Source organism: Amyelois transitella, chromosome 10 (assembly GCF_032362555.1).
Source record: "Amyelois transitella isolate CPQ chromosome 10, ilAmyTran1.1, whole genome shotgun sequence".
Classification (NCBI taxonomy): Eukaryota; Metazoa; Arthropoda; class Insecta; order Lepidoptera; family Pyralidae; genus Amyelois; species Amyelois transitella.
The window spans coordinates 1,176,909-1,753,624 of record NC_083513.1 but is presented as its reverse complement, the minus strand read 5'-3'; the positions used below and the strand labels follow the sequence as shown (position 1 = coordinate 1,753,624).

At 36.9% G+C, this 576,716-nt stretch overlaps 43 protein-coding genes, 2 long non-coding RNA genes and 1 pseudogene across 62 annotated transcripts in view; 27 read left to right on the top strand and 19 right to left on the bottom strand.

Annotated features, from left to right (window-relative positions):
• The first annotated feature begins 3,570 nt into the window (after positions 1 to 3,570).
• On the top strand, positions 3,571 to 15,028 carry LOC106136804 (xylulose kinase). The gene is made up of 11 exons (XM_013337455.2): positions 3,571 to 3,838; positions 4,223 to 4,305; positions 4,553 to 4,703; positions 5,547 to 5,723; positions 6,411 to 6,644; positions 6,916 to 7,072; positions 8,584 to 8,844; positions 9,996 to 10,169; positions 12,557 to 12,654; positions 13,169 to 13,253; positions 14,007 to 15,028. Exons 1-11 carry the CDS (start codon positions 3,782 to 3,784, stop codon positions 14,120 to 14,122), a joined length of 1,593 nt encoding a protein of 530 aa, XP_013192909.1. The 5' UTR covers positions 3,571 to 3,781; the 3' UTR covers positions 14,123 to 15,028.
• Positions 15,029 to 15,238: 210 nt separating this feature from the next.
• Positions 15,239 to 23,765, bottom strand: LOC106136803 (splicing factor 3A subunit 1). Its single transcript, XM_013337452.2, has 9 exons — positions 23,470 to 23,765; positions 21,305 to 21,469; positions 19,693 to 20,499; positions 19,045 to 19,349; positions 18,580 to 18,771; positions 18,057 to 18,261; positions 16,935 to 17,059; positions 16,234 to 16,389; positions 15,239 to 15,481 (listed from the first exon to the last, which is right to left on the bottom strand). Exons 1-9 carry the CDS (start codon positions 23,585 to 23,587, stop codon positions 15,380 to 15,382), a joined length of 2,175 nt encoding a protein of 724 aa, XP_013192906.1. The 5' UTR covers positions 23,588 to 23,765; the 3' UTR covers positions 15,239 to 15,379.
• Positions 23,766 to 25,827: 2,062 nt separating this feature from the next.
• LOC106136813 (lipid storage droplets surface-binding protein 1) lies at positions 25,828 to 46,256 on the bottom strand. Of its 5 annotated transcripts, XM_060946292.1 has the most exons (10): positions 45,959 to 46,256; positions 42,351 to 42,487; positions 36,987 to 37,096; positions 35,845 to 36,030; positions 34,476 to 34,656; positions 31,881 to 32,068; positions 30,752 to 30,933; positions 29,462 to 29,528; positions 27,420 to 27,518; positions 25,830 to 26,682 (listed from the first exon to the last, which is right to left on the bottom strand). In XM_060946292.1, coding segments are annotated over exons 2-10 (1,122 nt in total). In that variant the 5' UTR covers positions 42,352 to 42,487; positions 45,959 to 46,256; the 3' UTR covers positions 25,830 to 26,574. The 5 variants fall into 5 exon arrangements, with proteins under 5 accessions (XP_060802274.1, XP_060802275.1, XP_060802272.1 ...); XM_060946291.1 differs by lacking the exons at positions 42,351 to 42,487; positions 45,959 to 46,256 and adding an exon at positions 38,056 to 38,346 and having other exon boundaries at positions 25,828 to 26,682; positions 34,476 to 34,635; XM_060946289.1 differs by lacking the exons at positions 42,351 to 42,487; positions 45,959 to 46,256 and adding an exon at positions 38,056 to 38,346 and having other exon boundaries at positions 25,830 to 26,679.
• Positions 46,257 to 47,106: 850 nt separating this feature from the next.
• LOC106136783 (cadherin-23) lies at positions 47,107 to 87,858 on the top strand. Its single transcript, XM_013337428.2, has 34 exons — positions 47,107 to 47,374; positions 48,913 to 48,978; positions 49,298 to 49,456; positions 50,495 to 50,600; positions 51,110 to 51,257; positions 51,598 to 51,837; positions 53,154 to 53,352; positions 54,053 to 54,342; positions 54,716 to 54,889; positions 56,132 to 56,325; positions 57,241 to 57,358; positions 58,454 to 58,555; positions 60,023 to 60,192; positions 61,030 to 61,208; positions 65,032 to 65,206; positions 65,782 to 66,004; positions 66,936 to 67,077; positions 67,788 to 67,979; positions 68,553 to 68,674; positions 69,181 to 69,417; positions 70,568 to 70,693; positions 71,768 to 71,888; positions 74,278 to 74,384; positions 74,893 to 75,025; positions 75,629 to 75,733; positions 76,169 to 76,338; positions 77,393 to 77,491; positions 78,038 to 78,230; positions 79,700 to 79,809; positions 81,163 to 81,320; positions 82,533 to 82,736; positions 86,203 to 86,364; positions 86,977 to 87,082; positions 87,500 to 87,858. The coding sequence occupies exons 1-34, from the start codon at positions 47,296 to 47,298 to the stop codon at positions 87,590 to 87,592; spliced, it is 5,202 nt and encodes a 1,733-aa protein (XP_013192882.1). The 5' UTR covers positions 47,107 to 47,295; the 3' UTR covers positions 87,593 to 87,858.
• LOC132902152 (piggyBac transposable element-derived protein 4-like) lies at positions 83,079 to 85,458 on the top strand. Its single transcript, XM_060946178.1, has 2 exons — positions 83,079 to 83,368; positions 83,476 to 85,458. The coding sequence occupies exon 2, from the start codon at positions 83,477 to 83,479 to the stop codon at positions 85,277 to 85,279; it is 1,803 nt and encodes a 600-aa protein (XP_060802161.1). The 5' UTR covers positions 83,079 to 83,368; position 83,476; the 3' UTR covers positions 85,280 to 85,458.
• Positions 87,859 to 89,349: 1,491 nt separating the features above from the next.
• On the top strand, positions 89,350 to 98,917 carry LOC106136754 (potassium/sodium hyperpolarization-activated cyclic nucleotide-gated channel 3). Its single transcript, XM_013337396.2, has 12 exons — positions 89,350 to 89,645; positions 90,490 to 90,720; positions 91,074 to 91,257; positions 91,544 to 91,658; positions 92,004 to 92,129; positions 93,559 to 93,660; positions 95,671 to 95,744; positions 95,837 to 95,954; positions 96,442 to 96,560; positions 96,906 to 97,010; positions 97,522 to 97,649; positions 98,017 to 98,917. The coding sequence occupies exons 1-12, from the start codon at positions 89,356 to 89,358 to the stop codon at positions 98,210 to 98,212; spliced, it is 1,788 nt and encodes a 595-aa protein (XP_013192850.2). The 5' UTR covers positions 89,350 to 89,355; the 3' UTR covers positions 98,213 to 98,917.
• A 490-nt stretch (positions 98,918 to 99,407) lies between these two features.
• Positions 99,408 to 99,983, bottom strand: LOC106136815 (transmembrane protein 258). Its single transcript, XM_013337470.2, has 2 exons — positions 99,835 to 99,983; positions 99,408 to 99,753 (listed from the first exon to the last, which is right to left on the bottom strand). Exons 1-2 carry the CDS (start codon positions 99,838 to 99,840, stop codon positions 99,514 to 99,516), a joined length of 246 nt encoding a protein of 81 aa, XP_013192924.1. The 5' UTR covers positions 99,841 to 99,983; the 3' UTR covers positions 99,408 to 99,513.
• A 642-nt stretch (positions 99,984 to 100,625) lies between these two features.
• LOC106136814 (zinc finger protein 236) lies at positions 100,626 to 105,044 on the top strand. Its single transcript, XM_013337469.2, has 3 exons — positions 100,626 to 101,847; positions 102,477 to 102,716; positions 102,923 to 105,044. Exons 1-3 carry the CDS (start codon positions 100,764 to 100,766, stop codon positions 104,929 to 104,931), a joined length of 3,333 nt encoding a protein of 1,110 aa, XP_013192923.1. The 5' UTR covers positions 100,626 to 100,763; the 3' UTR covers positions 104,932 to 105,044.
• On the bottom strand, positions 105,013 to 106,194 carry LOC106136753 (uncharacterized). Its single transcript, XM_013337395.2, has 2 exons — positions 105,957 to 106,194; positions 105,013 to 105,402 (listed from the first exon to the last, which is right to left on the bottom strand). The coding sequence occupies exons 1-2, from the start codon at positions 106,192 to 106,194 to the stop codon at positions 105,038 to 105,040; spliced, it is 603 nt and encodes a 200-aa protein (XP_013192849.1). The 3' UTR covers positions 105,013 to 105,037.
• A 1,205-nt stretch (positions 106,195 to 107,399) lies between these two features.
• LOC106136769 (zinc finger and SCAN domain-containing protein 21) lies at positions 107,400 to 117,863 on the bottom strand. Its single transcript, XM_013337411.2, has 7 exons — positions 117,317 to 117,863; positions 116,196 to 116,323; positions 115,476 to 115,608; positions 114,241 to 114,408; positions 113,483 to 113,605; positions 111,924 to 112,590; positions 107,400 to 111,118 (listed from the first exon to the last, which is right to left on the bottom strand). Coding segments are annotated over exons 1-7 (1,533 nt in total). The 5' UTR covers positions 117,630 to 117,863; the 3' UTR covers positions 107,400 to 111,117.
• Positions 117,864 to 118,902: 1,039 nt separating this feature from the next.
• LOC106136809 (elongin-B) lies at positions 118,903 to 127,813 on the top strand. 2 transcript variants are annotated; one of them, XM_013337460.2, is made up of 5 exons: positions 118,903 to 119,026; positions 119,147 to 119,240; positions 121,807 to 121,951; positions 122,684 to 122,786; positions 123,180 to 127,813. In XM_013337460.2, exons 1-5 carry the CDS (start codon positions 119,024 to 119,026, stop codon positions 123,192 to 123,194), a joined length of 360 nt encoding a protein of 119 aa, XP_013192914.1. In that variant the 5' UTR covers positions 118,903 to 119,023; the 3' UTR covers positions 123,195 to 127,813. The 2 variants fall into 2 exon arrangements, with proteins under 2 accessions (XP_013192914.1, XP_013192915.1); XM_013337461.2 differs by lacking the exon at positions 123,180 to 127,813 and having other exon boundaries at positions 122,684 to 122,792.
• Positions 127,814 to 128,502: 689 nt separating this feature from the next.
• LOC106136818 (putative nuclease HARBI1) lies at positions 128,503 to 131,320 on the top strand. Of its 5 annotated transcripts, none has more exons than XM_013337476.2 (7): positions 128,505 to 128,678; positions 128,841 to 128,949; positions 129,053 to 129,149; positions 129,242 to 129,432; positions 129,520 to 129,652; positions 130,076 to 130,211; positions 130,452 to 131,320. In XM_013337476.2, exons 3-7 carry the CDS (start codon positions 129,102 to 129,104, stop codon positions 130,865 to 130,867), a joined length of 924 nt encoding a protein of 307 aa, XP_013192930.1. In that variant the 5' UTR covers positions 128,505 to 128,678; positions 128,841 to 128,949; positions 129,053 to 129,101; the 3' UTR covers positions 130,868 to 131,320. The 5 variants fall into 5 exon arrangements, with proteins under 5 accessions (XP_013192926.1, XP_013192930.1, XP_013192929.1 ...); XM_013337475.2 differs by having other exon boundaries at positions 128,834 to 128,949; XM_060946190.1 differs by having other exon boundaries at positions 128,505 to 128,761.
• LOC106136819 (uncharacterized) lies at positions 130,512 to 131,872 on the bottom strand. Its single transcript, XR_001228665.2, has 3 exons — positions 131,759 to 131,872; positions 131,597 to 131,674; positions 130,512 to 130,871 (listed from the first exon to the last, which is right to left on the bottom strand). It is a non-coding gene; the product is annotated as an uncharacterized LOC106136819 (long non-coding RNA).
• Positions 131,873 to 131,881: 9 nt separating this feature from the next.
• LOC106136752 (protein Peter pan) lies at positions 131,882 to 139,655 on the top strand. Its single transcript, XM_060946189.1, has 10 exons — positions 131,882 to 132,221; positions 133,040 to 133,192; positions 133,947 to 134,117; positions 134,707 to 134,829; positions 135,180 to 135,241; positions 136,096 to 136,249; positions 136,978 to 137,078; positions 137,663 to 137,791; positions 138,201 to 138,298; positions 139,350 to 139,655. The coding sequence occupies exons 1-10, from the start codon at positions 132,036 to 132,038 to the stop codon at positions 139,652 to 139,654; spliced, it is 1,482 nt and encodes a 493-aa protein (XP_060802172.1). The 5' UTR covers positions 131,882 to 132,035; the 3' UTR covers position 139,655.
• Positions 139,656 to 140,235: 580 nt separating this feature from the next.
• On the bottom strand, positions 140,236 to 155,034 carry LOC106136801 (DNA replication licensing factor Mcm3). Its single transcript, XM_060946035.1, has 15 exons — positions 154,744 to 155,034; positions 154,382 to 154,659; positions 154,134 to 154,308; positions 153,548 to 153,786; positions 152,983 to 153,222; positions 152,288 to 152,452; positions 151,579 to 151,777; positions 150,671 to 150,819; positions 149,921 to 150,011; positions 149,419 to 149,634; positions 148,809 to 148,949; positions 147,147 to 147,257; positions 144,304 to 144,443; positions 142,752 to 142,917; positions 140,236 to 140,392 (listed from the first exon to the last, which is right to left on the bottom strand). The coding sequence occupies exons 1-15, from the start codon at positions 154,813 to 154,815 to the stop codon at positions 140,357 to 140,359; spliced, it is 2,418 nt and encodes an 805-aa protein (XP_060802018.1). The 5' UTR covers positions 154,816 to 155,034; the 3' UTR covers positions 140,236 to 140,356.
• A 98-nt stretch (positions 155,035 to 155,132) lies between these two features.
• On the top strand, positions 155,133 to 157,597 carry LOC106136800 (esterase AGAP003155). The gene is made up of 4 exons (XM_013337447.2): positions 155,133 to 155,544; positions 155,742 to 155,939; positions 156,421 to 156,561; positions 157,210 to 157,597. The coding sequence occupies exons 1-4, from the start codon at positions 155,310 to 155,312 to the stop codon at positions 157,389 to 157,391; spliced, it is 756 nt and encodes a 251-aa protein (XP_013192901.1). The 5' UTR covers positions 155,133 to 155,309; the 3' UTR covers positions 157,392 to 157,597.
• A 287-nt stretch (positions 157,598 to 157,884) lies between these two features.
• LOC106136799 (tRNA (guanine(10)-N2)-methyltransferase homolog) lies at positions 157,885 to 169,669 on the top strand. Its single transcript, XM_013337444.2, has 9 exons — positions 157,885 to 158,066; positions 158,152 to 158,526; positions 158,822 to 158,956; positions 159,169 to 159,358; positions 160,112 to 160,185; positions 160,851 to 160,989; positions 163,835 to 164,033; positions 164,833 to 164,997; positions 169,537 to 169,669. The coding sequence occupies exons 1-9, from the start codon at positions 158,010 to 158,012 to the stop codon at positions 169,661 to 169,663; spliced, it is 1,461 nt and encodes a 486-aa protein (XP_013192898.1). The 5' UTR covers positions 157,885 to 158,009; the 3' UTR covers positions 169,664 to 169,669.
• Positions 169,670 to 170,517: 848 nt separating this feature from the next.
• On the bottom strand, positions 170,518 to 176,387 carry LOC106136798 (ER membrane protein complex subunit 2). Its single transcript, XM_013337443.1, has 7 exons — positions 176,214 to 176,387; positions 175,676 to 175,792; positions 175,151 to 175,304; positions 173,765 to 173,908; positions 172,513 to 172,669; positions 171,811 to 171,906; positions 170,518 to 171,276 (listed from the first exon to the last, which is right to left on the bottom strand). Exons 1-7 carry the CDS (start codon positions 176,245 to 176,247, stop codon positions 171,115 to 171,117), a joined length of 864 nt encoding a protein of 287 aa, XP_013192897.1. The 5' UTR covers positions 176,248 to 176,387; the 3' UTR covers positions 170,518 to 171,114.
• Positions 176,388 to 176,950: 563 nt separating this feature from the next.
• LOC106136812 (uncharacterized) lies at positions 176,951 to 193,813 on the top strand. The gene is made up of 9 exons (XM_013337465.2): positions 176,951 to 177,102; positions 177,308 to 180,336; positions 180,526 to 180,629; positions 180,940 to 181,145; positions 181,543 to 181,694; positions 182,226 to 182,365; positions 183,468 to 183,605; positions 184,119 to 184,374; positions 186,723 to 193,813. Exons 2-9 carry the CDS (start codon positions 177,502 to 177,504, stop codon positions 187,227 to 187,229), a joined length of 4,338 nt encoding a protein of 1,445 aa, XP_013192919.1. The 5' UTR covers positions 176,951 to 177,102; positions 177,308 to 177,501; the 3' UTR covers positions 187,230 to 193,813.
• Positions 193,814 to 224,310: 30,497 nt separating this feature from the next.
• LOC106136751 (uncharacterized) lies at positions 224,311 to 232,814 on the bottom strand. The gene is made up of 9 exons (XM_060946217.1): positions 232,803 to 232,814; positions 231,215 to 232,505; positions 230,903 to 231,107; positions 230,396 to 230,518; positions 229,833 to 229,929; positions 229,227 to 229,325; positions 227,907 to 228,055; positions 226,866 to 227,039; positions 224,311 to 225,866 (listed from the first exon to the last, which is right to left on the bottom strand). The coding sequence occupies exons 1-9, from the start codon at positions 232,812 to 232,814 to the stop codon at positions 225,725 to 225,727; spliced, it is 2,292 nt and encodes a 763-aa protein (XP_060802200.1). The 3' UTR covers positions 224,311 to 225,724.
• Positions 232,815 to 235,663: 2,849 nt separating this feature from the next.
• On the bottom strand, positions 235,664 to 255,347 carry LOC106136772 (phosphopantothenate--cysteine ligase). Of its 2 annotated transcripts, none has more exons than XM_060946392.1 (7): positions 255,105 to 255,347; positions 252,777 to 252,926; positions 251,129 to 251,357; positions 250,449 to 250,663; positions 249,113 to 249,298; positions 247,943 to 248,045; positions 235,664 to 246,687 (listed from the first exon to the last, which is right to left on the bottom strand). In XM_060946392.1, exons 2-7 carry the CDS (start codon positions 252,906 to 252,908, stop codon positions 246,584 to 246,586), a joined length of 969 nt encoding a protein of 322 aa, XP_060802375.1. In that variant the 5' UTR covers positions 252,909 to 252,926; positions 255,105 to 255,347; the 3' UTR covers positions 235,664 to 246,583. The 2 variants fall into 2 exon arrangements, with proteins under 2 accessions (XP_060802375.1, XP_013192871.1); XM_013337417.2 differs by having other exon boundaries at positions 255,200 to 255,347.
• On the top strand, positions 240,472 to 243,840 carry LOC132902214 (uncharacterized). The gene is made up of 3 exons (XM_060946393.1): positions 240,472 to 240,600; positions 240,710 to 240,787; positions 243,249 to 243,840. Exons 1-3 carry the CDS (start codon positions 240,516 to 240,518, stop codon positions 243,641 to 243,643), a joined length of 558 nt encoding a protein of 185 aa, XP_060802376.1. The 5' UTR covers positions 240,472 to 240,515; the 3' UTR covers positions 243,644 to 243,840.
• An 806-nt stretch (positions 255,348 to 256,153) lies between the features above and the next one.
• Positions 256,154 to 264,497, top strand: LOC106136794 (putative transporter svop-1; annotated as a pseudogene).
• A 395-nt stretch (positions 264,498 to 264,892) lies between these two features.
• Positions 264,893 to 272,794, top strand: LOC106136750 (uncharacterized). The gene is made up of 11 exons (XM_013337392.1): positions 264,893 to 264,953; positions 265,438 to 265,599; positions 266,457 to 266,619; positions 266,900 to 267,021; positions 267,627 to 267,871; positions 268,153 to 268,292; positions 269,324 to 269,450; positions 270,067 to 270,153; positions 271,097 to 271,287; positions 272,090 to 272,217; positions 272,691 to 272,794. The coding sequence occupies exons 1-11, from the start codon at positions 264,893 to 264,895 to the stop codon at positions 272,792 to 272,794; spliced, it is 1,530 nt and encodes a 509-aa protein (XP_013192846.1).
• Positions 272,795 to 275,277: 2,483 nt separating this feature from the next.
• LOC106136792 (arabinose-proton symporter) lies at positions 275,278 to 288,085 on the top strand. Its single transcript, XM_013337439.2, has 12 exons — positions 275,278 to 275,500; positions 278,403 to 278,564; positions 280,114 to 280,276; positions 281,506 to 281,627; positions 282,575 to 282,714; positions 283,104 to 283,208; positions 283,838 to 283,962; positions 284,470 to 284,596; positions 285,202 to 285,297; positions 285,969 to 286,159; positions 286,691 to 286,818; positions 287,945 to 288,085. Exons 1-12 carry the CDS (start codon positions 275,437 to 275,439, stop codon positions 288,046 to 288,048), a joined length of 1,527 nt encoding a protein of 508 aa, XP_013192893.1. The 5' UTR covers positions 275,278 to 275,436; the 3' UTR covers positions 288,049 to 288,085.
• Positions 287,141 to 297,771, bottom strand: LOC106136793 (solute carrier family 22 member 6). The gene is made up of 11 exons (XM_013337440.2): positions 297,596 to 297,771; positions 296,869 to 297,030; positions 296,296 to 296,458; positions 293,578 to 293,699; positions 292,956 to 293,194; positions 292,509 to 292,636; positions 291,747 to 291,873; positions 291,198 to 291,293; positions 289,946 to 290,136; positions 289,217 to 289,344; positions 287,141 to 288,475 (listed from the first exon to the last, which is right to left on the bottom strand). Exons 1-11 carry the CDS (start codon positions 297,654 to 297,656, stop codon positions 288,381 to 288,383), a joined length of 1,512 nt encoding a protein of 503 aa, XP_013192894.1. The 5' UTR covers positions 297,657 to 297,771; the 3' UTR covers positions 287,141 to 288,380.
• Positions 297,772 to 298,970: 1,199 nt separating this feature from the next.
• Positions 298,971 to 312,835, bottom strand: LOC106136791 (synaptic vesicle glycoprotein 2C). Its single transcript, XM_013337438.2, has 11 exons — positions 312,745 to 312,835; positions 312,201 to 312,287; positions 311,235 to 311,396; positions 310,464 to 310,626; positions 309,113 to 309,234; positions 308,609 to 308,853; positions 308,043 to 308,197; positions 301,360 to 301,501; positions 300,762 to 301,048; positions 300,297 to 300,424; positions 298,971 to 300,065 (listed from the first exon to the last, which is right to left on the bottom strand). Exons 2-11 carry the CDS (start codon positions 312,283 to 312,285, stop codon positions 300,013 to 300,015), a joined length of 1,542 nt encoding a protein of 513 aa, XP_013192892.1. The 5' UTR covers positions 312,286 to 312,287; positions 312,745 to 312,835; the 3' UTR covers positions 298,971 to 300,012.
• Positions 303,547 to 307,920, top strand: LOC132902130 (uncharacterized). Its single transcript, XM_060946079.1, has one exon. The coding sequence runs from the start codon at positions 303,871 to 303,873 to the stop codon at positions 307,513 to 307,515; it is 3,645 nt and encodes a 1,214-aa protein (XP_060802062.1). The 5' UTR covers positions 303,547 to 303,870; the 3' UTR covers positions 307,516 to 307,920.
• Positions 312,836 to 317,795: 4,960 nt separating the features above from the next.
• LOC106136749 (synaptic vesicle 2-related protein) lies at positions 317,796 to 331,942 on the top strand. Its single transcript, XM_013337390.2, has 11 exons — positions 317,796 to 317,916; positions 320,069 to 320,230; positions 321,122 to 321,284; positions 321,653 to 321,774; positions 322,123 to 322,361; positions 322,919 to 323,076; positions 323,688 to 323,793; positions 324,377 to 324,558; positions 325,768 to 325,866; positions 326,597 to 326,724; positions 331,799 to 331,942. Exons 1-11 carry the CDS (start codon positions 317,859 to 317,861, stop codon positions 331,879 to 331,881), a joined length of 1,500 nt encoding a protein of 499 aa, XP_013192844.2. The 5' UTR covers positions 317,796 to 317,858; the 3' UTR covers positions 331,882 to 331,942.
• Positions 323,221 to 334,887, bottom strand: LOC132902131 (uncharacterized). 2 transcript variants are annotated; one of them, XR_009657024.1, is made up of 6 exons: positions 334,562 to 334,761; positions 334,041 to 334,114; positions 332,361 to 333,533; positions 327,222 to 331,886; positions 324,585 to 326,794; positions 323,221 to 323,782 (listed from the first exon to the last, which is right to left on the bottom strand). It is a non-coding gene; the product is annotated as an uncharacterized LOC132902131 (long non-coding RNA). The 2 variants fall into 2 exon arrangements; XR_009657023.1 differs by lacking the exons at positions 332,361 to 333,533; positions 334,562 to 334,761 and adding an exon at positions 334,785 to 334,887 and having other exon boundaries at positions 323,462 to 323,782.
• Positions 334,888 to 336,120: 1,233 nt separating this feature from the next.
• Positions 336,121 to 353,771, top strand: LOC106136790 (synaptic vesicle glycoprotein 2C). The gene is made up of 11 exons (XM_013337437.2): positions 336,121 to 336,275; positions 342,575 to 342,668; positions 346,529 to 346,690; positions 347,455 to 347,617; positions 348,094 to 348,215; positions 348,505 to 348,749; positions 349,172 to 349,335; positions 349,759 to 349,876; positions 350,661 to 350,944; positions 352,334 to 352,461; positions 353,378 to 353,771. The coding sequence occupies exons 2-11, from the start codon at positions 342,584 to 342,586 to the stop codon at positions 353,482 to 353,484; spliced, it is 1,578 nt and encodes a 525-aa protein (XP_013192891.1). The 5' UTR covers positions 336,121 to 336,275; positions 342,575 to 342,583; the 3' UTR covers positions 353,485 to 353,771.
• Positions 353,772 to 356,949: 3,178 nt separating this feature from the next.
• On the top strand, positions 356,950 to 363,631 carry LOC106136780 (synaptic vesicle glycoprotein 2B). Its single transcript, XM_013337425.2, has 10 exons — positions 356,950 to 357,343; positions 357,779 to 357,940; positions 358,859 to 359,021; positions 359,793 to 359,914; positions 360,262 to 360,506; positions 360,946 to 361,100; positions 361,967 to 362,084; positions 362,551 to 362,840; positions 363,223 to 363,350; positions 363,491 to 363,631. The coding sequence occupies exons 1-10, from the start codon at positions 357,268 to 357,270 to the stop codon at positions 363,541 to 363,543; spliced, it is 1,512 nt and encodes a 503-aa protein (XP_013192879.1). The 5' UTR covers positions 356,950 to 357,267; the 3' UTR covers positions 363,544 to 363,631.
• Positions 363,632 to 364,256: 625 nt separating this feature from the next.
• LOC106136810 (uncharacterized) lies at positions 364,257 to 374,935 on the top strand. The gene is made up of 8 exons (XM_060946117.1): positions 364,257 to 364,386; positions 364,563 to 364,736; positions 367,435 to 367,643; positions 368,852 to 369,005; positions 370,316 to 370,503; positions 371,648 to 371,728; positions 372,052 to 372,264; positions 372,730 to 374,935. The coding sequence occupies exons 1-8, from the start codon at positions 364,335 to 364,337 to the stop codon at positions 372,781 to 372,783; spliced, it is 1,125 nt and encodes a 374-aa protein (XP_060802100.1). The 5' UTR covers positions 364,257 to 364,334; the 3' UTR covers positions 372,784 to 374,935.
• Positions 374,936 to 375,372: 437 nt separating this feature from the next.
• On the top strand, positions 375,373 to 378,011 carry LOC106136771 (zinc finger protein 892). Of its 2 annotated transcripts, none has more exons than XM_013337416.2 (6): positions 375,373 to 375,588; positions 375,722 to 375,856; positions 376,143 to 376,365; positions 376,617 to 376,760; positions 376,855 to 376,956; positions 377,293 to 378,011. In XM_013337416.2, the coding sequence occupies exons 1-6, from the start codon at positions 375,478 to 375,480 to the stop codon at positions 377,814 to 377,816; spliced, it is 1,239 nt and encodes a 412-aa protein (XP_013192870.1). In that variant the 5' UTR covers positions 375,373 to 375,477; the 3' UTR covers positions 377,817 to 378,011. The 2 variants fall into 2 exon arrangements, with proteins under 2 accessions (XP_013192870.1, XP_013192869.1); XM_013337415.2 differs by having other exon boundaries at positions 375,373 to 375,597.
• Positions 378,012 to 378,111: 100 nt separating this feature from the next.
• On the bottom strand, positions 378,112 to 394,529 carry LOC106136789 (BTB/POZ domain-containing protein 17). Its single transcript, XM_060946093.1, has 14 exons — positions 394,260 to 394,529; positions 391,873 to 392,013; positions 391,426 to 391,523; positions 390,199 to 390,280; positions 389,471 to 389,590; positions 387,996 to 388,132; positions 387,124 to 387,240; positions 386,390 to 386,502; positions 385,412 to 385,686; positions 384,544 to 384,654; positions 381,926 to 382,014; positions 381,156 to 381,263; positions 380,459 to 380,537; positions 378,112 to 380,019 (listed from the first exon to the last, which is right to left on the bottom strand). The coding sequence occupies exons 1-14, from the start codon at positions 394,341 to 394,343 to the stop codon at positions 379,951 to 379,953; spliced, it is 1,623 nt and encodes a 540-aa protein (XP_060802076.1). The 5' UTR covers positions 394,344 to 394,529; the 3' UTR covers positions 378,112 to 379,950.
• Positions 394,530 to 394,849: 320 nt separating this feature from the next.
• Positions 394,850 to 396,317, top strand: LOC132902134 (uncharacterized). Its single transcript, XM_060946094.1, has one exon. The coding sequence runs from the start codon at positions 394,985 to 394,987 to the stop codon at positions 395,564 to 395,566; it is 582 nt and encodes a 193-aa protein (XP_060802077.1). The 5' UTR covers positions 394,850 to 394,984; the 3' UTR covers positions 395,567 to 396,317.
• Positions 396,318 to 398,744: 2,427 nt separating this feature from the next.
• LOC106136748 (FK506-binding protein 59) lies at positions 398,745 to 410,065 on the top strand. Of its 2 annotated transcripts, none has more exons than XM_060946167.1 (9): positions 398,745 to 399,086; positions 399,621 to 399,763; positions 401,298 to 401,421; positions 402,538 to 402,720; positions 403,242 to 403,454; positions 406,090 to 406,187; positions 406,915 to 407,088; positions 408,218 to 408,328; positions 408,973 to 410,065. In XM_060946167.1, the coding sequence occupies exons 1-9, from the start codon at positions 398,885 to 398,887 to the stop codon at positions 409,147 to 409,149; spliced, it is 1,425 nt and encodes a 474-aa protein (XP_060802150.1). In that variant the 5' UTR covers positions 398,745 to 398,884; the 3' UTR covers positions 409,150 to 410,065. The 2 variants fall into 2 exon arrangements, with proteins under 2 accessions (XP_060802150.1, XP_060802151.1); XM_060946168.1 differs by having other exon boundaries at positions 408,218 to 408,335; positions 408,973 to 409,131.
• Positions 410,066 to 410,461: 396 nt separating this feature from the next.
• Positions 410,462 to 425,991, bottom strand: LOC106136747 (mitochondrial protein C2orf69 homolog). The gene is made up of 10 exons (XM_060946307.1): positions 425,788 to 425,991; positions 423,125 to 423,282; positions 422,429 to 422,556; positions 420,211 to 420,315; positions 419,022 to 419,130; positions 418,128 to 418,219; positions 416,121 to 416,276; positions 414,195 to 414,301; positions 413,414 to 413,526; positions 410,462 to 412,633 (listed from the first exon to the last, which is right to left on the bottom strand). The coding sequence occupies exons 2-10, from the start codon at positions 423,257 to 423,259 to the stop codon at positions 412,502 to 412,504; spliced, it is 1,077 nt and encodes a 358-aa protein (XP_060802290.1). The 5' UTR covers positions 423,260 to 423,282; positions 425,788 to 425,991; the 3' UTR covers positions 410,462 to 412,501.
• On the bottom strand, positions 424,074 to 425,473 carry LOC106136788 (TWiK family of potassium channels protein 7). Its single transcript, XM_013337434.2, has one exon. The coding sequence runs from the start codon at positions 425,415 to 425,417 to the stop codon at positions 424,347 to 424,349; it is 1,071 nt and encodes a 356-aa protein (XP_013192888.1). The 5' UTR covers positions 425,418 to 425,473; the 3' UTR covers positions 424,074 to 424,346.
• A 630-nt stretch (positions 425,992 to 426,621) lies between the features above and the next one.
• Positions 426,622 to 439,442, top strand: LOC106136786 (zinc finger protein 555). The gene is made up of 7 exons (XM_013337432.2): positions 426,622 to 426,762; positions 426,997 to 427,392; positions 427,972 to 428,067; positions 428,389 to 428,850; positions 429,715 to 429,786; positions 430,389 to 431,203; positions 431,750 to 439,442. Exons 2-7 carry the CDS (start codon positions 427,118 to 427,120, stop codon positions 432,061 to 432,063), a joined length of 2,034 nt encoding a protein of 677 aa, XP_013192886.2. The 5' UTR covers positions 426,622 to 426,762; positions 426,997 to 427,117; the 3' UTR covers positions 432,064 to 439,442.
• A 1,032-nt stretch (positions 439,443 to 440,474) lies between these two features.
• LOC106136763 (FAST kinase domain-containing protein 4) lies at positions 440,475 to 451,299 on the bottom strand. Of its 2 annotated transcripts, none has more exons than XM_060946193.1 (11): positions 451,206 to 451,299; positions 450,794 to 450,971; positions 450,154 to 450,341; positions 449,333 to 449,560; positions 448,302 to 448,474; positions 447,533 to 447,749; positions 446,485 to 446,635; positions 445,009 to 445,239; positions 443,449 to 443,515; positions 442,648 to 442,753; positions 440,475 to 441,536 (listed from the first exon to the last, which is right to left on the bottom strand). In XM_060946193.1, the coding sequence occupies exons 2-11, from the start codon at positions 450,969 to 450,971 to the stop codon at positions 441,429 to 441,431; spliced, it is 1,647 nt and encodes a 548-aa protein (XP_060802176.1). In that variant the 5' UTR covers positions 451,206 to 451,299; the 3' UTR covers positions 440,475 to 441,428. The 2 variants fall into 2 exon arrangements, with proteins under 2 accessions (XP_060802176.1, XP_060802175.1); XM_060946192.1 differs by having other exon boundaries at positions 451,160 to 451,297.
• Positions 451,300 to 451,934: 635 nt separating this feature from the next.
• On the top strand, positions 451,935 to 506,516 carry LOC106136785 (adenomatous polyposis coli protein). 4 transcript variants are annotated; one of them, XM_060946153.1, is made up of 16 exons: positions 451,935 to 452,043; positions 454,214 to 454,281; positions 454,643 to 454,713; positions 485,198 to 486,348; positions 486,733 to 486,973; positions 488,629 to 490,585; positions 490,895 to 491,081; positions 492,130 to 492,203; positions 494,974 to 495,095; positions 495,699 to 495,790; positions 496,274 to 496,326; positions 496,960 to 497,189; positions 499,545 to 499,619; positions 499,927 to 500,006; positions 500,287 to 500,360; positions 500,985 to 506,516. In XM_060946153.1, the coding sequence occupies exons 4-16, from the start codon at positions 485,213 to 485,215 to the stop codon at positions 505,196 to 505,198; spliced, it is 8,535 nt and encodes a 2,844-aa protein (XP_060802136.1). In that variant the 5' UTR covers positions 451,935 to 452,043; positions 454,214 to 454,281; positions 454,643 to 454,713; positions 485,198 to 485,212; the 3' UTR covers positions 505,199 to 506,516. The 4 variants fall into 4 exon arrangements, with proteins under 4 accessions (XP_060802136.1, XP_060802137.1, XP_060802135.1 ...); XM_060946154.1 differs by having other exon boundaries at positions 451,960 to 452,032; XM_060946152.1 differs by lacking the exons at positions 451,935 to 452,043; positions 454,214 to 454,281; positions 454,643 to 454,713 and adding exons at positions 467,509 to 467,697; positions 483,393 to 483,724.
• Positions 506,517 to 506,547: 31 nt separating this feature from the next.
• LOC106136745 (carbonic anhydrase 2) lies at positions 506,548 to 519,250 on the bottom strand. Its single transcript, XM_060946150.1, has 9 exons — positions 519,109 to 519,250; positions 518,461 to 518,691; positions 516,964 to 517,143; positions 514,698 to 514,824; positions 511,992 to 512,094; positions 511,034 to 511,146; positions 509,529 to 509,652; positions 508,656 to 508,834; positions 506,548 to 507,577 (listed from the first exon to the last, which is right to left on the bottom strand). The coding sequence occupies exons 1-9, from the start codon at positions 519,143 to 519,145 to the stop codon at positions 507,523 to 507,525; spliced, it is 1,149 nt and encodes a 382-aa protein (XP_060802133.1). The 5' UTR covers positions 519,146 to 519,250; the 3' UTR covers positions 506,548 to 507,522.
• A 1,472-nt stretch (positions 519,251 to 520,722) lies between these two features.
• Positions 520,723 to 526,164, top strand: LOC132902161 (uncharacterized). Its single transcript, XM_060946216.1, has one exon. It carries the CDS (start codon positions 520,723 to 520,725, stop codon positions 526,162 to 526,164), a length of 5,442 nt encoding a protein of 1,813 aa, XP_060802199.1.
• Positions 526,165 to 532,313: 6,149 nt separating this feature from the next.
• Positions 532,314 to 558,127, bottom strand: LOC106136817 (carbonic anhydrase 2). The gene is made up of 8 exons (XM_013337471.2): positions 557,830 to 558,127; positions 546,127 to 546,159; positions 541,465 to 541,632; positions 539,939 to 540,062; positions 538,531 to 538,633; positions 537,731 to 537,837; positions 536,237 to 536,360; positions 532,314 to 535,091 (listed from the first exon to the last, which is right to left on the bottom strand). The coding sequence occupies exons 1-8, from the start codon at positions 557,867 to 557,869 to the stop codon at positions 534,828 to 534,830; spliced, it is 963 nt and encodes a 320-aa protein (XP_013192925.1). The 5' UTR covers positions 557,870 to 558,127; the 3' UTR covers positions 532,314 to 534,827.
• A 12,967-nt stretch (positions 558,128 to 571,094) lies between these two features.
• LOC106136744 (synaptic vesicle glycoprotein 2C) overlaps positions 571,095 to 576,716 on the top strand; it is a 10,986-nt gene continuing 5,364 nt past the window's right edge. The window contains exons 1-5 of the mRNA XM_060946165.1: positions 571,095 to 571,221; positions 572,499 to 572,660; positions 573,574 to 573,733; positions 574,982 to 575,103; positions 576,251 to 576,492. Of these exons, the coding sequence (XP_060802148.1) occupies positions 571,122 to 571,221; positions 572,499 to 572,660; positions 573,574 to 573,733; positions 574,982 to 575,103; positions 576,251 to 576,492 (786 nt within the window). The 5' untranslated portion in view covers positions 571,095 to 571,121. The remainder of the gene's footprint in view (positions 571,222 to 572,498; positions 572,661 to 573,573; positions 573,734 to 574,981; positions 575,104 to 576,250; positions 576,493 to 576,716) is intronic.

The window sequence follows — 576,716 nt, the reverse complement described above, 5'->3', positions numbered from 1 at the left end:
AATCTTACGTGCGAGAGTCCGACTCGCGCTAGTTTCTTAAGTGAAGCAATTGCAAGGTAAATTGATCTTGCGCACTTTTGTGTTGAATCCAACCATCATTTTTGGCAACTAAGGCTACAGGAACTAAGGATAGGCAGGCAGTCGTTAAAACGTACACACATACATATAATCACGTATGTCTACCCCGCAAGAGATATCCTTAAAAAGACTGATAGGCCACGTTCAGCTATTTTGCTTTAAGATAGAATTGAGATTCAAATAGTGACAGGTTGTTAGCCCATCGCCTAAAAGAAGACTCCCAAGTATATAAGCCTACCCCTTAATCGCCTTTTACGACTTCCATGGGAGAGAGATGGAGTGGTCCTATTCTTTTTTCTATTAGTGCCGGGAACCACACGGCACATCATCGTTAAAACGTGCCTTCCCGAAAAAGCGTGATTCATTATCACTCTTATTTTTAGGGGTAGGCAGCTGTAATTTGTAATAAACTTGCTATGATATTTTATGACATTGTGCTATTTGATAAACTACCTACACGGTACATTTCAAATAAAATTAAAATAAGATGCTGTATAGTGTACAGCACAACTAAGACGAGTCTAATTAGGTATATTATTGAAATATGGTAGACTAAGGGCTTTTTCTAACAGTCAAACGATTTTTATGTGTAATGGGAATATAAAAGTCCCCCACATACCTTTTCGCAATTACTGGACGGACTTACTCTCTACATACATAAATACATACATACATACATATGGTCACGTCTATATCCCTTGTGACTGATAGGCCACGCTCAGCTGTTTGGCTTAATGATAGAATTGAAATTCAAATAGTGACCTAAGTAAGCCTATCTCGTGGTCGCCTTTTACGACATCCGTGGGTAAGTGTTGGGGTGGACCTATTCATATTCTATCCATGGGAAAGAGGAGTAAATTTTTATTTAGGTAAATATGTAAAATATATATATATATTTCAACCGAATCTTGTCCAATACATACACAGCGGAGATTTCATAACCCCAGGGTTGGTGAAAGTTCAGTGACAGCTGCCAAAAAGGGCGACACAGTACCTACATAGTTAGCTGGTTATACCGCTTCCTAGCACGAGGGTGGATGGGGCTAATCGCATGGAAAACGCGGCCGGGTGACTCCCCCGCTTCGAAGTTTATATTTATACCACCTAATTGAAAATAATAAAAGAAGAGAATTCGAACTGTATGAGAATAAGCACCATGCGTCTAGAGCAAGATACCTACACAAAATTATCACAAAATATATTTATCTTAAGCTTATGTTAAGGTAGGTAATGTATAAATGGTGGCCTTATCGCATTATGCAATTTGTTCCTACCAACCATAAGAACATTTCGTGTGAGAGAATTTGCTGCAAGCACATAGTGATATTGAAAGGAGAGTGAACGAGGGGAACATGGTGAATGGAGCCTTGCATGCCTTTATGAGCAGTCAGAAACTATCCAAAAAGGCTCGACTGGCTGTGCATAAGGGCGTGTTGGTCCCGGCAAAAGAAGCAAGAAAGCAGAATAAATGCAGTGGTAGTGAGAGCGTTAAGGAGTATGATCGGTGTGAAATTGAGTGACCGGATAAGGAACAGCGTGATAAGGGAAGGTTGTGATGTGAAAGAAGATGTAGTTACAGGAATAGAAAAGGGTATGTTAAGATGGTTTGGTCATGTGGAGAGGACGAATTAAAGCAGGTTGACTAAGCAGATATACAAGGAGAGTGTGGAGGGAAAGGTCGGAGTGGGTGGGGCTGGGAACGTTTCTTGATCATATTAAGTACCCGAAACCGCCGAGCTTGCAAGAAGAGTTATGAATGTGGATGAAGCGAAGGAAATATGCTGTTTGGCTAGATAGAATTGAGATTCAAGTAGTGACACGTTGCTAAAAGAAGAATCCCATGTTTATAAGCCCTTCCCTTAGTCACCTTTTACGACAACCATTAGATATAGATGGAGTGGGCCTATTCTTTTTTCTTTTGGTGCCGGCACGCGGCACCTAACCTATTTTATGTTCTCTCACTACCATATTTATCAACGAATGCCTCTTCTGTACTCTCGATTAACCATCTCCAGTGCTGCCGCGTGCAATGATACGGCAATTTACGCCTGTGGACTTCAAATAGGTTTTTTTAAGTTCGGCTAAGCGGTCACTTGACCAAGAGGTGTACGACGGATACGCTCGCCTACGCTGGGGCGGTCTACTTACAATGCCCCTACAATAAAAATATGGAAAGGTTTTCGTGTCTGAATGCTCTAATCCCTGGAACGACCGGTGTAATTGATTATTTTGGCTGTTTGCAAATTGTTTCGCGTCATTTTCGAGGAAAATAGGCCGATTGAGAGATACAAAGCTAGGTACGGGATGCTTCGTGTAGGTATAAACTTAAATAACCTAGGTGGTCAAACTAAGTATGTAAATAAATAAATATATACGGGACAGATTACACAGATTGAGTTAGCCTCAAAGTAAGTTTTAGACCTGTGTTACGAGATACTAACTCAATGATACTATGTTTTATAATAAATATCTACTTTTATAGATAAACATCCAAGATCCAGGCCAATCAGAGAAAGTTCGTTTCTCATAATGCCCTGGTCGGGATTCAAACCCAAGACCGAATCCAATACCACAAGTAGTATATAGATACTTAATAGGTGCTCGTAATTGCAATGTTTTAATTAAGCTGTTGCTAGTATAATATACGCAGGAGTTTCTGAACATAGTTTTTTCATGGTGACACCGATGACTCAGACACACTTGTGATCCATTTGAGAAGTGGTGATGACGCATACCTATGTAGGTTTCGATGAACTCAGTTACTTACAAAATATTCTTTTTTTAAAATGGAGATTCAGATTGGTGACTGATTGCTAGCAGCACATCGCTTAGAAGAAGAGTTCAAAGTTTCTCTTTCATTATAAAGCCATCTAACTGAATGGGGCCAATAATGTTTTTGAGATTGTTGTCTCTCTCAGTAGACAGAGACAACAATCTCAAAAACATCATTCATTTTCTTTATTAAATAGGTAATTAATAGGTAGGTAATAAATAATAAAGAAAATGAATGACAATATCTTAGAATGTAAAGCACCTGCCAATATCTTAGAATCTAAATATCGCGCTTAACTTGCATTTCACTATTTGGATTAACTCCGTTAGTGGTAAAGACAAATTATGTGTGAATTTACTTCTATTTCGTCAATATGTCTAGGGTACCACGCTGAAAAGTAGAGAAGAAAATAATTAAAGGGGATAAACAGAAACTACAGATCCGTACATATCCATACCTACATTCTATCTAGATAGAATAAGTGTTTTGATAATAAGTTTTCTGCTCTAAGTCCTACCTACTTTAGGTACCTACCTAAGTTGATTTATTTCCTACTTGGTTTTTTCTATGATGTTAGTTAGACCGTGTACAACATATTAATCTTCTTTTGTATGTAAATAGTTTTCTCTCACAGTATTCGCGTTACGCAAACGTTACTCTACGTAAAATTCACCTATCGTGAATAAAACGAGTCAGATAAACGTGACCTTGATGCGGCTTCTGTATCACATAGCGCCAAACTGTTAGTGTGACGATTAAGATTCTGTTAATTGGGAGTAATAAAGTAAAAATAATGATATCGTGAAATCGCGCTCATATTTTGTTCCACACGGCATTCAGTCACGAACGTGCCTTCGCGATTCGGGAACGCATCGCGACCGTGTCATTGCCCTTGCCTTGCCCGGCTGGAGCTGTCAAAAAAATTAAAACATGACCGAAGAGGAAAAGAAAAAAACTTTTTTAGGATTTGATTTTAGCACTCAAAGGGTATGAAAATTTTATTCAATTAAATTAAATGCCACTTAATTTTGTAATCAATTATTTGGTGTGTGGCTTTCGTTCGTACATTAAAATATTATTAATATTAAAATCTAAATCTTTTAACTCTCTGCTACAAATTATGTATTTTTAATTGAATTGAATGATTATAAGTACATCAACCTAATGAGCTCTTAACCGAGGCCTTTGAAAATTCATAATTTAATTCTGTGTACAAGTTTGAGTTGACAACAAATAAACAATTTGTCATTGAACATAACAATACTTTTAGACCAACAGGAGGCACTTTTTGTTAGAACCTTTTTGTGTGCCAAACTGCAATATATTTTTATTTTAATTTAATATGTTTACATATTCTAATGTTTATTTTAGCTCAAAGCATTGGTTATTGGTGAAGATTATGGAGTTTTACATGAGGCTGATGTGGAGTTTGATGTGGATCTCCCAGAATTCAGGTTCGTTGACATTAGTTGGTACTACTGTTGCACTAGGCACTTATTATGTTCAATAGTTTCATAATTAAAAATTAAGCTATGTACACATTTTGTTTTAACCTTAGACTTCTATCTAGACTCACAATTTACACTTGAATTGAGTCCGACACAAATTTCGCCCTTCCTTAATTATAAAATTATTATAATTCAAATAAAGTGTTTTTTTTTTTATAAGATTGAAATTTTAACACTTCAAATATGATTCCAGAACTTCAGGAGGAGTTCAGCGAGGCCAGCAACGGGGGGAGGTGACAGCACCCCCTCTGCTGTGGGTGAAAGCTCTGGACATGGTGATGGACCGCCTTGTGGTTGCCGGAGTAGACTTCTCCACTATTGAAGCTTTATCAGGAGCTGCTCAAGTAAGTTTGGAGAGAGTTAAAGTATTTATTCAATTAACACCATCCAAAAATATGAAACAGTAATATAAAACAGGCTTAAATTGGGATTCTTCTTTAAGACGATAGGCTGGCAACCTGTCACTATTTGAACCTTAATTTTATCATTGAGCCAAACAGCTGAACATGGCTTATCAGTATTTTCAAGACTTTTGGCTCTGTCTACCCCGCAAGGGATATAGACATTACTATGTGTATTATGGTCATGAGATGGCAGAAATCACAAAATTTTGTCACTAGGGCAATGGTAGATCTCCTGATCTATGTAATGTGCTTCTTTCTCTTTAAAATAAATTCTAATTCTGTATCGCTTATCTCAATTTGTTATGATGTCTGTTCTTATCTGGTTTTTATGACCCAACATACAATAATTTGATAAATGCGTTTATCATTTATTATTAATTGTAGTTCCTACACACAAATATCACGTTTGTAACCCTTTAGGAGTGAACAGAGCCAATTATGTTGAATAGACCTTAAAATCCGATCTAAATGATATTATATTCAGATAGTGACAGGTTGCTCGTAGTTCCCCTAGTGTCCAGTATAATTTTTTTTATTACCGCCTCTAAATTATTAATATTACCACCTCTAAACCTACTCTTCACATGGTGTCGGGAACAGCAAAACATACGCAATTTTGCTTAAATGTTGGTTTGATATTAAAAGGAAATTAAATAAAAGGTACTTACTGTTTATTTCAATACACACAATAAAATATATGTACATAAAATCACGTCTGTATCTCAAAGAGGTAGACAGTTTATTAAGATTGTATATAAATGTATTATTAATGTTATTTTCTAGCAACATGGCTCAGTGTGGTGGTCAAAAGACGCTGAAGCGAAGCTGGGAAGTCTATCCCCAGAAGACTTCCTCCACACTCAGCTAGCCACGGCGTTCGTGACGGAATCTCCTGTGTGGATGGACTCCAGCACTAGTGCTGACTGCAGAGCCCTGGAGGAAGCCGTTGGAGGGCCGGAGGTGGGTTGGATTTCTACATACATACATACATACAGTCACGTCTATATCCCTTGCGGGGTAGACAGAGCCAACAGTCTTGAAAAGACTGAAGAAGGCCACGTTCAGCTATTTGGCTTAACGATAGAATTGAAATCCAACTAATGACAGGTTGCTAGCCCATCGCCTAAAAAAGAATCCCAAGTTTGTAAGCCTATCCCTTAGTCGCTTTTTACGACATTCATGGGAAAGAGATGGAGTGGTCCTATTCTTTTTTGCATTGGTGCTGGGAGCCACACGGCACCAATACAAAAAAGATTTGGATTTCTGTCTTCATAGATAACATAGGATCAATAGATAAGTGTGAATTCCGAATCCCAAGTCAGGAAACCCGATGTGTAGAGCATATGTAGGCAGACTAAATTGCAAGGAATCTCCCAAAAAAGGCAGAAGCGTTGAATCTATAAGGCAGAAGTTCCTAAAGAAGAAAATCTTGGAAGAAGCCATAGGGGGGCCGGAGTTGGGTTGGGTTGGGTTGTATCTACATATATATTTTAGTTTAGGATTTCATCTACATAAGCCAGATGGCTTCATAAACTAATGTGGTCACAGCATTTCAACTATCGTATGAAGTCTGGAGGCTAATAAAATGCAAAAGCGCCAATGGTTTCCATTTTTAAAAATTTTGAAAAGATATTTTTTTATTTACAGGAGCTAGCAAAGATCACAGGGTCGACCGCTTACGAGCGTTTCACGGGCCCTCAGATCCGAAAGATGTTCCGTTCGAAGCCGCGCGCCTACCACGCGGCCGCGAGAATTTCCCTCGTGTCGTCGTTCGCGTGCTCCCTATTTTTAGGGAAAATCGCGCCAATTGACCTCTCTGATGGGTCAGGGATGAATCTCTTGGATATTCGGGAAATGAAGTGGCATGAAAAGGCTATGAGGGTGAGTAACTGTTATTTTTTGTTGTGGGAATTCCCCTCGTGTAGTCTCTAATTGTGGGAAAGATCGCGCTAATCGACCGTTTTGATGGGTTTGGAAAAGTATTGTGTTAAGGCGATGAAGATGTTACGTACACCTCGGAAAAATTATAATTTCGAAAGTTTTATGAAATATTAGTACAAATTTTTATATCTAGCCGTTACGGAAATTAACGAAACTTTTCGCGCTGGCATAATCTTAGTATCACACAAAATGTTTTTTCTCTTTATCTCAGGCATGTGGCGACGAAACTCTAGAAGACAAGTTGGGTGCTCCGGTGCCCACGGCGACGGTGTTGGGCGACGTCTCCCCGTACTACGTGGGCCGGTACGGGTTCAAACCCGACTGCAAAGTTATTGCTTTCACAGGGGATAACTGTTCCGCGCTCGCTGGTATGTATTTTAATAAAGTTTTATTGAATTGCTTAACATAGTAATGGATACGAATATACGTTAATCAAATCAGGGGAGTCCTGGCCAAAGGTCAGGTCTATTGTCAATATAAAACGACCTGTTTTAGAAGATGTAAGGTAATAAAATGAGCCATGAACAAGACTGACTACTTAATAGCGTTCGGTTATTTTTTTAAATAATTATTGTCAACTCAATTTTCAAAATCATAATTTAAATTCACTTTTTATGTACTACAAGTAAAAAAAAAGACCACTCCGTCTCGTTCCCATGAATGTAGTTAAAGGCCACTAAGGGATAGGCTTATAAACTTAGGTTTCTTCTTGGCGATGGGCTAGCGACCTGTCACTATTTGAATCTCAATTCTATCATAAAGCCAAACAGCTGAACGTGGCCTATCAGTCTTTTCAAGACTGTTAGCCCCCAAGGGTTATAGACGTGATTATATATATGTAAATATGTTTGTTTTATGTATCAATATGGCAGAAATGAGAGGAAGTGAGAGAGAAAATCTAAAAACATACTATGGACGAAGCGTCATGTTATGTGGGAATTCTACTCAGAACAGAATTATCTCTGAGCAAACAATCTTGAGTGGCCACCGCATATTAAAAAACGGTTTCAGATAACGATATCAGTTTCCTTTTCTACTATCTACGATAACAATCTATCTACACATATAATGAAATAGTAACTGTCTGAAGTCTGTACTTGTAATATATTTTAAAAAATCTATAAAGTGTGTCTATTTAAAACGATTTCACACTCATTCTTATACTCATTCACATATTTTAATGTAGTCAATGTGCATTCGATTCGTCCACGATTTAGATTTAAGAGATCTGTATTTGTAAATTGACGTCCGACGAATATGGTGCAGTGTAGTTTGTTCCGCCGCTTCTGCTACACATGCGCTTTGGAAGCGGTAATAGATATAATTAGATTTAAGTGATGTGACGACAATAAGTGATTCTTGTATCCAATTTCGAAAATAAATCTATTCCATTCAACAGAAGCAAAAAATGTGATATTTAGTATTTCTGTGTCTGTATGTTTGTTCTCCCATCACGCGAAAACTATTGCTCCGATTGAATGCGGTATTCTCAGATGTGTTAGGCTTGGTCCAAGTTAAAAATTGGTAGATACACAAAAAAATTCCTCTGTAAAACATAAAATGATAAAAATTTGTGTACCTAATATAATGTTATCATTAACATACAGACAAAGATATTAAGATAAAGTTTATCTATCTATCATTGGTAGACATATACACATATACTTTTAATTTTTTTCTCACTATTAGAATGCCTTTGCCTTGACAAAAAACGGAACTTTAGGAACGGAAGTTTAGGCAATCCATTGTCAACATTCCTGAATTGAGGGTAAGATAAAGGTTTAATAATGAAAGCAAGAAAGAAAGAAAAGTCTCTATTTGGCGCGAAAGGTGACATTGTTGAAAATAATAAAAATAAAAAATCAATGATAAAACGCAGGTCTTCGCCTGCGATCGGGCTGGGTGGGCCTGAGTCTCGGCACCAGCGACACGTTACTGCTGGGGCTCTCGGCCCCCGCCGCGCCCCTCGCCGGCCACGTGTTGGTGGGCCCCACACCCGCCGCCAAATACATGGCCTTATTGTGCTTCTCTAACGGGTCATTGACCAGGCAGAACCATAGAGACAGGCTGGCGGAGAAGAGTTGGGACGCCTTCAATGATCTGCTGAGAGCGACCGTCAGGGGCAACATGGGGTATATGGGTAAGTTTGTTCTAATACATGGCCTTATTGTGCTTCTCTAACGGGTCATTGACCAGGCAGAACCATAGAGACAGGCTGGCCGAGAGGAGTTGGGAGGCCTTCAATGATCTGCTGAGAGCGACCGTCAGGGGCAACATGGGGTATATGGGTAAGTTTGTTCTAATACATGGCCTTATTGTGCTTCTCTAACGGGTCATTGACCAGGCAGAACTATAGAGACAGGCTGGCGGAGAGGAGTTGGACCCCTTCAATGATGTACTAAGAGCTAATGGTCAGTAAATATAGGATATATTTTTCTACGACTCGAACGTCAAAGAATAATTGTATAGAATATAAAAAAAAATGTATGCTGTGTTCTCTTGCTGGTAGCCCAGCGTCAGTGGTGAACTACGGCCACGATCAAGATCGGGAAAGTCTGTTGTGAACCTCCGTTACTTTATAATTATGCTTACATCCGTAAGAAAGTGATGGAGTTGTCCAATTTTTTTTTTCTATTAATGCTGTTGACCACACGGCAATCCAAATGTTGTTAAATTTCAAAGACTAGACATGTCTAGAAAAAAGAATAGGACTACCTCCATCTCTTTCCCATGGATGTCGTAAAAGGCGACTAAGAGATTTGCTTATATGGGCTAGCACAATTTGAATCTCAATTCAAGAGCCAAACAGCTGAATTGGCCTATCAGTATTTTCAAGACAGTTGTCTCTGTCCACTGTCTGTGTAGACGTGACGATATGTATGTATGTATGTATGCACTAGTAGACGTGACGATATGTATATATGTATGTATGCACTAGTAGACGTGACGATATGTATGTATGCATGTATGCACTAGTAGACGTGACGATATGTATGTATGTATGTATGCACTAGTAGACGTGACGATATGTATGTATGTATGTATGCACTAGTAGACGTGACGATATGTATGTATGTATGTATGCACTAGTAGACGTGATGATATGTATGTATGTATGTATGCACTAGTAGACGTGACGATATGTATGTATGTATGTATGCACTAGTAGACGTGATGATATGTATGTATGTATGTATGCACTAGTAGACGTGACGATATGTATGTATGTATGTATGCACTAGTAGACGTGATGATATGTATGTATGTATGCACCAGACATGTTCTTGCCAGGTATCTACTACGACACAGACGAGATAGTGCCGCGCGCGGCGGCGGGCCGCTGGCTGCGGGACGGCGGCGGGCGCGCGCTGCGCTCGCTGGGCGCGCCGTTCGAGGCGCGCGCGCTGCTCGAGGGGCAGGCGCTGGCCAGGCGGGTGCACGCCGAGGAGATGGGCTTCCGGCTGGGTAACTCGAGTGGAACTTGAAATGTTATGTTTAAGGGACGATGTATACGGATCGAGCTGATGTGTGATGTAATCTGTAAATAAAGTGTGTAAATAAATTTTGACGGCCTCTGTGGTTCAGCGGTAGTACGCTTGTCTGTGACACCGGAGGTCCCGGGTTCGAATCCCGGTCAAGGCATGATGAGAAAAGAACTTTTTCTGATTGTCCTGGGTCTTGGATGTTTATCTATATAAGTATTTATTATAAAATATAGTATCGTTGAGTTGGTATCTCGTAACACAAGTTTCGAACTTACTTCGAGGCTAACTCAATCAGTGTAATTTGTCCCTGTCCCGTATATATATTTATATTTAATCTCCGCTATCACTATCACTACATAGTATAAAACAAAGTCGCTATTTTAGTCTGTTTGTCTGTATGCTTAAATCTTTAAATTACGCAACGGATTTTGATGCGGTGTTTTGTAAGAGGTAGAGTGAGAGAGGAAGGTTTTTATGTATAATAACATTTATAATTTTGCACCCGTGCGAAGCCGGGGCGGGTCGCTAGTCTATCTATATAGCGAAGATTATATGATAATAATGGCCTCTGTGACGCAGCGGTAGTGCGCTTGTCTGTGACACCGGAGGTCCCGGATTCGAATCCCGGTCAAGGCATGATGAGAAAAGAACTTTTTCTGATTGGCCTGGGTCTTGGATGTTTGTCTATATAAGTATTTATTATAAAATATATAATATCTTTGAGTTAATATCTCGTAACACAAGTCTCGAACTTACTTCGAGGCTAACTCAATCTGTGTCATTTGTCCCGTATATATTTATATATTAAAAAAACACTATCTATCTATACAAAAACATGAATGATTCATTGACATTATTGCGAAGCCCAAACCACTGGCTCAAGAGATCTTCCTTATCAAATCAATTTTTTTTTTTCATTCTATTAACACATTCACTGCCACCACGATTTTCTTGAAGTTCATCGAGATGCCGCCTTATAAAACTGCGGACACGCTTGGCGTGATCACGGCATTGCACTTCAAAAAAAAGTGAACACGCCGCGAGTGTCCATGGCACTGACTGAAGAGAAATTCTTTATACGGCTATTTTTCGGGTTTTGCAATGTTTTCCGATTAGTATTTCTTGTTCTGAGCGAGAGTAAAGGTGTTTACAATAGTTTGGTGAGTTTAAATACTTGGAATTATGGCAAAAAATAGATTATATGGTGAGTAATTGCATTATTAAGTAATACTGGGTTCTCAAACTTGTTTCACTAAAATCCCCACGCATAAATGAATTAAATTTGCGGTTATTGTTAACTCTAACATTAGAATTGTTACTTGTATTTGTTTTACTATTATATTGAGTGTCCTTTCTAAACGTATTTTCAATATTTTAATTCAATATAAGCTAATTCATTCAAATTATTAAACTTTTAAAAAGTTTGTTTACGTTATTTATATACAGTCACGTATTATCGTAATGTTGGTTGGTTGGCCAAGTCTACTTGACTATTTACAACCTTTAATTTGCTACTGGATAGATTTGTGCTACTTAAGTACTTAACTCATGTCTTTTTTCTATGTACAAATAGCTTACAACACAAGAAACGACCGATAATCAAACTAACCAATGGACCTCATTAACAAACACCTTTTTATTTAATTATAAGAATCATTTGCCGTATGGAAAAAATAAATCTGCTATTTATACCATATGTGCAAAAATAATCATGGCGAGCGCCATCTATTGACTTAGGTAAAATAATTACATAAAGTTTGAGAACCTACAGGTAGCTTCAGTAAGTAAACACGCCTAGCGTGGTCTCGGCACTACAAAGAAACCTTTTTTTGTCGCATATAATTTTAATAGTTGTTAAGGTGGCCGCTTCTATATGTCATAGCTCATCCCTTAAAAATGATGCACTATTAATTTAGACAGAATATATGGCCTAGGTTGAGAAATATTACCGAAACATTCAAAACACGCCTGGCGTGTTCTTGGCGTATAAACATAGATTAGCTCGAACACGCGAGGCGTGTCAGTGGCAGTGAATGTGTTAATTTTATAATTCCAATAAAGTCTAAGCGTAAGAGAGAATTTCCACAAATTTTCAAATAAATTTAAAAAGTTTCGTTTTACGTTAAAATGATATAGCTGCACCTTAAATCACTTAATGTTGCGAATCTTAGCTGGGTCGCCACGTAAAAGCATAGTGAGTAAAATGGTCTTCCAACGTGTTATACCTAACGATATCCCAGGCTGATTCCGCAGAGATCATGTTGGCTAGACCCTTCCTACTCACGGAGAAGTCATAAAATTCCAAGCCCCATATGTACTTAGTGATTTTATTAGCATAAAAACGTATCTTTATTATATTAATCTCAGATTCATCGTCCCGCGTGATAGCGACGGGCGGCGCGTCCGTCAATAAAGAGTTGCTGCAAATATTCGCTGACGTTTTCAATACGCCGGTATTTGTGCAGGTGAGCATGTCGACAATTATATAATTATAGTCACGTTTATATCCCCTGCGGGGTAGACAGAGCCAAGAGGCTGAAGACTGATGGGCCACGTTCAGATTTTTGGCTTGATGATAAAATTGAGATTCAAATAGTGATAGGTTGCTAGACCATTGCTTAAAAGAAGAATCCCAAGTTTATAAGTCTATCCCTTAGTCGCCTTTTACGACATCCCTGAGAAAGAGAGATCCTATTCTTTTTAGAAAAAGATAATAAGAAGATAATCTTTCTAAAAAAGATATTAATAATACATTGAAATATATCCATATAATTACGTCCTTTTCCATCACAACTGTGAGACCACTAACAGATCACTGCGGAATTGAGATTCCAATTGTGATGTTAGCCCATCGCCTAAAAGAAGAATCCCAAGTTTATTCTTGTCGCTTTAAGGTCTCTTGACCCTCATCTTTCGCCAGCAGGTCCCAGTGTAAGTAACTAGTCTTAAAGCAATTTTAATATATATTTTTGATAACAGAATGAACACGGCAACGCAGCGTTGTTGGGCGCCGCTATACGGGCCGCCGACGTGTGGAGCGCTTATTTGGGAATTACTTTACCGGGTAAGTTATATTTGTTTGCTTGTTAACTCTTTATTGCACATAAAAATAAATATAACAAAAATAAAACAGTCATTGGATATAGAAGAATATGTACAATGGCGGTCTTATCCCAATCGGGATGTTATGGTAATTTTAAAGGTTTAAATTGCAAATTTATAAAGTTGGATTTTAATTTAGGTGATGATTGACGAATGAGAAGTGAACTGGTGATTTTAAAAGTAATGAAGACAGAAGACGCTGTAATTAGGATAATGTGAAAAAAAAAATCGAAAAGCGATCTCTATACTTGACGGCCTCCGTGGCGCAGCGGTAGTACGCTTGTCTGTGACACCGGAGGTCCCGGGTTCGAATCCCGGCCAGGGCATGATGAGAAACGAACTTTTTCTGATTGACCTGTGTCTTGGATGTTTATCTATATAAGTATTTATTATAAAATATAGTATCGTTGAGTTAGTATCTCGTAACACAAGTCTCGAACTTACTTCGAGGCTAACTCAATCTGTGTAATTTGTCCCGTATATATGTATATGTATGTATATGTATATGTATACTTTGAAGCATATACCACTGGACCGATTTTAATGAAAGTTATGTGTGAGTTACTCAATTTTTTTCCTGGAAATTTCCACGGAAGCACAACCACAACCTAGTAGAAAAAAAATTGTTTTTCAGGAGCGGATCAGATATACTGATTTTTTTTATTCAGGAAATTTCCACGGAAAAAATCTAGTAAAAAATGTTTTATTTTTTCAGGAGCGGAACCTACAGTATCTCCTGTGGCCACGCCGTATCCCGACCACGACACGATCTACACGCCAATGATGGCCCGCTATCGGGAGATCATACAAACTTTACCCAAACTTGTGTGAGGGTATATACATATATCATACAAACTATTAAAATTTGTATGACAGATCTTATATACTGTACTCAAAATTGTATGATAGTTCACACATACATGAAGATCATACAACTAAATTGTATGGCAGTTCATACACACTCTCCCAAAACTTGTATGACAAACACTATTAAACTATGCTGAAGAAATTATATGCAAATGCTTTTATCACGCTTGGATTTAAACTGGATGTATTGACATTTAAAAAAAAGTACTAATTGAGAACGCATTTATAAAATCCAATCTAGATAGTCTTTCTAAAACGATTTAACACTTTATTGTTGTAACAGAATTACGATAGATACCTTGACTTCCTATATTCTTATTTACATGTATAGAGAGCACCTTTATTTCTTGCGAAAAGAAAGGGACTATTTAATACAACTATTATTACCTCATAATAGTTTTCTGTTAAGTAATGGGTAAACTTAACTAGTCTGCGTTATAATAATTTATTATATATAATAGACATCACTAAGAGATTAATTGTGTGATAATGAAAAGCAACATTCCATTTTAAGTAAAGAACTACTACTATTTATTTCGTTTGTACCGTTTTTTTTTTTTGATGTTAGCTGTTTTTTTTTCTGGGTGACAATATGAAAATTAATCTTATAATCAGTGAAATAAGGTTGATATTTTTTTTGATTAATATTGAGATTTTTTCTATCTAAGTATAAGGATAAAATAATAATTAGAAATGGTTTATTTTTTATTTATTAATTTTAATCTCAATCTCATTGTCAACAATGGTGCTTGCGCGTGCAATATATTTACATTCCGAAAGGTGGCCTTGTATTTAGAAGAGGGTAATCCGCTAATTAGTGCTTTGTTATTTTTTACATTTTACACGATTTTTATTAAATGTTTACTAAAATTTGTGTCTTATTTTTTTCATATTTCTCCTACCTTTATTCACAAATAAATATATTATTTGTCTTATCCTATATTAGTGGACCTATTTTGATGATATTTCTAACGGAGACAGACAAAAAATCTTTAGAAGTAACATGACTTGTAACTTTTCTGGAAAATCCCACGTGCGTGAAGCCACACATAAAAACTAGTAAATAATAAAACAACAACATCATATCGTTAATTATATTGAATAGCACTTCTAATTCTTGACAAGAAACCAACATTGGTAGGTACATACGACATAAAGGTTAGTGTATACTGTTGGCTTAAAATATATACTGTAAAACGCGCGACCTGTTTGTTTGTCTGTCTACTTCTTGCGACCACCTCTCTCCTTAACTTGCAGCTGTATGACGGCGCCAGGCGGCACATTGTAGTACGCCAAGCTGTTGGTGTCTTTGAAGAAGAGACCCTGGAATCACAAAATTGTAATAACTGATTATTTTCGCGTTTCATTATAGTATAAAATTTATAAATTATATATGTATTAAACGCGCGCGTAACGAATCTTTATATTATATAAAGGTACGTTAGGTGCGCGTTTAATACCTATATTTATAAATAGCACAAGATACAAGAATTTTATCTTCTCTGCGACATTATGTTAGTACAATCAGATAATCACAGTTAAATAGCTAATAGTATTTTCGTCGTAATCACGTCTATTCTTACGGGGTAGTCAGAGCCAACCGCCAAGACTGAAATGGCACGTTCATAGAATTGAAAATACGTCATATACCAATGACGTGATATGTACATTTGTTTCACTGCTAACCGTTGCTCTAACGATAAGGCAAAGGTCAAGGTCAGGTCTAAGGTTCGGCAAGGTGCTCAAAAAGGTCATTCTGAGCTAAATGGAAAACGTTAAACATAGTGCCGTGTGGTTCCCGGAACCAATACAAAAAAGAATAGGACCACTCCATCTCTTTCCTATGGATGTCGTAAAAGCCGACTAAGGGGTAGGCTTATAAACTTGGGATTCTTCTTTTAGGCGATGGGCTAGCAACCTGTCACTATTTGAATCTCAATCCCATCTTAAAGCCAAATAGCTGAACGTGGCCTAACAGTCTTTACAAGACTGTAGGCTCTGTCTACCCCGCAAGGGATATAGACGTGATTATATGTGTATGTATGTATGTTAAACATAATCTATATGTTACATACCTCGTACTGCAGCTTCTGCTTGGCAGTGGGCATGTTGGTAGCCCTCTGCAGCATGTTCTTCAGCTCCCCCACGGAGGTGTTCAGCGGGACGCTGAAGGCCAGCGCCCGGCCGTCCAGCCGCCACTCGGAGCGCTCCGGTTGAGCGGGCAACACCACCTGGAAAGGTGATAATTAAATATTAAAAAAAAAAAAAATACGTTGTCGCATTGAGAACCTCCTATTTTAAAGTGTGTTAAAATGGAATAGATTAAAAATACAAAAAAAGAATAGGACCACTCCATCTCTTTGCCGTGGATGTCGTAAAAGGCGAGTAAGGGATAGGCTTACAAAATTGGAATTCATTTTTTTAGGCGATGGGCGATGCTTATCAAATTGTTTAATTACATTTATGTAGAACGTTACGGCAGTGGCAGCTGTCAAAAAAGAAAATAAACGGACGGACAATGTTAAAATGCGTGATGCGCAGAAAGGTATAGGTTTGAATGTCACCTTGGCCATGTACCAATGACTATTTCAGATGTTTTGTACATTAGTTTGAATACTAACCGATGCTCTTACGGTGACAGAAAACATTGTAAGGAAACCTGCACATTCAGGCAACTCAATGTGTAACCAAGGTTGTAGAGGTCAGACGGGAGTCGCTTCCTATAAAAACCTGACTCATCCAATCCAGGATCCATGGACAAGCAGACGAAGCCCACCTGCAGATGCACGGCGCCGGCGTGGCGCGCCAGCCAGGCGGGCTCGGGCTCCAGCGCGTCCTCGCTGCGCACGCGCTTGGCGGGCGGCGCCTCCTCCTCCTCCGCGGGCGGCAGCGGGGGCGCCGCTGTGGGATCGAAACATATGTTTTCACATATATCAAAACTCAATACTCACTCATCACAATATATAGAAAACTACAAGGCTACTAATAGTACTAAAATTTGTCAAGAAGGTAGATTGTAGTTAGAAAATGTCCGTTTAGAAAAGACTTTTAGAAATTCCTGCAAGTACGGACGATAACAGGATTTTTGGTTTAATGCGGGCGCTCTCTACTAAAGAAACACGCCAAATTTCAAGTCTCTTAATAGGTTTAACCTAACGTTTACCCCGCTTATAAGTCACACCGACAATATTCGACGATATCATTATGACCAGAGTAGTTTTAAGGGCATAGCGCCTACCGCCGAATCAAACCGAAAGTTAACTTAAAACGAAATAATATAACAAATTAACTACAAGTGCATTAAACTTAATATGATATATAAACATGTCTCCTGCAGTTTCGCTCAGAATAGTACAATAGCGGACAGTTGACGTGCTCTATGCTCAACTGGTCAAATATTATCGCGCCCCATACAAAAACTAGACTTCTGCGGTGTAACTTATGAAAGTGACAACACTCTAACACTGTAATTGTATTTGTTATTTAAATAAAAAGTGACTAAATATTAATATTGAAAGATGTAACATTTTATATAATCTTCATCAAGCTTATCTGTTCTTTCCCATTCACACTTACATACATACATATAGTCACGTCTTTATTCCTCGCGGCGTAGACAGAGCCGATAATTTTAAAAAGACTGATAAGCCACGTTCGGCTGTTTGGCTAATATAATGATAGAATTAAGATTCAAATAGTGACAGACTAAGAGGAATCCCAAATTTAATAGTCTATCCCTTAGTCGCCTTTTACGACATCCATGGGAAAGAGATGGAGTGGTCATATTATTATTATTTTTCTATTTGTGCCGGGAACCACACGGCTTTCACACTATCCTCGTATATATGCTTAGTAAATACATATTACCATAGAGTAAATAAACCCTTAACAAACATACCAGGGAATCCGAACGCGGGCGTGGGTATGAGCGGCGGGCGCGGCGCGAGCGGCGGCAGCACCATGAGCGGCGGCAGCGGCGGCAGCAGCACCGGCGGCAGCGGGCGCGGCGCGGCGCCCCGCGGCGGCGGCGGAGCCCGGGCGGCGCCCGGCACCGGCTTGGGGCCGATCTTCTCCTTCTCCTCGTCGGGGAGAAGGCCTTTCACCTGGGGGGAAGAAATGAGTTATCATTATGGTAAATAAGCTAATATTAAAAACATTAATGAGTATAAAACTTTTAAAATTTCCTTCGTTTTCATTGGCAAATGTAGATAGAGAAGAACTTTGAAATGTATTTTCTGAAGCAAATAAAAAAAGCAAAATTGTGTGGTAATAAAATTACCCGTATTTTTCAAAACGTAACCTCTAACCATCACCTTGTACATTTGCAATTTTTAGGTAAAACAATTTATTACCATTCATTCTCAACCCTTACTTAGCACATTACTCCCCAAGTTTCACCTTCAAACTCCCATAGCCCTCACCTTGTGTATCTGCTGTATCTGATCCTCGAGCGTGATGTGCGCACGCGCAGCCCTAGTGGCGGCCTCCACGCTGGAGGTGTGCCCGTCCCACGTGACGCGGTCGTCGCGCCGCTTCTCCTCCTCGCCGATCTTCTTACCGATCGCCGTCTCCTCGTCGCCCACGCCGAAGATGTCCGTACGGCGCTCAGCGAGCTGTGTACATAATTATTGTATTAAAACACTGAGGTATGCGGAAATTGTACATAAAATGAGTTAAAAAAAGTTATTCTACAGCTTCTAAGTAATTGGTATCGGGTACTAGGACTTCGTCGAGAAACAGTAGGTACTACATATAATACAAATAATCACGACCTTCCCCTTTACAAGGTAGACATAGCCAACAGTCTAGAAAAGACTGTAAAAAGCCATATAGCTGTATAGCTTAACGATGGAATATTTAAAACGCATAATAAAGCAAAACCTCACCTGTTTAAGAGAAGCCTCAATGGCCGCTCCCGGGGCCAGCGCCTCGTCCCGGTCCGTCCTCTCGGCGGCCGCGCGGTCCCTCTGCTCCAGCCAGCGCGGGTCCAGCAGGCCAATGCGGACGTGGTCCGCCACTTTGTTGGCGGGGATCTTCTCCCCGGTGATGGGCGACACCAGCCACTCCTCGCTGGCCGGCGTGGGCTGCGGCCGGTCCCGTTTGGGGTCGTACTTCTTGACGACGACCCGGTCTGGGCGGGGCGGGAGCGGGGCTTCTTCACCGGCCGGACGCGGCGGCGGCTCCGGTGGACCTGTGGAAATAGACATGTAGTTGGATGTTGCAGAGTAGTTTTATGAAGGCTAAAGCGAACGTTTGGTTAGATATAAACGTGTTTGTGATTGTTTGCGTGTTGCGTGTGTTCTCAATCCATTGTTAATCTGACATAATGATGAGTGAATGAAAGACTTAAATATGATTATTTGGGAAAACGCTCTGGAATCCACTTGAGTGACCAAAATTTGGCGAATATTTTAAAACCCTGTATATAACATAAAGCACCAACATTCACATTTTAATGTTAATGTTAGTGCTCTTTGTATAATGTGTATAACATATACAAAAAAAAATAAGGGTAAGCCAACAGTATAAGTTACCTTCATCTTCAGAAGACGAGCTCTCTTCTTCCATGTCCTGCACGCGATTGTCATCCGGCCGCTGTTGCTGCTGTGTCCGGTCCTCCATTTCATCCAAATCATCGTCCGATTCTGACTCAGTCTCCGACTCAATCTGCATCTCAGTGTCATCATCATCTTGACCCTGACCTCCATCGTCCCCACGTTCCTGTGCCAACACACGAGCCCCAACTTCTAACGGAGTTGTTGGTGGTGGGAAATCACCCAGTTCACCAGCTGGATAATCAACAGTTTCAACAACAACAAAGTCGTGCCAGTCGATGGAGGCGTACGCCAGCCGCTCCTTCTCAATCCTGGCCTCATCGGCTACTTTACGACGCGCCTGATACGAATGCCAGGCGGCGCGACTGCGAGCCTGATCCAAAACACCATTCCTCACTTCAGATGACAGTTTCGCAACCAACTCTTTTGGAGGCAAAAGCACTTTAGTGTACTGTTCCAGAAGGCGCGTGAAGTACTGAAACAGCGAATGCTGGGGGCGAAGGAAGTCGAACTGATGATTGCGTTCCTCCTTCTTCATCAAATCTGTGAGGAACTGACGTCCGTTCCTTGCTACGAACTGCGCTGTGAGTTTGACTATGTCGAGTTCTAATGCGGAGATGGATGGGGGGTCTGCGATGAACTCGAAATCTGGTGGCGGGTCGCGGGGTGGCGGGGGCTCGGCGGGGACGGCGGCTTTGAGCAGCTCCTGCTGCCGCGCGGCGGTGGCGGGCGCTAGACCTGGACGCTGCACTGCGGGGGCTGCTGGGGCGGGGGTCGGCTCTGTACCTAAATAAGAAGTTTTGTGTCTTGCTTACAGTAAACTTATTAGTTCTATCAAATAAGAGAAGTTTTGCAAATGTAATATATACCTATGTGTAGTTCTTTTTTTTAACATGTAGAAAAATATCACATAAATCAGCACTGCCATTTCATTTTTCAATATGAACATCTAAAGGCTATAATGTGAGAAATACATACATGAATCATGCCTCTTTTCCGGAGGGGTAGGCAGAGACCACATCTTTCCACTTGCCACAATCCCTTCATACTACTTTCGCTTCATCCACATTCATAACTCTGTTCATGCCAGCTCATCAGTTTCGGGTACACTTGACCTGACCTTTTGCTAGAACTTTCTAGCCTCCGATTTGATCAAGGTACATTCGTCTCGGCCTTCCGACTCCAACAGTTCCATTCACACTTTTTAAATGTGAGAAATATTTTGAGGTAATAGTTTATTCTTCTTCTAATATTTATGAGCTAGCTCTTATTGGTAAAGTTAATTTGAGCGTCTTATAGGAGATATGAAAATCTTACAAACATAGCTATAATCCCTTGTGGGGCAGACAGAGCCAACAGTCTTGAAAAGACTGTTAAGTTTAAGGTTGTTAGCCCATAGGCTACAAGAAGCCCAAGTCGTAAAAACGTTGAAAAGGCGACTAAGGGAAAGGCTAAGAAAGCTCTTCCCTTAGTCGCCTTTTACGACAATCATGGGGAATATATGGAGTGGTCCATGTGATGTGTGAACCACATGGCAATGCAAACATTTATTAAAACTAAATAAATCATTTGTTTTTCATATGACACTTACCTTTTCCTTCCCTGATTTCTTTGACCTTATGCTGGTAGTAGGCATGATAGGGATCTCCGGAGTTCAAGAAGTTGAACTTTGGGTTTCCGAGTTCATTCTGACGGATACGAGCTTCGAATTCAGGGCCGTTGCGGGCTACGAAGCTGGCAGTTTTGTCGACAATGTCTATGAATGCGAGTTAAAGAAATGGCAGATCACATTGTCTGGGAATAAATTTGATTTTAAAACCATTTAAAATAATGATAGTAATATTATACAAATTATATAAACCTGCTGGAAGAAATTTCTGTGGGCCTGCTGGTAGGTAGGTAGTGCCCCTGAAATTCTCTTTATTTTAAGTTTTATTCTTATTTTGCTTGATGTACATAAGTAATTCACTCCTATATATTGGAAGGGTAGGCAGAGAAAACATCTTTTCACTTGACACTATCCCTGCATACTTTATATGTATATACTTTTGCTTCATACATACACATATGGTCACGTCTATATCCCTTGCGGGGTAGACAGAGGCAACAGACTTGAAAAGACTGTATGCCCACGTTCAGCTATTTGGCTTAACGATAGAATTGAAATTCAACTAGTGACAGGTTGCTAGCCCATCGCCTAAAAAGAATCCCAAGTTTGTAAGCCTATCCCTTAGTGGCCTTTTACGACATCCATGGGAAAGATATGGAGTTTCCTTTGCTTCATTCACATTGATAACTATTTCCATACAAGCTTGTTGGTTTTGGGGGCTCAACTCTTAAAACGGGCCACCGCCAGAGAGGTTGGGGAGGGGGTGGGGAGGGTGGGGGAGGGTTTGTATGACCCCCCCCAAGTATTTTTTTTTGCCGGAAGCCCCCCCTTTTTTTTATACGAATTTTTGAAAATCTTAAAAATTGCACTAAACAACGCAATATTTTCGGTTTGTCATTGTAAACTGTGTTAATTTAGTATTAAATAATTAGTTTGTCCATTAAACATGTACAACACATTAATTAATATATTTTAGCACTAAAAATATAGTCTAAAACTTTGCTTAAAAGTAAAAACAAAAAAGACACTAACTATGAACAGAACGCAATCCGCCGTTTTGGTTATGTGCTACTGTCATCTTATCTACTGACTTCGAAAGTAGCTGTCGGTAAACGGACAGCAGGGGGTGCAGGGGGGCGCAGCCCCCCCGCACGGGGGGGTCGGGGGGCGGTAGCCCCCCGCAATGAAAAGAAACAAATTAGTCACAAATCAAACTCGGTTTTTTTTTTTTTTTTTTTTAGGAAATAATAATACTACGGCGCGTGTACTATTTTACATGCCTTTATTTATGAGCGGAACCTCAGAATGTGGCAGACCAGGACCCCCTGACAGCACCGGACCCCCTGACATCAAACTCGGTTTGGTTAGGTTAGGTTAGGTTGGTGTAAACCACCAAAGCGGAGCGAGCGAAGCGAGCGGAGCGTTCAAACTGAGTAAAAAAGTATAATAGACAGTACGTATAGGTTAGGTTAGGTTTAACTCACCTTCACCCCTTTCATCCCTTCTGACTTTCCCCCCCCTTGCCCATCTGGCGGTTAATGACCTTTAGCACACTTTTTATATGAAAACTTTAAAAATTCGTAAAAAAAAAACTATAGGCTTCCGGCAAGGGGGGGTCACGGGAGGGGGGGTGTTAACCCCTCCCCCATCCCCCTGCCCCCTCCCCACCCCTCTCCGGCGGTGGCCCGTTTCAAGAGTTTAACCGTTTTGGGTACACATGACCTGAACTTTTTCCAGAACTTCTAAAATTTGATCAAGTTATGTTCATCTAGGTGTTCCCTCTTCTACAGTCTTATTTAAATTCCATTTCTATATGATGTATACAAACATATATTGACAGATATTCCCTTCTCTAATTTTTGAGATAACAATCTCATCTAAAGTATAGCCTAGAAGTATACTAATTGGTAAATAGTTGATATAGAATAAACAACATAAAACCAATTTTAAGTTTTATTCTCAATACATAAAAGCCCATGCTTGCAAGGCCTAAGTGAAAACATAGTTGTACACGATCTCAACCAATATATTTCAAACATAAAAAATGAGACATACCATAGGCTTCAATGTAGATGTACAGAAGTAGAGGTTTGAGGTTATATCAATTTGTACTGATAAAAACAGTTGTTATCATTGGAAAAGGATACTCCTTACTTCTGGCGGAGGATAAATAATTCCTATAACTGGTGGAGGCGGCGGCGGAGGTTCTTCTGGCGCGGGTTCCGGCCCTTGCCCCGGAGGGGCCATTACGTCTATTGACGGCATTGATTGCCGCACAGACTGCTTTTCGCAGTCTATACAGTTCAGCTAAATCACGATTTCAAAAGTTAATGTAAGTAAATCGGGAATGTTGTAATAACCGGACTGGTATAATAATAAACCATATAAATAATAACACCCAACAATAACAAGCCACGCACAGTAGTAGTGGTTTGTCTTTGTGATTGTGACAGTTTGTTGTAGAGACGCGACAGATGAATTGACATTGACAATACATATACCAAAACTGACATTGGCAGCTAGTTTTTTTTATTTTATTTTTTCATGGAAACAGTCGCTCTTTCAGGCATTTTGTATCACAATAACCACCAATTTTAACTCATAGATATAGAATGTGATACGTATAATTTCATATGTACTGTGGGAAAAGGCTCGAGTTACCAGTGTTTTTACCTGCTTATTATAAACCCTACACACCATAATAATAATTGTATATAAAGTCCTTACGCTGTATAAGTATCGACCAATTATATTTACCTACAAAGAAATTGATAAAGTGAAATGAAGTCAAAAGACCATTTATATTTACAAAACCACATAGGTAGATTTACCAAGTCAAATAAACATATTTCGTGCTATCCATATCAGCAGCTAAGGGGGTGTTGTTATTGTACAAATAAAACAAGGTTCTAAAGTTGGTTCCGTAGCGCAGGCCGTAGTTAAAGTACATCGATGCGATGACAGTGAGCAGGTAGGTTATGACCCATAGCAGCAACGCAATGAGCAGCATCCATATGGTTGTCTTCATACGCCATTCGTCGGTCACGTTGCCACTGAGACCCATTTCTTCGCAGTTCGTATTCTGTTGGCATGTATAGATTTAACATAAGTATTTTTAAATTACGTACAGTCTATGTATTAAATAGACTTAGAAATCGGAATAATATAGAAATTACTATAAAATAAATAAATAAATACATAGGTATACTTATGGTACATAGGTATTTATTTATTTATTTTATAGTATTAGATACGGGATTCCCGTATATAGATACGGGATAGATTACACAGACGGAGTTAGCCACGAAGTAAGTTCAAGACTTATGTTATGAGATACTAACCCAACAACACTATATTTTATAATAAATATCTATTAAAATAGATAAACATCCCAAACCCGGGGCCAATCAGAGAACTCTTTCACGAAAAAAACTTCTGAACCGATTACGATGAAATTAGGTATGTAGGTAGCTGAAGACCCAGAATAACATATAGGCTACTTTTTATCACGGAGTTCCCGCGGGATTGATAGGGTTTCCATGCGGACGAAGTCGCGGGCGGCCTCTAATTAAACATAATAAACTCTCTAAGCCCTTGCTACGAGTACTTTGCTTACTAAGTATTTCTACAGAGCAGTTTAAGTGAATTTAAGCTACCAAATTATTCTCGTAAAAATTATAAATAATTGTTTTACATGCTCGTAACCTCTCATATTTGTGTGTTTTGGTTCAACCTCCACTGTTATGTTTTAGAGCCCAGAGTCCTTCTCCTTACCTCTTCTTTCGCCTAATAATAGATAAGTAGCTAGCTGTACCTAGTATTAGGCGAAAAGAGTATTAGGTATTTAATAGTTTTATCAATACTCACACAGTGGACCTTACTTTGAGGGTTAGACATGGTCTATTCCCACGGGAATTTGGAATAAATCTAGCAAGGTATCTAAGGTAATCCAAACCTCAATGTTTTCTTCTTTATGACCATCAAGATAATTTTGTTATATTATTGTAAAATATTTTTGATTAATGATGAGATCATGAGAAAATTCTTATGGACATCAGATTTTTTTTTAAATTATTTTACGTCAATTATTGAAATAAGTCACTTCACTTTTCTTTTGCAGAATAGAGGTGAAAGGTGTGAGAATTATTTTAATAATTTTTGATATTTTTTTGTAGAAAAGAGTTTGAGTTGGTACTCTTTCACACTTCCAAAATTCAAATGTCACACAATATTCATTCGTTTTAAAAACCTGAATTGTCAAGGCAAGAATTACTTACCTTCATAGGTAGGTAGGTACCTTCCAATTAATCATCCTAATAACATAGGTAAGTAACGACAGTATTAAATACTATGCTTTCCTTCACGGATTCATCAAATTCTATAGTTTCTTTTCACTACGCGAAAAATAAAATACCATTGGTTACAAATTTTCCAAGCTGTAGCGATATGAAAACACCAAGAAATAATAAAAATAGTTTATTTAAACAGGCATATAATAAACATTTAACATTATAATTAATCGATTACGTTACGTCTTTTATTTATTTTATATAATAAGAAAATAATAAAAAACAAAATAACAATCATCAAAAATACACAATTGAACTGTAAATTATTAGCTCGCTATAAAATTTTTAATATTTTAAAGCTAAATTATTCTCTAATTTAAAGCTAAATTAGTAAATTCTATGCGTTATAAGTATATTTTACGATTAATTATTAATGATTAGGTTTTAATTAACAGTCGAAATTAAAATTAAAGAAGGTTATAAGAATTACATAAGTAGGCACTTAGTAAAAGTAATACGTATAATAGGGTTTGAAATTGAACATAAATTTAACATGTTAATTAACGATCATTGCTTATATTTAGATAAATTAAATCAGATCACGTAATAAAACGAACGAAGAATTTCCCTCCAAAAGTTTTCCCTTCTAGTCACGTTTGACCATTCAGCGCATTTTTTTTTTTGGTAAATTGATAGGCATATAACAACCACCAATTCTAAGATGCCAAAATTTTAATCAATAAATAAAAACATAAATCATTTTAACGACAATAATTACTTCTGATTAAATAAAGTACAATATTTCAACGTAGGTAGAAAATCAATTACTTATTTGAATTTTGTGTTTTTTTTACATTTCATTTATTTTTATTGGCAAAGACAACTGGCTATGGCAAAAATTGTAATTTATTTAATCAGATCAAGCAGCTTCTCCATAAAGCTATATCTCCTAGAGGGGCTGATTCAATTGACTCCGTTGATGGACGCGAGGTCGTCTCTGTGCTCGTACGCAGATCGCGGGGTAATTTTTTCTCTCTCCTCGTTTCCCGCCAAAAAGATAGCAAGGTGCTCCTGGGGGAGGGGGAACTTATGAAACCTTCACAGTGAGACAATAAGAAAGATAATACAAATATAAACGGCAACAAACGTTTGCCTTGACAAAACCTGAAATAATAATAATAAGTATTTTTGGACTCTGAAATTGATATCAACTAGGTATTGTTGTAAGACAGAGCAAATCAAATTAAAAATTGCTTAAAATAGAAACAAAGTTCAGGTTTTATAATAATTCAGTATAAGGTAAGCGTGCAACCTTTGATTTAAGTACGCATATTAAATCTTTATCATAGTTACATAATATGCTTTAACAGACATTTGTCATGCTAACCTTGTGTCGCCCGCCGTACGTACTACGGTGCCAATAATATAGCATAACAACTGCATAGCTGGTCTTGCCACTAACATTTCACCAAAAATCTGGAACTATAGCTACCGTCCCTACAACACCAGCCGCCCACTGACACACTCACCAGGTAGGTCTTGGAGGTGGCCTGCAGCTGCTGCAACAGCGCTCGCAGCTTACCGCGCCACTCCCTCACCTCGTGTGGTAACTATAGCTACCGCGGCTCTGCCGGTCCCTACAACACCAGCCGCCCACTGACACACTCACCAGGTAGGTCTTGGAGGTGGCCTGCAGCTGCTGCAACAGCGCTCGCAGCTTACCGCGCACTCCCTCACCTCGTGTGGTAACTATAGCTACCGCAGCTCTGCCGGTCCCTACAGGACCAGCCGCCCACTGACACACTCACCAGGTAGGTCTTGGAGGTGGCCTGCAGCTGCTGCAGCAGAGCTCGCAGCTTACCGCGCCACTCCCTCACCTCCGTCATAGCTGTCTCCACTGGCATCGTCTGCATACGGAAATTATTTGTTGATTATCTGACTCTAAGCAGATATACAAGGAGAGTGTGGAGGGAAAGGTCGGAGTGGGAAGACCTAGACGAACGTATCTTGATCAAATTAAGGACGTCCTGGTAAAGGGTCAGGTCAAAAGTACCCGAAACCGCCGAGCTTGCATGAAAAAAAAAAGTTATGAATGTGGATGAAGCGAAGGAAGTATGCAGAGATCTTGGCAAGTGGAAAGAAGTAGTCTCTGCCTACCCCTCCGGGAAAGAGGCGTGATTTTATGTATGTATATCTGACTCTAGCTGTACCCGCGATTTCGTCCGCGTGGAATAGTTATTTTGGGCATCATTGAAGCCTTCAAGGAGGAATAATTTTCCCCGTTTTTTTCATTATTTCTTCGCACCGTATAGATACAGCGTGATGATAAATAGCCTAAAAAGCCTTCCTCGATAAATGGTCTACTAAACACAAATATAATTTTTCAATTCAAACCAGTAGTTCCTGAGATTAGCGCGTTCAGACAAACTCTTCAGCTTTATAATATATTTGTATAGATTTACATGTGAAAGAACCACTGCAATGAGAATTACACCATCTTGTGGGGACTGTGACTTTATGAATATTTGAGGCCGTGGATTGAGTAAGTCAGGTCTCGTCTGAACTTCACAACCTTTGCAGAGGAACACAACCTATACTCGATTATGGTTAGTTATTAGTACATATGATCACGTCCACATCCCTTGCGGGGTAGACAAAGCCGACAGTCTTGAAAAGACTGATCAGCCACGTTCAGCTTTTATCTCAACTATATATGCCGTGTGGTTTTCGGCATATGTAGTTGTGATAAAAGCCGATACAAAAAAGAATAGGACCACGCCATCTCTTTCCCATGGACGTCTCTAGGCGATGGGCTGGCAACCTGTCACTATTTGAATCACAATTCTATGACCAAGCCAAACAGCTGTACGTGGCCTTTCAGTCTTTTGATGGCTGTTGGCTCTGTCAACCCCGCAAGGGTATATACCAGCATAGACGTGATTACATGAGAAGATAAATACATAGCACGCTACGAAAATGCTGGATCCAAAGGTCGGAGTGTGATGTTCCAGCAATGACCCACTACACTCATAACTGATAGGTTTGACTTATCGTATGATCGTTGTTTTTATAATTATTATTATAATTACAAGCCGATTATGAAACTAGTAACTTTCCCATGTAAGAGACGCAATGAAATAGCTGAAAGGTCAGTTAGAAAATAAACATTATGATAAAATTAATCGTTATTTACTATTATATTAACACACGATACTCACGTGCCAGATTCTTGGTTAAGCAGGATGTTAGTAATCTGTGTATTTTATAAACATACTTTTTCAATACCATCTACATTTTTAAGAGAAATAAAAGGTTATTATAGATATTTATAGGTAGTTGTTAATAAAAACCTTGAATTTACTCTACAATGCGCATTGGCATCAGCTATTGTTAAATTTTTATAGTTGAGCTTTTTTTTTTGGAACTCGATTTTGAGTTCTTAAAAAAAAATTTATTAATTTTCTCAAAAAAATTGTATGGGGTTTAAAATAAACACCCTGTATATAAAACAGACATGATAATACATGAGTCCGTGTATAATAAAATGGAGAAAATTATAATTTATAAGAATTAGTTATTTATTCTACTTTCAGAGAGATTTTACTAAATAAATCTGACAATAAAAGTCCGTAAAACTGCTTCTAAGGCTCTTTATCCCACGAAATAAATAAAACAGCTAACATACAAAGACTTAAAATATAAGACTAGCTAATTGAATGCCCAGTGTGAATGTGAAAATTCAATGAGTTAACATCGGGAACTGACTATCAAAAGGTATGGTGATGACATTGACATGAACGTGCAAGGATTTCCTCGAGTTGAAATCCGCGGGCCGCCGTGACAACACTACCTTCAGCAGGGCGTCGGCGGCCGAAGACAGGTGACTGCTCACCACTGACAGGCCTTGACGCACATTCCTGTTGGAGGAAACTTTTATTATTGTACCTTCTATATAAACATACATACATATAATCACGCCTATATCCCTTACGATGTAGATCGAGCCAACAGTCTTAAAAAGTCTGATAGGCCACGTTCAGCTGTTTGGCTTAATGATAGAATTGAGATACAAATAGTGGCAGGTTGCTAGCCTGTCGCCTAATAGAAGAATAACAAGTTTATAAGCCTATCCCTAAGTCGCCTTTTTCGACATCCATGAGAGAGAGATGGAGTGGTCGTATTCTTTTTCTAAAAAAAGCCGGAAACCACACTGCGCTATATAAACATACATACATACATATGATCACGTCTATATCCCTTGCGGGGTAGACAGAGCCAACAGTCCTGAAAAGACTGAATGGCCACGTTCAGCTATTTGGCTTAATGATAGAACCGAGATTCAAATCCGCTATATAAACATTACGAAAATTGAGATTTTGTGGCCATTCAGTATTTTCGAGACTGTTGGCTCTGTCTACTCAGCAAAGGATATAGACTTTTTTAATTACCCCGTATACTTTATTTGCTTGTCTCTTCATATCTACAAAGTCATCGGTTTAGGGTACTTTTGGCGTGCCCTTTTGACAAACTCTTGATTTGACCATGGAACGTTTGGCACAATCTCTCTAACCTTGGCGTGCTCCCAGTAGCACCCTCCGCCATTAAGCTTCGGGGCTGTGGGTCCTCCCTTTCACACTCTATACATATATATATATAAATTATAAATATAAATATATATATATTTGCTTAGAGTTTTGTTGCTGCTTTCATTCATCCTCCAAATGAACTAAGCGCTCCGTATTCTATTACTATCATTAAGTATCTACTTTTTTTTTTATTGGACAAATTACACTGATTGAGTTAGTCTCGAAGTAAGTTCTTTGAGACTTGTGTTACGAGATACTAACTCAACGATACTGTATTTTATAATAAATACTTATATAGATAAACATCCAAGACCCAGGTTAATCAGAAAAAGTTCTTTTCTCATCATGCCCTGGCCGGGATTCGAACCCGGGACCTCCGATGTCACAGACAAGCATATTACCGCTGCGCCACAGAGGCTGTCAGCTGTGACTTTCAATCAGTGACTTTCATTACAGCATTCATTCTTTATCCAGTCAAAATGCTGGTCAATTGCCCGGTTATTTTTAAGTTTTGATATTCATACATCATAGGTATCTTTAGTTTTTGTTCTCACCTGGGCAAATCCGTGTGCGTATAGTTGACGAGGTGGACAACCTTGCGAGCCGTCTCCCTGGCCAACAAAACTGTCAACTCTTCCAGTGTCGCCGGCCTAGCCTGGTTCTCAGGCTCTGGGCGACTAAGGGATGCGTACAACTCCTTAGCTTTCTTCCAGGCGAGTGCGGGGTCGGTCGCCACCTGGGACAGTTAATAAACTTTTACGTTAGCATAATCAACATCTGAAAGCGATCATTCATATGTTGACATTATTGTACGAAATTGAAAGGTGTTAAAGGAATATTGTATTTTTTTTTAAGTAAGTCTTAAAAGGAATTTAATTATGACACGATTAATCACGATGTAAGTAATTGACACATACTTACATCAGTTTTTGAAAGAAAATATGGTTTAGGTGAGGGAAAGTATGGGCCGTAAAACACATTTTTTTTTCAGAATATTGTAACTTTGAATAGACAGATCGATATGGCGTAAAATTCTGATCTGTTTCAGCCAAAAGCGGTGATTACGCCTTTTCTACACTGAAGTATCGATATATAAGGTCTTGCCGTTCCATTCTCACGGACCAAGATGACAATCTATTTTTTTCTCGTTGACGAGGCATGTGTTTTGCCTAACCCATCTCAATTTTTTTTGTTTAACCGTAATATTATAAGAGAGGGTAGCTATAGTCTATCAAAGTTCCACCCTGAGCAGGTTTTAGGCAACCTTTTTAAGTATAATCGTTTTCTAGGACTCCTGAATTTTAGGAATCCAGAGCCGAGTCTTGTCGGAACTTGATTGTGTTTTATCACGTTGTTATCACAAAACTAATTAGTCCAGCAAGTTTATTTTAAATAAATCTCTCATTATCATGTTGTTGCATATCAAAAAGTAATCCGAGGCCACGAATATATATAAAGGCTCTCGTGTCTGATAAATTTTGGTAATCAACAAATATTTATGCATATTTTTAACTCTCTACGCAGAAATTACCTACATATGTGCCCAAGTTCCCAAACAAATAACAAACTTTCAAGAGATAGGTGATTCGATAAAATTTCGCCAAAACAGTAAAATCGTACATCCAAAAAACTTATAAATGTAAAAATTATAAGCTTTTAAATTCATAACCTAAAAATACTCACCAGCTCAGCAACGTAGACCAACACGTGGATCTGCTCCTTAATAGCCTTGGCCTCGGCGAGGGCCTGCCTCGTGAGCCGCCGCTGCAGCTTGCGCCGGAGCCGCGCGCCGTGCTGCACGGCCTGCGCCGCGCGCGCCCGCCCCGACCCCCCCTCCACGTCCGCCTCGGGCCCCGTCACTATTATCACCACTATTTAATTATTTATTGATAGCTGAGATTAAATTTGGGCATCGGTGGTCGAAAGGTGATAACTGACTTTAATAAGTCTTAGTTTCGAAACCCATTAGGTACGACCATGAATATTTTCTATGGGTTAGTTTCATTGTTAACCGATGCTCTTATGGTAAAGACAACGACGTGTGAATCTGCTCTTTGATAGCCTTGGCCTCAGCGAGGGCCTGCCTCGTGTGCCGCACGCCCTTTGCAGACAGTCGCTGATAATATACACATGCATAGAATCACGCCTTTATCTCTTAGAGAGTAGACAGAGCCAACAGTCTCGCAAAGACTGAAGTATTTTTTTTTCCAAATAAAGGGAGCTTATTTAGCAGTATAGCACTAAAATCTAACATTGTATAGGGCAGTACCTCTTACATTATGTAAGTACCTACTACCTATTATGCCAGGTTCATACAGTTATCAGAATTTTGATATGGAGGCCGTCTAAGTGTCACTTAATTAAGGCCAGGAAAACATCGTCTACCCGATTTCTAGATATACTATTAGTCATTTTAACGGCACAATAACTTAAATTGTGCAGGATATAGATACCAGTTAATTAACTATTTAGAAGGCGATATCTTAGGCCAGAGTCCATCGGTGGGCGGCGCTGATAAGGAGTAAATTTGTCACCAGAGAATGATAAGGGATGCTGCATCTGCCTATAGGAGTGATGTCATCGAAAGTTCCGGCATTCTATTTATAAGTTCATGATAGTAGGAATGATCCGAAGGAATTAATCAGTTATTAAAGAGAATAAATGAGAGGCATATAAGTTTTTAACTCATAGGTAAAGCTCTTTGATAGGAAGGCTACAGGATTCTGCAAATATATTGATATTCATCGAACTTGAGAGAAGAAAGAAGACAGAGGGAAAGAATAAACCTCCAAACTCGACATTTTAAACCATTTGGTAATTGGTTACTACACCGAGGTAAGATGTAACCTGCTACCGTGGGTCTCTTCTGCTTTTTCTGTTCAGTTCTTGGTACAAAATTAGAGTAGTCTTGAAACTTAGTAAGTAGTTCAACACAGTGACCGATGGTGGGAAAAGATACTATCATCGAAAAACTTTATTTCCCTTCCTGAATTTAAAAAATACTTTTTATTTCACAGATAAAAAGCTTGAGGTTTCAAATTTACCTACAGCAATGAAGCGCATAAGCCGTACCTTACATTATCTGTTATTGGCAGAGGTACATTGATGTAATAACAGTGTCAAAATGTTAATTGTATTCCTGATAATAATAATTGGACGACCTAGAGGCTAGAGGCAAGAAGATAAACCTAGGAATAGTCTGTTTGATACGGGGCTTGGCGCTTTGATGGCCGGATACCTACTTGTGTGTATTAAATCATATTCCCGATTGACTAATTTATTTGTTTGTCCACAACAAATTATGTTTGTAATATTCCATGACTTGGCATTTATAACATAGTGATTACTATATAGACGTGATTATATGTATGATTACTCTCATTTTTATATCTCTATTAAGTAGATATTTGCATAGTTTTGTCTGCAAGATTATTTGAGAAATGTAATGAATAATTTTATTCATAATATGGGGACAATTTGTACCTATGTAGTATAAATATACTACAGGATAATACATATAATACACAATGTACCCTTCTACAACGAAATATAAAGAATGTTCTTTTTTTAACAAAAGACCAAAATAAAAAAAAATATAATCTTATCGATTCGGAAATGTTTGTAGTGATAATTTTGATTTGCGATAAAGATTTACTTACTTAAAATTTTATTGATGGAAACTATGATAATAATCACATTAAAAATAATTTTATTGTATTTGAAATAAGTACACCAATAAACATTTAAATGCTTTTGAAACAAATTTTGATGTTAGGTTTTCCAGGCATGCCTTAAGCCCATATTCTAAAATACCTCCCACTTATAGCCATAAATTACAGTAGATGAAGATTTTCAATTTTTTTTTTCTTTTACCTGTAATTATAAGGTTGTCGGAAATTGCTTGATAGCGGTAGTAAGCTTTGTATCATTGACATAACGGTTTCAATTTGTTGTTCAAAATAACAAGCAACATGGTAACTACACAAGCAACTACTGTGCCGTGTGGCTCCCGGCACCAATACGAAAAAGAATAGGACCACTCCATCTCTTTCCCATGGATGTCGTAAAAGGCGACTAAGGGATAGGCTTACAAACTCGGGATTCTTTTTTAGGCGATGGGCTAGCAACCTGTCACTAGTTGAATCTCTTCTATCGTTAAGCCAAATAGCTGAACGTGGCCATTCAGTCTTTTCAACACTGTTGGCTCTGTCTACCCCGCAAGGGATATAGACGTGACCATATGTATGTATGTAAACTAGATTAATAGTCTGCGCTCACCATCATTGGCGTCCTGGTGGTCAGGCGGCAGGTACTTGTCGACGTACTTGTCCGCGGTGGTGAGCGCCCTGTCCAGCGCTGTGGCGGTCACGGCGGTCACGCGCGAGTCCAGCACGGCCGTGCCCAGCTGCTTGACGGAGTCCGCGCGACGGAGCACATACTGCCGGGTTTCCGAGTACATCTGTTTTGTGTGAATGTTAAAAAGACTCTTTGTTAAGTCTATGAAGGTAGTTTTGTAGCTAGAAATGAGGCAGAGTTAAGAGAATTTATTCTGTACCTAGTGTATCAAAAAATACCAAGGCTGCTTGTCGGAGTCCGCGCGACGGAGTACATACTGCCGGGTTTCCGAGTACATCTGTTTTGTTTGAATGTTAAAAAGACTCCTTGTTAAGTCTATGAAGGTAGTTTTGTGGCAAGGAAAGAGGCAGAGTTAAGAGAATTTATTCTGTACCTAGTGTATCAAAAAATACCAAGACTGCTTGACGGAGTCCGCGCGACGGAGGACATACTGCCGGGTTTCCGAGTACATCTGTTTTGTTTGAATGGTAAAAAGACTTGTGACACTAATGAAAATATCTTCATGATCTTTGTTAAGTGTATGAAGGTAGTTTTGTGGCTAGAAAAGAGGCACAGTAAAGAGGAATCTCTGCATGTATCATAATTTATTCTGTACCTAGTGCATCAAAAAATACCAAGACTGCTTGACGGAGTACCTACATACTGCCGGGTTTCCGAGTACATCTGTTTTGTTTGAATGTTAAAAAGACTCTTTGTTAAGTCTATGAAGGTAGTTTTGTAGCTAGAAAAGAGGCAGAGTTAAGAGGAATATGTTCTTGTACCATAATTTATTGTGTACCTAGAGTATTTAAAAAAATACCAAGACTGCTTGACGGAGTCCGCGCGACGGAGGACATACTGCCGGGTTTCCGAGTACATCTGTTTTGTGTGAATGTTAAAAAGACTTGTGACACTAATGAAAATATCTTCATGAACTTTGTTAAGTCTATGAAAGTAGTTTTGTGGCTAGAAAAGAGGCACAGTAAAGACGAATCTCTGCCTGTACCATTATTTATTCTGTACCTAGTGCATCAAAAAATACCAAGGCTAAGTCATATCAGGCAACCGTTTCGCAACAAGGGAAAAGTTTTTTTTTATGATTTTATAAATTGTGATGGGTCATCAAAAAAGAAAAACTTATTTCCCAAGTTGTGAAGTCAACAATCAAGTGGTGACTAGGACGAAAATAATTAAGTTTAAAACAGCAGTCTGAATATTTTTATAAGCGTTTTGGAGGTTCTTTAATACACATAGGAGATTAAACAGATATTGAAAAAATAAATTGGTAACCTTTTAAATATGTTCATCTTACCGTCTGAGGAGGCAAATATATAGACGGGACGGTCTTTTCCACGATGTCCAGGGATTTGCAGAGGAACCTGTCCAGCTGGTGGATGGGACTCTCCAGCAGCATCACCGCTGGAAGGGCCAGCTGGGCCCCGGTCGCCAGGGACCTCTCGCCCAGGGAGAGATACCAGCGGAACAGGGGGTTCGATTGCTGGGTAAAAATATTATTTCTCAATAATATAATCACGACTATATCTCTTGCGGGGTAAACAGATATTGAAAATACTGTAAGACCTCGTTCAGATGTGTGGATTAATAATGGATATGAGATTCAAATAGCGACAGGTTGCTAGCCCGTGGCCCCACATGAAGAATCTCAAATTAATATCCTTTTCCTTAGTCACCTTATACGACATCAATGAAAAGCATATGGATTGGTCCAGTCAAAGTTTTAATATTTCCTGATTTTTATTGCACATAAAAAAAGGAGACATGTTTGATCTTGGTTGAAATTTTCTACGTTCTCCTTATGTCACACCTGGTAAAATCCTCACTTCTCTGGAGTAAAGCCCGGGATGCGTTTGAGCATGATCCTAGATTGGGTCAGTCAGGTTTACAGGAAGCGACTCCCGTCTGTCCGCAACCATTGCAGGAGACTTGTTACCCATTATGGATCATAATAATAAAAGCTGAATGCGACTTTTCCCTATAAAACGTTGCTTTGTATGGGTGCTTCTAAAACGCTTAAAAAATAACAGAAAATTTGTAATAGAACTTATATTATTTCTAATAGAACGTGAAGAAATTAAACTTATGCAGAGTTTGTGTGATTTTTTTTAATTTAGTATACATTTTATCTACCACCTATGATATAATAGCAAAGAATACGAGTATGTTGTAGTAGATCATGGACGTAGAAAAAAAGGCAGACGTAGTGTGCCTTGAAAAAAGTGAAGCATCGTAATGGTGACATTGTACGTACATATGTGTGAATGAGATAATCTATCACGCATCTTTGTCTTAAGGGCGGCCGACTCTAACAGTATTGGTGAGAGGGTGCGTGAGGCATGTATATATATATATAGTGGGCATACTATTGGTGCTTCATTTTGACGTGTAGCAATACTCCGTCCGCCTTTTTTCTACATCCATGTTGTAAATATGTACCTTGATCCTGTGATAGATCTTCTCAGTGACATCGATCCCCGACTCGACGATGGGTATAGCGGCGACTCGCGACACCGCCTCCAACTTTAACGTGGGTTTTTGTTCAGGCACTAAACAGACAAAAATATATTGTTAAGAAGGTATGGGAAGTAAAGAGGCGTGCTGAGAATGTCCTTTTATTTTAAAAACAGAATAGATATTCCAATTTGAACCTTCTTCAAAGAAAGCTGAGGTTCGTATTTAAGCATACAAATCACATGTTCATTTTTGTTACGCTTTTAATTTGCCATAATGAATCGGTTTAATTTTATAATTTATAACTATGTTGATGTACAAAGATTTAAATGACTTTTAACCTACTGACATTTGACAATGCGCATTTTAATTATAATGCAAACTTAAAAAAACAGGGGAATCCCTCCTTATTAATAGTCGTATCGTAATAATTTTAATAAAAATAACTATTTCTTAGATCAATATTTTTCAGAAATTTAATTCGAAAATGAACATTTGAGACGTATTTTTTTTTAATTAAAAAAATATAATGTAGTTTGAAGTAGGTATTAAAAATTTTTTGAGAAAATTTTTCAGAATTATGTAAGCATCAACATATATTTTTCATGTTGCCTATAATTACGTCAGAATACTATATAAAACTAAGCTTAACTTATGCTTAGGTTCCCAAGTTTTAGACACTTGCTATATAAATCGGACTATAAATAGACGCTTATATCATTTTGCTTATCACCATGCGCCTGCGCCGCCCGCCTCGAAGCCCGGCGCATCCACCAAATAATCTCTTTTATTGCTCTTTTATCGCATCAACTTTCGTAAATAATATCTTCCAGAATATTGTAGACACAAATAGTTCGTAAGTACCTAAATAAATTATAAATAAGTTCTAATATAAAAAACTTAAAAGCTTTTAAAAAATAAATAATTGAGTGTTGAACGAAGTAGCTACCTTCTATATTAAACCATGGAGAAAGTAAGTACGTAATAACGAACATTATAACGATATTATTCACATGTGTTAAATTATTATTTTTAAATTATGAATGACACGTACTCTTTGTAGGGCTCCCTTGACTCTGGTTAACCGCTTGTAAGTATGCCTCAGCTTTCTTAGCAATGGACCCCTTGACCTTTTTATTGACACCAAAAGCACAAGACCCGTTAAAGGATTTTTTATAAACATCACCATTTCCCGCCATTTTAGTCGTCACTGTTATTTTCGCGCGATATTCAAACGTCATTCGATTTATTTCTTTTAATTTTAATTTCAATTTTTGTTATTTTTTAATTCAGCAACACGATCGATGTGGCCAGTGCACAGATTACATAAAACTAGTGAATTCTCACGGCGCCAAATGATCAAGTACTTAATGTGATGTGATCAGGGGTTATCTCTGGTTTTAAAACATCGACATATCTTTAATGAGATACTCAAGTACTTACATACAAATTGAGAATTAGGTCATCAATTTAATTGGCGATGACATATGTCCGGATAAATGCCTATTTTATAGTGTATTTGGACTGACACACTGGTCTAAATCAACGTGATGAAGGTTAATCGAGATTGTGAAGATATGTATGCAATTCAAATTGAAAAATATGTATCTTTATATAAATAAAACCAGTGTATATCAAAATGTACTCGCAATCATATTATATATATGTAGCTGTGTAAATTTCTACACAATAATTACAAACACATTACAAACAAACATAGGTTCTGCATTTCTAAAAAAATCAGAATAACCAGAAATCAAATTATTAGATAGAAGTATTTTTGCCCGTTTACCCCGGCACCTATAAAATTGATACAATCATATCAAAAACATCGTAATTCAACATATTAAAAAAAACGTAGACGTGTCTACGAGGTTCTACGAACAACTACGAGTTTGCTACGAAGTTTCTATGAAAAATGGTAGACAAGTCTTCGTAGACAATGTATTATTTAAAAAAAACATATTTCGCTCTGCAATTTGACATAACATCAATGGTGGTAAGTATTAAGCAATTTATAAAATCCGCCTTCACCACCGTGCTAACTTAAATCTGATTGTTCTAATTATATGTAGGTAGGTACATTATTTATTTCTTAGTATAAAAGCTGTAGTTTACGTTACTTCTGGCAATTTATCTAAAATCTCCAGAAGTAACGTAACGTTACTTCAATATTTGATTCCAAAGAATCAAATTTTAAATTTATTCTTTGGAAACAAAAATGTATGTAAAGAGTATGGGTTTAAGATAAACTTAGCGGTTGTACAATGATAAAACATGTCAGTCACCTTTACCTTTTGTAAATACAGATACAAAATAATTCAAAAACAACATAATTATCGTGGAACCCGGATGTTATCGACGACTACATGTTGTCCATTATCGGAAACCGTTTTAACATGATCCGGGAAGAAACTAAGTAGGTTAGACAGACAAACATACAAATAAGAGGCCAAAGGTAACTAATAATTAAGGTCACTACACTACACAACAAAAAAACAATTGTTTATTTCTGATTAGTTTTTAGGGTTCCGTACCTATAAGGTATTAACGGGACTCTATTACTGTCTCTCTGTCCGTCCGTGCATCTGTCTGTCACGAGGCCGTATCTCATAAAACGTGACAGCTAGAAAGTTGAATTTTTCACAAATTATGCATTTCCGTGGCCGCTATAACAACAATTACTAAAATAAATTAAAATTTTATACAACTGTAATTCAACTGATGCACTTTATGATATGCAATAAAGATTTTGAATTGAATTGAATAAAATTCAATTCAATTTTCCCTTAAACCTTTCTGTCCTACCAGTAGAAATTAACAGAGAATAAATAATTTATATTAAAAACATACTACATTCCTGCTCAACCATTCAAAAATAATGTAGTACTTGAGTCTAATGAAGTTTTGAATGAATGCCTATTGTGTTATTCTATTATTATACTTTAGTTCTAAATTAAGACACATTCACAAACTATTACAACAGAAAAATAAGACATATAGTGCCGCTAAACGTTTTTGGTAATCGGCTAAAAGAATACTTAACGGAATTTGATATTTGGTACATAAACATAACCAGACTAGGTAAGTCTCGACTAAAAAGCACACTTCTTTTTTCTGCAAAATTCTCACAGGAGCAAATCCGGCGCACAAGTGAACGTAAGTTAAAATGCTGCAGCGTAGTTTGTTCCGCCGCTTCCCCTTCACCTACGCTTTGAAAGCGGTAGCAAGTATAAGTTAGTAGTTAAGTTGTATTGACGTCAATAAACGATACCTTGTATCCTATTTTGTAAATAAATCTTTTTCTATTCTACCAATTTGAATATTAATTTACAACTGAATATATAAAGGATCTTTATGTTCCACTTAGTGAATCATGGCAATAACTCAAGTACTTGAATAATAAAAAAACAATTGAAAACGGTTAATTCTTATTATATTTATTTATTGAAGTAGGTACTTTAGTTGTTTTATTAAAGCGCGGTATCTCCGCACGTTATCACGCGCAACCCTTGAACTTCCATTCATTGCAATCAAAGTCACTAAAGTTAGTTGGATGGAGTTACAAAAGGAATATTTTCAAACTGAAGCACGTCCACAAGGGATATAGACGTGACTATATGTATGAACGTATGTAGTGTGTCAACAATTTTTTTTTTAAATTTATTACTAAACATATAAACGACGGAGTTTATATCCTAATTTATTTAACGAATGAGAGATGTCCAAAGTCTAAGGTTTCGTCCGAGCACTTTGTCTTATACACATGTTTGTTTTTTTTGTTTATGTTATTAGTCACGTCTATATCCCGTACGGATTAGACAGAGCCAACAGTTTTGTAAAGACCAAAGTGCACGTTCATCTGGGTATGTCTTCATTATGTAATTGACATTCAAATATTGACAAGTTGCTAGCCCGTCTCGTACAAGAGTAGTAATCCCAAGTTTATAAGCTTAGGATTATAAGGGATAGCCCTTAGTCGCCTTTAACGACATCCATGGGAAAGATTAGTGCCGGAAACCATATAGTACCGTTATTTTTTTTAAACAGAAAACGGACCATTTTATTTTTTTGTTAATTTATATCATACACGTGGAAATCTCGAGTTCAAAGGTTTAAGATACTATTTTTACTGCAAATAAAAGAGACTCCGAATCCATTGTAATAATTATTGTGAAGTTCATTTGTTTGTCCTCCACTCACGTAAAGATATTTTTTTTTTTAAATCGAAGAAAATGATACTCGTTAACGTCGGTAATTCATTATTCAACGTTTATAATTATGTACCTAACTACACACTTTAAACTTCACAAAAAAAATAAGTTTTAAAAACAAAAAATAAATTATAAGACAGTTTATTTACTACCGACCAATGTCTACCTACAAATGACGATAAAATATTCAAATTATATTATAAACTTTTTTTGGTTCCAAATAACTATTTCTGATAAGTTTTTGTACACATACACAGACATGTTATCTACCTATAAGTATGTACATGTAGAAAGGTCACTCACACTAAACGAATTACGAAATCTTGAAACCCACATGACCTGTGGTGCTAAAAAATGTCTATATTGTAGGTACCCACACGAGGCATAGATAAAAAGCGTCAGCAAATAAAAGAACTAATCTTCTCGACATAAACTTATAGACAATTATATTATAAGTCAGTTTGTCTGTCTATCTGTGACAATTTCACGGTTAAACCGCTTTAGCGATTCTGATGACATTTTAATTAATATGACTTATTACCCGAGCTTAAAGAGACGTGTTTTTTTCTGTATTTCTTTAAGATGAATATCACATTCATTTATAGATAAGAATATGGTAAAGGGCAACTAAGGGAACAAGCATCCCTAGTGCAGCAACTACATTCCCAATGGGGATAAAAGTCTAAAAGAGAAACAATGTAAAAAAATAGTTGTGAGAAACATGTTTAGCAACAAAAAAAAAACATACACAGAATGATTAGTCTAAATTTCTAAGTATGCCTTAATTTAAACTCTTTGATTTTGTCACATACATTTCGAGTACCGACTACCTTAAATATAAGTAGTATTATTTTATTTGAAGGTACTTTCAAGGTGGCCTGTTTCATGTTTAATTTAGTGTCTTAGTTTATTACAAACAAATATTTAACATTTTTTTGTTTAAAGTTCTATAAAAAATCTCACTATAAAAACACTTCATTACGAAATCATGTACCTAAGTAATTGTACTCTTAATCTGATTGCGGACTGTATGTAACATCTATCAACCGCCAATCAAGCTTAAATATTTTGGAAAAATCCGTCAAAATAACCCTTAATAATAAGTAAATTAAATAGAAAATAATAAAACACTCACTGATTGCTTGTTTCGATGTTTCTCCGTGATAATGTACGTACTCTGCAAGTCACTGATGTGGAAAGACGAGACCAATTGTGTTGTGACGTTGATGTGACACCAGATGACGCCTCGCGCGGCCTAAACGGGGATGGGTGCTGAGGAGCGAAGCGGACATTTATAAATTGGGAAGGTGGGTTAAAATTTAAGGTTAGAATTAATTTAGGTGGTTTTTACTGAATTTTTATTTTTATTTTTCCTTTAATAATGTTCTCTTAGTAAAAAAAACCGTAATAGAATAGAATAGATTTATTTTCAAAATTGGATACAAGGTATCACTTTTTGACGTCACATCTTCTTCTTCTTCTTCTTAGCCTTCTTCTATCAGCATTCTGATGTAGGCCTCCTTCATCTCCTTCCATTCTTCTCTATTTTGGGCAGTAAGAGTCCAATTGCTGCCCGCCACCTGCTTGATGTCGTCTTTCCATCTCATTTGTGGCCTTCCCCTGGGTCGCTTTTGGTCCCAAGGTCTCCAATCTAGCAATCTTTTGCACCAAGATTCAGACTTCCTGGCAATATGACCAGCCCATTCCCACTTGAGCTTCGCAACTCTTCTGCCGACATCCGTGACTTTGCTGCGCCGTCTTAGGTCCTTATTGGTCACACGGTCTTTCAGACAGACGCCTACAATTTTCCGCTCCATATGCCTTTGTGCCACCCCAAGCTTGTGTATCACTTCTTGGGTAGTCACCCAGGTTTCGGCGCCATATGTCAGGACGGGTAGTATGCACTGGTCGAAAATTTGGGCTTTTTGTCGTGACGTCAGGTTCATGTTAAAAACATATTCAAGCTTGGAGTAGGCTGCCCACCCCAGTCTTATTCGTCTGTCGATTTCGGTACACTGGTTCTCTTTGCCTATTTTAATTTCTTGACCCAAGTACACATACTTTTGGACTTGCTCAATTTCTGTCCCTCCTACTTCAATCCTGATGTTGTTTTGTTGTTCGGATGTCATAACTTTGGTCTTATCGAGGTTCATCTCCAGTCCTACTCGTAATGATGTGTTGTGTAGGTCCTCGATCATCTCTTGTAGTTCAGTAGGGTTGTCAGCAAATAAGACTATGTCGTCCGCGAATCGAAGGTTGGTTAAACGTGCACCTGATATGGAAATACCTCGTTTTTGCCAATTCAGTTTTTTAAATACGTCCTCGACAACCAGCGTAAACAATTTAGGCGATAGGTTATCTCCCTGTCTTACTCCCCTTTTGATGTTAATAGGGTTTGTCATCTGCGGTATTGACACTTTCATTTTAGCGTTTTGGTAAACTCTGGCGATCAGCTGGTTGTATCTATGATCAACTCTTGCGTTCCTTAGCGAGTTATGTACGGCCCAAGTTTCCACGCTGTCGAACGCCTTTTTATAGTCAATGAATGCCAACCACAGTGGCATTTGATACTCGGTAGTTTTCTCGATGAGGACTCTCATTGCCAGAATGTGCTCTATTGTGCTGTATCCCGCTCTAAAGCCTGCTTGCTCGATTGGTTGGTAGAAGTCCAGTTTAGGTGTTATCCTGGTGGTGATAATCTTGGAGAAGAGCTTGTAGGTTTGTGATAGCAGACTTATGGGTCTATAATTATTTAAGTCCGTCTTGCATCCTTTCTTGTACAATATAATTACCACAGCGCTATTCCAACCTTCCGGTAGATCTCCTGAATGTAGGCATCTGTTGAAGAGAACTATTAGGGCATCCAAGAGTTTTTCTCCGCCTTCCTTGAGCATTTCGGGCAGTATCCCGTCTTCGCCACTCGCTTTTCCATTTTTAAGTTTGGAAAGAGCAAACATTACTTCCTCTTTCGTTATTTCAGGAATATCTTCTGATCCTACATTTCTAATAGTTAAGCGGTTGGTGTGGTCTGGTTCGTTAGTTTTTTGAGCGTAGAGGTTGGAGTAATAGTGTTCTATCACCTTAAGCACTTGCAATCTGTCCACAATCAAGTTCCCATCTTTGTTTTTTAGTTTGGCGATAACTTGGCAGCCGGGCTCGAGTTGCTTCCTAAACACTTTTGGTCCCCTGTGTCGTTCTATTATGGCCCTTACTTTCCTTTCCTTCGACGTCACATCACTTAAATCTAATTATAACTACTACCGCTTCCAAAGCGCATGTGTAGAAAAAGCGGCGGAACAAACTACACTGCAGCATTTTCATCGGACGTCAATGTACAAATATAGATCTCTTAAATCTAAATCATGGACGAATGCACATTGTCTACATTAAAAAACATGAATGAATGTAGAACTAGTAAGTTGTCGAAATGCCGAAAGTAAAAGTAAAAATAAAATGCGTGATGCGCGTGGAGGCACAGGTTTAAATCCTATATCAGCCATCTACTAATGACTTAATTTTTTCAGAGTTATTGAATTTTAAAGGGGAAAAATCCGTAGGAAGTCAGATTTGAGTCCTGACTTTCCCTAATCTAGAATTGAGTTTTACGCTTTAGTTTAACATGGGTTTAGATAACTTAAGAGTAATTATATCTGATTTTATTTAATAATAAAGAGAAGCTATCCTAAATAAGTGAAAAACTAATATATTATTAAATTTTTGATCCCAAGAAAGGGTTCATGCATCTATGGTGTAGGTACCCTAGACTTCTCTCTATAGAGGTGTAGATGTAACTTTGATTAACGCCCAGAATAAAATATAATAACATAACTAAAATATAATAACTAACTATTAAATTAAATATATAGAATGTTTAATTTAATGTCCTAATTGCTCCGCTGTTAACTACTCCTTAGATCGTTAGCTTGGACCATTTAAATAAAGATACGGCTAACTAGCAATAAATCTAAATGCAGGTTAAGACATATCTATGTTTACTGTTTACCCCTATTTATTAATTAATTTAATTAATTACGTGTTCCTAACCTACGCTAAGTTTACCTTTTCAATTTTATTTATTTCGAAAGAATTAATAGCATTTGTAAACAAAGTAACATTATAATAAATTGCCAAATGAAGACACTCAAATGTAGTGGATATGAGTTGTGTATTATTTGGTCCACGAGGTTAAGGTGGAAGGTGGTCGAGGTGGAATATTTTAATTAATTATTTACTTATTTTAATTACTTATTTGATTGATTGAAAGAAATAATAATATATTTCAGTTCAAGGCTGATTCGCTGTCATAGGTGTAGGGTATAGGGCCTTCTAGTGGTTACACCTTCACCTCTCTAGAGAGAAGCCCGGGTGCGTCTTTGGACAATGACCCTGGATTAAGTGAGATCATAATATGCATTAATTACTCCTAGCTCTAAAAGTAACATACAGCAAATTTAAAGTCAAAATTACACAATTCTGGTTTTTGTTCCTGGCATATGTACGTGCGTTACCGCGCTACCGGCGCCGGCGCACACTCCTGATTCCATGACGAGATTATAACGATAACAATTCTCAAAGATGGAAAGTCAATAAAAGAGGCCAGGAACGCTAGAGTGACCACTTATCCTCTATAGGGACACCCCTGTACCACCCACGGGGAATAATAAATTAATAAATATTGCTGTAGCCTCGAAGTAAGTTCGACACTCGTGTAATGATATACTATATTTTATAATAAATACTTACATAGATAAACATCCAAGGCACAGGCCAATCAAGAAAAGTTCGTTTCTTATCATGCCCTGGCCGAGATTCGAACCCAGGACCTACTGCGTCACAGACAATCGTACTACCCCTGCGCCACAGAAGGCGCGTCAAATTTAGACAGACGTTGGAAACCAAAGTCAACAGTGGTAATTGATAGTTTAGCTGAATGACATATCAAATCTTTAAATCTTTTCAAGACTGTTGGCACTGTCTTCCCTGGAAGGGATTAAGACGTGACTGTATTATGTATATATGTATATACACATCAAAAGGCAAAGGCCACGTTTAGCTAGTTAAAGACCTATGCTTAAGTACTCAAAAATAAAAAGGTTTTATCACGGTACAAATAAATTCTTATTAAATGATGATCAATATCTTACAAATATGTAAATGCGTTTATCGTGTCTTATCGCCATGCGCAATTAATAGCCTTATCAACGTTATCGCAGATTGATTGGCGTCGATAAACAAATGTTAAAGTGTTCTCATGACGTTTTTCGCTCTGCACAGTTGTTGGACGAAATAAAAATATAACTATATTTATATTTAAACATACTTTTTTTTTAAATTTATTTAGGAACTTACATATAACCTAATATATAAATACAAAAGAAATTTTTGTACAAAGGCTATTATTAGCGTTTTAGTCTGTTGTTCTATCTGCTACTCTTTGCTACTGTAAGAATTCTCACCCCTTTTTAGTATCCGCCTATTTTTAAGGGTCCATAATGAGTCCCATAAGCTTTTACGGACAACATCATCGTTTCGCATATTTTTTAATAATGTTAATGTTAAAACCTCCTTATTTTAAGTCGGTTTAAACGGTTATGCGAAATGATTATTTCCTTCCTTAGTTGCCTTCATCATCTTGACGTTAGTCCCGGTGGTATCATTTCCTCTGGAGAGGATCTCGGGATCTGCCCATAACCACGATAAGAAATACTACCAGGTGACAATAGAAGTGATTTTATTGGGTTCTGCTTTAAAGTACCTACTTATTATAAGAAATTTGCAAATTAATCGTAGCTTAATCTATTTACTCGTGCTATCTTAGCGGGAATAGAATAATAACATTTATATATGTATGAATGTGAATAATCATTAATAGGTATCTTATCTAAATCGATGTGACAAAATTCGTAATGATTCAGTTTTCAATAATAGCGTTTATGTTAAGGAGTTCCTCATTAAAGTTGTTTAATTTCAGTCAAAATACGATTTGCCAATAAATGTGAACAAGTGCTTGTGTAGTTTTTTATTGTGAATTTAGTTATTAATGACACTAAAAATCATTTTTATTTTCATAAGTATGCAAAATGGAGATTAATGGCCGTCAGGCAGCTTTTGTGTTGCTTCTGTTGGCAACACTCACAAATTATGCGCAAGCGCAGTCCTGTAAGTTTGTTATTCATTATATGTAATCATCCTATTGAGGTTTGTCCCGGTTGCGCCCTTCCAAAAGTTTATGTACGTTCAATTATTAATTGAGACTTATTTTTCTTGGAGTCATTCCTAATTACATCGTTACCTCCCTTGAATTGTGTACGCCAGATTTTTTACACGGAACCATTGAACTTGACCCTTATTTGATTATGGCTGCACATTTATTTGCTTGACGTGACGTTTTCCTTCCCGTATTTTTTTTTTATTGTGACAGCATATCTTCTCCCATTATAAAAATGAACAAATTAACTTAAAAATTTGAAGTTGTAATTGCAACATACCAAAATCGGAAGATGCATTTAAAGATTGTATTTTGTTATGTTATTTGAATCTGTAACCTTTGTATTTAACTTTTGCATAGCAAGTGACAAAGGTAACATTATGAAATATAAAAAGACATGTATGGATAACTTTTGTAAAAAGAGAACAACCTCCAATCGATATACTCTTTTTTTTCGGTTAAATTTCTAAAACTTTGTCCTAAGTGTAACAAACACTTTCTTGCATGAAGCTGCATTAAAATCGGTTCAACGAAACGCGAGATATAATCGCTGATAAACATACAAACATACAGGTCAAACTGAGAACAACCTTTTTTGAAGGCGTTTAAAAAAAGGAAACAGCTAATGCAAACATGACAAAACAATTATACCAGGGTAAGGTTCTCGGAGCACAAAAATGAGACGGGAGACGTTTCGTATAATTAACTGATATAACACCTAGATAGGTTCTATATACTGTCTATCTGATAGTTGGTGAAGCAAAACACTATTCTTTAAACGTTAATAACGTTCTAATCTAATGCGCAAAAGCATGCTTACATCAATCACGTCTCTATCCCATGCGTAGTTTGACACAGCTTACAGTCTTGAAAAGAACGTAAGGCCACGTTGAGCTTAATGATGGAAATGAAATACAAATAGTGACTAGCCCATCGAACCCTACAAGAAGAATCCGAAGTTTATTAGCCTTTCCCTTAGTATCCTTTTACGAAATCCATGAGAAAGATATGGAGTAGTCCTATTTTAAAGAGGATAGCAACAAAAGCAGTCGTCGATAAGGCAATAATTATTTCTTTGTTTCCACTATTTTTCTACCTCTTGGGTTGAACTGAAAGTGAAATTGTACATATCAAATCAAATATATTTATTGTGCAACACAGGTTAAAGACTGTAACATATTTGTGATCATCGCTGTAAGCTGCCCATCGTATGACTTATATGCCTTGTCAATGTTCGTAAAATTATCACTAAGGATTTGTACGTACTTCTACCATATTCTAGTAATTCTCCTCTCAATTATTCAAAGGTTGCCTGGAAGAGATCCCTAAATGGGACAAAACCGCGTTTATATTTATTGTCTTATTAATTAATTAACTGTATCTTTGTGTGCTTTTATATGTACAAGCAAAATATTACAAACAAAATAAGCCCTTCGACTCCGCACACCAAACTCCACTAACTAAACCATTTTCCTATAACTTTTAACAGCGCGATGCTCTTGGATGACAGAGATACCCAGACCCGACCGGCCTGAACTGACGATTCCCGATGCAGGTCAGTTAACTCATACATTCATACATAAAGTCACGTCTTCATCCCTTGCGGGGTAGACAGAGCAAACAATCTGGAAAAGACTAAAAGGCCACGTTCAGCCGTATAACTTTATGATGGAATTGAGATTCAAATAGTGACAGTTTGCTAGTCCATCGCCGACAAGAGGATTTCCAAATACCTGAAACCATACGGCACCAATCGACAGTTAACTCATAAACATATAATAAATAAAGTAGATAAAATTGAAAATCTGTGAGGCGACGTGCAGCAGTTTAAAAAAAAATTATACATACCTACATTTTAAATCTCATCATTCCAGGAGTGCCATGGAGCCAGCGTCCGCTCTTCCCGGTGAACCCGGAGCGGGAGGAAGTGTGCGTGGATAACTATCCCATGGAGGACGGCACCCCGTCTCAGGTTATATACATGGACGAGGAAATCGAGGGCGACGTGTATATAGCTCGGCTGAACTATGAAGGTAACGAAGTTCATACTTCCTTACGTATATACAGGGTGACATTTGAAACAACTGCATCCTTTTAAACATAGACTATACCCATGCTTCTGAGCCGTTTGAGCCTATTTTTATTTGAATTAAACGTCATCATTTTCACATTTAAAAAACCCTCAAAAACTACGTCACACGCTTTATTAAAGACCAATACTACCAAAAGAAATTAAAACTAAACATGTAAATAAATGTCTGAAAAATAAATTATTTTTCTAGTATCAAGATCAAGTAAAGTACAGAGTTGTCGAGATCGCTCAGCTGAATGAATTGTGTCGTTGACCTCTGAATCTTACGCGTCGCTTTTCCGCCGGCCGGGGTGATATTACGTATTAAGGATCGTGGGTTTTAATACTTTTATTTTTTTTCGTACTTTCTGAAATATGAACTGATATTTTTCTATTAACGTTTTTAAATATCCTTTAGATGAGTACACTTAACAGTTAAATTTATGCAGTTGAATTAAAAGTCACCCTGTATGTATAATCGTCTTTATACTTTGCAGTGTACACATAGTCAACAATCTCGAACAGACTGAAATGCCCCGTACAGCCGTATGGCTTAATGATAGAATTGAGATTCGAATAGGGACGGATTGTAAGCTCATCGATTTACTCAAAGGAAAATTCCAAGTTCATGAGTCTTAACCTTGATTGACTTTTACGATTTGCACAGGAAGAGAAGCAAATGAAGCTGCTATACCCTATGTTTTTTCTTGGCTACCAGACCAGCATGGAGCTTGCACTAGACTAATGTGCACCTACACCCATAGTCGCCTTTTACGACATCCATGGGAAAGAGCAGGAGTGGTCCTATTCTGAAGTGCCGGGAACTACAAGAATAGAATAGATTTATTTTCAAAAGCGTATACAAGGTATCACTAATTGACGTCACATCACTTAAATCTAATTATAACTACTACCGCTTCCAAAGCGCATGTGTAGAAGAAGCCGCGGAACAAACTACACTGCAGCATACAATAACAAATGTAAAATTTTGCGTCCACAGGAACTGCTGTGCCTGAGATCTCATTCCTCTCCGGTTCGTACGTGCTGCTCGGCCCCGTCATCAGGAGAGGTGATGATGGCCACTGGTATCTCGTCATAACAGAAAGGTAACTTGGCAATTAGATTACCATAGTCAAGTTCCAAGCTCGAGAATCGTGGAAGACATTTTACATCACTAGCGTACATTAGCATGAATTATGAATGAAACATACTCGAAACCGACGAGCTTGCATGAAGAGAGTTATGAATGTGGATGACTCGAAAGAAGCATGCAAGTGGAAACAGAAGTCCCCGTTCAGAAAAGAGGCGTTATTTATATACATACATATAATCACGTCTATATCCCTTGCGGGGTAGACAGAGCCAACAGTCTTGTAAAGACTAATAGGCCACGTTCAGCTGTTTGGCTTTAAGATGGAATTGAGATTCAAATAGTGACAGGTTGCTAGCCCATCGCCTAAAAGAAGAATCCCAAGTTTATAAGCCTACCCCTTAGTCGCCTTTTACGACATCTATGGGAAAGAGATGGAGTGGTCCTATTCTTTTTTCTATTCGTGCCGGGAACCACACGGACAACTATCTGTTATTTATATACCTATGAATATGATGTTTCCAGACAAGACTACGAGACTCCCGGCATGCAGCTGTACATGTTCATCATCAGAGCCGCCGGAGAGACCCTGGCCGCAGACGTCACTCTTGTCATCGTCAATATTGATGACAATGACCCCATCATTCACGTGTTTCAGTCCTGCGAGCTCGAAGTAAGTGACGAAATTTCTTCTTCCTCCTGGCGTGAATCTTGGTTGACCATTACTTATTCTTGATTAGGTAAGTGACGCTTTTACACGAACCTCTTCCTGTCTGACCTCCGTTACATCCTCACACCTCTGGAAAGAACCTTTTAGCCTTGAGCTTAGTATCATGGTCAAACGGGCAAGACAGATTTTTACACGAAGCTACTTCTTCATCCTACTAGATATGGTTAAAGTTGCACTAGATAAATATGCCTATTTTCTTAGGTGCCTAAGTCCTTTTCCAAAGTGCCAGGACTGGAAGGTCGTCCTCATCACCCATTATTTAAAAATCCCTTTCCATTTCCAGGAGCTTGGTGAGCCTCGCCTCACAGACTGCGTTTACGAAGTGACCGACGCCGACGGTGCCATCAGCACACGCTTCATGACCTTCAGGATAGACAGCAACCGACCAGCAGACGAGTCCATCTTCTACATCCAGGGCGAAACCATCCCTACTGATGTCTACCGCATGACCATGACGATCGGAATCAATACTACCCTCAACTTTGAAACCACTGCGCTTCATGTCTTCAATGTTACGGCTCTGGTAAGAGTTTCGACACGCATACCTTCGACTGTATCCTCTAGGGGTAGACAGAATTGTCATGAGGCTCTGCACCGGGAGTGATAATTCTGGCTCGACCGCCACCAAAAGGAAGATCTTCCGCCAGGCCAGGTGTTGTGCCTGGGGAACCGCGGCTCCGACGATGTTGAGTCGGAGGTTGTATTTATGATCCAATCCGTGAAATATTTCGGATTTAGACAATTGAAATAATATTACGCTATGATTGACAGATGCGTGTGACGTAAGTGATGCCGCCACAGCTTGAAAAATAGAATAGAATATCTTTTTTGCTTTTGATAAGAGTTTACGAAAACCTTTAATATCGATGTTATATTCAAATTCAAAGTCAAAACTTTAATTAATTATTATGGGACATTTCAACATCGATAATTTAATTGTCATATATGCAGAAGAAGCGGTAACAAACTGTACTGCAGCATGAAAATATGATTCACAGAACAATAAGAGTTTTCTTTAAAAGCTGTAAAGGAAATCATCGTGAACTATTTAGTTCTTCAAGATCGACAGCAACACTTCATTTTGTCAATATTAGCTATGGTTTTACTATCCTCAGTGAGTCTATGTTTGACCTCTTTTCTTAACCAAGAAAGTAGCTAGTAGTCAGGTTTAACTTGAAACGAATCACGTCTAAATCAATATATCTGTTTAAAATGAAAGTCAGCCCTGACTTACATTCTACCATGTGGGTCGGCCTATGTGCCTGTAGAAAGTTCCTACAGACACAAAGAGGTTCACTTCGTAGGTCGGCCTATTTGCCTGTAGGAAGTTCCTACTGGGAACACCAATATGACAAACCGCGCCATTAAATTTTCGAATACAACTTTAAGATTTTATATGGAATATTATCAAAGAACGAAACTTATTACGATAAGAATGTAATTGGATTATTTCGATGATTGATAAGACTACATTTTGGTAAGTTTTGATTGATAAAAATACCTACACTTTAATAAAGTATGGCTTTAAAAAATAATCGAAGGCATATAATTACCTACCATAATAAATTCGGCATATTTATACTAATGAATCGTGTGAATAAAGCCATGAAGCTGCGCGTAGCCGTTCAGTCTTTTCAAGACTGTTGGCTCTGTCTACCCCGCAAGGGATATTTTGAATGTATGTTACTATTTGAATGAATGTATATAAATTTAAAAAAAGGAAAATAAAATAATAGTGGATATAAGTATTATTATATCACAGTACTTTTAGTAGATATAAGTTTTATTATATCACAGTACCAAATATATTATTAATGAACTAAAATAAAAATATTACAGGATTCTTTGCCCAACACCCACACGGTAAATCTGCTGGTGCAAGTCATCAACGTGGAGCACCGACCTCCTCGGTGGATGGAGATCTTCGCGGTCCAGCAGTTCGACGAGAAGACCAACCAGACCTTCTCCGTCAGGGCCATTGACGGCGACACCGGCATCGACAAACCCATCAACTATTCGCTGAGAACAGATCCTGAGGGTAATCTGGTTTTTATAATTGTATGTGTAATTTATAATTCATATTTGAAAAGATAATTTTTTTTTAGTTTGTAACAAATTATTCAAACTACTGGGACCATTTTACTGATATTTAGAACGAGACGGACATTCAATGCAGTGCAAAATTATCGATGGGGATCAGATTTAAAAAAAAAATATCCAAAATATACACACATTTAGAAAGGAAGTTCGTTTAAAAATGTATTGTGCAAATTACTGGCCACTTAAAAAAAAATATTTTAACCGTGTAAAAATCTCTATCGTGACTTTTTGGCGGGAACCCAAACGTCATGTTGTTTTGTTTGTGTTATAATATTTTTTCCAAAATATGCTTGTGTTTGATGGTCCATTAATGACATATAAGTGTGGATTATTGATTATTAAGTTTTCGTAGACAAGCATGATGTTACAATGTCAGATTTAATGATTTATGATAGTGTTGTCCCAAAAAGTCCCGAGATAGGGAAGTAAAGCACCTACTTACATTAATACTTGACCAATACAAAGTTAATTATATGATTTCTACTCTCTAAATTATCAAAAATTGTTTAAGAAGCAAATCTATTTAGAACATTTGGAAAGAATACACGAATATATAAAGAGTTATAAAGTGCTTTTTTATAAAATAAAATCATAATTTTTGTGGAATTAACCATATATATTTGATACGCTCATTTCAGATAATTTCTTCAGCATTGAGACAATAGAAGGAGGTCGGGACGGCGCCCTCTTCCACGTGTACGAGATCGACCGAGACACGCTTGAAAGGGAGGTGTTCCAAGTCACCATCATAGCTTACAAATACGACAACGTGTCCTTCTCCACGGAGTCCAATGTAGTGATAATAGTCAATGACGTCAATGACCAGAGACCAGAGCCGCTGAAAAATGAATATCATATCGCTATCATGGAAGAAACGGCGCAGACCCTCGTGTTTGATGAAGAAATTGGGTTCCATGATAGAGATTTGGTTTGTAAACTGTTATTAAGTAATGATTTATTATGCCAAGACTAAAATTTCATGTGGTAACATTATTATAATATAGGACATTCCACACACATTTATATCATGTTAAACCCATCGATGTAGGAATTATAACTATATAGTGTTGAATCACATTTTCTGTGTGGTGTTTCTTAGACGAATCAAACCGAATTTCCATTTACAAAACATATAAGATAACCTTAATGAAAATACCCTTATGTATGTAATTATCTACCTATTCCAAAACATCTCTGATGAAAACATGCTTTTATTTAAAATCTTTGCTTAATTCTTAAAAAAAGAAAAGTAGGCGGACATGCCACTTTATCACCTTTCATTTTACTTTAAATTTGTTTAGGGGGAAAACGCACAATACAGGGTTTACCTAGAAGACGTGGAACCTCCTGGGGCGGCGTCAGCGTTCTACATCGCGCCCGAGGTGGGCTACCAGCGGCAGACCTTCATCATGGGCACCCTAAACCACAGCATGCTGGATTACGAGGTGGAAGAGTTCCAGCAGATCATCATTAGAGTAATTATGTTTTCCATCTTTTGGTATTTTTGTTTTTGGGAGCTATAAACATAAGTGTTCTACATTGCACCCTTGGTGGGCTACCAGCGGCAGACCTTCATCATGGGCACCCTCAACCACAGCATGCTGGATTACGAGGTGAAAGAGTTCCAGCAGATCATCATAAGAGTAATTATATTTTCAATCTTTTGGTATTTTTGCAGTTGGGAGCTATAAACATCAACGTTCTACATCGCGTTCTACAGTGCCGTGTGGTTGCCGGCAGCAACACAAAAAAGAATAGGACCACCATTCATCGCTTTCCCATGGATGTCGTAAAAGGGGACTAAGGGATAGGCTTACAAACTAAGGATTCTTTTCTAGGCGATTGATTAGCAACCTGTCACTATTTGAATCTCAATTCTATCATTAAGCCAAAAAGCTGAACGTGGCCATTCAGTGTTTTCAAGACTGTTGGCTCTGTCTACCCCGCAAGGGATATAGACGTGACCATATGTATGTATGTTCTACATCGCGCCCTTGGCCCTACCAGCGGCAGACCTTCATCATGGGTACCCTTAACAGCATGCTGTATTTCGAGGTCCAATAGTTTCAGCAGATCATCCTTAAAGTAACTATGTTTTCCATCTTTAGTCATTCGCCAATAACACATCATCGTTGTTTTCACTAGCAGAATCTTCCGGTAAAGAGGAGTGATCTCCTCTTTACCGGAAGATACATCTTTCACTTTACCGCGATCCCTAATTACTTCTTTCCCTTCATCCACATAATGCAAGCTCGTCGGTTTAGGGTACTCTTGACCTGACCTGTCGACAGGAAGTACCTGATTAGATCTAGAACGTTCGTGTCTAGACATTCGCTCTCCAACATTCCCAAACTCCTTATAAATATGCTTAATCAACCTGCTTCCATTCACCCCTTTCCACATGAATCATATCATAGGTACATCAAGTAACTGTGCCCGCGACTGCGTCCGCGTGAAATAGTTATTTTGGACATCATTGAAGCCGTCAAGGATTAATAATTTACCCCGTTTCTTCACATTCTCCATTATTTCTTCGCTCCTAATAGTTGCAGCATGATGTTATATAGCCTTAAGCCTTTCTCGATAAATGGTCTATTTAACACAAAAATATTTTTTCAATTCGAACCAGTTCCTGAGATTGTTCAAACAAACTCTTCAGCTTTATAATATCAGTATAAATTAACGATAACAATACAAAATCTGATGAAACATTTTAGGTGAAAGCAGTAGACATGAATCGCACAGACTTGACAGGCAACTTCACGGTTCACATCGACCTCATCAACTGGAATGATGAGGAGCCGATATTCGGGGAGGCCACGCAGACGGTCGTGTTCGACGAGACCGAGGGAGAAGGCTTCTACGTCGGCACCGTGGTCGCCCACGATAGAGACATCGACGACAGAGTTGAGTTAGTAAATGTATTTGTTTTTATCTTTCTTCTGTTTATTCCGTTCGAATTTGTTGATTTCGTAAAAGGCAACTAAGGGCACATTAATCAAGTGCAAGATTCCATCTGAACCGTAAAAGGCAACTAAGGGAATAGGCACATTTGTCTTTTGCAAGATTCCATCTGAACCCCAATTCCATCATTAAGCTATCTCGCTGTAGGTGGCCTTACAGTCTTTGAGAGTGTTGACTCTGCTCAGTCAAAGGATATGGACGTGATTATATGTATGTATGTTTGTTCTCCTTATATCTCCATTCCTAATCTGCCACGCAAATAACGCTTACCATCATGACCGTTCTTTTTTTTGATAGATTGTAGACTTGGCTTTATTGCATCTGAGTCAGGCGTCTACAACGTAACCTATCTATTTCACGAAATTTTTGGTTTTGACCCAAAGCCACTGTGGCGACATCTCTGCGTCACAACAGCCAATCACGCGATGCTATCAGCCAATAACAGCGGATGCTATCAGCCAATAACAGCAAACAGTCTAAATCGCGTAAGCAAATATTTCACGGATTGGAAGCATATATACAACCTCCGACACAACATCGTCTGTCGCGCGGTTCCCCAGGCGTCACACCTATCCTGGCGGCAGATCTTCCCTTTGTAGCAATCGAATAATCACTCTCGATACAGCGGCTATCGTTAGTGCCTTAAACCTCAATACCAGTAACATCCTCACAACTCAAACAAACAAGCATACAAACAAACAATCAACAAGCAGACAAGCAAACAAGCAAAAAAGCAAACAAGCAGACAAGCAAACAGGCAAACAGGCGAACAAACATACAATAATAATAAATAAACACAACATTTTGAACATAAGTACATTCCAAATCAAAATTAAGTCAATTTAATTAATTTATTCCACAGACATGCATTGCTGGGTAATGCCGGCAGTTTCTTGACCATAGAAGAGGACACCGGCAGAATCTACGTAGCCGCTAACGACTCCTTCGACTACCACCGGCAGAGCGAATTGTTTGTTCAAGTAACGTTTAAATCCTACAATTTTACTAATTCATATTTATTTATTATCGATTTGTATATTATCCAAAGATCGGTTTGAACCTAAATCAAAATTCAGTACACAATCCATAAAAAAAAATTAAAATATTTCTTTTGTCTATTTATTGTTTTTTTTTTTTTTTTTTTTTTTCATTTATTTTGGCACAAACAGTCATAAGTACAAAATAAAATATCTTATAGAACAGTATACAGTATTATAGACCAAACAGTGCCGATTAAGTAAATATTATATGAATTATAATAACTTAAAACTACGCGTGTTAACGAACTTTGTGTTATTTAAATTAAAAGTATGTAACGGGATGCATGCATACAATTAGCATTACACAAAAATCGTAAAGAGTATAAAAATAAAAAATAAAACCGAAAACAATATTAAGAAATCTGTTTCAAGATAAATTTTGTACACACTTTGTTTTTAGTGGACAACAGAGAACAGAGAACAGGAAAATATATTGTCTATTTATTATTGAAATATCATATAAATAATTAATCTGAACATTGTTTTCTCTCGTCCACATTCTATTCTAAGATTGGATATTTGTGAAGTTGACGTTGTTGAAGAAAATGCTGCAGTGCAGTTTGTTACCGCTTCTTCTGCACTGACGCCGTGGAAGCGGCAGTAAACTTAGGCTTCTTCTTTTAGGCGACGGGCTTGCAAGCTGTCATTTTATATGAATCTCAATTCTGTCAGTGAGCCAAACAACTGACCGTGGCCTATAAGTATTTTCTAGACTCTGCCAACCCCGCAAGGGATATAGACGTGATTATTTATACCTATGAAAATAATGCTTGAAATATTTTCTCCCTTATATCTCGATTACAATTTCCATGACAGTTTTCTTTTTTTACTACGCTTTTATTAGCTTGGGTTGTATGTATGTATGTATGTATGTATCTATGTATGTAACGGAATCTTTGAGCTTAATTTTCACTGATTTCTAAACGTCTGATCAACTTGGAACTTTGCACACGTATCAAGGACCGATGACAATGCAATATTTTGATAAGAAATTCTCATTATCCTTATTAATTGACAATCCTGGTCTATCACCAGATTCGAGCTACCGACACTCTGGGCGAACCGTACCACACTGCAACCTCCCAGTTGGTGATACAGTTAAACGACATCAACAACACGCCACCGACACTGCGATTGGTAATAATAATAATAACAAATTTTCTATTTTAAACTAGTTGTGCCCGCGACATCTTCCGCGTGGTATAGTTATTCCATCATGGCATCGTTGAAGTTCTGAAGAGTGAATAATTTTCCCCGTTTTTTTTCACATTTTCTATTATTTCTTCGCTCCTAATAGTTGAAGCGTGGTGTTATATAATCTAAAGCCTTCCTCGATAAATGGTCTATTCAACACAAAAAGAATTTTTCAGTTCGAACCAGTAGTTCCTGAGATTAGCGCGTTCAAACAAACAAACTCTTCAGCTTTATAATATTAGTATAGATTAAGGACGACCTGGTTAAGGGTCAGGTCAAAAGTACCCGAAACCGTCGAGCTTCCATGAAGAGTTATGAATGTGGATGAAGCGAAGGAAGTATGCAGAGATCGTGGCAAGTGGAAAGAGGTGGTCTCTGCCTACCCCTCCGGGAAAAAGGCGTGATTTTATGTATGTATGTTTCTATTTACACTAGCTGTCCCGGCAAACATTGTTTTGCCATATAAATAGATAACTTTTAAGTAATTTCTAGTTTAAAAAAATGTTAAGGGGGCGGACAACTAAGGGGGGCTTATCACTAAGTGGTATGAAAAATAAATGTTGGCCGATTCTCAGACCTACTCAATATGTTCACAAAATTGCATGAGAATCGGTCAAGCCGTTTCGGAGGAGTACGGGAACGAACATTGTGACACGAGAATTTTATATATAACGTTGTACCTGATACCATCGACCCTTCTTGTTAATAAATTTAAGAGTTCCCTTAATTCTCAATCTTCATGACCAAGGTATCTAAGTACCAATCTAGTTTGTCGGCAAACATATATCAGGTGCCGTATGCCTGGTGGTTCCCGGCGACAATAGAAAAAAAAAAATGGGACCACTCCATCTTCTTCCTATGAATGTCGTAAAAGGCGACTAAGGGATAGGCTAATATACTTGGGATTATTTTTGTAGGCGATGGGCTAACACTAATTATCACCTGTCACATTATTTGAATCTTAATTTAGCCAAACAACTGAATGTGGTCTTTCAGTATTTGGAAGACTCTACCCCGCAAGGGATATAGACGTAATTATATGTTATGTTATATAGTAGGTAAATGACATACATACATATATACATATGATCACGTCTATATCCCTTGCGGGATAGACAGAGCCAACAGTCTTGAAAAGACTGAATGTCCACGTTCAGCTATTTGGCTTAATGATAGAATTGAGATAACAAATAGTAACAGGTTGCTAGCCAATCGCCTAAAAAAGAATCCCAAGTTTGTTAGCCTATCCCTTTGTCGCCTTTTACGACATCCATGGGAAAGAGATGGCGTGGTCCTATTCTTTTTTTTGTATCGGTGCCGGGAAACCACACGGCACAGCAAGCGATATAAACGAGATTATATGTTATGTTATATACGAGTAGTAGGCAAATGACCTTCGCTTCAATTTAGGCGAGAGGAAGTCCCAACGTCGAGGAGAACGTTCCCGAAGGCTACGAGATCCTGTGGGATATCTTCGCCACGGATCCGGACACCACCGCCGAGTTGCGGTTCGAAATCGACTGGGACACCTCGTACGCTACCAAGCAAGGCAGAGAAACACCCTCGATTGAGTTTCATGGGTATGTTTGAAAAATTCCTTGTCGTTTTGTTGTCTTTTATTTTAAGTACCGCTTTAAGCGCCCCGTTTGGTTCCCGGCACTAATAAAAAAAAAGAATAGGACCACTCTTTCTCTTTCCCATGGATGAAGAAGAAGAAGACGACTAAGAAATAGGCTTATAAACTAGCCCATCGCCTAAAAGCAGAAGTTTTTAGGTGATGGGTTAGCAACCTGTCACTGTTTGAATCTCAATTCTATCATCAAGCCCAAAAGCTGAACGTGGCCTATCAGTCTTGAAAAGACTATTGGCTCTGTCTACCCCGCAAAGGATATAGACGTAACTATATGTATGTGTGTACGAACTTTTTAAATGACTCAAATTGGGCTTCTTCAGAAATGGCACATAGTTGGATAATGTTGGAAGAAGACATCGAACAACTGAGTTAAGCTCATTTCCTGCATTTTTCCTTACCTTCGGATTTGAGTTTCAAAAGGTTAAATATATTTACACACTGCTGCTGCCTAGAATCACCTGCCACTGTCTTGGCCCCTTTGTTACTACATACGTACATATGGTCACGACTTTATCCCTTGTGGGGTAGACAGAGCCAACAGTCTTGAAAAGATTGAATGGCCACGCTCAGCTATTTGGCTTAACGATAGAATTGAGATTCAAATAGTGACAGGTTGCTAGCCCATCGCCTAAAAAGAATCTCAAGTTGGAACTAAGGGATAGGCCCTTATTTACTTAATGTCTTAAAATGTCTTATTAAATAATACTCCTTACTATGTCTTAATCGAAGGTCTTAGCTACCTCTTCATTATGTCAAATATTCGAGTTCATCTTTCAAATTTTAGATGTCTCGACATTGAAACTTACTACCCCGATGTGAACCACACGGGATCAGCGGCCGGTCGCCTCATTGTGAAGGAGATCAGACACAACGTGACCATAGACTTCGAGGAGTTTGAGGTGCTGTACCTCACCGTCAGGGTCACGGACCTGAAGACTGCCCTGGGGGAACCTAGCGACGAATGTAAGATTTCTGCTATTATTTTTACATGGGACTTATAGAGTAAGATCCCAGAGCCGTAAGACACAACTTATTTTCTAAAGAATGGATCTTTCGATTCTCAGTAGTCTTTCATGTACTTTTAATACCTGCATGTTTGTGAGACTTGCCCGGTGACACCTGCGCAGGTACCAGGCGAGAAAGGTAACTAAAAATCACAGTTACTTAACTTAAATTTTTATGACTGATTTTTATATATATTTTATAGAATATTACTCTGAAGTCATATCAGAGAAGTCAGACGCTTTCCATGCGCCAGAACTTTTGTCAGACGCTTTAAAGCTCTATCAAAAAAAAAATTACTTAATTTATTTTTAAATGTCTGACTTTTATATATGTTATTCAGATAACTATTACAAAGTTGTATTAAATCAGTCAGACAGTTTGTAATGACCAAACACCCCTTAAACACAAGAATTACTCAGCCTCGAGTATGAGCGCGATAGCACAATGCGCATGCGCGTCAGAGTAAAATATCTAATATTTGAAAAGTACTTACTGTTTTCAATTTCATATTTTTGCATATCTATTCAAATACGATGAAATTTATAATTAAAATAATAATTAATCATTTTTAAAATAAAATAATATATTGCATATAAATAGGGGAAAATGATTTTTTTTTGTAGCAATAGCCTTTCATAAAGAATGATTTTTATTTTATTAAAAAAAATATATCTATTATAATAATTTCAATAAAAAAATAACTAATTATGATTAATCAATTGAATAATTATTTTATTGTCTCTTTATCATCTTCATCATCAAAATAATCATTTGAATTTTCATCATTTATTAAATCTCTATACTGTCCACTCAAGTCATCGTCCTCATCATCAGTTAGATTGTCGTTGCTGGCAGAATTTTCCGTAAAAATAAAATCATAAACAATTAAAAAATAGTATAGTAATAGTAAACCTATAACATATAAATATAAGTGAAAGGCGACTAAGGGATAGGCTTACAAACTTGGGATTCTTTTTTAGGCGATGGGCGAGCAACCTATCACTATTTGAATCTCAATTCTATCATTAAGCCAAATAGCTGAACGTGGCCATTTAGTCTTTTCAAGACTGTTGGCTCTGTCTACCCCGCAAGGGATATAGACGTGACCATATGTATGTAGTCTACTTTCATTTCGACACCACCGCAACGGCTTCGATGGTCCAATGGTTAGCGCGTGAGACTGTGAAGTTGGCGGTCCGAGTTCGAGTCCCAACAATAACAAGATATACATTCAGTCAGAAAAGTATCGGGAATGGATTATTTATTTATGGTTCCAAATTCAAATTTTTGTTTTTTTTTGTTGTTGTTAGATTGGCACAACTGTTTTCCATTTTGGCGCGGAGTTTGAGTTGCATCTGTTGTTTACATTAAATACAGTGCTATTTTTAGTTATATCATATCTAGTGTGTATTGCTAATTTCATAATGGATAAAAACATCGAACAAAGAGTTTGTCTTAAATTTTGCATTGCCAATGGAATATTGTGTTCGGAGTCACTGAAAATGTTACAGAAGGCTTACGGTGAATCGACTTTATCAAAAACTCGTGCTTATGAGTGGTACAAAGCGTTCAAAAGCGGTCGAGATGTGATGGAAGATTTGCCTCGCTCTGGTAGGCCATCAACGTCTGCAACTGAAGTTAACATCGCAAAAGTGAAGGAAATAGTGACTGAAAATCCTCATTCAACTTTGAGAGAGATAGCCACCGAACTTTCTGTATCTCACGAGTCGATCCGTACCATTTTAACTAATAATTTGGGTATGAAACATGTTGCCGCTCGGCTAGTCCCAAAAGACCTGAATTTTTTTCAAAAACTCAATCGCATGAGAGTCGCTGAGGACATGCTAGAACGAGTCAATTCCGACCCAACATTCATGAAACGCATTGTTACTGGTGACGAGACGTGGGTTTACGAGTTTGACATGCAAACTAGTCAACAAGCTTCGGAGGGGCGCCTTCCAAAGTTCCAACTGAACCGAAACCGAAAAAACCACGCCAAAGTCGTTCAAAAGTCAAAGTCATGTTGACTGTTTTCTTTGACTATCGCGGTGTTGTGCACTCGGAATTCTTGCCGGAAGGTCAAACGGTAAATAAGGAATATTATTTGAGTGTTATGCGGTGTTTAAGAGAGCAAATCCGACGAAAAAGGCCAGATTTGTGGAAAGAAAATTCTTGGATTTTGCACCATGATAATGCACCTTCGCACAAGGCCATCATTGTGAACGAATTTTAACCAAACACTCAACAAATACCATCGAGCAACCACCATATTCACCAAATATGGCTCCAGCCGACTTTTTTCTTTTTCCTAAACTCAAATTACCTTCGTGGCACCCGTTTTCAATCGGTAGAAGACATAAAAGAGAATTCGCGGCGAGAACTGACCTCAATTCCGGAAACAGCGTTTAAAAAATGTTTTGATGATTGGATTATTCGTTGGCGTAAGTGTATCGTTTCTAAAGGAGCATATTTTGAAGGTGATAAAATAAATTTGGATGAATAACAAACAGTTTGTGTATTATTGATCTTTTCCTGCTACTTTCTTGACAGAGTAGTACATATATTAATTTTTATTAAAAATATTTTTTTGTGTTGTTTGAGTATTTATTAAAAAAAACTGAAAATCAAAATACTACATATAATCATACGGTAAAAATATTTTGTCTGTACATTTAATATTTTGACTGAAACAAATATAGAATTTTTTTTTTCATTTTTTGTCTGTCTATCTGTATCAGACTGTATGATTAAGATTCAACTCGAACTTTACTAGGACGACGTCGCGGGCAACAGCTAGTATGTAATATATTATATTATTTTAAAAATGATTTATTATTATTTTAATTATAAATTTCATCGTATTTGAATAGATATGCAAAAATATGAAATTGAAAACAGTAAGTACTTTTCAAATATTAGATATTTTACTCTGACGCGCATGCGCATTGTGCTATCGCGCTCATACTCGAGGCTGAGTAATTCTTGTGTTTAAGGGGTGTTTGGTCATTACAAACTGTCTGACTGATTTAATACAACTTTGTAATAGTTATCTGAATAACATATATAAAAGTCAGACATTTAAAAATAAATTAAGTAATTTTTTTTTTGATAGAGCTTTAAAGCGTCTGACAAAAGTTCTGGCGCATGGAAAGCGTCTGACTTCTCTGATATGACTTCAGAGTAATATTCTATAAAATATATATAAAAATCAGTCATAAAAATTTAAGTTAAGTAACTGTGATTTTTAGTTACCTTTCTCGCCTGGTACCTGCGCAGGTGTCACCGGGCAAGTCTCACAAACATGCAGGTATTAAAAGTACATGAAAGACTACTGAGAATCGAAAGATCCATTCTTTAGAAAATAAGTTGTGTCTTACGGCTCTGGGATCTTGGACTATTACATTTAACGGCCTCTGTGGCGCAGCGGTAGTACGCTTGTCTGTGTCACCGGAGGTCCCGGGTTCGAATCCCGGCCAGGACATGATGAGAAAAGAACTTTTTCCGATTGGCCTGGGTCTTGGATGTTTATCTATATAAGTATTTATTATGAAATATAGTATCGTTGAGTTAGTATCTCGTAACACAAGTCTCAAACTTACTTCGAGGCTAACTCAATCTGTGTTATTTGTCCCGTATACCTATATTTATTTATAATGTGCAGGTTTCCTTGCGATATTTTACCTCACTATAAGAGAACTTAGTACAGAGTCATTGGTACACGGTTAAAACATTTGAATCGAATCATTAATGTTAACTTTATAAATGTAATTATCTTTTCCAGCTACTCTCACAATAACAATAATCGATATGAACGACAACTGGCCGATTTGGGTGGAAGGCACGCTGGCCCAAGAGTTCAGGGTGACGGAAATGGCAGCGGCCGGCACGGTCATAGGTTCAGTGCTGGCTACGGACATCGACGGCCCGCTGTACAACCAAGTGCGTTATACTATACGGTAAGTACATAAAACTCACATGTGTTTTGCTCTCTTAAAATTAAAGGAGAGAAACACATATTTATCACGTCTTTATCTATTTCGGCGAAGACAAAGCCAACAATCTCGAAACGACTAAAAGAGCAGCAGGATGAATTTTGATGATGAAATTAATATTGCGATAGTAAGAGGTTGCAAGATGCACTGTAAAAATAGAAAACGGTTAAATAAACTAAATTTGAGCGTTGGGTATAAAGAACTAAAACACCAAGTTTCATTGGGAATTTGGGATTAAAATGTAGCGGTAGCGATGATTCGGGCTCGACAGACAAAGGAACGATCTACCAGGCTAGGTGTCATGCCTGGGGAACCGCACGACAGACGATGTTGAGTAGGATGTTGTATATATGCTCAAAACCGTGAAAACTTTGCTTGCGAGAGTTAGACTCGCCGCTGTTATTGGCTGATAGCCTCGCGTGATTGACTGTTGTGACTAGTAGCGTAGACATGTCGCCACAAAATGTCCTATATTCAGATAGGTAGCAATAAAACGGTACTCTTCATCTCTGTTCTCCTGACGTTCTTCCTTCCACCAGTCCTACGCCAACGACCGACGAAGACCAAGTGGCGACTCCCGATGGTCTACTCCAGATAGACTTCTACACGGGTCAGATCACGGTCGCGCGAGGGGCGGCCGTTGACGCTGATGTTCCTCCGCGTCACTTCCTCAACTACACAGTGGTAGCCAGCGATTGTTGCTATGCAGCAAACGAGACGGAATGCCCAGATGATCCTACCTGCTGGAACCCAGAGGGAGAGGTAAGTTGACATTTTAAGGACGTCTTCTCAAAGGTTGGCTCGAACACGTATTTTTAAGAACACCTTATCGACATAACATTATCATGACATCGGGATAGGCTTATAAACGTTTAGGCGATGAGCTAGCAACCTGTCACTGTTTGAATCTCAATTCTATCACCAAGCCCAAAAGCAGAACGTGGCATGCAAGAGCGCAATGATATTTGGACCATCATTTTTCTATTGGGGTCAATATTACAAAAATTCTCTCACTAACAAATCCTACATCTATGGTCAGGCTAAAATGGGCCACGTCAATGGCATCTGAGAATGTGGTTCTAAAGAATATATTACTTCCATTTCGATTCTTACAGTCCACGGAAGATAGCCGATGAGATGAATGGCATTCGATGGAAAATGGATAAATCAAAGAGATATTATGATAAGGAAGTATGGATGGTATAAGAAGAAGCAATTTTCCTCTGAACAGTAGAACGAGTACTAGATTGATAACTTACCTACATACATCATAATCATGTCCCCGTTCCGAAGAGCAATTTATTTTTCTACTGACCACAATCCCTAGGTAGGATTCACTCGCCGTATTTAAAAAAAAACTTGCCAAACATATAACCACAAATGTCCCTATTAAAGTGTAAAACTGGTTTGGGTGTGCGAGCTGTTGTGCTTGGTAACTTAGTGGTGGGTTTGTAGTTGTGGTTTGTTGTTGTTTTATTTAATTATTTTTTTTTTTGATCTAACTTTTAAATATGTATGCTTTTGTTTTATTATGTGGCCTTTCAGGGCAGCGAACGAGCATCTGTAATGTTATTGTAAATAGTAATTTGGGTTCTCATGTAAGTGACAACTTGTCTTAATGAGAATAAATGTCTTTAAACCTTAGGTACTGTTTGAAAGCCATAAAGACGTGTTATATGTTCATATGCCACAGATATCGATCAGGATCATCGATACCAACAATAAGATACCTGCCGCGGAGACGGAACACTTCGACGAGGTGGTGTACATTTACGAGAACGCGACGACCGGCGACCCAGTCGTGCAACTTGTGTCCAGCGATTTGGACAGAGACGGTGAGACTGGTCATCAGCGTTACATATAAATAAATAAATATATACGGGACAAATTACACTGATTGAGTTAGCCCCGAAGTAAGTTCGAGACTTGTGTTACGAGATACTAACTCAACGATACTATGTTTTATAATAAATACTTATATAGATTAACATCCAAGACCCAGGCCAATTAGAAAAAGTTCTTATCTAATTATGCCCTGGCCAGTATTCGAACCCGGGACCTCCGGTGTCACAGACAAGCGTACTACCGCTGCGCCACAGAGGCCACAGGGCGTTGATCAGTCTAATGCAGAGTATTGTAGATGTAGATTCGAAAATCTGTATAAAACTGTAGTCTTTTTTTTTTATAAAACTACTCACCAAAGTTTTCGGGATATTGGTGTCCATTTTTGTGACATCCTTTTCGGAATGAGGCTTTTATTCTGGCTATCTTTATTTCGATTATAAGTTTATGTATTAGAAGTTCTAATTAGCATTGCTTCTTAAATCTAGTAGACTAGCCTATTTACTTATTTTGACTATTCTACATCATTTCAAGATTTTGATACATCCCAAATTTTTGAATGCCTCAAATAGTTTTTTCTTAATTTTTGAAACAGATTTTCATTCCATTTAATATGTCACGTTCAAAAATAGCGATAAAGATAATTAAACACCTCTAGGACAGACGCCAATCGTAATAATCGATATCGTTCCTGCATTTCTAGATATATACCACACGGTGAGCTACCAAATCAACTACGGCGTGGCGCCTCGTCTCCGGGACTTCTTCGATGTAGATCTGGATACAGGACTTGTATACGTGCATTACACCACCAATGATGTCCTGGACAGGGACGGAACAGAACCACAGCACGAGATCTTCTTGACCATGACCGACAACTTCTTGACGGATGGAGGTATTGGCTCCAGAATCAATGTTCAAATCCCGGTTCAAGACTCACAGTTTACTTCAATACTTATTGCATCTCTGTTAAAGCTAAACTACATTCATGAAGATCTGGTATACATATACATTTAAGACCTTGTTGTACTCATATTATGCAAATAAAATATTTGAAATTGAATTACTTACATACATTAAACACACGCACGATACATGGCAGTAACGTTACACGAGCGAACGACAACACAAACTTGATCTCATCTCCTCGCACTTAAACGAATAGGCACGTGTACACACTGGTAACGTTTCATTTTTTTATTTATTTTTGTGTCCCTATGATACATTCAGGATCACTTGCTGAAACGCTGGTTGGACTTGCAGGTTTGCAAAATAAAAAATTATATATATATGTGTGTGTTTATATACAATATTGTATATATATATATTTATATATATACTCATATATTATATACTCATATAATATTTGTTTTTAAAATACAGGCCCTAGCCTCCTGGTCTATTTTGTATCCAATTGCAAAACAACCAGGCTAGAGAAAATTCACAAACTTTACATTTTAATTCCTAGATGGCAGACGGAACCGGGTAGAATTATCGGTACTAGTAGTGCTGCTGGATGTGAACGACAACGCCCCGGAAATGCCTGATCCTAGTGAACTATCCTGGGATATGTCTGAGAATCTTCAGCAGGTAATGTTGTCTTGGAAATCCATACTCTTGTCACGATCCTAGCATACTTATTTAGCTTTGACATTCATCAATCTTTTCAATTTTGTCGATTTAGGATACTCTTGACTTGACCTTTCGCCAGCATTTCCCGATTTGATCAAGCAGGGGCACATTTTTTTTAGAATCTATGAAATTAACTGAAGGCGGTATCTGTACAACTACGAGTAGAGTATGTCCGCGGTCCGGCGTATAAAAAAATCCCGTGGAAATTTCGAGAAATCCTTAAAAATTTCACATTTCCTCGGGAAAATTGCACATACTAAATTTAAGATCTTTGACTTAGGCATTTGGGCTGTACATTGATTGATATGTCCGTCAATCAGTCATCATCCTCCTTTATATATCTAGTAAGAAATTCATAGGAATATAATAAAACAAATATATTCTATAACTATAAATTTCGATCAATCAGGACAAAATCGGAACTGTTTTCCGAAAACATTACAAAGTGGTCACATTTTTTTCAGGGTGTTCCTCTAAACGAGTGGATATACGCCCACGACCGCGACGAACCCTGCACAGACAACTCCCGCGTGGGCTACTCCATCATCAGCCTCGCGGTCACCAACCGGGAGCTGGACGTGCCTCAGGACATGTTCTACATGGAGACGGCGTGTGACGAGATCACCTGCGAGTGTCGGGGCAGACTGTGGACTGACATGGCTTTGAGAGGATTTTGGGGAACGTACGATATACTTATCTTGGTGAGTCACCAACTCCCGCGTGGGCTACTCCATCATCAGCCTCGCGGTCACCAACCGGGAGCTGGACGTGCCTCAGGACATGTTCTACATGGAGACGGCGTGTGACGAGATCACCTGCGAGTGTCGGGGCAGACTGTGGACTGACATGGCTTTGAGAGGATTTTGGGGAACGTACGATATACTTATCTTGGTGAGTCACCAACTCCCGCGTGGGCTACTCCATCATCAGCCTCGCGGTCACCAACCGGGAGCTGGACGTGCCTCAGGACATGTTCTACATGGAGACGGCGTGTGACGAGATCACCTGCGAGTGTCGGGGCAGACTGTGGACTGACATGGCTTTGAGAGGATTTTGGGGAACGTACGATATACTTATCTTGGTGAGTCACCAACTCCCGCGTGGGCTACTCCATCATCAGCCTCGCGGTCACCAACCGGGAGCTGGACGTTCCTCATGACATGTTCTTTATGGAGACGGCGAGATCAAATTTCAAACTTTATATTGATTTCGTCGTTAATATTCAGCACAAATATTTTGCAGGAAGGTCCAAAAAACATTGTGGATTTGCATAAAGTAAGTATTTTTCCTCGTTATGCGTCAGAGATCTCTATTCGACACTCCTCCAATATTTATTAAACTAATATAATGAAGGGGTTGTCTCCAAAAAAGTGGTAAAGCTCACACAAATAATTATATCACGACTTTATCCTTTATAGGAAACAGACCCAAAAATCAAGGCTGAGGCCACACTACTGTGCTCCAGTCTTGATTTTTGGGTCTATCAATGTCCATAAACTTGACCTGGGTCGGTTCACTGACGTTGACAAGACAATCTTACCAGCTTTAGAACCTCTTCAGCAAACATACCACCCGCATCAGACACATGACTATGGAGAGATATTATTTATTTATTTATTTATTTATTGACAATAACCAACCCTATCATTACAGTGTTACCCAATGCGATAGAGTAGCTAATTAAATTACAATTATATTAAACAAAATATTTGTGTACTTATGAGGATAATACATATAACATAGCTTTTCATTTCATGTGACTATTATGTGCCAATTCCACCTCTTCCTCTAATTATGATTTGAAACCTTGAATTATGATGCCCTACTTAGAAATGACCATGTTCCCCACAGGCCTTCGACCACGGTAGCCCACCACTGAGCTCCAACGAGACGTACGCTCTGACAGTACGCCCGTACAACTTCCACGCACCAGTGTTCGTGTTCCCTGAGGAAGGCAGCGTCATAAGGCTGGCTAGGGTGAGGAGATTACACCTTTTCATACGTACATATAGTCACGTCAATGTCCCTTGCGGGGTAGACAGAGCAAACAGTCTTGAAAGGACTGACAGGCCACGTTCAGCTGTTTGGCTTGAGTTGTGACCTTTTCGTATTGCTGCAACTCACACCCTTATTAATTTGTACTTATTTCATATGAAATTGGAAATTGTGTGTAGCAAATAAAATAAATGAATTATCTATCTATTTAGTATTTGCGTGGAAGGTTAACCAACTCCACACATCCGCACAAACTTGCACATTTAAAATATTAATAGGAAATAGTAGGAAATAGGAATTCCAAGTGTAGTGTTGTTCCCGTCACCAATAGAAAAAAGAATAGGTCCACTCCATCACTCTCCCATGGATGTCGTAAAAGGCGACTAAGGGGTAGGCTTATAAACTTGGGATTCTTTTTTAGGCGATAGGCTAGCAACCTGTCACTGTCTCAATTCTATCGTTAAGCCAAATAGCTGAACGTAGCCATTCAGTCTTTTCAAGACTGGTGGCTCTGTCTACCCCGCAAGGGATATAGACGTGACCATATGTATGTATGTATGTAGCCATTCAGACTTGTAAAGACTGATAGGCCACGTTATTTGTCTTTAAGATAGAATTGAGATTTAACTAGTGACAGGTTGCTAGCCCATCGCCTAAAAGAAGAATCCCAAGTTTATAAGCCTATTCCTTAGTCATCTTTTACGAAATCCATGGGAAAGAGATGGAGTGATCCTATTCTTTTTTGTATTGGTGCCGGGAACCACACGGCACCAATACAAAAGGATTATTTGTATACATACATACATAAAATCACGCCTCTTTCCCGGAGGGGTAGGCAGAGACTACCTCTTTCCACTTGCCACGATCTCTGCATACTTCCTTCGCTTCATCCACATTCAAAACTCTCTTCATACAAGCTCGGCGGTTTCGGGTACTTTTGACCTGACCCTTTACCAGGACGTCCTTAATTATATGTATGCATGTAGGAATTCCAATTAGTTCAGTCAGTCACTGGCCAAGTTGTCGTGAGCTTACCTTTTTTATTGTACTGACAAGGAGCGAGCCGTCGTGTACGGCGTGCTGGCGACCGTGTCGGGTGACTTCCTGGACCGGGTGACGGCCACCGACGAAGACGGCCTCCATGCTGGAGTTGTCACCTTCGCTGTTACCGGAAACTGTGAGTGCATACTTACTTCTCTATAATATAAAAATGAATCGCTTAATGTGTTGGTAAGCGCATAACTCAAGAACGCCTGGACCAATTTGGCCAATTCTTTTTTTTAAATATTCGTCGAAGCTCAAGGATGGTTTTTACGGCGAAAAAATACCAAATAATTGCCTGAAAAACCTTAACAGTCCGTTTCTTTATCACATACAAACGTTTTCTACTTCTTTCAATTTGAGCTTTATTGCTAACTAGCTTTTCGCCCGCGGCTTCGCCCACGTGTAATTCGGTTATATATAGCGTTTTTTAATGATCTCGACAGTACAGACAGTTGAAGTATAGTAGTTAGGAGTTGAAAGAAAATTCTTACGAAGTAATACGTACATGTGAGGCTATTAGGTTGACCTGATAATAAAAAGTAAATCTCATTAACGTTAAGAATTTAGGTGAAAATGGATGCGGACAAATTTCGTAGCTGTTTGTATGGGTAGTGTTAACACAAAATAGGGATTTAAAGGCGTGATGTTATTAATGTTATGCATGTATGTACATAATTATGTATGTTATTATGTATGTTAAAGAGACGACTGAAAGTTGTCATACAAAGTCTTTTTTTTTAAGGATGGGAAATCATCAAATGACCTCTCCTGCTCTGGGTGGAACGGAAGGGAGTGTCAGACTTTTACTGACTAAAACCCACCTCGTTCCTTCAGTTGCCCTTTGCGTTCCGGGGCCACGGTATCTCGTTAGAACTTTCCCGCAGCCCCAGCTCAGTTTATCCCGTTTCCCCCCCTTGGGGGTTGACATTTCAAAAATCCCTTCTTAGTGCTCACTTATGTTACTAAAGGAACCTCTGTTCAAAACCTCAGACTCCTATACCTAGCGGTTTCGGCTGTGCGTTAATAAATCAGTCACCCAATCGCACCCCCTAAATCACAATTGGAGGGTAGTTTGAAAAAACTTATAATGTCAAACATATTTACTTGCCTATGTACGTGTTCATGCCAAGTTTCAAGTTTATAAACCCAAGGAATAAGATTTTTCATAGAAACGTTTTTACCCCTTTTCCCCCCCTTGGGGGTTGAATTTCCAAAAATCCTTTCTTAGTGCTCCCCTACATATCCCAAGGAACCTACATTCCAAATTTCAGCTGTCTACGACCAGTAGTTTCGACTGTGCGTTGTCTGTCAGTCAGTCACTCAGTAACGGAAGAGTTTTATATATATAGATATATAAAGTTCGCTGTTGTCTAAGCAATGAAGGTCTAATAGGAACAAAAAACTGTCATATTACAAATCTTTTTGACAGAACGAAGTCTGTCGGGTCCGCTAGTTTATAATAAAAACTGGCTAGAATATAACTAGCTGCGCCTGCGACTTCGTCCGCGTGGACTAGTTATTTTGGGCATCATTGAACCCCTTAATGATGAATAATTTTCCCCGTTTTTTTTTCACATCTATTGTAATATTATAAAGCTGAAGAGTATGTTTGTTTGTTTGTTTGTTTGAACGCGCTAATCTCAGGAACAAATGGATCGAATTAAAAAAAACTTTTTGCGTTGAATAGACCATTTATCGAGGAAGGCTTTAGGCAGAAAAAAAAGAAATCATGGAGAATGTGAAGAAAAACGGGGAAAATTATTCATTGTTGAGGGCTTCAATGATGCCCATAACTATTCCACGCGGACGAAGTCGCGGGCACAGCTAGTTTTCCATTATTTCTTCGCTCCTAATAGTTGCAGTGTGATGTTATATAGCCTAAAGCCTTTCTCTATAAATAGTCTATTCAACAGAAAAAAATTTTTTCAATTAGAACCCTACTGGTTCCTGAGATTAGCGCGTCCAAACAAACAAACTTTTCAGTTTTATAATATAAGTATAGATAATAATAAAACCTTTATTCGCTGACTTTGTTCATCATAGGTTAATTACACAAAATAAGCTGATTTGAAGTGAAATGTATGTTCTTTATTCATGCATCAGCAACCAGTTGTTGGTCAAGGTGTCCATTGACATAGGCCTTCCTGCCTAGGCCTTCCCCACTTACTTATTTTACACACATATATAAAGGTATATCACGTATGTATCCATTACGAGGTTGTTAGAGCCAACAGTCTTAAATAAACTGAAAGACACGTTCAGCTTCTAATTATGCCATTTGATACAATGCCTTCTCTTGTATCTTAATAAACCTCAATTATGTCATTAAGCCAAACGGCTGAACGTTGCCTATCAGCCTTAGATTGTTGGCTCTGTCTACCCCGCAAGGGATATAGACGTGATTATATGTATTAAGGATACAGAGCAATAAAATTTAAGGTAGCAAGCAAGATAATGTGTTGTGATTTTAGTTCTGCCAAACTTAAACTTAAGTAAGACTCGACAAAATTGTATTCCAACAGCGGAGGCGACTCAATACTTCGACGTATTGAATGAAGGCGACAATGCCGGAACTCTACGACTGATCCAAGCGTTGGACGATGATGTTCAAACGCCGCGCGAATTCCAGGTATGCTCCAAATGATTAAATCATCTCACTACTAAGGTGCAATGACTTGAAGATCCCAGCCTCCGTAACTAACTAGCTACCGTCATTTCTTGTGACCTTGATGATGATTTATTGTCAAAATATACGGCCTAGCACCCAGTGTGGTTCCAGGCGCCAAAAGAAAAAAGAATAGGACCACATTCTCTCTCATGTCGTAAAAGGCGACTAAGGGATAGGCTTGTAAACTTGAGATCCTTATTTTAGGCGTTGGGCTAGCAATGTGTCACTATTTGGATCTCAACTTCATCATTAAGCCAAACAGCTGAGCGTGGCCTATCAGTCTTTTCAAGACTGGTGGCTCCGTCTACCCCGCTAGGGATATAGACGTGATCATATGTATGTCTGTAATCATATTAGTTCTTAATCAGTATCTTAATTGTAACTTAGAATACACAAAGCAAGAGAAAAGCGTCATTTGAAAGGCAAGTAATATTAATTCGTCGTTAATTTCGAAAATTGTATCTATTAGGTGACGATAACGGCCACAGATGGCGGCACTGAACCTGGACCTTTGAGCACACCCACCTCCGCGCGTCTGGTCTTCGTCCCGACACAGGGCAGTCCCATCTTCAGTGCTGACAGCGCGACTGTCGCATTTATGGGTAAGCGCTTCAGGACTTTCATATACTCGTACCATGACAATGACTGAATAGTGCCGTGTGGTTTCCGGCACCTTGAAATAGGACAACTCCATTTCTTTCCTATGCATTCATGAAAAGCGATTAAGGGATATTTACATACATAAAATCACGCCTCTTTCCCGGAGGGGTAGGCAGAGACTACCTCTTTCCACTTGCCACGATCTCTGCATACTTCCTTCGCTTCATCCACATTAATTCATTCAAGCTCGGCGGTTTCGGGTACTTTTGACCTGACATTTTGCCAGGACGATTAAGGGATATGCGAATAAATTTTAGATTCTTCTTTTAGGCGATGGACTAGCAACCTGTCACAATTTGAATCTCAATTCCATCAGTAAGCAATACAGCTGAACGTGGCCTTTCAGTCTTTGCGGGACTGTTGGCTCTGTCTATCCCGCAAGGGATATAGACGGATTACATGTATGTATGTTTGTATCGTTTGCGCCAAAACCATAACGGGTCAAAGACAACGCGAGCAATCTTTTGTACCGTTATCTATTGGAAAATCCTATGTGTACTCAGACATTAATGAAAAGTACTATTTTCAATATGTTTTGCATCCAGAGGGCGAACATGGACTCACGGAGCGGTTCGCGCTGCCCCGAGCTGAAGACCCGAAGAATTACTTATGTGATGGCGATTGTCATGACATTTACTACAGGATTGTTGGTGAGTTTCAGCTAAATTCTATCTCTCTCTCTCTCACATCTTTGCATGTTCCTAGTAGCAGCCTTCTAGCCTTCGGAGCCCGGAGTCCGCTTTCCAACAGTTTATTTCATTATTATCTAAAATCTTTCAATTCTTATTTAAAAATTGCGTGGTAACTTTCAAAACATGACGGGCTCTGCAAAAACAAGATATCGCTAAAAGTACCTGAAGAGATAAGCTTTAAACTTGGTACTTAAACTGTGATAACTTGAAATTGGTAATTTCAAGAAGACTTTTAGGAGCCTAACTTGATACCTAAACTCTCTGTGATGACTTCAAACTGGGAATTTCAAGAAGCCTTTCAGAAGCCCAAATTGATGCGTAAACTCTCTGTGATGACTTCAAACTGAGAATTTCAAGAAGAAATTAAAGAGTCTCAATCAAAATTACTTACAGAGGGTAACGACGACGCCTTCTTCGGAGTAGACCAGCATCGGAACGAGCTGTTCTTACTCAGGGAGTTGGATCACAACGCCAGTTCCAGCCACGAGCTGGTGGTGGCCGCCAGCAACTCGCCGCTCCCGACTCCGGTGCTCGCCGGCAGCACTGTCACTGTCAATGTCATTGTAAGTTTGTTTTTTTTTTTTGATCACCCGAGGCTAACAATTTCGTAGAAACAACTAACGAGAATAATCCTAGTGTTCATTCCTGATTTGACGGCCTCTGTGGCGCAGCGGTAATACGCTTGACTGTGTCACCGGAGGTCCCGGGTTCGAATCCCGGCCAGGGCATGATGCAACTTTTTCTGATTGTCCTGGGTCACAAGTGTTCATTCATGCGTTCATATGACCTTTGCAGGATATAAAGAGCTTCAGCAGCAGAGCAGTCTTGAAAGACTGACAGGGCACGTTCAGCTGTTAAGCTTAATGATAGAATTGAGATTCAAATATTGGTTGCTAGCCCATCGCCTAAAAAAAGAATTGCAAGTTTCTAAGCCCATTCCTTAGTCGCCTTTTAAGACATCCATGGAAAAGAGACGGAGTTGCCCTTTTATTTTTCCATTGGTGCCGGTACCACAAAACAAAAGCCTTCTATGGTTTTACAACTAAGTATGAAAGGGACATTATTTCTGCATTTCATTAACTAACTATGGTTTTTAAGACGAGTGAGGTTACCAACTGGTCAACAACTTTAACAACGTCTGATCACCTTAATCTATGGGAAACGATTATAAACTATCATTATTTGAATTTCAATTCCGTAAGCCATACAGCCGAACTTCAGTCTTTTCGCGACTTGTAGGTCTGCTTATTCCGGGAGGGATGAAGACGTTATCATATATATGAATTACATATAATTACGTTTATATCCCTTGCGGAGTAGACAGAGCCAACAGTCCTGAAAAGACTGATAGACCACGTTCAGCTGTTTGGCTTTATGATGGAATTGAGATTCAAATAGTGACAGGTTGCTAGCCCATCGCCTAAAAGATGAATCCCAAGTTTATAAGCCTATTCCTTAGTCGCCTTTTACGACATCCATGGGAACGAGATGGAGTGGTCCTATTCTTTTTTTTTATTGGTGCCGGGAACCACACTACTCAACATATGTATGTAGTACTTAAATTTATTTTACGGAAGTCCAGTGTTTCGTGTTTACTATTTCATATCCATCTTTCAGGTACGAGAAGCCGACCCTCGGCCTTTCTTCCTCAGGAGCCTGTACACAGCCGGCATATCCTCCTCTGATAATATCAACAAGGAGGTTCTTCGGGTGGAGGTAAGGAGTTTTGCTCTCATCTTTCTTGAAGGTTGCACCATGAGCCAAACTTGGTAAAGTTATCTTTGTAGATATTATAGCGGGCGAGCTTTGTATTTCTTTTTATAAGTTACCGAAGTAAAGTTGTTATCCCGTAGTTGGCTTTTACTTCTCAATCTCGCCCCGCTATATTGGCGCCCAACGTGGGGCGAAATAAAAAGAAATAACAAATCTCGCCCGCTATAATATTACCGTTTCGTATAATTACCTGAGAAACTAACTCCTGGATTGTGGACATGTTGACATGGTCCCAATTATAAGAGTGGCTTCGTGTAAATTACCTGATTTACCTTCAACTATATTTTTAAATTGGCATTCGATGAAAATGCTGCAGTGTAGTTTGTTCCGTCGCTTCTTCTACACATGCGCTTTGCAAGCGGAACTAGATATAATTAGATTTATATGTATAGTAAATACTATAATTAGAAATGATGTGTCGTCAATAAGTGATACCTTGTATCCAATTTTGAAAATAAAACAATTGTATTCTATTGTAATTATTCCCAGGCGGGACATTCGGAAGGTGACGCGATAGTGTACTCCATAGACCGCTCGTCCATGATGGTGGACCCTTCATTGGAAGCCGTTCGGGACTCCGCCTTCATCCTGCACCCCGCCACAGGAGTGCTGACCCTCAACATTCAGCCCAGCAACTCCATGCACGGCATGTTCGAGTTTGACGTCATCGCCAATGATACAGGTGAGGATTTATTTTGGGTACAGAGATTGCCTTTACCGAGCGGGATGGCGACGCACTGTGGATGCCCTCTGCCCCAGCTAGGGGACATAGGACCTTAAGTCAAGTAAGTCACAGAGATTACCTTTGGGTTAGGTTCCCCTGCAAAGGTAGCTAAGGTCAGACGGAAGTCGCTTCACTGCATAGTATAAAACAAAGTCGCTATTTTAGTCTGTTTGTCTGTATGCTTAAATCTTTAAAATTACGCAACGGTTTTTTGTAACAGGTAGAGTGATTCAAGAGGAAGGTTTTTATGTATAACTAGAGGCCGCCCGCGACTTCGTCCGCATGGAAACCCTATCAATCCCGCGGGAACTCTGGGATAAAAAGTACCTATGTGTTATTCTGGGTCTTCAGCTACCTACATACCAAATTTCATGGTAATCGGTTCAGTAGTTTTTGCGTGAAAGAGTAACAAACATCCATACAAACTTTCGCCTTTATAATAGTAGTAGGATATGTATAATAACATTTATAATTTTGCACCCGTGCGAAGCCGGGGCGGGTCGCTAGTCGTGTATAAACTGATGTAAATGTATAAACCTGGCTTACCTAATAGAGGAATGTGCAACCCGGTCTTCTCTCCAGAGCGGTGAGGATTATAACGAGGTTACAGCTAAAAGGAAGAAGGAGTCAGTGTTGAGGTTCTCTTTTTCTGTTTCTATGCTGTTATACATACATACTTACATAAAATCACGCCTCTTTCCCGGAGGGGTAGGCAGAGACTACCTCTTTCCACGATCTCTGCACACTTCCTTCGCTTCATCCACATTCATGCTGTTATAAATGCATTAAAATTTGCCCCAGGATCTGTATAAAATATAACAGGCATGGAGATAAATGTAAGTCATTGATTGAAGTGTTGGACATTTGAGTAAATCTCGCGCATAGGTGAAAAGCGACACAACAATGCATCCGCTTCACTCTGCAAGGACATTTAGGATTTCCTATTTATTCTATTCATTTAGGATTTCTTATTTATCTTAATGTTACTTACTGCACAATTATTGAAAGTCCAATAGTTATGAAGCATATCACAGTGTGTTCAGAATGTTTGTAAAATTTAATACAAAACCTCCTTACATGTCACTGGCCAGTTAGAGAAATTAAATATGTTTTGTTTCATAATGGAACCTAATGAAAATAATTCAAAATTGTATTACGACGCAATAGTTCACGAGTGCATGTTTATACCTATTTAATATAATAAATAAGTACAAATATTGTTAAATCCAGTGCAATAATACAGATTTCTTAGTTTCAAGTACCAAAAGTTTATTTATTCCGACTTATTTCCCTTTTTTTTCAAGTGACAAACTTATTTATTAGTTCATCAATAAACACAGTGATAGACAGTAAACCTACATGAGAAATCATGGCATTGGTAACGACACACAATGAAAGACATACGTAAATTGAAAACTTCTTCGCAGCTGGTGCAACCGCCTCGGCCGAGGTGAAGGTGTACCTCATTTCTTCACTCAATCGGGTCTTCTTCACCTTCGAGAACACGTTACAGGAGGTGGAGACCCATAGAGACTTTGTGAGTATAGCTATTTATAGGTATATACTTCTTTAGATTAGTTAAGAAACTTAGATTTATTTACGGGTGCCGTGTGGTTCCCGGCACAATACAAAAAATAATAAGACCACTCCATCTCTTTCCCATGGATGTCGTAAAAAGCGACTAAGGGATAGGCTTACAAACTTGGGATTCTTTTTTAGGCGATAGGCTAGCAACCTGTCACTATTTCAATCTCAATTATATCATTAAGCCAAATAGCTGAACGTGGCCATTCAGTCTTTACAAGACTGTTGGCTCTGTCTACCCCGCAAGGGATATAGATGTGACCATATGTATGTATGTACCTAGGTACTTAGATTTAGTTAGACTGTTGGCTCTGTCTACCCCGCAAGGGACATAGACGTGACCATATGTATGCATGTATGTACTTATGTATTAGTTAAGGAAAGGGGTTAAGTCTCTGCTTAGTTAACCCCTCCATATAACAGAGGTCTGAGTACAGTACAAATGAGGTAAAGGTTATTCTATATTATTTTCAACTCGAAAATCGAAACAGCATGTAAGTGAATAACATAATGTGTCAACAAATTCTGATACCCTGATCTTCGATTTCCGAACCAAAAGGCGAGAAACGCAAAGAGGAATTGACATATTAAAATATAAATATATACGGGACAAATTACACCGATTGAGTCAGCCTCGAAGTAAGTTCGAGACTTGTGTTACGAGATGCTAACTCAACGGTACTGTATTTTATAATAACTACTTATATAGATAAACATCCAAGACACAGGCCAATCAGAAAAAGTTCGTTTCTCATCACACCCTGGCCGGGATTCGAACCCGGGACCTCCGGTGTCACAGACAAGCGCACTACCGCTGTGCCACAGAGGCCGTCAAATATTTCACTTTCACAAACAGAGATTTCTAATTCCGTTGTATTGTGTTTTCTTAATATTCCAGGGCCGGGATTCGAACCCGGGACATCCGATGTCACAGACAAGCGCACCACCGCTGTGCCACAGAGGCCGTCAAATATTTCACTTTCACAAACAGAGATTTCTAATTCCGTTGTATTGTGTTTTCTTAATGTTCCAGGGCCGGGATTCGAACCCGGGACCTCCGGTGTCACAGACAAGCGCACTACCGCTCTACCACAGAGGCCGTCAAATATTTCACTTTCACAAACAGAGATTTCTAATTCCGTTGTATTGTGTTTTCTTAATATTCCAGGGCCGGGATTCGAACCCGGGACCTCCGGTGTCACAGACAAGCGCACTACCGCTCTACCACAGAGGCCGTCAAATATTTCACTTTCACAAACAGAGATTTCTAATTCCGTTGTATTGTTTTTTTTTTTTTATATTCCAGATAGCAGAAACCTTCACCGTCGGTTTCCAGATGACGTGCAACATCGATCAGATCGTGCCAGCCAGCGACAACAACGGCATCGCCCTCGACGACCTCACCTTAGTCCACGCCCACTTCATCAGAGATGACGTGCCGGTGTCCACTGAGGAAATTGAACTGTAAGACCGTTCTTCAAGTCTTTCCACGTTGAATAGGACCACTCCGTCTCTTGCCCATGGATGCCGTAAAAAGCGACTGATAGGCTTACAAACTTGGGATGTTTCTTTTAGGCGATGGGCTAGCAAGCTGTCACTATTTGTAATCTCAATTCTATCATTAAGCCAGATAGCTGAACGTGGCCATTCAGTCTTTTCAAGACTGTTGGCTCTGAACTTTTTCTGATTGGCCTAGGTCTTGGATGTTAAGTATACAGGGTGACTTTTAATTGAACTGCATAAATTTAACTGTTAAGTGTACTCATCTAAAGGATATTTGAAAACTTTAAAAGAAAAATATCGGTTCATATTTCAGAAAGTACGAAAAAAAATAAAAGTATCAAAATCCACGATCCTAAATACGTCATATCACCGGCCGGCGGAAAAGCGACGCGTATGATTCAGAGGTCAACGACACAATTCATTCAGCTGAGCGATCTCGACAACTCTGTACTTTACTTGATCTTGATACTAGAAAAATAATTTATGGTTCAGACATTTATTTACATGTTTAGTTTTAATTTCTTTTTGTAGTATTGGTCTTTAATAAAGCGTGTGACGTAGTTTTTAAGGGTTTTTTAAATGTGAAAATGATGACGTTTAATTTAAATAAAAATAGGCTCAAACAGCTCAGAAGCATGGGTATAGTCTATGTTTAAAAGGATGCAATTGTTTTAAATGTCACCCTGTATAAGTAGTTATTATAAAATACAGTACCGTTGAGTTAGTATCTCGTAACACAAGTCTCGAACTTACATCGAGGCTAACTCAATCTGTGTAATTTGTCCCGTATACATTTATATTTATTTATTTATATGTATTAACAAATGATTAATAACGAATAATAATTATATGTAGTAACAAAATTAAATTAATAAAATATAGGTTCTTTTTTTAAATTATATTTTTAAAACACAAGTCCACATTCTTTTTTTTATATAGGTAGGTACCTAATCTCTAATGTTTAGTGTGTTTTTGTGTAACTTAAATTGGGGCGGAGACCTGGTGGCCTGAAACACAGGCTTTTAGCCCAGCTTAGGCACCAGTCTCCCGATATGTATATGTGAATATCTTATATGTGAAACTTTTTTTTTTATATGGGAGAAAATAAAGATTATTTATTTAAAATTATTTTATTATGTATGTTAATTTAATATCTAATGTAAACCCTTCCAGCCTCCGCAGCGACACGTTACTCCTCCGAGCGATCCGCACCGCGCTGCTGCGGGAGGAGCTGCACCTGCAGGACCTGGTGACGGAGATCAGCCCCGAGCCCGCGGCCGCCGACCGCACCATAGTTTACGTGCTAGCCGCGCTCTCCGCTCTACTCGCGTTCATGTGTCTGGTGCTGATGCTGACGTTCATTATAAGGACTAAGGCGTGAGTTTTTACATGACATACATACATATGGTCACATCTATATCCCTTGCGGGGTAGACAGGGTCAACACTCTTGAAAAGACTGAATGGCCACGTTCAGCTATTTGGCTTTAAGATAGAATTGAGATTCAAATAGTGACAGGTTGCTAGCCCATCGCCTTAAAAGAAGAATCCCAAGTTTGTAAGCCTACCCCTTAGTCGCCTTTTACGACATCTATAAGAGAGAGATGGAGTGGTCCTATTCTTTTTTCTGTTGTTGCCGGGAACCACACGGCGCATTAAAATTAAACAAAAATGATTCTGCTTTTAGGCGATGAGCTAACAACCATAATGTGGAATTCGTTGGCATTAACCCTAGATTCATAACTATTCGTCCAACAGACCGCGCGAAACGTGAATTCGTTTCTAGTGTTTCGAGTGAAAGAGATAGAAAGCTGACCTCTCAAGTACCTTCCTAGGTCGCTTGACCATTAGTAACGCGAGTGCCGTTGTCTCGCATAGACGTTTTGTTTAAAAGTTATAAACCTATGAACGTCTGAGAGACGAATGCTTATGAATACTGCTACTTTTGACGGGACTGCAAATTATTTTTGTAAAATTGTTTTTGATGAGTTTCGGCTATATAGAGTAAATGTAAGTATATGATATTTTTATATACCTATGAGTTATTAGTTATAGGTACATTTTATGTGATTATTCAAAGTAGTTGTAGTGTATTTTACATAAAATCTTTTTTTTAGAATGGAAGATCGGCAAATTGAGGAGTATTTGAATCGTTTATCTGATTCAGATGATGATTTTACTAGTCAGCAAACGGATGCGGATTTGAGCGAGGTCGAGGATCACGTGGAATTAGATGAAATGGTTCCTACAGATTCCGACAGTGATTACGACGTCCAACCAATACGGCAACAGCAACGCCGAAATGGCGTCATTTTTTCTTCTGATTCTGAAACTGAAGAAACTCCAGGTACTTCTAGTAATTCTACACATTCACGACGTATAATTATTCCATCAGCTCGTAATCTTAGAGGTAAAAATGGTCATAAATGGTCTTCAATGCCTTTTGAATCTATAAATACAAGAACCCCAGCTAGAAATATCGTGCATGTAATTCAGGGATCAGCTAATAACGCTAAGGATATTACGGAACCAGTTGATTGCTTTACTAATTTTATAACTGTTGATATGATTCGTAAAATACTAACACATACAAATAAAGAAATTGAGTTGAGGAGTTTAAAATATAAAGAGAAAACTGCAACTATTTCTTCTACATGTGAAGATGAATTAACTGCCTTGCTTGGATTGCTTTTGTTATCAGCTGCAAAAAAAGACAATCATCTCACGAGCTTAGAACTTTTTAACCCTACTTTTAGTGGAACTCGTTACATATCAGTGATGTCGCGTGAAAGATTTGACTTTTTATTGAACTGCTTGAGATTTGATGATAAAGCTACTAGAAATGAACGCAAAGCTCAAGATAGTTTCGCGCCTATCAGAGAATGGTGGGAAGCGTTCATTCAGATATGCAGGGATAGTTACAAAGCTGGAAGTTATCTCACCATAGATGAGCAACTGTTGGGGTTCAGAGGTCGTTCTCCATTTAGAATGTATATTCCATCAAAACCGAACAAGTATGGTCTAAAAATATTGATGCTATGTGATTCCAAAACAAATTATATGCTAAACGCTATGCCATATGTTGGAAAAACTGAAACAAATGGTGATTCACTCGGATCTTACTATGTCAAGACTTTGACTGAAAAATTATGGGGTAGCAACCGCAATGTCACCATGGATAACTGGTTTACTTCAGTCCCTTTGGCCCAACAGTTACTACAGGCACCATATAAACTAACAATAGTAGGAACACTTCGAGCGAATAAACGCGAAATACCGCCTGAGTTAGTTCAGATCAAAGAAAGGCCTATAGGTTCATCTGTATTTTGTTATGATCGGCAGTGTACGCTAGTATCATACAAGCCTAAAAATAACAAGAACGTTTTCTTGCTTTCTACCATTCACGGGAATGGTACTCTTGCAGCTTCTGGGAAACCGGAAATGATTGAGTTCTACAATTCGACGAAAGGTGCTGTGGATACGTTCGACCAAATGTGTGGAAGTATGTCTTGTAGTAGAAAAACCCAAAGATGGCCCTTATGCTACTTCTATGGTATACTAAATATGGCAATTATAAACTCATACGTTATATACGTACATAATAATGTAAAACTAGGGCGAAAACCTACAAGCAGACGATGTTTCGTGAAGGATGTTTCGGAGAAGTTGACCGAACCGTGGTTACGTAAAAGACGCGAAATGCCAACTTTGAAGAGATGCCTAAAAAGGAAAATCGCTGAAATTTTGGGTGAAACGCCTTCCATTGATACAGCTGGTCCTAGTGGTACCCAAAAAAAGGTTTGCGGTTATTGTGATTATAAAAAACGACGTATGACAAGGTTCCAATGCAAGCAATGCAAAAAATATATGTGTATGGACCATCGCGGCCTCATGTGTGTGGAATGTGCGGATGAAATTTAATTTTAATTAAGTCATTTATATTTATGTTAGGTAATTAAACATATTAAACAGTGCCATACTTGATTAATTTGTTTTATTCACAAGTACCTCTAAACCCATCATTTGAATATAGTCGTCTGTGAGATGAATGTTTATGAATAATGTTCCTCTTAGATAAGGTTATGAATCTAGGGTTAAGACGTGCCTGTGTTTATGAAAAAAATAAATGAATGTTTATTCAGAAGGATTTCGCTAGTTACCAAACAAAAACTTAAAACATAACGATATCCTTGCAGACAGTTAACCATTTATACATTCACAGCTTTGCCCAAGAACTTTAAGACACGTATTACTAGTTCTTCAATCTTACAGTGCTACACGTTGCGCTCTGTAATTCATTTATTTTGTATTAGCTGTGCCCGCGACTTCGTCCGCGTGGAATAGTTATTGTGGGCATCATTGAAGCCCTCAAGGATGAATAATTTTCCCCGTTTTTTTTTTTCACATTTTCCATTAATTCTTCGCTCCTAAAAGTTGCAGCGTGATTTTGTATAGCCTAAAGCCTTTCTCGATAAAGGGTTTATTCAAAACAAAAATTTTTCAATTCGAACCAGTAGTTCCTGAGATTAGTGCAAAAAAACAAACAAATTCTTCAGCTTTACAATATTAAGTATAGTTTACCATTCTGAATCCTTTTCTGAATCCGAATCTTTTTGACTATGAAGCCTCTTTATACGTCTTTCTACCTTTCAATTTCAACGTCATTGGAAGTGTAGGTCCGTTTTGGCGCGAAAATTCAAACTTAGAACTTAGAACGAAATTAGATTGTTTTAATTTTTTAAATATGTTAAGACCTATTTCACATTGGAATTCTTTGAAATGAAATCAAAACTCAAATTATTGCATGTTCCCCCCCCTATTTAACCAATAATTGTCTCTGGAAGGCTCAACCGTCGTCTGCAAGCGTTGTCTATGACGAAGTACGGGTCCGTGGACTCGGGATTGAACCGGGCCGGACTCGCGCCGGGGACCAACAAGCACGCGGTCGAAGGCTCCAACCCTATCTGGAACGAGGCCATCAGGGCGCCAGACTTCGACGCTATAAGGTAAGTTATTAATAGATACATACATATGGTCATGTCTATACCCCTCGCGGGGTAGACAGAGCCAACGGTCTTGAAAATACTGAATGGCCACGTTCAGCTATTTGGCTTAATGATAGAATTGAGATTCAAATAGTGACAGGTTGCTAGCCCATCGCCTAAAAAAGAATCCCAAGTTTGTAAGCCTATCCCTTAGTCGCCTTTTACGACATCCATGGGAAAGAGATGGAGTGGTCCTATTCTTTTTTCTATTGGTGCCGGGAACCACATGGCAAATGAACGAGTTAGGATTTAGGTAAGTAATCCGATTCATCGATCTTTTTAAATGGTGGCGGGTTTTTATGTTTTGGAGCTTAAATGGTTTAAGCATTCGTAAAATAGCGGAGTGAAATTGAGAGTGGCCAAAGAAGGTTCCTCCCTACAGTAAGAATATCGCTACCGATTGTTTGAGGTTATTGGAAATTGAGCGAATAACGATTGTAGGCATCGTGCTACAAAATCGTTGTAAAGATATGATTAACACCCAAAACAGCCCGAGTGCCCGAATAACTAAAAAATAAAAATAACAAGAATTGTTAGATGCGAAGAGTGATTTAATTTAATTTATTGTAACAGTGACACATCCGGGGACTCCGACCTGATCGGAGTGGAAGACCTGGAGCAGTTCAGCCAGGAGTTCTCTCCGCCGGGACCCAGCCGCACGGACGAAGGCATCGTACCGGTAAATACGATCATTTTCAGAATTCCATTTAGAATTATTTACAATTAGAATGTGATTCTAAATCCCTTCAATATCATAATCATACTTTATTTCGAGACATTGTTCCCGAGAAATTTCAGAGATTCTGTAACAAAAAAAAAATGGTTTTTGAGAGGAGATTGTTCGGTTGTTTGTTTGTAATATCTTTATTGCATAAAAATTTACACAGTAACAAGAAAATAGTAAGTACCTACATAGTTATAAAAGAAACAAATCACTTGCAATGGCGGACTTATCCCATGAAGGGATCTCTTCTCTCAGTTAACCGGCAAACAATAAAGGAAATAGATAATTCAGTAAAAAGCGGCAAGTCACAGTTGTTAGCAACAATAAATTAATTATCAATTATCATCAACAATTGTCATGTTTTTGTTTCAGTCAAATGCGAGTGTTGCCACCCACAGTAATCAGTTCGGCTTTAACACGAGCCCCTTCAGTCCAGAGTTCTCACAAAGCAACTTCAGGAGGTGATCCAGATGATATCCCTCTATAAATGACAATAACACGAGTCGATAAAAAAATATTTTGTAAGTACGTACTTGAGCTAAGTATAAATATTTGTAAAAATTGTACATTACGTGGTCGATATTAATCTGAAATTATTATTTAAAAAAAAAGGAAAAATATAGCATTTTGTGAACAAACTATCCAAGACTCGTTTTAACTGAAGTTTTAAAGATATGTAAGTATTAAGTATATATGTAAATATTGTTAAATAAATCTAATTTAAGAAATCAGTGTCCAGTGTTTTCTTTCCTTACCTCCCGTATTTCACTCTCTCTCACACACACACCGTTGCCGTGTGTCCGGCACTTTACAATAGGTGATTAAGGGATAGGCTTATAAACTTGGGATTGCTTTTTTAGACGATGAACTAGAAACGTGTCACTATTTGAATCTCAATTCTATCATTAAGCCGAACAGCTGAACTTGGCCTATTACTCTTTTCGAGACTGTAGGCTTTGTCTATCCCGCGAGGAATGTTGGCGTGACTAATGTATATTTTCTTCCCTCACCTTTCGCCTCTCTCTTTCACCTCTGCATGTTCCCGGTTGCACCCTCTACAGCAGTGTTTCGGAGCCCGGGATAATCCTGTGTGAATTGCAAACTACTCAAATGAAAACTTACCCGTTTTTTCATAAAATTTCTACAAATTAGCAAAAGAAAATTGAAGATGGCAAAAAAAAGAAGGATGATATGAAATGACACCTACGGGATTATTAATCAATTTCCTCGACAAAATATATGTGACGCGGCTCCGGCGATGTTGTGTCGGAGGTTATACGAGTATAGATGATTCAATCCGTGAAATCTTAGCTTGCGCGATTTAGACACTTCGCTTGGATTGGATGATAGCATCGCGTGATTGGATGTTGTGACTTCCGGCATATAGAAGTCGCTAATAATTGTAAATGTGCCGTATGGTTACCGGCACCAATAGAAAATATAATAGGACCACTCCATCTCTTTCCCATGGATGTCGTAAAAGGCGACTGAGGGGTAGGCTTATACACTTGGAATTCTTCTTTTAGGCGACAGGCTAGCACTATTTGAATCTCAATTCTATCATTAAACGAAAAAGCTGAATGTGGCCTATGAGTTTTTTAAGACTGTTGGCTCCGTGTACCCCGCAAGGGATATAGACGTGAGTATATGTGGTAAAATGGTAAATAAACTCCTGAAAGCTTGAATACACAAAACTCCTTCTAGCAAAGTCGGTTCAAAAACCAAAGAGGATTTTCTGAAAAGTTTCTTGGCTTTTGCAATATCGATTGCCAACATCTTTCTGTTTTGTCAGAATAATTTGCTGACAATCAGAAACCTATCGTCTCGAAAGAATATTAAGATAAGTAATTATTGAACTACACACCTGTAGGTAATTAAAATGCTGCGTAAGAAACACAAATGTACTTTAGATATAGGTAAGATGTAACTTACAAAATTTATTTATTTTAACAGTGAAATAATTTTCACAATCAGCTCGATATTTTCAAAGATTATCCCTTACAACATACATACATATGGTCACGTCTATATCCATTGCAGGGTAGACAGAGTCAATAGTCTTGAAAAGACTGAATGGCCACGTTCAGCTATTTGGCTTAATGATAGAATTGAGATTCAAATAGTGACAGGTAACCCATCGCCTAAAAAAATTCTAAGTTTGTAAGCCTTATCCTTTATTCGCCTTTTACGACATCCATGGGAAAGAGATGGAGTGGTCCTATTATTTTATGTATTGGTGCCATGAACCACACGGCATATCCCTTACATTACAAACTAACAAATATAGCTACAAACTTGGTATACAGTGCGAATTCCTGTTACTACCATTAGGTTCTGACAGCATGATACCCAAGACGTATTCAAAGCCTGTCCGTTTCCTACTGAAGTCCTTCGAAGCCTCGCCGTCGCACCCGCAGATTTACGACCACTTCCGCAGCTACCCCGCCGTGGTCGCTGAGAGACAAAGGCAGCAGTACGAGAAATACACCTTCGTTATACATCCACTCAGCTGGTTCAGGTCTGTTCTTATTTACATACATACATACATAACTCTCTTCATGCAAGCTCGGCGGTTTCGGGTATTTTTGACCTGACCCTTATTTATTTTTAGGTAATTGTAAGTATATCATCTTCTGCATTTTCCTTCTAACTTATAGTCCCGGTTGCATACTCACCACTCTGGAGATGAGCCCGGGGTATCCATGATTAAGAGATCTATATTTGTATATTGACGTTCGATGAAAATGCTGCAGTGTAGTTTGTTCCGCCGCTTCTTCTACACGTGCTTTGGAAGCGGTAGTAGTTATAATTAGATTTAAGTGATTTGACGTCAATAAGTGATACCTTGTATCCAATTTTGATAATAAATCTATTCTATTCTTTTCTATTCTATTCTATGCCCCTGACAATGGATCCTGGATTGGGTGAGTCAGGTTTTTACACGCAACTCCCATCTGATCACCGCAACCTTTTCAGGTAAACCTAACCCGTATTGGATCGATCATGGTAACACATCCAGTTGCCTGAATGTATCTACAGGTTTACTCACGATGTTTTCCCTTACCGTAAGAGCAGCGATAAGTCACTTAACCACAGAGAAGACTATTATAATTAGAACACACAACTAAATCTCTTAAAAGATTGTCGAATCACTCAAAGAATCATGCCAAAAAACTTCCACATATTTACTGCAGTTTAATATAAAGACTATCTAAGCTAGTTCTAGTTATTGGAAAAGACCAATCATAATGATTAAGACTGAACTATTTATATCCTCATAAAATATGTGCTAACTACTCAAACTCATTTGGACGGGGCTGATATAAATGTGACCAGATTCCTAATTTATCTTCTTCCTGCAGTTTCACTTGGAACAGTTTTATGATTTTGATCAACTTGTCTCACATCTTCGCGTCACATTTCCGCCTGGCCATCAACGTTCCCCCGGTGCCAGTGAAGTTCGAAGTCGTCGTCACTGACTACATCATCTTGGCACTTGACGTGTTCTGTTTGATAAGCGTCATGATAAAGTTCAACACTGGCTACGTGGGGTACGAGAGAAGCATCATTCTGAACAGAAGACGCATTATAAGGTTAGTCTACTATTGTAGGTAATGTTCAAATAGATAATGATGCACATTTACATTGAAAATTAAGAAATGGATATGTAAAAATAGATTCAATTATAACTTAAAAGCTACCAGAATATGATTGAGTTAGGTACACAAGGAAGTCTAAACATCTTTTGTACAACGGGACTCGAAAAGTTTGACATGCTTCCGATCGCTATGAAGCTGGACTCCCATTATGGTTAAGGAATTTTAAACAGTTAAATTTTCTTTAGGTACTGAAATAATGTTTACAAATACAAAATTCTATCATAGACGACTTCTTAAATCATCAGTCATCATACGTAACGTCTTAAAAGTGTAACGTTTATTTCCAGGCATTACCTCCGCAGCTGGTTCATTTTGGACTTATTGTCGAGTCTGCCCATAGCCTTCTGCCTGCTCAAGTTCTTGCCTACGGAGTACCATGATCGCCACTTTATGCTGGCAGCTCACATCTTCGCTATGTTAAAGCTTGCTCGAATATGCACTATCTTGCGTGATTTGAAGAGGTTCACAAAGGTGTTTTTTTACTAGTTACCAAAACATGCCAGTGCACACAACTAAGTGTTTTACAAAACACTTAGTTAATACCTAGGCCTTCTAGTCCCTTTGTCTCTCATTTAGGTGAGAGACAAAGGAACTAATTAATGTTCAATCAATTTAATCTGACTAGGCAATGTTAAATCATGCCGCTTTCTAGGTGGTGACAAATTAAGCACATGTTACGATCCACTTGTTACGATCCCCGCATATTTGTTTTGCTTTGTCCAATTTGAAAACTGTGTAAAGTCACAACAATTTCCAGCTTTTCGTCAGCTCGTACATCTGGCAGGGCGTGGTCCGGCAGGCGGCCATGTTTATGGTGATCACGCACGTGTGCTGCTGCTACCTCTACGTCTGTCCCGTTCTCCACCTTTACCGTAAGTTCTTATTTCTAATAGAATGTCACCGCTTGTTCGTTTTCTACAGACTTTATTTAGATAGGTAGGTACATTCTTAATATAAGCTTCAAAATTTTTAAAGCTCCAACACCTAATGACAGCTTGTTATGATTAACTAATAGACCGTGCAATGTTGGCTGAAAGTTTCAAAGCTTCAATATGTAGAACTTCTAATAGTAGCTTCTTCTTAGTACGAGTAACATTTTAAACTTTTCCTTCCTTTAAGACGTCTTTATACTTTCTCCGATATATCGAATTCTATAAATGTTTCTGTTACTGTCTGTTTATTTATTTATTTATTTATTCTCCTTAATTAACTTTTAGGAAACGGCTACCCAGAGAGAGGATACACGCATTTTCTGAACATATCCGACGGGAGAAATCTGACTTTAGTGCCGATAATAAAGCGCTACAGAGCTGGCATTTATGTATGTCTCTCCTCATTTTTTGGTAAGTGTTAATTATTATGGTAAGTAATAAAAGTCTTATTTTTATAAAAGATACATTTAGTTATTTTAATGCTCTATTACTGTAAAGTTTGTTTAAAGACATTGCGAGAAAAAGTCCACCTAAACATACCTACATGTCTACATATAGTATATAGAAATTAACTTTCTCATGTACCTACAATATTAAGGGTATCATTTAAGCTATCACCAATTTAATTAGTTTTGTGTTTCTTAAATAATAGGGTTTGTCCTCAACATAGTAGATCTGTCACCAAAATGTAGTCACCAAACAATGCAAAATCAGTTCCACAATAAATCACCTAAAATCCTGAGATATAAGGTCTAGTACCAAATAAATGTTTTTGTATGTATTATAATAGGTGTGTCCTAATAAGTATTTAAGCAAACTAATTTAAAGAGATCACCAATAAATCATATTATGTTACTAGAAAATTGCATTAAGTTCAAATAAAAAATTAGGGTTGTCATCATCGTTTCAACCAAAAGATTCTGCTACTTAACTAGACTCCCAAGGTTCTAAATTTCCACTGGTAGTATAAATTATATTTAAATAAAATTTTTAGCAGAGTAGTAAATAAAACAATTAAAGTTAAAATAATCAATATTTATTGTTGAAAATAATTACCACTGAACAATCAGCGCTGGTTTAAAATAGCTGGCTTATGGCTAGCAGAATAGTAGATAAAACACTTAATTAAAGTTAAAATAATCAATATTTATTCTTAAAAATAATAACCACAGAACAATCAGCGCTGGTTTAAAATAGCTGGCTTATGGCTAGCAGAATAGTAGATAAAACACTTATAATTAAAGTTAAAATAATCAATAGTTAACTACTACCCATCGTTGATGCCGGATTGGTCAATTTTTAAAGCGCGCCAATTTGTCTCCGCCCCTTTGATCATTTTTTCATTAAAATTATAAATTGATGTATTAAATTGGTAACGAATACTATTAATTTAATATCTGAATGAAATAAAATGTTACTACTGTATTGGTGACAAAATATCAAATAAAAAGGAGTCGCAGTCAGGGATCGATAATCGATTTATTTGGTGACAGATCTACCATTCTGAGCACAGAGCTATTATTTAAGTAACAAAACTATTATTATAAGAACGAAGTTTATATTCATGTAATTCAATATAATTTTATTGGTTGTCGATCTCTTATTTTACACATATATTAACATTAATTTGATAATTCATACCTGGGAACAATTTTTGTTTATCTGAGAACGAAAATATTTCGTGGCGATAGATCTATTTATTAGGTGATACAACTTGATGACAAATATAAATTTTGGTGATAGAAAATATAGTTCCCCAATATTAAGTAGGTAGTATACTTAGTACTTATAAATGTTAGAATGGAATTTGATCAATTTACAAATTTGATTCTTTTATGAGGTGCAAGCTACCACACCATGTTCCCCCTGGAGTGGCCGGATGAAATCGCTGTGGTATCCAGCATCATTGTCTTCACTACACTCTTCATGATATACAACTTAGGTATTTTTATTTACAATTTCTCCGATAAGAAGGTAGTACTTAATAATCTTATATGTAAAATTCTCGTATCACATTGTTCGTTCCCGTACTCCTCCGAAATGGCTTGACGGATTCTCATGAAATTTTGTGAGCATATTGAGTAGGTGTGAGATATCGGCCGAAATCAATTTTTATACCCACAAATGCAAAACAACGTTTGCCGGGACAGCTAGTAATAGTATAGAAAAGTTAATTCTTAGATGACTTGGTCATGTCGAGAGGATTAATGAAAGCAAGTTGACAAAGCAAATATACAGGGAGTGTGAATGGGACTGTTGAAATGGGAAGGCCTAGGCGAAGGTACCTTGATCAAATCGAAGACGTTCTACCAAAAGGCTAGGTCAGTAGTACCCGAAACCGCCGAGCTTGCATGAAGAGAGTTATAATTGTGGATGAAGCGAAAGAAGTAGATATGCAGGGATCTTGGCAAGTGGAAAGATGAGGTCTCTGCCTACCCCTCTGGAAAAGAGGCGTGATTAATGAATGTGTATGTACTACCTCCTTTTACCTAGCCTACCTGACTGGAATCAGTTTTATTTGGAAGGACAGAAAAAGAGCCTGTGACAACTACATTTGGATACTTTCCGAGAAGATTTCTAAAATAGATTGATATCAGACAGGCAACTTTAAAGATTAAAGAGATGTGAAGTGAAGTGAAGTGTGAGTGTCAAGCGAATAAGAAACTAACATACTGAGCCGACCCCTCAAAAAAACGTGTGAATAGGTAGCGAGGAAGAAGGTGCAATTGGTCTTATTCTCTCTCAAAACTGTTCTTATACGCCAATCTCCTGTTTGGTTTCCTTCCACCCAAAGGTTGACTGGAAGGCGATTATCACACGGCACCGCGCACCGCCGCGGAGGGCGGTGGCGGTAACGCGGATTTCGCAGCGGTGCACCGCGCGGTAAGGCGGTTTACGCGCCTGTACGCGCGGATGGATTTAACGCGGTTTTGACCAGTTTGATTGCAGACGCTGGCAAGAATGGACGCTGAAGTGGTGGCAGCAATCTGGCTTTTATGGCGCAGAAAGAAAAAAATAAGAAGATACTGGGTTCATCCATTTTTACGAAGCAGAACTCTAAATGGGTCATTCATGTTATTCTATAAAAGTTTGAGAAAATACGAAGATAAATTTTTTAATTATACGCGAATGTCCACTTCTTCATTTGATTATTTGTTAGCAAAAATAAGGAAAGCAATTTCTGGAGTAAATACAAACATGCGTCCTTGTATTTCGCCGGAAGAAAAGCTTCTTGTTCAGTTTTAGGAGTCTATCACTATATTGTGTGCTTTTCATGTCCCAGATAGCAGAGCGACTTTGAATCTCTGAAATAAACTTTTCGACATCGAAATCCATTTTTAAATTGCGACACGTCTTGCTTCAACGATGTTCCGCGCGGTTATGCGGTGCCACGTGTGTGAGGTGCCGCCCCTCCGCGCTGCCGTCCGCGCGGAGAGGCGGTGGCGGCGAGAGCACCGCTCGACCGCGCGGTCGGGCGGTGAACATGTGTTTAGTATCAACGGATTTAGTAGAGGCTTATGCGACATGAGATCCGCTTCACCGCCTGCCGCGGCGGTGCGCGGTGCCGTGTGATAATCGCCGAAGAGATTGCATTAGTGTTAAGTCCGCCTTTGTGCCATCTCTATCTGTTTGGTGCTGTTTTGTATGTTTTAGGTACTCGTACCTATGGTGCAATAAAAAGCCTCATCTATCTATTTTATTGGCGTACTGGATGGCACCGATTGTTAAAACCATGTCAAACCTATGGGTTCTATAGTGTCTTACCCTACGCATTATTCCTCTGGGCAAGTTCTCTAAATTGCATAATTAGATGCTGATGCAAAGTGCCCGTAATTCTCAACCTCGTGATATCACGAACGGAATCGCTTACCAGCCTTTGAATTAGAACTTAACATTTGCTTTCAAAGAAATTTCAAGTCAGTATAAACAGCATGAAATAATATGATTCCAGTTTTCCTGATGAAGGTATATTTCACGTATTTCGACTCGACCATGCGATACTACGAGCTCATGAACGAAGTTGAGGTGCGTATTGTTACATATTACTTACGCGTAGAAAAAGAATCAGACTTTACCAATAATATGAAAAACTCAATCATGAAATATTTGAATTTAAGGCGTACATGCGACAAAAACAGTTTCCCAGCCCGTTGAAGAAGCGCGTAATCGACTTCTACAACTATACGTTCCACGAGGTGTACTTTCGAGAGGACAACGCCCTTCACTACTTATCTGGTATATTATTCATTTTTAATAAAGCTCTTTTCTTTTCGACTGCTCTCTTTATTATAAAGTAGGTTTAAATAAATTTTATCGTAGGTATTCTATTTGGAATGCTATAACCGAAAAGTTAAAATTGCCTAAAAGACTTTTAAGTCTCCGCGGCCCTTTTCTTCATAGCTATTCGTAATTCGTATTGGGCGATAATTACACTTATTTGCAATAGCACTTCCAAAATCACAATTAACGGTCCTTTGAGTCTATTGGCTATGTCAACTTAACGTAATAAATGCATTTAATCTATTGGAAGTGTTCTTTGAGTTCTAATTTCACTCTCATGCATGCATGACCTGACATTGTGGTCTGTATTGCCGAAAAAAGAAGTACCTATGCAGGAATCGTGGATAGTAGATGTAGTCTCTGCCTTATCCTCTGGGAAAGCGGCGTGATTTTATATATGTATGTATGTTAAAATCGCACAAATTATCTTACACATTTTCAGAACAACTCCGCAACGAGATTACCCTTCAAACTTGTCACAAATTGGTAAATAAGGTGTCCCTCTTCAACGGGCTACCTGCCGCTGTGGTAGGGGAAATCCTGGGCCGTCTGCATCCAGAGGTTTGAGCTATCATTAAATTCTTAGCAAACGTTATCATGAAAGGGACGAACAGGGAGGACTTTCGAAGGCTGTTAGAAACTTAAAAACTACGTAGTTTGATTGGTATCACCCCACAAACATTAAAACATGACTTTATTATTTAATAGCTGTGCCCGCGACTTCGTCCGCGTGGAATAATTATTTTAAGCATCATTGAAGGTGGAGGAAGGGTGAATAATTTTCCCCGTTTTTTTCACATATTCCATTATTTCTTTGCTAGTAGTTGCAGCGAGGTGTTATAGACTTAAAACCAAAGTCGAACCAATACTGTCTACACAAAATCTGCACTTATTGTTCTCTTTTAGGTATACCTGCCCAATGATCTAGTGGTACGTGCCCCGGACGTCGGCAGCTGTATGTACTTCATAGCAAACGGTTGTGTCGCTGTATACTCGTTGAAAGGCGTTGAGGTATGTTTATTTTCAGGTCATCTTCATAATTATCAGCCGTAGGACATCCACTGCTGAAATAGGCCTCCCCCAATGATTTCTACCTCGCTTTCATCACTACATCGAATACGTTATGTACCAGCGGTGAGGTCGTCACATCCCGACGCCAGTCACTTCCCGACGATATTATTTATTCGTTGTACTTTTGGTAAGACGAACGTAACATGATCAACGTGCTGGCGAAAGGACATATCAAGATCACACGATGAGAGTTATGAATGTGGATGAAGCGAAAGAAGTATGCAGGGATGGCAGCAAGTGAAAAGATGTAGTTAGTCTCAGTTTTCGCCTCCGGCTTTCGGACTTCGAAATCAGATATTTGAGTATATTTGAAGGATAATATAAAAATTCAACCAAATAACAATAGTGTCTAAAAGCACGGCTTCCTATGATATTGGGTGTTTGTTTGTTCAGTTTACTTTTTTAATCATGGAGTAAATTACGAGACTCCAATATTACTTTGCCTACCCAGGTATGCCACCTGGAAGACGGCGCTCACTTCGGCGAGGTGGCTCTGATCATGAAAGACCGGAAACGAGTAGCCTCCGTGGTCGCAGTAGAGATTACACAGGTGTATCGCCTCGACGAAGCTGATTTCCGGTTAGTCTCTCTCTTTTCACAAACGCAAAAAGAGACTTGGAGGTGTCATATGAGCGAACATTTTTATTGTGAAGTTTACTTAAAATATGTCCGCAGTCTGCGCTGATGTCATCGTTATCGATAATGGAGCGCTCTTTGCCTTCCCTACTTGATATTCGCGTCTTAAATAACACTGTGCTGAAGGCTGCCTCCGTTGCACGGAACGACGAGCGAGGAAATAAATATTAATAGGATTGCATAAAGTCTTTTGTCCTTTATCTTTTTGCAATCCAATTGGTCAATATTTCCTCCCTTCTCCGCTCCGCCCTCATGGACAACCAGCCTAAGTCAACTTTATGCCGTGTACGTAACCTTGCCTATTTTCCAGGCATTTCGTGATGTCCTCCCCAGTTCTCTACGAGCGTGTGGAGTCCCTCGCCTCGAAGCGGATGCACGAGACAGTCCTGCTGGATGAGCAGTACCGGGAGAAGGAAAAGAGGAAACAAAGCACGGAGAGCCAGGAGGGCATGGAGGTCCGAGTAGCAAGACCTAGTGATGGGGACAAAACTGGACCATTCAATTAAATAGGTACCTACCTACTTCATCATCATGTGAATTGCTTGGCACCCTGGATTCACTACTTAACCTTAATTATTTAAATCTGTTTATTTTTAAAATTTTGAATGAATGTTTTTAATTTGAATTGAATGAAATAGTACCTATGTTCCAAAATTAATCAATTCGTGAAGAGTTTAGTTACATATTATAGCTTTCTAGATTCACTGTTTTATTTGAGGATCGCCTAATAAGTTTTCTGTTACTGTTTATTTTTCTGCTTCCTTATTTAGAGGTTACTCATATTATTTGTAGACTATTACAATTCATGCATGACATATCAAAATGAAAGTTTAGTTAATATCTATAACTGATATCATTAGGTATAAAATGTTTATGTTAAACTTGTTATTGTACTGACATTTTGTTTACTCTTGATTAACAACTCAAGCCAGGTAGTAGCACACATTTCATGTTCTAATAAATAAAAACTTTTTTTACATAAAATAATTAAGTTAATAAAGTATCTATTAGCCTATAGAAAAATATATGATTTTAAACTTAGGTGTTGCATTATAGATACTACCTATTTATAATTTTAATTAAACGCGCACGTAACGCACCTGAAAACTGCGTGCGTTACTTTACTTTGCGTTCAATACCTGTTTTTTTTAAATAGTATACAAAAATATTTCCTAAGTATAAACTCTAGTTATAATAAATAAAACCAAAAATTCTTGTTTCATTTCTATACCTGAGTGACTGAGCTATGCTCGGTCCTTACAAACCCCTTTCTTTTGCTTGGGGAATCTTAAGTTATCATCCCTACCTTTTGCCCGCATCTGCATCCGCGTGAATATTAACCTTATGACATTTCTATACTCTCCACACTGTTAGGCTGTGAAGAGGTAAACTTACTTCACTGAAAAGGTACTATGTAAGATATTTAATTATTTAATAATAACATATAGGTAATAGGTATTTTAATGATCATATAATAACTAAGGATTCAATTTTACATGTTTGAAATTGATTATAAGTATAGGTATATTACCTAAATCTATAATCAACAGTAAAATACTACATTGACCAACCCAAATCCCATTCTCTTCAGTTTTACCTCTATAACCGTGCCAGAGTTTCATGCAGGGTAGCTTGTTACACAATTGCCTGTATCTAGTAGGTTTTAAAAATCTTTTGTATAGGAAAATTAAATGAAATAGGTTATTTTGTAATAAAACTTTATTTCTTAAATATAAACACTCATTCATACAAAATCTTCCCAAGGAATGCTCGCCGTTGATAACTAACTTAAAAATTAATTTGTTTATCAAACATATATGCCTACCCAAAGCAGAAGAAACAGGATACCAAATCCAGAAAACAATGCAGCGACCAGCGATAAGAGCAGTTCTTTGAACAGATCTCTAGACATTTTGGTACTAGTGACTTCATAAACGAAAAACCAGGCCGTGAAGAAGATGCCGCTTCCGAGTAGGAGTAGAGTTAGGTGTGGAAATATCGCCGGGTTGATGGGCGAAGCATAACGGACCATGGATTCTATTTCCAGCTGAAATAAACAAATACTATAAGTACTACGTCCTAGAACAAAATTCTACTTTCGTGAAAAAGTTATAGTTAACAATCTTACACTCATTTTTATATATTTTATCCAAATTCAACAAAATACTGCACCAGCAAAACACCGACTCAATTTGACATTGACAGCGTAGGGAGACGTGTGGAAATGAGAAAAATCGACCAATAGCGTTGCGACAGCCAATCCCAATGATTTGTTCCTTTTGGTGCCTTCTCTTCGCAACTTCTCTTGCATTTATAGTACCTCGTCAGCGTTAAAAAAACATTAATATATCACTGTCAAGCATGACTGTGGTGACAGTTGACAACGACTGGTGTTCTAGCGGGTGTCCAGCTACATAATTTTTGCCTGAAATGTGACAGAATTATGTTTGTTTGGTGTTTTTTCTGAGACAATACTTTATTTAACTTATAAACAATAAATTACAAATTAAAAAAATATTGATTGCTTTACTGTGAAGTATGACTTATGAGACATAAATAATTAACTTGAGAATAATACTAAACTAAATTATAAACTAAAAAATATGTTTTATTATTGTACTGACCCAAGACTTTTCTGTAGTTGAATTAGTAAACTTTAGTTAATTAACAAATGCAAAGTCTAAAGCTTAGTTACAACCAAAACGCAATATGAAACAAAATACACAGTAAAAAGGTGATAAACTTAAATTAATATTTTCTTAGTAAGTTCAGAAAATATCGTATCAATTTATTTATTTCAAAAAGTCAACGATTTATAAATAAGTTTGCATCATACTTTATTTAATTGCTAGGTAATCTAATTGTTACGGTATATATTTTTAAGGAGTTGGTAATATTACTGTCACTTCACTAGCTATAAATAAAGGGTTGTGTGTTTACAGCTGATTTTTATAAATTGAAATAGACTCTTATTCAAATTTTCATCATAAAATGAAATAAACTAGTGAATAATATTATCTCTTTAAGCTTTCACATTACCGGACTTCATCAACCAAGATGAATAAAATCAACAATGAGGCAAAACCACTGGTGCCCAATGAGAAGGTCATGTCTTACGAGGAGAAGTCCGTGGGCTCCACGGCTTTCTTCCAGTGCGAGGCTTGTCCATACATGGCGCTGGCTGAGGACGACATAAAGTTCCACTTGTTCACTGAACACCCAGACTTGGCTAAAAGTAATGGTCTAGCGGACAACATTCAAATTCCTTGTCCAGGTTGCACCAGTGTATTTGAAGCTGAAGAAACTCTGAGAACGCATCTGAGGAGCCACCACAAAATGGGTGTAAAAGATGTGAAGAAAATGGTCAAGAGTTTAGTCCAAATAGCTTTGAAAAATGCTAAACTAAAAAAGAAGGAAACTAAAACTGAATCTCCACCTAAAGCCCCATTAAAATCAGACATGTCGGATGTTAAAATGCCTCAAGTTATCGAAATTATTCCAGACATTGTGAATGCTAATAGTGATCTACCTAAAGGTGTGGCTTTTATATCAGTTGATGAACTCAACAAGATGAGTACCCCTAACTTTGAGAAGGTAGATCCTAAGGAAATTATTCAGGAGGCAAGCATCAACATTGTCTATACCAACGAAGTTTCCACTCAGTATGTTAAGTTAACAGATAGTTCAAGTACTCAGTGTAATGTGATACAAGTATCCAATGTCACTCCAGACTTGATATCATCCATTCAACCTCATGTCACATCAGATAGCGGTAAACTTGTTGCTCCTTCTAAAGACAGCTTGGAAGCAACTCAACCAACTGAAAATAAAGATACATCTGAGAAAGTTGATAGTTTAAAAGATAAGGGGACTTTGTGCTCAGTGGCTGGATGCCACATTCGTTTAAAAACTGATGCAAAACTCGCATATCACAGAAAATGTCACCAAAATGGAAAATTGGTGTGTCCAGAGTGTGGCAAAGTCTTACTGGCTGCGGAGGCTTTGCACACCCATCTGTGGAAGGTGCATGAAGTGGACATGGAACTACCCACTTGTGAGATCTGTGGCTACAAGACATACAAAAAATATAGGCTTCTCAACATCCACATGAAATCTCACAAGAATGTTCATGCTCATATCTGTAAGTTTACAACTTTTTTAAAGTATCAAATCACTCTTCTTCCTCCTGGCTTTAGTCCTGACCATGAATCCTAGATTGGGTGAGTCAGTTTTTACATGAAGTAACTACCATCTAACAGCAGATAAAACTAACCCATATTTGATTGATCATGGTTACACATCCAGTTGGCTGAATGTGCAGGTTTCCTCACAATGTTTTCCCTCACCTTAAAAGAGCATTGGTTAGTATTCAAACTAATGTACATAACTTCGAAAATAGTCATTAGTACATGACGTTGGTGAGACTTGAACATGTGCCACCCTACCAATTTGACCACAGATGCTCTTTAGAGTTTCAAATCACTACTCAGTGTTATGATTATCCTGTTTTTACTTTAAAGTAACAATATCTTTTTCTTTTGTATATCAAGTTCATCACTATCACTTTACTACATATTTTCTTTCTGTATGTTATGTATGCGCTTATCTCGGATAGTTCTGGACAGATTTTGATCCCGTTCGTATGTTTGAAAGAAAAGAAAGTTTATATTTATAAATTCTACTTTTGCGCAAGCAGTCTCTAGTATTTAATATTTATTGCATTATTTACTAAAAGCATTTACTTAGACTCACTTTACTCATCAATTTCAGGTCCCATATGTTCAAAGGCATTTAAGAATATGAACCAACTATCTAAACACAAGTTGTATCACAAGAAGGAAACAAATCCGGTCCACTGTCCCATTTGCCAGCTGGCTTTCAACAGCGAGAAGAGGGTGCAGGCCCACGTAGCCACGGTACACGAGAAAGTGAAGCCGTTCAAATGCCCGGAATGTAACTATGCCACAGCTAGAAATCATGAATTAATACGCCATTCGCGACTACATACAGGTTATCTATTTTTTATAAAAACATTTTATTGTTTAATACTTTTTTTAGCCTTTGTTAGACTAAACCTAACCAAAGACTAGTGTATGTGCAAAATTTAATCAAAATACTGTGCCCTATTGTAGCTATAAGTAGGTTTCAATAAATAAGATCCATAATTCCACACTATACAAACTGATTTGATGACATACTACATCTAAAACTTTCAGGTGACAAACCATATTTATGCGATCAATGCCCTTACAAGTCAGCTGATCACAACGCGCTGCGGCGCCACAAAAAGATGCACACAAACGAAGGCATGTACCAATGCAAGTTCTGCCCGTACTCGTGCATACAGTCCACCGTCTTCACGTCCCACATGATCTCCAAACATCCCAACATATCCGGGGATATTCACCGCTGTCCGTACTGCCAGTTCAAAAGCGTCAACAAAGATAAGTATGTCCTACACTTAACTACACACACAGATAAAGAAGGTATACAACTGTTAATAGAAATGACTCGCAAAGCTAACAAGCCTAGCTGGAACATCCCAAGTGAAACAGTAGAGAAATCAGCAAACGAAAGTGATTCTCAAGATAAAAACAAAGGGGACAGCCCCAAAACCGTAAACACAATACCTATAGAAGTCTACGACTGTGATAGTCTCTCTGAAAGTATGCCACAAGATTACTCGAAAAGCTATTGTGCTCCTTCAACAAGTGGTAGTGAAACAGCTAATTATAATACTCAAGCAATGGTTACAGATTTAAGCAAAGATGAGAATAATTCTGACTGTGGTATATCTGAAACTTCAGATAACACAATTATGAATAGGCATCAGTTTTCACAGATTCCATTGTCTATGAGCTTTGAACCAAATTTGCATGAGTATTTAAGTACGACTGTGGCAGAGCAAACATTATTACAGAACAGTAGTGTGAATTCTATACCAAATAGTGAGTCTTCCATAGCAAGCAGTATAAATAATAGCATAATGAGCAATTTCCCAATAAGGTTACCTCATGTACCACAAATATCTGTGTGCAACAGTAGCACCATGCTCACATCAGTTGATAAAATATCACTTCCCATGATCAAAGTTACCGGTCCGATCATAAAACCAACTCAAATACTGCCGGTACCATCGTCAAGCAACTCGCCAGTCAATATATCTAACGAACAAGATGGTGTACCAAGAAAAAAGCCCAAAATATCAGTAAAAAGCAATCTTATATTAAAAGGGCCTGACGAAGAAAACATGTTTCATTCACAACAGAAAATGGCTTTCAAAAGATTGGAGGATAACGAGAGATTCGGACTCGGTAACCCTGTGACTTTTAACAATCTGATTGCGACACAGTTCATGCAGTTACAACCAGAACCGGAACTAAGCGAGTCTCCTAGTAATATCATGACATACCCTCAAGAAACCATGATGAGTGACACTGCCCCTACGGAAGAAGCAAACGGCATGAATAATGAATCCCAAATGTTCACTTTTAATCAACAGAGAAATGTCAATTCAATAACGTTACTTCCGCCGCCACAAAAAATTCAGAACAACGATCCGAGTTACATAAAACTTGAAACTACTATAAAGCAGAATACGCAGTCGCCTAGCCTAGAAAGAATGTGCAACGCAAACATACAAGCTATGAGCAGAGAATACAAAGCTTCACCACCCTTAGAAGATATACATAAAAACATTAAAAACGAGGTTAAATCCGACTCGTTTTATAACTTAGCAATGAACAACAATGCGGCAAACACACCTATTTTAGACCAGTATTTAATAGATAATATTATCGGGGAACAATACTCAGGACATTTAGACCTCTCTGCGGTAGGTTTACCTGAAGTCTCAGTAGACGACCAACAAAATGATGTCATCGAAATAGACGATAATTCTGACGACAACAAACTACTGCCTCGATTTGACATGAATCTTCTCCCTCTAGAATCATTATATCTTATGCACAATGATTTTCATTTCTTAGAAAATGATATTCCATCGAATAATATACAAGATGTACCAGTTAATGAAATGAATAGAATTGTGACTGAAGTTCCTATTGTGAATCAAAAAGAAAACATAGAATCTGGCTCTCATGATAATAGCAGTAATGATTTCCCGAATTTCATTCAAGGAAAGAAAGATCCTATGATGAATACATCTGTACGAGTGCGTACTAATAAGATTAATGTAAAAAATATAGAATTAATGAAGAATTAATTTATGTTTATTATAAAGGATAAGAAAAAGACTGTTAATTATCAATTAAATTTATTGTTCATACACTTTAGCCTTGTTTTTCTAATGGAATGATTACAATTTCAAATCAATTTTTAGAGATCTTTTGATAAAAAACAATAAAATCTTGGCTATTTCGCACTTCTTGCCATTTGTATAGCTGCCAGTCATTGCTTACGTCTCCAAAAGGCTTCGGATCTGTATGAACGCCTTTCCCATATCCAGGACCAATAATAATCATCACATTTCCAGAGTAATGCTTAATATACTCTTCAAATGCAGGTCTGTTGTTAAAATAGCAAAATAATAGTGCCGTCTCTATCCCACTTTGCAGTAAATTGATGACGTCCTCATTTATTTCTTCAGGAGTGAGCAGGAGGGGTATAAATGTGGGCGGGGCGTATTTACAGTGCCACCAGGCGCTGTCTACTTCTACTCCTGTTACTGGCAGTCCTAGAAAATTAAAATATATTTCAATCATACAATTTTTTTAAATTTGACTGCGAACGTGTACACTCAGGGAAGCCGAAATTTATACCTACGTAAATTAAGAGTTACTAGGTTAAAGCCTTGAAGAAAGTGGGCACATAAATGATACATATCAAATGATATTTTGAGTAGACGACATAAAAAAGTACTTTTTTGTTAATAATCCGGCGCATAAATTAAATCTTTCTGTAGATTATGTAGGTGGCAATCAAATGTCAGAAGTGTTACCAACTCGTAAAATTTAAAATTTCCTAAAGCTTCCATCACGCAAAAAAGATAAGTTGTTCATATCAGTTGGTCCACAAGGTAAACGTGATAAAAATTGTAAAATCTTTTCCCAACACCTTAGTAAGCGGTCAAGCGGGCATTGAAACCAACACAAATGGCCAGAGGGACTATTCAAAAACAAGGATCATCTTATTAATATCTCTCTCAGTTCACCGATAAGATAGAAGATACACCAATCAAATTTCGTGAATAGCCAGAATACAGGAATGGCCTATGAAAAGTTTGTTTACCTGTAAACTTATTGATGATCCACTCCAACAGTCCACAACCGCATCCGATACTCAGAATCTGACTACAGTGTAACTCCAACAAACACTGGTTAATAAACTTCAGGTTTTCTTCAGTGGGAAACACCCATAACACCTTGTTCCTATCCGGATGGTCATGGTAGCTGTCAACGATCTCTTTCCAATTACCATCTTTGTATAAATCCACTATGCTGTTCACTAAATTGTCTTGTACATCCATTTTTTTTTATTTGAAATGCATAGTTTCGAATTTGTTTTTTAAATTAGAACACCGGCTAAAAATTTATTCTTTATTTAACAAAAAAAAAACTTAATATTTTGAAATAAGTTAATTCAAAAGTTATTTGCGACTCTTTTCGTTACCTTTGTACGTCGCGCTATCAACTGTAATAAGTACTAAATATATTTCAGTCGCAAGTAATCTAGAAAAAATCCGGATGGACGTATTGGCCAACATTGACAGTGAACAGTTCCCGAGATTTGATCTTCAACGATTTATCTGTTGTACAGGGCCGCATTGAGAATTATTTATTTTGCGTAGATTTTTTTTGGCCTGTTACCAAGAGCAGGTAAGGTATGAATTATGCCAAAGTTCGGCACCGAACCCACATTTTAATTGTTTTTGGTTTGAACCCACGGTTTAATCAAGTACGTTCAAATCATCTGACTAAGAAACATAAAAAGCTTGCAAAAATCTAAGATCTAAAAAACATTATTGCTTTCATAAATCAACATTTTTAACCAATACTTAGTACCTACTCCACTCATCCAGTCATACCTACTCCACTTATCCAGTCAAAATTTATTTAAAAATTCAATATTTTATAAAATACTTTGAACTGAATCCGGCCCAAATTTTGATAAATCATTGGCAAATTCCCAAGAATATGGTAGAAGCACCATTAATATAGAATGAAATATTATATAACAGTGAAGACCTTTTTATACCTTCCGGTTCTATAATTAAAATTATTCTGGTAATGTAGTATGAAATTCAAAATGATAAAAGCTAATGGCGTTATTTTTCTTAATTAATTTCTAGTCCATTGAAGATAAAAATATAAACACAAATAATGTTTATTGAATTTATTTGTATAAAATCGAATACATTTTAAAAACAATAATTAGGTACATAAAATATTAGTAAAATACACAAATCCATAACAAAATAATGTAAACTATTATTTGTAATGCCGATTACACATTTTGAGCGTTATACATCGTGTAATAGACGAAAGAAAAAGATATAAGACCAACTCAAAAAGAGAAGTAAATATACAACGTAAATGTAAGGTCAACGTTGTGAAACAAAGTGTTCAAAATAGCCCACAAAATTTAAAAAAAAATTGATTTATAAAAACGGCCATGTATGATAATGATATCACATACAACCATCATGCAATCCAAACCATAAATTTACAGGTCAACTATTAAATTTGTGAAAGCTATTTAAGACAATATTATATTTCAATGAATTCTTGTTTGGCAGAACATCACATAAAGTAAAATGGAAACATTGTTTGAGTGGTAAGATTAACTTAGTGACGTCATCCAAAATACAAAATGGCTGAGTAGTTATTTTAAAACTAAAACAATGTCCGGCTGTCGCAAAATTTTGTGTATAGATTCCAAGGAATTAATTAAAATAAAAAGTCGTCAGTAACAAACTCGCTAAGTTAAATATGTAGTACTTAAGGCGCCCGACAATTTACAGGCATTTATAATAAAGAGATCGTCACTTAGGTTCAAAAACAAAAAGATTGTAGCGCATTTGTCACAGGAATTTTTCAGACTGGAAAATAATCGATTGCACATAATTTTCAAGTTTAAGTCACCGTAAGATTTGCAAAAGGGAATTCATCTATTGATCTTCACATAAACTTGAATAAGGAATAGGTTATGTTGTTTTTTATGAGAACAGAGAGAACCGTCTTATAAAGGTTAGCACAGTGAACCACTGTGCGTTGCTGTGGATGGTAATTTTGTCTCTTAAAATTTGTTTTTAATAAAATAAATATTGGGGCTTTTGTACCGACCATCATCTGAAATCCCACTTACACTTAAAGCTGGTCATAATCTGAACTTATACAGTAGTAGTCACTTCCTTTCCTCTATTCCCTCCCTTAAATATATAGTACCTGGGTGACCGAGCTATGCTCGGTGGACATCAGAAAAAACATGAGTAAATAATAAATGTTACGGGACAAATTACACAAATTAAGTAACCTCGAAGTAAGTTCGAGGCTTGTGTAACGAAATACTTACTAACTCAGCAATGTGATTGGTCGAACATGAACGGTACACAGATCCGTTAATGTGGGAATAAAGCCCAAGATTATTCAGTTCCAAATCTCTGTTCTCATATACTCCGGACCATCAGTGTGCTGCGTACGCGCACATATAGTAGTAAGTGGCGACTTATATTATTATAGCGAAAATGCGTACGACCGAATTTGGTACCTCACTCAAAACAATTTATTAACTTAAAATTTTTGAACTATTTGACAACTTATGTCGAATATACATCACTAGCCCATTTTGGTGAGTCACCAATTCACAATATGACCTCCAAATTACAACTTAAATTACGTGAGATCAACGTGCAGTAGAGATCAGGATGTTCAGTCGTTACACAATACGTATACTTAATATAAAATACTTCAATACATCATATATCAAGCCATAAGCTCCATATCACACAACTTTTTGGCCAAGGTCAAGGTCAAACCATTTGGAGGCCAAACTTACTTAAAATAAACATCAAATATGATTATGTATCAATTTCATCACAATAGTGGCTTCAATAGACAAAATAAACTATTTTCACTAAAACACGAATAAGATTCAGAAACATCATTATGTCGATTTTTTACAATAAAAGCTCTTTGATTTTTCCATATAATTAATTGATAATTACATATTTTCATAGACATTAATTCATTTAAAAAAACACGATGCTTTAAGCGTAAAAACGAGATCAAACATTCTGAATAAAATTAATCCGAATTTGGTCCTTCGAGCCGGACAACCGTATTTTGGATACGATAAAGCATAACAAGGTTTCTAAATCTCTCAAAGAATGTATTAATAAATCGATTAACATAGGATTATCTACACTTAGGTTACAGTTATTCGTCTTGGACGTACTTACGACTAAGATAGAACACTAGATACCGACAAGAATACCCCACCACCCCGACGCTAATCTGTTAGAGACCCCACACCAGCATCTTAGTATTTAAACCTTTTTTAAGATAGTAGATGCCGTGTGGTTTTCGGCACTTGACAATGTAACCATTTTATATATATCCTTTTGGATATCGTATAAGGCGACTAAGAGCGCTTATAAACTTGGAATTCCTCTTGTAGGCGCTAGGCTAGCAACCTGCTACTATTTCAATCTCAATTCCATCATACATAAGCTGAACGTGGCCTTTCAGTCGTTTGAAGACTGTCGGCTCTGTCTACCCCGTAAGGGATATAGACGTGACTATATGTATGTATTAAGGTAGTAAAATAATTTGATAGTTTCGTTTGCAAACTAAGCGGTGTTTCTTTACAGAATTGGGTCCATTACCTTAAAATATTTTAGATTCTTGATAAGGACAGAAATAAAAATATCATCTTTTCAACCTTAAGTTTTAACAACAAGCATTTCTTCAGTGACTTTGACACTGTACACATGATATACAAAAACGCCCAGTATCTCTTACAAGACGATATTAACAAGGCAAGCTACAACGCAATTGCCGTTTTTTTTTTTTTCATTTTGAACAAAACTTATTTGATGAAAGAATTGGCCATTACGAAAACGCCTCTCAACATGCCTTGTATACGTTCATGCTAATGTGAGATCTCTGTGTCATCTTTAGGAAACATTTTATAATAAATCTTTGTTCTCGACTAAGGATCTTGAAAAGCTTGACTACACGAATAAAGATTGTAGATAAAAGAAATTTTTCTTCATTTCTCATTCAGCCGTGAAAGATTTACGACTAAAAGAGGTCATATTTCTTGATCGACCTTATTATTATTAATCGTGAAAAACATTATAATATTTCTTCACACAGGAAACAGGTCAATCTTAAAAGGACAGATGCATACAATGATAAAGATTGATACTTAAGTACCTACATATTATAAGTATATTGCTGTCAATCGTAATTAGACGCGAATTTTAAAAATCAGTCCTTTTTACCGAACGTACAGACATGACATGACACGTTCGAATCATAAAGAATGTTGTCTCTTTCTAGTTTAACCAGACAGAAAGGGACAGCCATAGACGTAGAAAAATAGGCAGACGGAGTTTTACTATATGGCAAAATGAAGCACCAATAGTAAATGTCCTACTAATATTATTAATGCGAAAGTTTGTGAGTATGTCAGTATGGATGTTTGTTAATCTTTCACGCAAAAACTACTGAATCGATTACGATGAAATGTGGTATGTAATGTAGGTAGCTGAAGACCCAGAATAACATATAGGCAACTTTTTATCCCGGAGTTCACGCGAGATTGATTCCACGCGGACGAAGTCGCTGGAGGCCTCTAGTGTGTATATATACAAGTAACGCCTCACGCACACACTCACCAATAGTGTGACAGTCAGCCGCCAGTACGTCATAGATTATCTAATTCACTCACTCACACATACATACAATGCCGCCATTACGATGCTTCAGTTTTTTTAAAGCCACACTACGTCTGCTTTTTTTTTCTACTTTTATGGGGACAGCATGAAAATGGGTCGTATTCTGTGGTCGGCCTGTATCAATCAAAGCAAAACCACAATATAAAAATATATATACATATATAATAAAAATGTTTTATTTAATACACTCAATCCATTAAATCCCCTCTTTTCTCCTATTAAAAACATGATATTTAAAGAAGTTCACTCATTAATACCGAGTGAACAAAATGTGACATCTCTGTGCCAATAGTTATCGAATTTAATACAACCGACCGAATTTGGCAACAAAAAATAGAAATGTATGTATGTCTGTACGTAACAGTAATAAAATCACATCTCTCCAAAAGTCCAGTATCAAAGAGTATATATATAAAATATAGTTCAATACGATACAAATACCTCACACAACTACATAGCCACCGTGCTCAGCCTTCAGTTCTGTGAATATCTGAAACAAAATTGACAAATTATAATATATGTATACGCTATGTTTGTTATTGTTAATATTTGTTATGACATTATTTATTTTTGACAATATAACTATGACCGTATTGGTCATTTTTTATTATTTTTTTTGGTAGGTTTGGTATTAGTATTATGTCTACGAATCAAATTTCGACACAATGTATATTATTTTTGTAATAAATGAATAATATGAATCTTCATATATATACAAAAATTCACGTATTTTTTCCAAGGGGTAGACTCATACATACTTCTTTCGCTTCATTCACATTCATCATTCTCTACGTGCAAATCTTGGTAATTCAAGGAACACTCTAAAAATATATTCTTAATTTACAAAATTTGTCAAACAAAAATAAATAATGTCAAAATAACATATAAGTCAAAAAGTCCGCCCTGAATCATACCTGATGGGAAGGTGCCCATCACACTGGCAGCATTTCGCCGCTGTATCGGCGTTGCATCAAGTACGATGTTTTGGATTTGCTTATGAGGTCAATATCAAAAGTAACAGCTTTTTAAACCTACATCATAATATGTAGATAAGTTATTGAAAATTGCTGGAAAATTATCCTGATTTTAATTAAATAAACAAACACCGTGTTACTAATATACACACCATTATTTTAAGTATTCTATAAAAAAAATGATAATTAACGCGTCATGCATCCAAACCATATCACAAACCCTGGTGGTAAAGCATGGTTTTCTCCCTCTTCTCATGAGAGTTGGGAGTACATGGATAATATACACAGAACTACTATAAAATAATTTAAAACCAATCTTACCAGTTGATATTAAGCTTCATTTTCCTCCTCCAGTGCATCTCCGGACTCGAGCTCCTCACCTTCTCCTCCTCATTGCTCCCACCCACGTCGATCTCCGGCTTCTCATACAAAATCTTCTTATACAACTCCATATTTTTCGGCGGTGCGCCAACATCCAAACTGTTCAGGCGATGCAACTGTTTTATTTTCTCCTCATCTATTGGCGGCAAAGTTACATTTTTCTGGCTGACCATAGAGTTCGCTTTCCGAATCTTATGTATATACTCGTCGCTGTTTATGGTCACTTTCCGTTCCAAATTCGGAACTTTTTCGACTATGACGCTTTGGCGCGCGTTGTTCGCTTCTAGAATGTACGATTTGTCTATGGCCGTCTCTTTGCTTTCCTGGTTGTTTTGGCTGACGTTCTCGTTGACTTCCATTATGTGTTTTTGGATGACCTCCTGCGGTAGCGGGGGGAGGGGATTGAGGATCTCCAGCATGGTTTTCTCCCTCTTCTCATCAGAGTTGGGAGTTCCATTGGCGCTGGTGATTTCGTTGAGTGCGCTCACGTCGCACTCCACGGCGCTGGCCGGTACGAAGTCGGGATGCGTGTTGCGAATGTGCCTCTCGAGGTTGTCTTTCCTCCGGAAACGCCGGTTGCACACCTTGCAGCGGAACGGTTTCGAATCTGTTGGAAAATAATATAGTTTAGAAGATATAATATGGTGCCGTGTGCCTCCCGGCACCATTTTGAAAAAAAAAGAATAGGACCATTCCTTCTCTTTCGTATGGATGTCGTAAAAGGCGACTAAGGGATAGGCTTATAAACTTGGGATTCTTCTTTTAGGCGACGGGCTAGCCACCTGTCACTATTTGAATCTCAATTCTTTCATCAAGTCAAAAAGCTGAATGTGGGCCTATCAGTCTTTTGAAGACTGATAGGCTCTGTCTACCCCACAAGGGATAAAGACGTGACTATATGTATGTATTTAGAATATACTCAATAAATAACATTCTTGTGTACATAATAATTAACATTCAGTGGAAATCCATAGTCTCTGCCTACCCCAATGGGAAACAGGCGTGATGGTATGTATGTAAATAACATTCTCAGGTACTCTCAAATAATTATAGGTTTTATTCAACCAATCATGGAAATTTCTTATCCACACATACTCAATAAAAAAAAATACTAAAAAGGTTTACTAAGCTCATTGTCCTGCAACATACTCTAAAATCAAATGAAAAATTCTTGGAAAATCATCTCGAAAAAAGCTATTTCAACCGTAGAATATGTGTAATAAAACGCGCAACGAGACTGCGAAAATCATCTCTAAAAAAGCTCGTCAAAACGCGCAACGAGACTACGAAAATCATCTCTAAAAAAGCTCGTCATAACGCGCAACGAGACTGCGAAAATCATCTCTAAAAAAGCTCGTCATAACGCGCAACGAGACTACGAAAATCATCTCTAAAAAAGCTCGTCATAACGCGCAACGAGACTACGAAAATCATCTCTAAAAAAGCTCGTCATAACGCGCAACTAGTCCATGTTTTTAAAGCACAACTAGTCCACATACCGGTATGTACCGCGGCGTGCCTCTTCATGTCCTTGCTAGAGTGGAACGCCTGCGGGCAGCGCGGGCACTGGTGCGCGCGCCGCCCGCCGGGGGAGCGGCAGCGGCCGCTGGAAGGGGGGGAACCTGGCGGGGACACATTTAACATAATTCTTTTTTTTTAATTTTTATACTGGACAAATTACACAGATTGAGTTAGCCTCGAAGAAGTTCGAAACTTGTGTAACGAGATACTAACTCAACGATACTATATTTTTATAATGAATACTTATATATAGATAAACATCCAAGACCCAGGCCAATCAGAGAAAGTTCGTTTCTCATCATGCCCTGGCCGGGATTCGAACCCGGGACCTCCGGTGACACAGACAAGCGCACTACCGCTGCGCCACAGAGGCCGTCAATTACATACATACATACATATGGTCAGTCAGTAAGGCCCAACAGTCTTGAAAAGACTGAATGGCCACGTTTAGCTATTTGGCTTAATGATAGAATTGAGATTCAAATAGTGACAGGTTGCTAGCCCATCGCCTAAAAAGAGAATCCCAAGTATATAAGCCTATCCCTTAGTCGCCTTTTACGACATCCATTTAAAAGGGAAGGAGTGGTGGAAATTTGGTATGTAGGTACCTGAAGACCCAGAATAACATATAGGCTACATTTTTATCCCGTAGTTCCTGCGGCATTGATTCCACGCGTACGTAGTCGCGGGCGGCCTCTCAGTAAAGTATTAATAAATAAATAAATTATAGAGTTACCATCATGCTTGGCCAGATGTTTCCTATAGTTTGAGCCGTCTCTGAACCGCCTCCCGCACGCCGCGCATGCGAACGGCCTCTCTTCGGTGTGGGTGAGGCCGTGTTTGCGGAGTGACGTCACGTTGTTGAACGCCTTGTTGCACTGACCGCAAACGTATTTCTTCTCTTCTGTCACATAAGTAAACGTATCTTGATCAAATTAAGGACGACCTGGTAAAGGGTCAGGTCAAAAGTACCCGAAACCGCCGAGATTGCATGAATAGAGTTATGAATGTGGATGAAGCGAAGGAAGTATGCAGTGACCGTGGCAAGTGGAAAGAGGTAGTCTCTGCCTACCCCTCCGGGAAAGAGGCGTGATTTTATGTAAGTATGTATGTTACATAAGAATTTTCTATATATTCAAAACTTGAAAATTAAAAAACTAAGAGTTATTCAAAACTTGTAAATGAAAATACAAAAAAAAAGTTAAATATTATAAATGTGAAAGTAACTCTGTCTGTCTGTTACTCTTCCACGCCTAAACTACTGAACCGATTTTGACCCTGAGGACTCCCTCAGAATCTATGTTATAAACGAGGAATTATTGAGCTGTAGCTTCTGACATAGCCATGAAAATCGCTATGTTCTGGGCTAAATATAGAGGGTGTCTGGTAAATCGAGTTTCATGTTTCAAGGATATATAGTAAATCATGAACATGCTTAACTTTATAAATTTAAATACCAATAAAATGCTCACTAATTTAAAAAAATCTAATTCGAATTCAAAACTTTTTTCATTACTATGGGACACTTCATATCACTTAATAATAATCGTCATATCTTTTGGTTTCACAACATTTGGATGACATTAAATAAATAACTTAAGACTAAGTTTACAGCCGCTTCCAAAGTGTCAGTGTAAAAGAAGCGGTAACAATCTGCACTGCAGCATTTTCTTAAAAAGAAAAATATATACATAATCAAATAAAGCACAAAATCTCAGAATGTTTGGACACCGTGGTCTCGCTCCATGCATTCTGCGAGACAGCTGTGACACGCCGCGTTATCGACTCACCATTTAAATTTTCACTGTCCGCATTTATTCTCACACTTCCTATTTTTGTTGGATAACTAGATAAATATTTTACCCCAAATTTTTTAGGACATCAGATGATCAGATGATGATGATAAATCAAAGATTCAGCCGACACCCCGTATAATTTGAAGCCATGTGACACAATAGAAATTATACTTACTTGTATGCTTCAGTTTGTGCCTCTGCAGCTTAGACATCTGGAAGAAGCTGTCACCGCACACGTCGCACGAGTACGTGCGCTCGTTGCGGTGCACGCGCATGTGGTACTTGAAGTGGGAGTGAGTGGCGAAACTCTGCAATCGAAATAAACAGCATTACACCATTCATTCACCTTATGCCACCACTTTGGAGAGGAGGCTCAGAGGGGTTAGTGTGATGTTTACTCAATCAAACGTGTCGAGCAAGTAAACGCGAATTTGTATGTGATTTGATCAGCGCCTCCTAGTGGTAACGCGATGGCACTAATGCAGTTCCATAAAAATTTGTGATTACTTGCTCGATCGAGTAAAACTCGCTCTAACCCCTCAGGTCTGCCTTTGACTATACTAAATCTAATGTTAATTAAAGATTAATGTTTATACAAAAAATGGGATCATTGTCTTTTACAATTCTGCCGTCCTCAAGAGGAGACAGTTCAGGTAAAAGGTCAGGTTAAGAATACCCAAAACAAAGAGAGTTATGATTGTGGATGAAGTGAAAGAAGTATGCAGTGATCATGAACAGTTAAAAGATGTAGTTCCTGCCTATCCCTCCAGGAAAAACGCATGATTTATATTGTTTGTGTAATGAATGATAGAATCTTAAAGGAAGGTTTTTGTTTGAGAACAACATAAATGGGGGAAAACTTAATTAACCAAAAATCAGGGGAAATCAGGCCTACCTTATTACATTCAGGGCACTGGTATGGTTTTGACTGGCCGTTACAATAAGCATGATATGCTACCTGGCTCCTCGCATGGAACCGTTTCTTACATACGGTGCACATGTAGCATCTACCACCTCCAGGCACTGTGAAAAGAAAATTGGTAATTATCAATATTATTTAAATCCTTATATTTATTTGATTTAAAGCAACTAAAACATTCCATTTTGAGCAGAGTTTGTGTCATATTGTTTTTTTTTTACTCGTAAAATTGCAATGGCATAATTTAAGCTGCACATCAACAACCATAGAAGTAAGACAACGGACCCCAGACCCTTTGGCAGAGGATGAGAGAGAAATAAACATACATACATACATACATAAAATCACGCCTCTTTCCCGGAGGGGTAGGCAGAGACTACCTCTTTCCACTTGCCACGATCTCTGCATACTTCTTTCGCTTCGTCCACATTCATAACTCTCTTCATACAAGCTCGGCGGTTTCGGGTACTTTTGACCTGACCCTTAGAGAGAAATAAAACCTGCACAATTTGCCATAATCATTATTTAACATGATATATTAGATAAGATGGCAAGTGGAAAGATGTAGTCTCTGCCTACCCCTCTGGAAAAATGGTGTGACTTTATGTGTGTATGTATTAGATAAGAAGAATTATATGAAATAATGTTAAGATAGATGATGTAGTCTTAAAATTATGCCATTGAAATTTATGAATATAATAATCTCTTTTTTTCAGAATACAAAAAAAACACTATAAACATTAAATATTTTATAATCAAGTACCTATCGCTTTTACACTATAAACATTATGCAACAGTGCTATTTTATGACAATATGTCTGTATATGTGGCGTCATCACTAAGGTCCCAATTCATCTGTCCATGTGATATGTTCAGCCAATAGCAGCAAAGAGTCTAAATCGCGTAAGCAAAGATATCAGGGATTTGTGTATAAATACAATGTCCAACTCAACATCACCAAAGTTGAGGTTTCCCAAGTATAAACTACTAGCCTAAGATCCTCCCTTTGCTGCAGTCGACCCCGAATCATCGCCCCAGCTAAATATACTTCTAAGATTTAGCTATAACGCACAAAGGGGTCGACATTGGGTACTTACCTGTTTCAATAGTAATATGTGATGTTTCAGGTTTTTTTTTCTTACTGCAATCATCTAGGCGTATTTCAACAGTGCTCCCATCGTCTGTGTGGTGTACTTCAGGTGATAAGTTGCTGTCATCCTGCTTAGAATCCAGCTCATCCCCGTTTTCTTGCAAGCCATTTGGACTGCCGCGGCAAGCTTGACAACCCGACTTTTCCCGTAGAAGACAGTCCATACACTTGACATGGCCACAGCTTTCTGTAACTAGCCTGTTGTTTGTCTGATTGATAGGTTTCTTATTCAAACAATTCACACAAACCTGGGTATTCATAATGGCATAACAATAAGGTTTGGAGGTTACAAAGATTTTTTAACTTATGTCACAAATGATCGAACAAGTTTTTTTCTTGAATTGTTTTAAATGCATGTTTTATTTAAAAAATTTACACATCCAATACACATCGGACACTATCGTATTTTTACGACGCCTTTCGTATTTTATTTTTATTTTACAAGATCGTCAAAATAAATGTCAAAAACATTTACTGACACGACTTTGAAATGTTTTGACATTGATTAGACTGACACTTTATTTCATTTCGTTTCATTCTTTGTTTATTATCGTTGTGCGGCTTTATCAGTGGGCTTTAAATTAAGCTCCCTTTAGCCCTTAAAGTACAAGTCACATTTAAAAAATATTGTAGCCAAGAAAGTTCTTGGTTGAGGAACTATAATATCATATCTCTTGACTTATTTTTTTTTCTCTGTTTAACACGTCGGCTTTCTGCAAAGTGAGAAATAGAGGAAAGATTAATGTATTAGCTCATGATTAAATCTCTGCTCCAACTACGCAACAAAAAGATAGAAATTTTTTTTTTTTTTTTTTTTTTTTTTTTTTTTTTTTTTTTTTTTTTTTATTATAGCCTCGAAGTAAGTTCGAGACTTGTGTTACGAGATACTAACTCAACGATACTATATTTTGTAATAGTTAAATACTTAGATAAACATCCAAGACCCAAACCAATCAGAGAAAGTTCGTTTCTCATCATGCCCTGACCGGGATTCGAACCCGGGACCTCCGGTGTCACAGACAAGCGTACTACCGCTGCGCCACAGAGGCCGTCAAAATAGAGAACAAAATATGCTTTATCACTCATAAAGCCTAGTGACCGCTAGTCGCTTGTCGTCGGTCGGTGGAACGCTACACTCCGCTCTTAATTACACACGTTCAATCAGCGAGCCCTTGTTCACGACACGAACAAATATCGTCGGCGTCCCGTATCATCTCACTATAGAGTGAAAATGATAGTCAAAATGATAGCATTTTGAATAAAATCTAAAGAGCGAAAATAGATATAGGACATGCCTTGTAATACATACCTATGTAAAAACTAAATATCTCCTTAGTCTAAGTTCCAGTTGTATTTTTTCCCTTTATTTCAAATTATAATTGTAAAATCACATTTTATACACAACTATTATTATTATTAACTTATCGAACATGATTATTTAAATATCATTTTATATTATCTGAATCTTTGTTCTGAATGAAAAGCATAATTTTTGCTCTGTGGTATGCTTTATCGGAAAATCTGAATAGAAACACTTTTTACTCTGTGATATGCTGTCAAGCTGTCATTCAATATTTAATTTCGTTTCGTACGCCTTGGAAGCGCTTTTTTACGTAAAATACATAGTAAAATAGAATTTAATTTTAAATCCAATATGGTAAGTCAACGAATTTAATTAAATCATGATAGCCACTATGAAATGTTCAAGAATAGCTTTATTTTGGTGCAGTATGACTTTCAAGTTATATGTAACCTCAAAAACGGAATTTGTTTTCAGGATGTCTTTCTTATGATAAGGCGAAAAAAATTGACCATCTTCACAGATGCAAAGGACACAACGACTGTGTTAGAACTGAAGAAAATGGTTGAAGGTAAGTCTTTGGTGCCTGATTCATAATAAGTCTATTTTTAGTCTAGATACATTGTCGAGATGTTAACGTAGGTTTTGTTGTCAAGCGTGGTGTTTTCTCAATGTTTTTCTTTCTTTTTTAGCTATACCTATGTTAATTCTATAAATTACTTCTTGTTCAATGATCACAAATGCATATTACCCTTTAATTGTATGTGTATTATCACTAGTGATTAGGAATTTGATTCATTTACTACCATTCTTTATTTGTCCTTATCTGGATAATTTGCTCTTTAGATTAGTTACTTGCATATTAACGGACACGACTTTTGTACTCTTATCACTGGAAGGATATTGATAATGCATTAACTACATCCTGATTCACTTTGAAACAAAATAAAAATGTATAAAAGTAAATCATCATCCATCCCAGCCCAGGCCATCATTTAAACATGGGCACCCAAGGTTACTGCAATTATGTCAAAGCTTAGGGTTTCTAAAACTTTGAACACACATTTTCAGTCAGTTTATTACTTATTTTTTTTCTTAGAAAGGTTTTTATCTTATGTTATTATAAATCAAGGAATATGATAGATATAAATTTATGGCCCTTATTCATCTCATTACTAGCTCAATCAGCCATATGTTTCTTTGTCTCAGATATTACAATAGATATAAAAAAATTAAGTGAGTAAACTATCCTGTCTTTTTAGTTACACCCTCTGGTGTAACTAAAAAGACAAGTATCTCTATACTTGGATTAAAATTGATTGAGAAGTTTTGTAGTTTATTGTTGACATACATTTGTGAAATATGACTTTATATTGAAATTCAATGCTACCTCTCTATTAAATAATTTGTAAACAGACATAACTACAGCAATTATTTTAACATTTTATCACAAAAATACTTGTCATGTCTTTACCACTTACTGAATAGAGCCAATTGTAACAATATTTAAAGATCATTGTGCCGATCTTCTGTGGACTTTATTTATTTTGTGGGGTCGCTGTTTCCTGGCTGGACGAATAAAAATGTGTGGCCTTCCAAATATAAATGCATTCATTCTGAAACCCTCAAAAGCAAGAGGGAGAAAAGTACAATTTTGCCATTGTACAAAAATATTCTAATAAATAACTATCTGTGCCAGCGACTTCGTCTGCGTGGAATAGTTATTTTGGGCATCATTGAAGGCCTCAATTGTGAATAATTTTCCCTGTTTTTTTTTTCACGTTTTCCATTATTTCTTCGCTCCTAAAAGTTGCAGTGTGACTTTATATAGTCTAAAGCCTTCCTCAATAAATGGTCTGTTCATCACAAAAAGAATTTTTCAATACGAACCAGTAGTTCCTGAGATTAGCACATTCAAACGAACAAACTCTTCAGTTTTATAATATAAGTATAGATTTGGTGTTGCTTGTTGCAACAATCATGTTCTGCTGGATAGCAAAATGTATGTAAAAAATAGGCCTCTTTTTCTATGGATGTTGTTAAAGGCGAATTAGGAAAGAAGAGCACATTCATCAAGTGCTTCTAAGCTGGTCTGTTAGCAAAGAAATATCATATTTTATGCCGGCTGTTTCTATGAAAAATGAAAATTAAAAATATTTTATTTGGAAACAAAAACAAGTACAATTTAAGTAACATAGGATAACGATGACATCTGTAGAAGTTATGAAACTGTGTCGCAGATCTCAACGCCTCCCACCTCCAGAAAACATTTATATAATGTGTTTCCTTAATCTTAGCACCTAATCCATTTATGACAACAAAAGAGAAAGAAAAAAAAAAGATTTGATATTTAATATATGTATTAAGTGCAAATGTGTTTTGTTAGTGTGTTGTGTGGAAAACGTGTTTGTGTTGGTGTAGGTATAGAGAGGAAGTATGTAAGGCTGTATTGTGATTTGAAACGTCTAGAGGATATTTAATCATGGAAATATTTAACGTAAAAGAAATTATTGTTATTCGCCGAGTTTTTTAAGACTTTCCGTATCATCGTAAGATAGTTGCATGAGCCATTCAGTGCATGTAACCCTGCATTTGTAAGATGTAAGCGGATATATATTAAGTTGTTTATTTATTCTATTATACAAAGTAGAGCTAATGTAGTAAAAATGTTGAGCAGCTAAGGTAGTACGTCGTATTTCGATTCGGCAGATTTTGTCTGATCTACGCTAATTATTACAGATTGTGGGGTCATAGGCTAGTTGTGAATGTTTATATAGAACAGTCTGAAGAACGTAAAGCTGTCGAACTGAAAGTACTCTGCATAATGAATACAATTCATTTGTAGGGAAGCAACTGGATTATTCGTAATTACTTTAAGAAGATCTATCGTGCGCAGATCGTAAAAATTAATGAAACAAAAGACTAATTTTAATAAATAAAATGGGGTACTTATTTTAAAGGGTGGACTACCTATCACCCTTTAAATATCAAATCTATCATTAAGCAATACAGCTCAATGTGGCCATTCAGTCTTTTTCAGATTGATGGTCCCTGTAAGTGACGAAGACGTAATTATATGTATGTATTTAGATTTTTGTTGATGATGTAAGTGTATTATATATTTTATCATGTTGCAGGCATTCTGAAGGTGCCCCCACCAAGTCAAATGCTGTTCAACAAGGACAGCCAGCTGATGGAAGACGAGAAGACCCTCGCCGAGTACGGTCTCACATCTGCCACGGCTAAGGCACAGTGTCCGGCTCCCATTGGCCTCGCTTTGAGGTAACTTGGATGTGTTTTGTTGATAAATCTAAATAAATAAATTTTTATTTAATAATCAAAATAAAATATTATATATAAAAAGACCTTAGCCCAATATAAAATTATTGTGGCATATTGTTTATAATTTAAATTATATTAAATTTTATGTGCCGTGTGGTACATTAAAGTGCCGTGTGGTTCCCGGCACCAACACAAAAAAGAAAAGGACCACTCCATCTCTTTCCCATGGATGTCATAAAAGGCGACTAAGGGATAGGCTTACAAACTTGGGATTCTTTTTTAGGCGTTGGGTTAGCAACCTGTCACTATTTGAATCTCAATTCTATCATTAAGCCAAATAGCTGAACGTGGCCATTCAGTCTCTTCAAGACTGTTGGCTCTGTCTACCCCGCAAGGGATATAGACGTGGCCATATGTATGTATAAATTTAATATAATTTAAATTTTAAAATGCTTGATTATTTTTTTAGGTATTTCTTAAAAGCTTATTATATATACTAGCTGCTGTGCGCGACTTCGTCCGCGTAAATTTCGAGTTGAATCTTGATCATACAGTCAGATACAGATTAAAAATGTAAAAAAAAAATTCTATATCCATTTTCAGTCAAAGTATTAAATGTACAGACAAAATATTTTTACCATTTTATTATATGTATTTTTTTTATTTTCAGTTTTTTTTATTTTTGTGATTTCACACAGCTATGTTTTAATCAAATCTTATATTTATTAATAGGAAAGAGAATGGTGAATTTGAAGCTCTTGATCTGACTCCGTACTCCTCGCCACCCGACCTGCCAGACGTGATGAAATCCCAGGAGACCAATGGACAGGAACAGGTATGATTTATATTCATAACCACCAATTTTCGTTGCGGTCTGGGTCTCTGCTTCCTTGGGAATTTTGATATCAGAAGCACTGTAAATGTTAATAAAGGTTGTATTCTACCTTTCCGTGTTCAAAATTTCATGCAAATCTGTCCAGCAGATTTTGCGTGTAATTGTAACAAACACACGCACATCTATACATCCTTAAAAATATTTTTAGGATATTTAGTAATCGGATACTTAGTTTGAATGAATTTATCATAAATGCTACCGATCCGAAGCGGGTCCAAAATTAAAACCTTGACAAGGATTGAATTTTTTTTATTGATATATTAGTGATGACTGCATTGATAGAATTAGTAAACGGCAGGTCTGTAAACGTCTCAAATATAAATTCTCTTTCAGATGGATCAACACTAAACGAATTGGCAGCAAGCAATAACTCGGCACCGCGCAACACTACCGCGCGGCGCCTGTAAAACAAAGTCACCAATCTGCTCTCAGCAGACACCGTGTCCGCGGATGCGTCAATAAAACTATATTATTTTTTGCATATGAACATATTTTGTTAATAATTTATCATCGATTTGTGTATATTTTAACTTCCATGGCCTTTATTGTGCAGTTAAAAACTAACCTTAATTCGTAACCCGTAAAGCTTAAATTGCTGTGGAAAGCAAACTAATGCGAAGCTAGGTGCAGTTGAAACTTCAGAGTAAAGGACATGTTGTGTCTACACATTTCTTTGTAGTATTTTTGTGACGCTTTGTATGAAGACTGTAGGGCTTTTTGTATTTTATTGCACTGTAAGAAATCGAACCGCTTCAACGTTTTTTTTTAATTTGTATAGACAACAGCATATGAAAACATTATGTAGGTGGCTAATCTTAAAAATCTAATTTTTCATCTTGATCTGACCAGGATATACTCTTGGCATGTCAGCATCAAATATATGACCTACCCGAGCCTAATATAATTTTAACATAATAAGCCACAAAAGGAAATATCATTTAGTTTTTATACGCTGTTGTTTATAAAAAAAAAATAACTGCTTGAAAATGTAACAATAGCCATCTTTATCACATGTCATGTATCCTTGTTGAACCTTGTTATCTTACACATTTTAATACTGAAAAACATTAATATTTGCGAAAGAAAGAGATAGACAATAATGTTGTTATAGTTACATTCTCTGGCAGTAACAGTAAGCGGAAAGTTGTTCATTATATTACGAAAGCGCTCTCTTAATTTGTACAGAGGACGCCGGATATAAATGTTGGTCCTTTCGCTTAGATTTCGTGGCATACTTACGAATTTCTTGATAGGTTTTCCGTTCTCAACGGACTGACGGGTGTTAAGAACAGGTTTCCGCGGGCGGTAAATAGATGGAGCCACGTAGGTACAAAAAAGTGCGGCATATTGCCGCCAGAGTGCGTTATTTGAAGTACCGTCAACTACATAAAGCGCTACATGATTCAAGGCGCTCGTCTTCCGATTGTCATAGGTAATTACAGAAGACAATATATAGATATTCGACACCAGGCTGTCGTTTGAACGTCAAAATGTGCCAGTTATCTGAGCGAAAGGACTGACGCCTCTTTTTATATTAAACAAAATAAAATACGAACGTGATCGCTTATCGATCATTTTTGGCGCCAAAATTTCCACACGCACTTAAAAACAAGATTATAACGTATTACCAAAGCGGCTTGGACACGCCTGGCGCGTTTATTTACACATACAAACATCTTAAAAGGGCCGTGTTTGTGAGGTTTTTATTCAGTCGCAATAAGCGTGTGAAAGAAATGGACACTAGCGTCACATTTATATATTCATAAACTTTTCAAAATTAAGAAATTCGATTATGCGTTTTTTCCAAATATATTTTTTTTTGTATTCTAAAAACGAAACAACGTGAAAAAGTGTTTTTAAAATAAAACTTTTTACTAAATGGCGCTAGTGGGTTGGATTCTTGTTCGAAGGACCTAAGCTACTTATTTCGTGGTCACGACATTTAGACCAAACATGAAAATTGCCACATTTATAAAATAAATACTTAAAGTCTTACTTCACATGTCAAGCGCGACTTTTGACATTTTTTACACATCTAAATAATATTATATCTGCGGAAAGGATAATTTCGTGTTTGGTCCGACATTAAATTTAGACAATTAACGCATAATTTCATCTCATTGTTAGATAAGGGATCGTTTGCACTAAAAAAATCGTCAGTGTTACTAACATTGATAGCTTTTGCTTAACTTATCTCAAAGGAGTTACCTCACGCCGTCATGCATCTACTTTAGAACGATTTTTTACTATGGTCACACCAAGAATTTTGGCGATATATTTGGGCCTTAGCGCTGACTGACTGACATGTAAGAAAAAATAATAAAAATAACAATTGAACTATCATTTTTTATTTTATTTTACATTTAAATGACGATCGTTCATCCGGTCGCTGTCGTTTGATGCGCTTGGTGTGGACCTAGCAATATTATTTTAACGTCACCATTATAATAATGTGTGGCCTCATTTATTTGTTAACGTCCTGACGAAATTTACGACATGTATTTTTATCAGGCAGGGTGTAAGAAACGATGGGCGAATTTTTAAATTTAGAACGCTGGCTGGTAACATAACCTACATACGGAATTCCGTTTCGACGATCACAGAACCTTTAATCGTAGACACCACAGATTTATGTCAATTTATTTCTTTTAATTAACCGTGCGTATGTTACCGGCCTTGTATTAAGCCACATGTAAATATAATAAATACAAGCAATTCACGCACACAATGTGCTTATAAGGAAATTGATGTCTACAGTGTTATATTGCTTGCCAATTTTGTATGCCCGAGAATCGTTCTAAGGTTAATATAACATAATAATAGATCATCTCAAAACGCTATTTAGTCTGTTAACTGTCATTTTCATATAAAAGTAGCAAATATTCAAGTGACAGGTTCATACTTCAGTAGATTTCTATCATTATATTTTTTTTTATATGTATTCAGTGTATGTATTGGTTGTGTAAAATTTATGTATATCATTCAATTATTGTATTAGATTTCATCATTTATTTGATAACATGAGGGCATCATGTAAACAATAAACAAAGATTTTATACAGAGTGTAACAAAAAGGCTTTACACTAAAGAAAGTCGGAATATTTGTCAATACAAAGATCTTTTCCATATGGACACTGGCTGTAATAGAAATATTAAAAAGAAAAATTTTCAACTTCTATACAAATTGTAACCATCAGCTGTATGAGAGGATAACATTAAAAAAATATTTCGAGCCGCGTCCCGGTAAAGTATTTTGTACTGATGAGTTTACTCAATGTATTATGTAAGCCATTTTTATACACATATATATGTCGACATTCAAAACTGAATTTCTTTGTATGTAAACTGATCTCCAATAATAATGCCCCCGGCAATGAATGTAAGTATTCAGTTTTTAACATAAAGATCTCCGAAGCAATATGATTTAGTAAACAGACTATCTAGAATCTTCATGTAATACAAAATAAATACAATACAGTGTGTAAAATATAGCTTGATCTCTGTAACAGATGACTAATGCATACTTTTTATGCTCTATCTTTTTCACATCTACGTCATAGTCATCTTTCCATCCTGCTGTCACAGGTAAAACTATATGTTATGGACTGTAATGCGTTACTTTGATCATTACATCGTGTGAATGTACACAGTATAAAAATACGATTTATTTAAATTAATGATACGGTATTTTACTGATAGAATAGAATGGATTATACATAGGTAGTAGCTAATTTAATAGGGGTAATTAGGGGCTTTTTATATTCGTAAAATATGGACTACGTTTCCTACATTCTCATTGTGATTAGATCTTCGTATGAAATCGAATGTTGCGTAGTTCTTGAACGAAGGTTGCTAATTTGTTTTCTCTTTTTTATTTTTATGTAAAGTTTTCTATTGCACCTTTTTAAATTAAAATATTGTGTATATTTTGGTTGGAAATTCGATTTCTCATCGATTTATCCTATACCTATATACGGTTACGATGCGTTGGTGTGATTGGAGTCTCGTAAGCTCTACTATGGTGTCATTACGACAGAGAAACGAAAGAATACTACGAACGACTGAAGGCGCAGGAACGCCAATTAAAAAAGTATTGTGACACTAGATGATTGAATGAATCTGCGATTTCTTTAATAATAACTGATCCTAAAATAAAAGAAAAATTTAAAAAAATACCTTGAATATTATGTATTCGATTGTAACAAATAATATACGTGTTAAGGCCAATAAATAATTTCCAATCTTTGACTAAACCATTATGATTACCCAATTCAACTTAGACTCATGTGTGAATACTCCATTATATCTCACGACCTCCACTCACACCAGTCGCGGTGCAACAACTAGTTAATACGATTCATAGTCACCAGATAAAGAAATGCTACCAAATACATTTTCATTTTGAAATTTAATCCAAAAATACTAGAATAGTTGGGTATTAAATGGTATTGCACTTTAATGCACTATAAATAGGTTAGATAATAGATAAGCCGTACGATTAACGATTACCACTACCATTGGTTTGATAGATAATCAAAAAAATCATCCGAAAATATTTTTCTGAACATGTCCGAGACATCGATACCCTTTCCTGTGCATGTTTTTATATACCATTCTCTTTTTCATTATTAAAAGCAAAAATAACCATGGTAGTGGCTCGACGTGAAACTAACTAGTCGATATCGTAAAGAAAGTTCGTATCGTTGGACCTTATCTCGTTATACTCAAATTATAAACTGGTACAATTATTATGTGATTGTCCATTAATTACTTCATTCAATGTATTTATTGGTTGGTAAATGTTGAACGATATTATCAGTCTCCGAAAGGTTTTGTAACATTTTTTAGAACAATTCGAACAAAACCGTTGGTTAAACAGAGACGAGAATACTTAATTTTAGTATTTCATGTGCAAATATGGAAATCTACAATGAACCAGCAGGAAATAAAGCTGTTTTGATTTGTTTTGTGGCGTTTGTTATTTTATGTACCTTTATTTTTAAATACTAAACTTTGTGATGATACTGAAGATCGAACGTAAAAAAAATATTTAAAAAAATATATTGTCACATCCTCAAACCACATTTAGGATAAGTAAACTACTTCATTTATTCACCTGGCGATGGCAAACTGGGTATCCTTTTGACCAAAATTAAAAAATTAGACGAGGTCAGGTAATATAACAAAGGGCGTCTTCCAACTCTCGACTCAATTTTACGGGGTTGTCTTGGTTTCAGCTTGATCAAATTAAGTTTCTATGAGTGTAGGGCAAAACCCAGACCAGATTTTTATTTTACTAACAGCATAGTCTGAGAGATTACCTACCCCAGAACGCGTTTATTAAGATTACCGAAAAAAGTATGACATTTAGCATTCAGGGGGCATTGATGAAGATACTCTGGAATACTACCCCTTCACCAATGAGCTTCGCCGTGGGTAGAACAGGGCCAGGCTTATTACAGTACCTGCTGACTTACTTTTAATACCAGGCCCTTTCTGAAAATCTGTAGATATGCCAATCAGGAGTTACAAGAGGCTTACCACAACGTCTTATAGGACCTTTATTGAACTGCACTTCTTTTTTGTACCATGACATCAATAATAAACCGTTCACCATTTTTTTTGTAACTATAGAGTTTTCGTACCACAATGGCCACTTTTGACATTTTTTCTGTTTGTTTCTTGCTCGTCGCAAATGTCAAAAAGTTACTTTTGAGAAGCTTTTATGGACTTTTTGGCGTTGTTTGTAAGATATTCACCAAATGTTCCGTGTTTGTTTCCTACGAATTTGTAGGATAAAGGGCATTTAAATACAAGCAAAGCTGTTGTTTAGTAAGAATTGTTTTTTTATACCTGATCGAAGTAAGAATTTGATTAAATTTTTGTAAACCTAAAAAAGTTAAATCTACAAAGGAGTAAGTTGTGTAAACATCAATAAGACACCTAACATAATTTCAAAGATGTGTGACGAGTATGAAATTTTTGAGTTTTTAGAAAGTGATTTCAACGAATCCAGAAGGGCAAATAAAAAGAAACGTTTAAGGAACAGAGAAAATAATGATCCTTTTGACTTAGATGAAAATGCTTTCATTAAGGAGTATAGGTATGTAAATGTTAACAAATAAACCGCCTTATGCTCTTTTATATAGAGAGATCTATCTCTCTCTTCTCAACAACATGATAACATAATTATCTTACTTGTCTAGGTTAACCGCAGACTTGGTGCACAAACTTTGTGAAGAGCTGGAGCCAGTAATGGCAAAACGCTCTAAAAGAGCATCTGATTTAACCATAGAAGCAAAGGTCAATCAAGTTCCATAAATAGTACCTACATATTTTAATAGTAATGCTTTATTAAAAATTGGTTCCTAATTAGTTATATTTTTTAATTACAGGTGTTAACGGCATTGTATTTCTATGGGCATGGAGACTATCAAAAACCTGTTGGTCGGTCACATTTTGTAGCTCAGCAGACAGTTTCTTCTGTACTTGCAGAAGTTACAACAGCCCTTAATCACATCAGTTTCAGGAATAAATATATAAAATTCCCACAGAATTATGAAGATCGTCATTTAAAAAGATTAAGGCACACTTATATTTATTTAGCTTATTTTATTATTTATATTATATGAATAATTAAGTTTAATAACAGTACGTTTTCATTTGCCTGCAGATTTTTCAACAAATTTGGTATCCCTGATGTGCTTGGATGTATTGATTGTACCCATGTTCGCATAGTAAGGCCTAATGAGCATGAAGATAGATTTTTCTGTGGAAAGAAATTCCATTCTCTTAATGTTCAGTTGGTAAGTAAACTTTTATTTTATAGTACAATGTATAATACATAAGTACATACATAATCTCATCTATGTCCCTTGCTTGATACACAGAGCCAACAGTCCCGAAAATACTGATAGGCCACATTCAGCTATTGGGCTTAATGATAGAATTGAGATTCAAATAGTGATAGGTAAATAGTGATAGGTTCCTTGCCTATCACCTAAAAAAAGTTTCCCAAAGTTAAGCCTATCTCTTCAAAAGTAAGTTCCTGAGTCAGGAATTGGAACACACCATGGGTTACAAAGTGCAGGAGCCAGGCCAATATAGTATTTCATGTTAATGTGTTGGTTATAACTCCTCTCCCATCAATGATTTTCTAATATACTTACTATAAAATTTTTCCATTCAGCCACTTTGGTTATTTGTAATTTTGCCTATTACTTTTTTAGATTTGTGATGCAGATCAACAAATCCTTAGTGTTGATGCGAGTCATCCAGGATCATTTCATGACTCTTTTATATGGAGCCACCATCCCGTGCGTTACCATTTAGATAATTTAGAGTCTGAAGCAACATGGCTTTTAGGTAAGCAAACCATTGTTGGTGAACTTATTATAGCATATGAACAAAATTGTTTGAAAGATATTTATAACCACTTTAAATTAAAACTAGAATAAATAGAATTTAAAAAGTCAAAAATATTTGTATACAATTTTATAATAAAAATTAATCATTGATTTCATATGAAATATGCATGTTCAAATAAAATAACTAAGTATAATGTTATAACTAGTTATAAAAAATTACTATAATGTTTATTTCCAGGTGACTCTGGGTACTCACAACGTAGAACGATGATGACACCTATTTTGGATGCAGAACCAGACACACCGGAAGCGTATTATACGCAAAAGCATGTAAAGGCTATGAATGTGATGGAAAGTACAATAAGTCTTCTCAAAGCCCGTTTCCGTTGTCTCTTGTGCCACAAGGCGTTGCATTATCGACCACAGGTTGCTGGCTTAATTACAAATGCTTGTGTAATATTGCACAATATTTGTAATGAAAACAACGTGTCTGAAGTAAGGTTGACAGAAGAAGAGCAAGCAAGGGAACTTGCACAACAACCATCAGTGGAAGCTCTTCATGAACCAGCTGGACAAAACAACATTGACCTTCAACGTGGTATATCCACACGGCAGGATCTTGTGGCACGTCTCTGGGCTCTTCGCGGTACCTGAAAATCTAAAAGTAGAATTTTATTATCAGATTTTTATTTAATAATATGTATTTAGTTTTTAAGAGTAAGTTAAAAGTAGCTATGCAGGTGGTCTATAAACAATAATATTTTTCATTCAATATTTATCAAAGTGTAGCGGGAGCGATGATTCGGCACGACCGCCACTAAAGGAAAGATCTTCCACCACGCTAGTTGTTATGCCTGGGGAACCGCGGCTCAAACAATGCTCCCATCCGTGAAATCTTTGCTTGCGCGATTTAGGATTTTTCGCTGTTTTTGACTTATGTCGTCGCGTGATTTTATTTTCGTGACTTGTGGCGTATAGATATCGTCACAAAAAGAATTTGACATCAATGGCATAATTGAATGAAATATAGTTTATTTTTATTTTATCAAATACCAATATTTTATTATGTAAAAGCATAGTAGTACTTATAATTATATGTTAGTTTCTAAATAATAATGTTTTCCATTTAATAAATTTAAGGAATTATACATTATTTGAATAAAACATATTTTATTTTTAACATCATAAAACCTAATGAATAACATTCTATAATTATTTCTGTAAATGCGAAGAAAAAAACTCAAAAAAATTTACATGTTAATAATATATTACCTGTACATAGATACTAATAATTTATTAAGAGAAATGATCGACGTTTCTAAATGGTTTACTGGACTAATTTTGATGAATTTGCCACACTGATTAAGTAAAATTATTACTCACCTTCTTCTAAGTATAGGGAGGAGAAGGGCCTCCTAATATTCTTCAACCCAGCAAGCATGTCTTGAAAAAGAGTTGGTTCTGAAATTGGTGATAAATTCATATCAAATAACGAGATCTACATATCTACGCTTATTATATTTTAGCTAGAAATGAACTGCTTACCTTATTCTGGAATATGTTTTTGAAAACCTCTTTTTCGAATAAATTTAAATAAAAGCAAAAAAAAAATGTCACGTCGGGTTTTTAGCGTCAGGCATGGTTTTCAAAACATAACCTCCGAACCATAATGTCAAAAGTTGCCCATGTTTACTTTTTAAAAGTCTGTAATAATTTAAAATAAGTTTCTTTAATATTTAAATAGCTACTTATTCCGTATTTTAACAATTCAACTAATATAACGTTTATGGTTTCAATACGGGATCGTGTATAACATTAAACTATGGGTAAACGTAAAGGAAAAAGTGTGAGAAAGAATCCGGTCAGCACGCAGGCCGCGGAGCCCGAGCACTTGGTAAAAGCACCACATTCGTTCGTGATCCACCGTGGCCATTGCAGCAAGGACCTGGAGGATTTGACCAAAGACTTCCGGAAGATCATGGAGCCCTTCACAGCGTCGCAACTTAAGGTTAGGTTAAGAACTTGCAAATTCGCAATTTCATCAATCATCACCATCCAATTTCGTCTTCATTGTCGTATCAAGTGTGTTGTTAACCAATCGTACCTGCATACAAAATTCAAATTTTTTATTCATTATTGTAGGATACTTCACATTGCTTAATAAGTGTCAAAACTTTTAGTTTCACAACTTTGGTTTACGTCAAATAAATTACTTAAAAACTAAGTTTACTGCCGCTTCCTAGACCTAGACGTCGTTTCTTAGACGCAGAAGAAGCGGTAACAAACTGCACTGCAGCATTTTCTTCAACAACATCAATTTCACAAATATCCAAACTTAGAATAGAAAGTGGACGAGAGAATACATTGTTCAGATTTATATATTTATATGAACTGATTGAGATTAACAAATTTCCTTCTGTCATCATCTACAGCTGAACAGAATACCTAGTATTTATTTTTACTTAAACAGTAGAGATCCATACATATAGGATCATTCTACATTTTATTACAACTGCTGATAGTTATAACCATTTTTCAATCAATGAATCAAATCATTTATTTCCTTGCCAATTACAGGATAGACACATTAACTCTATTGCACCATAAGAGTAAAACATACAAAACTGCACAAAAGAGACAGAGATGGTGCAAAGGTGGACTTACCGCTACTGGATCCTTACCAGTCACCCTTTGATACAAGATCATTAAAAAAATGTTCCTCTTGATTTTATCTTTATCTCTGCTTAAACATGCTAAACTTGTTCAGCAAACATATGAGATATAGGTAAATTTTAGTCAAACTTATTTGTAAAAAATGTATTTTAGGAAAGGAAAAAGAACACAATCAAGGACTTCCTATCGGTATCAGGTTACCTGCATGTGTCACACATGATCATGTTTACGGAGACGGCACAGGGCTCCTACATGAGGCTGGCGAGGCTGCCTAGAGGGCCAACGCTCACTTTCCGTATACACAATGTAAGTTGCAACTTTAACTATTTTAATACGTTAGGGTTATGTTAGTTTTACACTAACATATGGTGCCGACCCCACATAGAAAGTGGGAAAAGGTAACGAGAAGAAGAAGAAGGGTAATGTTAGTTTTTTTTTTATTATAATAACAATAACTATTGGATCATAGAGGCAAGAGGGAAATGGGAAACACAAAATGTTGTGATGAGACTGTCTTATTAAAATTAGATTGAGATTTTAGTTTAGGTTATGTTATGTTTCACATTTACTATATTGTACACAAGTGTGTTTTTTGAGTGTGTTGTGTGCTTGTGCTTGTGTGTCTGAGTGTAGGTAGACAGAGGAAGTATGTAAGGGTGAATATTGTCATATCAATACCATTACGTTTACTCTATAGACTATCAATATTGGACTAGTAATCGGCAACACTATTCTAGTGTTAGTAAAAGGTGATTGTGGTTCCCGGCACCAATACAAAAAAGAATAGGACCACACCACCTCTTTCCCATGGATGTCGTAAAAGTCGACTAAGGGATAAACTTACAAACTTGGGATTATTTTTTAGGCGATGGGCTAGCAACATGTCACTATATGAATCTCAATTCTATCATTAAGCCAAATAGCTGAGCGTGGCCATTCAGTCTTTTCAAGACTGTTGGCTCTATCTACCCCGCAAGGGATATGAACGTGACCGTGTGTATGTGTATTTTTGCTAGGCGGTTGAAGTTACAGCTTTATATTTAGAACATCCTCTTTATAGTTCAGCTTAGCTCGCGACGTGATATCCTCGCTGAAGAAGCAGTATGTGATGATGAAGGCGTTCCAGCACGCTCCACTCATCGTGCTCAACAGCTTCTCTGGGGAAGGCATGCACATGAAGCTGATGGCCACCATGTTTCAGAACATGTTCCCCACCATCAATATAACTACGGTGAGATTATTAATAGAAAGGATACGTGCCGTGTGGTTCCCGGCACTTAGTAAGACCACTCCATCCCTTTCCCATGGATGTCGTAAAAGGGAATGGCTTATAAAGTTAAGATTGGGCTACCAACCTATCACTCGACCGCCACTGTGGCGCAGCGGTAGTACGCTTGTCTATAACACCGGAGGTCCCGGGTTCGAATCCCGGCCAAGGCATGATGAGAAAATAACTTTTTCTGATTGGCCTGGGTCTTGGATGTTTATTTATATAAGTATTTATTATAAAATATAGTATCGTTGAGTTAGTATCTCGTAACACAAGTCTCGAACTTACTTCGAGGCTAACTCAATCAGTGTAATTTGTCCCGTATATATTTATTTATTTACTATTTGATCAATGCTATCATTGTTCCATGCAGCTGAACTTGGACTTACAGTCTTTTCGATAATTTTAAGTAAAAAGATGTAGGTAGTCTCTGCTCACCCCTCTGGGAAAACGGCGTGATTTTGATATGTTCTTATATAATTTTAAGTTTTTTAAAGAATAAAATTTAGTCATTAATAGGGGAGTTAATAATAAAATTTAAATGTTTCAGGTAAAATTAAAATATATAAGACGTTGTGTGTTGATGAACTACAACCCGGCCACGAAAATGATCGACATGCGACATTACGTGATACGGGCCACGCCTGTAGGTCTCAACAAAGGTACCAAAAAGGTAAAAGTTGATTTCGTCCGCATTAAATCTCTATACATTTTAACTGACGTAATTAATATCTCTAAGCTTTAACACTTAAAAATTTTGATTGAAACTCCATTATCCGTGTGGTTCCCGGCACCAATAGAAAAAAGGATAGGATCACTCAATCTCTGCCATGGATGTAGTAAAAGGCGATCAAGGGTTAGCCTTATAAACATGGGATTCTTCTTTTTGAGAAAATGGCTTTTAAATTTCATTCCATTCTTATTTTCATCTACCCAGTGACCTCTCCATCTTTATTTTAGCAAATGACCAAACAATTGTACCAGGAAATCATATCAAATATTGACTAGAATTTATTTTTACAGGTGATACAAGGAAAAATACCCAATCTCAACAGGTGTAAGGACATGTCAGAATTCTTCGATAAGTAAGTGAAAATTATCCGTTTTTTTTTTCATTTCCTTATACGACAGGTGAATTTTGTCCTCATAGCTTATGCGATATTTACACTTTATAGGCACTTTCACAGGTATGACTTAATTTTTCACAAAATGGGGAAAAATTAATTAGCAATATTTTTGTTTTTTCATTTAATTTGAAGCATCCATGATGGCCGCTATCAGCGCAGAAAATAGCGTGTGCCAGACTGCCAGCTCCTACTTGCCGTGCAGATTGTAAAATGCTACCAAGGGAAAGGCTTACTTGAGATTCTTCTTTTAGGCGCCGGCCTAGAAACCTGTCATTTTTTGAATCCTCAATTCCATCATTAAGCCACACAAATGGACTCCTCTGCCTACTGAAGCCTCTTAGTATTTTTAAGACTGGCGCACTATGGTGTTTGTGCCGCAGCGGTAGTACGCTAGTCTGTGACACAGGAAGTCCCGGGTTCGAATCCTGGCCAGGGCATGATGGGAAACGAACTTTCTCTGATTGGACTTGGTCTTAGATGTTTATATATATAAATATTTATTATAATATATAGCATCGTTGAGTTAGCATCTCGTAACACAAGTTTCGAACTTACATCGAGGCTAACTCAATCAACTATGTTAGTCGAGAGAGAGAGAGAGAGAGAGAAAGAAATCTATATTTGTATATTGACGTCCCGATGAAAATGCTGCAGTGTAGTTTGTTCCGCCGCTTCTTCTACACATGCGCTTTCTAAGCAGTAGTAGTTATAATAAGATTTAAGTGATGTGACGTCAATAAGTGATACCTTGTATCCAATTTTGAAAATAAATCTATTCTATACTATTATAATTTCTTTAATTGAATTTTCAGAGCGGCATTGCTATCAGAGAGTGAGTTTGAGGACGACCCTAGCTCGCAAGTGGTGCTGCCCCAGACGCTGACGACACGCGGCGCCGCCAGGGACTCCAAGTCCGCCATCAGACTCTTCGAGTTGGGACCCAGGATCACCTTCCAGCTGATCAAGGTTCGTTGAATATAACAAGAGGCTCTTGAGGCCAAGTCGCCAAATGTCCAATTGTCAAAACCTCAACAATATCAAAATGTCAAGAGGCCATTCATTTGTCAACTTACCACGCCGGCCGGCGTCGCCATTATATTGAATTCATCTTCTAAGACGCGTTTCATCCGAAAAAGTCGTGAATAGTTTTCAGGTACATATAAAAACCGACAGGCCACCTTCACCTGTTAGGCTGATGATAGAATTTAGATTCAAATTGTGTCAAGTTGCTAGCCCATCATCTTTAAGAAGAATTCAAAGTTATAAGCCTATTTTTTAGTCGCCTCCGACGACATCCATGGGTAAGATGGAGTAGTCCTTTTCTTTTCCCTATTGGTGCCGGGAATCACACGGCTCTTATTCTTTCCTGTATACCTAATACCCTGTCTTATCTCTGTAAACCTGTTGACAGGGGTTGTTAAGTAAATAAATAAATAAATATATACGGGACAAATAACACTGACTGAGTTAGCCTCGAAGTAAGTTCGAGACTTGTGTTACGAGATACTAACTCAACGATACTATATTTTATAATAAATACTTATATAGATAAACATCCAAGACCCAGGCCCCAATCAGAAAAAGTTAAGGAATCTAATGGAAAGAGAGATAGAAAGATATGAGTAGCAGGGACACTTTTTAAGTGAAAACCACACGAAGGATTTTTGTTGTAGTAATTTGTTATTGCCATTCAGGTAGAAGATGGGTTGATGGACGGTGAAGTGTTGTTCCACGAGCTGGTCGAGAAAACGGAGGAAGAGAAAGCGTTCATCAAGAAGAAGAGGGAAGAGAAGAAGTAAGTTCTGTTACTGTAGTTTTTTTTTCTTTTCTTATATTTTTAAGTTATTCAGATTAGATGAGGTAAGAATTTTTTGATCAAATTTATTAATCTTGGCCGTTTCTTACACTCAGTTGTTCTAGATTGTTTGTTTGTTTTGTTTGTAATATCTTTATTGCATAGAAAATTTACAGAGAAACAAGAAAATAGTACATAGTTATAAAAGAAACAAATCACTTGCAATGTCGGACTTATCCCATGAAGGGATCTCTTCCAGTCAACCGGCAAACAATAAAGGAACTAGATAATTCAGTAAAAAGTAGTAAATAATACCTATCCAGTAATTGTTTTTCATTATTAAATTTTAAGATTTGAAATTAAAAATGAAGTGATTTAGTCTCTGCCTATCCATTTGGGAAACAAAACTTGATTTCATGTATGTATATATGTATGGAAATTTAATGGTTTTACCTACCTGACACTAACCTGATTTAGAAATTTGTTATTCCTTCAGATTTTCAATCATAATTTTAAGAGATATAGTTTGGTCTCTTAAAATATCACAGCCGAGTAATGACTTCTCTTATTATCTCTATTCGCAGACGTCAAAAAGAGAAGCGCAAAGCGACCCAGGAGGAGAATGTGAAGCGGAAACAGCAGCAGAAGGAGGAACTCAAGCAGAAGGCGCTGGAGGGCATCAAGAAGAAGAAAGAGATGACGGAAAGCCAGAGGTTAGAATAGTTGAAATATGTTTTGTAAGGAATCACAAAATAGCAATAATCTAGAAATGTTTTAACCTGCGGTCGTAAACCTTTGGTAACTAAACTTATCTAACCAGTGATTAATTCAGCGCTACAGCATCTTCTATTCTATACATTTAGCTTTAATCCGCGGCTTTGCTCGCGCGAATTTTGTGCTACCTACATGCGCGAACTCCAGACGAAAACAAACAGCTGAACGTGGCCTATCAGGCTTCAAGACTGTTGGCTCTGCCTACCCCGCAAGGGATATAGACGTGATTTTATGTACATATATGTATGTTACTCTAATTCCGCAATAAAGAGTTTGTTTAGGTATAAATGGACTTACGTTAGCAGATACGATCACGATATATTCATACATATATGTAATAACTTTCAGAATGATGGAGTTGGCGGCGGCGGAGTCCCAAGCTGCGGACATGGAGGAGGACGACGCGGAGTACTACCGGGAGGAGGTCGGCGCCGAGCCAGACGCAGGTATAGAAATTGTACTTATTATTATAATTATTATAAATGAGAAAGTCTGTCTGTTTGTTCCGCTGTGAGAGCGCTGAAACTAAACCGCTGGACGGATTCGAATGAAATTTGATGTGTGTATAGTTAAAAACCCACGTTGTAATATAGGATTTTTCTTTTTAAAAATCAACCCCTAAAATACTAAAATTGAGTTGGGGGGGGATGTTTGTATTAAATGACGACTCCGTCGCTTTCACAGCTAAACTGCTGGGATAATTTAAATTTGATATGGAGGTTTCATTAATATCTATGTGGTCCGGGGGTACACTATGAGATGATTTCCCTAAATTAACCGAACGATAATTAACGGGATTTTTGTTTTACGCGGCCAGAGCTATGATTTTTTTACCTCAACATTGCCCGCGCGTATTAAGCGCCACATACATGCGCGAACTTCGGATATCGTAAAAGATGGTCCAGCGGCTTAGCCCTGAAACTTTCCCACATAATATAAACAAATAATTTCTTATAAATAGCGTTGGTGGTCAAATCGGTAAGGTGCGCAGAAAGGCACAGAAGAAAGAATTTCACATATACAGGGTGACATTTAAAACAACTGCATCCTTTCAAACATAGACTAGACCCATGCTTCTGAGCCGTTTGAGCCTATTTTTATTTAAATTTAACGTCATCATTTTTAAATTTAAATAACCCTCAAAAACTACGTCACAGGCCTAAGACCAATACTACAAAAAGAAATTAAAACTAAACATGTAAATAAATGTCTGAAAAAAAAAATATTTTTCTAGTACTTACTCTCTACTTGATCTTGATCAAGTAAAGTACAGAGTTGTCGAGATCGCTCAGCTGAATGAATTGTGTTGTTGACCTCTGAATTAGAATAGAATTAGGATCGTAGATTTTGATACTTTTATTTTTTTTCGTACTTTCTGAAATATGAACCGATATTTTTCTTTTATCGTTTTTAAATATCCTTTAGATGAGTAGTACACTTAACAGTTAAATTTATGCAGTTGAATTAAAAGTCACCCTGTATATAATTCTGTTTCAGATCTATTCTCACAAAGGAAAAAAAGGAAAGCCGACGATGACAAGCCCAGAGGTTTCAAGAAAATGCGGTTAGATAAAAAAACTGAGAAGAAATTCCAGCGGAACCGCCCTAACAAACCACAGACCCAAGCGAGAGATAGACAAGATAGGGATAGAAAATTCAAGAGGCCTAATGAGGAACAGAGAGGGCAGAAAACGAAGAAAGTTTTTGGCGGGAAATTGAATAAGCCTTTCAAAGGCAAAGGCGCCAAGGGGAAGGGAGGGGGGAGGGCGGGAAAGAAAGGCAAAGAAAGTAAAAAGCGCTAGTCTTAAGACAATAAATGTATATATTTTGATTTATTCTGTATTTTTTTTTACCTATAATATTGTGATTCTTCTATTAGGCGATGGGTTAGCTAACTGTCACTATTTGAATCTCATTCCTATCATTAAGCCAAACAGTTGCACGTGGCCTATCAGTCTTTTCAATACTGTCGGCTCTGTCTACCCCGCAAGGGCTATAGACGTGATTTTATGTATGTATATAAATTACTGCTTGATAATGATCCTTGACTTTGCAAGTCAATAGTGAAAGTAAAAATTACTATAACAATAGATTAACTAAATGCGATTTCGAACGACCACACTCAAAAAACATAATGTCGACCGCATGCAATGGGCAGAATGAGTATCTATGAAATAAACAAGCATTATATAAGAGTAGTATACAGAAGCCCTTTTTTAATGGCAATAAATAAATAAGAAAAAATGTATTGCTAAGAAAAACCATTCGAAAATCCGCTTAGGAATGTTTCCAAATTATGAGACATCGAAAAATAAAAAATACAAAACTACAATCAAAATTTTATTCGTATTATTTAGATTCAATACAAAAATAAAAACTGGGTACCATGATTGTAAGATGAAATACAACAATTTAACTGTAAATCTTAGGAATTAACAACTGTGATTTATTGAAGAAACATTGTACTTAATAGTAAAGCGGAATCAATTTTATCATAAGGCACATTAAATCAAAAATACGATGTCATCAGCCATCATGACCTGAAAAAAAAAAAAAAATAAGTTTCAGACAATATCAAAGGTTTATAAATAAGTAGAGGCCGCCCGCGACTTCGTCCGCATGGGAACCTTGTCAATTCCGCGGGATATCCGGGATAAAAATGTTATTCTGAGTCTTAAGCTATCTACATACCAAATTTCATCGTAATCGGTTCAGTAGTTTTTGCGTGAAAGAGTAACAAACATCCATACTGACATCCTGACATGCAAACTTTCGCATTTATAATATTAGTACGATAATAATAATTAAAATGTAAAACTGTCAAGTCGAAGCGAAATGTCATGTCAACATGTAGTGGATAAATTTTCGTCAACATTTATTGGTTAAAAATCTTTTCTTAAAATTGAGATCGGACAAAAAAAAGCAGATAAAATCTGTGTTTTTCTACTTGTGCTCATTTCAAAACGATTGAAAGATTAAAATGGTAATTTTGTTATTGTGATATTTCTGTTGTGTTAATTTCTGTGCAATAAAGATATAACAAACAGAAAAATATCACATGGACAAAATTACCATTTTAGTCTTTCAATCTTTTTAAAATGAGCCCAATAGGCTATTTGACTGTAATAAAAATATACATTTCTTTTATGTCATCAGACTTAATATTATTTTTTTGGCGCGAGATAAAAATATTGCATTATTTTAACAAAATCCGTCTCAGAAAATTAGGTTTTTTATGCAGCTGTCACGTGACTAAAAACGAACGTGATTGGCTATTTCTATTATGACGTCAATTATCCATAAACAGACTGTGGATCGTACTGTTCCTTAGTGTTCGCTATTATTTTTCAAGATTTTATAAGTGTTTGATCGCTCAGGATTACTCAGATAACATAGGTATTTAATAATGGAAACCAATTTCGCGAAAGCTGACAGTCGAAACCTACCAAAAGACTTTTGGTAGGTCCACTTTTGGCAAAAGTGGACAAAATAATGGTTGGCGTCTTCTTCAAAGACAATCCAGATTTCTATGCTGCCGAACTGTGCCGATGTGAAAACATCAATCTACACTATCTACACTAATATTATAAAGAGGAAAACTTTGTTTGTTTGTTTGTAATGAATAAGCTCAAAAACTACTGGACCGATTTTAAAAATTCACCATTCGAAAGCTACATTATCCACGAGTAACATAGACTATATTTAATTTTGGAAAAAAAATAGGGTTCCGTAATATATTTGGATTTTTCGGACACAAACTGAAAAAAATCAACCAAAAAGTTACTTATTTTGCGTACGCTGCCTAAACTACAAAAGATAGAACCATAAAATGTTTTAATTAATTGTAGATCTTATAAATATCTACAAAAAAGTCCGCGACACACTATACCTATCTATGTCGTGTGAGGCACAACAACCACATTTTTATTTAAAAATCTTGAATTTTTTTGATCTACATTTAAACGCGTTTTTTTACTCATGCTATTAATCCTTATCAAAATAAATAATTTCATCAATAAGTACAGTTTATGTAGATAATATTTGGTCTTTGAATGATTAAAATTGGAACAACAAGCTTTGTATGATATTTACACGAAATTTACGTCACTGCATGCCATGGCCGCCATATTGCTAAAAGTCGCGTTTTGGCGGCATATTTGAATATTGCATTTTCTTTTTCGATTTTTTAATAAAATAGCTGTAATAAAGGCAGAAAAGTATTTTTGTAGGGCTCCTTATAAACAAATAAATAGCCTAAGATAATTTTTAGAACTTTGTCAAATAGCCTATTAAAAAAAAACAGATTTAATCAAGATAGTACATAGCTTAAAAAAAATAAATCCCTTGCAATGGCTGACTTGTCCCATGAAGGGATTCTTTTCCAGTCAATCGGTTTTGACTTGAGTTTTCCAACTACATATATATTTCTATGGTTACTCTAGTGCCGTGCGGTTCCCGGCACCAATACAAAAAAGAATAGGACCACTCCATCTCTTTCCCATAGATGTCGTAAAAGGCGACTAAGGGATAGGCTTACAAACTTGGGATTCTTTTCTAGGCGATGGGCTAGCAACCTGTCACTATTTGAATCTCATTCCTATCATTAAGCCAAACAGCTGGACGTGGCCTATCAGTCTTTCCAAGACTGTTGGCTCTGTCTACCCCGCAAGGGATATAGACGTGACCGTATGTACGTATGTTACACTAAAACTAATAGTATAATATAATAACCGCCGAGCTTGCATTAAGAGATTTATGAATGTGGATGAAGCGAAGGTAGTAGGTATGCAGAGATCGTGGCAAGTGGAAAGAGGTAGTCTCTGCCCACCCCTCCGGGAAAGAGGCGTGATTTTATGTATGCATGTATAATACTATAATAAACAGGTAAAGCGATCTGACCTGATTGTCGGCAGTCATGCGATGCAACGCCGCCTGTATCTCGCCATCTTGGAATGTCTCGTGGGAATATTTCTCGTTGACGTGGGCGGCGATGCGGCCCAGCGGCAGGGAGTTGGCTCGCTCGTCGCGGAACAACTGTTGTAGGGCCGACTTGAACTGGCTCAGCCTGGGGAACAAGTCATCATACTTTATTACACCTATGTAACCTTATCATACAATACTAGCTGACCCGGCAAACGCTGTTTTGCCAATTATTTTTATATATTATTACGGAACCCTATTTTTTTTCCAAAATAAAATATAGTCTATGTTACTCGTGGATAATGTAGCTTTCGAATGGTGAAAGAATTTTTAAAATCGGTCCAGTAGTTTTTGAGCCTATTCATTACAACCAAACAAACAAAGTTTTCCTCTTTATAATATTAGTGTAGATAAATAAATAAAAATAAATATATACGGGACAAATTACACAGATTGAGTTAGCCTCGAAGTAACTTGTGTTACGAGATACTAACTCAACGATACTATATTTTATAATAAATACTTATATAAATAAATATCCAAGACCCAGGCCAATCAGAGAAAGTTCGTTTCTCATCATGCCCTGGCCGGGATTCGAACCCGGGACCTCCGGTGTCACAGACAAGCGCACTACCGCTGCGCCACAGAGGCCGTCAAATATATAATCTTCATAATACATTCACTTTCACACTCTGCTATCATCTGGATAAGATTATTTCTTTAGATTGTAATTAAGTAATGTTTTAGTATAAGTAACTTACAATCTGTACCCTTGGAAGAGCGGAGTCTCCTAACACAGGTATTACATACTTAACAGGAGACTTCAAACACTTTTGTTATTTACCATATTGTAAGTTAATGAATAAATATTTTTTCATTTCATTATTACAGTGGACCCCAGTGGAGTGGAAATCCGACGATATATTATGCAGGGCGGTGTGGGACTATGGAATTTGTCGGATTATAGAGAACTGCCTAACACCCCCTATCTGCACTGCACTGTCAAAAACATAGAAAAGTCTAAATCGCGCAAGCAAAGATTTCACGAATTGTAGGACACAACATCGTCTGTCGCGCGGTTCCCCAGGCATCACACCAGCCAGGCGGGAATATCTTCCCTTTGGTGGCGATCGAGCCGAATCATCGCTACTGCTACATCTTCATAAAAGTAAAGAAGTAATCAGAACTAACGCCAGCAAGAAGAAGGTATGATATATTTATAGATATTTATAAATAATCATGCAAAAAAACCATGGGATAGCTTGGACACGAATGCCATGTATTTTTAAAGCTGCGCGCGCATGGGACACCGCACCACAGATAAACAAGAACATAACAAGAAGAAGCCGAGCTTGCATGAAGAGAGTTATGAATGTGGATGAAGCGAAGGAAGTATGCAGAGATCGTGGCAAGTGGAAAGAGGTAGTCTCCGCCTACCCCTCCGGGAAAGAGGCGTGATTTTATGTATGTATGTATGTATAACAAGAAGGAGTTTGTATAACATTTCAAACTTCTTTGAACATCAAGGTACCTGTTGGGTTCTATAGTCTTCTGCGTCTGTGTGGTCCTCATAGAAGATTCTTCAGGCAGCGACTGTCTCGCCGCTCGCAGCACGGGCTCCGCTTCCTCATCAGACGAGAACTGGTACGGATCGGAGCCGGGAGTCGCGTCCTGGAATATATAATAGATCTTTATTTAATATCAGGATTACCTTTAGACCTAGACCTAGCCACGAAGAATAAACATAGTGTATGATAGCTGCTTAGTCAAGAATACATACATAATATATAATCACGTCTATATCTCTTGCAGGCTAAACAGAGCCAAAAGTATAAGAAAGCCTGAAAGACCACATTAGACAATAGAGTTGCTAGCCGACAGAAAGAATTTCAAGCCAATGTCTTCACTACTTTTTTTTAGATTTTCTGATGTTCACCAAGCACCGCTCCGGTCACCCAGGTACTTATAATTTAATGATTATGAATCTTTAATTGCTGTTTAATAACTTGTAAGACTTATCTTTGTGCCCAATCCAATCAAATAAACATGTTCTATACATATATACATATGATCATGTCTATATCCCTAGCGGGGTAGACAGAGCCACCAGTCTTGAAAAGACTGATAGGCCACGTTCAGCTGTTTGGCTTAGTGATAGAATTCAGACTCAAATAGTGACAGGTCGCTAGCCCATCGCCTAAAAGAGGAATCCCAAGTTTATAAGCCTATCCCTTAGTCGCCTTTTACGACATCCGTGGGAAAGTGCCGGGAACCACACGGCACATGTGTTACATGTTGTATTCTATAGTAGAACCGCCTAAATGAGTCCTCGCCCGCGGAGTACAGGGGCGCGGGGGTATGACGACGAAGGGGACCGAGAGAGGTGCGGGCGGCGGGCGCATTCTTGTAAAAACTCAGTTCGCTCGCTACGCGGTTAGCGATCACACGTGTTGACAGTTGCGGACGCCTTGTGAAAATTATACATGAGATTACATTCTCAAGATGAGTCGAAATATTTTCGGACATAGAATTAATAGTCAGTGCAAACAAATGGCGTTTAACGTATATGAATATTTTAGAAAAAAGAAACTCGACCCAAATTCTGATGAATATAAACAAGATATACCTTTAAATAAAACTGTAGCAGAAGTTACTGGACTATCAGAAAAGACTGTATCTAGAATTGTACAACAAGGGAAAGCATTAAATGACAACGAGAGATTTAAATCACCGAGAAAACCAAAACAGGTTCGTAGAAAAAGAGTGGAAATAGACGATTTCACAAAAGGAGTGGTAAGAAGAAAAGTCACTCAGTTTTACACAATTTTCAAAAAAATACCTACTCTGAAAACTTTGAACGCTGTACTTAGAGAAGAGAATATATTACACTGCGGCAGGGAATATTTAAGGCTATTATTACATGATCTAGGTTTTAAATTTAAGAAATGCGGATCTAAAAGGAAACTCCTTATCGAACAGCCAAATATCACATCGTGGAGGTGGAAATACCTAAATACTATTAAAAAATATCGTAGAGAAGGAAGACATATTTTATACCTTGACGAAACTTATGTAAACGCGTCTCATAACGTTTCAAAATGTTGGCAATCAAAGGATGAACTTGGCGTTCTATCTCATATTGGTAAAGGGGACCGTTTGATCATCGTACATTGTGGAGGTCAAATTGGATTTGTAGACGGAGCCCTTGTGATATTCAAATCCAAATGTAAAACAGGTGATTATCACGATTCTATGAATTTCGCAAATTTCAGTAAATGGATAAATGAAAAGCTCATGCCTAATATACCGCAAAATTCTGTCATAGTAATGGACAACGCAGCTTATCATTCGGTTCGAGAAGAGAAAAAGCCAACTATGGCTTCTACCAAGCCAACTATGCAAGAATGGCTACGACGACATAACGTGCCTTTTGATGAAAAACTTAGAAAGGATGACTTATATAAATTAATTAAAAGTAATTTCACAGAAGATATTTACAAAATTGACGAGGTATTGAAAAGAAACGGACACGAAGTATTGCGTTTGCCTCCATATCACCCAGACCTGAACCCAATTGAGTTGGTCTGGGGTGATATCAAAGGACAATTAGCACAAAAAAGTATCGACTCTAATTTGGACCAGAAAAAAGAAATATTAGAGAGATTATTTGCTGAATATCCCAAAGAGAAATGGGAGAATTGTGTTAAACACGTGATTAAAATCGAAGACGAATATTGCAAACATGATGGAGTCCTAGATGAAGTTGTTGATTTTATTATTAATGTGCAAGACGATTCTGATGATTCTGATGATGGCTGTTGTGAAAGTGAAGAATCAAGTTCCAGTGATAGTGATATTATGGACATAAGTGATTGATTTATAATTTTGATAAATTTTGCATAAATAAATATTACATACATAACTTTATTACCTTTTTTTTACCTACATATCATACCTATATATCATAAAATCACATTTTTATCGAATTGTTTTGTATGAAAAATAAAAATTTGAAAATAACAATAATCGAAAAATGCTTATGCTATTTAATTCATGTACGTGGTCTCGTTGATACCATGGAGTTATGGGATAACAAAAGGAACACGTTGTATAGTTTACAGTTGTTTCATTCAAATTTTGTATAGCCATTATTATTTTTTTAATAAAAATCTTCACCTGTTTGCCGCTAACCACTATGACGTCACATATCTCAAGAAATGTCCAGTAACATTTCGCCCCTTGTATTACACGCTACGCTCGACCGCCGCCCGCACCTCTTTCGTTCCCCTTCGTCGTCATACCCCCGCGCCCCTGTACTCCGCGGGCGAGGACTCATTTAGGCGGTTCTACTATAACAAAGATCAATATTCTCACCGTCCGGCGGGATCTCTTGGCCCGCGGCTGCGCGGGAGTCTCAGTTTCTGGCTCCGCGGCTTCTTCGTCGGACGACGCCCTGCGCTTGCGACGCTTTTCCTTTGTCAGCACCTACATACACACATAAAAAATAAAGATTTTGTTCCTGTTTTAATCTGTCTCTCAATATTACGGGTAAACGATTGTATAGTAGACAGCATCATTAGAATCATTTATTTCTTGAATATGTGTGTAATATGTTTTTTTCTGTACAACTGTATATCAACACACAATTTACGACTAGCTTTAGCGCGGAGCTATTCTCACGTGAATCACATGTATTATTTTTTATAAAATTATAAAATTTTATTTCATTTTTATTCAATTTAACTTATTAATTTAAAGTAATATTATCAATCGACAATTAAATATTGTCTAAATAGGCTATTTGACAAAGTTCTAAAAACTATCTTAGGGTATTTATTTGTTTAAAAGGAGCCCTACAAAAATACTTTTCTGCCTTTATTACAGCTATTTTATTAAAAAATCGAAAAAGAAAATGAAATATTCAAATATGCCGCCAAAACGCGACTTTTAGCAATATGGCGGCCATGGCATGCAGTGACGTAAATTTCGTGTAAATATCATACAAAGCTTGTTGGTGTTTCGAAAAGTTTTGATTTTCTCTTGTTTTATTTAACTTGTGCCACGTCATATGTGTGAAAATTATTAAAATAAGTTCCTATAAATGTTGTGCAGTGCCTCAATGCACTAATACAACAATAAAATCTCCTACGAAACTGTTTTTTTCTATGCCGATGGATTTGAATATTCGCAAGAAGTGGTTTCAGATCATGATCTAAGATCAGTGGTTACCAAGATATACTTACATTGATGTTTTAACATTCCTCAGTTCGTATCTCAGCATAGAAATCTGTATTGTCTTTGAAGAAGACAATCCAGATTTCTTCTTCCAACCATTATTGCGTCCACTTTTGGTAGGTTTCGACTGTCAGCTTTCGCGGAATTGGTTTCCATTATTAAATACCTATGTTATCTGAGTAATCCTGAGCGATCAAACACTTATACAATCTTGAAAAATAATAGCGAACACTAAGGAACGGTACGATCCACAGTCTGTTTATGGATAATTGACGTCATAATAGAAATAGCCAATCACGTTCGTTTTTAGTCACGTGACAGCTGCATATTAAAACCTAATTTTCTGAGACGGATTTTGTTTAAATAATGCAATATTTTTATCTCGCGTTATTACAAATCGCTCCAAAAAAATAATATTAAGACTGATGACATAAAAGAAATGTATATTTTTAATACAGTCAAATAGCCTATTATCATAATTAGACGTTATACGCTGCGTAATTAAAATATATGTATGTATATAATTCCGACGCCTTGAGAGGTAATATAATGAGAGTTCACAAAAACTGTATATAGATAATTAAGACCAATTAAGTTACCACATTCAACGAATAAAATGATTATGATGACGTCCGATGAAAACGCTGCAGTGTAGTTTGTTCCGCCGCTTCTTCTACACATGCGCTTTGGAAGCGGTAGTAGTTATAATTCTATTAAAGTGATGTGACGTCAATAAGCGACATCTTGTATCCAATTTTGATAAAAAATGTATTCTATCAAAACAGTGTATGTAAACAGTACCTTCTTGAAATATGCGTACTGCACGAGTTGTATCGCCGCGTGCGCATCGTCCTGCGTCACCTGGAAGCTGAGGCGGCACTTGGCGTGCGCCGTCGCCAGGCGGATCAGAGTCTCCAATGTGCGCGCCGTCACCGGCTGGGTCTGTCATGGAAGGTTTTTTTATGAAGTAATTAAAAAAATAACACATATGTAGTTGAGATTTGTATTGAATTAAGGTGGCACCATTATACTAGGATTATTGTATTAAATGCTCCTGTATATAATTTTGTGTACATAAATGAATAAATAAATAGAAAAAATTATAAAACACAGGTTTTGTACGAAAACAGACTGACGAACAGTTATAACAAATCTCTTTTTAAAAAAGGTAAATCGTATAATCCAACTCCTTCCCATGGATGTCGTAAAAGACGACTAAAGGATAGGCTTATACACCTGGGCTTCTTCTTTTAGACGATGATCTAGCAAGCTGTCACTGTTTGAATCTCAATTCTATCATTAGGCCAAACAGCTGAACATGGACTTATGAGTCTTTTCAAAGACCTTTTGGCTCTGTCTACACCTCAAAGGATATAGACGTGATTAGATATATATATGTAAAAATACTTACCCGAGCAACATCACTGTCCATCATATCTTGGTTCCTCAACTTGGCATACTCATCAGCGATGGCATCTGAAGCGTCTTGAGTCAACTTCGGTTTCATCAGCCGAGCGATATGAATGTATTTCCTCATGAACTTAGTGCTTAGTATCTGATCTTTCTTGCTCCGTGTGTTACCGTGTAACAGAGGATCGTATTTTTCATATATTGACTCGTTTGTCTCCTGAAAATATATTTAAATGTTATAATTATCCCTTATTTTGAAAGCAGGTTGACTAAGTATACAAGGAGAGTGAGGAGGGACAAGTGGGAAGACCTAGACGAACGTATCTTGATCAAATTAAGGACGTCCTGGTAAAGGGTCAGGTCAAGAGTACCCGAAACCGCCGAGCTTGCATAATGTATGCAGAGATCGTGGCAAGTGGAAAGATGTAGTCTCTGCCTACCGCTCCGGGAAAGAAGCGTGATTTTATGTATGTATGTATCTGTAGAACTATTCCAATACTTACTTCGACTTCCTCGTTATCCGGATTCTCTGTGGACAACATTTCTACAGAAGAACCCATGGGCAGTACCTCGCCATCTTGTTCCTTGGGGTTCCTGAGATATAAAGCAGAATTAGTTACAATATCAAACAGTAGTAAAAAATATTTAATGGAGATAAACAATTATATTATCGTTATATAAAGGTGTTCTTAAAGGAGAGATTAATAAACTTTGGATTAATATAAATTCACTTTTAATCAGGGGTGTAGCTAGCAACCTGTCACTATTTCTGGAAAATTTTAAGACAAACAAATAATATATATACGGGACAAATTACACGGATTGAGTTAGCCTCGAAGTAAGTTCGAGGCTTGTGTTACGAGATACTAACTCAACGATACTATATTTTACAATTAATACTTATATAGATAAACATCCAAGAACCAGGCCAATCAGAAAAAGTTCTTTTCTCATCATGCCCTGGCCGGGATTCGAACCTGGGACCTCTGGTGTCACAGACAAGCGCACTACCGCTGCGCCACAGAGGCCGTCAAATAAATGAGGCTTTCGAAATTTTTGTAAATTTTTCTAACTTACTCAATTCTGGAGCAATGGGAAGATGATAATTAGACATCTTATGGGTCATGCATATGCATTGTTTAAAGAAAGTGTAATTTATATGTGGTGTTTCGGCAGTAGACTTCGCATCTTCTTGCTAGATACATATTATACAGGCGCTATTACCACGACAGTAACAACCAGCATCAAGATACCTGTATCTGTGCATGCGCAGCACGTGCTCAGAGATCATGTTGTCGTGGTCGGCGTCCGCGATGTCCAGCATCACGAACAGCAGGTCGAAACGGGACAACAGCGAGTCTTGCAGACCGATGTTCTCCATAGGAGTTCTGTATTGGTCGTACTGTGGATTTATAAATGTCTTTTTATTATTTAAATTAGATTTAAGTGATTTAAGAGATCTATATTTGTAGTGTAGTTTGTTCCGCCGCTTCTTTTACACATGCGCTTTGGAAGCGGTAGTAGTTATAATTAGATTTTGAAAATAAATCTATTCTATTCTGTGTGTAAATCAATCATAACAATGTATTCCCTCGTCCACATTTCAATTCTAAGCTTGGATAATTGTGAATGGATAAATGACGTTATTGAAGAAAATACTGCAACGCAGTTTGTTACCGCTTCTTCTTCACTGACACTTTGGAAATGGCGGAATTTCATACTAATAATGTTTTATAAAATTTATAGACAAATTAATTTCTAATAAATTGGAGTGGTTTAATTCATGGTGGTGTCCAGCTGAGGCTGGACTGGAGGAAGGAGAAGGCCACAGACCCTCCCCATCACAGGGTTGGCGGCGGCGAGCACGGAGCAGCGCGCGTTGAGCGCGGCGTGCACGCCGGCCTTGGCGATGGTGACGCGGCCCTGCTCCATGACCTCGTGGATGTGGGCTTCTCTCCAGAGCTGAGGCTGGACTAGAGGAAGAGAAGGCTACAGACCCTCCCCATCACAGGGTTGGCGGCGGCGAGCACGGAGCAGCGCGCGTTGAGCGCGGCGTGCACGCCGGCCTTGGCGATGGTGACGCGGCCCTGCTCCATGACCTCGTGGATGTGGGCTTCTCTCCAGAGCTGAGGCTGGACTAGAGGAAGAGAAGGCTACAGACCCTCCCCATCACAGGGTTGGCGGCGGCGAGCACGGAGCAGCGCGCGTTGAGCGCGGCGTGCACGCCGGCCTTGGCGATGGTGACGCGGCCCTGCTCCATGACCTCGTGGATGGCGGTGCGGTCGATGTCCGACATCTTGTCGAACTCGTCGATGCACACCACGCCGCGGTCCGCCAGGACCATCGCGCCGGCTTCTAATCTGGATAGGAGATAATTAGATCATGTCAATTTTTTTGGAGGCATCGTAATAGATAGTATATAAGATCAGCCTTTTGAGAATTTAATCAATGGGACGTAGCAGATGACACAGAAAAAGTACTTTGATTGCAGTTCCCGTAGGAATTCGGGAAAATTCTCACTTAGTGCAATGCATAAAACACTAAGATTTAAACAGTTCTAGTCACCATAGAATTATACTTTGTATTGGTCGAGTAACGCTGTGGGTGCTTTACTTTACATTTTCTTTGTACTTTTTGGGACAACATCAACCATCACTAAATTCAATAATACACTTGATCTTATCCACGATCAATTAATAATCAATAATCCACACTTATAAATCATTAAAAGTCCATCAAATAGGACGATACAACATGACGGTTTGGGTTCTTGTCGTATCTGGTAATCTCAATTGTATCATTAAGCCTAACAGCCGAACGTGGCCTGTCAGTCAGTCCGTCCACTATGTAATGTGGTAACGCCGCCTCACCGGCGGTCGCCGCTGTCGGGGTCGGTGGTGACGGCGGCGGTGAGGCCGACGCCGGAGGAGCCCCGGCCGGTGGTGGTGACGGCGCGCGGGGCCGTCTGCAGCACGTAGCGGAGCAGCTGGGACTTCGCCACCGACGGGTCGCCGATAAGAAGGATGTTTATGTCTCTGTTGAAGATATATTTCGCTGATATATGTACGTAAAAATAATTACATTTGATTAATTTTGTTACCAAGTGCCGTGTGGTTCCCGGCACCAATAGAAAAAAGAATAGGACCACTCCATCTCATTCCCATGGATGTCGTAAAAGGCGACTAAGGGATAGGCTTACAAACTTGGGATTCTTTTTTAGGTGATGGGCTAGCAACCTGTCTCTATTTGAATCTCAATTACATCATTAAGCCAAATAGCTGAACGTGGCCATTCAGTCTTTTCAAGACTGTTGGATCTGTCTACCCTGCAAGGGATATAGACGTGACCATATGTATGTATGTATTTTGTTACCAATAAAGATTTACACCTCATACTTGTTTGGGTTATGTCCTCATGCATGGAGGGTGTGTCTATGTGATTTGTGGATAGTGTTTATAGGCAGAACACTAGCTCTACCCTAGGTAGTATGCTAATAACTAAAGGTTGTTGGTAAAGAAAAAATTAGAAATATATAATTTTTTTAATAATTTGATGAAACACTTACCCTCTCAGCCTGGTCCCATTAGGGAGAATCTTCTCCATACCACCGAGTAACAAGCACAGTATAGCCTTCTTGATATAATCGTGCCCATGTATAGACGGAGCTAGTGACTTGCTTAGCAACTCGAACATGTCCACTGTAGTTCTTTTGGCAAGTCTTTTACAAAGTTTTATGTCTTCTAGAGTCACATTCAGGTTCATTTCCTTGTTGATTTGAGTAATGTTGTTGGCTATCAATATTGTTCTGGAAAGAGATCACAGTTTTACCTCTAAAACTTTAGAGTATAAAATAAATTAAAAAAAAAAACAAATTTCTTTATCTTTGTATTTAATCCTTAATTTGTGGGCTAAGTGGAAGAAATGAAATTCAAGTCCAAGGTAGATTAATAAAAAAATATATCCTTTAAATAATGTTACTTTTTAATAATAATGTGCCATTTTGAGAATTACTTTGCATTCAATGACTTTAAACCTGCATTTCAAATAACTGGCCTGGTGTAAATCTCTTCATTGTAGTGTCACTGCACCTTTAGGCTTTAAAGCAAAAACAATATTATTTTTTCTAATACCTGAAAGTTCCAGCAGTAAAGCTTCCCTGCTTTGACGGCAGGCACCTGTAGTTGCCTACAACCTGCACCCTGTCTCCGGGCTTGCATCGGTCCACCAGATCATCATCACAGATGACGTCTACACTGCGGGGTAACTGCCCAGCAGGGGCACGCTCCGGCATCTCTTGTACCGTTATAGTCTGGTGGTCTTTGTAACGGGAAAGGCCATATTCTGTCTCTAGAGCATTGCCTTCATCATCCTGTGAACGAAATATAATAGAACAATATGAACAACAGACATCAAAATTTTATATTATTATTTGTCACACTTGCTGCTAGTGAATAAGGTAATAGTCATGTGCATCTTGTAGTTAGATATATCATTCATAAATTCAGTCATTTAATCACATGAATTTCCCTTGTGGGTAGACAGAGCCAGCAGTCTTATGAGACTGTAGGTCAATTTGTTTAAATTATTTTTAGGTAGGTATGTAGAATACATAGTGACTACATTTACGAAAATTTTAAATGAAAATTAATATGAAATGATCATTGTAATCTGCTATTTTTGGATTGTAAATGTTTTCTTTGAAGAGACATAGGTTACCTTAGTAGGGTAGATTGCAGAGGTGGGGAAGGCTTCAAAGGAAGTAAGGTCGGTATATTTACGCTCCATAACCTTCTTGGTGGCTGGGCAATAGTGGACACTGCGGACCACCTTTGGCCTCACTAGAGACACTCTTGTCACTATACCTTCAACACATATTAGATTACCCAAGTATCTGAAAAATTAAACTTTGTTTTAACATAGGTACTCTTTTATTGGATTGAATAAGTGATAAAATTAATTCTTACCGAGATGTCAAACTTCTAGGTGTAACATGTTTATTGCCAAAACTTCCACAAAATGCAACAAAGAATTCTTCTTTTTCCTTGGCGTAAGTAGGGTCAATGGACGACACGTATTCCTTCAAAGCCTTCTGGAAAGCTATCTGTTCCTCAAAGGCAGTTTCAAGAAGATTCTTGGCTCGATCTGGATTCTTTCTTCTAAGATCATTGACATTAACAACTAGGCGCTGAGATTTATCTCCTATCATTTGTTTTACTTTTTCCATATATATACCTTGATCCTCCTAAAATTGTAAAAGCAATTTAAAATATTTTTTCATGAAATTTATAAATTTTGTTGTAGGTTATATTATATATGCCGCATTCACCTCATCATCTAAAAACTCTAAATATTCTCGTTGCAGATCCCTTAGACGTTGATCGAAATCGCCTTCCTCCATTTTATATGTTTAAAATTTTATTAAAATACACTAAAGTAAATTTGAAACAACAAAATGCTTCACTTCTGTTTTAAATTGACAGATTATATTTTGGCGCGAACGAATGTCCAAAGTATTTTTTTTGTCGATCGATAAACTAAGCAAAGATAAACACACTTAGAGTGTTGAACAGTTCTTTTACATATTTCAATATCTTTTTAAGCTGTACTGTTTCTATCTACCCCGCAAAACACATAGACGTGACTTTATGTATGATAAGTACCTATGTATTTATATTTCCATGAGACAAGTGAATTTGCGCGACATGTACGTCCGTGACATTGACATTCAATAAGAAAAAATCAAACTGTAAACAAACTTTGCTTCAGAAGAATATTTTCCAATTCAAAATTATTTCTAAAATTAGATCAATTTCCTTTTCACCAATTCATTGTTTAAAGCTTATTTGTAAGCAGCCAGTTGTATTTCTTGTGATCACACGGACACGATATACCATGGCCGAGGTTACAAGTAACTCCAATTCTAACCTATCACCACCGCCTAATAATAAAACTTTAGATAAAGATAGGCCTAAGCTAAAAGTCCTTGCTTTTCACGGGTACAGACAGAACGGTGCTGTTTTCAGAGCAAAAATTGGGTCATTCCGAAAGGCCGTAGCTAAGTACGCGCAATTGACTTTCATATCGGCTCCTCATCGGGTTTACAATGAGGATGGTGGAGGAGACGAAGGTATGTAGACCTAATTTCGAATCACACTTCATACTCAGCAATTTAGAAAGTTACTGAGACAGACTTTTTTTTTATGACTGGTATCCATGTTTGTAATCCCTTTATTCAATTAGGTGGAGTAATTTTTAGACATTCACAAACATCAAGTAAAACACTGTAATGAATGTATAGTATACTATTTTTTAATTGCAATACAGATTCTCGTTCCTGGTGGTTCAACGCAGAAGACAACACATTCAGTGGGAAGTGTCTCGGCGGGCCGGCTATTGGTTTTGAGAGTACATTGAAACTTATTGAGAAGACAGTGTCAGAACACGGGCCATTCCATGGGTTCATGGGCTTCTCGCAAGGGGCCTGTCTGGTTGGATTGCTTGCTGCTATGCAGCAGAAAGGATGTAAGAATGACTCCATACATACATGTAAACATGTCTATATCCATCACAGGAGACTGAAGACTGAAGCCTCATTTAGCTTTATGGCTTGATGATGGAATTGACATTGAAATAGTGACAGGTTGCTAGGTCATTGCTAAAAAGTAGAATTCCAAGTATATTATCCTATCCCAACAACTTCAATGTTCAGATATTATATCTTAGTAACTAGGTAGGTAACTAACTCCAATGAGCTTAGCAATCCTAAAGGTCTGAAGGTCTAGTAAATGTATGTGGTAATTTTCTTCAAAACAGATTCATTTTGTGCTGAAAAATATATATGTATATTTTGAATTCATAGATAGAAAATAATTATATTGTATGGTTATATATAAGTGAGGTGTAAAATGAATTACAGCATTCCAGCCATTGAATTTCAACTCATAAATATAATAATATAATTTTGATTTTATGTTCTTTTCATAATTGTGTCTTTTTGTTTCAGATTTACCATACAACTTCAAATTTGCAATATTTGCATCAGGTTTCCGGTCTGGGAGCTTAGTTCACAAAGGTTTTTATGATGAAGAGATCAGTTTACCTTCATTGCATGTGTATGGCGAGAGTGATTCTATCATACCAAAAGGTAATATGTTTTTTTTAGTTATCAAAAGTGTTTATAACCAAATCTGAGTATAAGTAAATAAATAAATATATATGGGACAAGTTACATAGATTGAGTTAGCCCTGAAATAAGTTCGAAACTTGTGTTACGGGATACTAACTCAACGACACTATATTTTATAATAAATACTTATATGTATATGTAGATAAACATCCAAGACCCAGGCCAATCAGAGAAAGTTCTTTTCTTATCATGCCCTGGCTGGGATTCGAACCTGGGACCTCCGGTGACACAGACAAGCATACTACCGCTGTGCCACAGAGGCTATATAAGTAAATTGCTTTTGCGAATTGCTCTGCCTATGTGAGAAGTACTTTATGCCCTTCTTTGTACTTGACAGTATATATTCAACATTTAATAGAGATTGATTAAAAACCACTAAATCAATCCTGTTTGTCACAGGACTAAAAACAGTTTTACATTTATAATATTAACTCTCAAACATAGACATTCCTCAAATGGCTGAACCCACAAAGCTGTTGAAATCCATTCATTGACCCAGTGTATATGCAGATTAATATGGCAGCCTGATAGAAGAACAGTATTCTGCTGTAAATACAAATATACATCTTCATTAATGTTTAGTAAATAAAAAAAAAATTGTTTCAGAAATGAGTGAGTCACTAATAAACCTATTTATAAAACCAGTGGTGGCTGAACATTCCGGTGGGCATTATGTAGCTTGCTCTGGCTCAATCAAGGACGCATACCTGGACTTCCTCCATGACAGATATCAAGATTTATTAGAAGAAATTAAGGAAAAGGATGGAGTTAGCCATGAGCTTAGTTGAATTCTTAAATTGAATATAATTGTGAGCAAAATTAAAATGTTCTGCAAAACTATTGCAAAATCTTAATTTTTAAGTTATTTCAGATCTTTGATGTGAATGCAGCAAATTATAATCTTCAGATTTGTGACCCAAAAGCTAACTATTGAAGTTTTCTTATATAAAAATAATTCTGTAAATAAAATACAAATATCGAATAAAGTGCAATGGATAAAAAGGGGCGTGCATTTTTCCTTGTTATACCCTAAATACAATCACGTCTCCATCCTTTACGGAATAGACAGAGCCTACAGTCTTTATTTCTACATGGGTTTTGTCATTGCTATGGGCAAGCAATATGTTACTTTCTGAATCTCAATACAATCCATCCGGTCAAACGTAGCCTTTGAATCATGTTTCTTGACTTCGTCTGTCCCGTAAGGAATACAGACGTTTTGTATGTTATCTCAGCGCTGTTGGCTGTATATATTGTTATATTTGTGTAGTAAAATCAGACCGGTTTGTCACTGTCATTACCACAACACTGCGTGGTTTGAGGTTATGTTTATTGTTTTCCTTTTCAAAATATGTCTATAAATCTCTTTATGGAGGTAATTATTTAGTTCGCATCACAAGACAAAAATGTGGCGTCGTTATTTAATGTGGTTTGCTCATGAACATGTCGATTTTCGTCATGCTGTAAGTTTTTTTCATGTTCATAGATATTCACTTTTGGATTAAATATTTTGTCGTATTTGTTACTTAATCTGTCTTAAATTTACAGGAAATTCAAAGCATAATTTCTTTATTCAACATTCCTATGAAGTTCATTGAAAGACCGTGCGTTCAGAAACCCTATTGGATTGTAGACTTACCGTCTGAAGAATGTGTGAAGAAGATCGCCTCTAGATCAGTACTTTTAAAAAATTGTATTGAACTCTGGTCCAGAGCAAAAACAGAAGCCCAATTACATTCAAACTTGAAAAATGCTTTGCAAAATAAAACAGGACAATGGTTAGAAGTGAACTCGGATGTTGAGAATAGTACCTGCCCAAGGGAACTTATAGAAGGCTGTTGTCCTGCAGACAAGACCTTCAAAGTTGAAGTTGAGACATTTTGTAAACATTTCTCAATGAAGGAGAAAGTGGCAAAAATTGAGGTGAGTGTTTATATAGTAAATTCACTATGCAGCTTGTGTTCATATCATGATAACTGAAAAGTAGCCATTTAAAATAAAGAAAATAAATTGCCATATAACAAAACACTTTAATGCATAAGCAACAACAAGTTGTACAACTTCTATTGTACTCCATTTTTCTGTTTAGCTCTCTTACTTAAATATTCATATTAGAGGGTCAAATATCCCCTGAATTCAGGTATTTTTACTTTTGAATGTCTGAAACCTTTTTCGAATTAACACCAGTAATTTTTTTTTAATTTATTCCCATTTTCAGTCTTTTAGTTACTTGCCACTAGAAGGGCCGGTGAAACTAAATAATCCAGACATAAAATTGTGTTATTTGGAGTTCTACGGGTCGGACCCAAACAATGTCCCGGAACAGCCACATGATCTCTTTTTTGGCAGACTGGTAAGTAATACAACTTATTTATATGAAAGCATTTAGTCTATGGTACAATTCATTCACAAAGAGATACGTTTTCAGTTGATAACTTGCCCTTTTTTAGTTTACTAGTACTATCTCCTTCCATAAGATGCTTTTAGAAATTTGAATTTAAAAATATTTTTTTTAAATTCAAATTTCTAAAAGCATCTAATTAAAAAAAAATTTTTTTTTTCAAGATAGCAGATGGCCAACGCGACCTTATCCAGGCATACTCGCTGAAGAAGCGCCAATTCATCGGCAATACCAGCATGGACGCGCAGCTGGCGATCATCATGGCGAATCAGGCTAAGGTGCGCAACGGAGATATAGTGCTGGATCCGTTTGTTGGCTCTGGCTCTTTATTGGTTGCTGCTGCACATTTTGGTGGTGAGAAACACTGTTTTATTTGTAAATTATTGAAGAAACTGACTGATCCACCAAAGGTACAGCTGAATATTTTGGTTGATTAGAAAGCTTAGAAGATCACTAAGGATACCTAATTAAACGTACAACGCTACATACATATAATCACGTTTATTTTATATTCCTTGCCGGGTAAACAGAGCCAACAGTCTTGAAAAGATTGATAGGCCATGCTCAGCTATTTCGCTCAATGATAGAATTGAGATTCGATAATGACAGGTTGCTAGCCCATCGCCTTAAAAAAAGAATCCCAAGTATCCCTATAAGTATCCTATCCCATAGTCGCCTTTTACGACATCCATAGGAAAGAGATGGAGTGGTCCTATTCTTTTTTGTACTGGGAACCACACGGCACCATTTGATTGCACGCCATTGACTCGGAAGACTGGTAGCTCTCTCATCCTGATTTTTAACGGAGTGACTTATTGCATTCCGGGCTTTAAAGCTTTTTGTACCTACATGTGTAAAAGATATTGCGAAAATTTTCACATACCTTACACATTAGCTGATCAAATATTTCAAACAGGAACAAAATCCGTCCACAACTTTCTGAGGTTTGGTCTTACATACAGACAGAGAAAATAGGAGGACTTTATAATGTAGTGAAGTGATAGTGAAATGATAGTGAAATGATACTGAAGTGATAGTGAAATGATACTGAAGTGATAGTGATGATAGTGAAGTGATAGCGATTATAGCTGTCTTTTTCACTTGTAGGGTATGTGTGGGGATCAGACATCGACTTCATGATGCTCCACGGGAGGACGCGACCGACCCGCGTTGGCCAAAAGGTAACAATGTATGTATTTCAAGCGGTAAAGGGTTGCCTGATATACATTTATTGACTTCTACCATTTATTCCTGAATCTAATTTTTATTTCTGAAGTTCTCTTCTCTATTAGTACAAGTTTGTTTGTTTGTAAACTATTTATTGCTCATAAAAAAAGAAATATAACAAGTTAAGTAATTCCTTAATGAGTGGATGTGTGCCGTGTGGTTCCCGGCACCAATAGAAAAAAGAATAGGACCACTCCATCTCTCATGGATGTCGTAAAAGGCGACTGAGGGGTAGGCTTATAAACTTGGGATTCTTTTAGGCGACGGGCTAGCAACCTGCCACTATTTGAATCTCAGTTCTATCTTAAAGCCAAATAGTTGAACGTGGCCTATCAGTCTCTACAAGACTATTAGGCTCTGTCTACCCCGCAAAGGATATAGACGTGATTATATGTATGTATGGATCACATTCTGGTTTTTAATGCAAATTTCCCTTCCGTACTTCTTATCTAACTTGATATCTATCTCTATATCGGGTCGTGTTAGCTCATTTAATATTCATTTTAAGAAAGTTACAATTAAAATAACTTAGTTTTTAAATTATTGATTTATGCATATTTTGTATCATGGTCATATCTCTCCCATGGATGTTATATTCTATATGTTTGTATGTATTCAGGTCCGCACTAATGACGAGAGCATTCGCAGTAACATGCGACAGTATGGCACTGAACACCGCTACCTGGACGTCGCGGTCAGCGACTTCTCACTGCCCATGTGGAGGCCTGACCTCACCTTCGACGCCATTGTCACTGACCGTCAGTATTTACCATCATTTTCATTTTCCTGTGCCGTGTGGTTCCTGGCACCAATAAAAAAAGAGTAGGACCACTCCATCTCTTTCTTATGGATGTCGTAAAAAGCGACTAAGGGATAGACTTATAAACTTGAGATTCTTCTTTTATTGTGATGGGCTTAGCAACCTGTCACTGTGTATCTTAACCCTTTGACCGCCGTGGACACCTTTAGGCGTCCAGCGGAAACTGTCTTGAGACGCCGACGACTTCTTAAGTAGCCGAGATTCGTATCACATTCAAACAAAAAAAAACTTTACTTTAATACTAATCTTATTGAAATAATATCGATAGGTAGCTTGATTATTCGTCAAACTTTGGTTTAACCGAGGCGGAATGAAGAAAAAATATAAAAACACCCATTTAAAGCTTAATTTACAATTACCTAAAATTTAATGAAAATACACTATCAAGTAGCGCCAACGACACCTTTAAGTGTCGCGTAGTGATGGGAAATTGTAGTTTTTTTTACAAGTACCTACATTTAATGTTCCTTATGTTATTGTAGTGGGTATTCATTGAAGCATGTTTCTATTGCTCTCAGTTATATGAGATCTGAACTAGTCGTAGTACTGTCATTGCCTAAATATGGAAGAAGAGAGGCCATCTTCGCCGTCGATATTATTCGGATTCTCAAGTCGTAAAAGAAAGTATAGAGAAACAGAAAATTCTAATAATAAGCAGACACAAACAGAATATACTATTACAGACACTATGGTGTACAGAAAAACTACAAAAGAAGGAAATATTTCTTATTCTACTCGTCATTTGCCCGATGTTAATTTCGACGATAGAAGACCGTCCGATAAAAGGAATGAAGACTTTGCAAGGTTGGTGGCTTTTGAATTAGAGCGTTTGCCGGAACACAAACGTTCAAATGCATATCCGCAAATTTTAAATCTTATAAGATTGTTGAGAGGGGACCCTGATTTGGACCAAGTCATAGAATTTGTACCAATCCAAAGTGAAAGTGAAGGAGAAGAAACGGAAGAAGAACAATCAATACCACTCAATATAGCTCTGTAATAATTGTTAATCGTCGGTAATAAATAAATATTAATGTTGTTGAAGTTTCGTATACAAGAGTGTTTTATATTAATTAATATTATTATATTATATATAATAATAATAAATAATAATATATTAATTTCCTAAACCTCTAAATATTTAGCATCATAAATAATTATTAAGTAACGAAATTATTCATCTTTTTCGTAAAATCTCAATATTATAATTATATACCTTCATTTTATCGATTAAAATTACGGACGTTTCTAGATAATTTTACAATTAACGTCCCCTATACGCCACGGACACCTTTAGGCGCCCGCTTGTGACGTCAGAAGCGAAAGCAATTTATCGACTAGTGCTTGCAAGATGTGGGTAGAAAAATAAATAAAATATATCGAAATACCCGTGAATCATTTGTTGGTTTATATTCATATTGTATGTAGCATTTCCTGTGGATAAAATTAACTTTACGATGGAAAATGACGATCTTATTGCAATTCCGGAAGGAGTGGAGAGTTTTTGTTGGTGTTGTTAAGTAAGACAATACATATATAAATAAAAGTCAAAAACTTAATTTTTGACTTTTATTTATATATTTATTGATTTGGTTAGCAAAGGCCTACAAATCTATAATGGAACAAAATACTTTTTTTATGTAAGTGGGTACTTATATAGGTAAAATTGGTTTTGTCTTTATTCAAAAAAAGTGTTGCGATGTCAAAATTTGCTGTACCTACTGGTGTAATGTGATCAAATTTTCCGCTGGAACTAATTAGATAAAATTACACTACTAAGTAGGTAATCGAAATTTACCGCTATCATAATTTTATCGTGCTCGTGGACAACACTATCGATTTAATAAATTATCTCCGAAAAGATACACCACTGACGCCACGGACGACTAAAGGAGTCGCCTAGTGATGTGAAAAATCGATGTCATTGAAATCATTTAAAAGGTTTTTTTTATGTGTTTATATATTTGAATTGCATTATTTTTGGTTAAAATCAAGTAATATGTATTGTTTGATGTTTATGTGTGGTAACGGGAAAAATTAAACAAGGAATAAATAAGGTTCGTTTTTTTTTAATATTTTTTCGATAACTATTTACCCAACCCTATCCTCAAAGTGCCGCCGTTTTCGCAAAAAGTACCCGTGGCGTCGGTGACACGTTTGTCGGTTTTGCTTATGGCGGTCAAAGGGTTAATTCTATCATGAAGCCAAACAGGTGAGCGTGGATCAGTCTTTTCCAGACTGTTGGCTCTGTCTACCCCGCAAGGAATATAGACGTGATTATATGTATGTATGTATGTTCATTTTCCTAGGTCATTCTAAAGATGATGATGATGTTTTAGGCTTATTAATATATGTTTTATATATGTTAATATAAGTTTATATTTTGAAAATAAAATTGCTCTATACATATCATGTCACTGAGAGATCTTTTAATAAATTATGAAGACACATGAGCATTATCTTCACTGTGTGTGCTGTGAACACACACATACATATTTCCCTTGCGGGGTAGACACAACCAACTGTCTTGAAAAGACTGAAAGGCCACACTTAGCTGTATGGCTTTATCATGTAAATGAAATTCAAATAGTGCCTGGTTGCTAGCCCACCCACCACAAGCCCCACCTCACAAGGGGAATCCCAAGTTTTTGAAGCCAATCTCTTGGTCGCCTTTTACGACATCCATTGGAAATATATGGAGTGGGTCTATTTTAAAGTGTCGGAAACCACAAGACATATAAAAAAATACATTAAAGTCAAATATTATGTAATTTTTAAAACAGCTCCGTATGGCGTTCGAGAGCCAACTGAGAAGATCGGGATAGACAGAGACAACTACACGCTGTCGGAGGCGCACCTCGTCAACCACATCCCTTCTAAAGTAGAGTACGGGATCCCGGAAATGTACGGAGATCTGTTGAACTTCGCGGCGAAGCATCTAAGGTTGGGAGGAAGGATGGTCTGCTGGTATCCTATGGTTAGGTATGATATTTGTATGAAGATATAGGTACATTCAATTGAATTTTTCGTGATGCAATTATTTGCGAGGATCATTTACTATGTCCTTTCAGATGTTTTGTATTATGAGCATGCAATATTTCTTGATAAGGTTCAAATTAAAAAAAAATAATATTCATTGTTATGGGACATTTTAAACTTCACTTAATAATTGTCATATTTTTTGTTTTCACAACATTGATTGACGTCAAAAAAAATTACTGAAAACTAAGTTTACAGCCGCTTTCAAAGCATCAGTGCATGAGGAAGCGGTAACAAACTGCACTGCAGCATTTTTTCAATAACGACAACTTCTTTTATCCAAATTATCCAAAGTTAGGAGAATATATTGTTTATCCTATGAAAACCTTTGTTTATCTCATTATTAAGCAAAGCCTTTTCTCTTTCCATTAACTTGAATCCGAAGCGTTGTTTGACGAGGTCTTCCCCTGGGTCTACTTTCAAACAGACGAAGCTTCAACTGGAATGTCTAAGACATCCACCGTACTCCCCGGACCTTGCTTAAACAGATTACCATTTTTTCCAAATATTCAATTCAGACACGGCAGTCCAAACCGCCTTCAAAGATTTAATTGGTTCATGGTTTTTTTTAGTAGAGGCAAATAAACATAGATTATAAGGGTTCTTACTTTGGCGAAAGAAAAAAAAATAGGTATTATATTAAAAATTATTGGACTTTTTGTTCCTCCTATACCAAACGTCAATTTCATATGTATGGACCTAATATTAATATGATGAAGTGCTTACTACTTTTTTTTAACAGGGATGAATACTCAGAATCCCAGCTACCGCGCCACCCTTGCCTCTCCCTGGTGGCGAACTCGGAACAGGTTCTGTCAAAGCTGACGTCACGCAGACTGCTGACGTATGAGAAGATCAGTGATGACGTCACATCGCCCGGGGAGACCCATCAAGGGGTGAATTTTAGGTAAGTTTTTTTTTTTATAAATTTTATGAAATGTAACTTCCATGGTCTAGTTGCGAGGAAAAAATATAGTGTGTGACGATTGTAAAAGTCATTCAAGAGTAATAAAGTTTGGATTCTTCTTCTGGCTTTGGGTTATATACCTTTCACTTTTTGAATGTCAAATCTACTCGTATCATGCCATAAAGCTGAACGTGGCCTTTCAGCCTTTCAACGTTACGTCCCATTCCCGCGGGAATTTCTGTAAATTTTCGCTTAATGCACCTGTAGACCACATAAAGAACGTAGATTCCAAATTTCAAGTCTGGCTTTACTTACTTTGCACGTGAGTTTCGTAAATCTGTGGGCTATGACTACTGTTGGACCTCAAACGGACTCGTCTATCTCCGAAAAAAGCAAGGAGATCCGTACATCCTAGTCAAATCCGAAGACCAACTTCAGCAATTGAAATCCAAATGACTAGATTTGTTACTGATTAATGGAACACTGAATATTTATAGTATTAAGTTCACAATATTTGTACCGAAGCGTCCTAAAAAATATGTATCTATTTGTGTCACCTTTAAGCTATCTGTACCAGAATTGTCAACATGCATTGTAATGAGGTACCATTATGTTATAACTTACCATAATACAAAAACAAATTCTTACCTTACTTCTAAAGACACATCTTTGTCTCGAGAATACATTATATTACATATATACAATTTTTTACATGTTGCTCGGTATCATGCATTTATTTATGTGATAACTTCTAGCATTCTTCATTTTTATTTCTTGAACTGTTTTAAACGTAGTTTTAAAAAATATATTTCTTCATTAATATATCATCTTATAGAAGTGGACCTTACCAGGGTTGTGAAAAATGGATAGTCAAAACTTATCTGATGATATAGACAAGGCGTGTACTGCTTCTTGTAAGCAAATTGATCTTAATGATCTTGAAGCGGACCTTGCAAATCTCTCCACTCATAATAGTCGATTCAATATAATTTCCTTAAACATAAGAAGCGCTAACAAAAATCTTGATAGTCTCTTGATCTGTATTACTAAATTAAGGACTAAAATACATTTTATAGTTCTTACCGAATGCTGGTGTGATGAGTCTTCCGTTCCTCCTACAATAGACGGTTTCTCTGTTTTTTATACTAAGAGAAGTTATAATCAGAACGATGGCGTAATTATATATATCAATAATTCTATAAAGGCTTCTGTCCAGGAAATAAACTTAAAAGAGGCGAACTGCCTGTCGGCTAAGGTAGGGAATATGACCATTTTTGGCATTTATCGTCCCGACTGTTTTAAAGACCCTACTCCTTTTCTCGATTCTCTAGACACCCTGTTAACCACAACTAGATCTAGAAATATTGTTATCATTGGCGACATTAATATTAACACTCTTAACACAAATAGTCAACTAGTAAGAGATTATTTGGAGATTATTGGTTCCCATGGTTTGCTAAAAACTATCAATGTCCCTACGCACGGAAAAACATGCCTTGACCACATCATGTGCAAACTTGTTGGTACTTTTCAAAGTTACATCCTTGACTTAGATATTACAGATCACTGTACACTTTTTTTGTCAATTTCATCGTCCATAGCACGTTATACGGAAACAATAAATGTCTTGAGTAGAACTAAAACCGACTTCCAGGCATTAAAAGAAGCCATTGATAATACGGACTGGAAACCATTCTTGGAAATGACTGACCCGGAAACAGCTGCCAATACGCTTATTCAAACCTTGCAAGAACTTATAGCTAAGCACACAACTTCACTGACATTCAAAAAAAGAAATAGACCACTCAAGCCTTGGATTACGCCAGGTATAATAAAATGTTTTCGGACAAGAAATAGGATGCATCTATTGTTAAAAAAAAGTCCCAATAATAGTGATCTAAAATCCCAGTACATCAAATATCGTAATGTCTGTAATCAAACTGCCAAAGCTTTGAAAACTAATTACTATAAAAATAAATTTAATGAGAATTTTAAGAATAACAAAGGTACCTGGGAAGTCGTTAAGGACATGTGTAACATTAAATGCAACCGTTCTCAGGCTGATTCTTTATTGGACTTGATGCCCTCACCAAAAGCATCCCTTGACCTCGCTAACAACTTCTTCTCATCGATTGGGGGGGAACTCGCGTCTGATATCTTGAGCAAACTGAAAACAACGGAGGTTCAGCTCGCGACTAAATGCTCATCTCCTGAGTCCGGACCAACAATGTTTATGTTTCCTACAGATTTTGCTGAAGTTTACAAAATAATAAGTAAGCTCAAAAAGAATAGTGCGCCGGGCATCGATTCAATACCTGCTATTGTTATAACAAACTCACGTGCTATTTTGTGCAGTATGATAGCTCACTTGTGCAACCTCAGTATGGCCGAAGGAATATTCCCTACCATATTCAAAAAGGCCGTCGTAGTCCCAGTTTATAAGGGTGGTGGAGTGGATTCAGTGTCGAACTATCGGCCTATCTCTTTACTGAGCATAATCAGTAAAATTCTAGAGAAGATAGTTTGCATCCGTTTAACAAATTTTTTGGATAGCAAAGGACTATTAGCAAATAATCAATTCGGTTTTCGAAGTGGTAAAAATACAGAGGATGCTGTTACTAGTCTGACTGAAATAGTTGCTAAATCCCTTGACAAAGGTGATAGGTGTCTCGTAACTTTCCTGGATCTTAAGAAGGCCTTCGACACTGTATCCATTCCACTGCTACTATCAAAGCTGGAGAATGTTGGGATCAGGGGTTCAGCACTCAGCTGGTTTAAAAACTATCTGACCAATCGTAGCCAAATTGTTAAAGTCTCCAACATGTATAGCTCTAGTTCAACGGTCACATACGGAATTCCCCAAGGCAGCACACTGGGTCCAACACTTTTTCTGATTTATATTAACAGCTTATGCAAATTGCAAATGGATAATGGTAGTTTGATCGTTTTTGCCGACGACACTTCTCTTATTTTCTGGGGTAAGACGTGGGACCAAGTCAAAAAGTATGCTGAAGAGGGCCTCCAGAAGGTAGTTGACTGGTTAGACAACAACCTTCTAACAATCAATGTGACTAAAACAAAATACATTTGCTTTAGAACTTGTAGTGCCACAAAGCCACCCGACCATTTTGATTTAAAGTGCCACTCTAGAGGTTGCCTGTCATATAACCTCCTACCATCCTCATGTAGTTGTCCCGTTTTAGAGGAAACCAACACACACAAATATCTAGGCGTTATTATGGATCGAAATCTTAATTGGGCCCCACACATATCAAATCTTGGTAAGAGAGTCCGAAAACTGCTCCACATATTCAGAAACTTGAGAGACTCTGCAGACCAAACCCTCATCACTAGGATTTATTATGCTCTCTGTCAATCGATTTTGACTTATTGTATCCCGGTGTGGGGAGGAGCTGCCACATCCCATCTCATTGAGTTAGAAAGAGCACAAAGGGCAGTAATCAAGGTTATGTTTAGCAAACCCAGAAAACACCCAACCCTCAAGTTATACAAAGAGACTGGGTTTCTTACAGTCAGACAACTGTTTATTGCTAACTCTATACTCCGTCACCATAAAACAATTGACCCGTCGCTGGTACCTACTAGTAAAAGACGACTATTCACTTCTTTGCCTAGATTGTTCACAACTCTTGCTCGTCGACAGACTTGCTACACGGGACCATTTCTATATAGATATTTCAACAACTTACATAAAAATTGTAAAATTTATAAAATGAATAAATCTACACTAATATCTAAGATGAAGAGTGCGCTAAATAAATTGTCTTATACCGATACTGAAAACATTCTTAGACGTGTGTCATAATTATAATAAAATTAAAAAAGTAAAAAATTGCCTTAGTCCACAGTTGTAGTTGTCGAACTACGTCCTTATCGCCATTCTTTTGTATTAGCAAGTGTAGGCATGTACAGCGCAGCGTACGAGTATAACTCACTTGTTTACGAGGTGCCTGCGCCTTATAAATCTGGTGTTAGGGTAGTTTAAAATTTTTAATCACATTATATTTTATTATATTAATGAAAAATATTATTATATATTAATGAAAAAAGTTGACAAAATGTGATTACTACAATTTCTAACCACAATTTTTAATCACATTGTTTGCAAAATTATGTAAGTCTGTTTCTTTTTTATTTATACATTTAATGGGGTGGAGGGTTGATATCCTAAGATACAGGATACTTCCTAGTTTAGGTATCAACCCACCATAATCCTTTTTCGTAATACCTACCAATTAAGTTATTTTTGTAACTTTTATTTGTAAACTTTTTTGTGATTATGGTGAGACAATAAACATTTATTATTTATTACTTTCCAAGACCCAGCCGTTTGAGCTGTGCGTTGTCTGTCACTCGCTCAGTAACAGAAGAGTTTTTCTAATTAGCCTGGGTATTGGATGTTGATAAGTATTTATTATAAGATAGAGTATCGTTGAGTTAGTATCTCGTAACACATGTTTCGAATTTACTTTCAATGCTAACTCAACCTGTTCTGTATATATTTATTTGTATTTTCAGAGAGAAATACTTCGCAATGGGCGAGCAGTCCCGCCGTGAGAGGAGAGAGCGTAAAGCTGAAGAGCTTGCTGCCAACGCGCCCTGGAGACCTCAGACGCGGCATCTTCATGTTAATAAACTTGACTGATAATGATATGGTGTTTTAATAATTGACGTACATACTGGCAGGGTAGACATCGAATAGTCTTGAAAAGGCTGAAAGGCGACGTACAGCTTACTTATATATTAACTAACTACATACATACATACGTAAAACCACGGCTTTTTCCCGGAGGGGTAAGCAGAGACTACATCTTTCCTCTTGCCACGATCTCTTGTATACTTCTTTCGCTTCATCCACAATTTATAACTCTCTTCATGCAAGCTCAGCGGTTTCCGGTACTCTTGACCTGTCCCTTTGCCAGGACGTCCTTAATATGATCAAGATACATTCGTCTAGGCCTTCTCACTCCGACCTTTCCCATTACCTTCCACCCTTAATAATAAACAAACATGTGTTTGAAAATCTAAATAAGTCTTTATCGATATGTTCGTCTATTGACTGTAACTATGACGAAGAATTTTTTATCTAGATACATCGCTAGGACAAAACATGTTGAAAACCGGCCGAATAGGTTAGTAAACATTTTTTTTTAATGTCAAGTCCTTTATGTCAAAGATGTATAATTATCTTCTCTTTGGTGGCGGTCGAGCCGAATCATCGCGCCCGCTACAGGCTTATAAACTTAGGATTCTTCTTTAAGGCGATGGGCTAGCAACCTATCACTATTTGAATCTCAATTCTATCATCAAGCTAAACAGCGGAACGTGGCCTATCAGTCTTTTCAAGACTGTAGACTCTGTCTACCCCGCAAGGGATATAGACGTGATGATATTTATGTGTGTATTGTTATATGAAACCGTAAATAGTAGTGTAGTATAAGCCCACTCTTGTTAGTATTAACAAACAAACCTCTTATTTGGTAAAATTAAATAATAAACTTAACATATTATGTTTAATCAAATAATAGTTGATATCCATTTCCATCTTTAAATTTAAATAAAATCATACAATATGTAACAAACAAAGGGATATTATATTGAAAGAATAATTCTTCTAATAAAGGCGTTCTTTGTCCTTATACATATCACTAATATAACTTAAATTAATTTTATTACATAAAATTGCAGGCTGTGTTGCAACCACAGAACGGAATGATGAGACAAAGTCACAAAAATTGTTTGAAACAAATAACATTGAATAATAGCTAACGCTAGTGTCATTAGGCATTTTTTGGTTCAACTTATGTGCCGGGTCATGTTTAGAATTAGGTGTGGTTCTAACTGCTCTGACGTGGAGGGGGCGTTGAAATTAAGTTTTTAAAAAATGAAAAATCCCTCGTTACAAATCTCACGCTTATGCAGTCTCTGGTTTAAATTAGATACTTAGGTATATACTGTTTCCAGTTAAGACTCTTGAGTCTTAATTTAGGCACGCTGTTCACGCCCTAATAACATTTCCACCTATATATATACATATTTCTATGGTTACCAAAATGTTAAATAAAAATGTTATTATCATCATTATCACTGTAACATTTAGTCAGTGATAGCTAACGCCAGCATCATGTTGGCGAGCGGCGTGTGGGGAGTCTGTTTGCGCGTAGCCCGCGACTGAGCCCACTGGCAGAGACGCCATACCTCTTTGCGTTTGGAGCTGTTGCCTGACGACTTGTAGTGGTTGAGGAGGTTGTTTGTCACCTGCGAAAGAAGGTCCCGTTAGAATTTTCCCTTAGTCCGAATTTACGTATATTACTTTTGATTGCTTCCCAATGATTAAATTATTCCGCGTTTACGGTTTACTGAAACATGGTTTTTTAACCTATAAAACATGGTAGTACTGTGAACGGGTCTGATAGGTCGTGTCTGAATAAAACCACTTTTTTTTTACAACAAGGCGTCGTGTGTTATTGTCGTCTTAGTCAAATTTCCTTTTTTGCATCAGTCTCTCAGTCAGCTTTGTTAATCTAAAATGTCAAGTCAAAGTGTCTGTCTGTCTGTCCATGGAGGCTGGACGGCCGCTACATACTGTAAGAATAAAAACATACATACATAAAATCACGCCTCTTTCCCGGAGGGGTAGGCAGAGACATCTTTCCACTTGCCACCATTTCTGCATACTTCCTTCGCTTCATCATAACTCTCTTCATACAAGCTCGACGGTTTCGAGTAGGTACTTTTGACCTGACCCTTTACCAGGACGTCCTTAATTTAATCAATGTAAGAATAACATACCAAAAATAGCCCCAACAGTGCCCGCATGTTGTCTGGGTTTAGTTTCAAAGCTTGACAGTAGTACGCCTTGGCTAGCTCCATATTTTCCACGCCACCCTGCAATTTATTTATATTTGTGAGACTTACATATCGATATAGTGTGTATAAAGCCTGTCTGCCTATATGTTTGTACTCTCATCACACGAAAACAATTGCTCCAATTCGAATGAGGTTTTCTCAGAAAACCGCTTATTAAAAATTAACAACACGGAGAATTATATTAATGATATTAATGATAAACATGTGTTGCCCGAGCTTAACATAATGTGAAACACCCCACCCACTTCTACACATGCGCTTCGGAAACGGTAGTAAATATAAAGGACTTACGTTATGTTGACGTCAATAAGCAACACCTTGTATCCTGTTTAAAAAATAAACCTATTTCATACAGAGCCGTGTGGCTCCCGGCACCAATAAAAGAAAAGAAAAGGGCCACTCGTTCCCATGGATGTCGTAAAAGGCGACTAAGGTACAGGCTTATAAACTTGGGATTCTTCTTTTAGGCGATGGGCTAGCAACCTATCACTATTTGAATTTCAATTCTTTCATTAAGCCAAACAGCTGAACGTGGCCAACCGGTATTTTCAAGACTGTTGGCTCTGTCTACCCTGCAATTGATATAGACATGATTATATGTCTGTATGTATGTCTGTTTCATACCATGGTGTACCGGATGTCTGCGAGCCGCTGGTGCATCAGATGGTTGTGGGGCTGATGCAGGAGGAGCTCCTCCGCGCAGAAGGCTGCGCGGGAGTACTCCTGCACCTCCAGGTACAGCTCGCACAGCTCTTGCCAGGCTTCCGAGTCTGACATGAATCTGAAAAATATATATATTTTTTTTTACAAAGAAATTATTTTACAATGGAGATATCTGAGAAAACCACACTCAAATGGGAGCAAAGGTTATACGCGTGATGAGAGTACAATCTGTACAAACATACAGACAGACAAACAGAAATTTTAGCATCTGCAGTGTAGTTTGTTTTGCCGCTGCTCCGAAGCGGTAGTAGATACAATTAGATTTAAGTGATGTGACATCAATAAGTGATACCTTGTATCCAATTTTGAAAATAAATCTATTCTAATTCTATTAAAAAACAAAATGTTTTGATTTCTTTTGTTATATATATAGATATAAGGCGACTAAGGGACAGGCTTATTTACTTGGGATTCTTCTTTTACGTGATGGACTAGCAACCTGTCACTATTTGAATCTCAATTCTATCATCAAGCCAAACAGCTGAATATGGCTTATCAGTCTCTCAAGACTGTCGGCACTGTCTACGTAGGTATATAAACATACCTACATATAGGTATGTATGTATGTAATGTAGATCCCCCATATCGATTTTTGTCAATATCTTTCAAGACATGTAAGTTGGTTACAGTGTTATTTTATGTAGATTCGTCACAGCTTTTGTCACTTCGTGCCACTATGGTCTCCCGTGCGTCCCCCTATACAACCGCGCGCGCGCTTCGGATCTTTGATCTTCACTCACCAAGTTAAGTAGATCGCTATCCTCAAGCGGCCACTCACCGGATCCCGTGTCAATAGCTGGCGCTCTCCACGCTCTTTTAAAAATTGCAATAATCTATACTAATATTATATAGCTGAAGAGTTTGTTTGAACGCCCAAATCTGAGGAACTACTGGTTCGAATTGAAAAATTATTTTTGTGTTGAATAGACCATTTATCGAGGAAGGCTTTAGGCTATATAAAATCACGCTACAATTATTAAAAATTATTTACCCTTCAGGAATGATGCCTAAAATAACTATTCCACGCGGACGGACTCGCGGGCACAGCTAGTAGTCCAAAGTAAAGTTTGTTGTTATTCTATAAATTTTTAAATTACCTCTCATAACCCTTGCCTGCGATGTATTACCTAAACATACATATACATATACTTACTTTTTTAAATAATCCACCAATTCTTTGATAGCTTCTACAATCAACCCTTGCGCTTTGAAGATGGTGACCCGCCTCTTACGGATAGCAGCATTTGTTTCATCCATTTCAATCATGCTGTTCAGGTGTTTCAATGCTGTGTCATATCTGGGGATTAAATATATATGTATATATCCTACTACTATTATAAAGGCGAAAGTTTGTATGGATGTTTGTTACTCTTTCACGCAAAAACTACTGAACCGATTACCATGAAATTTGGTATGTAGGTAGCTGAAGACCCAGAATAACACATAGGCTACTTTTTATCCCAGAGTTCCCGCGGGATTGATAGGGTTTCCATGCGGACGAAGTCGCGGGCGGCCTCTAGTATTTACATATATGTATACTATCTATATGTATACCTTGCAAGGTAGAGAGCCAACAGTCTTGAAGACTGAAAGGCCACATACTCTTCTTATTTTACGTGATATATCTAAATTAGATGTTTGCAGCCTTCATTGCGACTATTGTCTATACTGTTAGAGATAAAGACGTTTCCTTCTTCTTCTACGTTTCTCAATTCTCATGACAAATTTGTGAACACCATAAACTATTAATGAAGGCACTCCAGGCAGTCCGTCTTGCACCTACTCTATAGCCTTCTGGAGGTTGGGGCCCGTGACAGTTCTGCCTGATCATGGGCGTCCATCTTATTGGTGTTTGTTCATGACCTCTTCATCTGACCTAAGGGGCATGACCCAACACAATAAGCTTAAAATTATTATCAGGGTTGCAACGAGTTATGTGGCCAAAGATAACAAGGAGTCTTGGAGGCGCACATGTCAACGCCCACCACCAGAAATGTTTTTCTGGAGATGGACACTTAAATAACTTATGCAGATGTCATTGTTATCCTCTGTAATTTAATTGTATTTATTCTCCTTTCCAAATAAATATTTTTTCATGTCGTGGAAACATGAGATTGGATGTTTCTTTCAAGATAGTAGCATCTGTGGGGAGAGCTGTTCGTGGGATTCCCAGCATTCACATTTCGAACATCCTTCTTTAAAGATTGGGTTTCCATGCCCTTACAGACATTTTACTTAGATGTAAAAAGAAACTTACTTGTCATGTGGTTCCCGGCACCAATACAAAAAAGAATAGGACCACTCCATCTCTTTCCCATGGATGTCGTAAAAGGAGACTAAGGGATAGGCTTACAAACTTAGGATTCTTTTTTAGGCGGTGGGCTAGCAACCTGTCACTGTTTGAATCTCAATTCTGTCATTAAGCCAAATAGCTGAACGTGGTCATTCAGTATTTACAAGAGGTAGGTAGTACTCTGTAGGCTCTGTCTACCCCGCTAGGGATATAGACGTGATTATATGTATGTATATAGAAACTTACTTTTCCTCAGCTTCCAACAATGCAATATGGTGTTTGCACACACGAAAACTATCAGGTGCAAAGTCTTGCATCAGGATGGCTAAAATATATCCTGCATCAGCATAGGCGTGGCAGTCCAACGCTGCATAGAATGTTTGCTCCAGCACTATGTATTCTGTAAAATTAAATAAATCTATATGCATAACAGAGCAAACAATCATGTTTATATCTTTTGCGGGGAAGACAGAAGCATCAGTCTTTAAAAGACTGAAAGGTGTTCAGCTGTTTGGCTCAATGATAGAATTGAAATTTAAATAGGGTCAGGTTGCTAGTCCATTGCCTGAAGAAAGAATCCCAAGTTTGTAAGCCTATCCCTTAGTCGCCTTTTACAACATCCATGGGAAAGTGATGAAGTGGTCCAAGTGGTGTGTTTATGATTAATTATGTCAATATGTAACCAACAATCTGTGTTTTCATTCAATAATTTGATAATATTTCAAATTGAATAATAAATATTTTGTTGAAATCTAATGAGCTTATTCTTACGTTCATTGACTGGTAATAATTTAAATTTATCTTGGGCCAATTGTTTATCTATTGCTAATATCTCTTCACTCTTTCTCTCATTGCCTTCCCGCCACTTGCGAAGCAATGCACGAATCTCTGTAATGAAAAAAGAATACAAGGAGAATGATGAGTATTACATATTAATATACATAATACCTATGTTAATTAGGGAAGTATAAAACCAGAAAACCAAATACAAAACAAGCAATTCAAGTTAAACCTAGCTAGGAATTATAGTAACTCTTAACAAAAGTGCTTTTGTGTAATAAAATTTTCTGATAAATGGTCCAGATTCATGGACACTTGATGAAGCAGTAACTACTTTAACAAAAATTGTTCAGCCACGCGAACATAGTTGCGGGCATCAGCAAGTAAATAATAAGGACATTAACAAACAAAACTGACTAACGTTTCGCTTTAACTGATTAAAAATACTTTCTATGCATAAAGCATAGTATCAAGATTAAAATAAATTGATAGGTACAGTACTGCAAAATTACTGAGTAAAAACGCTTACCATTGAAATCCATGTCTGCATAGTTTTCCGACATTTTATTGTACAAAATAAAGAAGATATTTATTATAATTTAAACTCAATGAATAAGTAACTAAAAAATTGCTTAATTTACTAGACTAAATGTATATATCACAAATTCACTCCCACTGCTTGACTTGACAATCTTGACATTGACACTAAACTAACTAAATAAAGCCAATGCCAGCCACACAAACTAAATATACTATGCCAGCCAAACCACCAAAGAAACTACAGTAACTAATGTATAGAAAGAGCGTGAGGAAAAAATTTTTACGCTCTGTCAAAAATATTTTCGATGAGAAAATTTAATTTGGTCACTTATTGTAAACAATCAGGACAACGTATTAATCGAACAATTTATGATGAGCATAGCCGTAAACTATAAACTTCTAAAATATTGTTTTTCAAATCGGTTGCGTAAAGAGAACTAAACACTAAAGATAGGTAAAGGTAACCAAAATGGCATCTGACAAGTGGACACCAGTATGAATTGACGAAATTATACTTATCCCCTTATTTTATAGAACAAAAAGAAAGTGATAAATATACTGGTTTGGTATTAATCTAATCAGCACTCTGCACAGCACTATGTAATAAGCAGTCAATTTTAATTTTCCGTTATACGCATCATTTTGTAAATGAACGAGTTAATTTCAAAAGAATTTCTATGCCGCGAGGCAAGTGACATTTTGTTAGTAGTTGCGTCAAATGGATCGTAATATGTGCTGAGCTGACTGCTGAACGAAATGTCTGCAATATGTCTGACTATTTAGAAATATTTTTAGAATAAGCCTATGTACCTTAGCCAACTAATCTTTGAGGAAAGTTAAGAATGCCATGGATATTTCATGATAATTGTTTCAATAAGGTAAGCCTCATGTGGATGAATCCTTTGTTAATCATCGTTTGTTCTGTATGAATACAATGTTCCTAAAAGCTTAAGTTTTTTATAACTCAATGGCCTTTATTGTTACCTTTTGTTTTCTTTTGTCTTACGTGCGTATCGTTTATTGAATTAACAGTTATTTGGAATTGTTGTTTGTATTAATATATTGTTTTTTTTTCTCTGACAGATCGATAAGGTGACGACTTACGACGAAGATATGTGTTGTTGTGGATAGTACAGGATCCTTGTGTGCATATTGTAGCCGTGCGCGTCACGAACATTGTGAGATGTGGCGGCTGGTTGGGAGTGCGCTGTGACAGAATTAATTGATTTTTAATCCGCGACTGGTTCTGAGACAAAACGTCATTGTCCACATTCAACATGGACCAACAGCAGTGTCCAGTTTGTACCCTTTTTCTACATAATGGTATGACCTTGGAGTCTCATTTAGATACGCATCCCAAAGACCAGGTTATTAAAGCATTGTGTAGTTTGGCCAACAAAGGTAGCAGTTATGGCAGTAGAACATCAACACCTGTTCATTCAGAGCGTTCCTATAGGAGTCGCTCTAGGACACCAGCCACCACCGAGGATAGATGGAATAGTTCACATCGCAACTCCGACCATGATAAATATTGGAGAAGAACTCCTAGTAGGCCTCCAAAATCAAATTCAGTGTTGAGTTCATCTCGAAATGCCACACCAGATATAAGAATTGGTGATATAAATTTTGAAAGTAATACATCAACTCATGCTAATCAGTTCAGTGGAGCACCATTTGTCATGAAAACTGATAGAGTACAAAACAGTTATCCCACTATACCTGAATTTGAACAACAATATATTTACATGCAAGATCCACAGGATGACAGGGAGATCAAATATTCAAGGAGTGCAGAGTATACTGCCCTCAATAGCAATTCTGCTGTGTTCAGTCACAACATGCCAGCTGCAGGCCCTGCTGTCAAATTGCAGACTACCTTGCTCCCTCCGGTACAGAGCAGGGGCCCAGACATTGTTAAGGTTATGCCTAAACCAAATAACATACTGGTGAAGACAAACGTAAGTGGTGTTCAGTATATAGCACCAAGCGTGAAGCCAATGCATGTGGTAGTTCCTACGAGTAGAACATTCCTTCATAAGAACATACAGAATAACATGATCGTGAGCAACAGTCTGCCCACTGGACAGATGGTGGATACAAAATGTATATCCGGTGCAATTCCTAGCAGCCAGTTCAGTCAGATCCCAACAGGTGCTTTTACACCGGGCACAACTGTTGTTACTCAAAATTCGCAAATTATATACCAAGAAATGGTCCATAACCTTGATGGTAAACCTTTCGTTTCGAGCATACCTGCGGTATTGACCAGCCACGAGAATGTTACTAATGTAGCCCAAACAAGTTCCGTGTATCAGAATGTGATGGTTGTGGACCAATTTGGGAATTCCTCATGTATGTATACTACACCACAGCAAATCATACCAAAGGCTTGCAATTCTACTGTTTTCACCACAACCTCTAATACAAGTTCAAGCCATGTTGATAAGACTTTATCCAGCCGTGATGCAAATAAAACTCTAATAATAGAAGTGGCCCCAATAGTGTCTAAAGCACCTGCCAATGAAGCAGTGTCGAGCACAACATTACCTCAACCTGATCCCAGCACCCCTAGCTCTAGTCAATCCGGCAATGACAACGCACCAACTGAACGAATAGAAGCTAAAAGTGACTCGGCAGTTACGACGAAAGGTCTCAAAATTCTCAGTAACATAAAGGTCGAAGTGCCTGTTCAGCATCATAAGAATATGCTCAACACAATCATGGATCTGACGGGTTCAAATGATCCAGATTATCCCGAAAGGTGCCCTTCTCCTGAGAAGATATTGCCCGACTTAGAAGATAGTGATAACAATCAGTTGTCAGAAGACACGCAGCCCTCTGCATCGAGTGCAGACAGTTTAGTTTCGCACACATTTTCTGTGATAAAGAATGTGGGGAATCCTCCTGCTTACAAAGAGAACTCAAACAAATCCACAGTAGTTGATAGTAAGATAGACACAGAGTTCTCTGATAGTTGTCCAGTCCCTGATTTAATATGTAATGAAAAGCCTTCCGTGTCTCCGTGTAGTGAGTTATCGGAGCAGGGAGACAACTCCACTGATCGCCGCTTAATGTCCCCTAAACCCCACAGCAGTCAAAGCTGTAGCAGCAGTGTAGCGTCTAGTAATAAACCAGTTGTGAAAACATACCGGAATAATACATTAAGACTGAATAACATTTATGTAAAGAAGCACAAGAAAATTTTACAAATAAAGAATGCTAAGCCTTTCCCTCTAAATAATGATATAGAAGTTGAGATAGAGCCAAGAGCATCATCTTCTAATAAATCACCAGAACACTACACAATGAATAAAATGCATCAGCCCGAGAAAATTGAAAATAAGGAGAAAACCAGTAAATTGAAGACTGTGTCTGTGGAACAGATTGTGGAGAAGGAGGATCAAAATGATGATCATGATTTTGATGCTGATACGGAGGAGCAGTCTATGGATATAGAGCCTGAACCCTCCACTGTGAAAAACAGTTTTACAACAAGTATAGATGTAGTGCAGGTTAAGGAGGAGGTTAATACCAGTAATGAGGAGAGTTTTAGCAACGAAGCCAGCGGGTCGAATCGTGGCCTGACGCCGTTGGAGACGTTGCGGCCGATCAACGTCATAGCGTATTCGCACCTACCAGGAGATGAATTCGACGAGGAATCAAATCACAGGGAGCTGTTAGAACTAGAAGCGACATCTAAGAACAAGCAGTTTGTCAGTATGATGAACGACAATTACTTTGGCGACAACATTTACGCGGATTACTTCACACCGGATCGCGTGGAATCGTTCGACACCGACCGCGGGGAAGCGTCGTTTTCTAAGGAGACCCAGAAGGATGGGATTTATATTTGGGGTGAATCGTCTCAGAAGGAGAATGAGTTCGTGTTGCCGAACTTTGTACACGAGAGTTATAAGGTAGCGGAGAGTAGCGGGATAGATTATTCTGAGATGCGAGAGGAGAGCGGTGAGCGGGACAGCAAGGCGGACGTGTTGAGTGAGAGCCGAAGCAGCGAGGCTCCGCTGAACATCCGCGCGGACGAGAAGATGCCGCCGCGTGGCGAACTTAGCGGCCAAGAGAGCAACGGCGATATGGAATCACCATGGACCGGGGTAAGCATTCACTTCATATTTTTTTATTTCTTCTAAATCGTAAATTGTGATAGTTAAAACGAACATGTTATACCTTTGTAACCGTTCCAGCCATTACATTTGCTCTCTCTGTCCCTCATCATAGCATTTTTTTTTTAATTTTTTTTGCTGTTTGATAGTATTTTGATGACATGTACCTATATGTTACAGATGTACACGGAGGTAACGCCAGCGGAGCCCTATGACCTCATAGCGCGCGAGAGCTGGGTGTCCGACGGTTCCGAGGTAGATCCTGACGAGAAGGCGGACAACCTGTAAGTAAAAACATACATTCAATAGCATTTGAACGCGCGTGAAACGTAAAATGCAGTGTTATTCGTCTGTCAAAATTTAATAAAAAAAAATTACTTTGCGTGTAACGCGTAAACTTTCGAAACGTGGGTCTGATTTTGATGACATTTTAAAGGCATGTAGAATCTCTTAATAGAATTTTTGTGACAATTTTAAACCCTTTTGTTAGTAATTTTTGCAATGTAACTGTATAATTATTTTGATAGATCTCTCGTCTTCATTTTGTTCTATGTTTTTTCAAAGTAGATTAAACTTTTTTTTGTTATATTACAGTGGCGACGAACTACGCTTCGCAAAGAGCAGACTTTGCACGTGCACTCAATGTGGCGCCAAATTCTCATCTCCCAAGGAACTTCGGTCCCACAAGTCTTTAGCACACGCTTTACCCACGTGTTCTTCCACCAAGACCTCCTACAGCCGAATGGTGACTGCTAGAACTATTAAGAAGGAGGAGAAGATTGAAGAAAGCTTGCCAACCAGTAAGTTATCATTCAATGGTACCTTCTGTAGGGGCTTGTTTCATAGAGAGGTTGTACGAATTCTCGTCTCGTGAATTAAGAATTCGTGAATTTGCCGTGTGGTTCGCGGCACCAATAAAAAAAGAATAGGACCACTCCATCTCGTTCCCGTGGATATCGTAAAAGGCGACTAAGGGATATACTTATAAACTTGGGATTCTTCTTTTAGGCGACATTCCTGAGATAAGCGCGTTCAAACAAACAAACTCTTCAGCTTTATAATATAAGTATAGATTATTGTTTAAAATTATTAATAGTAAGACTTTCGATTCGACAATATTGTTTTTCATGAAGCAATATCTCTCCACAAACACTGGTTGGAACAGCGAACACAATGTATAATCGTAAATATTTTCAGGTACACTGCTTACGTTAGACTCAAAGAAGACAATAGCGACTACAATACTGCAAGTGTACGACGTTATGAACGAGGCCAAGCCCAAAATCGAAGCTCTAATAAAACAGGAGCCCAAACGGAGGAGGAAGGACTATGTGTGCCCCACTTGCAAGGTCAGTTGAGTTGTTGAAGTTAATTTTATGTTTATAATACAGGGTGACATTTAAAACAACTGCATCCTTTTAAACATAGACTATACCCATGCTTCTGAGCTGTTTGAGCCCATTTTTATAGTCACCCTGTATAATACCGAGGTTTTAAACGCGCATGTAACGTAACCTTTATTTTTTTACTAGTACATTGTTCTAGTTTTGACGGCCTCTGTGGCGCAGCGGTAGTACGCTTGTCTGTGACACCGGAGGTCCCGGGTTCGAATTCCGGCCAGGGCATGATGAGTAAATAACTTTTTCTGATTGGCCTGGTTCTTGGATGTTTATCTATATAAGTATTTATTGTAGTATCGTTCAGTTAGTATCTCGTAACACAAGTCTCAAACTTACTTCGAGGCTAACTCAATCTGTGTAATTTGTCCCGTATATATTTATTTAGTTTTCTTCTTTCGCTTCATCCACATTGATAATTTGTCTGTTTATCTCTCGACCTGTAATTTGTCAGTGTTGCCAACATAAATGTAAAAATTCCAGGTGGATCAGCTGACGGAGTTGTCTTTCCACGCCCACCTGAAAATCCACCCGCTGGAGTGTCTCACGTGCGGGAAGTGTTTTTTCAGGCGAGCCAACCTAGCGCTGCACATGAAGACGCATTTGGGAATCAAGAATTACAAGTACGTAGATACAAATGTACTAAAACTTTTGTGAATATCTCAAAAACTAATCGAGCGATTTTATTCACCACGAACTTAAGAAATTCATTTTATAATATAAACATTTTAAATTTCATCAAAATAAGATTTACAGTTCGAAAGTTATAGCGATAACGTTCGAACTATTAATCTAATTTTGATGAAAACACATTATTTTTTATGTTGAAATATTTGGAAAGAAGGTTTTCTGAGGAACGTGCGAAGCCGGGGCGGGTCGCTTGTTAATGTGAACGGTTATTGTCCCTGTTTGAAATGTTGAAAAAAGGGATGTTGGATGAAGATTTATTTCTATAAATGATAACCGTGCGAAGGTGGGGCGGGTACTACCAATCACTTTGGGGCGAAAACACATTATTTTATATGTATGTAACGCTTTACATACATAAAAAATAATGTGTTCCCTTCACCCCTTTTTTCAACATTTCAAACAGGGACAATAACCGTTCACATTAACAAGCGACCCGCCCCGGCTTCGCACGTTCCTCAGAAAACCTTCTTTCCAAATATTTCAACTCCGTCCACAACTTTCCCAGATACGAGCATAAATACAATATAATGTGTAGTGATATTAACATAAAATCACGCCTTTTTTCCCGGAGGGGTAGGCAGAGACTACATCTTTCCACTTGCCGCGATCTCTGCATACTTCTTTCATTTCCTCCACATTAATTAATCTCTTCAAGCTAGCTCGGCGGTTTCGGGTACTCTTGACCTGACCCTTTTTTTGACCTGACCATTCTTAATTTGATCAAGATATGTCCGTCTAAGCCTTCCCACTGCTAAGTCAAACTGGTTTCATTCATCCTCTCCACATGACCAAACCATGTTAACCTTGTTCACAATGACCAGATGCGATTAAGATATGTCACTCTAAGCCTTCCCACTGCGTAGACAAACTGGTTTCATTCATCCTCTCCACATGACCAAACCGTCTTAACCTTGTTCACAATGACCAGATGCGATTAAGATATGTCACTCTAAGCCTTCCCACTGCTTAGTCAAACTGCTTTCATTCATCCTCTCCACATGACCAAACCATGTTAACCTTGTTCACAATGACCAGGTGCGAAGTGTGCGAGAAGCGGTTCGTGACCCGGCAGAAGCTGATGGAGCACCACAACGCGCACACGGGCCGGGCGCCCGTCAAGTGCACCGTGTGCGACGACACCTTCCGCAGATACTCCAACATGGTGCAGCACAGGTAACTACAGTCACTTTACAATTCTATCGTATTTGGGCATACACATAGAAAAAAAAACGCCGGACGGAGTTTTTTCTATACGGAAAAATGAAGCACAAATAGTGTATATACACACCTCAAGCACGCACTCCCGCCAATAGTGTGACAGCCGGCCGCCATTACGTCTCACTAAATGACATGTTTAATGTTGCTCACACATGCGTACAATGCCGCCATTACGGCGCTTCACTTTTTTTCAAGCCACACACCGTCCACTTTTTTTTCTATGTCTATGAAAGGTATAATTTTATACTTTTACTACTTTACTCATTTTATACTTAAAGACAAAATCCAAGTTTATAAACCTATCCCTTAGTAGCATTTTACTAAATCCACGGGCAAGAGCTGGAGCGTATTATTTTTTTCTATTATCGACCAGAACATATGTATTTATTATTACTCCTTTAACTATAATACTACTACTTTAATACTTAATAAACAAACAAATTTGTACCACCCCCCCCCCACCCCCAGAGACCGCCACCACTTCCAGAAGAAGGCGAAGGTGCGCGACTTCGTGTGCCGCTGCGGGCTGGTGTTCCACTCGCGCGCCAAGCTGCAGTGGCACGCGGAGACGCACGAGGAGCGGCCCAAGGCGTGCCTCTACTGCAGCGACAAGTTCGTGCACGCCGCCTCGCTCACGCGGCACGTGCGGCGCGCGCACAACGACTGCTACACGGCCGCCCGCCGCGGCAGCGCCGACAACGTGCCGTGCCCCGTCTGCAAGCAGGTCGGTGACATACATCATGTCTATGTCCCACGCCCACCACGACTGCTACACGGCCGCCCGCCGCGGCAGCGCCGACAACGTGCCGTGCCCCGTCTGCAAGCAGGTCGGTGACATACATCATGTCTATGTCCCACGCCCACCACGACTGCTACACGGCCGCCCGCCGCGGCAGCGCCGACAACGTGCCGTGCCCCGTCTGCAAGCAGGTCGGTGACATACATCATGTCTATGTCCCACGCCCACCACGACTGCTACACGGCCGCCCGCCGCGGCAGCGCCGACAACGTGCCGTGCCCCGTCTGCAAGCAGGTCGGTGACATACATCATGTCTATGTCCCACGCCCACCACGACTGCTACACGGCCGCCCGCCGCGGCAGCGCCGACAACGTGCCGTGCCCCGTCTGCAAGCAGGTCGGTGACATACATCATGTCTATGTCCCACGCCCACCACGACTGCTACACGGCCGCCCGCCGCGGCAGCGCCGACAACGTGCCGTGCCCCGTCTGCAAGCAGGTCGGTGACATACATCATGTCTATGTCCCACGCCCACCACGACTGCTACACGGCCGCCCGCCGCGGCAGCGCCGACAACGTGCCGTGCCCCGTCTGCAAGCAGGTCGGTGACATACATCATGTCTATATCCCACGCCCACCACGACTGCTACACGGCCGCCCGCCGCGGCAGCGCCGACAACGTGCCGTGCCCCGTCTGCAAGCAGGTCGGTGACATTTGTATTGAGAGACATACATCATGTCTATGTCCCACGCCCACCACGAGTGCTACACGGCGGCGCGGCGCGGCAACGTGGACAACGTGCCGTGCCCCGTCTGCAAGCAGGTCGGTGATATTTGTATTGAGAGACATACATCATGTCTATGTCCCACGCCCACCACGCGTGCTACACGGCGGCGCGGCGCGGCAACGTGGACAACGTGCCGTGCCCCGTCTGCAAGCAGGTCGGTGATATTTGTATTGAGAGACATACATCATGTCTATGTCCCACGCCCACCACGAGTGCTACACGGCGGCGCGGCGCGGCAACGTGGACAACGTGCCGTGCCCCGTCTGCAAGCAGGTCGGTGATATTTGTATTGAGAGACATACATCATGTCTATGTCCCACGCCCACCACGAGTGCTACACGGCGGCGCGGCGCGGCAACGTGGACAACGTGCCGTGCCCCGTCTGCAAGCAGGTCGGTTATATCTGCATTCGGAGACATACGGTAAAACCCCCAATCATCGACACTTTAACGCACGAACTCTAGTATTTTTACAATATTTGTTTTATTTTTATTATTTTATCATATTTTGAAGTTTTGAGTAAAATTTTAGGGTATTTTGCATGATATATTAAAGTAGAAATGAATGTGATATAAAAATTTACAAGATATACCAATATAGATTTATGGTATTTTTGGCCTAATATTCGACTGCAGAAATCCATTTACCGACAACCGGTTTTCGACATGTTCCAATAATCGAGATCTAGTAATCGACATGTTCTATTTATGGACACCCAATATTTAATGGTCCATTAATCGTGCACCCAGCCTAAAATTTTCAAATGGTAGCTTTAAACCGAAAAAAGTTATGAGCAATAAACCTTACTCACCTCCTTAGTGATTTCACTAATAAAACTGGCTTTCCGTTAAAAACTTCTGCCGGTCGATATTTAAAGCTCCACCATTTTTATCAAAATAACCGAATGTAGAAAGTGACACTTGCAATGAGAGCTGGATGAACCTTGTGTATAACCTATGCTTCGTTTACGTTCAAATACACAACATTAGTATATCCTTTTTTTATTTTACTTTTTATGTGTCGATCATTGGTGGTCTGTCGGACATTGGGTACTTTACATTACTTACATTTAATCATGTATATGTTACACTGAGCCAACAGTCTTGACTGATAGGCCACGTTCAGCTGTTTGGCTTAATGAGAGAATTGAGATTCATATAGTGACAGGTTGCTTGCACGTCGTAGAAAAAAGAAACACAAGTTTATAAGCCTTTTACTTAGTCGCCTTTTATGACATCAATGGGAATGAGACGGAGTGGTCTTTTTCTTTTTTGTATTGGTGCCGGGAAACACACTACACTGAGTTTGCTAAGAATCCATTCCTTATTTACCCATCCGGTAAAAAGGCGTGATTTATATGTATGTTGAAATAGATATATAGGTATGTACCACCTTAATACTACTGGTCCGGTTAAAAAAGGGTAGGTATCTAAAAATATTTGATTCAACCTTCAAACTTCAAATTTACATTCGTAAACAATTCCTTCCAAACTACCATACTCTTCCATGAGTACCAATAAAATAATACATTTCCATTCCTTAGGTCTACCTCAGAACAAACCTCCGTGCCCACCTTCAAACCCACAGCGGCAAGCGACCGTTCCTCTGCATAATCTGCAACAAGGCATTCACCACCAAATGGAACCTCAAACTCCACCGATGGACCCACATGAGCCGTTCAGCGAAGCCCTTCAAATGTACCCTATGCAAAGGAGCCTTCATCCGTCAAACCGAATATATATCTCATATGAACGCTCACAAGTCAGTCAAACCGTACACATGCAACTACTGTGGATGCCAATTCATAAGGAAATATAACTGTCAGAGGCATGTTAGAGAACATGAAATGGCCAAGAAGTATGTGTGTAAGGTGCCCGAGTGTGGTAAGTCATTCCATAGAAGTTATTACTTATCCGAACACATGAAGGTCCACAGCGGAGCTAGACCGTTCTCGTGTAATATATGTGGTAAGACATCGAGCAATAAGTCCAATCATAATAAACATGTGAAAATACACCACACCAGGGAATCGGTGGCTACGGAGGCCTAATTTCATAGACAAGTGATAGGTGGTGGCAGTATTGACATTTGTTTCATGTCTTTGTCCAGTGTCACTAAAACTTGGGTAATTAATAATAATAAGCATCTAAATAAGTCTATTTTAAACTATACCTACAATATTTCTTCTTGAGTTGTACTATTAAATTATACCTACAATATTTCTTCTTGAGTTGTACTATTAAAATACTTTGAATACAAATAAAATTTTATGATTTTACCGTCAATACTGCCGTTTACCTCAAAATAGAGACAAAGTTTAATTGGAAAATAAAAGCAATAACATACTTGATAAAAAAAAATATATATACGTTATTCTGAAGTTGAAAATTGGTTTGTAATTGCCGATGCTAATATATATTTTTATTTCAATTGATTACACGGTTTGTCTCTTGGACGATATTTTGTTGTTTTGTATAGTAACGTTCAAAATATGTAAATAGTAGGTAAATTTCAAATTTAATTGTGTAAATACTGGACCAAGTGTGTATATTGTAACGGAGTATAGAAAATGCATTTTGCTGTTAATAAATTGATGGCGGCCGCCTTACAGAGCTGATTGTATCGTCAATATATATGTCTGATAAAAGATGATTACTCTAAAATAAAATGGTTTTGAAAAAGAATTGTATAAATCAATTTTTTTTCCAATAAGCGAGTAATTTTCGCGGCAACAGATCACAGAGATTCACAAAAGAACGCGTTCGTAATTTAATTTATCGAATCAGCCAATGAGATCGTGTGATTTGAAAGTAACGGACATGATTGGTTGACGGAAAGCTTACATTTTACTCTGTAAGGCGGCGCTATGTACAGTAGTCAAATTGAAAGGGCATTTCGGTATAGGTACCCCGCTATACAAAACTTTTATTTATTATTATATATGTTTTTTAATTCAACACGTTAAATAACATTTTTATTTTCCGTCACTGATAACTTTTTTGTTTTGAAATCTTTCCTAAAGCGAAGGTGCTTGCAAGAAATACAATATCGATGAAGTCTTTTAAAAACAAAAACTAACAATCAATTTAAAAAAAAACTTTCACAATTTGTAAAGAAAATGTGAATTAAAATGCGGTCTACCTTGGCAGGAAAATTATATTTAATTTCAGATATAAAATCTGATCGATCTTTATGTTTATTTGAAACTGATTAATATAAGAAGATAAAAAAAAAATTAACAAAAAAAAAATATGGGTATATTTTAAGTTCACATTATTTTTTTAGTGCGTAGGTAGATATTTTTTTTATCCTAGAATCTGATTTGAGAGATTTGCATTTAATTAAAAATGGAATAAAATTAATTTAAATTGTCTATTGTCAAGAGTACCTGAAACCGGTGAGCTTGCATAAAGAGAGTTGGATGATGAGAGTGTATGATGCGAAAGAAGTATGCAAAGATCGTGGCAAGTAGAAAGACGTGGTCCGAAAAAAAGGCGTGATTTTGTAAGTATGTAATTATCTAAAAAATTTAATGTTTTAAATATCGGTACAGTCATGCTCATATCACCTTCACAATCATTATTTCATGATATTTAGAGCAGAGGTTAAAATTGATATGCGGTTGACTGTACCTACGTGTGTTATCTAAGTGCGGTATTTTTCCATCACATTCATTACGATTCTGTAAATTTCGGGTTAAAATTACTTTAATATTTTTCTTAAGCAGATTTTTACGAAGATTTGCAAAGGGAAGTCAAGTAAAACTAGAGTAAAATTGAATTTGTATATTGACTTTGACTACTTCAAATAGGAAAAGATGTCGGGAAATACAGCAATCAATATTCAAGAATACATTTTAAGTAAGTTTTGAATATATGAAAAGACAAACAAACTCCTTGCGGATTTTGTCTCAGCTCTTAAAACGTCTTTTTAATAAAAAACAATAATAAGAAATTATAATTCCAAGGTTTAAATAAATATGATATAATAATATGTTATTGACTGTACTTTTATAATCGACTTTATTTGTGTTCATTATTTGTTGCAAGCGCCTTTATTGCTGTAAAATGTATGTCTATGAAAGAAAAATGTTTTTGAAAAAAAAAGAAAGAGGTTGCGACTGGTTTTTTTAACACATTTGCAAATTAATGAAATAAATAGTTCAAATTTTATTTCGCCAGATTTAAATGAAGAAAATATAGTAAATGTTGATTAACAAACCATATATTATTTATTTACATAAGTTTTATAAACAACATATACGGACATAGTTACGATTCAGCGTATAAGAGTTAGCCGTTGTTTTTTTTTACCCCACGATCGAAAATTTTTGAGTAGGTATTTATTTTCACATTTCATTTTAGTTTTGCTTAAAGTTTATAACGAATAATTTTTAGTTATTATATATGTACACCATAAAACCCATTCATTATTAAAAATAATGAAATTGATCTTAAGTAAAATGTGCTAAGTGTTAATATATATACCTACAGCATATATTATCACACATTACAATGGAAAATTACAGCGATAAGTCTACGTGACTCGGACCATTCATTGTTCAAAGGCGCATTTTATTAAATACCTATTTTTTTTTTCTACTAATTAACGACATGCGCTTGCCGCGACCTCTAGCGGATCTTAAAATAAAACAGAATAAGGTCAGATCTTATCGCAATGAACGGACAGACGGATGAAACAATAGTGGTTGATGTTGCGCCATCGCTCACGTGATGGCGGCACGGATTTTTTTATTGAATTTAAATTTAAAATGTTTAATATTGGGGCAATTCAATTATATTCGCCTTTTTTTACTTCAACCTTGAATTGGCACCGGACAAAATTATCCTGTCAAAATCTTCATGTAAAAAAAAACAGTTTTTCTACCGTGTAAAGTTGTGAGATCCATGTAATACCAAGTGGGTTAATTAATTTAGTCCTTACTTAAGGGAACTTCCGTCTTAATGGATTACATAAGTAACTATCACATCAATATTGAAAAACTTTTACATTTTAAATAAATAGATTGACTCGGGGCTTCTAAGGGCTTGAATTACTTCCAGCAAAGGATGGTACGGTCGTGCCGGTTATTAGCTCAATTTGGTGGACTCAGATTTGGCCATCGTCATATTCTTTTCTTTATTAATATTATTAAAAAAACTTTTTTCAAATCTGACCTTTTGACATAATCAATGAACTTTTTTTATGGTCCAATGAGGTCGAACTTGCACGCAACCTTTTTGTTTTAAATACTAACAATACCATACCACATGTGTGTGTGTGTTTTTTTATCACAAGTTTTGTTAACGGGAAACATAATATTAATCTTAATTAGTTAGTTTAATTTTATTTATTTCTATTGTATTGTTATATACTTAATTTCGTTTTTAAGTTTGGCGTAAGTAGTAGAAAAATACTTTGACAGTTTTTGTAGTTGTGAAACATCACCTTTACACGCATACAAAGTGCACTAGTTCTAAGCAGAAAAGTCTTTTTAAACGGATATTATTTCATGAGTTTCGGTTTATTTATTTAACAACAGAGAACCCCTATATATGTAATTGACGTCACATAATATTACCTAAGCCAGATTTACATTACGAAATCAGTGGCTTGAAATTAGTTTGATAAAAGTAATTTGACCAGTAATTTCACGTGTAGACGTTCGGTTTTACAATTCATGCATTACTTTTGTGAAACTGGAGTAGTTTCGTGCTATGCGCATATTTTTTGTAAAACAATTGTCATGCAAATAATTTCGTAATGTAAATCTGGCTTTAATATGAGCGTCCGAAGTGAAATATTAAAGAAGCGAATTCCTGGTAACCATGCCAGCAAGTCATAGTCAACTATAGAAAATGTCCGTTTGATAGACCTGTTTGAATTTAGAAAAAAAAACGATTTCACGCACAACTCACACACTAGTGTGAAATGTAATGTTCTTTCGTTTATCTATGTTAATTTTTTTTTTAATAATCAAGGATAATGTAATGCCATTTTTGCGATACCGGCAGGGAAGCCATGTTGAGATTAAAATTATTATTTCTATTTGTTTGATTTTGATGATTGGTTGAATGAAACGAAAAGTTAAAATGAAATGTTCGCATATGTATAGAGAAATTGTCACATACTTGATTAAAATAAATGCAATTTAATACAAGTATAGGTCGGTTGTCGATTCTGAGGCTGTCTGTCTTTAAATGGTCTAAGGTTTCAACGTTATGAGGGCCGTCCTATTATAATTTATTAGTGCTTTGTATGCGTCTACAATTTGTGCAATGACATAACATTCGTTGTTGACTTTTTTGTTAAAAGTGATTTTAATGTGACTTTAACTTTATATATATTTTTAAGTCGTTGGCGTAGGATTCACAAAACTGCCAATAACAAGGGGGGAGTTTACCTTTAAATAAAGCTTTGGAACATAACTTGAAATATCTACACTGTACCTTTCAAGTATGTATGTATAATATTATTTAAGTTAAGAATTCATTCATGACATTTCTAACATAAACATATTTTTTTATGTATAGTAACCTATCTTATTTCTATCGTATCCCACTATTTTTATAGGGGTTACAGCTTTAAATATAGCATACCTCGCTATATTGCCGGTGACCAAGTGGAGAGAGAAATGTCGATAGGTGACCACCGGGCCCCGAAACACTTCTGTGGAGGGTGCAACCGGGAACACGCAGATGAGAGAGAGAGAGCTATATTGCGGATGAAACGCAAACTAGCCCCCTCATAGACAATTAAGTTTATCTCACCCATAAAATTGTCTTTTTACTAATGTTTGGTATACAGTTCACTCGAATAGTTTTGGTATACCTACTTTATAATTTTAAATAAATATTCATTAATTTGTTACATACATGTCACTTGTTATTTATTACAACGAAAAATTCAAGAAATCCATAATCAATTTCACATACATAATATTGTGCATGATGAATTTCAGAGTATGTTTCAAAGTAATATTTGTTCGTTGATATATGAATTCAGTATCACCGTTTTATTAAGAAATTGTAATGTAATAAGTAGATTAAATTATTTCAATTTACTTAAATGTAAATATTTGGAATTATTATTATTATTAATTTGTAATAATACGCCAAGATTGTAAGATCTTATATATATTGTGGTGATCTACCATTTGTTCATTGACAAGCAAATGAAGGTTTACCTCGGGCATAGACATAAATCGAAATAGACAACGCAATTTATACATATAACGTATTAACTGTCGTATTAATAAAAGCCTAGAAATTTATTCTACATTGAACCTTTCTAGAGATCTTTGTTCATTATTTCGTAAATTATTAAAACTCAGTATACTTAATACGACTAGTTATGTGGCCCGCTTTTCATACATTTATGTTGTCTATTTCAATTTTAGTCTGTGCCTTTTGACATCACATTCACTAGGCAGTTATTTTGTGAGTATACCAAAATTTTATTGTTTCGCTTTTCTAACATAAGGATATGTTCCTTATTCATCATTCAATTTAACATGCACTCAACCGTATATCAATTCACCCTGGAACTTTACGACGAGATCAATTTGCAGTGAATTTGGGTAGGTTGATGTGCCGCTGGTTGTACATATGAGAGCATAGTGGCTCTCAAATATGTAGGCTTGGAATTATCACAAAGTTTTCAAGTCTCGGTCACAGCCGTATTCCCAGTGATTGGACCGTGAGACCTATAACCCATCTGGAAACCTACGTAAGGTACACGAACCATAACCATTACGTAATCGTAACCATAATGGTATGCATTGCTTTTTCAGGTTGGTTATTTTTCCGCGGGTTAAACCTAAACCTGTATCTCAGATCGAATTGACCATTTATTCTGCTTTAGAAACTTTAAACAGACTTGCTTTGAGTATGATTTTGCCTCCAAAATCTTGAGTTTCTGAGTAAACAATAACGAAGATTATGTTCGTTAATTTAATAGGTTACCGCAAAAGTCGCCTAGTGAATGCGGTGCTTTATTAACCGTTTGGTGATGAAAGAAAAAAAAAACCATGAATCACACCAGCTGTGTTCAAAAGATAACGTATATGATTCTTGCATATAAAAATAAATGATCTCGTGTACTTTTAAACTGGAAGCTGAACTTACATAGTTGTGTTTAGTTAATTATTGATGGGCGGCGAAACGAGCGGAGGTATTGAAATTCAATTTTTTTTTTTTTTTTTTTTTTTCAGTATTTACTTGTTAAGTAAAGATTTTTCACCGAAAACAGAAAATTAATTGTCTGATCGTGATTTTTTGTTAAACACAAGCCATGCGTACTCTTGAAAGCTTAGTTACTCTTAGTTATTACTCGAAAACTTCGCTCGTTTAGTCCAAGTCCTCGTACTCCTCCGCACTTGGTTTCTAGACGGATTTTGTTTATTTATTTACTATTATAAGTTTCTAGTTTACATGTAAATAATAGGCATATTTTATAACGTGGGTCGTACACCAAAAGGGAACCGAGTCTTCTGAACAATCGTCACAGTTTGTATATTGTCGGTGCAGGTGATATAGAAATTGAGTTTGTATATAATATGGACTGTGCGTTTGCTGGCCAGACTCGGGCCCCAGTTATGCGGGGTTACTGGTCGTGTCTGCAATAAATTATATTAAGAACTTATGAAATTTGTTTTATTTTTATCTATTTTATAAAAATATTCAAAAAATTATAAATGGAAGAAGTGTATACACACATAGTTTATATTCAACACAATACACCTACTTTTTGGCGGTCACGGGCTTCTGAAATTAGTAGATAGGTAAGGTACCCATTTGACGCCCAGGTACAGCTTTATAATGTTATTGTTTTTTTACATTATTTTTATTTCTTTGTTTTACAAACTACAAAAGATATGAATTAGACTGATCATACAAAGTTGTATATCTAACCGATTGATGGTAATACGTGTAAAACTTACACAACGTTTTTTAATCTGTGGTTTAACTAGCTTTGTCGTATTTGATACAGTTATGGTTTCGTAACGTCTACGTCATAAACTTAAGGGAAATTGATGCGTATTTGTTATATGCCACCCGTAACAATTGACGTAGTTATATTTCTGCTAAATTCCAGTTGTTTTGTGAGGAAACTTTCGCCTACAAATAAACCCCACGTTGTTAGTACGAATGTACTTACGTTTTGTTTTAATTACGTAGGCTTGCGTTTATGCAATGAAATAACGGATTAGGACGTTGTCACAAAGAACGGAGCTATGTCAGCTAGCTAAGTACAAATTCAACATTAAAAAGTTAGATATTTAAAGATTTATAATTATGTAACTTAATATTGTTATTATATTTAAAGTATTAGAAAAGAGTATGTTTATTGAAGGGGACATCGAATCTCCCTCTTCCTGAAGGCTTCAGGACGGGAATTCGACAAGAAACCGACTCGGAGGTCGAGAAAATAAAACAAACATAATAATTATACATCGTATTTCTGTGAAGCATTCACATATATTTCAGCATAGTGCATGTGGTCATGTAAGCAGCTATTAGTCTAAATTCACTCAAAATTAGCGTTCTATTATTCCGATTCTTGTGCTTAATGGAAATAAAAAATGTTAAGTAGAAAGGGACTTCGTAATGTTCGCTTCTAAAACTTGATTCTAATTCTAAATTTTATTCAGAAGACATATAAGTACTTACGAGTACATAATTAATTACTTAATTCGTTACTGAAGATTACTCCCAAAAAGCACACGGAATTATACACCATGATTTCAAAGGTTTTCAAGCTAATTGCACCACCGCCGTGGTTCTTCGGCCATCACATTGTTTAAAGTTCTTTTTTATATTGTTGGTCGCGCCCACATCGCTAGCGAGACCTTAGCTCCCAGTGTGACATGCGCTTTACTTCGTCATTGTTTTGAGTTAGCGTCAAAGAATCTTATCAAATCAATAAACGCAATGATCCAGAAACTATGGACAATAATTGTCCATTGCTTATCTTAAAAGGTCGTTCGAGATATAATCGCATCTACTATAAACATTCACGAACAATGATGCACTGTAATCAAACGAATATACCTAATGTATATGTTATGGATTGTTATTTTCCACTAATCTAGTATATTTTTAACTGTTTGTTTAAACTTTTAACGCAATTATTATGTAAGTTTGTATTATTGTTGCCGAAATACTGACGAAAATTCGAGAAATGTTTGTTTGATGACAATTTAGACAAAATATATTGTCTTTTATCTTTTATTCAGGATAGAGGTGTTTTAAGAGAAGGAGAAAGGAAGATAGTGCTCATAAAAAGGCAAAAAGAACTTAGACAACTTAATAAGCTTCCCGTGAATATCAATCTCAAACCTTTCACCGCTTTGGCTGAAAATAAAAACTACCAGAGACCATTTAAGAACCTATCTAAGATAACATAAAACCTAATAACATGCGAAGTGTAAAAGGTGGAGTATAATAGAAATACTAAATCGTAAGAGGCAACTCTTATATTAAAAAACATAAATACACAATAAATCTATTTTCTCGCTAACAAATACAGGTAAAGCTGCTGCGGATATAAATAAAAAAACGCTATTCCTACATTTTTCAGACCATTAGGCATAGGCATGATAAACCCACTGTATACTAAGTAGTTCCGTATCTTTAATTATCCCAGCACATCAGAATAGGATCATTCCATATCATACCAATGGATTTCGTAAAAGGCGACTATGGGAAATGCTAATCAACTTGGGATCCTTCTTACTAGCTTATAGCTACGGGCTAGCAACCGGTCACTATTTGAATCTCAAACAGTTGAAGCTGAGCAGCTCTGTCCATCCTACAAGGGATATAGACGTGACTGTATGTTCGTATTTATTTCTAAATCCATACTGATATTATAAATGTGAACGTGCTTTTGTGTATTTGTTTGCAGTATTTCCACGTCAAAACCACGGAACCGATGTCCGTGACAATTTGTATATTTACAATTACATATAGTATGGAAGGATAAAGGGGTACTTTTCATGGGCGGAACCGGTGGGTAAAGCTAGGTTTTTTATAAAAATAAAATGAAACTGATTCGAGTCTGACCTGAATCTACACAGTCTTAAAAATAACTGACCACCTCACTGCAGCCGATAAGAACATAGAAAGATAAAGTTATTTTCAATTTATTCATGTAACAAGTTAAACGTCTAAAAAGTTTCGTAAAAACGTTACCAGTTCAGTAGAAGTTGGGATTAGGATTTGGGATCACTTAAAAAAAATCATGACGTCTCTATTTTCAGATTATTATGTGCGCGTGCGCCATAATAATCTGATAGTATGTCTTTCCTTTCAATTTTGTCTCATGTGCGCGTGCGCCATCTGTGGTCACAAGTGTTATTGATAGATGGCGTTGTAGTCGATAATGTCCCTTAATAAATGTGAATGAATCGAAGGAATTTTCAGGGTTTCTTGCTAAAGGAAAGACGTAGTCTCTACCTACCTTACCAAGAAATAACGGGCGTGATTTTATGTATGCATGTTTGGTTTTAATATACCTTTTTAAACATCTTTTAATCTTTAAGGATAGGAGGTAACTTTTGTCACTAATTTTATTCCATGGCAATGGTGAAAGATCAATAATTAACAATAAAATAATAATTAAAAAGACACATAATATAGACACGACTTCAAATTAAATAAGTAGGGGAAACGACATATTATTTTAAAAGTACCTACTCATTCAAAATCTTTACTATGAAGTTAGCGTAAAAAGCAAAAACAAAATATATATGTCACATACATACAATCACGCCTATTTTGCCTGCGGGGTAGACAGAGCCAACAGTCATGAAAAGGCTGAAGGCCATGCCCAGCTGTAAGGCTTAATGATAGAATTTAGATTCAAATAGTGACAGGTTGCTAGCCCATCGCCTAAAAGAGGAATCTCAAATCCTTATCTTTATCTTATATCTTAATCTAATTAATCCTTAATATATATGTAATCACGTTAAATTTATATTTTAACTTGAAACTAGATGTTAAAACAATGGGCACTGAGCTCCACGCTAATAAAAATAAATAAACAAATTAACGATTTGCAGCTATGTTCTTCAATCTATATATATAAAACTCTTCCGTTACTGAGTGACTGACTGACAGACAACGCACAGTCGAAACTACTGGTCGTAGACAGCTGAAATTTGGAATGTAGGTTCCTTGGGATATGTAGGGGAGCACTAAGAAAGGATTTTTGGAAATTCAACCCCCAAGGGGGGGAAAAGGGGTAAAAACGTTTCTATGAAAAATCTTATTCCTTGGGTTTATAAACTTGAAACTTGGCATGAACACGTACATAGGCAAGTAAATATGTTTGACATTATAAGTTTTTTCAAACTACCCTCCAATCGTGATTTAGGGGGTGCGATTGGGTGACTGATTTATTAACGCACAGCCGAAACCGCTCGGTATAGGAGTCTGAGATTTTGAACAGAGGTTCCTTTAGTAACATAAGTGAGCACTAAGAAGGGATTTTTGAAATGTCAACCCCCAAGGGGGGGAAACGGGATAAACTGAGCCGGGGCTGCGGGAAAGTTCTAACGAGATACCGTGGCCCCGGAACGCAAAGGGCAACTGAAGGAACGAGGTGGGTTTTAGTCAGTAAAAGTCTGACACTCCCTCCCGTTCCACCCAGAGCGGGAGAGGTCATTTGATGATTTCCCATCCTTAAAAAAAAGACTTTGTATGACAACTTTCAGTCGTCTCTTTAACATACATAATAACATACATAATTATGTACATACATGCATAACATTAATAACATCACGCCTTTAAATCCCTATTTTATTATACTACCCATACAAACAGCTAAAAGGAAACAAGTGAAGAGACGAAATTTGTCCGCATCCATTTTCACCTAAATTCTTAACGTTAATGAGATTTACTTTTTATTATCAGGTCAACCTAATAGCCTCACATGTACGTATAACTTCGTAAGAATTTTCTTTCAACTCCTAACCGTTGAGGAGTTGTACCTTCCATCATCAGCTCATTCACATGGGATGATGACTATCAGATGCAAATACTTAAACAGAAGGAAATCCTGTAAGGCCTCTTCGTCCTATAAATCCTGTTTTTTTTTTCTTTTGAGACGATGATTTTGTCTCGCATTACTTTTTCTATATAGATTTGTATGTATACTAATATTATAAAGAGGAACAATCTATTTTTTTATAAGTTTGTTTGTTTACACATGTAATCGATAAACTCCGAAACTACTGAATCGATTTCAAACATTCACCATTAGAAAGCTACATCATCCCTGAGTAACACAGGCTATATTTAATTCCAGTTGTAACAAGATTTCAGCCTGTGGAAGAAAAAGCCCTGTCGAGATCATTAAAAAACGCTATATATAACCGAATTACACGTGGGCGAAGCCGCGGGCGGAAAGCTAGTTTCAATAATAAAAACAAAACTATTGAGCCTCGCTAAATAAAAACAATTAAACAAATTGAGATCTGCTATTCTCTCCAATTTGTAGCCTTCACAGACACATCACCCGTTTCGCCTCATTCCCTTATCGCTCATTCAAGATTTTTTTTTGTTTTAATTAAGAAATAAGTCTGTATTGTTATCTAAATATAATCGTATCATCGTGTTGGGTCACCGACCTGTAAATAAGGGCAGTCAAGTAAGTATACCAATGTTCAGTTCTGAAGATAACCTCATCTGATTTTGCGTTTAGCTAAGCCAAATTATCATAATCATTTGGCTGTCTGTGATGTAATAAACAGTGTAGTTACGCGTGATTATAAATAAGATATTTAGTTGAATTGCTCCACACGCCAAATATATAGTATAAATAAATAAATATAAATATATACGGGGCAAATACACAGATTGAGTTAGCCTCGAAGTAAGTTCGAAACTTGTGTTACGAGATACTATAGATACTCAACAATACTATATTTAAAATAGGTTCCCTGTACAAATATTAGAAAAGTATAGGATCACTCCATCACTTTTCCATGGATGTCGTAAAAGGCGACTAAGACTTTAAAAAAATTGGGTTGCTTCATTTAGGCGATGGGCAACTTGTCATTATTGAAATCTCAATTCTATCATTAAGCCAAACAGTTGAACGTGGCCTTTCAGTCTTTTGATGACTGTTGGCTCTGTCTACCCCGAAGTGATATAGACGTGATCATATGTTTTGTTGTTATATATATACGGTAATAAGGGATAATGTCATACAATGGGTAAAAATACGTTAATAAAAAAAATAATAGTAGGTATTTTTCAAAATCTGGTGGAACTGTTAATATTATTAAGCCATACATACAATTTCGTCTTTAACCCATAATAGCCATAAATTAAGAGTCTCGAAAAGACCGAAATGCCACCTTCAGCTGTATGGCATTTGATGGGATTGAGATTCAAATAGTGCCAGGAATGTGCCAGGATGCTAGCCCGTCGCTTAAAAGTAGAATCACAAGTTTATTGGCCAATTTTAATCATAATAAAACTTTGAAAAAAATGCAAACGTTTTAAAAAAAATTTTTATACGAACGTTATAAATTTCATAATGATTCCTAAAGAAATCGTATCAGATAAACTTTGAATAAAATGCAAACGTTATAATTTACGTTATAAATTTCATTATGATTCCTAAAGGAATCGTATCAGATAAACTTTGAAAAAAATGCAAACGTTATAATTTACGTTATAAATTTCATTATGATTCCTAAAGGAATCGTATCAGATAAACTTTGAAAAAAATGCAAACGTTATAATTTACGTTAGTTTCATTAAGATTCCTAAAGGAATCGTATTATATAAACTTTGAAAAAAATGCAAACGTTATAATTTTGATACGAACGTTATAAATTTCATTATGATTCCTAAAGGAATCTGATACGATTCCTTTAGGAATTATTATGAAACTTTGAAAAAATGCAAACGTTATAATTTTGCTACGACCGCTACAGGTGCTACATGTCGTTGCATCTTGTAGCGCGTCGTAGGCTTTCGTAGCATATTTCAAATTTACCAAAAGGATGGATAAAAAGGATGCATGGATTTGTAAACCGTTCTTACAAACATTTTGTATGATAACGATCATATAAAATCTTTTTAAAATCAAGTTAATAAAACGTAATTTGCGATAGTTTTTCTTTTTAAAACACAACTTATTCTGATTGGCCTGGGTCTTGGTATGTTTAAGTATTTTTGGATACGTAACTGTGGCGACATCTGTACGTCACAAGACACAAAAACAAAAATCACGCGACTGGATAGCGATTTAGACTTTTTAAAAAGTCTAAATCGCGCAAGCAAAGATTTCTCGGATAAGAGCATACGAGTATATATACAACCTCCGACACAACAACATTGGAGCCGCGGTTCCCTAGGCATAACCTAGCCTGGCGGAAGATCTTCCCTTTGGTGGCGGTCGAGCTCTGTCTACCCCACATGGGATAAATAGACGTGACTTCTTGTATGTATGTATGCTTTGGATTAGTATACTTTGACTAACACAAACCACACGACATAAAAACGGTAGTATAATAAAGTGAAATGAACATTATACGAACTTGGTGACTAAAACATTAAGAAAGAATAAAATTATCTAATCTATTTTTAGTCCAAAGTCGAGGAGCACTATCCACAGATAAAATACAATCAAAACAAACTTATAACATTCAAATAAAAATTACGAGTAACAGTAAAAATGGTTTCCAATAATGCTTTTATATTGTCAGTGTAATTAACAAAGCATACTAAACAAGTAATGTATAATAAATATGTAGACAGCTAAATTAACTTACAAAATGTCTCAATGTCAAAATAAGTCGGCCATTTTGGAAGTGTAATGTGCAAAAGACACACCTCCATTGGGTACAAAGGGCATTTATCTCAGCCATTATCTTATCCACTCGGATATTATGTGTTATTTTCATTTGCAAAACAAATTCGTAACACACTGTCAATGTATGTTGATGGATCGACAAGATAAATAATAACTTTAAACGAAAAAAATACGAATAAAATTTTACCAATGAAGGGCCAGCATTTCAGCATAAAACCACTCTATATTTCTCCAATGGATGTTGTAAAAGGTGACTTAGGGATTGGAATAATTGGGATTCGGTATTTGGATAATGGCGATTGGAATAGAAATTAAGTTTTTGATTAAGTTTAAGATAAAAGATTCTAAGAGCTCTTCTGCGGTCTGTCTGTCCGAAATATGAGCAGCTCCGATTAAAATCTTATATCACTTGTGTTACATATTTTCATTGTGTACAATTAAATATCAAGTTCTCAACAATTCAATGATAATATAGCAATAGTTCATAAGGTGAATTATAATTTAAATGTAAACACTCGATAGGTTAGAAACTAAACAACGTTTCTAGAAATTCTGAACTGTTCTTTATTACGTAACTACATAATGGTTTGACCAATGTCTTAGTCCTTAAAACTGGCAGCTCCCAGTGCATTCCAGTTTAATATGATTGCAGGCTGCACGTGTCGAGCAGTAATGAAATAATCTCCATCCTGCACTAGGAGGTCGGTAATAAATAATGCAGAGTAGATATGAATACAGAGACTAAGTTTTTTAATACCAGAGTCGCCGTCCGCGGCTAGTATCCACGTTTTCGGAAAATCTTCTCCAGTTATTCCCCACCCTTAGACCACATAAGGAAAATACATGTCTTATTTCAAATCTGACATTAATGTGTTAGTCAATCACTCAGTCTGTGTTCCCTTTTGCATAGGTAGAAGATAATTGGATTGATTCTACTTGATCATCTCCGATGCCCTCTGCGTGTATCTGCTTCGACTTTATTATGCATTGGAACTTGGGGTTAGAGGTATGAATTTTTTTTCACCATGGGGTCGCCCACAATCTTCCTTTTTTTCTTTGATCCGGGTATGGTGTAGACGACTAGCGATGTTAGGCCTGATATTTGTCCCTTAGAGGTATCTCCATATTAAGTCCAAGGCGCAAATTTAAAAACTAGGTAGTATTCGCAAGTTTTCGCATGATGTGACTATACCTCTTTCCCGATCTCCTCTATGCTTGTAATGTTTGTTGACGGTACAACAATGATAACAAGACAACGGCGATCTTCTCACCACTCTGATAGCGAAAGGTCGATAAAGGAGATAAGTCGATTTCTGTGATCTATGACTTGCGGTCCCCAGTGTGCGGAAATGCTGAATAAGAAGATAATGATACTAGATAAAAGAAGAAATGATATATTTAGTGGTAGCTAATTTAACTTGCAAATTTCGCGATAGCGATAATATGAAAATCCTCATTAAGCCCTGAAGCTGAAAGTAGCCTTTTAGACTTTTCAAGACGGTCTCACTCTGTCTACCTCAAAGTAAATAAATATGAGAAGGTCGAAATACTTATTATATTAAAATCGGGATCGATGAGATAAAATATCTACAAGTTTCTCTTTTAGATCACGCCTACGTTCAGTTTTCAAAAAGAGGCATGAACTGGGTGTGCGCTAGCGTAAGTATATTTTTGATTTAAAGGAAATCTTTCCAATAAAAAGATTTTGTTTTTTACGTCCACAAACATTGAAATACGAAACGCAATTAAATATTCCACGTGACGTAAGACGCAAGCGTGACGATGGTAAGGTTAAACAAGCTACCGCTCGGAAGATTTTTATACCAGAACTTTTGAGGAAAATAACATATGATATTTCGCGTAGATTTTCCTAACTTATATAACTAGGGCCTTGTTCAATATTTGGGGTAAAAATACTTTGTAATATTTATATATCCTTCTATTTTGACGTGAAGAGAAGAAAGAAAAATAAACACTCTTTTGGGGTACTAGCTGATATTCGCGATAATAAATGAAGTCTATGTTTGACTTCGGGACTTATCTCTATTCAATATTTCTTCAAAATCCGAGTTAAATCAATAAATATAAGTAAAAATAAAAAAGAAAGAAAGTAAAACAGAATATCCGCGGAAGCAGAGGTTGTAACGGTTGTAACAAAGTCTTCACTTTAGAACATATAGTTGGCTTATCAAATTCTACCGCGGCGCTAATTAATTTTAGGTGATATCACAAAACTGGCTCAAAAGCCAATAATTAAGTTGAAATGATGATAATTTTGATATCTCGTCACGCACGCCTCCGCTACAATACTGAATTAATTAAAATAATTTAAGTTTGCGTTATACAAATATAAACAAACATTAAATTATCTATATGCTTCATTTAGTATTCAATAAATTTGATTCCATCTCATTGCTGATTCACGGTTGTTCTGCGTACATTAAATCAGCTTCTTTCCCGAAGGGTTAGGCAGAGACTACATCTTGCCACGTGCCACGATTCGTGAATACATCTTTCACTTCGTCAATATTTATAACTCACTCTCTTAATTCTAATTCCGTGTGGTTCCCGGCACCAATACAAAAAAGAATAGGACCACTCCATCTCTTTTCCATGGATGTCGTAAAAGGCGACTAAGGGATAGGCTTACAAACTTGGGATTCTTTTTTAGGCGATGGGTTAGCAACCTGTCACTATTTGAATCTCAATTCTATCATTAAGTCAAATAGCTGAACGTGGCCATTCAGGCTTATCAAGACTGTTGGCTCTGTCTACCCTGCAAGGGATAAAGACGTGACCGTATGTATGTATGTTAATTCTAACTCGTAGGTTAAGGGTGGGCTTGAACTACTATCCTGGGAACTAGTTAAGTATAGTTCGGTATATTTTGTGGTGTGGTTACTTACGTAAACGCAAGGTGGTAACGAGGCTTACACAATGTCACAGAAAGATGTATTCATTTATCCGTAATCACTGCATGATGCATGGCCGTAGATTTGTTGCAGCATCCTGGCGAAGTGGTATGCACCGACTGTTTCAGGAAACAGTTTCGTAATAAATTATCTTTACGGATGCATGTTGAATGAAATGATTAGGACACCTTTAGATGTGACTGATATTTCTTTATTATTTAAGTGGTTTTGACACATCATGTCAAATTGATGATAGTACGCCATGATGTGCCGTGTGGTTCCCAGCACTAATAACAAAAAATAATAGGGCCACTACATCTCTTTCTAATGGATGTCGTAAAAGGCGACTAAGGGGTAGGCTTATTAACTAGAGATTCTTCTTTTAGGCGATGGGCTAGCAACCTGTCACTATTTGAATCTCAATTCTATCATCCATTGGTAAGAGATGGAGTGGTCCTATTCTTTTTATATTGGTACCTACCGGGAACCACACGGCATATCAAGGCGAGGGATAAAGACGTGATTAAATGTATGTATGTACTCGTATATACGCCATGATGTAACTCTTTCGAAACCTGACTTACCTTATCCAGGATCGAAGTGGAAGGCGACTGGGCTCTTCTCCAGAGAGATGAAGGTGCACCCTTGACTAACACTAAGAAAATGGGTTAATGTAATTCTTTCATCTTTGCGTGTTCTTGTAAATTGCAACCTCCGGCTACCTTCGAAAACCCAGGTTGAGTTAAAATTTCTGACATAAGATAAGTAATCATTCTACTTATCTTTAAGAAAAGATTTGTTCGAAGTTTTTCTTTAAGAGCCATTCACTAAATAAAATGTATTTTTGTGTTCAGCAAAAATGGCGCCATATTTTGTTGTGCTTTGCAACTTCGTACATTTCTATAGACAGTCAGCTATTTTAACTGTCTTTTATTATTTCGAATTCTTTTCGAATTCTATAAAATAAACGAAGTTTTTTTTCATTATCATAAAAAAACACACTCTAGGCACATGACATAACGGTTCCAAAGTGTAAAGATGATTCTGCTATTGTCATGATTAAAAATCATGCGGTATTAAAATATTAGGTAACAAAATTATCAAATATGGTGCGATCCATGACAAGTAAATGAAAAATTGCGTCATAGATCACACCATTTTATCTGTGAGTTTGAAAACAAAATAATCCGGTGTTAAGGAAAGGTCTTCCTGCCACACCTTAAATTAGATCAGGAAAAAGTTTGACTTCATTTGGTTTTCATTAACATACATACATATCTCTACAATCACGTCTATATACCTTGCGGGGTAGGGGGTAGTAGTGGGGTTGATTTTAGTGTAGGGCTGATGTACCGATGGCTTTTGTTACTTTGAGAACGGTCAGGTTCCCCATGAAGTGCAGTCGCACCGGGCTTGAGAACACGAACGCTGAGAGAGAAAGAGAGAGAGAGAGAGAGAAGATGAAACGCCAGAACAATAGATACTGTGGATACCTGAATTTTCCACTCCTGTGTCGTAGTTTTTTTTTCAATCAAAATCTAAAGGTTGCGAGACAATAGGTCACGAAAATGATGATGATAGTAATTATATTAAAAAAAAAAAAAACTATATTAAAAAAATACATAAAAAATTATAATTAAAAACAAGCGCCATTCCATTTTTTTTCATGAGAGATGATAGTACGCGTAATATCTTTCTATTTATTTATTTATTTACTCAGACGGAAACCAATTATATAAATATAGAGTATATTTAAATAATTGGTTCAATCATATCAAGAAACAATTAAACGGCAATAGGTATTTGTTCCCAAAAACACTGACCTTAAATTAATTAATGATATTTCTTGGCAGACGTGTATTATCTAGTTCATTATTTTTATCGTCTGAATGAGTAATGAGTGGCTCGTTCGTTGTACGTTTGTGCTTTTAACGGCACGCTTTCTGCGACTGATAAAGGGGTGCTGTGAACAGGACATTGTAAAGGCGATTTTAGTGTCAATATAATACCGACTGTTTTACATACTATCATCTCTATAGCGCGAGGGAAGCGGGGGGACCTTTATTTCTCCTGTTTGTTACATACATTCATAAGTAACGTCTATATCCCTTAAGGGGTACAGTCTCGCAAAGACAGAAAGGCCACGTTCGGCAGTTTGGCTTAGTGATAGAATTGAGATTCAAATAAGGTTGCTAGCCCATCACCTAAAAGAAGAATCTCAAGTTTATAAGCCTATCCCCTAGTCGCCTTTTACGTAATCTATAAGAAAAATATGGAGCTTTATCTATTCTTTTTCCTATTGGTGCTGGAAACCACGCGCCATTTTAATACATTGAGGGAACCGGAAACGTTTATTTCTTCTATTTGTTTCCGTTTCCTGTAAAACCTAACTTAGTAGTACTTGACCAGTGATGACACGAACTTGAACTAGGTCTTAAGATCATGATGATGATTTTGAGGATAAAATATAAGTTTTATAATATTTAGAATGCAGTTTTGGAATGGAGAAAGCTGATTGTATGAGATAAATATAATCCTGTCACAATCTGAGAACTGAAGAACCTGAATCAGATTTCCGACATAGGTACCAAAAGTTGATAACTAAAACTATAATATTAATATTTATCAATTGCATCCTCAGCTGTTAGCTTCAAACCTTAGAGTCTACTTAAGCAGTACATACCTTAAGGCTGGAAAAAGATTTGGGAAAGCCTAAATCTACTGACACAAATCTGCCGTTCTTTCGACGTTTTTCACCTTCCCTACCCTGTATTCGAACCCGGGACATCAGTTTGTCACAAGCTAGCTACCGCATACGCTAGCGAGGAAATGAATTTCTTTCAGAAAGTCGTATTTCACCTTCCATACCCGGTATTCGAACCCGGGACATATGTTTGTCACAAGCTAGCTACCGCATACGGCAGCGAGGAAATGAATTTCTTTCAGAAAGTCGTATTCCACCTTCCATACCCGGTATTCGAACCCGGGACATTTGTTTATCACAAGCTAGCTACCGCATACGCCAGCGAGGAAATGAATTTCTTTCAGAAAGTCGTATTCCACCTTCCATACCCGGTATTCGAACCCGGGACATCAGTTTGTCACAAGCTAGCTACCGCATACCTACGGCAGCGAGGAAATGAATTTCTTTCAGAAAGTCGTTTTTCACCTTCCATACCCGGAATCATATCCATATTCGAACCCGGAACACTTGTTTGTCACAAGATAGCTACCTGATGCGCCAGAGAAGAAATGAATGTGGATGAAATGATTCTCCATCTTGCCGGAAACTACACGGCTCCATCACACTTTCGTTTGCAATTTTAATCACGTCATGGACTCGTGATACCAAATGTGGCGGTTACCTAATAGTACTGGTTTTAACTGGTATAGTTTATTAAGTTCACGATAAAGTCAAAAGGACACTAAACATATCAAACTGATTAATTATTATTTTTATGCAGCACTTAGTTATTTCTAGATAGGTAAATAACTTCTCCCGGATTTATATTTATTACATACATATAATCACGTCTTTATCTCTTGCGGGTTAGGCAGAGCCAACAGTCTTAAAAATGCCGTTATGATGTTTGGCTTAATGATAGAATTGAGATTCAAATAGCCCAATTTTATAAGCATATCCCTTAGTCGCCTTTACGACATTGAAAAGAGATGGATCGGTCCTATTCTTTTTTCTAATGGTGCCGGGAACCACACGGCACCACTGAGGAGAGAAGAATGAGCAGTAGCTCTTATTTTGAATTTTCTTGTCACAATACAATTGTAAGGGTTTTCGTAATTAATATCAAAACCATAAATGTTTAATAGTTTTCCGTGATGAAAGGTAACCTATATCCTTCTCTGTACCTACTCTCAACTAACAACCTGTCACTATCCATTATTTCTTTGCTCATAAGATCACATATTCCATTATTTCTTTGCTCCTTATAGTGGCAGCGTGATATTATATAGCCTAAAGCCTTCCTCGATAAATGGTCTATTTAACACAAAAAGAATTTTTCAATTCGATCCAGTAGTAACTGAGATTAGCGCGTTCAAACAAACAAACAAACTCTTCAGCTTTATAATATTAGTATAGATGGAAGATTTTTTGTCTACATTGTTATAAATATTGTTACTCGTACCTATTCTACAATTTAGCAAAACCAAAGGTTATCCATATTCACTTTTGTCAATTTTAAGTTTTTTAACCACCTTGAAAAAACTGAGTTTTTTAGTTTAACCTGTATGTATGTTTTTATTCGCTATTATTACGCGTTTCACTGAACTGATTTGGATGTGGATTTCGGGAAGTGTTTGTTACATTTAAGAGAAGGGTTAAGAAATTCAACCAACTTCAAAAAAGATGGATATCAATTGGATGCTGTTCTCTTTTTACAGAAGTTATAATAAGCTAGCTTTTGCGTGAGGCTTCGTTCATATAAGAATTTCCATTTATTCCTTTCCTTTGATGAGTGGTTTTCTGATAGATATGCCAGATTACGACAATATTTACCTACACACATTTTATCTACAATATTAAAGGATGATGCTTTTATCAGCAATGTTGATATAAGCTGCTTATTCTTTAAAATCACCCGTATATCGTCTGATCTGATAACGAAACGAAAGCATGGCGCCATCATGTCAGATGATCGAGATAAATTTTTCGTACTTTGATATTTTAATCTACAAATTTTCAGGGAAATTTATACAGGGTGACATTTAAAACAACTGCATCCTTTTAAACATAGACTATACCCATGCTTCTGAGCTGTTTGAGCCTAGTTTTATTTAAATTAAACGTCATCATTTTCACATTTAAAAAACCCTCAAAAACTACGTCACACGCTTTAAGACCAATACTACAAAAAAATAATTAAAACTAAACATGTAAATAAAAGTCTGAAAAATACATTATTTTTCTAGTATCAAGATCAAGTAAAGTACAGAGTTGTCGAGATCGCTCAGCTGAATGAATTGTGTCGTTGACCTCTGAATCTTACGCGTCGCTTTTCCGCCGGCCGGTGTGATGCGACGTATTTAGGATCGTGGATATTGATACTTTTATTTTTTTCGTATTTTCTGAAATATGGACCGATATTTTTCTTTTAACGTTTAAATATCTTTTAGATGAGTACACTTAACAGTTAAATTTATGCAGTTGAATTAAAAGTCACCCTGTATAAATAATAACACTTGTGTGTACATGTCATGCAGTTGGAGTATGATCATCATGATCATAGTTATAAATAGGTAGGCATTGAAATTTTAATCCTTCGATTGAAGATTCCATTATAAAAACATTGGAAAGATTAATTGGAATTTTTAAATGCTTGCTTATCAGAGTAATTACCGATATAAAATACTTTGCAAACCTGGTGTCAAAGCCTTAATTTGAAAAAGCAACGCAGTCTTTTGTGATGTATTCATTTTTTTTACAACATCGTGTTATTTAATATCATGGAAATACCACATTTAACATCATCCTTCTTGGTTGCGTCCTCATCTATCTGAAATGGAGTCATGTGGCCACAATTCGAAGTGGGTTATTCAGGTTTTTACACGAAGCAACTGCCTGACCACAATCTTGCTGGGAGCCTTGGAACTTGGGTACCTATGGGTAAAAAAATAAATGGTTGAACATCCAATTGCCTGTTTGTGCAGGTTACCTCACGATGATGATGATTACTACCTGATGAGGTCTGATACCTAAACTCTATCATTAAAAAATAATGCCGCATTTAACAGTGAAAGTATACAATGTTTGTCATGTAAGATACTGGTTTTAACGAGTTTAACCGTTTTACCGTTAATTGTAGTAATAAAATTAGGAATAAATAAAAATGGTTGAAGTTCTTCAGTTTTTATAGACAATGGACAGTTACAGTTTTATTTTAAATTCATTTTTATAAAACATCGTTATTGTCTTAATTTTTCGGGGATTTACATCATGCTGAGACATTTTTACGCGTTATCAGAAAAAATATTATTAGCATGGGAATATTTGAACTTTGCGGGTTGATCCAACTACCTCCGATGTTGCATCATCCGAGACAGATGATAAACAGGTAGCAACCAGGTGTTACAGAGTGCGCAGGCGTAACGGGGAGGCACTAAAAAGACACATTCTTTTGATTTCGAAAAATTATGCGAATTTGGGAAATGATGTATTATATTTTTATAATGAATTATTGTTAAGACATAAGGCAATCTAAAGATGGAAAAGAGATCAATAACAGCGTTGTCGGTAGCAGATGTGTGGGTCATAGACCTAATAAATATCAAAATGGCCGTTGGAAGAATATTCAGATTAGATGGAGAATAATTGACATTGATTGCACACGAAACTTAGCCATGCTGTCTGGTTCCCGACACCAATATTAAAAAGAATAAGACCACTCGATCCCTTTCTCAAGGATGTCGTAAAAGGCGACTAAGGGTTTGGCTTATAAACTTGGAATTCTTCTTTTATGCGATGGGCTAGCAACCTGTCACAATTTGAATCTACATTCCATTATTAAGCTGAACGTGGCCTATCGGTCTTTCAAGACTGCTGACTCTGTCTTCCCCGCAAGGAATATAGACATAGGTACATAAAATCACGCCTCTTTCCCAGGGGGGTTGGCAGAGACTACATCTTTCCACTTGCCACGATCCCTGCACACTTCTTTCTATTCATTCACATTTATAATTCTGTTCATACATGAACGCGCTCTTTATAAATTTAACTCTAAACTAACACGTCTCGTTCACTATGTAACCTATGTAGTGTGTATGTAAGTTTTGGCGTGTGTGACTCATGCGCACGTGGGCTTGCCCCCGATATGAAGCGCCTAACAGATATCTATTTTGGCAAGTTAGGTAAATACTGACTCTTGTTTATAAACACCAGGTTTAGGAGTAATCAATGGCCGCTTTGATCTGAACGCGATTTACTTAATACCTTAACTACGCTCACGCAATATTTTGTAAGATTATTCACGTCAGTGTCTACAAGAGATAAAATTTTTGTGATATCTATGTATATGACATCTGCATGCATAATTTTACTTTTTAATTATAATAGCTTATTTTGTGTGCCGCCATAGGTAGAGGAATTCCATTGCTTAATTATTTTAATTTGTGTACCTATCTACATATCTACTAGTCGATAGAAATTAGCTAAGTTACCGGAAGATTTTTTGTGTTACACATAATAATTTCAATTTTTCACAAACTGTTGCCTGCAATTTTTTGAAATTTTCATAATGATATGATAATAAAGCTCGTAGGTACTTTAATATTCCATTTGTCATTTTATAATTTTGATAGGCATATCAGAAAGAAAGAAAAACAGAAATAATTTAAAAAAATAGAAAAAACAAAAACTTTTAAATCTTATTCCAATTTATATGTTTCCAAAAAGGTTTTACTCAGCTTAATGTCATGACATGTGCATGACGCCGATTTTTAGTGGACACTTATCAATACAGTATTTAAAATAAAACCGATGCCTGAGATTATAAATGAGAACAAGACAAAGATAAGTTTATTTTCGGCACGTTTGTCTGTTTAAAGTCCAATGTCAAGAATTGGAGACCAAAGTTTGAGATCCTCAGGGATAACTGCTAGATCTTTTTGTACTCAAAGAAGGCCACAAGATATGATTAAAGATTGCCGTTTTGGGCATTTAAAGATTCATTTGCTGTTTTTGAAGTCCTTCTCCGTCCGCCCGGATTTAACAAAACATTTGCTTGTTTTTGAAATGAACATGACCTTCCATCTTTTCGAGACTGTTGGCTCTGTCTACCCCGCAAGGGATATAGACGTGACTATATGTATGTATGTATTAAACATTTCATGCGTAAAAAGTAACATTAAGAAATCCAATTATAAATATCATGCCATTAAGACATGTATATCGTTGAAAAATAAAAGTTAATTACGAGACAATTATATTAATGTAGTATGTCCATTCCATTGTTATCAATATTAAAAGTACAACTACGTTATACTAACCCTAACTGGTATTGTGTGGGTTGTTAAAAGAATTTATTGCGATAAGCGGTTTAAATATAAGATTGATAACATTTTATTTCGTAGCACGGATTTCTTTAGGTAAATTATTTTGTATTCATTATTATTGTGTACTGCGGGTTCAGAGGATAGCTGTGACTAATTCAAGACTGTTGGCTCTGTCTACCACGAAAGGGATATAGACGTGATTATATGTACGCACGTAAAGTATGTAAAGCACACATTACACAGAGTCACCTGGGTTCACACCTCTTTCCCGGAGGGGTAGGCAGAGACTACATCTTTCCACTTGCCACGACCTCTGCGTACTTCCTTCGCTCCATCCACATTCATAACGCTCTTCATGCAAGCTCGGCGGTTTCGGGTACTCTTGACCTGACCCTTTACCAGGACGTCCTTAATTTGATCAAGATACGTTCGTCTAGGTCTTCCAACTCCGACCTTTCCCTCCACACTCTACTTGTATATCTGCTTAGTCAACCTGCTTTCATTCATTCTCTCCACATGACCAAACCATCTTAACATACCCTTTTCTATTCCTGTAACTACATCTTCTACATGTAGTATAATATACATAAATATAGTATAGTAGAGCGTGACGCGAAGAAAGGCACAGGTTCAAATCCCATCTCGGTCATGTACCAATGACTATTTTCAGAGTTATGAACATTAGTTTGAATACTAACCGATGCTCTTACAGTGAGGAAAAACATCGTGAAGAAACCTGTAGATACATTTAGGTAACTGGATGTGTAACCATGGATCCAATACGGGTTAGGCTTACCTGCAAAGTTTGCAGAGGTCAGATGGGCGTGTAAAAACCTGACTGACCCAATCTAGGACCCAAAGGTCAAAGGCATACCTCGGGCTCTTCTTCAGAGTGGTGAAGCAGGCAACCGGGACTAAAGCCAGGAGGAAGAAGGGAATACAACATATATGTATAAGAGGATAGGCAGATAGGATAGGAAGAAGAGATATGCCGTGTGGTTCCCGGCGCCAATACAAAAAAAAGAATAGGACCACTCCATCTCTTTCCTATGGATGCCGTAAAAGGCGACTAAGGGATAGGCTTAAAAACTTGGGATACTTTTTTAGGCGATGGTTTAGCAACCTGTCACTATTTGAATCTCAATTCTATCATTAAGCCAAATAGCTGAACGTGGCCATTCAGTCTTTTAAAGACTGTTGGCTCTGTCTACCCCGCAAGGGATATAGACGTGACCATATGTATGTATGTATATGTAGACATGTATGTATGTTGTTGTTGCCAAGTTGAAAAGACAGAAAGGCAAGGTTCAGCTTGATGGCTTAAAGATGGAATTGAGATTTAAATAGTGACAGGTTGCTACCCCATCGCCTACAAGAAGAGAGAATCTCAAGTTTTTTTAAAGAAGCAATACACTGAGTTATTTTATGTATTTACAACGTATCACATGTATCAAAAGTTTCCTGTTAGTAACAATTTTTAGTTCAGCAAGAGTTTATCTCGCGTTGCCACCACCGGCCAACCTAATTAGATAAATGAGGGCTCTAAACAGATGCCTGCCAAGGTTTTAATGTTTTCATTGACCCAAATACGATGTTGAGGTGAGGTGATACCAGAGGTCGAGAATGCAACACGTATTGTTGATTTACCTAACAATACGTAGGGGAGACCGGGGCAAAACGAGATACTTAAGAGAAAAAACGTCACAACATGAAAATACAACTATTTATTATAATTCTCTCACAACAAAAGTAACACTTGTAGTTTTATTTAACATAATAATTATGTTTTACGTCGCTAAATCACATATTTTTTGGACAATCAGGAAATTAATCATACTAGAGAAAAATCCCATTTTGCCCCATGATCGGGGCAAAATGGGAAACGCCATGGGGCATAACGAGTACACATTTAGTCAGGTTGGCAACGTTCGCAAATATGTACCTCGTCATCATCCTCGTCCACACCTGCGCAGGAATTATGGGCCCAGCCATGGCACACGCTACAAATAACCCAGCCTTCAGTAGACTGGGAGCATAAGTAACCACAATATATACATGCGCAATCATTTCCAACGACTTCTGAACTAGTCGTCTCTCTGAACAGAAAGTTCAGGATGGCTTTTTACAAATCCACTGAGCCAGTCTTCTCCAGCTATTCCAGTCTCTGCGTTGAATGGGTTCTCGATATGGTTTCTCTCAGCTAACTGAGAAGCTAAAATACGAAGCTCTTTTCCAGTTATTCCGAAAAGGCGAGCTTCCATTGCTTTAATATACTGACATTATTCTTCTTCCTGATCCTTTTTAAACACTGTTTTAAAGCGCCCTAATGTTTTTTTCGCATTTCAGTCATTGTCTTTTGTCATTGAATCAGTGTCAGCATTTTCAGCATTTCCAGCCTTTCTCACGCGTCGCTCCAAGGTTGACGTAGGCACACTGTATGCGGTAGAGGCTCGAAGAAAGCCCATGGTCTCAGAAAGTACAGCTCTTACTGCTCTTTTCATGTCGTCTTCTTCCCATGACATTCCGGTAGTTTTACGTTTAAAATTACGTACCATTTTATCTGCAAACAAAAAAAAAATTATAACATAGATATGGAATATTATTCTACCCACATACACGGGGCACAACGGGATACTATCCCATTATGCCCCAACCATTCTGCCCCAACAGACACATTTTGTAAAAGCACCTCGCATTTCAAACCTACAAAATTATCGTGGAAAAAAGTAATCTTAATTTGAAAATTCTACACTAAAGTACCAAGTAAATGATAAAATATCACAATAGCACCGATACATACCTTGGTGCACATCGATCCAAAACACAAAACTTCGTAAGAATCTGCCTAAAAACAGTTTTTTGTCGCCACAAAGTATAAACACGTAGTGACACGCACGCGCCGCTCGGACTCGTTTGAGGAGATTGAACATCGTACGGATGGCGCTGCATCAGGCGCTGTGGTGTACACCAGTCACGCACACAAGTAAATTTCCCGTTCTGCCCCGAGCTTCGTTTTGCCCCGGTCTCCCCTACATACATAAATCACGCCTCTTTCCCGCAGGGGTAGGCAGAAACCATATCGTTCCGCTTTCCACGATCCCTGCATACTTTTTGCTTTTTGGAGAGAGAGAGAGAGAGATTCTCCAGGGTTTGTAGGTAGTGAAGTAATACTCCGTTTTAGAAGGTGAGAATGGAATATTACTTCACTACCTACAAACCCTGGAGAATCTCTCTCTCTCCAAATTGGTGACCCCGACGTGATTGGAAGCAACCTTCTTCATCATCAATTCCAATCCTCAGCATTACTCCTCACTCTGCAACAACCTTCTCCATCATCATCAACTCCAAACCTCAGCATCACTCCTCACTCTGCAAGCAGTCTCACAGCAAGCCAGTAACTGGATATCGCAGCAGGTCCATCGCAGCCGACCCACCGTGCTTCCTGGTCCTGTCTCCACCCGCACTCACTCTCATCGACTTCAGCGACCGACGCATCTACCGCAGCCCACGCCTGGATCACTTCGACAGCCGCTCTTCTCTCCAGCGTGGCAGCTCTGCACGATATCTACCGGCGTCGACAAGTCGACTTCGCTCTCTACTGTCTCGACTCACCGCAGACTACGAGCAACGCAACCGCTCACTCCTGACTCACTAGGACTTCGAGCAACTTCCGACTCACTGGAAGACAACTGGCACTGCAAGCTACTGAAGCACAGATTGCGCAGCGAAGAATCTAAGACGCGATTTCAAAGCTTTCACGGATTGGAGCATAAATACAACCTCCGACACAACATCGTTGGAGCCGCGGTTCCCCAGGCATAACACCTAGCCTGGCATAAGATCTTCCCTTTGGTGGCGGTCGAGCCGAATCATCGCTCCCGCTACAGCTTCATCCACCTTCATTACTCTCTTCAAGCAAGCTCAATAAGCTTTTGCTCGATATACTGCAATTAAGTAACTGTATTATTACAAGTGTAAAAGACTACTTTGTGATTTTCTGCAGATTAGTATAGAACCACACTTAGTCTTATGCGTCGTAAGAGGCGACTAAGAAAAACATGGTAAATAGGAATTAACGCGAACATATCGGTTTTCCTGACGTTTCGGCCGGGTTGCACCGACCGTGGTCACGGGATGACTGGTGTACTGAGGAGTTGGTGCGAGTTTTACTCGATCAAACGCGTCGAGCAAGTAAACGCGAATTTGTTTGTGATTTGATCAGCGCCATCTAGTGGTAACGCGATGGCACTAATGCAACTCCATACAAATTCGTGATTATTTGCGTTACTTCGAAGCGTTTGATCGAGTAAAATTCGCACTAACCCCTCTGGTGTTATGACTCCATCGGGGCGGTGGAATCTTCATTCACCGATGTAGGAGTCCGTTAGAGTCCGTTTTAATACAGGAAGGCGGTAGTATAGGAGTCAGAGCCGCTCAAAGTCAACTCTATTGAAATGAGTCAAGATATAAGATAATATTGCGATTATTGATGTTCAATGACATAGGTACAGTTTGAATACATTAATAATCATACAGAGCGAAAGTTTAAAAGTATATACATGCTAAACAAATGCGGGTTGCGGAAGTCAGACCACACTATTTCTGAGTAAAATCCCGTGAAATCGCCTGGTCTGCAAGGCACTTATTTCTTTGACTCATACTTTACACAGCTATTTAAAAATACTTACATTTTTCAGCAGACCTGTGTGATTTTGATATATCAGTGCTACCTTATAGCTAGTGGACACTAGGTTATGAGATTATGTAGGTGTACAAATTTGAAAGCAGATCTATACAAATACGTCAAGAAGTCATAAATTACCTAATCTGCGATTTCATTCAGCTTCACATTTCTATTGTATAAACTAAACTAAAGATAATTTTATCATTTGGTGACGTTAATGCGGACATTTCATTCCCACTGACCGGTGATGGAATATTTCATGAAAAGTATATTTATTTTTACAGTAAATAAAAAATCCCAGTGGCAAACTTGGTTGGTTTGGGTAAATCCAAGAAAATAATTTACGCATAAAAATATAATTAAACCATTTTTAACCATGTTACAAAACACACATAGATTTATCAATAAATAAAACAAAAACAAATGATAGGACGACAAAAATATATAAGTAGGTATTTATTTTATATTTATGGTCAAAATGAAATTCCAAATCGTATTCTAAGCTGTCAGCTTTGTCGCAAAAAAATTATACGTACATAATACGTGATATACGTACGTAAGTTGAACTTTCGTATTTAAAATTATATCTTCATAGCTTTAAATCTAATTTTTTGTCAGTCATAAAGTAACAAAGCTGAGCTTATATTAATAATTGTTTCCTTATTTTTTTACAGAAGCTTGTAATCTATAGGCAAATTCCCAAAGTGCTGGTTTAATTCCGAAAAATTTTGCGTCATCTTCTGGTTTGGTGGTCTTTAATGAATTTATGCCACCGAGTCTTGAGAACTGGACATAAAAAATAAGTTTGTTAATTCCTAAAGAGAAATAAAAAATCAGTTAGAATTTAATAACTTAACATTATTAAATAGAATTCATCATTATGCTCTTTATAATCGTTGCGCAATCCCGGTTGCAGTCTCAACCGACTTTCAACATTTCTCACTTCATTTTGCACAGTCTTTACGTTCTCAGATTTAGAGTCATCAATAACTTTTACATTATTAATAAAGTCTCATCTTACTTTTAAGGTTACTCAATCGGATCATAAATTTTCATTCGTAATCCAATTTTTCCTTGATATCATTATATTTTTCATACAAGTTGCTTTAAAAGTTTGTAACAGAGATATTTCAATGGGGTGTAACTTCGGCACGTGCTACCCCACCGGCGATAATTTTACTACAAATTACAATGGTGACGCCAGTGACATTGATCAGTCAACGAACCGCGCCCTATCACAATTCGGCGGGTTATCATGCACGCGCCAGATAACCTACCTCCACCATCTATATAAATCAAGATCGCTACCACAATCATCAGTACGATTTCAAACGCCAAACTATACACACATAAGGAGTTTTGAAAACTGTGCGCTGCGAAACATATCGTATTTACTAACAAATCAGTGAATTTTTTTATTTGCTAAACAACCAATTTCCCAGAAATTTTGAGTCACCCGTCAAGAGATTTGAAGGCGACCTGTCAAAAATTGAAGGCAACCTTTCAAGAAATTTGAGGCAACCTTTCAAGAAATTTGAGGCAACCTTTCAAGAAATTTGAGGCAACCTTTCAAGAAATTTGAGGCAACCTTTCAAGATATTTGAGGCAACCTTTCAAGAAATTTGAGGCGACCTTCCATTTTGGGCGAAATTTAAGAAATTTAAGGTTATCTTACAAGATGCGCGTGTTCCACTTTCTACTCTCTGCGCTGATAGCTGCGCTGCTGCTGAGCTGCCCGGCAGACGCGCGTCCCCACAAAAACCACGTCCAAAAACGTGCATACTATCACATATGCCGTCTAAAACTGTGCACCTTCCCGCCTCTACACAAAGTGCAAAGATTACGATGAGAGGAATACAAGAAAGAAAATCAGAAAGAGTCTTTGTGAAAAAGAAACGGATTAATTCGAGTATTTACTCGACAAGATTGACCTACATTAGGTCGCCGCCTAGCAGAAGTAATATCTGTACTTAATGATGAAATTGTAGTATTTTTTATTAATCTTGTTAAGTGCGTGAAGATAAAAGTTGTGAACTTTTGGGCGATCGGGTGTTCCTAATTGATTGTTTACATTTAGATAAAGTAAACGCTTGTTGTAATCAAAGTTACTGCTCAAAATGTGTATTGTTAGAGTTAAATTTATATTTATTTTTAATTTATTAGTGTTATATGATATAAACAACGTTAATTAAAAATGTTTTAATATATTTCGTTATTTTACTATTTACCCTATGATGAAAGTATCTAAATAAACCCTATAAATATTAAAAGGACAGAAATTTTCAACATAATGAATCCATTCAGAACATTTATTCAAATGTTATACTTAACGGTAAATTGTTATAGCCCCTGATTATAAGATGACTGCCATTAATTCTCTACTCATTGGTAAAAGTCTACAAGGTAAAAATACAATAGGTTTAAAATTATCTAGGAATAAAAGCCTAGTTTTAAAATAAAATTTTCATTCATCTTAAGGCGATGAGACTATGTTCAACAGGTTAAGATAATAACAATGTTTGGCAAGTTTATATTTTTCATATCACTGCAGATAACCCTAGTGCAATCAGAAGGCACCAATAAAATGCATTTGTTACATAATACTCGTTTTTATACAAGGTCAAATGTAAAGAAATTGGAATGAAACAGCCAGTGTCCGTAGCAAGACGTGCGACGACGTTTTTATAGCGCGAAAAACTATCGCTGTCCCGTTCACGTCACAAAGAAAAGCGAAACAGCGATAGTTTTTCGCGCGATTAATAAATTTTGATAGACATACCGCCTTTTTTATACAGGCATACACATATATGTCTCTCTGCGTGAGACCAAAAGGACTTATAAGTTCTTTGGATTTGAACTTATTAGAACTATACAGTATAAGTGGTTGCCTGCAACAATAATAGGACCACTGCATATCTTTACTATGAATGTCGTGAAAGGCGATTAAGGGAGAGGCAGTAGTATAAACTTAGTATTCTTCTTGTAAGCAGTGGGCTAGCAAACTGTCACAATTTGAACCTCAATTCCATCATTAAACCGTTCAGCTGAATGTCACTCAAGACTGTTTGCTCTGTCTACCCCGCAGTGGATATAGACGCGATTATATGAATGTCGTAAAACGTAACTAAGGGAGAGGCAGACAAACTTAGTATTCTTCTTGTAGGCAATGGGCTAGCGCAACATATCACTATTTTAACCTCAATTCCACCCGTTCATCTTAATCTAGCTCAAGACAGTTTCCTCTGTCTACCCCGCACGGGATATAGACGTGATTATATATACATTGTATGTACGTATCACATGACAAGTACAATTACGTCATCCCCCTCGTGTGGTTCAATGTTGGGGTCGGTTAATGTTGACGAATACTGACCGACTCTAATGGGCACAGATTGTATGATTGCAGCCGTAGGTAATGTCTGTATGAAGTTGAAATGCATCATGGCGGCGACTTTGTAGTTAAACGTCGTTAGGTGTGTGAGCATTTTTGAATCACTATACAATACATACATATATACATATGGTCACGTCTATATCCCTTGCGGGGTAGACAGAGCCAACAGTCTTGAAAATACTGTACAATCACTATACAGGTCGTGTGATTAATATAACTGTTAAACTGATGAAGTTAAAATGTTAAGACTGATGATGATGTGCCGTGTGGTTCTGGCACCAATAGAAAAAAAATATAAGGATCACTATATCTCGTTCCCATGGATGTCGTAAAAGGCGACTAAGGGATGGGTTTATAAACTTGGGATTCTTTTTTTAGGCGATGGGGTATCACCCTGTCAGTATTTTTATCTCAATGCTATTATTAAGCCAAACAGCGGAACGTGGCCTATCAGTCATTCAAGACTGTCGGTTCTGTCTACCCCGAAAGGGATATAGACGTGATTATATGTATGTATGTTGTTTCCATAATAGGATACAGGTATCGCTTATTGACATAACTTAATAATTATGTCAATACTACCGCTTCTAAAGCGCAGATGTAGAAGAAGCGGCGGAACAAACTACACTGCAGCATTTACGCCGGACGTCAATTTACAAATATAGATCTTGAATCTCAACTGCGGACTAATGCACATTGTCTCCATTTAAAAATGAAATAGTGAATAGGCCGCGTATAACCGGATTTTATTTATATTTGTGTTTTTTTTTATATCACCTTTTGCTAATTAGAGAAAGCTTTTCAACGTTTCCATGTAAAAGACATCAACGCGTTTGAACTTTTGGAAACTTTTAAAAATATAATTGACAAGTATCTATAGATTTTGGTAATTTTATACATGCGTCGATATGTTTTCAATAACCATAGTTTTAAGCCCGTTGGCCCACATATAATACTAAAGAACATACAAAACTATGTTAGCAAAAAATATACCTATAAAATAAATAAAAATATTAACACTATTTTCTGTAGCGGTACCAATCCGCACATTGAAGAAAATGCTGCAGTGCAGTTTGTTACCGCTTCTTCTGCACTGATGCCTTGGAATCGGCAGTAAACTTGGTTTTAAGTAATTTATTTGACTTCAAACAATGTTGTGAAAGCAAAAAATATGACAATTATTAAGCGACATGAAGAATCCTATAATAATGATAAAAATGGCTCATGGCACCCAGTGACCCAGAATGCCTCGCTACATAAGGGCGTGTTGGTTCCAACACTAATGTATGGAAGTGAAAGTTGGGAGAAAAAGCATGAAAGTAGAATAAACGCGGTGAAAATGAGAGCGCTTAGGAGTATGATGGGTGTAAAATTTAGTGACCGGATAAGGAACAGCGTGATAAGGGAATGTTGTGATGTGAAAGAAGATGTAGTTACAGGAATAGAAAAAGGAATGCTTAGATGGTCTGGTCATGTCAAGAGGATGAATGAAAGCAGGTTGACTAAGCAAGTATACAAAGTGAGAGTGAATTGGACTGTTGGAGTGGGAAGGCCTAGACGAACGTACCTTGATCAAATTGGAGACGTTCTAGCAAAAGGTCAGGTCAAGAATACCCGAAACCGACGAGCTTGTATGAATGGAATTATGAATGTGAATGAAGCGAAATAAGTATGCAGGGATCGTGGTAAGTGGAACGATGTGGTCTCTGCCTACTCTCCGGGAATGAGATGTGATTTATGTATGTCCCAGAATGGGTGCTACGAGCCACTAGGCTTTAGTGGAACTAACTGAGACGTTTTCGTTATATCCCTTGCGGGGTAGACGGAACCAACAGTCTTGAAAGACTGATATGCCACGTTCAGCTGTTTGGCTTAATGATAGTATTGAGATACAAATAGTGGCAGGTTGCTAGCCCATCGCCTAAAAGAAGAATCCCTAGTTTATTAGCTTATCCCTTAGTCACCGTTTACGACATCCATGGGAAAAAGAGTACTGTTACAAAGTGTCGAGAACTAGTGGATCTTCTTCTGTCGTTTTTCTTTTAATCTCGGCAACCACACGGCAACTATACAAAGGCACAGGTTAAAAAATAATCATAAAAATGAATGTTAAAAGGTTCACGTAATAAGTAATCAGATAATTATGTGGCTGTAGTTGTGTCACGTAGAGATACGAGCAAGTAAGGTAGCGACCGATTACTTGGAACACAAAATGGCATAGAGACAGTTTTTTTCTTTTTTTCTTTTTTTTTTTTGCTTATCACAATCACTAGTGTTGGAAGTTTGAACATCAGTCGTCGATAAATTGATTGTACCTTTATTATTTAGACCTCATGATATAAAAAAGTTATACTTAATTTTTTTACAATACTTTACGCAATAAATACATATAATCACGTCTATATCCCCTGCGGGGCAGACAGAGCCAACAGTCAAAGATTGATAGGTCACATTCCGCTGTTTGGCTTAATGATAGAATTGATATTCAAATAGTGACAGGTTGCTAGCCCATCGCCTAAACAAATAATCCCAAGTTTGTAAGCCCATCCCTCAGTCGCCTTTTACGACATCTATGGGAAAGAGATGGAGTGGTCCTATTCTTGCCGTGTTGTTCCCGGCACTAATAGAAAAATACCTACTTAAATATAACATTTTTTAGTTTTTTTTTTAATTTAAAAAGTTGACATTTGGCCTCTACCTTATTTTCTCCGTGTGCTATCACTGCAGAGATCACAACGGACGGCAGAATTTGAACACCCTAATGGCGGCAAATGTGTTGATCCGCCATTGCAGTATTGTGAAATGGCGGATCAACACATTACTATGTAGTGCACTTTCGTCACAGATAACATAGTAATTGTCGCCGGCCGGTGTCAGTGCGTCACCCTATTATTTATATAGATCGTACGATGCTAACAATAAACATAATATGACAAACGTATTAGTTAAATATCTTCTTTATTCCGTTGAGATAAAGGCTAGGTTTTATGATGAGATGTTGACCTACGCATTTCACTGTCATGTGATAAGTGGGCGGAGTTTGATAATTGGTCATTGTAGATTGATAATGATTTTTGAATGGGTGAAAGTGGATAAGAGTATTAGGGTTTTAAATAGTAGATTGGTCATTATCATTTCAAAATCTAAAATCAATATTTTATTCTGTAAATAGTCGTTCGCAGGCATTTTCTACGTTCAGGCACATTTTACATTTCATACATACATACATATAATCACGTCTATATCCCTTGCGGGGTAGACAGAGCTAACAGTATTGAAAAGACTGATAGGCCACGTTCAGCTGTTTGGCTTTATGATGGAATTGAGATTTACATTTCAATAAATTAAATTTAAGTTATATCAAATAAAAGCTGTCCCGCGACTTCGTCCGCGTAGAATAGTTATTTTGGTCATGATTGAAGCCCTCAAGGATGAATAAATTTCCCCGTTTTTTTTTTTACATTTTCCATTATTTCCTTGCTCTTTATAGTTGCAGCGTGATGTGATATGGCCTGAAGCCTTCCTCGATAAATGGTCTATTCTACACAAAAATAATTTTTCAATTCAAACCAGTAGTTCCTGAAATTAGCGCGTTCAAACAAACAAACAAACTCTTCAGATTTATAATATTAGTATAGATACAAAGGAAGGGAGTATAAATAATGTTGCTTTCTCGTCTGCGCTAGGAATACATTCAGCTGAACGTGGTCTTTCAGTCTTTTCAAGACTGCTGGCTCTATCTACCACGCAAGGGTGTAAGACGTGATTGTATATGTATAAGATTTGCGAAAAACTAGAATTTTTTGTAGGAGGCGCTTAATTCGCGCGGGCAAAGCTGCAGGTAAAAGCTAGTTGTTAATACAACCTTTTTAATATACATATCTATAATATTTTTAACCGACTTCAAAGAGGAGGAGGTTCTCAATTCGACCGTCCGACGATTTTTCTATTTTATATATAAAATCTACCTCAACAGTTTTAACATTTGTTCACACATTTATATAGTTAAGTACCTATTGCATCTTCATAAGGTCTTAATTAAGTGTAAAAGATAATAATATATAAAATAAGATAATAATATATAAAGAGAATATGATGACCTACCCTTGTCGATGTAATATAATTAGTTGCACTAATTAGATTAAAGGTTTACGACCGGATGCAAGGTTGATACACTCGTAAATTATAATGTTGATCTGAAAATAACTAAGTGTCACCAAATTGATTACTATTTAAAGCACTTGGAAAAATGAAACACTCATAAAATTATCTACAGTATGTAATGTTGTCATAAGTATATGTTTACATTTACACATCATCACTTGACAATAACTTTAGGAACAATGGCACAGTGACAGGGGCCCGAGTCTGGTCAGACATTGCCACAATTTTAAAAAGAGATGCCCAAAAGTATCTATTTATTAAGCACAGTGAAACCAAAATTGTTTGTATAAGGAAAGGTGCGACAGAAAGGGTTTTTTTACTGAAACTACTTCATTTACATGTATTGTACTTGTAGAGCTTTCTATTTATGCAGGATTTCATGAGCACATTTGATAAACTTCGTTCGGACGCTCTTATCCACGAGTTTTCAAAACCTGAATTACTATCTCTTTTTGGCATTTTGGGCAATACTAAATAAAAAGAAATAACATCATATTGGATGTGATGTTCTGTCTTGTAAAAAAGGTATTGTTTATTTTTTTGACAATTGATATTGGTTGAAAATGATGCCCTATTGTATACAAGAGACGGGTCCCAGGCAAGTCACAGATTTAATAATATGCCACACACAAATTATTGTTTACACAAAAAAACCAGTATGAACACACACTCGAATGTTATTATTCGATATTATGTAGATTACAAGCTACCCGATAAAAAAATAATAACAATATAGACGATTCTGAACGGTCCTATCTTAAACAAAGTAGCAATGTTTTTTTTTACAATTAAGTGATATTATTATCAGCAAACTTTTCGCTATTTTGATTTCGTCAGAAAAGCACTAAAAGATTCCAAATACGTTTTACTTCTCACAATCAGCAATTGGGGGGTTAAATTGTTGTGAATAAATTAGTTATTTAACATAAATAAGATTGTACATAAATATAAAAATGTGCAAATCGTTGCAGTCAGTTGCAGGTTCATAAACACCGACTTACGAGTACATCAAGATTAAGCCGCGCATTTTATAGAGAGCCCTAAACTGTATTTACCCCACATGTCTTCATAATCCCTAACTAATATTATTTATAAATACGAATGTCTGTCTGTTCTGCATTCACAAGAAAACCGCTGGACAGATTCTTATTAAATTTTGTATGCATGTAATTAAAAACCCGCGATTTATGTGGTAGTTTTGGAAATAAGTTTTTTTTTTCAATATAGACTTATTACAAAAATGTTGTGAAAATAAGTAGGTAGTTAGTTCTTATATAATCATTCCGTTTCCGAATTAGATGCAAGGTTCCGAATCGATTTTGATGCAATTTTCAGGAAAGTGTTGTTACACTTGACATGACATGCTTTCATGTTTAACCGACTTAAAGAAATGAGGATAAAGATTGTAGGTAGTCGGTTCTCTTTTTACAAAAGTTATCATCGTATTTAAGTTATTTCTATATTCTCTCACACCCTGAATCTAACTGCAACGAAAAGTTATCGATAATCCAATATTGTCACACATATCCTCAATCACCTCCTGCCGTCTGCCATCACCTGGACTGCTTAACGTTGAGGACCTGGTCGTACTTCTTCATTTGCCTCGTGGCGAGGTCTACATCCACGTCGGTTAGGTAGTAAGCCTCAAAGTTGCTTAGCGGTCGCAGCATGATGTATAGACGTTCAGCGTACTTCCTGTGGTTGAAGTTAAAAACGGATGACAAAAGAGCTGTTCTGAGCTTAGGTTTTAGAATAGAATAGATTTAATTTTAAAATTGGATTCAAGGTATCACTTATTGACATCACATAACTGAAATCTTTTTATATCTAAAACCGCTTCCAAAGCGGATGGAAAGAAGATGCGGCGGAACAAACTACACTTCATTTGTAAAGATTACGATAGTGGGTAGGTAGCCTACTACCTAAAGTAGTATCTTTCTAAAGTAGTACCTATACTACTTTAGAACAGTGTCACTTTCCCGTGGATGTTGTTAAAGGCGATTACGGGAATAATCATTTTTAAGGTACAACAAACGTGAACTGAACAAGATTAGGCCTATTAGGCCTATAACTGCCTCTGTCGCAGAAGTGGAATAGTGTTGTTTTGTTCAATTATTTGAATTATACAGCGCTCCAGTGTCATAAGATAGACCCTGGTTTCCTATACCATATACTAATAAATCATTTAAAAAAGGAAACTATATTGTAATCTTTCGTTGTGTCACTGTAGATGTGTAAACGTGTGGAGTGTCAAATAAAAAAGAAAAATATTTCGGTACAAAACTACTTCTTACTTTCTTACCAAGCGGTTGTCCGGTTGTCCATAAGCTATAGATAGATATATAGATAAAACTCTTTATTGCACCATAAGAGTAAAACATACAAAACAGCCCAAAACAGACAAAGTTGGTATAAAGGCGGACTTATCGCTAATGCAATCTCTTCCAGTCAACCTTTGGTTGGAAAGTAACCAAGAGTTCTATCGTTAGATACATACATACATACATATGGTCACGTCTATATCCCTTGTGGGGTAGACATAGCCAACAGTCATTTGATAAACATCGTTAGATGCAGATTTTAAATCTACACTGAATTGTCATAAGCGTAATCTCTTCTTAGAGTACTTACTTCTTAGACCTCAGTCGAAACGCCAAGAGTACAATGATAAAATCTGAACAGAACAGGACTTACCTGACGTCAGTGTTCTTGTCAGTGAGCAGAGTAGCCAAGGAAGAGAGCGTCAGTCGCCTCGCGTTGGCCGCTGAAGGTGGTCGCGCCTTCAGGAGGTCTCGGCCGCCGCTGGCTAGTGCGCAGCAGACCACCAGCAGGCGGGCGGCTGCCCCACGTACTAGACCGCTTTTGTGTCTGAAACACATATAAATTCACTCCTTCTTGGAGTGTAAGCTTAACCATTTTCCACTTGACTTAAGATGTTGATCTGAATTGCACCTTATGTACAAAATTACCTTGCAACATAGGTTTTGCATAGTCTACAACTCTTGTGCATAGGTTTTAGTGTACTCTTGGCCTAATCTTTCACCAGAATATCTCACCACGTAGTTACTATATGTTATTAATTCGCTTTTGTTTATGTTGCATACTAACTTGGCTGGTGACTACTCGCAAACTCCTCATAACATGAGGATGCCATACCGCATGAAGTGCCCATTTTAAAGCCTGAATATTTTTCATCCTGTCAGTCAGTCAGTCCTTCATCAAGTTACAGTGCCGAGGGAACCTTATAAACTTTATCCCTGATCGAAACTATCAAGGATGCAACCGACAAAATACTCAGATGATAAATTTGATGGCCACAGAGCTGAGTACCCGGCGCCGTGCATGCACAGAGCGGTGACGCCGTGCGTTAGTTCGACGTCAAAGACCAGGTTGATAGTCAGGAAATTATAATAAATTTCACCAAAGCCCTCTAGATTGATGATGAGCACAGAGTAAGAGTTCATTACCCGGCGCCGTGCATGCACAGAGCGGTGACGCAGTGCGTTAGTTCGCCATCAAAGACCAGGTTGATAGTCAGGAAATTGAAATAGACTTCACCAAATCTCCCTAGATTGATGATGAGCACAGAACAAGAGCTTACCCGGCGCCGTGCATGCACAGAGCGGTGACGCAGTGCGTTAGGTCGACGTCGCAGACCAGGTTGATAGTCAGGAAATTGAAATACACTTCACCAAATCCCTCTAGCTTGATAATGAGCACAGAACAAGAGCTTACCCGGCGCCGTGCATACACAGAGCGGTGACGCAGTGCGTTAGGTCGACGTCGCAGACGATCTCGTCCAGGGCCAGGTTAGCAGCAGTCCTCACCGGCCGGCTGAAGCTGCCAGTCTTGATGAGAAGCGTCGTGACTGCTTCGTAGAAGTCCTAAATGTGAATAACGATATGATAAGCATACATACACGCATATAAATACGTCTATACCCTTTGTGTGGTAAACAGGGCCAACAGTCTTGTAAAATTATCCTCATGCCAAAGAGCTGAAGGTTCCCCACCTTCAGCTATTTGCCTAAATGATAGAATTGAGATTCAAATTGTGACTGGTTGCTAGCCCATCGCCTACTAGAATAATCCAAAGTACCTATATTAGCCTATTCCTTAGTCGCCTTATACGACATCTATGGGAAAGAGATGAAGTGGTTCTATGCTTTAGTGCAATGGACCACATAGCTAACGATGAGATATCGTAGAAGAAAAGTAAGGCGGGATTCAACCGGCACAAACTCCTTTTAGAGATACCTAATTATGGAGTTATTAACAACAAGAACGATTTATCTAGAACTACGTTAAGGTACCAAATGACATTGATTTTATTTTGATAATCAGTATGTTAACCCGGACATATTATCTCTGACTTTTCTTTTCAATCAATCAACTTTTATGACAATTTTATTCGCATAAGTAACTTTGACATAATATTAAAACGTGGGATCAGGGTTATAAAGAATTTAGTATCATCGGTTATTCAATTACTACCACCAAGCGATGAACCGGGAAGAACCTGACTCTGTTAATGTTATTTATGACGCTGTTTGTGGTCTTATTTAAGAATTAATAAATAAAACTGTGTAAAAAACCTTCAATTAGGTGGCTGAAGAACTTTGGGTAACTGAAAGATACAGGTTTCCAAAGATTAAATACTTAAATTGAAGAAGGTACCTAAAGTTGTAACCTGTAGGTAAAATAACAGATACAATAGTTGAAGAAACATTTATCACCCTAATGTTCTTCGTGAGTATCTTCAACATATGGTCACTTCTATATCCCATGCGGGGTAGACAGAGCCAACAGTCTTGAATGGCCACGTTCAGCTATTTGGCTTAATGATAGAATTGAGATTCAAATTGTGACTGGTTGCTAGCCAATCGCCTACTAGAATAATCCAAAGTTTATTAGCCTATTCCTTAGTCGCCTTATACGACATCCATGGGAAAGAGATGGACTGGTCCTATTCTTTTTTGTATTGGTGCCGGGAACCACGAGGCACTTCAACTTTGAACCTATTAATGGCGCAGTCAAAAGTGAACGTATCACGAACCGGCTTTTTAGTATAATTGGTATTCTTGATGAGAGAAGCCAGCGTGTTGCAGGCCGCTCGTGACACCTGCGTGCGCGGCGACTCCACATGTGCGCTCACCTGCAAAAGAAAGGTATGACGATACGTAATCTACCAAAGATTAGGTAAATACTACTACTATACTTTACGGCTACTACTACTCTGTGGCGCAGCGGTAGTACGCTTGTCTGTGTCACCGTAGGTCCCGGGTTCGAATCCCGGCAAGGGCATGATGAGATAATAACTTTTTCTGATTGGCCTGGGTCTTGGATGTTTATATATATATATAAGTATTTATTATAAAATATTGTATCGTTGAGTTAGTATCTCGTAACACAAGTCTCGAACTTACTTCGAGGCTAACTCAATCAGTGTAATTTGTCCCGTATATATATTATTATATATTATATTATTACTATACTAGAAGATGTTTATCTTGACGACATATTGATAGTTATAAAGGATGTTAAATGTTTGTAATTTTCATTAATCCCAAACATAGAAGGACAAAATCTTTCCTCAATCAAGCCTCTCGACCAACTCGAGTTACACGGTATTCCAACTTATGTTTTTAAAGTGAAAATTTACTTGTCTTATAAGGTCTGCGATTCGATTTTCCGATATGTTCCCCCAATACTTTTGAAGAACTTTTGGCATTTCTTCTAGAGTCTCCGCCGTTTTCATCCTGAAAATTGTAGAAAATCTCATAGTGAGACCAGTAAGAAAATAGCTAAAACTTGAGTGAAATCTATTGCAGTTAACAAAATAAAAATTTACCTCAGTTCAGTTCAGACGAGTTTGGAAGAAATAATAAAAGACAAACGCTCTTTATAGTAAAATCTTTTTCAATCTTCCCTTAACGTAACGTAGGAAGACATTTGATGCAGGTCAGGTCATACCTAATGTGGAATACTATAGAAGAGGCATGTGTCCAGCAGTTGACTTTAACAATCCAAGATAATATAAATAGAAATCCACTTAATTGGCGTAGTTGATAATACATAAAAGTTTGTAAAAAAACTAGTAGGTACGAAAATGGTTAAACCAGAACAAAGGCCCTCTGTTCCTGTTTCAGCACTTCCAGCTAACACTAGAGTCAAAGGAGAATGTATCTTGCTAGGCTGATAGGCAGAACTGGAAAGAATACAAACCACGAAGCGGACTTCAGTCTCCTCAATAGCTCTACACATAGCGCGTCACATCCCCGATCAGCCAAGTCTCCAAGTTTCTCGTTCGGCGAGAGGCTGCGAGGAGAATTGCTTCTACTTTTCAACCTGGATGGATAATCATTGTTCATAAATAAGTTATTTAAACGAATATGTGATGAGCAGGCAAAAGAAGTTTGAAAAGTTATCAGTAAAATTATCAGACCCAATGGTTGACAGATAATGCTTCCAGCATTAAGTCCGCCAAATACACTTGTATTTTGTGCAATGAAGTTTAAATAAATTATATATATATAGCTTCTACCTAAAGACAGACGTGCTAAATGTGTAAGCTTGCAGATTTGTGTGACGGCGGCTTGTTTTCAGAGCAGTATTTCTTTAAATAAAATGTTTAGGATGATATTGTTAAAAGCCGTTTTACTGCTAAAGAAAAACGCTAAGCTCAATAAACAGGCACACTAGTATAAAGTATATAAATTAAGTAAAGTAAACCTGTTTGGTGAACTATCATGGTTGCTCATCTTCAGCTCCCTTATTTTCTTCTTTATGCTGATGGAAGCCGTAGAGGTCGTGAATGCATGCTCGTTTGTTGTCGTCATGACGCTCATGCCGGACGTGTGGTGCAAATTACTCTTTACTTGTCCTTCAATAGGTGGTAATCGCACAGAATCAATAAATTCCTTTTCTTCCATTGGATCTGCTGATAAGTTATAAATTTTTTGACATCTTAATATTAATTATCTGATGAATGGGCAGTAAATTTTTAAAATTTATTAATTGTAAACAGATTTACATAAGACGTACCACAACTTCGACCGCTTAACATGATGCTTTCTCCCGAACCCATTTCTTTAGATGTGACCTCCCATCGATCTTGTCCTTCGTACAGACATTTGACTGCCGCAGCTTTGTTGGATATACTGGGGTTAATCGACAGAGTACATTTGATATGCGGGTTATCTGAATTCAATGAACTATTATTACTATTGATAGGAGGTAATTTGAAGTCGTCGGTTTTAGATTCTTGTGATTTCAAACTTGAATCTTTTGTAGCTTTATCTGTTCGATCAGAGATTATTGTGTTGTTTGGCGTAATATCAAGTATTATGTTACTATTTTTAATTGTTGATTCTTCGGTCAACGGTGTCAATAACCCGAAATGACGCACTTGATCCTGTGATTTTGTATCAATCATTCTATTTGGCGAATGGTCAACAGTTTGAGACAGTTTTTTGTATAAATCGTCAACGTCATTACATAAAGACGTAACGTCGCTAAAGCTATCGGGTTCTTCTTCCTGTTGCTTAGATTTCTCCATCAAAGAATCATCGTCAATATCAGATTCAGAATCCGGAACAGGCGGGCATTTAAAAACATTTCGTTCATTTTGATCATCGCTTAAAAAGCTTTCAGATAAATCATCTTGTATAATATTTAGCATTTCACTATTCGAACTGCTAACGCTTTTTTCTACAGTGTTTGGGCTTTCTGTATGTGACATTGGAAATTTCGAAGAACCATCATCAAGGGAATTATTCAAAAGCTGATTACCTAAGAGATTGTAGTAGGCCGGTGTTGTAATTTCAGCGTTACACAATTTTGGTATGTTATCAATGAAGTCAGTTCGCGTCTCAGTTAATTGTATTTTACATTCAATAGTCCTATTCTCTGTTATAGAGAGAAATGAAGTTTGTGTTTCTAGATGATGGCTTGTACCATTTTTTAGCGCGCGATCAAGAGCGGCTAGCTCCAAAATGGTTCTGCTAGTTTGTGTGAAACTTTCTTGTGCAAAATCAAATGCGTTAACACTCGCAGCAGTAGTTTTCGCAGACGATTCGTATTGTACAAAGGCGTCTTGTTTGATCAAAGGCATAACATTTGTGGATGAGCATTTTTGGTTGAGCAGCGGAACTGTTTTGTCGCTGTCATCACTGTCACAGTCTATAACGTAGGTCTCCTTGCCAGTGGAATTATGTTTGTCTGTTTTGTCTGAACCACTGTCCGTGAAGTCAAGGGAATACACGTTCGAGGTGGTTACACTTTTCTGAGAGTCTGTGTATTTAACGTCACCCACGAGATCTTCGATTTCGTCCTCCTGGTAATAACATAATTTTATACATACATACATAAAATCACGCCTCTTTCCCGGAGGGGTAGGCAGAGACTACCTCTTTCCACTTGCCACGATCTCTGCATATTTCCTTCGCTTCATCCACATTCATAACTCTCTTCATGCAAGCTCGGCGGTTTCGGGTACTTTTGACCTGACCCTTTACCACACGGCGCTTAATGTAAAATTTATTATTAGGCAATACCTAGGTATCTAATATTAAATATTTACCTTTTTAACATAATTTTGTTTATTATTATTGTAGATATAGTAACTACGTACATTTAAATGCATATTCTTAATTCAGAACATCAGAGCTGTATTTTTTATGAAAAGATCTTTCTGTAAAGATAAGGGATCCAACTAAAATTAAGTCGGTTTTTTCTTCATGAACAACTCTGTAGTGTCTTACCAATTTTTTTCGGAGGGCATTTCGCCTTTTATAAATGGATTATGTATCAAACTTAGGAACGTAGGGAAAAATTGCTGCGAAAGTTAACCAAATTATTGAGTTACGTAAATGGTTTTACCATGTGTTTAGGTACTTACCATGATAATGAATTTTGAATAACAATATAAATTAAAATATCTAGCGCTATGTAACCACCGTAACGTGTATTTTTACGTATTTAAAATATTTCAGTGCAATTCTGACAGGCCATGACAACTTTGAAATGCGAAACTGTCACACTGTTCAGGCGTTTTTATTTATTGAAGTCATTGGAGGAAGAAGGTGTCTCAATGGTTACTTCGGGAAGAGGTTGAGGTTCGCAATAAACGTTGTTACATTCATATACATATAACGCATTTTTCCTAGAGGGGTAGGCAGAGACTACATCTTTACACTTGCCACGATCCTTGCATACTTCTTTCGCTTCATCCTTATTCATAACTCTCTGCAAGCTCGTCGGTTTCAGGTACACTTGACCTGACCTTTTGCTAGAACGTCTTCGATAAACGTTGTTAAGTCAGGTCGTCAATAGGACTATTATATCTTCTTTTTCGTCTTGGCATTAGCCCTAGTTACGTCTCACCTCTCTGGGAAAAGCACAGGATGGGTTCTTTCATCATGAGCTTGAATTGGGTAAGCCAGGTTATTACACAAAGCGACTCCAATCTGACTTCCTCAAACTATGCAGGAGAAACCTTACCCACATTAGATGACGAAAACACATATAGCGAGTAAAGGATTTTATCATGGTAAAAGTTACATTAAGTAGGTATTTAGATAAATGGAAAACAGGAGTGGTTTTATAATAATGTGTCGGGAACCATACGTCACCACTCGACCTCTTTACGTAGATATCGTAAGGGGTAACTAAGGGAGTTAATAGGTAGTTAACACTTGATAAAACTTGGAAACAGCCAACAGTCTCTTGAAAAGACTGAAAGGCCACGTTTAGCTACAGCCAAATGCGGGCTTTCATCATTAAGCCATACATGGCATGGAATCGAGATTCAAATAGTGACATGCTAGCCCATCGCCTACAAGAAGAAATCCTAGTTCACTAGCCGTTAGTCGCCTTTTACAAAATCCATGGGAAAGCTATGGATTGGTCCTATTCTAAAGTGCAGGGAACCCCACGGCGCTTAATGTAAAATTTATTATAAGCCAATACCTAGGTATCTAATGTTAAATATTTAGCCAAAGTTACCTTTCATTTAGTGTGATGAACATCCATCCATTTATAAAGATATGTGTGATTTTACTTTGCAATGGACCATCCTGATAAAACACTACATTGAGGGGCCGCGGCTGATGCCAAACTATTATCAGTACAGAAATTAATATCACCATAGACAAACAATTTCGTAGATTTTCGTTTTATTTCAGGACTGGCTAGAAAAAATAAAAATTCTTTTTTTTTAGTTACACTATTGAAAACTGAAACTCCGTTGCCGGCACGGGTACGAACGAGTGTCATTCATAGATAATGTTATGTACGGATATTTTTTTTTTACTCCGGACTTGACACGCCTTTAAATCCATGTTTCTAAATAGTTTTTTACGTGTGAAAATACATAATGTGAGTATCGAAAAGAATCTCGCAAAACAGTAGTTTTTGAGGACACACAAAGACAGTCACAGAGACAAATATTTATATAGACAGTTTAAGAGCCTTATTATAGGTACTTACTTTTACAGAATTTTAACCTCAAAAACGACAAAGTTTGATTCGCCTGCCAGCAGTGTGTGACACCGGAAGTCCCATGTTCGAATCCCGGCCAGAGCTTGATGAGAAATGAACTTTTTCTAATCGGCCTGTGTCTTGGATGTTTTACTTTTTTAGTATTAATTATTAAATATAGTAACGTTGAGTTAGTATCTCGTAACGCGTACCCGAACTTACTTGGAGGCTAACTCAATCTGTGTAATTATATTAAACGCTCTAATTCAGATAGTCGAGCCTCTCGACTCCAATAATGTTGTATCTAGTCATATGTATGTCTGCGACATCTATTGCAACTATCATATTGCGATCACTAAATAATGACTGACTAGTTCCGGGGGATAAAAGGCTTATATATTTAGAACTCTCGATTTGAGAACTAGTTTGGGATCAATTTTTTGCTAGTGCAACGGAATCGTCCTAAAATATGCCAATGTTGTGTTTAATTTGAATGAACTACTTACTGAAAGAAAGAGAGAAAAATATGTAATTTATTTTGACATCACACAGTCAATACACAACAAAGTAACTACAATATGTGAATGCCATAGCAGGTCCCGACTCAGTGATACGCTGAAACACGTTCAGCAATGGTTTTCAGCCGGGACCTTATTGTGGCATATAATACATACATACACACATAATCACGTCTATATACGGGGTAGACAGAGCCAACAGTCTTAAAAAGACTAATAGGCCACGTTCAGCTATTTGGCTTTGAGATAGAATTGATATTCAAATAGTGACAGGTTGCTAGACCATCGCCTAAAAGAAGAATCCCAAGTTTATAAGCCTACCCCGTAGTCGCCTTTTACGACATCCATGGGAGAGAGATGCGAGTGGTCCTATTCTTGTTTCTATTGGTGCCGGGAACCACACGGCGATAATAGACACAGAATAAACAAAAGAACATCATACAGCCTTGTCCAACAGGTAACTACTCAAAAAAGGTTGAGAAATAAAAGACGAACATACATGAAAATATGACAAACTATTTATTGACGTCTAGAAAGATCTCTAGCCTAGGCTACAGTAATAGGTTTACAAATATCACAACGATGGTTACCCATATTTGTTGCAATGACACAGTCGTATGCTGCCTCTACGTCACTTAAGGCGGGTCCACATTGAGTCCCAAATATTTTCATGGAATAATTTGAAAGTGTCACCTTTTTTTGCAGTATTCAACGTTCAAAGGTATAACTTTTCATTTTAAAAACGTAAACGTGTATTACGCCCTTACGGGGTAGACAAAGCGCCTTGAAAATTTTCGAAGGCCACGTTCAGCTGATGGCTTAATGATGGATTTAAGAAGTCTTCAAATTATGCCGTGAAAGTTGTTGGGACCTGATATGACTCGGGTATATATAGAATGAGCAGCCTCGTATGTGCCATTGCTCTTCCATGCTTTAGGGCAAATAAATGATGCATTTGGGTTAGTTGAAATCACCGTTTCTAGCTTGTACGGTCGATACTAAAGGTCTATCAGTATTAAAAACTCAAGCTCCGATGCCGGCTAGGACACGCACGAGTGTTATTCATTGATAGTGTTATGTAATGATAATTTTTTTGATTTCGTTCGAAACATGCCCTTTTGTTTCCCATCGACCCAAATAAAGTTGTCTCGCGAGGTTGCTCACTCTATGTAGATTCGCCTTTTAAACATCGAACGCATCTTTCTATAAGAGAACATAGTATGTAGGTGTAGCTAAGGTATTCTTTTTTCGAAATTTTATAATCTTTATGACGTAAAACTTGGAGACATAAAACACGAAGTCCTTAATAATGGGTTAGTTTTTTAATTCTTGACATGGGTAAACGTGTTTAAAGCGGTCGAGATTTTTGACCAGTTTAAACAGACCTTTGTGTGTCAATGATAAGATTTTGAAAGGTATAAAACAGTTGATTTCATAAATTGAAAAAAGAATAGAATAATAATAGGGCTGTGTTTTACGAATTCAATTATGGTATCGAGGCGTAGTATCACTGAATCAATACAATTTTTTATTTTTTATTTGGTACATAATAAATTATACATTGTGTTTTTGTAAAAGTAATAAGAAAAACTGTTATACGTATAAATATTATGGACTATGGAGATATGTTCTAAGTATTTTAACGCGAACACAGTCAAAAGGTGATATAAAAAAAGACATTACAGTTTTTTGATATAACAAATATTATTTCATTCATATAATCACGTCCACTATATCCGTTGCGGGGTAAACAGAGCCAGCAGTCTTGAAAGACTGATAGGCCTCGTTCAGCTGTTAGGCTTAACGATAGAATTAATCACTTATACTTTTGATATCGACTGTACGGTCACCTGAAAAAGTCCATCTAAAAGACTATGACCAGCTATGAGGAAGTATATAATTATGATTTTTGCAGATGACTATACACGTCAAGAGAGATTTATGTAATAGTCATGAAATATACAATTTCTAATTCGTAATTATTAAATTAAAGATGTCAACAAATGAGTAAAAGAATCTAGACACGATTTTATGGTTACATGTAAATTCTTATAAGACCTAAATTTAAATATAGACTAAAAAAAGGTACACTGCGTTTGATATCCCATTGTGTACACTTTGAGCCCACTGTTCTTTTTAGTGAAACCCATAAATAATACCTTAAGTAGTTACACCACCTTTACAAGTACCGCTCTCTATATAAGATTATATCCATCCAATATAATAGTAAAACTACATTTAACACGTCACCACAACAATAAATATATATAAAATATACAAAAAATCAACAAGTTTAAAATACAATACTTGAAGGCCGCAGAAATTAAGCACAATTATGTATCTAATTATAGGTTAGATTTGAACAAACAAAACCTTTGTTGTATAATTTATACATACAAAATATCTTTTAATTAACTTTTCTTTGGATAAGTAATATCAGTAAATTTTCTAAATGAAAAACTTTCAAAATTCTCATCAACCTACTTTCGGTCCCTTTTCACCATCAAAATCACCAGAAAAAAGTTGATCATTATTTTTACCCTTGTTTTTATTTTTATTAATTACTCGTACATATTTGTGCTTAATCTGTGGTGACTTTTGATAATTATCAGCGAAAGTTAACTTGTCAATTCTAAATATGTCATGTCTTTCTACCATATTCAACGAATATTAACGGTTCGCCATTAGTTTTTGGTCCTTCGAGCAGGATTTTTGGTCCTTCGACACAACTTATGAGAATTCCCAAGTTAATATGCGCTGCAGCCTGACCGAAGGTTATATTAAATATAATAAATTACCAAAAATTTCTATTTTGGCTAAGATTTGTTCAGTCGTTTTGCAGTCGACGAAAATTGTAACATTTATCGATAATTTGTATAAAATGAACGCGTTAAATATTTAAAAATAACAATAATTTGAGGGTAATAATATACCCATGATATGTAAATCTATGTGAAATATATTTATTCAAAATAAAAATAATCATTTAAAAAAAAGAATCTGTCTTTTTCCCTGAAATATTCGACATTTTGCGTCTTTAATATTAAAATTTTACAGTAGTAGTAATATAAAAACCCAACCCATGAATAAATAAAATAATTTAGCTTGTATAAATTAAAATTTAATAAAATTGAATTTAAATTAAAGTTATTCGCCAATATAAGTTCAATAAAATAAAACTAATTTGATAATCTCACCGAAATGCCAAAAGAGTAGAACTAACCATGGTCCTAATTATAAAATTCGAGAGTAAGACACACATAGGTATATACTAGCACACAACACATTCATTACTAAGAATACCTGCATAGGTACAGTCGGCGACATAAAATTATAAGGTCGAATTTAATTCACTTCACATTTTGTGGGTAGATTCATTACACACTTTTTAATAAAATAATATGATAAAAATAAGACGAAATTTGAATAAAACTGTATTGTCTCTGTTTGAACACCTCAGTAAAAAATAAAACTACTTCATGGCCAGTATTATATTTTCAGTCATACTTAATTTTTTTAAGTATGACTGAAAATATAATACTATCCTATCCATACTACCCGTATTATAAATTTATAGTGATTAGTTATATATATATATATTAGTTATTTATTAGTTATATATTATTTTATCGATAAAAGTTTTATATTTATTTCTTGTATATAAAACTTTTATAGACAATGTATGATATCACTACCAATTATAGAATATTGCCACCGACTGTATTTATTAATAACATATGAATATATTTATCACACATAATATCATATATTATATAACTAACATCATAATCACTGGAAGTATTATATTAATAAAACATTTTGAACATTTTAGTGGTTCATTTTATGATGACCTTAGTATAATCATGTATAGAAAGAGTATTTGACAATTGAAGCACTTTTGAGTTTATATAAAAGAAAAAATAAGCAAGTCTGGAAGCATATTATAATAATAATAAGTACATGTATCACGTAAAATTATTATAGTGTATTCAGTTTAAATGATGATATAATTAAAATCTTAGGCTTAAGTGTCGGTAGTCGAATCGGCCATGTACCAATATCTATTTTCAAAGGTTTTTACATTAGTTTGAATACTAACCGATGCTCTTACGGTGAGGGAAAACATCGTGAGGAAACATGCACATTCAGGAAACTGGATGTGTGATTATGACCGATCCAATTCGAGTGAGGTTTACCTGCTTAGAACTTCCGTGTGAAACACTCTTTCTTGGCATAATACATCAATATCTCATTAAATACATACATACATACGTCACGTCTATATCCCTTGCGGGGAGCCAACAGTCTCGAAAAGACTGATAGGCCACGTTCAGCTGCTTGGCTTAATGATAGAATTGAGATTCGAATAGTGACAGGTTGCTAGCCCATCTTCTAAAAGAAGAATCCCAAGTTTATAAGCCTGTCTCATTAAATATCTATCAATAAATCGGCAGTTGATAAACATCAAAGGACAACTTATCAACTATATATAAATAACAAAACCTTATATGTATATCCAACAAATTACATTACAATAAATATAGAAATTACATGGAATTACATCAATGGGGGCGTATGGAGATTATGTAATTAGTATACTTTATTTATTACACATATAAGTCATACATAAAACACCTATAGTTAAGATATATGTGGTCGTCCAAATCAAAAGGGACCTTATGGCGGTAGCTAGTTTCCGAGATATTAATAAATTTGTAAAATACCTCAAAAAAAATCGTTTTTTTATTAATTGTATTTTTAAAAAGATGATTGTATTTACTACATGTAGATGTGTTCAACTTTTCGAAACGTCAATTTAAAAAAGTTTTGTATCCATCTAAAGTTTAGTAAAAAAGGAACCTTATCGCGGCAAGACCTAACAAATAGTTTTTCTTGTAATTTAAACCATATTTATCGACATTTGAATATTGCAAAGTAGGTATAAACTAAACTATTCATCGTATACCCGCCATTTTAGTGTCGCACGCCGCGCTGCATGCGGCATTCTTTGTATATGCGGCGGTATCCTTTGACAAGAAGCAAGGCTAGATAGTTATGTCTCGCTCACGCACAGTCGTCGTCGCGTCGCGGTTGCCGGTCGCACGCGTCGCTCGCACCCACTTTCAGTCAGTCAAGATTTTGTGATCCAACTGAACGACCGTTCGCGCGTGGTGCTCTCCGGAAGGAAATTCGTTTATCGTTTACACTTGAGGCTATGTCCATGCTTGAGGTAAGTTTGTATCATGAAGATATAATCGAATTAGTATTTCTATTGCGTACTCACTCCTGTTATTTATTAAATTTTTTGTTTTATAGATTTGAAATCAACTAACACCTATACCATCGCGATGGAAGAGGAAACAGAAGTGAATACTTATATCGATACTACAGATAGCCAACCAACAATTATTTCAAAGTCTCAAGAACTGGCACGTAAGTACAAAACCTATAGTCTCAAATCAATAAATAGATAAGTAGGTATGTATTATTTTTGCGCAAGTTAGGTACTTCAAAGTTTTTAATTTTGTTCTTATTGTTTTAGGTGACCATAAAGAACTTGAGAACTTCTCATCGGATCACGCATGTACATCCCAGTGCAACTGTCAAATAACTATAAAAGGTAAACAATATTTTTACATTGATTTTAACAGTAATCTTGCGTAGGTTATGTCTATCTCATTTATTTGTTTTGTTTTTTGTTTGTTAGTAGTAGTATAGGTAGATTATTGTTACTGTCCGCGCGGAATAACTTGACTCAAGATGGCGCTCAAATCGTATGTACCAGCCTATTCTAATTATCATAATAAATTGTAAGAAAAATTGTGATGTGAATTTTGTGTTAAATATACACTGAATTTCATTTAGGTATTGACAAAATCTTTGCTCAAATTGTTGTAGGAATTCAATCACATAAAACCTGGGAGTCAGAATTAAGAACCTTCCAAGATGAATATTCGATGTATGTCAGTAATGTTAAATTACCACATCAACAAGCTGATGGTGAAGATGAAGATTTTGAAACGGGTATAATAACACGAGATATATTGACAGTAGATTTCGTAGAAGGCGAAACTACTGACCTTGTATCGATTGAAGAAAATATATTTTTTGAAAACGGGTGCTGTCAAAAGCAGTGTTTCAAGTTATTTGCAAAGGAGGAAATTTTAAAATCTCGATTTGATTGTATAAGTTTAAATAGTAACTGTGATTTTCACTCAAATCATCAAGACATTTTGTTAACGGGTGCTTTAAACTGCTTGGTTGATAATAATCCAGACACGTCAAAAGAATCAAAGCACAAAATAAAAAACAGGGAGCGTGCCGCGGTTAAGTATATGTTTAGGGGCAAAATTGTCTGCAAAAGCTTCTTTGTTTTTGTCCATGGAGTAGGTCCGAAAAAGTTTAAAAACATTGTAAAACATGTTAATGAGCATGGAGTAGAATTAAAAGAGCATAAATTGAGCAAAAACATTCATCATTCGTTTACATTAGAACAACGTGTCACAGCTGTCACTTTTATTAAATCATTTTCAGAACAAAATTCTCTTGTGCTCCCGGGGCGTTTACCTTATTACAGTAACCCAGATCTTAACATTTTGCCAAGTAGCATGACAAAACAATATATATACGAGAAGTACGTTGAGGCATGTACAAAATCAGAAAAAACGTATGTAGGTCGTTCTTCGTGGTACAAAATATGGGATGATTTTTGTCCTCATATTGTGATTCAAAAGCCTCGTACAGATCTTTGTCATGTTTGCCAACAAAATGTAATGAGCATTTCCAAATCAAGAAATATGGACGAAGAAGTGAAAACAAAACTATATATGGAATCCGTAGAACATTTACAAAAAGCTCAAACAGAGAGACAATATTATAAAGATGTAATTGCAGAATCAGCTTCGCAAGTTTCAAATTGTGTTCTCGGCCCGCACCCTCCGTGCTCTTTTGAAGGCGTTCTTCATATTTCCTTCGATTTTGCGCAGCAAATTCATCTTCCTCATGACTCGCAACAGGTTGGCCCATTATATTTTCTAACAGGGTACAAGGTAGCCCTTTTTGGTATCGCTGTAGAACCTTTAGGCAAATTTATATTGTATGTAATTCCTGAAGCTTGCGTTATTGGAAAGGGGGCTAACGTTGTGATATCATTGATCCACAATTTTTTTGAAACTTTGTCTTTAGGAGAAACCAACGTAATCTGCCACGCAGATAATTGCTGTGGTCAAAACAAAAATAACTATGTTTTGCAATACGCTGTTTGGCGTGTCATGACTGCTAGACACAAGAGCTTTCAGCTGTCATTTTTGCCTGTAGGCCACACAAAGTTTGCGCCAGACCAATATTTTGGCTTATTTAAAAAAAAATTTCGAAGATCTGTTGTAAATACCGTCAAAGACGTTTGCGAGATAGCGGTTACGGCATGTAAGCGATCAAATTCTATAATGACTGTTTTGGTAGGAAATGAATCGGGTGACGCTGTTAATGTAAAGACATATAACTGGGTTAAATACTTCACGGACGCAAAAGGTGTTAAGTTGCAAAAATTAAAATCCTTTTCTCATTTCAAAACTGAGTCTACATCGATAGGGCTATTGCAATGCACAAAAAATTGCTCCGGGGAAGGTCACAGTACGCATGTCGTGTTCACAGAAAATAAATTTGGGGATAGTATGCCTACAGAAATCGAACCTCAAGGCCTTTCTTCTGAGAGGCAGAAATATTTATTTGAAAAAATAAGACCTTTCGTACTTGCACATTCACAAGATATACTTTGCCCACAACCTAAATTAGCTATTGCAAGCGATCCCTTAGCACTTACTAATTCTGAACAATCCCAATACACACAAGAACATGTTGAACCAGGTGTTAGTAAAATACAAACCAACACACTTTCTGTAACTCTCAAACGCAAATCACCCACTTGCAGTTATTGTGGAGAGTCTGGCCATAGAAACCAGATACGCAGTGGTATCTACTTTTGTAAGAAAAGGAAACTGGATGAACAAAAATCTGATTAGGGAAAATTTTCCTACTATGACGTAGTACCTAATTACAATACCTGGTCTTTCTTTTTACAGAACACAAAGAAACTCAAACTCGTGAAGCTGGAATTACATTTACATTAAGGAACGATGAAGGTAATAGTACACAAGAGATATTTTATACTACTCGAAATTTACCAGAAATTAATTTCCATAACCGAACTATAAATGATCCTCGCAATGAAGATTTTGCAAGAATTGTGGCGTTTGAATTAGAACGCTTGCCTGAAAACATGCGAACTATAGCTTATTCAACAATATTTAACACAATTCAATCGTTAAAAACTGAAATGGCAGCTGAGGATTTGCATCCCATTACTAGTGATAACGTTAATAAGCATGGTGATTTGAGTGAAACACAAAATAAAAAGAATTTAAAGCAAAGAGTCCTTAAAAACTTAAAAAAGATGTACGGTAATTTACCGCCTTAAGGTCTTAGGTCTAAGGTCCCACTATTGTAGTCCATATTTTGTTTTGGTACTTTAGAGGTAAACAATCTTGTTATGTTTTTTATCATAAAAAATATTTTTAAAATAGGCTAAGGTTAATAGCAAAAGTAATTCATTAGAACATCTGTTATTTCATTTTGTTTCATCTTGTAATGGCTATAAATTATTTTATAAATGTATTTTTCGACAAAAACGTATCAAGATTGTTTACCATTATTTAAATACTTAAACTAATTAACTATACTAAGAGATAAGTGTCAGCAGACTGCAACGGACCGCCGTAAGGGTCCTTTTTTACGTATTATACTTGTTACGAAAATTTATATCTAAATTTGTTAACTAAGTAACATTTTCATACCTTGTTGTGATAATAAAAAAAGAAAATTTAAGTTATCTTGAATGTTGCACTAAAATGTTGATTTTGCATGCTAAAAATTAAAAAAAATGTTTAGTGCCTACCATAAGGGCCCTTTTTAAATTTGTTTGAAGAAATTGTTCAGTTCTCTACGTAACTTTAAAAGATCATAACTAACAGTTATCATTGATCTCTTAGCTTTATTAGCATCTTAACCAATTATGTATAACCTATTTAGTAATTAAGCGTTGATTTTGTTACTGTCAGATTTCAAAGTTTATAAAGAATAAGAATTTTTGCTAGTAAATAAAAACTACTTTTTTTTAAATTATGTGTTGTTTTTATTTACATCTAAGGCCTTTCGCAAATCTATGTAATTAGTAGCATTATAAAAACGATAAAAGTTTAGTGACAAACAGGCGGTTTACTTATTTTTAATACTATTATTGATACTTTGCATCTCATTGATAATGCATTATGTTGGCAGGTCTAGTTCCCACAACAGACAAGTTTATGCAAGGATTGTAAAAAAATCCATTAGTTATAATCATAGTCAATCAAAGTATACCATCAGTTACATAACTTCACACTAAAACATAACTTTTTTGTACGGCATACTTAAATTGCGATTTTCTCAAAACTTATAATTTCGATCAGTGAACTTCAAAAATTCGTAAAAAAATAACGGTAGTGGTTAGAAGGTTGGTTCTTGGGTCTATAGCTCGGTACGTTTATGTAGTTTTCAGTTCTGTACATAACTCATTTCCGCTATAAGGTCCCTTTTGATTTGGACGACCACATATTATGTTAAGACAAAATGGTTCCATATATGTAGGTATATGTGGTAGAAGTTTTGTGTCTTGCTTTTATTTAGCTTTCCTCTTACATATTTTTTATACTTGCAACATTACGATATAGAATAGGGAGTCTGTGGTACGATGTAAGTAACGTTAAAATATGTGTTTTGAAGAAGACTATTTAAAATAAGAAGATTTACGATATAATTCCGAACTGTTTTACTTTCACCAATCCCACATACACATACACCTAATAATATATATATAGTTTCGAAACACATATGGTTATAAATTTCAGGTAATTTGGTTGTAGCGAATATTAGTTTAATATACATTTTAACATACAGTCACCTAGTTACATGTCCCTATATATAATTTATTTAGATTTTTATCTGATATGTAAAAAAGAAGATGAAATTTTAAATGAAAATACGGTTACTATTACCAAAAGTTTTTCTTGCTGTCGCTAGTGACTGCCGTGAGTTGTTTTATTTTTTTAATCTATTATGTTTTTTTTATTAATCCATGCTAATAATATTCTCCATTCTTAAAAAAAATTACTAATATAATTCAATTCGTAAACTCTATCAGCGTATAGTGATATAATTATATCCAAATTTATAATATTACACTTTTATATACACAATATAGGTATATTTAATTACGGCGGTAACCGTAAAATTTACTTCATTCCTTCAGAAATTGGGGCGCGGTAATTTTTGCATTTAGAATTTTACTCAAAACCAGCTAGACTTATCATCACCCACTTCATATCGCCGATTTGAGACATTCACTAAATTAGATAACTATTTTGTGCCTCATAATACCCCGCTTGTTAATTGCGTTGTAGACAAGCGGTTGGACTGCTGCGTTTAAACGCTCGGCGGTTCTCTACGTTTGGCTAAGGCGCCTGCGCACATAAATATAATGCAACTAAGTCAAAATATGAACCAGAGCCATGTCCGCCATGATCGACGCTTCAGGGGAAGATTTACATATATATAATCACGTCTTTATCCCTGACGGATAGACAGAGCCAGCAGTCCCAAAAAGACTGAAAGGCCATGTTCAGCTGTCGGAATAAAGATGGAAGTCAGATTCAAATAGTGATAGTTTGCTAGCCCATCGCTAGTGATAGTGATAGTTTGCAAAAGGAGAATCTCAAATTTATAAGGATATCCCTTAGAAGTTTATTTTTTTTAATATTCAATTTATTCTTCATTGTAAGATCTTTTGCGGTGAGGTAGGTAGTCATACGAAAATTCACGTTTTTCACTACAAACAACAAAAGTAAGCATAAATAATAAATAAAGTCGTATTTTAAAATTCACATCTAAATTTCCTCACAAAAATACGTAAAATGGTACAGTTAATTTTCAAATTTAGTTCACTATTGATTGCCACTTATAACGAGTAACACATGATAAAAATACCACGTCCAACCAATTCCATTTCCAAATTGAAGTTTTACAGTTACATGTGCCCAGCTTCCTTTTTCAAAAACGCACTATTACCTTGTTGCCAGCATTGCATTCACAAAAAGAAACAAACAAGAGAACAATTCACGTCCACTTCCAAATTTAAAATACATCGCTTCCAGCTTCACTTTTAAAACACACACTGTTGATAGCCAGTACCAAATTCGAAAAAAAAACACTCCACTTTTCAAATTTAAATTACACTGTCCAGTTTTTCAGTTCAAATTTGAAATGAGAACGGCCGTGCCGCCTACTCCGGCGTGAGGTAGAGGCGGCGGCGCACGCGCGAGGATCAGCGCGGCGAGCGCGGCGCCCACACCGGCTCGCCCGCCTGCGACATGTGCTCCGCGTGCAGGCGGCCGATCTCGCACACTATCGCCGATTCTATGTCCACGCCTGAAATTGTTATTACAATATACTAGCGACCCGCCCCGGCTTCGCACGGGTGCAAAATTATAAATGTTATTATACATAAAAACCTTCCTCTTGAATCACTCTACCTGTTACAAAAAACCGCATCAAAATCCGTTGCGTAATTTTAAAGCTTTAAGCATACAGACAAACAGACTAAAATAGCGACTTTGTTTTATACTATGTAGTGATTGATCAGGCACTGAAGAAACTTTCATGTTCTTACAAACATTATCATGCACTAAGATATGAGCAATAAACTAAAATGGGGTGCCGTGTGGTTCCCGGCACCAATACAAAAAAGAATAGAACCACTCTATCTCTTTCCCATGGATGTCGTAAAAGGCGACTAAGGGATAGGCTTACAAACTTGGGATTCTTTTTTAGGCGATGGGCTAGTCACCTGTCACTATTTGGATCTCAATTCTATCATTAAGCCAAATAGCTCAACGTGGCCGATCAGTCTTTTTAAGACTGTTGGCTCTGTCTACCCCACAAGGGATATAGACGTGACCATATGTATGTATGTATGTTACTAAAATGGGGATCAAGTGTCCCCAGTCTTCCCTACTGACTAAAACTCGACATTGGCATAAAAAAGATGATGAAAACATTTCATTGCCACAACGAAGATAAGAAAAACTCAAGGATCTTGTGTATATAAATAAACATAGTATATTATGTACTCTCTCATTACTGAGTCAGAAACAACTGGACCACGTGCGCATTAAAACTGGCGCGGCTCGGAGAAACGAATCGAAATCGAATCGAAACGGAATCGGGAAGTGCATTCCAAAGTCCAACAACTGTACTTAGTGATTATTATAAATAAAACTCATTTTTATCTTGGTGTTGTTGTTGCCGTGTGGTTCCCGGCACCAATACGAAAAAAAAATAGGACCACTCCATCTCTTTCCCATGGACGTCGTAAAAGGCGACCAAGGGATAGGCTCTTCTTTTTTAGGCGATGGATTAGCAACCTGTCACTATTTGAATCTCAATTATATCAACTAAGCCAAATAGCTGAACGTGACCATTCAGTATTTTCAAGACTGTTGGCTCTGTCTACCCCGCAAGGGATATAGACGTGACCATATGTATGTATATATATATGTGTTGTTTATTATTTTAATGAAATATATCTTACCAGAGGTAGAGAGAGCGGTAGTATCTTAAGAGGTAGTCTCTGCCTACCCCTCCGGGAAAGAGGCGTGATTTTATGTATGTATGTATATCTTACCAGCGTGAACTTCCTCCCTCGTCAGCAGAATCTCGTGACTGGCCTCGGGAGTGACCAGGATGACCCGGTGGTGGCGGCTTTGCAGCATATTCGCTACCACCATCTGAAATATACACATATTACGTACGGTGGGCTACTGTTCAATTCAGGGATCACAATTTGAAAAAAGAGATGCAACCTGATTGGGTTTATAATAGTAATGGCTGGTAAAAGACGCTAAAATAGATGAAAAAAAAAACAAAAGAAAAATTAGAATTGTTTTTTTGATTGCATAATTATTATGATAGGTATTAAGATAATCTAGTTCACTGATTTTAAATCATAATTTATAATTCAATGTAATAAATGAAATGTATTGCATTCAGTTCAAATTACAGTGAAAGTTAAAAATCTAAAGTCCGTTTGTTATTTGTTTCACACAAAAAGGATCCCATATTTCAGCAGTGCAATAAACAGCTACTGAAGAATGTTTAGAAGTTCTACGATACGAATGTGGTATACTTTTACAATGTAGCCGACTGTATATTTATTTATATTACTGTTCGAAGCTAAACCCCGAAGCGTGGCACGCGCGAAGCCGTTTTTGTCGCGCGTTAAACTATCGTTATCTCGTTACCCAAGTCAGGATCACGATCAAAGGCGCACCCTGTTAAGAGAGGTGAGAATTAGGAGGAAGACAAACGACTATCTACCTATGAATGACAGCCTCTGTGACGCAGCGGTAGTACGCTTGTCTGTGACAGTGGAGGTCCCGGGTTCGAATCCCGGCCAGGGCGTGATGAGAAAAGAACTTTTTCTGATTGGCCTGGGTCTTGGATGTTAATCTATATAAGTATTTATTATAGAATATATTATCGTTGAGTTAGTATCTCGTAACACAAATCTCGAACTTACTTCGAGGCTAACTCAATATGTGTAATTTGTACTGTAAAAAAAATACTAAATGATTACAAACAATCTCAACTCTTCTAACACAGAACATTAAACCCACAGTTTCAAAGAAAATTGACCACAAAAAAGTCTTGCAACACGAAACCTCAAGACTTGCAACACACCACCTCAACACTTGAAACACAAAACCTCAAACACAGCATGACAAGATTTTGTCATTCAAACGTTTCCAACACAAAACATCACCTCTTGGCACCCAAAACCCTCTTAAGAACATACCTTATGCTTATACTTCTCGAGTGCCGCCCTCGCCTTCGGTATGAGGAGGTTCTCATCAGTCTCTAGCTTGAAGGAGATGACGTAGGCGGCAGGTACCCACAGGTTCACCAGAGGAGCCAACATCTTTGGCACCAAGTGGAGTTGGATCACTGGGGCTCCGCTGTCAGATTGCATCTTGTGCGTGGGCTGTAAATAAAAATCGTCAAATACATATATGTGCCGTGTGGTTCCCGGCACCAATAGAAAAATGAATAGGACCACTACATCTCTTTCCCATGGATGTAGTAAAAGGCGACTATGGGGTAGGCTTATAAACTTGGGATTCTTCTTTTAGGCGATGGGCTAGCAACCTGTCACTATTTGAATCTCAATTCTATCTTAAAGCCAAACAGCTGAACGTGGCCTATTAGTCTTTACAAGACTGTTGGCTCTGTCTACCCCGCAAGTGATATAGACGTGATTATATGTATGTATGTATGTAAATATAAAGCATAGCGTTTGAGTCATAGTCATTTGAAGGCCTCTGTGGTGCAGCGGTAGTACGCTTGTCTGTGACACCGGAGGTTCCGGGTTCGAATCCCGGCCAGGGCATGATGAGAAAAGAACGTTTTCTGATTGGCCTGGCTCTTGGATGTTTATCTATATAAGTTTTTATTATTAAATATAGTATCGTTGAGTTAGTAGGTATCTCGTAACACAAGTCTCGAACTTACTTCGAGGCTAACTAAATCAGTGTAATTTGTCCCGTATATATATTATATTTATAGGTAGGTACAAACTAAAAAGTTATGATCAGGAACTATACTTTCATCTTCATAGTCCTATTATTAACCGACTTCAAAAAAGGTGGTATGTTTGTTCGCGATTATCTCGCGTTTAGCTGTACCGATTTTTAACCGAATTCATAAAAGGAGTATATCGATTGGAGGCGGTTCTCTTTATACAAAAGTCATTTTTGGGGTTGCATTCAATAGGTGAATGTGCTCAGCTCGATAACATCAAAGATAGTCCCATCGATTTGTTCTTAAGTAAAACGAAGTTCGATATTGGATCAGCTAAGTGTAGTCAACATTCTTGTACGCCATAGCAACGGTTGCCATGGATTTTGTTTAGTCAAAAAAATGTCAGATATATAAATTTTTATTGTAAAATATTCTTAATTTTATGTTCAACAATATAGTAATTTTAAAACTGAATATTCCTCTCATCTTTTCTCCTCCAACCTCTGTAGGAATAACTAACTTTGTAACTACATAAACTTCTAATCACCAGTTGATAAATATAATTAAGTACAAAAAAGACACCCTGTATATCAAGATCAAAATGAATACCATACCACTTTGTCCTTAGGTATGTAGAAGTCTGACACAGCGGCGGCCAGGTACAGCATTGCCCTGGAGCCACAATGCGCCAGGCACTCGCAGGCGGCCCTCAGCAGCCACAGGTAATCGGACACCGTGGTGAACGCCACGTACAGGATCGCGCCCGCCGCGTGCGCAGCCTTGTACCGCAGCAGGATGGGCGCGAGCACGTCTACGCTGTCAGGTTTTACTGGAAAAAAAAAGTTATATGAGTAACTTGGGCCGAATGAAGCAAAGAACGTAGGGTTATTATGACTTTAACTTTCATACTGGCTGTAAGTATATTCAAATACATATTACCTTTTTGTTAAATCTATCATTATGTTGGTGTGTCTAAGAATTTTGTCTTATCTTTTGTCGTAGAATCATATCGTTTTGTTCATGCACGCTTATAACGAGTGCCTCTCAATGAGATGAAATATTCAATCCGTTAGGGGTGTCCATATTATTTAATATTCACTTACCCTCTTAATTGGAGGATAAAAACTCTATATTCTTATCTGTATCTATATTACCTGTATCTTTATTATCTGTATTTATATTATCTGTATCTATATTAACTGTATCTTTATTATCTGAATCTATATTTTTTTATTTTCTTTTAATAAAAAAACATATGTGCCCTGTTTAAATGTGATAAACGTACGACCCACACCTGTGATGGTAGTATTCGGCCCCCTCTCCTGTATATCCAGCATATCCATCAGCTTCTGTCCGCTGAAGTGTCTCGTGAATGGCTCCAGAGACTTCTGGCGGTGCATGAAGATGACTGCGTATCCCTGCTCGAGGAAGTACTCGGCGGAGGCGGAGCCCCGGGTGCCGGCGCTGAAGTTGTCCACGAAGCGCACCGTGTTGTGTTCCAGGGGGACCGTGGTGCCCCCAGACTGGAAAAGAATTAAATTATATCATTGAGATACTGTATTTCGATTTTCATTAGTTATCATACAGCCGTGTGGTTCCCGGTACCAATACAAAAAAGAATAGGACCACTCCATCTCTTTCCCATGGATGTCGTAAAAGGCGACTAAGGGATAGGCTTACAAACTTGGGATTCTTTTTTAGGCGATGGGCTAGCAACCTGTCACTATTTGAATCTCAATTCTATCATTAAGCCAAATAGCTGAACGTGGCCATTCAGTCCTTTCAAGACTGTTGGCTCTGTCTACCCCGCAAGGGATATAGTCGTGAACATATGTATGTATGTATGTATCATATAGTCATACCAATGTACCTGCGAGGAAGTCAAACTTTTTTTATGGTGCGAAAATATTTATTAGCCTATCAAAACATGCGATCACGCGAATCTTCGAATGAACTGTCCGCTGTTGTACTACTATTATGAGCGAGATATCAGGAGACATTTTGTTATAGGATTCAAAGTTTAATGTACTGGTAATAAGGTCGTTTTATGATTGAGTTTTTATTCGGTTTACAGATGCGACTCTTAAGAACTTAATTAATACTGTAAAGCACTTGTGGGTATAAATACGGTCCATTACACTTCAGAAATGACATTATGGGTACTATGTTGTCCTGCCCTATGTCGTAAATAACCGCCGTATAGGACCCACGTGGTGAGTTGGTATTAGTACATTACTTTCTATCAAAAATTTCTGCTGATAATCACTTTAACCTTCTGTAGTTGAAGACAATAAAACAATCGCCATTTTGGGCGCCATTGTGTTTCAACTAATGGTCCGACGTGCAACATTAATGTTATGATTTTATGAGTATGTATAGTACAAAATGTTTAGTCGGGTGTATTTACGTGTAAAAATCTGACATACCCAACCCAGGATCATGATCATAGGCGCACTCCAAGTTCTTTTCCACATATAACCGGGAAAAAAGCCAGGAAGATGACGACTTTACATTGATTCCATTAGGGTGTATTTACGTGTAAAATCTGACATACCCAACCCAGGATCATGATCGTGCCGTGTGGTTGCCGGCACCAATACAAAAAAGAATAGGACCACTCCATCTCTTTCCCATGGATGTCGTAAAAGGCGACTAAGGGATAGGCTTGCAAACTTGGGATTCTTTTTCAGGCGATGGGCTAGCAACCTGTCACTATTTGAATCTCAATTCTATCATTAAGCCAAATAGCTGAACGTGGCCATTCAGTCTTTTCAAGACTGTTGGCTCTGTCTACCCCGCAAGGGATATAGACGTGACCATATGTATGTATGTATGTATCATGATCATAGGCGCACCCCAAGTTCTTCTCCACATATAACCGAGAATAAAGCCTGGAAGATGACGGCTTTATATTGGCTCCATGGGAATCCAAACACACTTACCGTGACGAGAACAATCTTGTTCCCATATTGGTCGTGTCGCTCACAGAACTCCTTGAGGAGGGAGCGGTTGTCCTCGAAGTCGGTTGGAGGCAGATGGATAGCGAAGAACTCTTCCCAGGAACCACTTGCCATTGTTGCTGATAGCTCCGACTGGAAACAGCAGGTACTTTAAGAAGATTTGCCTTTTAAAACTAAGTAACTACCATGTTAGGAAGTATGCAGAGAACATGGCAAGTGGAAAGAGGTAGTCTCTGCCTACCCCTCCTGGAAAGAGGCACCATTTTATGTATGTAACTACCATGTTAGCCTAAGTTTTGATACATTAGATGTTGAAACCTTGTTAAAGTAGAACAATTGCATGAATTTAATAAATAATTAAATATAAACAGGACAAATTTCGCAGATTGAGTTGGCATTGAAGTTTGAGACTTGTGTTATGAGATACTAACACAACGATTTACTATACATACATATATACAGTCACGTCTATATCCCTCGCGGGGTAGATAGAGTCAACTATCTTGGAAAGACTGATAAAGCCATGTTCGGCTGTTGGCTTAATGATAGAATTGAGATTCAAATAGTGATGTGAGAGGTTGCTAGCCCATCGCCTAAAAGAACAGTCCCAATATGATACTATATTTAATAATAAATACTTAAATAGATAAACATCCAAGTTAATAGTCTTTATAGTAAAAAAATAATTGGTGAGGTAATAATTTGTTCATGACCATATTCATGTCATGATGCAACGGGCTTATGTTGGCATGAACAACTGGGGACTCGGGCTTATGTTGGCATGAACAACTGGGGACTCGTTGTGATTAAGGTAAAAGAGGATAAATAATACACTGCAAAAATTTGTAAGTGTGTTATATGAAAAATTATTGTGTTCATAATAATTTTTCAACCATTACTTGTTAATATGGTAAAGTTTTGTATTTTTGTAGGTGCCGTGTGGTTCCCGGCTCCAATACAAAAAAGAATAGGACCACTCCATCTCTTTCCCATGGATGTCATAAAAGGCGACTAAGGGATAGGCTTAAAAACTTAGGTTTCTTCTTTTCGGTGATGGGCTAGCAACCTGTCACTATTTGAATCTCAATTCTATCATTAAGCCAAAAAGCTGAACGTGGCCATTCAGTCTTTTCAAGACTGTTGGCTTTGTCTACCCCGCAAGGGATATAGACGTGATACATATGTATATGTATATATGTATGGTAAAGCTGTTTAAAAAATTTGTTTAAGTATTGTTACTGGCCATCCATAGAAACAAGAGCAAAGAAAGATTACAGCCACTGGTGGATAATGTAAATTAATATTTTTTTTTCATACCACAAAAATATTTTCCTTGTATTAAATCCAATTGAAAATTAAGGATTGCTTCTCTGCTTTGGCACTTGTGTGTTTGGTAACAGGATTATTGGAACTAGCAAGTATTACTGTAACATGATACCTGTTCAGATTACCACTTTTAAGGATTCCCTTGTTTCGGAGATTTAGGGTTCATTGTACTTTCAAGTTACAGTAAATGGCATGACTTTGTAATAAAACCTTTGAACAAATTTTTATTTAATTTTATTACTAAACATGAAACTAGCAGATTTAGGGATTGGAGGGGAGATTTTATCTTTTTCTACGAGTCAACAGAGTGAGTGATGTAGAAAACTAACTTTTTAGTAAATCGAAAATCTAAAAAAATAATTATATGTCAAAAAAAACAAATATAATTTTATAGAATTGCAGAAAAATATATAAATATATGCACATCTAACTTAAGAAGTAGGTAATGCAACTTCAAGCTAATGATACCGCTCGGTCACCCAGGTACTGATGTACTTAAATCTACCTACTACATAATAAGTGATGACATTTTGATTATAAACAGTAGACACCTAATACCAATTGGTTGAAAAGAACTCTGACCTAATTCTTCATATAAAAGAATATTAAAGTCATAATATACATATCAACCGTTCTTAAATTAAAACCAATTTACTGTAATATTTTACCACATGACCATGGCATCCACTTGTTGCATGAGCTTACTGTGACTTCAATTGAAGACATGTAAAATAGTAACACAAAAGTTTTTCAGTTGATAGTGATAATCCATAATGATACAAATAAATAAATCAATGGCATAAATAATGGAAAATACCTGTAAAAGAGGCAGTTAAAGTCCAATTAAATTCTTAGTTAGCACATAAGACTAAAGGTCATGGAATAACTATAAAAAAGGTTTTACCACTAATTAGAAAATGGGAACGCGATACTTTTACGAGATATAATAGAGCTCTATAATTCGGTACACCAATATTTACTTGCCTCGGGTTTCAGCGAAAAATCAATGCGAGAGGGACAGACTTCACTGACATCTTAAGATTTGCAAAGATTATTTGCTTGATTTATATGTGTATTACCTTTGGAGCGAGATAACAATCCGTGGACTTTGCTCTGAAGATAGCACTATGCTGTGACTTACACCGCCGGCTTTTATTTTAAATTTTAAGTTTATGATCCTCCGAGAGAAATCTCGGATAGTTTCATTCCACTCCGAAATTCCGAACACGACCGACAAACTACTATTTTGACGAAATTGACATTGATTGCAATGACAGTGACGTTTACTGTTGGCAGTTTTTTTCATTAAGCAATAGAATTACCTATTTATTGTACGTAAATAATAATAAAATTACCTATTTATTTAGCTAGATAAATAAACAAAAATACGCCACTTTCTCAGAGAGGTAGACAGGGGCCACGATCCCTGCATACTCTTTTCAGTTCATCCACATTCAATAGCGCTTCATGAAAGCTGGTCGGTTTAGTGTGCCTGGTCCTTTAGCCATGATGTCCCAAATTTGTTTTTCTAGTCCTGCTTATGTTCCCATTCATGCTTACATACATATGGTCACATCTATATCCCTTGCGGGAGTTGCGGGGTAGACAAAGCCAACAGTCTTGAAAAGACTAAACGGCCATGTTAAGCTGTATGGCTTAATGAGGGAATTGAGATTCAAATAGTGACAGGTAGATGGCTAACAGTCTATCGCCTACAAGGGGTATCCCAAGTTTATTAGCCTTTCCCCTTATTGAATTTTACTATCTTCACGGGTAGAGAACCAGCTGGCACGCACTGAACTTACACTTTACTATCAGTCAGCTTGCTCTAAATGTTGTACGCCTATGGCCTTAAACCCATTATTCGTCCTCCATAAAATAAAGATGGAGTGGTTTACATGGCACGGCACTACAAATTAATATAAACACAAATACAGGTGCTAACCTGATGTTATTATGACCTAGGTAATATTTATCACGCTATAAAGATAAGACAGGTCGGCAGGGTAACAAAACACACCCAAATCCAGCCTAGGTTTTAACTTGCAGTCATACAAAATAATCTCTTTATTATTACCACACATCAAGTGGCTTACTTTTGTATATTATTAAAAACATATTTAATAAAATAGGTTAGAGCTCGCGATTTTATATAGCATTTAGATAGTTTAAAATAGGAGCTGGAACTTGAGTGAAAGTATTATTATTAATAATAATCTTTACGCGTAAATACATAAGTTTACTTACTTATTTTCTTATTTAATATATATTTAATAACAAATATCACGTGATTATGATTCAAAATATAAATAATGTCGTGTCCTTCGAGACTGCCCTGGACAGAGCAGGTAAGTTTTCGGATAATTGAAAGCATCTATAGGTTTAAAAATTTGCTCAAGACTGGAATTTGTGTAGGGAGACCTTTTGGTCAGAAGTGGGACACGTCATACTTTAAGCTAAAAAAGAACTATTCCAATTTCTATAAGGAATACTTTACAAAAGAATTTTAAAATACCCGTAAAAACTTAAAGGCTATTCTGAGTTAATCAAGATTTTTTTTTTTTTTGGGACAAATTACACTGATTGAGTTAGCCTCGAAGTAAGTTCGAAACTTGTGTTACGAGATACTAACTCAACGATACTATATTTTATAATAAATACTTATATAGATAAACATCCAAGACCCAGGACAATCAGAAAAAGTTCTTTTCTCATCATGCCTTGACCGGGATTCGAACCCGGGACCTCCGGTGTCACAGACAAGCGTAGTACCGCTGAGCCACAGAGGCCGTCAAGATGGCTTACCTTAGCTCTTACGGTGAGGAGAACTACAATGAGGAAACCAGGCAATTGTGTAAACTTTTATCCAATAAGTCCCAGAGGATAGACAGACTTGTTGTAGAAACCTGACTTATCCAATTCAGCGTTATGGTCAAACAGACACATGGGCCTCCAGTTTAGTCCAAAGAGTTGTTACTGGAACTAGCGCCGAAAAAAGTGAAGACTTTGCACTGAAGGGTTAAAATATCCCAAATTTCCAGGGTTTGGCTGCTACAGCTACATGGTGTCGATCATCACTGGTCTGATCATCATATCCTTCGCGTGTATTGTGTACAGTACCACAATCATAGTCCCGGCTAGTGCTTGCGAGCTGGGCACCACCACTGCCCAGCAGGGCCTCCTGGCTGCTGCTCCTGTCGTTGGTAAGCATACATACATACATACATAAAATCACGCCTCTTTCCCGGAGATGTAGGCAGAGGCTACATCTTTCCACTTGCCACGTTCTTTGCATACTTTCTTCGTTTTATCCACATTCATAACTCTCTTCATGCAAGCTCGGTAGAAATAATTGGTAAGCATATTTTATCATTAGCTTCCTTCTTCTTCTTAGGGTGTAGAAAATCCCTCCAACGATAATCATTATTCCTCTCTATAAATTCTATCATTTTACAAGTCTCATCGGTGACTGTTATCGATTTATCTCGGGCGATGATGTTATACAGAGAGCAGGACAAGGGACATCATCTACGATTAAGTCTGGACCTATTTAAAGTACCTAGAACCTGAGTGAGCCGTGTGGTTCCCGGAACTTAAGAATTGGACCACTCCATCTCTTTCCCATGGTTTTGGTTGTAGTCCCCTTGGAGAAGAGCCCGGAGCCTTGGAAAAGTGGGTTAGTCTCTATCAAATGCCCTAGTAACATGGCAGAGTCATTTTGAAAACCGGAAGCAGAGGTCGCAGGCTATATAGGGAACAACCCAGGTTGAAGGCCAAAATAAATCTGGTTTGACATGAAGGCAATGAAATTAAAACTAAGAAATCAGAAGAATGGACCAAAACGAGAGAGAAATATGGAAAGCGACACCAGGTCCTACAGAGTAACGTCCAAGGAAGTGCAAACAATATCTGTGAATCCAATTGGGAATACGAGAGAAATTGAAAATTAAATTTTAGTATGCTGCCGAGAAAATGTGATTTAGCGTAAATCTTAATTGGTTTCAAGAGCCCTAGAGTACAGCTGAACGTGGCCTTTCTATCTTTTCAAGACCATTGGATCTGTCTGTGTGGTTCCCGGCACCATTACAAAAAAGAATGGGACCACTCCATCTCTTTCCCATGGATGTCGTAAAAGGCGACTAAGTGATAGGCTTACATACTTGGGATTCTTTTTTAAGGCGATGGGCTAGCAACCTGTCATTATTTGAATCTCAATTTTATCTTAAAGCCAAATAGCTGAACGTGGCCTCTAAGCCTTTACAAGACTGTTGGCTCTGTCTACCCCGCAAGGGATATAGACGTGATTATAAGTGTAATGTATGTTCCAGGAGCGATCATTGGAACCCTAGTGTGGGGCTACCTGGCAGACACTCGTGGCCGCCGCAGCATGCTCATGCTATCTCTGTTCCTCGGAGCTGTAGTGAATGCTGTCACCAGTATATCTGTCAACTGGATCATGATGATGATCCTTCAATTTTTAGCCGCTGTAATGTGAGTGTGGCCGTCGTCATTATTTACAGAATGGATTTGGGATCCCCCTATAACCAGCAGGCCAACTCTTGAGTTTGATTCGATCTCGAAATTCGATCTCGACAAAATCAAATTTCTACATATTTCTACACGATACCTTTTCTCATAGTCAGAGTATTTGTTAGCATTTCAAAGGATCTATGTGCTTATCCTCTCTCCTTCTCTTACCTTAAATAATACTGAGGCCTTGAGATACCCTTTGTTTTTTTAATTTATTTACTAGCTGTGCCCGCGACTTCGTCCGCGTGGAATAGTTATTTCTTCATCCTAGAGGATCTTCAAGGATGAAGAAATAACTATTCATCCATGCTCAAGGATGAAGAAATAAAATAATTTTCCCCGTTTTTTTTTCACATTTTCCATTATTTCTTCGCTCCTATAAGTTCCAGCGTGTTGTTGTATAGCCTTATATTATAGGTATAAACATTCCTCGATAAATTGTCTATTCAACACAATAAGAATTTTTCAATTCGAACCAGTAGTTCTTGAGATTACCGCGTTCAAACAAACAAACTCTTCAGCTTTATAATAATAGTATAGATTTTAGTATTCTTTTCTGGTGTTCGTTAAATAAAATCTATTTTCTTCAGATAGAGCAGAATTAACAGTGTATCATATTAAGTATCACTTGTACCCGAGGTATCTATCTAAATAAATACATAACAGTAATTCGAGTCATAAATACCTTCGATAATTTTACCAAACTCTACTTAATCTTGATGTTTTAAAACGCGATAAAGTTTTCAGAATAAAAACAACAATAAGTGTACCTACTTAACTAACTAACTTATTCATTGCAAAGACAGCTATTATATGCACTAATTGGAATGGCAATTGACTGACTGAAGATTTATCTACATAAAACCTAACTGAAAGAAGATGGGAACTTAAGGAATTATTATTCTGAGACGTACATACTAATAAACGTTCGTAGGTACATCGTCTAATTAAAAAATCAGCTTTCTAGTATATTTACAAGTAAGTATTCTGAGTGGCGCTGCTGTAGAGTATACTCTCTAGCAGCGCCCTATAAAGTATCATTTTTTCTCAAATTTACTGTACGTACATACTAAATTGTTTTTTGTACATAATGTTCTTCTGTTGTACATAAAATTGCCATAGGTAGAACAAAAATTCCAACAGGGGGCGTTGCGGCAGAGTACAACACAATGTATCAATTGAAATCTGCTTTTAGGGTAGCGGGTCAGACTCCAATCTCCATGACGTTGCTCAGTGAGAGTGTCCCGATGGCCAAGCGGAACCTGGTCGTGCTACTAGTCACCAGTATCTTCATGCTGGCACAGGGTCTAATGGCTGGTACAAAATTTTTATGTTTTTTTAAACATCCACCGCTCTTATGTTGCTCCACATTAAATCTTACATAAATTTGCACATAAAAAAAAATTACAAAACATACATACATTTGGTCACGTCTATATCCCTTGCGAGGTAGACAGAGCCAACAGTCTTGAAAAGACTGATTGGCCACGTTCAGCTATTTGGCTCAATGATAGAATTGAGATTCAAATAATGACATCGCCTAAATAAGAATCCCAATTTTGTAAGCCTATCCCTTAGTCGCCTTTTACGACATACATAGGAAAGAGATGGAGTGGTCCTATTCTTTTTTGTATTGGTGCCTCGCACTGCACTATCCAATTAGTGATTTTTGTAAGCAGTATGATGCGGGATAAACTGTACCATTGGTAGAGGCAAAATTGCCTTTATGACGAACCTTATTGTTCCATGGTTTAAGGGCAGCTCAACGTGCCTTCTGAAGTATGGAATTACCTTTACAGCCGACAATTTATTTAGATAATGGTTATCTATACTAATATTATAAAGCTGAAGAGTTTGTTTTCAATTTGAACCAGTAGTACCTGAGATTAGCGCATCTCAGGAACTACTGGTTCAAATTGAACAATTGAAGTTGAATAGACTATTTATCGAGGAAGGCTTTAGGCTATATAACATCACGCTGCAACTATAAGGAGCAAAGAAATAAGGGAAATTGTAAAAAAGAAACGGGGAAAATTATTCATCCTTGAGGGCTTCAATGATGCCCAAAATTCCACGCGGACGAAGTTGCGGGCACAGCCAGTTTCTAATAATTTAACCATTTTGTTTTCAGTAATTGCCATACCCATAATACCACTGTCGTTCTCCTACCATCTACCCTCTCTTGGAATATTCTGGAACTCCTGGCGCACCATTATTGTTGTCTACTCCTTTCCCAGCCTCATTTGTTTGTGCTGGATGTACTTCATTGAAGAGAGCCCTAAATTCGTCTTTATGAAGGAATCCGAAGGTAGAGCCATTGAGATATTGAAGGCTATACATAAAATGAACAATAAACAAGGGAAAATATTTGATGTGAGTACATGTAAGTTCGGAAATTAAATGGTGCAATAGTAGATATTTATTGTATGCCCAACTGCTATCAAATTAATCAGAAGTCGCAAAATTATTCTAGCCTTTGTATGCAACGTTCCTAATTTGAAATTAAATTTTTATTTCTGTACATTCTTATTGTAACCTTATTTACCATAGGTACTCGTATGTACCGAATTATTTTTGCCTTATGAAATTTGAAAATCTTTTTAAAAATATTAAATAATACGTTCGATAGCTACTGCTTTACGAAGATTCTCTTAAACCATGCAGAGGATTTAAAGACAAAAACATTATTCAAAGGATGTCTTGCTCAGCCGAGCCGGATTGCTCATTAGTCTCAAGTAATTCATATTTTTTATCAGGTTTAAGGCATCATCCGAGCAGAAGAAAATAAAGACTTACCGGTGTCAGCGAAGGAGCAGATCAGACCTTTATTCAGGACACCGTTGGTGAAGACCGTCCTCATATTGATCACGCTGAATGTGTTTCAGGTGTAGGTACTTTATACTACTTTTTAGAATAAACGAAATTAAAACTAAAACTACTTATAAAAAATTGAAAATTACAAACTAAAATTAAATTTACAAATTGTACAGTCTCTGAATAGCACCAACTGTTCCCAGAAGGCTGGCGGCATATCCATTTTGAATGATTCTCTGAGCTAGATAATTTCTAGTAGGTACTCCGGTCACGAAATAATTTTAATTTTAGAGATCCTACTTTTTATATAATTACTAGCGACCGGCCCCGGCTTCGCACGGGTGCAAAATTCGGAAAAAATTATACATAAAAACCTTTCTCTTGAATCACTCTACCTGTTACAAAAACCGCATCAAAATCCGTTGCGTAATTTTAAAGATTTAAGCATACAGACAAACAGACTAAAATAGCGACTTTGGTTTATACTATGTAGTGATATCAGTAGATGTGATACGATAGTTCTATTGTTGATTAGGTAAATGGCTTTTTGTTTTTGAAGAGGAAATCCTTATTTTGGACTGCCTCCCGGGTGTTGAACCAGAAGAGTGTAGGTCTCCTGACATCTAGTGTGCCAGCCTACCCAGTAAAACCCCTCCTCATCATCGCATGGCATTCCACCACGAGCCTGCTTATGGTACTCCTCAATTTTTACGGTAGTTCGCTTTTCACGTCCAAACCAAACATTGCTGGGTTTTTTTTTCTTTTCGCAGTTTACCAACGAATTCTCTCCTTTCTTGCGTCTTCCTTTCTCCTTTTAGTGTTTCTAGTTAAACACATAGCAATTAAATAAAATATTCCGATTTAAATGTTCGGTCTTTGTTTCGGATTTCGCTTTGCGAAGGATTATCTACGTGATATGAAAGGGGTGCTAAAGTATGTATGATTTGTAAATTTCCAGGATCGGCCCATTTGTCGTTTGGCTGCCAACGATAGCCAACCAGTTCATCAATATCCTGGAGTCAGGAGAAGGTGCCGACCTCACCCTATGCAAGGTCATTGACCTCAGTTTAAACACTCCTATTGGTGTAAGTGATTATTGAAGTTGTACTAAATATTAAGTTAGACCTTTCAATCATTAGACGATAAGTGACGTAGCAGCGAGTTCACTCAAAATGGCGTCGATATTCCCAACCAACGCACCTTCCGATCAAATCGTCAAATCTTTTATTATGCTCATCGCCAAGATATGGAATTGACTCCCGTCATCTCTGTTCCCTGATATTAGCACATTATTTGAGCACGCGTGCACCACCTTAGACCACATCTTACTTGCCATCAGACTGATTGAGATCAAACGTACTCAAAATACCATCGTTATGAGGACAAAGATAAAGAAATTTAATTTAACAGGCCGAAGCGGTCCCTTGCGCGCTCAACGTCACCGCTCTGATGATGGTGCTGATTGTGGGAGCGCTGCAGTCTGTGACCAACATCATTGTTAGTCTTGTGAGTAATATCTGCTAAAGGATTATCTGTAACATAATATGTTTTTGGGCAATATAAAACATGTTCAGAGGCCTGCACAAAACACGACATCTTGTTCATACAAACCAAAATTACAGGCGTACTAATTTCTGTGCTGGCAACTGTACCATATAAAAATGTTGAAGTTGCTTGCTTGTCCAGTGCTCCGAACACAAAAGGTGTGGTCAGAAGATTTTTGATAAGTTGATAATTTGATTTGACTTTTTTTATTATAAAACAGCAGAGCGTGTGCTCAGGGAAGTACTTATATTTACCACCAATGTTCTAAATTTTGTCGTTTTTGTCCGGCGTCATGCTCCAAAAAAAGGCAATAAAAACAAAAATATACTTTCAGGTGGTGAACAAAGTAGGTCGCCGTAACTTAGTGATGATAATATCATTGATCTGCGGATTATGTGGTATCCTTGTAAACTTGATACCAAACGCAATCGCCAGCATAACATTGTTCATCGTCCAACTGATTGGTTTGATCACCATGGGGCTGCATACAGCTATCACCGTCTCCCTTTTCCCGACAAAGCTAAGGTTACAATTTTAATCATATTCTTTTTCTTGTTTATTATTTGTTTGTTTATTACCTCAATTCCTAATAGCATTCACAGCAGTTGTTTTATTAACATGAATTAACATTCTATTGGTTTTATATTGATGAGATTAAATACACATTTATTTAAAACCTTGTCATCATTGCGAATTAGTTTGTGTTTAACCAGCTTTGTTCAGAAATTACTATTTAAACCGAATTTTAACTATATTTTTTAGAGCAATGGCGACGGCCCTCATGACTGCTTTCAGCCGCATCAGCACTTTCGTCAACATCCAGATTCTGAACTACCTCCTGGTCAACTTCTGCGATGTGGGCTTCTACGTCTATTCAGCTATTTTTGCATGTTTGTATAACTACTATCTTATCATTGGGCATTTCTGATTCATCTTAAACTATAAGATTCAGACAACCAAAGGTTCAAGGTCCATCTGAGTGATATTTAACTATTTTTCTTACTATTTTAAGATAAACAATTTTTTTATTATTCAAGTATTTTTAATTTTTTTATTTGTTAATTCTTATCTTGTTATGAAAATTGGAAATTTTGTCTGGCTTTAAAATAACATGACGAAGTCTTCGTCTATGTTTTTTATGCGTTACAAGTCACTATGGTACTTTTATGGTCACTAACTCAACATTTCTGTGTCCGTATGTGTTAAATCTTTCTAATGAAAGTAAATATTTCATTTTGGTTTCAGCCTCAACATTAGTGGTGTTTCTTCTGCCAGATGATCGTCAGTTATAGCTATCCGTACCTACCATCTACGAGATGACTTTAACTTAATACTTACCAACACTCGCTATATTTTTTTTTATTCCGTCACCGTAGAAAAAAAATTAAGTGGATCGAGTGAATTGTTAATTGGATGAACCTGAGGCCTGAACCTCAGACAATCTATGTCACAATTATAAAATGTTTTTGTAATACCGTACGTGTGCGTTCCAGCTTTCCAATAAAGATATTACAAACAAATTAATGTAATGTTTTAGTTACCCTATAATCATCCGTAGTCTATGTTGCAATATTTGGAATACCATAACATTTCACCAGTAGGTAAGTAAATATAGGCCACAATAATTAACGGTCTGATGCTCTAGAGGGACTTTAACTTAGCCAGGACAAATACCAGGAATTTCAAATATTTTAAGTTCAAGCTAGATTGACTAAGAAAAAGAAAAAAAACATTTTAGACCTTAGCCTTCTTTGGACACTTCGGCTTCATCTTCCTCTATTGCTTGCTAGACTCAGAATGTGTCAGTCAGACTTGATTTCAATCATCATGATTATAAAAATGATGATCCTTTTAGAAGATAATATATTTTACAACAAAACTTGATGGAGCCCGACGAGACGAGAGAAGTAAAAGTAACGCTTAACAGTGCCCTCGATATTGTTGGTAAGTATATTTTATATCAATAGCGACATACAGATATAGGTACAAATTATCGATCTTTCTCCTGGTTTTAGTCCCGGTTACATCCTTCATAATCTGGAGAAGAGCGGGCTGGGCTTTTGAAATTGGATCCTGAATTGGATCTAAATTTCCCAGCACCTGATAAATCTCCGTATCTTTTCCGTGGAAGTTATCACGACTACTAAAGACTATAATGTTCTTGTCAGATAAAAGTGTAACAACAAAATGTTTCAAACTGAGGTTAGACGGGAGGTTTTGGGTTTCCTCTTAAGGTCGTTCTAGCTGGCATAAAAATATTAGATTAAAAAGAGAGAAAAGTACACATCAAAAGCTACATCTATCTACTCCATAGGGAGTAGATAGATGTAGCTTTTGATGTGTACCATACTAGACACCCTACTAGAAAGAAAGCAATCCTTAAAAATTGTATGTAGGTACCTACTTTAAGGATTGCTATTTTTTTCAGGTTTCGGTCTATACAGCTATTTGCTCCTAGTGTTGACTGGAATGGTGATCATGTCATATTCATGTATCGTGTTCAGCAACACAGTCCTCATTCCGATCAGCTCGTGCGATTTGAAGATCGGCAGTTTCCAACAAGGACTGTTAGTGGCGATGCCTTCTATCGGTAATCCGTGTATATACATATAAAAAGTCACATCTATATCTCTTGGTAGACAGAGCCAACGGCCTCGAGAAGACTAAACGAAAAGGAATTGAGACTCAAATAGTGCTAGTCCATCGTATACAAGAGGCATCCCTAGTTTATAAGCCTATCCCTTAGTCACCTTTTACGACATCCATGGAAAAGATATAGAGTGGTTCTATTCTAAAGTGCCGGAAACCACACGGTTATCCGTGTATATAGTTCCATGGTTCTGTGCATCCATCCGTGTGAATGAAGTTGTCTTCTTTTGGCTTGAAAGTTCTGAGTTTGTTGGTTAATTACGTCTTTATCTCTTTCGGGATAAACAGAGCCAACAGTACCACAAAGTCTGAAGGGCCACGTTCAGCTGATGTAATTGACATTCAAATAGTGACAGTTTGATAAGTTATCAACTAAAACAAGGAATCCCAAGTTTTTTAGCCTAATCCCTTCTAAACACGTTGCATCCCAATTCTTTTTGGATACATTGCATACATTCTTCTATTATTTGATTTCAACTGATCTGATACTTCCATTGCTAGGGGGCTGATATAAACTATTAATACTCCTCTTCAAAGCTGCATATTACCATTAGTATTCCAGAACGTCTCATTACAGAATCAGCCTCTTAACACCGGTTGAGAAAAGTTCAAAAGTACCCGAAACCGCCGAGCTTGCATGAAGAGAGTTATGAATGTGGATGAAGCGAAGGAAGAATGCAGAGATCGTGGCAAGTGGAAAGAGGTAGTCTCTGCCTACCCCTCTGGGAAAGAGGCGTGGTTTTTTTGTATGTATGTATAAGAAAAGTTCAGTACTTGAAAGTTTAATAATACTTTCAGGAGCCATATTGGGTGCCTTATTTTGGGGCTATTTAGGAGATACTCACGGTCGTAGAAGAATGTTGCTCACGTCTTTATTTTTGGGGGCTACGACGAACGCTCTCTCAAGCTTATCTGTCAACTGGTTCATGCTGATCGTGGTACAATTCATTGCCTCCGTACTGTAAGTGATTTGTTGGTCATTTGGTCCATCTAGATCTAGGAATTTTCAAACTATTCCACGCGCGAATTAGTTCTCATCTCTAACTAAATAATCTGAAAACATTCTATTACCCTTCTTGAAAATAATTACTCTGAGAAATTTTAAAATCCTCAATGACCATACCCCTTTTGTCTATTGTGATGTTCATATGAAGATTAAAGTAGAATTTCTTATAAGCCTTAAATCTAATGTTACGAAGTATCTGTAGCAGGCATTCATGTATCCTAATGTTGTGTTCTAGTGTTTCTGGTCAACAACCACTCTCTATGACATTGTTGAGTGAATGTGTGCCGGTGGACAAGCGTAACCTGGCGATTATCCTAGTCACCAGCATCTATCTGTTCTCACAAGGTTTGATGGCAGGTGAGATTTGCAAACGATTATACTTGAAGATTGTAGAAGTTCTTCTCAAACGCCCCATCGTTGTTGTACTCGTAATACCAAGTGACGTTATCAGGGTTTGTGGCTTCGCTACGGTAAGAATATATTTTTGAAGGATGTCCTTCACTCCAAACCGCTCTTTGATATATGTCTTATTATTGTCTTTACCCTGCTTACCCTCAATTGTCTAGATACTTGAAGTGTCTCATTAGAGAGAGTCTTAAAACATAACATGACAATGTAAGTTTAAACTATCGAAATCTTTGACTAGACACAAGTCTAGCAGCGTGTTGGAACTAATATACTGTAAACTGATTTGCCAAAGTTTTAATTGTTGGTTTAATTGTAACTTTAGATGCACTACTTACTCTAGTTGGTTTGTGTTCAGCCGTCTTTGAGTTACCTCTTTCACAATGCAAAAATCCTGACAACTAGCCCCGTAGCATGGCACGCTTGTTGCCTTTTTATCGCACGAAAAACTGTCGCTGTCTCGTTTCACGTCATAATAAATAGTGAAACAGCGATAGTTTTTCACGCGATAATAAGATGTTTCGGGCTATACTTAAAAGTTACTTTTTCTTTTCCAGTTATTGCTATGCCAATAGCTCCTCTTGACTTCTCGTTGTACATGCCACATCTGGGAATCTACTGGACCCCCTGGCGGGCTATAATGTTGATATACTCCACTCCCAGCTTGGTTTGCTTCATCTGGATGTTTTTCATGCAAGAGAGCCCTAAGTACGTCTTCATCAATAAAGATGATGTGCATGCTCTCAAAGTGTTGAAAGTCATTCATCGGGTCAATAATCTGATTTCGGGAGAACCATTTGAGGTAAGGTCGCAAACATTTTTAGCATATCAATCAATAGTTATGATAGTGCCATTAAGAAATTGATATTTATGTCCTAGTATCTCCGTACCAAAATAATAAAATGAAGGTATATATATATTGATGATATTATGATATTGTACTTAATATTATAAAGAGGAGAAATTTGTAATTTTGTCACTCGAATTAGAAACTCTGGACCGTGGAACATAGACAGTATTGACTTCGGCATAAGTATTTTTGAAAATACCCAAAAGCTAAAGTTTAAAACTCTTTTATGCCAGGTGACGGGCCTGATCCAAACAACCGAGCAGCCGGAGAACATGAAGAGTGACGCTTCCTTCTGGACAAAACTGAAGCCGTTCTTCAAGAAACCGCTGCGGTGCCAAGTCATACTGGTCACCTTGCTGTACTCCTTACAATTGTATAGTATGCGTAGATGAACACATTATTATCTGTTTTATGACTTTTTGGATTTAGAGTACAGTACGACTTAATAGTTTTATCTGGAAGACCCCACGTAGTTCCGTCCATGTAAATCGAGAAATCCTGCTAATTTTCATACATACATACATACATATGGTCACGTCTATATCCCTTACGGGGTAGACAGAGCCAATAGTCGACTGAATGGCCACGTTCAGCTACTCAGCTTAATGATGGTATTGAGATCCTCGCCTAAAAAAAGGATCGCAATTTTATAAGCCTATCCCTTAGTCGCCTTTTACGACATCCATGGGAATTAATAGCTAATTTCCATATCCACAGGAATATGGGGAAATCCCCTCTTAGTGCACTTCTAGAGTACATTAGGATCTTCATGATAAATTTGAAATCTCTATATCCAGCGATTTTCGCTGTGAGTTGATATATCATTTAGTCATTGTCCTCTGTTATCTATTTAGATACAGCACTTACATCTTATGCATCAAGATCCAAGGGGCTAGTATCCCTGTTATAACGGGACAAAGGGCATAGTCACTTGGTGATAATGGACGTCTAACAGGAACCCATACCCGTATCAGGGACATTATTCTAGATTACTAAATATAGGTAGATGGATAGATTACTTCATGAGACGGGAGGAAGTGTCTTCTGTGATGGCAAGTGATAAGATACATTAGAACTGCGTCTTAAATTGCCAAGCTGGGAAGTGGCGAATTCACGGATAAAGTTTATACAATAAGCGAGTCTCAGACCTTGAAGTTTGGTGACGGTGGATGCACCTGGGAACAAGCCAGGATAATAAAATGAATGAATTTTGGATTTTGAATTTTTGAATTTTGAATTTTGAATTTTGAATTTTGAATTTTAAATTTTAAATTTTAAATTTTAAATTTTGAATTTGAATAAAAACATTGCAAGGCCAGCAACGCCAGGATGAGAGCAGAAGCAGAGCAGCAAGAGAAGCAAGCAATAATGTTGATACTTTTAAAAATCAGTTACTTTTTGTAGCATGTGGGTGTTCAAGGTATGGCTGCCGACCATAGCGAATCAATTTATGATCATCATGGACACCGGGAGCGGGTCTGATCTGACAATTTGTCGCGCATTTGCTTTGAGTTTGCAAGACCAGAGCGAGGTGAGTAATTTGGCAAACGTGATAGATGTAGCATGTGCAGGACCCATCTAAACTTATGCTAACTTCTTGTAGCCTTTACAAAAATTCTGTTTTCTTGTTAGATCCTATACAAATGTTTAACACATTATTCATGCAAATTCATCGATTTTGAGTACTTACTCTTGACCAAAGCATCCTCCAGAACAGAACAAATAAACAGAATTCTCAGGCAATTTAATTCTATTATGTTTTAGTCGCAACTGATAAAAATACAAAGTGGTGGGAACCTGAGTAGTGAAGAGTTCAGATTTTCGAAATTATTTCAGCTTTTTAGTCCTCAATTATGATAAGACTAGATGCCCCCGCGACTTCGTCCGCATGGAAACACTATCAATCCCGCGGGAACTCTGGGATAAAAAGTAGCCTATGTGTTATTCTGGGCCTTCAGCTACCTTCATACTAAATTTCATCGTAATCGGTTCAGTAGAATTTGCGTGAAAGAGTAACAAACATCCATACTGACATCCTGACATACTCACAAACTTTCGCATTTATTAGTAGGATTAAAGATCCTGATCTTTCTCATGAATGACACTACAAAGAAAAATTGAAGGAGGTTAATGACTGTTGTTTGCAGGGTCCTTGTAAGCTGAAGATCAAAGCACTATCCCTGGTATTAGCCGTGTGTGTTGTGCAAGCTATAGCCAACATTGTGCTAAGTCTGGTAAGCATTTTTTTTATCAAAACATAATTAACATTTTTCATTAATTCGTTTATTAATTTCGTCGATAACATGTGAGGGCAAAGATAATACAATACCCTAGCCTACAATAGTCTAGCGACCTGTCACTATTTGAATCTCAATTCTACCATTAAGCCAAACAGCTGAACGTGGCCAATCAGTTTTCTCAAGACCGTTGGCTCTGTCTAACCCGCAAGGGACATAGACGTGACTATATGTATGTATGTACCAAAAGTATATCTTACTCGAAAACCATGATTGTTTTCAGTTAATCAAGCCGTGTGGTTCCGGGCACCAATAGAAAAATAATAGGACCACTCCATCTCGCTCCCATGGATGTCGTTAAAGGCGACTGAGGGTTAGGCTTATAAACTTGGGATTCTTCTTTTAGGCGATGGGCTATGATCTCAATTCTATCTTAAAGCCGAACTAGCTGAACGTAGTCTATCAGTCTTTTCGAGACTTTTGGCTCTGTCTACCCCGCAAGGGACATAGACGTGATTATATGTATGTATGTGTGTACCAATGTATGTAGTTATATGTATGTAAGGAAGTATGCAGAGATCGTGGCAAGTGGAAAGAGGTAGTCTCTGCCTAGAAAGAGGCGTGATTTTGTGTATGTATGTGCCACAAGTATATTTTTCTCGAAAACCATGATTGACGGTCTCTGTGGCGCAGCGGTAGTATGCTTGTCTGTGACACCGGAGGTCCCGGGTTCGAATCCCAGCCAGGGCATGATGGGAAAAGAATTTTTTCTGATTGGCCTGGGTCTTGGATGTTTATCTATATAAGTATTTATTATAAAATATAGTATCGTTGAGTTAGTATCTCGTAACACAAGTCTCGAACTAACATCGAGGCTAACTCAATCTGTGTAATTTGTCCCGTATTTATTTATTTATTTATTATTATTTATTGTTTCCAGTTAATCAAGCGCGTTGGCAGGCGTAACCTGGTCATCATCATCACCTCCGTGTGCGGTGTGTGTGGCATTTTCGTCAACGTTATTCCTAACGCGATCGCGAGCGCATCACTGTTCACTGTTCAAATGGTCGGCATGATCTGCACGGGGTACTATACGGCTATAGCTGTGTCGCTGTTCCCTACAGCTGTCAGGTGAGCAATGTTTGTTTGCTTGTTTGGTTGTTTGTTTGTTTGGTTGGTTGGTTGTTTGGTTGTTTGGTTGTTTGGTTGTTTGGTTGTTTGGTTGTTTGGTTGTTTGGTTGTTTGGTTGTTTGGTTGTTTGGTTGTTTGGTTGTTTGGTTGTTTGGTTGGTTGGTTGTTTGTTTGTTTGTAATATCTTTATTGAATAGAAATTTACACGTTTAATTTAAATGTTTTTGTTACGAGGTTTTGCTCAAAGGTAGCGTAATTCTGGCCGAAATATTTATATGGTTTGTTGCTATATGTTGTAGAGAAACTTCTTTATATGTGTAAGTAGGGTGGTAACTTGGGAATGATGAATAAACTTGGGGATGATGAATAAATTACTTTCCATTAGTAAATGTACTGATTTTTTTGTTCACTATAAATATATTTTTACTATAAGCTATACATTCATACATACATATATTCACGTCTATATCCCTTGCGGGGTAGACAGAGCCAACAGTCTTGATGAGACTGAATGGCCACGTTCAGCTATTTGGCTTAATGATAGAATTGAGATTCAAATAGTGACAGATTGCTAGCCCATCGCCTAAAAGAAGAATCCCAAGTTTGTAATCCTATCCCTTAGTCGCCTTTTAAGACATCCACGGGAAAGAGATGGAGAGGTTCTATTCTTTTTTCATTGGTGCCGAGAACCACACGGCTAATTTCACGATTGATTATTTGTTTAACTGTCTAAGATTTACAGGGTAATTCAAATATCTATTCGTACCTACAGATGGTCTTAAATGTTGTCTTGTAATTTCAGAGCAATGGGAGTAACAATAGCAGTGACAGCCAACCGCCTCAGTATGTTCATTGCCATTCAGATCCTGAACTACCAGCTTCAGACCGCTTGCGAGATGGGCTTCTTCATCTTCTGTGGACTTTTCACTCGTTAGTAATATAATATTCATGGTGTTCGTGCTTTTGCTGTAGGTACGTACGTATGATAGCACTTGGACCACTCCATCTCCTTCCCATGGATGTCGTAAAAGGCGACTAAGGGATAGGCTTACAAACTTGGGATTCTTTTTTAGGCGTTGGGCTATTTGAATCCCAATTCTATCATTAGGCCAAATAGCTGAACGTGGCCATTCAGTCTTTTCAAGACTGTTGGCTCTGTCTATCCCGCAATGGATATAGACGTGACCGACGTGTGGTTGCTAGCCCATCGCCTAAAAAGAATCCCAAGTTTGTAAGCCTATCCCTTAGTCGCCTTTTACGACATCCAAATACATATTTATATTTATTTATGCTCCTTTGAAACGCTAATAGCAGATTCTGAAATTATTGATTTCAGATTACATGGACATATTTCGCTAGTCTAATGACTAACTACCTACTAATTCGATTGTATCAATTTCCAGTGTCATCGATGATAGCAACATTGCTTCCAGACGAGAGGAAATCCGCTCGGCGGCTGTCGTTCTCACCGGGAGTGGTCAGACACAGTTTGGGAGGAAGATTCTGAGGAGAAGAGGAGAAGATGTTTGAACGAAAATAATGAGGCATTCCAGTAAGAGTATAATCCAAATGAGGCCAAATGCTACTCGGGCACACGAAGGTTTTAGTACCATTGGGACCAACAAAAGGGATGTGGTCGTGAACAAAGCTTGGGTTAAGCATATTTTTAAACGCTGAAACACACGCCACACAAGTCTTTCTTATAATGGATGTGAAGTATTACTTGTTTGTCTCACCTCCATGTCTCAACGGATGATTAGACGTGTGTGGTACGGATATTTTAACTTGACAAAAAAGATTAAAAAGCTTAATCAATCAGATTTTGTTGCAGAATAACATACATACATAAAATCACGCTTCTTTCCCGGAGGGGTAGGCAGAGACTACCTCTTATTACTACTCGCCACGATCTGCATACTTCCTTCGCTCCATCCACATTCATAACTCTCTTCATGCAAGCTGCTATGTTGCATGCAAAATTTCTATAGATCGTAAGGATTGAAATTAGTGAATATTTGTCATCGTAGGTAACTATGAAAATGCGTATTTTATTTCGTTGCTTTAATTTGTTAAATATTTTTAATTTTAATGTATTCTCATTAAAATGTTTATGCATCATGATTGTGTTATTTATATTTTGGGGATACGTGTTTTATGATCATACGGTTACCATCTTGCTAATATTATAAATGCGAAAGTTTGCATGTATGTTTGTTACTCTTTCACGCAAATACTACTGAATCGATTACGATGAAATTTGGTATATAGGCAGCTGAAGACTCGGAATAATGCATAGACTACTTTTCATCCCGGAGTTCCCGCGGGATTGATTGTTACGTTATGATAGTGTTTCCACGCGGACGAAGTCGCGGACGGCTTCCACTATTCTATAATAGTGATATTATTCTGATTTTAACGAACTTAACAATTGCCATAAGAAATGTATAATCCAAGAACTAGATATATCAACTTTCTTTTGAAAAAATGTTTAGCGTAGTTATCTGCCAACATCATTAAAATCATACATTGTTTTATCATTGAATCAAAATTAATCACTCCTGTTTATCATTAATATTAATTAATGAGTAAGTGCAAAATGTTTATCAACAATACGAGGAAAACATTTGTCTTTCATTTTTATTTGAACATTATTTAATTAATTATTAATCATGAACAGTGAGTAGGTAGACCGGTACGCCTTTTTCCCGGAGGGGTAGGCAGAGGCATCTTTCTACTTGCCACGATCCCTGCATACTTCGCTCGCTTTATTCACATTCATAACTCTCTTCATATATATACTAGTAAAAAATTGTCACAATTATCGTAACATATGAAATCTTTTGTATTTGACAACAATATTTAGGTACTTTGCAATAATTACCGTGTGGTTCCCGGCCCCAATACAAAAAAGAATAGGACCACTCCATCTCTTTCCCTGGTGTCGTAAGAGGCGACTAAAGGATACCTACGCTTACAAACTTGAGATTCTTTTTTAGGTGATGGGCTAGCAACCTGTCACTATTTGACTCTCAATTCTATCATTAAGCCAAATAGCTGAATGTGGCCATCCAGTCTTTTCACGACAGTTGGCTCTGTCTACCCCGCAAGGGATATAGATGTGACCATATGTATGTATATATGCAAAAATATTAACAGGAAGCTGTCCATTTCGCAACTATCACGAGGAGGCGTATCACGAAAAAATAAATAGCGAAAAAATAAAATTATCGCAGGCGAAGCTGCGGGCAACAACTAGTAGTTATATGAATTGTAAATAATTAAATTAATAATCTTATATTCAAGAATATCTGAATTCCATCACTAAGTAATACAGCTGACCGTGGTCTTTCAGCTTTTTCGAGATTGCGGGCTATGTCTACCCCGTAAGGAAGACGTGGTTATAATGTATGTGTATGTATGCGTTTACTTAATCCTACATAGAGCTCAAAGGTGGACCCTGGGCCCCCGGAAAGACGCAACCGGAAAATACAGGACTCAAGGTCCTAAGTATTTTTTTGTTATTGCATCCTAACCCCAACTTATATTCCAAATGCGAAAGTAAGTTTAAATTATTTGTTTAATATTAAATTAATCTTCTTTGAATATTTCGTATATAAGTACTATACTTTTGAGACTGGAGGTACTTTTTTCCCGGTAAAAATATAGTTTCCTTGGAATTTGCGCAAAAGCTGTAGTCCTTTGTAGGTGGCGCTAGATTCGACGCTTTTTGTAGGTGCAGTTTAATTCCTTGCTTTTTCTACATACATTCATATGGTCACGTCTTTATCCCTTGTGGGGTAGACAGAGCCAACAGTCTTATTGCTTTTTCTAGCTGGCGCTAAATTCACGCGGGAGAAGTTGCGATTAAAAAAGACTACAATATAATTACTCTCGTAGATACATTCGCACGTGACGACAGATAAAGTTTGTAAACACACAGACGGGACTGCATGAATATTTATTAGTAGTAATTAATTCATAATCGCATTATAAATGTAGATATTTGCTCAAACGCCTCACAAACATGGAGTGATGCGCATCTGTGTAATAAATTTATTAAAACAAAAAAAAAAGACTGAGTGTAAATAATAAAAAAAAAATTAGATATTAGGTATAAACAGTTATTAATAATTATAGTGATTTATCAAAATGTCTGCTGTAGGTGAAAATGATGGTGAGAAGGTGCCTTTTGAAACAGCTATAGACAAAACAGGTACCCTTTTTTTCTGGTATCGTAGGTCAAATCTTTCAAATTCAAACGTTTATTTGCCAACTATGAGTCATAAATATAAGTACCTGGTTGGTACCTGCTGTTGCTGGTCAACCAGAGATGGCGCTGATATAGTTTCTTAAAACGCGGTTTTTGAAATGTTTATATATCTTGAGAACCGAGCTTTTCTCGAACCTAGGACCTTGATAAATCGATTCCTTGAGCCGAAAAGCCCCTAATCTGTAACTTTCATGAAAATCGTTGGAGCCGTTTCCGAGATCCTGATATATATGTATATAGAAGAATTGCTCGTTTAAATATATTAGATACAAGTGGTATGTATAATTTCGTTCGTATCATAGCAACTCGGTGAGTATTGAAAATGTAGTCAATTACAATAATAATGACTGATAATTATTTTACTTATAAAAAAAAACAATTTTGATTTAATTTATCAATTAATTAATCTTCGTACGGAACACCCCCCGGGTGAAGAGCCGGTTACACTGGTTTCTTCACCCGGGAGAGTGTAGGACTCCAAGCACCTAGTATGCCAGCCTACCGCTCCTAAAACCGCTCCGGCGTTCGTATCCTGTCAATTTGAAGGCGTCATAGGATCGCAGAGTATTCTACCATGATGTCTTCTGGCTCCCCGGTACTCATTAACATACCATGGATGTCGTAAAAGGCGACTAAGGGATAGGCTCATAAACTTGGGATGGGCTAGCAACCTGTCACTATTTGAATCGCAATTCTATCATTAAGCCAAATAGTTGAACATGGCCATTTAGTCTTTTCAAGACTGTTGGCTCTGTCTACCCCGCAAGGGATATAGACGTGACCATATGTATGTATGTATGTAAGTTATTTTTAAGTACCAGGAACCACACGGCATTATGACAAACACGGATAGAGATAAAGATCTCTATTAAAATTTCAGCTGACCCGTTCTTTGATTAAAATGTGATTGTAGATCAGTCAGTCACGCTTTCCTTTCAAGTATTTATTTTTAGATTAGAATTAATCACCGTTATATTATCTGAAAAATAATCTATTGATAAATCATAATAATGATACAGCTTTGAATGCTTAACAACAAAAATCGTAACGTTTTTCTTACCATTTTTTCCCGCTCTCGTGACAATTTCCAAGACGCCTTAATTATCAAATGTCTACATCATTTTATTTTACTAGTGCCGTGTGGTTTCCGGTACTTATAACTCTATATCTTTCCCATTGATGTCGTAAGAGGCGACTAAGGGATAGGCTTAAAAATATGGGATTCCTCTTGTAGGCGATGGGCTAGCTACCTATCGCTATTTGAATCTCAATTCCATTATAAAACCATGCGCCTAACGTGGTCTTCAGTATTTTCAAGAATGTTCACTCTACCTCGCAAGGGATATAGACGTGACTATATGTATGTATGTATAACCTAGAGTAATTCCTTAAGAATACATACATACATATGTACATATGGTCACGTCTATATCCCTAGCGGGGTAGACAGAGCCAACAGTCTTGAAAAGACTGAATGGCCACGTTTAGCTATTTGGCTTAATGATAGAATTGAGATTCAAATAGTGACAGGTTGCTAGCCCATCGCCTAATAAGGAATCCTAAGTTTGTAAGCCTATCCCTTAGTCGCCTTTTACGACATCCATGGGAAAGAGATGGAGTGGTCCTATTCTTTTTTGTATTGGTGCCAGGAACTAGAGATGCCACGAATATTCGGCAATTATTCGGTATTCGGCCTATTCGGCCACTTTTTATGCTATTCGGTATTCGGCCGAATAATAGGTACTATTCGGCCGAATACCGAATACCAAATCATGTAAAAAAGACACGTATATTACGTTAAATTATGTATCTATTTCCAAATTACAATACTTTAGTAATTACAATTGACCAGTGGTAAGTTATCTATACATATAATAAATCTGTAGAAGGGTCAATTCTGTACATTGAAAACATTGAAAAAATAAATAACAGGGGGTGTTACTGGATTGATACCAAACCCCAATAAGTGATTAAAAATTTTTTTGTCTATCTGTCTGTCTGTATGTTCAGGCATCACGTGAAAACTAACGGTTCGATTTCGATGAAACTTGGTATAATTATACCTTATTATCCTGGGCATAAAATGGAATACATTTTATCCTTGAAAAATACGTATAACCTTTCACTTTACACGCTACTTCCAGGAGAAGAAAGATAAACTTTAGCAAATTTCGAAAGGTTTGGGAATTGTTTTTCGTTTGCGAACCACCACTTGTAAGGGTCGGCCTTCCGATCTAAGCGAACTGTTTTCAAATAAAAATCTAACTGGTTTGCCACAGCACTCTTCTCCACGTCCACCTCATAATTAGCATTTCGCATATTATCTGTTGCGACTTCCTCAAAGCAGTTTCAGAAACTGTCATGTATTTCAATAGTCCTATCATTTTCAATCGTTTATTTTTTTTTAAAGTTGAGCAAGTGATAGAGTTTGTATATCTAGGATCAAAGTTTACATCAGATGGCAAGTGTAGTGATATTGAAAGGAGAGTGAACGCGGGGAACATGGTGAATGGAGCTTTGCATGCCTTTATGAGCAGTCAGAAACTATCCAAAAAGGCTCGACTGGCTGTGCATAAGGGCGTGTTGGTCCCGACATTAATGTATGGGAGTGAAATTTGGGTATGGCAAAAGAAGCACGAAAGCAGAATAAATGCAGTGGAAAGATTTTAGGGATGTATTTCGTGCCAAATATTCGGCGGCCGAATATTCGGCGCTTCGGCCGACCGCGTTGCCGAATATTCGGTATTCGGTATTCGGCCAATTCACTATTCGTGGCAACTCTACCAGGAACCACACGGCACCTTAAGAATCTTCTTTCTTTATTCTTTATATTCCGTGTTTCCAGGTTTCGGATTATACAACCTGCTTCTCACGAGTCTAGCTGGTCTGGTCATCATATCCTTCGCCTGCATTGTCTACGGCAGCACCATTATTGTGCCGTCCAGCGCTTGTGAGCTGGAAACCACGGCCGCCCAGCAGGGGTTACTGGCCTCGGCACCTATTATAGGTAACTATATCTCATTTTAGTATTTAAGAAGATATACCAACTAAGTATTAAAAATATTACCGAGACTCCCTATAAAAAATAGAAATAGATTTATCTTCAAAATTAGGTAATAAGATATCGCTTATGGACGTCGAATCTACTATCGCTTTCGAAGCGCATCTGTAGAAGATGCGGGGGAACGAACTACACTGCAGCAGTTTCACAGGACGTCAAGTAACAAAGACAGATACTAGATCTAGATTTAAAAAATATATGAATAAGGATGTTATGATGATAAGAAAGTAAAGAATTAAGGATCTGCCGTATTCTCGTGGGATTAGTAATTAAATACAGCTTAACATGACCTTTCAGTCTTTTCGAGACTGTTGACTCTGTTAACACCGCAAGGGCAATAGACGTGACTATATGCATGAGTAATTAATTAGATTTTTCTATAAAAGCGAGGTTAGTTGTGAATATGTAACGCAAAAATGCATTAAAATTGAATTTAAAGGGCAGTTAAATAGCATTTAACCTACTGTTATCTTTGGTATTAATTCATAATCATACAACCTTCAGTTGGGTAATCGTCTATTGTGAAATCTTGAAACGAATTATACAGCGGACTTCACTAAAACGCGTTATAAATGTAAATTTGATTGAACTTGGTTATAACAACCTGTTTGGTACTCGGACCAGTGTCAATGCCTTATCTACCTGATCATATATACATACATATAATCACGTCTATATCCCTTGCGGGGTAGACAGGGCCAACAGTCCTGAAGAGACTGACAGGCCACGTTCAGCTGTTTGGCTTTATGATAGAATTGAGACTCAAACAGTGACAGGTTGACAGCCCATCGCCTAAATTAAGAATCCCAAATTTAAAAGCCTATCCCTTAGTCGCCTGTTACGACATCCATGGGAAATGAGATGGAGTGTTCCTATTCTTTTTTATATTGGTGCCGGGACCACCCAGGGGATTTGGCATTACTTAGGTGATTACAGAACACAAAAATTGTGAAATTTGCTACATATGGAGTCACGTCTATGTCTCTTGCGAGATAGACAAAGCCAATAATCTTGAAAAGACTGATTAGGCCACGTTCAGCACTTTGACTTGATGAGAGAATTAAGATTCGAATAGTGACAGGTTGCTAGCCCATCGCCTAAAACAATCCCAGGTTTATATCAGTAACATAAATTGTGCACATTACTCTATTTGATTTATTTTATAATCTAATACATACATACTAATCCTACTACTATTATAAAGGCGAAAGTTTGTATGGATGTATGGATGTTTGTTACTCTTTCACGCAAAAACTACTGAACCGATTACCATGAAATTTGGTATGTAGGTAGCTGAAGACCCAGAATAACACATAGGCTACTTTTTATCCCAGAGTTCCCGCGGGATTGATAGGGTTTCCATGCGGACGAAGTCGCGGGCGGCCTCTAGTACATACATATTTATAGCTGTTTGTTATTTTAGAATAAATAAATAGATATTGTTAATTTTCGGCCGTTTTGTTCCATAATATTCAATCGAAAATTATGTTTACAGGAACTATAATCGGCGCCATCTTGTGGGGCTACCTCGCAGACAGGAAGGGCCGTCGCAGCATGCTTTTCGTGTCGTTGCTGAGCGGCGCAGGAGTGAATGCTGTGGCTAGTATCTCTGTCAACTGGATCATGTTATTGATATTGCAGTTCATCGCTTCTTTATTGTAAGTTTTCTATAAATTGGCAACATTTATTGGGCTACAAATGCCACGGAACTATGTGAGGTGATGTGCAATCTTTAAACAGACCGTTAAGATATACCTACGCCATCAGTGTCATATTATTACGTCTTTTCCCCTTACGAGGTAGACAGAGACAACAGTCTCGAAAAGACTGAAAGGCCAGGTTGCCAGCCCATCGGTAATATAAGAAGTGCATAGATTAATCTTCTAGCAGAAGTTATCAAAAATGCCATTTCTTGAAATGCAAAGCTATTCCTACCTTATGACCGACAAAAATATATTATGCAGCCACTTTCATAAACACAATCTCTGTATTTAATTATTAATTTAGCTGATAACAAAATGTTTGACGTGAGTTTGACGCAAAGGATTAAATGTTTGAAAATAAATCAGAACAATGCCACTTATCATATACTTAATCATAATCATAATTATGCATATTTTTCACACGTGGTGGCTTATATCAGTTACTTTATACGAGTAGAGTTATTCCGCGTTTGATAAAGATATGTCAGAGTTGTTATCAATATACAATTGTTTATGTAAAGATATGTGAACTTTGATTTAAATGATTATTGAACGATTGTATCACGCTTTCGTCAACGCACATGTCTTTTATTTCAATTTGGTATATCATTCTCATTTTTTATTCCCAGTTTTGGTATTCCCAGAAAGCTTTTATAGTTTGCCGCCTTTAGAAATGGAGTCCTAAACCTAAAGTACATTATGACAATATTATGATGGATTAAAAAGTTTTACATATTGTGTTTGGCTTACCCATATGTATTGATATTAGATATGTTGTTTGGTTTTAACTGGTTTTAAAGACAAAGATTTGGGTTAGATAATTTTTCCTTTAACCCTATCAGCAACACTTCCACCTATTGCAACACACATGACCTAAGTAAGGTTCCCCTTATAACTAGACCATGAAGTTCAGACAGGAGTCGCTTCGTGTAATGCCTGGACGATATTTATTTAACATTATAATTACCTATTTCATTCCAGGAAAGAAATAGGTAATTATAATGTTGAATGAATGAATGAATGAAAGTGGGAAAAGGTAACGACGAAGAAGAAGAATGTTGAATGAATGTGGATGAAGTGAAGGAAATATGCAGAGATCGTGGCAAATGGAAAGAGGTAGTCTCTGCCTACCACTCCGGGAAAGAGGCGTGATTTTATGTATGTATGTATGTATTTCATTCCAGGTCATCAGGCCAGTACACCATATCGATGACAATCCTAAGCGAGAGCGTGCCAATGGCTAAGAGGAACCTGGTCGTTTTGCTAGTCACCAGCATCTTCTTGCTTGCCCAGGGTATAATGGCAGGTGGGCACTGTTGTTCACTTATTATGGTCATATGCACTAACTCTGTAGGTATACCGTGTATGCACATCTTTATTAACTATATCTCCACCAACTATTTATATCCGATTAATTTATCTAAGTCTTCCGGACTGACTGACTGACTAACGTTTAACTGATTAACGTTTACGCGTTAGTCCGGGTGATAACTGACATTCTTTAAAGAAGCGCCTGGGTTACGTCATCTACGTACTTACTTCTTGTATGTATTTCAGCCCTATTCAAATATCTCTCTTCTTAATTATTCAATGGTTGACTGAAAGAGATCCGTAAATGGAATAAGTCCGCCTTTATATATTTTGTCTTACAAATTTACTGTTTTTTTTTGTGTTCTTTCGTTTGCACAATAAAGATATCATAAACAAACAAACAAACGTCTTTGACCACAATTCTGGTTTTGATCAGGTTTTACAAGAAGCGACTTCCGTCTGATCTGCACAACCTTTGGGGAACATGAGCCATGTGCAGGTTACCTAATATATACATACATATATATGGTCACGACTATATCCCTTGTTGGGTAGACAGAGTCAACAGTCTTGAAAAGACCTTAAAGAGGTTACCTAATGATGGGGTGCAAACATGAACCCTATAATACATTATAATATATATAAACAAATCATAAACCATTTGTGAATTTCAAACAAGCAAAGCATTAGCCAACTGGTTTGAAATGCATCAAATGGCAATCAAACCAGAAGGCTACCTCAATTATTTAAATAAAGATGTGTCTTAAAATTCAATTTAATATAATATAATATAAATATGAATATAGAATAAACCATTTGCGTCATCACATTGCATAAAACACTAGCAACCTGGCTTGAAGATGCATCAAATAGCAACTTAGAGTGACAACAAATGAAATAAATAAAAAAAAAAGGTTACACTCCTCCGCTTATCTATTTCAGTGCTGGCGATACCCATAATTCCACTGACCTTCTCATACTCGCTCTCTGGTTTGGGCATCACGTGGAACTCCTGGAGGACCCTGATGCTGGTCTACTGCGCGCCCAGTGTACTCTGTGCTTTATGGCTGTTCTTTATGCAGGTAATAACTGTTTGGCTACTCCAACAATGCCCAGGCGAAACTGGGTGAGATTATGTTTCGTATTTAACAAGTTTTAAGGTACAATTCGCTAAATTCGGCTAATCTGTCTGGTGAAAAGTACCGTCTATCATAGAGCATGTTGCCAATGCCAAAAAATTTTTTTTTTTTTTATTTCCTGAAAATAAGGCAGCTGGTCAAACGGCATTGCTGGTAATTGTAAGCTCATTGTAAAGCCTGACTTACCTATTATCTAATGTAGTCAGATATCTAGTCCTTGATATTATTCTTTAATTACAACTTTGAAAGGATTTTTGGAAAGGAGACAAGATTTTTGCCTCTGTTTATTTGCTTAGGCTAAATAGTTAATTTTGATATTAATAACTTTACAGGAAAGCCCCAAATATACACTAGCTAAGGGTGATGAAGCGGAGACCCTCAGGATATTGAACGTTATATACAAGATAAACAACAGGCACGCCTCAGAAGAATTGCAGGTGGGTAACTTCTTAATCATCAGTACTTTTTCTTATCTCATAGAGTATTTCTAATATAACGTGACGTGATTCTTTATACGGGTAAGGCAGAGCCAACAGGTAAGGTAAAGCCACGATCAACTGTGTGTGTTTTTAATAAAATAATCTCTTTGGCAAAATCTATACGTCACAAGTCACAAAAATAAAAAATAAAATCACGCGACGCTATCAGTCAAAAACAGCGAAATACTTAAATCGCGCAAGCAAAGATTTCATGGATTGGAGCATATATACAACCTCCGACACAACATCGTCTGTCGCGCGGTTCCCCAGGCATAACACCTAGCCTGGCGGAAGATCTTCCCTTTGGTGGCGGTCGAGCCTGCATCAAAAATATATTAGTGATAATCATATATATTCGGTTTCCAAGTACAATGCTTTTCTTTCAGTTTACTTCATTCGTCTCTGACTTTATTTTTAATTCAGGCGATAGTTAGATAAGCAATAAGTCCGCCTTTGTACTTACCATGTCTGTCTATGCTGTTTTGTATGTTTTAATATTATGGTGCAAAGAGTTTATCCATCTATAGTTACGAATGCTGCAGATTCTGTATTGAATTGTATTGAAAATGAGTGTTGAACTATTTCAGGTGAAGGGAATAATTGCTGAAACAAAGTCGGACGAGTCTTCAGCCAAGGCCCAGGTGGTACCTCTCTTCAAGATGCCCCTGCTGAAGTACACGCTTATCATGACCACTCTATCTATTTTCCACCAGTAAGGGTTTTTCTCTCTTTTATTTTCTTTATTTACGTTATTTACGGAAGTAAAACATAATGCAACTAACATGATTCAAGATGAGTAAGATTCCCTTGTTTAATAGATTTATGGCCAATAAATGTGACTCTTTTCGTGTTATCCTGAATTCCTTAGTCTTGGAACGTGGTCATAAGCAGAAATTATCCTCTCTAAATAGAAGCAATTATCAGTAACATCAAGAACGAAGAACTTAAAATACGATCCACTTAGGTACTACTTTGCTTTATTTGAATCATGCTTGGCCGAATATTTTTCAAATGTTGTCTTTATCCATAAGTATAAACACATACATAAGTACATATAATCACATCTATATCCCTTGCGGGGTAGACACAGTCAACAGTCTTGAAAAGACTGATAGGCCACGTTCAGCTGTTTGGCTTTATGATAGAATTGAGAGTATAAACATAATATAAAATTAAAAAATACACCTAGTAGCAATTTGACGTAAAGTTTAATTTACAGAATCACAGCATTTGGCGTGTGGTTGCCGACGATTGCGAACCAATATGTCAGTTTGCTGGAGACCGGGGAGGGCACCGACCTGACCATCTGTGGCATTATCAACACTGAATTGGATACTGTTTCAGATGTAAGTGACCTCCTTTATGTTCTGATGTTCGTGATGAGTTGATGAGTGACGAAAAAATTATATTACAGTAATGGAAAACAGTGGCAACTATAAAAGACAATCTGTTAAATACATTTATCTATTAACTAGCTGAGCCCGCGAATTTGTCCGCGTGGAATAGTGATTTAGGGCATCATTGAAGCCCTCAAGGATGAATAATTTTCCCCCTTTTTTTTTTACATTTTCCATTATTTCTTCGCTCCTAAAAGCTGCAGTGTGATGTTATAAAGTCTAAAACCTTCCTCGATAAATAGTCTATTCAACACAAAAACCAAATTCAATTCGAACCAGTAGTTCCTGAGATTAGCGCTTCAAACCAACAAACAAACAAACTCTTCAGCTTTATAATATTAGTATAGATGCGACTTCCGATCTCCTATTAAGATACAAATGTTTAGTTAAAGTAAACACCATGTAATTATCACACACTCAAAATTAAGACGGACAATCAAGTACAAGTTTGTGTAACTCATAATATTAACGGCTCATAAGTTAACGCCCATTCATCGCGGGTTTTGCTGCAAAATTTTAATTGTCCAAGATTCAGTATTTCATTTTTCTTTCAGCCTGACGCTACTCCGTGCGCGCTGAACGTCACCGCTTTGCTAATAGTATTGGTAGTAGGAGCTCTTCAGTCAGTCTTTAACTTGATAGTCAGCGTTGTAAGTATTCATTATTCTAATTTTAAGTGCCGTGTGGTTCCCGGCACCAATACAAAAAAGAATAGGACCACTCCATCTCTTTCCCATGGATGTCGTAAAAGGCGACTAATGTATAGGCTTATAAACTTGGGACTGTTCTTTAAGGCGATGGGCTAGCAATCTGTCACTATTTGAGTCTCAATTCTATTTCCATTCAGTCTTCAAGACTGTTGGCTCTGTCTACCCCGCATGGGATATAGACGTGACGATTTGTATTAATGTATGTATTCTAATTTTATTTTTATTAACATATTTAGCATGTTCGATTCCCGATTGCATTTTTCAGGCCCAAGACGGCTAGAGATATCATGTGACACATTAATTTTCAATAACATGATGAATTCACTCAGCTTTTAGCTATATGCTCAGGAATAATGCCCCAAGTCATTTCAGAATCAGTGACACTTTAAAACCTAGATAAAGTCCTGAATTTTTGACGTATCTTGGGATTCTTTTACTAATTGTTATGACTTTTTCCCTTTGCTCTGAACTCTTAGAACAACTGCGAATAATTCTTTTCAACCCTATCAGAGCCAACATAGCGTATCATCGCTGGTTTGAAACCTCTTTCTATAATCACTCACCATTCTTCTGTTTATATTTTTCTGATAAATTCTGATTTCCCTGAACAGTTAGTGGATCGGGTCGGTCGTAGGAACACAGCAATGGCGATCACAGCCTTCTGCGGAACCTGCGGGATCCTCGTCAACTTGGTGCCCAACGCTATGGCCAGCTTGATCCTGTTCGGACTGTACCTCATGGCCATGATGGTCTTGGGGTTGTACACAGCCATCAGCGTGGCTCTGTTCCCGACCAATTTAAGGTAATACATACATCTTCTTCTTCTTAGTCGTGTCACTCTTGACAGAGTGGTCGTGGTCATCATGTAGTGTTGGAGGCGGGCGCCAATGTGCGCCTTACGATGTCCCGCCATTTCTCCCTGCTGGAAGTCATCCTGCTGCACTCGTTAAGTGAACCGCCAATCACAGACTTTATTTGGTCGGTCCATCGCATGGGTGACCTCCCGCGCGGTCGAGAGCCTTCCACTTTACCCTGGCCGTTCTATGGATCGGTTGCCTCTCCATATAATACATACATACATAAAATCACGCCTCTTTCACGGAGGGGTAGAGAAGTATGCAGAGACCGTGGCAAGTGGAAATATGTAGTCTCTGCTTACCCCCCAAGAAAAAGGCGTGATTGTATGTATGTACTGTCCAAGTATTTAATCAATTATTGCACATTTACTCACAAACAATACAAGTTCTTGAGGCGTTGTCGCAAACGCTAACTGCATTACCTAAAAAGCAGCAAATCCGTAGATTTTTAAAAAGACCATTGCATTTCATTGCAGAGCGCTGGCAGTGTCCCTGACGATGACAGGCGGCAGAGTGTTCAGCTTCGCTTCCATCCAGATCCTCAACTTTCTGCTCATCAACAACTGCGAAGTCGGCTTCTACGTGTATGCCTCTATATTGGCATGTGAGTAAATTAACGTAAACCTTTTCCTGAGTTGTTAGTGCGAGTTTTACTCGTTCAAACGCTTCGAGCAAGTAAACGCGAATTTGTATGTGATTTGATCAGCGCCATCTATTGGTAACGCGATGACACTAATGCAACGTTAACATACGTTCAACGCTCCATACGTTCGCGTTTGCTTGATCGACGCATTTGACCGAGTTGAACTCGCACTAACCCCTCTGTTTTAAAACTTGTACTGCCCAGTTGCATCGTCCGCCGCTATGCTTCGGGGTCCTGACCCCGTGTTTCATATAGGAATTTATGAAATAAAACACATTCGAACTTCGGTTGCATGATGACGCCATCACAACTGATTTATTGTATGTCCGTTACAAACTGTTAGCCTATCTCTCTTGACAATTAAATTGAAACTCATAGATAATTAATCATATGACACACCCCGAGATCCTGATCTCCGCTTTCTGACCTTTATGTGTCAAATTTAACTCATTTCAAACCTGTTTGTTTGTTTGTTTGTAATATCTTTATTGCATAGAAATTTACATAGTAACAAGAAAATAGTAAGTTTTATTGTATACTGTATTATTACTGTATTGTCTCATCCACTGACAATTCGCCGTTATCATGTTGGAGTTTTGCCCAGGATCTTCTCACGATTGTATTCTAGAAAGAAAACAACTGAAAGTAGACCTGAGATTGACTATCGGCAACCAGGTAGGATCAGAACGAGAGAATTATGACCAAGAATACGACTTTTTTGGAACGTTCTCTAATTATTGACATCTTACAGCCACTAAATGTTACTTTCTATTCACTTTTCATTTCAAAGGTTCTCTATTTAAGGGATAGGCTTTTAAAGTTGGGATACCTCTAATAGGCGATGGGCAAGCAACCTGTACCTCTTTGAATCTCAATTCCATCATAAAGCCATAGAGCTGAAGTGGCCTTTCAGTCTTTTCACGGCTGTTGGCTCTGTCTATCTCACAAGGGATATAGACGTGACAATATGTATGTATGTTCACTATTTATGTTTATATGAAAACTTATTTGGTACCAAGATGGCAACAAAAAGCACACCTGCCTTATGAAATGATTACCATGGCTTTTAATTCTTCTTTCTATGCAGCATCAGCAATAGTGGCGTCGTTCCTACCTGACGATCGACTGCTTCGGAAACAGATGCAGAAGAAAGCAATTGAGAGTCCAGATAGCGAAGATCGCGTGAAATGACGATAGTTATATCATTAGATGTTTAATTAATTGTAATGTTAAGTGCCTATTAGATTATTACATTATTTATATTTGACAAAAAAAATCTCTTTTTTTTTTATTGATGCCCATAATTTCCAGTTGGATATCTTTATTTTCATTCATAAAAACGAAATAGACATAATTACTGTAAAAAGATATTTATATTTTACGTCACTAAAAATAAATTTAAATATACCTAATAGGTATGTAGATATTTATATGATAATAATTAAAGTAGTTTTAACTTAAATTAGAAATTGATTTCTCAACAGTCTTCTTTATCTCCGTACTTCTAAAACAGAGAATAGTATTCACAACTTAGAAATACTGATATTCGTTTCCAGCGGTTCAGGTTTCCGTTTCCGAATTCTGTCATCTGGAAGTAGAGCTGCAATCAAAGCTGAAGCTGTAACAAAGAAATATTTGAATACCAAGTATTCTTTTATCTTCTTTTATGGTGTGTAATTGTACTCATAATCTGGAACAACATTTATCTCAGTATGATACTCCACCATCAAGCGTGGACTCAAAATTTCCGAAAAGTTGTCAAAAGCCCGAAAGTAGGATGTACTTGTAGGATGCAATTAGGAATACGCGAAGATGAGAAATCCACGGCAGAGTTAGAAGCCATTTGAATTATGACAGTTACTGTTGCATCGTCGCCACGACACCACTATCACGTCCCACGTTTTGACGGCCTCTGTGGCGCAACGGTAATACGCTTGTCTGTGACACCGGAGGTCCCGGGTTCTTTTTTCGATTGAGCTGGGTCTTGGATGTTTATCTATAAAAGTATTTATTATAAAAATGTAGCATCGTTGACTTAGTATCTCGTAACACAAGTCTCGAACTTACTTCGAGGCTAACTCAATCTGTGTAATTTGTCCCGTGTATTATTTAGTTATTTATCACTTTTGACAGGGTTGCTAGACCATGGCTGAAAGAAGACCACAATGTAAATCTTCTTAATATTACTGGTACATATAGTTTTTTTCGAAACGGCTGATCTTCGGAAGTACTTAATCGAATATGAAAATTCTTACACCGGTAAAAAGGTACATTTTCTTCGGCTGTTATATTATGCTAAGTATGTACCACGAGAGAAGCCGTCATAGGGGGTTAAATTAAATAAAGAAGGTATACAAACAGGCGAAGATTGCTGAGTAGACGTAGAATCCCACTTCACAATGGTTCTCCAGCAAGAAGTTGAGGATCTGAATGCTGGCGAACGAGCAGAGACGGTCGGCGGTGATCGCGAGAGCGATGGCCATGGCCCTGAATTCGAATATTAAGTATGTTAATAATTTTAATAAAAGTTTAAGAAAATTTATATTTTTCACATAGGTATATAAGAAAGTAAACTTCGGTAGGTAGATTTGTTCTAATACATACATACCTATATACAATCACGTCTATATCCCTTGCGAGGTAGACAGAGCCAACAGTCTTCAAAAGACTGATAGGCCACGTTCAGCTGTTTGGCTTAATGATAGAATTGAGATTCAAATAGCGACAGGTTGCCAGCCTATCGCCTAAAAAAAATAATCTCAAGTTTGTAAGCCTATCCCTTAGTCGCCTTTTACGACATTCGTGGAAAAGAGATGGAGTGGTACTATTCTTTTTTGTATTGGTGCCGGGAACCACACGGCACGGCAGGTTCTCATGTATGACTTTAGAAATTAATCAAAATTCCCAAGGAGTCAGCCGACTACAATATTAGTCACGTCATTTGCTACCTTTAGACTCCAAGGTTTGTAGCTAACACCTGGTAATATACAATATAAAAAAGGCCAGTTAAATTTTTAATCATCGAATAAGAAGTGAGACAAAAACAAATTTTAGCCAATCTACACACACACCGACGAGACAGCGTTACCTGAGTTGTGTTGGTACAAGCGAGACAGCAATAGCCGTGTACAACCCCAGGGTGATCTGACCGACCAGGTTGATGACGAAGAAGGTGCCGCTGGCAATCGCGTTGGGCATCAAGTTCACCAGGATCCCGGAGAGACCGCACACGGACGTCACTATCATCACCATGTTACGACGCCCCACTTTGTCTATTACCTGAAAGAGGAGCAGAAATTAATGAATGATAAATAAAGACATATTTAATGTTTAAAAAAGGAATGGGACAACTCCACCTCTTGTTCCCATGGATGATTTAAAAGGCGACTAATAGATAGGCTTATAAACTTGGTGTTCTTCTTATCTAGGCGATGGGCTAGCAAACTGTTTCTATTTGAATCTCAAATCATTAAGCCAAACAGCTGAACGTGGCTGATCAGTCTTTTCAAGACTACATACATACATACATACATAAAATCACAACTCTTTCCCGGAGGGGTAGGCAGAGACTACCTCTTTCCACTTGCCACGATCTCTGCATATTTCCTTCGCTTCATCCACATTCATAACTCTCTTCATGCAAGCTCGGCGGTTTCGGGTACTTTTGACCTGACCCTTTACCAGGACGTCCTTAATTTGATCAAGATACGTTCGTCTAGGTCTTCCCACTACGACCTTTCCCTCCACACTCTCCTTGTATATCTGCTTAGTCAACTTGTTTTCATTCATCCTCTCCACATGACCGAACCATCTCAACATACCCTTTTCTATTCCTGTAACTACATCTTCTTTCACATCACCACATTCCCTTATCACGCTGTTCCTTATCCGGTCACTCAATTTCACACCCAACATACTCCTTAACGCTCTCATTTCCACTATCATTATCATAACGTTTCTTCTCATTTTCAAGACTATTGACTCTATATTCCCTGCAAGGGATATAAACGTGATTATATGTATGTATTTAATGTCAATAGATTCTTTTACTCAGGTTTTTATCAAGGCAGTCTTGTACAGACAAAGTGATAAGTATCTCCCATCAGCATGTTTCAAAACTTAGATTTTTCTGGACATCCTACTGGTCACGTCCTTCGTGAATTGAAGGCCAGAATTAGCCTATGACACGATCAACTAATAATCTAAATAGTGGATAAATTATCTAATGACACGAATAGAATAGGAAAAGTGATAAACTAGTCATTGTCTGTATCACGAACCAGACGATACAAAGTCACAATCCAGATTCTTGCAATAAAGAAAACATTGATTTTACTTACGAGACTAACAAACACGTTGGTACCACATTGCAGGGCTCCCACGATTAGCACCAGCATCAAAGCGGTCTCGTTGAGCGAGCAAGGTACGACGTCAGGCTGTTAAAAAGGATTATTTGTCAAAACCTAGCACTTTCTGACCAAATCGATCCTATAATCAAATTACAAAAAATGGAAATGGAATAGAAATACAATAAACTAATTTCAATTTCAGCTTCTTATTTGAGCCATATCTTAATAATTTCATAGGTTTATTTGTTAAATACTCCTATAACTTTCATCTCATACATGCAGTCTTAAGTACGAAACAGCCACTCTAGGCGGAGGCAGACTTTAGAGGAAGATGACAAGATGATCCTGACAAATAGTGATCACGTGGTCACAAAATTCATACATACATAACATCACGCCTTTTCCCCGGAGGCGTAGGCAGAGACTACATCTTTCCACAAAATTCTTCTGAATGAAATCGTTTCCAGAAACATGGAGGGCCTTTGCTTCGCAGTAGGAAATAGATCTGGTAGGAATTAGAGGTATAATGAGTTGTCTCACATCGTCCGGAGTATTAAGACTGAGGTCTATGATCTTGCAGAGAGTGAGGTCGGCAGCATCTCCAGACTGCAGGATACTGGTGAACTGGTTCGCGATCCTTGGCAGCCAAATCAAGAATGGGCCGTTTCTGAGAATAATTATCGCAATACAACCTCAGGATATACCTTATACTAATTTTATATGATTCGATTTTCTGGAGGTGAGCAAATACCTATGGTAGAGATTTTTAATTGCTGGTTGACGATACTTACCCACTTATTGCTACTTGATGCTACTTACTTGCTTAATTGCTACTCGTACTTACCCATGAAAAAGAATTCAGGCGCTTCACTTCATTCATACACGTTTAAAGATAATAATTAAGCCTTTATTGTATCATGGTTTCTAAGTAAAATGTATAATATTATGCGTTATATAGATTTCCTTGCTACGCTCTTTATTTAAAAAATCACCTTCCTATATATTCTCAAGTCATCATGGCAAAAATGAAAACTATTAAGCCGGATTTACATTACGAAATTAGTGGCTTGAAATTACTTTGATATAACTAATTTGACCAGTAATTGCACGTGTAAACGTTCAGTTTTACAAAACATGCATTACTTTTGTGAAACTGGAGTAGTTTCATGCTACGAGTATGCGCATAGTTTTTGTAAAACAAATGTCATGCAACTAATTTCGTAATGTAAATCCGGCTTTACGGTTTTCTATTTAACAAAAAGATACAAATGATAGGTTTATATTTATATTGAAGTAACTTACAGCTGGAAAATAAGTAGTGTGGTCAATATCAGCACTGGCTTCACAAGCGGCATTTGAAACAGCGGCTTTATTTGTTTCTTTGTTGATATCGAGGTTTCTTCGCCTTCTGGTCGAATTAGTCCTGATATCTGAAAATTGTGAATAACTTTAATTACTAAAGTTTCATTAAAAGGAATTTTCGTAAGGTGTTCCAAAAGATTCCAAGAGTACATATAAGATAAAATTGAGGTCGCCAATTAAGTAGAACAACTTTTAACAGATTTTCTTTCTCGTCCATAAGTCTTTGATTTTAAACCTAGGTGTGATTCAATATCATGCTCGAGGCGAAACGGTTAAAGTAAGTCTCATTAAAGAATAGGATGAGCATTGAGTTTAAACATATTATAGAACTAAATCCGCGGACAGAAAAATAAAGAATCGGGCTAAAAAAATTACAATAGAACTTACACCAAGGTCCTTCCCACGTCTATTGATCCTATAAATGTGATTCAATATCCTGATTGCACTGTCTTCATCGCCCTGTACCAGCACATACTTGGGGCTTTCCTTCATGAAGAATAACCAGAGGAGGCACACGAGGCAGGGAATGGAGTAGACCAGCATAACCGTCCGCCAGGAGTTCCAATAAATCCCAAGAGCGGGGAGGTGGTACGAAAATGTTAGTGGAATTATTGGAATAGATATTGCTGAAACAATATAAGAGAAGGTACTTATTGATTGGTTGCTTATCAAATGTAACCTCAATTGAAACAATGTCCAGATAATATATTTGTTGCTGCATCAGAAGCTGCGGTAGAAATCCCGCACTTTCTGATTCTTGCTCTGTTAGAGGTAAATAAAAATGAGATCTTTTTCAAAATTTTTCCGAAGTCTTGATAAAAAGTAACCCACTAACTACAGATTTAAAAATGTTGATAATTTGTTATAGGCATAGCCAATGGCCAACACAATAGCAGGTCGTGTTTTGAAAAGACAAGACCATGACCTTAGTAAGTCAGAATAAAAATTACTCGTACATATATATCTATTCCTTCTGGATATAACATTGAAGCTAATTCTACTTGCTTACCAGCCATTAGACCTTGGGACAACATAAAGATACTGGTGACTAGTAAGACCAAGACGTTCCTCTTGGCCATCGGGACACTCTCACTCAGCAAGGTCATGGAGACTGCGAACTGACCCGCTACCCTAGAAATTTGGACAGTTTGACCATTCAAGATATCATAGCAGATACTTCAATTAGTCAATTGAGCGTGAGTGTACGAATGGATGAGGTATTACACTAACTTACGTACCCGTCCCAAGGAATAAACAAGTCTGAAACCCAATGCCCATAATTGTTTTTCGAGTTGTAAGTAGTTATAGATAAGTCTGATTTTTGAATACTAAAAATGCTCATACATCATAGGATAACATTAATTCAGGCCACAAAATGTGCAAGTCCAAAAACTAAGTTGGGTTTAATTTAAAATTCAGATGGAACACGATGTACCTAAATGTAATAACTTTTGTTTTGATATAGAAAGAAAGAAAGAAAGAAAAATATTTCATTTGATATCACAAACTTAACTATACTAAGTAACAGGATTTTACAATTTGTTCGTTTTTGTGAATATCAAAAAGGCTTCCTCTCAGCATAATGTTGCGGTAGTAACCACAACGTATGACAATTGATATGACCTCAAGACAGATTCAATTCAGACAAACAAATGAGTAAGCTGATGTTTCAGTTTGTTGACAGAAGCCTCTTTCGCACAAGTTGTAGGCGTGTCAGGGGACTGATAAAATGTAATGATAAAGATATAAATGTTATATGGCATAATAAATATTATAATATTCCAAATTTACAGCAAATTTAATTTTTTTATTATGTTCTGTAGGCGACTAGTGATGATAAGATAAAAGATTATACGAAAAGCCGGCACGGAAGCACATTGACCTTTTTAAAGGAAATTTTAATGTTAAGGTCAGTTCATTTTTTCTCTATCTGGCTTATACATTTTATGTGCAAGCAGCATACTACAGTAAATTGAAGTGGTACGATTTATTTTAAATGCATTTAACTAGATTAGAGACCTCTTGAGTATAAGATTGAACGGGTGAGGAATTGATTAAAAGTCTACCTCAAAGTCAAGCCTATTTTACTTACTAAGGGTTCTATTATACGCATGCATTATTCACTCGTATCATGTTCCCTGAATACGGACCTAATAAAGAACAATGGCAGAAAAATAGTTGAAAATAAAATTAGCGTCTAAAAATGTTACTTAGGTACAACTTATTAAAATATTTTTTTATTTATTTACGTAAATAACTCAATTTTTATTAAACCCGCAGAAAAAACAACACATTTAATAAAAATCTAACTTGATTTCCTGTACTTTCTTATTTTTCGTACACTATGGTGTTACCACCCAATAAAATTCGTCTGGTTTTATTTTAGCGACTACGAATATAAACTATTTCTTTAACTAATTGGATACTTGTAATCATTCAATAATTAAAAAAGTATATACTACTTACCTACTTAGTCAAAAATAATTCTGTTTTTATGCATTTTTAAAATGCCTGTAAACTATTTTTGCCGAGCTGTTTGATTTTATTGTAATGACAACACTCAAAGGTCGCTGTCTGTCAATCACAAATGCCCCCGTGCTTTTTGTGTCGGTTGTGTTTGGAATTGTTTTATGTGTTGTTTTTATTCATTTCTTCGACTTGGATTGCCTATGGACTCTGATATTTCTTTGTGTGACCTGTGCTTGCTTTAAGGATTTCGATTTTGCCTCCTAATTGTTTGACTGTGCCATCGCTTCTTGGATTTTGAATTTGTTGCCGTTTTGGATCAATGAACATGGCATTTCGTCATAGAAATACTCGAATCCGGTGTGCTAATTGATGTTGTGCTCATGTTATGACTGTGGTATGGTATTTAGGATGGGCCAGACATGAAAACAATATAACTGCACCAGCTGAGTTCTTAGATCGTATAATTATAAGATAAGATGATGAGGAAGAATAAAAAAAGATAAAAATATGGAAATGTCTTATTTAAAAAATACCCTAAGTAAGAACTGAGATAGAACTGAGATAAGAATCTCAGTTCTTATTTGACTCCCTCAGTTTCTAGCAGTCTTTTGTTTTGTGATTGCCGTGGGTTCGACTCCCGTTAAGATAATTGTTGGTTTGAGTCACTTGAATTACAAATAAGAAGGATTGATGACGGTTCAAGTAAGGCTTGTTATAGTAAGAAGTAATGTTGCGTAAAGGGGACGCAGAGCGTAGTCGTTCCTCGGCATTTTACGCACATGTATTAGTACACGCTGTATGGAACAATTTGCCAGATTCGTCTAAATAGAATTATTGATTAAGTACTAACTAAAACATTCTTATAATCTTTAGTCGAAGATATTTTCATTACAAAAAACTAGATTCGTAGGTACTGATAGAAGACAAGTATCCTATCCTCCAGTATTTGTTATTGACAGTTGACAATGACAGATAACCTCAAAAAATCTAAAAGTTCAAATCGAAAAATCTTTTTTTTCCGGCTTTCTTAAGACGAATATCTTTAAGAGATTTATTCAGTAAGTGCCGGACAATATTTTAAGGTATTTTTGATGCTAAGACGCTGCCGGTTAGATTCAACTATTTTTATGTATGGGCGTCTGCCATTGTTCTTTCAAGATATGGTCTTAGATTTTCACCATTTGTATCAAAGACTCTCCCCTTCTTCTAAACAGGCCTTGCATCGAATTAATTGAAAATAAGACAAAAGTTAACTCACATGACAGTGGCTAGGAATTGGAGGATCATCAACATGATCCAGTTGACCGAAATGCTGGCGATGGCGTTCACCGTGGCGCCCAGGAGGAGAGACAGCATCAACATCTTGCGCCGACCACGGGTGTCTGCCAGGTAGCCCCACATTACAGCACCGACCACTGATCCTGAAAAAATATAAAAAAATTAAAAAATATATATATATGTATGTGTATATATATTTAGTCATTGTTTCGGCTCAACCGCCACCAAAGGGAAGATCTTCCGCCAGGCTAGGTGTTATACCTGGGGAACCGCGGCTCGATATTGAGTCGGAGGTTTATTTGTGCTCCAATCCATGAAATAAATAAATCTTTGTTTGCGCGATTTAGATTCTTCGCTGCTATTGGTTGAACGCTTCAATTTTTTTCGTGATGATTGACTGTTTTGTGTGATTGGATGTTGTGACGTGTGGCGTATAGATGTCGCCACAGATGCAACAGGGAACATCCATAAATGAGATAAAGAGAAGATATACTGGGTTTTTATTTCTAGACGCAACCAGGATATTTAGATCCGAAAAGTTTATTGTTCTCACCAACAACAGGCGCCGCAGCCATCAGCCCTTGTTGACCGCTGTTGGTTTCCAGCTCACAGGCGCTCGCTGGGATGACGATGGAGACGCTGGTGGAAATCCACATGAAGGAGACTGTGATCAGACCCGCCAGGGCTGTGAGGATGTAGCTGTAGCAGCCGAAACCTGGAATTCAGAATCAGATTACAAAGAATCACATGTTATTTGAAGTGCAATAAAAAATTTAGAATTGAGTAGATCTACTCTGTCATCTAAATATAAAGACACCAAAGTTAGTTTGATTTCTCATCCTAAAGGGGAAGAATTAAAAAAAAGAATAATCTAACTTAAGGTTCTAATAGTTCCATTTATATTATTTTAATATACTTACGCGTAAAATATTTTGACCCTGTACAGTCTTATAAAGAAAAAAATAATGAGAACAGAGTGGCCATGAACAACGTGCATACACATAGTGACATCTAAATCCTTTACAAGGCTGACAGAACCAATTGTCTTGAAAAAACAGAAAGGCACGTCCAGTTGTATATTGATAAGAGGAATCCCACGTTTATAAGCCATCTTTTTCAGATTATCGTGAGAAACAAAAATTCTAAGGAAAGTACTTAGTTAAGTATTTAGTAGTCCATGCTACCACATATCGTTACGTCTATATCCCTTGCGGGGTAGACAGAGCCATATATTATGCGATCAATCGAGGCTATAATCTGAGGAAGACAAAGAAACTCACCAGCTTGGTCCAGAGCGGTTTCAAACGGCAAAACTTTACCATCTTTTAAACTCAATGCCATGGTATTTTTTTTAAATCACTTTATTATTTCAACATTCATAACAAGAATTGTCATTTGTTGTTCCTTGTAAGGTGTTATCGATTTATTAGTTTGTGTATATTTCTTGTTGAACAGTGATGATTCAAGTTTTTTGTTGAATTCGGCCAAGTGCAAATCGTACTCATACACGGAGGATTCCGTATAATTATATAATACTTAACGTTTATCAACCAAATTGCATTATCGATTTCCTAGGTTAATCAATAGTTATACTGTAAGTAAGTAATGAAAATAATATTTGGTTATGATATTTTAAGTACATCCCTAATAGTCAAGTAAGTAAGTAGATAGATAGATAGATAATTCATTTATTTGATTTGCAACACACAATTTACAATTTCATATGGAATACAAGTTAATTATTGCAGCAATACTAAAAGGTCACAACTCAACGAAGTTATTGCTATAGAGCAATACGCTGATTTTCAGTTATGACCTAGATGCTAGTGCAAGTAAATCTGCGCACGCAATAAAAAAAACAAAAACAAAGAAAGACTCGTAGTAATTAATATAATATTTGGTAATGATATTTTAAGTACATCCCTCATAGTCAAGTAACGTCAAACATCAATATTTTTCACAGCTGGGGCCATGTTACAAACAAACACACAAAATATGCTTGGTAACACGATTTTTTACGGAACCCTATTAAATTACTGTCAAAGAGATATCTCGAAGGATTGTTAAATTATAAAATTATATGATCCCGTCGTGTGTAAAGTATTAAATTATTATTTATCGCTAATAATCTTTACTGGATACTAAAGCTGTTTGAATTAAATTTTTAATACATAATATTACAAAGGATGTTCAGATTCAATTTACTTGGTAAAGGTCCCGAACGTCTACATATAATTTTTTGTAATCATTTTCAGAACATCATTCATCTTACAAAATCTATTTATAATTAGCTATATTCGTCTTCTTTCTACACACATACATACATATAATCACGTCTATATCCCTTGCATGATATACAGAGCCAGCAGTCTTGATGATTGATAGGTCACGTTCAGCGGTTTGACTTCATGATAGAATTGAAATTCAAATAGTGACAGGTTGGTAGCCCATCGCCTAAAAGAATCATCCCTAATTTTTAAAAGCTTTTTTTCCCTTAGTCGCCTTTTGCGACATCCATGAGAAAGAGATGGAATGGTCCTATTCTTTTTTATATTGGTGCCGGGAACCACACGGCACACTCTTGTGGTGTATAAGCAGATACATATTTTAAATTAGGCATAACGGCAATAAGTTTTACCGAAATAAAATAAAACATTTCATTGATTTCACTCGTTTAATATTTTAAATTTACTTATTATCTACTTAATTTGAGAGTAATAAATTATATACTTCAGGTACAGCACTAAACAATTTCAACTTATTATTATAAGCGTAACACACATTCATAATAACACATCCCTTAAAATCTAATAATGTAAGTGAGGAACACACTTAAAACATACTTACATACATACATAAAATCGCGTCTATATCCCTTGCGGTGTAGATAGAGTCAACAGCTATTTGACTTAATGATACAATTGGAATTCAAATATTGATAGGCTGCTAGCCCATCGACTGAAAGAAGAATCTTAAGTTTATATGTCTATTCTTTAGTCGCCTTTTACGACATCCATGGTAAAGAGACGGAGTTTTTTCTATTGGTGCCGGGAACCAAACACTAAAAACCCACATAAATATTATATTCAACTATGTACATATTTTAACCCTCTAGAGTCAATTTTTAGATATAAAAACTACATTTCATACTTTTGAAATAGTCCTTCTTCCTACTGGCTTTAGACCCGGTTGCATCCACACCAATCTCGGGTGGATTCCGGGGTATGCCTTTGACCGTGAATCCTGGATTGGGTGATGTTTTGAAACACTGAATCCATCCAATGTTGACAAATGTTTCTGTGATCGATTATTATGATCGACTGACATTTTTACATTAATAGTTAAGAATTAATAATTATACATATCAATGGTATATGTATTAATGTTAATTGTAACGGTAAAATCTTTATCCCTTGTTAGGTAGTAGACGGCGTATTGATGGCATTGAGATTCAGATAGTGACAGGTTGCCAGTCCATCACATATCTAGAACTTTCTTGGTATAAAAATTCAAAAGGTAAACAGAGAGTACCTCTACTTAAGATTGGGAACTCCAACACCAATTTCATATTCCAAAATTTTCAATGTGAGTAATAATATTTCATTCAGTTAATTACTAAATTATTACTGTGTCAGTCTCCAGTCTTGACTATATAAGTATGTACAGGGTGTTATTAAAATCAGGAACTTAACCGTCTTCATTTCGCGTTCATTTTATCCTTCGGTAAAAACCACGCGATAGCTGCTGCACCTATTGGAAAGAATAATAAACCATATGAGTCATGAGTCATTACGAGTATGTGTGATTTATAACAGAAATGACCCGATTTTTGTCTAAATTTTCAAGGTAGTAATTATCTTTAGTGGGTTTATCATGATCTCATTTTATAATACGTTCATCACTAACCAACTAAAGGCATGCTTGAACTTAAAATATGAGGTCCATTGTGATTGTTACATAAAATTTTGGTGAAATACTTACACAAAAGCAGAACAGCCCATCCATAAAAAGTGGCTTCACAGTCGTGAGAGATGAACGCTCCAATTGCATTGGCCCCGAAGAAGGCACAAGATCGTCCCACCATCACTGAGAGACAGGATACTGTGCCTCTGCGAGGAAATCATATTAATTACTAAGTTTGCGAGGATTGACCGAAAAAAAAGTATTATTGACTTCATGGTTAGCATGAGATTAAGAGTTTCATTCTGTTGAGACTACCTCAGCCGGTACAGCACGAAACTCATAACATAATAAAGTTAATAATACCAGTGACTAAAGGATCATGCATAACGTAGGGTGAGATTATTGAGGATGTTTTTGACTAAGTTTTATCTGCCATACAAAGAGCTAAATCGGGAAGACGGTAGATGTGACGTCTGTGAGCAAAAAGGGGAATCTTTTGCTCTGCAGTGGGATTTAGATAGCAACAAAAATTATTTAACTCACGTCACAGAAGTAGGGTACAGCTCCACAAAATACACGCTCAGAATGCCCATAGATACAGCTACGACCAAGAAGAAGCAAAAGAAAACTCCGCCAGCCAAAGGGACATGGACTATATTCATCAGGATGGCAGCAGTGGCGGAAAACGTCAGGATGCAGATGATGCCGATTCGCTTTCTAGATCCACAGGTCAGGGACATGATCAAGGTACTAGTGCTAGCCAGGGCTCCGTAGCAGACGGCAGAGATGAGGGTCAAAGGCTGGATTGTGTCATTGCAGACTTCTGTTAGCTGGAACAAAAGCATAACAATATCAATCTTATTTTTGTTCACTACTGAAATCGGTTCAAAAACCTCAGGCAAAATGCAAGAAAATGTACAAATGTCAAAAGGTACAATTACTGTTCTTGTAACCTGATGGAGAGCCCCAAACAGGCCAAAAAGTAGCAAGTACTAAACTTACTTTAAAAAATGTAACTACAACAACAAGATAGGTATATTGAGGATCAAATACAATACAGGATAATCACGGCAGAAACAACAGAACAATCCATAAATTGCATACTGATCATAAGACCACTCAAATAAATTGCTTTACTTACAGTGCCATTGACATTAGAGCTCTGGTCGCCGACGGAATACTCAATGACGTCACACAAGTTCATGCCGCTGCTAGCTCCAGTCTCCAGCACGGTGAACAGGCTGTTCATGATGTAAGGTAACCAGAGGATGAAGCCACTGCCACTGGAAATAAAAATACACGAGAGCTTGTAGAAGCCACAAACTAGATTGTATGTAACGATAGACATGAAGTGCACAATATAATTTTTTATCTACTTTTCCTTGGCGAAAAAGTGATTGAAGACCTCTTAATCTTAGACATTTATGGTATTGAGAAATATTGATATTCAGATACTGAGAAAAATGCCCTGTACAGAAGAATGTTCGCTCCAAATTTTTGTACATTTTCTTAATTGTGATTTAAGAAATGAGGTTGTTCGATGTTCAAATGCATTGTCCAATTGATAGGAGCTGTCATTATGTGAATCAGTTGCAAATAAACAATCATCCCGTCTACACGTTGGTTTTCCTTTAAAGAGTAGTACAAACCATAGTAACCCTTATTCAAACGTACATATGGTCCTTCGAGCCGGATGTTATCGATACATAGACCAATGACTGAAGCTCTGCGTGAAAAATTGAACTATCGAAGTGAAGCTATTTTATAAAATAAATAACATCAAGTGATTTGTCGTATTTAAATGTAAAGAAATAATATATTATCAAGTGATTGCCTTGTGATTTCGTAAGACTTTATTGGTAAAATATAAAGACATTTGCAATTTGACATTGTGACATTTTATAGTGAGTTTGCAATTACGCGTATGGAAAATGTTTTACATTTATGGACATATTAAACAAAATTAATGTAATTACCGTTCATCGCATCAAGTTATGTGTGGACTTAGAACGTGAAATATATTGTTGGATAGTTAGAAGTTCGCTAAGACAACCGAACCTTTCACTCACTCACTATGGAACAATTACGTGTCATAGAAAATCTTGCAAGCCAATTAAAGAAAACCCAATCAAATCTGAAAAAATGTCCTAAAACAAGACTCACAAAAGGATATATAGAGAGTAAATTAGAATGCATACATGAATATTGGGAGAAATTTCTCGAGGCACATTCATCATTGATTCAAGAAACGGACATAGAAAAGCATGACAAAATCCCGTATTTAGCCAATGAGGAATTTGACATAATCGAAGAACTTTATTTATGTATCAAAGGCGATTTGAAAGATATGCTGGAAAAGTTAACGCCGACAACGGTATCGCAATCTTCGCGTAGTTCTCCTCAACATCCCTCGCACTCGAATTTAAGCTGTGCAAAGTTACCAAAAATAGAACTTCCAAAATTTTCGGGGAAATATGAAGAATGGGCTAATTACGACGATTTATTTTCATCGCTTGTAGACAACGACAATTCACTGAGCAAAGTGCAAAAACTACACTATTTGAAAGCGAGTGTCACTGGTGAGGCTGAGGCATTATTAAGGCATATTCAGGTGACTGAAGCTAATTATGATCAAGCACGAGAAATTCTTAAAAATCGTTACGCTAATAAACGCCTAGTTGTGAATTCTTTACTCAAACGTTTATTTGGACAAAAGAAATGTGCTAGTCAGACTGCAACTCAAATCAAGATGCTTCTAGACACTACCGAAAAATGTTTGAATGGCCTTATAAATGAAGGAATATCTACTACTTCGTGGGATCCAGTTATTATTCATCATGTGGTGCAAAAATTAGATTTCGAGAGTCATAAGTCATGGGAAGAACACGCTTATAAATTGAAACCTAATGAATTACCTAGTTGGCGTGACTTGAAACAATTCCTAGAAGGGAAATTTAGAACACTGGAGCTGGTTACTAACACAAACAATCCGATAACTTCCATCACAAGAGAGAAGACTCAAGCATTCAAGGGCAAGTCATTTCACGTAACGGCCGCAGCAACATCTTCGGTCCAGACCTGTATTAACTGTAATGAAGACCATACCTTAAGTCACTGCAAGGTATTTGGTAAACTGCAGCCGCGGGAAAGAAGTGAATTTGTAAGAAACAAAAACCTATGCTTCAATTGTTTAGCTGAAGGTCATTCAGCATGGAAATGTCGTTTGCCAGTTACCTGTCGTATCTGTAAGAGAAAACACCACACTTTGCTTCACGAAAAGAGAGAATTCCAAACTACAGACAATGTACAAACTCACCACAGCCAACTTGATGACACAAAAGATGAACAACAGGAAGACGAAGAAACAAACGACGCAATAGCAACTCATTTCACAGCGAAGAAGTCTACAGCTTTGCTCGCTACCGCATTGGTCCCTGTAAGAGATGAGAAAGGATACGTAACAATATTGCGCGCGTTAGTAGATCCGGGATCCCAAGCTAATTTCATTAGCGAAAGAGCAACTCAAACATTAAAAGTAAAGAGAACATCGGCTAAAGGAAACATCACAGGTGTGGGTTCAACCAAGACTACAGTTAAGCACGTGGTACAGCTGGAACTTTTATCCAATCATGAGGATACGTTCAAGCTCGGTATGAAAGCCTATGTTATGGCCACACAATTGACCACACACCTGCCAACAAAGACTATTAAGATACCATCAAACAATTGGACACATTTACGAGGACTCACCTTAGCTGATCCCAATTTTAATGAAGTAGGAAGAATCGACCTTCTTCTTGGTGTTGAAGTTTGTTCCCAAATTTTGAAGAATGAATTAATCAAAGGTCCCCTAGGTTCACCATGCGCTCAAAACACACACCTTGGTTGGATCTTATTTGGAGCAATACAAGACACATCTTCCTCTGAAGAAATAATTGTCATGCATCATCAGCTAGACATAGACAACATGCTGAAGAGCTTTTGGGAAATAGAGCCTGACACAAAGAAGAAATATACAAAGGAGGAAGAGAGATGTGAACGTCTATTTGAAGAAACATATAGTAGACAAGAAGAAGGGAGATACGTGGTAAAATTACCATTTAAGACTGATAATCCTCAATGTCGAAACGGAAACACTAGAGAGATAGCTATTAGAAGATTAGAACAAATAGAAAGAAGATTTAGGAAGGACAAATTATTGAAGGAAGAATACACAAAAGTATTTGAAGAATATAAAACATTAAATCATCTAGAAGAAGTTCCGGAAAATGAAAAGAACAATCCAGCAGTATATCTTCCTCACCACGCAGTGATAAAACTAGATAGGGATACGTCTAAGGTCCGTATAGTGTTTGATGCATCATCAAAAGGTTCAAATCACGTATCTCTTAACGATGAACTGATGGTTGGACCACAAATACAGGAAGATATGAGATCGCTTGTTATAAGGTGGAGAATGAAACGAGTTTGTTTTACGGCAGATGTCCAAATGATGTATAGGCAAATTTTAGTAACAAAAGAAGACGCAGACTTTCAACGTATCCTCTGGCGAGACTCCACTGGAACAATAAAAGACTATCGCCTTTTAAGAATTACTTTCGGCACAGCTTGTGCTCCTTACTTGGCGGTGAAGACGCTCCAACAAATCGCAAAAGATGAAGGCAAGGAACATCCAGTGGCAGCAAAAACGATCCACGAAGACTTTTATATGGATGACCTGATGTCTGGATCAGATACTGTGCCTGAAGCTTTAGACACAGCGATGAATATAGCTGAAATTCTTAAAAGAGGAGGTATGAATCTACAAAAATGGACATCTAATAGCTCAGAATTTCTTAAACAGATTAAGCCGTCTAACAGAAGTATAAAAGTAAAACTAGATATCAAGTTAGATGGGATGACTAAAGCACTTGGAGTTTCCTGGAATATGGGGGAAGACGTGTTTCAGTATAATTTTCAGTTGCCTCATTTAGAAAAAGTCATAAATAAAAGAACTATATTAGCAGAGATCCAACGCCTCTTCGATCCGCTCGGTTGGCTGGCCCCTGCATTGCTTCCTGCAAAAATATTAATACAAAAGTTATGGTTAAAAGGAGTCGGCTGGGATGATGATCTCGATTCTGAAACAAAAGAGGAATGGATTAATATAAGAAATAGTTATGAACACCTAAAACAAATAAAATTAAAGAGATGGATGAACACTACTCAAGACAATTTAAATGAGGTCACTGTGCATGGGTATTGCGATGCGTCTAATAAAGCTTATGGAGCAGTTGCTTACCTTAGAGCCCGAACTGATGATGGAAATTTTAAGATAAGCCTCATCGCTGCTCGAACAAGAGTTGCGCCAGTTAAGCCAGTATCTTTACCGAGGCTGGAATTGTGTGGTGCAGTTCTTTTATCTCAATTGCTGAAACAAATTAGTGAAGCTACTCGAATACCTAAAGATCAGTTTTTTGCATGGACTGACTCCACGATAGTTTTAGCATGGTTGGAAGGGGATCCGATTCGATGGCAAACTTTCGTCAGAAATAGAGTGATTACAATTTTAGACAACATTGGAAACAAATGGTATCATGTCCGAACTGATGAGAATCCCGCTGACCTGGCTTCTAGAGGTTTATTACTACCTGATTTACAAAACAATCTATTGTGGTGGCAGGGACCAAACTGGCTGAAGAATGAAGAGCTACCTGTGAAGAAAATGAACAACTTAATAACAGAATTAGAGATAAGAAGAGATATATTAGTAAATACTAAAGTACAAGATAATTATATAGAAGATGATAAAGATAATAAAGAATTTTTACTTACCAAATTTGAAGATTTTGACACGTTGAAAGAACTGTTAAAAACAATAACTTATTGCAAAAGATTTCTGAAATATAAAAGTTATGGAGTTAAAACTTTAGATGTACCTATAACAACGGAAGAGTTGGAAAGCGCACTCGATGTGTGCATAAGAATTGTACAGAAAAAGGATTTTGAAGAAGAAATGGTTGATCTAAGGAAAAGAGGCAGGGTTAAAAGGAGAAGCAATCTTAAATCCTTACATCCTTTCATTGACGCAAATAATATTCTCAGGGTGGGCGGTAGGATTCGCCATGCTAATTTGAATAACTCGAAGAAGAACCCTATAATATTAAGTGCAAAGAATCCTTTAACATTACTTCTTGTGGCAGATGCTCATGTAAAGACATTACACGGCGGAATTCAATTAATGTTGACATTTCTGAGGGAAAGGTACTGGATTATCAATGCTAAAAGAACAGTAAAATCCTGCATTCATCGATGTTTAATTTGTGCCAAACAGAGTGCTGCTACTAGAACACAACTCATGGGTGATCTACCGAAAGAACGTGTGACTCCAGCTAGACCCTTCTGTAATAGTGGCGTTGATTTTGCCGGTCCTTATCAGGTACTAATGTCAAAAGGTCGAGGTGCAAAAACCAGCAAGAGTTACATTTCAATTTTTATATGCATGGCTACGAAAGCTATTCACCTAGAACTTGTAGGTGATTTAACATCAGAAGCCTTTATAGGAGCTTTTAAGAGATTTGTAGCAAGAAGAGGCAAATGTACCAACCTGTGGAGTGATCAGGGACGTAATTTCATCGGCGCCAACAAAGAATTAGCACTGGAATGGAAAGAAGCTAAATTAGAGTTTGAAGGAGAAATTTCAGAAAAACTTGCATTGGACGGCACTCAGTGGCACTTCATCCCGGCGCATAGTCCCACCTTTGGCGGACTTTGGGAAGCAGGCGTCAAGTCTCTGAAATATCACCTGAAAAGGATACTTAATACCCACCTGACTTTCGAAGAACTGAGTACAATTTTATGTCAGGTGGAGGCTTGTTTAAATTCGAGACCACTGTGCCCAGTTGATGATACAAATCCAGATAGTTTTGAAATTCTTACCCCTGGACATTTCTTGATTGGTGAGGCCCCTATAGTAGTACCGTCTCGCCAGAAAAATTTCTCTTCTATGAGTCATTTATCCAGATGGCGTTATACGCAGAAATTACTTAATGAGTTTTGGACCAGATGGCAAGATGAGTATTTGTCTCGACTTCAACAAAGACCCAAATGGTTAAGAAAGGTAGACGAGTTTAAAATCGGTCAAATAGTTCTCATCAAAACTGATGGGCTGCCTCCTGGTAAATGGCTACTTGGACGAGTAACGGAGAAACATCCCGGAACTGACGGTATAACCAGGGTTTACAGTGTTAAAAGCGGTGATAAAATTGTGAAAAGACCTATCACCAAGTTATGTCTTTTACCTATTGATAATGAATAATGAACTTTGTTTATTTTATAGAATTATTTTCATGTTTAGTTTCATTTAACGAAAGGGCTAAGTTAATTTCATTATTTAGTATATGGCATGTAGGTTTTACTTATAAATTGTTATAAGAAAGTTAAATAATTAATATTTAGTTTTATATACTTTTTGTTTAAAGTTTATTATAGCTGTTAGGTACTTAATGCAAATGTGGATTCTAAGAATAACATGTTCTTTCATTATTTTTGTTATTTAAAGGCCTGTAACAGCCCTTTGGCGGGCGGAATGTTCGATGTTCAAATGCATTGTCCAATTGATAGGAGCTGTCATTATGTGAATCAGTTGCAAATAAACAATCATCCCGTCTACACGTTGGTTTTCCTTTAAAGAGTAGTACAAACCATAGTAACCCTTATTCAAACGTACAGAGGTTCATAGTTCAGAACCCATATCGTAAGCCGTAAGCCGTTTCACTTTAACCACTCAGACATTAGAAATTAGCCAGTAGGCGTCAACTCGAAAGGGTATAACAGAAAACTTACGTTACATAGATAATGATGACCAAAGAGAAAAGATGTAGCGTTCTGAAGAGCAGTGGCCGCTGGAACAGAGGCACTGTTTGTTTCCACATCGACACTAGTAGAGATTCCTTTCTGTTGACGCATTCATTATCCTTATCTTCGTGAAGTTTCTTAATCTGTACGAAATTTCAAATATACCTTGGTTAATAAATTTGTGGATTTTCCAAAATTATCTAAATAAATGAGAAGATGCCTGAAATGAAATCGTGTACTTAAATTGAGACAACTGATCATAGTGTTCGTGGTAGCAAAATATACTAATAGATCATTACATACAATGTTTCCTGGATGTAATTTGCGACTTTTCTAATCATATATATAAACATATAATCACGTCTTGTGCGGGTGGGCTATGCGGATGGGCTAGCAACCTGTCACTATTTGAATCCCAATTCTATCTTTAAGCCAAACAGCTGAACGTGGCCTATCAGTCTTGTCAAGACTGTTTGCTCTGTCTTCCCCACAAGGGATATATACGTGACCATTGTATATATGTATGTTTGTTTATTCTGAAACACAACACTTACGGGAAAATCACCATCAATCTTCCCCGCGTTGATCCTGTAGATATTCTTCAAGACTTTTAAAGCTTCATCATACCGTCCTTGGGCTGCCAGAAACTTCGGGCTCTCATAGACCAAGGTCAACAGAACAGCGGTGGCTGCACAAGGCAAGGAAATCACGAGGCCTAGGAGTCGCCAAGATCTGTAGTTGATGCCAAGGAAGCCGATGTGGTAGGAGAAGTCCATGGGAAGAATTGGGTAGGCGAAGGCTGTAAACAATTAACATTTGAAAATTTTAAAGAGAACAATTTCAGTTTGTTGCAGAGATTTGACTACCTCCGACTATCTGGGTATTTATTCTAAGATTACACGTACAATATTTAGTTCGTTGACATCACCATACCAAGTACCTACGGTGCATTTCCGTATATAAAGGGAATCACTTTAGGTTCTTGTCTGTACGAATAGTCGGTCATGTTTCTCTGCAAAGGACGGTACCATAAAGAAAATTTAGCTAATGACTCGTACCTGCAACAGTTCCCTGTGCGCACATTAGAGCGATGGTGCCCAGCAACATGGCGCGCCCACGCATACGCGATGGACAGCTCTCTCCCAGCAGCGCGTACGCAGCTGAATTGCTGGCAGATGTACTGAAAATGAGTACAGAGTTGATAATACTGTCAAGTGGTATTGTATTCTATAAGGAAAAGGTATCAGGTACATCTGTGTGATCCTGGCGAAATTTATTTCCCAAGATAATGCTGGCTGGCTTTTAAACACCCCTTTTTTGTTTTTAAATAAAATGAAACACAACAAGATCTGATAGAAGTCGTGCGCAACAGAACGAATTCTCACATAAAAAGCTGCATAAAGTTTGTCGTTCAATTTGTATGAGATGATCAAAAATCGTTTAAAAATTTATTACATTCATGAACCAAACTTAGTTAGTGGCTTTGGCTATTGTAAAGCCACTCAGTAGTATTAATTCCCAATGGGTACATAGGTATGTTAAATAATTTCTGCCATTCGCGTAGGCCGGATCTAACTAAAATATTCTAGACGAGGACAATGTCAATATCGGATATTCCATGTGTGTTACAAAAATAGTTGACAAACAAAGCTTTATTTGAACGCAACTTATCTGATAAACGTACATATTTGTCAGAACAAATATCTGTATTTGTCTAAACTAATGCTACTACTAACGTTACGCCTTCTCGCAAATACTTAGTAGTTATACTAAACTTTACATCGTTAAGATTTATGGCAGTAGAGTACGTGGAGATATGACGCTTCGTGTCTCTCAAAAGGTATCGTTGGTTGGAGTAGAAATTCGACATTCTTATGAAAATACTGCTCCTTGTCAGTTAAGGCAAGGGTTAGGTAAGAGGAACAGACAACACATGCAAAACACGTATTCTGTATTGGGTGAGTCAGGTTTTTACACGAAGCGACTCCCGTCTGAACTCCGCAAACCTTAGCCTGGGAACCTAACCCTTTTGGATCATATTGTTTAGCAATGTTGTGATGTGAAAGAAGATGTAGTTACAGGAATAGAAAAGGGTAGGTTAAGATGGTTTGGTCATGTGGAGATGGATAAATAAAAGCAGGTTGACTAAGCAGATACACAAGGAGAGTGTGGAGGAAAAGGTTGGAGAGGGAAGGCCTAGACGAACATATCTTTATCAAATTAAGGACGTCCTGGTAAAGGGTCAGGTCAAGTGTGCCCGAAACCGCCGAGCTTGCATGAAGAGAGTTATGAATGTGGATGAAGCGAAGGAAGTATGCAGAGATCGTAGCAAGTGGAAAAATGTAGTCTCTCCGGGAAAGAAGCGTGATTTTATGTATGTATAACAAAGAACATAAAGAAGTTTCTTACAATGTAGAAGAGATCAGTTTAAGAACAGCCATGACGCGCCAGTCTGCTGCGAAACTGCTGGCGGCTCCGAACACGAAGCCCACTGACATTGACAGCATCAGCGTGAGTTTCCGCCCTTTGGTATCTGAGATGTAACCCCAAAGCTGGGCTCCGACAACTACCCCTAAATATAGAATAATAATTATTGCAAAAGGTCTTGACGAAGAAAATCAAGATGGGAAATCTCAAAATCAAATTAGTTTTTAAACATTTGCGTTACATTATCTTCAGTAATGTTTAATTGCTTGTCGCTTTATAAATCATTTCAAAAATAATAATGAATTAAAGAGACATACTCTTTTGTTAAGTGCAGATTCTTCAAATAACGAAAACATCTAACCACAGTTTTATAATTTACTAGTTAATAGCCGCAGCTTCGTCCGTGTAAATTGTGCCATTTACAAAAAGCGACGAATTTGAAGCCCTTTGTCCCACTGCAGACTTAATTATATAAATGTGATATTTCAAGAAGATTAATTCAGCAGATAACCCGTGAAGAGATAACAAACAAAAAACGTGGGATTCCTCTTGTAGGCAATCGGCTAGCAAAATGTAACTATTTGAATCTCAATTTCATCATGAAGCCATACAGCTGAACGTGAGCTTTCAGTCTTTTCGGGACTGTGGGCTCTGTCTACCCCGCAAAGGATATAGACGTGACTATATGAATGTTGTTGGGATAACTGTCCATCTCGTATGGTAAAATTCTCCATAAATATTCCAACCACTAACCTACTAAAGGCATTGCACTAAGCAATGCTCTTTCTTGCAAGTTGATCTGAAGGTCACAGATGGCCGCTGCCACCACGAAAGTGGTCCCAAACAAGTCCATTCCCATCGCTTGAAGAGTCCAACTGCATAGCAACAGTAACCCGATATTGTACTTGCCAAAACCTAGAAAAGAACGAGTAACTGTGAAAAAATTGTATTATAAGCAACTAGCGATCCGCCCCGGCTTCGTACGGGTGCAAAATTCGGAAAAAGTTATACATTCCTCTTGAATCACTCTATCTGTTACAAAAACCGCATCAAAATCCGTTGCGTAATTTTAAAGATTTAAGCATACAGACAAACAGACTAAAATAGCGACTTTGTTTTATACTATGTAGTGATGCGTACATATTTGTAAAGATAATTTAGGCAGACAACTACCTATATTTGGGTCATCTGTAATCGTTTTATTTTCTATGGATACATAAATGTCGATGAAAAGTTCTTAAATCACGTAGAGGCCGTATGGTTCCCAGCAGTTTGGGACCACACTTAGGGCGACTTAGGCAAAGGCTGACGACTGAAGACTGTTGGCTCTGTCTACCGCGCAAGGGATATAAACGTTAGTTTGATTTGAACTTAAATCAAAATTCAGTACACTCTGTACATAAATCTTTGTAATTAAATCTCATAAATATATAAATCTGAACAATGTATTCTCTCGTCCACAGTCTATTCTAAGTTTAATTAATATTGTGAAGTTGACGTTGTTGAAGAAAATGCTGCAGTGCAGTTTGTTACCGCTTCTTCTGCACTGACGCCTTGGAAGCGGCAGTAAAATTAGTTTTTAAGTAATTTATTTGACGTCAACCAATGTTGTTAAACCATACGTTTTGACAATTATTAAGCGATATATAGTATCCTATAGTAAAGAATAAAAATTTTGAATTTTGAATTTGAATTTTGAATTATATGTATGTATTGTACCTGCAACAGTTAAAGCATCCTCCACCGTGGTGACGCCGTGTGGTATACGCCTCTCCACTTCAATGATTTCCATCTTCTGTTTCATGGCTGAAACAATAAATACTTTTGCACAAATTCGCGTTGTCGCGACTTATTCCCTAATGGGCTAGACTGAAACACACATTGTGAGATACAGAAGTAAATTTTGTTAACTTGTTAACTTTGCTTTGTTCGAGATAAACTCGCACTAATCCCTCTTGGTGCGAGTTTTACTCGATCAAAAGCGTCGAGCAAGTAAACGCGAATTTGTATGTGATTTGATCAGCGCCATCTAGTAGTAACGCGATGACACTTATGCAATTCCATACAAATTCGTGATTACTTGCTCGATGTGTTTCATCGAGTATAACTCGCACTAACCTTTCATGTTGAATTGAAAAAAAAAGTCAAAGAATTTCTATAAATATGGCTGATTACTGTATAGAAAAGTCTAGAAGCTCAAATTCTTTGTTCAGATTTACTACGAGTAAAGTAACAATGATACCTTTTAATTTAAAATCTTTACCTTTATATTTCCCAAATGGAGACCTATTTAAAATAAATTTAAAACTACAGACACGTCTCCAACGGCTCTTTGGTTTTTTATCAGCAATATCTTGAAGAAATTTACTTTATATAACCCCAGGGACTGTCGTCACACGCGCGAGAGTTCCATAGTCACTGTTACTTCATCTTAACTGATATCGTCCAAACGACAGCTTATTTGCCTCTGCCAGTAGCGTCTGTATTTGCTAATTTATATTTGAAGTTCTAATTAAACTAGTAGATACCAAAAATTTAACTTATTTTGATAGTTTATTTCAAAATCATCGATCGTGCAAGAACTGGTCCTAATTGTACTATCAGAAATCCAAAAGCCGTGCGGTCACCGGCACCGATAAAAAAGGATGAAGACCACTCCTCTTTCCCATGGATGTCGAAAAGGCGACTAAGGAATAGGTTTATTAGTCAAGGACTCTTCTACGCGATGGGCTAGCAACCTGTCACACACAATTTGAATCTCAATTCCATCATCAAGCTAAAAAGCTGAACGTGGCCTATTAGTCTCTTCAAGACTGTTTGTTGGCTCTGGCTTCTCCGTAAGGGATATAGACGTGACTATATGTTGGTATGTATGTATGTAGAAACACAAGAAATCTCGCTAAACTTTGAGAGAATACAATCTGTGCCAGGATACCTTTGGACGGGTCTAAAGCTAGAAATTTTACATTCACTAAAATTATTCAGGGGTTAATAAATCTTTGGCTAAAAATGATCCCAAGATCCGGGTACCGTCTGCGACTACGCCGATAACATTTCTTAAAATATTCCATTGTTACAGTATAGTAAATAAGACACTGGTAATAAATAATAGCAGATAGTCGTATTTGCTAGTTTGTAAAAGGATGCACATGTTTGCAAACTAAATATAAATTCTCGCAGGGGGTAAAGATAGCGTAACTTGTTTGTGTTTTTCTTTATCTGTGGTAATTTCTAGTACGTGCTGGTGTGTAGCGTCACTTGTTCAGGGGATGGCTACCATGGCTTAATAGATATTGGGTTAGGATTTCTTATGAGGATCACGGTTGAAGGACGGTAGTCGCTTCTTTACCACTACTGGATCCTGGTCCTGTAGGACGTCAGGTTCTTCTTAGCAAAGTATACAACAACGAAAACTCACAAAATCGCACCCAAGTTCTCCAGCTGGTGTAATGATTAGAAAGAAAGAAAGAAAAATTGTTTATTTGGTACAAAATACATAGAACACATCCTACTAATATTATGAATGCGAAAGTTTGTGAGTATGTCAGTATGGATGTTTGTTAGTCTTTCACGCAAAAACTTCTGAACAGATTACGATGAAATTTGATATGTAGGTAGCTGAAGACCCGGAATAACATATAGGCTTTTTATCCCGGAGTTCCCACGGGATTGATTGTTAAGTTATGATACGATTTACGCGCGGACGAAGTCGAGGGCGGCCTCTCGTTAAAAATATGACAATTTAGATCTACAAGTGCCGTGTGATTCCCGGCACCAATAGAAAAAAGAATAGGACCACTCCATCTCTCTCCCATGGATGTGGTAAAAGGCGACTAAGGGGTAGGCTTATAAACTTGGGATTCTTGTTTTAGGCGATGGGCTAGCAACCTGTCACTATTTGAATCTCAATTCTATCTTAAAGCCAAATAGCTGAACGTGGCCTATCAGTCTTTACAAGACTGTTGGTTCTATCTACCTCGCAAGGGCTATAGACGTGATTATATGTAGGTATGTATGTAGATCTACAAATATCACAGTGAAAGCCGAGACGCTGGTCTTCCGCGGATGCCTTTGATGCCTTGATGCGAAACTATACTGCACTTAAAATTAAGGTTATGGTGGCGTAACACTCTTTGTAGGAATATAAGAATATATAAATAGGTCAATATATAATATATGAATGTGGATGAAGAGAAGGAAGTATGCAGAGATCGTGGCAAGTGGAAAGATGTAATCTTTACCTACCTACTACTCCGGGTAAAAGGCGTGATTTTATGTAACAACATATGTATGTATAATATAAATATAATATTATACTCAATGAAAAAAATACTCTGTTCTCAGAAAGAGTCAGCGCATAGCGTGCTTGTGGCCTTGTGGCGCATAACAATGAATTATTTTTATGGTGCGATCTTCGAATTGCGGTAGTATTATTAGCAGAGATCGGATATTCGGATGCATATTTACCTAAAGTTGGGGTGTTGGGTTAGTAAGTATGGAACGTACTTCTGTACCTCAAAAAATCCGGGATTCGGCATTGATACACTTAATGTTCTAATTATGTTTTTGTACTGACTAAAAAATCACGCGGTATAATTCTGGAATGCCAGTAGGTAGGTAATTTTTTAATAAATATGATCATCCATCACTTATGTTTATAAAGGTGTTTATCATACCTAATATACGATATGTTTCAATTTCTTGTTTAATAAAATTACCGGGATTCAAAATAATTCGAATCCCGAAAGCAAGAATCCGCCTCCATACTTTCTTAGACAAAATATTAGTTTAGGTAAATATGCATCCGATTATCCGATCTCTAATTATTAGAAACTCTATCTCTTCCCTATCTTTATGAATCGTGTGGTTCTCGGCATTTAGGACTTTCACTCTTTCGCTTCATCCCTTACTTAGATAATTCCACTTTTATCGTAACAAATAATTCATAAATCTTCACTAATATTTGTGTAAGAAAATTTAAACACTGAGGCAATAGCAAATATAATATTATCAACAAATATATATATTTCTTTCACGTGGATGTCGTAAAAGATGATCAACGAAAACCTTCTAATAGGATACTAGTATTATAAATGCGAAAGTTTGTGAGTATATCAAGATGTCAGTACGGATGGTTGTTACTCTTTTACGCAAAAACTACTGAACCGATTACGATGAAATTGGTATGTAGGTAGCTGAAGACCATGAATAGGCTTCTTTTTATCCCGGAGTTCCCGCAGAATTGATTCCACGCAGACGAAGTCGGGGGCGGCCTCTTGTGGTTAATAAAGTTGGAATTCTTCTTGAAGGCAATCGGCCAGCAACACTTCATTATTTGAATCACAATGCCATCTTAATTCATAAAACAACGTGGCTTTCATTCAGTCTTTTCGAGACTTTTGGCTCTGTCTACCCCATACGATACACTACAAGGCACGCTTTCTTGACCGATGTTTTCTCGTTCACATACATTCAATTGACATTGCGTATGCGCATGGCCAGTTACGCACTACTTATCATCTGAGTGAGATTATGTTCCTGCTTGCAATTATAACCGTGTTGCTTCAGAACCTAGGGTTCACTAGAAAACCTAGGTTTTTTTATACAGAACGAATGTCGTCAGATCTCCACAAAATTCGGTTTTTACGACGTTTACAGATACATATTTTTTGAGTTTCTAGTCTACATATCCACGTCTATATCCCATGCGGCGTAGACAGAGCCAAGAGTCTTAAAAATACTGATTAGCCACGTTCAGCGGTTTGGCTTCATGGCAGAATTTAGAATCGACTAGGAATAGTTTGCTAGCCCATCGCTTAAAAGAAGAATCTCAAGCTTATAAACCTATCCCTTCGTCGCCTTTAACGACATCCATGGGAATGAGAGGAAGTGGTCCTATTATTTTCTTTCTATATCTATATTCCTCCTATCCTATTCTTTTTTATTCTTTATTTTATTGGTGCCGGGAACCACACGGCACTTTCTAGTCTACTCTGCTGAGAATCACACTGTTATGTCAGGATACTAACATTTTCAGTGCTTTAGTATTTCAATTGCCAATTGATGGTCTAACGATAAGGCAGGAAATCTACACACACAGATAGGTATTTTAGTTCTTTCTTAACAGCCCATAAAAGTCCAATGCTGGACCTCCCCAAAAAAAGAGGGGTTTAACCCATAGTCATCACGCTGAGCATGCGGGTTTGTGACCGCAGTGTCTTTTGATTCTGAACTATGTTGTCATATCAGCGTAGGAGGCACTCTTGCCCACATCCCGCTGAATCCCTCAATCGCCTCTTACGATACCCAGGGGAAGATATGGGGTGGTACTATTCTACTTCGACGTCCTGGTAAAGGGTCAGGTCAAGAGTACCCGAAACCGAAGAGCTTGCATGAAGAGAGTAATGAATGTGGATGAAGCGAAGGAAGTATGCAGAGATCGTGGCAAGTGGAAAGAGGTAGTCTCTGCCTACCCCTCCGGGAAAGAGGCGTGATTTTATGTATGTATGTACTATTCTGCTCTGTCAGCACCACTTGGCTTATTATATATTATAGCTCTTACTTGTTACGATCTTTTTAAATCTTTCTCGTACTTAGATACGCATTAGGCCGGTTTTTTTGTTTGCGAAGTAATTTCCACGGAGGTGCGTGACGTCTGTTAGTGATAAGATGCGCCGGCGCATGTATACTGTAAATACACAAATGGTAGCTAACTCCAATAGTAGTGATAAAATAAGTCACATGGTACAACACATGGTCGTTATTAAAATTACATACACCACTCTTTAAGATATAAGAAAATATTTCTACTAAGTATTTTGTATAAAGTAAAAAATATATTAATGACCAAAAAGCTATTAAATTTATTGGGCTTCAGGTATACATAATCACGTCTATATCCCGTGTGGGGTAGACAGTGCCAACAGTCTTGAAAAGATTGAAAGGTCACGTTCAGCTGTAGTGCCTAGTGATAGAATTGAAATTCAAATAGTGACAGGTTGCTAGCCCATCACCTACAAGAAGAATCCTAAGTTTTTTAGCCCTTCTGGCTATACAATTATTTTACATCTCTGGGCCATTTACAACATTGCAGCTAATTGTGTAAACATCTGATTACAACGAAATCATTAGGAGCCAATGAGACAAATCTACATCTTACACTAATTATCTTACGATTGTCCTCTGTTTGTCTATCCAAAAGTCCATCTGTATAGTTATATTCCTAAGTTAAACAATAAGTAAGTTTATAAGTTAGTTTAACGGTGTGCCGAGAGAAAGCAAGTCTTTTCCTGCATCTAAAACTTCTGTATTATTTAATTATCTATTATATTATATCAATCAATGTTTTGTGTAAAAAAGTGAAGTGATATAATCGCAATGAAGATAGATTTGGATTACATTGAAACAGATTTGGAAGAGGCTTTGGATTTAGCTGGTAAGGTTATACGGGCAACGTGCGATTCCCGCCATTTTTAGAATAAGTCCGTGTAGGTGCTGTGAATGTCTTAAGAGGCCAGGACACATCGATTATGGTGACCCACGCGGTTTTTGCACTTGTTGACAATTCCATAAGTGATTTTTTTAAAATTTGGTGATAAATCTAACTAAGATAACGTGTCCAAGCTCCAAGTCGAGAGCACCTTTTTATTTTTTACCATTTTACACCGATATGTGTAATTGCTATATAAATATGCACAGGCTCTGATAAGTAAAACTTGAATACGACCACTCCATCTTTGCCACGGATATCGTAATAGGTGATTAAGGAAATGCGCATTAGATAAACAAAACATAGTGTGTACTAGCTGCACATACTCTTCTTACGCAGATGTCAATCAAGCGTGGGCATAATCTTGGAACTTTTTTACGGGCCATTATTTGAATCTCAATTTCAAAATGAATTCATCCAGTTGAATGTGACCTAAGAATCTTTGTGAGACTGTTTTTCTGTCTACCCCACAAAGGATACATGATGTTTTAAGTACTTTCATCTGCATCATGGTTCATGCTGTTTTCATTAAGTATGTTCGGCAATGCTGGAGATTGTCGGCACTGCCTTATCTCACATTGATACCTCGATTCTTGTTAATGCCATTAAAATCTTTTCGAACGTTTTCGTCTGTGCCGTGTGGTTTTTGCAATATAAGAGAGTTTAGGAGATAGCGGGCACTTTGATTATTAATTCTCCAAATTTTCATAGGTACATGCGTCAAAAAAGTGCTTCCTATGATTAGTTTTTGGCGCAGCGACTGTGCAGTTTCGATGCGATGCGGTGGCAATGCATTCGCCACTTTCACCATTTATTTACTAACTTTAACGCGAGAATTTAGCGCCATCTACAAAATAATACAGGTTTTTACTATAGTTATTATTGGGATGAAAAGTACCCTATGTCCCTCTTCAGATTGTCATTTATTCGTACGAAAATTCGCTCAGCAGATAACTCAAAATAAAAAAAAAACAAAATTCAAAATTTTTATTCATTAATAGGATACTTCATATCGCTTAATAATTGTCAAATCTTGTTAAAGAAGCGGTAACTCGTTAAAGAATGACAAAAAAAAAAACAAACAGATAAACTTACTTTCGCATTAATATTAGCTGGGATTAGGATGAGATTATTATTTCAACAATCATTTCTTAACGTATACATATGTGTGCAATTGCTTTATAAATGTTATGTGTGCAATTGCTTTATAAATGACCTCAGGTTTCTGGCAAGTAACAGGTGTACCTACCACTGCATGAGAATGCAGTAGCCATGCTGGAGAATTCGACGTCCGGTAAAAATGCTCCAGTGTAGTTCTTTCCGCTGCTACTTCTACACATGCGCTTTGGAGTAATAGTAGTATACCTTGTATCCAATTTTGAAAATAAATCTATTCTATTCTATTGCCGGCACTGCCCTGGTCTTGTCGGCAGCCGCCTGCAATAATAAACTGCCTGTCACTATTAAAGTAATATTGACTTCGGTTCTTAATATTTTTGAACCTGTTGGATCTGACTTCCCAAAAAGAGGTGAAGACTTGATATATTTTGGTGTGTCTCCGAGCCGTCCGGAACAATGAAATAAAACTTTAAATACTGCACTGCGTTTATTGTGACCGAAAAATATTATAAAACAATTTTATAATGTGGAAAGACGTACTCTTACGTGGAAGAGGTAAAAAGGAAGGAAGAGTCCTTTCTTTAATGTTGCCAGCCTGTGTGTTCAGGCGCATGAACAAACATACATACATACATATGGTCACGTCTATATCCCTTGCGGGGTAGACAGAGCCAACAGTCTTGAAAAGACTGAATGGCCACGTTCAGCTATTGGGCTTAACGATAGAATTGTGATTCAAATAGTGACAGGTTGCTAGCCCATCGCCTAAAAAAGAATCCCAAATTTGTAAGCCTATCCCTTAGTCGCCTTTCACGACATCTATGGGAAAAAGATGGAGTGGAGAGTGGGAAAAAGATGGAGTATTCTTTTTTGTATTGGTGCCGGGAACCACACGGCACTTAGTAAATCCTATTATTCCTGGCAAAAGAGTAATCCTATTATTTATGGATACATCACATATTTGTTTAATTTTCATCAGGTTCTGGCAAGTACCAGGTGTTCCACTGCGCTCTCATGCTGTTCTCATTATGCTCGGCAATGCTGGAGATTGTCGGCACTGCCTTCGTCTTGCCGGCAGCCGCCTGCGATCTTGACCTGCCTGACACTATTAAGGGGATAATGACTTCGGTTCCTAACATAGGTAAGATTGGGTTTGACGGCCTCTGTGGCGCAGCGGTAGTACGCTTGTGTGTGACACCGGAGGTTCCAGGTTCGAATCCCGGCCAGGGTGTGATGAGAAAAAGATCTTTTCTGATTGTCCTGGGGTCTTGGATGTTTATCTATATAAGTATTTATTATAAATTATAGTATTGTAGCGGAAGCCATGATTCGGCTCGACCGCCACCAAAGGGAAGATCTCCCGCCAAGCTAGGTGTTATGATTGAAGAACCGCGCGACAGACGATTTTGTGTCGGAGGTTTTATATATGCTCTTATCCGTTAAATCTTTGCTTGCGCGATTTAGGTTTTTCACTGTTTTTGACTGATAGCGTCGCGTGACTTTATTTTTATTGTTGTAACATGTGGCGTTATAGATGTCGCCACAGTATCGTTGAGTTAGTACCTATCTCGTAACACAAGTCTCGAACTAACTACGAGGCTAACTCGATCTGTGTAATTTGTCGCGTATATGTTTATTTATTTATTTAAGATTGATTAACATGTTAGTCAGTGTAAGTGCGTATTAGGAGTACCCAATATCGTCGAATATGCATGAAAAATGTAAAACAATAAAATGTAAACAGTAAATTCTGTTTAGTGCCGTGTGGTTCCCGGCACCAACACAAAAAAGAATAGAACTACTCCATCTCTTTCCCATGGATGTCGTAAAAGGCGACTAAGGAATAGGCTTACAAACTTGGGATTCTTTTTTTAGGCGATGGGCTAGCAACCTGTCACTATTTGAATCTCAATTCTATCATTAAGCGAAATAGCTGAACCTGGCTGGCCATTCAGTCTATTCAAGACTGTTGGCTCTGTCTACCCCGCAAGGGATATAGACGTGACCATATGTATGAAATTCTGTTTCACAGGCATTATACTGACAGCTCCGATGTGGGGGCGCGCAGCTGACACCCTGGGTCGGAAGCCAGTGCTGCAGTTCTCCTCGGCTATGGCCGGCACCATCTGTCTGCTGGCCGCCTTCATGCCCAACTTGTCCAGCTTCGCGATTTGCAAGTTCGCGGGTTCACTTTTGTAAGTCTACTAAAATCGTAAGACAAAATTTACTTTTTCAGACTGACCCGCCGCCTTATTCACGAACGTTGATAATACATACATGCATATAGGTAATATGCCGTGTGGTATCTGGCACTTTAGAATAGAACCACTCCATATCTGTCCATGGATATCGTGAAAGGCGACTAAAGGATAGACTAATAAACTTGGCATTCTTCTTTTAGGCGATGAGCTAGCAACCTGCCACTATTTGAATCACAATTCTATAATTAAGCCAAAAAGCTGAACGTGGCCTATCAGTCTTTTCAAGGCTGTTGACTCTGTCTACCCCGCAAGGGATATAGACGTGATTACAAGTATGTATGTTAATTTTATCTACTTTCCAGCCTGGCTTGCCCTTCGTCGCTGGGTTGGGCATACGCCGGAGAGCTCATTCCTCGAGGGAGACGGGACACCGTGGTACTCATCTGTAATGGGCTGCTCATGATGTCTTCTACTTTCAGCCCTAGTAAGTACTGGTTATCCATAAATCACCCAGTCCATGGTCGAGGGCGTGCCGCGAACTCTTCTTCAGATAGTTCAGAAAGCAACCGGGACTATAGCCAGAGAGAAGATCCTTAAATCGCGTCTACTAAACACAACAATAATTTTTCAATTCGATTTAGTTCCTGAGATTAGCGCGTTCAAACAAACAAACACTTCCGCTTTATAATATTAATATAGATAGTCGGTTATTTCTTGTGAATTTTAAGATGTTATTTTCTGTTGTTCTTTACTCTACCACGACATCCACAAGGAAATTACTTTTATACCCTCTCAGAAACCATAAATTAAGACAATATTAAAAACATTTCAGTTATCGCCTGGGCAGTTCTATCAAACGATTTCCGATACGACCTTGGATCGCTGACGCTCCGTCCATGGCGGGTTCTCACCATAGCGTACGCGGTACCTCTCATCCTGACTGCAGCCTGGACTGCGCGTGCGCACGAGAGCCCCAAGTTCCTAATGGCGAAGGGCAGGAGGAGACAGGCTTTGGAAGTGTTGAGGAAGATATATGCTGTAAACACGGGGCTGTCTTGGAAAAATTATTGTGTAAGTAGGACCATATAATGTTACAAAAACCATCATTATTTCTTGTAAATCTCGTATCATAAGAAGGAAGGTGATAACATAAGGTTCAGATTCTTTATGTCTCTCTTCAGCATTGGAAGCAATTTATTACTTTTTAATTAAAGCTACATGAAATGTGCATGGTTTCCACAAAACGTTTAAATTACCATAAATTTGTTACAATAAATATGAAAAATTCCGTGTGGATCCCGGCACCAACATAAAAAGAATAGGACCACACAATCTCATTTCCCGCGGATGTCGTAAGAGGCGACTAAGGGATAGGCTTTTAAACTTATTTTTATTTTAGGCGATGGGCTAGCAACCTGTCACTATTTGAATCTCAATTCTATCATAAAGCAGCAGCAGTAAACAGCTGAACGTGGCCTGTCAGTCTCTTCAGGACTCTTGGCCTTGTCTACCCCGCAAGGGATATAGACGTGACTATATGTATGTATTGTATAAATATGAAAACCAATTTATGACAGTATTCGTATACGTTCCTATAATTTATTTGAATGCGTTATGATTTTACCCAGGTAACATCACTGAGGAACGAAGATAAAGGCGTACTACAGCTGGTAGACGGGTTAAGGTCCCTTGAACCTAAAAAACACACTTACACAGAGTTCCTAAAGCCTCCGCACTTCAAATGGCTTGCTATTTGCGGTTTTCTTATGTTCGGAGCGTTTTCATTGTAAGTCCTTTTTCCGTTTATGTTAATGGGAAGATTGACAAATACACAAAGCCATGTTTATTGCACGAAAAACTATCGCTGTTACGCTTTTTATTATGACTTGAAACGGGACAGCGATAGTTTTCGCGCGATGACTATACTAACCATATTGCCCTTTACCGACTTGTGAACCTCAATAAATCACTGAAGACTGCTCTATGAGTTTATTTTTATGAATAAGGTTTCGTATCCCGTTGACTAGATAAGTATGATAATATGGCTTTCTATTTAAAAAAAAACTTTTGTCTATTGGAAATGTGAGATTTTACTGTTATTTTGGGTTAAAAAAATGTACCAAAACCATCTATTCCAAATGAGGTGTACTTAATGAATGAACATTACATAATATTGTATATTTTATTGACGCTTCCTTACGATTATTCTCGGATTCATGGGTTGAATAGTTTCCATTTTGAGTCTGTCACTCAAAATGGCGTCAATGAGTCCAGTGCACATCAGATTATATCGTCATCATTTTGCCAATAATCTTTTCAACTAAAATATTTAGTTAGGTATGTCTATCATTATTTTATGTTTATAATTATTTTTAAAGAAACAATGTAAACTTCCAGGTTGAATGGCTTGTTCCTGTTCGCAGCGGACACCATCAATAGGGTCATGACGGACTCTGACCAAGAAGGCGCCATCTGCCTCACCATGAACCAACCTGGCAATACGGTAAATAACTATTGTTCTGTCTGTAAAAATATTAATGTAGTGAGTCTTCTCATGCACATTGTGGAGGTCACGAGTTCAGGCACATCTCGTCCAAAAAAAAGAAAACTTGGGGTTCTTCTTTATTTTATTCTTTCTATTAGGCGATGGGCTAGCAACCTGTCACACGTGGCCTTACAGTCTTTTTGTTGACTCAATTCAAATCGTAAGGCATAAATAAGTGTTGACATTGCAAGTGACTACTGTTGTCTATAGCTTACATACATACATATGGTCACGTCTATATCCCTTGCGGGGTAGACAGAGTCAACAGTCTTGAAAAGACTGAAAAGACTGGCCACGTTCAGCTATTTGGCTTAATGATAGAATTGAGATTCAAATAGTGACAGGTTGCTAGCCCATCGCCTAAAAGAAGAAACCCAAGTTATTAAGCCTATCCCTTAGTCGCCTTTTACGACATCCATGGGAAAGAGATGGAGTGGTCCTATTCTTTTTGTATTAGTGCCGGGAACCTATAGCTTAGTGGTGCTGATCATCAGCAGGTACCATAAGCAAGAAAAAGTAGCTCACTGTTTTTTTTTTCCAGACAAACACATGCATAGACAAGATATCACACGAGGCTTTCATGGTCATGTTGGTGACGACCGTTGTCTATGGCGTAGTGGTGCTGACCATCAGCTTGTGTCCCATAGACAAGAGGAACCAGCTCACCGGGATGTTTGTTGTGGTCGGCGTCACTTGCCTCGTGTCAGTATTGGAGAGGAACAGGTAATGTCACAAAAAAAAATACATACCTGAGCAATACAGGGTGGTGGTGATAGACTATACCCATGCTTCTGAGCCGTTTGAGCCTATTTTTATTTAAATTAAACGTCATCATTTTCACATTAAAAAAACCCTCAAAAACTACGTCACACGCTTTATTAAAGAACAATATTACAAAGAGAAATTAAAACTAAACATGTAAATAAATGTCTGAAAAATAAATTATTTTTCTAGTATCAAGATCAAGTACAGTACAGAGTTGTCGAGATCGCTCAGCTGAATGAATTGTGTTGTTGACCTCTGAATCTTACGCGTCGCTTTTCCGCCGGCCGGGGTGATATGACGTATTTAGGATCATGGATTTTGATTCTTTTATTTTTTTTCGTACTTTCTGAAATATGAACCGATATTTTTCTTTTAAAGTTTTCAAATATCCTTTAGATGAGTACACTTAACAGTTAAATTTATGCAGTTGAATTAAAAGTCACCCTGTATAAATGGTCTTCCTGGGTTATTCCCGGGTTCGACGTCTCTTAACCCAATCTAGATTGGATGTGCCAGTGAAAGTACAAGTCATGTCATAAAAGACCATTCCGTAGTCGCCTTTTATGACATGACTTTTACTTTCATTCAGCCCATTCCGAATGGGCTTTATATTCTTGGGATTCTTCTTGTGGGGATGGGCTAGCAACCTGTCACTATTTGCATCTCGATTCCGTCATGAAGCCATACGGCTGAACGTGATATTTCAGTATTATCAAGACTGTCATTTCTATCTTCTCCGCGGGGGATATAGACATGCCTATATGATGTTATGTTGTTGATGTTGAGTTTAATACGATGACGATTAAGTCTATCTCTTGCAGCTTCAATATTCCAATAAGGTGTTTCATACATACATACATATGGTCACGTTTATATCCCTTGCGGGGTAGACAGAGCCAACAGTCCCGAAAAGACTGAACGGTCACGTTCAACTATTTGGCTTAATGATAGAATTGAGATTCAAATAGTGACAGGTTGCAACCCATTGCCTAAAAAAGAATCCCAAGTTTGTGAGCCTATCCCTTAGTCGCCTTTTACGACACCCATGGGAAAGAGATGGAGTGGTCCTATTCTTTTTTTGTATAGGTGCCGGGAACCACACGGCACTAAAGTAAAGCAATAAGGTTGTTATCTGTTTATATTCTAAAAAACGTGGCCTTTGTTTAGGATGGTGGCAGGAGTGGCGATGTCTGGTCTGCAATTAACATCCCTGGGGATCGGCCCGCTCACTGCGTACACGATACATTTGTTCCCGACAAGATTGAGGTTAGTATCTTCAGTGTTCTTATCACTGAATGAATAACTATGTTACACAAAATTACTTATAAACTTGCAGTGTCTCTCCTGATTTTCTTCTTAATCTCTTTGTTAGTGCCCAACTATGAATTACCATATTATTAGATCATACATCTATACTAATGTTATAAAGCTGAAGAGTTTGTTTGTTTGAACGCGCTTATTTATTATCTCAGTACTACCTACTGGTTCGAAATGAAAAATTATTTTTGTGTTGTATTTTATCGAAGAAGGCTATATAACATCACGCTGCAACTATTAGGAGCGAAGAAATAATGAAAAATGTGAAAAAACGAGGAAAATTATTCACCCTTGAGGGCTTCAATGATGCCCAAAACAACTATTCCACGCGGACGAAGTCGCGGGCACAGCTAGTAATTAATATTATCTTAAAGTTATCTAATGCTTTATGTTTACGACCTGTCATTATCTTAAACTCAATTCTAGTATTAGGCTAAGCATGACCTTTAGAGACTTAGGTATCCATATTTTTGGCTCTGTATACCCCGTAAGGGAAGACTTGACATAATATATGTATATTATTCCGATTCCCTAAGTGAGTAAGCTTACTCTGTTTTTAAAATATGTTAACAAAAAAGAATAATGACTTGAGCGCCCGCGCATCTCCCAATTTGAAATTGAATTGAAATTATTTCAAAATAATTCAAATATTTTATAACGTGAATTCTTTTGCCAACAGGGGCACAGCCGTGGGTGCAGTGCTAATGTTCGGCCGACTGGGCTCTGTGGTGGGAGCCAACGCGGCCGGGTACCTCCTAGCTGTGGCCTGCACATCAACCTTCTATGGTTTCAGCGTATTACTGTTTGGTAGGTTCATATTTTCTGACTTGTAATCCTAAAAACTCTCTCTCTCTGTTTCACCTTCCACCATACCAGTCTAGAAAAAAAAGAAAAATAGTTTATTTGAACTCAGAACAAAACAGGTTTGAATTTGATAAACCGGGCCTGAGATCCACTCAATGCGTGTTACATTCCGAAAAACTACATGACTTTAATGTGGTCAGGACCGTTATGTAAATCTTCATTGATTCTCTATTGAGCCTCAAAGGTACAATGCTATAGTAGCATTTTCTACCAGTCAACTTTTAGAAAAAAGCAATCTGATAAATAATCCGGTGTCAGTTTAAAATTTACTTACATGCATTTTATTCAAAAGATCAATTAATTATGTACAGTTTAAAATTGCATCTCAAGTGGAAGCGAAATAATAATGGCGTTTTAAATCCAAAAGCAAAATAACTACATATTATAAAAGATCATTGGATCTTGTTGCTAAGACTAATTAATTAGGTATAATTACTTACCAAAAATCTTTGTCTTCAACCTCCCAGTATTGCGCGATAACCTCTTACAAACGATCAAAACAACACTTGCAAATATTTATATTATTATGTAGAACCCAATGCGTCATTGTATCAATATTTTGATCGCAATAAATAGTGATTATTCTATCATAATGTGTGCTCTCTCTCCCGTCGTCAGCTGCATATAATGTGTGCATGGCTTTATCACGTTCAGCAGCTAAGATATACATGTAAACTGATAAATTATTTTAAAAATGAATACTCGCGGCTTATAAGTGGGTTTTTTTTCCATAAGGTACATAATTTGTCTAAAATAAAATAAATTAGAAGTTATACGTACTTAATCAGTTAGTAAAACGGTATTTTGGAATTTAATGCTATGTTTATTTATTTATTACACAGATAATTATAAATAATATTACTTTAGATTACTATATTAGGTACATATTAGTTATTTATCTATAAACAAGTATGTTTCTATCTATGAATTATTTATTCTGTAACGTTTTTAATTCTCACTTACAGCCAGAATTGTTATTTATTACTTTTATTACAAAGATTAATTGCTTTAACTTATTTACAAAGTGTAAAAAATTAGAGGTAAGTGCTATCAACACGTGGTCATGTCACGTTTTGTTCAACGAAACTGATAACTCTTGCATCACTATAAAATTGTCAGGGCAATATACTAAGTCAATATAAATGCAAAAAATGCCACGCATTTTCTAATTTAAATAGTTTAAAAATTCTACTAAATCCGTTGCCCAGAAAGGTCATTTAATTCCATAGAATTACTAATGTGGCACACTTTTTTATTTTATTGTTAAGGGTCGTCCGCCGTGATTCCCTAGATTATATTGTAAGTAATGCTTTTGTTCGGAATATTATAGAGTGATTATAAAGTTCGTTTCCCAACACTGGTCTTCTGCCGGCAACGTAGAGAATCTGTAGCATGCCACAACAAACGGTTTGCAATAAAAATTATGTCTACGGAAAAATAACAATTTTCTCCGTTTTTATAATGTAATTAGAATAATATACAAATAATTTTACGTAATTATATTGTTGATATTGTCTTCGCCTACCTAACATTTACTTATAAAACTCACGCGTTTTTATAAGTAAATGTATGCATTGTCCCTGGAAAAGTCATGAAAATCTTATTTATTTATTAAGTAAAGTTTTCCTGCTCAACCAGAATCTATGTAGACGCCTAACTTTTTGGACGGTTGCATCCTCATCACTTTGGAGAAGAACCCGGGGTAAGTCTTTGACCATAGATCCTGGATAAAAACTGGGTAAAAACCTGACTCACCCAGAGTCAGGTTTTTACACGAAGATACTCCCCCCCATCTGACCTCCGCTACCTTTTGCAGGTAAACCTTAACCCGAATTGGATAGATAGATCATGGTTACCACATCCAGTTGCTTGAATGTGTAGGTTTCCTCACGATGTTTTCGCCCACCGTAAAAGCATCGGTTAGTATTTAATCTAATGTACGGTCGCGTTCATAATTGCAGTCATAGTTCGCAAAACTTTATAGCTTGCAGTCACCGCTGTCACTCACACATTCACACAAATAACACAATAAACAACAAGCGGTTAAGCGTTGGGTAACGCGCCATCAAGAAGAGGGTAGTGTAAAAAGTCGACCGCTCAGCGACCGTCGTCCGCTAATCAACACAGCGACACGCCACACAGCGAAGATCCATGGTGGAACAGTACGAAAATAATGGCTTCATACCGACCAGAACATTTGCGGAACAGTTCGACACATCAGTGGTTACTGTTCGTCGAGTTTGCACCGTGAGGGACTATTCCACAGACAGCCAGCAAGAAAGCCGTATTTATCCGAAATAAATAAGCAAAAACATTTAGAATTTGCTCGGCAGTATTTGGATTTTGACTGGAACACGGCGATATTTACGGACAAAAAGTTCGTTTACGTCATCGCAACACGGTAGGCTTCATTTATGGCGAAGAAATGCAACTCGGTATGAAGAAAAAAATATTGTGCCAAATATGGAGTCTGGACGCATATCTGTAAATATGTGGGGCTGGATGAGTGCTGCTGGACCTGGGGAACAGGTGTAGATAGCAGGATGCGCTACAGCTGCTCATTATGTGCAAGTGCTGCAAGAAACCATGTTACCAACTGTGCGGTGTATTTATCCGATTGATGATATGCAATATCATTTGTGCAAGAAAACTACCCTGTGTATCGAGTCCATATAGTGCGTGAAAGGTTCTGCCAGTTTATATTAAAACTACTACTTAGATAGTATTTTAAGGACAGCTTCAATATCTTTTCTTTATGAAAACGAATAATTAAGCTGTAACCTTAATAACAGGAGATAGGTAAATTAGTGTAATATGCTGTATGTATACCTTTATATAATCATCAATATGTAAACAAAACTATAGGTAAACTGTTTCAATAAAATTTACTAATTTTAATTATTGAGTGTTTTATTTTGCTCCCTCTTGTTTAATATTTCTTACTGATTTCCGTGTTTGAAGACACGGGTATCGTAATTCTTAGATATCAGTCAGTTAGTTAGTCAGTCAGTTACTTAGTTCAAATGGCACCTTGAAACATTAAAAATTGTCAGTAACAATATATATTTTTTTTAATAGACAGAAATTCCTTGAATAACTTCGGAATCCGCTAGTAACTAGAACAAGCGAGTGTGAGCAAGCGAGATTATCTAGTATATCTTAGATCTCACTTGCACAAACGAAGTAATAAAATTGCTACCCAATAACTTTCTAAGGAACCACTACCTATGTTAGGGTCGTGTGCAGACAAACTTTCAACTTTATTGAAATGACATAAGTCTGGCAGTCGCAGGCTTCCCTCTATAGGCAAATCTTATGCAAATAATGAGAGACGACGATATCTCGATCGACAATTATCGGGCCCAGTTCGGACATCGTTGATAACCGTCTCTTTCTGTTTTGTTATGTTATATGTCATAGAATAATAAACTGTTTTACTTAGTAATCATTGGTATTAAAGACCGTATTCATTTGAAGGAATATTTATTCTTTTTAAATATGCATGTGTGTGTGTATCTAGTGGAACCACAGTGCACGCTATTTTAACCCGTAAGAATTTTAAAACTATGACTGCAGATATGAACGCGATCGTACATAACTTCGAAAATAGTCATTAGTTTCTGACCGAGGTGGGATTTGAACCTGTGCCTTTATGCGCATCACGTATTTTAACCGGGCACCTTACCGATTCGACCACGGACGCTCTTCAACCTAGACGCAAAACTGATGCTCACTATTGAAATAGATTGTAGTAACCTGATATTTATATCTAATTCAAATAACCAACTTGTCAATCATAATAACTTTAGGGTTTCCCAACAGATACCCCGCCGGGCGATATCATATTGTTTTCAGTTATCTTTCACGTTTAATTCTAATTTAAATAAGTTTATATTACAATGCATTATAAAAAGAAATCTGTATTTTATTACATTGATATGTGTCGTATCGCAACGTGGTTATTTACGCTTCTTGTATCTTGGTTATAAAATTTAAATGTGTTTTTTTGGCAAAGCAGGATATTTCAGCGCAGTTCAACTGTTCCACCCACGGAAGATCAGCGTTGGCTGTGAAGCATATTGTTTACAGCCAGCATTATGCTGAGGGGGTACCCTTTTGGGAGCACCACCATATTTCATGTCTATTTTTGTACATATTCTTTTTTGTTTTTTTTTTGTTATGGTGTTTTACGAATAAATTCATTGAATCACTAGAGGCCGCCCGCGACTTCGTCCGCATGGAAACCCTGTTAATCCCGCGGGAACTCCGGCATAAAAAGTAGCCTATAAGTTATTGTGGGTCTGCAGCTGCCTACATACCAAATTCCTCATAATCGGTTCAGTAATTTTTGCGTGAAAGAGTAACAAACATCCATACTTATCCTGACATATTCACAAACTTTCGCATTTATAATATTAGTGGGATTAAACTGTTACAATGCCTACCATAGAAATTCCATGGAGCCTAATGCATTTATTATTAAAAAAAAAAGTTTTAGTTTGACTGTTACTCTGATGTGTGTGTACATAGAGATTCTATGGCTTATACTGCTTTTATTATTCTTAAAAAAAAAATAACGTCATATTACAAGATACGCAACTCAAAATTCAAATTCAAAATTTTTATTAATTACTATTCTACTATATATATAGGATACTATATATCGCTTAATAATTGTCAAAACGTATGGTTTAACAACATTGGTTGACGTCAAATAAATTACTTAAAAACTAAGTTTACTGCCGCTTCCAAGGCGTCAGTGCAGAAGAAGCGGTTACAAACTGCACTGCAGCATTTTCTTCAACAACGTCAACTTCACAATATTAATTAAACTTAGAATAGAATATAAACTATGTGCTGGATCAAAATCTAATACATTTTCGCCAGCAGTAAATTTTACCCAGACCAGACCCAGAATAACATATAGGCTACTTATTATCCCGAAATACCCGCTGAATTGATTCAACGCGGGCTGAGTCGCAGGCGGCCTTTTATTAACACATAGTTTTGTTCCCAGCCTGTGCTGCATTGACCTTCTGCCTGCCGCGACCTTCTGGGACCACTCCTGATGGGTACCTGGACACGGACGGTGGTAGCTAGTAGTTCTTGAACATGTAAAGACAGATGATCTCTATTAAATATATTATAAGCTTTTAATCTAGATGTCACTTGTTTTATTTATAGTGTAATTCCATGTGGGAATTCCACACCGGGAACCGGTGTATGCCGTGTGGTTCCCGGCACCAATACAAAAAAGAATAGGACCGCTCCATCTCTTTCCCATGGATGTCGTAAAAGGCGACTAAGGGATAGGCTTACAAACTTGGGATTCTTTTTTAGGCGATGGGCTAGTAACCTATCACTATTTGAATCTCAATTCTATCATTAAGCCAAATAGCTGAACGTGGCCATTCAGTCTTTTCAAGAATGTTGGCTCTGTCTACCCCGCAAGGGATATAGACGTGACGATATGTATGTATGTATGTATATAATTTCACTTGTGCCGTGTGGTTCCCGGCGCTAATAAATAAAAAGAATGGGACTAGTCTATATTGTTCCCATGGGTGTCGTCTTTTTACCTTTGCTCTGTGGACTTATTGAATAAAATCCTGTCAACGCGGGCGCCACGCTTGGCAAAAGATGCACAGTTCCTCGACAACAGCTACTTAATTCATTATCTTATCTTACCCAAAGGCAACATGGTTCTTCATTGATGAATTTCATAATGATTATTTATCAATTTTTGTTTGGCAACAGGAAACATTTGAATTTTATTGTCATGCTTACCACTAATCCACGATAAAGATGCCTCTACAGGCTCTTTGCGTACTTTAGTAGATTTCGCTCACCTACGAAATTCTGTAAATCCTTTACAGTTTGTATTTCATGCAGATTAAATTAAAATTGCTTATTATACCAAATACTAGTGGTATTGTTGTTTCGTTGTTATATAACATGCCATCTTTTCAATTTTCCTTTTTTTATTGACGTAATATCTTTATTGCAAAGAAATTTACACAGTAACAAGAAAATAGTAAGTACAAGTAAAGAAACAAATCTCTTGCAATGGCGGACTTATCTCATGAAGATTTAATGTTTAGAAATATCTTTAACAGATATGCACAGCTTTCAATTTTCATATATTTTGTCATTACGACAGGTTATATAAAAAGAAACTTAATAAACAAAATCATTAGCACGTTATTTGAAATAAAAAAAGGAGAACAAACAGAATTTATTTCATTTGTTGCTTAATGTTGTAGGCGTAAATATATTTAAATACTTATAATTTATACATACTTTGAAACCTACTTACTTATTACCCAACGCGTAAATCTTTTAACAATACAATATCTCAGGAACTACTGGTTCGAATTGAAAAATTCTTTTTGTGTTAAATAGACCATTTATCGAGGAAGGCTTTAGGCTATATAACATCACGCTGTTACTTTTAGGAGCGAAGAAATAATGGAAAATGTGAAAAAAAAACGGAGTAAATTATTCATCCCTAAGGGCTTCAATGATGTCCAAAATAACTATTCCACGCGGACGAAGTCGCGGGCACAGCTACTAAATCACGCGTCTTTTGAGTGGCAGGCGAAAAATATTCTTTTTGTATTTTAATTTTAATTATTATTGATTAAATAAGTGCTTAATAATGCAACTAAGGACAGGGCGGATGGTGTTACTGACCCGGGTGTGATAATGAACAGGGTGTACTAGACCAATCGGCTTTAAAAAATGATAAACAGCTGAAAAGAAGATAAAAGGATAACACATTAATCCCCTTAGAACTTTTGTATGTAAAACGTGAATGTTTTGTCAACACGATAACAGGCGGGCCAAAATTATTGCACAACTGATGTAATGGAGTCATAATATTTTCATACAGTTGAAAAATCATTGATTGATAACTTATAAACACCGATAATGATTTAAGACTGGCGCTCCATCTTTATCGTTACCTGTAAATGTCGTAGGTGACGTCTGACGGCATTTACCAAATGTATTAATTATGTATTTGAAATAAATGAAAGTTTATAAGCCTATCCCTTGGTCGCCTTTTACGATATCCGTGAAGGAAAAAAAGAATAGGACCACTCTAGTCGTCCTATTCTTCTTTCTATTGGTGGCTGGGAACCACAAGGCACTTTATATTTGTAATGTGCTCCTTTATTGAACGATATTTACTTAGGTACTAGTTAGGGCTGTTAATATAAATTCTATACTAAAATAAGTATTTTTTCCCGCAGAATTACCTTGTCGCCAGCACATGCTCTCGTTTCTGCCGTGATCTCCATAATAGCAGCGTATTAACTCATCCGCCTTGGCCCTTAAACACACGTTAACTGTATCTAATGGACTACAGAATATAAGGATGTTTAATTACTTTGCTTATATACAAATAAAAAATAACTAGTGTGGTGATCGTATCCTATAAATAAGTAACGCTATCACTCGTTATATTAAACTAAGTCTAAACTGTTCGCGATAAACTCGAAAATTACTAGACGAAAAGTTAGTGGTGATTTTGTCCAAATAAGTTATAGAGTTAGGTAAGGTACTTACTGGAGTTCTTTCATTACATACATACATACATATGGTCACGTCTATATCCCTTGCGGGGTATACAGAGCCAACAAAGACTGAATGGCCACGTTCAGCTATTTAGCTTAATGATAGAATTGAGATTCAAATAGTGACAGGGAACCACACGGCATTTGAACGGGAGATAAGCCCTAGTTACCCTTAATTGACTTTGAAAATTTTCGCGAAATACTATTTTTTTGCTTCCCTACGAGTATGAATCATATCAATAATTTTTCAAGCTCAAAATTTGCCTCTGTCTCAAGTACAATACTAAGCGGGTTTTAAACCATGACTTTGATGAAGCATGTTGCTGAATTAATTCACGCATTATTAATTAACGAAAAAACAAGTTTTAACATAATGATAAAGAAAAAATATCCTCAACCACATGATAAAGATATAAATATACTTACCATCGCCATTTAAAGCGCCTACTGTAAACTCTTTTTATCACCATATAAATATATCACAATTCCATATAAACAGAGAAAAATAACAATTTTAATTTAAATAAGAAATTGCATCCGACGTTAAGTACAAAATCTTTTAATTATCTAAATAAATATCTATATAATAACATTAAAGATTGGGTGTATGTATCCTTAATAATATAATAAACGCGGATGAAAAGAGGACTTATGAGTATGATTAAATTATAGTAATTAAATATATATAGATTTAATTATGGTAGCTTTAAAATTTAATGGCAGGTATAAGAAACAGCGTAATTAGGGAATATTGTACCTAATGTGAAAGAAGATAGTAACTGGAATTGAAAATAGATAGCTGAGATGGTTTGGTCAGGTCGAGAGAAGCCAAAGCTGACGCATTTACATAAAGAGAGTCATGAATGCGGAAGTCGTTGGCAGAGATCGTAGCAAGTGGAAAGATGTCGATTCTGTCTACCCCTGCGGGAAAGAGGCGTGATTTATGTATGTATGTATTATATATGTATATACATATTTTAAATATATTTATTTCAATTTGATTGAGGGCGATGACCTTGGAATACAACTCAATCTCTTTCTCCTGGCTTTAGTCCCGGTTGCATCCTCACCTCTCTCGAGGAGCCCGGGGTATGCCTTTGACCATGCGGTAGTAGTTATAATTAGATTTAAGCGATGTGACGTCAATAAGTGATACCTTGTATTTGAAAATAATTCTGTTCATGAATAAGAGATTGGGTGAGTCAGGATTGCAAGCTCTCTTAGCTCTGCAACCTTTGCAGGTAAACCTAACCACTATTGGAATTATGGTCAATCCATCCAACAGAATACAACACAACGATTTTTTTAAAATATATTTTGTCTATTTATTTACTAATGTCAGAAACAACTGCTCGATATTTTTTTATTTGACCCTACAATTGATTTTGGGTGCCTTCTATCTATACTAATATTATAAAGCTGAAGAATTTGTTTGATTGAACGCGCTAATCTCAGGAGCTACAGGTTCGAATTGAAAAATTATTTTTGTGTTAAATAGACCATTCATCGAGGAAGGCTTTAGGCTATATAACATCACGCTGAAACTAAGGAATGAAGAAATAAAGGAAAATGCGAAAAAAATCGAGGAAAACTATTCATCCTTGATTCAATGATGCCCAAAATAACTACCTATTCCACGCGGACGAAGTCGCGGGAACAGCTAGTACTCTATAAAATTCGTTCGTAATTTCATAATGCAGTAACGGGAAACAACTAGTGAATTATAAACTATCGCAGTAATAAAGATAACGAAGCTTCATACTAGATGTATGAAATATATAACTAAAAATTCGCTCGCGCCGCGATCAGTAGTGAACGAGGTACCGGCGCGTCCAGTGACCGAGCAAAACCGCGGCGTTACACTAGTTCGACGGAAAAAAGAGTGTATGACACGGCAGATATAATAGAGAAAATAATGTGAGTATAAAATATGAAAATTTTATATTAAGGTTCGTGTGTTTTAGGACCCAAGTACTTATTTATGTTTTAAAAACTTTTCCCGTTAAATAAATGGTAGGTAATGGTAGGTAGCGAACTCCTCTTTGGATTCATCTGACATAATATTCCCACAATACAATTTTGTTTCCACATTTATTTATACAAAAAAAAAGTGATACAATATCTAAATAACCTAATGATTACAAACTAATATTAAATTTACAAATTGCAACAACCTGCGGGAGTGTGCCCAGAAGGCTGGTAGCATGACCATTTTGAAAGGCAATGATGATTCTCTGAACTAAATAATAATGTTAAATGTTTTTCTAACTTTAATATAAAAGGTTTCCCCGATCACATTATCAGACGTAGGCTCCAAATTTGATAAACTACCGATATACTACATACATTTCAGATATTTACTTTGAAGAAATTGGACTATAGAAATTCACAAGAAATTAAAAAAAACTAAAAAACAGAAAAAAGAGGGAATGGTAATGTTTAACATTTCCTGAAACAGCTCGGTAAATATAACCTTTAATTTTTTTTATCACTGATGTGCTGTTAATAAATTTTGTTATTTTAAAATTATTTACTATAATTACAAATGCAATAACAATTATGAGTCTTATGTTTCGTCACGAACGTAAGTACCAATCCCACAAAGATCTACCAGAAAATATCACTAAACATCTATCATTTACGGCCAATGAACTTATATATTGAGAAAAGAAAAACGTTTACCGGTTGAAGCCATCATATGTGAACCTCCTCTTTCATCATAGAATTCTGAAAAAGATCTATTGATTGTAGGTATACTTAGAAAAAAGATTTACGTTCCTCAAAGAAATCAATTGTTCTACTTTTATTATTATCCGCGTTAACCTACTGAACGAATCTTCTCGAAATTGCGAACATACAATAAGGAGTCTGGAGAAGCATACAGTGTACACCTTTTTGCTGGCAAAGAGAGCGTCGGGAAGACGGGCAGACGATAGATATTATACAGAACCTAAAAATACTATATATTGTGTCAAATAACTGTTTAATAAAAGTATGGAAAAATAAAAGTAAACAATACTTTAGTTCCCGCGGGATTAGCTAAAAACCTGTATTCTTTTTTGAATGACGCTAAATACGCGCATGTACATGGCGCTAAATTCACGCGAGCGAAGTTGCGGGTAAAAAGCTAATAATCTTACATTGTTCAATTTCCTATGGCGTCACCCAAAATCGAGCATGGCATCAAATATTCACATTGCAACGAATAAACAGGGGTTATCGACATTGAGATAATGTAATTATGAAGTGAACAATCATTATGAAACTTTAATGAAATCTTACACTATATGTACCCAACCCAAAAAAACAACCATAATCCTCTTAATGTGTGTGATCATCATCCTGGTGGTAGCCCTGGGTGCGTCCTGTAGTGTCTGGTAAAGAGCCCGGGGTCTGCCTATGACCATTATTATTAATTATTATTAACAATTATTATTGACAATTTAATGAATAAAAATTTTGAATTCAAATAAAATATTATGAATTTGATCAACCAAAACCATCATCGATGTTGTTAGAAGCACAATCATCTAAAAAAAGATATTTGGCTTTGGATTTTCAATTCTCCATTAAGTAAAATGTGGCCTACAAATTTTGTAATTTGGCTCTGTCTGCCCCGTAAAGAATAAAAACGTTATACGTATGTATGTATACGAATGATGATGAAACTTATGAATGATGAAATCAAACAGGTGAAAAGGGTTATCAGATTTTATTTGGACCCGGAATAATTCATTTTTATTATTGGTATCGGTCGTGACTGTACCGTTTTACTTACCAAAATTGGTTCAATACTTTTTCATATACATTTCATGTTAAAATTTACATACCTATTGCGGGCATGAAGGCATTGAGTCGATTTACTTATTCAAATTATCTTCACCCGCTACTCGCCCACGCGAATTACCTCTACCTACATGCGCAGGATTTTCCTGAATTCCACGAAACTAAGTGTAGTTTTTACCGGGATGAAAAGAACTCTATGTCCTTGTCCAGACTCTTAATTATACACACATACATACATATGGTCATGTCTAATCCCTTGCGGAGTAGACTGAGCCAACAGTCTTGAAGACTGAATGGCCACGTTCAGCTGTTTGGCTTAATGATAGAATTGAGATTCAAATAGTGACAGGTTGCTAGCCCATCGCCTAAAAAGAATCCCAAGTTTGTAAGCCTATGCCTTAGTCACCTTTTACGACATCCATGGGAATGAGATGGAGTGGTCCTATTCTTTTTTGTATTGGTGCCGGGAACCACGCAAGAAACTTACTATCGCGTTTATAATATTAGTTGGTATGATTATCTCACTGTTTTCTCTGATAAACTCTTTATTTATACTTACTTAGGAAGTGGAAATCTTAGCAGTAATAATTTATAACGAAAGAAGTGATTATAAAACGATGTATAAGCATAGCTTAAAAGTGTTAAGACTAACATAAAAACAACACGGAAATTTTATGTTTGAGATTATAAACTTTCCGAGTAGAGATGACATGAGCTGTAAATTAACACTGAAGTATACTAATAATGCTGTAATTGGTCATAAAATTGCCGTGTGGTTCCCGGCACCAAAAGAAAAAAGAATATGACCACTCCATCTCTCTCTCATGGATGTCGTAAAAGGCGACTAAGGGGTAGGCTTATACACTTGGGATTCTTCTTTTAGTCGATGGGCTAGCAATCTGTCACTATTTGAATTGAAATTCTTTCTTAAAGCCAAATAGTTGAACGTGGCCTATCAGTTTTTACTAGACTGTTGGCTCTGTCTACCCCGCAAGGGATATAGACGTGATTATATGTATGTATGTATGTATTGGCCATAAAATATAATGGCACAGGCAGTCGTAAGAACGGTGATCGAATAGGTGAAGTGCACGGTTAAAATTCGTGATGCGCATTAAGGCATACGTTCAAATCCAACTTGTGTCCATGACCATTTTCGAAGTAATTTACATTAGATTGAATACTAAGTGATGCTCTTACGGTGACGGAAAACGTCGCGAGGAAACATGATGCACATTCAGGCGACTGGATGCGTAACCATGATCGATCCAAACGGATTAGGTTCTCCTGCAAAAGTTGCGGAGGTCAGATAGGAGTCGCTTTGTATAAAAATTACATAAATACATACATACATATGGTCACGTCTATATCCCTTGCGGGGTAGACAGAGCCAACAGTCTTGAAAAGACTGAATGGCCACGTTCAGCTATTTGGCTTAATGATAGAATTGAGATTCAAATAGTGACAGGTTGCTAGCCCATCGCCTGAAAAAGAATCCCAAGTTTGCAAGCCTAATAGTAATAATAGTATAAAAATTGACTACACTAAATCCAGGATCCATGGTCAAAGGTATGCCCCGGCTACTCTCCAGAGTGGTGAGGATGCAAAATGGACTTTAGCTAGTAGGAAGTAGGCAGCCGATGGTAAGAGTCTCCACTCCCTCCATATCCTTCCCATAATAGGCTTGGAAACTTGAGATACCTCTTGTATGTAGGCAATGGGCCAGCAACCTGTCACTATTTGAATCTCAATTCCATCATAAAGCCTTACAGCTGAATCATTTCAATCTTTTCAAAACTGTTGACTCTTCATACCCCGTAAGGCATAAAGACGTGACTATATATACATATGGTCACGTCTATATCCCTTGTGGAGTAGACAGAGCCCACAGTCTTGAAAAGACAGATAGGCCACGTTCAGCTATTTGGCTTTAAGATAAAATTGAAATTCAAATAGTGACAGGTTGCTAGCCCATCGCCTAAAATAATCCCTAGTTTATAAGTCTACCCCTTAGGCGCCTTTTACGACATCCATGGGAGAGAGATGGAGTGGTCCTATTCTTTTTTTCTATTGGTGCCGGGAACCACACGGCGCATGTATGTATGTATGTGTTATACAAATAATTATCATGTACTTTGATCACCCGCATGTTGCACAATATGGTTATTATGTTATCAATAAATTATCATTAAAATTACGTTGTATCCCATTCTCACTATGAATCATAACAATATCGGAAACTATAATTACAAAGATTGAGCTCGAATAGAGTTTATTTCTGAATGAACGGTATTATATTTTATAATACGTGGTGGTTTATAATACCCCGTGTGGTTCCCGGCACCAATACAAAAAAGAATAGGACCACTCCATCTCTTTCCCATGGATGTCTTAAAAAGACTGAATGGCCACGTTCAGCTATTTGGCTTAATGATAGAATTGAATAGTTTTTATAGTTCCGTATTAAACAGGGAACTTTTATATGCTGCAGTGTAGTTTAATCCGTCGCTTCTTTTACACACGCGCTCTATACGCTGGAAATATAATTAGATTTAAGTGATGTGACGTCAATAAGAGATACCTTGTTTCCAATTTTGGAAATAAATCTATTCTTTTCCATAGTTTATAATCAACCAACACTAAACGGATTTCCTAATATCAATTTAAAATATTTATGATTGATTACACTTGTAAAACAGTGTCTTATCACCCCTGTCGTGTTGTTTATGTAAGCCCATAAAATTTTGATCCTTTGTGATTACAGATTACAGCCCGCTTAATTTTTTAATTAGTACCTGCCTCATCATTCCTAACACTTTTTTTAAGAAATCGCTGACATAAAATTCTGTATTTATCAAATATTTTTTTTTATACAAAAAACATATTTGTTACTTTTTTAAAATGTTTTTACGTTTGGATAAATCCGTAAAGGTTTTAAAACAAAGAGTTTCAATATAAAAATACCTACATATAATTACGTCTATATCCCGTGCGGAGTAAACGGAGTCATGCCATGAAATATCACGTTAAAGCTGTATGGATTCATGATGGAATTAAGATTCAAATAGTGACAGGTTGCTAACACATCGCTTACAAGAAGACTCCCAAGCTTAGTGGCCTTTCCCTTAGTCGCCTGTCACGACATCCATGGGAAAGATATTCTATTCCAGTGACGGGAACCCGGCAGTAAGAGTTTAAATAAATATTTGCTAAGAGAACAGATTTCACTGTAATTAATCATCATTAGTCTATGCTAATCACTTAGCCACTTGATAACAATTAATAGCTCTTAATTAGTAATAAATTACCCAATAATCGTCAAAATAGAATATGATTTCAAAAAGGGTTTCAAATTATTACTTACTTTTGATATTGGCCGTATCATGATTTATTTTTAAAATAGCTGACCCGCGCAACTTCGTTTACGTGTATCCCGCTACTTCGACAAATACAGTCAACGCACCAACACATATTGGATACTAATTTTCAATTCACAATAACTTCTCTTTCCCTTAACCGCGTTTAAAATATTAAAATGTTTTTTGGTTTCTGTGACTCTTCTTTGATCGCCCCCCCTATCAGTTTTTGGAAAAAATATTTAAGTAATGTACAGATTTTTTTTTGTCTTATATGTATAGATCAAAGTCGTAGTACCTACTTTTTAATATTATTTATTTTTTATGTACCGTTTTTTTATATTTTTTGTTTTTTTTTATGTACTTACCTACTTTTGTTACTAATATCGTGATATCTCCTAAACTATATGTCTAAATAACACACTGTAAACTGCAAAAATAATCTAAATTAAATGCTCGTGATGATGAACTTACTTATTTTGATAAGGATATATGTATTATTGGTTAAACATCACCCAACGAATTAAATGTTTTTTTAATACAGAAAAGTAGTTTTTGTGACTTAAATAAAAAAGCTGGATATATGTCATCGCGGACTTTTTTGTAGAACTAATAAAGACCAATGTTTTTGCTATACATTGTTCTTACTTGTATCCAACGGTATAAGCGGCGCACGCACAAATGCAATCTTCAATTAGATTTTTTTTCTAACTTCTTGGACATAAATCGCTATAACTCAGCTAATATAGTTTCAATGTATTTCAATTATATATAAAAACCTGTCGGAGAAAATACTCTTTCTATTAGTGAAAACCGCATCAAAATCCGTTGCGTAGTTTTAAAGTTTTATGCATACGAAGGGACTACAGACAAAATGGGCGACTTTGTTTTATACTATGTAGTGATGATGATTACATTATTTTCATGTTTTTTTCCACAAAGCAACAGAATCAAGTCAAAGGTATTATCGCTATTTTTTTTGTTTATGAACATATAATGCAATGAATCTAAATCTATGCAGATGCAATCAAAGTCTGGCCGAAGAAATAAATATTGTTTTTTAATTTTTTTCAGATAATCAAAATGGTGGCGAACGGGACAGTGAAGAATGGCGGGAAAAATGAAAAAGTACAAGCGGCAACGCTGGACGAGGCCATGTTGATGTCAGGTGACTAACTTTTTAACGTTTCGTTTACTGTTTTGTTGTAGTAAGTATTAAAAAAGTCATAGGAGAATATATTTTATACTACCTATTCATATGTTGTTAGCAAGTACAATTTCTAGCTGGATAATATTTTTATTTAAGTTTTTTTTGGCACACAAAACAGTTTTACAACTTCAGTTTTTACAACATTTATTTATTTATTTTATTATTATATTATTATTGCAATAAAAATTAGAGAATCCTTACCTTACTTCTTTGGTTTCCTACTTGACTAGCTTTAAATCAATCAATCAATTACCCAATATTTGACTAACTCACTAACAACGTACGATCTGAAATAATTGGACATGAAAAGCTAAGTCTTGGCTCGACATGCTCAAAAGGGAATAAGAGGTAGACAGAGTCAACAGTCTTGAAAACACAGAAAGGTCATGTTCAGCTGTATGACTTTATCCTGGAATTGAGGTTTTAATAATGACAGTAAACATTTTATTCTTTCCCTTAAGCTTTATGTGCGGATAACCAAATAATAAGTGGTTACTTTACCAAATGTAACGAAATGAAAAATACTATAATCTTCACTACATAATATACAGCAAAGTCGTTTTCCGCATTTCCCTATGTCTCATATGTATGCTTTGATCTTTAAAACTACACACCGATTATGATACGATTTTTTTTAATAAAGATGAAGGTTTATTTGTATAAATGCTATCTGTTTGAAGCCGGGGCGGGTCGCTAGTTCTAAATTACATACAATATACTGCATTTTTTGTAATTGTTTTTCACACTTATACACAAATCCAAAAAGGGCAGTATATACACCATCTCTAAAGATCATTCTCAAATCTGACTTACAGATAAAGCGCCTAGTATTTCAGCCCTATTTATTAGCTATCTTATCAGCAACTTAATTTATATTTAGAGTAGGTCACGTAAGTATCGCACCAGATGGTAACAATTTATCATAAATAATTCGTCATTGAATCTAAATTAAGAGTAGGTATATAATATTTTTTATTGTAATCATCAATATCCCTTTATACCTACCACATTATTATTCAATTGGACATACATAAAGTCATGCCTCTTTCCCGGAGGGGTAGGCAGATACATTTTCCCACTCGCCACGAACCCTGAATACTTCTTTCGCCTCATACACATACATAACTCGTTTCATACACTCTCGCCGGTTTTGGGAAAACACTCTTAGTTATCATTTTATTTTGTATGAACATGCGTGTTTCATAAAAGATCAAATCTTACAAGTTATGGTAAAACGCTCTCTTTCCAATAAAAAATACAAGATACCATAGAATAAATAATAACACAAAAACTATAAGTATAAGATTGGTATAGGTCATTTAGTACCGATTGCGTACCCTTACCTGACACCCTATATCTGTAGTGGGTTTATTGAAGCTCAAAGTTTACTGAAAACAACATATACACAACAACATATATCGCTTTTTATATCCAACTAGCGACCCGCCCCGGCTTCGCACGGGTGCAAAATTCGGAAAAAATTATACATAAAAACCTTCCTCTTGAATCACTCTACCTGTTAAAAAAAACCGCATCAAAATCCGTTGCGTAATTTTAAAGATTTAAGCATACAGACAAACAGACTAAAATAGCGACTTTGTTTTATACTATGTAGTGAAGTTACAAAAAAAGTTTCAAATTTTCCTGCTTAAAGTATACTAGCGTTTACCTTCAGCACGCGCGAATTTAACGCCACCTACAAAAAGATACAGGTTTTTTTTAGCAAATCCAGCGGGAATTATAGTTTTTACTGAGATGTAAGGTACCCTATATCCTCTCCGTACTCCTTATATGCGTGCAAAATTTCATCCAGATCGTTTCAGTGGATTAACTTTGAAGAGATAACAAACAAACACACTTTCGAATTTATATTAAGTATTAGTATGGATTTAAAAAAATAACGTATCAGCGACCCACTGTTCTTGATCTGAGATAACATAACGATGAACTAATTGATATATAGGGTATGTAAATAAAACATTAGCTCCTAATGCAATCAAAAACATTGAAATCATCACTTGTTTATTATACATGGAAATATACTGTGTGATTACTGAGAAAAAAAACAGTTGTAAAATTTGATAGTGTAATGGTTATGATCGTGTTTCAAATACCAGTCAATTACTTAGGTACTTACTTTTTTTAAGGGTTATCCCTTTTGCTTGTTTTGTTCTGGATGCCTAGCTATAAAAAGTTGTAGACAAAAATTTGTGCAATAAAGATATTACAAACAAACAAAATCATTAAGTATATAAAAAAGGTAAAGTTATATAATTTATTATTAGGACGCTATAAGCCTATCTCTTACTCGCCTTTTACAACATCTCTGTGAAAGAGTAAGCAATCCTATTTTTTTTTCTATTAGGTAATACCGGGAACCACACTGCACTTTATTGCTGCCGTTAAAAAAAAACTAATAAAAAAAATATCATATAGTGAGATACTCTTTATGGATAGAGGTATAACTTTATACCTGTCCTATGATAAGGAGTCAGCTTGAGGTCAATGTCGACCCCTCATGGTGATAACATGGTGATAACACCCACCACTAGTGTGATGGAGTGTGAACTTGACATTTCATTGACATGATTACATAATAATTACTTGAATATTTTTATCTACGTACTATCTTTGCAAACTTGTCACTATTTGAATCTTGTCTAGTCGATGTCTAAAGTCCATTTCCTCGAACGTCCATTCCCTAATTAATAAAAGAATAAAAAATTAATAATCATATACGCAACAAATAACACAGATTGAGTAAGCCTCAAAGTAAGTTCGAGACTTGTGAGATACTAACTAAACGGCACCATAATTTTTATTAAATACTTATAAAGATAGACCCAAGCCAAATAGAAGAAGTTGTCACCATGCCGTGGCCGGGATACGAACCCGAGACCTCCGGTGTCACAGACAACCGCACTAGGTACGGCTACACCACAGAGCCAACAATGTACTAAAAGTCAGCATTAAAAGTCATTCAATCCCTTAAAGTATTAAACTTTTAATTTCTATTTGGGGAAGTAGACACTCGGGGTAAGGAACATTCTAGAAAAGGGACATTCGGAGAAAGGGACATTCAAGAAAAGGTACATTCGAGGAGAGGGACATTCGAAAAAATGTACGTTCGGGGAGAGGGACGTGCAGGCTAAACGTGACCTTTCAGTCTTTTCTTCCTTATATATGTTTGTATGTTACTATCTTTTGCACGAAACTTTATCTCTCTCATGAAAATTTCGTGTTATCTTATTAGCCTCTTAAAATATTGTCTAAAAGAAGTAGACTCTTTAAAAAGAATATTGTAAATTTCGTTTTTTATTCTCGACTGAAGAACACATATAAATCATGAAAATGTATAACTTGAGATTACAAAAAGAAAATATGTCATATGTTAGTAGTTTAGAAGTAATTCATTCATACTCGTATCATTATCGTTGTCCAAATATCTTGAAGTAATTATATCAATCATCTTATTTTAATTGAGATTAAATTGTTATAAAATACAGTGTGGGAAAATTTAATGTTTACCGTAGTGTTATAATTTATAATACATAACGATTTTGGAAAACCCAGTTTCCAGTGATAAATTAGGTTTTTAAAAATAATTATTTATAATTGTATTATGAAATACTTGAACTGCATGCATCTCGAACCTACTTTATTCCTAAATCTTATAAAAAATATTCGGCTCTTCGTCCGCCATTGTACCTTAAAGCTGTTGTACATTGTAATTCATGTATCTTTCTTGTTGCAATAGAGTATACCTAGGTAATATTTACCCTGTTTACATAAATTATATTGGACTACTACCTACCCAGGTCTGGGAGTGTACAACATCCTGCACATGCTGCTATGTGGCCTCATTCTGATGGGGGTCATCATGCAGAGCCTCGCGCTTGGCTACGTACTGCCGGCTGCACAATGCGACCTGGACCTCACTCTTCAGCAACGGGGGTGGATAGCTGCCATCCCTTTTATGGGTAAGTTCATACATACATATGGTCACGTCTATAATCGTGGGGTAGACAGAGCCAACAGTCTTGAAAAGACTGAATGGCCACATTCAGCTATTTGGCTTAATGATGGAATTGAGGTTCAAATAGTGACAGGTTGCTAGCCCATCGCCTAGAAAAGAATTCCAAGTTTGTAAGCCTATCCCTTAGTCGCCTTTTACGACATCCGTGGGAAGAGACGGAGTAGTCCTATTCTTTTTTCTATCGGTGCCGGGAACCACACGGCACACGAGTAATTAATGAGGAGTATTACGCTAGGATAATAGCAACTAAAAACAACAGTTCATAATTTTCTATTTCAAGATGATGTTGAAGGGAAATGAAGGGAGCACTTTTGCATAAAGTAACAACAATGATTCAAATTAGTTTCTGATCTCCATAGACACAGAATACAGAGATTATTAGGCGGCCTGTGTGGCGCAGCGGTAGTACGCCTGTCTGTGACACCGGGGGTCCCGGGTTCGAATCCCGGCCAGGGCATGATGAAAAACGAACTTTCTCTGATTGGCCTGGGTCTTGGATGTTTATCTATATATGTATTTATTATAAAATATAGTATCGTTGAGTTAGTATCTCGTAACACAAGTCTCAACTTACTTCGAGGCTAACTCAATCAGTGTGTATTTATTAAAAAAAAAAAATATTATTCTGTATCCGCAACTCTATTCTGATTTCAGCCGTGACTCTCAACTTTTATCCGTTCTACATTCCTATCTCCTGTTCTATTCCAGCCATGATCCTGACGGGTTACTTCTGGGGGTGGCTAGCAGACACCCGCGGTCGCCGGCCAGTGCTGCTCTACTCCATGATGACGTCATTCCTGCTCACCGTCCTCGTCAGCTTCACGCCGAACATGATCAGTTTCGCTGTACTCCAATTCTTATCTGCTATATTGTAAGTACATAATTATACATACATAAAATCACGCCTCTTTACCGGAGGGGTAGGCAGAGACTACCTCCTTCCACTTGCCACATAATTATGTTTAAGGAAATCTTGTCAAATCGTAGTGATGTTGTTGATCAGTTAATTTTCCTCTCTATTGGAAAGTAGAATTAGTTGAATTAAAATTTTTAAATGAATATGATCCTGCATATCTTTTGATTCAAAATTTGCAAATATGCACTAGTCATTATCTTTATGGGGCCAAAGAAATCTTTTGGCTAATCAACTATCCTGTATCGAACAAAAACCAGGTTCCAAACACATTACTTTAAACCTATAACAAACAAACAAACTGAAAGAGCAATATTTAAAATTAGCATTTGACCTTTTACCAAGCATAATTCAAGCTCAAACTATCAACTGTAATAAAACAAATTGTTAAACAAACTGGATTTGATCTTATCTTTAGAACTATTTTTTGACAGCATGTCTGGCTCCTCAGCAGTAGCATACACCTACCTGGGTGAATTTAACAACCTTCGCCATAGAGACAAGATGGTTGCATTCGGATCTGCCTTCGTGGGAATTGGAACCGTTGTCTTGCCTGGTAAGATTTACTACTTACAATATCATCAAAATTACAACTTTGATATTTTATAACACATATTTTAAAACTCCCTTCCGCATTGCGTACTTAATTATGATAAACTTTAAAGACTTAATTGATTTACAGTCAAAGTTGTTCATGAAGTAATTTTAATTTTATTGGTTCAATTTACGGGTTACTATGGACTCGTAAACTCAAAAACATATCTTGTTTCCTTCCAAAGAAAATTTTGAAAGTTACACTTCTGATAACCTTATAATAAATTTTTCCTATGTTCATATAATTCCAGCAATATCCTGGCTGATCCTGCCCCTAGACTTCGCGTATTATATCAGCTTCCTGAACATTTACTACCGCCCGTGGCGCCTCCTGGTGGTTGCCTGTGGCATCCCTTATGCTCTCTCATCAATAATTATGTGCTTTGCACCGGAAAGTCCCAAGTTCCTGACCGCAGCTGGAAGGCAAGAGGAAGTCTTGGCAGTTATGAAGACCATTTATTCCGTCAACTATCGGATGCCTAAGGATACTTTTGGAGTAAGTTTTAACAGATACGCTTATTGAGTTTACAATTTTAATTACATATTTTGATGACGTTAAATTTTGTATCTTAAATCGAGGAGATTGTTTAAAATATTGATGAATATGGATAACGCAAAAGAAGTTTGCAGAGATGGTTGCAAGTGAAAACATCTACTGTCTCCCTACTCCTCTGGGAGTAATAATTCATGTGTAATTTAAACTCTGGCTACAAGCTATTATTCTTATCTTTCCCCTGTGCCTCCCTTGGGCAAACTTCGCTTTAGGTCCATTAATGAGCATGTCATCCATGTAGGCGTCAAACCAATTAGCTACGTCTTTGTTTCATTAAACCTTACCTTAGATACTGAAGTAAAATGTATAAAATTTAGAATAATGAACCAAATGAAAACCGACTCATTTATCTTATTCCATTCCAGGTGGAAACAATAATAGTAGACAAGCAAGCGGCCACTGACGAGAAGTTGGGCGTATTCCGCGCCTTGTTGAAGTCGATGCGGGAGCAAACGTTACCGCTGTTCCGCGCGCCGCTGCTGCCGTGGACGCTGCTCACTTGTTTTGTTCAGTTCGGAATATTTGCTACGTATGTTCAAGATCTTAAAATTACTGTTATTTGTAATCACATTTTCCTGATTATTTACCCAGCTGGCTGATACACTAATGCTGTAAAAAGATTTGGCAATTCATTATTTGCTTCGTCGTGAGTTGTATCATCCTTGTGCATTTAATCAAATTATGCCCTTCCTGAAGTGGTGACCGCACTATTTATCTAGAGGATTTAATAGATAAATAGATCTATTAGATATATTTATTAATCTATCTATTAATGCTTGAGGTACCTTTAGAAATGTTTGACCTATGCTGCATTCTGGACCTTTCAGGAAAAAACATGCCACAATGATATGATAATTCTTTATTGATAAATTTTAGATTGATTGATGAGTTGGATTTGGTTTCCGTTTGGTTATCGACGAAAAGATTTTTAATATTTAATTTTTATTTCCAGAACTAATGGTTTTTACGTCTGGTTCCCCACGATCCTGAACTCGGTGGTGAACCACGATGGCGGACCGATGAGGATTTGTGATGTGCTGGCTTACAACAAACACGGAAATGATACTGAGGTAAGATTATTTCTTTGAAATTTTGATAATCTCAGCTACACAGTTCAATTATCAGTCGAACATTATTTCATTTCCAAAGAAAGTTGTTAAATTTGTAACCCTCTAGTAAGTTACTGAATAAATATATTTTCATTTTTATTTTCAAATGCATCTGTATATAATTTTGTGTATTGCATAAATAATAGTACTCTTATTTTTCATGGAATTCGAAATAACTGTGCTTAAATGTTGTGACAATTAGAACAATGGTTAAAGAATTTAGAAAACTTATGTGCAAATGTTCCAGAAACATTTATTTTATGTCATCAACCTTGCACATCTTGACGTCAGGTTCTCTTATCTGAACCACTTTGATGTAGCTTACATAAGCGTGTTGTAAATAATGTCTTAATCATAATGAGTACATAATCAAGTCGTTTAGACCTGGTAATGGTATTTATTTAATTACAAAATCAAGGGTACAATATCAATTGATCTTCATCAACCTCTGTGGCTAAGTGGTAGGTAGTGTGACTCTTAACTTTTGCATGTCACATAGTCGTTATTTCATCATAATTAGGTTCAAATCTCGGTCATGATGAAAATGAAAAAATCTTATATCTTTATCTATAAGATATTAATAAATTTGAAAATATACAACGTTGAGTTAGTATCGCAAATATTCCGAACTGAACAAAACGAGTTTATACTTATTTAGTAACATTACAACCATTATATACTTATTTATTGTTTAAACTGTTCCCCATTTATTTACTAACTTTTACATCATGTTAAAATTTTTCAGGTTGGTTGTGACGACACTATGAACACAGCGACATTCGAACAATCCATCTACATCGGCCTCGTCTTCAGTTCCATGTACATCATCGTGGGATTCCTGGTCGACTTCATCGGAAAGAAGCTTATCCTGATCGTGGTTCTCAGTGCCACTGGATTGTGTGGGATTGGAGCTCATTTTGCGGCTAATACTCAATTAGCTGTGATTCTATTCGCCATCTTCCAAATGTCAGGAGCTTGCATTGGTTTGATGAATGCGGTGGCTGTGGAACTGTTCCCTACGAAATACAGGTGAATTTATACTTTTTATACGAATATTTGAGGTCATTGTAAATTGATCGAGAAGAAGCTCATCCTGATCTTAGACAGCAACGGTACACTGGGTTTTAAATCGATTTTAAGTGAAGGTTGTACACCCTGTCACTATATCTAAATTTAATGATTTAGCCTTTGATTCTTTTGAATGTTAAGTAAAGAACTAAGTTTATTCCCTATAACCGTAAAATATGCGCATTTAATCAAAAGAAGATCAGGTGGGTCTACAAAAACGACCCGACCCAAAGTTCTTGTTGGTTAAACCAAACTACGAGCCTCAAACGCGCTTCGAGCATTCGACTCGACAACGCTCCTGTTTTCAGTTTTTGCTAAACATAAATGATTCAAATTATTTCGTTTGTGTTCAGCTCGTGCTCCTTGATTTTGAAAATCTCTTGTTATTTCGTAGACAAGAAATTGTTATTACCTATGTGGCTACCAACATACTTACCAACAAGATTACCTTACCCATTACCGAGCACAACCATTACCTTCATAATACTTACCATCATAATACCAAAACATTACCAGGATATAATAGATATAATACATATATATATAAGAGATGAATAAAACAAATCAAGCACTTTAATATCATGCCGACTTCGTTGCCCAGAAACCAGAAGAAGCTAGTTCTGAAAAGAACTGTTTGTGAGCGCGTGCACATGGACATGCCACACATCGTGCATCAGCAGTTCTTCCAGGCAGCATCAGCATCTTCACACGCCAATTCTCCACACTGCATTATTGTCCATCGGATCTCCGTCCGAAACAACAAACTCAAGAGTTCGACGCACACACTGCACTTCGCGCGAGCTTCACGAGCGCGACCTCACGCCGCAAGTTCAAATTCACACTGAGGCGGGGAGCAAGCAGCAAGACGGTTTTATACGCAAGCAAGTTTCACCCAACAAACATCGCGTGCACACCGCACGTGGCGCCCTCGGCGCGCCTGCGGCCGCACCGGGCGTCACAGAAACTCGAGCTCGACACGTGTAGCGGAAACGAGACGGAGCTATCCAGACTCAAGAGACAGCAATGCAAAATTCTCAGAAATCTATGCAAATCCATTTTATTATCCTCAAAAACTTTTAGATAGATTTCCTATTGTAAATACGCTCACACTATTGGTTATAATTCCATATTTCTGATTTGTTAAAAATAACTTCTCTTTATCATTGGTAATAATTCCGTATTTTTGATTCGTCCTTGCATTTTCCTTTGTAAATAGTTTTATATAAATATGTCCAACTTTTGTAAATAAAGCATTCCATTCTCACCTTCTGAAACGGAGTATCATTCTAAACTACAAACCCTGGAGAATCTCTCTCTCTCCAAACCTATAACATAACATATTGTTTCCAGGGCGATGGCGGTCTGCCTGTGCATGATGATGGGGCGCGCCGGCTCCATGGTGGGCTCCAACCTCATCGGCGTGTTCCTGCAGTCCAACTGCGGACTCAGCTTCTATCTGTTCGGGGGAATTCTTATTGGTACGATATCTTGTTCTTTCTATTTCTTCCACTTCAATTGGTTTGTTTTTTTTTATGTGCATACTAATCCTACTAATCCTACTACTATTATAAAGGCGAAAGTTTGTATGGATGTTTGTTACTCTTTCACACAAAAACTACTGAACCGATTACCATGAAATTTGGTATGTAGGTAGCTGAAGACCCAGAATAACACATAGGCTACTTTTTATCCCAGAGTTCCCGCGGGATTGATAGGGTTTCCATGCGGACGAAGTCGCGGGCGGCCTCTAGTATTATAAATGCGAAAGTTTATCAATATGTCAGTATGGATGTTTGTTACTCTTTCACGCAAAAACTTCTGAATCGATTACAATGAAATTTGGTCTGTAGGTAGCTGAAGACCTGGAATAACATATAGGCTACTTTATATCCCGGAGTTCCCGCGCGATTGATAGGGTTTCCATGCGGACGAAGTCGCGGGCGGCCTCTAGTATTATAAGTGATAATGTATTTTTTGTTCGTTTTTCACGTCAAAACTACTCAGCTAATGTCAATGTAATTTACATACATGTATTGCAGAGTATAAAGAAGAACATAGGGTACGTAAAATATATCTTTGGCCCAGTAGTTGGCGAAATATAATATATCAATTCGATACTATCCTTCGTTGTTAATTTCGAAGCTCAACTCAAGCTAAACAGTATATAGGTGTCATACAAAACATTTGACCAAGATTTTCAGATAGATGCTAACTAAAAACTGAAAAAGTCTCGACATAGCATGGAAAAGATTATAAATTATTTTATGTGCCAATTTTATCGGCAGTACTGTTTGTCCCACGTGACGTATCCGTCACTAAAAGAATACTAACTAGTAGGATAATAGGTAGATCGATCGCCTAAACCTTTGTATGAACTATCTCTTTATTTTACAGTAAACGCCGCTTTCTGCATAACCCTTCCAAACAAGAAGAAAAACAACAGCCCAGCCAAGGAGATCCCAGCTGAACCGACCGAAAACGAAACTCACGAACCAGTATGAAGAAGTTCACACTAACGCATGAACTCGGCTTCACACGCAGCTGCAAATGTATGAGAAAGAGTATCCTAAGAAAATCAAGAGAGAATTTTGAGACTAAGCGCTTTGAAGCAGAAACATTCTAGAAGAATGTATTCCAGATGTCTTAAGTGCCATAATATACTTACTTAGTTGTAAAATTTGTTGTATTTTAAGTGTAATTTAAGTAAAGAGACTTAAGATTTTGTTATATCTTTTTCTATTTTATACGATCTTCTTTCTTCTTTTTATTAAACTTGAATTCTAGCGTTCATTTTTTTTTATTTTCCTTTTCATTACATTTTTTATTTATTCCTGTACTTACACTTAAACTTAATATTTTGGTTAGTTGCTTTTATTCTTGACAACAAATTTATGCAAAAACATAGCTCAAAAATCGGATTTATACAGGGAGACACAAAGAATAAAAGATTTGAACGCAATTTTTTCTTCTGCGCAGTCATGATGCGCAGTAACAAAAGACCGTAACTGTAGATTTGATGAAAATGACAGGAACACGCAACACCTGTATTCCCTGAAATTTTCCCGTGAAATTGAAAATATCCCGCAACAGGCTTTCACGTCTCCGGTTTCCGGCCGCCCTAGACGAGCGGAAGTCGAAGGTTTCCACTTCCGCGGAAACCTGGAGGAGGGCAAGAAAATTTCAGATCTGTGGGCGGCGGTACCAGGGCCGCAGAAACTGCGGGAGGTCGACCCAGCTGTCACGCGCGCGGTACACGGGACGCATGCGCGATTTCATTGATTTTAGACCCACTGCGCGCTTCCATTTTGTTTTAATGAGATAAGAAATGGATGGAGTAGGTTGTTTTATTTTTTTTAAAGAATTTTTTGGATATGATTTGATTAATGAAAAATGCCTAATGAAATATATTACTTGCACCAATATAATAAATTAGATGTGTCATAATAAAAATAATAATGTAAGAAGATATTGACTTGATACTTTTATAGCGCAAATTTTTATTAATTGAAGTAAATAGAAATAACTGTTGTTATTTTCATTTATACACAACGTAAATTTTACATTCAAAAAATGTTGCAGCCAAAATATAAACAATAATATTCTTGCATAGCTTATCCATGTGGAATGCGTTTCTTAACTCGCATTGTTATAAATCCTAGCTCTAACGACCTCTTTCACTTCATACTCCCCTGGTACAGCAGATGTCGTGGAAACTTGTCTAAAAAGATCTCAAACGATTTTCCAAGTAGAAAAATGACTTTTCTATAGTTGAAAATTTCCGCGGGAAATCAGGGATTATTTACATTCTTGATAATAGATTAAAATATATTTTTTTTTTAAATAAATTATACTTATTCTCCAATGACTATTGTTTTTGTAAACAAAAACAATCAAAGAATAGTGATTAGCAAACAGCATATAAGTATCAAAAATGTATAAAATAATTTATTCTCTGGTGATAATGAAATGTCTCAAATTTTTCTATTTTTATATTGCCCCATAGGTACATAGTACCTACACATTGCGAAGGGGAGAAGAGATAGCACAAACAAACCCTACTAACCCCAATACGAAGTTAGCTTGACGGATCCGCCATTTTAGTAAGAATTACTAGGATAACTGGAACATGCAGGAGGTCATCGATTTTCACAAAGAGCGAGTGAGACAGACGGAGGGTGAATTGAAGGGGTGAGCATAGAATTCGGAACAATTAATAAAAGTGGTAAATAATGATGAATGTGCATACGGAAATGTTGGCGGTAACACTTTATTTTTATTAGGTAAACTATACCTACTAATATACAATATTTAGTTATATAATAAACAATAACATATACATATATACAATAAAGATACTAGAGCAGTATCTCGGTGAAAACTATAGTTCCCGTGATATTTGCGAAAAACCAATATATATATATATATATAGGTATATATTTTATTTGAATTTCAGATTGTTAATTTATGTACATCACATGTACATATATGTTGTTTTTGACCACCGACTTCTCTGAGGAAACTGTCTCAAACTACCTACCATCATTCCAAATTACATATTAACTGTCGAATGGTTTAAGCGTGCAAACGTAACAGACAATACATACTTAAGAATTATTTTATTATATGAGTATGGACAATGAGTTTGATTACCACAATAAATGCAGTCTTGAGGTGTATAAATTATTAAGATAGATTACCTACTGCTAACTTACTATGGCTCCATTACTGTTAATAGTTTTAAATGCATACCAGTCAAATAGAAACACAATTCAAACAATTTATTACAAACAAACAAATGTTAATAAAATTATAATAAATTGATTTTAACAATACAAATTCATATGATGTTTGATGATGACATTACGCCTTCTTCATCACATTACGATAGTAAATTATTTTTTAAAATAACCTAACGTATTAATTGGTATGTTGTGTGGTTTAAATTTTTTTTATAAGTGATCACATGTACCTACAACTAGTTCATTTTGGCTTTAATTTTTAGAAGTATGAAGTAAATTTTTATTTTGATGACTTATTGATTAGAAGTGAGATCACTAAAAAAATGGACCTAAGCTGATATGATAGTGATGATTAAATTTTAACTAACTAAATTTAAAACCTACAATCTAAGAATCATTCGTTAGTGAAATTGAAAGATTGTTAAATGAATAATCAAAAATTCAGGGGACTGTACCGCTATACAAAGTCACTATTAGTCAGTACTTACAGTGATGTTAAACGTAAATAAGTACTGATTGTAAAGAAACCGAATCACGAGCTCGCATACAAATTATGAGGTCACAATACGGATAGCTCCATACAAAAACTCCATACAGCTCCATTTGCAAGAGAATTCAATAGAGTTCTCTCACTTCATTTCACGTGCGTGTTCATAAAGCGAAGCAGTGTCTAACCAGCATTTGGCACATAGATATTTTTTTCTTTTAATATTTAATCGACACAATTATTATTTGGTGTAAAAAAAATTAAGTTTTTTTTTAAATATCGTTGATATACATACTGTTAATCTGTTAGTGTAATATTTTTACAATAAAGTGGGTCTGATTTATTTATCAGGCATACTGGAAAAATTGCATTATGAATCACTCATAAGCGCGGTTACTTTTTTTTTAAATCCTAGGAAATGTAGAAAAATATTAATAAAGCGCAAAATCTGATGAAAAATAAAGACTTCAAATTTAGGAATTCAAAGTCGATTTAATAAAAATCTTGTACTGTAACAATTGACAAATTTATTTGTAAATTGATATAGTTTTTTTTTTCTTTGGTGTTAGTTATTATTTGTTTTTAAGTAACCCATATATTGAATATATATTTGCCATAAGATAAAAAAAAACAACGTAACAAAAAGCAATACTCGCACTCTCGTGATTACAGTTTAGCGCTTACTCTCTGCGTCTTTACATTATTATTACAATTGTAAGTAGATAAAAAACTATGGAAGTGCAAAGAAAATTTACACGTTATCGGTATTTTAGTGTCGTTGTGTAACTTGTCTCAAATTTACACAAATAATATCTATCATTTAACTAAAACGTGATTACCTATATACCTATATCTGGTAAAATAATGTGTCACTATTTAAATCTCAATTCTATTATTAAGCCGTACAGTTGAACGGGGCAGTTTAGTCTGTTCTGTTTGCTCTGTCTACCCTGCCAGGGATATAGACGTGATTTCGTGTGTGCGTGTAAATTGTAGTGCCAAATTTATTATTTTCCTTTGCGCTTTTAAAAGACGAAAAATTTTAACTTTTTCAAACGATGTCTCTTATTAAAGAAAAAGTGACCGAAAGTAAAAGTAAAAATTGTGGATTTGATGATGCGGTGGATATAACTGGTGAGAATAACTTTAACTTTTTTGTTATAATACATAAAAAATATTGTTAATATCTTTAAATTTTACATACAAAAATGTTATTGCGCCGTGTGGTTCTCGGCACTTTAGGGCCACTCCATATATTTCCGATGAATCTAAAAGGCGACTAAGGCAATGGGTAATCAACTTTGCATTGACCTTGTAGGCGACGGACTAGCAACCTGTCACTATTTGAATCTCAATTCCACCATTGAAGCTATACAGCTCAACGCCGTCTTTCAGTCTTTCAGGACTGTTGGCTCGAAGACGTTATCATATATGTATGAAAATATTATTTCTCACCTGTTGCCAGCGGCAGAAATTCTAGATTTCAACTGGCTCTCTTCGTTTATATATAATTCTAGCTTAGAGCATCGTTTATCACTAATAAGCTGAGTTTTCTGTATTATAACAAAGGTTTTGGCAAATACAACTTGCTGATGCTGACTACCTGCTGCCTCCTCATCCTGGCGATGTACCTGGACATCTTTGGGTTCTCCGTGGTACTGCCAGTCGTGGGTTGCGACATGGAGTTAACCACTACACAACAGGGTGTTTTGTCTGCTGTACCTCTAATTGGTGAGTTTTTATTTAATTTCACTAACTTTTCTTGCGAATATATGTATGTATACATACATACATATGGTCACGTCTATAGTCTTGAAAAGACTGAATGGCCACGTTCAGCTATTTGGCTTAATGATAGAATTGAGATTTGAATTGAGATATATGTATAACTTACGCAGAAAAAAGTACGCATATTAAAAAATTACGCAAAATTACGCATCGATCGTTATACGCAACGATCACGATCTAAGTTTATTTGATTTCATTCGTTCACTAACGATTCAATTTCGACTTTGTTTTAGTAAAATGGTGGTATGAATTTAACGCGATTCATTTTAGGTTCCTTAACTGAATTGCTCTGCATTTGAATCGCTCTGTAATTGTTGATGGTAGGCCTGCAGGAATCTGAATATTAACACTCACTGCGGATTTATAAATATCTGTGAGGAGTGTGGTGCCATTATTCGGATATTTGTAATAGTAATGCTATCGTTATTTATGCATATATACATACATATAATCACGTCTATATCCCTTGCGGAGAAGACAGAGCCAACAGACCCAGAAGACTGATGTAGGCCACGTTCAGCTATTTGGCTTTAAGATAGAATTGAGATTCAAATAGTGACGGGTTGCTAGCCCATCGCCTAAAAGAAGAATCCCAAGTTTATAAGCCTACCCCTTAGTCGCCTTTTACGACATCCATGGGAGAGTAATGGAGTGGTCACGTTACTTATGCTATCGTTATATATTTTTCTCTTCATCCTCTTTTGAAATTATCCGAGTGAAAGAAGCGTTATGTAGCGTCTCTAAATGGCCTCTTAAGAAATTTAAAGTATTATTTTGTAAATAGAAAAAAGTATACTAGAAATAGCAACAAACTTATCCAGAAACTCAGCAAATTCCTATCCTAATGTGTGTATGGTCCAGGGGTGATGCTCTCTTCATACGTGTGGGGTCTGGCCGCGGACACCCTGGGAAGGCGGAAGACCCTTCTAATAGCGATGCCAGTCGGGGCCAGTTTCAACTTGGCGGCTACCATGGCTCCGGGGTATACCAGCTTAGCAATTCTCAAGTTCATTTCGGCAAGCTTGTAAGTAGCATAATATTTTAACCCGTTTAAACAAGTTTTAAGAGTGGGTGTGGAGTGGGAAGACCTAGACGAACGTATCTCGATCAAATTAAGGACATCCTGGTAAAGGGTTAGGTCAAAAGTACCCGAAATCGCCGAGCTTGCATGAAGAGAGTTATGAATGTGAATGAAGCGAAGGAAGTATGCAGAGATCGTGGCAAGTGGGAAGAGGTAGTCTCTGCCTACCCCTCCGGGAAAGAGGCGTGATTTTATGTGTGTACTCGTATGCATGTATGTAAAAAAGTTTTAATGTGAACAGATACTATATACGACGATAATTACACTCTTTCATAGGTTAAGGTTCTCCTACAGGGTTGCCAAAATCAGACGGAAGACAATCCGTGTATAAAAATTAATAAACTTATCCATCATGTTCGTCATAGGTCATCACGGACTCTTCCTCACGGAACCGGGCCTAAAGATATGAAGATAACAATTTTCATCTTACTAGTATCGGTGCTTTCGTTGTTTAGAAAACTAACTCAAAACCTGACCAAGCTTCGCCAAGATTCTGGTCATAAGTCCAGTTCCAGGTGCATGCGAGCTATCACAATACGCTACCAACAATGCTGATGATGATTTTGTTCTTAGGACGATGTTGTAGAAGCCAAGGTATTTCGCTCAGAAGCGTACAACTTCCTGGTTTTAATAGCGGTCCATGTAACAATTAATCTATTCCGTCTGAGTCACGTTATTAGTTTTAATGCTTATCAATGAGTATATGGATTACAGTACATCATCAGCAAACGCAGCAGCCTTCGTGCTGATTGGAGAGAGTACCCCACGGAGGCTTCGGAGCAGGTTCATGTTCCTCATGGCCAGCACCACCATGTTCGTTCAGCTCATCATATGCGGTAATTAAACTTCCATTATTAGCCCAATTTTAAACAGCAAGTTCATATTTTTTTCTATTAAAATATATTTAGATTTCAAAGCCGAAAAATCTTTGAGGACAAGACGCTGTTCTCTATATACATCACGGTTCATACCCAGAAGATGGTCAAAGAGTACCTACATCTTTCCACTTGTAATGACCCACATGCATTAGTACTTACTTTCATGCCACTTACTCGAAGTTCGCACATAGAAGCATGTATTAAATATTTCAGCGAAACTAAAAAAAACATCCTAACATCTTATCCATTGAGCATTGGTTCGTTACTTTCTAAATAAACGATCCTTAATTCATTTCTTTTCACAGCTTTTGCTTTACCAGTCTTCCATCTATCCTTCCGCGCTCACATCTCCTTCTTATCCCTGGATTACCGGCCCTGGAGGCTGCTCATGCAGATCATCTGTCTGCCTGGAATCATCGGGGTCTTGGGAATGGCCTGTCTTCATGAGAGCCCTAAATTTCTGCTCAGCAAGGGTAGAGATGACGAAGCTATTGAAGTCTTGGCATCCATGTTTAGTTTGAATACAGGAAGCAAGATTAATACTTTTCCTGTAAGTAGTACCTTTATTGTAATTAGTAGCCTGTCGTGTAGTTCCAAGCGTCAATAAAAAATAATAAGATCACTCCATCTCGTTCCCATAGATGTCGTAAAAGGCGACTACTGAATAGGCTTATAAACACTATTTGAATCTCAATTCTATCATTAAGCTAAACAGCTGAACGTGGCCTATCAGTCTTTTTAATGATTCGACGAGGTTTTTTATCAAGCGACTGCCATTTCTATAACATTATCATAAGTAACTTCCCGTGAAATTACCTGAAAGTTAGCAAATAAACGTACATTTTGACACGGTAGACAGTGCCAACAGTCCAAAAAAGACTGAAAGGTCACGTTGAAAAAAAAAATGGTTAAAAACCACGATGCTGGTCTACTGAAGCTGAGGAGTAAAATCAACTAAAATATACAAGACTCGTTCTCATAATTTCCAGATAACAAAGGTCTACTTAGACGACGCGCCAAGGCCGGATGTTAGCCACAATTCCGTCATACAGAAAATCTGGAACCAGACAGCTCCACTTTTTAAGCCGCCGCTCCTGAAGAACTCCCTCAAACTTTACTATCTACTGCTCTGCGCGTACATGACGTAAGATGTCGTAATAGTAATCTTTAGCTAGCCACTTCTCAGTTACCGTCTTTTTTTACTACAGCTAAGCCATCTTTACACGAAGTGGACTTATTAATTTAATACCATGATGATAAGCTCAACAAACAGTTAGGGTTTGTTTAAACACACGAATATTGTATTGCACAATATGATGTCATTAACAATCACGTTTCGCGTGGCATTTTAGAATTGGACCACTCCATATCTTTCCCATAGATGTAGTAAAAGGCGAAAGGGAAAGGCTTAAATAAACTTGGGATTTTCTTGTAGTCAATCTTATCACTTTTGAATCTCAATTCCATCATTAAACCATAAAGGTTAATGGGCCGTTAAGTGCTATCCATTTATTTTTCAAAAAAACTTTATTCGTCGAACCAGATTGTTAATGCTGTCCATTAATTTTACCACAAGCTTAAACCCAGGGCTTCGCTCTAAATAAAAATGAAGCTTACAATAAAATCTATTTATGTACCAAATTGCTTCTTCTTCCTCCTGGCCCTGGCCTATTCCCGATTGCATTGTCACCTCTCTGGACAGGAGCACGAGGTATGCCTTTGACCATGAATCCTGTATTGGGTGAGTCATGTTTTTACACGACTCCGCAAACTTTGCAGATAAACCTAACCCGTTTTAGATCTATGGTTACACATCCAGTTGCCTGAATATGCAGGTTCTACGTTGTGAGATGTTTAACTAAACGTAAGAGCATCGGTTAGTAGGTATTCAAACTAATGAACATAACTTTGAAAACTCTGTGCCATTTTCTTTTAAAAGGTGCTATTCGTAACCAAACGCAGACATTTTTATTAAGAAGTATGGATGAATTAATTTGGCTTTCTTATCAGATCCACCGGATTTACGATGTGGGTGCCAACAATAACCAATGCGTATTTCGACGGCGGTGATAAAGACGAGCAGACCTTCTGCCAGGTGGCCAGCCGAGCTGCCAGTTCCACAAATATGGTGAATAGATTTCTATGAACTGTAAACAACTTGCAAAAAATCCTAACCTGTTATAAAACTATTGCTTCTGTCAAAATTGTAAGCCCTTATACAGCTGTTTAACATAAAATCCGCTATTTGCCATTTTTAATGTCAACGAACGCAATTTCTACAAAAAAAAAATGTCAACTCCATATTTAATATATTCAAAATACAGTGTCCTTTTTGTCACTGATTCAGTCCCCGTAGCATGGGGCGAGCGACGTCATTTTACGAGTATTATGAAGTGAAAAAAAAGCGAAAGTTTTTGGCGCGAAAAATGGGATTGGAATGTTCGTGTTCATGAAACACGTAAAACGACCCGGGTATGAATACATGTCCTGAAGTAGATATATAATTCAAATAATCACAAGACGTAGGTAGGTATTAAGATAACTCTTTTGAAAATAATTCATAAAGTCTTCTCATCATTCTTCACTTGTTTCAGACTTACACGAACTGTGACGACATCATCCAACCCTTGACCCTCTACGCAGTCATGTGTTACTCCGCCGCCACTGGTTTCCTCACCATAGCTTTGTCCTTCCTCGTCGGTCCTATCGGCAAGAGATGGACCACGCTGTTAGTCTTCACCGTGTCTGCGGCTTCAGGGATATTACTGCTGTTTATAAAGCTGCCTATTTTGAGCATAGTGTTTTTCTATTTGTTCCTCCATGTAGCTCTGATTTTGGGCAATGTGAACACGTATCTGGTGGAGTTGAACCCAACGCATTTGAGGTGGGTAATTTTATCCGTATAAGGTATACCTAAAGATTTAGATAATTACTTATTTACTTATATTATTTTTTAATGAATAAACCCAAAATGAAGGTGTGCCGTGTGGTTCCTGGCACTAATAAAAAAAAAGAATAGGACCACACGGTCTCATTCCCATGGATGTCGTAAAAGGCGACTAAGGGATGAGATTATAAACTTGGGGTCCTTTTGGGCGATGGGCTAGCTACCTGTCACTATTTGAATGTCAATTCATCATAAAGGCAAACTGCTGAACTTGGCCTATCAGTCTTTTCAAGATTGTTGGCTCACTTGGTTGAGGTTGGAATTGAATTAACTTCTTACTAACTACTAAACTATTTAAAAAAATATATTTTAATTTTAGGGGCATGGCTACTTGTCTGTCGGTGGTGGTGGCACGAGGGTTCGGTTTCATGAGCGTCCAGCTGATTGCCAAACTCCTGGCTGAACATTGCACGCCTATGATCATGGGCTACGTAGTACTTGTTGTATGTAAGTTACATTTTTTTACTTCTTTACCGTGAAACTAGTCATAATAGGAAAGTATTATACTATTCCGTGATAATATTACATATGTTTGAATGATGTTTCTGTAACTGACGGAAAATTAAAAAAAAATATCTTTTTCACAGCGGGACTTGTGGTGGCGATCATCCTGCCTTCTGGAAATGTTCACGGCAGTTGATTCAGCTCGTTTGAGATGCAAATAACAGAATATTACGAAACTAATAAGTTTATGATGCGTGAGGTTTTAAGTAGTTGAAATAAGTGAGAATATAAAAATAAAATATTTATTAAAAACTTTTTAATACAAATAAAATATCTTTAATTTCAAGTCTTTGATCCCATTTATCCAACGATCCAACTATTGATAGGTAAACGCATTCATTAAACTTCTGCCTCCTGGTGTATCCCTGTTGCATTTGCACCTTTCCAGAAAGGAGCCTAAAGTGTACGCCTCTAACCATGGCCCGTGACTACGATCCTGTAGTTTTACTGGGTTAGTCAAGTACTTATAAGAAGGGACTTCCATAGCTTCGCAACATTTGCATTTCTTCTTAGGTAAGTCCTATCGCATTAAACTTGTAGCTGTCAATAAAAGACAAGTTAAAATTATGTTGAGCAAATATTTCACACTGCAATCACAAGAATTTAAAGATTTTATTAGACAAAACAGGATTTATTCTGTGCAAAAATAAACTTATTTTTTTTTTAATGCAGTTATCTTTTTTTATAGTGAACATAACTAGACATACATAAATTCACGTCATGGGCAGAGACTTTACTCGCCACTTCCACGGTTTTTACATTATATCCGCATTCAAAACTATAAAACTACGTAACAAAAAACTACTTTTTAGTATATCTCTGACTTAGAAAGTGGCAACATTACGTTTAACTGTCATAATTGTCTTATTTTTATTGTCAATTTATTTGTCATCATGTGTCATTTACTTTTGTGAAACCGCTAGCGAAATGTCTGATTGTGCCGGCGATAATTCAAAACCACGAGTTGCTGTTCTGGGAGGTAATTCCTATTAGAAACATAATTTTTCCAATAAATATCTCACATCCTAGTTATCCAACCATATATACATATTATTAAAGTGTCGGTGAAAATTCAATATTTTGTAACGGTTTTGATCTTAGTCATCGTATGACCTAGTGTTTTTCGGGGTCTTTTTGACACCTAGATTTTTCCAGGGTGTGGCTTCATCGGGCGAAACCTGGTGGAGTATCTTATAAGCAATGACTTGGTCAGCGGAGTTCGTGTTGTGGATAAAACCCCACCTCAGTTGGCATTCCTCAATCCAAATCATTCGAAAGTTTTCGAAGACCCCCGCGTGGAATACAAGAGCGCCAACCTAATAAATCCTAGTAAGTACATACATACCTCTCACTAAAAATGATATAAGAAATCCAATAGGTTAATGCAATGAGTACATGTTTCCTAATTAAATTACTGATTGAAGCCTTACAATTCAGAAGAGAATATAATCAAAATTCTACATACTTCGGTCCACTTTTGCCAGTTATACTGAAATTCAGTTTGCCTTGAATTTCAGTGACTGCAAAATAAATATAAATACTATTAACTGATTTTACACACAGTGAAAAATTTATAAAAAAAAACCCTGAATAATTCTACTCACCCAATCCTATCATGGTCATAAGACCCTGGCGATTTTATAAAAACCCTGAAGAATTCTACTCACCCAATCCTATCATGGTCATAATACTCTAGCTTTATCTCCAGAAAATTGAGGTTGAAACCAGGAAAAACATCAGAAAAAGTTAATAGTTATTTATTAAATAATAAAAAGAAATATAAAACTTAATTACTATATTTTATAATAGTATATAGAAATAAATATCAAAAAATTATATTTCATTTCAACTTTGTGTCTGAGCAATGAGTACTGATTGTATTGAATTTGTGATTAACAAATATTGATAACTAGTTATGTCTTATATATTTTTTTCTTCAGTCTATTTTCTACGTAGCACATGACAACTACAACCACTCTGTCAAGTGTGTATTCATAAAGAAAGAAGATTATAGTAAATAGTCACAATCGATTTGATGAAATTCTTCTACTGTTATTGTTTTTTTCTCTACTTACTTTCTGGAAACCACGACTTATTTTGCAATTTGAATTTAACCATTTAAAATTAAAAATATGTATGTCTACATATATCCTTTGTGAGGTAGACAGAGCTAACAGTCTTAAAAAGACTGTTTGGCTTAATTGTAGAATTGATTCAAATAGTAACAGGTTGAAATTAAAAATAAAACTAGTTTACACTGAAGGGCAAAATAAATTAACAATTTGATAAAATGCAATTTGTACTTTATTTCTGAGACTTAAAGGTATTAAATTAAAAGTTCAGGTTAACGTGATATTGACATAACATTATGTATCCTGCCTTTGCTCCAGTAATTGTGATAGCTTATCACGGCGGATGAATCACTGGTGTTTATTCTACACTTTGTTATTATAAAATAGTTTCACTTCACACCACATAGCCTTTTACTGCAAATCTCATGAAAACAGATGTTTTATTTTTTAATGAAAACTACTGTTATATGCTTCTCAGTATTCAGAACTACTAAATGTGTAAGAAACTTCTTGATTTCTAGAAAAGATATAATGATGAAGTTACAAATAATATAAATACTACATACATATAGTCACGTCTATATCCTTTGTGGGATAGACAGAGCCAACAGTCTTTGAAAAACTGATATGCCACGTTCAGCTGTTTGGCTTAACGATAGAATTGAGATTCAAGTTGTGATAGTTTGCTAATCCATCGCCTAAAAGACGAATCCCTAGTTTATAAGCCTCTACTTTAGTCGCCCTTTACGACATCCATCGGATTGAGATGGGGTGGTCTTATTCATTTTTTTTTAATGATGCCGAGAGCTGGCACTAATATATCAAGTTATAGTATGGATATTCAATGCCTATGCTTTGTAATCAACAGTCATTGTTGTCTCAAATTAGCATGCCGCGCGTGTAGCGCGGCATGCTAATTTGAGAGCCTTGACACCTCGGTGGAAAGGAATTGTTAATATTTTACACATAACTCGTTTGCGAAGCTAACGTGTTGGGGGTTCATCATTTTAAGACTTATAAGAGGAGGTCCAGCGATTTAAATTGCATCTCGCCGTTAACATTCTTAGCGCATTAGGGTATGGCGCGGGCATTATTGGATCGTCATATCTGCGTAACGATTTTGACACTTGAGGCCGCCCGTGACTTCGTCCGCATGGTAACCCTATCAATCCCACGGGAACTCCATGATAAATAGTAGCCTATATGTTATTCTGGGTCTTCAGCCACCTACATACCAAATTTTATCGTAATCGGTTCAGTAGTTTTTGCGTGAAAGAGTAACAAACATCCATACTGACATACTCACAAACTTTCGCATTTATAATACTTATTAGTAGGATTTATAAAATACAACACGTAATTTGGTATTAATAACGTTAATTATTACCGAATTATGCTTTTAAAATCTATGAAATTCCATGTTAGCGCTTCAGCAATTATCTTTTAGACTCATTGGAAATATTTATTTTCGTTCGTCGTCGTTGATATATTATATTTCAACTGCAAGTCTTGAGCGAATGTCCTGAAATACTGAAATACGGGGCTTTTATATTTAGGTCTCCAGTCAACCCGCTATACCTTAACCTATTTTTTTAACTCTAATTGGCTGCCGGTGCCGTGTGGTTCCCGGCACCAATACAAAAAAGAATAGTACCTACCACTCCATCTCTTTCCCATGGATGTCGTAAAAGGCGACTAAGGGATAGGCTTACAAACATCTTTGGATTATTTTTTAGGCGATGGGCTAGTAACCTGTCACTATTTGAATCTCAATTATATCATTAAGCCAAATAGCTGAACGTGGCCATTCAGTCTTTTCAAGTCTATTGGCTCTGTCTACCCCGCAAGGGATATAGACGTGACCATATGTATGTATGTAAGTAATTGGCTGCCCAACCCTAATAAATATTGATAAACTTATTGTCAGTTTATTAGCCTAAAATATATTTTTCCAGCGTCATGCGCCAGCGCACTCGATCCAGGGTCTGACGAGCCTTGGGGTCTGGTCGTCAATTGCGCAGGAGAAACCCGGGTGGGACAGACAGAAGCCGTGTACTCTGAGGGTATATATACCCTGAGCTTCAACGTGGCGAAGCAGTGTGCCAAGTTGAAGGTGCCCAGATTGGTTGAGATCTCAAGCGGATATATGAACAGTAAGGAAAAGGTGAGTTTGTAAGGCAGTTATTGACATAATAAGTTCTACATTCATTATGTTTTTTAATGTAGACAATGGGAATTCGTCCACGTTTTGGATTTAAGAGATCTATATTTGTAAATTGACGTCCGATGAAAATGCTGCAGTGTAGTTTGTTCCGCCGCTTCTTCTACACATGCGCTTTGGAAGCGGTAGTAGTTATAATTAGATTTAAGTTATGTGACGTCAATAAGTGATACCTTGTATCCAATTTTGAAAATAAATCTATTCTATAGTAAACTTTCTTTAAAGTAATTTATACGACGTCAACCAATGTTGTGAAACCAAAAGACATGACAGTTATTAAGTGATGTTTGTTTTTGAATTTTGACATAGTTAATAATCTTTTATACCAATCATGGTTTGACGTCGTGAAAGCTATAAGGTACGCGTGCGATTGGCATCAAAACTGAAGACGCTCCAGAATTGACAAAGTAGGAAAAAGTACCAAATCTTCTATACTAATATTATAAAGCTGAAGAATTTGTTTGTTTGTTTGAACGCGCTAATCTCAAGAACTACTGGTTCGATTTGAAAAATTATTTTTGCGTTGAATAGACCATTTGTTGAGGAAGGCTTTAGGCTATATAACATCACGCTGAAACTATAAGGAGCAAAGAAATAAACGAAAATGTGAAAAAATCGGGGAAGAATATTCATCCTTGAAGGCTTCAATGATGCCCAAAATAACTATTCCACGCGGACGAAGTTGCGGGCACAGCTAGTGTACCTAGTAATAAGCATAGCGGCGAAGGGTGCGACTGGAGACAAGCAAAGATGCCCCAAGACCAACACATGCTCCAAGCTAGGTTCCCATTACGGTTTCTCTGGTCAGAAAGAAGCTGAACTGGGTATTTACCGGACTTGTCACTTTTCTGGATCGTGGTCAAAGGCGGATAGCAACCAGCTAAGGAATATGTTATTAGTTTTCTCCTCAATACATCTTTTTTTTTAATTACATATTATCATTAATCTATACAGCTGAATGGCCTTCCAGTCTTTTTTAAGACTGTTGGCTCTGTCTACCCCGCAAAGAATATAGACGTGATAAATTCCGAAGAATACCCAAAATAATAATTGACATATAAGTGCATCAGTTTGTTGAGTTCTCTATTTTAAAAATAATAAGAATTTTCCTAGTAATAAGAGTTGTAAGACTAAAAATATTTTCATTTCAGCCACACAGAGAAAGTGATCCTGTCAACCCCTGGACGATAGAAGCCACCATGAAGGCCAAAGTGGAACAAGAACTGAAGAAATTGGAACCGGAACTGAACTACACTATAATTAGGCCCGCCATAGTGTACGGAGTCGGGGACCGGAGGAGTCTCAGTGAGTAACCGTTACAAAGTTACTTACTTCCAACAAATAAGTAAAGATGTCGTAAAAGGCGACTAAGGGATATGCTTATAAACTTGTAATTTTTATTTTAGGTGACTGTCACTATATGAATTTCAATTCTATAACGCCAAACAGCTGAACTTGGCCTATCAGTCTTTCCAAAACTGTTGGCCCTGTCTGTCTATCCCGCAAGAATATAGACATGATTATATGTATGAATGAAGTTTACTCGCGAATTTCTCGAGTATGGCTAAATCGATTTCAGTGTGAGTTTCATAAAAGTATATAATAGCAAAGTTTGAGGAATAGATCAAATAGGTTTAACAAAGTGAACAACTAAGTTGATATCAGTACCTATGCAAGTGACATTATCTCATGTAGGAAATAATTCTTATCAGCGCGTCGAGTGTGCATTATTTTAGGATATGATGCAGCGTTATCTGACCTTGGCCGATATTTGTCAATATATTCACAGAATTCTGAAATGAGGCTTTATTTATATCTATACTAATATTATAGTGCCGTGTGGTTCCCGGCACCAATAAAAAAAACGAATAGGACCACTCCATCTCGTTCCCATGGATGTCGTAAAAGGCGACTAAGGGATAGGCTTATAAACTTGGGATTCTTCTTTTAAGCGATGGGCTAGCAACCTGTCACAACTTGAATCTCAATTTTACCATTAAGCCAAACAGCTGAACGTGCCCTATTGATTTTTTTCAAGACTGTTGGCTCTGTCTACACCGCAAGGGATATAGTCGTGATTATATATATATGAAGCAGTTGAGATTCTATTGTGGTGACAGGTCATTAACCTATCGCTTAAGAAATGAATCCCAAGGTTACCCTTGATATGATATGTTTTTACAATATCCACGGCAAAAGAAACAGTTCGTGCATGCTAGGTTTTTTCTATTATCTTTTTATTCATTCAAACTATGTTTAACATATGACTGATTCCTTGGTCGCCTTTAAAAAAATCCATTGGAAAGAGATAGAGTTGTCCCATGCCAAAATGCTGAGAACCACACGGCACTATTGAAGCTGATAAATAACTCTTTGTTAACAGCCCGCGACTCCTTACCTTTAAAAAATTCCATTGGAAAGAGATAGAGTTGTCCCACGCTAAAATGCTGAGAACCACACGGCACTATTGAAAGCTGATAAATAACTCTTTTGTTAACAGCCCGCGACTCCTTACCTTTAAAAAATTCCATTGGAAAGAAATAGAGTTGTCCCACACCAAAATGCTGAGAACCACACGGCACTATTGCAAGCTGATTCAACTCTTTTGTTAACAGCCCCCCGCCTCCTTTACGGCGGTATATATAAGCATCTCGGCGAAACTATGAAGTTACTGTGGACTGCTGATCTCAAGATGAACACGGCGCACGTCAGGGACGTGTGTCGCGCCGTGTGGCTGCTGTCACGGCGCGGGGACGCCAACCACCAGATATACAATGTGGTGGACGACGCTGACAGCACACAGGTCTGTATATGTTGATCTAAAGGTATACACGGCGCCGTGGTAGTTGTGTGTGGCTGCTGTCACGGCGCGGGGACGCCAACCACCAGATATACAATGTGGTGGACGACGCTGACAGCACACAGGTCTGTATATGTTGATCTAAAGGTATACACGGCGCCGTGGTAGTTGTGTGTGGCTGCTGTCACGGCGCGGGGACGCCAACCACCAGATATACAATGTGGTGGACGACGCTAACAGCACACAGGTCTGTATATGTTGATCTAAAGGTATACACGGCGCCGTGGTAGTTGTGTGTGGCTGCTGTCACGGCGCGGGGACGCCAACCACCAGATATACAATGTGGTGGACGACGCTGACAGCACACAGGTCTGTATATGTTGATCTAAAGGTATACACGGCGCCGTGGTAGTTGTGTGTGGCTGCTGTCACGGCGCGGGGACGCCAACCACCAGATATACAATGTGGTGGACGACGCTAATAGCACACAGGTCTGCGTATGTTGATCTAAAGGTATACAAGGCGCCGTGGTAGTTGTGTGTGGCTGCTCTCACGGCGCGGGGACGCCAACCACCAGATATACAATGTGGTGGACGACGCTGACAGCACACAGGTCTGTATATGTTGATCTCAAGGTATACACGGCGCCGTGGGAGTTGTGTGTGCCTGCTCTCACTGCGTGGTGACGCTAAACGAGAGATATATAATGTGGTGGACGACGTTGATAGCACACAGGTTTGTATATGTTGATGTTACGATCTCAAGGTATACACGGCGCCGTGGTAGTTGTGTGTAGCTCCTCTCACTGCTTGGTGACGCTAAACGAGATATATATAATATGGTGAACGATGCCGATAGCACACAGGTTTGTATATTTTGATGATATATGGACATGAGGCTATAGAAACGGGAAACTCGAGATATACACGGCGCCGTGTGAAACTTGTGTGTATGCGAGTGTGAGTGAGGCTGCTCTCACGGCGCGGTACGACCACCAGATACACAATGTGGTGGACGATGCTGACGTCACAAATTTCTATTACTACTAAAAGGAGCTGTTCACACCACCAAATGCATAAATTAATTTGTCACTGAAAATATAAAGCTTCATTTATTTCTTAACATTCTTTTATTGTTTTTTTTTTAGGGTAGCCTTGCGGAGCTTGTAAGCCAGATCTTCAAGATAAACCATGATTATTATGGTACAGCCATCTCTACGCTGGCTAAGGTAAGTTTAGTTGTATTTCTTTTTGTAAATACAGGTGTGATGATAGTACATTGTAATATGTTTTTCACTCTGTATTTTTCCAAAATGGCGTACAAATTTAGGGTTACCTTGATTGATTTTTAAAACATGCATGAGTTGAGAGGGAAATTTGCCGTGTGGTTCCCGGCACCTTTGAATGGGACCGCTCCATCTCTTTCCCATGGATATCGTAAAAGGCGACTAAGGTAGTTGTTGAACTATCACAGCATGAGATGTTGTTTTATTATAGTTATACATAATTAAATAGAAGCAATATCAAAATATATATCTAAATTATTTTTCAGACGGACATATCAGGCGTAGCAGAGGAAGCCAATGACAAACACTTAACCGCTTGGGCGGACATCTGCAGGAAATATCAATTGGAACACTCCCCGTTGGAGCCCAGCGCTGGGCACGAGATGCTGCTCAACAAACACGTCTCCCTGGACGGGGGGAAGGTCAGGGAGGTCATGACCATGGACGTGGGTAAACCTACCGTGGAAAATTTGCTAGAGGTACGTAGTTGTCTTAATATAACTGACATACTTGACAGTTTGCATTATGGAGTAATATAGTCAGACTTTTTGCCACAATTTCTACATCATTTTATGTGCTTTGATATTAATTAAAATGTAACTCTAAATACCAACTACAACAATACAGCTGGACAAGGACAAGCTCATAAAATTAAGACTTTTATCCTTACAGGGCAAACAAAGCCAATAGTTTTAAAAAACTGTTCAAAACTTTAGCTGTATGGCTTAATGATGGAATTGAGATTCAAATAGTGACAGGTTGCTAGTTCATCGTCTAAAAGAAGAAACCCAAGTTTCGGAAGTTCGACAATATAATATAATAATATAAAAAAAAAAAAAACAAAGATGTTTTCTTAATGACAGATTCAAATTTGTGTTACATTTCTGAAGCTAATTTTTCATAATAATGCCTCCTTCACACTATTTTTTTATTCTTTATTCTAGGTACTAGAAGATTATGCGTCAATGAACCTCTTCCCGAAGGAGTTGCTCCTATGACCGTGTTCGTAAAAAATTACCGTCGATCAAATTATTTGTATTATTCTATGTGTCGAAAAAAGTATATAATATTATGTCATCAGTATCTACTTTCAGTTCCATGTGGATTTAAGTCCATGCTAAATATATGACTGTGCAACTATTTTAAAGATTGGTGTATCTATATTTTCCAATGTTTATATAAAAGGTCTTATTCTCATTCTTTTTTAATGTGTTTTAACATAGATACAAATCCTTTAAGGATATTTAAGTAAAACTTCAGTCTTATGAATGGTTATGTATAAAATTTAGTCTTAAATTGTATACTTTGAGCTTAAGTTGGTATTAAGTTTTATTTGCAACGAATTTTTTAAGTGATTCGAATTTTTCTATTGTCATTTCGGTGTATTTTTACCGGCTAAGCGTGAGTCCTCTGGTAGCAAATTGTAATCTTTATAAAAATTTGATGTCTACACATTTGCCAAAATAATTTTAACGTAAGTACACTAGCTAGTAGGGGTGTTATATTGGCTGAAGCGGAAAATGTCAAAATTAATAATATTATTGATTCAGGTTAGTTACTTTTAAAAATTATTTGATTTTCATTATCATTTCCAATGTCACAAATGGAGGTTCTTACATTGTCTTCGTTATTTTGTTGTCTTGTTAAGTTTACATTTTTAAGAACAGAATTAAATCTTTAGAAAGAAAGATTCTTGTTATGACCCACAAACAGTCTTATAAAATTACTGTGATAGGACAAGAAGTAAATAAATCGTCCCGACGTCAATTCGACCAAAATAATTGATCTATAAATTGTGATTGGACAATAAAAACACGTTTTGGAAACCAGTTTTATATGTGTAAGGAAAAAAAGACTGTTAGTACCAAAAAACATTAAAAAAATTGCTTTTACTAAACGCTGAAAATGTAATAACGATTTGCTACCGATACGAACTAATTCCATCCATATACCTGAATTGAAGAGATTCTATGAAATATGCATATAAATAATCACGTCATATACCTTGCGGGGTAGGCAGAGCAAACAGTCTATGAAATTATATGTAAAAAAGTGAATCACTACAAGAATAAATTTCACTAATGCTTATGTTTAAGGGAAATTCTTCCAAGTTAAAGTATCCTTGAAACTTAGTTTCGTATATTTAGAGTAAGATACCTACGTATATACACTTACAGTCGTTAAATTCTTGTTCGATAATCCTGCACTGGCGCCATGTGCCTGTTCTCGGACTCCGGGCTTCTCTCCAAACGGCAAACAAGACAATAATATCAAAAATTCTATGTAAAAGTAAATTTAAATGGCTCTCAGGATCTTTTATGTTTTATGTAGTCAAAAGTATATATTTTTCCTGGGATTTCCTGAGCATAAGATCTTATCTTTTGTTCCATTCTTTGATTGTCACCTGCTGATACATACAAATAATTACGTTATAATCCTTACGGGGAAGAAAGGACTAAAACACTTGATGGCTGAATGGCATAATGACGTTATCGCGATTTTTAAATTCTACTGACTAGCATACAAAAGGGGCCACTCCAACAAAACCAAGTCCAAGTCTTATGGGTATAAATATTGTCAAACTATTGGTAAATATCATGGTTTTGATGATAGTATAAAGAACCATAGTCGGGTCTTGTCGCTTCAGGCAATATTATCTTGCAAAGAATTTGACGATTAAATAAAGTTAGTGCTGGGATAAAAATATTGTAATCTTAGTTACCCCACTAAGTCGTGATCTAATCTTTAGTACTTAGTTATACATTTTTACATAATTATAATTGATTTCATGCTTATCGAATACGTGTTGCTTACACAATTTTTTGAACGAAAATAAAGACATTTTTATATGGCTTAACTTATAGCTTTTAAAATTGTATTTAAGAAACATTAACATGTTTTTTGAAATTGTATCTGAAAAAAATTACAGTCTGTATTAGTTAAGTCATGATTAGAATAAGCTGAGTACTTAATATAACTTGCTCAATGTATTACTTCTCATTGAAATTTTTAGAAGCTCATGTGCTTGCTTTCGATTGAGCTTACAAGGAATCGTATACTGTCAATTCATTGATAAATAATGCTAGAAATTGTATATTGTGTAAACCAGATATATATCATATATGGTCCAATAAACCAATTCAAAATATATGTATTTTGTTTCTTTTACTACATATCTATTTCAAATAGATATATCACATCCATTTTCAAATAGATATCAGACCAGTTATTTTATCGGTATGTACCTACTTTTTTAGCGTATCAACGAAGAAAAAGTAAATGAAAGTCATTACCCCTTTGCTAGCCCTCCTAAACAGTTCTACCCATTTGGCGCTTTCAACGCTAAATATAGGGGTTTTTGGTTATGACATTTGGCCAGAATTTGAAGTTTATCCCCGCCTAGAGTCCAATTTTTCAGTAGGCTCCCGTTTTTTTAATTAATATAAATGGGGTTAATTTAAAATAACGTATAGTATGTCAATATGTAAAAAATCTTTAGCGCTTGCTTTGGCATTTTGGCGCGTTTTAAGTTAATGTTAGCGCCTATACATCAGTAATAGTTGGCAACAGTGCTAGCTAAAGTTTATCTGTCACTTGTCTGATCTCACAGTCACTCAAATCAAAACTTTATAAACATGAATCATTTTGTTTTGTCGTAAAAATTAAAACTTTGTTTTCTCACGTATTTCTAAATGCCTCGAAATACAGTTTTGTGTAGAGTATGTCTGGTTACGGACTTGCCTATGTTAACCATAGCCGACACCCCTTTGCAGGATGTTTATGAAAAAATCACTAACACTCCAGTAAGCAAAGTTCGGAAGTTACCTACTTATTTTTCATTATATTTATTAATTACTAAGAATATTTCATGCTTTAAAAGAATAACACGTTCTTTTTATGTGTAATATATTAAGATATTATGTTATATGCTTGTAGTTAAACACTCTTGATTTGAGACCAGTACTTGTTTGCAATATGTGCTGTGCTCTGCTAAAAAAGTGTCACAAATTAATGCTGACATCTGCAAAAGCCGATAATATGCTGGCTCGAATATTGGAGAGACATCCAAATGTAAGTATTTTAACAAACTTTTATTAAGTTTCAATCACCCAATTGTCTTGTAATTGAATTGATAATTGGAAAATTAAAAATCATTAATTCACAATGACAGAGGCTTTTTTCTTGGTTCCTCATCCCCCTTGCCTTGCCAAAAAAAGATTATTTTCCTTCACTTACCCTGATCATTTACTATAAAACTTAATGTCTTTCCACTTTATTCTTATTCCAATCATAAATCTGTAAAATCACAACTGATTTGTACACACATAAATTTAGTTTTCTGTGGTTATATTTCCAGGCTTCTAAAAGTTCAAAGAAACTACTCACGCTAGTCAAACGCAAGACTAAAGGCCTCTGTGACCTGTTGAGCATTACTCCAATTGACTATGTAGATACCTCCTCATACAATACACCTATTATGGTGAAGACCGAATTTGATAACCTGGAAAATATGGTTAAGTGTGAGCCTGAGGAGTTAGAAGACATTGTAAAGCAGGAAATAGAGTTTGAAAAATTTGATGGTAAGATAAATGTGGCCTTTCAGTCTTTTTTCTGAGACTCTTGGCTCTTATGTTTTGTATTATGGTCATCATTATATATATATATAACATCCAATAAAAACAAACCAATAAATAGCCCCTATTATCTTAGTTATGGATATATTTTTGTCTATTTACCACAAACTGGCAAAAGCCTCATCCAAGGACTCTTATCATCAGTCCATCTAAAAGACCTTGTTTTCTCTATAAATGTAGTTTACGTAAATTTCTAGACATTACATCTGAGCCAGAAAACAAACCTGACGAATGCAAGTTGGATTTACAAAATGATGAGGTAATGAGAAGCATCCAAATAGAACATGAATGTTTGAGTTATAAAGTTAATATGAAGACAGTAGACGACCACAACTGGCATGGTAATAATCAGTTTCTCAAATCAATCAACTTAAAATTTTTATAAATGTCATCGACTGAACTCAAATTAAAATAGGTAGTTATTTTAATTTTCAGAAAATTTACCAGATAATGAAACTGAAGAGTTATTGCTCATTGACAGAAAGTTGGGACAAAAAACAAGAAAACTCAGTGTTCAGGAACATTCTGATACTGTTGGTGAGAAACATATAAATACTTACAATGCCTTGGGCTACAAACATATAAATCTTAATTTAAACCTATGATGCTATATTGAGAGATAGGTAAATTTAATGTATTATGCAATTGTGATTGATATAAATCCAGCCTACACATAATTGGCCCAACTGAAAAAAACTATTAATTTTCTGTCATCAAAGTTAATAAGCAAAGAAATCCTAGCCTGTTATGATGCTTTAAGTTAATTATAAATAACAACTGTGTACTATTAGTAACAATTATTGTAGAGGCTAATTTAGCATTTTACATGTATTTTAATGCTGATGTATTATGTATGTGATATATATGTTCCAGATTCCATCTCTTTCCCATCAACAAAAGAAGTAAAGAAAATTGATATCAATAAAAGGTACTTCGAGTGTAACGAATGTCAGCGTCGTTTCAGCCGAAAATGCCACTTGGAAACGCACATGTTTGTACATTATGGAGGTCGCGAGAAACTCGCAACCGAATGCTATATCTGCCACAAACGTTTATGCTCCAAAGCAAGCTTCGGCCGCCACATGAGGACTCACACAGGTGAGAAACCGTACGCCTGCACATTTTGCTCAAGTCGATTCAAAGATAGCGGAGTTTTAAAAAATCATCTACGCACACACACTGGGGAGAAACCTTATAAATGCGACGTTTGTGAACGCGCCTTTAAACAGCTGAACGATTTGAGACGACACGCGAGAATTCATACCGGTGAGAAACCATATAAATGTGATATTTGCCAGAGAAGGTTTAATGAGAAAAGTAAAGTGACGCGACATGCTAAAAGGCATTACGGTGAGAAACTCACGAAACGCGATTGGTTGAAACTTCACAAACATTAATTTTATTAGCTACATTTTTGAATAAAATTAAAGAATGGCGTCTCGTAGACTCAAGTTTTAATGAAGTGAATAAAATAGTTAAAGTTAGAATCATGACATATTCTATTTTAAGATGATTTTTATAAGAAATTTTATATAAAAAGTTATTTGTAACTTGCTTTAAGCTTATTTTGACTATTTCAATATACAGAAGTAAACAATGTTTTGTTATTTTATTTTCAAGGTCCAGATTTATATGTATTTCTCGGCAAATAATTGTACCAAAGGTATATTAGCTCAAATAAAAAAGCACAAGTAACATTGACAATTTCAACTTTATTGGAACGTCATAGAATACACATCTCAACCATAAAGCACACAGCAAAATACAAAAGATAAATATTGCACAATAGAATATCAAATATTGCAAATTTATCAGCGAATGAAGATGGTAGACATCGTGCTACAAAATAGAATTCCCAGTATTCAAATACTGCGGGAAAATCCGACGGGCCTGAATTGAATACCAAACAATTTCGCATAAGGATTTTTGGCATAAATATTGTTACACATATGAAAATTTATGAGAAGAACAAAGACTACGAAATTTTCAAATTGCCATATTTTTTATAGGATATGCACTCCGATTTGACGATTATGTTATATTGTCATTAAGTAGTTAAAGATAACAAAGATGAGATACTTATACTAGTATATCAATTGACATCTGTAAATGTGCACTGCGCATAGGTCAATTTATCTGCCGGGCAAAAAAAACTAACTCTATGAACGCCTCTTATATCACATCGTATAATGTACTAGCATAAGCTAAAAATCACTTTAAAAAAACATTGATTGAAGAGACATTCATGAAAATAGACGAGCTAAAATAAAAACAAAATGTACTTCAAAAACAATCAGATTTTGTATGTATAACAAATTTCACAACAAAACTACATTCTAATTAACACTTTAAGTGAGCGGATATAATTATACACAGTCGTCAAGCGATTTTATACAATGAGGAGGTAATAAAAACTCTAAACCTATACAACACTTTTAGGTCAAATTCAAAATTTATATTAATCCTTCTTTTAATCCTATCAGTAAAATAAGGGCAGTTTTCAAAGAATTTTTATTCTAATGAAGAAATAAAACATATTTTGGTAATAAATGTTTAAAGCAAGCTATATTTCTAACAGTATTGCCATATTATTTGTACGTATCTTTATTCTAAGGGTCGATTTTTCAGTTATCATTTTATCTTAGCCTTATGATCTGACAAAAGACAATATCTGCCTGCTTTTTTAGGAAACAGCAGTTATGATTTTTTGATTGATCATCTCTTCCTAAATACATCAATAAGGTATTACAATAATTAAATCAACTACAATTCTACACGAATAGAAAAAAACCTGTCTCTTCTAATTGACCTTATTTAAAAGAAATAGAAATGAATTGTTTTCATCCTCCGAGGACATGTTTTCATTATGTTATTTTTTATTTATAAGTAGTTTGTTTTCCAGTTCGATTAAAATTCTAAAAGTGAAAAATCGGTTCAAAGAAAAACAAGACACATTATTCGTCGACCAAAACTTAGTTCTCACATAATGATAGTAGGATTATGTTTCAAAAAGATTTTAGAATATATACGAACGAATGAAATAACCTTCATTACACACAACAACCTCAAAAAAATATTTAGTTTAGAATATGTACTTCAGAAAATACTTCTGTCCTCTCATTTTTGTATGATGCACCCTCTGCCACAATGCATCGAGGTCAGAGGACCGCCTTCGCGGAAAATTCTTAGTGATAAATACTTTAAAGAGAGTGAATACTTACAATGTGACAGTACCTGGATATAATTTATTGTGTACCTGGATATAATATTAGTGATTATTAAAAAAATTGTTAAGTCGACGTACTATCACTTTTTTACCAACGTTACTTAATTGTAAAACGTATTAACCTTTTAAATTGACATTAAAAAATAAAAAATCGATTGAATTACTAGTTCCAAAAATAACAAAATAAGTTTCTTAAGAAAAAAATTTTGTTTCCAGAAAAAGTTTAAAATTACATAGTTTCAGTCGTCTTGTGCCATCAAGGTCATTTCATACTTGTATCTATTATAAACAAGCGGCTGTGGATGTCATCCGAGGTGCGAGTCGGGCGGGCCAACGTGGCAGTATTCTGTCAGAGGCACTATGACCACTTGTATCTGAAAATTGTAGCGATACAAAATTTTATAAAAAAAAAAAAAATATCTGTTGGTACTTGCCGTGCCGTTGTGGTTTACGGCATCAATAAAAAAAGAATAGGGCCACTTCATCTGTTTCCCATGGATGTCGTAAAAGGCAGCGTAGGGATACCTTATAATCTTGGGAACCATATAACTTTGGATTCTTCTTTTAGGTGATGGACTAGCAACCTGTCACTATTTGAATGTAATTGAGGCGTGTGTTTTATGTATGTATCCAAGACCCAGACCAGTCAGAAATAGTTCGTTTCTCATCATGACATAACCGGGGTTTAAACCCGGGGACCTACTATGCCATAGACAAGCGCACTGACACTGCCCCTGTGTCGAAATCGAAAATTGTCAAACTTGTACAAAATTCAAATAGTCAAGTAACTTCACAATACAACAAATGACTTACTTTCAATTGGTCTTTGTTCGGCCCCAACAAATGTCGTGGTTCAGGAATATCACATGGTTCCGTGCATTTTTGACATCGCCTGAAGTAAAAAAAAGGGGAAAAAAAATAGTTTAAGTATTAATGATTTAAAAAGCGAATAATCGATAATTCGATAGTTGGCGCGATAAAAACGGCGTCGCGCGTGCCAACGCGTTTAAAAAACACATGGTAGTGCGTACAATATGTGCGTGTTTTTGAATTGTAGTGTAGATCGTAACCTTATAATTTTACTACTATGTATATTTTTACTACAATTTGCTTTTTTTTTAATTTTTTTTTTTATTTGTTTCACTTTGGGTTTGTTTTTCCTTTGAGTAAAATGGATTTTTCTTTAGCTTCCTGGTTTGTGTGCTATTTGATGCATCTTCAAGCCAGGTTGCCAATGTTTTTGTGATGTGATGACGCAAATGGTTTATACTACAACTAGAGGCCGCCCGCGACTTCGTCCGCATGGAAACCCTATCAATCCCGCGGGAACTCTGGGATAAAAAGTAGCCTATGTGTTATTCTGGGTCTTCAGCTACCTACATACCAAATTTCATGGTAATCGGTTCAGTAGTTTTTGCGTGAAAGAGTAACAAACATCCATACAAACTTTCGCCTTTATAATAGTAGTAGGATTTGTTATGTGTATTTAAATAAATAAATAAATACTTACCCGGGGCCCTTGTGCGGGCGCGGCGGCGCGTCGGGCGGCGCGGCGGCGGGCGAGTACAGCGGCGTGTTCAGCTCGTCGAAGTCGATCGCGCCGTCTATGTTCAACACCCTGTACGTAAGTACGCAAATATCATTTTGGTATTCTTTTTTTCTACAAATAACTTTCCTGAACAGAGAACCGTGTGGTTCCCGGCACCAATAGAAAAAAGAATAGGACCGCTCCATCTCTTTCCCATGGATGTTGTAAAAGGCGACTAAGGGGTAGGCTTATATACATACTTGGGATTCTTCTTTTAGACGATGGGCTAGCAACCTGTCACTATTTGAATCTCAATTCTATCTTAAAACCAAATTAACTGAACGTGGCCATTCAGTCTTTTCAAGACTTTTGTTGACTCTGTCCACCCCGCAAGATTTCTTATTCATATAATGACGTGTATAGTCATTATATGAATAAGAAATCTAAGAGAGAACCATCTCCAATCGATATCCTTGAAGTCGGTTAAAATTTTTAAAACCTTTATAGGAAGCCATATTTTAAAACTACCTCCAAAAAAATTTGTGATTCTCAGTTAAACCTGTTTGTATTTTTGTCCACGATCATTTCGCATTACGCTGTACCGAATTCAGGAAACTGTTTTTTTTTTTACTTACTTTAGAAATTTAACCCACTCCAAAAAAGGAGTATATCGATTGGAGCCAGTTCTCTTTTTACAAAAAATATTTATATATAAGTTAAGAAAAAAGTTTTTATTTGAGAATCATACCTACCTATTTTGAGCCGAAAACCGGTGCACCCTTTCCACGACGTTGGAAACGTGTTCGACGCCTTTCTGGACGCCCCACACCAGGATGCCGATCTAAAAATTAAATATATACAATTAATAATATTTTAGAACATTGACTATATATACATACATTCAGTCAGAAAAGTATCGGGAATGGATTATTTATTTATGGTTCCAAATTCAAATTTTTGTTTTTTTTGTTGTTGTTAGATTGGCACAACTGTTTTCCATTTTGGCGCGGAGTTTGAGTTGCATCTGTTGTTTACATTAAATACAGTGCTATTTTTAGTTATATCATATCTAGTGTGTATTGCTAATTTCATAATGGATAAAAACATCGAACAAAGAGTTTGTCTTAAATTTTGCATTGCCAATGGAATATCGTGTTCGGAGTCACTGAAAATGTTACAGAAGGCTTACGGTGAATCGACTTTATCAAAAACTCGTGCTTATGAGTGGTACAAAGCGTTCAAAAGCGGTCGAGATGTGATGGAAGATTTGCCTCGCTCTGGTAGGCCATCAACGTCTGCAACTGAAGTTAACATCGCAAAAGTGAAGGAAATAGTGACTGAAAATCCTCATTCAACTTTGAGAGAGATAGCCACCGAACTTTCTGTATCTCACGAGTCGATCCGTACCATTTTAACTAATAATTTGGGTATGAAACATGTTGCCGCTCGGCTAGTCCCAAAAGACCTGAATTTTTTTCAAAAACTCAATCGCATGAGAGTCGCTGAGGACATGCTAGAACGAGTCAATTCCGACCCAACATTCATGAAACGCATTGTTACTGGTGACGAGACGTGGGTTTACGAGTTTGACATGCAAACTAGTCAACAAGCTTCGGAGTGGCGCCTTCCAACTGAACCGAAACCGAAAAAACCACGCCAAAGTCGTTCAAAAGTCAAAGTCATGTTGACTGTTTTCTTTGACTATCGCGGTGTTGTGCACTCGGAATTCTTGCCGGAAGGTCAAACGGTAAATAAGGAATATTATTTGAGTGTTATGCGGCGTTTAAGAGAGCAAATCCGACGAAAAAGGCCAGATTTGTGGAAAGAAAATTCTTGGATTTTGCACCATGATAATGCACCTTCGCACAAGGCCATCATTGTGAACGAATTTTAACCAAACACTCAACAAATACCATCGAGCAACCACCATATTCACCAGATATGGCTCCAGCCGACTTTTTTCTTTTTCCTAAACTCAAATTACCACTTCGTGGCACCCGTTTTCAATCGGTAGAAGACATAAAAGAGAATTCGCGGCGAGAACTGACCTCAATTCCGGAAACAGCGTTTAAAAAATGTTTTGATGATTGGATTATTCGTTGGCGTAAGTGTATCGTTTCTAAAGGAGCATATTTTGAAGGTGATAAAATAAATTTGGATGAATAACAAACAGTTTGTGTATTATTGATCTTTTCCTGCTACTTTCTTGACAGAGTAGTACGTAGAATCTTGCTGAAGATGTACCTAAAGCAAAACGGTCGTGAAAAGTGGAAATGGATTCGAAAATAAATATTATAAAACAGTAAAAACATTTCATCATCATTTCACATCAAAGGCTGTAACTTTAACTCGAAGACTGTAATTTTATCAGGGAGACTAAACTTTGCGTCGTAGTCGTCGATAAGTTTTGTGTCAGAAAATGTAACTTCTGTGTCGGAGACTGTCACTTTAATGAGCGAGTCTTGTTATTTTATGGAAACTGTAACTTTTGTATCGGATACTGTAACTTTAGGGTAGGTAACTAACATTATAAGGGAGACGTAACTTTCCTGTAGGAGACTGCAACTTTTGTGTCGGAGACTGTAACTCTTGCGTCGATACTATATCAATTTATAATTAATTTTAATATAGATTAAAAAAACAACACATTAAACATTAAAAAAGTTTGAGTGCTAACCAATGTTCTTTCAGTGAAGGAAAACATCATGAGGAAACCTGTCTAGATGTGTAACCACGATCCAATACAGGTACGGTTCCCCTGTAAAAGTTGGGGAGGTCAGACGGGAGTTGCTTCGTGTGAAAACCTGACTCACCCAATCCAGGATCCATGGTCAAAGGCATACCCTATAGACTTATTTCAGTAGGACGAAAAATTTACCGTGCCGTGTGGCTCCCGGCACCAACACAAAAAAGAATAGGACCACTCCATCTCTTTCCCATGGATGTCGTAAAAGGCGATTAAGGGATAAGCTTCCAAACTTGGGATTCTTTTTTAGGGCGACGGGCTAGCAACCTGTCAATAGTTGAATCTCAATTCTATCATTAAGCCAAATAGCTGAACGTGGCCATTCAGTCTTTTCAAGACTGTTGGCTCTGTCTACCCCGCAAGGGATATAGACTTGACCATATGTATGTACTAGAGGCCGCCCGCGACTTCGTCCGCATGGAAACCCTATCAATCCCGCGGGAACTCTGGGATAAAAAGTAGCCTATGTGTTATTCTGGGTCTTCAGCTACCTACATACCAAATTTCATGGTAATCGGTTCAGTAGTTTTTGCGTGAAAGAGTAACAAACATCCATACAAACTTTCGCCTTTATAATAGTAGTAGGATAGGATGTAAGAAACATGAAAAAAGTGAGGTTCTCACCTTGACCCTGACATCAGGCTCGTACTCGCCGCCGTATTGGTCAGTCTCAGTCTCCGGCGGGTTCTGACACGTGATGGAGATGCGAACGGTGCGCAGGACCACTTCGGGGACCTGCCGAGAAGTGGCCACTAACACTAACGTCACATGACATCGGCCAATCAAAATGAGATAACGACGCGCTCAACCAATAGCAGCGAAGAGTCTATGGTGACATTTCAAAACGTCACAAGTAACCAGCCTATCGCAGCGCGCCTGCTGAATCTCGATATCGAAGATTTCAATGATTCGCGGTCGAGCTAGAATCTAAACTAACATTTAAACCCAAAAACAAAACGTCTCATGCTTTGTCGCTCATAATAGCAACCCAATAGCGGACACTTCTGTTCGCGATGGCATCCAATCCGTGAAATCGTCGTTTGCGCGATTTAGACTCTTTGCTGTTATTGGCTGATAGCGTCGCGTGTTTGCCTGTTGTGACATATGCGTGCGTGCTCTACTTTAGGTCATAATATGTTTTTGTTGTTCAACATTCCAGCATTACAAGTAAAATCACTATTTTATCTATATTTTTGTGGCGAAATATTCGTATTGAAAATGAAAATGTAGACAATGTGCATTCATATATTTGTAAATTGACGACCGGCGAAAATGCTGCAGTGTAGTTTGTTCCGCACTCCTTCTACCCAGCATACACATACACACACATGTATCCAATTTCAAAAATAAATCTATTCTAAGAGCTCGCTTTTAGAACAGATTAATTTTCGAACAGTTCTCTGTTCCAAATTGAAATTAAACAAAAAAAAAAAAACAAAAATTCTCATTAAAAAACAAGACGTAGGTAATAAACAAATTTTAGAACACTCACATCATAAGTGCCCGCCCACACGATGAGCAAGCTCTTCCTGAACCAGACGCCCTTGGGGTAGAGGTCCAGCGACCACTCGGAGGCGCGCTCGCCGCCGTGCTCCGCGGCGCAGCGCCGGCTCGAGAACATGAACGTGCGCGTGTGGTAGCTGGCCAGCGAGTGGAAGTGCTCCACCGCCAGCACGGAGCCCCACGTGTCCTCCGTGTACAGCCGCGGCGTGAACAGCATCCGCCCGGCCTCCGTCTGCTGGATCTCCGAGAGCCGTTCGTATTGACCTTGGGATGTTTATCGCGACGATTAGGTTTTGCGCGGGACTTCATGCCCGTGGGAAATTCCAGAAAAAAATATGCGAATTTCGTGAAAGAAAGTCCAGTAGTTTTTGAGTTTATTCGTTGGAAACATACAAATCTTTTCTTTAACCGTCTGGTTCCCGGAAATAATAGATAAAAGAATAGAACCACTCCATATCTTTCACACGGATATCGTTAAAGGCGACTAAGGGATAAGCTTATAAACATGGGATTCCTTATAAGTGATGACGAGCAACCTATCACCATTAAAAATTCCAATTCCATCATTAAAAAAGATACTGTTGGCTATGCCTATACATATAGTCACGTCTATATCCCTTGCGGGGTAGACAAAACCAACAGTCTTAAGAAGACTAAAAGATCACGTTCAGCCGTGTTACTTACCTAATAATGGAATTGAAATTCAAATAGTGACTCAAGTTTATTAGCCATTCCCTTAGTCGCCTTTAAAGATATCCGTGGGAATGAGACGGAGTAGTCCTATTCTAAAGTTCTGGAAACCACACGGTATAACTAATAACATTAATAAATTATAAATATCTTTCTAAATTAATAAAAGGTTAATAATTTAAGTATTCCAAAACATGAATTGTAGCGTTATCGTCTGTTTTTCATTTGTCTGCTCACACGGTCTAGCCATATCTATGTCTGTGGTACAAAGACTTACCCGACTGGTAGCTCATAGCTATGGCCATCCGCTCCATGAAGAACTCCTTGTGTTCCTGTGTCAATGGTTGTAACAATAGCTTGGCTAGTTGCTTCGGACACATCATTGGGAATCTGAAATTACACATACATATGTATTTTGTGACGATATGATCAGCCCCCGCGAAATAATAGCGCTGTTTCGCTTTTTCATTGTGACTTGAAACGGGACAGCGATAGTTTTGTCGCGCGATAAAAACGGCGTCGCGCGTGCCTTGCTAGCTCCGAAAGGGTTAGTATTAAACACTAGCTTAATTTAATTCAAGCATCAAAAATTGTATATATAACATACATACATTTATATATGGCTCTGTCTATCCCGCTAGGGATATAGACGTTATCATATGTATGTATGTATGTACATACATATATCCTTACGGAGTCGACCGAGGCAACAGTCTTAGAAAGACTAATAGGCCACATTCAACTGTTTGGCTTAATATAGAGTTGAGATTCAAATAGTGACAGGTTGCTAGCCCGTCACCTAAAAAAGGGATTCCCAAGTTTATAGGCCCAATACATACCTTAGTCGCTTTTTACGACATCCATGGGAAAGAGATGGGGTCGTCATATTCTTTTTCTATTGGTGCCGTATATTTTTTCTCTTTAATTTCTTTTTTTGTTTATTTTAATGTTTTTTTATTTTATTTACTAACTTCCACCGAACACCGCTCGGTCGCCCAGGTACTAACATACCTGACGTGACTAAACACAGCAATCAGCAGCGACTCCCAGTGCGCCTTCGTCTCAGCCTCACTCAGCTCCAAGCTGTTCAGCCGGCCGCGCTGGATTTCCAGCCACCTCACCACGAACCTGACACATTAGTAGTATATACAGGAATAATTAGGAAGAAGGGTAAGGTCAAAAGTACCCGAAACCTCCGAGCTTGCATGAAGAGAGTTATGAATGTGGATGAAGCGAAGGAAGTATGCAGAGATCGTGGCAAGTGGAAAGAGGTAGTCTCTGCCTACTGCCTCCGGGAAAGAGGCGTGATTTTATGTATGTATGTATTAAATGTAATTAGGAAGAAAAAGAAATTATAAATTTGACCATTTATAATACAAATAAACCACGAAGAGTTAGCCTCGAAGTAAGTTCGAGACTTGTGTTATGAGATACTAACTCAACAATACATACTATATTTTATAATAGATAAAAAAAACATCCAAGACCCAGGCCAATCAGAAAAAGATTTTTTCCATCATGTCCTGACCGGGGTTCGAACCCGGGAACTTTTCGTTCAGATGCAAGAATCCAATAACTGCTCCAAAAAGGCCGTCAGGAGTAAATATATAATTAAATCTACTAGACGCATTGTGATAACGAACTATTTTTATCGACACATCTCCTTAGCGAAATTTATTATTTAAGATGAAGTGAAAGAAGTATGCAGGGATCGTGGCGAGTGGAAAGATGTAGTCTCTGCCTACCCCTGAGGGGTATGTGTGTTCAAATAAAAAAAAAAATATTCATTATTATAGGATACTTCATATCGCTTAATAATTGTCAAATCTTTTGGTTTCACAACATTGGTTGACGTCAAATTGTGTATGTTTCAATCAACTCACCCATACAAACTCATCTCGTTGTGGAGCACCAGGTCGCTCTGCTGCAGAAGGTGCACCAGCGTCTCGCCTTCCAACTGCGAGAGCTCCGAATCCGTCCACACCCACTCCAGGTTCCATTTCACGAAGTTCTGGCAGGCCTGGTTGGCAAGGTCAGATAAGGTCATACAATACAAATTATCTTTATTGCCCATAAAAAAATACATAATGTAGTAGAAACATACATTATGAATACGTTGAGCAAAGGCGGAAATAATATTTCAATACAGCTGAACATGGCCTTTCACGTGAACGTTGGCTCTGTCTACCCCGCATGGGCTACAGAGCCGAACAGAGAGGTATGCAGAGATTGTGGCAATTTGAAAGATGTAGCCAGACAGAGGCTCCGAAAAAAGACTTGATTTTATGTATGTATGTATGCCGTGTGGTTCCCGGCACCAATAAAAAAAAAGAATAGGACCCCTCCATCTCTTTCCCATGGATGTCGTAAAAGGCGACTGAGGGATAGGCTTACAAACTTGCGATTCTTTTTTAGGCGATGGCTAAGCTAGCAGGTTGCTAGCTCACTATTTGAATCTCAATTCTATCATTGAGCCAAATAGCTGAACGTGGTCATTCAGTATTTTCAGGACTATTGGCTCTGTCTACCCCGCAAGAGATATAGACGTGACCATATGCATGTATGTATGTAAAATATTTATGTTTTATGTTCGTTCAATAATTTTAAACTGTATATTTCTCTCCTCTTTTCTCCTTCTATCTTCTGTAGGAATAACTAACTTTGTAACTATACTTCCTACATACTTAGTTAGTCGCTAGTCAAAAATATTGTGAGTACAATACAAAGAAGAAAATGAGCATGTATAAATTAAACAACTTGAGAAAAATAAAATAATAATACTAAATAAGAATAAGTTATGTATATTATCATGTACTAGTATGTATGTGACTGGTGAATGAGTAGGTTTGTGTGTGTGTGTGTGTAAGTATACTGTATCTGTGTTAAGTGGAACTATGTACGTATATTTGAGACATCAGTGAAGTGCCGTGTGGTTCCCGGCACCAATACAAAAAAGAATAGGACCACTCCATCTCTTTCTCATGGATGTCGTAAAAGGCGACTTAGGGCCTATCCCTATACCTACAAACTTGGGATTCTTTTTTAGGCGATGGGCTAGCAACCTGTCACTATTTGAATCTCAATTCTATCATTAAGCCAAATAGCTGAATGTGGCCATTCAGTATTTTCAAGACTATTGGCTCTGTCTACCCCGCAAGAGATATAGACGTGAACATATGCATGTATGTAAAATATTTATGTTTTATGTTCGTTCAATAATTTTAAACTGTATATTTCTCTCCTCTTTTCTCCTTCTATCTTCTGTAGGAATAACTAACTTTGTAACCTATACTTCCTACATTGGCTCTTTGTACCCCACAAGGGATGCCTACATAGTACTATATTATAGTCCACTCACCCTGGCCACGTCGTCGTGGGAGCACGCCTGCGTGTACTGCATCCAGGCGATGAGCTGCCCGCGCTTGGCGGCCTGCGCCACGTGCATCGACATGAAGCTGAGGCACAGCGCGACTAGATCCTGGCACAAAGAATAGAATAGAAGAGATTTGACGGCCTCTGTGGCGCAGCGGTAGTACGCTCGTCTGTGACACCGGGGGTCCCGGGTTCGAATACCGGCCAGGGCATGATGAGAAAAGAACTTTCTCTGATTGGCCTGGGTCTTGGATGTTTATCTATATATAAGTATTCATTATAAAAATATAGTATCGTTGAGTTAGTATCTCGTTACACAAGTCTCGAACTTACTTCGAGGCTAACTCAATCTGTGTGATTTAAAAAAAAAAAAAGATTTATTTTCAAAATTGTGAATACAAGGTAACACTTATTGACGTCACACATAACTTAAATCTTATTAAAACTACTGACGCTTCCAAAGCGCATGTGTAGAAGAAGCGGCGGAACAAACTACACTGCAGCATTTTCATCGGACGTTAATTTACAAATATAGATCTCTTGAATCTGAATCGTGGACGAATGCACATTGTCTGTGTATTAAAATAAAAATAAATTAAAACTATTGTATGCTACGCAAGCTTCTATACTGCAGGTAACAATTCTCGGCCTTTATCAGATAGTTCGTAATTTATTTAATTTTTGATTGTGTACAAAACAACCATGAACACTCACCTTAACATTATATTTGTCTGCTAGAGAGAGCACTGGAAGTACAGTCTGGTAAGATATCTTTATTTGGCCTGTGTAGAAATATCTGAAATCGAAAATGTTGTGATTTTTTAATCAATCAATAAGTTTGATCACTAAATAAATAATAAATAAATAAATATATACGGGACAAATTACACAGATTGAGTTAGCCTCGAAGTAAGTTCGAAACTTGTGTTACGAGATACTAACTCAACGATACTATATTTTATAATAAATACGTATATAGGATAAACATCCAAGACCCAGGCCAATCAGAGAAAGTTCGTTTCTCATCTTGCCCTAGCCGGGATTCGAACCCGGGACCTCCGGTGACACAGACAAGCGCACTACCGCTGCGCCACAGAGGCCGTCATACTACATCATCATCATCACTACTTAGATACATATCATTCATTCATTCATATAATTTCATTCATTCATATAATCACGTCTATATACAGGGTGACTTTTAATTCAACTGCATAAATTTAACAGTTAAGTGTACTCATCTAAAGGATATTTAAAAACGTTAAAAGAAAAATATCGGTTCATATTTCAGAAAGTACAAAAATAAAATAAAAGTATCAAAATCCACGATACGTAATATCACCCCGGCCGGCGAAAAAGCGACGCGTAAGATTCAGGGGTCAACGACACAATTCATTCAGCTGAGCGATCTGGACAACTCTGTACTTAACTTGATCTTGATACTAGAAAAATATTTTTTTTTCAGACATTTATTTACATGTTTAGTTTTAATTTCTTTTTATAGTATTGGTCTTTAATAAAGCGTGTGACGTAGTTTTTGAGGGTGTTTTAAATGTGAAAATGATGACTTTTAATTAAAATAAGAATAGGCTCAAACGGCTCAGAAGCATAGGTATAGTCTATGTTGAAAAGGATGCAGTTGTTTTAAATGTCATCCTGTATATATTAATACTCTTATTGACCACAGATCATTTGCAACATGATTTGAAACGTCCGAGACAAAATGAAAGTTCGTAACATGTGCGTTAAGTAAAAACAGCGTGTAAATAAGGTACGGTGGAATTGAGAACCTCCTCTTTTATTGAAGTCGGCTAAAATTATCATAGATACTATGAAAACGTTAAGCAATGTCTACACAAATCCAAATAGTGCCAATTTCCTTAAATGTAAAGAAAAGACTTGCCTGGGGCTTATGTAGTTGGTACCTAATTAAATACTCACTTTAAAAAATGTGGGAAGACAGCGGCAGCGGAAGGGTCCTCCTGAAGGACTATGCGACTCTCCCGGAACTCGCTCCATTCCCGGTTCATCAACATAACCTGAGGATAAAGACACTTATAATATGGACATTAAAGTAAATCAAACATAACATTTTATTATCAATGACGGTGAGGGAATACATCGTGAGGAAACCTGCACATTCAGGCAACTGGATGTGTAACCATGGATCCAATACGAGTTAGATGTACCTGCAAAGGTTGCGGAGATCAGACAAGAGTCGCTTCGTGTAAAAACCTGACTCACCCAATCCAGAATCCATGGTCATAGTCATACTCCGGTTTCCGCTCCAATGATGTGGATGCAACCAGACAAGATGAAGAAGAGAAACAGTCAATTTGAAATGCTTTAAACTTTTATTATTAACATTAGTTATTGAGAAAAAATTACCTGAAATACTTCACTACTGGCACATAGTATCAGTCTGTGGGCGGGATAGTTGACGCCAGCCACTTGCAGAGTCAGGTCGCTCATCAACTGCTCTGCATATAAGGTGGCTATCTTGAGCAGCACACTCTTGGAATTATCAACCTGTTATGGTTTTAAATACTTCTATTACCATACATTCATATACCTTATCACATCCTAATCCCTTACGGGGTGGCCAGAGCCAAGTCTTGAAAAGACTCGAATGCCACATTTATGAAAGCATAACAGGTTGACTAAGCAGATATACATGGAGAGTGTGGAGGGAAAGGTCAGAGTGGGCAGACCTAGACGACCATATGTTGATCAAATTAAGGACTAATTAAATATAATCTAAACTGAGCATTTTGCCTTTGTTGTTTGAAAAGATAATTTATGATACTATTTTTCCGATTTTAAGGCCGGGCATTATTGAGGAGCAGCATGGATTCGTTACTAAGAAAAATACTGAGACTAATTTATGTGAGTTCGTTCATCGCGTAAGCACAGGTATGAGTCAGGGTTATCAGGTTGATGTGGTATACACTGATTATGCTAAGGCATTTGACAAAATACCACATTCACTACTAATTCGTAAGCTTGAAGCGTCGGGAATACATGGTGACCTTCTTCGATGGCTCGAGTCTTATCTTCGGGATCGTTGTCAGGCGGTTGCAATAAGAGGCCATTGTTCTTCATTTGTACCTGTTAAATCTGGAGTCCCACAGGGCTCTCATATTGGGCCATTGCTTTTTAATTTATTCATCAATGACATAGGAAACATTTTTAAGAACTCTAATATACTTTTATTTGCCGATGACATGAAAATTTTTAGAATTATCAAATCACCCAATGACTGTGTTTTACTGCAAAATGATTTAAACAATTTATGTTCTTATTGTTCCCACAACTTTCTACAATTGAATGTAGAAAAGTGCAATATTATGACATTCTCGCGCAAGTCCCAACCTATTAATTATCCATATAATCTTAATAATATTGATATACGTAGAGTATCTGTGGTTAAAGATCTTGGTGTGTTCTTTGACAATGACTTGTCTTTTAATTCTCATATCAATGTTATTACAACAAAAGCCTACAAAATGTTGGGTTTTGTTTTGCGTATCAGTAGGGAATTTAATTATAGTTCAACGAGATTGCTTTTATATAATGCCTTTGTACGACCTATATTGGAGTATGCGTCTATCGTTTGGAACCCACAGTACAGCATATACATTGAATCCATAGAAAAAATTCAAGAGAAATTTGTGAAACATCTAAAATTTTTTGAAACCCGCTCTCATGATAAAATTACAGACACCTTGCCGTCGCTGACTAGTCGCCGCACGGAAAGAGAACAAATTTTTATTTTTAAAATTTTACGGAGTTACATTGACTCTCCACATTTGGTAAGCAATATTTATTTCAAATGCCGTCGCCCAAATTCTAGAATTAAATTACTTTTCCATGTTCCATATGCTAAAACGAATTACATTCGGAATACATTCTTGTACCGCGCTTGTCATAGTTATAATAACAATTACAATGACCTTGATTTGTTCAACTTATCCATAATGTCATATAAAAGAAGTTTAAAAACACAAAATTGCTGAGATTAATCAATTGGCTTTTTGGTTAATTTTTCACGAAATTAATAATAAATATGTTTATGTTTAACACACTTAGGTTCTATAATAATTTCTATATATTGATTTCTTTGTCTTTTCGATACTATGTATTAGTAAACAGAGGAAACTTTATTGGTTTATGTACTATAGTATAAGATAATATTAATAGGCAACCATGTAACTGTTTGTTTCCCTAATAAAGATAAAAATAAAATAAAAAAAAAAAATATGTAATGTAAAAATATCTAAGTTTAATAATAAATAAATAACACCAAATGTGGCCTATTAGTATTTTCGAGATTGTTGGCTCTGTCTACCCTGCAAAAGAAATAATCATGATTTTATGTATGTATGTATAAGCCATTGTACAGTTGAAAGTTTTATGCATACAATTACCTCCTAATCCTGGTCTAGCCTTAGGTAACTAAGGTCGGATATTAGTTGTTCTTGTAAAATCAAGTAATATTGACAAATAACCGAGGTGAAGTAGTGAACCACAGGCTCAGAACACAGCTAAATGACACATGTTGGTGATAACAATTACCCACCTGTATTTTCTACCTTGATATGAATCTATTCTTATACATAATTAAACCTGAAATACTGATGTATTTTGACCTAACAAATTCATAACAATGGCCTGTGAAATACTTAAAAATGCATATGTTATCGTAAAAAGGTAAAAAGACATAGTATTCAGGATAATTAGTATGCGCACTGTGTGCATCTAAAACGAAAGTTTACCTCCAAAATATCATCACTGGCTTCACTGGGCTCCTCAGTTTTGCTTCCTGAGGAACCTTGACGGTCGACAGTAAGGTAACTCATCTTACGAACTAAATAAATACAAGGTCTGAAGATAAAGGATTACATAACAATAACCACTCCCTAATTTCAAACAAAGTCCCTGGTAAATACAGCGAAATTATTTATTTTATTTTATCGTCTCTGTTATGTTTCTGTTTTACGTCCAGCCATCATAACAACTAGTCTACTGTCACTGTCACCGTCACGTCACTTGTTCGTCAATTAACGGATTGCTTTTTTTTCAAGTCGCTAGCCAGCCTAGATGCTGCCTAGGTTGAGCCAAAGCCATGCCTTGTTCCTATGGAAATTCCGAATGCTGGCAACCCTGCTTCTATTTACAATGAGACATCCAAAAAACCGTGGTTTGTAGTATGTAAAGTAAATCATTTCAAGAATTCTTCCTTCTATTTACAACCAACCCAAAAGAAATTTTATCACAGCTACAATTTAAAGTTAAAAAATACTGATAGTTAAAAGTTTTTTTTTTACTTCACTGTTGACATTGACAAGACAAACCATATCAGTGGGTTGCTGTGGGGGGAAAGGGGGGTTGTGTGCCCGGCTGAACTCATAAGTAAATAATTTTTAGTCCAGTAATTTCACAATAATTTTATAATTTAGTGCTGATTGTGACTTCATTGTAGTGACCGCATTTACCCGAAATGGCTTATACCGCGCTCATGAGTATGAAAAAGAAGAAAAACGTTATAGTAATAGCAATTTGTATGATATCGTGTTTCATAATGTATCAGCTGTATTTCTTCCTAACTTTATCTTCGGAAACAAGGAATATCAACAGAATTATCCCGGTTATCGACCACGACAGAAGGAAAGAATTGCATGTACGTTCTGAGGCAGATCAGTTTATTAACGAAAACGGAGTAATACGTGGTGTTTACTATAAACAAATGCCTGCGTACCGGCCTGCTGGTGGAGAATTCAAGTGTTTACATTCTGATAAGAAGATTCCATACGAGCAGGTGAACGACGATTATTGCGACTGTGACGATTCCACAGACGAACCTAGTACCAGAGCTTGTCCGAATGGGACTTTTTATTGTGAAACACAGCATCGTTTGAAACCAATCAATATGATCTCAACAAGTAAAGTGAATGATGGAATTTGTGATTGTTGTGACGGCTCTGATGAATGGTTACATAAACCCAGTGACAAAATAAAAGTCTTATCACAAAGCCATTCAAACCATAGACATTTTGTAACAGAATGTGAAAATGTTTGCTAAAATAAATACCAAATTAATTTGTTTATTTATGTTTTAGGGATGTTGTTTTTTTTTATAAATAACTAACTAGGTTTGTATAAAGACATTCCATTTTAAAGCATGCTACTGAATACTGTTTACTTATCTATTTTGTATTATATGTAACACAGAACAAGTTTGATTCCCAAAAGTTCAACTGGCAGAAAATGCCTGAAGGTATTAAGTCTACCTGTTGTACATTTTACATGCATAAGGTTTAAATAAATAAAATATTGTTAACATCATGTAAATATGTCCAAGTTGCTCATCAATCTTTATTATCTCAGGTATAAAATGTGTTTTTCTATTTAAATGGATAAAACACTATATATTTCACTACTGAGAATAATATGTATATACAAAACAGCCCAAAAAAGACAGAGATGTTACAAACACTGACTTATTGTTTATCATAAGTATGCAAATGTTTGAATTTAGTAAAGTGGAATACCCCACTGTTTAAGGCAAATTTACTGTGTTATTTTTGTCAAGACTGATGGCATCAAAACAAGTTCAAATATTGAATATACTAAGTTAATAGCACTTTTTATTTCATATTTCAAATTAGAACCCCAAAGTAGGTACCTAATTTACTACAAACACCTAAAAATTATTGAATTGTTAGCCTATGCGTACCCCTCTAGTATTTTATTTTATTTAGGATTTTATGTATATACTACTCTGTCAAGAAAGTAGCAGGAAAAGATCAATAATACACAAACTGTTTCTTATTCATCCAAATTTATTTTATCACCTTCAAAATATGCTCCTTTAGAAACGATACACTTACGCCAACGAATAATCCAATCATCAAAACATTTTTTAAACGCTGTTTCCGGAATTGAGGTCAGTTCTCGCCGCGAATTCTCTTTCATGTCTTCTACCGATTGAAAACGGGTGCCACGAAGTGGTCATTTGAGTTTAGGAAAAAGAAAAAAGTCGGCTGGAGCCATATATGGTGAATATGGTGGTTGCTCGATGGTATTTGTTGAGTGTTTGGTTAAAAATTCGTTCACAATGATGGCCTTGTGCGAAGGTGCATTATCATGGTGCAAAATCCAAGAATTTTCTTTCCACAAATCTGGCCTTTTTCGTCGGATTTGCTCTCTTAAACGCCGCATAACACTCAAATAATATTCCTTATTTACCGTTTGACCTTCCGGCAAGAATTCCGTTCCGAGTGCACAACACCGCGATAGTCAAAGAAAACAGTCAACATGACTTTGACTTTTGAACGACTTTGGCGTGGTTTTTTCGGTTTCGGTTCAGTTGGAAGGCGCCACTCCGAAGCTTGTTGACTAGTTTGCATGTCAAACTCGTAAACCCACGTCTCGTCACCAGTAACAATGCGTTTCATGAATGTTGGGTCGGAATTGACTCGTTCTAGCATGTCCTCAGCGACTCTCATGCGATTGAGTTTTTGAAAAAAATTCAGGTCTTTTGGGACTAGCCGAGCGGCAACATGTTTCATACCCAAATTATTAGTTAAAATGGTACGGATCGACTCGTGAGATACAGAAAGTTCGGTGGCTATCTCTCTCAAAGTTGAATGAGGATTTTCAGTCACTATTTCCTTCACTTTTGCGATGTTAACTTCAGTTGCAGACGTTGATGGCCTACCAGAGCGAGGCAAATCTTCCATCACATCTCGACCGCTTTTGAACGCTTTGTACCACTCATAAGCACGAGTTTTTGATAAAGTCGATTCACCGTAAGCCTTCTGTAACATTTTCAGTGACTCCGAACACGATATTCCATTGGCAATGCAAAATTTAAGACAAACTCTTTGTTCGATGTTTTTATCCATTATGAAATTAGCAATACACACTAGATATGATATAACTAAAAATAGCACTGTATTTAATGTAAACAACAGATGCAACTCAAACTCCGCGCCAAAATGGAAAACAGTTGTGCCAATCTAACAACAACAAAAAAAACAAAAATTTGAATTTGGAACCATAAATAAATAATCCATTCCCGATACTTTTCTGACTGAATGTATATATAATATATACGATAACATGCTTTGCTGATGTAGTTCTGTAGTTTCCCCTCTCCATCTCTATTCTATGATTTTCGTAAGAGCCTACTAAAGGAAATAAGCATTAACGTCTAGTGTCTTCAATATTGATTAAATATAGAGTATACAAGTAGCAAAAGTACCATGTGGTTTCCGGCACCATTAGAAAAAAGAATAGGACCATCTCTTTCCCAATGATGTCGTAAAAGGCGACAAAGGGATAGGCTTATAACTTGGGATTCATCTTTTAAGCGACAGGCTAGCAACCTGTCACTATTTGAATCATTAAGCCAAACAGCTAATCGTAGGCCACTCAGTCTTTATAAGACTTGACTCTGTCGTTGCAAGGGATAGAGACGTGATTATATGTATGTATGTATCTAGTGTCTTCTTTAACCTCTCAGCTGCTGTGGCGCACATATGCGCCAACTGTCCGAGACAACTTTGATTTTTGATGAGATTTTAAGCAATACATATAGTTATGGTTTAAAATTGTTTAATTTACATCTTAAACATACTCAGCAACCACAGACAACAGAAATTAATCTGTTTCTTAAAAATAAAAATTGTTGAAAATCAGTTCAAAACAGACCCCTGTTTCAAAAGTGCGTGACCTTGAGAGATTTATTTTGAAAAATATTGGATTTTTTAAAGAAATAATATGATTTAATTGCAAAAACTGTGTTATTTATTAAAAATAAGATAAATATGAAGTTTATCTTGATAATATAATACCTAAAAACTAATTTTATGTGGTTATAATGTGGAAATAAAGACAACTATAGATCGCGCAAGTGTTTTTGTTGAATGTTGTAACTAAAGGTCTAATAAAGTAAAATGAAATTAATTTATTTGCTATAATATGGTGTTATAATATTCAATACATATCTAGCTTTGACTGTACAAAAGTATTTTATTAACTTCAAAGCAAATATTCCTATATTTTCATCAAATACTGAAACAAGTCGCGCGCTTCATTTTTCGTTCAAATCCGCCGCAGTTCTAGCGTCTCGGTAGTACGGGCGCATAGCATCTGAGAGGTTAAACGTTGATGATGAAAATGTATCTTTTATTCTCTGGCAACTCATGAGGATGTGGTAATAAATTATTACTGTTGCTTGGCAACACCGCAATGACATTGACAGTTTTTGATTGACCGGCGGCGTGCGGAAGGCGTACGTTCGAGTTTTCGAGAAAAATTGTTTCGTCCATGCGTGATATTCCCATTTTCTTCTAGTAACTGCTTTGTCGCACTAATTTAAAGATAAATAATCAAAATGACCGTGGATCAAGGAGTAGACATCACAGAGGCTGGGGACCGTGGTGTGTTGAAGCGTATTATCAAAGAGGGCGAAGGCACCGATACTCCGAACCCTGGGTGCCAAGTGACCGTCCACTACACGGGCACATTGCTGGATGGCACGAAGTTTGACTCCAGCAAGGACAGGAACGAACCTTTCGAATTCCAACTTGGCAAAGGTATGCTAAATCAAACTACTTTTCAAAAAACTTTGAATCACTTAGGTAGGTACCATATTTTTGTGCTGCAATTAGAATTCAAATTGGAATTTGAATGGTATCAGCATCTGATATAACAAAAGATCAGCATCTGTTATCTATTGGGTAGTATATGTTTTTTAAAATCTTATTGAAAGGATTTTTTTTTTAATTATGAAAACTATTAACTAGTGACGAAATACAGGAATTATTACAAGTTCACAAGTCAATGGTTGACCTCAACTTATTTGAATTTGTAATTTATGATAACTTTTTCAATGTTTTGGAATGCATCAGTATGCATAAAAAACCTTAAATTTTTTAATTAGTAGCTACTTTTTAAAGAGCCTTATTGGCTAGTGTACTTTAAAAATAATAAAAAAAAATCTCTAACTTTTATCCCATTATGCCAACCTCTTAGTACAAATTCAGAGGGGAAGGCTTCCTACACTATTGGTTTATGTTTATCAATAATAATGATAGAAACTTAAACTTGTAGCATTATCATTTGTCCAGGTGTGGTGATCAAAGCATGGGACATCGGCATAGCGACAATGAAGAAGGGAGAGGTGTGTGTCCTGACCTGTGCCCCGGAATATGCATATGGAGCTGCGGGAAGTCCCCCCAAGATTCCCCCAATGGCTACTCTTCAGTTTGAAGTGAGTAATGAAGTATATATGTGGGATTGACGAAAGTAAAACAGTGCGGAATTATATTGTAAATCTTCTTATTTTATTAGACTTCTTCAGAACACATCATTTAACGTCTTACATCATTCTATCATATAATGTTGCCAACACAAAAATAAGTAAGAGGTCAACTAACAAAAAGGATTTTAATAAAAGCAATAAGCAAAACTCCCAGATATATACACAGGACGTGAGATAACCTTCATATTCAGGCAACTGAATGTGTAACCATGATCGAGCCAATACAGGTTAGGTTCTCTTGCAAAGGTTGCTGAGATCAGATTAGATTCGGTTCATGTAAAAACCGGACTAACCCAATCTTGGATCCATGGTCAAAGGCATACCAGAGGCTCCTTTCCAGAACGGTGAGGATGCAACTGGGACAATAGCCAGGAGGAAGCAAACTTACTTTGAGGCTAGCTCAATCTGTGTTATTTGTTCCATATAGTCTCGAGAAGACTGAAATGCCCACTAGCCTATCCCCTAAAAGAAGAAATTGTCCTATAATTTCTATCTTAAATTTGTTTGTGCCAAGCGGTTTCTGGCGCCTTAGAATAGGACCACACCATATCTTAACCTTAATCGCCTTTTACGACATCCATGGAAAAGTTTTATGAATCTGGGCTAGCAACATGTCACTATTTCAATCTCGAGTCCATTATTGAGCCATATAGCTAAACCCGGCATGTCATTTCTTCGGGACTGTTGGCTCTGCCTACCACGCAAGGGATATAGACATAATGTTCAGATACTTTGTGGTTTTGTGGTTTACTGAACCCACTGAACTTCCTTTCCTCACATACTTTGTATTTCCTTTTTTTGATATCAGAGTATATTGATAAAAACATAACAATGTTATAACATACCTATTGATTATTTTAGTTGAGTTCTAGTTTTGGTTGAGTAGAATAGATTTTTTTGATATGGTTACATATGTATTTATTTATAAATGTACTAGCTGTGACTGCGACTCCGTCCGCGTCGAATAGTTATTTTGGGCATCATTGAAGCCCTTAAGGGTTAATCATTTTCCCTGGTTTTTTCACATTTTCCATTATTTCTTCGCTCCTTATAGTTGCAGCGTGATGTTTTATAGCCTAAAGCCTTACTTGATAAATAGTCTATTCAACACAAAAATAATTTTTCAATTCGAACCAGTAGTTCCTGAGATTAGCGCGTTCAAACTAACAAACAAAGTCTTCAGCTTTATAATATTAGTATAGATATCCTATCCTACTACTATTATAAAGGCGAAAGTTTGTATGGATGTATGGATGTTTGTTACTCTTTCACGCAAAAACTACTGAACCGATTACCATGAAATTTGGTATGTAGGTAGCTGAAGACCCAGAATAACACATAGGCTACTTTTTATCCCAGAGTTCCCGCGGGATTGATAGGGTTTCCATGCGGACGAAGTCGCGGGCGGCCTCTAGTAAGTAATAATGGAGTATCTTTAATAAAAATTATGAGATTTGTTTTTAAAATTTTCACATCTTTGCAGGTAGAAATGATAGACTGGAAGGTGGAAGACCTTAGTCCTGGGAAGAACAAGGGCATATTGAGGCATATCATCGAGCAGGGCGCCGCCGAGTACGAGAGCCCTAACGACGGTTCCCTTGTCACAGGTGAGAGGTTAGAAATTAGTCGAAGAATCAATAAAATTAATAAATATGTGAGTAATTACTTTTTGCCCAGAATTTGCTTCCGTGGCAATGTTTAATAAAAAAATTAAGACTTGTATAATTAATCTAGCTCTTTACTGAAATTGCTTGAAACTGGTTTAGTAGTAGTTTATTTTTACAAAAAAAAAATGTTTAAAATTTTCTCATATTTAGTTATGCCTATTTGGCTACAATTAAGATACTTTTAATTATACATTTGTAATTTTGTTAAATTAGGAAATTTTAGTAAAAAAAAAACTTTCATCTCACCTCAATCACATTTACATCAATCAAAGATATTTCTGCTTCCATAACTTGTGTAAAAGGATACCCCGATTTTATAATATTTTATGTACGTATATATGTTTTTGCCGTGTGGTTCCCGGCCTTTACGAATAGGACTACTCCATTTTTGTGCCGTGGATTTCGTAAAACTCTTGTTGGCGATGGGCTAGCGACCTTACACTATTTGAATGACAATTCCATTCATAAAGACACACAGCTGAACGTGGCGTTTCAGTCTTTTCAAGACTGTTGGGTCTGTCTGCCCCGCAAGGGATATAGACGTGACTGTATGTGTGTATTTTGCATTAAGGTGTAGAATCTCATCACAAGGCCTATTAAGGTGTTAAGAACATCATATTACTTACACAAACTAGTTTATTTATGCTTTCTAGTTGAGAACAATATGTATATGTATTTGTGAAAAGGATTGCGGTTAGCGGCGACTTATAACAATGCTGTTTGTGGTCCATCACGACCATGTAAATAGTATTTATGAAATCTACAACTAGAAAATGTACATATTCAGCTGCTTGGCTTAATTGATAGTATTGAGATTCAAATTTTTATTTTTTGTATTTGTATCTTGCCAAACGCAGCAATCTGATCAGGAGCATTTAGCTGTTGGTTAAGCTACGGAGACTCCCATTGACTTTTTCCATCATCAGTTAACAAATCTGGTTTGGAGGTCTATTTAGGTATAACTTTGATCCTCTTCAATCTTTTAAACATCTAATTGAACACATCCAGTGCCCATAGATAGATTCAAATGAATAACATCATGTTTTTATTTTTCAGTCGAGCTGGAAGGCAAGCTGTTGCCAGACGGGAAAGTGTTTGACACGAGAACGGTCACATTCTCCATCGGCGAGGGCAGCGAGAGCAACGTCTGCGAGGGCGTCGAGCGCGCCCTGGAGAAGTTCCAGAAGGGGGAGAAGTCCAGGCTCACCATACAGCCGAAGTATGCCTTCAAGTCCGAAGGTGAGATGAGGAAAAACCGAGTGGCCGAGTGCTAGTCGGATTACGTATCATTATGTATAAAAAAAGTGCCGTGCGGTTCCCAGCACTGATACCAAAATGAATACGACCACTGAGGGATAGGCTTATAAACTTGGGATTATTTTTTTGGTGATGGGCTAGCAACCTGTCACTATTTGAATCTCAATTCTATCGTTAAGCCAAATAGCTGAAAGTGGCGTATCAGACTTTTCAAAACTTGGCTCTGTCTACCCCACAAGGGATATAGACGTATGAATGTATCTAAAAAAAATTGCGTTCGTTATATGGGATAATATTTTTTACCAACTTACCCTTACCAAACTTACCTAATCAGGATTTCTTCAAAATTTTATTACTTTAATTATAAGAAGTAAGTAGGTATGCAGAGATTGTAGCAAGTGGATAGATGTAGTCTGCCTACCCCTCCGGGCAAAAGCGTAATTTTATGTATGTATTTTAATGAAACAAGGCACAAAAGAAACCATTAATCTTTCCAATGACAGGTAACGCTGACCTGGGCGTGCCACCGAACACTCCGGTGGAGTACATTGTGAAGCTGGTGAGCTTCGAAAAGGCCAAGGAGACGTGGTCCATGGACGGCTCCGAGAAGCTGGACCAAGCGAGGATATTCAAAGAGAAGGGAACCAATTACTTCAAGGCGAACAAGTACCAGTTGGCCATTAAGATGTACAAGAGGATCGTACCGCTGATTTCTGGTTAGTTGATTTTTAAATAAAGACTTTTTTTTTTTTTTTTGTCTCACGAAAGTAATTTTGTAATCTTATTGTAGCTGATGATAACTTTGTATGAAGGTATTAAAATTTGGAGTTAATGAAAATAGAAATTTATAGCCAGTGATAAGCTTTCTTATTGTTAAATTAGTACTGTCAAATTAATACCCGAATTCCGAAATCCGTTGAAAACTTCTTTTTGTCACGTTTGAAGACAACTTTTTACTACGCTTTTATTAGCTTGGGTTGTATGTATGTATGTATGTATGTATGTATGTATGTATGTAACGGAATCTTTGAGCTTAATTTTCACTGATTTCTAAACGTCTGATCAACTTGAAACTTTGCACACGTATCAAGGACCGATGACAATGCAATATTTTGATAAGAGTTTCTCATTATCCTTATTAAAACTGCCAGGATTAATAAATTCATTTTTAGATCCTTCGTATGAGAGTAAGAGAGACAGAGATAGCACCAGTGCCAGTAATCTCCATACAAGAAACCAAGAAGTTCTGACGTATAAGGAGTCCAAAAAGAGATGTAATATATTTCCATATAATGTTACTATTAACCTGAGGCTTTTTTATTTCATCGCATCGCTCCATTTAGAATTACCATTAGAAACAATAGTAGAATTAGTAGAATATTTTAAAACAATAAAAAATATATAAGTAATAAAACAAAAGTAATAAATGAAAATTGAACAACTAAATTTACAACAATACAAGAATAAAGTTACTACCTACAGAACTTTGCGATATTTAATACGTATTTAACATATTAATGCGATTCTTGAATTAACATTATGTAACTTTTGCATATTTATAATAGCAACACTGTAATACTCGCTTGGAAAATGAGTGACAGTTTGTTTATTTATGTAAAATAAGTTTTGCAGTAAGTTTTGAATTCGATTCTAACACCTGTAAACTTTCTTTCTGTTTTTTTACCGGTGCCTGTGTATTTACCTATTTGCACTTTGTTTTGTGCTGATAACTTGTCGTTATTTGGAGTTTGGAATCTTCCGTTGAGTCGAGCTTTGTTCTTCCGGATATTCGTGTGATTTTATCATCTGAGATTGGACTCTGACTGTGTTCACTGTGTTGTGCAGATATTTTGAGATAGGACTCCTGTAAAAAGTACCTGATTATTTGAGATAGGAGTCCCAAGTTTGTGTTTGTTTTTGTGAAAGACAGATTTTACTACAAAAGTGCCACGATGTCTTCAGATAAACATTGTTGCGTTCCTGGTTGTAAAGGCAGTGGAGGTATGTTTGAAATATTTTTGTTCCTGTATCAATCTGCCTCTTAATCTTGTGGTTTGATTCCTGGCAAGGCCACAATCGAAAATTGTTATGTTTGCTGGATAGTCAAAAATATTATTAACAGTGATTTATCACTATAAAATTCTTTTCAACTGGGTTTAACAATCATCATACATACATGCATACATATAATCACGTCTATATCCCTTGCGGGGTAGACAGAGCCAACAGTCTTGTAAAGACTGATAGGCCACCTTCAGCTATTGGGCTTTAAGATAGAATTGAGATTCAAATAGTGACAGGTTGCTAGCCCATCGCCTAAAAAAGAATCATGATGATGAGAATATTATGAGATTTAATCCAATCAGGCCACATATAACTTTAAGAAAGTTAGTTGTGAAAACCTCCGGCGATGGGCGCATGGTTGCGAAAGTCATTTCTAGTAAGATAGTTTACAGCGTAGTAGAAGTAGTAGGAAGTTAACACTTCTACCAAAAAATAATTGTATAAAAAAACTAAAAAACTAGGCGTTTTATTGCTAATCAAACAAAAAAATAGAAAATAAATAATAGTTTAAAAAAAACTAAAAAACTACGCTTTATTGCTAATCAAACTAAAAAATAGAAAATAAAATTTAAAGACAAAGGAATTATAAAACAGTAGTAGCAAGTCGAACAATCGGTTATAGTCAATTACCTCCGATTAAAATTATAACAAAATTAAATTTATAAACAAAACAATTTAAATCAGAGTAAAAAGCGTGGGGTGCATTTTACTTCATTTTCATAACTCTCTTGTCATAAATATATGCTAATAGAATGATTTTAATATTTACTACATCAGGCACCCCACGCTTTTTACTCAGATTTCAATTGTTTTGTTTATAAATTTAATTTTGTTATAATTTTAATCGGAGGTAATTGACTATAACCGATTGTTCGACTTGCTACTACTGTTTTATAATTCCTTTGTCTTTAAATTTTATTTTCTATTTTTTAGTTTGATTAGCAATAAAGCGTAGTTTTTTAGTTTTTTTTTTTTAATATTATTATTTAATTGCCAGATTCATTCTGTGGAAATTTTCCAAAATGAAGCATATGTTTTACCTCTGAATTTTTGATCCAATTATTTCTTTTGTAACACATTTTTTTTTCATTAATCATGAGTTCACGAATATAGTTCCCCAAAACTTATTTTCATTTGTATTTTTGAAATAGGATAAAAGGTATCGCTTAATGACGTCAACATAACGTAAATATTCCTACTACCAATTCTAACGTAGAAGGAGCGGCGGTTAAAAACTACACTGCAACATTTTTCGCCGGACGCCAATTTCTTATTATATATTTTCAGACATGCCAGAAGACTCCAGCGAAACAGAAGAGAACAAGCAACAAGCCAAAGAGCTGCTGATATCAGCGCATTTGAACCTGGCCCTAGTCTACCTCAAGGTACAGAATTTATTTTTCAATAGTCATACTTTACATACATACATATGGTCACGTCTTTATCTCTTGCGGGGTAGACAGAGCCAACAGTCTTGAAAAGACTGAATGGCCGTGTTCAGCTATTTGGCTTAATGATAGAATTGAGATTCAAATAGTGACAGGTTGCTAACCCATCGCCTAAAAAAATCCTAAGTTTGTAAGCCTATCCCTTAGTCGCCTTTTACAACATCCATAGGAACGAGATGGAGTGGTCCTCTTCTTTTTTGTATTGGTGGCGGGAACCACACGACATACTTTATCAGAACTATTAAAGTGTTTTTGCCACAACAGGTAAAAACAAATATCTTTATTGGATACTAGCTTTTGCCTATGACTCCATCTGTGAAACTAATTTTAGAACATAGATACATACAGTTACGTCCATATTCCTTGCGGGGTAGACAAAGCCAGCAATCTTGTAAAAACCGATAGGCCACGTTTAGCTGTTTGACTTAATGATGGAATCGAGATTCAAATAGCGACAGGTTGCTAGCCCATCGCTTAAAAGAAGCATTCCAAGTTATAATAAGCCTATTACGGATAGCCTTCGTCGCCTTTTACAACATACACAGGAACGAGATGGAGTGGTCCTATTCTTTTTTTGTTATTGGTGCCGGGAACCACACGGCATAGCTATAAAATTGTTGTTATATTAAATTCTATTTTAGTATAAAATGTATTTTGACTGCAGGTAACCCCACCGCACCACTTCGAGGCCAAAGACAACGCGTCGAAAGCCCTAAAGTTGGAGCCCCGCAACGTGAAGGGGCTGTTCCGGCGCGGGCTGGCGCTGCTCGGCCTCGGGGACGCTGAACTCGCCCTTCAAGACTTCCAGGCGGTGGCGCAGGCCGAGCCGCAGAATAAGGTGAGGTCTATTGTCTAGAATATAAAGTTAGGTCTTGTATGACATGACAGGTGTAGTTACAGGAATAGAAAAGGGCATGTTAAGATGGTTCGGTCATGTGTAGGGTTGCCATCTCTTAAATTTGGAAAACCGGACAAGACGCGTGAAAACCCCGGATTTAGAGTCCGAAAGCCGGACATGTCAACAAGGTCTTTTAAACATATACAATGCATTAAAAGACATTTGAAAATGTCATAAATCACCTTTTTTATTTATTATTTTTTTAAAACCCGGTCTACAAATGAAACCTTCCCCGGACGCTCCCCGGATGCCCTCTAAACTAGGACAAATCCGGGGAAACCCGGACGGATGGCAACCCTAGTCATGTGGAGAGGATGAATGAAAGCAGGTTGACTAAGCAGATATACAAGGAGAGTGTGGAGGGAAAGGTCGGAGTGGGAAGACCTACACGAACGTATCTTGATTAAGTTAAGGACGTCCTGGTAAAGGGTCAGGTCAAAAGTACCCGAAACCGCCGAGCTTGAATGAAGAGAGTTGTGAATGTGGATGAAGCGAAGGAAGTATGCAGAGATCGTGGCAAGTGGAATCGTGAGTTTATGTATGTATGTAAAGAAAAAGAAAAAATGTTTATTTGGTACATAATAATAAAAATCAAGAACAGAAACCTTAATCTATAACAACTTTTGTACCAAAATGCTGTGACGTGTGGTTCCCGGTACCTTAGGATAGGAACACTGCACATCTTACCCATGTATGTCGTAAAATGCGACTAAGGGATAGGCTTCAAACACTTACGTTAGCAATCTGTCACTATTTGAACCTCAATTGTATCAATAAGCCTAACAGCTAAACGGGGCCTATCATTTTCAAGAATGTTGGCTCTGTCTACCCCGCAAGGGATTGATTGTGAAACCAAAAGATTTGACAATTATTAAGCGATATGAAGTATCCTATGATAATGAATAAAAATTTTGAATTTGAATAGAAAATTTATAATACGTAGACAGGGTGCGGTATTTATTATGTAGACGTGATTAAAATGTACATATTATACATTAATGTATGTTCATTATCAAAGTTTCACTTGTGTGCATACATATTTTTATAACAAATTATATTGTTATTTCAGGCGGCCGCCAACCAGATTATAGTTTGCCGGGCTACGATCCAAAAACAACAACAGCGCGAGAAACAATTGTACGCGAACATGTTCGACAAGTTCGCCAAGAAGGACACGGAGGTAACAGGTTCGCATGCCTTTGTAGCTTTTCAGTAGGCTCTGTCTATTCCATTAGGGGGTTAGACGTGACACATAGATTTTTCAGGATGATTTAGAATGTACCTATATGGGTGTAGCTTAACAGTAGTATCTAAATTTGTAATGGTGTTGGCCTTATGTTAGAAATCATTAGAAATTTACAAGAATTTTTGAATTGACAATAGTATAGTTTAATATTTGGGTGCGCATGCGCATAATATAAAATTTGCGTAATTGTAACTCAGTTACAAAACATAAAGTATAATGAGATGAGAGTTTAGGTTAGCCGTAGTCAATTTTATATGCAAGACGATTTTTGTCAGATTTTGACGCCCCTTCCGCCTCTATGTAACAAAAGCGAAGTACCTACCAATCATATCGTAAGTAGTTTAAAATTTTTAGAATTGAATTTTCAAGAATACTTTTGTTTTTTGTGTATACAAAAATAAGACACCCGACCAATAATTCTATGTAACGTACGTAATAATAATAAAAAATGGAACGGATAGAATGAATTATTAAACGAGAAACTATTATTCTCACTTAAAGTCTGGATATGTGCCACCAATAAATATCTTGAACTTGTCTGTACAAAACTTACCTAATTTTGTTGTATAATTCACCAGCTGGAGAAACAAAGAGCTAGACAGGAAGTGGACGTGATCGGCGAGAAGGTGGGCGAGTGGGGCGCGGGGGAGGGGGAGTGGACCGACCAGCAGCGAGACCGGAAACCCACGGAGTTCGAGAAGGAGAATCCGAACATCCTTATGTTGGACAAGAGCGGACAATTCGAGAATATGTGAACAAATGACGGTAGTTGAGAAAACGTTTGATCGAACATTCCCGGATAGGCTGTGTTCGTTTTTTGAAAGTCTAATGCCGTGTTTGTGACGAATTCGATATTCGAAAATAACTTACTGTATTCTTTTATAAGACGCCATGTCTTAGCTTTTGTTTCGTAATTTAAATGACAGATTTAGGTTATGGGCATTTCTAAAATGTGAAATAGACAATTTCTCTTTAATTTTATATGTTGGCTTATGTAAATTCATTTAAGTTTTACGATTGGCGCAAAAACACTATTTTTACTTACATTTTTATTTCAATTAAAAAATCGGCATTAGACATTACCTGAAAGTATTGTTATACTTAGCACGAATCTTATTTTATGATCATATTTAGTGTCTCCAAATATGTGCCTTTACAATAATATACAATAGCTGAAATATTTGCACGTTTTGTTTGTTCATTAACTATGGGAGCATGCTTTGTAAGATCATTGGTCGAATGTTCGTTCTTTTCCACGGATCTCCTTTACCAAAACTTAATGAATTTCTAATATTTAGGATTTTTCCTCTACAATATTTGTAGCTGTATGGCAATAATGTCATGTTTTTTTTTACTCTTACTCTGTATTCGATGAAATATTTTTAGTTAGTTCGTAGTTCCAAAATGTAATATTTTATCGTAACAAAACAAAATATGAAGTCTTATGGCCAAGGAATTGTGTTCGAATTTCAAATGTTGACATTCCTAATTTTTTTTACTTGTTTACAATTTTTTTGTAAGGCTATTTGAAAAAAATAAAATTTTAACCTTTGTGCTCGGTCGGTTTAAAACATTTCCTGAACAACGTGTAATAAATATGTTTTGTTTGCAGATTTCTTACATTTCTTGTATAAACCGTGATATGATTTTAAATAAATTGTTACAAGTCAACTACATTTCGTTTCATTTATTTAAAATACCCTTTATTTATTATTAAAATTGCCCATGAAAAAATTAATATATAGAAGATACATACATTACGAATATGTTGAGCAAAGGCGGACTTATCGCTAATCAATCTATCTTTGTAGAAAAAAATATGTGGTAAAAGCAATGGTTCCCGTGGGATTTGTGATTTATTTCATACTTATTATATTTATTACATACGACCGAACTCTGATTTTCAGCAAATCGTCCCTTTTTTTGGTGGCGTTTAATTCATTACTTTTTGTAGGTCACGCTTATCTCGTCACTTTTATGTTGATGGCATTTAATTCGTCGCTTTTTGTAGAAATTCGTCGCTAAATTCACGAGGGTAAAATTTAGTACATAAATTAAACACAAAAAACATGACATCCTCCAAGCGAATTTATTTACACTATACACTAAAACCAACAATTTAATTGATATTTAATCTATCACAATCATATTTTTATAATAAAAGCGTTACATTTATAGTACGTAACATACATTACACCGTAAAATTGAGAACACCTTTTGTATAACGTACATTAGTTTCTCATCTCATCTTCATTCAGTTTATAATTTACTAGTCAAGTTATAAACTTAGTGCTTACAATTTTACGACGATTTATTGATAACTTTTACGCTATTCAAAGATTTTGAGGCATTAAAGATAAGAGGGAAAATTTTATTGTTTACCTTTTTCTTAATAAATGTGTATATAAAACTCATAGTAAATAAACCTACAGTAACTTTCTTTATTTACGTTATTAAGTGTTAAAAAAGGTAAAAAAAAAATATTGATAAATAAATTTATCCACACTTATAATGAGAAAAGATTTGTATGATTGTAACAACTAAAAAACTTTTCGATTGGTTTTCACAAAACTTGGCACAGATATACATATAAAAGACCGTCTTCAACATAGGATAGTTTTATTCTGGAACTTCCCACAGAAGCGAAGCCACGTGCAAAAGCAGTAATTCTATAGTTCACAAAACTTAATATAGGTACGTCTTTTAATAATAATATTTCAAAATAAATTTATAGTCACGAGAAGACAAAATTAAAGAACAGATGTCATATGGAATATTAAAAATATTTTATATTTTTTCAGTATTTAAAGATATGGATTTTAGAGACATTTAATCTAAAACAAATACGTAAATTATTACCGTTCTACGTTAAATTGCTAGATAATATTACAAGCGATTTAATAGGCTAGTAATCTGGGCTTATTATGTGGTATTCTAAATAAATGAGCGATCATAAGTGGCCATTTATAGCAATAATCGCTAAAGGTGCATACAGATAATGTATCATTTATAATATTCGTCTTTTTTTTAAACAAAATTATTTATTTGAAAATGTGAAATGATTCTTTTGAAAACTGTTCGTGAGTGTTAAACCTATTTAAATTGGACATTATTTAAACTTTACTATGGAAGTGTGGATTTTTCACTTTTTACATCAAACCTAACCATTAAGAGTACATTTTGACTAAGCATAAACTGGATTTTGAATCATTACTTACAATTTACGTGATAATAAATGCAGATTACGATTTTAATAATAATTTACCAAAAAATAGATTGCCTTTAGTTAAATAATATTTAGGCCAAATTTGAGGAAGTAATATTAACTATATATACATTTCTAACAAAATAGAATTAAAGCAATTTGTACATGTCAATTCAATGATCGCCCACGCTAGTATGGCTTGTTTGATATACTAAAAATATAATACTGTATCTTAAATCATTAAAATATGTCATAGCGTTTCACAACACAAATTCTTTTTTTCCTCCTGGCTTTAGTCCCGGTCACATCTTCACCTCTCTGGAGAGGAGACCGGAGTAGGACTTTCAATCCTGGATGACTTAGGTTTTACACGAAACGACTCCAATCGAACTTTACAACCTTTGTAAAAGCACCTAACCCATATTAGATCATAGTTACACATCCAGTTGCCTGAATGTGCAGATTTCCTCGCGATGTTTCCCATCACTGTAAGAGCGTTGGTTAGCACTCAAACTAACGTACAAAATTTGTTGCAGTAGTCAGACTCTCGCCTCTGAACCGAGCGGCCCGAGTTCGATCCCCGGTCTGGTCACGATGGAAAATATAAGAAAATATCCTTGGTCTTGAATGTATATCTATATATTATAATTAATATAAAATATAGTATCGTTGAGTTAGTTTCCCAAAACGTAAATCTCGAATAATCTTTGCAGCTCAATATATGATACGTCTCGCTACAAAAAAAAAGTGTATGTAACCACATCTTTACAATTTAACCTGTCACTGTCACACAAACCCATCCAGAAAATTATGCACACATACATACATACATATATTGTAGGACATAGACATTTCACGCTCCCGCACCTGATGCGGGTGGAAGCTAGTGATCATCACCACCACTACATATCATCATCATCATCGTCATGCGCTGTGCTGGCGTCGTTCTGGACTTGTTTGAACCTGGCGAGAACCTCGAAGTGCATCGCCAGAGATTGGGGGGTGCCCGGCTGGTCGTGCAAGTAACGATGCACCTGATAAATTAAAGGTTTACCTTTCAAAATTTAACATACATACATACATATATCCCTTGCGGGGTAGACAGAGCCAGCAGTGTTGAAAAGACTGATAGGCCACGTTCAGCTGTTTGGCTTAATGATAGAATTGAGATTCAAATAGTGACTAGGTTACTGGTAGACCATCGCCTATAAGAGGAATCCCAAGTTTATAAGCCTATCCTTTAGTCGCCTTTTACGACATCCATGGAAAAGATATGAATTGATTCTTTTTATAAATACTATAGGTATTAATCGTGCACATAACCTTTATTTTTATACACAGTGTCTAGTAAATCACATTTCAAATTCAAAGATATAGTGAATCATGAATACGCTTTACTTTATACAATACAACACCCATTGAATTATTTTTTTTTGATGCACACGATAATTATGACATGTGCAATTGTCTATTCAAGACTGTTGGCTTTGTCTACCCCGCAAGGGTTATAGACGTGATTATATGTATGTATGAATACATACATACCTATATATATATAGGTATTCATATATATATATATATATATATATATATATATATCTCAATTCAATCTCAATTTTATCTTAAAGCCAAATAGCTGAACGTGGCCGCTATCAGTCTTTTCAAGACTGTTGGCTCTGTCTACCCCGCAAGGGATATAGACGTGACCATATGTATATATGTATGTATGAATACCTATATGTATCTATGTAATTCCATCATAAAAACATACATCTGAACGCGGCCTTACATGCTTTCTAAAAAATGTGACAGACCTTGGCTCCAAGTTTCCTCAGCAGCGACGTGAACGCCTTCTCCTCGCGCCCGATCCAGGGGCGCGCCTCGTCCTGCACTTGGTACGGAGACACGTGGACGTACAGGTTCAAATCTGGTGGAGCGCACACAAATATCAAATCATACATAATAGAAAAAGAACCACTGAAGTCGGAAAGACTGAAAAGCCACCTTGAGCTTGATGGCTTAATGATGATGTTTTAATAGATGGTTGACCTTTTGTTTTTTTTTTGACACTTGATTGACTTTTTTGGTTGATTGATTTGACATTCCCACGAGAAAGAATCCCCACGCTGAAGCTTGTATTTAATATTCGTATTAAAATCATCAGTTTTGTACATATGTCCACGATTTAGATTTACGAGATCTATATTTGAAAAATTTACGTCCGGTGAAAATGTTGCAGTGTAGTTTGTTTCGCCGCTTCTCGCACACATGCGCTTCGGAAGCGGTAGTGAATATAATTAGATTACATTGATGCAACGTCAATAAGTGATACCTTGTATCCAATTTTGAAAATAAATCTACATACATACGAGATCGTACATATCTACACATCGTACATAGGTATGTACGATGTGTAGTATATATGTAGTAGTATAGTACTATATGTAGGTACATATAGTCACTTCTATATCCCTTGCGGGGTAGACAAGAGCAAACAGTCTTGAAAAGACTGATAGGCCACGTTCAGCTTTTGTGGCTTGATGATAGAATTAATAATTAAGAAAATAAATCTATTCTATCTGAGACAACACTCACTAAGCCTCGTCAGCGTCTCCAGCAGACTCCGGGAGGTGATCCAGGTGTTCTTCCCGCCAGCGTGGCCGCCGTCCAGCCAGAACATGTCCTCGATTCGGGATATGAATCTGTCAACAAGCACAAATTATTTTTACATACATTAATTCATCATTCGTGCCATGTGGTGTGGTTCCCGGCACCAATACAAAAAAGAATAGGACCACTCCATATCGTTCCCATGGATGTCGTAAAAGGCGAATAAGGGATAGGCTTACAGACTTGGGTTTCTTTTTAGGCGATTTAGGCTAGCGACCTGTCACTATTTGAATCTCAATTCTATCATTGAGCCAAATAGCTGAACGTGACCCTTCAGTCTTTTCAAGATTGTTGGCTCTGTCTACCCCGCAAGGGTTATAGACGTGACCATATGTATGGGACCAGATTGTGTCTTTCTAGGGGGAGCCCTAGGTTCACCGATAACCAAGTAGATAAATAAGGTTCTTATCACAAAAGCTTCGAGGTTATTGCCCGAACCGCAATTTTCGATTAAAGAGAATAACAAGTTTACATACAAAGTTATCTTGTAATCTATATCTACTTAATATTATAAAGCTGAAGAGTTTGTTTGTTTGATCTCAGGAACTACCGGTTCGAATTGAAATATATTATAAATACAATGAATATCCACGCATCATTGTATTTATAAATTTTATAAGTACAATGATGCGTGGTCACCGAGCGATTCGCTCTAGTCGCTCGGTGGCCACGGATCATTGTAACATGATTCGAAACATCCGAGATAATATAAAGGTACGTTACGTGCGCGTTTAATACCTGCAATAAATTTATTAATATTATCACGCAACACGAAAGTTTAAAATCAATAAAACTAAGACAAACAAACGAGAGAATTAAAAAAAAATATTTCTTAAATAGCAGTGCCCGCAACTTCGTCCGCGTGGAATAGTTATTTTGGCCATCATTGAAGCCCTCAAGGATGAATAATTTTCCTCGTTTTTTTTTTCACATTTTCTATTATTTCTTTGCTTCGTATTTTTGCAGCGTGATGTTATATAGCCTAAAAACTTCCTCGATAAATGGTCTATTCAACACAAAAATAATTTAATTTTTCAATTCGAACCAGTAATTCCTGAGATTAGCGCGTTCAAACAAACAAACAAACTCTTCAGCTTTATAATATTATTATAAATAGAGGCCGCCCGCGACTTCGTCCGCATGGAAACCCTATCAATCCCGCGGGAACTCTGGGATAAAAAGTAGCCTATGTGTTATTCTGGGTCTTCAGCTACCTACATACCAAATTTCATGATAATCGGTTCAGTAGTTTTTGCGTGAAAGAGTAACAAACATCCATACAAACTTTCGCCTTTATAACAGTAGTAGGATTATAGATATCTTTATATCTCTACTAGCTGTCCCGGCAAACGTTGTTTTGCCATATAAATCACTTTTAAGTAATTTCTAGTTAAAAAATAAATGTTAAGTGTGGACAACCCTTAACACTTAGGGGTATGAAAAATAGATGTTAGCCGATTCTCAGACCTACTGAACATGCATGCAAAATTTGGTTAAAATCGATAAAGTCGTTTCGGAGGAGTACGGAGACAAACATTGTGACACGAGAATTTTATATATAAGAGATAAGGAAGGAAACATTAAAAAATAAAAGAAAAATCTTTTATTATGGGCACCCGTGCAAAGTCCCGGACATATTCTACGTAATCAATTAATAAACCAGGGTGTGCAACAAATACAAATACTTTATTTGCTATAAATGCGGTGCAATTATAGGTGTTACAAAGCATATACTCGTACATTTCGCGCATTTAACCAGTCATGGCATGCAAAAATACAGAAAATTTAAATTAAATGAAAATTAAAATTGAAATGAAAACTGAAAAAAAAAACATCGGCTGCCCGACTGACCTGACAGCGTGCGCGTCCCCCGGCGTCAGTGTGTGCGTGTAATGGAACTCGTAGATGATCTGGTTGAGCACCACACAACCCTTGCTGAACCCCACCAGAGTCAGCCGACTCTCGTCTAAGGCTAGTTTGTCACGCCACCATAGAGGGTCTGGGTCTCTGCCAAAAAAAAAATTAATATAAATTAAAAAAATTGAATTCAGATCTTATAGGGGACAACTGTATGTATAAGTTCTAAATTCAAATCAATTCGAGACTTAGTATATTGTAGTAACTTTTTTTATTTCACATAACCACGCAGATGTCAAATTTGTATTGGCGCGAAAATATTTGAGCGCGCCATTTAAAGTCGCGAACTTAACTGTCCGCAGTCCGCTATTACGAGAGAGATAGCAGGAGACATTTAGTATTTTGGATTTTAATTTTAATGTGGTAAGGTCGTTATTTTAATGAGTTTTATTTTTGATAAGTCGGTAGGTCGCGCTATTCTGCGTGGTCGAATATTACTGTAATCGCCTACAAAAAAGTAAAAAAAAAATCACACGTGAAATTTACATAATTGTTGTAATGGAAGACACACATAAGTACATAACTCTAAAGAGGAACGTAATTAAAAATTTTGGAATAAATACATAAATAACCTCGAATCACCTTTTTTTGGGGATTAGTAGGTAAAACGCAATATAATTTTACTATTCTCGTCTGTCTCTTATAACAACAATATGACAAATAGTGCTGCTATAGGCTGTCGAAAAAATTCAAGAGTGGATTTCGAGGTGAACAATATTTTTCTTGTGGAATTTGCGTGCTTTTTACCTGAATTTGGCTAATAATGGTGAGCAAGATAGAGTCTATGGATAGCTTCCATACTGTTATGTTCTTTCGTGGGAAGGTACTTAAAACACTATGGTCGAGGTTAAGTTAACAGCAGACTCGTATCCAAGAATGTAAAAAGTAAATTTCTTTCTTAAACAAAAGCAACAACATTCTTCTTTCTCCCCCTCTCTTTTCTCTCGCTTTGAGATTAAAAGAGATTTGTATTGAATTAATTTTTTCCCCCCTCTTTTCTGCTATATAAAAGATTTCTTCTTCTTCCTGGCTTTAGTCCCGGTTGCATCCTCACCACTCTGGAGAGGAGCCCGGGGTTAGCCCTTAACCATGGATTCTAGATAATTATGTTAGGTTTTTAGACGTAGCTATAATCGATGCTATTATAATTACAGCTAGATTGAAGCGGTGATAGAAGAAACTAAATTTAGAAACAACAATTAAATAAAGTGTGAACTACAGACAATAGATTTTTAATGGTATACCAAGAGATAACATTTTTAGTAACTATTCCTGTTACGTTGATTACAGATAATATTCAAGGAAAACTCTTGGTTCTTATTCTTTTAGGGTTGCAACCGGTCACTATAACATAACATAAATAAATCTCGCCTCTTTCTCGGAATGGTAGGCAGAGACTACATTTTTCCACTTGCCACGTATCCCTGTAAACTGCTTTCGCTTCATCCACATTAATAATTCTGTTCATGCAAGCTCGTCGGTTTTGGGTATACTTGACCTGACCTTTTGCCAGAACGTCTCCGATTAGGTCAAAGTACGTTCGTTTAGGCCTTCCCACTCCATCAGTCTCATTCACAGTCCCTCTTATGAATCTCAATCCATCATGATTGATAATGATAATTCGTTAATCAATGTTTATAATGTAAATTCAAAAGACTATATTTTTGCATGGCAAAAAACAAATGTTAGAACTGTAGGTAATATGACTCATTCATTGCATAATAAATCATTCATTCATGTAAGCCATTCAGCTGAACGTTACCGTTCAGTCACGTGACTATTGACTCTGTTTTCCTCGTTCGGGATAAAGACGTTATAAAATGTATGTAAGTCAAAATCGGCCTTCAAACGATAGTTACCAAAAATAGAAATCTCTTTAAAATAATAAAAAATAAATCTCAATAAAATACCACAACATCCATTGGAACTAAACCTACTCACGGTTCGCACCCTGCCGCGCTGCTAGCCTGAGCCGCATCGTTTTTTGTCGAGCCGTTCGAGTTGCTCTGACCGACGCCGTGAATAGACGCATTCTATGTGTAACAAACCATAATCTTTGTTTAAAGTTTCTATTCATTATGTATTAAGTATACAATAAAATTGTATGGATATGGATGTCGTAGAAGACGACTATGGGATAGGCTTTTAAACTTGAGATTCTTTTTTGAGGCGATGGGATAACATCCTGTCGCTATTTTAATAACAGCTGAACGTGGCCTTTCAGTCTTTTCAAGACTGTTGGCTCTGTCTACCCCGCAAGGGCATATAGACGTGACCATATGTTTATGTATGTATGAGTCTACATGAGAACGTTAATTAAGGTTTCCGAAATGAGATATCTTTTATTTTGATATTCTATAATGAAATCATTACATATATACCTACATACGTTATACGTAAATTCTCCGTATTTTCTCTGTCTGTATATATGTATGTGCTAATCTCAGAAACTGTAGACGGATTTTGTTCCTGTTTAAATTGTTGGAAAGTTGGTTTTCTGCTGAAGGTGTTCATTATCTTCAAATGTTACCAGTACGAAGCCGGGGCGGGTCACTATCTATACTAATAAAGCTGAAGAGTTTGGTTGTTTGAACGCGCTAATCTCAGGAACTACTGGTTCGAATTGAATAATTCTTTTTGCGTTGAATAGACCATTTAGCGAGGCTTTAGGCTATATAACATCACGCTGTAACTTTGAGGAGCGAAGAAATAATGGTAAATGTGAAAAAAAAGGGGGTAATCCTTGAGGACTTCAATGATGCCTAAAATAACTATACCACGCGGACGAAGTCGCGGGCACAGCTAGTTACAGTATAATATGTATAGTATACTTACATGCAAGTCTTCTATGTCGATTTCCTCGGGTAAAGAGACTGACGTCAAAGCCTCCAAAAGTTCAGATGTGGGCATCGCTTTCAATCTACTGCTCACACCTTGAAGTAACCTGCGTGGTAAGGAAAATTTAATACATACATACATACATATGGTCACGTCTATATCCCTTGCGGGGCAGACAGAGCCAACAGGCTTGAAAAGACTGAATGGCCACGTTCAGCCATTTGGCTTAATGATAGAATTGAGATTCGAATAGTGACAGGTTGCTAGTTCATCGCCTAACTAAGAATCCCAAGTTTGTCAGCCTATTCCTTAGTCGCCTTTCACGACATCCATGGGAAAAAGATAGAGTGGTAATATTCTTTTTTGTATTGGTGCCGGCAACCACACGACACATTTAATAGAATAGAAAATCGGCCGAGTGCGAGTCGGATTAGTAGAATAGAATAGATTGATTTTCAAAATAGGATACAAGGTATCACTTATTGACGTCACATCACTTAAATCTAATTATATCTACTACCGCTTCCAAAGCGCATTAGTAGAGCGGCGGGACAAACTATACTGCAGCACTACTAATATTATAGTTTCATTTTATTTATATATTTATGTACATCATGAGAAAAAATAAAACTTAAAATAAAAAGAAATTCAGTACAAGGGCACTATTAAAGAAATTTCTTCCAGCAGGCCCACGACAGGAAAGTGTAAAGAAAGGCATTGGCTTGTGTACATAATTAATAATACATACACTTACTGATATTAATAAACCTAAAACATATTATCATAAAATAACAAATATCAAATAAATAAACATACATGTACTACAATATTAAACATTCATTCATTCAATTTCTTCATCATAATTGTATTTGACTATGGTTGAAACATTACATAGTATAAACCGAAGTCGCTTTACGAGTCTGTCCCTATGTCTGTAAGTATTTTTGTTATAACCGCGAATAATATACACCAATAGATGGCGTTAAGGCAGAACACAAAATAAAAATAAAACATGTATAATACTGTTTTATCGACTGTTGGCTAAACTGATATAATACTTTAACATTATGTCCTGTTTTATCGACTGTTAGCTAAACTGATATAATACTTTAACATTATGTGCTGTTTTATCGACAGTTTTACCACTAAGCGCAGACGCAGGTATCAGCTACTAAATAGAATATACCTTTCTAGATGGTGCAATGCGCTGTGTGTAGGCGTGTGGTCGGGCACGCCGGCGTTGTTGCTTGGCACGAAGTTGTCGTAACAACTGAAGCTTTTGTACTCTATCCTGTAATAAAACAGAATTATCTCTGTATGTAATCTGATTCAAATATATATTTCGTATAGTATAAAAGTATGTACATTCAGTCAGAAAAGTATCGGGAATGGATTATTTATTTATGGTTCCAAATTCAAATTTTTGTTTTTTTTGTTGTTGTTAGATTGGCACAACTGTTTTCCATTTTGGCGCGGAGTTTGAGTTGCATCTGTTGTTTACATTAAATACAGTGCTATTTTTAGTTATATCATATCTAGTGTGTATTGCTAATTTCATAATGGATAAAAACATCGAACAAAGAGTTTGTCTTAAATTTTGCATTGCCAATGGAATATCGTGTTCGGAGTCACTGAAAATGTTACAGAAGGCTTACGGTGAATCGACTTTATCAAAAACTCGTGCTTATGAGTGGTACAAAGCGTTCAAAAGCGGTCGAGATGTGATGGAAGATTTGCCTCGCTCTGGTAGGCCATCAACGTCTGCAACTGAAGTTAACATCGCAAAAGTGAAGGAAATAGTGACTGAAAATCCTCATTCAACTTTGAGAGAGATAGCCACCGAACTTTCTGTATCTCACGAGTCGATCCGTACCATTTTAACTAATAATTTGGGTATGAAACATGTTGCCGCTCGGCTAGTCCCAAAAGACCTGAATTTTTTTCAAAAACTCAATCGCATGAGAGTCGCTGAGGACATGCTAGAACGAGTCAATTCCGACCCAACATTCATGAAACGCATTGTTACTGGTGACGAGACGTGGGTTTACGAGTTTGACATGCAAACTAGTCAACAAGCTTCGGAGTGGCGCCTTCCAACTGAACCGAAACCGAAAAAACCACGCCAAAGTCGTTCAAAAGTCAAAGTCATGTTGACTGTTTTCTTTGACTATCGCGGTGTTGTGCACTCGGAATTCTTGCCGGAAGGTCAAACGGTAAATAAGGAATATTATTTGAGTGTTATGCGGCGTTTAAGAGAGCAAATCCGACGAAAAAGGCCAGATTTGTGGAAAGAAAATTCTTGGATTTTGCACCATGATAATGCACCTTCGCACAAGGCCATCATTGTGAACGAATTTTTAACCAAACACTCAACAAATACCATCGAGCAACCACCATATTCACCAGATATGGCTCCAGCCGACTTTTTTCTTTTTCCTAAACTCAAATTACCACTTCGTGGCACCCGTTTTCAATCGGTAGAAGACATAAAAGAGAATTCGCGGCGAGAACTGACCTCAATTCCGGAAACAGCGTTTAAAAAATGTTTTGATGATTGGATTATTCGTTGGCGTAAGTGTATCGTTTCTAAAGGAGCATATTTTGAAGGTGATAAAATAAATTTGGATGAATAACAAACAGTTTGTGTATTATTGATCTTTTCCCGCTACTTTCTTGATAGAGTAGTATATATTTAGTTACAGGTTTATACACTACAGGTCGCCGGCGACTTCGTCCGCGTGGAAACCTATAACGGAACAATAAATCCCGAGGGAATTTCTGGATAAAAAGTAGCCTATGTGTTATTTTGCGTCTTCAGCTACCTACATATTATATTTCATCGTAATCGGTTCAGTAGTATATGAAAAAAGTGCATCACACATCATACAAACACCCATACATACATTGTATACTCACAAACTTTCGCATTTATACATATTACTAGCGACCCGCCCCGGCTTCGCACGGGTGCAAAATTATAAATGTTTATATATAAATGTTTTTATTATACATAAAAACCTTCCTCTTGAATCACTCTACCTGTTACAAAAAACCGCATCAAAATCCGTTGCGTAATTTTAAAGATTTAAACATACAGACAAATAGACTAAAATAGCGACTTTGTTTTATACTATGTAGTGATTAGTAGGATAACAAATCAAAATAACCGAACATATTTATAACATAACATATAATCACGTCTATCCCTTGCGGGGTAAACAGAGCCAATAGTCTTAATGATAGAATTGAGATTCAAATGGTTGCTAGCCCATCGCTTTTTCCAAAGCTTAGTCACCTTTTACGACAACCATGGGAAAGAGACGGAGTGGTCCTATTCTTTTTTCCATTGGTACCGGGAACCACACGGCACTGTACAATAGGTTACAATACACCGAGAATCATACCTAGCTGGCCTAACAACTAATATGTGTTTGTTGGGAAAGTTGTGGGAGAGCATGCGCGCCGTGTTCTCCAGGTTCCACTTCAGGTAGTTACGATTGTCCCTGTGCGCTTGCATCACTTCTGGGTAATCCTGGAAACCAACCAATATTATTTATATATTTATATAAATTTACATACATACAAAATCACGCCTCTTTCCTGGAGGGGTAGGCAGAGACTACCTCTTTCCACTTGCCACGATTTCTGCATATTTCCTTCGCTTCATCCACATTTATAACTCTCTTCATGCAAGCTCGGTGGTTTCGGGTACTTTTGACATGACCCTTTATCAGGACGTCCTTAATTTGATCAAGACACGTTCGTCTAGGTCTTCCCACTCCAGCCTTTCCCTCCACACTCTCCCTGTATATCTGCTTAGTCAACCTGCTTTCATTCATCCTCTCCACATGACATGGTTATATGTATACTTAGTTATAAATAAATGGTATATATGGGCGCTAATAAATCATCTAAATCCACGCGAGCGTAGCTGCGGGTAAAACCTAGTAAAATCATAATTCCATCATCACCGTGGACTTTGTCAGGCATATGGGATGAAAAAATATAGGATATGGCTACAATAACCATCAGAGATGAAGGTGGTTCACCATCGCGATGTCATTATATTATAAAAATTATGAAATCCCTTGAAACATCACCTGAACGTCCCCGCCGAAGTAGACGAGCGTCTGCGCCTGAAGCGCCGTGTGCGGGCGCTCCGCCGCCGGCTGGAACAGCGTGTCGTTGAGGCGGCCCTCGTGCCCCAACACGCGCCGGAGACGCAGCGGCAGCATCCTTACTGACGCCAGATTATCATCTGATGAATAATTATGGTGAATAAATAACTAGATCGTGGTGGAAAGAGGTAGTCTCTGCCTACCCCTCCGGGAAAGAGGCGTGATTTTATGTATGTATAAATAACTATTGACTGCATTATAAAATGTTAAATATAAGAGTAATAATGTACATTCGTCCATAGTCTAGATTCAAGATCTACATATATATTTGTAAATTTATGTCTGGTGAAAATGCTGCAGTATAGTTTTTTCCGCCGCTTCTTCTACATCTGCACTTCGGAAGCGGTAGTAGATATACTTACATCTACACATATAGTCACGTCCATATCCCTTGCGAGGTAGACAGAGCCAACATTCTTGAGAAGACTGATAGGCCAAGTTTAGATGTTTGGCTTAATGATACGATTTTGTATACCTACTTAATTATACTCAAGTTATGTTGACGTAATTAACGATAAATCTACCTTGAATGGTACAAAATAAGAATTTTGTAAATAAATCTAATTATATTTTGTTTAAGTTTAAAAGATGTAGACTTTGCCAATCCCGTTGGGACTTGTCAATGTTTATCACTGTGAAAATAAATTTAAAGTTTATCACTGTGTGAAAATATATGTAACTGTATGAGTCTTATCGTCAATCCATAACTTATGTCAACATAAGGGGCAGGCGTAATCATATTTATGATTAAATTTAATCCTAACTTGGGTAAAATTAAGGGTAAAATAAAACAAAAACCTTAATTAAACTTTTTTTATTGATAATTTAACAAATATGTAATATACAACTTTATAATTAAACACTACAATGATTTTGTTACTTATAAACAGGCAGTTCTGATACCTTCTTTTCAAATAGAGTTAAAAACTATTTGGTTCTGTTCTATTAAGAACAACTTGGAAACAAAAAGTTCCCTAAGAAGCTTTGTATTTATAGTTATTATTTTGATTTTCTGTGAATAAACTTTACAGCAGTTCAACTCTGCCACACAAAGACAGAAATATTTTGGTATAAGTCACAGATTTTTATACCACAACTGTGTTAAAAAAAATCATCATCATTTCCTCGTGATTTTATCCAATTATCATTTCATGGTTCTATTTTGTTTATGATGATAATACTTGGTGTCGTTCATGCATATTGTTATCTTCAGAGTTATATCATCAAGGCAGTTCTTCAGATCCTGCCGTAGTTCCCGCACTTTCACTCGGACATCCTCACACATCAGATTATAGCACATAGCTACTAAACCCATCCCTAATAACACGTAAATAAAGTTTATAACCAACTTCAAGTGTGAACCTCCTGCTGAATCAGCAATGTTTGCACCGGGCACAAAGTCACCAAATCCAATCTTGCATAAACTGATCACACAGAAATACGTAGAGTCTAGATAGTTCCATTTCTCCCAAGCTCCAAACATTATCGTACCAGTGAGAATGTAAAAAGATATCACCCATAGACAAGCGGTAGATGGAACTGTAATTTTCCTTTTCGGTACAACCTCCCCATCTTCTACTGGAATGTCTTCCCGTCTGCTGCATTCGTGAGCAGTTATATAACACCATTTGAATGTCTGGGCTAACACTTTGCCCATATTACAGAAGTATAACACGTAAATTGGAATGCCGAAGCATGCATACGCAATTGTAACTATTTTGCCCCATACAGTCTTTGGTATAATATTTCCATAACCAATCATGGTGAAAACTGAAAGGGAATACATCAGAGCTGCCGGAAAAGACCAAATATCTTCAGCGGATCTTCCGTTATAACCAGTGTGAACAGCTGCAGTGATGTTATTTTGAAACACTTTCAAAACTTTATTGACGCTATTCTCCCAAATAGTTTGGTTGAAAATGTTTTCTGAAATTGTTATATTCCATAGTTTCTCGGCACAATTTCGTCTCCATTGCTTCACGTCTTGCAGCTGTTCGTCAGGGTTGTCCTTCTCGATGTGCATGAAGCCGGCAGCACCCAATATTGCATAGCAAACAACTAGAGCACCAACACCCACTTGTGTAAACATGAAAGCTATGAATTTTCTAAAGCAATCCTTTATCTTCTCTCTTGGATCACTGCCTAGTGTGGAGGTGGAGTCCCTGCTCCTCATGGACTCATGGAAGCTCGAGTGGAGGGGATGATGTCGATCCATTGTATTTTGTGGTGATTTTAAGTAAAATATTCGTGATACCTCCGTCGCACGCTGACGCTGACTATTTCGGGACGCCAGTTGGCGAGCCGCCAAAAAAATGTTTGATTACAAAACATTGCAAAGTGTAAGATAATTCTGCAGTTTGCGTTATTCCTTTGCGGGATCGTTTCAAAGCAATAATATTCACGGTTAAAATATTAATTGTTTTACGAATAATTACGAGGAAACTATTTATATATAAGGCTGCTAATATTATTATATTCTAGTTATTAAATTAGTGGTTTTAAATTTGATTCAATAATAAGAATTAATTTCTTAGTAAATGAGGAACAAATTGTAACAAAATATTTTATTTATTAGATGCACTTACCATATACATAAACTTAATGATATTCAAGCACAACAATATTGAATATGTTTTAATAATATGGTCTTCCCCTGTAATGCATTCTTCATAAAAATATGTAGGAACCGTTTCAAAATCCAAATGAATTTCGGATTAAATTAATCACATGAATAAAATATAGATTTTCACAAAAACACAAAAATACCGAGTAAAGTGGTCATCCATCAAATGAGACACTATTTAACCGAAATGACATTGAGTGAGACAACTTTTTTTTAGTAATTCATTCATCAGCCATAATACAAACTATGTTTCTCCATATCGATTATGTTATACCACTCTAAATCTGTGTGTTATTTCAATAAACCAACTGTTGTCGAAATTGTTTCTTAAAGAAAGATCCTCCCAGGTTTATTAACTCTCAGTACATACATACATACATAGTTACGTCTATGTCCCTTGCGGGGTAGACAGAGCCATCAGTAATTAAAAGACTGAAATACCACGTTCTTAATGATAGAATTGAGATTCAAATAGAGACAGGTTGCTAGCCCATCGCCTGAAAAAAGAATCCCAAGTTTATAAGCTTATCCCTTAGTCGCCTTTTACGACATCCATAGGAAAGAGATGGAGTGGTCCTATTCTTTTTGTATTGGTGCCGAAACCACACGGCACTGTTAGTCCAACTCTTAGTCCATGTTAAAATTAATTAGGTACTAATTGATAAGATTACTTCCTAAATCCAGCTGAGATAGAAATTTAACCGACTCCTACGATTATTCGACTAGCTATGGTACTAGTTAACATCGTTATCGATTAATTCATTTTTTTTTAGTAACTTAGTTTTTATCTGTCAAACACAAAACCACACGTTTTCTTGGCGTTGTTTGTCCCGGCATTGAATTTTTCACTCCAATTTATCTTTGATTTCATTTCTTGTGATGTAAAATGTAGTGAAATACTTAACAGTTATCCAATTTCAAGTATTCATCTAGTTTTGTAAGTATTTGCATTGTTCTATTGTATGTAAACTTGGCGTACTTTTTCATAATGGCTGATCAATCTGTGAATTTATCAATGACAAAGGAAGCGATCTATCGAAATACGTTCGGTTTGTGACTCAGCATAACTTGTGATGGATTTAGGGCTCAAATCCATCGGTTTAGCGTGCACATGTGTGATTCTCAGCTGTGTCAAGGTCGAACCGGTGTTAATCAGGTTTTACGTTTGCAGACACCGCACTCCTTCGGAACCATGTAGCAGATACAATAGAGTATTATGATTTCTACAATAGCAGCGCCAATGCCACCCATATGACATGATGCAACGATAATTGGAGCACAATCTGGTCGCCATGGCTTCTCCCGCGCCGCCAATTTTCGGCACCGAGCCCAAAATGCTAATAGCAACCGCTAAACTAACTACAATCGACTTGATCGGCGGCATCAAGTGCCACCTCTGCCTTAATACATTTGGAAACAAGAAAGAATTTGACACTCACTATCTGAATCACAATACGGGGAGCCCTAACATTGTGTATACTTGTGTAGTATGCCACAAAGAAATGAATGCCTACCCAGCTTTCCGTAACCATTGCTATTTGATACATGTTGTGAAAGATAAATTCAAGTAAGTAATTTTCCTTTTACTGGAATAATTTTCTTATACATAAGACTGACATAAGACCTTTGGGAAAACTTTTCTATAGATTAGGTATATATAGATAGATGCAGTTTAAATTTTTATTCTGTTGTTTATAAATAAAGTAATGTAGTTCCGCATAAGGCATGTCAAAGGTCAGCGTGATAGTATGCTATCACTACAATTCATTGATAAAGTTGAGCATTAATGAAAATTTTCTAATTATACTCTTATTGCACCTATTTATAAGGAACTTATTCACTTACAAGTTCACCATATTATTATTATTATTACAAGTTAGTTCCCATGCTGTCTGGTTCCTGGCATCAATTTAAAAAAAAGAATAGAACCACTCCTCTTTTCTAAGGATGTTGTAAAAGGCCATTAAGGGATATGGTTATAAATTTGAGATTCTTCCTGTATTTGGATCTCAGTTCAATCATCAAGCCAAAAAGCTGAACATGGCATGTCTTTCCAAAACTGTTGGCTTTCCAAATCCCGCAAGGGGTATAGACATTATTATACATATGTATGTGTATATAACCTGTGTATTTCAATGTTCCACAGATGCAAAGACTGTTTCAAAACATTTTCAAAACACAGCATTCTACAGCAGCATATGGATACAATGCACAAGTTTGTTTGTGCAACATGTAAACAACAGTAAGTTGTTTGAATTGAAACTAAATAAAAATGTATATACATATTTATTTATATATTAGAGGCCACCCGCGACTCCATTCGCATGGAATCTAATCCCGCGGGAACTTGGGGATAAAAAGTAGCCTATACATATGTTATTCTGGCTCTTCAGCTACCTACATACCAAATTTCATCATAATCGGTTCAGTAGTTTTTGTGTGAAAGAGTAACAAACATCCATACTGAAATCTTGACATACTCACAAACTTTCGCATTTATATTATTTATAGGATATTTACTGCCACAATGTTCTTCTATAAATTGTCTTTCTTTCGATTCTAGATTCCCAAACAAGAAAGAATGGCAAATGCACCAGGTGACGCACAAAAGTGACAGCCCACCGTATGACTGTCAGATTTGCAAGCAGTCCATACAAACGGTTGATGACTGCGAACAACACGTTGACGAACACAGCACAGTGACATACTCATGTCCAATTTGCAACGAAACAATCCCAGACAAAAGCTTAACTGTTGAACATTTAGTCAAACATTTCGGAGTGCCCGAAGATATCATTCCGGAATCAGAAGTCGAAATTCTAGAGGAAAGTTCCATAGATTTGATTGGAATTCTCTGCTGTTACTGCGGTATAACTTGTAAGACGCGTTCGGAATTCGATCTGCATTTCATTGAGCAACATAACAAGAATATCATATACTCCTGCAATATTTGTGGCAAACAGTATGATAAATATAACACTTTTGGGAACCACTGCTACTATCATTACTCCAAAGGCAGATTCGAGTAAGTATTTCTTTTTTAACATGCATAATAAGATGGGGAAAAAAGAAAATAATTCATAAAAGTTATTGTAATATATTTAGTAGGAGTAATCATGGAATACTATATGAGGCAATAACTGAGATTAATTTTACAAAAACATGTATAACTTTGAGTTTCAATGTTAATTTCCCCACAGAACTAAAGATTATTGAACATTTCTCAATCTGCAAAAAACTGTAGTCAAAAAAAATAAATAATATAATTTATTTTTACATAGTCTACAAAAAAGGCTGATGATGGTAGCTTCATAGGGATATTCAGAATTGAGAGTATGTTGCAGATATACACTATACATATTTGCCACTTTATATAAATTTATACTTTGAAACTTTTGTGTTGCAAGATTATTAATGTATGCAAACGGGAATTAATTTAAACACACTGTTTTATCTTGACATTTCAACTGGGTATCAATTTCTTCATATCACTAGTCCAATATTCCTGTCGTTTCGACCGAATATCAATTCTCTCCATACCAATAGTCCTGCTCAGTTGTCTTACTAGTAGAACTACTGGGAATTTTGTTCCCAATCGACTTTTTATAAACCAAGTTAATTAATTAGAATAGTTATTTTGGGCATCATTGAAGCATTCAAGGATGAATAATCTTCCCCGTTTTTTTCACATTTTCCATTATTTCTTTGCTCCTTATAGTTGCAGCGTGATGCTATCCTAAATCCTTCCACGATAAATGGTCTATTCAACGCAAAAAGAATATTTCAATTCCAACCAGTAGTTCCTGAGATTAGCGCGTTCAAACGAACAAACAAACTCTTCAGCTCTATAATGTCAGTATAGATTTAATGACAAGTAAATGTATTTCAGGTGCGACGAGTGCGACAAGTCGTTCCCGCGGCTGTCGCTGCTGGTGCTGCACACGGCGGCGCGCCACGCCACGTCAGTACCTTCCGCTTTATATATCACTAACGAACGTTTAATGTAGACAATGTGCATTGGTCCACGATGTAGATTTAAGAGATATCTATATTTGTAAATCTTTTTTGTATTGTGCCGCCGTGTGGTTCCCGGCACCAATACCAAAAAAGAATAGGACCACTCCCATATCTTTCCCATGGATGTCGTAAAAGCCGACTAAGGGGTAGGCTTATAAACTTGGGATTCTTCTTTTAGGCGATGGACTAGCAACCTGTCATTATATGAATCTCAATCCTATCTTAAAGCCAAATAGCTGAAAGTGGCCTATCAGTCTTTACAAGATGGTAGGCTCTGTCTACCCCGCAAGGAATATAGACGTGATTATATGTAAATGTATGTATGTATATATATTTGTAAATTGACGTCCGATGAAAATGCTGCGTGTAGTTTGTTCCGCTTCTTTTACACATGCGCTATGGAAGGTAGTAGTTATAATTAGATTTAAGTGATGTGATGTCAATAAGTGATAACTTGTATCCAATTCTACCACACAACTAATTGGAAAAATATAGGTCCTCTTATGAATAAAATCTACATAAACAAAAAAGAACTGTTATTCACAGATTCGACACTCCAAAAGACCTGAAAGACCACCAAGCAGTCCACAAAACTGGTAACCTTTGCCAACACTGTGGCCTTCAATTCACCTCGCTGATGGCATGCGAACGCCACATACCGCTGCATCGCAAGAAACAGTATACATGTCCAGTATGCAACAGGAGCTACGCAGAGAAATATCTCGTCATGAAACACATACAACATCACTTCTCCTCAGTTTTACATCTATGTAAAATCTGCGGTAAGATATTCAACGCCAGGAACCGTCTCGTGCAGCACATCAAAATTCATTCGCAAGAACGCAGCCACAAATGCACTTTCTGTGGCAAGGGCTTCGTCAAAGAGCAACAGTTGACGCAACATCTGAACATTCACACGGGCCTGAAGCCGTTCCAGTGTACCGTGTGCCCGAAGACGTTTGCCAGCCAACCCAATTGGCACAAACACATGCGGAGGATGCACAACACTAGCAAAGTTACAATTGAAAAGACTGCTTATGGTACCGTTGGTGAAACGTTGAAAATGCAAACGCAGAAATTGAATAACAACAATTTGGTTAAAGATGATTTTGTTGATTCGACAAGCTCAGAAATGGAGTCTTATTCGTTCGTGGGAGAGTCTGATGATAGTTTGGTGGAGTCCGATGGGATAGATCCGGTGGCTATGGAGCAGGAATCAAAGATATTTGAAACAAACAGTGTGGAAACTAATGTCGATATTATCGAGAGTTCCGGAGGTAATAATATAGAACAGGAGACCATAGATGTGCCACATTTTGATGATTTAATGCCCGTGGACAGTGTTGATTCATTTGTGGCTGGTAAGATTTTTATTTGTATAATTTTTTTACTTACCTTTGGTACCCCGTTGAGTATGAAGTTCTTTATGAATGAAATTCATGTCCATCCACGTCAACTTAGGCGAAAATACATTTTTTTTTCAGTTCTGAGGTTAGACATCAAAATCGGTTTAGTAATATTTGAAGTAGTCACAATTTTGTAAAAATTCAAAGTCTTCGTCAGGTCTATATAATATGCGCATATTTTTTGTAAAACCAATGTCATGCAACTAATTTCGTAATGTAAATCTGGCTTAAATGTTAAAGTAAACTTTTTAGCCTTTGAACGAATTTAACAAAATCTATGAAGGTACAATTTCGAACCAATTGATGCTCTTACATTGAGGGAAAACATCGCTAGGAAACCGTGATCCGGAATGGGATACGTTTGCAGTATAGTTTGTTCCGCCGCTTCTTCTTTAATTACACTTTCAAAGCGCTAGTAGATTTAATTATGTCGTGTTGACGTCGCTTTGTGATATCTTAAATAAATCTCTTCACAATGTAACGTAATAATTTCAATTCCAGCCGTAACAGCATCAGCATTCGCCTCACCAACTCCTCAACCAGGCTCCGGGCCACCACAGGAGTACGGACCTGATTTCGGTAAGGACTCCACAGGTTTCCTAGACCTGGATGACCAGATACTCCCACACATAGATCCGTTGCTCACAATAAAACCGGACATGTATTCAAACGATTATAACTTCCAATACGAAAATTACGAACAGTATAACGACTCGAATGTCTATAAATGGGAGCCGATAATTGCTAAAGTATTTTCAGGGGCCTACGGGTATGAATCTGATGGTAGGATGTCAGTGAACACAGATATATTTTAACACCGATACATATATGTATGTATGTTTTATCGCTGGATAGACAGTTTAATGGAGAAAATTTTAATCGTTTTCACATTTGTTCACAATTATATAGTTTTCTAGCCCGTTGTAAATCAAATTTAGTTTTTATTTTTACTTTTATTTTGGATAGCTAGTTGTTATTTCAATACAGCGAAAATAACATAAATCCAAATATAATTCCCGTGATTTTGCTAAATAACAGTACCGTAACGAAAAATCCCGTTTTTTTTGTCAAGTAGGTACTCGAAACAATAAGCATTACAACAAATTCTATCCAGCATTTATGTATATTAAAAATCGGTGTGTATGTTAAGAACAGAACCATTTTAGACGTTGATAGTTGAATAGTATTCTTTATATCTATAGTGGCTAAACGGCTTCGGCAAACGAGATTCAACATCCATGCTTTTTTTTAATAAAAAAAAAAGATATTCGCGTTTGTCTGAAGCAGTTTTCCATACATATGAACTACCTCACGCCGAAACGATTATATACCTCATGTAATCCATAGGAGCTATTTTAATGTAACTGTTGTTTATACATTTTGTAACATATATCCCACCAAACATTAGATAAATGTATCATTATTCATAACTAAGCTACCTCATTTTTAGTTTTTTTTTAAGATGCGGTTTAGTGAATCGCCTAAGGAACGAAAATGTTTCGTGTGTCGGAGTGTTAGCTGAAAAACATTTAAATAAAAGTGTTTTTTTCGAAAAAAGAAAAAAGTTTTGACTTGTTAGAATGCATTTTTGTGTCCGAGAACATAATTTCAACAAAATTCGTATCATAATTGGGTTTCTAAAGATAGTTCCTTTTTTTTACTAATATTTGAAAACTTTTTGTGTACATACTTCGACTATTTTTTATTTTATTAATATTTTTTTTACAAAAAACAGTCGGTACAAATTTTTATATAAAAAAAAAAAGATTTTTAGCCATAACTAACACTCCTCCACACATAAAAATGTATAATAGTGTACTTGTGCCATTTTCATCGTTTCATTTGTTCTCTTGGCAGGTTGATGTAATTTTATAAATATGTAGTTTCATTGTATTATAGAATCGTAATGTGGTCACCACCACCGGGGTTGGCCACAAACGTTGACAAGGCATATGCCTCATCTATTCTCTTTTTAAATAAACTATTTTTTTTTTCTTTATTTCGTTATGGCAATCAAATCCTTCGTAAGCTTATTTTGGCCAGTGTCGAGTTTTAATTAGTCCTCTCATTGCTTGGCCATTTGAGACTTTTTGGGTCATAACAAAAGTAGTCACTAATCGTCGTAACTCCAGCACTCATGCCTGTCCATGAACACTTAAATATCAATAATTCACATTTTTAAAAGATTAATAGTAAAAAAAGCACATTTAAAAATATAAAAAACTAGAGGCCGCCCGCGACTTCGTCCGCATGGAAACCCTATCAATCCCGCGGGAACTCTGGGATAAAAAGTAGCCTATGTGTTATTCTGGGTCTTCAGCTACCTATATACCAAATTTCATGGTAATCGGTTCAGTAGTTTTTGCGTGAAAGAGTAACAAACATCCATACATCCATACAAACTTTCGCCTTTATAATAGTAGTAGGATTGCAGCTCAAACAACATGACGTTTGGGTTCCCGCCAAAAAGTTCTTCCTCAGAGTTCAACTCAATGTCTTGGTACTAGATTTTAATCTTATTTCACTTAGTCATATAGATCGATCAATGATTTATTTGATGCTACAAAACACGCATAAGTTAAAACATTGGTACATGAATGAAGACACAAATATTTCAAGATTGTTATACGCGTGTAACGAGCCAATTTATGTTTATTTTATTTGACTTTTTTTAACAAATGCGATTTTGGTTTAAAATGTGTTTTTTTTAACTAAATGAGAGGGAAGATAAGAAATAAGCCTTGTCAACTTTTGTGAATAATCCCGCACATCGCTCAACGATTGTATTCGTTTCAGATCAGTAATCGATTGATTCGATCCAAAGTTTTAGGCTAAGAATTTGGTGAAAAACAGCTTTGTAAATATTCGACTATATTTGTTTTGCGGCACTCCATAATTTGCATTTGAATTTATCTTCATTTGAGCTTGCTGTGGCGGCGGGGTCGGTCGTTTTTACTGCAAGGAAAAAAAAGAAAAATAACAAAAAAAAAAAATTTGTCCGCTTTCCGCCGCCCGCTCTTGCATTTCAATTCGATTCCTTTTTTTTATTATTATTATAATGAAAACCGCGTCGCAAAGCGACTCGGTTTTAGTGTAAGTGAATCGATAGTGCTGTGATATTTTATGTATATTTAGAGTTAAGAATTTTGAGTGTAACGTAATGAGTGAGTACAAAGATAAAGAGTTATTTATCATGATAAATAAACGATCTTCAGCCGACGGACGAACGTCCGGTCGCGATCCGGCCGCGCATACGGTGCGGCCCTCACAGTTGGTAATACAAACTTTAGGCATGACATGCAAAAGTCTCCCAGAGTTTCCATATGTATGCGCTAACAATGAATTTGGGAATATTTCCTCATTAAATATACGACACAGGTGTTACTTAATGTAGCAGTCGAATGCTGCGTATAAATGTTGTTAAAAAGATTTGATGAATATAAGATAATACTCCGAAATATATTTTGGAGAGAAGTATTTACAAGGAGGTAAGGGGTCTTAGTGATAAAACGTATCCAAAGACTGTTAGGTATTATGAGTTCTTTGAACTTAAAATTTGACTTATAAGTCGGGGATAATGCGGATAAAGTCAGATACGCAAAATTTAAATAGACCACGTGTGTAGCTATCGAAAATCATAGGCTTTGACAGGATTGACTAAATTAATGAGCAAGATTGGCGCCTCAGTCACATGCAGAGGGTAGTGGGCAGTTTGCAAAATTATAAAAAAAGAATACACGGCCGATATATTGGTGGCATGCTAGAGTCGGCGACTCCGTGCTTCATCAAAATTAAAAATTAGGTGGCGGCGGTTGATTGCGCGCGAAACGGGGAGATCTGGCAATTTGTTGCGGCACTTTTTCATGAGAATATTCTCATAATAAATGAATAGATAGGTTTAATGCCTTCGCTGATTATTATCTGACTCGAATGAGTCTTAATGATGGCAAATTCTTGCCATGTGGTAAGACAGTCTTCTATCCAAACTAAGAATTTGGAATTTAAAAATCGAATCAAAATAAAGATGGAATGTTCGAAATTTAAAATACACCGCGTGATCAATGGCCGCCCCACTTCGTGTCCGTTGCTGGGCGCGTGGAGTCGCGCACACAACGGATGCGCCTCATAAGCGCGCTGGAGCCAACCACTTCAGCGCGCGAGCTTACGACAGTAAGGTTACATAGCATAATGGATTCATAATAAAATAGTACTTATTCAAAACTTCTATAATCATAATTGGAATTGTACCATTTCGATGTAAAATTTCGTCGCATAGGGTGCACATTGTGCCGTTTTTTCGATAAATATTTAGGTTTGGAAAGGGTTTTGAAATTTAAAAAAGCGATTTTGTTATCGGTGTGCTAAGTGCGGAGTGCTTAATTTCGGTCACTAGCGCGTAAAATATACGCAACCGCGAACTGAAAAATAATTAAATTGCGATATTGGATAATAAAAATAAGGAATTTTAAGGTAAATTATTGCTATATAAAAAATTCAAAATCGCTTTTTCATCTTTGAATACACAAAAACCGCGAGTACATTTCAAAATTAGAAAAAGAAAAATAATATAGTATCGTAAACAAAAACCTCGATTGTTCCCTTTGCGACCGTATTTGTCCCTAGCTTTTAGGTGTTTAGGATAGATAAAGCACAGGGTATTGTGGTTCTATTTTAGCGGAAGCGTTAAAGACTCGATAAGTAAGACATCCGATATAGAAGGTTGGTAATACTACCCCAATACCCGCGAAGTGTAGATCCGATATAAATCTGTTTAATGTAAGTCTATCATCACCCACTATACGTTCCTTTGTTGTCTATGATAAATGTAATCGATTAACTCGCATTTTTTATACGGTGACCTTTTCTGTTTGAAAGTGGCGATGAATTAATTTTTTTTTGTAAAATTGACATCTCATAATGATTTTATTAAATAAGGTCATTGAGCTCATGGTAATTTTTTTTCTAGAATTATTTAGGTCGATGTGTGAAGTTTATAAACTATTTATTTTTTTAATAATCAACCGCCATCGTCGATTTCAGTTTCTTGTTATAGACATAATTATGGAGTATTTACTTTAAAACGGACCTTAGTGACGTAGATTTTTGGCCATGTTTCAAAATGGATTCGGTCACCACCGAAACTGCCAGTTAATTATCCTTAAACGTTGTCTTATACCTATTTCTACAAACTGATGTCCGTCTGTTTTGGTAGTATTGTAATTTAAATATTGTAAAAAAATTAAAAAAAAAACATATATCACGTATAAAATAAAAATAAAAAATCATATACCTATTTGCTGTTGCAAAAACTATGTGTTTGTTTTAAGTATGTTATTATTATCGTGTGATGATGATGTAATGGAAAGATGAAGTATTGAAAACTGTCTATTTTTTAGACATAATACCGTGAAAAGTCAAGTAAGGAATTGGTAAAATATAGTTTTTGAACGACACGACAGCACAAAACAAAACGTGGTAAATTGATTGAACAATTAGTATTGTTCAATGCTTGAATTGCAATGGTTAATTCTGTTTTCCAACAATCACCTCGTCACATGATTAAGGTTTGGTAAAGAACCCAGGGTTTTGAAACCTTGCCGACGACTAGCAACTAGCGGAATGAAGTCGGTCAGACCTAAGTCCGACGAAGTGGGCGGCACGCTGCACAGCCCCTTAGGATGTAACAGGAAAACACCATGATAACATTTGAAATCTAAAAAAATATCAAGCGTACCAGAACGATTTTAGTAGCATGTGGTATTAATATAATTTTTGTTTTAATATATTTAAATAATTAGCGTGACATCAGTTTAAAAATTACATTTAAAATTAATAGATGTTGAAGTATCCATTCAATGTTACATAAATACATAGTGCGAGAATTCTTTCGTTTAATTTTTTAGAGCTTCAAAATGCATAATAATTGGTTTTAGAATTTATATTTCGAAAGTCGAGTTAATGTTATTTTGGTATTGTGAACTTTTTGTACATATATACAACTATATACTTTACACCAATACGAAATGTGGATTAATATCATATTTAGTACCTCTATATCATTCGAACGTAGTGGCGTAGCTATTGAATGGTGCCCAGGGTTATTTAAGTTTTTTAAGCCATCTTAAGAGCCCTCTTTGAGTTGTAAATGATTAGTGTTTTTATTACTGTAAAAAAGAACAAATTTATAAAATATGCGCTCTATCGTATAGTTCTTCAAGTGTTTCTCGCAAATTAAGGGCATTATTTGAACTTCTTCAAATACGCATGCTTTTTAGCGCTATTGGCGCTGTTTAACCAACATTAGAAAAGGTGAAACTGTGTATCAATTACTCGCATATTTTTATTATTTGTGCGTATAAGAAATGCTTTTTAAAAAGGGATGCTGTAAATTGAATTGTTTGTTATGTGATATTTTTAGGGCGAAGAAATTGCGTCCCTTATTTTAATTCTGTCCGACTTGCCCCGTATCTTGCTACACTATTAATAATGCGCCACTTAGATATAGTAGGGAATATACTGTTAACACATGTTATTATTATATACAGTTTTTTTAAATGGTATCTCATTATATATTCTACTAATAATAATCGCTCTACAAGATAACTGGTAAAATGCCAACGACAATACTTCCATCCATTATTAATAATAGAAAGCAATAGTTAAGAGGTCACATGCATTATTAACTAATGAAAATAATTAGCGCGTTATGTCCGCCATTTATATTTTGTAATATTACGTACATTGTTTTAATACCAACTGTCAAAATGGTGTTATCGTCCCTTTTACTCACGTTTAGTGCCGGCCAAATTGTTTTACTTGTCCAACTTTGTATAACATACCTAACACATCGAATATTTCGTATATTGATGGCCATGTGAATGGTAAAATTTTCGATATTTAAAAAAAATAAATATCCCATACCCGAATGCCGTTTCGGTAATTTAATTTTTAATTTGTTGTAATTTTTATTTTGTTGCCGTGTGGTTCCCGGTGCCGTGTGGTTCCCGGCACCAATACAAAACAGAATAGGACCACTCCATCTCTTTCCCATGGATGTCGTAAAAGGCGACTAAGGTATAGGCTCATAAACTTGGGATTCTTCTTTTAGGCGATGGGCTAGCAACCTGTCACTATTTGAATCTCAATTCTATCATTAAGCCAAATAGCTGAACGTGGCCATTTAGTCTTCAAGACTGTTGGCTCTGTCTACCCCGCATGGGATATAGACGTGACGATATGTATGTATGTATTTGTTAAATATAAAAGAAATCGAAAACAAAATTGTTCACACTGGACAATTGACAAGTACGGATAAATATATTGCGTCGTTTTGACAGCTGGTACCTATTTGTAATATGATTTTTTTTCAAGTGGTCATACAAAATAATTTTGATTTATATAATAATCTTTTTTTTTTTATTAATCCTTTATACAATTCCCAATTTGTTGGTGTAAAGAATAAAGTCGGCTTTTGCTTATTTTTTTGACACGAAACGTGTAACTATACTTTTAGAGTTGTATTTGTGGAACAAGCTTCTAGTTGTAAATATATCGCTATTACGGTTTCTATATAATTACATCCTATATTGTAATATTATGGCGAATCTTGTATTGACGGATGTCGTAGAAGCTTTACTTCATGTTTCTTAGTTTTGAAATCGTGACATAAGCAGTACCACCGAATTCTATGGTAGAAGCCATAATATAGAACAAAATAAGTATATATAGTATCTGTGCAAACGAAGATGTACGAACATACCAGCAAATAAAAAAAACAAAAGAAATGAATGAATGGAGAACGCTCCACTTTAACTCCATCGACACGAGTTAGCTCTTAATATACTTAGCAACTACTATGTATTGTCAAAACAGAATTGAAATTTTGTTTTATCGAAAATCATTGGAGATTTTTTTTTTAACATAAAAATTGCCGAAGCGCAGTGTTAACAGCAATTTGCTACATCCGTCAATATGTGAGATCCGCTATATACCTTATAATAAATAGAAATATATTTGAATTCAATATTACACGCCTCCATAAGTAGAATAAAGACAGAAATGACGATATTTTATTGAAATAAATTTTGATCACATTTACATACTATCTACCCGCTTTAAATAAAATGTACAAATATAGATATTATATATAAAAGGCGTTTAATTTTCAAATGTGTTTCTATTTGACAAGTTAAAATACAAATGTACCGATCTACCTCCATTTGCCTCTACAGTTATATAAGAAATAGTTATCCATTTTCAACTTTACACTTTGATATACCTTATATTTTGTACGTTATATGAAACAGCTGATAGAAACTTAAGAGACATAGGTTTTACATAATGCTATTCACGTTAATTGTGATTTGAAATTTGTGCATGTTTACTTTCACTTAATGTAGATGCCAATCAATTTGAATGGAACATGTATTTGATTCTTAAACATTAAACAATCTGACTAGATTTATGGTTTTTTTTATCTATACTAATATTATAAAGCTGAAGAGTTTGTTTGTTTGAACGTGCTTGTGGCTCACTTGCGTCTTAAGGTATAAGAGTCAATGCAAGAACATTTGCAGGAGTTAAAAGCCACCAGTAAGTGTGACATATCCAATTCACTTGACAATTGTATGGGTAAATTACGGAATTGCATATACAGCGTGTAACGGAAAAGAGGTATCAAATGGTCCTTGAAATGTAACTATATTATTATAAATTCTATCATTGAGCCTACACCTGAGCGTGGCCTTTCAGTCTGATGACTGTTAGCTCTGCTCTGCCCGCAGGGGATATAGACGTGATTATATGTTATGATTGAAATGTAACAACTTTCCCAGAGAGAATATGGTTAAAAAAAATATTCCTCATTCAAGTGTGGATACTTAGCTGATATCGATCAGTTAACCATTTCAATTACACCCTGTATATTTTATACTATTTATAGTACACCCAGGTGGACTACGGCCGCTTAGTGGCCCATTAATGAATAGATAATCAGCTGTTGCTTAAGATGTCGCGAAAAATGGATGGGCGTGCCAATGGTCTTAGAACTGAAGATGTGGTTGAAGTATAAAAGTGGACTTCAGTTCCCAAAGCTGAGTGGCAGAGGGTCGGACTGGGGGAAAGCCCAGATGAGGGAGTAAATACGTGCGGATGAGTTAGAAAGAAAACGTTTATATAGCAAAGAATGGAGAAAATATCAGTAGGTAATAGCAATGAATATACTTCGAAGTTTTTAAATAATTTTATTCAAATAATAACAACTATACAATTAACACTCCCTCATTTACACATCCACTTTCACTTTTCATAATGAAAGCTTTTTATGTTTACTGTCACATTTTTTTTTACGAACTCATAAATAGGTTTATGTTTTCAGCGTTATATTACTAATTTATTATACAAAAATTATTAAGTATTTACACGCCTTTACTACTAAAATACTGTCGGCAGTATGGTTTCCGGCAGAGTACAATATAACCACTATCTCTTCCTGTGTCGTAGGAGGCGACTAAAGTAAAACAACCCTAAGAACAAGTTATTAAAAGCACACTTGGTGTACTATCGCGGGAGCACGTCACAACTTCGCCATATCATTTCATAGCATGTAAAATATCACTTGCATGCTGTCTCGAGTGGAAATTCAAAAACTAAGGTGACGTCAATAAATTAAACATTATTATATCCAGTCTCTTCCATCGTATATCCAGTGTTTAGAAATAAATAATCTGAACAGTGACCGCGGAGAATGAATGTTTATCTAAAGCGTTGTTTTTATATTAAGTTATGAAAGCTGCTTCCATATTGTGATTGCTACTTGCTAAATTTACAACTCACAGGTAAAACGGTTATTTTCATTAAAATATTTCGTATTTGGTTTTTTTTTTTCAACAACAATTTGTTTAACATAATTACATACACTTACACAGTCACACTATTTTTTCACAATAACAGTCTCTTCAAGACTGCTGGCTCTATCTACCCCGCAAGGGCTATAGACGTGACTATATGTATGTATGTAATAACATGCGCATAGGTAAACATTCATTAAAAAAAAAAACGGTAGCACAAGCGTTTATCCATCATCACCCAGACACACATCATATCTCAATATAAAATAAAATAATAGTAATTAATTAACTAATTTGTACAGTTCTATACACATTGTCTGGACTCGACTCGACTATGATTTGATCAAATTTTTTAATTTCTTCTCTATGTACTGCACTCTGGTTACAAGTTTGTCCTTGGGATTGTATTCGGTGTACGGTATCTGTAGGACTTTGAAGCCCTGAAAGGAAAAAAAAAATGTGCTATAGACAATATACGTCATTATTTGTAAATAAAATTCTTTATAAATAGTGTTATTGTTGAATGTTTAGGTGATTAATGGTCCCATTTTTTATTGTATTAGTGTTTGTTGTTGTGTTGAAGGCCTGTAATTGACCATTTGTTTCTCATATACCTTCGTGGCGTGGCGCTATTTTTTTTTGTAAACAGTTGTTGGTCTTCCAAATAAATAAACTAAAAAGAAAAAAAAATACGAATTTTATAAGCTTCACCGATGTACTTGAGCAAAAGTCAAATTTTTTTTTGGCGCGAAAATATTTAATCGCGCCAATTGAATCCTCGAACTGACATACATACCTACACGTTTATATCCCTTGCGGGATAGACAGAGCCACCGGTCTTGAAAAGACTGAATGGCCACGGTCAGCTATTTGGCTTAATGATAGTATTGAGATTCAAATAGTGACAGGTTGCTAGCCAATCGCCTAAAAAAGAATTCCAAGTTTGTAAACCTATCCCTTAATCGCCTTTTACGACATCCATGGGAAAGAGATGGAGTGGTCCTATTCTTTTTTGTATTGGTGCCGGGAACTGCTGAATTGTTCGCTATTGTACTACTTATATGGGCAAGACAGCTGGGGACATTTGCTTTTCGATTTTAAGTTTAATGTTCTTTTAATAAGGTCGTTATTTTATTCGGTTTGATTCGGCAGTAGGCCGAGGCGACTTCGTCGGCCTCTGCGGCGCAGCGGTAGTGCGCTTGTCTGTGACACCGGAGGTCCTGGGTTCGAATCCCGGCCAGTGCATGATCAGAAACGAACTTTTTCTAACTTTTGTTTTATCTATATATAAGTCTATTATTTTTTATAAAATATAGCATCGCAGCACAAGTTTCGAACTTACTTCGAGGATAATAAATCAATCTGTGTAACTTTTATATATTTATTGATTATTTCTATCATTAAGCCAAACAACTGAACGGGGCCTATCAGTCTTATCAAGACTGTTGGCTCTGTCCACCCCACAAGGTATATAGACGTGACCATATATACATATGTATTTGTATTGATTCATGTACTCAAAAACGTATGAGCAGGTAGCGCTGTAAATACCTTGAGCTGCAACATCCTGGTGTAGAGCTGGTAGACCCCGAGGGGCACCACCGCCCTCCTGGTCATGTCGTGGTAGTCCAGACACAGCACCGCTATCCGGAATACACTGGAACAGTCGTACAACGGGCATTTTGTTACGGCATATAGTCATACATTCATATTGTCACGTCTATATCCCTTGCGGGGTAGACAGAGCCAACATGTAGTCATATAGTCACATATTAAACACTATCCATCATGAAAAACTATTTATACATACATACATACGGTTACGTCTACATCCCTTGCGGGGTAGACAGGGCCGACGGTCTTAAATAGACTGATGGGCCACGTTCAGATGTTTGGGTTTATGACAGAACTGAGATTCACATAGTGACAGGTTGCTAGTCCATCGCCTAAAATAAGAATACCAAGTTTATAAGCCTATCCCTTAGTCGCCTCTAACGGCTTCCATGGGAAATGAGACGGAGTGGTCCCATTCTTTTTTTTTTTGGTGCCGGGAATCACACGGCATTGTTATGCTAAAACTGAAACAATGGTGAAATACATACATATAGTAACCTATTTATCCCTTGCGGGGTAAACAGAGCCAACAGTCTCGAATAAGGCTGTAAGGCCACTTTCAGCTGTATGACTTCATATTTGAATTTAGATTCAAATAGTGACAGGTTGCTAGCCCATTGCCTATACGAGGAATCCCAAGTTTATAAGCTTATGTCTAGTCGCCTTTAACGACATCCATGGGAAAGATAATGAAGTGGTCAAATTTCAAATTGCCGAGAATCACACAAAACAATTTACCTTTTGTTGTTTACAGCCTTTTCTAACAGTACTGGATGGCATTTAGCGTCCACAGCGAATTCAGCATCTGTGTAAAATCATAGACACTTTAAAAACTTTTCATTGTTTTTTATAAGACATTAAAATTTTTTTTTCATCCATCTCTAAGTAATACATTTTCAGGGGGAAAAAGGAGTAATTATTATTGGGAAGGTACTAAAATTAATGTAATAAACCTTTAGTCTTTTATATATAAAGTCTTTTTTAACCTTCACGGGGCAGCCAGAGTCAATAGCCACCAAAAACTTGAAGGCCACATTTAGCTGGTAGAATCCTACAATGTAATTAAAGCTCAAGTTTATAACTGTGCAGGCAACCTTCTTTGTGTACGCTATAGCAACGGTTGCCATGGTTTTGTTGAGATAGAAAAAAAATGTCAGATATAATTTTTATTGTCAAAGATTTATATTTTATCTATATTAATATTATAAAGCTCAAGAGTTTGTTTGTTTGGACGCGTTAATCCCAGGAACTACTGGTTCGAATTGAAAAATTATTTTTATTGAATAGACCATTTATCGAGGAAGGCTATAGCCTAAAGGCTATATAACATCACGCTGCAACTATTAGGAGCGAAGAAATAATATAAAATCTGAAAAAAACGGGGTAAATTATTCAAAATAACTAGTCCACGCGGACGGAGTCGCAGGCACAGCTAGCGTCCAATATAGTGTTTTAAATTTGATAATTTCACTCCTCTTTTCTTCTTCTATCTTCTGTTGGAATAACTTACTTTGTGACTACACTTCCTACAACTGTTAAGATTGATGACTGCCTCTGTAGTACACTTGTGTGTGACACCGGAGGTTCGAATCCCGGCCAAGTCATGATGAGAAACGAACTTCATCTAATTGTCCTGGATTTTGAATGTTTATCTATATAAGTATTTATTATAAAATATACTATCGTTGGGTTAGTATCTCGTAACACAAGTATCGAACTGACATCGAGGCTAACTTAATCTGTGCAATTTGTCCCGTATATATTTATTTACCTTTACAGAATGCAGGAAGTATATTTGACATACAAAACATCCACAAAATCTCTTCATGTAAATACTCTTCGGTTCTAGTAATCTTGACCTTGAAACTGTATTTCTTTTTAAATTACCATCTATTATAAGAAAATCTACACTAATATTATAAAGCTAAAGAGATTGTTTGTTTGGTTCGAATTGAAAAATTCTTTTTGTGTTGAAAATACCATTTATCGAGGAAGGCATATAACATCACGCTGCAACTATTAGCGAGCGAAGATATAATGGAGAATGTGAAAAAATCGGGGAAAATTATTCATCCTTGAGGGCTTCAATGATGCCCAAAATAACTATTCCACGCGGACACAGCTAGTAATAAATAAGAAATAAATGTCTCTATAATCTATACTAATAGATTTATTTTCAAAATTGTATACATATAGCATAACTTAAATCTTATTATAACTACTAAGTACCTTTCCTCCACATCTGGTTTCAAAGCTTCAATTATCTAAAAAAAAAAAAAAAATTATCAGAAAAGTTACCGTATAAGAACCCCATGCCGGAGTTACACCCCCTCCTGAGGAACGCGTCCGCGGAGACCAGGCTCTTGAAGGTGTCCATGACGCTCTGCACGTAGGCCGCCTTCTCCCGGGTGCCGGCCAGCGGCACTCCCACCCAGATGTCTTCGGGCAGCCTTGGAGAGTGAGCTGGTAGCGTCATACCCACGTAGGCGTCTATGGTCATGAGTTTCCGACGGGCGGGGATCGGTATCTCTGGAAGTAATGTTGGAGTCGTTAATTTACAGATATATATATATATATATATACATATATATATACATATATATATCTACAGACGTTTAATTTAAATAAAAATAGGCTCAAACGGCTCAGAAGCATGGGTATAGTCTATGTTTAAAAGGATGCAATTGTTTTAAATGTCACCCTGTATATATATAATCATAAACTACCCGAAACCGTTATGTGGAGAGGATGAATGAAAACAGGTTGACTAAGCAGATATACAAGGAGAGTGTGGGGGGGGGAAAGGTCGGAGTGGGAAGACCTAGACAAACGTATCTTGATCAAATTAAGGACGTCCTGGTAAAGGGTCAGGTCAAGAGTACCCGAATCCGCCGAGCTTGCATGAAGATGAAGCGAAGGAAGTGTGCAGGGATCGTGGCAAGTGGAAAGATGTAGTCTCTACCTACCGCCTCTGGGAAAAAGGCGTGATTTTATGTATGTATGTATATACAGATAATCATGTCTATATCTCTTGCGAGGTAGACAGAGCCAACAGTCTTGACATGACTGATAGGCCACGTTCAGCTGTTTCTTGGTGGACAACGAAGAAACAGCTATCAGTTTTAAAAATATAATTAAAGATTATAAATATTTCATTTGTATAACACTTTGAAATAAACGTTTTTATTATTTATTATAATTGTCGGCGAACGAAGTCGCGGGCAATGGCTAGTAAACTAAAATTAATTATAAAATATTAAACTCTCTGCCCACCCCTCCGGGAAAGAGGCGTGATTTGTGACGACGGCCTCTGTGGCTCAGCGGTAGTACGCTTGTCTGTGACACCGGAGGTCCCGGGTTCGAATCCCGGTCAAGGCATGATGAGAAAAGAACTTTTTCTGATTGTCCTGGGTCTTGGATGTTTATCTATATAAGTATTTATTATAAAATATAGTATCGTTGAGTTAGTATCTCGTAACACAAGTTTCGAACTTACTTCGAGGCTAACTCAATCAGTGTAATTTGTCCCGTATATATTTATTATTATTTATTATTTTATGTATGTACTAGCGACCCGCCCCGGCTTCGCACGGGTGCAAAATTCAAAAAAAAATTATACATAAAAACCTTCCTCTTGAATCACTCTACCTGTTACAAAAAAACGCATCAAACTCCGTTGCGTATTTTAAAGATTTAAGCATACAGACAAACAGACTAAAATAGCGACTTTGTTTTATACTATGTAGTGATGTATGTATGTAAAAAGAAACTCACCACCAGCAGACAGCAGCTTATCAATAAAGTCCGGCTGCAGCGTGGTGGTGAGGTGGTGGGGCTCCGCTCTGTCCAGGATGAGCAGGGAGAACACCAGGTCCAGCCACGCCGAGGCCCTGGACATTTCGTTCTCCTTCAGCGATAGTGCCACCTGGAAATTATTGTTTTTTTTTTAAATAGAATGTTATATCCGAGTGGGATGTAAACACTATCCATCATTAAAAAGTATTAATACATACATACATACATATAATCACGTCCATATCCCTTGCGGGGTAGACAGAGTCAACAGTCTTATAAATTATTAATAATTTGATTATATATACGCTAGTCTGTAAGGTATGGGCCATTGACGCCTGAGAATAAATAAATTGGCGGCCCCTGTGGCGCAGCGGTAGGGCGCTTGTCTGTGACACAGTGGGTCTTGGCTGTTTATCAATGTAAGTATTTATCATAAAATATAGTATCGTTGAGCTAGTTTCTCGTAACACAAGTCTCGAACTTACTTCGAGGATAACTCAATCTGTGTAATTCGTCCCGTAAATATTTATTTATTATATAAATACATACATAATCTACCTTCTATTTAAGTACCATTATTTATACTGGGTAAATTTTTATTGGTTAAATAATGTCTCGTATTCAAATTTATTGATCACTTGATCAGTCCTTATCAGATCAGCGGATAGATCCTTCTTTTCGCTTTTTGCTTTATGTTTTTGTAGAACCGTTCCATCTCTTACTCGTGGATGCCGTAAAAGACGATTAAGGGAATGGCTAATAAACTTGGGATTCTTCTTGTAGGCGATGGGCTAGCAACCTGTCACTATTTGAATTTTAATTCCATCACTACGTTGTAAAGTTAAACGTGGCCTTTCAGTCTTGAAGACTGTTGGCTCTGTCTACCCCGCAAGGAATACAGACGTGTATGTATGTATGTAAAAGAGATGGAGTGATACTATTTGTTTTATATTTGCGCCGGGAACCACACGGCACTTCAAACAAATCAACAAGTCCATGTAATTATAGGTGTAGGTAGGTACATCACCTCGAACAGCTTCTCAGTATTTGGCGGCACGAAATCGACTTGCGCCAGAGTGACGACAGCGGCGGCCGCGCAGCCGGCGTGCGCGCGCGCCTGCGACCAGCCGCAGAGAGCCGCCAGCGCCGCCTCGTGCCGGTACTTCAGCAGGCCCAGCGACACGGTGATGGAGCTCACCGCCGCTGGACGATCCTCGTTCGATGGCAGACATTCTATTACGTCTCTGGTGGGGGAGTAAATAATTTGTCGACAATGAAATCGATACAAGAGTGTGGAGGGAAAGGTCGGAGTGGGAAGACCTGGTATCTTGATCAAATTGAGGACGTCCTGGTAAAGGGTCAGGTCAAGAGTACCCGAAACCGCCGAGCTTGCCTGAAGATGAAGCGAAGGAAGTATGCAGAAATCGTGGCAAGTGGAATGAGCTAGTCTCTGCCTACTTGCCTACCCCTCCGGGAAAGAGGCGTGATTTTGTTTATGTATGTATGTATGAAATTAATCAAAATTATTATTGTAAAATTGTTTGTTGACCACAATAAATTTAAAAAAATATATATATTTATTGCACAGAGTATATTAGAGAAACTACTAGATATTTTTCCGACATCAAAACAAAAATGACACAATGAAGTCTAAATTCTAGTCGTATCTTTTTCCTAGATGTACGTACCTACATGAATACTATATAGAAGTAATAAAAAAATGACTACAAATGTCCTGTTTTTCTTTAAGTACAATACAGTACATTCCAGACTAAGCAAGAACAATTAAAACCTACTTGCATATTCTATCGAGCAGGACCGGGTCGGGGAAGTTGAGCGAGACCATAGAGTAGAGGAGGTCAGCTGACTTCTTGAGGTCGATGACCTCAGAATTCTTCGTGATGTTGTGAGACAGTGCGCGGAGGAGCGGAGTGCTGCGGCGGCCTTTTTGTTGGAGTACTTTCATTACCTGTAAAGAAATTATGTATGTTTGAACAATCTGTATATCAAAATGCAAATAAAATAATTAAGGTGAATAATGGTTAATATTGTGAAGTTGACGTTGTTGAAGAAAATGCTGCAGTGCAGTTTGTTACCGCTTCTTCTGCACTGACGCCTTGGAAGCGGCAGTAAACTTAGTTTTTAAGTAATTTATTTGACGTCAACCAATGTTGTTAAACCATACGTTTTGACAATTATTAAGCGATATATAGTATCCTATAGCAATGAATAAAAATTTTGAATTAATAATCGTGATTAATCCACCAAAAATTATATTGACAACATTTATTTAATAAAACTATATTGTACAAAATACAAATGTACAGCGCAATTGGCGGACTTAATGCTAGAAGCATTATCTACCAGTCAACCATTGGGTCTGACAGAGAACTTGAAGTGGGGTTAAACTAAATAAATATACATTCTTCTTTTACCATTTTTTTGACGCAAGTAAACTGTAAATCCATATCATATTTTAGTTTTCTTGAATATAGTATATAATGTTATCGGTCAAAAGTACCCGAAACCGCCGAGCTTGCATGAAGAGAGTTATGAATGTGGATGAAGCGAAGGAAGTATGCAGAGATCTAGGCAAATGGAAAGAGGTAGTCTCTGCCTACCCCTCCGGGAAAGAGGTGTGATTTTATGTATGTATGTATGTTATCGGACTAGAGTGTGGAACAAACAGACATACAGACAAAGTTGCGTGCTCAACACCACATCAAGATGTTATCAGTCAAGAAGCTGAAACATCCTCTATGTAACTAAAAAGATTGACATTGTCTATGGAAACCAAAAAGCTGAATAGACCAAAACAGGTTTATACCTTAATCATCTGTGGCAGTGTCAGATTGGAAATCAGCCTGGCAGCCTCATCATCACCAGTGATACCCAACACCGTGCTCAGGTCCTCGGCCATGGTGAGCGAGCTCATCGCCTGGGCGGTGGGGGTCCGAGCTAGGATCCGACACAGCTTCAGGAAACGTGGGTCCTTCTCAAAGTCACCAAGCTTCACTTTGTTGCTGCTTGACCATTCTGATAGGATTGAGACCATCTGGGAATAAAAGTTAATTCAAATTCAAAATTTTTATTCATTATTATAGGATACTTCATATCGCTTAATAATTGTCAAAACGTATGGTTTAACAACATTGGTTGACGTCAAATTTAAATCATCATTGCGCCGTGTGGTTCCCGGCACCAATACGAAAAAGAATAGGACCACTCCAACTCTTGCGCATGGATGTCGTAAATAGCGACTAAGGGATAGGCTTACAAACTTGGGATTCTTTTTAAGGCGATGGGCTAGCAACCTGTCACTACTTGAATCTCAATTCTATCATCAAGCCAAATAGCTGAACGTGGCCATTCAGTCTTTTCAAGACTGTTGGCTCTGTCTACCCCGCAAGGGGTACAGACGCGACCATATGTATGTAGTAGGCCAAGATCAGCTTTTTGGATTAATGATAGAATTGAGATTATAACAGTGACAATTTGCTAGCTCAAAAGAAGAATCCCAACTTTATGAGCCTATCAATTAGTCACCTTTTACGACATCCATGGCAAAACGATGGACTGGTCCTATTCTTATTTTTATTATTGGTGCTGGGAACTACATGGCACTATCTTTGTACGTATGAATATTACCTTCAATGCATGCCGCCGGGATACAATAGAGTTTTCAGCGACCACAAGCAAGCTGTTCACATCCGTTGCCTTCGTTATCTGCATGTCCATCTGTTGTGATTTACTCTGCTTCACCGACTTCAAGCTGGGCTTCCGCTTGTCTTCCGTATCTGGGTTGTTTAGAGAGGCAAACGCTGCTGCTACTAAGCCTAAAAAGATTAAAATAGAGTAATCAGTGAAATTTTACAATAGTGGGTCAACTTTGAAATTTTTTTAAGAGTATTGTATTTTAAAAAGAAGCTACAGAAAACATAAATATATTGAAATATTATATATAAATTTTAACCCCTTTTGCCTGTTGTATATATGTCATTGCAGGAATTACACAACACATTAATAGCTCTTTAATTCATATTGCTTCTTGCTAGAATTTTTAAAAAGGCTTACAATTTCATCCAAGGCCTCTCATTTTTATTTACTCTCATCCTAATTTATTTATTTGAGTATACATACATACATGGGCTTAAGATTTATTGATTTTCACAGCTTAGTAAATATAGAACCCATAGCTCAAAATCTGCACAACACTATTTATAAATTGCACTAGTATTATGTGTTTTGTTTTAATGCTGGTACATTCTAATAATTTGTCAACACCAACCTTTACTACCTATATCCCCTCTATCATCCTCAGATAGTGATTTGGCCTGACTATCCGACACTCCTCCGGTACCATCCAATTTATCGTTTCTGAACACTGAAGCCCCTGGACTTGAGTATTTCCTCACGAATGCACGGGCGCTTAACCTCAAAATGAAGGAACCGCTGTATTTCAGCATCTACGGCATAAAAAAATATATATATTTGCTGCATGTCTAGGAGTCTTCACAAGCTTCAAATTTCCGTCTTATATGTAGGGCAAAATAAAAGAAATGTTAACAAAAACAATCAAAATATACATTCTTACATCACGACTCAGAGAATAATATTTATCACTAAATAAAATAAATAGTTGTTTTTTAAATACCTTGTGTGAGATTTAATTAATTCAATTTTCTTTCTTTTTTAGTTACCTTGAAATCATTTACAAATTTATTTAATAAAAAATATTCGATAAATTAGGATAGGAAGAAATGACGAATGAATGACAGTGACTGAATGTTCCAGCTTCAAAATGACATTGAGTGACAGATGTGGGAAACATGTACATGCATGCACAAATCGATCGATTATGAAATAGACATTACAGATCAAAAAATATTATAAGAATGTGTGTACTTATATAAATTTATATTGGTTACTTAGCATAAGATCTTCACAAATCTTCTTTCTGTAAATTAACTAAGTTCTAACATATTTAATCTTTAAATTTAAGATTAAATAAGTGAAATTATACCATGTTTGGGCTGGTGATACCTCTTTGAAAAGTACATACACAATGGCCTATTTTCATGTTGACTTCGGGAAATTCTTATATTGCTTGGTTCGGTACACTACTTAAGGAACATAAATTCTAAATTACAGTTTCCATAAGTTGTCTTACGCCTGATGGACTATAATGTGGCAATGCTGCCAGCCTTCTGGTCACTTTTACTCGGGATACCAATCTGCTGGGTAGGCATTTTAGGTTGTAGCAATACATAGTAATAAATAAATTGATCGTCTACCTCATGTTTACATTTATCATTGAATGAAATTAACTTAATCTTTTAATGCCTATGAATAAAATTATTTATTTAGATATCGATTGTAATTTAGCAGCATCTGGAAAGATTGGTTGCAACTGCAGCCAAACCTTTTCACATCACTATACTTGAAAATTGCAAGACGGTTGTGCGTGGGAGATTTGTTGTGATTTTTGTTGATATTTTAGGAAAAACAGTGAAACCGGTGCATAAAAGTATGAAATTGGTAAGCATATATGTTTAACTGCTTTGTGGCGTTTGTATTTTGTCAATTCTTTTCAAAATTACTTACAAAATGCACATTTTCGTAGGTTGGACTCTTCAACTCGTTTTGTGACTCTTTTTGATGCAGTTTTATAAATTTTATCAGTTTGGAGTCCATATTTAAATTAATACGATGTTATCCGAATGTTAATATTGTTCGTTTTATGCAAGACGTGTAATTTTGTACAAGAGCATTACTAGGGTATACTACCTGCCCATAAATCAATACAAATATTTAATTCACTCTACCTTCCATTGTATACCGCTTCTCTCTTGGGTCCTATTTGGTTTTCTCTATTATCTATGTCAATAATCGATATTAGAATCACAAGGCTGAAAAACCAATAAGAAATAAACAACATTAAAAAAATAATTATAATAAGCTTTGTATTTTTGAGCATTATGCTCACGATCTTTTCTAATTTACAAATTTCCAGTTCGATGCCCAACTGTGGAAATTGTTTGCAAGAAGAAGCATCTTTCTATTTCATCTAATATTACCATACCTGAAAATGGCACTGTAAAAAAGTAAACCCATCATAAAATGACATAATTGACATCCAAATTAAATTACACTTTAACTGTTGGTAACAATGGTTTAAGGCAAGTGGAAGGACATAGTCTTAGGCTATCCTTCCGGGAAAGGGGTGTGATCTGTGTTTGTTGGTAATAATGGAAAACAATAGTTATTCCATTTGCCTGTTGCTTGGGTTTACATACCTACATACATAAGGTCATGTTTATATCCTGTGCAGTGTTGACAGATCCAACAGTCTTATTTTAACTGTCGTGGTAAGCTATGGAATTGAGATTCAAATAGTGACTGGTTTCTAGCACATTGCCTGCCTTTTCAATAGTAAAAGTAACCTATTTTAGCAGTCTGTATATTTTATAAGTGTGGACTGGGTGAGCTGTGCGGTTCTGCTGTGTGGTTCCTGGCATCAAACAAAAAAAAAAATAGGACCACTCGCATCTCATTCCCATAGATGTCGCAACTTAGGGGTAGGCTTATAAACTTGGGATTCTTCTTTTAGGCGATGGGCTAGCAACCTGTCACTATTTGAATCTCAATTCTATCATCAAGCCAAGACTGTTGGCTCTGTATGAAGAAAACTTATTTAAAATGAACTCAAAAGTAAAGCTTATGTACTTACAAAATAGCGACATCTGCAACCATAACTTGGAAATGTGTGTGCATCGTGCATTTTTTATTCATGCACCTTTATTGTTCAACCATGGACACTTCAAATTCTAAATTTTTATTCATTATTATAGGATACTTCATATCGCTTAATAATTGTCAAAACGTATGGTTTAACAACATTGGTTGACGTCAAATAAATTACTTAAAACTAAGTTTACTGCCGCTTCCAAGGAGTCAGTGCAGAAGAAGCGGTAACAAACTGCACTCAAATGCCTGTCTTAACTCAGGTAGATCCTGTATCCAGCCACAAACTGGCTTCTAGTAAGTTCCCGCAGACATATAAGAATTTTAATGAAGGAATTTTTTTGTTTATATATTTTTTGTTTAGAAGTTTTGTGTGCTAAACTAATAATTGATATCTTGAAGCTCCCACATTACTGTGCAACGGAAAAGAAAAAAAATACGACGAAATTCGGGATTTTAAAAGTGATTAAGTTATTTTTTAGTCTTCTCTATGCCTTTTTAACAGTCCATATATTTCGTCTAGTGATGTGACATGTTTATTTTTGGCCCAAGTTGATTGATAGTGAAGTCTGTTTGAGACGAAATAGGAATCAGTCTAATGACGGCGCGGAAATCCGTTCACATTGATTGTGATCTTAATTCTTAAAATATTTTATTTTGAATGTTCATAAAGCATTTAGTTACTAATTTTATATCAAAAATTTTATACAAACAAAAAATAAAATTAAAAAAGGAAAATTTTATTAAAAATAAATTTTATAAATTGTACAGTCCCTAAATTGTATCATCGTGCGGGAGTGTGCCCAGAAGGCTGGCAGCTTTGCCATATTAAATGACAATGCTGATTCTCCAGCCCTCAGGTCACGAGATAGCTTACCCACGATTTTCGACGAGTTTCTAACCCAAAAGGCTGATTGTATGATTTTCGTGGTATGGACCATGTATATTTTTTTATTTGTTACAGGCGGGGGCTGACGGCGCAGGAGCGGCTCACTGAGGCGCCCCGCACCCCGCCCCCTCCCGAAGTATATGGTGAGTTTATTATAATATCTGGAGTATAAGTTGATCCAAAATGTTAAAATGTACAGACCACCAAATAATTTGATTGTATGGTTGTCTGCCCTCGAAGCGAGGCACGCGCGACGCCGTTTTTATCGCGCGGAAAACTATCGCTATCGCGTTTCACGTCATAATAAAAAGCGAATCAGCGATAGTTTTTCGCGCGATAAATTCGGCGTCGCGCGTTTCATGCCGCGGGATTTCTGGTACTTCTTATTTGACATCCACGTAAAAAATTCGGTGGTCCTTCTTTGTTCTGTGGGAGACAGCACTGGATAGATTTTCGAAGAAGTTATTTTTTTTTTTCTTCAAAAGAATTTGTTTTCCTTTACAGAAATAAGGAGTCCATCGTTCGTGCAGTTTTGCTCAAATGGATCACATACCAGCATCAGCTGACCATAAAAGGTAAGAACATGTTTCATTTACAGTCGTGGCGGATTTTAGGAATCGGGGAATACCGCAAAAAAGCTAAAGGAGATTAAGCGGAGACCCGAGTGAGAAATTGAGTGTCTAGCAGACGTAAGAGATTCGGAGATGATGATCGGTATTTTGATCAAATTGATTGATCGATTAATCCGACCAAATGTGAAATGATTATAGGGGTACCAACATGCGCATGGCCTTGAAAAAATAAAAAATCTTTACAAGCCTTTCTTGATTAGGTTAGTATAGATGCTTAGATGCTCTGTGGCACTTCGTCTTATGTATACTTGATGCTCTGTGGCTCTTCAGGATTAGTCTAACCCTTTCTGCCGCAACCATAGACGAAAATGTATGAAATATTCATTGCGGATGCAGATAAAATGCCGCCAGAACATAGACAATCCACCGTAGACTGCGATGGTTTATTTTGTAATTCGCGTGCCGCCGTCTCGATCGATACCATGGGGATTTGGGTTCCTTTGCAATGTATTGCTTGCCTTAAACGAGTACGATGAACTTTTCCAGAGATGACCAATTTTCAAAGTACCCGAAACCGCCGAGCTTGTATGAAGAGAGTTATGAATTTGGATGAAGCGAAGGAAGTATGCAGAGATCGTGGCAAGTGGAAAGAGGTAGTCTCTGCCTACCCCTCCGGGAAAGAGGCGTGATTTTATGTATGTATGTATGACCAATTTCCAAAAGATTTTTCATCAAAGCGATCGTAATTTGTCACAGATAGATATTTACGTATTAAAATCATAAAATTCCATATGACTTTTGAATTATAATGATACTGCTTATGTCAGTATGACATACTTACTACATCGATCGATAAGTTAGCGAGAACAATAGGTTAAAAACAATGAAAAAAAATCTCAATTTTTTTATACATCAAATACCTTATTTCTTTTTCTTTCGATATAATTAGTTTTATTATCGAATATAGAAGATCATCAAAAACGCATAGAACAAAACAGAAAAATGTAAACCGCCCTTAACCCTTTGGGAAAAACTTAATTAAGTTAAACCAATTATTTTTTTTAAACAGCTTCACATTTCTTATGTTCGTTCATTCGATACTTAATTCAACACGAACTTTATTTGTAAAGTCCACGCGTCATTCCCTAGCCGATTATTTCGAAGTCCCATTTCGTACCCTCCGGAATCGAACGCGGACTTGTGGCAATGGCTCTCGATACATCACCGGGGGGTTCCGGTCCTAGGTCGGGGTGCTAATGGCACGTCTATAGGGATATATAATAATGTCATTCGTCTTTTAATATGGAACAGGCGCACCATGTTTTTATTTTTGTTTATGTGTAAAACTAGCTGAGCTCCGGGTATTGGCTTCCGCGGAAATTTCGTTTTTATTCTACCTGTGTACCTACTGAAAAATTCATCAAAATCTGCCCAGTAGTTTTTGCGTGAAAGAGTAACAAACTTACATCCACACATTCGTACAAACTTTCGCATTTATTATATTAGTAGGATTAGTAAATCTTGATCCGTTTGGCAATTTTGGCGTGGAAAGTAACCAACACACAAACACACACACAGTAACTCCAAAACCTTTGTATTTATAATTTTAGTAAGAACAATGAATATAGTCCAAAAGTCGTATACTGTGAAAAAAAATGTGCTATCGTCACAAATTTTAAGAATAGTAGCATCCAAACTAGCGTTCATGAAAATGGAACGTTCACTAAAATAATAAAGAAGTCTATGAATTCCTCAACATAATGATGAATAACAGAAACCGTCCTTTCACCCCTGCTCGCGTATCGTAATTTATCATCATTCTCGCCATATGAAGTAACGAAGTTATCAACATTTTAGGCCTTCATCCACTAACGCGGGCGCGATACTACGGATATTAAAATATCGACATAAGATGTAATATATATGTATAATCTTTAATTAAAAGTAATACACGCAGGGAATGCGTTGCGTGACTTAGGGGTAGCATACATCCTCTATTAAAAAAAATTTAATGAGGTTAACACCCTCTCACCCTAAATATAATTTTAGTATTTACTTTTATAACTGAACCCATCTTTACAAAACAATACAGTACAAATTATTCTCATTGCCCATAAAAAGTATATAATGTAGTAGAAACATACATAATGAATATGTTCAGCAAAGCAGCAAAAATCTTTCTATTTGTTCACTAGAAAAGAGCGAAAATCAATTGGAGTTTTCTGAAGATGGGAGAACGTATATTTCATGTCGCAGTTTTTTTTTTGTTTTAAAGGTCACAATTGAAAATCAATGTATTGCTTGCGTACCAAGCAATAATATCACTGACTTTATAATATTAGTATAGATTATAATATTAGTTTAGATTGATGTTGTGTGTTTTGTAGCTCCAAATAAAAATTATGTATCTACCTACATATATAAACTAGCATCGATTCACTGGAATTACAGTCTTATCGGAATGAACCCACCCTCACCTTGGGGAATGAACATTGAACCACCGATGGGATTATCTCGAATGTCGCTTCAAAACGCTACGCAGTCGGCCTTGTCGCTTATTAATCCGATTATTTTCATATTTGGACATGACACAAGGGGTCAATCGGCGCAAAACGACGACTCCATATTTTTTTTATTTTGGTGTTCTTTGGTTCCTGATAAAGGTAAGCTGTACGGTAAACGCCAGGCTCCTTGTAAAAAAAAAAGACATAATTTTTTAAATACATATTATGAGTACCTACATGAGTTCCATCCATAAATATAAATATAAAATTACGCCTTTCTCCTGCTAGTAGGCAGAGACTATATCTTTCCACTTGTCACGATCTTTGCATACTTCTTTCACATTCATAACTCTCTTCATGCAAACTCTGAGTTCCATACATGTACGGTGCAATTCCGTTTAATGGTTGAGCAAAATTTTCAATCACTAATTCCCTTTAAAATACTGGTTATCATCATCATCCTCCTGGCACGATTGCGTCATCACCTCTGAACGTAAAGGGGCATGATATTTGACGCGTCGGGGAATGATCGCAGGGCATCGGTTAGCAATCAAACTAATGTACTTCTCAGAAAAAATATCATTGGAATCCCTTTAGTAGTAATCCCGTAGTTTCAACGTTATATCAGCAGGAAGATTTAAGTAAGTTGTCCTATATTTTGCGTCATAAAATGTTAACATACAATTCAGTAGCGCGAATCAATTCATACTGTTCACGTGTTGCTAGAATCACGTTCTGCATCGTGAGCCTGCTCACGTGATTTGGTCTCAGAATTAGTTGTCTCCTTGTGCTAAACCATTGTAGGGTTAATAAGAGGTTCTAAGCAAATTGGGGGCTTCATATTTCTTGTCCTCTAAAACCATGGACTAGAGTCATTATAGAAACATTTGGATTTCTGAACAACGACTACAGCTGTTTCAGGACGTCAATTTTAGAAAATTCTGCCAATATTACTAAACTTCAAATTCAACTTGATACATTCATACATCCTACTAATTATAAATGCGAAAGTTTGTATGTCAGGATGTCAGTATTGATGTTTGTTACTCTTTCACGCAAAAACTACTGAACCGATTACGATGAAATTTGGTATGTAGGTAGCTGAAGACCCAGAATAACATATAGGCTACTTTTTATCCCGGAGTTCCCGCGGGATTGATTCCACGCGGACGAAGTCGCGGGCGGCCTCTAGTATATACATAAAATCACGCTTCTTCCCCGGAGGGGCAGGCAGAGACTACACCTTTGTACTTGCGACGATGACTTGATACCATGACTAAGAAGTTAAATCAAAACATTATCGGTAGTTCTCGAAAACGAAGCGAACAATTCCTATTTATTTATCTACACATACTCTATGTATGATAAACTTTGACAGTTGATACGTTATCAGCTCGTTAAATGAACCGGCATAATTTCACCTGCTCCGCGAAATGATAGACTGATGACCTTTTGTTTCAATTTTCATGAAATCGATAGATTATATGGAATTTAGGTTTCACACACTAGGCTGCGTGGTTCACACATTAGTTGCCTCCGATACCCCGGATGCCTCGGATACATTTTCATCATCTTGGGTGTATTTTCATAACTCACTGAATGATGAAAATTTATTTGACAGGAATTGCAATTTTATTTGCCAAGAGTCATAAAAATCTCGTTTCTAGTTAGTCAAGGACATAGTGGATCAGTTTTAAAATTGGACCACGCCTAATACATCTGTGAAAACCGCACCCAAATCGGAGCAATAGTTTTCGCTTTATGCGAGTACAAACATACAGACAGAAATTGTTATAATCACCATTTTTGACTCCTGTTAGTTGGGAGATCATCCATATCGATTTTTTTTGTAATATATTTTCAATTGCAGACATCGGTCAGTTATTATTATACAATATGTTTAGATTGTACTGCATCTGATTCTTACAATATTTTTTGACCGATGGTTCATGGCTGGTCAATTAGACCTGCCACGAATGCCTACAATATTGCGATATTGTATCGCATATCTTGTACCGATTCAATTACAAGTTGTTGCTCTAGTTATGCGCTTAAGGTTTTGAAGATATATCATCTGACTCTTGATACCACTTGTCATCTTTTAAATATGTAAACATAACATTTAATCACGTGTTTATCCTTTGCGGGGTAGACAGAGTCTTGAAAATAGGCCCCGTTCAACTGTTTGGGCTTAAAGATTAGAGAGAATTGAGTTTCAAATAGTGACAGATCGCTAGCCCATCACCTAAAAGAGGAATCCCAAGTATGTATATATATCGTAAAAGGCGACTGAGGGATAGGCATCCCTAAGTCGCCTTTTACGACATCCATGGACTTTTCCATGGATGGAGATGGACTGGTCCAATTCTTTTTCTATTGGTGCCGGGAACCACACGGCATTAGTAAAAAAAGAGGAGAGAGAGAGGAGAGAAATATGTAAAAGCGGGGAGTGACTGACATACTCGTATCAACCCATAACCCAAACCCACAACTTTGGCATGTAGGTTCTTTATATGGCCTTAGGGTGCGCTAAGTGAGAATTTCCCGAAATTCTCGCGGGTAATTTATGTTGACGTTCTCTAGTATATTTACAACGAACCACATTGAAGTTGTGAAGAAGTACTATGAAGAAGGTAAAAGTGTCCATGTTTAAAGTAAATCTGCCGATTTCTCAAGTTATAGTGCTCTTTTTAGTATTGTTTATACGAGTATTTCTAATAGGCACAAAATTAAAAAATCAAAATTATTCATGTATGAAAATATTTTATTATTCCAAATCCAAGATAGACATCCATGGGCTAGATAATGAACTTCCTTGTGTTTCTAAGCACATATTATTATCATCTACAACGGTGTTATGATAGGTGTATATATATATATGATATGTGTTATGAATTGTATGAATTCTTATCACGTACTGCCGAAGGAAGCGCTGACCGCCGAATACAAATCGAAGTCATAAAAATTGCACACTACCACACTTGCGTACATTTTCCATCATATATACGAGTATATCTTCTTCCTCCTGGCGTTAGTCCTGGTTCCTCACCATTCTGGAGAAACCCCTGGGGTAAGCCTTTGACCATGGATCCTGAATTGGGTGAGTCAGGTTTTTATACGAAGCGGCTCCCGTCTATCCTCCGCAACCTTTGCAGGGAAATCTTTCTCGTATAGGATCAATGTTACACAACCAGTTGCATGAATGTGCAGGTTTCCTTACAGTGTTTTCCCTCACAGGAAGAGCATCAGTTAGTATTCAAACTAATGTACATAACATCGAAAATAGTCATAATACATGATTGAGGTGGAATTCGAACCTGTGCCATTTTGCGCCACACGCATTTTAACCGGCCACCTTTCAATTCAACAATTCGACCATGGACGCTTCTATCTTTAAAATTATTTTTTTCTTAAAAAAGTAGAATAACTACTAATAATTTCGTAAGGTTCTCTTATAGGCGGTGTCGAGTGATTTGGCAAATGATTGGGCCAAGTTCTAATTGGCGGAAAAAATTGTGCCCAAACGTATCTCTCACTCTTTCATCGATTGGTCATATTATCAGTTGCATTATTATTCTTCATCTTGTTCTTCGTCGTTACTTTTTCCCACTTTCTACGCGAGGTCGGCACAGTATGTTAGTTTTTTCCAATTATTTCTGCCAATTGCCATCTCACTGGTTACTCTCTTTTTCCTCATACTATCCTTTACGCCGTCCATCCATCTCTTTATATTCATTATTATCAGTAGAATTAAAGTTCTAAGCACCAGGTTCGTCTATTGCATCCTTTTGAGATTTAGTTTTAAATTTGACTTCTGTGAGTAACTTATAATATTTTCTAATATATGTTTCTGATTTTTTTTGTATCTCATTTTGTTTTGGATATCTCTATCTAATAGCTATTATCTTATCTTTCGCTCAGCACTATCTATCCGAAACAATGCCGTATTGACGACCGTCGCAATTAGAATGGACAATGCCTAACATCCAGTGGCCCAGTGGAAGCTGCCTCGTACAAGGTTCTGATTAGGCACAGAGGAGCTACGGTCAATTAGTTCATTTCCACGCTAGCAAAGTGAATTTGATGAAAGCCCGGTAACAGCCCCTACCTGAAACGTTTTCTGTATACCGTTTATACCCCCCATTCAAGTTCACTGCGACCGCGCCTCATCCCTAGTTTTCCTCATACTTGAAACCACAATCAATATTTTACCTTATCCCAATACATTTACCGTACAAAATTCAAACAGAACAGTGAACTTTTACGCCGTTTCGCAGTGAACCGCCAATTGTTTCACGAATAATAAGATTACAAGAGAATTTCTGCCGTATTGCGTGGGTGTTGGGTTGAATGTTGTTGGAGGCGGGCGCGCAAATACGCAGCCTCCCCTAGGGTTGGCACGGTCGATCCTTCCAGTCGCCTCGCCGGCGTGGTCCGGACACATTCCCGGACGAATATTTTAACAAAAATAATTAAAAAAAAATAACAAAACGGCACCTTTTCCTTGTTTGTTCAAGGAAAAAGGTTGCGCTTATAATTAATTTAGAATAATTTCGCGTTTTTAACTGTAGTGGTTAATTTCGTAGAGATTTAGTGTTTTGTGTTAGTGTTTGTTGTTGCGCCAAGAAGTGATCGAAGTGTTGTTCCGTGAGCTAATACATCAGTGGAGTGAGGAATTTTCGCGATTTCGTGCAATTTCTGAGGGCTTAGTTTAACTGCTTAGTTTATTTTTGATAAGGAGGTTTCCGAGAGGTACAGTTTGGTCTTGATGTGTTGGATATCGTCGTGTGTTCGCTTGTAGTCAGAATTTGCAATAACGCTTTTGTCTTGTGGGACAAACAAGCTTTGATTACTGTGAGAGTACAGTTAACAGGAAAATTAACACCAATTATATTTACCAACAGCGATAAATAAATCGTACAAATGTAACTACTGGTTTTTTAAACTTTAATAGCAATGACTGGATAGCATTGTGTAATGCTTTGACTAAATATGGACTTAGTTTTACTTCAAATGTCAAGGGATTAAAAATTGTGGTTTCTTAATCGATTCACTAGCGAATTGTAGTTGACGTAACCTCCCCTATAATGCTTGGCACCGCGTCATTTTGTATTATTACGTTACCACATCGGAAGTTGATGAGAAGTTATGTTTTTGCACTGTATTCTAGTAATAAAATTGCCTAATGACGTATCTTTATGGGAATTTTCCTTAATTTTTGCGATCGCTTCCATCAAGCAGCAATGAAAGTAGATAACATTGTTAGTAATGATGATGGTATGCCACAGCACAGGCATACCAATAAGATAGTATGTGTCATACACATTATAATGTGCGTTGTGAATCATCCACGCTAGGCAAGTACAGTTATAATGTAATGAATGTGGTTGAAGCCATCTAACTCACGAACAACAATTCTTTGGCCGGGTTTCTTAATATCCTTCTGTGTCTTATTTATGTTGGGTTGGTAATCAATCTTTTCTTCCATTTACAAATGATATTAAATTCTATCATTGAGCTAAACTGCTGAACGTGGCCTTATCAGTCTTTTCAAGACTGTTTGATCTGTCTACCCCGCAAGGGATATAGACGTGACCGTATGTATGTATGTATGAAATTGTTGATATTTGTGTGCCATGAAATGTTTTCTTACACTATCTAATTTTATAAATAATTATAATTTGATCCTCTGCCTCTTACGACATTCATGGGAATGAGATGGAGTGGTCCTATTCTTTTTTTGTATTGGTCCCGGGAACCACACGGCACTTGTATTGGACTAGCAATTATAAACTAAATAGGAGATATCTTAGTCACTATATGAATTTCGTTTCCTTTTTTCAAATTCACAAACTAAACGAATCCAAAAAAGTTGATGCTCTTTCCACCCCATTATATACCAATTATGAATGTTACATTACTCATTGGTCAGACTACAGATAGCTTAGATATCAATACGGTCATGTTTACAAGCGCAATGCGCAAGTCACCGATATGTACAAATTAAAGCCGGGCCGCCAGCCAGACGTCAGCTGATTTGGTGAAATTCCATGCTTTGGATGGTAAATCACTGTTATTATGTAAAATTTGATTGATAACTCAAACCGCTTTAGAGTTCTAGTTCAGTAACGTGCCACTGTGCACGGTGCTGCATAATAAACCTTATTATATATAAGATAGGTACAAAAGTTTAAGTAGATGTAAAAAATTTTATGTAGTCGCAGAGTGAAAAAGACCCAGTCCATATCTTCCTGCGAATGTCTTGATAGAGGAGACTACAGCACAAGAACACTAAACATTGATGCTTCAAAATAATGACGCGTCAGGAAGGCAGTTGACCGTAATACCTTCGCCAAATTATTGAACAGAACTTTGTAGTAAAGCAATTGATCGGACTTTAAACATAGCGGGGGACAGTGGTTAGATCTTTTAGGTATCCAGAAAAATCTATTTCATGCCACATATTATTTACTTTTTTGAGTTTAATTTTTTGTAGAATTCATTAAAGAGAAAGTAACAAAGACAGGGAGCAAGAAACTAATGAGCTATAATCGAAGGTTCTATGGTATTACGTAGGTGGACCACGTAACATTGTTAGTTTCACCTGAACCTGCATAAACGATGTCCCTCTTCACTATTACATAGGAAACAGTGCATGGTTGAATGCACTACAAACCATATGTGACTTATGATTGTAAGATTCATTAAATGTTACGAAATTGGACTTGGGTCTTGCATTATCACAAGATTTATGGTGACACTATCAGCATCAGCATTGGTCAGTGGCCTTTTGTCAATGTCGAACTTATTAACTTTCGAATTAAATAAAAATACAATTGAAAGTCCTCTTAAGTTTTGGAGATGGCCGGATAGTATCGAAAGTTTTGTCCGGGTCTCCAAATTTGTGAAAGGATAAAAGGAAGAGATAAAGGCGTTGTTCCCTGCAAAGGGACGCAGTCCAAAATGGAAATATCTATACTAATATTATAAAGCTGAAGAGTTTGTTTGTTTGTTTGAACGCGCTAATCTCAGGAACGACTGGTTCGAATTGAAAAATTATTTTTATGTTTAATAGACCATTTATCGAGGAAGGCTATTTATCATTACGCTGCAACTATTAGGAGCGAAGAAATAATGGAAAATTTGAAAAAAAAACGGGGGAAATTATTCCTCCATGAGGGCTTCAATGATGCCCAAAATATCTATTCCACGCGTACGAAGTCACGGGCACAGCTAGTATGGAATAAATCACATAGTTCTATTACTTGACTTTATTACTAGTTATAATATAATTCAATAAGTATAAATTTCTAAAGCAACTACAATCACAGAACAACTAAATTCAGCATTCACTATTAGGACTAAAACTTAGTCCTGATGTTGACATCGAATTAGTGTTCTCGATTGCACCCAGTTCAGCGCACCCGCGGGTGTGGCGGCCATTTAATTAAATGTCACCACAGTATTTAATGGTGCTTCTTTTTATTGCCACGAGCTTTATGCTTCCGCATCTAAAAGGTCGTAAATGGAACCCTCGTTTATAGATTCGTCATGTCACTTCCTATGATGTCGCACCTACTTGGAAGTGTGTTTGTAAGATTATAATGAATCTCTTTTACTGGTAAATTGTGGCAATCAATATAGGTATCGTATAGAATAACAAATTCATGCAAGTGAATTAAAAAAATTAAGGCAAAGTAATAGGCGGCCAGTAACTACACGCAATTTTATAAACTTATAGGTATATCTCATCATATAATCCTTTTGGGGTATGTATGTAGCTTGGCGTACTCGTTTACTTTCGTTTGTCAACTTGACATTTACGAGTAATTTAAATACGATGACAACATGAGTATTTTCATGACCTTTACCCAAAAAGCTTTTTTAAGTACCATATTTTAGCGTTAAACTTATCAATTCAATTCTTCCATTGAATGGCGCATGGGTTTTGTGTCCAATATGATCATTTGCTCATCTCCGCTAATACTTATGTGTTTTTCCAAATGTCATTTTAAATTTGATTTTGTTGTGTTAGGAGCGAATTTTGGAAAATTCTCTAGGACTTTGCTAAGATAGTACTAACTATGGAAGAAAAGATAAGAGTTTTACGGTTGGCTGCATGTCTGACATCAAGTCGCCGATAACTTATCATCATACTAAATAAGCTCAAAGATTCCGTTACATACATACATACAACCCAAGCATATAAAAGCGTAGTAAAAACAGGTACTATTAAAAGACCTTTCATCACAATCGTGTTTTGTGGACCAAAGTTTGTGTGGTCTATGGAGGCAGCTTTTAAAACCTACGTGTCCTTCTTGTCGAAATGTTGTAACAAGTAAATGTAAGGTAATTTGAGTCGCGTTCGTCACTTTAATCTTATGTTTACCAACATTCAGAGCGGAACTGTGTCCACCTCGATGTGCGATCGACTGTACCCTACCACAGTCTCCTGTACCAAGACTTGATGGTCTTCGAAATGATTAACATAAATATCACAAAGGTAATAATGTTCCACAAGATATTGTTAAAGTTAAAAATAAAGTAATGTTGCATACTGTTCTTTTGAATCTTGTGAATGACGTGAATAGTTATAGAATGAAGCAAGAAAGAAAAAAGCCTACGTGTCAATCTAAACTAATTATGTAAATAAATGAAAAAGGAGTAAAGTAGGCCGTGTGGTTCCCGGCACCAATACAAAAAATAATAGGACCACTCCATTTCTTTCCCATGGATGTCGTAAAAGGCGACTAAGGGATAGGCTTACATCCTTGTGATTCTTTTTTTTAGGCGATGGGCTAGCATCCTGTCACTATTTGGATCTCAATTACATCATTAAGCCGAGCAGCTGAATGTGGCCATTCAGTCTTTTCGGGACTATTGGCTCTGTCTACCCCGTAAGGGACGCGACTATATGTATGTATGTAATGAAAAAGTAATGAGTAATTTGACTATGCACTAAAAGAATAATTACGAAAAAGGTAATTCAATTTAACCTTATATCTCGTATTGACAGTAATATAAAATTTCAGAATGAAAACTTTGTAACTGAAGTTTAGTTTTCAACATTTTCAATTTAACTTCTGCCGCTCCCGTGTGGGATGTCCTCGGGCTCCCGCGTGAATTGGAACTGAACATTTTGCTCTGCATTTATTAGAGAGTTGATTTTATCCAGTGCAGTTTTTCCTTCAATTGAATTTTCTTTGTTTCGCTTCACTAGAAATTTTTCTTTTTATTCAATTGAATATTCAAAAATGCTTTTGTGTATTTTTGAAAATTAAATTGAGTAATCTTAATTGAGTACATTAACGCTCTTCTTATGTATGCCCGATGTAGAATATTTCTTCTAGAGAAATGATATAGCGAAGCCTTAATCAAAAGATAGTAATATTTAATGTATTGTCAAGTCTTTTGTGTTCCTATTAAGATATACCTATGAAATTTAGTATGGTGGATACTTATATTACTTATGGATATAAGCATTGTTATTTATCCTAAACGCTTAACTTTAAATTTTATCTGGATTTTCCATCGGAGGAAATAAATTAAAATTTTTATCTAAATTAACAAATGACACAACAATTATATCTATAGGTTCTGCTTTATAGGAATGTCTACACTCGATCTCAGTCTCTCAATTTACAAGTATATCGATTAGCGTTGATCGATGCGTGCATATAAATGCTTATTCAACTCGATTATTATGCGCTTTCTTACGTCTCGATTACATGCCCCGTTTCATTATCAGTGGTAATGACCCACGTTTCACGTACAACGTAAACAACGCAGTTTCTCTCAATTTCTTTAGATAACGTATCATATTGATCGTGTCTTGAATATTGTTACTTAATTAGGAAGTTATTAGCTCCCAGCTTTGACATTTCTGCGCTTGCTAATTGGTTTGGCATTATAGGATTATTTAAATACAAAAACATGTCTTTATCCCTTAACTATGAGGTAATGCGCGTTACTTTCTTTTCATTGAAATAGGTCAATGAAAGACATAAAATATACCTTTATTTATCCATGTACATTATTTATATAGGTACTTAAGCTTATGTTTCTGCTAATTGGAATGAAATTATAGCCAAACCAACTTTTCTACTGCATGGCATACGTAAATGAAAAATCCTAATACACCTGTATCGTTGTTAATTGAAGGATGCACTTGTAACATCCCACCACATTGCACGCCTGTACTGCACGCAAGTTGCGTACGCGCATCGAACCAGTCACCGTCGCACGCGGCAACTGAGCGCACTCGCCGTCGTAGCATCTTTGTTTCGAAATTCGAATGTGCTCTCACCGAAATCGAACATTCGCGTGAATTTATTTTTTTTGAGTGACTATGGCCAGATTTGTAGTGAAGTGATTTTTGGGAAAACTAATTCGATGAATTGAAATCGATTTATTGGCGGAATGTGTAGAAATCGTTTCGCACGAACGATTCGGCACAAGAATATCATGGAGAAGTAACTTTGCAGTGGGTAACTTTGTCAATTTCAGGCACCACTGGTTGTTGTTTTATGGTGGTTGCACTGGTGGTCGAATGGTACCGTTATTATTATGCTTTATTATGTTTTTTTAAATAATATAGCACAGGTATTTAATGTAGACCTGTACGCACAAACAATGAATAGTTTGATGACTAACAGACTTATCCCAACACTACCGTTGTAAAATGGTGGTCGTAATTAATTTTAGATTCTTAGAGATATAAGAGTTGTTTTTAAAAACTGAATATTGGTCGTTTTCAGTTAAAAAAGGAAATTTAAATAAAAGTTTCTACGATGCACTATTGGTAGACAGAACGCGCAATCATATGTTTTTTTAAGAAATTTTATTTCTTGTAAATATTAAATGATTTGTGTTTTTCTGTAACGATTAACGTTAGATATGGTTTTAAAGAAAAGTCGCGCTGTACTAAATACGATAAGTGAAATAATAAACCTACAATCAATAACTTAGCAAACATTTTAAACATCTATTGTTTACATACTTTCATACATATATATAATTACGTCTATATCCCTTGCGGGATACTGATAGGCCACGTTCAGCTATTTGGCTTACTGATAGAATTGAATCATATAAAGTGACAGGTTGCTAGACCGTCGCCTAAAAGAAGAATCTCAAGTTTATAAGCTTATCCCTTACTCGCTTTTTACGAAATCCATGGGAAAGAGATGGAGTTATCTTTTTCTTTTTTCTATTGATGCCGGAACCACACGGCTGTTTACTTACGGAAATATTACCGGAACTCTGTTTCTTTAAAATCCTGACAAGAAAAGGCACTCTCTTAAATGAAGATATCTCGGATATATAACTTTAACTACAGGATGTTTACGACAGTGCTGCAATGCAGGCACTTGCATCTAACGTTCTTATGTATGAAGTTATAAGGGCTGAAATCGCTTAATTGCAATGCAGTTCTAAATCAGTTGAATGGTGTGTTTGTTCGTTTCTATAATTATAGTCTGTTTAGTGGTAATGATCCTGGTGTGGTTGGTGGAGGTACGTTGGGTGGTAGCGATTGAATTGTTAACGAACATTATAACTTAGATACATATAATCACGTCTATATCCCTTGCGGGGTAGACAGAGCCAACAGTCTTGAAAAGACTGATAGGCCACGTTCAACTGTTTGGCTTTATGATGGAATGGAGATTCAAATAGTGACAGGTTGCTAGCCCATCGCCTAAAACAAGAATCCCATGTTTATAAGCCTATCCCTTAGTCGCCTTTTACGACATCCATGGGAACGAGATGGAGTGGTCCTATTTTTTTTTATTGGTGTACAGATTTTATTCGGTTTAAACTGAAGACTGGTCAGGTCAACAAGCATTTAAGTGTGAGTCTTGGTAGGAACCTCTCCTTCCGCTTTCCTATGGATGTAGTAAGAGAGACTGAGGGATAGGCTAATAAACGTGGGTTTGTCACTATTTAAATCTCGCATTTCATAAAAAAGTGACATACAGCTGAACTGAAAGTTTGAAATTATGTTTGTTTGTAACTTGCCTCTGTTTTATTGTTGGTGATATAAATAACAAATTTTCAACTAACAATTCTAGTACTGTTATATTTCTAATAATCTTTTCCAGCACCATGACAAAACACATGTTTTGCAAGATTGCGATTATAACTCTTCCAGTTAGAAAATAACAGTGTAGGCTTGGTTTTAAGGCACGCGGATAGTGTGCGCGTGAGTCTGAATCTCTGTAACATTTTCTATTGTATTTTGGTCCTCATGTTTAGTCGAGTTGCTAGTTTCATTTAGTCGTTTAATGGTTTAAATGTTGAAGATTATCTATCATCATTACTAGTAATTGTTACTTGTATTGGAATACACTTTGTAATATCTGTACTATTATAAAGCTGAAAAGTTTGTATGTTTGTTTGTTTGAACGCGCTAATCTCAGGAACTACTGGTTCGAATTGAAAAATTTTTTTGTGTTGAATAGACCATCTATCGAGGAAGGCTTTAGGCTATATAACATCACGCTGCAACTATAAGGAGCGAAGAAATAATGGAAAATGTGAAAAAGAAAGGGGGAATTATTCATCCTTGAGGGCTTCAGTGATGCCCAAAATAACTATTCCACGCAGACGAAGTCGCGGGAACAGCTAGTTCTGATATATTTTGTACGTACTTTGACCTCTTATCATACTTTTTTTTAGAGCTTCTCATACTTAATTGTTTTTAAAGCTTCTCAAACACCAAAATCGCTCCGCTTTAGTCAAGTCTCCGACATCGGAGCCCTAGCCTAATTGTCATAAGAACTCGTCAGGTTAGAAACGCCAGGGTAGTGCATTAAGGTTAATCTACCGCAGATGGCTAACGGTCTATTACTAACACGGGCTGGTGACTTGCTACTTGGTAAACTGTCACGTTTGCAAGATTCAGTGCTGTGTTTACGATCAATTTTTGCATTAACTCAAAGTGTAGCGTGGTCGTCTAGTAATTCGGTTCAGTGTTAGTCTGTGTGTAGTTAATTTTTAATTTAATTTTGTTTTAGTTCAATTAAGTTTGTAATATCTGCTGAATCTTAATTATATCATTAAGCAAAAACAGCTAAATGTGGCCTATCATTCTTTTCAAGACTATTGGTTTTGTCTACCCCGCAAGGAATTGACGTGATATATCATAATCATTTATTCCTTGAATATGGTTACAATAAAGGATATAATATATGTGTGTATGTATGTTGAATTTATTGTGTATTTTAGTTCCTTTTTGAACTAATATAAATTTATCTGATACTTATGTTAGGATAGAATCCTGATTATATAAAATCAGTCATTGAAGATTCTACTTCGTTAATGGTGACCTTATTTTCATTCACTTTACAATTCATTCAGCCCAGAATGCTATTATTGGTTTTAATACTGTGGCCGCATACCGTCCTTGCCATCGATAATAGGATTTTCTCCACTCCTACATACAGCCTTGTCACTTCAACGATGTATTCACGAGTTCTATATGCATACATCGCGTCTTAGTCCTTTACGGGGTAGACGGAGCTAACAGTTTTAAACGTAGTGGCCACATTCAGCCGGTTGAGTTAGCCCATAGAGAAATAATAATACCGTAGTTGCGTGTCTTGGGACCCCAATTACTTTATACCATTTTCCATTAAACTTTACGCGTCATTTATATGATTGTAGATTTTAATTCAATTAAGATAACTGCGATTAAATTGGACTTTCTATAATTGCTTCGTTTATTGTGCATATTCAAATGAAGTCTAGCCTGTATTCAAATGTCTGTGGTGTAAATTTCCAACCAAATACCCATGCTATTATTGTTATATTTGTTGAATAATTAAGTAGTAAGGCAGTTATATCTAGAAACCAACCAATTTAATCCCAAGTTGTGTTGTTTCTAAATAGTCAAACGTGTAAAAGTAAAATTGAATCACGTTCTTGACCTACGATTTATAAATATATTGTAATTAGCCACCTTTGTTACTTGTGACAGTGGAGCGGATACTATTCTCAGTGTTTATAATTAGTTAGTGGGGTGACTCATTGGCAGTGTTAGAGCGTGGTATAGAGTTGACCGCATCAGCAGCGTACTGTACGTAATAAGAAAGTTGAGGTTTAGTGATTTTAGTTTCGAGGTTTTCATTAGGCATTTATTTTTGGTCTGCTAAATGTTTTGATACTTTTGCCTGTTCAGCCGCTTCGCTACAGCGTCTGAGGTCGGAAATACTCCTGTATTTACTCTTTTACTACTTTATACTCCTATACTTTGGTTTTTTGATTAATACTTGTAATTGTAATCAATTTAGAGTGAATAAACCCTTCTCTCTTTCTATCTCATCTTCGTGTGTTTCCGGTTGCATCCGCCAATCCAATTTCTACATACCTACATATGGTCACGTCTATATCCTTTGCGGGGTAGACAGAGCCAACAGTCTTGAAAAGACTGAATGGCCATCCAATTTCTTTATATCCAAATTTCTTAATTTTGCGATAGCTTCAAATTTTATTTTGCATACTGACGCAGGGATACAAGTTCTTGCAGACTTGATTGATTGTCTAGAATGGCCGGCAAACTAGTTATGTAGGCGATACGAGGCACGATCTGCTCCACTTAGTCAAAACATATTGAGACAGGTTTGTAAATGATCGACTGTTTTGAAGTAGTGATAGTAAAGATAAATATTGTTATATGAAACTTGATAATACTGCTATGATAGACTACCTATTACCATTTAAAAATATATATTTTGTTTTTATTTTTCTCAAATATTTTATGTTTCACATCTTTGATTCTTTCACATTTCTGATTTGACGTCTATTACATCAGTTGTTTTATTTCTTCAAAAATCTTCAGGAAACAATACCTCAATAAATATTTAAGTTTCCGCCCATTACCGTCGGAGAATGCGACACCTATTGTTTAAAAAATACAATACTCACGCTGTGTTACTGAACGATGCTCATTTGATTGCAATTCATTGGGTCTGCGAAATTTTATTATGCGAATGTTTTGCATTGCGTTTTCCAAGTTTTTTTTTGTCGGTACTAATGTAATGTTACTAATGTAAGTTTATGTTCGGTTCTTTGAATGGTATTTTCGGTTTGCGCGAAAGACGATGTTAAGTCGGATGTTCTATTTATGCTCCAATCCGTTAAAGCTTTAATATCGAGATTGAGCATAGTCCGTGTGGATCCCCGCACCAATAGGGCCACTTAATCTCTTTCCCATGGATAAAGGCGACTAAGGGATAGGCTTATATACATGGAGCTCCTCTTTTAGGCGATGGGCTAGCTATGCTGTCGGCTCTGTTTACTCCGCAAGGGATATAGACGTGATTATAGGTTATGTTGTGTTTGAATACTTTGCAAAGGTAAAATTTTTTGTGAAATTGATATTTGATTTGAATTGGACCTTTAGTATGGTACAAAGTGAACCACTAACCATTTTGTAGAAAAGTACCATTTTACTTTAGTATGCTCAAAAGTGTGTGTCACTCCTATATTATTCCGATGGTACCATTGTACAGTACAAGTGAAAAATAGCATTTACCTTAAAGCTGGAGGAAGATCTAATTATAAATGCATATTGTTAGGCAGAGTGTCGACCTCAGTTGCATCACTCACCTGGATGAGTCACCGCCGAGCCGTGTGGGACGGACCGGTTGCAGAATGTGCAAGATTCGATTCCTCTGATAATGTTATTGATTTATTTTCGTTTCTGTTCCGATTCGCACGATAGCATATCAATATCTCAGTGGATTGTATTCGTGTTGATTTTGTGTCCTTAATATCAAAATGTGCCTGGAGGTACAGTGGAATCCGAAATACCCCTGCTTTTCAATATAACTCTTTTGGAATAGCCATTACAATTAAAAATCCAAAGTGCAGTATCATTTCCAATTAAATCATTTATGAAGGTAATTATTGGAGTCATAAATTTTGAATGGCTACGCTTTTACAATTTGCGAGTTATTCCGAAAAAAAAATCGCTGTAGACTTACTTGTCAGATATTCCAAAAACCTACTTTGCTCATTCCTTTTAAATTCCTGTACGTTTCGGTTTTTGAAATAGGTTAATGTTATGATTTTACCGACAGATATCTATTGCATTGAGAAAATCGTTTACGCTTAGATTATCTATTTTGAGAACGGATCTATGTTGTTCATCTATCGATATGATATTTATTATCTGCAAGATATTTCGAGACAAATATTCAGTAACACACTTTCGTCATTTACAAAATGACATATACTCTTGATTTTAGTGACATATTCAATCACAATGTGATTGCAAATTTTCTGATTTCAATCCAGGCCTAATCAGTTAAAAGTGAAACAAAGAATCAATTTCAAGAATTCCGTTACATCATAGCCATTCGTATAGTTTTTAATTTCATTCATACCTAGTGAATAGTTTTGCTCGATGCTGATATAATAATCTGCTTTCACTGAGCTCAATAAAAATCGTTGGAACGAATTGTTCTCATTGCTTCAAAGTGAGATGGTATTTTAATCTGTGGTTCGATTATATCATTTACTTTCATCAATTGAGAGATATTGATATTCCGTCGAATGCGTCAAGGTTCTTTATTGAATTAAATTTTTACAACAAATTTGTAAAACAATTTTCTTCTGTCAAAGAAAAAGACGTTTCGTGAATATTTTTTCGTAATTTTTACAATTCATGACATTATCTTTACCGTTTATCAGATCTTGTCTTCCATCTTCCTTATTTAATACGTCATCCATACTAATATTATATATAAGCAACTATAAGGAGCAAAGAAATAATGGAATATGTGAAAAAAAAAACAGTGAAAATTATTCATCCTTGATGGCTTCAATGATACCCGAAATAGCAATTCCACGCGGACGAAGTCGCAAGCACAGCTAGTTACTTCATAAATATCATTTCAAAATGTCATCTTGCTTAGTTTAAGTCACCCACATAAGTATTTTGGTCTTTTAAGCTAAACGACGACGTCCTGTTGCAACTGAATGACTCCTACGCTTCATTCATATTCAATACTAGAACCTTCGAATTCCTTATTCGGAATGTTATCAAAATAATTATATGCATTAGTAATCTATCGATTCTAATCAGTGACACTTTTTGCTCTATTGTTTGTTAGTGGGACGGGAAACTAGGAATGTTAGTTAACAAGTATGGCACGAGAAAAGAAATTGAGGTTAAAGTCTCAATCTTCAAGACCCGTGTTCTACAATGCTGACAATATGTTCGCCAGCTTCAAATTAAGTTTTCATTTTGGGCTACTTACTCTTTACATTTATTATTTCTAGGTAGAACTAGTACTACGAAACAGTCTAGCACATTTAGTAATACAAACATTTGATCTCAACACCAGATAAATCTAGTCGAAAGATTACCTGAAATCCAGGCCATCACTCGTCTATCTTCACGCCACATCGTGGAACACCGGCGGGAACACTTGACCCCTTCCGGCCGGAAATTGCCAAGTAGTTCCCCTCTATAGAATTGTAAAGTCACGTCGGTCACGGTTCGAAGGTCTTTCATGACTAATGCCTTTAATGGGGGGATGTCCGCGACATGCTGTCTAGATAGATGATCCGTCGATATTGGTAACCTTGATTTGAAAATTTACTAACGGCGTTTTCATTATATTGATTTGCACCCTGATCATGATTGATCGTTAATTGAATTGACCGTGTGCATTTTGTTAGTAATTTATTTATGAATGTATGTGGGCAACTGTAAGGTTGGTTTTAGAAGTTTTATCATCGACAAAAAACTAACTTTCATTATTATTATTTTTCAATTAAGAAACTAGGTTTTTGCAATACAGTCTTCTTCCTTTCATCAAAGTATTTCGGAGCGAGCTCCGCCATTATTGCTCTCACTTTCTGTCTTATCTTCAAATCACCATTATGACTGTGATTAACTCATTTTAAAACTAATTTAGCGTTCTTATTTCCTTTTATTTCTTTTACTCACAATAGTATAATGCCTTGCAAATTACTAATTGAAATAGACTCGAAAAGATACTATTATGATTATATGATTTATCGTTTAGAAAATCAATATCATATCATTGGTTATGCCATCAATGCAGATATTTTGTATTTTCTGTCGTAAATCAATCAGAACGTGTGACAATTCACTGCACCAGTTGTACGCTGTTTATCATTACGTTAACGTGCCGTGAGAAAGCGTCATTGTTATGTAAATCACATTAAACATTCCTTTAATGCCGCTAAATACCGCACTTATCATTTCGGAAGCTTATAAAGCTATGATAACCATCTGAGCCAACAAATATTATGAACAAAAAAACAGGTCGGAACTGATCATCGGTTGTAAGTTCTCAATTCACACGTGTATTGTCACACTGTAACATAATTGTCTATTGTAAGCTCAGTTCCTTCGTCTATGAATTTCGTAACTCTTTTGTTACGAGCTATTAGGTAAGTTGCATGTGGTGTCATTATTGTTTCCTCCTTCATCTATCATCTTAATTTTTCACTTCCACTCATAACGGTAATCATTTTTTGTTTCTCACCTCGTAACATGCTACGATTAATCTGTAGTCTGTACATTACTTGCTCTTACTTTCTATCGTGCTTGGGTGTGTGCATTGGTTCTTTTATTTTCGTGTCGTCTAGCTAATTAGTAGTAATTTTATTCATTACTATCATTATTTCTTCTAGTGTTACGTCACAGGGTTCGTTGCTCGCCGTAAGATTATTTGAAGATGCATCAGAAATTATTTTAATTAAGTTTTGTTCTGATTTAACAATCGGTAATTTTGAAAATTATTATTAGCGTAGGTAGTATCATTAGATATTGTTCGATTTAATTGCTTGCATAATGCGTTTCATACATCTACTATGATATTAGCATATTGAATTTGTTTGTGTTCGGAGTACCCAGTAATTTTATCGTAACACTGGCTATAATTTCGCCTTCATCTTCTATGAGAGCAAGATAATATTTCGTACAAATTGAAAATACATGCCTTAGGTTATAAAACGATACGGATGATTGAAGAATTAATAGTTGGTTACGTCAATTATTTTAAACAATTGAATAATCAATTAATGTGTCTTCTTTCCTGATTGAACATTAACAGTTAGTGCAAAACAAATGTTGTTAAAAAATATAAGGAATAAAAAAAACATTTACATGCACATACATATTTAATGTTTTCTGAAAAGCTACATATGTGATATAATATGTCACTTCATGTTAACTGGATGGCAAAAACTTGGAAACACGAAAAATTCAAAGATCAAGCGAAATGTGAAATGGCTTTTTTATTATGTTTTAAAATTTAGACGATGTCATAAAAAGACGAGCAGATAGAAGGTCTCGGATGCGGCCAAGTGACTCGATATAACCATTGGCGCATTGCAGCTTGGTGCATTGATCCATATATTTAAGGTTTTATCTGGATATGATTTAATTTGACTGTGTGGTATAAAGTGTTTTAACACACACGCAAAAAATATATCACATCTTTATCCTTTACGATTCAAATCGTGACAGATTGATTTTAGGGCTATAAATTTCTTTTAATGTATATTTCATGTCGTTGTATTGTAGCCCTCGTTTTCATGTAATGTTGAATTGAAATCGATAATTTTGTCGTTGTCGCTCGATGTTAATTTTACCACATCATTTCTAACATTGGCTTTATAGACATTACATTGTCTTGTAAAATGCGTGGAACCATATGGCATGTAACTAAATGTTTCGCAGACATGATTGATAATCTGGCTGGAGTTCTGAGCAAAAATAAATTGGATGACGTAAGAAGTGTTAGCTGAATGAAAATTTCGCCAAGTGTAATAATAAATTTAACGTAATCTGATTGAAAAGCACTACTGTTGGTAAACATGAGAATGTTTTAAATCGTAAGGTTTTAAATATTTCGTCATCTCATAGAGGTTAGGTTATTTTCCAAGAAATAGCTTTGTATTGAGCTGGTTCGTTTAGTTATTATGATGAGTATTAAAAAGTATGTAATTACCTTTGGGTGCAAATATTTAACATCAATTTTGAAAAAAGTCGTAAACAGAATTAGTTATATCGTCAAATATCTAAAAACTAATCGCATACACATTATTCGGGCGTTAACAACGCTTGTAATTTGGATTTTAAGGAAAGGTACTTAAAATTAAAATTTGTGACGCCCTCTCCCATGTATACTGCTCGGTGTTCGTAGCTTGCCGTTTGTACATATAGTGTTCGCTTCAAGAGGACTGCAAAATGAAATGAACTGAACAGTTTCTGCAAGCGACGGACCATCATCATCATAGGTATTGCTCAGTTCCACGTGGTATCACCGTGCGGTCACGGTGAGCTATTATTAAATTATATTGTTACGTGAATTGATCCATGCGCGACTTCTTTCATTTTCTTACCATTTGATGTTTTACTTTCACTTCCTTCGAACATTTTAATGTTTTTCGTTTTGTTGGGTTCGATTCGTCTTATTTTAGAACTTAGATTTGCTCAATTTTATAAATTTTCCCTTTTTGTATTTCTTTGTTATAGTCTTCTTTGTTAAGACTAAAAAATATCATAATTAGTTCTAAATAGTAGTATATTATAACTCATTAAGTAAAAAATATTAATGTATGCAAACGGGAATTAACGCGAACGCTAATTTAGATACATCATTTCACTTCCTCTGCTACGAGTATTGTATAGTACATATGGTCACGTCTATATCCCTTGCGGGGTAGACAGAGCCAACAGTCTCGAATAGACTGAATGGCCATGTTCAGCTATTTGGCTTAATGATGGAATTGAGATTCAAATAGTGACAGGTTGCTAGCCCATCGCCTAAAAAGAATCCCAAGTTTATAAGCTTATCCCTTAGTCGCCTTTTACGACATCCATGGGAAAGAGATGGAGTGGTCCTATCCTTTTTTGTATTGGTGCCGGGAACCACACGGTACGAGTATTGTATAGTTAACTGCATTTTATTTGGAGTCGGCAAAGTAAATGGCCGGGCGATTAAGGAGTTCAGTCACCAAGTCCAAATTAACGTCTACGTTTCTTTTTACCCCATTGTATTGATCCAGAGCTTGCCTCCACCACCATCCATCATGTTTCCGTCGCGTCTAGACCCGTCTCACTCCAATTACTATAATAGTTGGATGCAACGCAAAATTCCATAGCAGCACTTTCACCAAGCCATGCTTTTGATTACTTGAAATTGTCTCATTGTCTGGACTGTTTTTCTGATTGTAATAGATTGTAACTTGACACTCACATGCTCTGTTTATATGTCGGCTTAAGGTCACATTCTAAAATTGTTACCTTTTTCTGAACTTGTCAAAATCAAGACCCTTAATAAAATTCTGGGCAATTTTAACCAAAACAATTCTGAGTATAAAAAATTTAGTTCCTTTGATGGCTTTGATTTTTTTCGAAACATGTATAGATTTGTTTATCAATTAAGTTCACATACTGATGCGGATATGAAGTTATTAACTGTTTCAATAGTTCTTTTAGTCCAAGATCCCAGAGCCGTAAGACACAAGTTATTTTCTAAAGAATGGATCTTTCGATTCTCAGTAGTCTTTCATGTACTTTTAATACCTGCATGTTTGTGAGACTTGCCCGGTGACACCTGCGCAGGTACCAGGCGAGAAAGGTAACTAAAAATCACAGTTACTTAACTTAAATTTTTATGACTGATTTTTATATATATTTTATAGAATATTACTCTGAAGTCATATCAGAGAAGTCAGACGCTTTCCATGCGCCAAAACTTTTGTCAGACGCTTTAAAGCTCTATCAAAAAAAAATTAACTTAATTTATTTTTAAATGTCTGACTTTTATATATGTTATTCAGATAACTATTACAAAGTTGTATTAAATCAGTCAGACAGTTTGTAATGACCAAACACCCCTTAAACACAAGAATTACTCAGCCTCGAGTATGAGCGCGATAGCACAATGCGCATGCGCGTCAGAGTAAAATATCTAATATTTGAAAAGTACTTACTGTTTTCAATTTCATATTTTTGCATATCTATTCAAATACGATGAAATTTATAATTAAAATAATAATTAATCATTTTTAAAATAATATAATATATTGCATACTAGCTGTTGCCCGCGACGTCGTCCGCGTAAAGTTCGAGTTGAATCTTAATCATACAGTCTGATACAGACAGACAGACAAAAAATGTAAAAAAAAATTCTCTATTTGTTTCAGTCAAAATATTAAATGTACAGACAAAATATTTTTACCGTATGATTACATGTAATATTTTGATTTTCAGTTTTTTTAATAAATACTCAAACAACACAAAAAAATAAACATTTTTAATAAAAATTAATATATACATATCTTGTTATTGTTGGGACTCGAACTCGGACCGCCAACTTCACAGTCTCACGCGCTAACCACTGGACCATTGAAGCCGTTGGGGTGGTATCGAAATTAAAGTAGACTACATACATATGGTCACGTCTATATCCCTTGCGGGGTAGACAGAGCCAACAGTCTTGAAAAGACTAAATGGCCACGTTCAGCTATTTGGCTTAATGATAGAATTGAGATTCAAATAGTGATAGGTTGCTCGCCCATCGCCTAAAAAAGAATCCCAAGTTTGTAAGCCTATTTGTAAGCCCTTAGTCGCCTTTCACTTATATTTATATGTTATAGGTTTACTATTACTATACTATTTTTTAATTGTTTATGATTTTATTTTTACGGAAAATTCTGCCAGCAACGACAATCTAACTGATGATGAGGACGATGACTTGAGTGGACAGTATAGAGATTTAATAAATGATGAAAATTCAAATGATTATTTTGATGATGAAGATGATAAAGAGACAATAAAATAATTATTCAATTGATTAATCATAATTAATTATTTTTTTATTGAAATTATTATAATAGATATATTTTTTTAAATAAAATAAAAATCATTCTTTTTGAAAGGCTATTGCTACAAAAAAATTCATTTTCCCCTATTTATATGGAATATATATTATATTATTTTAAAAATGATTAATTATTATTTTAATTATAAATTTCATCGTATTTGAATAGATATGCAAAAATATTAAATTGAAAACTGTAAGTACTTTTCAAATATTAGATATTTTACTCTGACGCGCATGCGCATTGTGCTATCGCGCTCATACTCGAGGCCGAGTAATTCTTGTATTTAAGGGGTGTTTGGTCATTACAAACTGTCTGACTGATTTAATACAACTTTGTAATAGTTATCTGAATAACATATATAAAAGTCAGACATTTAAAAATAAATTAAGTTAATTTTTTTTTATAGAGCTTTAAAGCGTCTGACAAAAGTTTTGGCGCATGGAAAGCGTCTGACTTCTCTGATATGACTTCAGAGTAATATTCTATAAAATATATATAAAAATCAGTCATAAAAATTTAAGTTAAGTAACTGTGATTTTTAGTTACCTTTCTCGCCTGGTACCTGCGCAGGTGTCACCGGGCAAGTCTCACAAACATGCAGGTATTAAAAGTACATGAAAGACTACTGAGAATCGAAAGATCCATTCTTTAGAAAATAAGTTGTGTCTTACGGCTCTGGGATCTTGCTCTATTTAACGTCTGTAGCTGAATCGAATGAACCCTTCCCCTCTGTAAAGTTAAACTGTTTAAGTTTTTCGTCACTGCCCGTTTTAAAACTATTGCTCTATTTATAAACGCGACTTCCTGTAACTCGAGGGTTTTGTCACCGCTCCAATACACAAATTTGAAACTCTTCCCCATGCCTATATTTTCTTTAACATGAGATTTTGTAATACAAGAACCGCTCATCCAAATAGATACACTTATAAATAGTTGAGGATCCTGTAACTGATCGTTGTTCATCCATAAATGTCATGCACTGAAATTTCCCTATATAGTTGGGTCAGAAATATTCTAACTAGTTGCTAGTTTAAACGGGGTGTGGTTATTTTTAACCTATATCCGTAGCTGTAGCTACTGGTTTTTTTTTTTTTTGAAATATTTGTTTTAGTATTATTTTCGTAAATAAAACCAATAAAAACGATAGTGTCAAAAAGGAAGAAGTAGTTTCCGCCTACTCATCATAACAGGAATGATTTGATGTATGTATATATGTGTGTAGGAACAGCATGATCTCAGTATTACCTTTCTACACAGTTATTTTTAGGGTCTTTTATATCTAGATCAGTTCTTCTCTAGTATCCTTTTTTAAAATTTGTGTCCGTAACTCGTACATACATCGAAAGTTTACAAATTACTCCATTTCTCACATTACTCAATCAACATTAAATTAAAACGTCTCGTGTCTTAACAAACATTAATTGGGTTCAATTCTCGCTCTGTCCAAGCGTATTTGCTTACTAATTAATCGTTAGTTTACCCTAATTCTGCCACGTTGATGGTTTTGTCGTAGAAGGGATTCAAATTAATTCGACCGACTAAACTGAAAATAAAGTTGATGTTTAGCGCTTTATATACTCGTTATGGGAATTTAGACAGCGCATGTGATATTTCTTTATTAATTAACAGTACAAGACTCTAAAATGAATTTTGGAAAAATATGAAATCATAGTAAAGTTTGTTTCAAAGTGTGTGGTATAAATTGAAGTAGAATTTCGGAACCAGGTGCAGACTGATTAACATTTATGGTCTATACACAAACTTCGTTTGATTGTTCGCTTGTGTCGGCTTAGTTACAAGCTGATCATGTTAACACTTAGATTATCTGCGGATGATTAAGCGTCCGTCTGACCTAATCCAATGCAATGTCTAATAATCGTGAGTGTAATAGGCTCGTCGACCTTTTCGCTAACGTTTTCACTTACGTAACGTTTGAGTTCGTCGACACCTCTGTTTGTGCCATTAGGTTTTCTGGTTGACCTAATAACTTGTTTAGAACACGCTTTTGTTCTGACCACATGCGTAGTATTACGTAGTACTGCTTCTGTTTACCAGATGGGCGTATGGTTCGTCTCTTTAACGCCTTGTGCTTTATATAGCGTGTATTAAACAGTGTATCTCAGATTCTTATTATAGTATTAAATTTTTTATGATAGTGGCGACTTAAGGCATTAAGTCAACGAATTTATTAATATATCAGATTTTTTCACAAATATGAACCTATATGGTATTACATTGTATCCATTCATGTTTCTTCTCTCTTTTGCTGTTATTGATTCTAATACTCTGGATATCGGACAAACAACAAAGACGACTTGACTTCATGCAGATTTTATTAAGGGCGGGAAAGGGCCATCGAAATATCAAGAAAGTAGGTCGAGATTCTTGAGATAACAAGATGTCTCAAATATATCCACGGGATGCTTCTCGTAAAGATGCGGCTCAAAATAAATTTCCCACATAAATCTAATCCAACACGTATCACAAAATTGAAGGTCTGAATTTCCTATCGCATAAAACATAATTTAACCTTGCACGAGTCCAATATAAACAAATATACGGGGTTTATTTCTAACGCTTTACGAGCGGCGCTACGAGTATTATGAGTAATGATGTATTTTTGACCATCTGTCTATCACGTCCCCGGGGTAATGTGCCGGCCATGTGGTGATTCTGGAATACTTTACGCGTTATGCAATGTCATTTAAATTTTATACGATGACGATCATGTTAGTAAGTTTGTTCTTGAGAATCTTTGATCTAGCTTAGGCATAATTTTGAAAGCTTCAATAAATCGCCCGAAATATGGCCCAGTGCTATATATCATCAGTCCTGGCAGCGTTCCAGATAAATTTCGCGTGGTGATAGTAAAATTAAAATTGTTGCCACCTATTGAGAGCCCTTCTGGTCTAAATGTACTCTTGTTTATCGCCGACCTATTTAACCGTTGTATTCTAGCACAAGAGGTTTAGATTAGCTTCAGTTATTCTAAAAGTAGATTAATAGTCACTTTACGGCTGTGTTTTAGCTATTTCTACAACGATACGTAGTAGTGAATGGGGCTCAGCTGGAAAGATATTTATTACGCGAATCACGATGGTATCCAATACATTCACTTTGTGTAGTCAGCTGCAAGACATTCTTAAAATGTTAATGTTAATAAGTTTCGCTGGTTTAACACACAGGCTTAATGGATGAATGCGTTCTTAAGTTATGACAGCGCTACTAACAATTTTCAATGGTTTGCTAGCTGACAATTCGACCGCAAATGCAACACACTAATTTTTAAACTCTATTTAGGGATCTTAAACCTATTATGAAGTAGAATATAGAAACATACATAAAGTGAAGTGTCAAAAATGAATTCTCGGGACTATTACAAAGTGACGTATACAACTTTAGACTCTGACCGTTCAAACACGTTCGACCCAGTCCTGGACAACGATACGGAGTTCAACGCGAACCAGTTCAAATTGTTCGATGACTTCACGACGGATCTCAGGATAAGCTTCAACCCGATAAGGAATTACCATGAGATCACTGATGTGCGGAGGAGGAGAGGTGATCCGAACGATTCTGGAGTAGATATGGAGAATGGCAATGATAGCGCTGTGACCAATGATTGCGATTTGGTAAGTTTAGTAGGTAAACGAAATGCTAATTGATTGAAATGTAGTCTGTTAAAAAGTATAAGATGCAAAGGATAAAATAGGAAAGTTATTTGATAAAAACTGCAATAAACGAAATTTATTACGTGCTTTTTTAATCTGATACTTTTTTAGTAACTAACGACAATGAAAATCTTTAATTATTGTGAAAAAGCAGGTTAGCAATTAAATAATACCTATGTAATTTTAGTATGTTTTGACCGCATTGCTAGAACCGGAATTTAATATCTAGGATAGTTTTCATCCAATGGTATCCTAATGCATAGGTGTATCAATAGTATTATCATCATTATTATTCGTAGCTTTTCATAGCTCACCGCTTGATATAGATATGCTTTCGCGTTTATCTACGCTTAAATTGATATACCTTTATAAGCGTTAAAACATCCGAATGTTTTACCGCTACTCTTGGGATGCTTTAATTTGCGTCCCAACAAGCGAATGATGTAATTTTAATAGCTCATTGTGACCCATGAGTCATGTACCATATTGCAGTCCTTGTACAATTACAGATATGGCCTTAAATACGTGACCAAACTGCTAAATGAGCCCTTGTTTCATTTAAAATTTGAGTTATGATCTTAAACTAAAATCTTTGAGAGTGATTGATGTACACTTCTTTTTGTTGCTGCTATTGTAGATTATATGACTCTTGAAATAATAATAAAAAAAACAAATTTGTGACTCGTGTCAAAATGACAAAAGTATGAAGAATTTAAAAAGTGCAACATTTTTTTTTTAAAGATTAGCCGTTTAGTAACGGTTTGGTTATCGTTATAGTAATTGTGTAACCCACACGAGTATTACGTTCATTGAAAACTTTTGTAAACCAGCTCTTATTTTTACTTTCGGCTGTCTCGGTGTATGTGTTAGCCAACAAAAAATAGTTTAACATGAATCTTTGGTGTTCAGAATACTTGTGCTGAAATGTTGAATGGACATTTAACGTAAATGTTATGGTTCAAGAGAGAAAGTTCAGGTGATACTGCATTTATTTATCTTATAAAGAAATCTTAAAACATTTTTTTTTGTGGCTACATACATATTTGAATTTAATGCCAGATTTTCACCCATATCCAACGTGATTATTATATACAGTTATTTGAAACCGTTATTACCTTTTATCGTGTTTGGATTGCTAATATAAACTGTACTTTGTGTTTGCTCATAGAGTTCGCAAATCAATTAGTGTGTAATTGCACGATTAAAAATTACATTTATAGTCATCACACTCGGCTTTGCGTGCAACGATATCGTGCCAGGAACTGGTATTTTTATGTATCTACAAATAACCACAGCCTTCCAGCCTGTGGAACCGACTGACCTTGAGGTGAGCCTCGACCACGCGATAAATTTTTCGGTCTTAAGCCGATTACCTCAACCCGAAAACCTTCACCTTGATTCACTTTTTGATTGCTTTCTCTCGACTTGTTGCAGTTGGAGAACGAAGTTATGGTAGATCCTTGGAGCAGCATGGACTCTTCGAATTCGCCGCTAACTGACTCCGGACCCTCCGCCAGCGAAGACTGCACCCCTTCCACTTCAAGCGAACCCCCCCGCGGGCCTCTAGACCTGTCTTCCCCGCTCTCGCCCGAAGCACGCCGCAATTCTAACCCAAAAGATGCCAAACCCACACATAGTAAAACTCCGAAATCGGACAAAGCGCGCTCTCGGGACTTGACTCTTGACTTGGAGACACTAGAGCCCGATCGACTCCCACGCCGACCGCATTTCCTAGACGAAGACTACCAGCCGCCGTCCAGATCAAACATCGAATGTCGAATTCCTAAACCACACTTCTTAGATCATTCCCCGTCACCGGATGAGTTTGACGAGCGAAGCGACATCACAAATCCTAATTTTCTGGACGACGAGGTGGATGGCGATGATAATACACAAAAGAAAGCAGGAGCGCTCCCGAAAAGGCCACAAAAGAATCCACCGGCGTCTTATTTAGTACAAGATGACCGACACAGAACAAGTTACCGAAGCGCTCTACACTATGGCCTAGAAAATGCGGCGAGATCCAGCGAACGCGACAAGCGGGCTTCCCAACTGTATCGAGGGACTTGGCCCGGGGAATGGTCCGGGCAGGACTGCGCCAGCGTTCGTAGTTTCTCCAGCAATGGGTCTGCCGAAGGCGGAAGGCCGTCATCCAATTTAGAGAACAAAATGGAATGTGTCTATTCGCTCATTTCGCTGTTGAGTTTATCGCCGGAGAACAATGCGGATCTGAGTGGGCCCTTGTTGGAAATGAGCCGTTCGGTGGAGAGTTGTATCGCGATGAGACAATCTGGTTGCATACCTCTATTGGTGCAGTTGATTCATTCGAAGGTGCCAAGGGAAACGCGAGATCGGGCGGCGAAGGCGCTTCGTAATATAATTCTAACGCAGACTGATGATAAAGCAGGAAGGAGAGAAGCCAGGGTGTGGAGACTGTTGGAGCAAGTTAGAGAATATTGTTATGTATTAGAACAAGTAGTGGAAATGAGAAAGGAAGGAAAGGAGGCGGTAGAAGACGATGCGACCAAGCATCCTAGCCAGAGTGTGGCTGCGCTCATGAAGTTGTCATTTGATGAAGAACACAGGTGCGTAGCTTTCTTTATAAATAATAGTTAAAAAAATAGCATGGTTTAAGTCCTGATGTTAAGTTGTATTAAGACACAAACTGTGAAAAGGGAAGCATACACAAAATAGTTTAACATTGTTGGTGGATCCCAATTTTCGACCTATAGAGGCTCAAGTTAAGGGTGCAACTTAGTAATGTACAAACATGAAAGATACACAATATCCTCACAAATTATAGTCGAGATACTTCCTTACGGCCATTGGCTAGTCCCTATTCTTATGGGAATCTCATTGCCATCATTACACCCATTCAGCTGAACTTATCCTCGAGTATTTTGAGAATATTGGCTGTCTACCTCGTGAGGGAGAAAGAAATGATATATAAAAGTACCCTATTATTGCAGGCACGTAGTCTGCCAACTAGGCGGCTTGCAAGCCTTGGCAGCCCTCGTAAGCGGCGACCAAGCGGCACACGGCAGCGGCACAGACGACAATACCTGCTTGACCATGAGGAAGTACGCGGGCATGACTCTCACCAACTTGACCTTCGGAGACGGCAACAACAAATCCCTGCTGTGCTCCTTCAAGGATTTCATGCTGGCGCTGGTCGAGCAGTTGGAGTCGCCCAATGATGACATGCGGCAGGTTAGTACGCAGGGATGTTTCGTGGAAACCACACACAGTTTGGACACTTTAGAACAAGACCACTCCAATATCCATTTATAATAAGTGAAAATAGAGAGTGCAGTGAAAACGTAGGTTTATTTCTTGTAGATAAAATTTCAGATGAAATAATACATGACGCAGCTAAAATTAGAGGAGTAGATGTCCATGATGTTAGTAATTGAAAACCATGAAAGTTTAACAGATCCCATGTTGTAAATTACGACTTAGAGTATAGGCAAGTGATTTGTGAAATAGGGTTTGCATTTACTTGCACTACAATTTGTAAGCAGTCGATTAATATTGTAGATATTTAATAATATAATAATAATCCTTTATTTATTTTTCTCCACAATAACAATACCTTTACATGTAAAACAATAGTATGACTTCTGTTACATAATTATATTGTGGAGAACTGGCGCCTATACTAGGTCCTAGAAGAACCTGTGTTACAGGTCACCAGGTCTCCCCATTAATAGATAGCTTAGATGTAAAAATAAAGTGAGTAGGTGGTATTACTATTCGTTAGTAATATATATGTATAATATATACGAGAATAATATTTTTAAATAAACTGAGAGAATTTTTGTAGAGACAATAATAATACAAAAAATCATAACTGAAATCAAGTGAGAAGTACATTGCATCATGTTAGTAGTAGTAATATTGTCAACTCTATAGAAAAATTCAGAATTTAATTAATAATGATACAAAAATTGCCATCAATTTAGGTAGTTAAGATGCAACTATCATTAAAGACTCAGTCTCATCGTATGTTAACATTTGGAGAAATTCACTAACCATTTCTTTGCAACGAAATTTATTTAGTGCGAAAATTTGTATTTTAGAGTGTATTTTTTTGTATAGATAAAGTCCCAAGAAACAACGAAATTTTGTTATAAATTGAGTACCATTGAATGACTCGAGTGATATCCTTAGTCTATTGTTTCTGGTGATTAGCTGTGGATTAAAAGGGGTTTGCGAATGTTGAAGCATTGTTATAGCCAATATAAAAAGCTGTCTAACTGTAAGTACTCCACATAGTTTATAAAGGTCTTCGGTTGGGAAAATATATGGCTTGAATGTACAGACCTTTAATACAGCCCTCTGTGCTCTTTCCACCGTAAGCATGTTGGTTTTTGATGCTCCACCCCAAGAAGTAATGCAGTACACTATAAGCGACTGACATAATGCCAAGTATGTCATGCGGAGAATACCAGCGTCAGCAACATGTCGAAGTTTTTTGAAAACATATATTAGTTTGCGGATACGATTTGAAAGTAATTCAATATGAGGGGCAAAAGTTAAATGACAGTCTATAATGACACCAAGGTATTTAGTGGTGGTAACCATTTCAAGTTCTGGGCAGTGACAAGAACCATCTTGACAATTAGATATTTCCAGGGAATGTGCAATAAGTTTATGTTCGGTATATGGTCGGTTTACATTTCTTATAGTAAATGCCATGTAGTTGGTCTTTTTAACATTTAAAGTTAGATGATTGTCTTTCAGCCATACATTTACCCGATTAAACCCAATTTGGGCGGAATTTAGCACCTCTGCCCAAGATTCCCCCGTAAAAATTAGCGCAGTGTCATCCGCAAAAGATTTAAGTTCATGCTTTATATTTTCAGGTAACAGCGGCCGTGCTTAGAAATCTGTCATGGCGGGCAGACCCTAATAGCAAACAGGTATTGAGAGAAGTTGGCGCCGTAAAAGGTCTCACCAAAGCGGCGATGACCTGTCAAAAAGAGGCGACATTAAAATCAGTACTGTCTGCCTTATGGAACCTAACCGCCCACTGCTCCATGAACAAAGTAGCACTGTGCTCCGTCGATGGGGCCCTGGGCTTCCTCGTAGACATGTTGAGCTACGACTCGCCAACAAAAACCCTGGCGATAGTAGAAAACGCCGGTGGTATAATGAGAAACGTCTCCAGCCATATAGCCGTCCGGGAAGATTACAGACAAATTCTCCGCGAGAGAAATTGCTTGAGTGTCTTACTGCAGCATTTGAAGTCACCGAGCTTGACGGTTGTAAGCAACTCCTGCGGGACCCTCTGGAACTTATCGGCGAGATGCCCGCAGGATCAGGAATTCCTCTGGGATCATGGTGCCGTGCCAATGCTCAGAAGCTTGATCCATTCTAAGCACAAAATGATAGCTATGGGCTCTAGCGCTGCTCTCAAGAACCTGTTAAATTCAAAACCTGGAAAGACGCATATAATATCCCTTGATACGACAGCGAGAAGCATGAATTTGCCAGCGTTGCCTACTTTAGGAGCGCGGAAACAGAAGGCTCTGGAACAGGAATTGGATCAAAATCTGGCTGAAACTTGCGACAATATAGAACCGGTTACGTCTCCTACGACAAGTAACAGGGAAGAGAAGAATCTTTTCACAGCCACGGAAAGACAGATGGCTTTGAATTTGGAACGACACAGGATGACGTCGAGTTCGCCGTTGATGGGGACTCTGACGTCACAGATATCTCTGAGCCACAGCGCACATTTAGCGAGCTATCTAAGCTGCAGTAATACTCTTCTGAAAGGTGCTTTAGTGTCACGCTCTTCTGGTGGTAGCTCCGGAAACGTGAACAGATCCGACAGTAAAGATTCCGTGACGAGCACCCACTCTGATTCAGTGTTTGAGAGAGTCACGAGGCCCGGCAAGGTGCCTGTGCCGACGCCCAGAAACAAAGACTTGATGAAGTCTGACAAAACCAGTGAAGTGTACAAAATGAGTACGAAGCCGTTAGCTAAGGACGGACCATTCACTCGGTACCCGACTCAACCGCCGATTCCACCTCCAAGAAGCACAACAGATTTGAGAACTAATTATACAGAATCTGGTTACGACGTCGACCAAGATTCTTGTGACCAGCCAGTAGACTACAGTAGAAAATACACGGAGGCAAAGACCAGTGAAGCGGATAATCTAGAAAAGCCAAAACCATCGGATTCCACTAAAAAGTACTCGAAGAAGGAGAGTCCTAGTAGCTACGGTGATTACCAAGAGACTGATTTAGACCAACCAACGGATTACTCGTTGCGTTACGCGGAGCACCAATCAGAGACCGGATCGGATTTGTCAGAGCCGCCTGGTCCGTCTGACACAATCAAACTCTTCGCAACTGAAGGCACTCCTTACGAAACACCCGTAATATTTTCAACAGCCACTTCGATGTCCGATTTGCGCGTTATAGGGAAGGAAAAGAAGAATGCGCCTCACGCCAAAGAGCATCCAGAAGTTATGACTCATTCGGATGAAAAAGATACGTGTTCCATAGAAGATCCGCCAAGACACGACAACGATATGGCGGCTACTACCCCCCAAGCGGTTGCAAGGTCTGAAAGTGAAAAGCGGGAGGTGTTTGATACTAAATTCAGTTCAGGAATGATAAGTCCGGAGAAGCCGGTGAACTACTGCGAGGAAGGTACCCCGGGGTATTTCTCCAGAGTGAGCTCGCTGAGTAGCGTGGGGGAGCCGACTGAGGAAGACAACTTGGCGAAGAAGAACGCCATGGCGACCATCAATGTGGAACCGGGCCCTGAGGAGCCTTGTACGCCGGGCAATGCTAAGGATAAAGAAGGTTAGATGTCATATATAATAGTAGTTTTTGTTTTTAAGAATTGAGTTTCCCTTCAATACTGTATCTTTCTGGCAATTTTAACCGTTTTCTTGCCGTTATTATGTCATGATATCTTATAACTGTGACATTGTTTGGGAACATAAAATTATTAATTTTTGGACTAATCGATAAATTTCATTGTAAAGTTGTCAGTTTGAATGTTTCATGCATTGATATTTTCATATCTACGGCTTCTCCAATTTCCTTAATTGAAAAGGTACGTGTAACATTTCTCCAGTATCCTTTAGAAACCGTTTAAATTACTTTCAGGCTCAAAAGCAGTAACTTTCGCAACGGACACTTTACCACACGAACATGCACCAGAAGAATCAGGCGTCACGTCTCCTCAGCGGTTCATAGAAGACACCCCCCTGATGTTCTCCAGGTCCAGCTCCCTGGGCTCACTGCCGGAGTGCTCCCAGCAGGACGACCAGGGTTCTGTGGTGTCAGAGTTCAGGTGAGAAAGATATCAGCGCCCCGTAAACCAGCACCAGGATATCCACTTAACATAATATATATCTTTATCAATGTGACGTAAAAAAATATGTTAACATATAGAATAGAATAGATTTATTTTCAAAATTGGATACAAGGTATCACTAATTGACGTCACATCACTTAAATCTAATTATAACTACTACCGCTTCCAAAGCGCATGTGTAGATATGATGAGTAGGTGTAACTAAGTTGTTTATTTTAATGTTTAGTTGGTATTTTTTAATAGTTTGTACATAAAGCCTATTCTATCTCGGGTCTGCTGGAAGAGATTTCATTTAAAATAAATAAGCAGAACCTATGTAATTTTACCAACGAGTCCCAAACTCATCCCTAACTAAGTACTACCTAAAACAAGGGGCTTCGTAAAATCAGATACATACCTAACTTGATTTTCACCACGCTAGGTGTTTGCTGTTAGGACACTTCCTGGTTAAATGACGTTTTGCAAAAAGCTTTATTTTCAAAATTACAAAAAATGTTAAAACATAGTTTGAGGGCAAATTTAAGGTCTCACCTTATTTGTTAGCTGACACTTAAGCAGGGGCGAATCTCAATTCTATCATTATGCTGATCGTGGCCTGTCAGTCTTTCCAAGACTGCTGGCTCTGTCTACCCAGCATGGGATATGGACGTGATTATATGAATAAATGAATGAACGAATGAATGTGACACTCAAAACTTAGGAGTTACATACATACATACATACATATGATCACGTCTATATCCCTTGCGGGGTAGACAGAGCCAACAGTCTTGAAACGACGGAATGGCCACGTTCAGCTTTTTGGCGTAATGATAGAATATAGATTCAAATAGTGACAGGTTGCTAGCCCATCGCTTAAAAAACGACCCTAAGTTTGTGAGCTTATCCCTTAGTCGCCTTTTACGACATCCATGGGAAAGAGATGGAGTGGTCCTATTCTTTTTTTTGTATTGGTGCCGGGAACCACACGGCAAAACTGGTAAAAATGGGCTTTAGAAACGAATGCAGTTCGTGTTGGTTGCAGCCGACTGCCGTCGGGCTGCCTGTCGCCGTGCGAGCTGCCCGCGTCGCGGCCCGCCGCCACGCCGCCGCACGACGGTAACTACACTTTATCATTTACTAGCGAAGCGCCCCGGCTTAGCACGGGTGCAAAATTGTAAATGTTATTATCTATATATATAAAACTCTTCCGTTACTGAGTGACTGACTGACAGACAACGCACAGTCGAAACTACTGGTCGTAGACAGCTGAAATTTGGAATGTAGGTTCCTTGGGATATGTAGGGGAGCACTAAGAAAGGATTTTTGGAAATTCAACCCCCAAGGGGGGGAAAAGGGGTAAAAACGTTTCTATGAAAAATCTTATTCCTTGGGTTTATAAACTTGAAACTTGGCATGAACACGTACATAGGCAAGTAAATATGTTTGACATTATAAGTTTTTTCAAACTACCCTCCAATCGTGATTTAGGGGGTGCGATTGGGTGACTGATTTATTAACGCACAGCCGAAACCGCTCGGTATAGGAGTCTGAGATTTTGAACAGAGGTTCCTTTAGTAACATAAGTGAGCACTAAGAAGGGATTTTTGAAATGTCAACCCCCAAGGGGGGGAAACGGGATAAACTGAGCCGGGGCTGCGGGAAAGTTCTAACGAGATACCGTGGCCCCGGAACGCAAAGGGCAACTGAAGGAACGAGGTGGGTTTTAGTCAGTAAAAGTCTGACACTCCCTTCCGTTCCACCCAGAGCGGGAGAGGTCATTTGATGATTTCCCATCCTTAAAAAAAAAGACTTTGTATGACAACTTTCAGTCGTCTCTTTAACATACATAATAACATACATAATTATGTACATACATGCATAACATTAATAACATCACGCCTTTAAATCCCTATTTTGTGTTAACACTACCCATACAAACAGCTACGAAATTTGTCCGCATCCATTTTCACCTAAATTCTTAACGTTAATGAGATTTACTTTTTATTATCAGGTCAACCTAATAGCCTCACATGTACGTATAACTTCGTAAGAATTTTCTTTCAACTCCTAACCGTTGAGGAGTTGTACCTTCCATCATCAGCTCATTCACATGGGATGATGACTATCAGACGCAAATACTTAAACAGATCTATGAAATTGTCAAAAACGTAATTGCCTGTAAATTTGAGGTTTGCCCTTGATTTCCCTGGAATACCATCATCAGATCCTGACTAGGTAACAACGGGACCAACTTGAAAGTATACTCTACCGAACAAAAAAAGAATCACGTAAATCGGTCCATAAATCTCGGCGTAATCGGTATGCATAAATAAAACACCCGAATTTTATTTTCTATTAACTATCACGAGTTGTCTCGATGCTCGATAGATGGCGTTGGCATCGAGATAGATCGCGCTATGGTTTCGTTACCGTCATTTAGCTAGGTAGCGTAAAATTTTTAATTTATCGTGTAATTTTAGCAGCGCCCCTAGCGGACATACGCGAAACTACATATTACGCACTACAAATATTTTGATTTGAAATTATTATTCGTTTGATTCATTAACTTTTAACTTGACTTATTTAACTTATTTTACTCTCTATTTCAGTTAATTTTTGATTTGTTGATTAGATTTGATATTTTTGATAGTGATAGGTGTCGAAGTGCGAGAAGTCTTAAATATTGGTTAGTAAAAAATACGTATCAGTTGCGGAAAGCAGGATGGCACTAAATAGGATGGGATGGGACAGGATAGGACTGGACGGGGCAGGACGGGACACAACAGGTTGGGACGGGACGGAACAGAACGAGAAGAGACGGGACAAGACGGGAGAAGCCATATGAATTTAAACCAAATATAAACAAAAAACAGCCCCGCACGATACGGGATAAAAAAATGGGTGAAATTTTATATCCTTATAATATAAATACATTTGCGCGGGCGAAGCCGCGGGCAAAAGCTAGTTATACATAAAAACCTTCCTCTTGAATCACTCTACCTGTTACAAATAAACCGCATCAAAATCCGTTGCGTAATTTTAAAGATTTAAGCATACAGACAAACAGACTAAAATAGCGACTTTGTTTTATACTATGTAGTGAAAACTCACTATTGACAATATATAGGTTTTATTTTTCGATTGCCTCTGTGGCTCAGCGGTAGTACGCTTGTCTGTGATACCGGAGGTCCCGGGTTCGAATCCCGGTCAGGGCATGATGAGAAAACTTTTTCTGATTGGCTCGGGTCTTGGATGTTTATCTGTATAAGTATTTATCATAAAATATAGTATCGATGAGTTTGTATCTCGTAACACAAGTCTCAAACTCACTTCGAGGCTAAAATTCGTTAATAAAATTCTCTTTCTCTCCTGGACGAGTAGGCAGAGCCTACATCTTTCCACTAGCCACGATCCCTGCATACTTCTTTCGTTGTATTTACATTTATAGATCTATGCAAGCAAGTTCAACGGAGTTTTACTATTCGATTTCTTCCAAAACCATCGACCAATAGTAAAATCGATTCACGCTGTCTTTCCTTGTATATGCTTAAATTTTAAAAACCACTTAACATATTTTGTTGCGAGTTCTTTTAGGATGATTCAAGAAGGAGGTTCATGTTAGGTAATTAGGTATTACACATAAACATTACATGCCTGAAAATATGTATATTAATGTAAAAATAGTATCATTCATTCATTCAGTAAAAATAGTATGAATAACATATTTATATACAAATATTGTTTACTAATCTGTGAATAACGATGTGGGCTATATTGTTACTACTTAAGCATATAATAACTTTTAATATGTCTTTATAATATAGCTGTTTGTTATTCCTAATGAATAAATAAATAAATAATTAAAATTCTCGTTTTTTTTTTTCAGAAAACGAATGCGAACCATCGGTGTTCGAAGAGCGTCCGTCTCGTTTCGTGGTGGAACACACTCCTGCGCAGTTCTCGTCGGCCACAAGTCTAAGCAGCCTTACCATCGATGACGAGCCTAGGGTGAGTGGATTCGAATCTCGAAAGAAATTACATAAAATCACACTAGAATAGAATAGATTTATTTTCAAAATTGGATACAAGGTATCACTTATTGACGTCACTTCTTTCTGGAGGGGTGTAGGCAGAGACTACTTATACTTTTATCTTCTGTCGTCTGTACCAATTTCTAAGTTGATCTTGGATTTGGTGACCCTGCGCTTTCTACCTGATTTCAGGTGACCTGACCTTGGTGATTTTTTTGACCTGACAGGCGAGATGATTGACATTGATAATAATTCATATTCGCCTGAATGTGCAGTTGTCATTTCTATATTTTCCCCCCGCCATAAAACACATCGGTTAGCAATCAAACTAATGTAGGTACGTCAGTAATTGGGATACCCACATAGTATAAAGAAACGTCGCTTCCCGCGTCTGTTTCTCTGTATGTATGTTTATGCTTAGATCTTAAAAACTACACGACGGATTTTGTTGCAGTTTTTTTTAATAGATAGAGTGATTCAAGAGGAAGGTTTACATGTATTAATGCTGCCCGTGCGAAGCCGAGGCGGGTCGCTAGTGTATCATATGCCCAATTTCATATTTTTTTTTTCTTTTTCACAGCAATCCATTAAACTGGCAAGCAAGATACCGCAGGGAACGCTGCCTGTCAATAACGAAGCAGCCAGTGACAACCGACAACAGAATATGGACAGGTATTATGACAATCAAAGTAATATTATAAATTCGAAAGTAAGTTTTTTTGTTTGGGTACTTCCTGGGTTTTCTACTGAATATATCCTGGAGAAGGACATGGGGTATCTTTCATCCCGGTACAAATATAGTTCCCGTGGGATTTGCGAAAAGCCTATATTCTTTTGCAGGTGGCGCTAAATACATCGCTTTATGTGGGTGGCGTTTAATTTGTTGCTTTTCGTAGGCGGTGCCTATTTCGTCGTTTATATGTAGATGGCGTTAAATTCGTCGCTTTTTGTAGATAGCGCTAAATTCACGCGGGCGAAGCAGCGGGTAAAAGCTTGTAATTAAAATATTTTTAATGTTTTGCTTGCGGATTTGAAGTCGGATAATGGACCAACCAACTCAAAATTTAGCTTCAACTTACACTATGTTCTTGGTAAATGTGTTGTCTTTTTATAGGTGAAATAAAATTTTAACCAAATCTTTTTTTCTTTTATTAGAGATCCGGCTCTACCACCAGTGCAAAATGAAGCGACTAACGCAGTATTCAAAGGTATGTAGTCTTTTTTTGTTCATAAAGAATCTTGTATTTGTGGAAGATTCCTAAATTAAAGATAAAAATGGTCTATGCACTCTAACAATGTATTCAAAAGTTAGTCTTCATTTTTACTTTCTTACATTATGAGTACATTGGGGACCAAAAGAATAATATATCGCTCGATAATTGTAACATGATTCGAAATGTCAGAGATAAAATACAGGTTATATGCGCATTTAATACCTGGGTGACCGAGCATTGCTCGGTGCTGGGGATCGATCCTGGTCTGGCTGAAAACTCAGATTTTTTGTTAATTGTTTCAAACTTGGAGTACCTACTTATTGATTAATTACGTCAGTCACTACTTTTGTCAATGGTTTCAAATGAAATCATGTCTAGCGACCAAATTATTTTGGGTAAAGAAAAGATTTTTCCCACACATGGGAATTCCCAGCTAAATCGATTTTTTACGCCTGTATATATAACTCGATTTCCGACAAAATCAAAAGTTAAAAGACATAATGTTCAGGATTTAATTTTAAAACAATAGGTATGTTCAGATATTACGGTTTAGTTTTACTACTTTTCTAGTTTGTTTTCTGAGTAAATATCGTCTTGCATGCTAAATCGATTTTTTCTCAATTCCAGGCACTCATACACCAAGCGACGTGTGCAAAATATACTTCACCGAAGACACGCCCGCCATTTTATCAAAAGCCGGCAGCAACTCCAACTTATCCGTACTGTCTATAGAATCCGCCCCGGTGTTGCCCAAGATCGAACCTGTACCCCTTCAGGACCAAGACAGTTCCGATAGCTCAAATTTGAGCGACGCGGGAGATTTGCTAGAAGAATGCATCCAGAAAGGGATTGCTAAGGTATGTAATATATATTTGTTATAGTCTGTTTTTTCCAATGCCATACGCCATCTTGTGGTAAGCCGCCATCTTGGAGTGAAATATTAAGAAAGGGATTGCCAAGGTTAATATAGGTTATATGGTACTAGCTTTTGCCCGCGGCTTCGCCCGCGCAAATGTATTTATATTATAAGGATATAAAATTTCACCCATTTTTTTATCCCGTATCGTGCGGGGCTGTTTTTTGTTTATATTTGGTTTAAATTCATATGGCTTCTCCCGTCTTGTCCCGTCTCTTCTCGTTCTGTTCCGTCCCGTCCCAACCTGTTGTGTCCCGTCCTGCCCCGTCCAGTCCTATCCTGTCCCATCCCATCCTATTTAGTGCCATCCTGCTTTCCGCAACTGATACGTATTTTTTACTAACCAATATTTAAGACTTCTCGCACTTCGACACCTATCACTATCAAAAATATCAAATCTAATCAACAAATCAAAAATTAACTGAAATAGAGAGTAAAATAAGTTAAATAAGTCAAGTTAAAAGTTAATGAATCAAACGAATAATAATTTCAAATCAAAATATTTGTAGTGCGTAATATGTAGTTTCGCGTATGTCCGCTAGGGGCGCTGCTAAAATTACACGATAAATTAAAAATTTTACGCTACCTAGCTAAATGACGGTAACGAAACCATAGCGCGATCTATCTCGATGCCAACGCCATCTATCGAGCATCGAGACAACTCGTGATAGTTAATAGAAAATAAAATTCGGGTGTTTTATTTATGCATACCGATTACGCCGAGATTTATGGACCGATTTACGTGATTCTTTTTTTGTTCGGTAGAGTATACTTTCAAGTTGGTCCCGTTGTTACCTAGTCAGGATCTGATGATGGTATTCCAGGGAAATCAAGGGCAAACCTCAAATTTACAGGCAATTACGTTTTTGACAATTTCATAGATCTGTTTAAGTATTTGCGTCTGATAGTCATCATCCCATGTGAATGAGCTGATGATGGAAGGTACAACTCCTCAACGGTTAGGAGTTGAAAGAAAATTCTTACGAAGTTATACGTACATGTGAGGCTATTAGGTTGACCTGATAATAAAAAGTAAATCTCATTAACGTTAAGAATTTAGGTGAAAATGGATGCGGACAAATTTCGTAGCTGTTTGTATGGGTAGTGTTAACACAAAATAGGGATTTAAAGGCGTGATGTTATTAATGTTATGCATGTATGTACATAATTATGTATGTTATTATGTATGTTAAAGAGACGACTGAAAGTTGTCATACAAAGTCTTTTTTTTTAAGGATGGGAAATCATCAAATGACCTCTCCCGCTCTGGGTGGAACGGAAGGGAGTGTCAGACTTTTACTGACTAAAACCCACCTCGTTCCTTCAGTTGCCCTTTGCGTTCCGGGGCCACGGTATCTCGTTAGAACTTTCCCGCAGCCCCGGCTCAGTTTATCCCGTTTCCCCCCCTTGGGGGTTGACATTTCAAAAATCCCTTCTTAGTGCTCACTTATGTTACTAAAGGAACCTCTGTTCAAAATCTCAGACTCCTATACCGAGCGGTTTCGGCTGTGCGTTAATAAATCAGTCACCCAATCGCACCCCCTAAATCACGATTGGAGGGTAGTTTGAAAAAACTTATAATGTCAAACATATTTACTTGCCTATGTACGTGTTCATGCCAAGTTTCAAGTTTATAAACCCAAGGAATAAGATTTTTCATAGAAACGTTTTTACCCCTTTTCCCCCCCTTGGGGGTTGAATTTCCAAAAATCCTTTCTTAGTGCTCCCCTACATATCCCAAGGAACCTACATTCCAAATTTCAGCTGTCTACGACCAGTAGTTTCGACTGTGCGTTGTCTGTCAGTCAGTCACTCAGTAACGGAAGAGTTTTATATATATAGATGATTTGTTTTGAGTTTCTCTCCCCTATCATTGTAGCCATCTTGGAGTGATGTTGTTAGAAAAGGTAACTCGATATATTAATAGCCTAAAAATAATAACCTTACTGCACTAGCTTTGGTAGTCTTTTTTGCTGAAAAATTGAGATTTGCTGATCGCAATGATTTTCTGAAGGGAATTTCTTACTCTGTTAGATATTTTATTTATATTTTATTTGAAACCCCCGGCCTACATTGTCGAACGATCTTTTTATAATGTGACGCATTGCCTTGCAACTTATTTCATACGAATCCAACGCAAAGAATTGCAACGCATTGGATTTTGACGCAAATAATCGCAATGAAGCCAACACAACGTTGCGCAACAAATTATATTGCAAATTCTGATTTCAAATCCCAGTTTAAAACACTATTCTGATTAATTGTAATTTTTCTAAGGTTGTTCTCTTATTTCCAGGTGGTGAAGAACAAAGGGCCGCCTTCAGACGCGTCTTCCGCCAACCAATTCAGTACGAGAGATGATAACGTTTACGTAAGTGTATATTCTCTGGTATATTTCGATGATGTTTTGAAGCTATGCTTGAAGTAAATTTTTAAATTGACAGAAGTCTAGTAAAAAATCCTACCCGTGCGAAGTCAGAGCGGCTAGGGCATTAATAAAGTAAAAGCCTTAGTTCTTGTTATGAAATTAAGTCAAGAATTCATGGTCAGAGGCTTACCCCGAACTCCACTTCCGAGTGAGGATGCGACCGTGACTAAAGCCAAGAGGAAGTAGGATTTACAGTCAACTTGCTTTTAACTTTTGACACTATAATAATTATAATTATTTTTCATCTCAGCGTTCCTTGCCACCGTATCTGCGTTCGTCCACAGAGACCGTCAAGATGTCAAATGAGTTTGGAAGGAATGTGCGAGATAGGTAAGTTATTATGTATTTTTCATAGACGACGTACTATAAACAATTAGAGTTTTATATAAAGGATTGTGTGCTTTATCGTAATACTTTAAGATTACCATTTTTGAATGGTATCTGTAAAATGATTTGTGAGGATGTTTTATTTTTGTTTTAGATTTTGTATTATAGTTGCGTGATACTCGTTTTTTTTTCTACCTAATGACAATAGTTTTAGCAAATCTATCGTATGAGATTCAAGCATTGTGATTATTTATAGTAATAAAATGTGTATATTTGTAATCAGATCGTGTGGGTCGCCGCCGCCATTACCGCCAAAGAGTAGCGTCAGCAGCGCGCCGCCGCGCCCGCCGCCGCACGGTGCGTATGCACGCGTACACGCTCATACAACACAACTATTTTACATACATACATACAAACACGCACGCACACACAGAGAGATGAGCAAATCGAAATTATACACAACCATTATATCCTGACTCTAAATAGACAAGTTTGCATGAAGAGTTATGAATGTGGATGAAACGAAATAAGTATGCAGGGATTGTGGCAAGTGGAAAGATGTAGTCTGTGCCTACACTACATACATACATATAATCACGTCTATATCCTTTGCTTGCTTACACTACACCTCTTTAAAATAGTGTTTTGAATCTCAATTCCATCATTAAGCCATACAGCTGAACGTGGTCTTTCAGTCTTTTTAAGTCTGTTAGGTCTGTCTTTCCCTTAAGGGATAGAGACGTGTTTATATGCGTGTTTTCATTTCTTTAAAACATGAACGTTAAAATAAATTTCTATACCAAAATAATAAATATAGAAAGTAAATAATTTTTGTCTTTCACCATTTTTTAACATTGGTTACAATGAAGACTGTCAAGATTATATTTTGTTGTATAAGAATTCTTTGCCAAGTATGTTCTTTAAGAGGTGTACTACTACCATTGTAATATTGGTGGAAATAAATAAATGAATAATTTACAGGTCGAAGACAAGACAGCCGTTTACCAATAAAAACTCAAAACACGAGAGAGAAACCAGAACACCCTACCACCACCAATCTGGCCCGGAACGAGTCACAAAGCTCCCTCAGCCTGGACTCCTTCGGCTCCACCGACCGGGAGATCTTCGAGGAGACCGTCAAAGCGGGACTCTCGAGCGTCAACCCTAGAGCTAAGTACACTTTAGAGAGCAACAAAAACAAAGCGCACTCAGTAGAGAGACCTACTGAACATTCTAGACATCATAGACAACACAAATCTTTGGATAGAAGCGACAAAATTGCCCAACACAGACCTAAAATCAAAGACCCGGAGTTCGAACGAAATTTAGCCTCCGGCGCGTATAATCTGAAATCTTCAAACAAAATGAAGCGTTTAGAACAAGAATTTAGCAGTTTAACGCTGTCGAGATCGCCATATTCGTATCACGGCGACGCAACTTCGTCTTCGGCACATCATTCGCGCAAGAATTATTTGAGATACGACGACGGCCCTCCGAGCTTGCCAGCGAGGATAGACGAACCGCGTCGGTTGTTAGAACGAAGCAATTCCTTGAGCTCTTTAAGCAACGACTCGTTTGGCTCGACGGACAAAGAAGTTTTCGAACGTACCGTCCGTATGGGTATGTCTAAGCCGCAGCCGAAAAAGCGGGACGAGAAACCTCGCGGGCGAACCGAGGAGCGTCGAAGTAGGAAGTCCAGCCAGGGGGCCTTGGACAGGATGACGGGCGAGGAGTACTGCCGGGAGCGGGCCATCCTGGAGGAGGTGATAGCGCGCGGCGCCGCGGCGGCAAAAAACGTCCCGGCGTCGTCTGCGGCCGGAGTGCGCGCAGGCGACGCAAGCGGCAACACAAGCTACACTGGCTCTGAACATGATTCAGCTCTACACGAACTAAACGACACGGTAGAATCCATACCACAGGATGTGACGAACGAATCTGTGGATGATCAACAAAATGAGTCTATATTTGATCGGTCGAATGAGCTGCCGACAGTCGATTCGGGTAATACGACGCTCGAATCGAACGATGCGGTCGAAATGGATCGATCCAATGAATGTCTCGCGCCGAAATCTTTGAATACCACTCTAGAGTCTGAAACTCGTGACGAGTTGAACAGATCAAATGAATCTTACGCAGATGTTATGGACGGATCCTGGAGTGATGTAGATTCGCCGCCTAAGAATTATGATGTGGCGACGCTCACTAGAAAGAATAAAAATAAACTTGAATATACAGATATAAAATATACTCCGACAGATTTGAAATGCACAGACAAATACGATGATATATCGAGAATAAGTACGGACACGTGGAACGATAATACTTGTCCCGATGACGTCACGTTTCCTACTTTTAGCGGATCGGTACATCTAGTTTCGTCTATTCGCAGCGAAATAGCTGATCCGTCATCGGCATTGCCTGATCTTTTAGAAAAAAGCGAGGGCACCAACATGTTTTTACGCCCAGACTTGACCAACAAACTCGAAGGGCCGAGCCATTCAGAACTGACGGATGAGAAGTTAGATGATAGAATGTTAGATAGTGTCGCTGAACCTAGTTTTACGTCACTAGTTGATGATGCAGAGCACAAATTTGACTCTATTTTATCATCAGCTATAGAAAAAGAAGCCGCCCGTTTAGCCGCTCAGTTAAAATCTTCACAATACGCCATGGAAAACAGCGTAACGTCCCTTACCTCTTTAGACTTGGACAACGTAAGACCACCTTCGAACTTGGGTAGCTTATTATCTCTTAGTGCATCAGGGCAATGGGACGAATCTTCCGCCCAAATATCGAAAAAATCTCAACGCAGTCGTAAGAAATCTTTGCCTGTTGCCCTAATGGTCAAAAGGGCATTAAGTAACTCCATGCACCAAGGCAGTTCAGAGCATTTAGATAGCAACCCCGTCAGTTTCCTAGAGAACGTCAAACCTCCTTCGGAAATGGAACACTTGGACATGGAAAGCAGTATGGTGTCTGTGTCCAGTATTGTATCAGAAGTTGAAGAGATCAGAGAAAGAATCCCAGTGGTATTTGATTTCAAACAACCTGTGCAAGAATTGCCCATGTGCATGAACATCAATACAGTTTTCCAAGATTTAGATAAAGTTAATCCACCATCGTTGTTTGATGAAATGGCTGAATCTACATTAGAAATTGAGCAGACGACCGCGCATGAAGTGTTTGATGATTGCGTGTCGAATACATTAAATATCATTACTGATATTCCGTCAGGTTCTGAAAATGGCACGCCACTACCTTCTGACCTCAGCAGTGTTGAATCTACCCCGAAAAGACGACGTGATCCAAAGTATTTGACGCCCAAAGAAAAGAGGCATGTGTCTAAAGATAGATATCAAACTTACACCATAACAGATAGTGTCACTGAAAACGATGTTGTTCTAGAAGTCGAAGAAGAATTCATGACGTGGACTAAATCAGAAAGCGATCGATCTGATGACTATGTCACAGCCACTTCAGAGCCTAAATTGAAACGAAAATTGAGCGCTAAACAAAGGCGGCTAGAAGACAGAGCTAGGTACCAAACTCAAACCGTCGATATCAATAATGTACTCGCAGAACCACAGCCTAAACCCGACGCGAGTATAGAAAGTTTGAGACAGCGCTTAGCTGCAAAGAAAACTATGAAGCAGAAGCGGATCGAGGACGCAGAAAGATTCAGGACTAGAACTCTAAGCGAAGACATCCCGCCATCACCAACATTCGTCACTAGAGACGCTAATTTCGAAAACGTCGAAACCACAACTGGTTATGACAGTCTTTCCTCGAATGATCTCAATCATCAACAAATACTTGATGACAAAATTAATGACGACGTCTTTCCAAGAGACGTAGACAGCGGGCACAATGACGACGATAGCGAATTGAATTCCGCTCAGATGCAAACCTACACGAAAAGCTTCAGAAATTACCTACCTGTCATTGAAAGTCCTGCTGCGGTAGACTTTTGTGTCGTCAACAATTTGAAAAATATAGAAATGACAGCTTCATATAGAAGGAATTTGCAAAGTGATAAAAATCAAAATCCTAGTAGCAGCGACTTCGCGAGCTACGAAGGTGATAGTAATTCAGAAGATAGGGTTCATTCAGAATCTGATCCTGACACTCCTAGACCTAAACCTAAGATTATAAAACCGATGCGACGAGATGAAAGTCTAGACAGCAACGACTCGTTAGACAAAGAGTCTGAAGCGCCAAAAGCTATTCGAGGGCGAAAGAAGGCTATGTACGTGTCTCCTTATAGACGAACCGCGCCACCACCTAAAAAGCCAACACCTGTTACTAAAACAATTACGAAAACAGTCGCTCATACATCGAAAGGGCCAACTAGCCCCATAAAGGCTCACACGAGTGCCAAAACCCCAAACAAGACTCCCGTAGCGTCGAAGGCTCCCAGTGCTAATACATCGCCTAAGAAATCTTTAGCCAACAGGTCTCCTACAAAAACTGCACAACAAAAATCTATCGCGGTACCTCTCGGAGCTAAGCCTTTACCATTAGAAAGACAAGGCACGTTTACTAAAGAAGAGAGCACTGTACCGCCTAAAGACTTACCTGTGCCCGATAGAAAAGGCAGCGTTCCAAGGCTGGGGAAGCCCACATCTCCGACCAAACCTGCCAACACGTCACCCTCTCGATTACCGCAGTTCAGCAGGTATTCCCGCCCCACGGCTCCTAAAGCCGGACAGTCCAAAACATTAGGAAAAACCCCACATAAAAAGCCTGAACCAGCAATGAAGAATTCTCCTTCGAATCACAGTCTGCAAAGCAACGAGAGCGGCAAGACTGTAACACTGGCCTCGAGAGGCTCCCGACAGGGTTCGACTTCGAGCGTCAACTCTGTCCAGTCTTCCAAAACGAAGGACGTTGAGAGCAAAATAGCTAATCTGTGGAAAAAAGTTGAACAAGCTAAAAAACAACCGACCAAGCCAGATAAAAGAGTGTGGATCGAAAGCGACAAGACAGAGCCTCCCAAACTCATCAGGAGTTCCACTTTCGAAGGTCAGCCGAAGCAAAGTCAGATGCCGACCGCGCCTAAGCAAAAGTCTGCGATAGGGATCCGAGTATCACAAATACCTAGTTTAAGGCCCAAATCCACACCGGCCCGCAGCGCGCCGTCTACGACCAAAAAACCGACGAATTCTAGAACTTTCTCTAGGAAGCCAGTAACGTAAGTGACTTATAACTGTAGCGAACAAATTTAACCCTCTAAATAAGCTGAGAAGGCGAGTGGAATGACTTGATTTCGGTCAATTAGGTAGAATTGATCTATGTTGATTATTCGCACGGGATAGTGTTGATTTTTCAATCGGGTTAAAAATATACTAACTAGATATTAAATGTTATTATGTATTTATTTTATGAAAGTATATGAAGGAATCATGTTTATTTTCGAAACTAAATGAGTGAAAGAAAAGTAGTGATTATGATTTGATGTATTTTGTTTTGTACACTTTTTTGCATTTATTCCCGAGAAAATGGATGATATTGATTGTAATACTTAAGGATAAGTAATTTTGAAAGACAAAAACTGGCGTATTTTATTATTATTTTTTTGTAACCAAAATCGTGTAATGAGATGTTAACTATTAAATGTTTTACGTGGGCGTGACTTCAATACTTGTATGTTCAATGTATTCATTCTGTATAGACTATTATTTTATGAAAATAAATAAATTCCGATTAATTCAAATGGCGAAATAAACAATAATCTTCTCACAGTAATATATTCATAAACATTCAGGTTTTAGGCCAAAATGTATTTACCAACGACACCAAGCAGTTGTGCTAACCGTTTTATTTGTAGTCAAGAAAAGTACATGACTTTTGTTGCTATAAATAACAAAATGGCGGCGCAATATGGCCGTTTGTAAATAAATATCATCGAGAATAGCGTGTAAGTTTTACCATAATACAGTTTGTATATTTTTCATATAACTATGATAACGTCGCTTCATATAGTATGCACTCATCGTGTGAGGGGTAATTTTTTTACGTCTAGTCAGTTACGTTAAGCGGGTTAGTTTTAAAAAGAACGTGATTTGAAACAATGAATCGTACCGGACGGCAGTGCAGTCAACTGTAGGTTCACCTGGCTTCCTTTTTCTCGTCAGAAATATCGGATTTCTGACGAGAAACGTAGTGGATGTTTTTATGTTTTTTTTTGTAATACAATTGTTTGTATTTCATATTTCGTGGCATATGTATTGCCGTAGGTAATTCTAGTAAATAAAGTTGGTGCGTATCCTGTAAGCGGGATATACACTAGTAACAATTCCATGTTATAAGTTGGTAATTTATAGAAATAGGATCGCTTCTGACAATATTTAATTAATATCTGATACTGGAATCACTAAAGGTCCCCCCCCCCCCCCCCCCCACATGCCACCGTGTGTAGAAATGGCCATCTTTTCGTATAAATTGCAAGCCAGTTCAAGTTTTATTTTAGATTTAAGAAGCGTAACTTGGTAATAAATAATGCATACCGTATAATTTAATGTTTTATTTTTTAAACCTATCCCTTTAGAATTATTAATTAGAGCTTATTACTCTATTGCTATCTATAAATTATCTTAAGAATACAGACATTTGGAAGCGACAGTAAACATACATACATACATACGTCATATAAGCGATAGTAAATTTAGTTTTTATTAATGTATTCAACGTCAACCAATGTTGTGACACTAAAAGATATGACAATTATTCACATAAAAATGAATAAAATATTTTATTTGAATCCAAGGATTTGATAGTTCTGTCTTATATAAAATCATCAAAATAAAATCGTAAAAAATCACAACCTGTTCCATAAATTATTTAAAAAATAACGAAATATACAGTTCTAATTATTATAATTAATTCTATTGACATATTTACAATGGGATAATTATTTTATCTTACAATTTAATACTTAAATTACACAATATACAGAATTTAGAAATAATCTAAATGCTTTGGGAAAAAAACACAGTTTAAAGAAAGAAATATCCACATGCTAAAAAAAGTGGTCAGTCTCCGCGACGCCGTTATTATCGTGCGAAAAACTTATCGCTGTATCGCTTTTTATTGTGAGGTAAAACGACAGAGTGGTATTTAAGCGCGCGTTAAAAAAGCCATCGCGCGAGCCATGCTACGGTGCCTGCCACTTTAATGTTTCTCACTGATTTTCTCACTTCAAAATTTAGCTGCATTATCAATAGCTTATTTCTCGTTTCAATTTAGCGTTCAGACAGATGTGAGATGTGGCGTTCAGATACAATATTAAAGTTGACATCCTTTTTGTAAAATTGGAGAGAGAAACATCGAAATCCTGGGTCCATAAGCATATCGGCGGTAGCTTGATTAGACAGGGAACAATTATAGAAGGGAGTTTAACTGGTAAAGGGCGTTAATTATCACGAAGAAGCCTCGTGTAGAAGCTTAATTTGCATACATTTTTAAACTTAATGAAAAGAGGTAGGTAGCTTTTCAAGATGCTGCGAAAAAAATATATATTCTATGAATAAGTGGAGTAGGAAGAGTCTTTCTCCTTCAGGCCGCGTGATAAAAATCTGAAACAAATGAAGGAGTAAGCAGAACAGTAGCGGAATGCAATGTGATTCGAATTAACGTTCGTTACAGCAAGGATGAAATATGCAATGTCATAGTTGCACTTTAGGTAAGCTGACCATGACGTAGTTTTTATGATGCCAGAAACTATCGCTGTTTCGCTTTTTATTATGAAGTGAAACGGGACAGCGATACAAAAAAGAGTCGCGCGTACCTTGTTACGGAGGCTGATTTCTTAATCAGGAATTCTACAGATTTTGGAATGACATGTGCGTGCAAAAGCCAGTCATAGAAAGGCTAATAAACCTTTTTATAAGCCTTTCTAAAATACCTTTTATTATAGACGATAGGCCAAGCAACCTACCACTCATGAAACAAATAATGAATTAAAGTTATATCATCATACCTTTTTTTCATTAGAATGATACTCGTACATCAGTCATCCTGCGACCACAATCGGTGCAACCCGATCGAAACAGTATAAATAAATATATACGGGAAAAATTACACAGATTGAGTTAGCCTCGAAGTAAGTTCGAGACTTGTGTTACGAGATACTCAACGATACTATATTTTATAATAAATACTTATATAGATAAACATCCAAGAGCCAGTCCTATCAGAAAAAGTTCTTTTCTCATCATGCCCTTGGCCAGGATTCGAACCCGGGTTCTCCGGTGTCACAGACAAACGTACTACCGCTGTGCCACAGAGGCCGAAATATGTTTTGCATTAATTCACGTTATATATTAAGCTATGCCGTGTGGTTCCTGGCACCAATACAAACAAGAATAGAAACACTCCATCTCTTTCCCATGGATGTCGTTAAAGGCGACTAAGGGATAGGCTTACAAACTTGGGATTCTTTTTTAGGCGATGGGCTTGCAACCTGTCACTATTTGAATCTCAATTCTATCATTAAGCCAAATAGCTGAACGTGGCCATTCAGTCTTTTCAAGACTGTTGGCTCTGTCTACCCCGCAAGGGATGTAGTCCTGACCATATGTATGTATGTATGTATATATTAAATTCACGCAACGCGAAAATTTAAGTTATTTTTTATGAAGTTGAAAAACTTACGAAGTAATATTCATGAAGAACTGTTTGATGGTTTGTGCGAAGTGACTCATGGCCTTTACGATAGCAGGAGTATACAAGTTGTCCTTGTCTCCCGTCGTGGCGTATACTATATGTTTGTCAAGCGGCTGTATGCTCCTAAAGTTGTTGTAGCCGATGCCCGTTTTGCCGAAAAACCGGTACTGAAATAAAATGGAAATTATACATACATACATAAAATCACGCCTCTCTCCCGGAGGGGTACGCAGAGACTACCTCCTTCCACTTGCCACAATCTCTGCATATTTTCTTCGCTTCATCCACATTCATAACTCTCTTCGTGCAAGCTCGGCGGTTTCGGGTACTTTTGACCTGACCCTTTGCAAGGACGTCCTTAATTTGATCAAGATACGTTAGTCTAGGTCTTCCCACTCCGACCTTTCCCTTATGGAAATTATTTGGGAACATAAAGATTTTAGATTTTCACTGCCGACTTGTTATGAAAAATTGCTAAAAGTAGTAATAGTATTTGCGATAAATGACAAATTGTTCGTATCTCACCCATGATTTTCCTGGTTAAAGGGACTATGATTTTATGTGTGTATCTATACTAATATTATAAAGCTGAAGAGTTTGTTTGAACGCGCTAATCTCAAGAACTACAGGTTCGAAAAGAAAAAATATTTTTGTGTTTAATAGATCATTTATCGAGGAAGGCTTTAGGCTATATAACACTGCAACTTTAAGAAGCGAAAAATAATGGAAAATGTGAAAAAAAAAACGGGAAAATTATTCATGCTTAAGGGCTTCAATGATGCCCAAAATAACTATTCCACGCGGACAAATTCGCGGGCACAGCTAGTGTATGTATAAAATTTAAATGAAGAAGTTACGTACTTGCTCATCTGTCATGTAAATTGGCATCTCGAACAGGATCCAGATGACTGCCTCATTGCACTGCGGCGTGGTGAGAGAGCCCGCGTACGTGTAGTAAGAGGTTTTGTCCGAGCTCAGGAGTTTGCTGAAATTATTATTATTTTTTTTATATTTTATTGCACCAGAAATAAGGCACAATAGGAGGATGCAATGAATAGAATAGAATAGATTTATTTTCAAAATTGGATACAAGGTATCACTTATTGACGTCACATCACTTAAATCTAATTATAACTACTACCGCTTCCAAAGCGCATGTGTAGAAGAAGCGGCGGAACAAACTACACTGCTGAATGAAATATGACTTTCTCTACCAGTTATACCTTTAAACCAAATTGAGACTATAATTAAGGGTTAAAAAATAAAAAGGAATAAGGAGTACATACACATACCTAACCACGTCTATATCCCTTGCGGGGTAAACAGAGCGAACAGTGTTGATAAGACTGATAGGCCACGTTCAGCTGTTTGACTTAATGATAGTATTGAGATTCAAATAGTGTCAGGCTGCTAACCCATCGCCTTAAAGAAGAACCTTAGTCGCCTTTTACGACATCCATGGGAAAGAGATTGGTCGTATTCTTTTTTTTATTGGTGCTTGTGAACCACACGGCAGAATAAAGAGTATTAAGCAAGTCTGTGTGAAAGGCGTAATTATAACACTTGAATTTTTTTACATCTTTGTTAAATAAGTACTTTTTTTGAACGCCTATTGTAATTTACAAATTGTAAATGTTACGATAAAATAATAAATAATATGTCAACTACTGATTGATTTGATCTTTTTTACATGCACGCATGTCAGTCCGAGATTAATAGATATGACAGATGAAAAACTGAGCGGTGCAAGGCGACGTCACCACAACATTCTTATGGTTTTAATTGCCGTACCTATATGTATCTTTGTGGCTCTCTTCAAGACTATTGGCTCTGTCTACCCCGTAAGGGATATAGACATGACCATATGTGTGTATGTATCTATTGTCTTATACCGGATATTGGCGTGTACCAGTACCTATTAGGTTAACAACTTCTACTACTCATATCACAGTATTTAGGTACATATTTTTTTTTAGTCTTCGCGTGACTAGCAATTCGATTACGATCCAAAAACTTTATAGCAACCGATAATCGGAGCTAGTATCAACTCTCTCTCTCTCTCAACTCTGCGTATTCCCGGTTGCACCCTACACAGAAGTGTTTCGGGGCCCGGGGTCCGCCTTTCCACTTTTCCCTCTCCACTTGGTCCGGTTTTCGGCGTCCTCGGATTTCAGTCCATTGGCTTGCACATCATCTTTTGCGGTTTCCAGCCATGATCTCTTCGGCCTGCCCCTTCTACCTGGGCCCGGTAGCAGCATGTCCAGATATCTGTTCCCCAAGTAGTCTGCCGTTTTCCGCAAGACACGGCCTACCAGCGTAGGCGGCTCTCCTGCATTTTGTCTGCTAGTTATTATCAACTATCTCACTTCAAATCCATGACGACGCCGCTTATCCTGGAACCCTCGTTGATCAGGCTGGGTATGTGCTGCATCAGGTCATCGTCCACCGCGTTCTTCCTGTCTGCGAACTGTGATAATACCTAGAAGAGGATGACAAAATTTTTTTTCAATAGATATATTAATGTTGCATGGTGGACATGTTGAAAGAATGAATGAATAAAGTACCGGTAAAGTAGAATAGAACCACTCCATATCTTTTCCAAGGATGACGAAAAAAGGCGACTAAGGGAAAGGCTTACAAACTTGGAATTCCTCTTGTAGGCGATGGGCTAGCAACCTGTCACGTTTTGAATCTCAGTTCCATCATGAAGCCATACAGCTGAACGTGGCCTTTCAGTCTATGTGAGATTTTGGCTCTATGTATGTATGAATGAAATCGTTTGCAGAAAAGGCCTAGACGAACAAACGGTTTTGATCAAATAGAGGGACGTCGTCGCAAAAAGTCAGGTCAAGTATGTCTTACCAAACAGCTTTTGAATCTTCATGTGATGAATGTAAATGTAGCGAAAGAAGTATGCAATATCATGGCAAGTGGGAAGATGTAAGTATCTATCTATCCCTGAGAGAGTGCTATCATATCTATCACAGCTATCCCTCCGCTGCCTATGCTTCAGAGCCCGGGGTTCTCTGTTCTTTTCTTTCCACTCGTCTTGAACTTATAGAAATCGGTATAATAGCGTGAGTGAGGTATGACAGTTTCACAGGCCGCCATTTTGTTTTTTATCATCCGGGTGAATACATTTGCGCGTGGTTTAAAACCATAAACAATAATAAATTATCTTTATTTTTCTTCTCTCACTTAGAAATACCTAGTTAAAAAATAAGAAATAATGTAAACCGTGTAGTTACAAAATAATGATCTATGCGAGAGACTGGTGTCTGTACTAGGGAAACCTGTATGACAGATTATAAACAATAAACTTACATTACAAAAGACGGCTATGATGGCTAACCCGTCCGCCTCTTTGAGCGCTCGTTCCACGTCCAAGTCAGACCTCACGTGCACAAAGTGAAGTTCCATCGGGTACCTGAAAGTGGACCTAGCTGTTTAGCCGTGAAATCGTAACATACATACATTCGCATTTATAAAACTCGTATTTGCGTGGATTGTATAGATGCTCAATTTCTTGTTTACATTCGTGTCAGAACAGAACCATTAAACAATCTTCATTCTGGCGTAAATCACGCGTCTTTCCCAGAGTTGTACGCAGAGACCACATCTTTCCAGTTGCCACGATCCCTGCATACTTCTTTCGCTTCATCCACATTCAATTCTCTTCATGCAAGCTCGTCGGTTTCGGGTACTCTTGACCAGACCTTTTGCTAGAACATCTCCGATTTGATCAAGGTACATTCGTACGGCAAAAAGACCGGGTCCAGAAAACCGCCTTTGACATGATCTTGGATTAGTTAAGTCAGGTTTTTACCCGAAGCGACTCCCATCTGACCTCAGCAAGACCTTACACAGCAATGTTTTACCACGATGGCTTTAGGCTTTTGAGCAGTGTCTTCCAGTGACCCATCGTAGTCCCAATGGCTAACTGTATTTGGTCAGTACCATAAATTAAGGATCATCTTAGGATGTTATCATAATTATTCTTTGCGCAATTAAAGATATATACCAAACTAGCTGTCCAGAAAAACGTTGTTTTGCCATATAAATAATTTTTAAGTAATTTCTACTTAAATGTTAAAGGTGGACAACCCTTTGGCGTATGAAAAATAGATGTTGGCCGATTCTCAGACCTACTCAATATGCTCACAAAATTTCATGAGAATCTCGGTCAAGCCGTTTTGGAAGAGTACGGGAACGAACATTGTGACACGAGAATTTTATATGTAAGATAAAGCTGGTGCTCTCATCTTAGTGGGTTATTAGAAAATTATCCCATTTCAGGACGTGTTTAAAGATTAACAGTAATAGTTTAATGTCTACATACCTACATACATATGGTCACGTCTATATCCCTTGCGGGGTAGACAGAGCTAATAGTCTTGAAAAGACTGAATGGCCACGTTCAGCTAGATGGCTTAATGATAGAATTGAGATTCAAATAGTGACAGGTTGCTAGCACATCGCCTTAAAAAGACAGTTTGTAAGCTTATCCCTTAGTCGCCTTTTACGACATCCATGAGAAAGGGCCAGATCAGGGAACCACACGGCACCAATATCTATCTGTATGGTAGAATTAATTCATAACTATTTTTATAGATTCCGGTTTGAAGGGCAATAAATTTTCCTTTATCATATCTACAATAATCTGTTTAATTGTTTATAAAAAGTGCACGCGTGGCATGATTGATAGAAAAACACGTGGACAAATGCAAATCATGACGGTATCTTGCGCACGCGATTTTATTGATAAATCCTATTTATTAATTCCAGTAATCAATCTATATACTCTTTATATTCGACGGCCTCTGTGGCGCAGCGGCAGTACGCTTGTCTGTGACATCGGAGGTTCGGGTTCGAATCACGGCCAGGGCATGATGAGAAAAGAACTTTTTCTGATTGGCCTGGGTCTTGGATGTTTATCTATATAAGTATTTATTATAAAATAAAGTATCGTTGAGTTAGTATCTCGTAACACAAGTCTCGAACTTACTTCGAGGCTAACTCAATCTGTGTAATTTGTCCCGTATATATTTATTTATATTGAATTAAATGTATCAGCGGACGTTTTCTAGCCGACACACAGTCAATATTTCAGGGAAAATACATAAAATCATGCCTCTTCCGAAAGGGGTAGGCAGAGTACCTCCTTTCACTTGTCACGATCCCTGAAATTTCTTTCGCTTTATCATATACCGTTCTTCATGCGAACTCGTATTAATCATACACCTACTTACCTACTTATCTTACAGTGTCCGTGCCTTTATAAAATTCAGTTTAGTCCTAATCCTAACTAATATTGTAAATGCGAAGTTAAGTATATTTGTACATACATACATATGGTCACGTCTATATCCCTTGCGGGGTAGACAGAGCCAACAGTCTTGAAAAGACTGAATGGCCACGTTCAGCTATTCGGCTTAATGATAGAATTGAGATTCAAATAGTGACAGGTTGCTAGCCCATCGCCTAAAAGAGAATCCCAAGTTTGCAAGCCTATCCCTTAGTCGCCATTTACGTCATCCATGGGAAAGAGATGGAGTGGTCCTATTCTTTTTTTAATTGAGGTTCATTGATATAGTGACAGGTTGCTAGCCCATCTCGTCTAAAAGAAGAATCCCAAATTGTAAAGCCTATCCCATACCTAAAAGTAATTTCATTGTTAAAAATGTATTGTTAATTTACACACTGACCGCTTACAGAAAAAGTTATAATTTTACGTATCGAAAAAGTACGATTGTCTTTTGTAAATTTTTTACACAACAATGATTTAAGACGAATTGGAGTTAGGATTGCTTTTACATGTTTAAGTTTTTTATTATAATTCGTTTTCTTTATTTTTACCAACACACAGTTTTTTTTTATTTTACATCCCGGCTAATTATCTAAACACCGTTTTTTTAATTCATCATATTCAATGTCAATACTTACCGACGTGTGCGCATCAATAAATCTCAGTTATCTAACTCTATGAAATAATTATAGAATCACAATATAAATATGTTTCTTTCAACTCACTTCTGTCCATTGACGGCATGTTCCGAGAGCCAGTGGAAGTGGAGCTGCTCCAGTCGGTACTGATGCTTCAGAGGACCCCCAGTCAGCGTGGGGTGCATGGCCGGGTCACCTTCCGTGCTGAACTGCACTGGAAATTTATTTATACATACATACATACATATAAGTGTGTAATACGTACTTGTGATTCTTTTTTAGGCGACAGGCTAGCAACCTGTCACTATTTGGATCACAATTCCATCATCGAGCCGAGCAGCTGAACGTGACCATTCAGTCTTTTCGGGACTATTGGCTCTGTCTACCCCGTAAGGGATATAGACGTGACTATATGTATGTATGTATGTACATACTTATAATCACGTGTATATCCCTTGCGGGGTAGACGGAGCCTACAGACAGAAAGGCCACATTCAGCTGTTCGGCTTAGTAATGGAATTGAGAATCAAATAGTGACAGGTTGATAGCCCATCGCCTAAAAGAAGAATCCCAAGTTTATAAACCTATACTTTAGTCGCCTTTTACGACATCCATGGGGACGAGATGGAGTGGTCCCATTCTTTTTTTAGTGGTGCTGGAAACCACACGGCAATAAAAGAAATAGGTATATATATATATATATATATATATATATATATATATATATATATTATATATATATATTACTTCTAACGACTACGACTAAGGGATAAGGCTTATAAACTTGCAATTCTTCTTTTATGCGATGGGCTAACAACCTTTCACTATTTGAATCTCAATTCTATCTTAAAGCCTTAAAATAACTGAACGTGGCCTATCAGTCTTTTCAAGACAGTTGGCTCTGTCTACCCAGCAAGGGATGTAGACGTGTTACATGTATGTATGTATCTAAAATCTCTTCTGAGGCTGTTGCCTCAGGAGACGAGCGGTTTGTCGACCTTGAAGAAATATCAAGGCATCATGCAGGCAAGACTTGATCTAATTCAGTTTCAGTGCGTAACCTCGACTCAAGGGTATGAGATTTCTATTCAATTATCCAAAATGCGTTACTTAGCCAGCTATGTAGGTATATCAATTAATTTGGACGTTACAACTAGACACGCGTACTCGATTCGTATGTATCTTACATACATACATATACATATGGTCACGTCTATATCCCTTGCGGGGTAGACAGAGCCAACAGTCTTGAAAAGACTGAATGGCCACGTTCAGCTATTTGGCTTAATGATACTTGTAGATTGAGATTCAAATAATGACAGGTTGCTAGCCCATCGCCTAAAAAAGAATCCCAAGTTTGTAAGCCGATCCCTTAGTCGCCTTTTACGACATCCATGGGAAAGAGATGGAGTGGTCCTATTCTAGACATGTATGTATGTATGTATGGTATGTATCTTCTTCTTTTATATATAATTCTCGTGTCACAATGTTCGTTCCCGTACTCTTCCGAAACGGCTTGATTCGATTTTCATGAAATTTTGTGAGCATACTCGTATTGAGTAGTTCTGAGAATCGGCCAACATCTATTTTTCATACTCCTTAGTGACAAGGGTTATCCATTCTTTACATTTTTTTATAACTAGAAATTACTTTAAAAATATTTATATAGTAATTATACCTATATAAGTACTAGAGGCCGCCCTCGACTTCTTCCGCATGGAAACCCTATCAATCCCGCGGGTTCGGGAGAAAAAGTAGCCTATATGTTATTCTGGGTCTTCAGCTACCTACACACCTTTCATCGTAATCGGTTGAGTAATTTTTGCGTGAAAGAGTAACAAACATCCATACTGACATACTCACAAACTTTCGCACTTATAAAATTAGTAGGATATAATTTTGAGTTAGTATCTCGCATTGTCATATTTATATCACAAGTTTCTAACATACTTCGAGATTAACTCAATCTGTGTAAATCGTCCCGTATATTTATTTATTAATATTTTACGACCACCAAATGGCGTTCGGGTTGTGACATATATAATAACGTGTTTATCCCTTACGGGGTAGACAGAGCCAACGGTTTCTCAAGACTGTAAGGCCACGTTCAGCTATGTGGCATGAAGATGGAATTGAGATTCAAATATTGACAGGCTATTAGCTCATCGCCTAATAGAAGAATCCTAAGGTAGCCCTTCTCTTAGTCGCCTTTTACCGCATTAGTTTCTCATCATTATAAAACATCGATATATCGATTCTAATCACAAGATATACGAAAATACGGGGTAGAGGAGTAACGTACATTAGCGCTCATATTAAAAAGAGCTTAGAGTAAAAGCTAAGTTATACATACATGTGTGTCCATTATTGATAGCAGAGACCAGCACATTGTCATACGCCTTAAATTTCAGCGGGCCGTACTTGATAAACTCGTGCGCAGAGTCCCTTACTAAATTCGCCGTCACGATGTCTATGGGAGACTGTCGGCCACCCATCCCGTGACGGCACATGCGGCCCGGCCATTCGTATTCCACTAAACAAGAAAAATAATTTAAATTAAGAACATTGTTAAATTGATGATGCATGCATTTATTTATTCACTTTACTGAAACTTGTAAAGAAAGATAATGTCCTATGAAGTAAAACTGCACTTATTCTTAATAATCATAAATAACATTGACATTTAATGTGTTATATAAATTACAAAATTAATATGAACTTAAAACATTTGTACTAAGATATATTTAAAAAACGTAGTTCCCGCGTCATTCTCTTTCTTTTTATAATATATTTTTTTATAGGTGGCCAGTTCTAACCTATTTCAATCTGTTGCTTATTTCAAAGAGGTTGCGTGATTGTATTTTCAAACAAAAACTCCACTAAAAAGTAAAAAGATTATTTATGATTATTTAAATAAAGAACATTCCACTAAAAAGTAAAAAGATTATTAATGATTATTTAAATTAAGAACATTCCACTTAAAAGAAAAAAGATTATTTATGATTCTCTAGACGTTATTGATGCGTATAGCAACTGGTTTGACGACGTTAATGATGATGTGCTATGTAATTAATTGTCTGAAAACCGAAGACGACATATACTGGACAACGTGGGAAGAGATATGTAGAAAAGCGTATACCAGGCTCCGAAGCACCTTCTGGTTAAGGGTGCAACTGGGAATGCGCAAAGATGAGAGAGAGAGAGGGAGAGATATAAAGAGTCGTAAAGAATATTTATGTAAGAAAAAACAAAAAAAATATAAAATCAAGTAAGTTTACAACAACTAAATTTTCTTATTTAGTTGTAGGAGGGTAGATTTGTGGAAATGAAAATTATGTTTTTTTTTATACGTGGATGTAGTAAGTAGATTTCAAAGCTTTCCTAAAAGAATTAAACTTTCAAAGTTAACCGTAACACACTTACACAAATTGAATCTAATAGTTGCAGGTAAAGGGTGGTCTTGTGACAGCCTATTTTTACCAAATTAGCAACCTTATGAAATAAATGTTTTAAGATCTGAAAAGTCTTTTAAGTTGTTATTTTAATGAATAAAATATTTTTGTAGTATGTACATATTTTATTACACAACTTCATAATTTCTTACTGGATAGCGTGGCGTTTAGATAAAACGTCGCAGGTAAGAAAGAATAACTAGAACTTTTATTAGGACTTGTTTTACAATATTTTTAGAGGGCGTTTAGCTATAGACACGAGATCTAGAAAGTAGCCGTCTGAAAATAGCGCGCTACTTGTTTAGCGCTGTATTAATTCATAGGGGAAGACCTGCGCGCGCGCTTATGTAGGGCTGGAAATAGAAAGACAGAGTCAAGTAATAAAAGGTAATGCTTACCATTATATCTCCAGTGGAAGTTAGGGTGGTGAAGGTGACTGTCGATATCGTTGTCGATATTGTTGTCCACATTGTTATCGACATTCTCGATATTTTTCTTAATCCTATCGATACTTTTGTCGGTGTTGTCGATATTGTTGTCCCTTTCGAAAACATTGTTTGTGCTCATGTCGAAAATTTTGTTTTTCTTCATATTATTGTGAAAATGTTTTTCCTTTGACAATACAAAATCTGTAAACACGTGGCAAAATTTAAGTTGATTTCATAAAATAAATTAAATAGTCTAGACTAAAATTAAAAAAGATTTCTTAAACTGAGACTTTCTATGTTATTTTTTTTTAAATATACAGAATTGGGCACTAAATTCACGAAAGACACAATGTTTTATTTTCAAGGTTTGATAAGAAAAAGCTAAAGAATGGAAATCATTTATTTTCGTTCAAATTATAATTCGCTTTCCATATAATAAATAATTGAAAAATTCATTTAATTTTATGAATATACATAAGTAATCTAGGAAATGTAGACTCTGTAAATGTAACTTAAGCGTAAAAGGTCATCTGAACTGACACAATAATATAAAAGATCCCCAGACTCACAAAATAAAGAGCACACACTAAGGTTGGATTTTCCAAAACTTTCACTTACCTAAAAGCAGAGCTGTGACAAGAAAACACTTGGCCATATTTAATGTGTTATCTGAACTACTTCCCACCACTGAATGAAACTCGTCTCCACCGTTTTCAGCCTGTTTTTCTTAAACAGCCATTGTTTTATTGTTGTTGTTAGCGACACATTAAATTTAACATAGCGCACACTCATTAAACATTGTCATATTGTAGCACACTCATTAAGTATTGTATTGTATAGAACAAAAGAAGCGAGATCAAACAATACCCCCACTACGACGGTCAATTGCATTAGATAGTACACTAGAAAGCGAATGAGCACTTTAGAGGCATATTTTAGATATTGTTATTATTATTTATGAAACCTTATTGATAAACGATAACGCAGACCGTCATAGATAAGTGATAACGCTATTTTTATAAAAGTCAAGGACACGAGGTCAATAATTGGATTATGTTTTTTGATGTCAACAAATGTAAGTAAATTTCTCGAAAAGTTTATTGTTTATAGAAACGAAAGTATTGAAATAAGAAAGTATGATATATGTATTTTTGTATAACTTAGAATTTATTAGAATCTTATATTGTATATTCGAGAAATATTTAAAAGTTGACAAGAAATTTTGATGAAAGCATAGGTTGAAGACAAACTTTTGTTAAAATCTCTTTGAGAAAGAAATTGTCATATGTGTAAATTATTTTATATGATGAGAATTTTTGTTACTTTATTTGGAAAATGGAAATTGTTATGTTTTATTCATGTAAAATTGAGAAAAGTAAATAAATATCACCTAAGCGAAGCTATGTACAACACCAGAAATCGTCACGAAATTTGAGGTTCGCGTTAAGGTATTACTCCGACTTACAATAGTAAAATCGGCGGCAGAGGGCGTCGTAGTGCAATTGTTCCAGTTTAAAGTGAAAAATCAAGAAAAAGAAGACCTCAAGAAAGAAAAAGTCCTCAAGGAAGAAAAAGTCTTCAAGAAAGAAAAAGTCTTCAAGAAATTAAGTCGGAATAATACCTCTTAGTGTAATAGTTTAATAGTGTTAGGAAATTAGTATAAGGTGTTGTGCGTGGTTAGTGGACGGACAAATTGTGTGTATTGTTTTCGTTTTTTAATTCTTCAATTAGTTTAGTGGTTTCTAATAAGACTTGAACATAGTGAGTAGGTATTCCAATTAGTGATAGTGCTATTGGATTTCAGTGACTGAACCATTAAACCGTGAGTAATTCAGACTTTATTAAGTGACATAGACTTTGGTTAGAGAGAGAGACTCAATATTTAGTGATCATATAGTGAATAGACACTCAGTGAGTAAGGTCAATGACCCCACGTATAGTAGTTTTATTAACAATCAAGTGAAATTAGACATAGGCTTTTGGAAGAGGTTGATGACCCCATTTCTACTCAACCTACCATCCGAGGATTCTTTGTTGACCTCACTGCCGCGTCCGCAGCCGTTGACGTCATATACCAGCGGGGGGGGGCGGACTTCTACTGGAGCGGAATTCGGGACTCCCTATAAGTGAAGGGGAGGCTAGGGGAGGCAGGTACCTAGTCAGGGTTATACTGTCACCTCGACCCGCAACAAAGGCGTGGTCCTTCGAGCCGGATCTTCAATACCTTTCAAAATGCCAGTAACGAGAAGCCAGAAAGGCAAAATGGAACCATTACGTCCACCTACTACAACAAGTGAGGAAACAGGCACAACACATAGAACTCCTACAAGTCGAGGAACTACAAGTGGAACTGAGGACTCCACAAACACAAGCATGCAAACTGGAACGCGAGAACAAGCACTACCGGGAAGCACGATGACATTAGTTCCAATGGAACCGAGAGATAGCGAGCCTACGCAGACAACGCGCTCCCCATCTAGGAGCAAGAGAGCAGGAACAAGCAAGTCAGTGAAAACAAGAAGGAAACTTCAATTGGAAAAAGAAATTGCGGAACTCAAATTGGAACAAATAAAAGCAGAAACCGCGAAAAGGGAAGCAGAGGCGAAACTTCTTGAGGAAGAATCTGATTCCGACCTAGAGGAACCAGAGGACAGGGCGGATCGTGTACGAAGTTGGATGGCTGGCACACAAGACAACGCGTCATGTATGGAAGTTCCATTCAACAGAAATGAAGATCTACCAGTGAACAACCTCGCTTCAGCTATAGCAGCGGCATTCGAAAAAGCTACTTCGAAACACAAACCGTTGCCACCGAAGTACATGTTTGAGTTACCAACATTTAATGGAGATAGTGCAGAATGGCTAGCTTTCCTAACAGTATACACCGAAACATCTACCATGTTTTCGGCAGTTCAGAATATGGCTCGACTAAGAAAAAGCATCGTGGGACAAGCAAGAGAAGCAGTGAAAAATATATTATATTCGGATTCTCAACCCAATGACGTCATGGAAGCATTAAGGAGAAGATTCGGTAGAGCGGACTTATTAGTCACAGCCGAATTAGACAAATTAAGGGCGCTTCCTCGTGTAAGTGAAAATGTACAAGAACTTAGTGCATTCTCATGTAAAGTCAACAACAGTGTGACAAGTATCAAAGGGTTAAAGAAAAACAAGTACCTACACTCACCGGAAATAGTGAAACAAATCACGGAAAAATTACCAGCGTTTATTCAATTTAGATGGTGCGATTATATCGCACAATACGACGAAGATGAACCTGATCTCGAAATACTAGCCAACTTCCTGAACAAAGAAGCCGATAGAAGTGTTGTGCTGCTATCAAACGAAAAGAAGAAAGTGATACAACCAAAGAGGCAGTCAGCACACGTAGCAGTTGAACAACCCATGAGAAGGGGAATTCAATGTATTCAATGCAAAGGAGATCACTATTTTTCGGAATGCAAAGAATTGAAAAACGCAAGTATCGACGAAAGGTGGGAAATGGTAAAAAAGTTAAAAGTTTGCTTCAATTGCCTAAGAGGACGACATCGAAAAGATGATTGCAGGTCTAGACCCTGCCGACAATGTAAGAGATTACACCATGCGCTTCTTCATAAGGAATATAAGAAAGAAAACAGTACATATGAAAAGAAGAAAGAAGAAGCTGGTGTTACTGGAACTGTCAACACTTTGAAAACACCACAAGCGCTATTGAAAATAATGCCCGTACAGCTATACGGGCCAACGAAATCTGTGAAAGTATTAGCACTTCTGGATGAAGGTTCGACAGTCACATTGCTGGACGAAGCTACAGCAAAAGAAATAGGAGCCACAGGACCGAAAGAAATCCTTGCTCTAGAAACAGTTGGTGGAAATACGATAAGAAACACGGATTCTGAAAGAATCAATTTGAAGATTAAAGGCGTCCACCAACGGAAGAAAATGAACATAAATAACGTGAGAACAATTAAAGAAATCCAGTTGTCACCGCAAACAGTGGATAGGGCGAGATTGGAAGCCTGTCCACACCTGAAGCCTCTTATCGACAAAATATGTTACGAAGACACGCCTCCGAAAATGTTAATAGGTCAGGACAATTGGGAACTGATCGTATCGAGACACACTAGGAAACGCAAGAAGGACGAACCCGTTGCTTCATTCACGAAGCTGGGATGGGTATTACACGGTTGCGATGGTGGGATAACGAAACAAGTACAGTTTATGAGATGTGCGCATCTGAAAAGTCAAGACGACAATTTGGATGCCATAATTAAAGAACACTTCGCAATAGAAGCACTAGGTGTCACTGAAAGGAAGCCATCGTCTGACATTGAAGAGAGAGCAACAAAGAAATTGGAAGAAGTCGTGCGAAAAGTTGCTGTCGATAAATACGAAGCGGGATTAATCTGGAAAGCGGAAGACGAAACTCTTCCAGACAATCGATCAACTGCGGAAAGCAGAATGAGAAACTTAGAGAAAAAGTTGGATAAAGATCCTGAACTGAAAGCTGACTACGAGAAACAGATACAACATTTGTTGGATTCAGACTACGCAGAAGAAGCTCCGAAATATAGTACATCCACGAGATTGTGGTACTTACCGCACTTCGCCGTCACTCACCCAACGAAAAAGAAAAGAAGGATAGTATTTGATGCAGCAGCAAGATCCAATGGGAAGTGTCTGAACGACGCGCTCTTATCTGGACCGGATCTGCTACAATCGTTATGGGGTGTGTTAATACGCTTTCGTCAAGGTCCTATAGCAGTCGTAGCTGACATTAAAGAGATGTTCCTGCAAATCCTCATGAGAGAAGACGACAGAGATAGTTTGCGATTCTTATGGAGAGGAGGCGACAGGACAGGACCAATGAAGGAGTATCGTCTTAAAACTGTGATATTCGGAGCGGCCTCATCACCCAGTACAGCAATATTTGTGAAAAACAAAAACGCGAAAGACAACGGACAAGGGCACCAGGAGGCCATCAAAGCGATAGAAAAGAATCATTACATGGACGATTATCTACAAAGTTTTTGGGAAGAAGAACATGCGGTAGAAGTCGCCACGACAGTCGACGAAATACATAAGAAAGCAAGTTTCCATTTAAGAGGATGGGCATCCAACCGTCCTAATGTATTGAAAAGGATCAACGGAGACAATAGCTTGGAAAAGGAATTAGAACTTGGTCAGCAAGAAGAGAAAACGCTCGGAATGAAATGGAAAGTGCAAGAAGACTGCTTTTCATTTCGAGTAGCAATGAGAAACGTACCAAGGGAAATTTTACGAGGAGAAAAGACCCCTACGAAAAGACAAGTGGTCAGCGCAATCATGTCAACATTTGATCCCTTGGGATTAATAGCTCCAGTTCTTATTCAAGGTAAGAAACTAATGCAGAATATCTGGAGAAGCGGAGTTGGATGGGACACCGAAATTTTGGCATCAGAGGAAGACGAATGGCGTAAATACTTACAACATATGAAGACAATAGAAGAGCTCACAATACCACGATGCATCTCTCCTCACCACACCGAGGGAGAGCTACACGTCTTCACGGATGCAAGCGAAACGTCCTATGCAGCCTCAGCATATTGGAAAACGATAGAAGAAGATGCGAAAACCTCGTTGATCGCAGCAAAGAACAGGGTAACTCCTCTAAAACCGATATCCGTTCCAAGACTGGAACTTCAAGCAGCATTGTTAGGTTGCAGACTAGCGCGCGCAATTGAAAAAGAAATGGATCTGACGGTAGTAAAAAAGACTTTTTGGACAGACTCAACGACGGTTCTTTCATGGATCAAATCAGACCCGAGGACATTTAAGACGTTCGTGGCACATCGCTTGGCCGAAATCGAAGAACTTTCGAAACCACAAGATTGGAGATGGGTACCGACAAACCAAAACCCGGCTGACGATGCGACCAGGGATGTGCCCGAAAACTTCAACGAAAGACACAGATGGTTTGAAGGGCCTGAATTCTTAAAACAATCTGAGGAACATTGGCCGAAGCCGAAAGAAATCAAGAGAGAACCGCACGAAGAGGACAAGAAGATTGAAAAAGTAGCAACAACGAGACAGAAAGAGTTTTCTACGCCAGATCCGAAAAGATTTTCAAGTTGGAATAGACTCCTAAGGTCCACGGCAAGAGTGGTTCAATTCATCGAAATATTAAGAAATAATAAGCAAGAAAAAGAGAAAGTCAACGCGACTAAGAAAGATGAACCATGGAGGAAGAACAGAAAAAGGAAGAAGACTCCAATTGTTCTAAAAAAGATTTCAAAAGAGCAACAAAAACTCTTTATTCCGTTGGAAACGCATCAGTTAGCGAAAGCAGAGGCACTATTGATGCGACGAAGTCAAGACGAAAGTTTCAAAGCCGAAATAGATACGTTGAGAAAAGGTCAACATTTAACGAAAAGTCAGAAGCTGCATAATTTAGATATAGTCGAAATCGACGGAATACTTCGATTGAAAGGAAGAATTAACGCCGTCGAAGGAACACAACAAGAAAAGAACCCGATAGTATTAGATAAACGGGATTGGATAACACGACTGCTTATCCAACATTACCACAATGTGTTCCATCACGGAAACCACGCTACTGTCATCAACGAATTAAGACAAAGATACTGGATCGTGGGAATAAGAGCAGCAGTACGATCAATCGCGCACCTCTGTCAATGGTGCAAAGTAAGAAAGTCCATGCCGACGACGATACCGATGGGAGATCTGCCTCCAGAAAGACTGTCTCACAACAGTCACCCGTTCACTTGCACAGCTGTAGATTACTTCGGACCGATGACCATTACCATTGGGAGAAGACATGAAAAACGATGGGGCGCACTGTTCACCTGTCTCACAACCAGAGCAGTGCACGTAGAGTTGGCTACATCGCTGTCAACCGACTCCATGATCATGGCCCTGAGAAGATTCGCCGCGAGAAGAGGTATGCCAAAAGTAATCTATAGTGACAATGGTACTAATTTTGTGGGTGCCAACAGAGAATTGAAAGAAGCTGTAGAAGCATTGAAGAAAGAAGAGGTAGAGGCAGCCGCGGACAACATTGGCGTCAGGTGGAAATTCATACCGCCTGGTGCTCCGAACATGGGAGGAGCGTGGGAGAGACTGGTACGGTCCGTTAAGACTTCACTGACGGCCGTGCTCAAAGAGAAGAATCCTTCAGAAGAGACGCTACACACTCTTCTGCTTGAGGTCGAGCACATTATCAACTCTCGACCTCTCACCGAACTGGAAGACTGCACCAATCCAGAGTCACTCACGCCCAACCACTTCCTCATTGGGCGATCCTGCGGCGCGCCTAGGCTGGGCGCGTTCTCCGATTCCGATCTTGTCGGAAAACCTTCGTGGAAGACTTCGCAGCGGCTAGCGGACCACTTCTGGTCTCGCTGGCTGAAAGAATATCTTCCTGGCTTGCTGCCACGGAGGAACGTCGGCCAGCCAACCCGAGACATCCGATGTGGGGACATCGTAGCAGTCCTGGATCCTGCCTTACCGCGAGGCACGTGGCCTCGCGGGAGGGTAGTGCGCACGCTGCCGGGCCCCGACGACCGGACCAGAGTCGTTGATGTGGCTACCGGTGGTGGCATTCTGCGACGGCCAGCTTCGAAGCTAGTGGTGATAGTGCCAGTGAATAGTGAAAACAAAGCAGAGCAAAAGTGAAATTTAGTGAAAGTAAAAGTGAAATAAAAGTGCATGGACATTATAGCAAAGATGTAATAGCATAAGTAGAATAAGAAACGTTTGATGTCGCTTCAAGAGTTTGTGCGCAGCACGAGGGAGAGTTTGTTAGCGACACATTAAATTTAACATAGCGCACACTCATTAAACATTGTCATATTGTAGCACACTCATTAAGTATTGTATTGTATAGAACAAAAGAAGCGAGATCAAACAATACCCCCACTACGACGGTCAATTGCATTAGATAGTACACTAGAAAGCGAATGAGCACTTTAGAGGCATATTTTAGATATTGTTATTATTATTTATGAAACCTTATTGATAAACGATAACGCAGACCGTCATAGATAAGTGATAACGCTATTTTTATAAAAGTCAAGGACACGAGGTCAATAATTGGATTATGTTTTTTGATGTCAACAAATGTAAGTAAATTTCTCGAAAAGTTTATTGTTTATAGAAACGAAAGTATTGAAATAAGAAAGTATGATATATGTATTTTTGTATAACTTAGAATTTATTAGAATCTTATATTGTATATTCGAGAAATATTTAAAAGTTGACAAGAAATTTTGATGAAAGCATAGGTTGAAGACAAACTTTTGTTAAAATCTCTTTGAGAAAGAAATTGTCATATGTGTAAATTATTTTATATGATGAGAATTTTTGTTACTTTATTTGGAAAATGGAAATTGTTATGTTTTATTCATGTAAAATTGAGAAAAGTAAATAAATATCACCTAAGCGAAGCTATGTACAACACCAGAAATCGTCACGAAATTTGAGGTTCGCGTTAAGGTATTACTCCGACTTACAATAGTAAAATCGGCGGCAGAGGGCGTCGTAGTGCAATTGTTCCAGTTTAAAGTGAAAAATCAAGAAAAAGAAGACCTCAAGAAAGAAAAAGTCCTCAAGGAAGAAAAAGTCTTCAAGAAAGAAAAAGTCTTCAAGAAATTAAGTCGGAATAATACCTCTTAGTGTAATAGTTTAATAGTGTTAGGAAATTAGTATAAGGTGTTGTGCGTGGTTAGTGGACGGACAAATTGTGTGTATTGTTTTCGTTTTTTAATTCTTCAATTAGTTTAGTGGTTTCTAATAAGACTTGAACATAGTGAGTAGGTATTCCAATTAGTGATAGTGCTATTGGATTTCAGTGACTGAACCATTAAACCGTGAGTAATTCAGACTTTATTAAGTGACATAGACTTTGGTTAGAGAGAGAGACTCAATATTTAGTGATCATATAGTGAATAGACACTCAGTGAGTAAGGTCAATGACCCCACGTATAGTAGTTTTATTAACAATCAAGTGAAATTAGACATAGGCTTTTGGAAGAGGTTGATGACCCCATTTCTACACAACCTACCATCCGAGGATTCTTTGTTGACCTCACTGCCGCGTCCGCAGCCGTTGACGTCATATACCAGCGGGGGGGGGCGGACTTCTACTGGAGCGGAATTCGGGACTCCCTATAAGTGAAGGGGAGGCTAGGGGAGGCAGGTACCTAGTCAGGGTTATACTGTCACCTCGACCCGCAACAGTTGTGAAAACAATTTAGAGAGAATTGAAGAAATTGCTGCTTTGTTTTGATTTATTGTTTAAAGAAGATTCGTGTAAATACACCAATCTTAATAGAGTACTCTCTTTTTGTTCAGCAGTTGGTCATGAATAGCTGGTAAATAAATTTATCGGAATGCTTAGGATTTAAAGGTATATTTGTGTACGTTTTGAAAGGCGTAACGTTATGTTCCTTGAAGGGGACGCCAGCCTTGAGGGGGTTAAGTGCTAAGGTAGTTTGTGGCTTTTTGAAAAAATATAGATTATATATTAGTATTTTTTCAAAAAGTTTAGTAAAATTATAATAAAGATTTAACTTAAATTAAATTTATTGAAATGTAAAATAACATGAAAGAGTGCCTTGTTTTTGAGTTCGGTTACAATTCCAAATTACACATTAGATTTTTATTAAATTTTCCTGAAGTCTTAGAATCTATCTATTGAAATGTCTTGTAAGAATACTAGACATTTCAATAGGTAACTTTATATTGGTTACGTTAATATGTATTACTAGCTGTGCCCGCGACTTTGTCCGCGTGGAATAGCTATTTTGGGTCTTATTGAAGCCCTTAAGGATGAATAATTTTCCCCTTTTTTACATTTTCCATTATTTCTTCGCTCCTAATAGTTACAATGTGATGTAATATAGCCTAAAGCCTTCCTCGATAAATGGTATATTCAACACAAGAATAAAAAAAAATATTTTTTTTAATTCTAACCAGTAGTTCCTGAGATTAGTTCAAACAAACAAACAAACTCTTCAGCTTTATAATATTAGTATAGATTTATTAAAAAGGTATTTAGAATCATTTCGTGATCTCCAGTTCTACCCTCCGCCACTATGTTTCGGAGCCTGGGATCAGCTGATCAAATCAATAAAGTTTACCTTCAATTGTAAGTTAAACTTTATTGATAAAAAAATAATGGAACACTCCATCACGTTCCCATGGATGTCTTAAAGGCGACTAAGGGATAGGCTTATAAATTTGGGATTCTTCTTTCAGCCGATGGGCTAGCTACCAGGTGCCAGGAACCACACGACATCCTTTTCTTTCGTCTACCTTTCCTTCCACTCATGTAGGCATATTAATCACCACATATTAATTCATAAGGAACCCTTCAAACTATCTTGTTCGTCGTTAAAAGCCGTGTCTTATCTATACCATCTGATGTGGATACAAGGAGGTCTGACGGGAGTCTTGAATCTTGTATAAAGTTTAAAAGGTAACCTATTTTTGCATGCCATGACTGGTTAAATGCGCGAAATGTATATGCTTTGTAACACCTATAATTGTACCGCATTCAAAGCAAATAAAGTATTTGTATCTACTATATGTTTTAACTAGCGATCAGCTGTGTGTGATTTTGGGAATCAATATAAACTACGCAGCAAAATATAATGTTTGTTTGTGGGATATTTTCGTAAATTAGGATAGCCGTGTGGTTCCCGGCACCAATAAAATAACTAGGACCACTCCATCTCATTCCCATGGATGTCGTAAAAGGCGACTAAGGCTTATAAACTTGGGAATTTTCTTCTTATGGGCGATGGGCTAGCAACCTGTCACTATTTTAATCTCAATTCTATCTTAAAGCCAAATAGCTGAATGTGACCTATCAGTCTTTTTAAGACTGTTGGTTCTGTCTACTCCGCAAGGGATATAGACATGATTATATGTATGTATATATGTTGGATAGCCTATTTATTGCGACCATGTGAAAATATTTCTGATTATTGAAAAATTGATAATTCTTCATAATTAAGTTGAGCCTAAACATACTTTTAATTACTTGAAGGCAGATATCGAATGAGGTCACAAGTAAGTCATAAATTAACTAGGCTTGAACAATTTAATGTTATCGAAGAAATGCTTCGCTTGTCTATTATGTAACGTGAGGTACAATACTAACCTAATTATAGAAATGTTATCAGTATCGGTTTAACATTTTTCAATTGTTGTATAGTAACGTTTGTTGTATTAAAATTTACCATCCTGCATTCTTATAAACAAGACGGTAGTGCGCTTGTCTGTGACACCGGAGGTCCCGGGTTCGATTCCCGGCCAGGACATGATGAGAAACGAACTTTTTCTGATTGACCTGGGTCTTGGATGTTTATCTATATAAGTACTTATTATAAAATATAGTATCTTTGAGTTAGTATCTCGTAACAAAAGTCTCGAACTTCGAGGCTAACTCAAGCTGTGTAATGTCCCGTATATATTTATTTATCATCAATTTGTACGGTCAATTCTTTTAATGGATAGATATTTCAGGTCTTCAGATATTACAGTGAACTGCACGTTTCTATCTTCATAGTTATACAGCCTTGGCCAAAAGTTTTAGGCACCCCTTAAAAATACACAATGCATGTTTACTATTGAAACAATGAATAAATACTTACCTTTAATGTATTGTCAGGGTCATAAAACGTTACCTGGCACAGTAGGTGGCATATTTTGAGGTCATGAAAAACCCTGGTCACCGAAAACAAAAGATTTCAGTTTTTTGTAATCTCATCAGTGATTATATGACCAGTTGTGTTCTAGACTTCAACTAGTAAACGAGCTGTAATTTTTTTTGAGCAACAAATTGACATCATATTAATTCTAAAATGCCCAAAAAAAGTAAAATTTCTATTGAAAATCTAGTGCAAATTGAACTTTTTCACGAACAAGGGCGATCCCAGAAAGAAATCGCCAAGTTGATGAAATGTTCGCGTTGCGCTGTATAGTCGGCCATCAAACGGTTTACTGAGACCGGTACCCACGACGACAAACCACGAGCAGGCCGAAAACGTGTGACTACGGATCGCGAAGATAGAAAATTGGTTCGAGAGTCACTGAAAAATAGGAAGAAAACTTCATCCGCGCTTGCTGCTGCCTTGTCAGATGAAGCTGGAAAGTCAAAAAGTTCGCGAACCGACAGAAGAAGACTCGGCGAAGCAGGCCTAAAAGGGTGCAAAGCCAGGAAGAAGCCTAGGCTGTCAGAAACTAATTAAAAGAAGCGCCTAGAATAGCTTTACAGTACCAACATTTCACAGAGGAAGATTGGGCTAATGTGGTGTGGTCTGATGAATCTAACTTTAAGGTAGAGTCAATTCTAGTAGTTTTCTTATAATTAAGAACGTTTCCTTTTTAGTTCCACTCTAATATTACAAATTATAATCAATTTCCTAATAGGTATTGTTTTTTCCTCAACCAGGTTTTTGGGACACCGGGTGTGACCTTTGTGAGGCGACGTATGGGCGCAGAATACCATGCAGATTGCGTTGTACATACTGGCAAGCACGGCAGAGGTAGCATTATGATCTGGGGCTGCATGGCTGCCGATGGCGTTGGTGAAATGTTTGTTTGTGAAGGTCGTATGAACAGTGAAAAGTACATCCAAGTACTCAAAACTCCTCTAATACCATCGCTAATAAGCATTTCCGGTGACACCAACCTAGACGGCGTCATTTTTCAGCAAGACAACGCACCGTGTCATAAGTCAGGGATTGTGATGCGTTGGTTTGTTGAAAATAATATTGAGGTATTGGATTGGCCGGCGCAGCCTCCAGACCTCAACCCAATTGAGCATCTTTGGGGTATTTTAAAGCAGAGGATCAAGGAGCATAGTATTTCATCAAAAAGTGCATTAAAAATGCATTAGTTTAAGAATGGAACAGTATTTCTAGGAATGAGTGTACAAAGTTAGTACGCAGCATGCCGGCTCGAATCAGTGCAGTAATAAAATCTAAAGGTGGACCTACTAGATTTTAAGCTTTTCTTGTTTATATTAACCTAATTTTTAAGAAATAAATAAATATAGAAAATAAAAGTTGTTTTACTTCATTATTTTAATAAAAGTTGGGGGTGCCTAAGACTTTTGGCCAAGGCTGTAAATAGGCAAACGTTCGTTTGGGATTCCTCTTGCAGGCGATGGGCTAGCGACCTGTCACTATTTGAATCTCAATTCCATCATAAAGCTATACAGCTGAACGTGGCCTTTCAGTCTTTTCAAGACTGTTGGCCCTGTCTGCTCCACAAGGGATATAAACGTGACTATATGTATGTTCGTTTATAAGAGTAATACCTATTCTTTTACGCAAATTTTACTTAACAGATTTGGATAAAACTTTGTTAACAAGGGACCTGAGAATTAATCGCTCCGAAGGTCAATGCTCTGTCTCTAACTATTAAGAAATCAAGGTATTATAGGACCAGTTATCATTTGGTTCAACATACATACATACATATAGTCACGTCTATATGCCTTGCGGTGTAGTCAGAGCCAACAGTCTAGCAGTCTAACATTTGGTTTAATCTAGTGATTACCTGTCCTAAATTTAATGTGGGCGAAATGTTACATCCGCTATAAAATGTCGCCCCCGCTGTCAGTGTGTGACTAAACCTGACCTTATCGAGGTCTTTGGACTCGCATTACCCTTGACACGATGTGACCTTGACCACTTGGTGCCATGTCGTTCCCGGCACTTTAAAATAGTAAAAGGCGACGAAGGGAATTGGCATATTCATCTAGTGCAAATTTCGCTAAGACCAAATATGGGTACATATGAAAATAATAGACATATTATTTTAATAAGTTTAATTAATTTAAACGATGGGATAATAATTGAAGACTTGTCTAAGTCTAGTCAAGTTAAAATACAATAAAATACACAAACTCACAGCCCCTTCAACTATTTACACTTGTCACTTATTATTCTAAATCTCAACTTTATTATTATTGCACATTTCATTATATTCCAAAACATAGGGTGATTGATAGGTTATTTACTTGCCGAGACAGATTTGACTAAAATTGAGTGTGATTGGACTACCTACTTGATTAATACCGCTTATGTATTCTTCTACAGAAGATGAAAAAAAATACGAAAATGTTATAAGTATTCTAATTGAAAATTAGAATTAATTAGTAAGTGGAAAATTTCTGTATCTTTTAACAAAATAAAGGATAATAATTATTAAGTATATTATAAATTTCCTTAATCATAAATTATGATCATACCGATCATATCAATGTAAAACTGAACAAAACAGGAAATATGATTTAAGATAATGACGAAGAAAGTTCATAAATAAATAATCTTTACAATCAATATCAAGATAATCGTTACGTTTCTAAAAATATACATTAATAAGATAATCTTAATTGACAAGACTTATTTTTAACGTCTAAACTTATGACTAGTGGGCAAAGGGTAATTTCATATCTTTTAAGTTACTGAAACTTAGGAGTTTGCTAATTCAAAGACATAGTTTGAAAACCTCCATAAATGATTCAATAAAAATAACTGTGAAGTAAGTTAAATTTTCAGGTAAACTGAAAGCTTCTGAGATTGGCAAGTCCAAATCCATTATAAATAAAAATTATAAAAATAATATTGATATCAATTATGATAATCCTGCTTCAATAATCACAATATTACTAGCTAAAGTTCCTCCGAAATTCCTTTCCCTGATAACTACTTAATTTCAGTGATATTTTTGTGGCAATGTTATAAACATTTTTTTTTAATTTTAAATCCCCAATACTAGCATTTACCGTTTACACGTTTTCATGATAATTGTTTGAAATTCGTTCCAATCAAAAAAAATCATTGATCTTATCAATTTTAAACTGTTTTTGGCATCAGACGCGCGCTATACGCAACAGATGTTAATCAATAAAGGATGTTATCAATGTTTTATTTAAATTAATGAGTCATTAAATACACAATAATCTCAATGATAAAGTCTTATTGTTGGATCAAGATGTCTACAATCTACATAAAGATATTTATTATTTTTATCGGCTATTAAAAAGTGATAATCTTCTTAGAGATCTTATTGGTATTAGTTTATCATTTGCATTTAATTTACGATGAAATGATAAGGATTTTGACTATTTTTGAAAGATAAAAGAACTTACAAACAAGGGATTCTTTTTTAGGCGACAGGCTAGCAACCTGTCACTATTTGAATCTCAATTCTATCATTAAGCCAAATAGCTGAACGTGGCCTTTCAGTCTTTTCAAGACTGTTGGCTCTGTCTACCCCGTAAGGGATATAGACGTGATGATATGTATGTATGTATGTATGTAAAAGAACTTAATTACATGCAATTAATTGAAGGATATTTTAAGTGCAACCTTTATGGAATTGATAATAATAATGGTAACATTAATGTGAGATCATCGTAAGAGCCATTTATAGCTTATTCTGAAAAAATGAAGAATTTTTAATTTCAGAAAAAAGGAAAATTTATTTAGATCTCGAATCAGAAACATGAGGTTTCTCAATAGATTTGAAGACAGAATTTTGAAGGAATTATACGAATTATTAAATAACTACCTAGTTACATTAATATAATATCAATTTCCTAAATTGTTTCTTACAACTAAAAGATTTTCTGAAACGTCCTTTTTTATATAAGACAAGAAGAGAGAATCTTTATTATTCCTTGGAAACCCAAATTAATTGAGTACAAGAAACATGAATAGGGGATGATGTGTATTACAGTTAGTAATTCTTAGTAATAATTCAATACATTATTATTCAATACATTATTAAAAGAATACCTATGATTTGGCAACTTAGAAAAAGTTTTTGATAGTGTTCCTGCAGAATATTATCTTGTAACATATCTATCTAACTTAAAAGATAAGCTACAAAGTGACGACTTTTGAGCATTACTTTAAACAGGTTTTCTAAAGAATTTCCTCTTAAACCATGACATAGCACAGGTCTTTATTAATACTCTCTGTGAATTTATGGGAAAGCATAACTTTAAAGATGAAATATTATTAAAGGTGAAACTTTCGATTGGCAAGTTACGAGTATTTTGTGATACAACATTGTAAAAGGTAACAACTACAGACAAATTACAAAATTGCAACCTTTGAGCAATCTTAAACGGCGTTTTTGAAGAATTTTTTCTTAAGTTGAGGGTGTAGCATAACTCGTTGCCAATTCTGCTCGTGACCCTCGTGGAGACGCAGTGGAACAGTCCAACCAAGTTTCTGAGGAGGTTTGCTGACTACTCAAGGTTACACTTTTAAGTGACCAGTTTAAAACATCTGGTCATCCATTTAAAACAGTTTTTACGAAATGGCGACTTTCGAGCATTCCTTAACAGCATTTCCGAAGAATTTTCTTTTGAAGTTGAGGATATAGCAGAGGCCCTTGCCGATACTGCTCGTGACCCTCGTGGACACGCAGTGGAACAAGCCAGCCAAGGTGCTGAGGAGGCTTGGTGACAGGGAGAAGGCACAGGAAGCCATGGACCGGTACACTACGCGGTTGACGCGCTGCAAGCTTCTGTAGTTGTCAATGCCACCAACGTCCACTTCGCCGAAGATTTTGTACTGTGCAAGAGAAATTGTTGTGAAAATTCCAATACAATCTTCTATCAAGTTTAACACAAACTTGATACATGATTGTATTGAAATTTTTGCTGGAATGTGTTCAGTTAAATGTTTGAACGATATTTTATTAGAATAAAACAAGGAATTACAGTAATAATAAAAGTTATTTTTTCCAAAAGAACTATCAGAAAAAAATTCATAAGCTTTTAGGTTTTGAACATTATTTAATCAATCGTCTTGTTAATAACTGTTATTGCTATCATAACTGCATTATGAAGTTACCTCACAGATATTCCACAAAAGGTTTTCCGTATTTTTATTCGTTACAAAAGCATCGATAACAATTTTACCAGTGAAATTATAAAGCTAAATAAAATTACTGACTTGATAAGCAATACTGAAGCAAATACTCTAAAAAACTAGGAAAAGATTACAATTACTATCTACGAGCATTAGTAATTAATAAAAACAAATGATGATCTAATTGATTTAATGAAAATAGATTCATATGGTTATCTAATATGCTTATTCCGAAAATAATAGACGAATGACTTCACCGTTGTTGAAACAAATATCGATTGTAAACAATGTTATCAGATATAACATTCGTATTATGGAGCAGATTACGAGTAGACGTACTACCGGTGACTAATTATGAAATTGTCTCTTCAATTATCCCGCAGAACTAATGTGCCGTGTGGTTCCCGCTTAACCGCTTAAAATGTTTGAAATTCTCAATCAGTAAAATCTCCCTTCGGGCCCTAACTTCAATGTGTGAAAGATCCTTGTCCACGTTCAATTACTTTATCATAAGAAACCTCTTTCAATGACACGGTGCAGAAGAAATTTTATTTTCTTTTTCCTCCATCCTCACCTCTCTAGTCTAAGGTTAGTCAGATTTGATTACATACTTTAGATAAATGATAAACATACATACATAAAATCACGCCTCTTTCCCGGAGGGGTAGGCAGAGACTACCTCTGTCCACTTGCCACGATCTCTGCATACTTCCTTCGCTTCATCCACATTCAAAACTCTCTTCATGCAAGCTCGGCGGTTTCGGGTACTTTTGACCTGACCCTTTACCAGGACATCCTTAATTTGATCAAGATACGTTAGATAAATGATATCTGTAAACAATTACCTGGTCATCAGAAATGAGCAGCGGCTTATCATGGACGATCCACGTGACCACCTCCTGGCACATGGGTGTGGTCAGGGAGCCGTGGTACGTGAAGTAGGACTGTGGCTCAGGGCTGAACAACCGCCTGTGTAAGAAATAAGGAATATGTACTTTAATTTCTGGCAGATTAGATTCATTTTTTATTGTTATATTATACAAAATATGTACTGCCGTGTGGTTCCCGGCACCGATACAAAAAAGAATAGGACCACTCCATCTCTTTCCCATGGATGTCGTAAAAGGCGAGTAAGGGATAGGCTTACAAACTTGGGATTTTTTTTAAGGCGGTGGGCTAGCAACCTGTCACTATTTGAATCTCAATTCTGTCATTAAGCCAAATAGCTGAACGAGGCCATTCAGTTTTTCAAGACTGTTGGCTCTGTCTACCCCGCAAGGGACAAAGACGTGACCATATGTATGTATGTATGTATAATGTATCTCTCCTTTGCACAATTAATATAAAAGAGTGTTGTTTATATCAAAATTCGCTTAACACCGGAATAAGTAGACAAAAGTTCTTGTATGTTCATTGAACAAATTTTTAGTAGTACCTACATAAAAAGACATTAAAAATAACAATGCACAAGGGCGGACTTATCCCTGTGAGGGATTTCTTCCAGGCAATTGTTTTAAGGGCTCTAACTTCAAGATGGCCCTGTATCTATCATTGTCTTAAAAAACTGTACATCCACGTTCACCTTGAAACACCAATGACAATAGTTCACAACTTCTACTACCGAAGCTAATGCGACCTGCTATTGTAGTTTTTTCGCCGAAGAAATGTACACGACACGCTGGATTTGTGATGTGATTGTTGGGACTCCCAACCATCTTTAAGACAATGAGATTCTAAATGTTATTGTCTTTAAGATTAGAACGATTTTAATTTTTTTAATTCCTACATATGTACAAGTTTACTTAAATAAAAAAAAAGATACGAAACAAATCTAGGCTTATAAACTTGGGAATTATGAATGTTATAAAGAGATAATGTTATACATGTTAAGAGAGTTATGATTGTGGATGAAGCGAAGGAAGTATGCAGAGATCGTGGCCAGTGGAAAGCGGTAGTCTCTGCCTACCCCTCCGGGAAAGAGGCGTGATTTTATGTATGTATGTAAACTTGGGATTCTTTTAAGCGACAGGTTGCTAGACCTGTCACTATTTGAATCTCACTTTTATCATTAAGCCAAACGGGTGAACGTGGCCTTTTGTTGGCTTTGTCTACCCCGCAAGGGATATAGACGTGACTATATGTATGTAGGCTTACAAACATGGGATTCTTTTTTAGGCGATGGGCTAGCAACCTGTCACTATTTGAATCTCAATTCTATCATTAAGTCAAATAGCTGAACGTGGCCATTCAGTCTTTTCAAGACTATTGGTTCTGTCTACCCCGCAAAGGTTATAGACGTGACCATATGTATGTATGATGTAAAAAGAAATTGTACTTACGATAAATCAATACTGGAAGGGTCTGTGCGTTTGCCTGAAGCGAGAATTTCCGGGATCATTGGCATTATTTGATCTAGTGCGAATGAGCTGCCTTCTCCGTAGACAACCTAATGGAAATGTTTGAACTAATGTACTTTTTATATCATATGTACAATTTATGTAAACACATGAGATGCAATAAATGATTGAGTATTGAGTATTGAAAATATTTCTGTCAGGAGTTAATAGATAGTAGACGTCGATAATTTGTTTTATTCTGCAATTTATTTTTTACTTGTGAACAGCCCCGGCTTCGAATGGGTAGCATTTATATGTACTCGTAGATACAAACCTTCCTCGGAAAATCATCTTTCCTACATTTCAAATAGGAACAGTCCGTCCACATCTTTCTGAGATTAGTGCAGACATACGTAAATAGGGGGACTATACAATATGTAGTGATGTACGCAAAATGTTAAGTAAATTATTGTTATAAATGGAAATTTATGAAAATAGTATAGCAAAAGCCCGGTTATGGCTTGTGGCACTCCTATCCATCCTAAATTTTATTTTCCTTTTTACCAAAGTATATATATCATATAATCTGTTTAAGATAACAAACCAACAAACAAAAAAAAAACAAACAATCCGTCTATCATCTTTGCGTGAAGTTACAACTTGGTCGACCATGCCTCGAAACCCCTAGTTCGTTATATATTATGTCTTAAATGATATTTCAAGTAACAAATCTACCACCATCAAGGAGTGACTCCCTCAGCTGTATTGAACATGGGTGTTCAGAAAGAAAATACTATTAATACCTGTGCCATGACTCCAAGAACCGCAAGTCCATCAGGTCTGGTCACAGCCTCGTCTACCGTCAATCCTGTCTTGATGTGCACCATGTGGATCTCCAAAGGATACCTGAGTTTAAATGAAAGGTCATGTATTGGACAAGATTTTGAACCTTTTGGGGTAGAAACTCTGGGACCCATCTGCCCATCAGCTTATCCGACAATTGTCGAAAAAGCTGATTGAGGTATCTCGTGACCGGAGGGCTGGAAATAATCTGGCTCAGAGTATCAGCATTGCCATTCAAATTGGCAATGCTGCCAGCCTTCTGGGGATTCCGCATGTTGATGCTATGCAGGGACTGTACAATTTGTAAATTAAATTTTAGTTTGTAATCATCTTTTTTTTCTTGTTTTAGTTTTAGTTTTAATTATATTTCATTTTGATTATTATTTGTTAAACATTTTTTTTAAACATTTGTTAAACAGTTTGTTTGAAATAAGTTTTTCTTTTTCATAAAAAGTTTTTGGATCTAAAATTTTACTGCATCAATTTAATAAAGTAGAAATTCCTATGAGTCATCTTAAGACAACTCTTGTAAAGATCAAAAAACATGCCGAAATGGTTTTACAGAATGAACATAACTCCTCTTTGTCAGTCGATTGAATAATCATCGATTCGATAAACTACGGATTTGGCTAATTTATGATGAGCCAATTATCCTCAATTCCTAATGCCAACAATTTTATTAGGCGATTGAATTATCGTCTTATAATATTGTTAGCGTGATAAATGAATCATATCCCGGCCAAAATGACTTCGCTAGTTATTTTTTGTTACCTTTTTTTCATCATAGAAATAGATTTTGTTTAAAAATTGGATACAAGGTATTGCTTATTTTTTCCTTTTTATTACGGTGTTTTACGAATAAATTATTTTTACTTTTTCCCGAAAAATTTACGAGACGGGTTGAATAGACAATTTATCAAGGATGGCTTTAGGCGATATAACATCACGCTGCAACTATAAGGAGCAAAGAAATAATGGAATATGTGAAAACATACGGGGAAAATTATTCTTGAGAGCTTCAGTGATGCCCAAAATAACTATTCCACGCGGACGAAGTCGCGGCCACAACTAATAGTTTAATATATAGACTTACATACATACATAAGTCACGTCTGTATCCCTTGCGGGGTAGACAGAGCCAACAGTCTTGAAAAGACTGAATGGCCACGTTCAGCTATTTGCCTTAATGACAGAATTGAGATTCAAACAGTGACAGGTTGCTAGCCCATCGCCTAAAAAAAGAATCCCAAGTTTACCTATCCTTTAGTCGCCTTTTACGACATCCATGGGAAAGAGATGGAGTGGTCCTATTCTTTCTTGTATTAGTGCCGGGAACCACACGGCACTACACATATAGACTTCACTTACTTGATTCCATCTATGGCATGTTCGGAGAGCCAGTGGAGGTGGAACTGCATGAAGGTGTAGTTGCCAATGAGGGGGCCTCCCATGAGTACTGGTGGGGGGTTCCCGTCCACGTTGTCCCAGCGGACTGAGGAAGAGAACATATACATATACGCATGTGGAAAGAGGCAGTCTCTGCATACCCCTCCGGGAAAGAGGCGTGATTTTATGTATGTATGTAAGGTTTCATAAGGAATATCGTGAAGACCCAGGCCACTACGGCCGCCCCATCGACCTGACTGCAGCTGTAGGCAGCGCAGAAGACCATAAAATTCTCTCAATATATTCCGAGATTCTTATCTGGTGAACCTTTCTATATCTGTTAAATGTGTTTATTTCCCTCCAATCATGGGAAGTAACTTCGCGAAAATTGACGGAACTGAGACGTGGGCAGGCTAATCGCACGGTCACCGGTTAAATCTAAAGCGAACGTGATTCACGGATTAAGCATTACTAATTTTCCGCGAAAAGTTTTTGTCAAAGGTTTAACCGTTTGTCTTATTATAAAGTAGGTCGTGGAACATGTCGACTTATTATTTACGGCCTCTGTGGCGCAGCGGTAGTACGCTTGTCTGTGACACCGGAGGTCCCGGGTTCGAATCTCGGTCAGGGCATGATGAGAAAAGAACTTTTTCTGATTGACCTGGGTCAATATAAGTATTTATTATAAAATATGGTATCGTTGAGTTAGTATCTCGTAACACAAGTCTCGAACTTACTTCGAGGCTAACTCAATCTGTGTAATTTGTCCCGTATATATATATTATTATATATTTGTTGGTACTTTAACTGGCGTGTGATTCCCAGCACAGATAGAAAAAAGAAAAGGACCACTTCATATCTTTCCCATGGATGTCGTAAAAGGCGACTAGGGGCATATGAACTTGGGATTCTTCTTTTTTGCGGTGGTCTAGCAAACTGTCACAATTTGAGTGTCGATTCTATCAACCGCTGATCATAACCTATTAGTCTTTTCAAGACTGTTGGCTCTTTCTACCCCATAACGGATATAGACGTGATTATATTTTCTGTCTTTTTATAAGACAGAAACTATATCTTACCACTTGCCATGATCTCTGCATACTTCTTTCGGTTCATCCACATTCATAACTCTTTTCATTCAAACAAGGTTTCTGGTACTCGTGACCTGACCTTTTACCAGGACGTTCTTAATTTGATCAAGGTACGTTCGTCTAGGCCTTCCCACTCTTTATGTGAAAGAAGATATAGTAACAGGAATAGAAAAGGGTATGCTAAGATGGTTTGGTCAGGTGGTGTGAATGAATGAAAGCAGGTTAACTAAGAAAATAAACAGAGGCAAGTGTTGATGACAAAAAAAAAATTACTAAACTCACGAGTGTGACCATTGTTGTGTGCGGATAGCTTGACATTGGAGTACGCTCTGAAGACCAGAGGATGAATGAAAGCAGGTTAACCAAGAAAATAAACAGAGGAAAGCGTTGATGACAAAAAATAATTACTAAACTCACGAGTGTGACCATTGTTGTGTGCGGATAGCTTCACATTGGAGTACCCTCTGAAGACGAGAGGGCCCTGGATGTGGGTGCCGCTGACGTCGAGCACCGTATCCCTGGTCATGATGTTGATGGGTGACTGTTGCTGGCCAGTTGTGCATTTTCCGGGCCAGAGGGTTTCAACTGTAATAAAAAGTTGATTCAATCTTGGAACGAATTAGGTTTATTATGTAGGTATACATACATACATATGAGATCACGTCTATATCCCTAGCGGGGTAGACAGAGCCACCAGTCTTGAAAAGACTGATTGGCCACGCTCAGCTGTTTGGCTTAGTGATAGAATTGAGATTCAAATAGTGACAGGTTGCTAGCCCATCGCCTAAAAGAGGATCTCAAGTTTATAAGCCTATCCCTTAGTCGCCTTTTACGACATCCGTGGGAAAGAGATGGAGTGGTTCTATTCTTTTTTGTTATGGTGCCGGGAACCACACGGCACTTTATTATGTATACAGACATATATTCACGTCTATATCCCTTGCGGGGTGGACAGAGTCAACTGTCTTGAAAAGACTGAAGCTGTCATAGGCTTACCACGACCTCCTCTCCACAGTGGTGAGGATGCAACCTGGACTAAAGCCAGGAGGAAGAAGATAATTAAGGGTTGATTGAGTGAGAATTAGAATTTAAAGATAAATACATTTTGGGCCCTGTCTTGTTTCTGGTCTATATAAATGACCTTCTAGAACTGGCACAATTCAAAGGAAAAATTATCTCTTATGCAGACGATACAGTCTTACTCTTTTCTGCTGATACATGGTCATCTGTTTTTAAACTGGCTCAATTGGGGTTTGATCGGGTCTCGGAATGGCTGCGTAATAATTATTTAACTCTTAATGCTAGTAAGACAACATACTTAACTTTTACCATGCGAGATGTAACTAATGCTGTGCAAAAGCTTAATATTGTGGCTCATCATGATAACTGCGCTAAATCTGTTAATTGCTCCTGTCCCCAACTTGATAAATCAAATAATGTAAGGTATTTGGGTATAATCGTTGATGAGCACCTTAAATTTTCTGAACATATTAATCTTCTCGGTACAAGAATTCGGAAACTCGCATATGTTTTTGGGAGTCTTCGTTACTCAGCTGAGCCTCGACTTTTGAAGCAAATATATCTAGCACTTGTTCAGTCAGTTCTCACTTATGGTATAACTACATGGGGAGGAGCTGCAAAAAGTCTTCTTTTAAATCTGGAGAGAGCTCAGAGGGCTATATTAAAGTTATGCACATTTAGACCTAAACGCCATTCCACTAAACAACTATATGAGGATTGTGAAGTTTTGACTGTAAGACAACTTTTTATCTTCCAAACTTTAATGAAACAACACTCGCAAACTAATTTTGTCCCAAACTATAAATCCAAAAGATGCAAGTATAGAATTTTTCAAATACAACCTTTTAAGCATGCTTTCTGTAGGGGTTTCTTCTCGTTTATTGGCCCTATAATTTACAACAAAATAAATAAAAAACTCTCCTTGCAGGACTTAAATAAGTACTCATTAAAACATATATTGACGAACTGGTTACTGAAATTAAGTTATCGCGATACAGAAGACATTTTAATCTAGCTCAATATAAATTATCAATATTAAATATTAAATCTAAATTTAATACACATCCTCTCACACACACTCAATCACACACATTCTACACAAAGAGAGGTTCACTTCCCACTTATTATATAAATTATCTTTTCCATTTTACTTGATTTTAACTCTAAGATTTTATATAGCACATACTTAATTTGTTTTTGTATTAGAAGAAGGAGCTCTGAGGTCTGAAATACAGGTTTTACCTAGTTCAGACGCAGATGCAGATTACTGTACTTTAATTTTAAGTATTTACTGTTTTTCTGGTTGGTTAATAAAATTATTATTATTATTATTATTATTATACTAATTGTTATGTCATGATAGTTAAGTATCTATTTATTTAAAACTTTATAATTCTATAAAATAAAATGTACAAAAGGAGGGGATTTAATGCCGTTTGGGATTCTTGACTAGTTTACCATCTATTATTATACATACATACATACATTTGGTCACGTCTATATCCCTTGCGGGGTAGACAGAGCCAACAGTCTGGAAAATACTGATAGGCCACGCTCAGCTATTTGGCTTAATGATAGAATTGAGATTCACATAGGGACAGGTTGCTAGCCCATCGCCTAAAAATAGAATCCCAAGTTTGTAAGCCTATCCCTTAGTCGCCTTTTACGACATCCATGGGAACGAGATGGAGTGGTCCTATTCTTTTTTGTACTGGTGCCGGGAACCACACGGCTCTATTATTATTAAACAAAGAATTGACGTTTCATTACATAAAACGCATATTTTTTGTACTTCTCTGTCTTAAACTAGAAAGGAGAAGAATAGAATTAATATTGTATGATTAATTGGTTTTACAATGTATGTGATACTAGAGGCCGCCCGCGACTTCGTCCGCGTGAAATCAATCCCGCGGGAACTCCGGGATAAAAAGTACCCTATATGTTAATCTAGGTCTACAGCTACCTACATAATAAATTTCATAGTAATCGGTTCAGTAGTTTTTGCGTGAAAGAGTAACAAACATCCATACTGACATCCTGACATACTCACAAACTTTCGCAATTATAATAATATTAGTACGATTTACATTCAAAGCAAAATCGTAGCAACAGCTTCGCAATTCTCAGAATTCATTACCTACAATATCTATTTCTTACTCTTTTATTGTTTAGCTGGAGAGGGGGATAGCTGATAGCCGCACAGATAGGACATCCTGTATCATTGCATCACACAAAGTGACCAATTCCGTTTGTGATTTATCTTGGACCAGATCTAATGGTTCCTACCTACTCGTGTCTAGTTCTAAATAGCGTATGTAGAACTATATACCTTGAGGATATTTTTTGTTGATTGCATCCTTTAATCGTTTTAATCAATCAATACATATTTAATTTAATAAACGTCTGTATTCCTTGCGGGGTAGACAGAGACAATAGGATAAATGTCCCTTTTTTGGAAAAAGAGAGTGCTACAATGATATAAATTAAAGTAATAAACATAAATTAGTCATATCGTTACAAAGCTTTTTAGCGTACATTGCCTTAGCAAAGTCAGTGAATCATTTATAAGGAACTGTATAAGATTTAATTAGTATTATTTATATAGTTTTATGTAACTTATTCGTCGTCAAGCATTGTTGTCAAACCAAATGATATCACAATAGTAGGTATCTAATTTTCGAAATTACCCGTAATAATGAAAAAATATTTTGAATTTGAAAAGACTTGATAAGACTGAAATGCCACGTTCAGCTGTATGGCTTGATAATGATGGAATTCAATCAAATTGTAAATAACATATATAATAAAACAATATAAATATTTATAAATTTATTTACATGAAAACAAAAAACAAAACAGTAGTGGAGTAAAAATAAAAAACTTTGCTTGTTTGTAGGTACCCACTTATCTTCAGAACTGCACGATACTGCACAGATTTGAATGAAACCTTTTTTGTAATATAGCTTTTAATCCTAGGCAACGCATAGGCTACTTATAAATAATTTTGAAAACTGAAGCATCTTTAGCTAGGCTATAATAAATATAGAAATTACACCTTAACAAAAATCGTTCAGTCACGCGAACGAAATCGTAGGCATCAATTAGTATCTTCCATAATACATACCACAAACATTTCATCATGTCTACTTCACGGAAGCATTGGCAGAGACTCAAAACTTAACTTAATTTGTTCTAAAACTTGTAAAGGCATTCTCTTAACAAAACTACTCCTTAATGTTATTACTCTTAATTCTGAAATTCATGATGACCCCTTTCCATTACATCTGGGTTAATGGAGGCGTCATCCCCTAAAGTAATTCAAGGAGGAATCTCAGAGGATTCGAGCGGTAAAGTTTTTCGGGACAAAATCGATTGCTATTATTCGCCTAAAATTCTTCTTTGTTACTCCTGTTATCCGAGTTTTACCGAGTGAATGTGTGAAATTAAATAAAATTGAAATGTGATTCAAGGTGTGAAATTAGATAAAATTGTTTTTCCCTTTAGTCGCCTTTTACGACATCCACGGGAAAGAGAAAATGCTCTTTCCGGAAAGAGGCATGCTCCTTAGGAAAACAGTCGTGCAATGTTCGCGTCGTGGATTCTATAATGCTGAGAAACACACGGCAATTGAGAAACCATTGTTTTTATCATTATATATACATATTTTGAATGCCTGATCTTTTGGTCAATTGTTTTCTAGTTGAGGTTTAAATTTATGAGGCTGCATAATGAGTAAATCAAATAAATGTTAATTAATATCTTCGATAAAAAAGCTCTCTCCACTTAATTCCACAGACAAGAACCCTCAAACATGAGAAAAAGAAGAAATGAGGATGCTACAGATTAAATTATATAATGACAAATAAAACTTTTCCCTCCAAATTTAATTAAAGCTCTCGCGAAGTGCTTGTCATTCATCCAAATGCTTTCAGGCTAGACTAATTTCAGCTAATGGCAAAAAATTATGAAAGAAGTATGCAGGAATCGGGCCAAGTGGAAATATGTAGACTCTGCCTGCCCCTCCTGGTAAGAGGGACGTGTTGATAAAATTATACTTACAATCGTAAGACCATTCAGCTTGGTGACTTAGACCTGAAACAATTAAAAAATGATATTAAATATCGTATTGTATTGTTCTCGGCACCACTAAAAAAGAATAGGACCACTCCATCTCGATCCCATGGATGTTGTAAAAGGAGACTAAGAGATAGGCTTATAAATTTGAGATACTTCTTTTAGGCGATGGGCTAGCAACCTGTCACTATTTGAATCTCAATTCTTTCACTAGGCCATACAGCTGAACGTGGCCTTTCAGTCTTTTGAAGACTGTTGGTCCTGTCTACCCCGCATGGGATATAGACGTGATTATATGTATGTAATTTGTGATTATAAAAAATGCGTGTATTTTTCTGAAAATTCCCACGGGGGCAAAGTTCCGCGGAAAAACTAGTCTTTTATATACGGGCCAGTCAGAACAAAAACCTTAGAAACAATTTCAATTTTACTCAAATATTCACAGTACATTGCAGAGTTAAATTGCGAAACTTTTAATTCAACGAATGATAAAGTTTGAACACACTACACTATGAATATACAATTTTGAAACAGGTTTGTTTTTAATTAAAACTATTGTGAATTTATTAAGGTACCTTTTTTAAGTTCATTAGCCATTCCATTGTAAGAGGTGGAGTGGTCCTATTCTATTATAGTACCGGGAACCACATGGCAATATAACCTTACCTTTATTTCTAATATAATATAAAATTAAAAAACACTGCCAATGTCATTCTTAACTCCATTATCGCTCAATTTTTTAATTATTTTAGTGATTAATGCCTCTGTCTGTACCGTAAGATGGCTAGACGTGATATGTGTGTGTTTTAAAATGAATAGAACGTCATAACGTTTTCAGTGATATCGATTCGGCTTCCCACAAGCTCCCGTGAGCTTTTGTAAGCTCTACATAAATAAACAGGCAATCTGCCGAGCTTTGCAGAGACGGGTTGAAGTTTGCATTTTGTTTGTAGCTGTTGTTTGTTGCATGGTTTGCAAATTTTAATAATGCCGTGGCGTGGAATAGTTATTTTTGGCATCATTGAAGCCCTCAAGGAAGAATAATTTTCCCCGTTTTTTTCACATATTCTATTATTTCTTTGCTCCTTATAGTTGCAACGTTATGTTATATAGCCTAAAGCCTTCCTAGATAAATGGTCTATTCAACGCAAAAAGAATTTTTCGCGCGTTCAAACAAACAAACTCTTCAGCTATATAATATTAGTGTAGATACAGGTATTAAACGCGCACGTAACGTACCTTTATGTTGTCTCAGACGTTCTGAATCATGTTACAATGATCCGTGGACACCGAGCGACTGAAAACCAGCGGGTTACTGCTAGAACGCTGGTTTTTCAGTCTCTTTGTATGACTTTTAAATAGAAATTAAGAAAAGGCGATCAAGGGCTAAGCTTATAAATGCTTGGGATTCTTCTTATAGGCAATGGGCCAGCAACATGTCACTATTTGAATCTCAATTCTATCTTAAAGCCAAACAGCTGAACGTCGCCTGTCAGTCTTTCAAGACTGCTGGCTCTGTCTACCCCTCAGGTGATATTTATGTGATTATATGTATGTACGTATGTAGATCCGGTGTTTTTGGCTGTGCGTTGATATGACAGTCAAAAAGTCAGTCAGTGTCCTATTTATATATTTTTATAGATACCCTGTGATTCGATATAGCGGAATTTTCCGTTTTACGCGGGGGAAACCGTTGGAATTTATACTGTTTATACCATTTCGGAATTATACAGAGTCACGGTTATAAATTTAGCCTGTCACTAGACAACTTGAACGTTCTGGAGTAAATACTTACCTCAATGTTTGGATGATAACTGAGATTTATTGATGTGCACACGTTGATAATTTCGGTAAGTATTGACATTGAATATGATGAAATTACTTTTCATGAAAAGGCTTATAAATTGGTTTTATATAAATTATTCTTTTAGGCGATGGGCTAGCAACCTGTCACTATTTGAATCTCAATTCTATCTTAAAGCCAAACAGCTGAACGTGGCCTATTAGTCTTTACAAGACTGATGGCTCTGTCTACCCCGCAAGGGATATAGACGTGATTATATGTATGTATGTATGTATTCTTATAAATTTCCTTCAAACCTTACAATTTAATTAAAAATAGAACCTTAAAGCTGCATATAGCAACGCTACTTGTTTCTTAAAATTACTTCATACATACTTAACTTACTTAGATTACATCACTTCAGGATTCCCAAATTTATTTCGACGGTTTTTTTTTTAAATTTTTAATTAAATTTTCATTAATTTACCTTGTCAGTCTTGCCTTTTTTGGGCTACCGGCTCTCTCTACGTGTATAGAATAAAGACAAATATACATACATACATAAAATCACGCCTCTTTCCCGGAGGGGTAGGCAGAGACTACATCTTTCCATTTACCACGATCTCTGCATACTTCCTTCGCTTTATCCACATTCATAACTCTCTTCATGAAAGCTTGGCGTTTTCGGATACTCTTGACCTGACCCTTTGCCAGGACGTCCTTAATTTGATCAAGATACGTTTGTCTAGGACTTCCCACTCCGACCTTTCCCCCCACACTTTTCTTGTATATCTGCTTAGTCAACCTGCTTTCATTCATCCTCTCCACATAACCAAACCATCTTAACATACCCTTTTCTATTCCTGTAACTACATCTTCATTCACAATCACGCTAAAGGTTTTATGTAAACATGTTATAGATCTATTAAAATAACAGAAATGAATTACTTATCTAAAAAATGTTACCTAATAAGTTTGTACTCGTTTCGCGAGTCCAACTCGAACTTGACCGGTTTTTTTTTAAAGTGTTGAAAATTGCAATGAAAGCTGATAACAATGCGAATATACAAGGTGAGCTTAAATGGGACCGTTGGGAGGGGAAGGCCCAGTTGACCTTGAACAAATCGGGGACGTTTCGGCGATAGGTCAGGTCAAGAGTACCCTAAACTGATGATATTGATGAAAACGTTGTTGGAGCAGTAAATAAGTATGAAGATTTCATGACGGGAGGATGAAGTCTTTGCCTACCCATCTAAGAAAGAAGCGTGATGATGAAGCTGGGAAAGAGGCATGATTTAATTATGTGTGAAATGTTAGTTAAGGGAATTTTAAAAACTTGGTATTTCTTTTTTAAGCTAGCAATCTGTCAGTATTTTAAATCGAGAGCTAGGTAAACTACGGAAAATAAACGAAAACCGTATCTACTACGGATAATTGTGAAATTGACGTTATTTAAGAAAATGTTGCAATGCAGTTTGTTACCGGTTCTTCTGCACTGACGCCTTGGCAGTAAACTTAGTTTCAAGTAATTTATTTGACGTCAAAAGAAGTTGTGAAACTAAAATATATAACAATTATTAAGTGATGTTTGAAATGTTCCATTATAATGAATAAAACTTCTATTCTTATTTTTTCCTTGACGTACATAAATATATAAATCAATAAATAAAACTAATAAAAAAAAATTTGAATTAGTAAATAAATCTATTTTTATTTGATCTTTTACATTACTGTACACTTTACAATCTTCTAAAATGGCAATTCCATTTTTTACGGCTAAACGCACCTACATCAATTTACCATGACAGGGCCTTAAATCTGATCTCGCGGGAAATTGGCAGGCGTGTACGTGACGTGTAAATTTGATACGTGTCAGAAACGTAAATGCTTTAGAAGAGTGATGAATACTTACTCGTATTATGTTTTATTTTTCTGTAAAATACAAAACAAAGGCGACTTAGGGATAGGCTTACAAACTTGGGATTCTTCTTTAGGCGATGGGCTAGCAACCTGTCACTATTTGAATTTCAATTAAGATATATATATTGGCTCTGTTTATCCCTCAAGGGATATACAGTATGTTTTCGTAACAATTAATAGTATGTAATGTAATTAATAGTATGTATATAATTGTTACGAAAACATTCTTTTTTCTTTTTCTCAGTTGCCAGTTACCTTATTCTTCTGTTCTTCTTCTTATTAAGTAAGTAAATGCTTTATTGTTCACTAAAGGGGTACATTACAAATATAAAACAGTAGTACAGTACAAAGGCGGGCTTATCCCTAAGTGGGATCTCCTCCAGCCCACATGACAATAAGAGGATCGCATAGAAAATTGACGCACGGATGAACAACAGTTCATTTACGAGGTATGATGCTTTTTAATTCTGAATTTGATCTATCTATAGAAATAAAGTAGTGTCTTTTTTAAAGTAATTTTCTATTTATTTATAAAATGTTACAGCAAAAACATGATGCTTTAAATTCTAACTACGAGTAAGCAGTAGTTTATACGTTTTTAAAATTTTTTTCTTAGGATTGATCTACGTTCAGCCACGTGTATTCCTAATGACGTAGTAACACTTTAATGGTTTCATATATTTCACACGTTACTATCGGATTATCCGTTTGTTCTGTATGTACATAATGCTCACTAACATGTTACGATGAAATTCTATTTCCCTTCTAATAACAGTTAACATATGCAGTCCTCGCGCGAAAAACTAACGCTGTTTTGCTTTTTTATTATGGAGAACGGAACAAATCATTATAGTTTTAATCTTATGAATTTGGATCTCCCTGGTGATTACAGCGGAAACAAAACATGTGTAGTCAACACTTGTTGATTTTGATCACCATGGTGATAAGCCAGGTAAGCCAGGTGATTTCAGATCACAAAAATGTGGAATTTGTTCACCTGAGTGATGGTGGGTGATCAAAGCGGAAAAAAGCTTGTTTTTCGCGCGATATAAATGGCGTCGCGTGTGCCTTTCTATGGAAGATGAGCTTGATTTTAGTCTAGGCTTTCTAAGTCTGAATAAAAAGAAAGTTATTGCATCCAATTTATCTAGGTTAGGTAGAGGACCCTGGGTTCGGAAGTGATACAGCTAAATGTGTAACCGGGAATATCATAGACTCTGATAAGAATGACGATTCCTTTTTTTATCGCTTCATCAGACAGACAGACACATCAAACTTATAACACGTTCCTTTTTCCGTCGGTGGTTAAAAATAAAGAAGATGCCCTTGTCATATTTGCGTGAGAATTAATGGACGTTCGTAAGGGCTAAGGACGATATATCCATTCGTCCTGCAGTTTATATTCTTTTATTTGTTTTATTTGAGGTCGACGACGGACTTGACCTCTTTGGAGATCATAAGGAGAAAGCTTCCTTAAACATTTTATTGCAATTTGGATATCAAAATGGTAATAAATAAATAAATAAATATATACGGGACAAATTACACAGATTGAGTTAGCCTCGAAGTAAGTTCGAAACTTGTGTTACGAGATACTAATTCAACGATACTATATTTTATAATAAATAAATACTTATATAAAGATAAACATCCAAGACCCAGGCCAATCAGAAAAAGTTCGTTTCTCATTATGCCCTGGCCGGGATTCGAACCCGGGACCTCCGGTGACACAGACAAGCGTACTACCGCTGCGCCACAGAGGCCGTCAATAAGACAGGTTTCATTAAAATTGCCGTGTGGTTCCCGGCACCAATGAAAAAAAGAATAGGACCACTACATCTCTTTCCCATGGATGTCGTGAAAGGCGACTAAGGGATAGGCTTACAAACTTGGGATCCTTTTTTTAGGCGATGGGCTAGCAACCTGCTGCTCTGTCTAGCCCGCAAGGGATATAGACGTGACCATATGTATGTATGTAGGTATGTTCATTAAAATTATATTATATTCCGCAAACTTTATTGAACAAAACACTGCTGAACGAGACCTTTCAGTATATTCAATACTGTTGGTCCTGTCTACCCCGCAAGGTATATAGACGTGAGTAGGTATATGTACGTAATTTCCCGTACTAAAATTCTTGATTAAAAGTTAATTCACACATTCACAGTCAATTAAATATTCCCTGCAATATTTTTCACGATAAGAAATGTCTCTTTATGTACAGAGAAGCTGTTATTATTATGTATTTATTTTACCGTATCATCGTATGATATAATTACTAGCTCATTTATTTAATCAATTCATTGTTATCAATAGTAAACATTAAGAAATATTTAACGTTGCGTTTTAATTAGAACTACATACAATGGTGTTTTACGACCTTGACAGCGTAGGTGTGGGTCCCCGGCACCAATAACAAAAAAGAATAGGACCACTCCATCTCGTTCCCATGGATGTCGTAAAAGGCGACTAAGGGATAGGCTTATAAACCTGCAGGCCAATTCTGCTATTTGTTAACCAAAACAGTTCGGATGCGTTTCAGCTTGGTTACAGTTGCGTTTATATTGTCAAACGGTATTCCAGTAACTTTACGTTGATAGCTGAAACGCAAATGAAACGGAAGCGGTAGGTTATTTGCTGCCGATGCAAAACCGTAACTTTGGACAATTCAACCAATGCAGAACCGTTGCGTTTCGGCCGGACCAACTGTCAAAAACTTATCAGAATACGAAATAATAGCCGAACGGCAAACGGAAGGTTACGTGTCCTTTAGCAGAATACGACAACCGAACCGTTTCGGCTGCGTAACCAATGCGTTACGGCTTCGTTTTGACAAATTGTTAGTAGAATACCAAAAGTTGTCATCAATGCGTTTCAGATCCGTTTCGGATTAAAATAAAATAGCAGAATTGACATGCAGAGATTCTTTTTCCAGTGTAGTTTGTTCCGCCGTTTCTTCTACACATGCGCTTTGGAAGCGGTAATAGTTATAATTAGATTTAAGTGATGTGACGTCAATGAGTGATACCTTGAAAGCAATTTTGAAAATAAATCTATTCTAATTTATTTATTTAAGGCTGAAAGGCGACGTTTAGTTGGAAGTCTTGATAGAAATTACTAAGTACATACATATTTTTTAAGTTAATGTCACAGATTTGGTCCAATCAAAAGGGTCATTTCGGTTCACAAATTTTATTCTCACGCTTCACATGATACGGCCGGGAGCGGCTACACAAGAGATGACATTCCGAAATATTTGGGCCCGTCGGGCAGATAACAATAGTTGCTAAATATATACAATTCACTGTCAACATAAGTAAGTAGGTAATACAGAATTCTAGTTATTTATTGTACAATAGAGTTAAAAATCAGATCAATAGAATAAAAAAAAAAAAAATTGCCGTCTGGTTCCCGGCACCAATAAAAAAAGGAATAGGACCACTCCATCTCGTTCCCATGGATGTCGTAAAAGGCGACTAAGGGATAGGCTTATAAACTTGGGATTCTCCTTTTAGGCGATGGGCTAGCAACCCGTCACTATTTGAATCTCAATTCTATCATTAAGCCAAACAGCTGAACGTGGCCTATCAGTCTTTTCAAGACTGTTGGATCTGTCTACCCCGTAAGGGATAAAGACGTGATCATATGTATGTATGTATTTAGAGTTAAAAATGCAGGAGAGTTTGAAGGGAGTCTAGAAAATTTCGAATCCTTCTTTGTAATATATATTCACAAACATATAATCACGCCCCACCTCGGCCATGTTTATTATTTTTTTCCACGCATGTTTATGACGTACAGTCAAGTGAAAAATCTGCATTGAAAATATAAATATTGTTAGTTAGTATTTAATTTGCACAACACGCAACAGCTTCAATATAAATCTTATATGATGGAAACAGAAATAAATAAATAAAGGCTGATCAACTTGTTGCCTATTAAACTTACTTTTTTTATAATACAAAACGTCAAACGTAATGACGTTGTCAATGTGGTTTTCATTAACATTTGAACAGTCACATTACAGTTTTTGCACATTTGTTTTACTCAATATTCCCAACAATCACCCAAGAAACCACATCATCTTTGATGAGGTTTCTGTGATGAGATCTCACTACTTGAGATTCTCCTTTCAGGCGATGGGCTAGCGACCTGTCACTATTTGAATCTCAATAATACGAGTAACATTAAGCCGAACACCTGAACGTGCCTAACAGTCTCTTCAAGACTGTTGGCTCTGTCTACCCCGCAAGGGATAAAGACGTGATGTATGTATAAGTACATATTAAATCTTCTTGGAGATTCATACATACATCGTTTATTTTTATGATATAAAAACGGGATGCAAATGAGGCTTGTGCAAGGAGGCTGAAATGATTTTATCAATTCTAGCAACTTAACATAGAAACTATGAATGTGAATGAAGCGAAAGAAGTATGTGGAGATCGTGGTAAGTGGAGAGATGTAGTCTCTGCCTCTCTCCGGAAAAAAGGTGTGATTTTATGCATGTAAGATAGAAAAAGTGACTCTTATTTCTACAAACAATTTAGTCGTGAACTGTACTTTTACAGTAAATTTGATTATATTTTCATAGGGCGATTATAATTTTAATGAAATATATTGAATTTCAATTAGAATAATATTGTTTAGTCAAATCCTAACAAACATATAAGCTTTGGTTATCTTTAATTTATTTACAGAAAAGATTATATATGTAGAAGCATTATACAGGGTGATATGCAATATAGGTGTCTTTGACGTATAGTGTTGGCACTAGATCACCACATAATAAATTATTTCTTCTATATATCTATACTAATATTATAAAGCTGAAGAGTTAGTTAGTTTGTTTGAACGCGTTAATCTCAGGAACTACTGGTTCGAATTGAAAAATACTTCTTGTGTTGAATAGACCATTTATCGAGGAAGGCTTTAGGCTATTTAACATCACGCTGCAACTATAAGAAGTGAAGCAATAATGGAAAATTTGAAGAAAAAAAACGGGGAAAATTATTCATCCTTGAGGGCTTCAATGATGCCCGAAAGAACTTTTCCACGTGGATGAAGTCGCGGGCACAGCTAGTCATTATTATAATATAACCTTAGAACTTATCAATTTCAAAATTACTTACAACTAGATTTAAGGTTTGTGCTATTATACCTACATCAATTGTGCTGTGAAGTGAAAAGATATCTTTATTTTAGTTTTAAAAGTGTTTTTTTAGTGCCGTGTGGTTCCCGGCACCAATACAAAAATAATAGGACCACTCTATCTCTTTCCCATGGATGTCGTAAAAGGCGACTAAGGGATAGGCTTACAAACTTGGGATTCTTTTTTAGGCGATGGGCTAGCAACCTGTCACTAGTTGAATCTCAATTCTATCGTTAAGCCAAATAGCTGAACGTGGCCATTCAGTCTTTTCAAGACTTTTGGCTCTCTCTACCCCGCAGGGGATATAGACGTGACCATATGTATGTATGTTCAGTTAAATATCAAACCGGCCGTTATAATCACTTGACGTAGGCAGTACATATACATTGTATTTGTATAGATTACGTTCTACAATGAGTATAATTAACTACCGATACGTTAACTTGTTAACAAACGGAGTACTACAATAGGAAGCTGGCGGCTGGCAACAGTTGAAATGTGCCAAGCGCGAGTCGGGTTTCACCATTGAGAATTCCGTAGGAAAATATTCATATTGGCAAATGTAGGTCATTAAAATATTGATTGTATTTAACTATATGAAATAAATGATATGTGTAATTTATTTGTTCATTATAAATGTTTGAAATAACTTTCGTTTTTGGTTATTTTTATTACTAACTTATACTTACCTATTTTTTTTTGTAAAAGTTTTATTGTTGTTTCATTTACAAAAAAAGATAAATAAAAAAATTTATAGAAGAGCTTTAGATAACAGATAAATATGTTTTTGTTTTTTTTTCTGTTTTATTTTTGTAATTTGTAATTAAAAAAATATAATTTGTTACACTCGAGATTATATAATAGGGGAAAAGCATCTCCGAATCTAAATTAAATTCTTGTGAATATAATTATTGGCTTTGTTCATGTAAAGGATACAGACGTGATTTATTATATGTGTTTATGATACAAAAAATGATTATGATTATTTCATGATCGGAGGGTTGGAAGTTATCAAGTTAAGAGAATCCAGTTGCCAGCCTTCTGGGCATACTCCAGCAGGTTGATACTAAGAAACTGTACAATTTATAAATTTAATTTAAGTTTGTATTAATATTTTTTTTATATTTTTATAAGAAGTTTAAGTTTGTTATATTTAAGTTATTTAGATATTGCATCATATCTTATTAAAAAACGAACTTTTGGTTTTCAATACGGATCTCTAAAAACGAGAAATTTTACACGAGTTGCTGCCGCATTGTCAGTCACTCTTTAATAACAACGATACAAAAATACTACAACCGTACATAAATTAACGAGATGTCACAAAACAACATAACATAAGATGAAAGTAGTCAATGTCAAATGAAATTGTATATATGTATATATTGGCGTTGGCGCAGAGCGAGATAAATAAATGTTTAAACATTATAAAATGCACACTGAATATATATCTATACATAAAAATACGCATAAATACAGTAATTTTTTTATCACCTTTTGTTCTTTTGTTTTTATGGAAACCTACTCAGTTTTATCGTCTAAACTTGCCGTGAAAAAATTCCTTAACGAAAAAAATACACCCTGTATAAACCAGATTTTAAACTAACATCATTCTCAATTTGATCGTTAATGATGTCTCTTTAATTCTTTATTAATTTTTGCCAATGTTTCTCAATTTGCTTGTTCTAAAATCATTCTTAAATGGTTAATATTTTTGCGTAATCGAATTTTGTTAAGTAATTTTGCAATGTGCACACATCATTACGCCTACTATCGCTTATTTAGTCAAATTCGCAATAATGATTTACGATTGTTACATGATAATGATTTTTAGACCCACGACTTTATTCGCGAAAGCTTAAAGACAGACTGTCTCATGTATGTGGATATGGATTAAGAAGTTTTAATTACAGTCATTATTTAGTGCCGTGTGGTTTCCGGCATTTTAAAAGTGAATAGAATGGGATCACTCCATCTGTCTCCAAGGTGACTAAGGGATAGACTTATAAACTTGGGATTCTTCTTTTAGGCGATGGTCTAGCGACCCGCGACTATTTGAATCTCAATTCTATCATTAAGCCAAACAGCTGAACGCGGCCTATCAATGTTTTCAATACTGTTGGCTCTCTCCACCCCGCTAGGGATATAGACGGGATTATATGTATGTTTGTAAGAAAATGCCGGTGTGGTAGTGTAGAAAAAACGAAGTGGATGCTATCTGCTTCACTTCGCGCGCAAGTTGTAAAATCTTATAAGGCTTTCTTGGAAGAAAAGTTGTAATCGTTGGCCTTTTCAATGTAGAAAGTATAAAGTCTTTTTTAATTTGAACATCAATAAATGTTATAAATTATGTATCACTTTGGAAATATTTACGTAGGTGCAATTGGGAGGTCTTTAGTGAATAGTAAATATCTCATGAAAATTCATAAGAAAGTTACCTGATGAGAATTCATATAGAAAATAAGAGTTTTTTTTTTATTTTGGGGTTTTATTTAAACTTATGTATTTATGTTGCTTACAATGAATAGTTTTATCATATCTTATTTTCTAGGAAGAATGGACTTTATACTATCTCGATGGCTAAGAAATGCTGAATTTGATACATTAATCTAAAATAATACTATTAGGCACTAATAAATATATAAAAATGTACACTACATATATTTATTACAATATTTAAATGTCTATCACAATAATTTATAAATGTATATTTATTAAAAATTTAAATGTGTGTAATCACAATAATTTATAAGGATTAATTGAAAAATGGCTGTTCTTTTTATAGAATTAAGTAATGAACGTTTACACTTTTTTTATAAATTAATGTACTTACCATACAAACAGGACAAGATGAAAACTGTAGACGCAATCATTTTGTATATATTATTTTTACTTTTAATAATTTTAAAATAGCAAAAACTGGTCGACAGTATTTTTTAAATTGCTATTTTAATTATCTGTACTATTTTTTTTTAATGTATCCGCACCAATGCACACACTCACTACAACTAATTATGGACCTAGAACTGTCAACTTTATATACATGTTTTCGTCAAAAAAAAATAATAAGTTCTTTTTTTAAATTTATGTTTGCAGTGCACCGCACCGGTGTCGGTGTATTCTGCAGACTACGGTTGATACTCGCAGTTCAAATGATAATAGCCGCCATGATACATACTGCATGTAAAAATGGCTAGTATTTGAAGAGAGCATTTGTAGGTCATAATTAAATATTTAATATACTTAAAATAAAATGAGAATGTGTCAGAATGGTAAATAAATCTTGTCTTTAGTAGTCTTAAGTATTTAGGTGATAGTTTAAAATGTGTATATACATGAAGAAATATAAACTTAAAGATCCCATCGAAGATAAGGATATATTTCCCCATAAAGAGCAAATTGCGATTTGAGGGGATACAAAAAATCTTTTTATGGCTCCACTTCTGACAAAATTCCTGTAAAAAATTTAGCTAATACCTTTGTATAAATAAATTTATTAGATATCTCTGTCCATTTATGAAACGTACTCATTTTAGATCGATACAAGAAATAAGGATATGAGTAGTTAATGTATTTCTTCTGTTTTGATAACACTTTTGTTATAATACTCTTCCTACCTTGATAAACTTACCTGTATTTAAAAATAAATTGAAATTGTATTGCACGTTTTATAGGTCCGTGTGTCACGTAAGAACTTTACAAGGCGCGTGGTGCGCAGGTCAACTAATTTACTAATAAAATCACACTGGGCAGACAGCTAGTCAACTATTGCAAAGGATATGGGATTAATCCTGTCTATTTTATTACTAGACCTACATACATACATATGATCACGTCTTTATCCCTTACGGGGTAGACAGAGCCAACAGTCTTGAAAAGACTGATAGGCCACGTTCAGCTGTTTGGCTTAATGATAGAATTGAGATTTAAATAGTGACGGGTTGCTAGCCCATCGCCTAAAAGAAGAATCCCAAGTTTATAAGCCTATCCCTTAGTCGCCTTTTACGACATCCATGGGAATGAGATGGAGTGGTCCTATTCTTTCTTATTGGTGCCGGGAACCACACGGCACCTAGTATTACTAGACCTAGCTGTTGTATGTGTGCATATGTATAAGAGTGAACGAGAAGGAAGTATTATGTCGTCTCTAGCACACATGCTGCCATGATAAAATTTAGACAGCAGTTCATGATGGAAAGTACAGTGAACGGCTAGTTGAGAGACGATGAGAGGGAGACGATTTTTTACACAAAACGATGGTCTTCTGATCATCACAACTCTATTACTACGTCTTTTTCAAATGTTTTTTTGCTTCACACATATTCATCAATCTTAAAGGCAAACTTGCCTGGCCTTTTTTACTGCAGATCTCCAAAAATTTTTTTTTTAATTTTTTGCGATTCTTATAATCCCTTTAAAGCATTGTAATCGGTTCGGGTTTACAATAAATGGTTTTTAAGTCGAACTCTTATTTTATTTTTACGTTGGGTGTAGCCTACGAGGTACATATAATTTGACACGCCTGTCTGTCTGTTTTCAATTTGGCTCATTATTTGTCATTGTTTGGTTAATATTTGTTTTTTTTTTTATAAATAAATTATGATCAATAAAAATGGGTATGACAATTCGGTCTATATTTAAAAAAGGAAAACTGAGGCTTTAAATCCTCAGCTCCGCTCTTACATCGGGAGTAAAAGCGGAGTTGAGGATGTAAATTGACTTTTTTAATTTATTTTTAAGTGCAAAGAGTAAGTAAGTAAGTTATCAAGTTACATAATGTAACGTAGTCTCAAAATAGGTCGCAAGTCAGCAAAACCTACATACGTACTATCCTACTAGGGTAGAACCGGGTAATACCGGTCAGAAGGTATTACCGGTCATCGCAAAATCTCCCATACTACTACGTTCCGCACACGCACACATACACAGCGCGTCGCATGATGTAGCCGAGCGCGAACGCCCCGGCCCCCTCTTCATTCCAAGCCGCCATTTGCAATGAACGCACGTCACTTGTTTTCGCGCCCAGTTGAAGTAATTTTTCGGGTTAAAACAATAAGAGGTGAGTACTTATTGTTTCACATTTCTAACATTGTTACTGGTGATTATTGTAGCATAAATGCTAAGCATTCAAAGTAATATTCTTTTTTGAACTAATCTCGACGAGTTTTTAACCTAGAATTTTATTTACGGAAATGTTTCTAGTCGGGCAATGCCGGTCGCGCTGACCGGTATTACCCGCATGTAAAATAAGTAAAAAATATTGTTATTTATGTTTGTTTATTATTAAAGAATGCCTAAAAGAAGAAGCCAACCAGTTTCAAAGGCGTCATGGAGCCAAGATCAACTACGCAGAGGGTTCAACCTGGTGGCGGATGGAAAACCTATTCGAGAAGCAGCGCGATCTTGTGGTGTACCGTTTTCTACGCTTCAAGAAAGGATAAAGAACAAGAACAGTAATAAACCACAACTGGGACGAAACACTGTCTTCACGAGGGAGCAAGAAAACGAAATGGCTACGCAGGTTAAGTTCCTTGGTAAAATATTTTACGGGTGCACTTCGCTTCAAATTAGGAAAATGGCATACGAATATGCTGTAAAAAATAACATTAAGCATAATTTTAATGACACTTTTGAACTTGCTGGCAAGGATTGGCTCAAAGGATTTATAAAAAGAAATCACTTATCTATCAGGAAAGCTCAAGGTATGAGTCTGAATAGAGCAACTGCTTTTAACAAAAACGAAGTTGGTATGTTTTTCAAACTTCTTACAGAGCTAATGGATAAATACAAGTTTCTGCCAAGAAACATATGGAACGTAGACGAAACTGGGATTTCCGCAGTGCAAGACCCCGGAAAAATTGTGGCAGAGAAAGGACAGAAACGTGTAGGTTCTATTACTAGCGGAGAGAGAGGAAAGACTGTGACAGCTGTGTGTGCTGTAAATGCTACCGGAGTCTACGTCCCACCAATGCTAATTTATCCACGACAGAGACATTCATCTGCTTTAGAAACAGACGGCCCTCGAGGGGCAGTCTATCGGTGCTCGAAAAATGGCTGGATTAATGAAGATCTCTTTGTAGATTGGCTTAAGCATTTTGCAGAATTCACCAAGCCTTCAGAAAACGAGCCCATATTGCTGGTCCTGGACAACCATGCAAGCCACATTTCTTTGAGAGCTTATGAATTTTGCAAAGGCAACAACATAGTGATGTTATCATTACCACCACATGGCTCGCATAGAATACAACCCCTAGATGTTTCCGTCTATGGTCCATTGAAAGCAGCCTATAAACAAGAATGTAATCTTTTTATAAAGAATCAATTGGGAAAAAAGATAACACAAAATGATCTCGCTTCACTGTTCAGAAAAGCTTTTCAAAAAATAGCAACCATTCCAAAAGCTGAAGCAGGTTTTGCTGCTACAGGAATATATCCTTTAAACCCCGACGTATTTACAGACGAAGATTTTGTGGCTGCTGAAATTTTAAATAGTAACGAAGTTGTAGTTTCGACAGAAGAAGTAAGAGACCGGGATAACAAGACACCAGAAGCCCAAATCATATTAGATGAATCAATAACACATGACCCACCAACTCATTCTCAGACCATTTTATCTAAATCACCATCTCTTATTGATGTAATTGAACCAGTCTCAACAAATAATACACCAATAATTTCCGCATTTGAGCAGCCGAGCAATATTTATACAAACCCCATTCCTTCTACCTCAGGAAGTGGTAATACTATCACAGTTAGGGATCTTCTGCCACTGCCAAGTAAGTCGATGGAAAAGACAAAAAATATACTATCTCGCAAGCAGCATGCATCAGTCCTGACAGGAACTCCTAACAAACAAGCATTGATTGAGAAAGAAAACAGAAAAATTTTAAAAGAGAAAAAACTTAAAATAAAACCTGAAAAAAGACAATTAAAAGAAAAGGAAAATCGATCGAAGTGAAAAAGGCTAAAAGAAGAGTGCTTCAAGACAAAAACAAGCGTAATGATAGTACATCGGACTCGGAAATAGAAATGACAGACTTACGTGAAGATGAAGACACTGATGCTGATGATGATTATGAAAATAAATGTATCATTTGCGATGATTATGGGCAAAATAACGAGCTGTGGTATAGATGTGTACTGTGTGGCCTCTGGGCACATGCTGAATGCTCTGGTTGTGACTCTCCAGAGGGTTATATCTGTGACTTATGCCATAACAAACCTTGACCGGTATTATCAACCGACTGACTGGTTTTACCCTCCGTGGTGTCGAATACCAGTCAAAGTAGTTTTTTTTTTAAGACTAATTATGCCAAAATTGTTTCAGTTATTGATCTCAATTAATGTGATTTAGTTAGAAGATTACCTAAAGTTTTGTTATCGATAAGATTAATAAAGGAATATTGATTATTATTTGATTTGTGATTATTTCTCCTTAAGCGACCGGTAATACCCATTCTTACCCTACTATTATAAAGGCGAAAGTTTGTATGGATGTATGGATGTTTGTTACTCTTTCACGCAAAAACTACTGAACCGATTACCATGAAATTTGGTATGTAGGTAGCTGAAGACCTAGAATAACACATAGGCTACTTTTTATCCCAGAGTTCCCGCGGGATTGATAGGGTTTCCATGCGGACGAAGTCGCGGGCGGCCTCTAGTTATTTATAAATAAAACGTGCACGTAACGTACCTTTATTTTACCTCGGACGTTTCGAATCATGTTACAATGATCCGTGGCCACTGACCGACATCATTGTAACATGATTCGAAACGTCCGAGATAAAATAAAGGTACGTTACGTGCGTGTAGTATTTATAAAATAATAGTATGATGCAACGCGAAAGTTTAAATTCGCGGCCTCTGTGGCGCAGCGGTTAGTGCGCTTGTCTGTGTCAAAGGAGGTCCCGGGTTCGAATCCCGGCCAGGGCATGATGAGAAACGAACTTTCTCTGATTGGCTTGGGTCTTGGTTGTTTATCTATATAAGTATTTATTATTAAATATAGTATCGTAGAGTTAGTATCTCGTAACACGAGTCCCGTGTATAATGTTGTATGTAGGTACACGTTAAAAAAAAATTTCTACCTACATACTATCAGTTACCATTTAATTTTAGATTGAGTTAACCTCAAAATTAGTTAGTTACTTGTCATGAGATTAACTCAACGTTACTTTAATTAATAATAAGAAAAACATTTGTACCTTTATAGATAATAATCCAAGATCCATGCCAAACGGACTAAGTTTTCTATACCAGTCAGGGCCGGGATTTGAATCCGTGACCTTCCGTGTCACAGACAAGCGCGCTAAAAAAATGAAACAAGTGTTACAAAAATAAAAAATCTTTTCCTTAATCTCGAAGGAATCATTTTGAAACGTTGTTTTTAATACTCACGACGGGCACAGCCGACGTATTTTTATTCAGCCCGCCGATGTGTTTATATTAAATTGTTTTTACCAAGCTAGCGAAATGAGGGATATGTTTTTTACGCGTATTTTTCTCGACTCTAGTTTACGGTGATTATCAAAACGCCTAATTTGATAAATAACTATTTATTCGGTGGTAGTTTTTTTACCGTTAGTCGCTGAATTTCGAAGCTTTTTTTTTAATCTACAGTGCGCTTATGAGTGACACTGTTCAGCCGAAACTGTTCATTCCAATAATGAAAAGTTTTTACGTTTATTTCTTGAAGTACAGTCGACAAGTTCTTCCTCCTGGGGTTAGATTTTTCAAGACTGTTAGCTTTGCTTGACGTGATAGTAGGTATGTATTGAAAGAAATTCTTCCTACGAAAAAATAATTAAAAGGCATTAATTATTGAATCAAATGATCTAAAATTTGATAGCTATGTAAACTATCAAATCTTTTCATGGCTTTTTCCTTAAAGATCATAAATTCTTACTGGATTTGTCTGAAATTTCATGATAATAATAATTTATGGTGAAATTTAACAGTAAATTATCATGGATTAAAATTTATTGACGCGTCAATATCTATATGGTGTTATTAAATGTATTACTATCTATAATTGCATCGTAAAAAATATTTAAAAATTACATTTAATATTTATTTGGTTGTAAATTTTTATGTAAATTTTGGAGGAAATGATAATCTAGTATTTAATCCCATGTCTGAAAATAGGGTGTTTTAAAATTACAGCAAAAAATATCTAACTGATTTTAAAAATCATCAAATGTTCAAATTCAAACTTTTCAAATTCAAACTTTTATTTGCTTAATATGAGTACAACAAGGTCTTAAATATTATGTATAACAGATCTTCATATTTACCCTTTCGGATGTTGCAAACATTTTTTATGTATTAGTAGACGTACTAACTTATACATAGAGGTACTTCTTAGTAGGTATCACATTATAATTGTTGTTGTATATAATATGTTTTTCACGACTGAAAAATATGTTTGATGAAATTTTATTTATAATCTCAAGAAAATTTTTTTTTCCTGTTTTGGAGTTGATCGAAGATTTTTTTTAACCGACTTCAAGAAAAGAGAATTCTCTATTCCACATTTTTTTGTACGAGTATATATTTTTTTTTTGTATTTGCATAAGCTTTCTTTCATTGAGAAATATCATATATAAAGTTTTAAAGAAAAATTTTCTAAAACACTGTGCCGTGTGGTTCCCGGCAATACATTATACCACTCCATCTTTTACTCATGGATTTCGTAAAAGGCGACTAAATGATAGGGTAATAAACTTGGGATTCTTCTTCTAAGCGATGGCCTAGCAACCTGTCTCTATTTGAATCTCAATTCCATTATAAAGAGATACGCAAGGGATATGAGACGTGTCAGAATGAACTAAAAGTTCATTTTCTTAACATTATGATTGTGTAAATCACCTGCTTCTGAATCACAAAGTTTTCAGTTTGTAAACATGGAAAATTATGTTTTATTTTATTATTTTATAATGAAAATATAGTAAGTAAGTAGATATCATTTATTTATCTATCAGATAATCTGAGTTGATTGACTTGTCTGTTTGTCTGTATGTCTGTGTTGTTACTTTGCGGAAGTCAAAGATACATACACACGGCACTCATATATATTATATACTAGCTATGCCCGCGACTTCGTCCGCGTGGAATAGTTATTATGGGCATCATTGAAGCCCTCAAGGGTGAATAATTTCCCGCGTTTTTTTTCACATTTTCTATTATTTCTTCGCCCCTAATAGTTGCAGCGTGATGTAATATAGCCTTAAGCCTTCCTCCATAAATGGTATATTCAACACAAAAAGAATTTTTCAATCTGAACCAGTATTTCCAGAGATAAGCGCGTTCAAACAAACAAACAAACAAACTCTTCAGCTTTATAATATTAGTATAGATAAGTAGAATATAACCAAAGTTTCGTCTTGTATTGTGCGATAAAGTAAGCTACAGGATAAGCTATGCAACCCTCGTAGAATGTCACGCGCGACGCCGATTTTACCGCGTGAAAAAGCTATCGCTGTTTCGCTTTTTATTATCACGTGAAACGGGACAGCTATAGTTTTTCGCGCTTGCCATTCTATGGAGTCCGAATTTATATACACGTTGTTAACAAAGCAAATATTATTATGCAAACGTGCTCATTTTGCTGGGGAACTTTCATATTGAAATTTAAATTTAACGTCAACGATGTCTCTCATCTTTTAGTTCCATACAAATATGCATAAATAGACTGAAGGATACTAAAAAGATTCTTAATCCTACTACTATTATAAAGGCGAAAGTTTGTATGGATGTATGGATGTTTGTTACTCTTTCACGCAAAAACTACTGAACCGATTACCATGAAATTTGGTATGTAGGTAGCTGAAGACCCAGAATAACACATAGGCTACTTTTTATCTCAGAGTTCCCGCGGGATTGATAGGGTTTCCATGCGGACGAAGTCGCGGGCGGCCTCTAGTAATATTATAAATGCGAAAGTTTGTCCTACTACTATTATAAAGGCGAAAGTTTGTATGGATGTTTGTTACTCTTTCACGCAAATACTACTGAACCGATTACGATGTATTTTGGTATGTAGGTAGCTGAAGACCCAGAATAACATATAGGCTACTTTTTATCCCGGAGTTCCTGTGGGATTGATTCCACGATTTTTTTTTCATAAGTTTACGAATATACGGTTTTATATCTAACTGAAGTAAATTCATTAGATTAAACTTTATATTTAAAATGCTTAAGGGATAGGCTTATAAACTTGGCATTCTTCATATAGCCGTTGGGAGCAACCTGTCACTATTTGAATCTCAATTCTATCATTAAGCCAAACAGCAGCAGAACGTGGCCCTTAAAATTTTCAAGACTGCTGGCTCTGTCTACCCCGCAAGGAATATAGACGTGACAATATGTACGTATATTTAAACTTGTCTGGCGCTGGGCTTCCCCGCCCGTGTAAAATTTCAGAAAAAATAAGTCTAGTGATATTTGAGTTTATTCGTTACAAACATACAAAAATACAAAACTTTTCTCTTCATTATTAATGTGGACGTGGACGGTGAAATTGAGATTCAGATAGTGACAGGTTTTCAGACCAGATTATTTCGATTTCCTTTAGTTGTCCTTTACGACATACATATACGGGAAAGCGATAGAATGTTCCTATTTTAACACGCCAGAAACAAAGAGCAAAGCTGGATAATTCCCAGATATATGATACGAGGTAAATTGGGTTATACCATAGACTTGTAAATTTTCATAAGACTAAAGAAGTGGCATTTGCATCTTAATACTTACTGAGTTTTTTGATGGAAAGTTTTATTGATTATAAAGGCTTACTTTGGAATACTGAACTTATTATTAATTTTTTTTATATACATATTTATATTTTAAGTATTTTCATAATCTGCGGGTGTTATAGGCTGTGCATGCAACGCGGCCGAAGCCGGTTGCCTTTTCTATAGTTACAAAATTCAATGTGACATTTCTATTGCCTTCATTGTTCCGATATCTATGGGTTATACAAACGTTAATTAAATCTACCGCGAGTCGTGTGAATGATCTTGTTAAATGGATTAAATGACTCCGGCTGATTGTTTCACTGTGTTAATGTTATAGATGTGAGAATGTGTTTGTTTGTCTTTGTCGTGTAGAAATACACGCGGAGGATGGATTTTGATTGATACTATTGGCAAAATTAAACTAAGCAGTTATTTATTTTTTTACATACATACATATGGTCACGTTTATATCCCTTGCGGGGTAGACAGAGCCAACAGTCTTGAAAAGACTGAATGGCCACGTTCAGCTATTTGGCTTAACGATAGAATTGAGATTCAACTAGTGTCAGGTTGCTAGCCCATCGCCTAAAAAATAATCCCAAGTTTGTAAGCCTATCCCTTAGTCGCCTTTTACGACATCCATAGGAAAGAGATGGAGTGGTCCTATTCTTTTTTGTATTGGTGCCGGGAGCCACGCGACAAATTATATTTTTATTTAAAACTTTATTGCACAAAAAAAATTAACAAAATGCGGACTTAATGCTGTTTGGCATTCTCTACCAGTCAACCAGCTGACCAAACAGAAAAACTTTAAGTTGGTGGTGCGATAAAGTGCACATGCATACTGACAAATACATACATTACAAAAAAAATGCATAAATACATACAAGATACATAAAATACATATACATACATAAAATAAGGTCTTAGGATTAATAAGTTAACCATTTTTGCCTGTTTGCCTGGAAGAGATTCCATTGCCTTAACATAAGTTTAGGATAAATTTATTGTTATAATTTTATTTGCAATAAACGGTATTCTTTCTATCTATCTATTTTTTTACTGTATGAAAACTGAAGAGAGCAGTGCAGTGTTAAGATCACATCAGATATGAATACTACTCTCAACCAACAAAGTCCAGTATAGACCATTATCAACTCGGTCTAGACTGAAGTTGGACAGACAGCCGCCTAGTTCCTGTCAGGTGCACAATGCACGGCACGCCTATACATTGACTACTTGCGTCATGGATAACAGATAATCATGGATATTGGAAAAAAGAAAAAATGACTCCAGATTGTATTTTACTATAGGACGCACGCAGCCCAAGTAAACAAGTAATCTCGTTAATTCGCGCTCTTGAGGAGAATTTGAGAGATTCTTAATTTGTGTAGTATTGTATTTAATCAGCGCCACCTAGTGGTAACGCGATGGCACTAATGAAACTCCATACAAAACTCGCGTTTACTTGCTCGACACGTTTGACCGAGTAAAACTCGCGCTAACCTTTCAGATCGTATTTTACTATAGAACGCCCGCAGCCCCGCCCGCGCTTAAACAAATAATCTCGTTAATTGCCGTTCTCGTGGTAATTTTGAGAGATCCTATCTTTATACAATGTGTACATATGTTATTATACTATTTGACAAAATATTTGTATTGGTATCATTCAGATATATGTATTTATTCACTATTTTTTTTAATGTGGACACTGTTCATTCTTCCACGATTAAGATTTGTGAGTTCTATTTTGTAAATTGACATCTGGTGAAAATGCTGCAGTGTAGTTTGTTCCTCAGTTTCTTCTACACATTCGCTTAGAGAGCAGTAGTAGATATAATAAGACTTAGTTATGTTAACGTCAATTAGTGATACCGTGTATCTTAATTAGTAAATGAATCTATTCTATACTTAGTGCATCCCAAGACCACATAAGGATCGACATATCAAATTTCAAGTTTCTAGACCCTGTGTTTTGGGCTGTGCGATGTCTGTCAGTCAGTCATTCGCTTAGTAACGGAAGAAAATATATACCTATAGATTGGTTGGGGAGATTAAGGAAGGAATTAAGAGCTGCGACGTGTGATGACTAAAAATCTTGGAATATCAAATATAAAAAAGTTATTATGACAACAGACACATTGACAAACACAGACATTTTTATTTCGTGTTTATTCTTATCGCGTAGATTAAATACATCTACCAAAAATTGTATAACATATCTACAGTATTTAACAAAATCTACTATCCGAAAGGTATAAAAAACTCTATCCAATCCGAATGGAGTATAATTTAATTTTATATTTTTTTATTGGGGTATTTTTTCTGCATACCAGCAAGCTGCTTGGTTTTAAAAGTATTCCAAATTTTGAATCATTATTAAAAAAAATGTTAAGTCGTAAAAATAATTTGTTGTCTATTTTATAACTTATCTATGGCTCATGAAAACGCGGGAATCGATTAATAGCTTCATTGCGTCCTCGTGAAGGTCTAGGTTGTTATATAATCTGTGGTACAGGCACGAATGTAGTCTAGATTAGATATAAGTACGTCATAAAACATACAGCTTAAAACAGGATTTGTAATAGGTAGCCTACATACATACAGCTAATTATGGCCTTTCATCTTTTCAAGACTGTTGACTCTGTCTACGCCGTAAGAGAGAAAATAGAATAGGACCACTCCACCTATTACCCGTGGCGCTAAATTCACACGGGTAAAGTTGCGGGTAAAAGCTAGTTATATATAGGTATTTCATTAGTTGATAATTCATATAAATAGGAAGTAGAAATAACAAATGTAAGGATATATAAAGTCTTTAAAAGGATGTAATAGAAATGGCCTAGATATATAATTAATGATCCATTGTAGAGTGTTCTTGTAGGGTCACATATCCGTGACAGATGTCATAATATGTTCTTCCGCTTTGTTTGTAGATACAATGTATCAAATGATAACTTACCTTCCTTTTATTTATTTCATTATTAGTTTATAAATATTGATACAGGTTTTATATGAAACGATCAAGAAGCATTGGAATAATTGCACATTCAGTCAACTGGATGTGTCAACATGATCGATCCTATACGGGTTAGGTTCCCCTGCATACATACATACATACATAAAATCACGCCTCTTTCCCGGAGGGGTAGGCAGAGACTACCTCTTTCCACTTGCCACGATCTCTGCATATTTCCTTCGCTTCATCCACATTCATAACTCTCTTCATGCAAGCTCGGCGGTTTCGGGTGCTTTTGACCTGACCCTTTACCAGGACGTCCTTAATTTGATCAAAATACGTTCGTCTAGTTCCCCTGCAATTTGGCTCAAATTTATTAAATTTTTCAATGTGCCGCCGTGCGGTTCCCAGGACTAATACAAAAAAGAATAGGACCACTCCATCTCTTTCCCGTGAATGTAGTAAAAGGCAACTTAGGGATAGGCTTATAAACATGGGATCCTTTTTTTAGGCGATGGGCTAGCAACCTGTCACTATTTGAATCTCGATTCTATCATCAAGCCAAAAAGCTAAAGGTGGTCTTTTCAAGACTGTACGTTACAATGTTTTCGATAAAAAAAAAATCAAAACCTTTATTAACATCGGTCTGTTAAAATATAATGTTAATACTTAATAAGGTGTGTTCTAGTTTTATCAGAAGCTGAATGTCATTGTAATTAAGATAGATATTGATGCTTATCTTTGTCTAACATTCGTAAGTAGTGTGAGGCCAAGTTCTTCGCATGCGCTGAATCTGAAAAAAGTACTAAGTATTTGGAGTAAGGAGATAAATTTAGGTTTTTGTTTTGAAGAATCGTGAATCATGAAAATTTGCGTAAACTTTTTCGGTGATTTAATTATGATAATGAGTATGCCGTGTTGATATAATCATTATATATCATTATACATATATATCACGTGTTTATCGTTAACGGATTGACGTTCAATTGTAAAGCTTAATGACGGAATTGAGATTCAGATGGTGACAGGTTGCTAGCCCATCGCCTTAAAAAGAATTCCAAGTTTATGAGTTAAATAAATATTGTCCACAAATTATGTAGTAGGTATCTCTAGACAAAATTATATTAAACTAGATGCCGCCCGCGACTTCGTCCGCGTGGAATCAATCCCGCAGGAACTCCGGGACTATATGTTATTCTGGGTCTTCAGCTACCTACATACCAAAATTCATCGTAATCGGTTCAGTAGTTTTTGCGTGAAAGAGTAACAAACATCCATACTGACATACAAACTTTTGCATTTATAATACTTATTAGTAGGATCTCAAAATAAAACACAGTTTCAAAGTGACTTGGCTCGCAGCACTACCGAGTACCCAGCTAAGAAAACATGGAAATAAAATACTGGTTTACTCTCAAATGTAAGTTTATGGCTGTGGAAAATAGTCGTGGAAAAAAGAATATGGCTGACATAGGCAACAATGTGGAAATCGGCAGCTATTCCTATGATGACGCGGTTGAGATGACTGGTATGTTTTTTCTGATCCTTGATGAATCCTTGAAGTGAAATAAAGTACTGTTATACATATGTAAAAAATGCGTGTTTCAGTTATTGACCTTAGTAGCGGCTTATTGTATTAGATGTTAGGATGTGGTTGAAATGATGTATTTTCTTCAGCAAAATTAAACACGATGCCGTGTGGATCCCGGCACCAATACAAAAAAGAATAGGACCACTCCATCTCTTTCCCATGGATGTCGTAAAAGGCGGCCAAAGGTTAGACTTACAAACTTGGGATTCTTTTTTTATGCGATGGGTTAGCAACCTGTCACTATTTGAATCGCAATTCTGTCATTAATTAAGCCAATTATACAAGGGATATAGGCGTGACCATATGTATGTTTGTTAAACACGATACAGAAATCAGTTATCTTCTTCTCTTCCCGTAGATGTCGTAAGAGCGTGTAAAGGAGTATTCAATTCTAAATACAACTCTTGTTACCGAAAAAGTTTTGCCAAATCTTATAAAAAACGGCGGGTACCATCATGCACTGGCCGGGATTCGAACCCGGGACCCCCTGTGTCACAGACAAGCGTACTACCGCTGCGCCACGGATGCCGACATAGGATATGATGTAATATGTGTGTGTGTATGTTAATTTCAAGCCAAATATCTGAACGTGGCCATTCAGTCTTTTCAAGACTGCTGGGATATAGACGTGACCATATGTCGGGTTAAAGAAATCTTTATTCTCATAAGAAAAATATTCACTTACATGAGAACTTAGAATCTAAGCTTAGACTATACACATTTAGGTATGTCGTTGCATGCAATATGTTGATGCAGTATAAGTACATTTAAAGGTAAATTGACAAACAAGTTTACATACATATGATCCATCTTTATCCCTTACGGGGTAGACAGAGCCAACAGTCTTGAAAAGACTGATAGGCCACGTTCAGCTGTTTGGCTTAATGATAGAATTGAGATTCTAATAGTGACGGGTTGCTAGCCCATCGCCTAAAAGAAGAATCCCAAGTTTTTAAGCCTATCCCTTAGTCGCCTTTTACGACATCCATGGGAACGAGATGGAGTGGTCCTATTCTTTTCTTTTATTGGTGCCGGGAACAACACGGCACTGCCGGGAACCACACGGCATAAACACAAACAAGTTTAGTTTATAATTATTAAAAAAAACATGTAGGGTAGTAAGGTAATCATTACAACCGGACGGCTCACCAAACACTGGTACTAAGCAGCGATGTATGTATGTATGTATGTCAATTTCTGCCATTATTCTCCAGGTCATGGATGGTACAACCGCTGGCTGCTGGCCGCCAGTTCTGTGATCAGCATAGCTGTAGTCCTGGACATGTTCGGCTTCACCGTAGTAATGGCAGCTGCCAGATGTGACCTGCAGCTGGGACTCAGGGAGACAGGGATCCTGGCTTCGGCACCATTCGTTGGTACATACATATAATCACGTCTTTATCCGTTGCGGTGTAGACAGAGCCGACAGTTTCGAGAAGGCCACGCTCAGCTGTTAAATTATGGAATCCAGATTCAAATAGTGACAGTTTGCCAGCCCATTGCCTACAAGAAGAATCCTAAGTTTATTCTTCCCCTTAGTCGCCTTTTACGACATCCATGGGAAAGTAATGGAGTGTATTGTTTTTTCTATTAGTGCCGTGCGGTTTCCGGATCCCGGATTTAAATAAATTGATGATTTGTGTGACTATTACAATTTCTGAACTGTACCTACTAATAATAAATATACCTAATTAAATAATATAAACTAATATTAATTATTTTATAATAAAAAAAACTATTCTAAATTTACAAACTAAGTAACTACTCTAGCAGATGGTATCTATGGTTTACTAGTTCTTGAGCACATATATTTTGTGACTTACAGGCGTCATATTTTCTTACCCCTGGAGTTATTTTGCGGACACCCGCGGCAGGCGTAGAGCGTTGCTGCTGTCTAGACTGTTGGCTCTGTCTACCCCGCGAGGGATATAGACGTGACGATATGTATGTATGTATAATAAAAAAAAACTATTCTAAATTTACAAATTAAGTAACTACTCTAGCAGATGGTATCTATGGTTTACTAGTTCTTGAGCACATATATTTTGTGACTTACAGGCGTCATATTTTCTTACCCCTGGGGATATTTTGCGGACACCCGCGGCAGGCGTAGAGCGTTGCTGCTGTCAAGACTGTTGGCTCTGTCTACCCCGCGAGGGATATAGACGTGATGATATGTATGTATGTTTAATAAAAAAAAAGCTATTCTAAATTAACAAACTAAGTAACTACTCTAGCAGATGGTATCTATGGTTTACTAGTTCTTGAGCATATTATTATGACTTACAGGTGTCATATTTTCTTACCCCTGGGGATATTACGCGGACACCCGCGGCAGGCGTAGAGCGTTGCTGCTGTCCACATCAGGGGGGTGCTTGATGGGCACCCTTGCTGGGTTCTCACCGACCTGGGAAGTCATGTTTGTCATGAAGATCCTTAGTTGCAGTTTGTGAGTATGATTTGATGAGACACGAATGAGGACTTCTACTACCTGGTGTTAGTCTAGGTTACATTGTCACTTTTCCAAATTCAAATTCAAATTCAACATTTTTATTCATTACTATAGGATACTATATATCGCTTAAAAATTGGCAAAACGTATGTCAAAACAACATTGGTTGACGTCAAATAAATTACTTAAAAACTAAGTTTACTGCCGCTTCCAAGGCGTCAGTGCAGAAGAAGCGGGAACAAACTGCACTGCAGCATTTTCTTCCTCCTTCCTTCCTTCTTCCAGAGACGAAATTACAGTATGTAAGTACGCCTTTACGACCGTTGTCCGGGATTTTTACACGAAGCGATTCTCGTCCGATCTCCGCAACGTTTGCAGGGAACCCCAACTGATTTTGTATAATGGTTTCATATTCAGTTGCCTGAATGTGCAGGTTTCCTCACGATGTTTTCCCTCACTGTAACCGATGGTTAGTTCTCAAACAAATGTATGCTAATGTATGTATATCAGGGTTTTACAATAATAGTCGATGTTCTATCGATACTGTCATAGGCAGATAGTATAATGAACAACTTTTTTACGACACTAATCAGACCATCTCGTTTAGCAGTGGTACCTGTGGTCGGCTAATACCACAGAAATTGTTACGAGTGTAAGTAATATACCAATATTTCACTAAGATTTCTGTGGCTGTGTTTGTTATAGGCGTGTGTAATTTAATTGGATTCATTACCCATGTGTGAAAGAAAGCTTATGGCGCTGCGTGTTTCTTGGCAGAGTACAATACAATACAATACAAATTATCTTTATTGTCTATAAAATTACATATGTTGTAGAAACATACATTACGAATATGATGAGCAAATGTGGATTTATCGCTAAGCAATCTCTTCCAGCCAACCTTTGGGTAGTGAAAGACAAAAACATGAAACCGGGCTGCATAATTCAAAGATATTAGTGTCTAATAAATAAACTAAAATAGGGCAACTCAATTTCTTTCCGTGGATGTCGTAAAACGCGACTAAGGGACAAGACACATACATAAAGGCAGGCGGGAGGTCATAAAACTTTCCGGTATGATGATATAGATAAGAACTAACATACTGTGACCTGACCCCACGTAAAGAGCGGCAAAAGGTAACGACAAAGATAGAAAGTCATATATAAAGACTAGATTGCTGAAAGAAGTAACTTCTAAATCAAGAATTATTTATAGTTAATAATACTTAGTTCCCCTTTTTCCAGTTCAGCTGCGTCATTTACTCTCACGATGACGTACGTGGGAGAGGCTGTGACCAGTGAACACAGAGCTAGGTACCTCTTCATACTCACTGGTATGAACTTGCTATCAGAGTTCATTTATTTTGGTAAGTCTCCATTTTGGATTTTACTAATTGCTCTGTTCAAATTGACATCAAAGACCGTACATATATATATTACTAGCTGTGCCCGCGACTTCGTCCGCGTGAAATAGTTATTTTGGGCATCATTGAAGCCTTTAAGGATGAATAATTTTACCAGTTTTTTTCACATTTTCCATTATTTCTTTGCTCCTTATACTAGTTGAAGCGTGATATTATATAGCCTAAAGCCTTCCTCGATAAATGGTCTATTCAACGCAAAAAGAATTTTTCAATTTGAACAAGTAGTTCCTGAGACTAGCGCGTTCAAACAAACAAACTCTTCAGCTTTATAATATTAGTAGAGATTTGCAAGTTTGTAAAGCGATTTCTCTTTAGAGTACGAACCGATTTGATGATATATTTTTTTGATTAAAATGAGATACTTTCGAGGAGTCAGTCATTAGATCAAAATAAATGAATATACATGTATACGAGACAAATGACATAGATTGAGTTAGCCTCGAGGTAAGTACGAGACTTGTTTGTTACAAGATATTAACGAATCATGCCGTGAGGTTCCCGGCACCAATATAAAAAAGAATAGGACACACAATCTCTCTCCCATGGATGTCGTAACTGGCAACTAAGGGATAGGCTTATAAACATGGAATCATTCTTATAGGCGATGAACTAGCAATCTGTCACTATTTGAATATCAATTCTATCATTAAGCCTAACAGCTGAACGTAGCCTACCAGTCTTTCAAGACTGCTGGCTCTGTCTTTCCTGCAAGGGATATAGACGGGACTATATCTATGTATGTAACGATTCTAATAGAGAACTTGAAAAATCGAGGTAACTAAAATCTTAAAAAATTGAGGCGTTGGAGGATTGAATTTAATAATGTTTAGCAACCTGTCACTATTTGAATATCAATTCTATCATTAAACCAAACAGCTGAACGTGGCCTATCAGTCTTTTCAACACTGTTGGCTCTGTATACCCTGCAAGGGATATAAACGTGATTATATTTATGTATGTATTTAATAATGTTATTTCTAAAAGTTTAAGACATTTTTATCTGCTATGTAGTATGTAGTAGACAGTTAATAAAATGCTTAAGAGCTATGAGATTAAACTCAGATTATAACTTCATAAAATTCTGTTACAGGATTAGCCTACCTGATCCTTCCCCTGGACTTCAGTTTGCCAATGTCCTGGCTTTCTATCAGTTTCCGACCTTGGAGACTGTTCACCATCGTCATGGGTCTTCCCCTGGGTCTTGGTGCATTGATGCTGCTGTATCTTCAGGAGAGTCCAAAATTCTTGGCTGATAAGGGTATGACGCATGAAGCTTTGGACGTGCTGAAGATAATATTCGAAGCTAACGGGGGGAACAGTGCGAATTATCCTGTACGTAATAAATTTGTTTTCTTTTTTGGAAGAAATAAACACAATTAAGCTATATTTCGCTCTGTCTACTCCGTAGGATATAGGTATAAACTCAAAAACTCTGGACCAGTATTGATGAAGTTTTGCACGTCACGTCTATATCCCTTGCGGGCTAGACAGAACCAGCAATCTTGAAACACTGGCAGGCCACGTTCAGCTGTTAGGCTTAATAATAGAATTGACAT

What these genes read in the sequence shown, in the direction of transcription:
- LOC106136809 (XM_013337460.2), top strand. An exon ending in ACTGAAGAAAATGGTTGAAG is followed by an intron (nt 119,241 to 121,806) that starts GTAAGTCTTTGG and finishes ATCATGTTGCAG; the next exon opens with GCATTCTGAAGGTGCCCCCA. An exon ending in CCCATTGGCCTCGCTTTGAG is followed by an intron (nt 121,952 to 122,683) that starts GTAACTTGGATG and finishes ATTTATTAATAG; the next exon opens with GAAAGAGAATGGTGAATTTG.
- LOC132902130 (XM_060946079.1), top strand. Translation starts at nt 303,871, where the DNA reads ATGAAAGCCTATGTTATGGCCACACAATTGACCACACACCTGCCAACA.
- LOC106136780 (XM_013337425.2), top strand. Translation starts at nt 357,268, where the DNA reads ATGTCTCTTATTAAAGAAAAAGTGACCGAAAGTAAAAGTAAAAATTGT. An exon ending in CGTTCAGCTCATCATATGCG is followed by an intron (nt 359,915 to 360,261) that starts GTAATTAAACTT and finishes TTCTTTTCACAG; the next exon opens with CTTTTGCTTTACCAGTCTTC. An exon ending in CTACGTAGTACTTGTTGTAT is followed by an intron (nt 363,351 to 363,490) that starts GTAAGTTACATT and finishes TCTTTTTCACAG; the next exon opens with CGGGACTTGTGGTGGCGATC.
- LOC106136771 (XM_013337415.2), top strand. Translation starts at nt 375,478, where the DNA reads ATGCCTCGAAATACAGTTTTGTGTAGAGTATGTCTGGTTACGGACTTG. An exon ending in CTAACACTCCAGTAAGCAAA is followed by an intron (nt 375,598 to 375,721) that starts GTTCGGAAGTTA and finishes ATATGCTTGTAG; the next exon opens with TTAAACACTCTTGATTTGAG. An exon ending in AGAGTTTGAAAAATTTGATG is followed by an intron (nt 376,366 to 376,616) that starts GTAAGATAAATG and finishes GTAAATTTCTAG; the next exon opens with ACATTACATCTGAGCCAGAA.
- LOC106136812 (XM_013337465.2), top strand. Translation starts at nt 177,502, where the DNA reads ATGGACCAACAGCAGTGTCCAGTTTGTACCCTTTTTCTACATAATGGT. An exon ending in GACGAGAAGGCGGACAACCT is followed by an intron (nt 180,630 to 180,939) that starts GTAAGTAAAAAC and finishes GTTATATTACAG; the next exon opens with TGGCGACGAACTACGCTTCG. An exon ending in CGTGCCCCGTCTGCAAGCAG is followed by an intron (nt 184,375 to 186,722) that starts GTCGGTGACATA and finishes TCCATTCCTTAG; the next exon opens with GTCTACCTCAGAACAAACCT.
- LOC106136791 (XM_013337438.2), bottom strand. Translation starts at nt 312,285, where the DNA reads ATGAAACAGAAGATGGAAATCATTGAAGTGGAGAGGCGTATACCACAC. An exon ending in TAGTGCAATGCCTTTAGTAG is followed by an intron (nt 310,627 to 311,234) that starts GTTAGTGGTTGG and finishes TTCTATATTTAG; the next exon opens with GGGTAGTTGTCGGAGCCCAG. An exon ending in GCTCTAATGTCAATGGCACT is followed by an intron (nt 301,049 to 301,359) that starts GTAAGTAAAGCA and finishes CTTTTGTTCCAG; the next exon opens with CTAACAGAAGTCTGCAATGA.
- LOC132902214 (XM_060946393.1), top strand. Translation starts at nt 240,516, where the DNA reads ATGGAAGAGGAAACAGAAGTGAATACTTATATCGATACTACAGATAGC. An exon ending in AAAGTCTCAAGAACTGGCAC is followed by an intron (nt 240,601 to 240,709) that starts GTAAGTACAAAA and finishes TTATTGTTTTAG; the next exon opens with GTGACCATAAAGAACTTGAG. An exon ending in CTGTCAAATAACTATAAAAG is followed by an intron (nt 240,788 to 243,248) that starts GTAAACAATATT and finishes TTCTTTTTACAG; the next exon opens with AACACAAAGAAACTCAAACT.
- LOC106136803 (XM_013337452.2), bottom strand. Translation starts at nt 23,587, where the DNA reads ATGCCGTCAATAGACGTAATGGCCCCTCCGGGGCAAGGGCCGGAACCC. An exon ending in CTCGTCTTCTGAAGATGAAG is followed by an intron (nt 19,350 to 19,692) that starts GTAACTTATACT and finishes CTATTTCCACAG; the next exon opens with GTCCACCGGAGCCGCCGCCG. An exon ending in AGCAGAAGCTGCAGTACGAG is followed by an intron (nt 15,482 to 16,233) that starts GTATGTAACATA and finishes TTGTGATTCCAG; the next exon opens with GGTCTCTTCTTCAAAGACAC.
- LOC106136799 (XM_013337444.2), top strand. Translation starts at nt 158,010, where the DNA reads ATGTGGCGTCGTTATTTAATGTGGTTTGCTCATGAACATGTCGATTTT. An exon ending in ATCTCTTTTTTGGCAGACTG is followed by an intron (nt 158,957 to 159,168) that starts GTAAGTAATACA and finishes TTTTTTTTCAAG; the next exon opens with ATAGCAGATGGCCAACGCGA. An exon ending in CGACCCGCGTTGGCCAAAAG is followed by an intron (nt 160,186 to 160,850) that starts GTAACAATGTAT and finishes GTATGTATTCAG; the next exon opens with GTCCGCACTAATGACGAGAG.
- LOC106136752 (XM_060946189.1), top strand. Translation starts at nt 132,036, where the DNA reads ATGGGTAAACGTAAAGGAAAAAGTGTGAGAAAGAATCCGGTCAGCACG. An exon ending in CCACCATCAATATAACTACG is followed by an intron (nt 134,118 to 134,706) that starts GTGAGATTATTA and finishes TAAATGTTTCAG; the next exon opens with GTAAAATTAAAATATATAAG. An exon ending in TCAACAAAGGTACCAAAAAG is followed by an intron (nt 134,830 to 135,179) that starts GTAAAAGTTGAT and finishes TTATTTTTACAG; the next exon opens with GTGATACAAGGAAAAATACC.
- LOC132902161 (XM_060946216.1), top strand. Translation starts at nt 520,723, where the DNA reads ATGCCAGTAACGAGAAGCCAGAAAGGCAAAATGGAACCATTACGTCCA.
- LOC106136801 (XM_060946035.1), bottom strand. Translation starts at nt 154,815, where the DNA reads ATGGAGGAAGGCGATTTCGATCAACGTCTAAGGGATCTGCAACGAGAA. An exon ending in CTGCAATCTACCCTACTAAG is followed by an intron (nt 153,787 to 154,133) that starts GTAACCTATGTC and finishes TTTCGTTCACAG; the next exon opens with GATGATGAAGGCAATGCTCT. An exon ending in AATGGGACCAGGCTGAGAGG is followed by an intron (nt 152,453 to 152,982) that starts GTAAGTGTTTCA and finishes TATCTTCAACAG; the next exon opens with AGACATAAACATCCTTCTTA.
- LOC106136751 (XM_060946217.1), bottom strand. An exon ending in AGACTGAAGTCCGCTTCGTG is followed by an intron (nt 229,930 to 230,395) that starts GTTTGTATTCTT and finishes TACAATTTTCAG; the next exon opens with GATGAAAACGGCGGAGACTC. An exon ending in GACAAGAACACTGACGTCAG is followed by an intron (nt 225,867 to 226,865) that starts GTAAGTCCTGTT and finishes CTTCAACCACAG; the next exon opens with GAAGTACGCTGAACGTCTAT.
- LOC132902134 (XM_060946094.1), top strand. Translation starts at nt 394,985, where the DNA reads ATGGCTTATACCGCGCTCATGAGTATGAAAAAGAAGAAAAACGTTATA.
- LOC106136813 (XM_060946288.1), bottom strand. Translation starts at nt 38,242, where the DNA reads ATGACGTTTGAATATCGCGCGAAAATAACAGTGACGACTAAAATGGCG. An exon ending in AGATCTATCACAGGATCAAG is followed by an intron (nt 36,031 to 36,986) that starts GTACATATTTAC and finishes ATTTTTACCCAG; the next exon opens with CAATCGAACCCCCTGTTCCG. An exon ending in CCACCTCCAAGACCTACCTG is followed by an intron (nt 26,683 to 27,419) that starts GTGAGTGTGTCA and finishes CCCCTCCCCCAG; the next exon opens with GAGCACCTTGCTATCTTTTT.
- LOC106136790 (XM_013337437.2), top strand. Translation starts at nt 342,584, where the DNA reads ATGGTGGCGAACGGGACAGTGAAGAATGGCGGGAAAAATGAAAAAGTA. An exon ending in AGCTGCCATCCCTTTTATGG is followed by an intron (nt 346,691 to 347,454) that starts GTAAGTTCATAC and finishes GTTCTATTCCAG; the next exon opens with CCATGATCCTGACGGGTTAC. An exon ending in CAATTCTTATCTGCTATATT is followed by an intron (nt 347,618 to 348,093) that starts GTAAGTACATAA and finishes ATTTTTTGACAG; the next exon opens with CATGTCTGGCTCCTCAGCAG.
- LOC106136769 (XM_013337411.2), bottom strand. Translation starts at nt 117,629, where the DNA reads ATGAATACCCAGGTTTGTGTGAATTGTTTGAATAAGAAACCTATCAAT. An exon ending in ACATATTACTATTGAAACAG is followed by an intron (nt 116,324 to 117,316) that starts GTAAGTACCCAA and finishes TTCTTTTCACAG; the next exon opens with TGCCTGGAGGTGGTAGATGC. An exon ending in ACATCTGGCCAAGCATGATG is followed by an intron (nt 113,606 to 114,240) that starts GTAACTCTATAA and finishes TGTCCCCGCCAG; the next exon opens with GTTCCCCCCCTTCCAGCGGC.
- LOC106136804 (XM_013337455.2), top strand. Translation starts at nt 3,782, where the DNA reads ATGACCGAAGAGGAAAAGAAAAAAACTTTTTTAGGATTTGATTTTAGC. An exon ending in GTGGATCTCCCAGAATTCAG is followed by an intron (nt 4,306 to 4,552) that starts GTTCGTTGACAT and finishes ATATGATTCCAG; the next exon opens with AACTTCAGGAGGAGTTCAGC. An exon ending in AAGCCGTTGGAGGGCCGGAG is followed by an intron (nt 5,724 to 6,410) that starts GTGGGTTGGATT and finishes TTTTATTTACAG; the next exon opens with GAGCTAGCAAAGATCACAGG.
- LOC106136772 (XM_060946392.1), bottom strand. Translation starts at nt 252,908, where the DNA reads ATGGCAAGTGGTTCCTGGGAAGAGTTCTTCGCTATCCATCTGCCTCCA. An exon ending in ACAAGATTGTTCTCGTCACG is followed by an intron (nt 251,358 to 252,776) that starts GTAAGTGTGTTT and finishes ATTCTTTTCCAG; the next exon opens with TCTGGGGGCACCACGGTCCC. An exon ending in GCCGAATACTACCATCACAG is followed by an intron (nt 250,664 to 251,128) that starts GTGTGGGTCGTA and finishes TTTTTTTTCCAG; the next exon opens with TAAAACCTGACAGCGTAGAC.
- LOC106136786 (XM_013337432.2), top strand. Translation starts at nt 427,118, where the DNA reads ATGGCTTCTCCCGCGCCGCCAATTTTCGGCACCGAGCCCAAAATGCTA. An exon ending in TGTGCAACATGTAAACAACA is followed by an intron (nt 428,068 to 428,388) that starts GTAAGTTGTTTG and finishes TTTCGATTCTAG; the next exon opens with ATTCCCAAACAAGAAAGAAT. An exon ending in ACGGCGGCGCGCCACGCCAC is followed by an intron (nt 429,787 to 430,388) that starts GTCAGTACCTTC and finishes TGTTATTCACAG; the next exon opens with ATTCGACACTCCAAAAGACC.
- LOC106136763 (XM_060946193.1), bottom strand. Translation starts at nt 450,971, where the DNA reads ATGCTGAAATACAGCGGTTCCTTCATTTTGAGGTTAAGCGCCCGTGCA. An exon ending in ATACTGAGAAGCTGTTCGAG is followed by an intron (nt 446,636 to 447,532) that starts GTGATGTACCTA and finishes AATAATTTCCAG; the next exon opens with GTGGCACTATCGCTGAAGGA. An exon ending in CCAGGATGTTGCAGCTCAAG is followed by an intron (nt 441,537 to 442,647) that starts GTATTTACAGCG and finishes TTTTCCTTTCAG; the next exon opens with GGCTTCAAAGTCCTACAGAT.
- LOC106136792 (XM_013337439.2), top strand. Translation starts at nt 275,437, where the DNA reads ATGTCTGCTGTAGGTGAAAATGATGGTGAGAAGGTGCCTTTTGAAACA. An exon ending in AACAGCTATAGACAAAACAG is followed by an intron (nt 275,501 to 278,402) that starts GTACCCTTTTTT and finishes CCGTGTTTCCAG; the next exon opens with GTTTCGGATTATACAACCTG. An exon ending in ACTCTATCTATTTTCCACCA is followed by an intron (nt 283,963 to 284,469) that starts GTAAGGGTTTTT and finishes TTTAATTTACAG; the next exon opens with AATCACAGCATTTGGCGTGT.
- LOC106136750 (XM_013337392.1), top strand. Translation starts at nt 264,893, where the DNA reads ATGGAGCCCGACGAGACGAGAGAAGTAAAAGTAACGCTTAACAGTGCC. An exon ending in CAGTGCCCTCGATATTGTTG is followed by an intron (nt 264,954 to 265,437) that starts GTAAGTATATTT and finishes TATTTTTTTCAG; the next exon opens with GTTTCGGTCTATACAGCTAT. An exon ending in TTGCTGTACTCCTTACAATT is followed by an intron (nt 268,293 to 269,323) that starts GTATAGTATGCG and finishes TACTTTTTGTAG; the next exon opens with CATGTGGGTGTTCAAGGTAT.
- LOC132902152 (XM_060946178.1), top strand. Translation starts at nt 83,477, where the DNA reads ATGGAAGATCGGCAAATTGAGGAGTATTTGAATCGTTTATCTGATTCA.
- LOC106136814 (XM_013337469.2), top strand. Translation starts at nt 100,764, where the DNA reads ATGAATAAAATCAACAATGAGGCAAAACCACTGGTGCCCAATGAGAAG. An exon ending in GAATGTTCATGCTCATATCT is followed by an intron (nt 101,848 to 102,476) that starts GTAAGTTTACAA and finishes CATCAATTTCAG; the next exon opens with GTCCCATATGTTCAAAGGCA. An exon ending in CCATTCGCGACTACATACAG is followed by an intron (nt 102,717 to 102,922) that starts GTTATCTATTTT and finishes TAAAACTTTCAG; the next exon opens with GTGACAAACCATATTTATGC.
- LOC106136783 (XM_013337428.2), top strand. Translation starts at nt 47,296, where the DNA reads ATGGAGATTAATGGCCGTCAGGCAGCTTTTGTGTTGCTTCTGTTGGCA. An exon ending in AGCTCGGCTGAACTATGAAG is followed by an intron (nt 49,457 to 50,494) that starts GTAACGAAGTTC and finishes TTGCGTCCACAG; the next exon opens with GAACTGCTGTGCCTGAGATC. An exon ending in CGTACGATATACTTATCTTG is followed by an intron (nt 69,418 to 70,567) that starts GTGAGTCACCAA and finishes TGTTCCCCACAG; the next exon opens with GCCTTCGACCACGGTAGCCC.
- LOC106136754 (XM_013337396.2), top strand. Translation starts at nt 89,356, where the DNA reads ATGTATTGGTGCCATGAACCACACGGCATATCCCTTACATTACAAACT. An exon ending in CATCCACTCAGCTGGTTCAG is followed by an intron (nt 89,646 to 90,489) that starts GTCTGTTCTTAT and finishes TTCTTCCTGCAG; the next exon opens with TTTCACTTGGAACAGTTTTA. An exon ending in TGGGCCGTCTGCATCCAGAG is followed by an intron (nt 96,561 to 96,905) that starts GTTTGAGCTATC and finishes GTTCTCTTTTAG; the next exon opens with GTATACCTGCCCAATGATCT.
- LOC106136817 (XM_013337471.2), bottom strand. Translation starts at nt 557,869, where the DNA reads ATGATTGCGTCTACAGTTTTCATCTTGTCCTGTTTGTATG. An exon ending in TTCTTGGAGTCATGGCACAG is followed by an intron (nt 537,838 to 538,530) that starts GTATTAATAGTA and finishes CATTTCCATTAG; the next exon opens with GTTGTCTACGGAGAAGGCAG. An exon ending in CCTTCCAGTATTGATTTATC is followed by an intron (nt 536,361 to 537,730) that starts GTAAGTACAATT and finishes TTTCTTACACAG; the next exon opens with GCGGTTGTTCAGCCCTGAGC.
- LOC106136789 (XM_060946093.1), bottom strand. Translation starts at nt 394,343, where the DNA reads ATGAGTTACCTTACTGTCGACCGTCAAGGTTCCTCAGGAAGCAAAACT. An exon ending in TGTGGGCGGGCACTTATGAT is followed by an intron (nt 384,655 to 385,411) that starts GTGAGTGTTCTA and finishes ACTTCTCGGCAG; the next exon opens with GTCCCCGAAGTGGTCCTGCG. An exon ending in CGGTTTTCGGCTCAAAATAG is followed by an intron (nt 381,264 to 381,925) that starts GTAGGTATGATT and finishes ACTTACGTACAG; the next exon opens with GGTGTTGAACATAGACGGCG.
- LOC106136753 (XM_013337395.2), bottom strand. Translation starts at nt 106,194, where the DNA reads ATGGATGTACAAGACAATTTAGTGAACAGCATAGTGGATTTATACAAA. An exon ending in GATCATCAATAAGTTTACAG is followed by an intron (nt 105,403 to 105,956) that starts GTAAACAAACTT and finishes TTAATTTTCTAG; the next exon opens with GACTGCCAGTAACAGGAGTA.
- LOC106136798 (XM_013337443.1), bottom strand. Translation starts at nt 176,247, where the DNA reads ATGTCGGAAAACTATGCAGACATGGATTTCAATG. An exon ending in TGCAGACATGGATTTCAATG is followed by an intron (nt 175,793 to 176,213) that starts GTAAGCGTTTTT and finishes TTTTCATTACAG; the next exon opens with AGATTCGTGCATTGCTTCGC. An exon ending in CAGACATCCGGTACACCATG is followed by an intron (nt 171,907 to 172,512) that starts GTATGAAACAGA and finishes AATAAATTGCAG; the next exon opens with GGTGGCGTGGAAAATATGGA.
- LOC106136800 (XM_013337447.2), top strand. Translation starts at nt 155,310, where the DNA reads ATGGCCGAGGTTACAAGTAACTCCAATTCTAACCTATCACCACCGCCT. An exon ending in TGCTATGCAGCAGAAAGGAT is followed by an intron (nt 155,940 to 156,420) that starts GTAAGAATGACT and finishes TTTTTGTTTCAG; the next exon opens with ATTTACCATACAACTTCAAA. An exon ending in TGATTCTATCATACCAAAAG is followed by an intron (nt 156,562 to 157,209) that starts GTAATATGTTTT and finishes AAATTGTTTCAG; the next exon opens with AAATGAGTGAGTCACTAATA.
- LOC106136788 (XM_013337434.2), bottom strand. Translation starts at nt 425,417, where the DNA reads ATGGATCGACATCATCCCCTCCACTCGAGCTTCCATGAGTCCATGAGG.
- LOC106136747 (XM_060946307.1), bottom strand. Translation starts at nt 423,259, where the DNA reads ATGCTGCCGCTGCGTCTCCGGCGCGTGTTGGGGCACGAGGGCCGCCTC. An exon ending in ACTTCGGCGGGGACGTTCAG is followed by an intron (nt 422,557 to 423,124) that starts GTGATGTTTCAA and finishes GTTGGTTTCCAG; the next exon opens with GATTACCCAGAAGTGATGCA. An exon ending in AGCGCGGCAGGGTGCGAACC is followed by an intron (nt 416,277 to 418,127) that starts GTGAGTAGGTTT and finishes TTTTTTTGGCAG; the next exon opens with AGACCCAGACCCTCTATGGT.
- LOC106136748 (XM_060946167.1), top strand. Translation starts at nt 398,885, where the DNA reads ATGACCGTGGATCAAGGAGTAGACATCACAGAGGCTGGGGACCGTGGT. An exon ending in CGAATTCCAACTTGGCAAAG is followed by an intron (nt 399,087 to 399,620) that starts GTATGCTAAATC and finishes TCATTTGTCCAG; the next exon opens with GTGTGGTGATCAAAGCATGG. An exon ending in GATCGTACCGCTGATTTCTG is followed by an intron (nt 403,455 to 406,089) that starts GTTAGTTGATTT and finishes ATATATTTTCAG; the next exon opens with ACATGCCAGAAGACTCCAGC.
- LOC106136745 (XM_060946150.1), bottom strand. Translation starts at nt 519,145, where the DNA reads ATGGCCAAGTGTTTTCTTGTCACAGCTCTGCTTTTAG. An exon ending in CATGCCGTCAATGGACAGAA is followed by an intron (nt 512,095 to 514,697) that starts GTGAGTTGAAAG and finishes GTCCACTTTCAG; the next exon opens with GTACCCGATGGAACTTCACT. An exon ending in TCATAGCCGTCTTTTGTAAT is followed by an intron (nt 511,147 to 511,991) that starts GTAAGTTTATTG and finishes ATCCTCTTCTAG; the next exon opens with GTATTATCACAGTTCGCAGA.
- LOC106136785 (XM_060946152.1), top strand. Translation starts at nt 483,452, where the DNA reads ATGAATTCTCGGGACTATTACAAAGTGACGTATACAACTTTAGACTCT. An exon ending in CCATCGATGACGAGCCTAGG is followed by an intron (nt 495,096 to 495,698) that starts GTGAGTGGATTC and finishes TCTTTTTCACAG; the next exon opens with CAATCCATTAAACTGGCAAG. An exon ending in GCCGCGCCCGCCGCCGCACG is followed by an intron (nt 500,361 to 500,984) that starts GTGCGTATGCAC and finishes AATAATTTACAG; the next exon opens with GTCGAAGACAAGACAGCCGT.
- LOC106136818 (XM_013337472.2), top strand. Translation starts at nt 128,807, where the DNA reads ATGTGTGACGAGTATGAAATTTTTGAGTTTTTAGAAAGTGATTTCAAC. An exon ending in GCTTTCATTAAGGAGTATAG is followed by an intron (nt 128,950 to 129,052) that starts GTATGTAAATGT and finishes TTACTTGTCTAG; the next exon opens with GTTAACCGCAGACTTGGTGC. An exon ending in ATTCTCTTAATGTTCAGTTG is followed by an intron (nt 129,653 to 130,075) that starts GTAAGTAAACTT and finishes TTACTTTTTTAG; the next exon opens with ATTTGTGATGCAGATCAACA.
- LOC106136793 (XM_013337440.2), bottom strand. Translation starts at nt 297,656, where the DNA reads ATGGCATTGAGTTTAAAAGATGGTAAAGTTTTGCCGTTTGAAACCGCT. An exon ending in CCAACGTGTTTGTTAGTCTC is followed by an intron (nt 290,137 to 291,197) that starts GTAAGTAAAATC and finishes CTCCTCTTTCAG; the next exon opens with GTAATAGACAAAGTGGGGCG. An exon ending in CTTGTACCAACACAACTCAG is followed by an intron (nt 289,345 to 289,945) that starts GTAACGCTGTCT and finishes ATTCGAATTCAG; the next exon opens with GGCCATGGCCATCGCTCTCG.
- LOC106136810 (XM_060946117.1), top strand. Translation starts at nt 364,335, where the DNA reads ATGTCTGATTGTGCCGGCGATAATTCAAAACCACGAGTTGCTGTTCTG. An exon ending in CGCCAACCTAATAAATCCTA is followed by an intron (nt 364,737 to 367,434) that starts GTAAGTACATAC and finishes ATATTTTTCCAG; the next exon opens with CGTCATGCGCCAGCGCACTC. An exon ending in CGGGGACCGGAGGAGTCTCA is followed by an intron (nt 369,006 to 370,315) that starts GTGAGTAACCGT and finishes TTTTGTTAACAG; the next exon opens with CCCCCCGCCTCCTTTACGGC.
- LOC106136749 (XM_013337390.2), top strand. Translation starts at nt 317,859, where the DNA reads ATGAAGATAGATTTGGATTACATTGAAACAGATTTGGAAGAGGCTTTG. An exon ending in TGAACCAACCTGGCAATACG is followed by an intron (nt 323,794 to 324,376) that starts GTAAATAACTAT and finishes TTTTTTTTCCAG; the next exon opens with ACAAACACATGCATAGACAA. An exon ending in TCAGTATTGGAGAGGAACAG is followed by an intron (nt 324,559 to 325,767) that starts GTAATGTCACAA and finishes GCCTTTGTTTAG; the next exon opens with GATGGTGGCAGGAGTGGCGA.